The sequence below is a fragment of the Emydura macquarii genome, unplaced genomic scaffold (genome assembly GCF_026122565.2).
Source record: "Emydura macquarii macquarii isolate MOO-44397 ecotype Brisbane River unplaced genomic scaffold, CSIRO-AGI_Emac_v2 contig_2473, whole genome shotgun sequence".
Classification (NCBI taxonomy): Eukaryota; Metazoa; Chordata; order Testudines; family Chelidae; genus Emydura; species Emydura macquarii.
Genome location: NW_027132610.1, coordinates 2,775,398 through 3,352,113, shown reverse-complemented (window position 1 = coordinate 3,352,113; position 576,716 = coordinate 2,775,398). Strand labels below are relative to the sequence as shown.

Sequence of the window (576,716 nt, the reverse complement as noted above, 5' to 3'; positions counted from 1 at the left end):
TCTCCAAGGATGATGTTATGATCCAGAAAGAAAGTCCCTGCTTGCAGCTTTCTGAACAGGCCTGTGTTTTTAAAGATACATATGTCACATATCTTCCTGGACCATCCCACACTGATGTCGGTAAAACGTCCCCAGTGGTTCCCCCAGTGCTTGCAACACCATATAAAAGTTGCCCTTTCTGTTTATGTACTCTGTGGCAAGGTGGTATGGTGCCAAGATAGAGATATGCGTGCCATCTATTGCCCCACCACAGTTAGGGAACTCCACTGTGGCAAAACCATACTGTATCTTCTGCATATTGCTCAGAGTCACAGTCCTTCTTAGAAGAAGGTGATTAATGGCCCTTCTTATTTGGATCACAGCAACCCCCATGGTGGATTTCCCAACTCCAAATGGATTCCTGACTGATCAGTAGCAGTTAGACATTGCAAGCTTCCACACAGTGATCACCACTCACTTCTCCACTATCAATACAGCTCTCATGCTGGTGTTGCTGTGCTGCAGGGCTAGGGTGAGCTCCACACCCAGTTCCATAAATATGGCCTTGCACATGCAGAAGTTCTGCTGCCACTGCTCGTCATACCATACTTGCATAACAATGCGATCCTACCAGTCAGTGTTTGTTTCTTGGGACCAGAACTGGTGCTCCATGGTGTTCATCTGCCCCATGACTGTCAACAGCAACCGAGAATTGTTTCTTTCCATGACTTCCAGCAGGGCTACTTGAAAGGAATTACCATATTCCTCAGGGTGACTCCTCTGGTGGTTCTGGAAATATTGCAGGATCAGGCACGTTGTATTCACCATGCTCACCCCAATAGTGAAGAGCTGTGCGGGATCCATGCTTCTCTAGAGATGGTGGACACGTGGGTATTCTAGGCTTTGGAAAACAGGCGCAAAATATTATGTGAGGTAGATTAAATTAGGGGAGGGACAAAACTGCATCATGGGATGCTCACGCCATGTTCCCATTCACCTCTGCAAGAATATTTTGCCCCCATGAGGCATTGCAAACCCTTCCCATAATGCCGTGAACCTAGATAGTGGTGAGTTGCATGGTGGGATAGCTACCCATCGTGCACTGCTCTCTGCATCGATGCAAGTACTGCTAGTGAGGACATGCTCTGTCAATACAAGGAGCATAGTATGGAAATGCACAACCAACTTAACTATGTAGATATGCTCCAGGACACACCACCTCAAAGCAGCACCAGACCATGCCAGAACAACAGATGCAAAACCTATAGAAGTATCTCCACTGATCAACACCCTACACAATACACTTTTCAAGATCCATGCATCCACTCTACCTTGAATGGGCCCTTACAATATGTACTAACTACTTATGCTAAACAACCTATTCCACTTTGCATTTTGTTGTGATGCTGGGAGTTCCTTCTCAGAACTGAAGAAGAGTTCTATGTGGCTCAAAAGCTTGTCTCTATTATCAACAGTTATTGGTATTACATTACTCACTTTGTCTTTCTAATATCTTGGGACCAACATGGCTACAACTACATTACATGAAACGAAGTAACACCATTTGTCCTCAGCAGTAATGATGCCACATGTAAGAGGGTGGAAACTAGTTTACAACCTCTTATGTCAGAAATCCCCAAACTGTGGAGCATCCCCCCAGAGGGGCACAGAGGAACATTCAGGGGGGCATAGCAAGGCCTAGGCCAACCCCCAGGGGCAGGGAGAGAGCACCATCCAGCCTCACTTTGCCCCAAGCTGTCCTATGGCTCTGCCACCCAGACATGGCCCCCGGCCTTGGCGCCTCAGCCCCTGGCACCTGACCTTGGTGCCTGTCCCCCACCTCGGCCCTCGGACGTGGTGCTCAGCTGTGGTCTCAGCATCCAACTCCCATCTCGACGGCCGGCCCCCACCTTGGCTCCCAGTTGCGACATCCAGCCGTGGTCTTGGCACCTGGCCCCCGCCTTGGCCCACAGCCTCAGCGCCCGATTCCCAGCCACAGTTTCAGCCCCCTGGGCCTGCTGTGGCCCTCTCCCAGCCTCGGCCCTTGGGGTCTGCCACAATCCTGCTCCCAGGAGCAGTCCCCAGCCACCGCGGCCCAAGTCCCAACCTCAGCCCTTGTGGCCTGCTGTGGCCTCGCTCCCAGCCTTGGCCCCCAGTTGCCATGGCCCCAATCCCAGCCTCAGCCCCTGGCCCCAGCCACAGGCCCCCCGACTGTGGCCTTGCTCTCAGCCCCAAATGGGGGGGACAGGGGGCACAGACACAGGTAAGGGGAGTCTCCGGGTAAAAAGTTTGAGGACCACTGACTTGTGTGCTATTACTAAAAACTGAAAGGCTGTGCTATTTTACACGTGTAATTCATAAAGTAATCTGCGTTAAAATGCTGTAAATGGCTGAGAACTAAAAAACTGAATGCTAACAGACTGCGAATCCCAGTGATGAGTGAACCTAATGGTATTCTAAACAAAAAGCTCTGTAGCTGTTTCCATCTGTGATGGGATCCCCGGGGTACAACCTGGGACTGTGGGATCGCTGTGCCCCCTTAACTCTCCAGTCTGGGCTGTCTCTTACGCTATTTTGCTAATAACAAGCAGCAAACCTCTTCAGGTGCTGTTGTCACTCAGGCTAGTCTACACTAGAGAGTTTTGTTGGCCAAAGTCAGCTTTCGTAGACAAACTTTAGGTGGTGTACACACTGCAATCAACCCCCCCACTGACGAAACTGCCCCGTTTTTTTTGACAAAATAAAACCACCTCAATGAGAGATGTAGGGCTTTTGTCAGCTTAGTTAGGGGATGCAGTGTCCATGTACACACTGTATCCCCTTACATCGGCGGTGGAGCTGTCATTTGACAAAGTGGTGAATTAATTAATGAGCTTGCATTGTTCAAGAGAAGGTCTTGAGCAGTGAAAGATGGTACATTTCCGGGGTGCAAGGCTGGGAGGATTTACTGGTGTTTCTCTATGTATGGTTCATGAGTGGCTTCGAGAGCATTCATGTAATTTAGTTGAGTGTGTATGCTGTTGACTGAGGTCTTGTCTACACTTAAAAATAAGTTGACCTAACATAGGTCAACTTACAGGCACCGCTGTAGTTACAAGGGTGGCTGATGTCCACACTGCCCTCTTTGGGTCGGTGGAGTGCGTCCTCACCAGGAGCACTTTCACCGACTGAAGGGGCAGTGTGGGGAGCTGAGAGCCGGGAGCCTGGCGAAGTCACCAAGGACTTCTCCACCCCCCTTTTCCTTCCAGGAGCCGGGGGAAGCCACCCGGGGCTTCTCCATTCCCCACTCTCTGCCAGAATGGGCAGCCATGTCAATTTCACAGCTCAGTGTGTGATTCCCCAAGCACTTAGACAAACTCACTGGTAAGCATAAAACATTAAAATAAGATGATTAACTACAGAAAGATAGATATTAAGTGATTATAAACGGTAGGCATAAAGATCAGAGATATAAAAAACCCCCCAAAATTGCAGTCTAAATTCTAAGCTTTATTAGACTAAGCAAGATTTGAGTCAAACAACTTTTCTCATCCCACTGGACGTTGCAGGCAGGTTACATTTCTCAATACACAGGCTGAATTTCTTTTCTGCCTGGGACCAATCTCCTCAGTTCAAAGTCTTTGTCTTCCCAGCATTCTTGTTGCCTTCAAAGTAGGTGGGGGAGGAGAGAGGTGATCTCCTGGTGCCACTGTCCCTTATTTTATACTTTCAATTCGTGTCCCAGGGAAGATACTGGCCCAGGCACGTCCTGGTGGGTTTTGCTGAGTTACAGAGTTCAGCAATCCCCATTGTTTGGTGCTTGTGCAACTGTCCCCTATTGAATTGTAAATCTCATTTACAGTTCCCCAACTGGTCAATGGTCATTTAATGACCACCTTGGTGTGGGTCACCACCTTCGTTGCCACTGGAGAGCCAGCAGTGCGCGTCTCCCAGACTCACAACATATTTCGATAACATCCATACAGCAAAATCTCATAACTTCATACACAATAATGATATATATATGGTACGCTACAAGGCATGCTTTGTATGAAATATCACAACCATATACAAATGATGAATATGGGGGCTACAGGGTGCTACTTCGAAGTACAGTGCATCACACCATCACTTCACACTAACTCAACAGATATCAGTCTGAAGCCTTGAATGTTTGATGTTATGGTGTGTGCTGATTGTGTTGGGAGAGTAGAGTGGATGGCGAATGTCATATGTGAGGGGCTATGTGTTTGGTGTTATTGTGGATGATAGTTGTGTTGATCTGTGTCTAGAGGGTGTAACAAGGTTAGCTGCCTCCTTAGCACCCCCTCTTAGCCAGAGGTCACGTTAGAGTGTCCTGCCTCAGTTTCCTCCTCTTCAGGCGCCTTAAGAACTGCACAGTGCAGAGTATTTCAAACAAAATTAGCCCTTCTGGGTGGGGTCTAGTTTACATAGTCTTGCACTCAGTCTCCAGAAGCCCTCTAGGCTCAAAACCCTTCCCTTTTTACTAAGGGAATCCCAGAAACCTCCTTCTGGGGCTTGCATTCTTCTCCCTGATCCCTGTGATTCACCCTTCACCAGTCCCACTCAGGCTGGCAAGAAAGCTTGTCATGAACAGAAGTCAGTTGTCTCTCCCCCCGGTAGTTCAAAACAAAGTCTTTCTTTACACCAGTTTTAAACGCATCCATCCCAGCGGATCTGTCTTCCCTTCTCTGATTCAACTGTCCCTCCCAGGCTTTATGTGGCTGAAGCTCAGTCTTCTGACCCTGGCTTCCAAAGTCCCCTGACGTCCGGCTCTTTCCTGTAGAAGGTTTCCTCTCCCTATTTCCTGTTCCCCTCTGACTCTTCATAGGGAAACACTTGTCCTTTATCAGGCCTCATCATAACTGTAAACAGGGCACTGGTGGGTTGTGGCAGTTCTAAAAAGTTCTAAAAAGGCCCAGTCCATCCTGTGTCAGGGCGGATTGTTCTGGGAAATTGTGTGGATTTGTGTGGGTAGCAAATGAGAGTTGGTGCTGCAGTGAGGGACTGTGTGTTTGCAGTTATTGTGTGTGCTGGTTGTGTTGTTGTGTGGCTGTGTTGATTTGTTCCAGGGGAGTTGTGCTGAGAGATTTGTATCGATTTGTGGAGATGGCTGTTGGGGCCAGTAAACCACCATCTGTTATGTCTTCCTCATACAACCACTGAAATTGTTGCTTGTAAACTACTTGTACAGTAGGAGTGGAGATTGGCTGAGTTACCTCTGACACCATAATGATCTCAACTCTTGGCATGGTATAGATACATACCTTACTATAGCTGTACATCGCACAGATGTAAAGTCAAAATGGTTGAGAACTTAAAATTGGGCAATAACAGACTGTGAAACCACTGAATGATTCATCCTGGTGATTTTCTGAACAAAAAGAGCCCTCAGCCATTCTAGTAGCTGTTTCCATTTTTAGGCTTCAGAGTGACAAGCCTGGAATTTTATTATATAGATACATTATTATTTATATAGCCCCCAAGAGTTTACATTCTAAACAAACCAGTTTAACCTCAGAAGAACTTTATATATGACATAGCCTGGCTCAAAACTAGTTCCATGAACTCATTATAATAGGCAGTATAATTAGTCACACAAACTCTGACTGTTAGACTTTGCAGAGAGTTCAGAATATATTCCTTAACCCAGAATGTTTAGTTTAGCCATCCTAAATGTAATTATGCCCCAGTATTAGCTAACAATGGATTTTTATGCTATCCTTTCCTTTGATTAAATTAATCAACTATTAGAATAATATTTATTTCTAAAGTTTATGAACTGTCTCTCCTTTCAGGTTTTTTTGTATAGCTTCTGCTCACTCTGCCCCCTGCCTGACTCACCTAGCTCCCACTCCTGCTCAGGAGGCAATCAGGAGGCAGCTGATGAGTCAAAGGGCCAGCCGCCCTTCTCCCAATAGTATCTTTTAAGAAATTTCATACTTTTTTATTGTCCTGACTTACCATAATAGCAGAATAACACAGATGTTTCAAACTTTCAATATTGTTTAAACTCACTGGAAATTTGTGCATAGGCTACATTTGAATATTATTTTAATGGTAATGTTTCCTGTTGTTTTTAATAAATGAAAGCTCCTTTTTCAGCGAAGTCTGAAAAATAATGTTTTTCTATGGAGAGAATTCCCAGAACTACTCTCTTTCAAAATGGCTGCCAATTTCCATTGTTTTCAATGGGAGTGAAGTCACAGGAGGTACTCAGGTGAGGAGGGCATCTATCATCCATTGTTTTCAATGAGACTGAGTGTTTCTCTCCACTTGCTGACAAAAGGGAAGTTTGGCTTCATTTTCATTGGGAACAATGGAAGATGGTGGCCATTTTGTAATTCATGAGTTTCTCTGGAGGAGATTTTATACACCAGCCTCTGCTGACAGATAAGCCTTCAGTAATAGAATCATAGAATCATAGAGTTGGAAGGGACCTCAGGAGGTCATCTAGTCCAACCCCCTGCTCAAAGCAGGACTAACATCAGCTAAATAATCCCAGTAAGGGTTTTGTCAAGCCGCAGTTAAAAACCTCTAAAGATGGAGATTCCACCACCTCCCTAGGTAACCCATTCCAGTGTTTCACCACCCTCCTAGTGAAAAACTTTTTCCTAATGTCCAACCTCCCCCACTGCAACTTGAGACTGTTACTCCTTGTTCTGTCATCTGCCACCACTGAGAACAGCCTAGCTCCATCCTCCCTGGACCCCCCTTTCACGTAGTTAAAGGCTGCTATCAAATCCCCCTTCATTCTTCTCTTCTGCAGATTAAACAAGCCTAGTTCCCTCAGCCTCTCCTCAGAAGTCTTGTGCTCCAGCCCCCTAATCATTTTTGTTGCCATCCGCTGGACTCTCTCCAACTTCTCCACATCCTTTTTGTAGTGGGGGGCCCAAACCTGGACACAATACTCCAAATGCGGCCACACCAGTGCTGAATAGAGGGGAATAATCGCTTCCCGCGATCTGCTGGCAATGCTCCTACTAATGCAGCCCAATATGCTATTAGCCTTCTTGGCAACCAGGGCACACTACTGACTCATATCCAGCTTCTTATCCACTGTAAGCCCCAGGTCCTTTTCTGCAGAACTGCTGCCTAGTTCATCGGTCCCCAGTCTGTAGCTGTGTATGGGATTCTTCCGTCCTAAGTGCAGGACTCTGCACTTGTCCTTGTTGAACCTCATCAGATTTCTTTTTGCCCAATCCTCCAGTTTGTTTAGGTCCTTCTGTATCCTACCCCTACCTTCCAGGGTATCTACCACTCCCCCTAGTTTAGTGTCATCTGCAAACTTGCTGAGGGTGCAATCTACCCCATCCTCCAGATCATTAATGAAGATGTTGAACAAAACCGGCCCCAGGACCGACCCTTGGGGCACTCCGCTTGTGACCGGCTGCCAGCTAGATATGGAGCCATTGATCTCTACTCTAGCCAGTTCTCTATCTATTTTATAATCCATTCATCCAATCCATACTTCTTTAATTTGCTGATAAGAATACTGTGAGAGACCGTATCCAAAGCTTTGCTAAAGTCAAGGTATATCACGTCCACCGCTTTCCCCACATCCACAGAGCCTGTCACCTCTTCATAGAAAGCAATCAGGTTGGTCAGGCATGACTATCCCTTGGTGAATCCGCGTTGACTGTTCCTGATCACCTTCCTCTCTTCCAAGTGCCTTAAAATGGATTCCTTGAGGACCTGCTCCATGATTTTTCCAGGGATTGAGGTGAGGCTGACCGGTCTGTAGTTCCCTGGATCCTCTTTCCTCCCTTCCTTGAAGATTGGCACTATATTTGCTTTTTTCCAATTGCCACGAGCTTTCAAAGATAATAGCCAATGGTTCTGAAATCACATCAGCCAACTCCCTCAGCACCCTCGGGTGCATTGCATCTGGCACCATGGATTTGTATATGTCCAATCTTTCTAAACAGTCTCGGACCTGTTCCTTCAGCACTGCGAGATGTTCACCTCCTTCCCATTCTGTGCCGCCCAGTACAGTAGTCTGGGACCTGACCTTGTCTGTGAAGACAGAGGCAAAAAAGGCAACATAATAATGTTGAAATGTGACTATTAATCCTAAATATTTCCTTTTAAAAACTACCAGTTATAGCAGAATTACTCAGGAGGCTGGCCAGGGGGAAATTTGGGTGCATTCAAGAGATTGTAGGGGATAGAAGGAAGGGGAAATCTGGGGTGCATATCTGAGAAGGGGATTGTAGAAGGTACAGGAGGGAAGGGGGAAATGGGATGCATGAGTTCAGGAAAAATTGTGTACAGGAGGGCAGGGGAAACTGGAGTGTGTATGTATATGTGTGTGGAGAAGAATGAAAGGGGTGCAGGAGACAATTGGAGATGTAGGTGCAGGTGTGTACAGGGGAATGTGGTGTGAAGGAAGAAGGGAGATATTGAGACAAGGGATAGAAATTCGGAGGATAGAAGGAAAGGGGCATTTGCTATATGTATGTGTAGAGAGCTGCAAAAAGCAAGGGAATTTGGAGGACAGGAGAACAGGGAAATCTAACTGCTTTGCACTGCTCTGGAAAAACAAAATAGCTGTAAATGCGGCTTAACTGGTTAATATTCTCAGGACGTTTTGTGCTGCCCCACAGTGTCACAAATCAGATAGGCCTACTAGACATTCTGGCCATGTTATATTTAAAAAATATGATGTAAGATTGATGCACCATATCTGCAATTCATTAGAAATATTACATGGTAACGTTTTCTTTGAGTTGCTTGTTCAGTGTTCATGTATGCAATTTTTAGTTAAAAAAAATGGAATAGAAATTTACAGGCCAAAACTATGTTAAAATGGAGCTAAGGTTGAGAACACATCTCTTTAATTTAGGATAAAATACATTACAGATATGCTGTAATTATCCAAATACAAGCAAAATAAACTCAGGACATTCAGAATTAAGGTAAATTTAAAAGGAATCCAAACTTGTTAAGGTATGAAAATGTAGTCCACCTTGTAGCAGCAACATGAGGGTAAAAACAAATGAATCTGTCTTTAAAAATGAATTTCAGTTAATTCGGGACCACAAATACTAAAATGTTTTAATCATAATTATATGGTTATTATATGGTGTCACTAGAGATTGTTCAGAAATCAGAAGAATACCTACAATACAATATACATTCAGTCTGTTTGAGGTAAATTGTAATTTCCTCCTAAGGTTTATCTCATCCAGCTAACTTGTGGCAAAACTTCAGCTTGTTTACTGTATCTACACTAGAATTTTAACATGTTAGTTTATATGTGTTAGCTAATGTTAGCTAAAAAGCCACCTTTTTTCCTAGTGTAGACGTGGTCAAAGGGGCACAGAGATCATTGCACATTCTACCTGAATGCTCTTCTAATATAGATTTTTGAGTGGAAAGTATATAAATTCCCCTTAGTTTTCAGTAGTTTCACATGGTAAATTTTATTGGTTTTTTCCCCATTTTTTCTGGGCCTGTATACTCCATAGTTCATTGTCCCCATTCTTCATACCACTGCATAGGGCTCCTGCTCCTTGGATAACAGTTTTGATTCTGACCTAGACAGCATCAACAGCCAAACCTGGAATTACCATAACCATGCAACTTTATTAGATTTTATTAGGGGGTCAGGTGATTCCTATTGTGGTATATTGAAACTGTGTTAAAACTGTAACACTATCACTTTAAAAGTAAGAGTTTGCCTGGTCCTACTTGCAGGCTAGAGGGCTCTGTGACTCTGTAAAGAAGTGTGCAATCTGTGCCTCGCAGTAGTTAGTCATTGCCAGACGCCAGCTTAGAGTGAGGGGGGTGAGTCTTAGGAATCAGTCTGTTGTCTCTCTCTGATTTTGGGTTCTGGTGTTATTATTCTTAATTCTAAGAAATAATATAGTGTTATGTTGCAACTTTCCAGCAAGAATATTTTATGTTTGTATCTAACTTCTCTGTTTGTATGCTTTGAAAGATCTGTAACCCTTCAGCTGGGAACAAGAGCCGGTTCAATATCTAGGTATTCCTTTTAGCATTACAAAACAGAACCAACCTGAGCACTCACCCAGAAATATGGGAAAACTAGACATCACTCCTGGACATCTCTAAGAAGCAATATTTCCCCACTCACAAGCACTCAGTCTATATATAACAAAGGAAAACTTTTATGAAGAGGAGAAGGTGTCAGTGGCTGGGATGTGGGCACTCGTGCCTAGTGGCTGGCATTGGTAGCCCAAGGTCAGAGTCAGAGGCCAGGTGCCAGAACCAAGGGTCAGAGCCAAGGACAGAACTCAGGAATTAGAGCCAAGGGTTAGAATCAGGTTACCTGGAGAGGGGAAAGACTGGGGCCGGGCTGGGGCCAAGGCTGGAACAAGGTGGGAGCAAGGATGGGAACAAACAGGTGCAGGAGCTATCATAGCTGTGAGCAAATTCTTTGAGCAGCCACTGAATGCTGCTGTAGCTGGGCTTAAGAACTGATTTGCTGACTTTTCCAGCCAGTCAGGCAGTGTCATCAATAAGGCAAGTCAGGCAGTGTGATCAATAAGGGAACTTCCTACAGGCCAGCTGTGTTCGTTAGTTTGTCTGGAGACTGGCTCTGCTGCAGTCCCTGCTTCCTGACAGTATCACCTCACCCTTGTTGAGGTTGCCTCTAAGGGCCTTGGAACCTAGTTTCTCAGAGTGCTTCCAATGGAACTCTTGTAATAGATTCAAGGTGTGGGTGATCTCACCACTTCCCTAGACTGCTTATCCAAACCACAACCTTCCCAGTCCACTAGGTACTGGAGCCTTCCCCTAGCTTGCCAAGAGTCGAGAGTTCAGAGGACCAGTTACTCCCCCTGCCCACAAACTGTTATGATGTAGGTTCTCAGAATAGGGCTCTAAAATGAAATGTGAAAAATGGGATATATCTTCAAGGACTCAGGCAGCTGTATTGGGGTTACCTGCTCTGTAATCTTGAAGGGACCCACGTATTGGTAATCTAGTTTGCTGAATAGGTGGCTTGATTTAAGGTTCCAGGCAGAGAGTCACACCTTGTCCAGTCTGGAGTCACACCCACACCTTGTCCAGTCTGGAGGCATCCTGATGATCTTGGTCTGAATGGTACTTATGGTCCTTCGCTGGAGGACTGCAAGTGTTCCTTGAGCTCCTGGTGCACCTGGTGTAGGTGGGAGGTGAAATCCATGGCTGTTGGTATTGGGGAACTCACAGGCAAGCCTGAATGAAAACCATATTTTGCAAGAATGGGCTATGTTGGATTGGGGCATGGATTGTATTTTTATATGCAAATTCGGTGTAGCACTGCAGGGGAAGCCTATCATCCTAGTGGTAGCTCAAAAAGCAGTGAAGGTATTGTTTCAAGATTTGATTGATCCTCTCTGTTTATCCATTAGTCTGCAGGTGGTAGGCAAATGAGATGAGGGACTTGATGCCAAGGAGTCTGAGAAATTCCCACCAGAATCGGGAAATGAACTGGAGACCCCAGTCCAATACAATGCCTGTTGGTAACTGTGGTAGTGGAAGGCATTTTCCAGGAAGTGCTGAACTGCTTCCCGTGTGATAGGAACAGTATGACATGGAATGAAATGTGCTATCTTTGTTAGGAGGTCAACAACAACCAGGATTATTGAGTGTCCTAGGGGACCATGGCAGTTCTATAATGAAGTCCATTGAGATAGTAGACCAAGACTACAGAGTTATGAGCAGGACTGGAGGAAACCTAGGGGCACTGACCGTGAGTTCTTGGTACAGGCGTAAAGATCAAAGGACCGTATATGACCTTGATGTAAGCTCATAGGTCTGGCCACCAGAAGTTCCTCGTGACCAGATTCCAATTCTTGAATTGGCCAAAATAGCCTGCAGCAGCAAATCATGGCACAGTTTTGTTATGTTTGGGTACTTGGAAGTTACTTGCATTCAGAGAGAAACCAGCAGACAGGAACACAGAGAGATTTAAACACACACAGACTGAGTTTATTCTCCTACTCTAAGACCAGCCAGAACTAGCTGAACTATCCTATAATATTCTAGCTCTGTTGCTACGGCAACCAGTTAGGCTCTGTTGCTACAGCTACAAGCTAGGCAGGATACAAAATACACAACATATTCCTCCCCCCTTAATGAAGATATCCATTTAACAGAACAATCAGTAAACTAGGGAATGAGGGTAGACTGCCTCTTTTCCCAGCTAAACCCCAGGGATTATTCTGCCCCACAAATGTGGGTTTGCCCTAGCTAAAGATTCAACTGCTGAGGAGGCCTTCTTTCTCTAGGTGGATTATGGCAGACTGCTGGTGTTCTTGCACCGGAAGGTGTTATCGGTGTGGGTCTAACAATGGGTTTAGGAGTTGTAGCTCGAACAGGTGAGGGTGCTGTAGCTGCTGCAGAGGTGGATGGAGGAAGGGAGTCAGGAACGAGTGACTCTTGATTCGAGAATATCTCACCTGCAATGGTGAGTTCAGACAGTTCAACTGGAGATGTGTCCTTGGGACTTGTATGACCTGGCAACAACTGATCTACATGCTGCCGCCAGTGAGATCATTTGCAGCCTGGACAGTGTAGGAAACAGGTTCTGTCTTGGCAATGACTGTAGCAGGGACCCATTTAGTTCCAGAAGCATAGTTTCAAGCCAGAACAGGCTGTCTAGAACTAAAGGTTCAATCTTTTACTCTGGGTGCACATCTGATGACTTGATTGTGCTGTTGATGTTGCACAACTTGTCATGATTTGGAGGGTTTCAGCAGATCAAAGCAAGTGCGCAGCTGTCATCCCATCATTAGCAAGGCTGGAAACGCTTTGATCGTAGCATGAGGTGTGTTTCTGTAAGATAGTAAGAAGGGGTCCAGATGCTTTTGAATGGACAAATGTCCCTGTGCAGATTTTAAGCTTGTTTCATTGTCTGCACAAACCTTTCTGTTAATCCATTGGTGGATGGATGTTACAGTGCTGAAGTGATGTAATGTATCTCATTTGCTTTCATAAAATTTTCAAACTCCTGAGAGACGAACTGTGGTCCATTGTTGCTCACAAGTTGTTCTGGCAGACCAAAATAACTAAAGATTTCATGCAGGATAGTGCTTTCAGCAGTAGTGGATGGCATTACAGAGACTTCTGGCCATTTGGAGTGGGCGTCGACAACAATCAGGAACATGCTTCCTTTGAACGGGCCAGCAAAATCAATGTTAATATGCTGCCACGGATTTTCAGGCCAGTCCCATGGATGTAGGGGCACCAACTGAGGTGCATTCCTCACACTCTGACATGAAGTACAAGCTCTTGCCTTCTCTTCAATGGCACTGTCCAGGCCAGGCCACCAAAAGTAGCTTCGTGAAATTTCTTTCATGTGCCACTGTCGTGGAAAAGAATCACACTGCTACATTTTAAAGTTGGATCGGATGCAGCTTTAATTGTGACACACACAATCACATAACCATAGCTATGGGGAATACTATAGCCATAGAGAAAATCCAGGTGGCTATAGGGAAGTCAAGCAGCATGTCTGGATGCTGGGCAAATGTACTTCACCTGGCTACCAGATACAAAAGACTTATATAGGGGTTGCTTAGGTTCATTTACATGTTGATCGTATAGTGGAATTTGATTAACAATTTATACTTAACAGAAAAGACAATCACAATGCACAGTGGGGCACACCAGATGCCCTCACAGGACCGCCCAATGAGTCACTTGAGTATACAATGTAGTTTTCAGGGACCCTGGTTAACTCCCGAAGATGAGTGGTGACACAATACTTGTTCAAATGCTAATTTATATGGAGTGAGTTTCTATGGGGCCAGTAAGACAAAGGGGGGCAGGTACTGGTACTTATCAAAACAGGTGAAGTCTGTTCAGACTTCAATTAAGGCTCATAACAGAGACTTGCCTCTTGGGTGTGGTTCAAAGACCTCTTGTGGGATTTTAACATCTTTATCCTAATTTCAGTTGAGGCATTCTGTTAATGGTTTAGCCTGTGGCTTCTATTTCAGTTTCAGGCTACAACTTCAGGCCAGGCCTTCTATTACTCAATTTTATGATGAATTCTTTGATTCCACAGCCACTATTCCACAGTGACTTGAACATAGCTGTTTTAACATCTGCAGTCTCAGTAGTGGTGGAATAATGACACGCATCCCCCACAACAAGCAACCAGAATAGATTGATAACTCCATCCTCCTGGACATGTAGGGACGAAAGTTGGGTGAGACCTGAGAGTTCCATAGAGATGTTCAATGCATCACTAAGTCCATAACTTAGGACAATACTGGGTCAACGTGAGTTGCCCTCCTTACTTGAGTAGCAGTGATGGGTATGTTCTCTACCTGTTCAGAGAAGAAGATTTCTTTCTGGCCAATATTTTGATGTTTAACTGGTAAAGGCAGTCTTAAGAGACCATCTGTGTTGCAGTGCAGAGTGGATCTCCAATATTTGATCTCATATGTGTGTGCGGAAAGCAACAATGCCCATCATTGCATACGACTAGCAGCCAATGGTGGAATGCCTGTGCATGGTCCAAAAATTGATGTTACAGGTTGATGGTTGATGAGAAATGTGAACTTCCATCCAAAAAGATACTGGTGAAATTTCTGAATTCCAAAAATAATTCCCAGTGCTTCACATTCGATTTGGGCATAGTTAGTTTCTGCCTTGCTTAAGGTGCATGATGCAAAAGCAATGGGTCTCTCTTCTCCAGAAGATATAAATGTGTGACACGACCGCTTCCATGCCGTAAGGAGAGACTTTGCAGGCCAACTGTAGAGGTAAGGACAGATCAAAATGTGTCAAAACCTCTGAATTTATGAATTTTAGTCTCATTAAATGCAACATAACAGGCTTCAGTTCACTTCCAGACCTTGTTTTGGCAGAGGAGTTCGTGTACTGGGTTTAGTAGTGTTCCTAACTGTGGAATAAATTTTCCATAATAGTTCAATAGCCCTAAAAAAGAGTGAAGTTGGCTTACGTTTTGAGGAGATGGAGCTTCTATAATAGCCTTGACTTTTGCAGGAGCCTTATGAAGACCAGTAGCATCTGTGATATGTCCCAAATATTCAACAGAGGGCTGGAAGAATTCACGTTTGTCTTTGCAGACTCGTAGGCCATACTCCTCCAGTCTTTGCAAGGCAGCATCCAAGTTATTAAGGTGATCCTTCTCATTCTTGCTAGTGACCAGGATGTCACAAGATAGCACTGGACTCCTGGCAAGCCACTCAAGATCTGGTCCATAGCTCTCTGGAACAAAGATGGAGCAGACGTTATTCCAAGGGCAAGCGACAGTATCGGTACAGCCCCTTATGCGTCATGATAGTCAATAGCTCTTGGGATTTCTCATCGATGTGCATCTGTAAATACGCCTGACTCAGATCAATCGTCCTGAACTTTTGGCCACCAGCCAAGCCAGCGAAAAGGTCATCGATGTGGGGAAGAGGGTATTGCTCTGCACACACCACCAGGTTAATAGTAACCTTAAAATCCTCACAAATCCGAATGGAGCCATCTTTCTTCAATACTAGAACGATTGGTGTTGCCCATTGGCTGTGCGTAACTGGTATTAGGACTCCATTTTTGACCAAGCACTTCAGGTCTGCTTCAACTTTTGGCTTGATGACATATGGCACAGTTCTGGCTTTCAGACATTTTCGTTAGCAGTCAGGCTTAATGTTCAATTTCACAGTGATTCCTTTCATACTTCCCAGATCTTCCCCAAAAACAGCAGTGTGTTTCTTTAATACAGCTGTCAGACCTGTTTCTTCTTTAGCCATTCTGTGCACTTCTGCCCAATTCAGCTGGATCTTCCTAAGCCGTGACCTTCCAATTAAGGCTGGGTAATTGCCTTCCACCATAAACTGTGGCAATTGAGCAGTCTATCCATTGAGTTCCGCTTTTACATCAGTAGTGCCCAACATGTATACAGCTTCTCCAGTGTACATCTTCAGAACAATTTTTGTTGGCTTAAGCAGAAGATGCTTTAGCTTCTCCTTATACACAGTGTTTGAGATCAGCGTATCTGCTGCACCTGTGTCCAGTTCCATGCATACAGGTTTACCTCCCAACAGCAGGGTTACCCAGTATTCATGTGAGCTAACTGCCAGGACAAGATGTGGAATGGCACTTCTTCTTCTGACTTCATTTGGTCATTCTGAGCCTGCTCTACTGCATGCAGATTTTCCTTTTTGGTCCGCCAGACAGCAGGTTTCTTTTTCTCCGGTTTGCCTATTCTGTTTGACTCTTCCTTCTTATGTTTGCAGACACGCTCAGTGTGTCCCTTTTTGCCACATTGTTAACACTCTAGGTCTTTATGCCAGCATTCCAATGCATGGTGACCAGGCTTTCCACAGCGGTAACATTCCCAGCTTTCCACTGTCCTGTAGGTAGATTCTTGTCACACCTTATGCACGCTGTTTGATTCACTTAGTTGTTGTGCTTCCTTTGCTGCCAGTTCCATAGAAACTGCAATTTCAATGGCATTCTGCAAAGTGAGCTTGGCCTCTGTCAATAGGCGCTTCTGTATTGCTTCACTGCACAGACTACAGACTAACCTATCATACAGGGTGTCATTTAACACAACATTAAATTCACAGTGCTCAGCAAGCTTCTTAAAAGCTGCTGCATATTGGGCAATTGTTTCACCTTCTTCTTGATTCCTTTTGTGGAACCTAAATCTCTCTGCAATTACCAGTGGTTTTGAGGAAAAATGTGCCTCCAGGATTTTCACAATGTCACTGTAACATTTTGTGCCTGGCTTCTCAGGGTGCACTAAGCTGCACAGCAGACTAAAAGTTTTAGCTCCCATAACAGATAAGAAAGTTGCCACCTTTTTATCAGCTCCGATTCCATTTGCAACAACAAAAAACTCAAGATGCTCAATATATGAGCTCCATTGCTCCAGTTTCATCAAAATGTTCTAGGGGCCCAGTGAGTGTAGCCATTGCTGCTTTTTTTTCCTTTTCTTTTCTTCTAGTGTCTTGTATTCATGTGTGTTGGGGGTCTTTCACAGACAATTACTAGTCATTTCTTTCACTAGTACTGCTTCGGTTTCTTCTGCTTCCTCCCCACTTCTCAACCTGTCTGTTTCACTTTTGGTTTTTACCATCAGCACAAACAGCCAGCCACCCAGAACAGCAAAAGGTTTTCCTTACATTTGACTATTGCTTTTACTGTTGATGGCAGTAGCATCACAAGTCCCTCATTCCTCATCATCACTTCGTTATGTTTGGGTACTTGGAAGTTACTTGCATTCCGAGAGAAACCAGCAGACAGGAACACAGAGAGATGTAAACACACACAGACTTTTTATTCAACTACTCTAAGGCCAGCCACCCATAATAGTCTAGCTCTGTTGCTACGGCTACAAGCTAGGCGGCACACAAAATACACAAGTTTCTTAACTGAAGCCTATGTTATCCCTCCAGAACATTAAGACAAGCTTTGTGATAGAGGAGGCCATTCTATAATCGGAACTTGGAGTTGGGTCAAGTACCTGCCTCGTTTAGGATCTGGCAGTTCTGGGTCACAAACAGGTTGTTTAGGTGCAGGGAGTGGGTCGAGGACATCAGACTGCTGTCCACTGCCCAATGACAAAGTTTGATACTTTAACATGGCAGGTTCAAGATATTCATCTTTGCAGGATAGGGCATCCGCCTTCCCATTTCTTGTCCCTTGGCGATAGGGTACAACAAAATCAAAGCAAGCAAAGAAGAGAAACCAGTGGATCAGACAGTCTGTAGGTATGCCAGGTTCTTATGATCCATCAGGACATGGACCAAGAATCATACTCCTTCTAGAAGATGGTGCCACTCCTCAAAAGCTACCTTGATGGCCTGTAGCTCATTGTCACAAATATTGTAATTTTTTGTGGCCGGGGTTAGCTTCCAAGAATAAAAAGCAAAAAGGTGGAGTTGGTTGCAGGGACCTACATCATGAGATAGTACTGCATCTATTGCAAAGTTTGAGGCATTGGCTTTGATCGTAAATGGTTTAGTGGGATGTGGGTGAATGAGGATAGGATCCAAAGTGAATGCACTCTTCAGCTGATCAAAGGCTGACTGAACTTCCATAGATGAGGTGAACCAGGTCCCCTTTTGTAAGAGCGTCATTATGGGTACAACCAATCTAGAGAATCCTTTAATAAATCACCTGTAGAAATTGGGAAATCCCAGGCATCACTGCATCCTACATATGTCCTTGGGTGTGGCCCAGTCAGCTATTGCTGCCACCTTACATGGATCCACAGTGAGTCCCTGGGGTAAGACAATATATCCCAAGAATTCCATGGTGTCTGTATCAACTCACATTTCTTGAGCTTCACCTAGAAGTGATTTTAGCAGAATCTTTCCAAGACAGAGTGCATGTGATGATTGTGGACATCCTGAGTTCCGGAGAAAATGAAGATTTTTTTCTAGGTAAATGACAAGAAATTGGTCCAGCATGTCCCTAAATATGACACTTATGAAATGCTGGAAGGTCACTGAGGTATTGCACAGTCCCAAATAGCATGACCAAATACTCAAAAGTGGCCATATTTGGTATGAAAGATGGTCTTCCATTCATCTCCTTCCTGGATCCTTACCAGGTTACGAGCTCCACCTTTGTGAAGAACTTTGCAAAGTGAAGTCTTTCAAACAACTCATTAATAAGTGGTAAGGGATACAAGATTACAATAAGAAACCCACCCCAAAGTATCTTGGGCAGTAGTCCTCTGCCTCAGTTTCCCACTCAGTGTGAAAGTCCAACTGATGAATGTCCCTTTAACACTCCACTCATGGTTTGTTGTCTGAGGCCAGCAAAGTCTCAGAGTCCCAGGTGTGTTCATCTCCCACTCTGGGGAAGGAGTGATCACATGATATTTCTGCTCTGTTCACCACCGCTGTTGCTGCCTCTGCCACTGCTGCCTCTGCCACTGCCCACCATTATCACTGTCACTGTTATTTCTATCACTGCTCTGCCAAGGTGTGAGGTTCCTCCACTTAGCCCAGTCCTTAGTGATTTCACTGGTTAGGGGAAACCTCACTGCTGCTGCCCCTTTGGCATTGTTTTCATCACAACACTGTCCACACCACTTGATTTAAGGCCTGATCTACACTTCAAACTTAGGTCAACCTAACTACATCATTCAGGGCTGTGAAAAATTTTCCACCCTGTGCGACATAGTTAGCTGCATCTACAGTGGGGATTAGGTCAACCTAAGTCAATGGAATCCATCCTGGTTGTTGGTGACCATGATCAGGTTTGCACCAGTGCCAGGATATGGCTCCACTTGGATGATATAATCATTGCCACCTATGCCAGCCTTTGTCTTGCACAGGAGGATGGTCTCTGTGTTCAGTTCTATACACAGAGGGGATGTCCTGGATCTTAGCCTTTCCAATTTCATCATAGGTGTTGGCAAAATGCTGGTAGTTCCATATTTTTCTAATGGCATTCTGCCAAATCCTCCTCCCCTGGAGAAGTAGCTGAGGCTCATGTGCCCACAGCGCCTCTAGCGGTTTGTCATAGCAGTGCTGGAGCAGGTTCATGCCTAGAACAACAGGGGGTAGGGCTAGTTATTGGTGTCTCTTAGAAAGATCCCCAGTTGATGAAGCATCTGGGAACCCAGCTGTACATCGACAAGCACATATCCTGCATTTGGGATGCTGAGCCCAATCCTAGCAAATAGCAGAATCCTGTTTTGGGAGCGTTTGATAAGTCCTATGGCCACCAGTGCTGGAGAAATGTCCTCTTCTGGACAGTAGTCACTTGGGAGCCAGTGTCCAGTATAGCATCCCCCGCACACCATTGAGGACCACAGGAACTACTGGGCACCTGCTGGTGAATCTAGATTGTTTCCATTCAGGTGCTGGTCCTAGTGGTTGTCCTTTCAGCATTCAGTTCCATGCCTGCAGGACCCACTGTTTAGCATCACCATCTGTTGGGAGCAGCTCTTTGTGATATGACCTGCTTCCTGACATTCCCAGCAGATGGGTTGGTCATTTCGATCAAACTGAGCATTTGCCCTCTGCCGTGATCCCCTCCCTCACTACTGGATTTGTTCAGGAGCCTGACGCAGTCTCTGCATTTGTGTGTCCTGCCTCTCCATTTGCATATTCAGCTCATCCATGCATCTGGACAACTTGGCCAGATGGCTCTTTGGGCCTGGGCCTGGGGAAGTGGAGGCAGAGATACCAGGCTGTCTGTGTGCACGCAGGTGATATTGTGGATCTCCATGCTGCCTGAGATGCTTTGGTCCACCCTCAGCCGGGCCCCAAGTGTCAGGTGTGGGTAATCCAAGCCCAGCATGGGGGTGGCTGTCCAGCCTTAGCTCTCAGGTGTTTGCAATCCACCTGCCTCCACAGCCATTTCCTTAAAGTTCTCAAAGTCTATATTGTGGTATTGGATCCATAGGGGGCGCAAAGACCCTTCTGCCAATGTAGGTCCCAGGGAGAGTGTCATCTTTTTGATGGAACAGAGGATCACTTGGAGGCTACTGGCAAAGTCCCTGAGTGTCTCCAGTAGGTTTTTGAGCTTGAGCACAAATTCTTTAATGTGTTTGGGGGAGGGGGAAGGCTCTGGGGCTCATAAATTGAATCCAGTCTCTTAAAAATATTTTGAGCTGACTCAACAGGATGCCCACCTTCTGGTACTTAGGAAGACGGTACATATTAAACATAGATTCCAGCCCAACCTGGAAAGCTAGTCTGGCCATCCCCAGTAAACCAGGATAACCATAGGTCCATGTAGTATGCCATAGTCATTGGGGCGGGGCAGGCCACTAGGAGGGGGATAGAGTTGGGAAGGTGTTGGCTGAGAGTCCATACATTCAAAGGTATCCCTCAACCTCCAAATACCTGTACCTCAGATGTTGTCCTAGGGATCCCTGCCTTAACTCCCTAAATCCTGTTTTTGATGCCCTTTGTCAGGTGGGGGATTCCCAGGGTTGGAGAAGGGATTCCAGTTCCCAACCACTGCACTTCTGCACAAACACAATCCTCCCTCTTAGGGGGTCAGAGTTAATACCTGGAACAAACACTGCACTCAACAATACAACACCACTTTTATTTAACTCAGGCAAATCCAGGAGTAAAGCTAGGTATCTGTAGGAGGGGTTACAGACTGCTTTACCCTGGCACAGCACACATGCCTCCATGCCAGCTAGACACACACAGATTCTTTGCCCTGTGTCAATGCAAACCTCCTTGGGTCAGTCCAACTTGTCTGTGCACTCTGATGTTGGAGTGCCCTGTGAGCTGAAAATGGTGGTTCCGGCTATGTGGTCCCTGCTGGTCTGTTGGCTTTAGGCTGTTTGTCTGCAGAGGTCCTCTTTTCAATCACTGGTGCAGCAGCTGGTTCTCCTTCAAGCATTTTCTAGTTCAGACCCTCTCTGCCCCATCTCAGCGCTGCTGAACTTGCTGGAATGGCTATAGCTTCTTTGTTCCCCCTCCCAACTTTGCAGGCCACTTCCCTGCCTAGCCCCCACCCCCACCTACTCAATGGCTCAAATCCTCCCAGGCAGTCTGTAGCAAATTCTGTATCCTTGTTTTTGGAGTGGCACTCCAGCCCCAAATCAGATTTGATTGCCTTGTGTAGGGAAGGAGCTCTGCCAAGTCCCACATCTTAAACAATTTGGGAACACCACCTACCCCTGACCACCTGATTTTCACTTGAATTTGGTATCACTACCCCATTTAGTGAAAGAGGTTTCATTTAGGGTGACTTCTCTCAAATAGGGAATGTAAGTACCATTCTGCTTCCCTTTAGTTATATGGTAAAGATAACATTTCATTACCATTAAATCTGCATCCAAGATTTAAATTACTTAACCCAAAGCAGCCAAAAATCAATGACTTTAGCAAAGCAGGTATGGCTGCTGATTACCTAGGCAAAGTAGATGTGACTATGCAAATACAGTCTGCTCCTTAGGTCTTTTCTCCCAGTTCATCAATAGATAGCTCATTCAGACCACTGGCTTACATACAACACCTATAAAGACTGAAAAAGCTAAGTTCAGAAGGAGAGTTATGGAGAAGTGGGCTGGCTCCTATAGCAAGGAGCAGGCGAAGAGATAAAAGGGGAAAGGTCTCTGGGCCCCTCCAGTCTGCTTTGGTCAGGAAAATAACTTTGTTTTACTTTGTGAGGTTAGTGTTTGAATAATAAACTGTGTGCCCTAAGGAAGGGCCTAACAGACTCTGGGCTTGGTGTAATCCTTCCTGGGTTGGAGTGACAAACCATCATATTCCAGCATATATCCCAAAGATTTCAGGAACCTAATTTTTGGCACCTTCTCCTGTAAATATTGGCTTTAAGTGACTTGTTGCAGGTCACAGAGAAAGTCTGTTCATGTGTGTTTAAGAAGTTCTATGCCCATGCTAGGGGTAGAGTTCCAAAAGGCAGAGTCCCAGCTTTCTTTAATGCCTCTGATATGCTCATGTGATAGTTTCATAGTGGGAGATCAGGGACAACCCCAAGAGATTACAAAAAAATGTACATAGGCTCATATGTAGTAGTCTGAGAAACTGGCAAAAAGTGATTGTGTGGCATAACCTCTTGTGTAATTCAAACACTGATCCTAGCAGACTTTTCCAATGCTGGACTGCCAAATGCCTAACCACATTACAAATACAATCTAGTTAGGAGACCCAGTTATGTTGTAACTTCTCACAAAGATAGGACCAAACTATGAAAAATAGAGGACTATGAAAAATTTTGAAAAATGTTAGTCTATTTAAAAAAAAAAAAAAAAAAAGTCTGTTTGTATTCTACCCTACTTTACCTCATTCTGTGCCATCTAATTTTCTCCTTTTCTTCCTGGTTCTTGAAAGAAACCTGCATCCTGCTAATAACATAATAATCTTGTCTACACGAAACAAATTCACTGTTCCAAGAATTGATTGAACTCTTTAAGTCTGGACAATTGATTGCTGCTGGAGTTGTTTATGATATCATCAGAATGGGTGGAGCTGCTTTTTACAAGAATCGGGGGGGGGGGGGGGAAGAAAAAAGAAAATTAGAAGTGGACCCCAAAAAGAGAGAACTTTTTTTTTTAAAGACTGAGTGCTCTTGTTTTCTTTAAAGACTTACTTAGTCTGAATCGCAGCACAACACACTCTGTCTTTCTCCTTTTTAACAAAGTGAGAGTATTAATTAATGACTGCTGTTCTTACACTGTAAAATGCCCTTACTGTTATATGTTTACTTTTTCAAACTTAACATTGCATTGATGTTGACTGTAAATTCAATTACTTTATTTTTAAAGACAAGTAAGAGACTGCAAGAAAAAAGAAAATGCAGTATTTAGACAACACTGTACAGTTAAACCACATTCTATGCCAGTAGACATGATTCTACATGAAAGATTTTTCATGTGAAATCACATATGCAGGAACAAACTCACGGGGTGGTTAGGGAAGATGGGAGGAGGATGCAGGCCCACTCGACTCCACAATGTCCCAGCCCAGGGCCCGAGCAGTGGCAAACTGGTTTGCCACTGAGTCAGCGGGGATCCAGCCACAACACGCTGACTAGTTTAGCCACAGACTCAGCCACTCTCTAGTCAACTGTCCCTGAGCTACTTCCTCCCACCCTGTCCGCAGATACCTGTAGCCAGGTGTCTCCCTCAAGGTCACTGGGGTAGACAGTGAGCGGGAGCCCCACGAGTCCCTTACCATCAACCGGCAGCAGGTCCAGAAACTCCTCAGGGTCATCAGTGGAGGGCAGCTCCTCCAGGTCCCAGGGGGTCCTCTGGTACACCAGGCTCAGGCAGCTCCAGGGGATCCCTGACATCAGGCAGTTCCTCCAGGTCAGGGCTGGCCTCAGGGGGTTTCTCCCACTCAGTGGTCTTGGGAAGCTCTTCCCAGCTACCAGGGCTTGGCGGCCCCCTCCAGTCACTAGGGCCTAGCAGCCCAGACAGGCCTTGGAGGCTCCAGTCAGCAGGGTGGTTGCTCCAAACAGCCACAGGGCCTGGATCTGGCCCAGTCCACAGCCTCTGGGAAGACTCATCTGCCTCCAATAGCAGTTTCCCCCTGACTGAGCTGCTAAGCCAGCCTTTAATATTGCCCTTTCCTGTCCTGGCCCCGCCCCTCTGCTTCCGGGGTATGTGCCTGTAGGGCCCTGTTCCATCCAGCAGGGGCGTCGCGACCCTTCCTGGGGCCTAGGCTCTGAGGAAGGCCACAGTACCTTGCTATAGGTTGGTTTTGACAAACTTCCTGTTTCTAAAAAATTTTGGAAAAAAAAGTTTCAAAATTGTTGAAATATCACAACTAAACAAAGTTCTGTTTTTCATTTCAAAATAACTTCTATTTCAATACAAGAAGTTAATTTATAATTAAAAACATCCAAAAAATTAAAATGCCAAAACTGAAACATTAAGAATTTATCAAAATGAAATGTTTTGATTGACCCAAATCTGAAAGTTTTTTCACATTTTGCTTTTCAAAAACATTTTGACTCTTCATCCCAACTTGGGATGGCAAAAATGGTCAACATCTCAAATTCTCACCAAGGATGGGAAAACCATTTCCCAGCCAGCGTTATCATCTCCCATTGACAGCCTTCAGTAAACCCAAAGTTGTTTAAGACAAAGTATTAAACTTCCAAAAAAGGTGAGTTCAGACTTTCCTGACTCAAATACAAATGCCCTCCCTCAGCAAGCACAAAAACTCTTTGAGCCTAGATTTGAAGAAGAGAAAGGAAAAAAACACAGAAAGATGCATCATATCTTCCAGAATAGTAATCCACTGGCAGTCTGTAAGCCTGTTTTTATTATTTAATCAAACTCTTTAGACTTATTGGACATTTAAACCTTAATAAAGTTTTGGAGCGTGAGTCCATCACAAAGAAATGTCTGTGTGCCTCGTTTGTTTGGAAAATTAGAGGAATAAGTTATTGTGCAAAGACCAATCATGTAGTAAAAGGTAGGCAAGAAAAGTTCCACGCAGCTTGAGTTGAGATACAAAAGCGTACTCTGTGGTGCAAAAATGAATACAAGATGAAGATGCAAAAAGCAAACTCTCTTGAACGTGCGGGGTGGGATAGGGATGGGAGGAAATTAAAAAAACCAAACAAACCATGGAGTCATTGGATTTCTATTACATTTTGGTGGTTATCAAGTAAATCTTCCTGCATCTTTATTGAACCTTTTTAAAAATATGTATAGCACTCACTGTGATATTGTTGGCACTTGAACAGGCTTTCAATGCACAATTAAACTCTCTCATTTCATCTCTTCCACACTGGCTGATTGAGAAGCTCCTTTTCATAACAGTTCAGAATAGTAACTGCCTTTTGGTTACAGGTGATCTGATTTAGCCACTTTTTGGTGTGTGGTTTGTTTGTTTGGTTTTTATTTTTTTAAAGATTTCAGTAGGCACATTGTAATGTGTTTTACATACTAAGCACTTCAGCATCAAGTGCATTGGCTTTTACACTGATCAAGTATTCTCTATTTGTTCTGTCAGTATATTTTAAGGAGCTAAAGGAGCTCAGTTTATGTCCCTATCTAATCCTCCCAGACAATTAACTCTAATTTTTACCTTGTATATAGTTATTTTTCAAAATTAACTAGTATTTAATGTAGTTTTTAGAAAAAATTTAGACTAGAGACATATTTAGGGTAACATTTTACCTATTTTCTCCTCCACATTCCACAACTGATCTGTGAAGAATGCAAGCTTAAAGAAACTCTTGGATATGATCATGGGAAAGGAGAAGTTCTCCAGAGCTGTTTCTTCAACTGGCACCAAAGTGTGTCGACACTTGGTCCCCTGCACAGGTCTCAAATACTGCTCTGATCAGATCCCAGCCAATATTGAAACATTGCTCAGTTTCTAAGCCATCCAAGATTCCGGGGCTTATGTCCCAACCCAAAACCAGCTAAGACCTCTAACTGTGGTGTTGACATTGCCACTAAAACATCAACACCTCCAGACTTCCTCTCTGCCTTCCCTGCTTTCACCAGTGCAATCTCCTACTCCTCAGAATAACAGGGAGGACAGAAAGTGTACTGAAAAGGGTTCTCCAGTGCTGAAAGAAAAGGACCACAAAAAGGAAAAGATAAGTGGTACTGCTCTCAGGATTGCATTGCCTCAGCAGCAAATATCTTGATGCCAACCGAGTCTCCTGCCACCCCAGAGCTGGTGCTTAAAATCCTGTTAGTATCTATAGTTGGTCCCATGTTTCTTTGCCTGATGCCATAATCCTGACACTGGGTAACTCAGTTGAAAAGGTTGGTTCTGTGAACTTGTTGCACAATTATTGGTACTGTGGCTGGCCAAGAAAGACAATGACTCCACCACAGACGGGCTTTGAGGCTTCTGCTGATAATGCCCATAAAATGGAATTGAGAAAGAGAATGCATTATCCTGCCCCTGCTCTTTTCTACAGAACTTCCTCAGCCCAACATTACATACTGCCCTGGGAGGATTTTATCTACCCCCTGCCAGCTGACCCGGATGAAGGCAGTCTAGCCTACTGGTCAGAGCAGGCGTCAGGTCTAATGGTCAGAGTGGGCATTAGGACCCAAGGGCTAGGATCAAGCCGGAGTCAGAGCTAACGGTCAAACTGGAGGGTAGGAACTGGGGCAAGCAGGATAGCAGGCAAGGCTGAATGCAAGACAGGAGCAGCAGGAACAAGTAACACAGGAGCAGGCATAGTGGTAGTCATGAGCATTGAGACGCCAGTGAGCTGCTGCTGCTGGCCTCTGCAGCCAATCAGGAGGTGTGGCTAATCAGGCAGCTTGATGCAGGCCAGAGGTACTAATGAGGCTGCCTGGAGACTAGCTCTGCTGCAGGCCTTGATTCCTGACGGTTTCCTCCACTCAGGGGCCTCAGGACCTGCTTTCTCAGGGTAAGTGTGGTGAAAAGTGCACAGGAGATTCAGGGCATGGATATGTTCTACAGGTTCCCATGAACATTCACCTGGACCATATCCGTCTTAGTCAATTAGATATTGTAGTTTTCCTGAGACCTGATGAGAATCTGCCAAACCACATATAACTTCTGAATGGTTATAGGCAGAGGAGGGGGAGTAGTATGGAGTGGAAAGGGGTTCTTGACTAATGGTTTTCGAAGAGAGACATGGAAAACTGGGGTGAATCTTGAGTTAATCTGTTATCTGTAACTTGAAAGTGACCTAGTTTATCTGTTTCATGATCTGGAAAGGCCCCAGGTACTTATGGCCCAGCTTCATGGAGGGGCAAATCAATAGCAGATTCCAGACAGACAACCGTACCTTATCCCCTACCCTTAAGCCAAGTGTTGGCTGGTGGGACTACTTAGCATACCTTTTGTAGGTTGCCCTGGTGACTTCTAACTGCCTTTGGAGTTACTGGTGAACATGCTGGATGTGGATTGTGAGTTCAGTAATAGCGGACATTAACAATTTGAAGGGGATCTCTGGATGAGCACGAAAATGGAAATCACAGGTATCAAAGAAGGGAGTCTGCTTGGTCGAGGCATATATAGCATTGTTGTATGCAAACTCGGCATGAGGGATCAGGGTCAGTCAATCATCTTGATGACAGTTTAGGAAGCAATGTTGGTACTGTTCAAGGACCTGACTGACGTGCCCTGCCTGCCCATTTGTGCTGGGATGAAAGGCTGCAATACTCTGGTGGCGTAGAAATTCTCACCAGAAGTGGGAAATAAACTGGGATCCTAGCTTAGACACCACACCTGTAAGCAAGCCACTGAGACGAAAGATGTTGCTCACAAACAGGTGGGCTGTATCCTGAGAAGACAGAGCACTCAACATGGAACAAAATGTGCTTTCTTGGTTAAGTGGTCAACCACCACTAGAATGGTAGTGTGGCTTTGGGAGGGATTTTTTCCATTAAAAGATCTTTTGATATGATGATGGCCCACAGCCAAGGTAGAATGGGTAAGGGCTGGCAGAGACTCAGAAGTCTTGAGTGGGGAAATATTGGTCCAGGCACAAAGGTCAAAAGACTCTACCTAGGACGCAACGGAGGTGTGTATGGCAGTCCACCAAAAGTTCCTGGAATCGAGATCTTGAGTCTTGGAATGGCCAGAGTGGCCTGCTATGAGAACTTTGTGGTAGAGATGTAGGACTTGAAGCCAAGTGGCCCCTTCGGGCACATAGATTAGTCCCTAGGAGTAGAGGATCATGTCCGGGAATGTGAAGCCCATGGAGGTCTGGTCCTGGTCTAAGGCTTGACAGGTTTGGATGGCAAAGGGATTGCTAGATAAATAAGAGCAGATGGAGGACAACAGGTCAGAGGCTATGGTGCCAGAAATGAAGTTTGAGGGCTTCAGAATCATGGACACAGTCTCCTCACCAGGTTTGTAGTACTCATCCTTTTGTGACAATGCATCTGCCTTCTTGTTCCTGGCCAGTAGGTGACCACAAACTCAGATTGTATGAAGAAGAGGGACCAGCATGCCTGCCACTGGTTCAGGTTCCTGGCCATTTTTAGGTATTGCAAATTTTTGTGGTCTGTCAGGACTTGGACTGGGAACCTGGCACCTTCCAGAAGATGGCACCATTCTTCAAAAGCTGTTTTGATAGCCAGCAGTTCCTTGTCCAAGATGTCATAGTTTATTGCAGTGGGAGTAAGTTTTCATGAGTAAAAGGCACAAGGTAAAGCTGATCATTGGGAGCAATGGTTTAGGAAAGGACTGCCCCTGGCAGAAAGTTTGAAGCAACCAGATCAACTGTAAATGGTCTGGTTGGAGTCTGGGCAAATCAATTTAGGAACTGTGACAAATTTCTGTTTCAAAATATCAAAGGCAGCCTGTGTTTCTGGAGATCATGAAAACTGGGCTCCCTTTTACAGCAAAGCTGTGAGAGGGCTGGCCAAAGCAGAGAATCCTGAGATAAATTGTCTGCAAAAATTAGCAAAATCCAACAAGCACTGGATTCCAGACATCCTTTGATGCTATCCAATCTGTGACAGCCTCCACCTTGCAGGGTTCCATTTTCAGTCTCTGGGGTGAGAGAATATAGCAAAGAAATTCAAGGGTGTCCTGGTCAAACTTGCATTTCTCCAGCTTGATATATAGATGAATCTGGCATAGTCTTTCAAGAATGCTACACACATGCTGGTCGTGAAGAGCTGGATCACTGGGAAAATCAGAATGTCATCAAGGTAGACAAAGTGGTCTTGGAATATATCATAAAGTATTGAATATATATCAAAGTATTGAAAAGTTACAGGGACATTGCATAGGCCAAATGGTATGACTAGATCATAGTGGCCAAATTGAGTATGAAAGACAATTTCCCACTCATCTCTCTCAGGCATGTGCACCAGGTTATAGGCCCTGCGCAGATCTAACTTTGTGAAAGCACAGGTCATGCATAGCTGGTCTAAGAACTCATTGATAAGGAGGATCGGGTAGTGGTTTGGTATGATTATCTTGTTCAGGGACTGATAGTTAACACTCATTCACAAACAACCTTTGTTCTTGACAGTAAAGATTGCGTGCCTGCTGGGGATGTGGATGGGCAGATGAAACCCTTCTGAAGGTTCTCCTGCAAGTACAGGTGTAGAAGTTCGGATTTAGAGAGGGCATATATCTGACCAAGTAGGGTCTCAGCTTCAGGCTGGATATCAATTGGGCAATCGTAAGTTCAATGTGGGAGCAAGATGTTGACCTTCCTCTTGTCAAAAACATTGGCAAAGTCATGGTAATTTGTGTGGTATCTTGGCCATGGCAGGTGGAGCTGCAAGAGGCTTTGGGCATCCTGGCAGTCTTGCTGCCTGAGAGTCAGGATCTTCCAATGGATGACATGAACCACAGAATACATTGGTCTGTTTCTTAGATCCTGAAGGCAGGATAGCTGGCAAAGTCGGAAGTTAAAGTGCAGGTTCCCTTTCTGCCAGTGAATTAGGGATCATGGGTGGTAAGCCAGGGCATACGTAGGATGACAGGAGCATGAGTAGCCTGGATTAATCCACATTGGAGGGTTTCCTGCTGCCCCTAGAGGCTGATAACCATTACTGGCAAAGTCTGGTGGGTTGCAGTTCCTGAAGAGAGAAGAGACCATCACTAGTCTCAACCAGTCTATAAAATTGCCTGAGGACCCTGAGTTGTTTAGGGCCTGTAGAGAAATCTCAGAGTTTACTGGTAATCAGATTAATAAAGGTATTCAGAGTTGCACTGGAAACTGACTCAGGGATCCTGCTGTGCCAACTGCGGCCCATGTATGCTAGAAACCTTTGATACTGGACGCTTAGTGATCAGTGATGAACACCATTGAGACACGGTACGCCCGATTTACAGATCAATAAGGTTTAATGTGCAAGGTTTTTTATAGATATACTAATTAAATACTGTGATAAGGTATGGCCAAGTGGCTATGAGAGAGTCACTGAGGGCAGGTATGTAAGCCTCAGATTGGTCAGAGCCCTGTTCCTGGCCAGCTGGGAAGAGATAACCTTAGGCTAATGAGACCACCTGGGGCTAATTAAAGGCTCACCCAAGACCTATTAAAAGCTCTTGCCCCACTGAGAGTTTGAGAGCTGTGAGAGTTTAGAGCTGTGAGGGTGAGGAGCTGAAGAAAGCAGAACGACAACCAGGAGCAGACTAGGGGGACAGAACCACAGTAAGGGGAAACTGCCACTACTAGGAGGGTGACTACTAAAGCCCGGGAAGGACAGTGTGGGGAAGCAGCCCAGGGAAAAGACTGTAAAAGTTTAGACGCACCAGCAGCAGGAGGCTGCTGCCATCAGGGTCTCTGAGCTGGTGTCCAAAGTAGAGGGTGGGCTTGGACACCCCCCACTGGCCACAGCTGGGACGGCCAAAGCTCTCCCCAGAGAAGGGGTGAGGACCCCACGGACCCCAGCTGGGACTATACGCATCAGTGAGAGCTGACCACTGAGGGAAGCACCGGACCCAGGAGCACCGGGTAGACGCCCCATCAAGTGCCACACCACAATACAAAGCCTAAAATTAATTACAATATATCACACTTATTAAACCTGGGGAGCTAAGCAGTCACTCAGAAGGCTCTATACAGGAACGACTTTCTTCAGAGGCCCCACCAGGGAGTCAGTGGATCCTCTGATCCAACCGGCAGCACTTGCTGTGGAATCAGGTGTTGATGGAGTGCACCCCTTTGTCTGAATAATGACTTTTTATACCTTTCTATACCCAACTTTCACCTAATTACCTATCTATTAATTATTATATATTCTATCACCTACATTGGGTTCTCACCTTTAACTACATTGTGTTCTCATCATAATAATTGGGATCGTCAAAAGAATATCTGGTAATAGGAGGGGCGATAAAAAATATATGCCCTTTGGTAGTGGAAAAATGTACCCCCGGACATTCAAGGATAACTTGTTATTCCCATCACCATTATCTATGTGCAGCTGCAAGCATACATGTTATATATTTCATCTTATTATGTGCCGCGGCATGTAGAAACTGAGACATCTGCAAGGTTACTCAGAATTCCTATTTGTCTCTGCCAACCGGAAGATGTCAGGCTACTGAAGCCAGAATGGTCAAGCAAGCAACTTAAGCTATGCTAGGCCCCAAAACAGTAGTCAAGCAACTCAAATTGCACTGCACCTCCAACAGGAACCACCAAAGTATGGAGAAGACAAGCTCACCTTGGACCCCCTTCTAAGGGCTGGGGACCTGGCCTGTTCCGGCCCCAGTTTTGCCTGTGTCTTGATGCTTCTCTGAATTGGAGAGTTGCAGATGAACCTGGTTGGTCTGCAGGAGTTATGATGCTAGGGACAACCTGAATGTTTATGATATCAGAGGCAGGGTGAATGGCAGCTCCTGGAAAATTGAGGTACACTAATGACAAAACTCCATGAGGCGACAGTTGATTCTGATGCACAAATTAATCAGATTGTTCAAACTGGACAGAGGCTCACCCACGCAAGCTCATCCTTAATATCCTCGTTTAAGCCCAAGCCGAAATGGTGGCACTGTGCTGCCTCATTCCACTCGGTGTCAGAAGACAAATGACGAAATTCGGAAGTATAGTTGGCTATAGGCTGGCCTTCTTGCCATTAGGTGTGAAGAGCTGTCTTGGTGGTCTGCACGTAGTTAGGATCACCGAAAATGATGGACATAGTTTGATGGACATAGTTTGAATAAATTCCTTTAATTGTCACATCCATAGGTAACAATTAATGGTGAAGGAGGAACAGGAGCCAACATTGGTTCAGGAATCTCTGAAATGTGTCCTGATCTCCATCAAATTTGGCAGCAGGAAGTTCCGCAGAACTTTCACTAGCAGTTGAGGTGTATCTGTTAGGGTGGTTGGGCCAGGCCTGCTGCAGTCTTCTCTGGTCACATTCAGAATCCACTGGTGGAGTGGTATCGGTGGGGTCCCCTTGATCAGTGCATCTTAAATTAGCATCTCATGAATTTGAACAGGACAGTTCCTCCTCTCTGATCTACTGTTTTAGGCTGTCTGCAAACATAGCTGCATCCATTGTGTCATTCGGTGTTCATATTTAGGAAGCAAAGCTTGAAAACAAGAGAGCTAGGACTCCAGGAGCTGAGTCCTAGGCACAGTCTTGTAGCCATGCCACAACCTGACAGAATGATTTATACTTTAAGCTTCAGTCTACTTTTATCCAACAGAAGGAAAAGATAATTTCTGACATCTTGTAGTTCAAGAGAAGAGGAAGATGATGCTCCCTATCCCTAATGGATTATTAGGCTTGCCCAAATTCATCTGCCTTTCACCTGTTACCATGACTGTAACACACAACAAGGTTGATTGCCTATACTAAGTGCCCCAGAAAGGGACTCCTTTTTTCTACATTAACCATCAAAGTCTCAGAGATTTTCTCCTCTTCTGTTCCAGAAGACTGGATATCAGAGGCAAAAACTGGTACAGGAAAATAACTGCTTTTGGTTGCATTTAATCTGGAATGGGTTAATACATTGCAGTGAGCATTCTGACACACCTATTTTGCTTCAATCTTCACTAAAAAGTTAATTATGACCAGGTGCTTAACACAATATTAATAACAAGGTGGAAAGAACACAAGTTGGAACAGGGAAGAACAGGTTAATGAATGTTTACATAATTTAGATGTATTCGAGTTGGCAGGGTTTGACGAATAGGGTACTTAGGAACTACGTGAAGCAATCTCTGAACCATTAGTGATTATCTATGAGAACTCATGGAGCATTGGTGAGAGCCCACAGGTAATGGATTTAATCTGCAGTAAGGGTGATTTAGGTTACCTATTAGGAAAAATTTTCTAATTATAAGAATAGTTAAGTACTGGAATAGGCTTCCGAGGGTGGTTGTGAAATCCCAGGCTACGGCTACACTGATGGCAGCAAATTCGCTGCCATCAGATCGATTTCTCTGGATCCACTGAGCGGTCAGTGCAGACCCACTCAGTCAATCCAGAAATCGATGTACTAAGACCAGCTACAAAAGGAGTGCAGCACAGTGCAGACGGAGCACAGAAGAGAAGCTCAGCAGTCGACGGGAGTTACGCACGTTTTTTGCATGCTTTGCGTAACTCCCATCGACTGCTGCCGAATCTCACAGGTAAGTGTAGACAGGGCCCCAGTTGTTAAGAAAAGGTGTCAAACATGTCAAGGATGATTTAAATATACTTGGTCCTGTCTCAGCAGGGGGATGGACTAGATGACCTCTCAGTGTTCTTCCAGCCCTACATTTCTATGATTCTACCACCCATTTCCCTGATTGATTGGGAAACATCTACACAAAAAGCTCCACATGACTGACTTGTTTGTTTGGGTAAACTGCCTGCCCAAGTCCACCTCCTATTTTTGACCACCACTTAAGCGGCTGGTAAGAAATAGCTGAGGGCATATTATATTTCAGATGTTGCTGCATTACAGGCTGGAAGGGTTAGTACTCAGCTTTCTATTTTAGTCAGGAGTCTGATTATATCTTTCATGTAAGCTGGAGTATAGGCTAAGTATTTCAATTGGAAAATATTGACAAAACATGTATTCTGTGATGTAACAATGCTTGTGAGGGATACAGCTTTCAAAGTTATTTCTTTAGAGAAGCTGAGATGCTTTCCTCAAGCTCAAATTGATGAGTCTGACAATCAAATTTCTGGCAGCTTTTGCTTTCTTGACTGAGATCAGCATTACTATAGGAATAAAAGGGAAGGTACATTCAGAGATATTGGCTTTTCCCCTCACTTTGTTCAGATTCTAATGACGTGGCCTGCAAATAAATGTTTTACTTATTATGTTTGTTTAGATTTGATGGAACATCTTATAAATGTGGTGTGTTTAGAAGTTTCCTCTCCATTTAGACCCAGCAGACATGCATTGTGTAATTATGGTTAATATTGACCTGAACAGATAAAGGAAGCCCAATAATACATTTTAAATTAGGAAGTCCTCGTCATTTTATTTCTCTAGGACCACAAAGGTTAGACCAATTTATCCTAGGTTTCCCATTTTTCCTTTCCACTTGATTTAAGTTCTTGAGATAATCCTGGTTTTGGTCACTAGATGGCACTGTAATGATATTCTCTTGTAATCCTCGCTGAATAACTGAGGCTTCATTACTCATCAGAAGAGTGACCCATAAAATTGTCCACAGTAAAAAATTGCAGCTTCTTTTAAGCACTCTAACACCTCCATTGCTTGCAGCTGGACTTGGAACTTTGGTAGGGAGATAGTTCTTGGAAGGTCCCTTTACTGGCCTCATGAAAATCCATTCAGATTTTTCCAAGTCAAAGGTTTTGACAATTGCCACTGCTTGTCTGTCTCACACAGCAAAATCCCACAACATATGCAGCTCCCTGGTATTTCAGCATTTTCCACCCAGAGCAGAACCTTCAGATGGGACAGACAAAAATGCAGGATGATGGTCATTATCCTCATCATCCTGCTGCAGCTTTTCCCTTTATCCCTATACACTTTGGCCTAGGAGAATATATAGTATACTAGGTCCTAGGCAACCAGAGATTCTAGACTCATCCGTTTTACTAGCTGGTGTTAATAATTCTGTACCTTTCACAATCCTTATTACTGATCACAAACTGATAGGTTATACAAATTGGGAATACAACTCAGCTCTCTAGCTAATGCAGCAGAATCTTCTCTCAAAATTAAGAACAAATAAACTGGTTTATGAAAACATGCTTACATAGCTATCATCCATCCCACCCCTCTCCACCTCCTGCTTGTTTTGAGTCTTATTTATTTCAAGGGCCTGATCCTCCAAATATACACATCAAACCTTTACTTATGGGACTATTCTTGCTCATAAAGTTCTGCACCTGTGTATGCAGGATTATGGTCTAAGAACATGAGCACATTGGGGTACAATGGAACTCCAGACTTTTTCAGACCTTTAGATATAACATAGCTTTACACTGAAGGACCCCAACGTGCTTCACTCACTAAATACAGAGACCCACTAAAACACATCCAATTCCATGGAAGATGGCTGCCAAGAGAGAAGCAGCAGGGAGATAAAAGAGCAAACTCTCCTCTCTGGAAAACCATCATGGTATATGAGTGTTCAAGCACAAGGAGCAGTGCCAGGGCTGCTGGAACAATTTGTGTAGTAGCAGTGCTAAGAGCCATTGAACCAAACTGTAAGCCCTGTATAGTGATGGAAACCACTTCAACCCAAGGGGGTGCAGCAGCACTCCGAATTCCAGCACCTATGGGGGATTCCGGGAAACAAGCAAAGCGGCTGGAGTACGCTACAATAGCGCCTCAGACCGGACAGTCCCCTGCCTGCCAGACAGCCAGCCAGCCACGCGCTGGGCTGGCTCACACCAACGAGCCCGAGCCCGAGCCCGCGTCTGCGCCCACTCCCACTCCCCACCAGTGGGAGTCACTGCGCTTGCGCAACGGCTGGGCAGTTGGAGGGCGGAGCTTTCCTCAAAGACGTTAACTCGTTGAGGCCGGCGCCGGCGCCATTTTGCATTCGGATCGCCGGTGGTCTGTGGTCGCAGGGGCTAAGTGCGGGTCTCCTCCGTCTCCCACTGAGCGCGAAAGAGGCCGAAACATGGCGGCGAACAGCCGAAACTTGAAGCAAGTGCGGATCGAGAACAGCTCCCCGGCGGCTCCGCTCAGCATGGTGGGCGGCGGCGGCGGCCTGAAGGGGCTGCGGGGCCTGGAGGCGGACAGCGAGGTGGCGGCGGCTATGGCGCTGGTGCAGGGCAAAGAGGCTGGCGACGAGGAGCAGGAGGGCGGGTTCACCATCGACATCAAGAGCTTCCTCAAGCCCGGTGAGAAAAGCTACACGCAGCGCTGCCGCCTGTTCGTGGGGAACTTGCCCACCGACATCACCGAGGAGGATTTCAAGCGCCTCTTCGAGCGCTACGGCGAGCCCAGCGAGGTCTTTATCAACCGCGACCGCGGCTTTGGCTTCATCCGCCTGGTAAGAGCCTCTTCCCGCGTATGCGAGGGAGTGGGTCAGGCCTCGCCTTCCATTCCGGCCGCCCCCTCCTCTCTCCCTCCCTCCCTCCCTCCCTCCGGTACAGGCACCGTGTGTGGGGGGCGGTGGGACATTTGTCTCGGTGGTCGCCCATCGTACAGGTGGCGTGTGGGGGGGATTGGGATGGACCGTGTCCCTATAGTGGCCTAACCTACACGCCCCTGTGTGTGTGTGTGTGTGTGTGGGAGCAGGACAGTTTGGCCTCCCCTCCCCCAAAATGCGCCCAGTGCGCGTGTGTGGAAGCTGGGATAGCGCTTGTTCCCTCCCCCCCGAATGCGTTCAAAGTGCGCGTGGGTGGGAGTGCTTGTCCCCCTCCCCCCCATGTGCTTTGCGAGGTGGGATGACAGCATTTGTGTCCCCCACAAACGCGCTCTGCGCGTGGGTGGAGCTGGGATGGATAACGCTTGTGGACTCTCCCCATTTGCTCCGTGTGCCTGGGGAGAGGATAGCGCGGACAGTGCTTGTCTCCCCCGTGTGTTCTCTGTGTGTGTGTGTGTGTGTGTGTGTATGGGGGAGTAAAACAGCACCCAAATGCGCTGTGTGTGGGGGGAGTGGGACAGGTGTTTTCCTGCAGCCTGGTTTCCTTTCCCCTGTCATTTCAACCAGTTGTAGTGTGGCTGCCACCAGTCTTATTGCTTCCTTTCCCCTGCTCCTCCACTTGGTTTTTTTCATACCTCACCATCTGGCACGGTCACTCCTCCTTACTCTGACCACCACCTGCCTTACTGCCTCCATGCTCATCTGTGCCCATCCCCACACTGCATGTCCAGTTGCCTTCATGTTCCATCCACCAGCCCTACTGGTTCTACAGAGATACTGATTCTCCTATTGCCTTTTAGTTTTCAGCAGTCAAAAATGGAAAATGCTTCTTTGATTCGGAAGAAAACATGTTTAATTGGGTTTAGATGGTTGGCCCACCCTGTTCTGCATTATTTTCAGAAGTTGCTTTGTGCAAATAGTTGGATTTTTCCTGTTTATGATGCAGCATAAATTAACTTTTTATTCTACTTTAAGGACTGAGACTCTGGATAATTATCCTATTTCTTTTATTATATTTATTTGAAAGCCAACTAACTATGCACAGTCTGTGCAGTCTGAGCTGGGGGGCAGATTATTTGCTGTAGGCTTCATCCCATGAAAGCATGAATAACGATTTAAGAGGTATATTGAATTATACCATTTGCATTTTAGTGAAATATATTGTGAAATACAATTTTTGTTCCCTTGAGATCCTTTTGAAAAAGAGTCTGCATTTAAAAAAAATATTACCAGTATTTTTGGATGCCCTACTTAATGGCCTCCACTTTAAACCTTAAAGAGGCCTAGTTTTTGGATGGTATGTGCTCATCATTTCTGAAAATCTGGTTTCTGGTATCTCAAGCAAAAACTGAGGCAGTTAAAACTAGGTTATTGCCCATAGGTTTAACATGTCAGTCTGTCTGCTATGCTGTGATGCTTTTTATAGCCAAATATGCTGTAAATAGAGAATGCCATAGGGTGTTGGGGATAGAAGGCAGACAGAGTTAAGATTGTTTGAGGTACTTAAATTGTCAGTTTCTGTAACTTACAATTTTTTAGATTTTTTTTTAAATTGTAACTTTGACATTGATTTTTCTAACATCCAACCACTTGTACTTTTTAAAGTACTGCTCTTTAAAGGCTTTTCTCTTGAATGCATAATTGGGATAGAATACAGTCCCTTACTTTGCTAGTAGTAGCTGAGATGATTAAAGAATGGAGCATCTCGTGTCACATTTGTGCAATTTTTTTGGCCAACTGAACAATTTTGCAGAGGTTGTGTAGATAGTTGTATCCCATTTTCCTTGGCTTGCAGAATAATCTCGTTAGTAAAAGACCTTGGGGTATAGGTGAAAGAATTAAAGGAAAAACTCCAAGATAAGAATGGAGGTGGGGGCAGCATCAGGGACGACTGACACATGGAATTAGATAGGTGCAAAAGGCACAAAAACAAGTGAGGATTAATAAAAAAGAAAAAATCACAAAATACAACAAGGACAATGAAAAGCCACAGGGAAAACAAAACACTTTTATTCTAGGGTGTAGATTGCATTTGATTTTATTTCAGCAACCAGTTCACTGAAAAGTGATAGTGGATAAAAAGAATGGTGGTTAAAAAAAAATTCCCTATGAATTTTAAGATTTCTTTCAAAGAGTGAATGAGGAAAACTTCTCCCCACTTCTCAGAGAGACAGAAATGAAAATGAAATCTAGATCCTTATGGGAAAAAAGCTATGATCTCACTCTGACTGTCCATATAAAGAGTTGCATGCTTTTCTGCACTAGGAATGAGTTTGTGGAGTCCTCCTCTAGCATGTGCAAGCAAAACTCATGGATTTACAGGAGGACATATTAGAATGAATTGCATGGAAAAACAAATGGCAGATTGCTTAAATTATCGAACAGATAGAATCTGAAAAACTCTTGCTTTGGGAAGAGGATACTTTGAAAGTTGACCAAAACCCCTATACTTTAATTTACTCATAATTAACAAAAGATGTTTTAAGTTATGATAAAATAACTGAAAACTAATAAATTGGCTCAGTATCCTTGAGGAAAATATAGAATGAGTGTATATAAAATATTTTTTTCTCTTGAAAAGGAATCTAGAACACTGGCTGAAATAGCAAAGGCGGAACTTGATGGTACTGTTTTGAAGAGCAGACCACTTCGAATTCGATTTGCTACACATGGAGCTGCCTTAACAGTCAAGAATCTTTCACCTGTGGTTTCCAATGAGCTTCTGGAACAAGCTTTTTCTCAATTTGGTCCAGTGGAGAGGGCTGTTGTTGTAGTAGATGACCGTGGCAGAGCTACAGGAAAAGGTTTTGTAGAGTTTGCAGCAAAACCTCCGGCACGGAAGGCTCTAGAGAGATGCAGTGATGGGGCATTCTTACTAACAACGTAAGTTAACAGGGTTTTTTTTTCTAGTCAGATTTGTGGGTGAGTGTTTTCATAATGTATAGAAAACTGCAACTGCAAGCATGGCCATACTTTTTATTGTGTTCTCAGAACTTGGATACCAGATCTGCTGTGAAATAGATGTGAACTGAAAGGTTGTGTTGTGTGTTCACGTCAAGCATCTTATTTTGCTCAAGAATTTTTCCCTGAAAAACAGCTAGTTGAGTAACTCTCTATATTCATAAGATTTATTTGATTATATGTAAATACAGTACTTTTCATAGGTAGGTGGTGTTAGTTTGATTGTAGCTTCTTTAAATACTTGTCAGTAGCTTTTACCTTCTCCGTAGCTATTCAGAATTCTCCAAAGGTAACTTGATTCTTTTCGGTTTCATTCCTGACCATGAAGTTCCCCATAACAGTAGAGAAAACCGACAAGACTCTAGTTTGTGTTTACTTTGCAGTATCTTGGCAAAACCATAAGCAGAAGCATTGAAGTCATCTATTTGCAGACTCAGGAGGAACATGACCCTGCATCTGTTCATATTTTGAAGGTTATGTTTGCAACTGTATAGCATAGAAACATTTTTTTTAAGTGAAAACTTAGGTTCTGCAGAAGTTCATTGCCCTGTCTTTGGGAAGTTTCCTGCTCACAGTGGGCAGATACATTTTTCAGGTCTTACTATTATTGATCGCCCCTCGTCACCTTTTTTTAATCTCTTCCTTCATATTTTTGTAATTCTGCCTTTCCCCACTATTCCCTAATAGCAGAAAATTATCAGTTGTGACTGTTCTACACACATTTGCTAGCATCAGTTTCATGCTGCTTTGCTGAGCATGGTTTGAAATTGCAACTGTTCAGGAACAAATGTACTCTGTGATTATCTCTGACTTTTCTCATTTGGGTGAGTGACATAATGTCTGAGTGAATAAAATTACATAATTTTGGCCTCAATTAAAAACCTTAATTATCCCCAATGGACTAAATAACAGGCATATTTAGTAGGTCCCTGATTTGGCCGCTGCATTGTGTTGCAGTCACATGACATATGGGACTCATTACAGGACATAACTGATAAGGAATCATTATGGAACTGTTTTGTAAGTATAATCCTTTTGTGCAAACTGCTGTGCTACTACTATGCATCCAATGGGAGCCTAACCCCAAAAGATGAAGGTTAGGGAAAGTAGAGGAGCCATGCAAAGAACGATGTTGGCCACCTGAACTTTAAGTTACCAAACAATTTTAGTATTCCAGAAAACTGTCATACAATAAAACAGTTTGTTACACTCTAGTTCAGTGGTTCTCAATCTTATTTCATCATGCCCCCCTTCTTTGTGTCTAGTAGTTTATGTCCCTCTCACACCACACAAGTACATTTACTCATAAAAATAAAATCAACATGCAACTCACTAAATATTAAAAACAGTAAGGCATTGATTGATTCACACAGAGCCAACGATCCATTGTAATAAGAGCGAAAACAAAACTGTGATTCTGGTTGATGCTTACAATTAAATGTGCACACCACATTGTAGCAAATGGAATAACATGCAAATGGCTATTACTTTGTATAATGCTATGGAAGCTTAACAGAAATTTGTCAAAATGTGCAATGCCACCTAGAATCAAATGCACAGGGCTGTTTGAGGACCTGATATGTCTGGATGAATCCGCCTTGCCAGTTGTTCATGCTGCATGCAGTTTTTTTCCCTAAAGCTTCTCACGCCCCCTCAGAACACATTCTGTACCTCCTTTGGGGGGGCCACCCCCCAATTTGAAAACCTTTGCTGTAGTTTATATAGCTTTATGGAGATCTCCACAAAGAACCCCCCAATGAGATGAGAGTTTTTTCACATTTATTTTTGCCTACCCTGATTGGTTTATGCAATTGCATTGAAAAACTCTTCTATCACATGCTGAATGCCCTTAATAACCAGAGATCATGGGGGAGTTTTCAGACCATTGAGGGCTATATTCTGCCATCCTTGTGTTGATGTCTTGCTCTGCGACTGTTTCCAGTGAAATCAATAGGACTGCTCTTGAAGCAAGATACTACTCAATTTGAGTAAGAGTGGCAGAATCAGGTACTCATTGTTTAATTTATTTTTTCATGAAATGAGTTCGTTCTTCCATTAACATTTGATTCTCTCCATAAGTTGAACATGAGCGTGTACTATGGTGCAATGATTATGCCCGTTGTATCTCTGAATAGTATTTTGCGATTAAGTTTTTTCATCATTTAAAACCTCCCTACTGTACATAAAATAAGAATATTAAAAAGTATAGAACGGACTACGTTGGGAAAATAATGGAACTGGCTTTCCCACAAAAACAAGTCTTCATAATTCGCCACTTGTTTGTATTTGATACTCTGATTTGCGTGCTATAGATATATCTCATGGAGGATATATGCTGATTTCTAAGAATATGGCACTTTACAGAACAGGAAATTTAAAAATCAGATATGCTGAAATGATTTTCTAGTTGTGATGGGGATTCTGTCTAATTATCACTTCTATTTTTAATTGTGCAGGTAACTTTCAAAAGCATCTCTGTATTTCTTGTACATTGAACAGAGCTGCTGCTGTTTATTTTACCGTGGTAGCTTCTAGGAGTCCTATTCATGGACCCAGACCCATTTTGCGGCGCTTTTACAAACACGCAACAAAAACATGGTTCCTTCACAGAAGAGTTTACAATCTTCTGTAATTAGTTTTAAATTTTTTTATACATTCTTTAAATTGTGTAGTTTATTTTTACGTCAGGAGAAGTGCAGTAGTGTTTTCCAGATAAAGTAGTTGGCTTATGTGTAAGATAAATTTATTGTCTTTGTGAATACAATGATTTTTAAAAATTTCATTAAATGTGAAGGAGTTGTAGCTAACAGAACTTAAGAAGTCGTGTTTTAGAAAGTTTCCCAACAATATTGCAAAATGTAACTTATTTCAATGTATATTTCCTTGGTTAAGCCAATTAATAAAGAAATTAACATACAGAACCTTTAATATTTCTTTCAGAACACCTCGACCTGTTGTTGTAGAACCTATGGAACAATTTGATGATGAAGATGGGCTACCAGAGAAATTAATGCAAAAAACACAACAGTATCATAAGTAAGTTGGATTTAGATTCAGCTTTCATTAAACATGGGCTGCATTATTATGTTAGCTTGATGAACAAGAGTTTATTAAATTTTACCTTGATGTTTGTGGTGAGGATGGGAAAGAGAGTGTTATTTGTCTAATAAGTAGGTTTTTTGTTTTTAAGTATAGATACAGTTGTTAAACTTTTTGAGATTAGATGTCAGGGTTTCCTGATTATGCAGTGCAAACTTGGATAATAGGCATTTAGTCCCTGATCCTGAAAAGACTTATGTATGTGTTTACCTTTATTCTGAGTAGTCCCATTGACTCTGTACATACGTCTTTGCAGGATCTGGGTTTCAATACCGCAGTGGTGAGTGCAATAACAGAAGCTTGAGTCTTGAGTATCAGGAGAAACCAAAGTTCTTTTAAATTAGGACTAATTAAGAAATACAACTTTTCGTGTTGAAATTTGAGACTGTTCCCAAGAAATCCTGATTGCTGGAGCCAAAATGCTTACTCAGATAACAAGCTTGTAAAAATAGAATGATTTATTTTTAAAATAATGAATGAGATAAATATTTTGGTTCACTGCTCTTTAATGAATTATTACAATAGCACAAGCATTTGAGTAGATAGGATATTGTGAACTTATAAACTAAAACCCATCAAAATTTTAAGACTTTGAATGACATTTTAATACAGCAAGCCTTGACACTTTTTCAAACATGGGTGTTAATAAATCATACTTGAGCCATTTTCTTAGCAGACTGATAAGTTTAGTTGCATAGCCTTCTAGTAGTGCATCAGAAATTTTCAATATAATGCAAACAAGTCTTTCTTAAAAATAAATAAATTTACATGGGTTTTTATTTGGACAGGATCTCTCATCATACAGCGTAATCTTACTGCAGAGGCCTACCATAAAGTTTTGGAATTGAGTTTTGAAAATGAGCTAATAGTTTTAGTTTTTATAACTATGGAAACTGGTGGCTTGATTTAAAGTTAGAAGTTAAATTGGAGTGTTTGATTAGGAATATATTTTGTTATTGCAGCTACTTATATAAATATATATTTCTGTACATTTTAACTATGTACATTTTTTATTAGGGAAAGAGAGCAGCCTCCACGTTTTGCTCAACCTGGAACATTTGAATTTGAGTATGCTTCCCGATGGAAGGCTCTTGATGAGATGGAAAAGCAGCAGCGAGAACAGGTTGACAGAAACATTAGAGAAGCCAAAGAGAAACTAGAGGCGGAAATGGAAGCAGCTAGACATGAACATCAGTTAATGCTAATGAGGCAAGGTAAAAATCAGATACTCTGCCTACTATAAAAATAATCTTTCTCAAAAAAGCTTCCTTTGCATAACCTATTAAGTGATGAGTCTTAGTTGTGTGTGACGTGTAAATATTTGAGATTTTCTAGACTAAGTATTTATTGGCTTTTTAAGAAAATACATAGAGATGGGAAATAGGTTTTCATTTGAACCAAAATAAAGTCTATTAATTTATTTTCAGAGTGCAGTATAATCAGACAAAAAACAGACTTCTACAAATTAAAAAAAAAGGAGAGCTTTAATTGTGATCTTGGCCATATTCTCTCTCTCTCTCTTTTTAAAAACTGCACTTACATCCAAATACTGTGTGTGGAGAGGCTGTTTAGCTTCACAAATTCAGTAGGAAGAGTTTTTGTGTTTGTTAATGTTGCTTGTCATCCTGGGCTGAACTAAGGTAGATTTTTGCACACTGTATAGAGAAATTGTAATATGACCAATATGACTTGCACTGCTCTTGTGTTCTCCATTTCTGACACAGATACGGGTCTTCAGGGAGATAATTTTATAGTTTTAATAGTTGAAAGCCTTTTGCTTTGAGGTCCAAATTTGGAGTCTACTGTATGTATGATTCAAGGATTCAATGATTCTACTGTATGTATGATTCGATCCTCACCTTCTTGGCCTCAGTTTTTTTCTGCACAGTTGGAACGACTGTCAGACTTTTGAGTAAATAACACTACAGCATCTTTCATTACAAAGGAATCAAATCCCAAAGCTTTTCACAAACCAGACATGCACAACACTGAAACCTGTTGGATAGCGGCAGACCACTAGCACAACGCACAACAGTAGAAGTAGGGAAAACTGGCCAAGTGTATTCAAGTAAGCCCCTAGAAAAAGTGCTGTGGAATCTTCTGATATCCACATAAGATATCAGATAAGAGAGAGAATAGCTGGATTTTCAAGTTTTTATACAAAAGACCACTATGCTGAGCACCATGCAGTTTTATTCTCCATTTACCTTGATAGGCTGAAGGACTGTGTCAGCATTTATGGGATTTGAACCTCCAAGGTTCATAAGAATGTAGGTGTTTCAAATTTTAAACCTAGACAACTAATATATCCCTTTTGTCACAACTATTTTGTCTTTTCCTCACGTTTAGTTTTCAAAAGTAATATTTCTATGACAATATAGTTTCCCCCCTCCCCAAAGAACAAGATTTTCTGGTTTTCATATGATTTTTGTATAGATTGGGTTATTCTTTTTTTTTTTCAAATCTAAGACTTTCATGACTGGGGTAAGCAAAAGATGTTTCCCAGGTCGTTTTGCAGGCAAATGCTTTGAAAAATGGGTACTGTTATATGTCACTTTATATAAATAGTTCGTTTGGAGGAACATCCAATTTGGTTATTTTTTAAAAGTTTGCTTTTAAACAGTTTTTGAGACACAGCAGCTTAAATATCACATTTTTATTTACATTTTTAATCTCTTATAAGTAAGAGTTCATACAGTGGCAGATGTCTCATTCAGGCCATAGTCTGGCATTATCTGTTACGCAAGGGGAAGAAGTCTCATCTAGGTCTCCTTATGTGACGTTTTGCCTTGGAAACCCAGCAGTGTAAGTCAGTGTGTGTTAACCCACTGCCTCAGTAGAGCTTTGCTCCTGCTAAGCTGTGTGTCAGCTCCCTGACACACTAGCCTTGTCTGCCTGGTCAGCAAACTCCTTAAGGCTCTGCTAGTCTAAATCTTGCTTTGAAGGTAATCAGTGAACCCCAGTTCCCCAGAGATGTCTCCCTGCAGTGCACAGTCCCTCTCACTGGACAAAGAGACAGTGTACACATCAGCCTGTTAGTTTGCAGGTGTGAGTGTTCAGAAAACCTATCTCAGTGCTGTTATATTGAAGTAATAAAACTAAGAAAATTAATTAACAAGGAACAGCGATTTAAGTGATACTAAGCAAGAATAAAAGAAACAGGTATGGTTACAAACAAAACAAAAAATGTGATGTCTTATGACTAAAACTTAATGTTAGCAAGTTACAATCTTTGCCTAAGCAGATTTCTCACTTAAATCAAGTTACCAGCAGCTTCTGCCTTTCAGGCAAGAGGATCCAACATTCACAGTATAAAAGAGTGCTGTTCCCTATATCCCCTAAGTGTTGGATAACTAAAGTGTCTTTTTGCTTGGCTTGTATTACCCAAAGTCCATTGTCTCTGACTCAAGAGCCAGGAAGACTTTATGGGGGTGCAGATTCTGTCCCCTTTACTGGGAATGCAGACCTTGTCCCCGGTATGCTCACCCAAGCTGCCGTTTGCTAGCTTAATTGCTTTGTTTATCTTAACTGTAAATGTATTTTCATTGTTCTTAGGCTTACAAAGCTTGACCCAGAGAGGTAAATCCACATTCCTTTGTCTAAGGCAGGCTGGTTTATCAACTCTTTCTACAATATATCTCATAGAGTAGACTTTAAGGCCAGAAGGGATTATCATCATCTAGTCTGACCTCCTGTGTTTTCCAGGCCACAGAACCTCACCCATCTACTTCTACAATAGACTCATAACCTCTGGCTGAGTAATGAGTCTTTAAATTATGATTTAAAGACTACAGGTTACAGAGAATCCACCCTTTACACTAGGTTAACTTGCCTTAAAAGTGACCTGTGCCCCATGCTGTAAGGCAAAATATCCCCCTAGGGTCTCTGCCAGTCTGACCTGGGGAAAAATTCCTTCCCAGCACCAAATATGGCAATAAGTTGGACGCTGAGCATTTCAGCAAGACCCAGTAGCCAAACTCCTGGAAAGAATTCTCTGTAGTAACACATCCCACCCCATCTAGCGTTCCATCACTGGCCATTTGGATATTTTTGCTACTAGAAATTGCAGCTCGGCCATATGCTGTTGTAGGCAGTCTCATCATACCATCACCTCCATAAATTTACCAAGCTCAGTCTTGAAGCCAGTTATGTTCCCCCCCGCTAGCCTTGGAAGGCTGTTCCTGAACATCACGCCTCTGATGATTAGATACCTTTGTCTAATTTCAAGCCTAAACTTTTTGATGGCCAATTTATATCCATTTGTTCTTTTGTCAACATTGGGGCTTAACTGAAATAACTTCTCTCTATCCTTAGTATTTATCCCTCTGATGTATTTATGGTGAGCAGTCATATCTTCCTATAGTTTTCATTTGGTTAGGCTAAACAAGCCAAGATATATGAATCTCTTCTCTTAAGGTAGGTTTTCCATTTCTCTAATTATCCTAGTAGCTCTTCTCTGCATCTGTCCCAGTGTGAATTCATCTTTCTTAAACATGAGAGACCATAACTGCACACAGTATTCCAGATGAAGTCTCACCAGAGCCTTGTATAATCGTACTAACACTTTCCTATCTCTACGGGAAATACCTCGCCTGAGGCATCCTATGATTGCATTTTCCTTTATCTCAGCCGTTTCATATGGCGGCTCATAGTTGTCCTGTGATCAATCAATAGATCCAGGTCTTTCTCTTCCTCTGTCACTTCCAACAGCTAAGTCTCCAGTTTATAGCAAAAATTCTTGTGATTAGTCCTTCGGTGCAAAGCTTGCACTATTAAATTTCATCCCATTTCTGTTACTCCACATTTCAAAGTCATCCAGAACTTCTTGTATGACATGTTCCTGTCTTATTTTAGGAATATATTTCCAGCACACATACATAAGTCTTCATACAAACACCCATACATACATCACACAATATTCATTGCTAGTGTGTCACTACCTTTCATAAAAAACCTTACTTGATGCACATTTATAGAACAATAATAGTATATACAGTCAGGCATGACTTTCCCTTGGTGAATCCGTGTTGACTGTTCCTGATCACAAGCTCTCAATCTACCTTTTCTATACCATTGATTATTTTATATACTTTGTATTAGAAAAGAACTGGATGTTTCTATGAATAAGAATATCCAGAGTTGTTATAGTTAATGCTAACTAGTGGAAGGGAGATGAAATCTCAGGTTTTAAAACATTCTCTGTTAGGGATTAAGATCAATCCTTCATTGAGGGCCAATTACTTTACGTCTGCCTGTTCTGGGGGTTCTTACATGTTTTCGTGAAGCATCTACTGGGGGCTACTGTGGGAAACAGGAATTGCCATATTGGATAAGACCAATGGTCCATTTAGTCCAGTGTCCTATGTGCTCCTTTCCCTAAAGGTAAATTACATTAGTTAAATGCATTGACCATTTTGATGAGTTAGTAGTTCATTCCATAATCACTTTCAGATTATGTAATAGAATGGTAATTTTCTAAATTAAAAAATGAAATCACTTTGTAATAGGAGTGAACGTTTTGCGAAGTGCATACCACTAAAAATGGAACACTTGCAACCACTGAAGTTAAAAGAATAACTGAGGGCATCGTATAATATTTAACTTCTTGCAGATCTCATGAGGCGCCAGGAAGAACTGAGACGTTTGGAAGAACTTAGAAATCAAGAGCTACAGAAGCGCAAGCAAATACAGTTGAGGTATTTTGTTTTATTTGGTGTTGATCCAGCAATGTGCTAGACCTTCTAAACGTGTAACTGATATTGTAGGTCTCAGTGAATTAAAGCAGGTATTCTAGTTTATAGGGATTGATTATGAAATCTAGTGCAACTAGTTTTTTTTAAAAAGCAAAAATAATGCTCTGCAGGTGCAGAAGAATATAAATATGACATTTCAATCCAGACATACTTTAAAATAAACAGAATATGAAATATGGCTTACACCAATTTGAAAGAGGGTGTTTAGTAATTTTATAGGTTTATTTTTTTTGACGGTCAGATCTGTATTCAGTCTAAATAGCATAGGATTTTATTAATTGATACTAAAATTTGTTTTCTACATTCCTTGTGCCAATTTATTTGAAGATGATATAGGAGGGTGCATTTATAGTCGTGTGAAGTTGAATTTGACCCATTTTGAGGCATTGTTCTTCACTTAGATTAAAATTATAATACAAAATGATGCAGTTTCTTTAATTTATAATATAAAGATTTTTCTGCAATAATTACCTAGTTATAACTTTCTCATGTACATCTGTGTGCTCTGTGACATCTTCTCTGAATATTAAAATAACATTCTCTTTTAAGATCTATTTTTACAAATGCGGATTTTATTTTATTAAACTGCTAAGATTCAGTAAAAGTGGAGAAGGGGCTTAGTTTCTTTAATTGAATTTACCAGAGCCTTTTGGAAGACATATTTTGCGATGCTGCTGTTGCTTATTTTGTGCATTTCAAAGTAATTTACTGCAGTGAAATATGTACCAGAATGCAAAATGCAAATTGCAGGAGTTATTGATAAATTGTAGTTTTCATCATTGTTAAAAAAATCTTTTAGGATTCTAAATCACTAATGGAAATAATTGAAATTCTTCAGGCAGAGAGTGTTCTGTGTTTATTTATAAATTTGAACATTGCGAAAACTGAGCTCTACATCTTCCCTCCCAAACCCATTTCTCACTCAGTTTTCACTGTTGACAGTACTACCATGTTCTCAGTTACCCATGCTTAAAACCAGAGCCTGTCACCTTTGATTCCACCCTTTAAAATTGCACATCCGGATCATATTTATTTATTGCTTCCTTCTCGTAACCATGCCAAAATCTGTTTTCTTTCTGTCCCCACAACTAAAACGCTAGTTCATCCTCTTGATTACTGCAGTCTTGTCCTTTCTGGTCTCCCTAATGCATACCTCTCCCCCATTTAATCCTCTCAAAATGCAGCTGCTATGATCATCTTCCTTGCCTGTTGCTCTGATGACATCATTTTCCGCTTTAATTCATTCTCTGACACCTTCAATTTACCAAATCAAATCCCAAGGTTCTTGTCCGTGCTTTCAAGGCCTTTCACTACTCTTCCTTTCCCTACTTGTCTGCTTGTGTTGTCATTGGCTGCTGCTGTCTCCTCTGGTCCATTAACTTATTTACCCTTTTGCCAGCTTCTCACACAACTGTCTCCATGCTTTCTGCACGGCCCTGTAAACCCAGACAACTCTCCCTGAATTAATCCTTAAAGTCACTATTCTCTTCATGTAAATCCCTCCTCAGGACCCACCTTTAATGTGACTCCCACTGTCAAATAAGGATGATTTGATTGTGTTTTTAATCACGAATAGTGATTTTATTTATTTTAAAAAGCAGATACACAGGAAAAAGCTTTGAACTATCAGGAACCTGAAAGTTGTGCAGCAACTAACTGTGTGACTTTTTTTTGTTACACTTGTCCATTCTTTTCCCCTTTTTTCCTTATGTTTGTCAAATTCACTTGTTGCATCTTGTCTCCGTTTATATTGTAAGGCTGTTGATTTCTATAGGTATATGATGCCACACTCCTGAGTGGCCCTCTGGGAGCTAATGCACTGAAAATAATACTACCATTTACATGCTTCCTCTCCTTTGCTTCTTTTTTAAATGAGGTCAACTTACCTGATTTTAACTGACACCACTGTTAAGATTTTAACATGTGGAAATGTTGTTTAAAATAACATCGGCAGTGGCTACGCACTAGTGTGCTGAAGGACATCTCCAGTGAAACACTTGTGAACTATAAAATGACGACAAAAAATCAAGTTTTATTTTAAAAATTTAATTATTTTTACAAAAGTGTTGTGGGTTTATCTTTAACTTGCTGAATGTTGCCTATCATAACTATGGTAAGCATAGACCACACCTATAATGTTGTTGTTATACCAAGTGTGTGCCAAAATACTTCAGTGAATGTCAAAGTCCAAAAGGTGGAGTAGCGGACTAGTAGTAAAACGTTATGATGCTTTATAAAGATTCAAGTTTTAAGAAGTTGTTGTGTTAATGAACTTGAAATTCATTCACTTTAGCTCTTAAATCTATTGAAACACCTGTATGAAGAGGTCATGAACATAATTTATACAAGTTTATGAATCATTTTAGACATGAAGAAGAACATCGACGCCGTGAAGAAGAGATGCTACGCCAGAGAGAACAGGAAGAACTGAGACGACAACAGGAAGGAGGATTTAAACCAAATTACATGGACAATGTAAGTAGAATCCTATTTGATTAAAATCTGAAGTGCAAAAGAACATTTGCTACTTTTCCTGTATTCTTTAGAATTGCCAGATTGGAAAGACTTCCTTTGCTGGATACTTGTACTACTTTCCTGTGGATGCTCTTTTTTCTGTTGCAAAGGGACCCAAGGGATCAAAAGTATGGTCTCATTCTATCCTTTGTGATTTTGCCTAGGGGGTACGTATTGATAGTGCTCTTATTCCAGTTATTCAGAATTTTAACTAAGTGAAGGCTTTTTAGATATTCATATATTAGTACATTTAGGAAGTATTATCTCCTGTTATAATCCCACCATCTAAAGACACTACCACTTTTTTCCAAGGTGAGATCACAGTATTTCCCTTGTGAATGGAAATGCAGATAGTAGCTAAGGCCATGCCTACATTGAGAGTTGCACTGGTTTTACTAATGGTATTAATTTAAAATCAGTTAAGTTAAAATGGTGCAAAACCCTATGTGAACACTCTTGGTTTGGTTTGAGTGGTTTATTCTGGTTTACACTAAACCAGTTAGGGAAAATAAGCTGCTTTTAAACAGAAATAGGAGTGTTTACACATTGGCCTGCATGGTTTGTTTAAATTGGTACAAGTTTTTGTTGACAGGTCCTAAGATTATAGCTTACCTTGAGTCTATCACTGCAGGTGAAAAAAGATGAATCTTTTCCTAAGCCTCTTTTCTAAATTAAGCCTAAAGATAACATGCAAAGAAAAAATGGACATATATTCATTTTCGTGGATCTTTAAAAATTCTGCTTCATTTTTACACGAGTAATTCAGGTCTTGTCTACCTTGGTATAATAAAGTCCTTGGTGGGTCAGGTGGCCTAGTGGTTAGCACACTTAGTGTCACCACCCAGTGGGTAGGTCTAGCCATTTTGGCCCTCTTTTAAATAGAGGCGCAATGAGGTGGGCAGGAGGTTTTGATTTCTCATGTAGTAGAGGCAGTAGTGGAAGGCCCAGGCCTGCCCACTCCACCGGGCTCCGACTCCAAGACCCTAGAAGGGTCAACAGTGTCTGGCCCACAAAGGTGACCTCCAAGTTATCCTCCCTGGGTCACTTCTTCCCACCTGCTTTTCTCCTCTCACCTTCCAGTTCAATATAATGTGAAAAGAAAAAGCAACCAAACTGTCAGCCCCAGTTGGGTTCTGCACACAGTCTTTTTCCCTTGGGGTGGCTTCTTTGGCTTCCTTATCAGGAGCCTTCAGGGTTGGTTTGTCCTCCTTAGCCTCCCTCCTGAGCTAGGTTGCTCTCTTTCCAATCCTTTCTTCAGTTGGAGCATACTCTGCAGTGCTGGAGGGGCAGGGCAACTTGGGCCCAGTACGATCTTTTAACCCCTCTGGCCCAGTATGGAGTTTGTATACTCCACAACGCTTGGAAGATACTCATGTGGCGTACTAGTGAAATGATGACATCACGAGAGAGAGGGAGAGTTTTAGACCATTTAAATTCTTAGGCCTCGTCTATGCCCAGTTCTTGTACTGATCTTTCAGTGGATGGGCTGTAATTTTTCTACTGAAATATTTAAATCAGTACAACATCTAGTGTTGGCACAGTTGTAATAGCATTAAGTTATAGCTGTTCCTCTTTGGGAAGAGGAATAAGATACGCACAGATAAGCCACCTTTATGCTGATAAATCTGTGTTTGCATTACGGGGGTTTTGCCACTTTAAATATCCCGTATAATTAAAGCAGTACAATTTCATGTGTAGACAAGGCCTTAGCTTTTGGTTTGTTTTAGCATGTACTTCAGTGATGTCACATTTTGAAATAACAGCATTGTTAAATACTTAGCACCATCACACTGTCTATTAAGATTGAAGATAAGCTATTATGAATGTTCTGAGACATCCCAGGATGTTCTTCAGAAAAACTAAGGCCAGGTTTGCTATTCTGAGGAGGACCCCCTTTTTTCACATGCACCCTTTTTATTTTGAGGGAGAGGTGATAGGGAGGAGCCAAAAACGGCATGGGTTAGAGTTTTCTGTGTGGCATTGCCAAGTGCTTTTATCCAGATCTGTATTTGCTTACACTTGTCTAAAAAGCTTGCAGCAGAAAATATTTCAAATATTTTCCTTCATTTCTATACGTGCTTGCATTGTGAAAAAGCAAATGTGTAAGCGTTGTGCATGTTTTTTCTTTGGGGCAAGGGAGCAATAGAGGAAGAGATTTCAGAAGTTAGAAGGTTAAAATGTTGCTATTGCCCTTTAGTGTGTAGTTTTTTAACTTACAGGTTATAGGGTTTATGTATTAAAAACAGAAAATTATATTTAAATATTGTGATGAAGTATTATGATGGTCTGTTCTTGAAACTGTTTGTAATTTGTAATGCCAAATTTGCCTCTACTTCCCATTAGTATCTAAACACATATAACACATAACCTGTTACATACAGCATGTCTAACCTGTCAACATCTTTAAGGCTGTATGGATGTGAACTTCAGATCCTGTCATTTCACTGAAATTTGACCCACTGTTAAAGCTGATGTCCAGAACATAACACAAAAATGTAGCATGAGCACGGAAAGGGATGGTTCAAGTGGAAAGTATTTTAATCTCTGTTAATAATTTATGCTCTTCCACACATTGAAGTGGTCAGGATGTCTTTTTTTGGGAGCAAAGGGGAGGGAGGTGTACTTATTTTGGAGGAAACCTATATAACTTTTCCATTGAGTTCCACTCTGTTTTAGCAGTTTGTTATCACCGGAAACACTGCTGCTGCAGGAAATTATATGGACTATTACTAAATATACATACAAGTATGAAGTTGCTAAAACTGGTATGAGTTAAACTAAAAATGGTTACACGTAGAATACATTTATTTTAAATTGGGATATGTCATGTGAAGTTGAAATGGCAAATTCCAAACATTACTGTTTAACAATCTCATGATTTTCAGGTCAGGTTTAGTGATTCTAGTATTGTAGTGATAAAGTTGGCTTTCATTCCATTAACATTTTTAAAGCTCTGCAAAAAATAAAATACAGTAATTTACATGATTCTGTAACTTTTCCTCTAGCAATGGTTTCTAATGAAAGGAATCCATGTTACACTTACACAACTTTTATTTTTGAATGTAGCAGATGAAACCAATTTCATATATGTACATTACAGCACATCTGTAGATAACTATAAATAATGGTAATTTTGAAGTGTGAACAGGAGTTTCTTTATTAAAAACATCTGGTTTTGGAGTAAACCAGAAAGGTGAACAACTAATTTCAGGATACTGTGAAGTAGTGTATCTTATGAATTTCTACCATAAGATTGATTGATAGGATTTTTTTCTATGATCAAATTCCCTTTTAGTGGTCAGTTTCTAGTTCAGATTTGTTGATTGTAAACAGACTTGATCTGCTAATTGTCTTAGTATTAGACTAACACTTTATCAACCCTGAGAATGTTTATATCTGTATTTGAAGTCCAAACTTTGTCTTGGCTGGAACTGTAATTTCTATAATATATTATTATTTTTCTGGATGGTTTTCACTGTATCACATCTTTGCCGGCAAACTCTAATTATGAATATTTCTTAATACCTAGAAGATCATACACTCTGTCACTTTTGTGTGTGGAAAGAAATTAGTAATTGTTTCTAATACTTGTTTTTGTTTCTTAAAAGCTTTGAAAATATAAGCTTCCTTCACTTATATCCTATCCCTTTCACTGTTCAGTTTAAAAGAAGGACCTAAATGGTAAGTGTAATAATTACCAGAATTGGAACCCTTCATGTAAGGATCTTATATAAGGCTATCTTCATTTATTAAGGTTACTTTCCATATCTTTAATTATTTTTAACTCTCTTAATCTTTGATTTTCAGTAAGTTTGACTTATTTTGAAAAGATCACTTATTTTGAGAAAAGTTTGGCTGCTATTTTTTATATAGCCTACTAATTGCAGTTGATTCAGTTACCAGTTACATTTTGTCTCATAAAACTGAGAAAAACTAAGCCACACAACAAAATTTTCTAATTGAAGCTGTTTTAATTCTTTAAAAGGTTGATTCATTCTGCTTCCTCAAAGACTTAATATTGAATTTACCAAATTAGGAATCTGCTTGCTTTCTGTCTTAATGGAGAGTTTTTCCCCGTAATGTCTGAAGGATTTACTTTGGTAATTAGTGTTACCTGTAATTCAGTGACAGTTGCCCTTAAATTCCTTTTTTTTTTTTTTTTAATTATGTTTAGGGTTCTCTTCCCTTATTGTTTAAAGGTTGGCGCTCACAGAAGTCTGTTTTTAAAGCACAAAGATCACTATATAAATTCTATAAAGTTTTCAGTTGTCAAGAGTTTTGTTCTAATTTAGTTTGGAAACATTTACCTTTTTTCTACATAATGCCTTCAGAAAACTTTCACTTTGCATAAATACTGTTCCTTGCAAGAAGGGGAACTTGTCTATAGTAGATAACAAATGCAGCATTTTATTTACTAGCCACCTAAATATCACATTTAAAAACAAATATTTCTTACTTTGAAGCGCAAGTAACTTGAAAAGGTATACTTAGTAAGCTGTTCAAATTGTATAATGTTTAGCATCCAATTGACTGGTTTTTAAAGTGAATGTTGTGGATTTTTGTATCAAAACCATTTTCCCAAATGTTCATTTTAGTGCTTAGATTCTATTCTTTTAATTCACGTTCCTCATTTGGTTGGGAAGGGGAAAGATCATTATTCTGATCCAGTACTAATAAAAATATTGAATGTTCTGTGTAGATCTACCAAAAACAGGCAGAATATACAGAGATTTGAATGGAATCCAGCAGCAACCTAAAATAGTGTGTATATATAATAAGAGAAAATGGAGTGTTGTAACCTGATAAAACACTAGTTACGAGGATTGAACAGTGCCATTACAGTTAAGATCTGCGTATGGATCTTTAAAAGAGGAAATCATGGTGTAGAGTAGACTTCGGTGTTTTTGAAATTTTACCCAACTTCCATATTCAAAAGTGACACAGGCATTTAGCCAAAGTCTCATAGAAAGTCAATGAGATTTAGGCTCCTAATCACTTAGCCTCTTCTAAAAATTTTATCCCTTGGTCTTTTTAAAAATTGTTAATTGTAGATGTTTAGTTGACCTCCCATTTGTTTTTTTAGGTAGAAGCCCTACTGTTCAGGCATGTTCCATAGGCATCCGAATAAGGAGTCAGCTACAGCAGAGGTTGCTTGAATAAAGAGGCTCTAGCAGGTTTAGAATGCAGAAGCCCTAAAAGAGCTGGGAGCAGGACAGAGAAAAAGAACTTATGGTGCTATTCCCCCCCCCTTCTCCCCCATCCCATCCCAAAAAGGAAAAAAATGGTGGAAAGTGTGTTTTGAAGGATTTTTCCCTTCCAACTCCATTCCAAAATTGAGAGTAGGGAAATAACTTGTTTCCCCATTTCTTTTCTCTCTCGAAACTGCTGCTGTTGTGGCTGGCCCTATCTTATGCTAATGTATAAGTAAACACAAGTAAGAGGCATGAGTTCTATTTGTGATGAGACAGAAACGGAGAGGGTCAGTTGAGGCCCCCTAAACATCTGAAAACCAGGATTAGTCAATTACACCCTCTGGCCCTTATTTTTAAAAAAATGACATTAGTGAATAGAACTGCACTTCAATCATTCTGATTTCCTTGTGCATCCGAAGGCCCCACTAACTTGGGGAATTTTAAATGGAGGATTGGGTACTTGTAAAACTAGTTTACTTTTCTTCTCTTAACCTTTTTTTTGTCCTTTGAAGAAGTCACTTGTGCCATATAAATACTTTATGTAAACAAGGTCACTGAATATATCTGTTCAAACCTGTGTGTGACAGTGAGCCTACCACTGTCAATAAATGCCCATTAGTTTCTGTAAATTAGTCATCTTGGTTTGTTTTTCAGGCCCTGACTCATCCCATTCTGTAGTAGTCCTTGAATGTAATCTCTGTTCCTCAGCATAAACAGCTGTAAATTAAATAAACTGCTTTATAAAAATGTTATTGAAGAGTTTCACTTAGAGTATCTCCTCATTGCAATCCAGTATACATAGTGATTCATGGAATAAGTGGTTTATGTTTGAAAGCTTAATACTTTTTATAGGTCTTTTAATGTAAAACTGGACCCTGAAAAGACAAATTTGACTAAATGAAACTAACAAAATTAAATGAACAAAAGTCATGACTCTGACACTTCCCTGCTATGGCTTTTTATTCAGTGGTAGATCAAGTTATTTCCTGTAATTAGGTCCTGGAGGTTGGGGTAGAACAAATGGTGTTTTTAAATGTGTGGTGTATTTCTGGATTTCTTTGTAGCAGTGTTAAATTGGTTTGGTAATGCCATTAAAAACAGTTTTCTTTCAAAAAGATGGTGGCGATGCATGCGGTAGGAAAAGCACTTAAGTTTTACCCTTGCACTTCTTCCCACTGGAATATTTACTATGGCCCTTAATGATAATGGACACAGTTCTGCAACAGCTATTAAACAAACATGAAGAATACATCAGTTTTATTTTCAGAAACAAACCATATCAGTTTTAAGACTAGAATAATTAAAAAGACTGTAAATAGTGCAGTTATTGCATTTTCTTACGGTAGGGAAGAACATAGCATGCATAGTGCAGATTCCAGTTATTACAGCAAAATGTCTATTCAGGTTTAGCCATGTTAATAAAACATTTTATACTTTTCATGTATATATTTTGTTTAGCAAAGCTATTAGAAAGCTGTCTTCCAATTTTGCAGGTAGCTGTTGTATCAATAAACATAAAATTTTTTGAGTATTAGTATGGGAGGGTACTGTCTGAAATTGTTAATCTGTTTCTCTCCTTTTCTCATTGCTATTGCAGTGGGAGAGGTGTAAAGCTGGTGGTGTCATCACCCAGCTGCAAGCAAGAGCTGCACGCTCATAAAGAGAGCCTGGTTTTATTAACAAAAATGTAATTCCAAAGTAACACTATGAACTCCAGTCTGAGCCTTCTCTTTTGAAGTTCCTACCCTCAGGACCTGTCTGTTGTAGACCCCAGTCCCTTCTGCCACAGGTTTATTCCCATATTTTGTATATTCATGATGGAACAATAAACCATACTTACTTCCTGAGTCAATAATTAGCCTGCATTTCCTTACAGGTTTCCCACACCTATTAACAGAATAGATCAGTGGTTCCCAAACTTTACTGGTTCACGTTACCTCCTTATTAAAAAAATTTTTTTTTGAGGTACCACAAATGCAATTTTATTTCTTGGTTGCACATTTATTTTTGGCCTTAATAGGTTTAGTTAAGTATTCACAAACTCATAGTAAAATACATTTTGAATTTGGCTGGTGGAGATCTGCCTAGGAGAAAATTAGAAGAAAAGGGGAGTTAGCTGGGAGAGTTAGAGGACATGAATTTTACAGCTGGTCAAGAATTTTTTGACACATTTTTTGTTGGAAAATGCTAATTTGAAACTGAAATTGTGCTAGAACCCACCTACTTTGATGAAACTTCTGTTTGGAAAAAGATTTCTCAGGTTCAAGATGGAAAACCAGAGACATTGCTGTCCCTGAATAGCTTGGTGGTCAGGGCACTCTCCTGGCATGTTGAAGACACTGGTTCAGTTCTCTGCTCTGCCTAGGTTAGGTGAGTGCCTTTATGATCAGGCCACTGGCTGTTCTGGGATAGGTATATCTCTCTTTTTCTATTTGTTTTTTTTAAAAGAACTTCAAAAGCTTTAATTTTTGTCCAGATGCAGAATGGGAGAATTTTTTGAAGTCAGAAGTTAGACTGAGGGTAGTTATTCTGGCTGGAAGGCAAGGAGGGGTCTGGTGGTAGGTATGTGAGGAAAGAGTGCAAGGAGGGCTCAGAAGGAAGAAGTAGAAAAAGGTGGGCTGGTGCTTTATCTGGGCATCAGGTAGCTTCAGCTTCAATCACCCTTATTCCTGGTTCCCACCCAGTTTCCTCTGAATCAGAGATTTCTGCCAATTTCACTGCATCCTTTACCTTCTCTGGAGAGTCTTTTCCACAGATTTCCTCCTGCCCTGGACTCACAAGTCCTTCCTCTTGGTTAAGGGATTTCACAGTTCTCCTTCACTGGATTATGCCACAATTCAAGCAGGCTTCCCCAGCCCACCAGTATTTAGATTAGTCTTTTCCCCAGAACCTCCTTTGGTCCTTAGATTCACACACTTTGTCCCCTTGATCCTGGGTCCCCACAGCCATCTTCTATGGGTTTGGGTGGTGATTCGGGCAGGCTTCCCCAGCCTTCCAGTTTCCCTTCTGATTCTGGTTCCACTATCAAGAAGTGTCTCCTGACTCGGTGCTCCCTGCAGTTCTGCTCTCTAGGCTGTCTGCTCTTTCCTTAATCTTCTTGGAAGTCATCTGACATCTGGATTTTATGGTATTAAGGAGGTAGCTATCCAACACCTGGCTCCCATGCTTGAGTTAGTTTTCTGCTTTCCTGAATGTTCTTTTCCTTAAAGGGGCCATGTAATGGAATAAGGTTGGTTGGCCTCAGGCCCCACTTCCATTTAAAGGGGACAGACCACCCTGTCACAGTGCACCACTTCCAACAAGCTTATGTACAGAGTTTGGGAACCTCTGGAGAAGGTCAGTAAGATAATTCCATCATCCTGCTTTCAGGGTAGGAAAACATTCAACAATAAATTAAGCTGAATTTTTTTTCCTGATCAGACAGTATTCTATGCAGATTGGGAACTGATGCTAATCTTATATTGGGCTCTTAAACACATGGTTCATTTAATGTCATTTTTCAATAATGTAGCCATTAACTTTGGGTCATTTTAAGAAAAAATTGAATTTTAGTTGTAACTTGTAGTTCATAACAGGGTGAAGTAGGAATGTTTAGATTTTTTAGAACATAGTGTTGAGCAAAATGATTTTGATATTCCTTTGATATGTGCAAAAATAGTACACTTACCACATTATTTGGAGGTATTCGGTATACAATTTTAATCTTGGTAGGTTTTTTTTAGTGTTGAAGTCACATTTTCAGCGTTTGTACAAAATATTTTTAAACAAAATGTGCATTAAATTTCAATTTTTTTATAAGAACATGCAAAAACAGTAGGTGATTTTGTAAAACACAATTTAGAAACTTGCCAGTCCATACATACTAAGCTTTTGTCTTATGCAGTGGGCAGGATCACCAGTGAAATAAGCAGAAATCACTAGTGAATCCATGCAACTGTTTCTTCAGACGCACTGTTTTGTTCAGTCTTTCAGAGGGTGGAGAGAGTATTTGCTCACCTGTTACTCCTTTTCCTAGACTTTTATATCTAGTTTTCTTAGTATGGTTCTTTCTTTGAATATGGTTGAAAAATCATGAACCTGAAGGAAAAATCCTGTGAATGTATTCCTTGTGTATGGAAATGCAACTCAAGGTGAGTTGCTAAATATCTTGTTTACAGTCCTAGACAGGACTTGTTAGGGAGAGATGGGTTGATTGATGCCTGGCTTTGTGCCAGTAAAATTGTCATGTCATTCGTGCTGCTTTCTGCTTTACAGAGTTTGGTGTAGATAAAGGTGCTGTATGTATGGACTGACCTGAATCCTGTGAGAGAAGTGCTATTTGCAAGTAAAATATTGTTCTGCTTCCCAAAACATGTATGCATTATTTCAGTCTGCAACTTTTTTATATGCAAGTTACCTGTGCTGAATATAAAAAATTATGCTGGAAGTATCCTTATAAGGACTTTAATGTGATTATGAGAATTACTATGTATGTCTCCACCTCTGTTTGAAAATTTGGCTTTCAGCTATCTTGTAGTATATAATAAATAATTTGGTTGTGATGCTGCATGTCCAAAATACTTAGTGCTACCAACCTTTATTGTATAATAAAACATGCTTAGAAATATATAACTCATTACAAATATATACTATGAAACGGTACATGTTCCATTGTATTAAAAACATTTTAAACTGGAGGAAAAATGTTAAGATTTCTGCTTAAAAGAAACACATTCAGTTTGCTAGGTTTTGAAATTGCCCTCTGCTGCTGTTCTACTCTTTCAAAATGTTGTAAAGATATGGCAGTGGGGTAGTATTTGGCATTCCATTTAAAATAGTACCAGAACTTCATTTTATATGTCTATTGCACTTTAACCATGAGAAGTAATTTTTTTTTGTTCTCCCTTGAATTGGTTGGAAATATATTACATACTTTAATTTTTTTCTACCGTCATTGCATCTCATATCTTAGATTTGATCTTCAGAAGATAGATCATTCTTTTCAAGTATCTAATGTTCACTCTATGTGGGTCTGAAGATTCAGTTAGCTCTTTTGTCATATACATACTGAAAATTGTTTAACGTGTAATGTATTAAAATTGCATAGTTTTAAAATATTGTAACTTTAAAGTTAAGAATTTTTTGCTGTATTTCTACATGTACAGGTGGTACAGTTAGCCCAGCTTTCTCTCTCTTACTGGGTAAGACAGCTCTTCATCTCTGCAGCCTCCACGCATGGGGATTTGTGGAGTATGGAATTAATGGAAAAGTTTGTAACTGAGGTTCTATGAAGGTAATATATCCTCCATATTGCCACACATCCTCCAGTTTTCTTTGAGATTCAACTACTATTTACTATAGTTAGTTAAATCAAAAGTAAAGTAAATGACTGGAGGATAAGTTACTGCATTAAAATCCTTTTAATATATATTCTTGGACATTTGAACATAAGGACACGCCATGAGCTTGGATAAGGTGGATATTTCTTTTAAATAACTATTTTTACAGGTAAGTAATATTTCATTTCTCAGTTTTTTGGCACAGTACTTCATAAGCAATACGTGTGTATAAAACTGGTCACAAACAGATGATTTGGCATGATTATCCTGTGTTTAAATAGCAACAAATATGGTAAGGTGGGCTGTTGTTGAATTACGTTTATTTCTTCATAAATTCAAATTTTTTAGAGTAATTGAAATGGTAGTGGGGAACATGAAGCTAGATTTTTTTTCATGCTTGCTGCTTCCTTAGTTCTTAAGCAATGCTTGACAGCTCCCTGGGAACTAGGAATAAAATACAGGAAAGGTGTTTGATTCTCAATTGCTTTTAAAAATATATATTTTTAAAGTGAATTGCAAACACTTTTTAAAAAGAATTGAGCATATGCTCTAAGTTTCTTTATAATATATAAAGAAGGCCTGAAAGACTTCTTTAAAATTGTCAATTTTTTTTTTTTCCTCTTTAAATATCAGGAATGTAAAATCTAAACTTCTCTTGTTTTGCTGGATAGGCCCAAAAGATCAGCAGGAGCTCTGAGAGATGTTTAATGTGAGCTCTTAATTGAAGGTTTGAGGGTGTTGAATAAAGACTTCCATTATTCAAAATGTTAGCTATTAATGTTGGATCAGTAACAAATGCAGTACTAACATTCTCTGGGCTCTTGTGGTGATGTAATTTCATTAGCATTCCAGTCAACATGGTCTTCTAATCTAGATAGTTCCTGAATTTCTAATTATTTTTTTTTTTAAATAAACCCTTTCAGTCCTCCTTTATATACAGTAAAGAAGCAAGAACCGGGCACAAGCCCAATTTTTTCCTTTGCAAGGTTACCTAGAAATAGTTCCCAAAAGCCAAGGAAAGCCAGACAGCACAAATTGTTTTGTGAGCTTGGGGTGGGGTATCCCCATCTGGGGGAGAAGGAGCCTATTTTGGATGGGGCTTTGAATAATGGAAATAAAAGAGGGAGGAAGGGAGCGAGAAAGGAAATGCCTGAGTGATATTAACTTGTGTTTTTTATGAGGGAGTACCTATAATCATTGAAGTTCCATACTAACAATTGATCCTTTCTCTTTAGTCTACCATTACTTTAAAAGTACATGTATAACTTGGATGGTCTGTTTACTCCTAGATAAATTGTTCATTGAGAGAGAGATTGTTAGCCAGATCAGGTGATGCTAAAGGAAATATACTATTAATCAAAAGCTTGGATTGAAAAGGGAGTGTAAATAACCAGTGTTTCTGCCCAAATAACACAAGTTCTCTTCTCTCTACGTATGTATATACACAGTCGTACATTACGTATAGTGTGTGTGTGTATGTGTATATATATATGCACCTCTAACAAGTTTACCACCTTATTTTTATGTTTTACACATGTAATTTGGAAGGGGAGTAAAGATTTGTAAGTATTTTTTAACAGTTAGTTGCAGTTTTCTTATCATGAGGTAGATGCATTGCTTTCTTTCCCCCTGAAATTTTGAACAATGTACCAAGAGTGAAAAATTAAATTCTGTAGTTCTGATTTGTGCTATTATTATAGTGATATGTCTCAAAGTGTGGTAGATGCTTTCCAAAGAGAGAAGGAAAATGGAGTCCCTGCTCCAAAAGGCTTACATCTAAAAAGTTCAGATACATTTTACAGTTTTAGTATTTGAGGATTCTCTTATGTATCTTTTGCTTTAAAAAATTATTGTTAATTTTTAACTGTTTTTCAGAATCAATATGCATTCTTAGATATTTTCCTAGATAAAGGAAAAACATGACAGTTTAAAAAACAAAACAAAAACTTAATAAAATCTTTGTTTCACTTAGTGAGCACGAGATCTATGAAGTCCTGCACAATGAACAATAAAAGAGTGACCTTTGAGGATGGGAGATTTTCTTAACAGATTAGATTCTAGTGACAGTGAGTCTAGACGAGGAGGACAGTGAGGGTAGAGCAGGGAGCTGGAAACTGAGATTCTCCTCCTGAGTAGATTGTGATTGTGAGAAGTTCATTGAGGGGAAGATTCTTTCACCTTTATTCCTGGACAGTGAGTAGAACCTTGTTTTGTAAGTACTGAGTCCATTGAAATCAATTTGAGTAAAGATGGCAGAATCTGGTTTTTAATGTGTCTGTGCCTAATCTCCATCTGTAAATGGGTAATATTCACCTTTTGTAGAGCACTTTGATATTCCATGAAAAAAGTGCTATATAAGCAAATTAACTCCAAAAAATTCCTAAATCTTAAGGCTATTTCTGAATACACTTTTCACAAATGCAGGAAAGACTAAACAATTACAGAAGGAAGACTGAAATGTCAATAGACACAACTTATAAAAATCTCAATTTAGAATGAAGTTTTGTAGTGGATCAACAGATTTTAAATCATAACTAGTTTTAGGCTACAAGCTTTAGGTTCGCATCAACCAAGTTCTAAGCATCATCCAAATAAGAATATAAGGAAATTCTTGCCATCCATTATCACCTGCATTTTTGGTTTAGGTAGGGATATGGTGTCCAAATGCATGAGATTTTTGATGGTCTATATGAATTTTTGTCTCAAACTTTGCTATAAAGCATCACAGGAGTCCAATTTAGTTTCTAGAACCAGCATGGTGTTGCATAGTCTGTCAAAGGAGACTCCAGGTTAAGAATTCAAAAAGACCTTTGGTGAGATGTAGAGTGTTGTTTGCCTGGTCCTGTGCAGTGGGGCTGGATGACAGTTGTCTCTGAACAAGGAGGAGGCACTTACGCAATAGTCAGTGACTGAATTTCTCCAGTGCCCCCACAGTAGACTTTTCTTTGGGTGCCTCTTTAGCGCAGGCATACAAAAAAGTATGTTGTTTGAGTCCAGTTTATTTCAAAGTGGAGAAAGTGTCCCTGTGAAGGCAGTAACTAGTTCTGCTTAATTAAAAAGCAGTCATTGCCATTGTAGACTAAAATAGGCTCTTTTTACCTCACTAATTGGGGTATATACTGTAGTAGGACTTAGTCCTCATTCAGAACAGTTGCATTTTGTTGTCAAACTTTATATATTTAACTATTTGAAGTGGAAATCTTAAGGGAATTTTTGCTGGATCCATCAGAAACCTCCTTGCATAGTCCGGGGAGAGACTTACACCCCAGTATGTTGTCAGTGATAAATATTTCTGGCTCAGACTGCCATTGCCAACATTGGGCTCCCCCACTCTTCACTTGACTAGCAGGCAGTTTGATGTCCAGTCATTGTCCACAATTTTCCTTCTCTGAGTTCAGTCTTTCACTTCACCAGTCAGATTACTTCCTTACTCAGAACAACATACGGGAAGATGACCTCTTTGGCTGCTTCTGACTTGAGTGGGGCAAGAAGTGTTTTTCCCATTCTGTGAGGATATGAAATTTTGAAAATTTTTCCCATCCTGTATCAAGCCAGAAAAAACCAAATCTCAATTTTTTGCAAATCAAAATAATTTTTTGATCATTTCATTTTTTGGTGTAAATTAATTTAAATACTGAAACAAAGTTATTTGACCTGAAAAACAGAACTTTTTCATTTTGAAGATATCAAAATGGGACATTTTGACAAATTTTACAAAAAATGTTTTTAAACAGGAAGTTTGTCGAAACCAACCCTTTTGGTTTTGACAAATTAGCAGTTGCTGATTAATAACATTTTTGCTGAAATATTCCTGACCAGCTCTACTTTCTAGGTGACCAGCATTTGTCTTTTGACCAGAGAAGGCTAGAGAAAAAGAAAAACCTCCTCTTGAACTGTTACTTCTTGCTGTTGTGCTTTCCCGCAAGAGTCTAAAGCTTTTTCTGTGGTCTCTTGCTCAGTGACTGAAGCAATTTCTGGAGCTATGTCTGGAAAAAAACCCCCAGAAACAAGCACTCAGTTTGACTAAAGGGTACAGCAGTTCTGCTTAAAGTAGCAGTGGGCAGTACTAAAAGAGAGAACCCTCCCTTCTCCACCTGTCTCCCCACCAAAAAACCAAACCAAACCGTGAAGTACTTTGAATCTTTCCTAACTACTGATTCTTACAAGGAGGCATAACTTCTTCCAGGTATTGCATAAAGTCTGAGAGAGGCTTGTTGGGCTATTCAGTCATCTTAGCCCTTTTTAAGTCATATAGAAACCCTTTTTTTAGTAAAAGGATCTCCCCAGATTCTGATGCTTAGCTTCTCAGTTTTTGCTAAATCTGCCCCGGCACTGTGTATCTTCCCAGAGAATTTTGGAAACAAACAGCCCTCCTTTCCCAGAGCAGATTCCACAATTCTTGCTTATGACCTGAAGAAGAGTTCTGTGTGAGCCCGAAAGTTAAAAATTAAAACTATCCAGGGGACCCTTTCATGAGTAGGAGCCTGACAAATATCAGAAGTCCCTTGGGCTTTCTACTAACATCCTCAGCTCACTGGGAATTTATATATTTGGCTAGCTACTAGGCTCTGAATGCACAGGTAACTGCAGATAGAGTAATTGACCACAGAGTGCTTACAGCTGGGCTTCTGTGAGAAGCTAAGATTTTTATAGAATAGGCAAAAGGGCTACAGATTCCTGTTTTTCTGCATTCCCTCCCTTTTCCTCAGGAATGCCTGTACTGTTGCAGACCAAGTCATAAAAAGACAAATTATATTTCCACTTGGTGGCTAATGTGTTTTCTATTTGCTTGTGAGTGAGAGGCTCGTAAGTCAGTGAGACTTCTCTTTTACTGAGGTAGAGCAGGCCAGCTGCTTTTTTTCCAATTGGAAGGCATCAAAATGGAGAAGCAGGAGAAGGAGGAACCCTGTGTGCAGGAAAAGCCTGGCTGGTGATTGCTTGTTACCCTACTTAGCAAAACAAATGAGGGAAGAGCCCCACATCTGTGCTGTCTGGAATGATCTACAGAAAGCATATTACCTGGAAAGTAGGAACATTATTATTTTTTCTTTCCTTGCCAAGGCACAAAAACAAGTATGTTCTAATAAAGAACTGAACTGTCTTTACACTTGCTGGATCAGGTTTTATGAAAACTTTATGAAATCTCATAAATCACATAATGAGATTCAGCCTTTTAAAAAAATTGATAGCAATGAAAAACACTGCCCACATCATCAATTATATCTCTCTTATCCTAATCAATAAACTTATATTCTTTGCTTATTCAAAATTTGCAACCATCCAATCAAATATGCTTTTGAATAAGTGGAAGTTATACTTGACAGGCTGTCCAATGATCCTAGATAATCACAAAAGTTGTTTATTAAGATGGTTAATAGTGTTGCCATGTGAAGCCTGGCATACATTAAGGACAGTTTGCAAAAAAAATTTATTGTTCAGTATATCATTGGTGTTAGCAAGGATGAGAGCTTTTCTTTATATGAGCTGCTGCTGCCTTGTAGATGAATTGTTGGCTACTCCTTTAGTTTTAAACACTCTTCATTAGATCTGCTCTGGCCATGGTTAGATTGCAACATGTTTGGCTCATATGCACTAGAGCTGTTAATATTGCTGACGTTAGTGGAACTGAACAAGAGTTGGCAGTAGTGATAATGTTTTGCAAAAATTTCCTAGCGTATTCAAGACTTAAGTGATAAAAATTAGGGGAAGTTAATACTTTTCAAGGTTATATTAGAGAGCACCCATGTAAGATAAACATTGCATCTGTTTTTCATTGTCAAGGCAGGCATTCCAACCAGGAGTTTAAATGAAAACTTAAATTTCTGTGACTACAGCAGTCAGTAGGAAGACCCTAAACCAGTGGTCTTCAACCTTTTTTTCATTTGTGGGCCCCTGAAAAATTTCAAATGGAGGTGTGGATCCATTTGGAAATCTTAGACATAAGTCTGTGGACCCACAGGGGTTGAAAACCGCTATCTTAAACCCTGAGTTAATGGAATTTATATGTTGGCTGATTTCTCTTGTTTCAGCTGATGCTTCATTAATTCTTTTAGGTATAACTATTAAGTTTGCCCTTTCCCAAATGGTACTGTTGTTTCCTGGGAGCTGAGCCAATGTAATAATATTTTAAATGCTTCCTAGAATTTAATCCAATATTTTAGAAGAGAGTACGGAACCATGCTGTAGAGCAGTATCAATGTGTTTTTTCAAAAGTGGGTAACATCTTCAATTAAAACAGCCCAAAGCTTTAAATTATTTGTTTTTATTATAGAATAAAAAGTGGAAATATGTGGGCAAAGTCTTCCCAGTTTGGAAAAAAATATATACTTTCTGTTGGTCTCAATATTTTGAAAATATTTAAATGTTTTTATAAAATAGTTATTTTAATTTAATATCTCCTAAATTCAGACACATTTAACAATCTAGTTTTTAAAATCAGAATTGATGGATTTTTAAAAAAAGCTGTGATTTTTAAAGTACATGTAGTTTTTCATCTGAAAGTAGATATGTTTTATTAAGCCCATAAAATAATATATTGCATTTTATTAATTTGTATATTCATATTCAATCTTTAATGGATGAGACATTAGGCTACATTTATGAAAGTTTTATTAATGAAATAGTACAATGGAATGTTCTTCTATCTAGCTTTTGGGTTAGTCATATGCAGTGTATTTTTAGTAGTAGTTAACATTTAAATTATAGTGCATATTTTTACTGTGTATTTTTATACAGTGCTATATACTCGACTTGCATTGTGTTAGAATCAAATATCAATGCGTATTTTCAATTAACATAACTTTTTAGAAAATTTTCTATTGTGAAGTGTTAAAATGTGTTGTATTTTTTCTGTTCAAGGAAATATCCTTATGTGATTTAAACTTCTGTTTTTAAGAATAGCTCAAGACTGATGAAAGCTACATACCTTAGACTGCATTAACTGGTCTTGTTTTCTCTGTGGGGCTTAGGTGTTTAAGGGTCTAGCTCAACTACTGAGGGCTCTTCACAGGCTCTAGATTGGGGAGTGAGGGAAAGTTCCACAAAAGTGAGTGATGTCCCCCGTGTACCTCCCAGAATAAAACATACAGGATGAAGAAGCTTAGCATGGAGGTTTCCTTGAAAGTGATAACTTACGAGGAATGATGATTTCCTCTGTAAAAGTGAAGAACTAAATAACTTTTACTGGTTTTTCAGCTATTTCTGCCCACCTGATTTTAAGAAAGTTGTTACATTTCAATGCTCTCTCTCTCATCTATTCATATATAAAACACTTAGGCCAGATTACTAATTTACTAATGCATCTTTTTTCCCTTAAAAAGATCAAATTTTTTTTTTGGCCAACAGTTTATCTTTACCATTATTACTAACATTACTAATGTTTTTCCTAACATGAAGATTTCATGGGGTTACTATATGTGCATAATTTATATGAAATGTACATTATTTGTTATAGCTTTTATTGATTTGATTCTTGCAATATCAACATTTGCAATAGTTTGTAAGTTGGTTGAATTTAATACTTAAGGACAGGCTTGGCAGAATTCGATTTTTAATATTTCATAATTTCAGCAGATAATAGCAGTTTATTTGTAAAAAAAATTTTTAGACTTTGGTTTAAATTTTTACAGTTGTGAGAAATTCTGGTGGGGATGTCAGACAATAATTATTTAATGACAATAGACATTAAAATTCAAAAAGTTAAAACACAAATTATCAACATCACATGTCAAAACGTACAAAGTATAAATATCCTTAAATCAAACTCCAGTAAGTTTTTAAACAAAATTTTTCTTTGCTTATCTGTAAACTTTGCTTATCATTTATGGAAATATTTTTCATCCGTTTGTGTATGTATGGTGAAATCGAAATTTACCAGCATTTACTGATAAAAATCTAATCCTTCCAAGTCTACTTTTTCTGTTTGGTCTTAAAAGCTGACTTAATCTAAAATTTGGTGTAATACAACGGTTAATATTTGCTGTTCTGTTACCAACAGTGTGAGTTGAGAGGAAGGGAATGACTCCTTTTTAGGAGCAGTTGCACGAAAATAGAATTTATGTGCTGCCCAAGATGGTCTCTGGAATGGAGTAAATATTGCTGCTCTACACTGAAATATGGAATGAAAGGAACTGCAGCTTCTCAGTTGGTCATTTTCCTTCTAAACAATACATGCTAGTGCACATGGGAGTATAGTCCAATCTTATAATGGAATATAGGCAATTTTTTCCAGAGAGTTTCTTTTAAACTTGGTGGGAGATACGGAAGTGCTAAAGATCTGTGCTTATCTGACACAGTAGTTAAATTCCCCTCTGTGGTGGAATGAATGCTATTACCTATTTAACACATCAAATAACTTTACAGTGAGAAAAACATGTCACAAGTGTTGTTTTGCTTGAAAAATTAAAATGGTCTGCTATTTTTGATAACTGCATCCATGTTTAGAAAAAATAACTTTTATTATAATGGATAACATTTAAATTGACTTCATAGGAAGTGTTTTGGGACCAGAATTGCAGTGTTTCTTTTTAAATTCCCTGCTTTTCGTTTTGCTACTCTTTTGATCACTAATCTCAGCTAGGAAGATGAATGATTGGTCTTAAATGAAGCAAGATTTGCATTCCATGCCAGAGGGTGCTGAAGAGAATTACATGGTCTGTCTTCTGATATAAACCCAATATAAATATTACGTTATTGGTATTCTTGTTTTCTGCTATTCAATTATTCAGCAGCATATTCCATTTAAAAAGTATTGCTATTTACATCTTTATTATGATGAACAAGGTAGCATATGCAGACTGGATTTTTTGTGTGACCCGTAGGCTGCTGAAATTGGAAAACAAATTCCTAGGAAAAAATGTGGTGATTACATTGTTTTGTCTGTATCTTAACTCTTTTTGCATTCTGATGCTTTTTTAATACAAGAGGAGAAATGACATCTGATGATGATAGAGATGCTTCCAGCCCTCATCTTAACAAATGTCTCCCCTATAACTCCTAATTTCATTAAATTTTGTAGCAATTGACTTAAATTGACTTCTTTTAATATTAAAATAATAATTTTATTTAAAGAAATGTGTGTATATTTTAAAAGATTCTTTGTGTATTTAGCCCAATGGTACTGATATTCCTGTCGTTATAAGTCTTTTTTTGGTAATTAATGTAGAATAATGGCAAGCTGCAAGTAGATTTTAAGTTGTATATGAGGGTACACATTTGGTACGTGTTCCAGGAATTTTTTGTAAAAATCTTTTTAAAAAATGTGGGGGGGAAGAGTGCATAACATTAACATTTTATGAAGATATACAAAATTTGAATGCAGGGAATACAATTTAATGCTATTCTGTGTAGCTTTAACTTCTACATTATTGAAATAAGAGAGTCAAAAGCCTACGAGAGAAACTCACTTGTTTTGGGTTCATGTTACTTTTACAATGGCCCAGGATTTAAACACCATAGTTGCTAACACATCAACAAAGTTTTCTAGGGACATATTTTTCAAGTAAATTGGGGCCACTGGAGGTTTGTAGTTGCATTCTATCATGTTTAAAATTATTTTCTTGGGAGCATGAGAAAGGCAGAAAAGAATGACTTACCATTTGCAGATTTGTAGCTAAATCCCTCCAGACCCTTGGTTTATTTGAAGAGTTGTCCTTTGAAAATTGTGTTGCTCCCTTCTGTCCCCATTATTCATCTGTGCACTCCATAGCTCGTGCTATGCTCTCCACGGTTCAGCCTTCTCTTCCTATAGCTCCTTACTTGTAGTCTTCCATGACTCCCTGGGTCCCATAAGATTGCACATTCTGGCCTCTCCCAGTCTCTTGGCTTCTACCTCAGCTTCTCAGCCCTCTTTTCCTCTTCTGACTTGGGACTCCTATCCCATGCAGGCACTTGTCTTGGCAGCTCACATGTTCCTGCCCACCATTAGGTCTTGGTATCAGCTGTCTCCAGGTTAATCCCCTGCTGTAAACAGCAGAGAGTTGGCTGCAGAGGCTGGAGCTGAGAAAAGGACAAGCCGTCCAGAGAGTTAGAACAGGGGCCAGTGATCTGGAAAGGAGCAACTTATCCTGCTTCTGTACTGCCCTAAGATATTCTGGGATACCATTTATGTGGGATAGATTTGTTGACTCTCCTGGCCAAACCCGGACTGCTCTCAGTTATATAATTCAATAGGTGGTCTTATTTGGAATACATGATTTTTGAGGATAGTATGGCTATTGAGAATTAAATCAGTCAAGCCATAGAGTAACAGTTAATATTTAAGTGAATTTTTGTCATGTTAAATTGCCTCCTTTTGGCACATTAATGTGTGTTTTGTGTCCTTGTGTGTTGTTTTTGAATACCTCACAAAACAAGTGAAGAGAATGTCCCAGCTCTGAAGAGTATAAAAACTAAAATTTAACAAGACACTAAGAGTTTTAACCAGACAAAATTGGAGAAGATGGAAGAATAGATTCGTTGAAATGGTGGCAAAAAAATGGACATGAAACAATTTGCAGGCAGATGTTGTGGTTCTTTGGTCTGCAACTTGAAACATTCTCTTCTTAGAAGTCAGCAGCAAAGCTAAAATGAAAGTTGAATAAAGCCCAGTAGTATGGGTTCAGTATTCTTACTGACAATTTTTTTTGTGGGAGATGAGGGGGAAGACCAACAAAAAACTGGTTATCTTTGGATATTCACTATGGTTTTGGGTGTACCTCAGTGTTCAGTACCATTACAGATTGCATTTACTAAACTGTATCTGCATTTGGCCCTGGCACAGCATCTTTCATCATCAGACTTGCTATGTGCAATGAAGTCTGAAATGCTGTAAATTCTGGTCTTGCATGCTGTGGGACTTGGCAATGTCTCATACTAGGTTGTGTGTAGGAATTCACTTGGATGTTGCTGACTTCCAAGTTTGTCTTTAAGGGCAAAAGAGATGGGTTGGGATTGGTAATGAGATGTGGATCATTTCATTTCTAAATCACCTGCTTGAGTTTTAACCGGCATGTGTCAGTTATAACTGTCATTTTGTGCTGGCCATTTTGTGGCCCCTATGCAATACATTGGTAGTCGAAGTCTAGTTCCTAACAGACAGGTTACAAAACAAGAAATATCAATATGATTGGCACAAATTGACATCCCTCCTGGCATTTTCTCATATTAGATTAAGGATTGAATGGGCACAGAGACTGAACTACTCTCTCATTCCTTGTGGTGATCTTTGCCTGTGAGGATTGAGGCAGAGCAATGTGGAGAAAGTTGCTCTACATTGCTTCTGTGGATAAATGATTGACATCAGTGTTCTGGGATATGAATGGGCACCTTGTAGGAACACTAATTTTGCCTTTTTTTAAAGAAAGGCAGCAATCATTACAGGGGAAGGGCCAGGAGGAGGTTTGGGGCTCCAGAGGCTGGTGATAGGGATATATAGGATAAGGCTGGAAGATGGTCCAAGTGGTCAGGAGAGAAGGGTAATAGCTTCTGCCCTTAGGACAAATGCTCATTGATCAGTCTTCTGTTCCAGTTACGCAAATCTGCCTACATCCTTTAGTGATGAGCACCCGAACTCTGTCACCTCACTAAATCATGATTCATTCAAAATAAACAGCCAGATCCTTCTGCTCACATCATCTGACAGGAGCTGTCAACCCAAATCCTGCACTTTCCAAATTAGCCTGAACTGCCAGTGACAATTTCCTGACTTCAGCTAGAACTCCTGTTTGCATCCTGCCCATAACAAGTTCCCACATCTGGACATCATTACAAAAATAGTGGCTTGTACTATTAAATGTTGATGATTCCTGCATTATAGCATCTGAAGTCAGCAATTTTTGAAACCTTCATATTATTGGGCGGCTAGATCATAATTAGGTTGCATGTAGACAGTTCTGTATTATGAAAATGAAAACTGTTATAATAGCTAATGTATGTTGACTTAATTACTATTTACATTTAAATTCATGTTGCAAATATGGGAGACTGAACAGCTCACTGATATTAGCATTTAATTTCTGTTGCGAAGACTTTTTTTTAAAAATTGGTCCCTAAAGTTAGAATCCCAAATCCTTCTTAATAAATGGACTGGTTTTCAGAAGGTAAAATACATCCTTGAATATTTACCTACTGTTTTCATCAGATACATTTCTCTTTCTGTTTGTATGTAACTTATTCTCAAGAGTCATGCATGTTTGCCAAGAATATGTTTACATTTATGGAATCTGCTTTCCTCATGGAAAAAATGCTAGTTGTCTGTCACTTGATTTTTTTTTCTCCTTTAAATGTGTTGATTGGTTTCATATTAAATTGTGTGTGCTATTCTTTCAGTATCTCAGGGAATCTCAGGCTACAAGGCATTCAGACCTCTCAGCCTGATTTAAAAAAAAACAACCTTTTGTTTCATTTTTTTTAATGATAGAGCATATTATTTTGAGAGAATACGCTAAAGCAGTAGTTACTTTAGCAGTATTAGACCTCTATTTCTGTTCAATTAATCTTCTCTGTGGGATTTATATTAGGTTTAAGGGAAACTTTTAAGAAGACACATGCATTCTTCTCCTGTTTAATTAATATCAAATAATCCCAATGCATATCAATTGGAGAATATATTTAATTTTATTTCTTGTACTTTTTCTAAATATGACTAAAGAGAATAAAACTTTAAACTCTTTGCTTTTTTTTTGTAGTAAATGGGAATGTTAAAGTAATGATGATAGGTTGACCATGAAAACTATGTTTACTTTCAGAGAGAACAGGAAATGAGAATGGGTGATATGGGTCCTCGTGGAGCAATAAACATGGGAGGTAGGGATCTGAAGCAAATAGGCTTCTGTAATGTAAGACTACAATTCTTTGGGACTGTACATGCTACTTATTTGTATTATACATTAGTGACGAGCTAGTCACTATGATAGGCAATATAAAATCTCATCCATTTTTTCTAATAACTGATTCTTGCCTTTCTATTTACTGTACTTGCATTTTATTATTTTAGTCTTTGTGTGGGGAAAAAAATTTCATATTTACAAAGTAGGAAAACATGAAAAGGCTGTGAAGATGATGTCCTGGAAAAGTTGTTTGAAAGAAAACATGAAACAGTTTCTGTTAATACGTCTTGTGGGGGGGAAAATCTTTTGTATCTGAATACAAAAGTCAACTATGATGTATATTTAATTAAACAGATTTAGAATAGTTCTGTTCATGGCTTTATTTCTTGGTGATATGTTACTTAAGAAGTTAAATACTTGTTGGGGTCTAAACTTTAATAATTTTATCCCAAATAATTGCTGCAAATTGTCTTGCAGTTTTATAGTTGCACTCAGTGATATTTTCACTGTTACAAACCTGATTTTATTAACTGAATGTTTAGACTAAAAATAAACTATTTGTAGATATAGTGTGAGTTATCACCACTTATATTTCATACTGAATAGTCAGTGTGAAAAAATGTTCAGTTAGACTAAGCAGAATATCTGTTTTTAAACTACACTAAAACTCAAGTAGTGTATTTCTTGAAGCAATTGTTAAAATATATCTATATATTATTAATGAGCTTCATAATCTGATTAAAGCAAATATTGAAATAAACTTGAAGGTATTTGATAGGGAATAAAATTTATACCTTTTAAACTTTAAATTATGTATGAACCGTATATAATTCATCTTACGCCTGTTAAAAAACTCAGTACAATTTAAATTGCTTGACCACTGTCCTACAGGCCTAGCATAGCTTCAGTTGCTTGCTTGGCTATTCTAACCCCTGTAGCATAACATCTTCCAGTTAACAAAAATAAATAAAACTAAATAACCTTATAAATGTATCAGTGTCTGCATACTATGGCACATAATAAGACAAAATACAAATACTGTATGCTTGCAGCTGCATAAAAATAACAATAATAAAAACAAGTTATCCTTAAACATCTGGGAGTACACTGTTTTATTGCCAAGAGGCATACTTTTACTCCGCCCTGCCTATCACCAAATGTTGTTTTAACAACTCCAATTATCATAATAAAAATAAAATATAATTAAAAATAAAAACCCAATATAAATAATTCACATAGAATAATAAAAAAATATTTATAAAAATATTTAAAAATCACCACTTAAACAAAAAAAAAAACACTCCAAAACCTAACTCCACAAAAATACTACTAGTTAAACCAAAAAATCCACTAACTCCCTAACAAAGCCATTCCTATATACAACCTTCTAAATAATTACTTAACTCTCCAAATTTAATAAATATAATATATTATAATTAATTTAAAACTTTATATCTAGCTAATATATTTATAAAAAATCTTACATCTTAAACCTTATTAATCTACAAATCAAACATACCATATCTCACTAATATCCACACTAATCACAAAATATCCAGAATCAATGCTTTTTAATACCTTTCAAAACTTGGTGCAGAAATATTTTTCATTTTGAAAATAAGCTGTTTTTATATCTTTTCTATTGTGCTTGAGAAACTAAATTTGACAAGTATATTCTAAACTTGAATTATAGGTTTACATTAATATCCAATGACACTTGTGTGCTCCTATCCAAGTTCTAAATTTATTAGTGGCAATATTGTCACGTATACCAATAGAAACAAAGATTTAAAACTTTAACATAGCCTAATTTGTGTTTAAAAATGTATCCTCCAAAAAATAAGAAGAAATTCAAGAAAGATGTAGTCCAGAAAAAAATGAGCTAGAAATGTAACACATAATACCATTAGTCTTGGATCTAATACTCAAAAGATTGAATATATAATTACATTTTAAAAGGGATTCTGTTTATGATTACCATCCTAAATATTCTTCAGTTTCTTAAATAAGAGCTATCTTAAATAAAACCAATTTATTTCTTGATATTATACAAAACATTTTATTTGTACCCATGCAACTCCAGGCTATGCATTCTTGGGTATAAGTGTGCTCCTAATTATATACATGGCCTTATTTTGAACAGTTCAGATCCCTTCTTCTTTCCTTGTCATAGCTGTAATTGTTAATATAATCAATTACATTGTTTTCCATTGCAGACTTGTTTGGCAGACTTCTATGCCATAGCTCCCCAGTCATAAGAGACATTTTCAAAATTTTAAAACAGAATGCTTGGATCTTAAAGTTAGTGTTACATTGACAGCTGATCATTATTGTAAAAGAAAAAAATCTATAGCAAATGAGTGTGCACACAGTAGTGTTGGTTCCCTCTCGCATATGTTTTTTAGATTAACTTGTCTTAAATACATTTTATAGCTGTTTAAAAAAAAATCCAAATTAAATTTTAAGAAGTAGTCTGAATAATTTTATTCATTGACTTATTTGGCACTGGCATCATCTGATCTGATCTTTATTTCCATTAGGAGAGTAGCTGGATGCTTAAAAGTTAATATTTAACTTGTCTGGCTGGATTAGAAATAATTTTATAAAGAGAAAGCATGTTGTGTGAGGAGGTTTTTCTGCTACTTTAAAATCTCATTGGGGCGGAGGGGGTAAGCAGAACTTCCAGTGTTGTAGCCTATACACTCTCACAAGTGTGTGCCCATATAAAAAAGAATGAGTCTGTTTTCTTAGTAGTGCTGCATAAGTGATGTTCTGTGCTGAAACCACAGTCCTAGTTGTGTAAGCACCTATCGAGTCAGCTGTGATACCAGCACTAAGCACTGCCATCATGATAAGCAGTGTGCTGCTGCTGTCGGAAGGTGCATGTGTGTACCTGTTAGGACTCTAGCAGTAGTATTAGCCCCTCTCTCATATCTTTCATATTTGCTTCTCTGTAATGGCAAGAATTAGCAGAGCGTCCATGGTATGCTCACAAGGGTGGACACTCAGAGCAGGCCGTTCTTATGGATGGAGACATCTGCTCTCCATCCCAAGAATTAGTCTTGCTCATGGATGAGTGAGGAGCTCCTTACACCCCTCCTACCCCTGCCCTCCAGTGCAGCTTCTGTCTGGGTCTGGAAGACATCTGCCATTGTTCACATGGAGGAACAACCCTTCAGAACAGCCATGAGTTTAGATTTTTATTTAATTAAAGACTAGTGCCTCTCCTCCAAATCTTCTAAGTCCTGTAGCACTTATCCCTAGAACCATAAATCCTTTTCAAAACCTGTCCCTCCAGTGGAACTACTACAGAGGGTTAGGGGAAGTCTGATTTTAGCACTCGTTTAGTATCAGAATCATACAGATACATCTTTGGGGGCAGTGGTTCACTAGTTGATCACTGTGATAACCAAAACTCTGGTAATACCACAGATGAAGTGTCATGTACATATGTATAGTAGTATCACTATGATGATAGTCCAGAATGACCTATTTACAGTGCTGCATTGATTATCACCTTTCATGTTACAAAAAAATTATAATCTAATGAAGTTTGGGAAGAACTTTACTAGATATTTTAGTCCATCCAACATGTTTGATCTGTGGATTTTATTCACATACTACAGTGATGGACATGATGTAAAACTGTTGATTGATTTCACATGGCATATTTTCTTCTGTTTCGTTTGTCAAAGAAAATGGATACATATACTTGGCTGGACAGGATGGATTGTCCATCTGAACACTGTTCCATCCCCAGCTTGGCTTTGGATTTTTATTAAATTACATCTCATAAATCTAACTTACATACCCAAGTTTTTCTTCCTTATAGTGCAACCTTGCAAATGTATACAGTTAATCTTTATCTGCTGATTAGTTTAGTTGGTATTGACAAATGAATCCTATTTGGTAGTTGAATTTTTATTTATGTAAACTTTCTGTCCACTTCAGATTGCTGTTCCTTTCATTTTTTTCTTCTTTTTTGCATTTTACTGTTCCAACAATAGATCGAAAGTTTGAATGGTGCAGTATTAAATGTTCCATTTCTTTTGGTTATCTTTTTAGTTTTACTATCAATTGACGTTTATAATATTAGCTATAAATCTCTTTTTACGGTTCTTCTCTTAACTTTCCACTATCCAATACTTCAATAACAGACCACATTTTAAAAAGAATTGGAAACGTAGGTTTTCAGTATTACAATTGATTTGTAATATGGAATAAAGTGTTGCCTTTTCTGATGTAAGGTGCTTGAAACTTAAATGGCCAAGTTGTGTAAAAGTTGGCCAGTTGCAAAGTGACTAATTTTTTTGTCTATTGTAATTGTGTATGTTACTCACAAAATATGAATACATGTAGTAAATTTTGGTGCAAAACCTGTAGAACTACGTTTAGTTGCATACTTTGAGGTTCTCAAATTAAGGGAAGAAAATATTTTCATTCAGAAAACAAGTTGTAGAATAAAAAATATTATTTGAGCAATAATTTGAAAATGAAGATCAGTTTAAAAGTAGATTGAGATAAATGTACAGTCTCAAAGAATAAAAGCAACTTTTATGTTTCAAGTAATGGAAGTCTTGTATAGTTGGTTTCTTAAATATTATAAATTGTTTGTTTATTGCTTCTTGTAAAATTCAGATAGGACAGCTCTAAGTATAGATTGTTTTGCATAGATGCGTTTAGCCCAGCACCTGCTGGTAACCAAGGTCCTCCTCCAATGATCGGTATGAATATGAACAACAGAGGAACTTTACCTGGCCCTGCAATGGGTCCTGGTCCTTCCATGGGACCAGAAGGAGCTGCAAATATGGGAACACCAATGATGCCAGATAATGGAGCAGTGGTAATGTATCATTATAAAACTTAATTACTTTGAACAGTTGTCATGTCTCATGGCACATCTTTTGAACCAAAGGTAACTTCACACTAAAGTGATTTGATAGTATCACGTTTTTATAATTAATGACAATACTTACCTGAAAACATTTTTAGGAAGTTTTAAAAAAATGTTTGTCTGTTAAAGGCAACTGATAGGTAAATTTTTATCTGCTTAAATTACATTTTTTCACTTGAAAATCTGAGGATATAAACTAGGAATATTGACAATCCAAAATTAATCATTCCTGTTCCAGGGGGCAAATTATCTTCAAATGGAAATGTAACTGTTAATGGACCAGTCTTCTAAGAAATAGTCTGGGCATTATGAACCTTAGACTAAAATGTGTCACTTGAAGTAAAACTGAATGTAAAATCTATCATCTAAAAATTTAATATTTTGGTAGATTAAATTATTTTCTTATAGGGCAGCCTGCATGTGTTAAATATACTTAAAACACTATTTTATGTTACCTGTTCTCTATTCTTAGTTATGAAATTAAAATGTATTTATTAATTTTACTCTGTTATGAGACTTATTTTTAAATAACACTAAATACAGTTGTGATTAAAGATGTATATAGTGTGAAGATATCTTTGTGGAAAATACTTTTAAAAATTATTTTAGTGTATAAACACATTATTACAAGGGCACAGCATAAAGCACTGGGAAGTGTTATGACAGTTATTACATATCATTGTAGAATAGTTACACCAGCCAAAATTGTGTGGGATGATTGCTGACCCAGGCAAGGAAAAGTCCTATTGCCCAGTAGTTCAAGGTGACCAAAAACCTGGTCTGGACAGTTGGAATTTACTTACTGAACAACAGACAAGCTCCTGACCTGCACTTAAAAGGGATAGTTATCTTGGCTTTGCCCATCTACCCATGAACCTTCTTTTTCTAATATCTTTTGTAGAGAAACAGCCATCTGTTTTTTAATAACTTTTTAATGTTACATATTTTTTGTGTTTCTGGGTGACTGCATGTCTGAGGGGATGTTCTGGTGGTGATATATGAAGAGTAGAACAAGTAACTTACACTATTTCCTTATTGCACTAAAACATAACTAAGCTTTTTCTTCCTCTGCCTCCTTAAAGGAAAATTAACATGAGGAAACAATATATCAGTGTCTCAACAGCTGATTTGGAGAGGTAGCTGCTGATAAAAATACATGCTCCTTGAATATCAGACTCAGATTTTTTGCTTAGTGCATAATGTGCACCGAACCTAATCTTTTCTAGTGAGAATGGAGAACCTTCTTGCACCTTCAGGACTTTAACCAGCCGTCTCACTGCAGCCAGCTTATTCCCTTAGTACTGATACCATCTCTTGCAAATAGCTCGCTTTCTTTTCCATGTGACAGATCAGCGTAAGAGCTGGTGAAGAGAGTAGATACTCTCATCAAAATAACAGACTGTTGCTGATAACTACTGCACTGATGAAATGGGCCTCCTGCATGTGCCAAAGATTTGGCTCATTTTGATCACTGAAGTCAGCCTCCCCAAACTGACTTTTTAAAGAGGAGAGCAAAGGAGATGATAATTGTATTAACTATTGCAGTGTTCCAGCAAAACCGTTGAACACTGAAAAGTCCTTATTTTGCTTGCTCAGCTCACCTCTGGAACACTCCCTTAGGGTTGCATCAGATCAGAAACGGAAGGCAGTTTTGGAAAAAAATATTAAGATTTTTTTCTAAAAATGGTAATTTCAGATATTGACATTTAAAAACTGCTGGATATAATGACACATCAGCTTGACCAGCCTAAAACTGAAAATTAAAGCTGAAAACTCCATTTTCCTTCTAAATGTCATCAAAAAGCAGATTAAAATTTATATATTGCTAATCTGGCCCTTTAATTTTAAAAATTCCTCTTTTGGCTCTGTTCAGCCACTTGTTTTTTTGTTATATGGTGAAAAGAGTGTAACTGGCTAATCGTATTATCAAAGGACTGTAATAGTGTATTTGCCGTTTGGTGGTTAGAAGAAAACAGAATGGGGGATGGACGGAGGGGAATCCAGTTTTCATTTTTAACTTCAGATTGGACATGCATCTAGATTTTTTTTTTTAAGTGCAGGTCATATCAACATTTTGCTATTGATGAAGACATATAACCATCATTAAACGCCTCACTTTGGCTTCCATAAATATTGGACACCTATATTTTCTTGATGCGCAACCAGATTGTCATTGGAAAAATCGCTTTAAAATGTCCTAGCTTGGATCATACTTAATGGTCACAGTTCGTTTTTCAGTCTAGAAGTAGAAAGCCGTAGAAAGTAGAAAATACCCATCATTAGCTTATGACTGTCGGAAAATTAGACCAGCAATAAGAATTACACTATTAGTGGTATGGGTACCTTGCACTAGACAAGGCATTCTTTCATGTCTGGGTATATTCAGTGGTGTTGGCAAATTTCCCTTGATTGGAAACAAGATTTTATTGAAAGTACTTTGTTATATTTTAAAATTAAATACCAAATAATTATCTCCCAAAAATTACCTAAAAGGGGAAAAAACCAGCACTGCAGTATTAAGAATTAGGGGCTAGTTTTTCAAAGTGTATAGTCCCCAAAATTTGGCCACTTAATTTAGGTATCTAAATGGGAGTTGAACTCTTGAAAAGTCTGAGTGATATATAACAGCACATATTATATCCACGTCATATTTTAGATAAGACTTTTTAAATGTTAGTGACTAGAGTCCTTATCTTATGAATAATTAAGTGTATATTTACATGGAAGTACTCAGTGTAAGTATTTGCAGAATTGGGGTCTAAGTGAAGACTTTTAAAGGATGATTATGGTACCAACATACATCTGTGTCAGGTTATATTTAGCTTTTAATATTGTGCAAGGGACTAAATAAAATATGTGGTCTAGAACACTAACCTGATTTTTGTTACATCTGTATTTCAAGTTGGCCTATATTTTATTTATATATTCTTAAGGTGATTTTTTTTTTGTTAGTTAAAACATTGATATATACAACCAGAATATTCATTTCATGCTAAATTATATGTAATGTTAATTTAATTTTAGTGGTTTATAACTAGATATCTTTTTTAAAGTTTCATACAAAAAGACTATAGAAATTGATACACATACATTTAAGTCTGTCTGAAGAAGATTTATATTATTCTCTCATGGCAGAAGCTTTATTCCTTGAGTCAATAATCTCTGGAAACACTGAAGCAACAACTCACAATCTTTTGTTTTTTACTTTGATGATGCTTCAATTTCTAAATAAGTTAGTGAATACAGGAGCATTGAAATACAGGAAGATTCACGTAAAATATTTGCTTCCTATCTTCTTATAGACTCAAAAATACATATACTATTACTGGAGAATAAATATGGCTTTGTGTAGAGGCAAATTTTAGAATGTAAACTTAGATTATATACTCTATAGACGTTGTTGTTACACTCCAAGTGGGACACAGCTCTCTTGCATTTTTGTTTAATGTACCTTTGTCTTAATTTTACGAAGTTGGAGCATAGCATATAATAAGCTTTTATTTTCAGCTCCTTTTTGAATAATAACTAATTTAATTGCTCCTTTCTTCCTTCTATGTATGATCCTGATTCTGCTGGACTATCTGCTGAACTTCATGACACCACCACTTGGGGTTTTGCCATTTTTATTATAATTTATATTTGGCGTATTCCAAATGGACTTAATATTCATTGTATGTTGTTAGCATAATGAGAGATTCCCACAAGGAGGTCCATCACAGATTGGTTCACCTATGGTTAGTAGAACAGGCTCTGAAACTCCTCAGCCACCAATGAGTGGTGTAGGTGCCGTGAGTGGTGGACCTGGTGGCTTTGGTAGAGGAAATCCAGGGGGCAACTTTGAAGGACCTAACAAACGTCGCAGATATTAAAACTTCCTTTCATTCCTTACTGTGTAGAAAATTCAGTACAAATATCTGGTGGTATACCTTTATAATTTTTAGATATTATCTGGAAAGCAGTTTTATTGTTAATATAGACTTTAAAACAATTTCTTTTGTAATTCCTAAACTTTTTTTGTATTCCATCATAGGCTTTGTAGTGTAGAGCAGAAATGATGCGCATCATTATGTAAGCAAATGTGTTTGTGACGTCCGCAAAATATCAATGTGTGACCATGCTGTAAAACTTGTGCAGTTATTTGATCACAATAAAATATAAAACAAATTACTTAAAAGGATTTTGGAAATGTTATTACAAATACTGATGAGGAATTTTTAGTTTAATTGTAAACAGCATCATTTTCATTCATCTTATTACTTAGGAGTTCTCAACTTAAGTGGGAAGAAAATTCCATACTTAATCAACTGCAGATGTGTGCAAATAGAACTGCAAGTTTCAATACCTGTCATGAGTACTTGTTATAACAAGTGATTGAAACTAATGCAACTTTTGAATGGTATCAGATTTTATATAAACACTTATTGGTCTGTAAAAAATACTGTTAACCTATTTCTCACCTTCCTGTATAAATTTAGTCTCAATAGGATTGTCAATGAAATATGTTCTGTGTTTGAGTTTTTCAAATAAATATTTTGAACCTTGGAAAATAACTTCTATCAGAAGGTAAATCTTCACCTCTGCTTATTTATTCATAAAAGGCAACAAATGGTATTAAGGACACTTCACACAAAATAAGGTTTTATAAAAATTAAGTTGTCATTTATGTGCATTTGTGAAATATGGTGAGCGTTAGTGATTAGTGTTAAAGTATCCTGTCATAACAGAGAATGGTGCATTATTTACACCTAGTTTATTTAAGGCCTTTTGCCATGTTACACATTGGGCAAATGCGTTTCCACTTCTAGCAGCTGGTCCACATATCAAATAAAACATCTTCTGTCAATGGCTTGTAAGAAGACACTATCAGTGACTTTCCCATGTTTATTTCAGAGGGGAAAATTATCTTTATTTTTCCAATTTATTATTGCTGTTACTGGAATTTGCCTACAGTGGAGTATAAAGTATTATTTAGAAATAACTGAATATTAATACCAGTTATTGTAGATTTTGTAATGAATAATTAGAATTTGATCATTTAATTAAATTTATTCTGGATAAAAATGATTTATCAAAGTGTAAAATTTAAAACACACACTTCCAGAATAAGTACCCAAGGGAGATTTGCTTGTTCTAAGTAATGTGACAGAATTACTTGGAAAGTCTGTTACAGTAAACAACGTGTTTTGGTGTAAATCCACTTTTGTGAATAATGGAGGAGATGGAACAAGACCTATTAGATTTAGTCCTCTGTAAAGGCAAGCTAGTGGGTCTAAATCTTGACTGCCTTGCACTGTTTTGTCACTTTCGCCTATGCAAAATGGGTAGAAAATGCTGCCATTTTGATTTGGGATCATTTGGACCCATTTTGCACAGGTAGAACTGACTATATGAGGGTTTGTCTACATACTAGTTGCACTGGTTTAAAGATGTGTTAAACTGATAAACGCTTTTAGTTGAACATCACACCTTTTTTGATAAATCAGTGCAACTTCTGTGTATAGACCAGGCCAAGGGTGGAAGGCAGCTGAGAATTGGGCCCAAAGGCTGCATGTTATGTTCAACTTCTGTTATAGAGATGTGGTGATCTTGTTGAATTTCTTTGAAAATAAACGGATAACAGAGCTTAAAAAAATTTGAAGTAGTGCTGTGAATTGAAAAATACTTTTATGCACACTCCGTTATTGAGTTGCTTGAGGGAGATATTAACTGATTGCCACAAACATAGCACAAAATTAAGAATACTGTTCAGCAAATTTACAGCTATGTCACTTGTGACAGCTATAGCTAAATCCATTACCAACATCCTTTCTCTTAGGCTAGTGTTGTATTTCTATCTAACAACACAAACTTGATTGTTTCATACAATTTGTTATGCAGTATGATTATTTTAATTAAAAGTTTGATATATTTTTGTGGATGCTACAAATTGCAAAAAAAGAATATCCATTCTTAAAAGATGCACCCAATATACAGAGCATATTATCTTGAAAGTTATCATGGTGAGAAACATTACTACTTATCCTGTATAAAGTGTAAAATATTCCTGTAATTTTTGTTTAAATGAGGTTGGTATTTCTGAGCTTTCCTAGTTGGCATTCCTATTCATGATGGAAAATGACATTTGTAACAATGCTAGTGTGGGGGACCAGTATTGGAGATTAATTTTATCCCATCCTATCAGGCTGCATTAGTTAAAGATGGCACATTTTGCTTCAAGATTAAGATTTATATTATTTTTACATTTAATTTGGCAAATGATCAGTATTTTTCCAGTGTGTGTTTATAATTTGAATGAGAGGCATAATGAGACCTTTGTCAATAGACAAAGATCCAAGAGTACTTTTTTTTTCAGGAAGGGGTTTCATTCCGGATGTCCTGGCCAAATCCTTATGTATTATTCAAGCTCTTGTATGGCCATCATAACTGTAGTATCTGAACTTCTTCCAGAAGCACAGTAAGCAGCATGACAAGGATCTGTCATGTGGTTCTTTTTCTTTTTTCTCTTCCACAAGGAAAAATTGTGATATTTTAATTTTATTTTTTTGTAATATGTAGCCATTCCCCTTTTGCACTGTCTTTATTAGCAAAAGAAAAGTCAAAGTAGTACACCTTACACTTAAAAGGTGGTGAGGTTTATGGTAGATTTTTAATTCCTGTGGGAGTTAGCTCCACAATCTTGAACTGGTCTGGCCGCCAGTTTTTGCGACACAATGGGGTCCTGCTTTGACTGTGATTCCTAGGCATTATGGTAATATAAATAGTAAATAGTAGTTGTAATATATATTTTTATCCTGTAAAGGAAATGTGAATTCATGTAATTCACATAATAGTTGTGTACCATAATGCCCTTGAGTTATACATGAGGAATCAGGAAGATGTTCCTGAAATTTCTGCCCAAAATGATGATTGTGTAGCCCTCCAGAGGTTTGGATGTCATTAAAATTCTATTTAAAGAAGTCACAAAACTTGGCAGAAACTATCACACTTTTCATTTTGAAAGAATACAACAAACTTGAGAGGCTCTTCATTTTGGAGGCATTGAAAGCTATTCTCTGAACTATTGTGTTGAAAACTGTTAGTAATATTTAGTTCGCTTCTTTAGAAGAAAAGGAAAGATAGTAGCCATGCAGAGGGAGGGCACAGTGTGTGTGTGCGCATGCACGCATGCACACACAGGATTTGGGAGAAATATGTCAATTATTCTTATTGTAACATAATAGTTTCGTTTTTTTCCCAGCTGTTACAGGCCTTGATGGATGACCACATGTGACATGTAGATGCCACATTTGAGTCAGTTATTTTGGTTTAAGAGGGACTATCTGGCATATATATTTCTGTTTTGAATTCCACTTTTGAGTTCATTAATGTTAATTCCTACCCATCCAGCTTTCTGGTTCTTAGAAAAAATAATTTTTTTATTTGGAAATTGATTTTTGTGATTCAGATCCACTAGGCTGGATTTTTCACAAAACAAAATATTTAGAAGAACATCCTGAAGACCTGTCCAGATGAGTGAAAGTTTCTGATCCTGTCATGCTGTTTTATTTGGTACATGTCATTCAGACAGAAGAAATCCAGTTGCCACAGAGATACAATAGAAATTGAAACCAAATTTTCTAAATGACCAACTTTTTCTTTGTCTGTTACTTACTATTTTGAATATTGTACTGAAAAGACTATTGTATTAAGAACATGTCCTCCTGAATATCATACAAGCTTTGTAATAAGATCAAGTAATCTGAGTAGGACTTCAGAATATGAAATGTTTACATAATTTAGTTAACTAATATAATTACTTAACTCATTTTAACATATACTGTTTTGTTTCAGTCCTACTCTTAAAAATATTTTTCTGTATACTTCACTGTTGCCTATTACCTATCTTCACTTTTATTTCTTAATCATTTTACTGGCCTGTAAAAATAGGACAATTTTTAATTGGCCTTTCAGTTGATTTCAAATGATAGTTTTGTGAAGCACTATTTTCTTAAATTATTATTGTTTTCTAGCTGGAAATAGCTTCAGGAATTATTAGACACACAGCAGTAACTTTGTATGATAGAAAGTAGGAAGTCCATTATTAGGACAAGTATTCCATATTTGCAAAAATAATGCACTTGTCTAGAAGACGTACACTAATCTGACTCCTGCTATATAATGCAAGAGCTAGGTAAGCTGTGATAATATCACTGTGATTTGCCTAATATGAGAAATAGGAAAATTTTACCCCACGAGGAGGTTGTATGAAAGCAACTTTTTGATACAGCTGTTTAATCTACTATGCATGTGTTCTGTTTATACAACAAGGTAAATGTAAATTCCTTTGAAATCCTGTTTTAAACGATCATGAAGTAAAGTGAGTGTCGTGTATCTTCTTTCTAGGCTGTCAACCATCATATGTTCTTTTTACAAATGCCTCCCCGAGAGACTTTTCATTATTTAGATTAAATAATTTTTACTAAAATCCATTTGAAATTATATATACAAATTTAACAGTAAGAGAATTGTATGAAGGCAATTGCGGTATTATTTAATCTTGTCTATCACTTTTATTGAATATTTGTTTTAATTTTGATTTATGTGACTCTCAACATAAATGATAGACTTTTAATCTTTTATGGATTGTTTTAATAGCAGGTAATGTCTTCTCATCAATGCATTGAGCTGCTATGAAGAATTAAAGCATAAGCTTATCAATAGTTTTTTTCTATAAAACATCTATAATCTTAAAAGCCTCAGTTTAGGTATATGAATTTCAGAGCTTCATTTCAATTGTGTGGCAATCCATGAGATTTGATGCTTTTACTGTGATTAATAAATGATAATCTTTAAACTAGTAACACTTCTGTTGTAACTTTCTTAAATACAATAAATTGAATTTTGTCATAAACAATACTTGACTACATTCTGAACATATGGATACAAACCTTTAATATAGGTACACATCTTTTATCTGTATTTTCAGGAGGAGATATTTAATAAGTCTTTTTCATCTTAAACATACTTTATCTACAGTAAAAATTAAAATCAGATTTGGCATTTTTCATGTTTTATAGACTGGTTCTACGTTTAAGTCATGCCGCATTAAACTGCTAGTGGATATTGGTAAAAATCCCTTTCTGTCTATTGTGCTGTTCCATTAATTGGAACAAAATGCTACTGCTAGAGGTATGGGAGTCAGACCAAACATAATCTTGTTATTTCATACACACACAAATCTGTTAGTTGATATATTTTTTACTTTCTGTATTGGTACATAGTGAATTTATTAATTTAAAAACTTCTAACTGTGCCTAATTATTTTAGTGCTTTCATATCCAACTCTGACCATTATCAGAAGACAGGATACTGGTTTAGATGGACCATTGGTCTGACTTGGTATGGCTGTTCTTATGTATGCTGTATAATTTGATTCTTTGGTTAAATGAGAGAACTTATTTCTGCTATCCTGCTGGATGTGGGGCATAAGTATTTACTTTTTTAAAAATGCAGTGAGTATGAGGATATTGTTATTGCCCCTGAAGAAAAAGGTTGCATAATATCTTGGGAATAATAACATAAGCACAAACAGTTGTGTGTGTAAACTGCAAGAAGAGAAAAATAAACATGCAATGAAAATAAACCAGGACTGTGATTTAATCTTGTATTTACATCAAGTGTACCACCATATACTTTTTGAAGTTTGTCATTCATGAAAGTTTATAGAAAGGGGAAAAAAATGAACTAATTGCAGTTGGGAATACTGGAAAAAATGTCAATTTTAGTTACTTTTCCTGTTAGTGTCTAAAATACTTGGTTACATTTTTAAAAAATTGAGTTCATCTTTGTGTATGTTGTCAGGAAATATCAAAATGGAAAAAAAATACTGGATACAGAGTAATTGAAACTGATTAAATATCTCAAAAGAATTTTGCTGTGAATCAAATAGTAAAATGTCTTACACATCACTCTTAATGTGGCTGAATCCAACCAGATAGTTAGATCTATATATTTTAACATGTATTTATCCACAAGAAGAACAAAAAAATTTAAAAATGGAATTTGAGCCTTCTCACTCTCATCCAAAAAGTATGGAATATGAGACTATCCCTACTGACCTTATTACAATCAAAGAAATGTGAACAGAATGGGGTACAAGACTATATCTTGGTAGTTAACAAATTTTAAATATGGATACTGAATAGGGCTGGGATCTTTTGGGGCTAGTGTCTGCAAATGTCACAGCCCCACTCTTCAGCCTATAACTTCTAATCATATGGATCAAAGGGAAACTACAATATTATTTCAAATGAGGGCGTTTGAAAAAGGCAAACTAAAGATAAGTAAACATTTAGCTTTCCGTGTATCCATGTATGTTTACCAGTTAACCTAGGTAGCAGAGAAAATGTGTTATCGACCATTTGAGCCATAGAAGATTAAAAAAAGAAACACAAGCGTTCATTATAAAATAAGTTATTTCTGTGGCTAATTGTCATTGCTTATTTGGGCTTCCCACTTTCTCCCTTGGTTTTCTTAGTATCCATGCTGGCTAAATTAATTCTTTGATTCTCATACTTCCTCTGGGGTTAAAAAGATATATGTTTGACTGGTATATTTTAATTGAACTGTTGGATTTTGGTAGTCCAATAGTCTATATGATGATTGTTTCGCAGTTTTTCTATTAGTTATTTCCAAAGGAATTAAATCTGACATTTTACTTAAAAATATCTCAAGTGCGTGTAACCAACCTCCTCAGCATCATTTGCAGCCGCCATCCAAGTTGTTACTTCCCTCTTTTTCTTCAGTACTTCAGATTTTTAAAAAAACGTATTCTTTGGCTGGAATTGTGCTTCTGGTGAGCCTAGATATTTGTCTAGCCTAAAATTGTTTCAAGTAAATCTGCTACTTCACTGTAAAAATGTAGTTCTAATACAGTCCCAAACATAAGTGGCCTCTTAAACTGCTAGTACGTGTGCTTCATATAAAGATTTGTGTCTGTTAATTAAAAATGACTAAGCAACATGGAAGTCTAAAATCATGGATCTGTCTAGATAGCATGAATTAGCTGCTTTTCAGGTATTACTAATTTTCATTTGTGGGTAGATGGTCCTTCTGTTTGTGACTGAAACTATAAGAACCGTTGTCAATCATCACAGGAAAGAAGCTTTTTGTGTGTGTTTCCCCTGTGACCAGAGTAAATAAATGTTTCATGAGTAACTGCAACTTTGTGTTGATCTTTTTTAGTTCAGCACCTATTGTGCAATAGGAACCATGAAAATAAATGAATATTCATTGCTATCATGTCCTCTTTAAATCAAGTGTCTTTTCAGGACTATCAGGCAGATACACATGGCTTAGAAATGATGGGATGAGAAATGAGTTCAGAGTTTCAGGCCCATTCTTCTTCAGGTGTCTACATTACAGAAAAATCATAAGTGGTACTGTTAATATCAATCTCAGCAAAGGCCAAGAATTAAAGCTGTGGAGAATAAATCAACCTATAAATGGTCCCTCCAGAATGTATTTGTGTAGTAGCTGTGGAGGGAAGCTTGCCTATTCATTGCCTGTCCTTTTATCCTGTCTGGAAAATGTGAGAAATTTGATATTCAGAGTTGGCAATATATTATTTTTCAAGAATGCTAAAATTCACATAAAATTATTTTTTGTTTAAGCAATATAGTAATGTTAACGAATGATTCATAGATTCCAAGGCAAAAAGGGACCATTGTGATCATGTAGTCTGACGTAATCACTTAGGGGATAAAGTATGTAAGAGATAAGCTGCGGTTTAATCATTTTGAAGCAAAAGCCTTTTAATGAAAAGTTACAAGAAGAGAACTGAGTATAACATGAAGCAGTAGTTTTGTCTTCTATTTTTGATGGAATTTAGACTTCAGACTCCTAGAATTTACTGCATTATCAATTACTTTTGCATCTGAAACTGGAAGAACCAGTGCTGTTCAAAGTAATACAGAGAATAATATTTTTCATTTTGTGTTGGGGAATGTGATTATCACTTTTTAAAGTACAATACTTAGAGATCAGAAATCTAATTTATAAGAGAATTGCAATGTATGTCAACTTGTAAAAATTTACAGTAGTCACATTAGCAATTCATATTTTAAGTGTTACAGTTTACAGTAATGAAAATGATCTAAAATGTGAGTTCATCTTAGCATGAGGTGTGAATATGCTTGTAAAGCCTTTATAATGTCAGTTTACTGTTGCCATGTTACATCTATCTGATGTCTCTGATTTTGCCTAATGTTCTCATTGTTGGGATAATACATTTTCAGCTCAATTAACTGGTATACACTTGTCCAGTGTACATATACCCTATTCACTCGTACTGTTGAATGCCAATATACCTGTGTGGGAGCAGGTTGTTAGAGCACTTATTTCAACCTTCCTACTATGACTTATTGTACTAGTAACTACAAGTTTTTTTTACTGCTAAACTTGCTTTCGTCTTTCCTTTGAACACTATCCATGTTTTGTGGATGTTGAACCTACTGTTGATGAGTACAGTAAATCTTTGATTATTTAAAAAATCAGCTTTATATTTAAATTGGATTTTTAAATTAAATTTAATACAGATTTTAAAAAAATATATAAACTTATTTAAAATTCATTTTGAAATCAACAACTTACATTAAGGCCTAAACTTATAATTTGGTAAAATTATTTAAATTAAATACAAAAAACAATATTAAGCAGTACATGTTTGCTTAATATTTGTTAATATTAACAGCACATGAAGTAGAGGAAGTCACTGCCTAAGCATCTGGAACAAGAGTTTTTTAAGTATTATCCCAAATTTTGACAGCAGTAGCTTCTTCTGTGGGTGCATAGAGAATATTTTCTTCATTTTGTTTATTCAGTTCAGTCCAATAACTATTTCATTCAAAGTTAAGAAATGAGTTGGGAATTGAAAAAGAAGGAAAGCTTGTTTTCATCTTACAATCTCTGAATAAAAATTAGGTATGAAAGCATGAGATCTAATAGTTCTAAAATCTTGGACATGGTGACCAGAAACAATCAGTTCAATTCACTAAATATGGACAAGATTTCCTTCATTTCATAAATCCATTTAGTTTTAAAAACACATTGTGTTGTGATAAACTTTCTGAAATTTTTTTTTTGTATCCAACACATTTAAGAAAGTTTTATATAATTATATATAACTATAAAAATTAAAATGCTGTGTTTGTGCATTTTAATTGAACTTTAATTTCTTTCCAAATAGACCTTAACACAAAACAAGGTTAAAAATTAATCCAGTAAATAAGATCCCACCGTAATAAAAATTAAGAATTAGAATAAATGTATGTGAAGATGTATAATTGCTTAAGTAATATGTAAAGATATAGTGTTCTCACTTGATTAGCAAAAAGCAGCATTAAATGTAGCTTAAAGGCTATTTTAGTAGCAAATCAACATGTTTTAATGGTCCCCAGCCAAGGAGAAGGAACCTTTTTTAGGAAAATAACTAACATACCAGTGCAAAAGATTATTTAAATCACTGATTTTTTTAGTGTAATTTGGGAAATTCAGATATATAATCACAAAAACCTACAGTTTGAGTGTAGTCACTTTCACCTTTAAATGGTGAGAAAATAATTGAAGATGCGTGTGGGCTAGGATGATCCACTGCTTAAAACTAGTCTATATGAAATATATTTGGGAGGTGGGATAGTAAGCTTTCATAGTTTGTGGGGATTATGACAGTGGCCATGTGCAGTAGTACTTGGTTCTTTCATTTTCTTTTCTTGGGAAATACCACTTTACTTTGCAGTGGGATTTTTCATTATAAAGAAGAGTTTAACAAAATGGCGTACCAGAAGAGTTGAAATCAAGAAGTCAAGTGCCATTCTTAAATCTGAAAATGAACCATTTGGGTAAAATTGCAACTCATTATGTCAACACCTTAGCCAGTACAGTAATAAAAGAGAGCTTTGAAATGGAGGGGGAGAGGGGAGGAGAAAACAGCAATGTCAAAAATCAGAAAAAACAATGTATGTGATGTTTCCAGTTACTGAATATTGTGATTCATTTATAATCCCTGTTTCTAGTCTCTGATTAGATAGGGCAGATTCTAAAACTGGATTAGGATTTTTTATATTTTTCCTTCATGACATCACTAAAGAGCAGAGTTAATGTTGTTTGGGTGCCTTAACTGTGCAATTATAAGCTTTAATGTTGGATTTCTTTAAAATTGAGTCTTGACTGACTTTCCAGGTTTTGTAACACTTGCTTTGGGATAATTAAAGCTCTTGTAATGTTTTACCCTAAAATTACTGATACGTGCTAATAATTTTAGGCCCTGATCCTTTAGACACTTAGGCATATGCTTAACTTTATTACAGTTAGGAAACATGCATGTGTGTTTGCAGGATCAGGTTCTTAATGTATAGCTTTCATCAGGGAATAATATATTCATATAGAATATGTATCTAGGCCTTGGAAGGAAGGATTATAACTAATACATTTTAGAAACCTGAATATTACCGAAAAAGCTTATGCATAATATCTCTCTCAAAAATTGGATATCTTGGGGACCTTCTAAGACTACACAATCAAGCGGTGTATCCCATTTTGAAAGTTGAGATCTTTCTTTTCCCAATGGTATTAAGTTTTTGTGAAATATCAGTGCCTTGAATCTGTCATTGGTCTGGCATTGACTATTGAGTGTCTTGAGGCTTGAATCAGTATTACAGGATGGTGAAGAATGAGATTTTCATGTTTTTGGGAAAGGACACAATTTCTTTTAGAAAACTGACTCCAAAAAAAAAATGTATCTGTTATTTGGGAGGCAACATGGTGTAGTGGATAGAGCATAGGACTGGGACTCAGGATACCTGCATTCTGTTATCAGCTCAGCCAGTGGCTTGCTGGTCACTTTGGGCATGTCACGTCCTGTTTTTGTGCCTCAGTTTTCCCGTCTGTAAAATGGGGTAATGATACTGTGACCTCTTCTGTAAAATGTTCTGAGATCTACTGATGAAAAGTACTATATAAGAGCTAAATGATTTTTTATTATATAATTCAGAGGGTTGGAATAGTAAACCAGGCAGAAGTGGATTAATGTGTAGCTGCAGAAGAGGAGGTCAGAAGTGCTTGGTAAATACGTTTTATCATATGGTCCTGGAAGACATCACCTCCACCTGTGTATTCTGTGTGTGTATCTGTTATACTTTTGTGTGAGTATATGTATATTTTATTTTAACCTGTTAATTGAGGTTAAAAAGAGGGGTTGTGAGAGATTTTGATGAGCTGTAATCCCTAAAAGTCTTTGCTTTAACTTCATTATAAGGGTTCTGAACTGTAGTTATGCTAATGAGCTTCCAATCTAATGTGTTTGAATGCACAAGAATTGAGCTACAGAATATATAGTGAAAATTCTAATTAAAAGTAGGAGAAATCCCTTCATTGCATCATGAGACTTTTAGGGATATTAATATAAAAAAGCGCAATTGTGAGATCTGATTTGACTATAATTTTTTTCAGTCTTTCCCCTCTCATTCCCCCAGAAATTTGGAAGTCAAAACTTAAACAAAACAAACCAAGCTAAGCTGATCCGTCTCTTAATAAACTTCATATGTCTAAAATTCTTCAAAATTTTGGAGTGTTTACATGAGTAGAAATGTTTTTAATGTACACAGAATAAATATATTTATGTACCACAAGCTATGGTGATAAACTCTTTTAAGCTTTAATTAAGCTGCTCTTTCATTAAGCTATGAAGAAGGAAACTAGTTAGTTAATGGGTATAATTCAATACAGAGCAAAATGGGGCAACTCGAGAGATCTCTAATCTTTTCACTAAAATTTGTTTTGGCAACAAACAGACCTATCTAGGTGGAAATTTCATGAACACTTTTGAAAAGAGAGAACTTATTTTTCATAATTTTAATTTTATTTTAATATTACGTGGTGCTGAAATATTACATAAACCATAAGCTGTATACTTAAAAGATATGTTGTTTTCCTGGTTTGGCAAATGATGAGTATTATAACTAATACACCAAATACCTAGAAAATTAGAGTCAAATTGGTCACAAAACTAGCAGGGTGTGACCAATGTGAGTGCTGCTGATGCTTTTGTAATCTTGTGCACCCCTGTGAAGTTAATACTACTACTTTCTTCATAGATGTTAGTGAAATGGGGAAAGAATAGTGACATAAAAGTGAGAGATGAAGACAGCCTGGGTATGCTAAAAGTCAAAGGGCTGAGGTTGGAACATGTAAAATTGGACATGTATTCTATAGAAAAGTGGAGTGTTAATACCATTTTAGATAACTCTTCACTGTTTTATAGAAACTGCCACTGCACAGTCCTGTTACCATTGTGCTCTTCTTACGGCTGTCCCAGCAGAAATGCTTCTTGGAATTCCACCCATCTCAGCAATAGCACCGACGTGGTGGAAGCCGTGATTGGTGATTCCCAGGAAAAAAGAGAAGAAATACAATAACAAAATTGCTTTGGCAGAAAAATGCCTCATTTGGAGTTATAGGTTTGGAAAAACATAGGTATACTTCTTAATTTTCCCATTCCTATAACTCTCGAGAATTTTTGTCAATAACTAGTAATGTGACATTCTCAGCAAGGGATTAACTCAGTTAAATAGAAAATATAAATTAGATTATCACGTCCTAATTATACAAAAATGCAGATAAATAGCATGTGGCAACAGACAGTTCTCTTGGATTTAAAATTCCTTATAAATTATTTCAATGCAAAAGCCATTAAGCTAGTATTACCAATTTGATCAACTCTTTTTAAGTCTTAATACCTCATACAAATAAAGAAATGGAGCCAGACTGGATGAATGTTCCTCACTAGACACATCTCTAGTCCTCCAATAAAAAAGGGAGGTCAGAGTTAGGAGCAAAAGAATCCTTGCCTTTCAGTTTCCAAAACACAATCCAACACTGTGTTTTGACGTCTATATTCATTATGATTTTAGTTTATATAAGATCTTTATGATGATAGGATTTTACTGGTCATTTGCTGTTACAAGATTTTATACTGCCTGCACAAAAAAAAGAAAGCAGAAATAGGTCTTAATGACTACTTAAAAGTAAATCTGTTAAAGGTGATCAGGAATATGAATATAGAATGAAGGAAGGCTTGCTTTATCCTTATTTAAAGATTCGCTATTCTAGCACAACTTGGGGAGAACAGTCCATGCTGGAATCTTGATAGCAGCTTTATATTCGGTTCACTTTCCAAAGAAACCAATGTATCAAGTTAAACAAAGCTGTTAATTTCATTTGCTCTAGCAGTTCTCTTATGACCTCAGTTCAGCCTAAGATAAACTTCTGAATTGCCAATGGCTAAATTATACTAGAATTGAATATAAGATTGGAAAGCATTCCTCGTTTTGCAAGATAGCAGTAAACAGTGAAGGTTGCAAAAAGGTAACTGTTAAGCAGTAGTTTTCACATCTGTCTATTCCACATGCTACTTCCTAAATATGTTTTTTAAATATATAGTCAATTCTTCTTTGAGTAATGTCCTTATGAGTTCTCCACTTTAGGTGTGCCTGGGCCCTGTTCTTTTGATTGAAGATTTTTGGTAGTAGTGCCTTTCCTGCCCACTCGTTTACGCTCTCACATTCTCATGCCTGGTGCTGAGGCTATTTGGGACTGTGACGGCAAACCTCCCTCAGTTTCTTCTGAGTTGGCTTTGGATCAAGATGGAGTCTACTTTGTGCCTGTTGTCTAATATTTAGCTTTTTGTCACAGTTACCTTATAGTGATAGTTGTTGGAACTGTAGTTCCTTTGGTTGTGTTTTTTTCTTTAAAAATCATTTTATTCATTATATTATTTATTCATCCATAATATAGTTAGGAGATTATCCCTTCTAGGGGTTACATTTTCATTAGTTTTTCTTGGGAGTGCTGGGCTCCCATTCAAGAAGTGCCTCTCCTATTGTGAGGCTATTCTGATAAATGATGGACGCACTCAATGCCTCTGCTATCCTGGTGATACTCACATCCCCAGTGAGTGCAGGATCTGCACTTCTTGAAGGATAGATCCCCCAAAAATAGAGAAATTAAGTTTAAACTCCTAATGATGGAGCAAGCTTTACATCCTACTTTGGATTTAGGAGCGGAGCACCTCCCTCAGTAGAACTCCCAGTACAGCTAGTGCCCTATCCACATGGACATTTCGGTAACTGGAGACTGGTAGAGAGGTAGGCGGTACTGTGGGACAGAGTACATCTATAGTACCAAAGTCCTCATCTACATCTGGTTCTAAGCAGAAGGAGGGAGGTAAGGAGTAAAGCTCCAAGAAGCTCTTGGTCACCCTCTCTTAAGAAGGCTACAGAGACCTCAGGGTCGCAGTGGGAATTCCAGTCAGCTGAGGCAGACTTGGTACGGAGTTCGGATGCCCAGACTCAGAGCAGCGCAGAGAGGGTTGAAAAAAGTAGGCCCATCCCTGAACAACACTTGGTACCAATAACTAAAAAATCAACAGTACCAAAGACTGCTCAGAATCCCACACCAAATGTTCGGTACCAGCTGCATTGGTACCAAAGCCATCCATAACAGGTTCCCACTCGGCTCAGTCCTTGATATCCTTTAAGGAGCAAGAAGCAGACACCTCTCACTAATATTTCCTCCTCGTGTTCTGATGAAGCTGTCATGCCTCCACCACTTTCTATAGCAGATAACGTCAGGCTGTTTCAGGAACTGATGAAATGGATTGCTGACATGCTGCAGATTCCCTTAAAGAAGGTTCAGGAATCTTACCATAAAGTGTTAGATATTTTATGCTCTTCAACATTTATGAAGATTGCCATTCCAGTCAATGAAGCTCTTACGGAAACTGCTAAGATGGTTTGGCAAACACCTGCTACCCCACCGCCTACCTGCAAGGGTGTGGATAAAAAGTATTGTGTTCGGGCGAGGCGATTGGAGTCTCTATTTTCTCATCCATCTCCAAATTCCCTAGTAGTTGAGGCCATTAATGAACAAGGCCAACAACATAACTCTGTCTACCCTGTACCGTAAGAACCACAAGAGGCTCAATTTTTTTTTGTCTTAAGCCCTATGCTTCAGCAACACTTCAGTTCAGGATAGCAAGCCATCAGGTGCTCAAGGCCAAATATGACTATTTAAATTATAACAAATTCAATTATTTTATTGAGCATCTGCCAGAAGAATATCAGAACCAGTTTAAGTCCATTATACAAGAGGGTCAGCTTCTGGCAAAGACACCACTCCAGGCCCCCTTGCATGGGGTACATAAGGCAGCAGAATCTGTCTCCACTGCAGTGGTCATGAAACAAGTGTCTTGGCTACAGCTGCCAGGCTTTCCAAGAGAGGTTCAGAGTACTGTTGAAGATCTCCCCTTTGACAGTTGTAGTCTCTTTGCAGACTCGACAGATGTATCTCTCCACATTTTAAAAAACTCGAGAGCAACATTACGATTCCTAGGGATTTACACACCAGTAAATAAAAGGGGATTTTGTAGGTCTGATACTGCACAAAGAGCATACCCAGCTCCATATTCAACATAGACCAGGGTTAGTAAATTATTTTTGTCATGGTCCAGACTTCAGAGAAAATAATAAAAATCTAATAATGATAAGTAAATAAAAGGATTTCAGGGTCTGTTCAAAAGGCTCTGGTAGTCTGGTTTTGTCCCGGGGCCTGCCTGTTGACTACCCCTGGCATAAACCCTCTGAACCCCGATGCAGCAATAATTTCTTTATTAGAAGAAGGAGATTGGTTTGCAACTCTCGAACTGTATATTGTCATGACACTATTCACCCTTCACACAAGAGATTTCTTCATTGTCTGATAAACAACAAACTACCAATACAGGGTGCTCCCTTTTGGTGTATCTTCAGCACCGAGGGTATTTTCAAAGATCCTGGCAGTAGTTGCCACTCAGCGGGCAGATGATCTCAGCAGACATTTCTTTCTAAATTAAAATAGGAACTGAACCCCAGAGTCCTCCACAAGATATTCTTACCATGAGGGTTCCTGGAGGTCAATCTGTTTGCTATAGTAGCCAAAATGCATCAAGTATTGCTTCTGAAGGGGGTTCGATCTTCAATGCATAGGAGGCATGTTCTTCATCTCATGGACAAAGGAATTCTCTGTGTGTAACTACCAGCACCATTACTATTTAAAGTTCTCAACAAGATCAAACAAGATCGAACCAGTCATACTGATTGCACAAACATGGCCAAGATAGGTCTGGTATCCCTACTTGATCAGACTCACGTCTAACCCTTTGAGAAGGCTATCAGTCAGTCCTTATCCACTGACCTGTGATGCTGGCCACAAGCATGGTTCCTCGGTGGTTTTCAGGAATAGCGATATTCTGTTTATCAGAGGTACAACACATTTTATAAAATAGTAGAAAAGAATCTTCAAGAAATACCTCCAGAAATGGAAATGAGATCAGATACTACTGTAGGCAATGCAGTTCTCTCTTCGTGTTGAACTCTGCTCCAAACTTCCCACTTCCTTAATGGGGGTCCTGCCCAGAAATCACCTGAAGTGGAACATCCACAGGGACACTACTTGATGAAGAAGGATAAATTCTGAGGACACCTTAGGTAAAAACCTTGGAAGTGCCCAGAGTGACTTTCTCACCTTGTGCAGTAACTGGAGTTTGAGATGTGTGTCCCTTTGGTGCTCTACTACCTGCCCTCCTTCACCTCTGCTTCGGAGTCTCTCGTGTGGGTCTTTATGATGGAGAAGGAACTGAGGGCAGTTTGCCTGTAAAACCCCATATAGTCTTGGCGCAAGGACACGCGCAGGCTGAACAGCCACTGCTACCAAAACTCTAATCAAAAGCACAGAATACGGGTGCATCTGAAGAGGAACATCCCCTTGTGGATGTATCTCGAAGAACTAGTTGCTGCTCAAAATAGGTAACCTCTCCTTCCTGAGGTGAAACCTCTGCTATGTGGGTGGTACATGTGCAAGCTATATAATTGATAGGATGCATTAATACTTGAGCATCATACTGAAAACTTACCTTTTGAAAGTAAAATTTTTGTGAATGCTATAGAGAGTATAGTAACAAATAATGCTTACAATCACTGTGCACCTTTCGCTTGAAATATTTCAGTCTGAGTAACAGTTTTACAAATACTAGTTTTAATCTTGAAACTGATATCAGCTGATCTGCACTTAAGTGTGATAGAGTGGAGAGAGTGGAAATCAGGTATTTTTGCCTCTTTCATACCGCACATTCAGGGCTAGTGCTGGGGAAGGTCTGCCAAGGTATATTTAGGCATAAGTTGCTGTTGGATGAAGGATGATTTTGTGGTTAACAGCATCGGACTGGGAGTCGAGACTTCCCAGTTCTGCCAGAGAATTGCTGTGTAATCTTGGGCAAATCAACCCTTTTGCTTCCCCAACTGTAAAATGGGGATAAAATTTACTTAACTGCTGTGTTGAGGCTTTTTTCGTAGATAGATAGCGTTTAAGGTGAGAATGGGCCATTATGGCTCTAGAATTTCATCAAGTAATTCCTGCATCAAGCACAATAATTTGTGGTTGTGAACTAGAATGTATCTTTTAGAAAGACTTCAAACATGTCCTCCTTCGTGTCTGTAAAATGCATTGAGCACATAATGTTATTAATATTAGTACTTTACTATTAAATCAGACCTTAAAATCACTTTATTACTATCATTGTGCTTTTTCATCCTCAGTTATGACTTGATATTAGTGCTTATGTCTCAAACTCTAAGAACTAAAGACTAAGGCTCAGATTTTTAAAAATAGATTTCAAAAGTTATTCCTAATCTATAGTTAACAATGTATACCTATTTAAAAATGTTTCTAAAATAATTTGAGCATTGATTTCTGGTTCTAGAGATAGTGGTAATTCTATCAGAATTGATATAACAAAAAAAGCAAGTGAATGTATGTAATTGGGTAATGGTCCAAGTCTGAATATTAGTTATCCCAGATTTTGTACTAATACAGTTTTTGTCCCCTAGGGAAGTCTTAGCGCAAACACGTGTATGCCTCCATCCCAATGAAAATATATATATTTGACTATTTATTTATTTGAACATATATTTCATTTTTTCTAATTTTTTTATAAACAGGTAAGTCGCATCTAGATGGACCTATAAGATGTGGAGCACTTGTAGCATGTGCTATCATTTATTAAATATGTTTGTGTATTTTCTGTGGCTATCTTGAAATATTGGCGTAGTCCCGTTTCAGATCTAATTTAGAATTTTTTTCTTACAAGTTGCATTTTGGATTTTAATAGAAGCTTTAAATAGTTATTGTGATCTTATCTCAAGATGAAATAAATTCTTATGAAGTGGAAGGAGACTGCTTACAGTAGTGAAACAGTGATGGGAGCACATCTTCATTGCAGTGGAAATGTTTTTCGAAATGTCGGCTTAGATACTTAAAATAAAATTTGGTCTGATTTTCTGACTTATATGAATTGACATAAATCATTATGTGCCTGCTGAGAAATGTTTCCTACCTGTTCTCCTTTTCATCCATATATGTATGTATTTCTTAGTATCTCTATAGAAGATATCATTTTAAATGAAGGGTTTAAAAGCTGGGGGCTCTTTGAATAAAACTTCTTGAATTTGTTGATCTTTACAAGACATGCAACACAGCCCTTCCTTGCCCTTCCCCCAGAACATGTCACGGTTTAAGAAGTTGTAGCCGTACAAAGACTTTTCAAATCTGCTGTCATTATTTTGGAAGAGGATGTTAGGACACTGGCCTTACTTGGTACCCACTGCAAAATGACAGGTAAGAAAAAACATACAGGAGGGAATGGGGAGCATTGAGTTAATTTGTATAAAGCAGCAATATTAAAATATTCTGCAAATTTACTTGTAATGCTTTAACATAAGAAATGCATTTAAATACTGCTTAACTTGTAATGCTGACCTGATTTATAATCTACAGATAAACTCAGATTATCTGTAATTCAGATTATCCAAAATTCAGAAATATCCCCATAACTGTAATTTTGTTTTCCCAAATTTTATAGTTTTCTGAAATTAAACTATGTCCTCTAAACCATTAAGATAACCAGAGTTCAGCTAGACTTAAATACTTTTTGTATGCTGGAAAGCTTGTGTTTGTTTATGCACTTTACACAGTATTACTAAAATGTAAATCTAAGCAAACCTTCTCCTAGACTTTGTCTACACACACATCTTGCATTAGTTTAACTAAAATCAGTTTAAAATTGATTTAAACTGGTACAAAACTTTTAATGGAATGACTTAAATCTCTTTACCAATGAACACACTGTACCTTTAAGCAGAGGTGGGGAGAGTTTGGCTAACTGATGGAACGAAAGGGAACAGTGCTTTATGGCTGGGGGGGGGAAGGGGGGAGGTCAAACTGCTGCAAGAGGGGACAAGGGGTGACAGTGACTCATCCCCTGGAATCTAGATGGCGGAAGGGTTTAAAAGGGGCAGCCTGTGCGGTGAAGTCCCCTTTTACAGAAAGCAGGCTGAGGGCAGCACCCACGGTCCACTTTAGGTGGTGAAATACCAGATTTAGTCAAAACCTGCTGTGGGCATTGTGCTAGCTGCCCCTTTTCAGGGGGGTCTTGGAAGGAATTTTTCCTTTACCATCAGATTGGCCTAGGTGGAGTTGGGGTTTTTTCTCTTCCACAATGGATTTGAGGAGGGCTTTGTTGACGTGTGGCATGAGGGGAGTTAGGTTATATGTCAAAACTCATATAAGTGGGGTAGATGTCCAGTGCAGCTACTCCATAGGGAAAGTATACAGTAACCGGATAAATGGCTTGGTAAAAGACTTAAAAAAGAAATGTTGGTTAAAGGAATGCAACGGGGAGGTGGGGGCTGGGGGCTCCTATGATTGGTACAGCAGGAAGCCAATTCCCTTTCTTATAGTCCAGCTTAATTCTCCTATGAGGGGGAGTGGATGATAAGAACCCAGCAATGGGTTGGCTGGGAGACCTGGATAGAACAAGAGGAGAGATCTGAAGGAAATCCCCTGGGAAGTTACTGAATGAAGGTGGGGTTACCTGCACTATACACCTATGTCTGCTAGGTAGTCCAAGACATCAAGGTCTGATTAAAACCATATGAAATGTCTCTAGTCCTTTTGGTATAGCCGGACAACTGGCTTATATCAATTTAATTTAATTTGATAGGGAATTGTCCAAAGAGCTGACCATGGGCTTCTAGGCACTACGATAATACAAATAATTAATAATTATAGCATGTCCATGTTCTTTGTGTTAGTTTAAATCTATTTCAAATACTTTAGGGAAATCAGTGCAAGTTCTGTTTGTAGAACATGCTTTAATCTTGCTTTCTGTCACTGGAAAAGCTATTGTTCAGAATGTTGTAGGAATATAGTTTTTAAAAAGATACTTTTGATTTTATAAACATGTAATTTTAAGACCATGGTTGATTGCATTGACTTTAGGTCCTTTTCATCCTAAAATGTGCTGATTTACTTTTCATTTGAATTTAATTATGTAGTTATGACACATCTACACTTCAGAGTGTTTGCAGGTGAGAGATTATCATGTTGGGGAGAGGGTTGTATATCCTTAAACTCCCTTTTTGAGCAACTTTGTATTTTATAGCTATCAAATAATAATGTAAAATATAATAATATACTTGTATACATTTAGCAGTTTAGTACAAAATTGACTGGTATTAATCACCAAGTGTGACCTCTTTTGAATGGGGAAAACCTCCTTATTCCTTTCAAGATACCATTAACATACATTTATAGTGTGGAAATTGTATCAAATGCTTTTTAAAAATTCCCTTTTAAATATTCCTTAGTATAGATATGAGCTGTATAAAGACCTGTGTACATACACACTGCTGTTTGCTAATAATTCCAACAGATATTTGTAATGAGTGCTTACAAAAATCACTTGGTAATACATCAAAATATTCCGCTGATACATATTTTAAGGTAACAGTCGGACATAAATTTTATTGACTCAGAATAAACCAACAATTCAGACTCATTTCTGCCAATCTTGAGATGTGGTAGATCCAGATTCAAAATTTACCCATTTAAGATCAGTTGTTTCATATGCATTTATTTTAAAGTATACATTTCAGTTATATTTATAGACAACTTTAAAATCCATAAAGCTTTTTGTATATATTATGTCTTGTCATTCTATCTTCGTTATACATCACCTGGCAAATGGAAATCTTTGTGATACAAACTGCATAGTCTTGCTTTGTCATTGATTTACTAAAGTCACTTTAACAGTTTATTTTTGCTAGTCAGATCCAAAGTCCATTGAATACATTGTGAGGCTTTCCCTTGACTTCAGTGGGCTTTACATCAGGCCCTAAATGCAAGCAATGTAATTTTTGCTAGGGGACTTTTTCTAGATGTCAGACATCTAGAAACACCTGAGTACAAGTAAACAAATTGAGACTTTTCAAGAATTATTATTTTTAGTGTCCAAAAATGTACTGAGTGCTGTAAATTCCATTCTATCTTCAAATCTACATTTCATTTGAATTATATTGTGTAAATCTCTGCAGCTGCTGTTTCAGGTTTCATAAATATTTTCAAATAAAATAGTCTAAATATCCTTCAGAAACTAATTCTTTAAATCCTGGCATGAGTAAACTATGATATAATAAAAGGCTAAATATAGTGAATGAAACTTTTCCCTTGAGCATGCTGTCTTTTATCCCCACTTACATTTGCTTTAACTATATTAAATCTTCCACCATTTTTTCTTATGATGTAAAGTTCTTCTGGAAAGTAAATAGCATTTTATTCACATTTTCTCATTCCTTTCAAGACTGATAAGGTTACAGATACTTCCTAATCTGTAAACTGTGAAAACTATAAAATAGATGGAAAATGTTTTTTCAATTTGTAAGACCTTTTCTGCCAGCAAAAATGCCTTATTTGGCTGGCATCACTTGAGGCAGTATTTACCCTTGATATATCCAACAGTTTAATTTTGGTTTGTATTGTGTAATATAGTCTTAATTATTTCTTCAGATATCCTCCCCTCCTCTCAGCTATCTGCAGAGATACATTTGCCGTTCTTAAGGAATAAATTATGCTTGCTTTTATTCACAGTATTGCACTTGTTGGTTTCATTAGGGTCTACTCGTGTTTAAATTCAGCAGAACTTAGCACTGAAAGAATAAGAAATACGTAAGTAAAATTGACAGAAAGCTAAGGGAAACAGATTCATTGGTTGACAATTTTTAAAATGTATATTGTATTTTTTTTATTGCTACTTTAGCAACCAGTATTGTTCTCTGTCACCTTTTGCTAGGAAGTAGGATGGACAATTTCAAATACGAACACAGCTGTGTCGAGTAGCTGGCTGGGGGTTTCTTTTGGATAACATCTGTCTCTCCAAGTATATAATCACAAAGGAGTACATATTGTCCTGAATGCATCTCAAAAATGAAGTTCTTCCTTTCGGTGTGGTGGATAAGTGGGTATGCTGATCATAAAGTGATTCCTATTCCTCTTGGCTGAGTCAAAGTGCCATATGGCCCACTTCAGTGGAAGTCCATTTACTCTGCAGTCCTGTATCTTTAGGTAAATTTTATGCAGACACAAAGTAAAGAGGTGGGTCGGGGACTCTGGGTGGAAGGGGAGACCAGATGTTAAGATTGCCACTAATATTCTCATTTATGTTAAGAATAAAGTAAGAAGCAACCTCACCAAGTTAATGAAGCTGTGTAAGGAATTAATGTTCTGGGAGAATGAGGGCACAGTACAAATGTTAAAACAGAAATATAAGACTCAGAAGGTGCTTGGCTGTGAGCGATGGGTGTGGTATAAAATCATAGGTAGACTTCTGCAATGTATTTGGAATGTTGACTTAAAGATTCATACCAAAATTGTGTGTTAATTTTTAAGGAAATAATTTATTTTAAAGAAGTTCTTAATTAAACTAAAAATGCACATAATTTGTGAATATTGGTGGCATGTGCACTTGAGAGCTAGTGTTTTCATTAGATTATGTGAAGAGAATGACACCATACCTCCCTGAGCCTTAGAAGGAAGTAGTATCTTGCGCCACTAGGTATGCTTACAAAGAGTCAAGGGTGTTTAAATCTTAGGTTCATTCTGCTCTCTTCATATTGAACATATTTTTCATGCTGTCAACTGCATAAAGTGTTTAAATAATATTTATGTATTACTACTTATTGAGTAAATAACCACATTCTGGGCTTAAAAAACAAACCTTTTCAGCTATATTAACATGATGTGACTTGGAGTAGTTATACTGAAAAATGATCTTTCCTCATCGGTGTACTCCTAGCTATTATAAATCTCTGAGCTCAGCTGTTCCTATCAGAACACTCCATCATCCAGTGTTCACAAAGAATAATTCTTATTAATTAAATTCTACCTCACAACTTGGGTTAGAGTGACAGGGAGGGACCTGAATTGAAATGGACATAGTTTATTTTGGAAATTTGGTTCTGATGAGAGTAGCCAGTCAGAGCAAAAAGGAATATATTCATGATCATAGAATATGTGAATCAGTGTCAAGATCACGAGCACTGCAGCAACCCTGTGCTCTCACTAGCTGAGGCAATTCCATTTCAGTATTATTTATGCTTTTTATTTAAATATATTTTGTGTAATCAATTTAATTATGACAAAGTGTGCTGTGTAAAATATCACTTGTTACAAATTTATTTATTAGCATTCAGATTGCTGAAAGCCATTGATACTGGTTTGCTGTGATTGAAAAGATGATACCTTCCTATTTATTTTGTCCTTGTGGATAATTCAGTTTTAGCTAGCCTCACTTTTGGCCAAAGAGAACAGTTTGTTCTAAAGCAGGAGTGACCAGTACTGGCTATTATACAGTAGATGAACAACTATCTGTGGCTTCAGGTGGATATTGGCAATGATGGGGGAGAGCAGATCAAGAGCTCTTATCTGTTAATGTGGTACATGACAATATGGAAGTTGTGAAGAGGACTAGGTTGCTTGTAATGAGTGTACAGGATAGTTTTGGAATCTGGGAGGGTGGTAAAATTTGAGGTTTGTTATAGTGCATTTTGGAGGGTGGTTCATGTTGGTAAAGTTCTGGAAGGTTAGAGAGGTAGTTTTTTGTCATAGTGTCTTAGACCTTTCACCCTTCTTCCGACTTTCCTACCACCTGTGTTTGAACCCTTCAAACTTCAGCCAACCTTCATCTGCCCCAATGGCCTCCGTAACTTGACCTTGGGACCTAGTTGAACCTGTGCTGAGCATTTCTTTTTTAAATCACACGCAGACCCTTTTATGCATCAGGTGTTTATCTCAGAGTCATTTAGTCATAGCAGCCAGATATTTTTGTTAAAGGTAATTAAAAATAAGTAAAACGAGCTAATATGAAGGGACCAGGCCCAGAGGTGGCTGGGCTCCAAATTCAGTCTTTAAGATTTGTGTGTGTTGTGGCAAGCTGCAGCTGCCAGATCCCCAGGGGCTGCCAGTTGGCCATCAGTGATTTAGAGTAACGATTGGTGATTATTCTAGCTCACCTGGCGGGCAAGATGATGCAGTGTGACGATGACTTCTAACAGCTCTTTATTCTTACCGTGCTGCATTTAATATATTTTGGAGGATTTTTAAAATAATACTTGAATGCAAACATCTATAATGGAAGAGTAAATTATTTCAACTGTGCATTTGAAAGTGACATAAAGATGGCGGATTATAAGAATCCAGAATAAGAGTCTACTACTAATTTGTTGGCATATGGGATTGATGATATGGATGAGGAAATAGGATATATATATCTTGGGTGTGATATCCTTAAGATTAAGAAGGTTTATGGAAAAGGACTAAGGTTTGGTTAGGTGGAATGCGAAAGGGATTTGATTGGTTGTTTCCAGATGGAGTGAGAGGTTTTAAAGATTAAATGAGATGGGGAGGTTGTTGGATCGAGTGGGAGGTGTGTATTGGGCAAGTATTGAGATGGGCCATTGAAGTCTGACGAGGAAGTTATGTGGGAGCCGAGTTCCAGCATCTTTATTCCTTTAGTCATTACCTCTAGATGGCTAAGTGAGTGTGCTGTAATGCACTGAAAATGTGATAGGAAGTTGAGGGGAACCCATTGCAGGTTTTGGGTTCCTCATTCTTTGTGGTGATGGGTTGTGGGAAGATCAGGCAGGAAATAGCAAAAAGATAAAATCATACAGGCTAACATGCGTAACCTCAGTTTCAGTAGCTTGCTATGTTTAGATACGGGAACATCAGATTATGGCTTATAAGGATTCTTGTCTTCACTTAAGGTTGGTGTACAGATTTCCCTACTGCATTCCATTACTCCTTACCACAATGATGTTGGAAGTGATGGTGAACAGTGGTGATGTTCGGAGACTTCAGTATCTGTCAAGATGACAATTCAACTAGATTGATACAGGAGTTTATGGCTATTGAGACAGTTACGGGGACTATCCCACATAGTTTTTAGTTCTATATATATAGCTATATAAGTAGTCACATTCTGGATTTAGTGTTTAGAATTGGAGGTTGCAGATGGGTAATTATGTCCTTATGGGACATCCATTACTTTCTGTGGTTTGAGGTTGGGGTTCTCCTGTTCCATTGAAGAAAAGGGACGTGATTTGATGGTGCACTAAAGAAGGTCAATGGAAAAACAAGGTTACTTACCAGTAACTGATATTCTTCGAGATGTGTTGCTCATGTCCATTCCACTATAGGTGAGTGCATGCCACTGTGCACGGTTCTTGGAACTTTTTTCCCCTTAGCAGACCCCGTAGGGCTGGCTCTGGTGCCCCCTGGAGTCCTGCGCACATGCCGTGGTACATGAGGCATGCCCGCCCTCCACCTCCTCAGTCCCTTCTTTCTGCCAAGTCTGGCAGCGGGGACGGGGTGGATTGTGCAATGGACATGAGCAACACATCTCAAGGAACTTCAATTTACTTTTCTTCTTCTTTGAGTGATTGCTCATGTCCATTCCACTATAGGTGACTAACAAGCAATACCTTGGAGGTGGGTAGGAGTTACCGGTGATCTGTCCTCAGCACGGCTCTGCCAAATCCCTCGTCCTCTCTCGCCTGCTCGACGATGGCGTAGTGGGACATGAAGGTATGCACTGACAACCAGGTGGCAGCTTTGAAGATGTCCTGCTTGGGCACTTTCTCCAGGAAAGCTGTGGTTGAGTGCGCTGTGATAGTTCCCGGAAGCAGCACCCTTGCCGTCTCGTAGCAGAAGTTGATGCACAATGTAATCCACGAGGAGATGCGCTGGGTGGAGACAGGTGAGCCTTTCATCCATCCGGTCAGCCACTGCGACGAAGAGCTGCATCGATTTCTGGAATGACTTTGTACACTCAGTGTAGAAGGCCAGGACTCGTCTCATATCCAGAGAGTACCATCTCCTCTCCTCTCCTTCTCCGAACCGTGCAGTTTGGGAAAAAACACAGGGAGAAAATTATATTGGTTTCAATGAAATTGGGATACCACCTTGGGCAGGAAGGCTGGGTGCGGCCTCAACTGCACCTTATCCTTATAGAATACTGTATAAGGGGGCTCCCAGGTCAAAACCCTAATTTCGGAGACCCTCCTAGCTGAGGTAATGGCCACCAGGAAGGCTACCTTTCATGAAAGCATGAGCAGAGGGCATGAAGCCATTGATTCAAAGGGGGGCCCGGTGAGTCTCGAGATGACCAGGTTGAGATCCCAGGGAGGCACTGGGTTGCGGACCTGCGAATACAGCCTCTCCACCCCCTTAAGGAACCCAACTGACGTGAGATGGGAGAACAGCGATCTCCCCTCTAGCGGCTGATGGAAGGCCGAAATGGCCGCCAAGTGAACCTTCAACAAGTCAGCGCCAGACCTTGGAGCTTTAGCTGGAGCAGATACTCCAGGATCGTCTCAGAGGCGAGAGGCTGGGCGGAATGCCCTGGGACTCCATCCAGGAGGTAAACCATTTCCACTTAGCCTGATACACAACCTATGTAGAAGGTTTCCTGCTGCCCAGCAGGGCTTTTTGGACCTGCACTGAGCAGGCTCTCTCTCTCTCTCTCCGTCACCCACAGAGCCTCCAGGGCGTGAGGTGCAGGGAGTCCAGGTCTGGGTGCAACAGTGACCATGGTCCTGGGATAGAAAGAAGGGCGTACCGCCTTGGAAGCTCCATGGCCGGGGCGATTGAAAGGTCCAGCAGCATGCTGAACAAGTGCTGTTTCAGCCAGGCCGGAGCGATGAATATGACCTCCGCTCTGTCCCTCTTTATTTTCAGTAGGACCCTGGGCAGGAGCAGAATGGACGGAAACGCGTACATGAGGGTCCCCATCCAGACGATGAGGAACGCATTGGAAATTGACCCAGCCTCGCGACCCAGAGCGAGAAGAACCTCGGGCACTTCGCGTTCCAGGCCGATGTGAATAGGTCTAGTTGGGGTTCACCCCACTTTTGGAAGATAGTTGTCACTCCCTCCGGGTGCAACGACCAGTTGTGGTGGGGTAGAAACGACCTGCTGAGGCGATCTGCCTCATCGTTCCTCACTCCCAGGAGGTGAGAGTCAGTCAAGTGGAAGTTGTGCCTCACGACAAAGTCCCACGGATGGGTAGCTTCCTTGCAGAGAGCCGAGGAGCATGCCCCTCCCTGCCTGTTTATATAAAACATAGCTGCGGTGTTGTCCATCAGCACCAGCACCACTCTGCCTGTCAGGAATCGGAGGAACACCCTGCAATCTAGGCGAATGTCCCTCAGCTCCTTCACCTTGCTGTGTAGGCGCCTGTCCTCCCCCGATCAGAGCCCCTGAGTGCTCAGGTTGGCGCTGATGTGGGCTCCCCATCCCACATTCGAGGCATCGGAGATGAGGGTTACCGACGGGACCAGTTCCCTGTACAGAATGCACTTCAGCACTACCCTGGGAGACCTCCACCAGTCTAGGGAAGCTAGGACGGGCAGGGGAGCTGTGATCACTCAATTCAGCGGGTGTCTGCTCGGCACATACTGAGGCCAACCACGCATGAAGCGGCCTGAGCCTCAGGTGAGATAGTCTCACTACGTACGTGCAGGCTGCCATGTGGCCTAACAGCTGTAGGCAGTACCTGGCTGTTGTCGTGGGGCATCGGTGCAGCTGGGAGATGATAGAGACCATCGCCTCGAAACGTGGCTGAGGCAGGAAGGCTCTGGCCTGGGAAGCGTCCAGGTTGGCCCCAATAAATTCTATGCTTTGCACTGGGGTTAGTGTGGACTTCTGCTCGTATACGAGCAGTCCCAGCCTGCTGCAGGTTGAGCAAGTGAGGGTCATGCTCTCCTGCACTTGAGACCTGGACCTGCCCCATATCAGCCAGTCATCCATGTAAGGGAAGATTTGCACACCCTTTTGCCTCAGATGGGCTGCCACTACCACCATGCATTTGTTGAACACGCTTGGCGCCGAAGATAGGCCAAAGGGCAGGGCTGTAAATTGGTAGTGGGAGCCAGCCACCGTGAAGCGGAGGGAAGCGCCTGTGGCTGGGGAGGATGGACCCATGAAAGTATGCGTCCTTCAGGTAGAGGGTGGCATACCAGTCTCCTGGATCCAGGGAAGGGATTATGGAGGCTAGGGAAACCATGCAAAACCTGAGTCGTTTGACATATTTGTTTAGGCAATGCAGGTCTAATATGGGTCTCAGACCCCCCTTCGCCTTGGGGGTGAGGAAGTACCTTGGATAGAACTCCTTCCCCCTTCTACCTTGAGGAACCATAACCATCGCTCCTATGTTGAGGAGGGTGTCCGCCTCCTGGAAGAGGAGTTGCTCGTGAGAGGGGTCCCTGAAGAGGGACGGAGGATGGGAGTTGTTGGGGGTGGTAGCGGTAAACTGTATGGCGTAGCCCCCACAGACTATCCCGAGGACCCAACGGTCCAATGTAATCTTTGCCCATTCAGGATAGAAGGGCCTTAACCTGTTCAGGGCAGCGGGGCAGGTCCAGGAGAGCAGTAGGGGTGCCACATCAAAACTGTCCCCTATGATTGCCCGACCCCTGGCCTGCTGGGGGGCTGAGGTGGATTGATTGCTGCATGTCCTGGGACACGCTTGAGGGTTGCAGCCACGAGCACCTCCTCATGGAAATGGCAGAGGCTATGGCCCTATCCGCTGAGTCAGCAGCATCACTGGATGTTTGGAGCACTGCCCTAGCCAGTGTGATTCCTTCATCCAGGAGGGTGGTGAAGTCTGCGGCCTGGTCCTGGGGCAGGGCCTCAGCAAACCGCCTGAGGGAGTCCCACAAATTAAAGTTTATCTCCCCAGGAGGGCCTGATGGTTAGCAATCCTGAACTGCAGGGCTGCCGTGGAATAAATTTTTCTCCCAAATAAATCCAGCTTTTTGTTCTTGGGAATGGAACCAGGCTGACCTTTCCTGTCCCGCTGGTTAGCACATCTACCACTAGGGTTCCCTGGGCCAGGTGAGTTAACAGATACTCGAACCCTTTGGCCAGGACATAATACTTTTTCTCAGTGGGGAGAATTTGATGTAGGGGCCTTTGACGTAGGGGCGACCAAGGAAGGGGTTTGCCACAGGGCCTTAACAATTTTGAGGACCCTATCATGGACTGGTAGGACCACTGTCACTGGGGCAGCCGTTGCCAGCACTTTGAAGAGGGTATCAGCGGCCTCCACTAACTCCTTGACCTCCGGCCCCAAGTTAGAGGCTACCCTCTTGAGCAGCTCTTGGTGCACCCTGAAATCCTCTAGTGGTGCCCTGTGGTCCTAGGAGACTGCCTCATGCGGGGAGGAGGAAGAAGACTGCTGAGGTGCGTCCTGAGGGTGCTCCCCTGCTTGCTGAAGGGATTCACCCATATAGGGTCCCTCCATGGTGCCCGACTCCTCTTCCGAGGAGCGGTGTCTATGGGCCTTCTCCTGTGCCAGGGGCACGGACTGCACCCCCTCTGACAGGGTGGATTGGGGCCCTGGTCCCATCTGGATGCCTCATGGGGCCCAATAAGGCCATTGTTGTGGCCATTGTCCCTGAGGCCAACCTGGGGCTGAGTGTGCCACCTGCTGTGATGCCTTGTGGGGGTGCCGGTTGTCCTGACGACTGTCGTGTGTGTCGTCGTGTCGTGTCGTGTCCACCCCCCCCCCCCCCCCCCCCCCCCCCGGAACCCCAAGCCACTAGACCGGCAATGCTGTGGCTGTTGTCAGTCCAGGGTGCTGTGCTGTGCTGGGGACCATCCTCTCGATGCCTCTGATGTGGAGGACAACGAGGACCGCCTCCGTCGCTGCAAGCCTGATACCAGTGTCTAGGTTCCGCGTTGGGGACTGCGCGGTGTGGCGTCTTCCTATGGTAACCGGGTTCTGCGCCGCTTCGGTGCAGGTGAACTCCTCGGTGCAGAGTCCTCTGACGGTGACTGCATTCTGCGTCGCCTCGGTGCTGGCGAACTCCTCGGTGCTGGGGATCTGGAGCAGGAAGTGTTTGAGTGCTGCCTGGCGGACCTCTACCTGTGCTGCCTCTTGGCCTGTGCTGTCTCCGGTGCCGGGGACCGACGTCGGTGCCGAGAGGGAGGTTCCGCATCCCGAGTTGAAGCAGGCCGGCTCAACAGTGCTGACTTGGAGTGGCTGTGGGGGAGCATCCTCTCTCTACCCCCAGTGGCCATCTGGCGGGAGATCTTCCTCCCCGTACCGGGTATCTCCACCGCCCTTCGGGGGGGATCCAACGTGGGCTTTTCCCAGGACACTGGCCCTTTCTCCCTCGGTGTGGGGGGGCGCGGAGATAGCATGGGCAAGGCCGGCAAGGCTCTTGCCACCTGAAAAGCCGTCGATGGTGTTGGCAGGGGCACTCTCCCACTTCCAGGAGTCGGGGAAGGAGATGCAGGCACTGGAGAAGACTCAGTGGGCCGTGGCCTGTGCATCTCCACACTTGACTCTGCTTGTACCGACAGTGCCAGGGGAATGTCTGTGCTCTGCGCACTGTCTCTTCTTCTTCGGCACCGGGTATGTTGCTTGGTGCGTGAGTCGAGCCTGGTGCCGGCAGTGCACTCTGTACCGAGGTGATGCTTGGTGCTAAGGTGGAGCAGGATGGCTGTGACACTGGGCGGAGCGCTGCCTCCATGAGCAGGACTTTTAACCGGATCTCTCGGTCCATCTGAGTCCGCGGTTTAAAAGCCCTGCATATCTTACACTTGTCTTTCCTGTGCTCTTCCCCCAAGCACTTAAGGCACCAATCGTGGTGGTCACTGAGCGGGAAAGCCTTCCTGCACGAGGCATATGGCTTAAATCCAGGTGACCGGGGTATGGCCCAGCTGCTCTAAGTCCCTCAGGGACTTCTTATGTAACTACACTTAACGCTACTTAACAATTACTTAAAACTAACTAGACTGCTTCCAATAACAGAGAGTTCAAAGGGGAATAGTACTTGCAGAGAGCAAGGCTAGTTCCAGCAACTGTCACGGGCGGAAAGAAGGAACTGAGGGGGGTGTAGGGCCGGCAGCGCCTCATATACCGCGGCATGCACGCGGGACTCCAGGGGGCACCAGAGCTGGCCCTACTGGGTCTGCTAAGGGGAAAAAAGTTCTGGGAACCATGCACGGTGGCATGCACTCCCCTATAGTGGAATGGACATGAGCAATCACTCGAAGAAGAGCTATATAGGTTTCATGGACTCTGGGTATGTGTTGTGCAGACAATGGGCAAATTTGAACGTCTTTTTTTCCATGACTATTGATAGAAGGCTCCTAAATGCCTTCTCTTGCAGTTTTGTCCTTACATGTCATTCTGGTTTTCAAATATTTTGTGATGGATGAAATGAAGGAACACAGACTGTGTCAGAGAAGGAAGTCCTGAGAGGAGACCAACCAGATATGATACAAATAATTTTAAAACACTTAATCCATGGCTGTGCAGGAAGAGTTTCTTTGCTTTTATTGTAGGCCTGCAAAGTCTCTCTCTGCCATATCCTAGGGTGGCAGTGGATAGTTTGGTAAATGAATGAGCTGTCTTCACCTGGGAACAGTTGAGTTTTTCTCAGGTGAGGATTTTTTTTGGTTACATTGCAGATAAAAGTGGGATTTCACATGGAGCTTTCCATATCTGTGGGTGCAGAGCAGTGTCTTAAGTGTTCAAAAGCCAAGTCTTCTTTGATTGAATTTTGACCAGTGTTACTCACTAGCCACTTGGAAATGTTGGGGCACCTGCTTATTTGCATCCTTGTCTCTTCTGTCTAGTAAAAGTCAGCAGTGAGAATGGGTGCTTTGTTAATTGAGATTCAGTTTCTCCTTATCTGAGGGTAGGGTTGGGACTGCAACATAGAAAGGAAATAAAATTTTGAACCTCATGATCTCACCAGAGTGCTGTCGAATCTCCCATTTTTGGAAAAGTTTACAAAAGGTGGCAGTGAAATGGAATGGCAATATTTGCAGTCTTCAGATTTCCTGGATCCTGGTCAGTCTGGGTTTAGACCTGGATGTGGGATAGAAACTACACAAGTGGTGTTAGTTGATCTTCTTTTGGCTAGGTATTGAAGGCATGCCCATCCTGATTTTTTTTTAGATATATAGTCTGCTTTTGGTGTGCTTGATCATGAGATAGTATTGCTAGTGAGGTAGTCCTTAGTAGTATGAGGCCTTTAGAAGTGGTAGTAAGAAAATATGGGCTAGAGCCTCTGCAGAAGGCAGAGGATATCCAGCTGAATACTTACATTATGGCTAGTTTTACTGGTGCAGTGAATGGATTACCCAGATGTCTATGGAGATTGGGATGTTAATGAAGACTAGCTGGCTGAGGATCAGTCTAGATCAGGCAGAAATAATTTCAGTCGGGTAGCGGAAGCAATTGGAAGAATTGGCTAAAATTATATTAGCACTTCTGATTGGATGCAGCTATTATTTATGGATAATTTTTCAACTTGGGAATCTTATTAGACCCAAAGCAGCTCATGGATGATTATGTAGCAGCAATGTTTCAGCTGCACTTGGTATGGTGATGTGACCTTTTAATTGGGTGTGGACCTTGCTTCATTTATCTGTGTTCTTGCAACTTCAAAGGAGTACTATTGAAATGTTTTGGGCCTACACCTTGAGACTATTCAAGCAATTGAAACTAGTCCAGAATGCTGCAGCCTGCTTATGTGGGTATTTATTTTGGGAGTACATAAAATGCTCAGCAAGATATCTGTTGTCTGTGGGCTTCAAACTGGAACTCAAGATGTTGGTAAATCATCTTTTAAAAAGATAATTTGAGTCAAGTTATTTGAGAGCATACCCATCTTCTTGTGTCATACTGCTGTAGTTGAACACAGACCCCCAAATCAGTTTCCTTTATGTAGAAAAGAGAGTTTTGTTAGGGTTTCTTGACTCTGGAACATGTTTCTCTCCCAGCTTCACTGGTTTGCTAGTGCCAGGGTTTGTTAAAGACCTGAATACTCTGCAATGTTCTTTGTTTTTTTAAACCCTCAAGTTTTTTTGGAGAAAAGATTGAGGGTTAAATGGGACTGCCTTTTTTTTTTTTTTTTTGTAATTCAGTTTTGGGGCCGGATTGATTGAGTGATTGGTGGCATTGAATTTAAGTGGTCTGAATTTTTTTTTATTCTCAATGTTAAGTCTTGTAAGGGGGACCCACCGTTTGGGATGCATACCCCCGGTAGTTTGTAAAATAACTAAACACTCTTAACTTTTTTGTGCTTTACATTAAAATTTATTGTAAAATATTAATTAGTACTTTTAACAGAAATAAAGTTACAACTTGTATTACGAATTGCCCTTTAAAGTTGATTGCATTTATATTTGAAGTGAGAAAATACTGTGTTTAAGGTGAATATATATTTTTATAAAGAATTTAAACCACAAAACAAATGTCTTATACTTGAGTATTAATTGTTACAGTTTAATATTAAAAATCTGTTGCATGGATTAAATGTATCATATGTAAATATGATTCTGCTCTGAAATGTTGCTAAAAATATAGTGGTTCCTTATGCCACAGATATGCCCCCTGTGTGTAATTCAGAGATATCTGCTGACTTTAGATAGTGTTTACTGAATTGTATATCTGTTAGCTATATTGGCTCTGCAGAGCTGGAGGGGAGGGAGCTGGATTCTATTCCTGATTGCATACCAGCAGCAGAATTATGTCCAACTTTCCAGTACACTTGCGCAATTCCACTGAAGGCACTGGGGTTGCACAGATGTAACAGAGAGCTTTATTTGGCAGAACCTTTTACTAGTGATAACATGAAAAGGCAAGAACCTAGCTTGATTCTCAAATCCTCCAGTGAGTTTGAACTAGCAAATGGAACTAATGTCGTACACATTTTTCAGAGCAGAACTGCACTTTGAGCTGAAATGTTCATAAGCAATATGGTGACATAGGAACTCATAAGGACAAACCCCAAATGGTTATTAGCTGATCGGTACAAGAACAGATTTCAAAGATCTTAGTAATTAAGAGAAGGGAAAATTGCTATATAGTGGAGGAAATGGTAATGAAAGACTGGTTAGTAATTAAAATTAATTTGTTCAATTTTGGTCACAAGTTATGTCCCACATAATTCTACCTTTTAAAAGTTCATGTTAGGAAGGGAGGGAACAGTTATTGTACTTTGAACAGTAAAGGGCCCACTACCAGCTAGATAACTTTTTTATTTTGCTTAAAATGCTCCAGATATTGATTTAATTGACTATAACTACATATTATTTTTTCTAGGTTAAAATTAAAATGCTAAAATGCAGATGAAGATTGGTTTAAAAACAAAGTTGTTCTGCTCTGTCTTGAGTACAGAGGGTCAAGATGCTGAAGCCTTTTTTTACTTTCAGGTATGTGCACATTTGACTTTTTTATTTAATAATCACTGAAGGTTCTGAGACAACTGGGGTTTTTTGTTTTTGTTTTCGCATTTACAATTCGATGAAGGAATTTGTTCATACACTTCAACCAATACCTTTGAATCTTATTTGTAGGTGATAATTGCTATCCTTTGACGCTTGCCATTTCTATCCTAGAATTATTCTGTCTTGGGACTGAAAATTAGTACTTTGATATGCAGGATCCTTCTCCTGCTTAAACAGTTAGATCCCCCTATAAATTTCAGTCTCCTATTCCTATCACTCCTGTGGAATTGCTGCTTTCCCTTATGCCCTACATAGTCTGTAGCTCGTATTTGAGTGGCATTTCTGTAGGCATTGCTTCAGCAGAATAGAGTTTTCTCCTCAATTACCCTGATAAGAGGTCAGAGAAGGTTGTTTTCCCTTCCAGAATTTATCACAGTTTACATCAAATCAATCTGTCATGATCTTAAATTTTATTAAGAATAGAGAATCAGATTAAAACAAGAAATGGATGGAGAGCATAAAAGCCTGTCTTAAACTCTGCAGAAGTTTGGAGCCAGATACATATATATTTTGTAGTTACAAGTTAAGAAGCAAAGACGCTCACTCTAAGAGCATCACCTTTTCTCAGGCTGGTCTTTCTAGTCTTTTGGTGGGCAGCATGTCAGAGAGACAACTTCTGGCCTCAGTATAAATATTACCTCCGCCTCTCACAGCTCATATATTTTAGAAGTTACCTTACTGTGCAGGGCTCATTATCCTCTTGGTTATATTTTGAGAACTAATACATTTTATTTTTTAAAATTTTTCCTCATGAATCAGTCATAGAATCATAGAGTTGGAAGGGACCTCAGGAGGTCATCTAGTCCAACCCCCTGCTCAAAGCAGGACTAACCAGGACTAACCTCAGCTAAATAATCCCAGCCAGGGCTTTGTCAAGCCGCTTAAAAACCTTCAAAGATGGAGATTCCACCACCTCCCTACGTAACTCATTCCAGTGCTTCACCACCCTCCTAGTAAAAAACTTTTTCCTAATGTCCAACCTAGACCTCCCCCACTGCAACTTGAGACCATTGTTCCTTGTTCTGTCATCTGCCACCACTGAGAACAGCTTAGCTCCATCCTGCCTGGAACCTCCTTTCAGGTGGTTAAAGGCTGCTATCAAATCCCCCCTCATTCTTCTCTTCTGCAGACTAAATAAGCCTAGTTCCCTCAGCCTCTCCATATAAGTCTTGTGCTCCAGCCCCCTAATCATTTTTGTTGCCCTCCACTGGACTCTCTCCAACTTGTCCACATCCTTTTTGTATTGGGGGGCCCAAAACTGGACACACTACTCCAAATGCAGCCTCACCAATGCCAAATAGAGGGGAATAATCACTTCCCTCCATCTGCTGGCAATGCTCCTACTAATGCAGCCCAATATGCTATTAGCCTTCTTGGCAACCAGGGCACACTGCTGACTCATATACAGCTTATCCACTGTTACCCCTGGGTCCTTTTCTGCAGAACTGCTGCCTAGCTCGTCGGTCTCAGTCTGTAACTGTGCATGGGATTCTTCCATCCTAAGTGCAGGACTCTGCAGTTGTCCTTGTTGAACCTCATCAGATTTCTTTTGACCCAATCCTCCAGTTTGTTTAGGTCCTTCTGTATCCTATCTCTACCTTCCAGGGTATCTACCACTCCCCCCAACTTAGTGTCATCTGCAAACTTGCTGAGGGTGCAATCTACCCCATCCTCCAGATCATTAATGAAGATGTTGAACAAAACTGGCCCCAGGACCGACCCCTGGGGCACTCTGCTTGTGACCGGCTGCCAGCTAGACATGGAGCCATTGATCACTACTCATTGAGCCCTATGCTCTAGCCAGTTCTTTATCCATTTTATAGTCCATTCATCCAATCCATACTTCTTTAATTTGCTGATAAGAATATTGTGAGAGACCATATCAAAAGCTTTGCTAAAGTCAAGGTATATCACGTCCACCGCTTTCCCCACATCCACAAAGCCAGTCACTTCTTCATAGAAAGTCCTTCCAGTTTGTCAATCTTTCTAGTACTGAGATGCCTAGAATTTAGTACAGATTTCTAGGTAGGCTCTTGCCAGCTCCATTTGGAGAAGAACTAGTTCCTCCCTGCTCCCACACACACACATCTGCATTACATTGGCTTTTTTTTTTTTTTTTTTTTTTTTTTTAACTGCCACAAAATGATGGTACAAGCTTCTCTGTAGTTTGCTGTCCTCTATATCTAATGCTATTTCACTATTACTATTTTCCAGGTATTTTCCTCTCTTTGAGTATTGCTCTTTTGATTATTTTTTAATTTGCAACTCCTCAGGTTGAATCTTATTTCCTGTTGCTTTTTTTTGTTTGTTTTTAACCAGTGAATTAGGTGTTTATGAAAGCTGATGGATTTACAGCCCCTGAAAACTGAAGTTCTCTCCCTAGGGGTAGTATGGGCATCCCATGCTATTGTACTTCAAACCTGAAATAGAAGGACCATGTGGGGCGGTGAGAAGGTAATTAGCTTCTATGTCTCTTCAGTACTGGTCCCTCTGAGACGGCTGATGAGCCTGGCAGTTGTGGGTGCATTATGTGATGTAGATATCTGTGCCCATGAAATTAGATGGAGACCAGCAACCCCTCTAGCTCCCTTTGCAAAATTTTTGTGCACAGTAACCTCCTGTGTTGTTGTAACCTGTGAACTTAACCTCTACCCAGCTCTTCACTACATTGTTTGGGTTTTTTCCTCATTATCCTTTTTAAGGCCCTTGACCTGAAAACTGCTCTGGAACAATGCTCAGATCTAAGCCAGTTCTAATGAATTTGTCAAGGTGGAACAAAATGTTTTGACACTTCCTTCCCCTACTGTAAGTGAATTAAAGGTAGAATTTGTAGAGGAAATAGTATCTTAAAAATAATGTGATTGGCATCCTCTGCAGCTCAGTTTACAGAGCAGAAATGATCATGCTAAAGTCTTATCCTATTTTGCTTTTGAATAGCTGCTACGTATCAAAATAGCACTGCAGTGATGGTGGGTGAGGAAATTATAAGTGGTTTGTAAAATGGTGGAGAGGTGCTAGATAGTGGCCATTTACCTGGAGTGGTTTATACAGACATAAAATATATTGTTTTTCAGGTTGGAAAAAGGCAGTAAAGAAGTTCATTTCATCTTCATCCTGAGATACTATGCAGAGTATTAAGCAACAAACATGCTGTTCCCCCAGTGAGAAGGAAACAGAGCTGAAGCATGTCTGTCACTATCCACATTCTCCAACAAAAAATACTCTTTAAAAAAAAAAAAAAAAAAAAAAAGCCAGCTTTTTAAAATTAAAACTTTGGTGCTGAATCAACGGTGATGTATGACTCTTTGTTTACGATGGGGGAGGGGGGCGGTGCTATAAGCAAGGAAAGTTCTGTTTTAGGATCCCTATACATAATAATGTTCTGGGTCATAATGTTGATAACAGGGTTGTCAAGTTTGTAGATACGAAAACCCAAGGCAAGTTAAACAAAAACTACATTCAGATATAAAACTTACATTGTATGACTGAACTGCATTTATGGTGTTTGACCAAGATAGGGAAATAATTGAATTAAATTAGATCATCCATTCTTATGATGAGGAAAAGAATGGGAGTTAGAGTGATAAAATTTTAATGGAAGTTGCAGCAAATTCTGCAAACTTGAAACCTGTCATAAACAAAGTTTGGAATAAATTATAGTTAGGATTTTAGGAGAACATAATATAGATTTACCTGCTGATGGCTCATGGAAATGTATGTAAAATGTTGTAGGGGTACATCAGATGAATTCATTGGAAGAGCTGATTATTCACAGTATGTGGTATATTGAAGAGTTGGGGTAGGTAAATGTAGTCCCAAATGGGAAAGTTTCCCTGGCAGGGAGCTAGTTGCACTTTCCTTATTCTTTTACTGTAGACAATTTATAAAAACACCAAATCTAGTCACACTTATTTCAAGTTAAATAAAATATGAAAGTTTAATTGCTATTTGTTCATATTTATGGGAAAAATAAATAATGGATATTGATGGAATTTTGTGACCTGAAACTACAAAATATATAAAGTCAAATAGTTCATCTCTGGTCATAGTAGCAATTTGTTCCAGCAAGACATGAAACTATATATGGCATCAGCTTTGAATGATCTGTCATGCTGATAAACATTTCATACCATTTCACACCAGAAACTATTTTGCATTGTTTAATGTGTTAAAGATCATGTGACATGTAGTGTTTGCATTATTTTTACAAATTTAATTTGACTAAAGAAAGCAGGAAATGCCACTTATCAATCAGAAGCACCACTATGGATGAAGGGCAGAATGTACATCCCCCATGAAAGATGGCTCCAGTGCTGCTTCCTCCACATCTACTGGAAATGAGTTCTACTCCACCATGCTATGCCTATGCTGCAAGTGAGGGGTGTGATTTCCCCAGCTCTCCTACACATACTTGTGCTAGCTCTCAGAGTTAGAGTATAAAAAGAAGTGTAGCACAAGTAGCAACAGTAAGCACAGCTGAACTGTATCAAGTACATATGTACCTTTGCTAAGGGCTCAACTGCTATTTATAGTGCACTACCTCAATGAGAGCTAGTGTGAGTGTGTACAGCAGTCAGGGAATCACAGCTCCCAGTTTTGATGTAGACTGAGGATGGTGGAACTTGAGGGGCTATCAGACTATGGGAGAAGTGTCCTGCTCCCACTATTCAGCCTGATATGAGTTATCTATAGGATTTAGACTTTATTAAATCTAGGCAGGAATGGGAACACTTACACATAAGGGAAAAGAAAGCCACTTCAAAGACTGCAGGTATCCTCACCCTTGAAAAGACAGATTACAGCAATGCCTTTATTAACCACACTTAGTAATATCACCATGAATTAAATGAAATTTGCTTGATGTGATCTATTTTCTATCAACTATGTTGACTGGCATTAATTATTTTCATCTTTCTTTCAATTTAATTCCCTATCAGTTTTGCATTGTTTTGCCCAGGATTGATGTCATATTAACCAGCATGGAATTAGTCAGATCATTGCACTTGCCCTTTTTGAGTCTTGGAACAACAGTTGCAGTTCTTTGAGTGCTTGCTCATGTCAGTTCCAAGGAGGCATGCACACGCTATGTGCACACTTCACCGGAAAGTTTTCCCCTAGTGGTTCCTGTAGGATCAGCTCCAGTGCCCACCAAAGCTGCGCCCTCATTCTCATTCTGCCTTAAATGCTTAGGAGAGACCCATTGGGATTGTTGCAAAATTTGCAGAGGCTTCCATCCGAGGACCCAGAAGGAAGGAAGCCAGAAACTTGCTTATGGAATCCACCTTTTGGCCTATGGAGCAGAGACCTCGCACCTCGGCCTTGGTGCAGAGTGCACCAGTGTCAGTGAGGAAAGTGGTGCTGAGGAAGAACGCCACACCTAAAGACTCCCAGCACCAGCAGATTCCCTGGCACTAAAGGAGTCAGCACACCGGAAGCAGCGGCACCACTCCCCGGTGCCACATAAAAGATAGAAGAAGAGGGGCTGGGAGCGCTCATCGACACCTAAGTCATCAGCACAGCAAGCCCCGAGCCCCAAAGAGCAGTACTGCCAACTTTGGCCCTGTAGAAGGGTTTGTTAAGTCTGGGTGCTTTGGACTCCCCACAGAGGGAGAGTCACGTGGAGGACTTGCAATCCCCTATATGCCAGAGACATTTGATGCAGCAAGGGAGCTTGCTGAGGAAATAGCCCCACAGCTCCTGCTTTGGTGTGACTGGGAACAGGAAGTGGCACCATGGCTCTTCTATGGGCAAGCTGGCCATGATGGTGCTTCCCATGGCACTGCACCTCCCTAGACCCCAAGAAGCAAACGATTCTTCTCTGACTCCAAAGCAGAGTCATATACACGGAGGAGCTGGCACCGCACCAACAGAAGGTAGAGGTGGCACATCCCTTTTCAATGCCATGGCCCCCTGAATGGCAGATAATGGCTCAGTGGCTATTCTGGACCCCATGGGTGTACCACCTGGCATAGGGGTCTCACTCCAGGAGGTCACAATTGCTCTCCTCGGACTTTAGACCTCGACTATCCCACACTCCCAGAAGCTTACCATATGGCACCAGAGAAGGCTGTGAGCCTGGTACACCAGGCTCGCCACAGCCCTTGACCCTGGCACTTAGGATGAGGGACCACCACAACACGACGCTTCTTCATCGAGTGATGTCTCTCTGGGTGCTCCACTCTAGATGTTTGGTGCATCCTCGCATCTGGATCAGAGATTTCCACAAGCAATGCTTGCTTGGGTCGCGTGAGACTGTTGGCATCTAGAGCAGTGCCTGTGCACAACCCAAGCCCCCTCAGTTCCTTTTCAACCATCCACGATCTGAGATAGAGCCCGCAACTGCTCTCTTCATAGCCCATTAATACTTAGATAAGATAGAGTAGCGTTTTTTCTCTAGTAGTTTAGTCAGTTTTTCATTTATTACTACTTCCCCTATAAAAACGTTTTTTTTCCTTGTTAGTTTTAGCTTAGGATAGTAGTTACCATGCCTGGTTCAACAGATTTCAAATGTTTGTCATGCAGAGATGCCATACCTGTCTTGGACGGATACTCCCAATGTATATCCACTGTCCTGGTGAGGGACATATTTCTCAAAAATGCCCCCACTGTAAGAACTTAAAGGCACGGGCCAGGAGAGACAGAGCTCAGGCTCAAAATAATCCTCATGGAGAAGTCCCTAAGGCCTGCCTCTGACCCAGGACATGAATCTTCTCCATTAACAAGAGGGAGAGATTCCCAGAAAAAAGGGCTTCAACTTCATCAAAAAGCCTGCCAAAAAAGAAAAACGCACTGACAAAACCAGTGGTAATATCTAAACCGCCTGGTACCTGCAACAGCACCAAAAGATAAACACTGCAGCGGTGTGGAGTTGAGGTCTAAAAACATACCGACCTCCTCAGTGCCGCCAAAACTTGTCGGCACCAGTAACCACGGCATGAACCTTAAAATTGGCACCATGTTCAAAGATGGTACTGGTCCTAACTACGGCACTGCCACGTGCCACAGCACTGACAACTGCCATGGCACCGACAGAAAGTGCAGCGCCCAGCTGTGCGCCAGTGCTGACTGAACTCCTGGCACCAATGCCCCCATCAGTACCGGACAACAGTACGGCACAGAATACGGCACCGAGTGGGAAACACAAGGCAGAAACTTACCACCTTGAGTCGGAGGATTCGGAATCCCCCCTACCCCCACTTGCCTCTATTCAGCACAGATATTTCTCCACCGATGTCACCACCACTGAGTGGAGATGAGGATGAAGAGGAAGCGGTTTTTTCCCCCTCAACACTCTTCACTACTAGGCCTTCTTGCCCACCAATGAGAAGCAGGCATAGTAGTAGACACAGCAGACACCCCTGGTATGTACTCCCATGGCTTGGGCCACCAATGCCATTCCTGATGTCATGGCGTAACTGGGACGCATGGTCATCATATCTAAGAGCATATAGCAGACCAACCAGCTCTTACAGGGATACGACCGCATCACCATCATGCTCAACCCATCTACCTAGAGATCCTCCTACTGAAGTCATTGAAGAACTGAAAGATGTGTCCGAACAAGAAGAGTCAACAACTCCCTGTAACTCGTCATCATCTCCGGATGAGGTTATAATATCGCCTCCACCTACAAGCGCAAATGACTTCAGGCAGTTCCAAGAACTGTTCAAAACAGTGGTGCAAGACCTGGAGATTCCATTGGAAGAAGTCTCTCAAACCCACTACAAACTTTAAAAATTTTTACATATGACAACCCCATCCAAAATAGCATTATGTTCCCTCTAAAGGTGCTGAGTTTCTATTTATTCATCCCCCTCCAAACTCCCTCATAGTAGAGGCAGCTCAACAAAGGGGCAAACAAACTCATCACAAGTTCACTCCACAGGACAAGAATCGGAAAAGGGTGGACTTATTCAGCCGTAAAGTATACTCTTCAGCAACATTACAACTGCAAGTTACAAATTATGCAGCACTCCTGTCTAATTATGACCACAACACACTTCCAGGTTAACAGACTTTATTGAAGTCATTCCAGAGGACAGGCAGGAACAATTCCAGTCCCTTATCAGTGAAGGACAGCTTATATCCAGGATGGCATTGCAGGCTGCCCTCGATGTAGCAGATACAGCTGCCAGGACCACTGCCACCACGATTGTCATGAGACGGGTCTCCTGGCTTCACTGAGCAGTTCTACCAAAGAAACTTCAGTCTACTATTGAAGAGCTCCCATTCAACAAGTCCAAGTTGTTCGGTGAAAAGACTGACAAAGTCATATATACAATGAAAGATTCACGGGCAACGCTGTGAACTTGCGGGTTATACACTCCTACAACAAGGAGACAATACAGATATCAACCCTGTCCACGCAGATATCCCCAATATCCACAACAGCAAGGGCAGCAAGATAGAAACAGACAAAGACCTCAGAGAAGGAGACAGAATCAATCCAACCAATCAACATCTCAGCTGATATCTTTGATGAAGCAACGATTTCGAAACGTAGGTCGAGGGTCTGAATGACCTCCCTCACCCAGTGCTACCAACAACCACGAACATATTTGACCGTCATCTTCACGCCTTCTTAAACATATGGGAGTCCATAACATTGGACAAATAGGTGCTAGAGATCATTCGAGTAGGATACTCCATCCCCTTTATTTCCACCCCTTTTACACAACACTCTTCCCCTTCCCTTTTCAGGGACCCATCTCGTGTATCTACTGCAGCAGGAAGTAGACCATCTAGTACTGTTGACCGCAGTAGAACTCGTGCCACGACATACAGAGGGAAGGGTTTTTACTCAGAAGAAAAGCTGGGGATGGAGACCCCTATTAGATCTCAGGAGACTAAACAAATTCAAGATGGTCACACTATCGACTATAATACCATCACTGGAGTGGGGGGCCTGGTTTTCAGCCCTCAACCTACAAGATGCCTATTTTCACGTCACCATACATCTGGCACACTTCAAAGTACTGATAGTGACCAACACAAACAATCACTGCTATGCACATCCAGAAAACATGACCACTGGAATCCCTTTTTGTCAGGACCTCCCTCCTGCTTTCATCACTACAGATGCATCCCTAATGGGATGGGGAGTGCACCTATTATATTATACCGCCCAGGACAAATGGTCACTGGTGGAAGCATGCCTGCATATAAACCTGCTAGAATTCCACGCAGTACGCAACGCATGCATAATTTCCTCCCCATCATAAGGAACAAAACAATAAAAGTAATGACAGATAACAACAGAGCATGTGTGTTTTATGTAAACAGGCAAGGAGGAGCCCACTCTCAATCGTTGTGCAGAGAGGCGATGAAATTATGGAAATGGTGCATCCAACATGGAATCAACATCTCAGCCTCATACCTATGGGGGTGTCTGAATATAACCACGGATGCTCTCAGCAGGCACTTTACACTAAAACATGAATGGGAATTTAGCAATTGAGTACAATACATCTTCCAGTGATGGAGTCATCCAATCATCAACCTATTCGCAACTCAAAGGAATCGAAAATGCCCTCTCTTCTGCTCCAGAGCAAGGTTAGAGACCAAGTCCATGGGGAACACTTTTCTCCTGAATTTGAATGGACATCTGTTATATGCTTTTCCCTCCATACCTATGATTCTCAGGGTCATACACAAAATGCGATTACAAATATGGTACCTGTCCATGTGCACTCCAATACTGCTCCCGCTACGCAAAGATCTATTACATCAGGACAGTGGCCAAACTCTTCACCCACATATAGACAAACTTCACCTCACAGCTTGGTTCCTGCATGGTTCCAAAGCAAAGAGCTAGATTGCTCGGAACAAGTTAAGGACATACTTTTAAACAGAAGGAAACTTCAACCTGTAAAACTTATCTGCAGAAGTGGAACAGATTTACCAAATGGTGAGAAGTCAAACACATATCACCTGTATTCACACCAATTCCTATCATTCTGGACTACATCCTCCAATTAAAACAGAAAGGGCTTTTCAGCTTTGTTAAGGTCCATCTGACAGCAGTTGCTGCCTTCCACTTGAAAATAGGTGACACAACACTATTTACATACCCAATCACTAAGTGGTTTATGAGTGGTATGCAGAACATATACCCTGATATTTGACCACCCGCAATCCATGGGACCTGAACTTATTTCTGCATACTATCACCAGACAACCACTGGCGACTTGCTCTCTCACCCATTTGTCCATGAAAGTGGCTTTTTAGTGGCCATAACATTCAACAGACCAGTGGCTGAAATTGGTGCATTCGTGGCTGACTCACCATATACAATTTTCCATAGGGACAAAGTAACGTTGTGCCCACACCCTAAATTCATACTAAAAATCAACTTGTCCTTCCACATTAATCAACCAATCCATTTACCTACCTCAGAGTGATGCACAAGAGCACCTTACTTCACACACTAGATATGAGACATGCATTAGCATTTTATTTAGACAGGACTAAACCTTTTAGAAAGACAGCAAGACTATTTGTGTCTATAACTGAACGATCAAGGGAGCGCCTATCTAAATCGATAAAGGACTGTATTCAACGGTTACAAATTACATAACTCAACACTTCCACAAGGAGTTAGGACTCATTCCCCCAGAGGAATGGCCACAACCATAGCTTTCCTCAAAAATGTCCCAATACCGGATATATGTGAAGCAGCCACCTGGACCTCTATACACACTTTTACTAAGTATTATGCTATCCCTAAGCTGCTAGATCTGATGCTGCCTTGGAGATGACACTTCTGTTATCTACTGAACACGCCGACTCCAAAGTAACCCCCCTCCAGTTGAGAGTCACTGCTCCATAGGCACCCAGAGGGGAGCACCCACACGAACCTGGCAGGCAAGGGAAGCACCCGCAGGACGTGCCTTGGCAGTCGTCTTCCCCCTCCCCGGACGAGGCAGTCTCCCGGAACCACATGGTGCCACTGGAGGGTTTCAGGGCGCACTAGGAGCTGTTTAAGAGGGTGGCCTGGTTCCATTCCCAAGAACAAAGACAACAAAAAGGTGGGGATTTGATTGGGAGAAAAATTTATTCCACAGCAGCCCTGCAGTTCAGGATTACCAACCATCGGGCCCTCCTGGGGAGATAAACTTTAATTTGTGGGACTCCCTCAGGCGGTTTGCTGAGGCCCTGCCCCAGGGCCAGGCTGCAGACTTCACCATCCTCCTGGATGAAGGAATCACAGGGACTAGGGCAGCGCTTCAAATGTCCAGTGATGCTGCTGACTCAGCGGGTAGGGCTATAGCCTCTGCCATTTCCAGGAGGAGGTGCAGCAATCAATCTACCTCAGCCCCCCAGCGGGTCGGGCAATCGTAGGAGACAGTTTTGATGTGGCGCCCCTACTGCTCTCCTAGACCCACCCTGCTGTCCTGAACAGGTTAAGGCCCTTCTATCCCGAATGGGCAAAGATTATATTTGCCTGTTGGGTCCTCGGGATAGGCTGTGGGGGCTACGCCATACAGTTTACCTCTATACCTCCCCCCCCACCCTGTATTCCTCTTCAGGGACTCCTCTCCCAAGCAACTCCTCTTCCAGGAGGTGGACACCCTCCTCAACGTAGGAGTGGTGGTTATGGTTCCTCAAGGCAGAAAGGGGAATGGGTCCTATTTGTGGTACTTCTTCATCCCCTAGACAAAGAGGGGGGGGGGGGGGCTGAGACCCATACTAGACCTACATCTAAACAAATATGTCAAATGACTCAGGTTTTGTATGGTTTCCCTAGCCTCTATAATCCCTTCCCGGGATTCAGGAGACTGGTATGCAGCCCTCGACCTCAAGGACGCATACTTTCATGGGTCCATACCCCACAGCCACAGGAGCTTCCTCTGCTTCACAGTGGCTGGCTCCCACTACCAATTTACAAGCCTGCCCTATCTTCGGCTCCAAGGATGTTCACCACATGCATGAGGGTAGTGGTGGCCCACCTGAGGCGAGAGGGTGTGCAAATCTTCCCTTACCTAGATGATTGGCTGATATGGGGTAGGTCCAGCTTCCAAGTGCAGGAGAGCGTGACCCTCACTTGCTCCACGTGCAGCAGGCTGGGACTGCTCATAAATGAGCAGAAGTCCACACTAACCCCTATGCAACGCGTAGAATACATTGGGGTCACCCTGGACGCTTCCCAGGCCACAGCCTTCCTGGTTCAGCCACATTTTGAGGCAATGGTCTCTATCATCTCCCAGCTACACCGATGCCCCACAACAACAGCCAGGTACCACCTCAAGCTGTTAGGCCACATGGTGGCCTGCATGTAGTGGTTGGCCTCGATGTAAGGGCCGGGCAGACACCCACATAATTGGGTGGTCATAGTTCCCCCGCCAACCCATCCTAGCCTCCTGAGACTGGTGGAGATCCCCCAGGGCAGTGTTGAAGGGCGGCCCATTCAGGGAATGGGTCCCGTCAGGCACCCTAACGTCTGACGCCTTGAATGTGGGATGGGGAGCCCACATCAGCGCCAACCTGAGCACTCGGGCTCTGATAGGGGGAGGACAGGCACCTGCACATCAAGGTGAAGGAGCTGAGGGTTATTCACCTTGCGTGCAGCGTGTTCCTCTGATTATTGACTGGTGCAGGTGCTGATGCACAACACCGCCGCTATGTTTTATATAAACAGGCGGGGGGGCGCTCCTCGGCTTTCTGCGAGGAAGCTACCCATCTGTGGGACTTTGCCATGAGGCACAACTTCGACTTCACTGCCTCTCACCTCCCAGGAGTGAGGAATGATGAGGTGGATCGAGTGGTCGTGGCACCCGGAGGTAGTGACTACGATCCTCCAAAAGTGGGGTGTTCCCCAACTCGACCTATTTGCGTCAGCCTGGAATGTGAAGTGCCCGAGGTTCTGCTCGCTCTGGAGTCGCGAGACCGGGTCGATTTCTGACACGTTCCTCACCGCCTGGGTGGGGACCCTCATGTACGCGTTCCTGCCCATTCCCCTCCTGCCCAAGGTCCTACTGGAAATAAAGAGGGACAGGGCGGACATCATACTTATCGCTCTGACCTGGCCGCGACATGCCGCTGGACCTCTTGATCCCGCCCATGAAGCTCCCTGGGTGGCATGATCTTCTCTCCCTAGACCATGCTTGCCTGTTGCAGCCAGACCTAGACTCCCTGCACCTCATGGCCTGGAGGCTCTGTGGCTGATGGAGGGAGAGAGAGAGCCTCCTCGGTTTAGGCCCAACAAGTCCTGCTGCACAACAGGAAACCTTCTACACAGGGCTAAGTGGAAACTGTTTAGGTGTTGGGCAGAGTCCTGGGGCATTCCACCCACCCTCTTGCCTCTGAGGTGATCCTGGAGTGCCTGCTCCAGCTAAGGCTCGGGTCTGGCGCTGACCTCGTTGAAGGTTCACTTAGCAGCCATTTTGGCCTTCCATCAGCCGCTAGAGGGGAGATCCCTGTTCTCCCATCCCATGTCGGTCAGGTTCCTTAAGGGGGTGGAGAGGCTGTATCTGCAGGTTCGCAACTCTGTGCCTCCCTGGGATCTCACCCTGGTCATCTCGAGACTCACAGGGGGCCCCCCCTTTGAATTGATGGCTTCATGCCCTCTGCTCCTGTTTTCATGGAAGGTAGCCTTTCTGGTGGCCATTACTTCAGCCAGGAGGGTCTCTAGGGCCTTGACCTTGCAGCCCACTTACACAGTATTCTATAAGGATAAGGTGCAGTTGAGGCCGCGTCTAGCCTTCCTGCCCAAGGTGGTTTCCCAATTTCATTGTATCCAAGATGTTTTTCCCAAACCCCATGGTTTGGAGGAGGAGAGGAGATGTCATTTACTGGACATGAGACGAGCCCTGACCTTCTACATCGAGCGTGCAAAGCTGCTCTGGAAATCGATGCAGCTTTTTGTCACAGTGGTGGACCAGATGAAAGGATCACCTGTCTCCACCCAGCGCATCTCCGCCTGGATTACATCCTGCATCAAGTCCTGCTATGAGCAGGCGAATGTGCCGCTTCCGGGTGTCATCACAGTGCACTCAACCAGAGCTCAGGCTTCCTCTGCAGCCTTCTTGGAGAGTGTGCCCCTGCAAGACATCTTCAAAGCCACCACCTGGTCATCAGGCACACCTCCACATCCCACTACACCATCATTCAACAGGCAAGAGAGGACACGGGTTTTGGCAGAGCCGTGCTGCGAGCAGTTCACCGGTAACTCCTACCCACCTCCGACGTATTGCTTTTTAATTACCTATATTGGAATGGACATAAGCAATCACTCGAAGGAGAAAACAAGGTTACTTACCAGTAACTGGTGTTCTTCGAGATGTGGTGCTCATGGCCATTCCACAACCCACCCCCTGTCCACCCTATTGGAGTTGGCAGAAAGAAGGGACTGAGGGGGCATAGGGGCGGCAGTGCCGTATGTATCGCAGCATACGCACGGGACTCCAGGGGGCACTAGAGCTGGCCCTAGGGGGTCTGCTAAGGGGGAAAAAGGTCCGGCAACCGTGCATGGTAGCGTGCACTTACCTATAGTGGAATGTACATGAGCAACACATCTCAAAGAACAAGAGTTACTGGTAAATAACCTTGTTTTTTCTCTTTGGGCTATGCAGAAGACCATAGTGCCCCTACTGGCATCAATTCCAACAATCCTGGTGTATTTACTACATCTGAAGCATCATGGACTATCTGCGTCAATTAGGATCCACTTATCAGCCATTTCAGCATTTCACCAGACCATGTGGTCTTTAATTGGGTGTTTCCTGAAGGGTCTGGACAGACTCTACTCCTCTATCTACCAGCTAGTCTCCCAATGGAATCTTAACTTCGTGCTGTCAAGGTTGACAGAACCACCCTTTGAAGCCCTGGCAGGGTGCTCACTACTCTACCTTTCCTGGAAGGTGGCCCTCCTGGGCTATAACTTCAGCCAGGAGAGTATCTGAGCTTAAGGCACTAATATCAGAACCTCCTTATACAACTTTAAGGACAAAGTGGTTGCCCACCTAGTTCCATGGGAACCAGGACATTTTCCTCCCGGTCTTCTTCCCCAAACCACATGCTAATGGCAAGAATGTAGGCACGCGTTGGCCTTTTACATCAAAAGAATCATACCGTTCAGGAAGATAACATAGCTTTTTGTAGTAGTGGCAGAAAGAGTGAAAGAGCTACCTGTTTCTTAGAGGATCTCTTCATGGATAATCTTGAGCACCAGGGGCTGTTACAACTTGGTCAAAGTGCCTGCTCTGAGGTTAATGGCCCTTTCCATCAGGGCACAAGCAACCACCACAGCTTTTTTTCGAGTGCTTGCGAATGTCCATTCCACTGTGTGTGTGTGAACGGCTCAGTGTACCGTTATCCAGAACTTTTTTCCCCTTAGCAGATCCCGTAGGGCTGGCTCCAGTTACCCCCACAGTATATGAGGCGCTGCCGGACCTACGCCCCCTCAGTTACTTCTTTCCACCCATGACTGTTGCTGGAACTAGCCTTGCTCTCAGCAAGTACTATTCCCCTTGTATGGACTTGTTTGTTATTCTAAGTTAGCTTTAGTTGTTGAGTAGTTAGAGATAAGGCAAGTCCCTGCGGGGATTTGGAGCGGCCGGGCTATGCCCCGGTTGCCAGGATTCAAGCCGTATGCCTCCTGCAGGAAGGCCTACCTGCTCAGCGACCCCCCTGACCGCTATCTTAAGTGCTTGGGGGAAGCACACAGAAAACAGAAGTGTAAGATCTGTTGGGCTTTTAAACCGAGGATTCAAAAGGATTGAGAAATCCAGTTGAAAGCCCTGTTAATGGAGGCAGCACTCTGCCCGGTGTCCAAGCCAGCCCGCTCCACCTCGGCACCGAGCATCACCTTGGTACAGCACGCACCGCTGGGACCAGCTTCGACTTGGCATTACGCAACATCGCCGGCACTGAAGAAGAGGAAGCAGCGCGCAGAATGCAGACACTCCCCTGCACCATCGGTATGGGCAGGGAGATGCACCAGACCTGGCCCGTCAAGTCTTCTCTGGTGCCTGCATCTCCAGTCAGGGAGCCTCCCCAACTCCTGGGAGTGACAGAGTGCCCCTGCCAATTCCATCAATACCAGAGGCTTTTCAGGCAGCAAGAGCCTTTTTGGCCTTGCCTACGTCACCTCCATCCCCCACTCCACCCTGAATGGCAGTGGAGATTCCCAGTACAGGGAGAAAGATCGCCTGCCAGATGGTCTCCGACACAGGATGCCACCGGAGGCAGCACATGCAAGGAGGTGGCACCAATCGAGGTCTGTCATTGTTGCAGCCATTGACCCTGGGGCCATCCAGATGGGGGTGGGGCCCCAATCCATTACATTATCGGGTACAGTCTGTGTCTCTGGCACAGGAGAAGGTCCTTAGACACCACTCTTTGGATGAGGAGTCGGACCCCATGGAGGGACTCACAACAGGTGCAACCCTTCGCCAGGAGGGGGCACACCCACAGGATGCTCCTCAGCAGTCCTCTTCCTCCTCACCGGACGAGGCAGTCTCCTGGGACCGCTCAGCGCCACTGGAGGATTTCAGGGCGCACCAGGAGCTGCTCAAGAGGGTAGCCTCCAACTTGGGGCTGGAGGTGAAGGAGTTAGAAGAGGCCGAAAATAGCCTCTTTAATGTGCTGGCTGCCCCCGTGAGAATGGCCCTCCCAGTCCAAGAAAGGGTCCTTAAGATTGTAAAGGCCCTGTGACAATCCCCTTCCTCGGTCGCCCCTACGTCAAAGGTGGCCGAGAAAAAATATGTCCCAGCCAAAAGCTTTTGAGTATTTGTTCACTCACCCCGTCCCAGGAACTCTGGTGGTAGATATGGCTAACCAGCAAGATAGGCAAGGTCAGCCAGGGTCCATGCCCAAGAACAAAGACAGTAAGAAGCTAGATTTGTTTGGGAGAAAGGTTTATTCCACAGCAAGCCTGGAGTTCAGGATTGCCAACCATCAGGCCCTCCTGGGTAGATATAATTTCTATCTGTGGGACTCTCTCAGGTGGTTTGCTGAGGCCCTGCTCCAGGACTAGGCTGCTGACTTCAGCACCATCGTAGAGGAAGGAACCACGGTAGCTAGGGCAGCTCTAGATGGCCTCGGACACTGCTGACTTGGCAGCCATAGCCTCCACCATCTGTATGAGAAGGTGCTCATGGTTGCAGTCCTCGGGCCTGTCTCAGGAGGTGCAGCAGTCAATTCAAGATTTCCTCTTTGATGGGTCGACCCCATTCTCTGACCAGACCAATGTGAAGTTGCACGGTCTGAAGGACTCCAAGGACACCCTTCGCTCCCTGGGCCTGTACACACCCCCGTTTTCCAGGCGTCAGTTATGGCCCCAGGGGCAGCAGCAGCCAAGGCCTCTGCGCAGGCCTTTTCAACCCTAAAGGAATAGGGATAGGAATAGAGGATTTAGAAGGAGAAATCAGCCCCCCAGTGTGTCCTCAGCTTCCCAGCAGGGGCCCCCCAGGAGATCAGGCACCCAGAGGAGACAATTTTGATGGTGCAGCCGAGGGTGGCGCCCTGACTGCTGTCCTAGATCCGCCCTGCCCCTTCCTAAAGAGGTTAAGGCCCTTCTATCCCAAATGGGCAAAGATAACTTCGGAGCGCTGGGTCCTTGGGATAGTTTCAGGGGGCTATGCCCCGTAGTTTACATCTACCCCTCCCCCCACAACAATCCTCCCCTTCTGTCCCTCTTCAGGAATTCCTCTCATGAGCAACTCCTCTTACAGGAGGAGGACACCCTCCTCAGTCTGGGAGCAGTGGAAATGGTGCCTCAAGGCAAAAGTGGGAAAGGGTTCTATTTGAGGTACTTCCTCATCCCCCAGGCAAAGGGAGTCTGAGACCCATATTAGACCTGCGTCATCTAAACAAATATGTCAAACGGGTTAGATTTTTGCATGGTCTCCCTAGCTTCCATAATCCCTTCCCTGGAGCCAGGAGACAGGTATGCCGCCCTTGCCCTCAAGGACGCATACTTTCATGTGTCTAGCCTCTGCAGCCACAGGCATTTTCTCCGTTTCACGGTGGCTGGATTCCACTACCAGTTTACAGCCCTACCCTTTGGCCTATCTTTGGCTCTAAGGGTGTTCACCAAGCACATGGCGGTAGTGGCTGCCCACCAGAGACGAAAGGGTGCGCAAATTTTTCCTTACCTGGACATTGGCTGATCAGGGGTAGGTCCAAGTCCCAAATGCAGGAGAGCGTGACCCTCAATTGCGCCACATGCAGCAGGTTGGGACTGCTCATATACAAGCAGAAGTCCACACTAACCCCAAAGCATAGAATTCATTGGGGCCAACCTGGACGCTTCCCAGGCCAGAGCCTTCCTGCCTCAGCCACGTTTCGAGGTGATGGTCTCTATCATCTCCCAGCTGCACCGATGCCCCACGACAGCATCCAGGCACTGCCTACAGGTGTTAGGCCACATGGCAGCCTGCACAGACATAGTGAGACTAGCTTGCCTGAGGCTCAGACTGCTTCAGGCATGGTTGGCCTCGGTATATGTTCCAAACAGACACCCAATCGATGAGGTGGTCACAGTTCCCCCGCCCATCTTAGCCTCCCGAAACTGGTGGCGGACTCCCAGGGCAGTGATGAAGGGTGTTCCGTTCGTCACCCTAATTTCCAACGCTTTGGATGTAGGATGGGGAGCCCACATCAGCGCCAACCTAGGCACTCTGGTCGGGGAGGAGAGGCATTGCACATCAACGTGAAGGAGCTGAGGGACATTCGCCTAGCATGCAAGGTGTTCCTCCGATTCCTGACAGGCAGAGTGGTGCAGGTGCTGATGGACAACACCGCAGCCATGTTTTACATAACCAGGCAGGGGGGAGTGCACTCCTCAGCCCTCTGCAAGGAAGCTATCCATCTGTGGGACCTTGCCATGAGGCACAATTTCCATCTGACAGCCTCTCACCTCCTGGCGGTGAGGAACGACGAAGCAGATCACTTCAGCAGGTCGTTTCTACCCCGCCAAGACTGGTCGTTGCACCCGGAGGTGGTAACTATGATCTTCCAGAGGTGGGGAGTTTCCCAACTGGACTATTCGCATTGGCCTGGAACAAAATGTTCTGCTCGCTCCAGAGTCATGAGACTGAGTCAATTTCCGACACATTCCTCAAGGACTGACAGGGACCCTCATGTATGTGTTTCCACCCATTCCACTCCTGCCCAAGGTCCTGCTGAAAATAAAGAGGGACAGGGCGGACGTGATACTCATTGCTCCAGCCTGGCCAAGACAGCACTGGTTCAGCATGCTGCTGGAACTTTCGATCACCCCACCCCTGTAGCTCCCGAGGCAGCACGACCGTCTGTCCGAGGACTATGCTAGCCTGTTGCACCTGGACCTGGACTCCCTGCACCTCACAGCTTGGAGGCGCTGTCACTGACGGAGGGAGTGAGAGCCTGCTCAGTGCAGGTCCAACAAGTCCTGCTTCGCAACAGGAAGCCTTCTACACAGGTCGTGTATCGGGTTAAGTGGAAATGGTTTAGCTGTTAGGTGAAGTCCCGGGGCATTCCGCCCAGCCTCTCACCTATACAGGCAATCCTAGAGTACCTGCTCCAGCTAAAGCTCCACAGTCTGGCGCTGGCCTCGGTGAAGGTTCACCTGGCGGCCATTTTGGCCTTTCATCAGCCGCTAGAGGGGCGATTGCTGTTCTCCCATCCCATGTCTGCCAGATTCCTGAAAGGGATGGAGAGGCTTTTTCTGCAAGTCTGTGACCCGGTGCCTCCCTGGGATCTCAACCTGGTCCTCTCGAGACTCACAGGGCCCCCCTTTGAACCATGGCTTCTTGCCCTCTACTCATGCTTTCGTGGAAGGTAGCCTTCCTGGTGGCCATTACCTTAGCTAGGAGGGTTTCCGAGATTAGGGCCTTGACCTCAGAGACGTCATACAGTATTCTCTAAGGATAAGGTGTATCCAGCCTTCCTACCCAAGGTGCTTTCCTAATTTCATTGTAATCAAGATATTTTTCTCCCTGTGTTTTTTCCCCAAACTGCACGGTTCGGAGGAGAGGGGAGGAGATAGCATTCGCTGGATGTGAGATGAGCCCTGGCCTTCTACATCGAGCGTACAAAGCCATTCCAGAAATCGACGCAGCTCTTCGTTGCAGTGGCTGACCGGATGAAAGGCTCACCTATCTCCACCCAGCACATCTCCTCGTGGATTACATCAAGCATCAAGTTCTGCTACGAGCAGGCGAGGGTGCCGCTTCCGGGAACCAGCACAGCGCACTCAACCAGAGCTCAAGCCTCATCTACAGCCTTCCTGGAGAGAGTGCCCCTGCAAAGCTGCCACCTGGTCATCAGTGCATACCTTCACGTCCCACTATGCCATCGTCCAGCAGGCGAGAGAGGATGTGGAATTCGGCAGAGTGGTGCTGAAGGCAGCTCACCAGTAACTCCTACTCACCTCCAAAGGTATTGCTTGTTAGTCACCTATATTGGAATGGACATGAGCAAGCACTCGAAGCAGAAAACAAGGTTACTTACCAGTAGCTGCTGTTCTTCAAGATGTGTTGCTTATGTCCATTCTACAACCCACCCCGTCCCCGCTGCCAAAGTTGGCAAAAAGAAGGGACTGAGGAGGCGTAGGGCCAGCAGCACCTCACATACCACAGCATCTGCATGGGGCTCCAGGGGGTGCCAGAGCTGACCCTATGGGATCTGCTAAGGGGAAAAAAGTTCCAGGTAACTGTGCACGGAAGTGTGCACACACCTGTAGTGAAATGGACATGAGCAACATATCTCGAAGAACAGCAGTTACTGGTAAGGAACCTTGTTTTTCTTGGCCCAGATTCTGATTCAGGACACATGTAGAGTGGCAACATGGTCATCGATCCACACACCTTTACCACTCACTATGCTATTACCCCACAGGCCAGAGACGATGTTGCTTTTGGCAGAGCAGTGCTTCAATATGTGAGGCTTTGAGCTCCGACTCCAGCTGCTATGGTGGCTTCGGACTCACCTACTTGGAATCGACATGAGTAAGCATTTGAAGAAAAAAGGGTTACTAACCTTCTTTAACTGTTCTTCGAGATGTGTTGCTGATGTCCATTCCAAGACCCACCCGCCTACCCGTGTCAGAGCCAACTACCGAGAAGAAACTGAAGCTGCAGGGGTTTGGCAGGGCCCTTTGTTGGCTTAGGTATACTATCAATACTGTTCCCCAGCCTTACTTCTATAAGTGGGTAATTACAGGGATATGCCCTAGGGCATTTACAAGGGTTTTACCCAAGGTTTTTATTCTAAATTATAGAAAAACCTGCCTCGGTTTACACTTGAGAGGACACCAATACAACCCTTCACTCAAAGAAGTGACACTTAAAGAGATTTGTTTTCAAAGTATTTACTGTCTAACAACTAATTCTAATACAAGTGGTTTTTAATTGAAAATCAGTACAAAGCAGTTTATTCCATAGTTTCATAAGACAATACAAAACACTGTAAATGATACCATAACATAAAAATCTAAAATTGAAATACAGTATTCACAAAATAATACAGTATTTCTTTAGCACATGCTACAATGTTATGAACACTTAATTGCAGTGCAGCATAACAAATATACAATGTAGCAGCCTATAACAGAGAAATTCTGCATATATATACAAATCCCTTACAGTGCAATGTTAAACTCATTACGATATAGTAAGCAATACACATGTATACAGTAACATTACAACAACATGCATAATACTACTACTATAAAACTACCTAACATTCTGTAAGTGCTGGCCAGGCAATCATAGAATAGGTGTGAAGATCATTGAAGCTGCAGGCATCCAGCTTTATTTACAGTCATTCCCATACATTTCCTTACATTTAAGGGAAAAGCATACTTATTTCTCCTTGCTCGCATCCCTCTGTACTGTTCTCAGGGATCCTGCTCAAGGATTGTTGCTTCCTCGTCCCTCCTCCTGCTGTAAGATGTTGTCCAGTTCTTCTCCAGCAGTCACGATCACTTACATCCAAGCATCTGAACTCTCTGCCTTATATACTTGATCTTTACAGAGCCTTTCTGATTGGTGGCTTTCTTAGTGTCAATCAACAATTTCTTGCCATGCAGGCCTGAGATCACCTACAGACCCCCTCTCTTTAGGAGTGAACTTTATTTCACCCCATCCTACCTTCATGCTATTAGTCAATTTCCTAATTTCCATTTTGTTTCTTTTCCCTCTGCCTGATGACATCGACCACCCTTTTGGATTTCTAACTAAAACTTAACTAATAATTAATGATAGTTTAGAGTATCAGAAGCCTAAACTTAACACAAACTATATTACCATTCATGGCTAATTATGATACTGTCGCCATTTTTGTTTTTCTGATTAAATCAGACAAAATCTTTGCCAATTTTGTGTCCCCCTCTGCCTGCTTTTTCAGCTATATGGCTACATGCTGTCTCTGGTACTGGTCTTCTTATATTTAGAGCAGCTTAAAAATCCCTTATATCAGTGTCCACTGATGTATAGTTGCCTGCCTCATGCTCCAAACCCAGGGCATAAAAATGGCATAAAAACCTCTCCAGTTCCAACATAGATTATAGAATTGTAGGACTGAAAGGGACCTTGAGAGGTCATCTAGTCCAGTCCCCTGCACTTATGGCAGGACTAAGTATTATCTAAACCATCCCTGACGGCTGTTTGTCGAACCTGCTCTTAAATGTCTTTTTATCTGGATGATTGACTCCTTGCCACAAAGCAGCCCTCATGCCAACCTTGTTGATGCTTCAGCTCCTATCATCCCTAGAGTCTGTGGGAGCTTAGAAAAGTCTTTCCCGGGGAGCTCAAGGGCAGCACTCTAGAGTTAAGGTTCTCCTAATGCCTTGAATCTTTCCTTCCCATTACAGTATTGCCTCACATCATAGAAGTTTCAACAGGATAGGACATGAGTTGCCCCCAGATGGCCCTGGTTTCTAAGTCTTCTATGAATGTCATCTTGTCCGCTGATCAACATTCAGTCCTTTCTGAATCTCTTGACCTGGAAGAATGACAGGGCCCAGCATACCAACACTGCAATATTTCATCTCCTATCTTAATATTTGGATGGGCATCAAGCCTAGAATGTTTCCGTTTCAAAGCCATGTAAATTGTCCATAATAGCTGTGACATTCCCCTCGTCCAATCTGAATTGGTGAATGGCTGAGTCAACCCAATCCCTCTGTCCTGGAGCCTGCCTTACCCTTCTGTGCTGTGAGACCCCCCGACTCCAGGGCTGTTCACACACAGCCGCCAGCAAGCAAGTTGCTTCTAACTGAGTGCTTCTAGCCGGCCACTTTTTGTATTATACAACAGAATGACCCTAGGCATACCCTCAATTGCAGATGCAACCCTAGGAACTTCCATTTTCCAATGTTCAGTGCTGCCCACTAAATGTAAGTTCTTATAAATTCATCAATTTAACAAAGATTAATCTGCACCAGCCTTGCTATGCCCAATGAAGTCTCCCACACATTTCAAACCAAATGCACTGCTTTAGATAAAACAAACAAATTTATTAACTATAGAAGGATTTTAAGTGATTATAAATCAAAGGATAGCAAGTCACATTTGGTCGAGAAAACAAAAGCAAAACACATTCTAAACTAAATTTAACACTTGCAGCAACTTTACAAACAGGTTATTCTCACTACAGACTGGCTGGTTTCCCCTTCAGCCAGGCTCTCCCCTCTAGTCAGCACTTCACTTGCTTGGTGGTTTTTGTAGATGGATGGTGTGGTTTCATCCATGTCCAGAGTCAGTGAGCATTATCTCATCATGGTTCCAAGCTAGCCGTGGGAATGGGGGTGGCTCACTCAAGAGTCCCATTGAATCTTTGTTAATGCCTAGGCCAATACTTCGTTCCTGGAAAGCTGAGCTGAGTTTGTCCTATACAAGCCTTGATGAGGTGTGAACTGCCCCTCTGTCCTGGAGAGTTTGTCCTGGATATGTTTCAAGCCATGAGGACACATCTTTGGGGATATTACATAGCGAAGCCTCATAATCATACATATGACCTTGCAACAAACATTACTATAACGATAATGCTCAGTACATCATGAGCATTTGAAAAACATCTTATATGACATACTTTGCATTAAACAATACACAATTATGCTATAAGGGTGAACATGGGGGTGCATAGCATCACAATAGCAGAAAGGACCCCACCAGAAAAATGCAACCTGCCAAGTGAAATGTTTCTGTATCTGGGCCCAGCAAAAGCATACATCTTCAGCAGCAGTGGCTATTCATCTACACTATCTTCTTGCTCAAAACAACAGCTCTCTCTTTTATCTTGCTGTAGGCCCACCAGGCCACAGTCAGCACATCACCCACTAGTGAATGGTACTCAATTTTTATTCATCCAGTAATAATCAGATTCTTGAAAGGTCACATTAGAACCTTCCCTCCAACGAAGAAACAACTCCTCATTGGGACCTTACCATAGTACTTTCAGCACTCACTAAGTCACTCTTTGAACCTCTAGCTACACATTCCATGTCTCTCCTGTCAGGAGGGTTGCCTTCCTCACTGCCATCACCTTGACAAAAAGGTAGGCAAACTCAGGACCTAATGGCTGGTCCTCCATACACAATATTCCATAAAGACAAAGTCTTGCTATGACCAAAATTTACTCCTAAGATAGTTTCAGAATTTCACATAAGCCAGTCAGATTCACTTACCTGTATTTTTTCTGAAGCATCATGCATCTAGTGAAGGAGAGGAGATGTCATTCCCTTAATATGCAACAAGCATTGGCATTTTACCTGCAAACAACAAAACCATCAAAAAAATCACCTCGACTACTCACTACTATAGCAGAATGAGTCTGGGGGTCAAACTATGTCCTCTCAGAAAACCAAAGTGGCTCTCTGGTTGTATCCTACTTTATTTGGCACAGCTTATTCCACTACATGGGGTAAGCACTCGGTTTACCAGGGCACAAGCGACATCAGTGGCATCATTTCAAGTGGTACCCCTGCTTGACATTTGCAGGGCAACTACGTGGCATTCCATTCACACATTCACTGGGTCTGTCATTGGTCTAAGACTCCTTTGCTGATGCATTCTTTGGGACAGCATTTCTACCACTCCATCCTTTCACCTGACTCCTCTCTGAGTACTGCTTCTCAGCCACGGGCAGTGAAGTACACATAGGGATCAGCACACAAACCATGGAAAATTACTTACCTTATTTTAACTAGAGTACTTAGAGATGTGTGGTTTCTATCTATATTCCACTACCTGCCCCACCTTCCCCTCTACTTCGGATCTAGTAAAGGAACTGGAAAGGCAGTTGGTCCATCCTACCCCTTATCCACTTGTTTTGAAACACAAGGTGATCTGGGACACAGGCATAGACTGCCAGACAGTGTGTGCAAAAGTTTGCAGCCACATGCTTACCCACAATGAAATAAAGATAGGGACCACACGTCGAAGAACTCCAGTTACAAAAAGGTAAGTAACTTCCCTTTTGGAGAGCCTCTTCTCTTCTAGCCGGAGACAATGCAATATAAGCTGGTGCTATATCACAGAGCAAAGAGGTACAGAAAATGTGAATAAACTAAGCTTCTGGAGTCATGTACTTCTAACAGTACTAAACATGCTGAGGCCTCTGGAAACTGCTTGAAAAATAAGAGCATAAGGTAGATGAAGGCAGGCTCCTTCACCTCTCAAATCACTCCCTTAAAGCATAATTGAGCTCCTTCTTCAAATACAAGCCCAAAACCCCATTGCAAGGACTCCCAGCACAAACACCACAGCAATATTATCTGGGAGGGAAAAAATGCGTAAATTCTGTTTCTACTTCCTGAGGCAAGGGCAATTAACCGAGAGATTGCACCAGTGGAAAACTGCACCCCGCCCCCATGTAGGAAACAAGGATAGCTTGTGCTGGTCAATAACAAGACATAGAAACAGGAAGCGCCAAATGCGGAAAACAGGAATACGCCACAAACAGCCAAGAGGGACTCTACCAAGTTAACAGGCTGCTAGCAGGGGGGGGGGGGGGGAGAGGAGGAAGGGGAAGCAAACCATGCCCCAAATGCCAGTACTCACATTCCGCTGAGAGAAACTGAAACTCGCAGCAATAGGTGGCATACATTTATGGAGGCTTTGTAAGGAACGAGCTGAGGTAGAGCAGCACTAATAGACACCAGGACATCATGGGACATCACCAGTGAAGACTAATCTGATGGGGTCAACAAGGCACAAAACAGGCTTTCCTCCCTCTGGGCAGCAGGAACCTGGACAATAGATGCTTTACTTCAACCTTCTTCCAACTTTTCATTCTGTCCATTGATTTCTTCCTTTGATTACTGAAGCATTAGGATGCAAGTTATGTGCTAAAATCAGAAGACTAAACAAGGATACATCCAGGAGAAGAGAAGACAATGCATAGGGAAGAGTTGCAGGATTGGAGACATCTTTTATGTATTCTCACTATTGACCTCATTGTTGGTAGATGGCAGTGTAACACTGTCTATACTAACTTTTTAAGTACAAAAAACATTTGACAAAAATAATTAATCCATTTATTTCTGCCTCATCCACTCCCCAAAAACACCTGACAAACCAGTAACTACGGTAACTTGGAGAGCAGCAACGGAAATTCCTGGAAATGTTTTAGGTTAGTTTTATGTGCCTTGCACTGGAGAGTGTAATTTCCATGTGGTGGCTATGTTTATAAAATAAAACTGCTTAAGGTAATATTCTGTTCAAAGATCTTTTGTCCCAGTCCTCACACAGCTCTTGAATTGCTCAAACCTCCATCACTGAAGGTTTGCAATACAAAAGAGATGTCACTTTGTAATGCACCTCTGGCACATCCATCACATTTTGTTGACAGTATCATGCATACATATGGAACTGCACAACTAACTGAAAAATAACTATGCTAGCCAACCACATGTATGAAAAAAACCCTCTGAAATGGGAAAATTGAGGAATTCAGGAACTCAGCCTGTTCCTATTGAAATCAATGCAAGTTTAGCTTCTGACTTACACCGGAGCAAGCCCTCTGAAACTCAGCATTATTTCCAAACAGCAAAGTTTAAAATGAGTAAGCTAACTATTATAAAGTGGCTCATATAATGTGAAAAGTGCACTTATACAAGATTCCGAAATGCATATGGTTGATTGTACTTAATCCTGAACTGGTGATCACTTTCACATCTCATCTATTATGCTGAAGTAATAAATGAGGTATTTAGTATTATAAAATTACTGCAAAGAGTAGTTACATCTGCTCCCAGAACAGATTTGTTAATTTCTATACATAATGTTTAAATAAGAGAGGATAAACAGCTATTTTGATGCAGTGTAGAAATGTATACTTGCAAAAGGTATGTGTTACTGTTCTAGTTTTATATAATGTGATATTCCACGAGATTGAAATCATGTGCTTTAATTAAAAACCACTGTAATTTGGTATCTAAAAAGTTTTCATGTTTTTTAAAAGTTAACCCTCTAGCTTTTTTTCAGAACCTGAAATTAATCTGTTTGAAATTACATAAAATCATAGTTCTTAAAAGGATACATAATACAGTCACACCATTTTAATGGTGAGCACTCTAGTACAACAAACATTTCTTCCACAATAGTTTTGATAACAATATAGGCACATAGCGGCATGTAAATTACACATAGCAACCAGAACAGCAAAGGCACAATCTGGATTTTTTACCTTTCAAAGTGACGTTTAATTTACAAACAAAAATATTGTTCTATACTTCATGCAGAAGTATTTACATTTGTATTTAACAGCACAGAATCATTACAGAAATGCTGTCACCTGATAAAACAGGTCATTTAAATAAAAGATAGCAGCTCTTTGCATTGAGGAACTAATTTCTGGATTAGAAGGCAATATATTAAATCCCACCTCACAGGTTTTAGACGGTTTGAACTCTGTGAGCATCCTTTTGACTACAAAAAGTATTGTCTGGCAACTGAAAGTAATTACAAGTTTTCTAGTTTATTGGTAGGTATTTATTTTCCTATTATGTCTACACAAGAAGACCTGAAAGGTTAAGATTATCTGTAAAACTATCAATTGTTTCTCCAATATAAAAGTAGCTTTTAAACTTTAATATAAACTATGCTTTCAAAACAAACTTAGGCATGACCTGAAGGAACCATCGTTTTAGTATAACTGCTAGCTTGTTTTTGACATGAAGTCCCACTGATGACATATCTCCTTTACCCACCAATTAAGAATGCAGCCCTTAGCAACCCAAAGTTTAAGTTTGTAATGCAGCAATTCTGAAGTTAATTCTGCCCACTGCTCTAAGAACGTGACAGCTCTGCATTTTACATAGAAACATTACTGTTAGGACAAGTAGAAAATTTTTGTTTACAAATGATCTTTGCCATTACTAAAAAAGACATTTCTTCTAATGTTCTTAACTAGCTCTTATGTGCACCATTCCACATTGTGGAAAAGCAGAAATATGCAGTCTGGACTCACGCCACAAATTAAAGAAAAAATGGAATTGCAGGCATTGGCACAAATACTTACATCTACACCTGTACAAAATAAAATTGACAACTCTGTCCCAACAATTAGAACAGCACATTGGTACTTTCAAATATAGATTGCCTGATTAAATGCGTTAAGGTGGGAACACAATCTGAGAATGGTGGATGTGCCAAAAGTTCCAAACTGCTTTATCAGTCTCTAAATGGAGGGAGGAACCAGAAGTACGTCCAAAGAATTGAGTGAAATCATTATCCTTGCAACTTCATGAGTCACTGCAACTGCACTCTGTATGCCCCTATTAGCAACTTTACCTGTAAGAAGGAAAAAAAATACTTCAAACGACCATTCATATATCTTGCACAGAAGGTAAAAATACTGAGTGAAAGGTGAGGTGTAAGAAATTTGCTAGTAACAGAAGAAAATGGAGTTTATATAATCTGTCCTTGGTGGATCAGAATTTTTTGGACCCATATGCTAAAATGAACAATTTGAAAACCAAAACTGAAAGGAAAGTATTTAAGAGTATTCCGAAGTACCTTAAGCACCCTCTGTTCATGCAGCAAACAATTTGTAAATTAGCATACTCCAAACCTCGACCAAGACTCTCAATAGAATTACCTCCCTTTATCATGTTAGGTAGCAATCAGTTTTTAGAAAAGCTTTTTGGATGAAATGCTGATGTATTTGATAGGCAACATAATTAAATACAGGAAAACATCATTACTCTGTAGTGCTAGAGAGAATAAGAACCAGAACTCCCCTCCCTTCAATGCAGGCTCTTGGTAACAGCTTCTGACCTTTCCATGGCACTGAAACCAGTTACACAGGTTTAAGAAAAGATGGCTGGTAGTTGCTCTGGGCATAGGATGTCATTCAGCACCCATCGAGGGGCTGCTACCTTTGCCTGACCTAGTAAACACCATTTGAAATATTTAGTCCTACTGCAATTTAATCACTTTGTTCTGGGGTATGAATTACTCTGGCTATTAAAGATGGAAATATTTCCATCATGAATAAACAAAGTGAATCTCATCAGCAGTGCTCTTAAGTGACTTCTGGCAACATCACGGATAGGGTTGGAACAGGTGCTTAAAAAGGCTTTGGAGTACTGAGACTCCTGAAAGAGAAAGATATGGAAACTTCTGTCAAAATAAATCACTCTACCACCACCTCTCATTACGTTCATTTTATACAGATAAGCATGTCTCACCTTGGCAGTAGGCGCTTCTGTCAACCGTATAAAAAGCTTATTAAGGCCTGTAACAGGACTGAAGGAATAAATAAAGTGACTATCCTAAAAGGAAAAATTACAATAAGTTAGTGTTGGTGTGTGGCAAACACTTCTGCATTTTATTTCAAAGTGCCCACAGAAGCATTGCTAGACTGGATTTAAGAACATTCTCATTCATAGATACAAGAAGTGTATTTTTTGGAAAGAGTTCCGAGACAACATTAATTATGCCCTTTGGTGTAAGTGCACCATCCTTTATGAGGAAACAGAACTAGGGAATGTGATCATATTGAAGCACTAATGAAAGGTAAGCTAAGGAATACAAGTTTAATTACTACAAATATCAGGGTAGTATACTTAGTAGTGCAAGGCAGCTGAACTAAAACGTCGTTCTTTCATGACTAGGAGACTGGGACTACTGAGCTTTTGAAATTTTCATGTCACTAACTGAAGCAGACCAGAAAATGCACCCTAAGATGGACAGTTTGCCCACCTCCTGCTCAACTCCCTACTGACAGTGCTTCATCTCTGTAATACCCCGGTCCTCACTAGCCTTAAAGACAGGAAAATGATAATACAGCCATTTCTACTGTAGCTTCTCTATAAATCTTTCAAAACAGAACAGATTTTTTTTAAACAAAGAAACCTCTGCAATTTACTATATTAAAAGGCCTATCAAACATGCTGGCACTGAAGTACACCTCAAATTCCTGGAAATTACACGGATTACAAATTTGTTTTTTGAAGAGGTGTTATTAAAAACAGATTAAATAGTTAAATGAACAATACCTACCAAAAATACAGGAAGCTGAAATTTATCATTTAAAACCACAGCTTGCACACTGCATGGTCCACAGAGCCGAGCAATGACTTCTTTACCAAAGAAGTTTGAATGGAAAACAAATAGAAGAATTCCAGATCCTAAAAGGAGGATAATTAGACATATTATTTTCTTTATGAAATTGATTGATCTGAAATTAGAAGGTTTATGATTTACAACAGTACACACACATACATCCCCCCCCCCCCCCAAATGGGACCTAAAACTAGATACACTGTACCTTGACTAAATCATTTAGATGTAGGGTGTTGTGGTTTTTGTTTTTAAACAAAAGAGAACTTCACACGATTATACTGTACATTATTTTAAGATCACGATTTTGGTTTTTGATTTTAACAAAAATATTGACATAAATATTAAACTTTACTGCTTTGATGATGCATAACCAGTGCATAGTGTTGCTATTCAGAACCACCAAGATTCCAGACTCCCAAGCCAATGGACAGCAAGCTCATTGCAGGACAACTGCCTTTGTCATTGGGGCAAGGTGTAGAATAAGTATGAAATTAAAGAATTAAGAGTTAAGTTTGGCTAAGGAAATGTGTGTTGTAAAGTAAGACCCTGACTAACAAGTAGAAGGAAGGCCTTGAAAAATAATGAGTTATAAAGGCCAAAGGAATGAAGTAGGGAGGATGTTGGACTCAAAAAATAAAATAAGGGGGAAGTTTCTGAAAAGAAGGAATTTATGGTTAAATTAGTGTTGTGTAATACATGCAGTGTTTTAGCTACAGATTACAAACTCTTACCTTCTGGCACATTCTGTGGGGGTTTATAGTTGAAATCCATAGAAAAGTCTGGTCCTTCACAGAGACGATGACATGCAATCGGAAAGACAGGCTCCAACAAGGCAAGACGAGCTTCAAAGTAATCCCTAATTGCATCTTCTGCTACTCTTGAGAGCCTAAATAAGCAAACAAGTGATGCTTGTAGGAGATTTAGACCATCTGTATTCCCCTCTAGCTAAGGACCACATCACTGTAACAAAGATTACTATCTGGTACAGATGTACCAATTATTGAAGCACAGAAGCATTCTAGATGGCAAAATTTAGGATTCCTAATTCCAAGAACTAATAAATCCTGCATTACATTTAAGAGGGGGAATATCCCAACTCTTGGAAATGAGGAGCTGCTATCAAGTTTCATCAGTGATCTAATCTGGTTGTCAGATTTGCTTGCTTATATCAGGTCTGCAGATGTTAAATACCATAAATAATCTTCAGAGAGGTGCACTGCAGAATCTTCAAAAAATTCAAATTGGCCACAGGTTTGGAAAGTTTTCAAGTGCAGAAACAAAATTCCTCCAACAGGAAAATACTCCTAATGTACCCAGTCCCCTCTGAAGAACTCAATGGCAAGTTCTAGACGGCATCTCTACGGCAGCAGCGCTACTGTGCTGATTAGCACTTCGCTTGCAGCCAGGCTGATTTGTAGTTTTACTTATGATGCTGCATGAGAGAACATGCAGAGTTCCCAATTCATACTGAGTAAAAATTCAATTTAAGAGCGACAAGACTCCTACTGAAGAGCTGATTTGTGTAGTGACCATGAGTGAGTCAAGATAAAGTTTCTTTCTACTAGCAGCAAACAACCAAACTTCCAAAGGGAAAGACAGCATCTGTCAATAATACTTAGCATTTTAGACCTTTACAAGTAGTTACTAATACCCATGTGAAACAAGGAATCTTGAAACAGACAGTGGTTAAATGACTTAACCAAGTTCAGGGGGGCAATTAGAACTCAGGAGTTCCAGGTTCTCAGCTTTATAGATGCTGGTTTTAATTTAAAGCTTTAAATTATTTGGGTTCCTATTCAGTGACCCAATCTCTCCCTGTCTGTGGTAGTTGAGATTATCTCCAGAACTCAAACTAACAACTCTAGTTTAATCATGAGGGGCCTAGATGGAAAATAGTGAGTTCTGGATCTGAAAGATTTTGAGGATTTGGAAGGGCCTAGTTTGCTTGACATTGGTCTATTTGTTTAGTTTTAATAGTTTCTTCCCCTCTACCTAGCAATGCTAAAAGATATTAGTCAACTAATAATGAGCAGACTGAAGGGCAGGTGGGCATAACTGACACTTATATAACGATGTATATATTTTGACCACACATTTTTATACCACCTCTTCTCTCTTCATAAAGGTGGTGATTTTATTTGAGAACTCTTCAACTCAGGGATTATTTTCATGTGTTTGACCAGTACGTAGCACACTGTGGGTGGTATTGAATAATAGTGCCCCCAGAGCACTACACGGACATTTTTATAAAGTGCAATACATTAGCACAGGGGTTCCCAAACTGTACTACCCAGGCCCCCCGATGGGACGCGAGACATCTCATGGGATAGGGGGTTATGTGGGAGAAATTGTGTAATGGTGGATTTTACTTATTAATTTTATTTATTGCATTTTCATAATAGTCTACTCAGACAAAGCTTTAAAACTTTGTGGGAATTTTTATATAAAATACAGTAGTTATTTACTTCAAGATGTACCAATGAGAACACAGAGATGCTGACGTACAGAGCCTTCACCTCCAATCACTGTACATCGGGTTCAGTTGCCCAGAAACTGTCCAGTCTAACTGAGCTCAGAATTTAGGTGTTTTTTTCGGTTGTATACATCGCACTATATCTGTACATAACAGTGACACATGGACAGATGGGTAAAGACAAGAAGTGTTAAGAGGAACACACAAAGTATCAGTGATGAGGCGGGAGAGGTACGCGGGCAGCTGGTAGATCTGGAAGGGGGTATGCAAGAAGAAAAGTTTGGAAACCTCTGCATTAGCCCACGTTGCTTGTCAGTTGCCTCCTCATTCTGCACTTTTACTCAATGTTTCAAAAATGGTTGGGTTGCCCATCCCCGTGTGATTTTGGTAACACTTAATTTATTTTTCTTTTCATGGGAAACCTGCATTTCTTCCTAGCATTTCTCTCACTTTCTTCTCAGTGACTTAAGCCAAAAACATGAAACCTGTCTGAAGTTTTAGATAATAAAAAACTACACAGATTACTTACGTTTCCAAGTGACTTTTGAGCAGGTCATACACCAGTATATTATTACACTGTTTAGCAAAATGAAGTGCACTATTTTGATGCTTTGACAAAATGTTACAATCTGCTCCACTTTCGATCATAAGTCGCACAATGTCAGAGTTCCCTCTCTTACAAGCCTACACATGAAAGGAAAAAAACACACTTGTGGAGTAGCAAAATACTTTGTAATGAGAACTGTATTACAGCAGAACCCCCATTTTAAAAACTAATCGGGGAGTGAGGAGTTCATAAAATTGAACAACTCAATATCACAATAGATTTACAGGTTACACTCCCATACTTTTAACTTTAATTCTTTCTGGATGTTAATTTCATATTTTAATTACAAGCCTCCTACTTATAAACCTATCAGACATGTCACCTATGCTGGGAGTATCTTTCCCACACCTGAAGAAGAGCTCTATGTCGCTTGCAAGCTTGTCTCTCGAACCAACAGGAGCTGGTCCAATAAAAGACATTACCTCAACAAGCTTGTTCTTCCCAGGGACACTGACATTTTCAGCATTTCTCCATTACAACACTGACCGATCTGCTCTTGCCCAAAAAGAAATACAAGAAAATCCTACTCTGGGTTACTACCAAAGGGCAAAAAAAATGGGGTGCAGAGGCATCTCCCAAGCAACTTCTTTTTGGAGTTTTTGTCTTTTTGCTGAGGAACCAGACTGGCTTGCAACCCTCAACTCACATTCCCTTGATCTGGGAAGTGGAGAGGGAAATTAACCTGAAATTAAATCCATGAGCTGATGACACATGGATTTTGGGATTACATACAATATGCAACTTTAGTGTTGCCTTATCGTAAGCTTTTCCATTTAATAAGAGATTCATTAATACACTGACTGAAAGATTACTGCACTAATGACAGTGATCTGAGGGCTTTGACACATGCAGTAGACCTTTGTTCTATATTTAAAGCCTAAAACATGGTTTGAGAAAGAGGACTATGGAAACAGACCTGGGCCATACACATACTGTACATACCACACTGTTGTCCTCCTATAGTAGGTTTGCTAAAATGCTGAATATTAGACAATATCAAACCATGGTCAGGACAAAACTGCATTTACCTTCATTAAAGCAGTTTCACCATTGCTCTGCTGGACATTCAGATAAGCCCCAGCTTCCAAAAGAATAGCCACTGTAGTTAGGAAGTTCTTAAAAAAGAATGGAACGGAACAGTTAAACTTTACATTTAAAAATATTTGGAACAGTAAGATAAATACAGAACGTAGCATGATCAGAGTGTAAGACCCTAAAATAAGGCATCAAAATGGTACTTCATTGCTCCCGGATGTCAGGTTCATTGGCAAACTTTTAACAGCCCCCCACCCCAGACTCGCTCCTCCCCAAAAAAGTCATGAATTGGAGGGTTTCCATTCTGAATGAATGATCTTAACTTTCAAATGAAATGGTGAACATTTTGCTACACATAGCTTTACAATAAGGTGTTTTATCATTTGAAGTTTCAAATAAACTGATACTGACCTATTTCATTTACTTAAACATAGTAAGAAAATGATTAAATAAAACAGAAGTTTTGTCATAGGATCAGTGTTGCCTGCTCTGTCAGTAAGTTTTGACAAACAGTAGTTTGATATTGCAACAGATTGTCTTCATTAATTACATACATACATATCAGTTGAAGGTCAGCAGTCAACTAACCAATCTAAGTAACTGATGCAGATGCAAATTTGGAACAAATACTTCAGTTTACTAGACACAGCAAGCTGAGCAATGAGAGTTTGAACTTAAAGTAAAAAGGCCAAGATGTATGAATACTGTTAAAGGAAACTAACCTTTTCAGCTGCATGTATCAATGCAGTTGTTCCATTTTTCTGTCTACAGTTGACTTTAGCTCCTTTTCTGATAAGGAGCCGGAGGAGGTCATCATGCCCTCCCGCAGCAGCAAGCATCACTAGAGTCATTCCACTTGAATCCTGCAACAATTTTTTACTTTTCAGTCACAAAACTACAAATGGGAGCCTGTTTACACTAACTACACCTGTAAAGGCACCCAGTTACAACACAGTTCTATGAAAGTATAGGTTGCATCATGATGATGTCCCTGAAATGTGCTACTATCTTTGACAGCCCAATGCTACAGAACAGTTCAGGGATAACATCATGGATCATCTACGTTTTAAAAAAAAGTCAAGATGGGTTTGGAAGACAACTGTGCTATAACCAGGACACATTCAAATCATTCCCACTAGCTCTGGTATAGATATATTCTCTTGGTTAGCAAGACTTACCAAATTTAGTGTAAAGGCTGTATTTAGTTGCAAATCAGCATGTTGTAATGGATACCAACCAATGAATCAACCTTTCATTAGGAAAATAACTAAAAAGTACAGATGCAAAACAAGATTAAAACCCATGATTTAAATCAATGTTTCCACTTGCTGATTTAAATCAAGCTATCCCTCATACTCATGTATATTTTAGAAGTACATACATTTTAGACATACTTGTCAAGTTTTACAACATATAGTCATTTGCAATAAAATCAAACCCCTAAAGAACTAACTGTTTTACTTAAAGGAAATGGAGAAGAGATCCACAGCCATTTAAAATACCCAATAAGCAACGACATGAGCATGTTAAAAATAAGCTATTCAGATTTTAAAATCAAATATCTGAAAGTTAGTTCCTGCTTACCTACCAATTGAGTCTAGGGTTCTATTTAACTGCATTTGTAATATTTAACTATGCACACATTTGCTTACCAATTTCAAATCTGAACAGTTTAACCTGAAGAGCTCTATGTAAAGTCTCCTCTTTCACACACTAGATTTGTAAAAAATCTCCCTTCAATGCTTCCTCTTTACAGATATTACCTCTTGATCCAGATTATACTCTTCATTTGAATTAAGTGCCATCTTTACTGTAACATAGTCTCCATTTTTAACAGCATCTCTCAGTAGAGCTGAAAGAGAATTCATTCAATTGGAATATTAACTTTAGAACACCAGATAAGAAATTTTCCCCTCTTCCCAAAGATTACTTACTACTTGATATTGGTTCTGTTGAAGAATGAGTCTCATCTTCTCCATCCAAATGCTTCTGAAAGTCTTCCAGGGTTAGCCATTCTAACTGCATGTCCATACCCAAACTCAAGACTTGCTGCCTGCCATCTATCATACATTTTCAGGAAGAAAAAAAACACAAAACAAGTTATTTGTTTTGTATAACCACTAAAATGTAATCACTGCCTGCTGTCTCTATTGACTGGCAGTATAATGTGCATAGAATCATGCACGATTATTTTTCCAGAGCCAAACTGGAGGTAATGATCCATAGTGGGGTAAAACTCCAAATAATTTGTTACATTACAAATTGGCAAAGTGTTCAGTAATCTGAGCAGACAAAAGAAGAGCTAACCAATTAAAAGATACACAGTGATTTAACTGGCAGGAACTATTTGCTTGGCTCAAGAATTTAATCAACCACTAGAAATAAAAAAGTCTGATGTTTCAGGAGATGGTGTCAAAGAAGTTAATGCTTGTTTAGTCCTGATTTTAACATCATTAAAATGAGCACTACATTACAGCAGGTGTTAATAACCAAGCTAATTTTGTATAACCAAGCTAATTTGCTCAGAAGTTGTTCATTACACTGTGCTTCAAATTTCTTAGGGCTCAAAGTACACAGACCATAAACTCTAGTCTAGATGATGTTATACTCGCTGTACAAACCAGTGCAGAATCCTAGAAATTTAGATTCTTTGTCACAGAAGCTGCAAGACTCCAGTGCTGGGTGTCAGTAGAGAAAGACCGATTCCTCAGTTGGGACCAATGTGAATGGACAGTTACAACCGTACACCTTTGTAAAACTCGATATGACCCAATTTTTGCACAGCAAGTCTCAGTGGACGTGCCCAACTTTTCCTTGACTTTTTTTTTACTACTTACCAGAATTCTCCTCCATTTGACATACGTTGTCCAGCACTTCCCGATCACCTTCTGCAGCAATGTAAGTCCAGGTATCTGTCTCATCTCTTATGCTCCTCCTTTCCTTGTATAATTGTTTATTTTCTTTTGATTTGAATTCTTCTATGAATTTATAGTCCACTGAAGAGTCCTCTCTTTTTCGGTTATTCTCAGAGTATTCATTTTTTTCTTCTGAAGATATATTAAATAAATCAAATGCACTTTTGTTCTCCTTCAAACCTAGAATATAATTGAGAGAGGTTTAATGAGATTGACTACATATACAAATCACAAAATTGTATTAGATAAATAAAAGTCTTGATTGGTAGTTGGCTGAAACAGTTAGATTTTAAGTAAGTTTCTATTTACCTTTTAGAGGTTATCAATACCGAGGCCTGGAGCAAGGTCGACAAATTAAATCACACATGCATGTGTAAAAGCCAAATTCAGTGAAGATTATTTCTCTCTGATTACCCTACGTAAATCTGAATCCTGACTAGATTCAGAACCTAATTTCATCCCCCTTTAGAATGTAATTTAACTATAATTATATGTAAATATATTGCTTCTTTGGAAATATTTCCCAATATTTCTAAATGAGTATTTTCATGGTATATGTTCTATAACATTCTGATTTCATAATGTCAATTATTTGTTCTCCCTTGTAGTAAATGCTGACAAAGGCAAGACAGACATCAGTATTAATTTTCCAGTTTATAAGTCTCATTCACGTCATTGCTTGTTTGTTTACCAAGGCATATATGACCTTAGCAATGATTAGTTAGGTTTGCAATATATATAGATTAATCTTGGTTGGAAATTACCATGATCTGGACAAATCGGACAAATGGTCTGTAGTAAATAGGATGAAATTCAATAAGGACAAATCCAAATGACTCCACTTAGGAAAGAACTATCAACTGCACACTCACACAAAATAGGAACTAACTGCCTAGGAAGGAGTACTGTGGAAATGGATCTGGAGATCGCAAGCTAAATGTGAGTCAACAGTATAACATTGTTGCAAATAAAAAAAAAAAAAAAAAAAAAAAAAAAAAAAGCTAATATCACTCTGGGATGTATTAGCAGAAGCATTGTAGGAAAGACATGAGAAGTCATTCTTCCATTCTACTCCACACAGAGGCCTCAGCTGGAGTACTATGTCCAGTTCTGGGCATCACATTTCAGGAAAGAATGCGGACAAATTGGAGAAAGTCCAGAGGAGAGCAACAAAAATGATTAGTCTAAAAACCATTACTTGCGAGGAAAGAGTGAAAAAATTGGTTTGTTTAGTTTGGAGAAGACTAAGGGGACATGACAACAGTTTTCAAGTACATAAAAGATTGTTATAAGGAGGAGGGTGAAAAAACGGTTACTAACCTTCCGTAACTGTTGCTTGAGCTGTGTTGGACATGTCCATTCCAATGTAGGTGCGCGCACACCCCCTGAGCATGGTTACCGGAAATTTTTTCCTCAGAGGTACCCATCATTTGGTATTGGCACTGCCCTCTGGTGCCGCACGCTCTTAGCACTGGTATAAAGGGCTTGGCCAACCCAATGCCCACCCAGTTCCTTCTTTCTGGCCAACTCCAATGACAGGAAAAGGAAGGCAGGTCTCACATCTCAAAGAACAACAGTTACAGAACCTTTTTTTCTTCAAATGCTTGCACATGTCCATTCCAATGTAGGGGATTTCCAAGCAGTTGTAAAAGTGGAGGGATAGGAGTTCACGGACACGCTGACTGCAACAAAGCTCAGTCAACACTGGCATCTTCCCTGGCCTGCAGAATGATGGCATAATGAGAAGAGAACATATGCGCTGACGACCAAGTCACTGCTCTGCAAATGTCCTGAATAGGGATCTGTGTTAGGAACGCCACTGAAGATGCTTGTGCCCTTGTGGAGTGAGCAGTTGGGATAATCGGTGGAGGTGGAACACCCACCAATTCGTAACACGTGCGGATATATGATGCAATCCATGATAAAATTCTCTGAGCAGAGATGGGAAAATCTTTTCATCCTGTCTGCTACTGCTACAAACAGCTGCGTGGACTTCCAGAATGGATTGATCCTTTTGATTTAGAATGTTAGGGCACACCTACTGTCCAAAGACTGAAGCTGCTGCTCTTCCCTGTCTGCATGCAGTTTTGGGTAGAAAACTGGTAGGAACATAGCTTGATCGCTATGGAACCGTGAAACCACCTTCAGGAGGAAAGACGGGTGCGGGCATAACTGCATCTGGTCTTTAAAGAAAATGCATGTATGGAGGTTCTGCTGTGAGGCATGGGTATGCATTTCTGAAACCCTCCTGGTTGAAATGATAGCCATTAAGACAACCACCTTCCAGGAAAGGTATAACAAGGAGCACATCACCAACAGCTTAAACAGGGGTCCCATAAGTTTTGATAAGACCAAACTGATGCCCAGGGAAGGATTGGTTCCTACACCTGGGGGTACATTCTTTCTAGGCCCTTGAGGAAACAAATTGACATTGTGTGAAAAAAAAGGAATAGCTATCCACTTGAGGGTGGAACGCCAATATCGATGCAAGATGAACCCTGATTGATGGTAAAATCTTGCTCTTTCAGGTGCAATAAGGTATTAGAAAATGAGCTACAGTATCGACCACATGGGTAAGATTCCACGCTGGGAAGACCAGATGGAAAACTGTTTCCATTGTGAAAGGCAAGTAGACCTGGTGGAGGGTTTTCTGCTACCTAACAGGACCTGACGGACCTACTCCGAGCAGGCAAGCTCTCCGTGCTTTAGCCCTGGAGCTTCCAGGCCATCACAGCTGGACAGAGCTGAGGCTCGGGTGGAGCAGTCAACCATGGTACTGTGAGATCAGGTCCCAGAGTAGAGGAAGTGGGAACAGGGCTGCCATGGAGAGATTTAGCAGACTGGTGAACTAATGCTGACTGGACCAAGCCAGAGCTATTAGAATGATCCACACCCTATCCTGTTTGAATTTCAGCAGAACCTTGTGCATGAGCAGGACAGGAGAGAAGGTGTAGTATAGGTGACCCATCCATGGTAGCAGGAAGACATCCATGAGTGACCCCAGGCTGCGACCTCGCAGGGAGAAAAATTGGTGATACTTCATGTTGTACCGGGTCTATCTAGGGAATCCCCCACCACTGGAAAACATCCCTTACAATGGCCAGGCAAAGGGACCACTAGCGGTGATTGGAGAAAGACGTGCTGAGGTGATCTGCCAGCTCATTCTGTGTATCTGGCAGGTAGGAAACCTCAAGGTGGATCAACTGGGCAATGCAGAACTCCTACAGATGAGCTGCCTCTAGACTAAGGGGGGAAAGCGAGATCCTCCCTGCCTGCTGAAGTAAAATATGGCTGCTGTGTTGTGCATAAGAACCAATATGCTCCTGCCCATCACATGAGGCAGGAACACTGAACAGACCAGGCATATCACCCTGAGCTCTTGAATGTCAGTGTGCGGAAAGAACTTCTCTGGAGACCAAAGGCCTTGAGTCCTGAGGGCCCCAAGGTTTGCCACCCAATCTAGTGCTGACACATCAGGGACAAGAGATACCAACGGATGGGGCTGTGAAAACAGAAGGCCCATGCAAACCACCGATCCAGCCACCAGTCGAGGGAGGCAAGAACCGGAGAAGGTACTGTGATAACCAAGCCCAGATGGCAGCAGTTTGACAAGAACACCAAGGCCAGTCACACCTGGAAGGGCCTGAGGCATAGTCTTGCATACTGAGTCACATATGTACATGCAGCCATGTGGCCCAAAAGCCTCAAACCACTTTGGGCTGTTATAGTCGGGTAGTTCTTGAGGTGTACAATCAGGGATGCGATCACCAGAAGTCGGCCTTCTGGGAGGATAGCTCTGGCTTGGATAGAGTTGAGCACCACTACAATAAACTCTATCCTCTGAATGTTCATTAGTGGGCCTTGAATGGTAACTGGATAAGGTGGATGCTGGACTCCACTGGGGCTCTGGACTGATCTCTGACCAGCCAGTCGTCCAGATATGGGTAGACTTCCACCCCTTGTCTCCTCAGGTGGGTCTCTACTACTATCATGCACTTTGTAAACACTTGTGGGTTCGCTAACAGGCCAAAGGGAAGAACTGCACATTGGTAGTGTGGAGGGTTCACAATGAACCTGAGGAACCTTCTGTGGCTTTGGAAGATAGATATGTGAAAGCAGTCATCTTTCAAATTGAGGACGGCATATCAGTCCCCTGGATCCAGGAAGGAGATAATGGAAGCCAAGGAGACCATGCAAAACTTCAGCTTCTTGAGGTAGCTGTTGATCTGACAAAGGTGTAGAATAGGTCTGACACCAACCCTGACTTTCAGAATTAGGAAATAATGGGAGTAAAACTCTTTTCCCTCTTAGATCCTCTGGAACCTCTTCCATGGCTCCCACTAAAGGAGCAACTGGAGCTCCTGGGCCAGAAGTTGCTTGTGAGAGAGGTCCCTGAAGAGGGACAAGAAAGGAGAGTGGGGAGGAGGGGGTCGAACTCAACTGGAGAGTATATCCCACGTCCACCATGCTCAGCACCCAACGGTACATAGTGTTACGGGACCATGCCCAGCAGAAATGGGACAAGCTGTCTGTAAACAAAGGGGAAATGGGATCCAGAAACTCTGAAACCAGTACAACATCCTCGAGTGTCCCGTCAAAATGCCCGCTTAGGGATCACTGAGTGTCTGGAAGGGACAGGTATTGACGTTGAAGTGGGGACGGGGGGGAGAGAGGGCGGGCAGTGGTCTGTTCCATTTCCTCTGCAGGAGGGAGGAGCAAAGAATCAGGAGGATAGCTGCCATCTGAAGTGCTTCCTCAAAGTCACCAGGGTTTGCAAACCCAGTGACTAAGTGTCACTTTGGGGTCTTTCAGACCATGAAGCTTTGCATCGGTGTGCTCCAAAAAGAGCAAAGTACCCTCAAAGGGAAGGTCCTGGAGGGTATGCTGAACCTCCTGTGGAAGGCCAGAGGCTACCATGGACCCAGTTGCCAAATCCTCTGCATCAAGGGCCACTTGCAGGGAAGCCGTTGCTATGGATTTCCCCTCATCCACCAGCGAGAAGTCCAGTCTGGTTTCCTGTGGTAGCAAGTCCTTGGACTTCAACATGGAATCCATCTGTTGAAGTCATATCTGCCCAGCAGCACCAATCCTAAGCTGCGGGTCCTCAGTAGAGTAGACATTTCTACCAAACAGGTCAAGCTTCTTGGAATCCTTTGCCTTAGGAGTCGCCCCTTGCAAACCCTGCTGATCCCTTTAGTTAGCATCAGAGATCCCCAGGTATCCCGGGGGGGGGGGGGGGGAGGAGAGGGGGAGTTAAGGGGGGTTCAGTATATAAAAGCTCATGGCTCTGAGCAGGGATAAAGTACTTCCTCTTGGTCCTCTTAGCTGTAGGAATTAGGGAAATGAAGGTTTGCCACAAGGCTTTTCACTGGGTCCATAATAGCCTTACTGAGAGGGAGGGCTACTTTCGACAGGGCTGCCGTGACCAGGATGTCAAACTATGGGAGGACTTTTTTACTATCTCCACCTGTAAGCCCAAATTTTAGGCAACCCTTCTCAATAATTCCTGGTGTGCCTTGCAGTCGTCATGGGACGGTGATGTGCCTACTCCCAACATGACTTTATCTGGAGGAGGTGGCAGCAGCTGGTGCCAACTGAGGGCACTCCTCCTTGCCTCCCGCACCAACCAGATCCCATGGCGCTGGCTCCTGGTACTCAGCGCCAAGCTCAGTACCAGAGTCTGGATCAAGTGCTGCCCTAAGGGATGGCAGTGCCCCCCTTTCGGAGGCCACCAAATGGAGCACCTCGACTAGGGCCCAGCACAGGGGGAAAATGCCCCCAGATTTAAAAAAAGGTCACTGCATGGGTCAGTGCCCAGGAGCCCAAGTACCCAATGTCATTCCCAAACCTGAGTCCATAGATAGCTGGAGGCATGTTGGGGTCAACTCCCCAGACACAAGGAGTATGACCCCAACTCCAAGGAGTCTTTGCCTGGTGCCCACAGAGGAGCAGTTCCCGCCAGTGCCAGAGAACAGTGCTAACGCGGGGAAGACTGCAGCAGGGTCAAATGGACAGTTTCCCTTTCAACAGTACCATGGGGCCCAGTACTAAATGGTGACCGCATGCTCCCTCCTGCCTGCCAGCACTGACTCTTGAACAGCCGGTGACGCTGGCACTGACAGCCAAATCAGGTCTCTGGCAGTGGCAAATGCCTCTAGTGTGGATGGCATTACAACAGCGCCAGAACTGTGCCAACCTTCCACTGCAGGCAGGTCTTCCAGAGCCAGACTTAAAGACACCCACATAAGGCCCAGAGTCAATGGCACCATGCTGGGTTGCCAGGGCAGAGCAGTGGCCTGACATAGTAGTGCGTAGTGCGACTCTTAATGTCTATCCTCCCTTCTCCTGCTTCTTCCTCAGCCCTGAGACTCCTGCACTGGAGGGGGGGAGAGCACTCCGCACAAACACCAAGGTGGTTGGTGCCAAATCCGATCGGCATGTCTCCAAGGAAGATCTCAGCGCTGCCTCCATCAGCAGGGTCTTCAATTTGGCCTCCTGGTCATTCTTGGTATGGGGCTTAAAGTCCCTACAAATCTTGCAGCACTCCCCAATGTGAGCCTCACCCAAGCACTTCAGGCATCTGGAGTTCAGGTCACTATAAGGCATAACCTTGCTGAAGGAGGCACAAAGCTTGAAGCCCTAAGCTACACTAATTTACAGAGAATTAACTATTTATAATTATAAAGGGAGCTATATACAATTAACAGGAAAAATGAAATCCACTGCGAAACCTGCGACAGCAAAGTAGAACAGTGCCAGTGACCATCACTGGTGGTAAGAGGGAACTGACAGGGCTCAGAGTCAGCCCGGCTCTTTATATTGGTGCAATGAGCATGCAGCACCAGAGGGCAAACTTTCCAGCGACTGTGCTCAGGGCATGCACATACCTACATTGGAATGGACATATATGTTTCCACTGTTGGAGGCCCAGCACAATTTGAGTTGATTGACCACTGTCCTAGAGGCCTAGAATAGCTTCAGTTGCTTGCTTGGCTATTCTGACCCCTCTAGCATGACATCTGCCAGTTGGCAGAAATGAATAGGACTACTGAGTAACCTTGTAGATGTCTCAGTTTCTGCACACCAGGGCACATATAAGACAAAATACAGATACTGTATGCTTGCAGCTGCATATAGATAACGGTGATGGGAACAAGAAGTTATCCTTGAATGATATATGATAACAAGAGAGAGATAATTAGGTGAAGGCTGTTTACGGAAGGGTATAAGAAGTCACCACTTAGACAAAGGGGTGCATTCCATCAACACCTGACTGCGGGAGGTGCTGCTGGTCAAACCAGAGGATCCTCTGACTCCCTGGTGGGGACCCTGAAGAAAGCTGTTCCTGTATACAGCCTTCTGAGTGACTGCTTAGCTCTCTAGGCTTAGTGAGTATGATATACTATAGTTAATTTTAGGCTTTGTATTTAACTAGTATATCTATAGAAAACCTTGCACATTAAACCTTATTGATCTGCAAATCGGGCATACCGTGTCTCACTGGTATCCACGCTGATCACAAAGTGTCCAATATCAACAATGTGCAAGCACTTGAAGGAAAATTGTTCTCATTAACCTGAGGATAGGACAGTAAGCAGTGGGCTTAAACTGCAACACGAGAGGTTTAGGTTGGACATTAGGAAAAACTTCCTGTCAGAGTAGTTAAGCATGAGAATAAATTGCCTGGGAAGGTTGTGGAATCTCTATCATTCAAGGTTTTTAAGAGCAGGTTAGACAAACACCTGCCAGGGATGGTCTAGATAATACTTAGTCCTGCCTTGAGTGCAGGGCACTGAACTAGAAGACCCCTTGAGGTCCCTTGCAGGCCTACACTTCTATGATTCTATGTAAGGTAAACAGGGATAATAAACCTACATTCAAGATGTGAACCTTAATCATTTTAAAGGAAGGAAGGATCCACTGGTGTTTCTCTCAACCTAGCTGGTACCAAGAGTTATGGCAGGCAGTCACTGACAGGTCCAGGGACTACAAAAATGTTAACCATAATTTCAGAAGACATTTTTATATAGTTCTGCTAAGCTAAGTAAGCCTAACAACATCACTACTCTATTATAATGTGTGACAGGGTGCTGGGTGGAAACAGGTTGAGCCAGCCCTCTGCCAATGGAGCCCTAATTGAGGGAAGGAGAAGCCAGGGAGTGGAAGGGGAGCAGAGGCTCTACCTGCCTGGCTGCAGAAGCTCCTGAGGCAGCTAGTTAAGCTGTATATGATAAGGTTGTGGGACTGCACACTGTAAATAAACTACACTGGATTGCTGAACAAGAGGGTCTTGAAGTAACTTGCGACAAACAGGGTGGCCAAAGCGGAGGGGCGGTGGCAAACTCTTACATATTGCTTTAAATGAAAATCTGTCACTATGCTGAGCAAGAATTTTCTATGAGGTTTCAGAGCCACCAACCGATTATCTTTGACAGCACAGCACATGAGCCTTCAACTTATTCATACTCCTGACTGCAGTACCAGCCATCAAGAAAGCTATCAGAGAAAACACAATAAATATTCACCCAACATCCAAAGGGTGCATCCACACAGTAGAACGACTTCTGGAATATCCAGTCTTAAAAAACATGACACAAGCACACACACAAAGTTTATTACTAAAAGTATGATATGCAAATATGGTTGACTTCATAGAGGAGAAGGAGAGAAAAATCTGCAGTTCAAGGTGGAGAAGATGTATTTGATTTTAATATTCAGCTGTGTTCTAAGATTTAGAGTATAGGGTGTAAAAATAAATCTAGAAAGGGAAATAATGAAATTACAAAACCACCAAATGTTAGAAGTCATGGAGTTGCTTTCACTTCTTGAAAAACCACTAGAACCAAGGTATTAAAAGGTGGAATGAAGCTAACATTAAGTATAGCATAAGTGTAAATTCTCATGAGCATTCTATAACAGGACTGTATCCTGCCCTATAGTACTGGATAGGCTTTATGATCTAGAAGGTCTTTTGCTTTCTCTGTTATAATCAAGAGTTTTGCACTTACTTTTTAATCCCTTCTGTTCTTTTCTGCCCTTTTCTTCCTTTTCAGAGTCATATCTTTTCTGCAGTTTTTCTTTTGTTTCATTTTTCTTCACTTCCTTTTCCTGGTACTGAAGACAAAAGATGAAAACTTGTCATTTCAATTTTAATTTTAACTGCAAAAATCAAATTCAGAGTTCAGCATTTCTCTGCCAGAGCTATCACTAATGTTAGTGATTAGATTACTGTGTGTAACAGGGAAATAATAAAATGGAGAGAGTGAACAACACAGGTGACCTGTAGTGGGATACAAAGCCCTTCACACTTGATTTGCTGATTTAAAATCCAGACAAGGTTGCTAATGAATAAAAGTTATCTGAGCTGTACACAAACTTACACAAAAGGTGTTTTAGTGCCCTTAGCTCAATTCCTATTGAACACGTGTTCACATGATAAAATCACCACTATTCAGTCAAAGCTTTAAGTAGCAGAGTTGGACATACACAAGGACAAAATAAGGACTTACTGGCAGGATAGTGAATTATAACTACACTACACTATACTATATTATACTATTACTTAGACAAGTTAGATGTCTTCAAGTCACCAGGGCCTGATGAAATGCATCCTAGAATACTCCAGGAGCTGACTGAGGAGATATCTGAGCCATTAGCAATTATCTTTGAAAAGCCTTGGAAGACAGGAGAGATTCCAAAAGACTGGAAAAGGGCAAATATAGTGCCCATCTTCAAAAAGGGAAATAAGGACAACCCGGGGAATTACAGACAAGTCAGCTTAACTTCTGTACCCGGAAAGATAGTGGCACAAATAATTAAGCAATCAATTTGCAAACATCTAGAAGATAATAAGGTAATAAGTAACAATCAGCATGGATTTGTCAAGAACAAATCATGTCAAACCAACCTGATAGCTTTCTTTGACAGAGTAACAAGCCTTGTGGATGGGGGGAGGTGGTAGATCTGGTTTATCTTGACTTTAGTAAGACTTTTGATACTGTCCCACATGGCCTTCTCTTAAACAAACTAGGGAAATACAACCTAGATGGAGCTAAAAGGTAGGTGCAAAACTGGTTGGAAAACCGTTCGTAGAGAGTAATCAATGGTTCACAGTCATGCTGGAAGGGGATTCCGCAGGGATCAGTTTTGGGTCCAGTTCTGTTCAATATTTGCAACAATGATTTAGATAATGGCATAGAGAGTACACTTATTAAGTTTGCGGACAATACCAAGCTGGGAGGGATTGCAAGTGCTCTGGAGGATAGGATTATAATTCAGAATGATCTGGACAAACTGAGATTTGGTCTGAAGTAAATAGGATGAAATTCAATAAGGACAAATTCAAAGCATTCCACTTAGGAAGGAACAATCAGTTGCACATGTACAAAATGGGAAAGGACTGCCTACGAATGAGTACTGCAAAAGCGATCTGGGGGTCATAGTGAACCACAAGCTAAATATGAGTCAACAGTGTAATGCTGTTGCAAAAAAAGCGAACATGATTCTGGGATGTATTAGCAGGAATGTTGTAAGAAAGACACGAGTAGTAATTCTTCCACTCTACTCTGCGCTGATTAGGCCTCAACTGGAGTATTGTGTCCAGTTCTAGGTATCACATTTCAGGAAAGATGTGGACAAATTGGAGCAAATCCAGAGAAGAGCAACAGAAATGATTAAAGATCTAGAAAACAGGACCTATGAAGCAAGACTGAAAGAACTGGGTTTGTTTAGCCTGGAGATGAGAAGACAGAGGGGACATATTAACAGCTTTCACGTACATAAAAGTTTATTACAAGGAGGAGGGAGAAAAATTCTTCTTCTCAACCTCTGAGGACAGGACAAGAAGCAATGGGCTTAAAGTGCAAAAACAGAGATTTAGGTTGGACATTAGGAAAAATTTCCTAACAGACAGGGTGATTGATCACTGGAATAAATTGCCTCAGGAGGTTGTGGAATCTCCATCATTGGAAATTTTTAAGAGCAGATTAGACAAACAGCTGTCAGGGGTGGTCTAGATATTGCTTAGTCCTGCCATAAGTGCAGGGGACTGGACCAGATGACCTCTCGAGGTCCCTTCCAGCCCTATGATTCTATGACTTCATAATGGAAAAAAGGCTAGAAACTATTAGCATCTGCATTTCTTGTTCTTTCGATACCCCAAGTAAGCTAGGTGTTTTCTAGCAAGAAAAATAGATAAAAGTCTCTGTCTTAAAGAGCTTACAGTTTCCCTTGTTGTGACATGTCTAAAATTAGGACAAACTGTAGGGAGGAGAGGTGTAAGGAAAGCCACAGGTAACAAAAACATCATGCAATGAAACTTCCACATCTTGATGTCTGAACGGATAAAACATTTTTTTTAAAATCAGACTTTTGAGGTGTCTGAGGTAGGTCTCTGAAATGATATTTGTCTGATTTAAACTCTATTTTTCAGTTTCTTAACATTGCTTACCTCCCCTACTGAATCAGTGGACTTGCGCCCTTTTTCATCAGTGTACAATTTCAAACTTTTTTGCACAGGAGCAGATGTAGATGAAACTTTGTCTAGCTCTGCAGAAGCTTTTGCCTTTTCTTGAGCTTTTTGTTTTTTGTGTATATTTTTCTTCTCCAAATAGGTGTCCTTAGTTTCCACTTTTCTACTCTCCTCTTTGTAATCTTCAGCCTTTTTAAGTTTCTTCTTTTTCCTCTTAACCTTAAGCTCAATGCTGTCCTCTTCAGTACTTGCTGATCCATCTGGCTGCCTGTCAGCAATGGAATCCTTCAGAACCATTTCCTGTTCAGATTTCTCTTTTCCACTTTTTATCTTTTGTTTCTCCTCTCTACTCTCAGAGCACATGTCTGAATTTTCATTGTCAGCTGCTTGAAAAAACGAATCATCTAGGGCACTCGACTCAGAGTCAAACTGAAGGTCACCATGTTTTTCCTTTCGCAATTTATTTTCTTTAGAATCCTCTTTACACTTTGTCTTTAAATCTTTAATTTCTCCCTTCTTTTTCTTGACTTCTTTAGAATCTTCTTTCTTCTGCTTCTTAGGATCTTTTGAATCTTCCTTGGTTTCTGAAATTCTTTTCTTTGGTTTTGAATCTAAAATTAAACTATCTGAGGAGTTTTCACGTTCTAGTCTGGGTCTCTCTTTGAATTTTGCAGACTTTGATTTTTTCTTTTTCAGATCATCTGGGCTTCTATCCTCTCCATCTTTTGATTTTTTCTTTTTCTTCTTTGGCGATGAGTCTTCTTTTGCTTCACTCTGCCAGTCACTGTCGGATTCTGTCTTAAATAAGTCATCATTTAAAGACAGCTTCTATAAAGTGAAGAAAAAACAGAAAACATTTCTTTCCTCCTTTCCCAATTAAACTTTATTATTTACTTACTTTAGTGGCCAACAGTGTTATACATGCTTAAATAAAGCCATAGTGCCCAAACCCACAGTAGTGCCAGAGTTCAGATTTTTAAACACACCTGCAGCATGTAGTGATTGTTCCTCCTCTAGCTCACCATTACTAAATCTTCTTTGAAATGGGACTAGATTAAAGTGCACTAACAAACAATGCACATCAGTAGGGTCCATGCGGACAGATAGTCTGCGGCAGGATAATGTAGGGAAGAGTCACACCCCTGCTTGCTATGAACGAACTATTTGTGTAGACAAGCCATAACTTAAGTCACTACCTCTAGAAGTGGCATCAACAGGCACATAGAGGGGAAAAAAAGAAAATAAAAACAGGAAGGATGTACCTGGATAGCTATGTTGAGCAGCAAAACAGAGCACAAACTTGATCCTGAACTTTTCCTTGCTGCAAGAATCAGTCCTGGTCTATACTTAAAGTTTAGACTGACCTAACTAGTTAAGCTGACCTAACCCCCACTGTCGAGACAATTAGGTTGACAAAAGAATTCTTCCATCAGTTTAGCTACCGCCTCTTGGGGAGGTAGATTACCTCCATTGCAGAAAACCCCCTTCTGTCAATGTAGGAACAGTCTACATTACAGTGCTACAATGGCATAGCTGCAGCTGTGCCACTTAGTGTCCCGTGTAGACACGATTTAATTAACTTGATAGTGCAATGGTGATATACTGGTTCTCCAGAAGTAAGGCACAAGACTCCAAAGAAGGCTGCTGCAGGTTATTTTAAAGCCTAGGGGTATGTTCACACTGCAATAAAACATCCAGGGGTGGCCTCTATCAGTTGACACAGGTTTGCAGGGCTCAGGCCCCCGGGCTATAAAAATGCAATATAGATGTTTGGGCTTGAGCTGGAGCCCAGCAAGGGGAAAAGGTCCCAGAGCCCGGGCTCCAGCCCAAGCATCTACACTGCGATTTTACAGCCTTGCAATCTGAGCCCCATGAGCCCGAGTCAGCTGACATGGGTCAGCTGCAGAGTGTTATTGCCATGCAGACATATCGAATAAAAGCAACTTACAAATCCATGTGCCCATCACCCACTACAATTACTTTAAAATAAACAGGAACAAAGAAAAAACCCCAAGGATTAGTGGGCAAAGAAAATAATCTCCTTCTAAACAAGGCAGGGAGAGAAAGTACTGAGAAAAGAATGAGTGAGCAAAGAATCCTCACTGGAAAAGGAAAGGGTTTGGGTGTGGGGATGGTGGAAGAGTTTGCATTTAATTGCCCGCTGAGTGTTGATTAGACTTGCCCTTTACCATTTAAGTAATCCGAACTAGGCTTGAAATTAAACTTTGAGATGAATCTGGGTGAGGTAAATTCATTCTCTGGCTGATGCAGAAAGCTGTCTAAAGCAAACAATATCAGCAAGGCTGAGGTAAAAAAAGCAGAATAGAACAGTGCTTTGCACTAAAAAGACTATCTATAGTCTCTTCATTCCTGCCACCCTCCTTGAAAAAGCTTAGTCTAAGACAGACAGAAGAAAATAGTGGTAAGATGGGTATCAGACTCTGCATTCTGTGCATACAATTTTTCCACTGCTATCATACATAACTGTTACTATTAACAAAAAAACAGTTCTTAGCTGTAGTTCTAGCTTTCAGAAGATAAAGCAGTTATCAATCCACATAAATATTCAGAAATCTAGTTAACCTTGTTTCATAACATGGACTCAGAAGTAAGCCTTCCAAAATACAAAATGAATTTCTGGTCTTGCAGTGTAAAGATATTAAAGCCATCAGGAAATCAACACACACAGACTTTAAAAGATTATATGTTCAGATGCAAAATATACCCATCAAAAGTTAAGTGTTAAGGAGTGTTTTCAAACTATTCTAACAATAGAACAGCCATTGAAATGAAGAAAAAGTGAATTTTTATTACTATTCTAGGAGAAAACATAGCTATACTAGCGGGTAACACACTTCATATATCTTGTGTGGTCTGAGTTTATTGCACACACCAGAGGTTCCTTCCATCTTCCCCTATAAGCTTCCTGTGTTGCACCCTCTAATCCCCCTTTTGCAGGGACTCCCTGCAACTCCCCACTATCTCCCCGCTGCAAGATGTTTTGCATCCCCCATTCCTACCTTCTCTCCCCCCATTATGGCAAGAACTGTATTGCCTCCTTCCCCATTCCAGGGTCCCCCATTCTCCACCAGGGGCTTGTGGACAGGGGCTGTGTGTGCACTTTTATTCTCCTCCTCCTCCCTCCCCCATGCCAGACACTCCCAATTTATCTGGGTGATAAGTCATTCAGGGCATTAACAAGTTAAACTGTATTAAGAAGCCAAGCAGTTGCTTCATCTATAGACAATTGCAAAGGTGCCTGCAACAATGACTGCAGTAATCTGATGGTAGGGTTCCACTTCTCCCCTTTCGGTTTTCCAATTTCCCCCACAATCAGTAGGGTTCTGGCCATTGATGCCTTGAACATTCACAATAATTTTGGAATTGATTGTACACTGGGTTCACAACGTATCACAATACATGTAGAGAAATGACCTCAAATTTAATATAAAGACCTCACAAGCTTGGTCAAAAAGGACACTTATGGCATTTTTTCCTGATTAAAGAGATTTTTGTAATCTTACCCAAGCTTTAATTAATTAGTAACTCCCAAGCAAGCAAGCAAGCAATGGTCCTTCCAATAATAAAGGCCTACTGCAAAGAAATTTTGATTATATATTAGGAGCCGCACATAACTCCATAGAACATTTGATACCAGAAAACGAAGCCTAAAAAAATGAGGCCTCATTTTAATGGAAGGTGGGGGAAAAACAGACATACCTGTATGTCCTTCTTAACAGGCTTAGGCTTATTGTCTACAATTTTTTTTCTGAATTCAAGCAGCACTTCTTTACAATCTTCCAGATGAACCTCTGGTTCCCAGGTATCATCATCTGAGGTATATCCCTTCCACCGCACTTTGTACAAAATTTTACCCTGTAAGAGAAAAAGGTATTTTTATAGAAAACGAAAGTTTATAGGTGAGTTTTTACAGTATCTACTTGCTTTTATGAATCTCTGGGGGGAGGGAGCCGGGGCACATTTCTTTAAACAAATTTCCTAAATGTTCACCTGTCTGCATTCTCCTTCCTTTTACAGTGCACTAAGCAATACATACCAAAGAGTCTCAGAACTATAAATGCTTTAATTATAGCTTTCTTTTTGCAATTACAACAACTAAAATACAGAATAAAGGTTTGTCTACATGGAGTCTTAGTGCACAGCGAGCTGGGGTGTAAATCTACAGTGCTGTAGCCTGCCATTCAGCCACTGCTGCTGCACACTGAGGGTGAATCTGAACTTAAAATGCTGCAGTAGTGCAGCTGCACCACTGTAGTGCTTCATTGTAGACACTACCTACTCTGACAGGAGTCCTCCTGTCGGTGTAGGTGTTACACCTTCCTGAGAGGCAGTACAATTCTTCCATCGACCTAGCACTGGTCTACACCAGAAGTTAGGTCAGTCAGAAGACTATGCTACAGTGTGGTATAAAGCGGTGTATATGGGGAACCTACAGGTATTTCATTATCTCCTTAGACTGAGACATGACATTTCTAGGAGACTCCTGAATTTTTTGCATTACATTTGCATCTAGAAGTGTCATCCAAATTGACGGTCCCACTGTACTAGATGCCACACAAATATATAATAAGTGATCCTCCCTGCCCCAGAGAGTTTACAATCTAAGGCACCCGAATGCTGCCAGCTACTTCACACAGGCAAACTCCTGCACCCAAGCAGAGCAGCTAATAGGGCTGGGACCTTTAAAAAAAATTACAAATGGGTGAAACCCAACTCAACAGAGGCAAAACAGGTAGAAAATGCTGACATTTTAAAGTAAAACATTTTCTATTCAAGGTTTAGGAACATTCTAAGCTTCAAATGTTCGATCTTTCTCTCTCTCACCAAAAAAAAGTCAGATTACTTTGACAGAAAGAAATATTTTCCTCCCCAAACAAAGTTTAAAAGGACCCTATCAAAGTATTTCAAAGAAAAGATTTACGCCGCTATTTCTCTACAGACCCTCACAAACTTAAAATTTAGTCAACAGTAGAAATGCTTTGAGAGAACTTTGAGAGAACACTGTTAAAAATTCCTTCTACGTCCTTACACATAACAAAAGCTGAACACATTTCTATATATGCTTATACTAGTTCGGAGTTCTGAAAACTTAGAAATTAGGGTTTGAAAGACCCAGGAGGATTCTTCGCGTTGATCTCACTAAGGCCAAGAACACTGCACTGATGAGGTTATTCTGGAAACAAACGAATACATCAGAGAGATAAGGCAGAATGGTCTAATTTCTAGTGGACCACATGTGAAACTAGAACTAGTTAAGTCCTGAGTTCTAGTTCTGGCTCTGCCAGCCATGTAAGAACTCACATAAGGTTTGTCTACACAGAAACTGGGAACCAAAATAACTAAATCAGTTTTAATTCACCCTTTCATTTTGGTGCAAGTGGACACTTATTTCAGAAGGAGATACATCTTAAATTGGGGTGTAGGTTAGTAAAAAGTTAACTGTTTATGTAGTAGAATTCAAGAAATTAGGGCTAACTTCATAAGCCAACATACAGGAGTTCTAAGATGAAGTGTTACAGATCTGGTAGATAGTGAGCACCAGTAAGCTGCACATAAATGTAATGCAAGTCTTGAAGCTTTTACACTTTAGTTTTAATCTACAGGACTGTTTAGTTTTCACGCTACATTCTAGCTATTTCTTTACAATCAGGGCACCTATAAAAATTGTATGCAGAATTACATCTGTATAAAACACAGACTAATACTCAACCATACTTCAGAGTCTCCATCATGTTCACTTCTGCATAAATGTCAACAGCAAAGCTCTTTGCTTATGTCACAGCTGTATCTTTCAGATACAAACCCTAATGCCTGGACTCAGGAAATTAAATCAGCATAACTGCATTGCTCAGGGACGTGAAAAATCCACATCCGAGTGACGCAGTTAAACCGACCTAACCACCCATGTAGACAGAGGTAGGCTGATGGAAGAACCCCTCTGTCGGTGTAGGTAACATTTTTTTTAATTGAAGTGCTACAGCAGTGTAGCTGCAGCAGCCTATGTGTAGACTAGTCCTCAGAGTAGCTCAACATTTCAAAAGAAGGGTAACTAACTTTGTGAAAGACATTCCTGTTGTCTCTAATACTGCAATATTTACAAGTATCCAGGGCCTGAGAGATCTTGTGTCCCAAATGGAGCCATGAAAACTACATTACCAGTACAGGGAAAGTAACTTTATACAACAGCAATGAGAACTTAAAATACTTTTGATGATTACAGGATTCAAGATATCTTCAGAAATGATTGAAAGTTCAGGAGGGATTAAACAATGTGTTCATGGAGACAATATATTTAAAGGATTATATTTGTCAGAATCTTATCTAAGTGAGCCACTGATCTAGGAAATGTGTATTTTCACAATGTATTTTATCACTGCAACTACTGGGAAAAAATTGTAAACATGATTTTTTTAAAACAATTATTTCATGCAAAACTACAAAAAGCCATATTTTATGTCAGGGTTATATAATAAAACCATTAAAATACAACATTGTTTTCATGGGCTTATAGCCCAAGGAAAACAAAAACAAAAAATAAGTCACCACAGACAAACCTGACCCACAAGAATCCATATAACTTAAGATACCGGCACTTATGTGTCTGAAGATTTTATGATCGGGACTCAAAAATTAAAGTATTTTAGGAACAATCTTCTTTCACTGTACACAGCAAGATGCTACCCTACTACGTTTGGTTATAATTAAGGATATGATTCTGTCACGGATTCCTCTATGACTTCTTCTGAAACAGGGCTGGAGCAGCTGTCAGCCCGGAGGCCACCTCTAAACAGCTGATGGGCAGCCCCACTGCTGCCTAACAGCTGTTGGGTGACCAGCCCCGCCTTTCCCCCCAGGCTCCAGCTGTCATTCCTCTCCTCCAACTCTGCCTACCTCCCTCCGGTATTTTTAGTAAAGTCATAGACAGGTCATGGGTTTCATGAATTTTTGTTTATTGACCATGACCTGTCCATGACTTTTACTAAAAATAACAGACAAAATCTTAACCTTAGTTATAACATTTGAAAATGAACATGTTTGTGTCCCTGTGAGGGGAAGAAATGGGGAGCCAGCCTCACAGCCCTTCATCATTAATCTAACTGAGGGGTCTATGACTCAGGGGTGCAGAACACAGGAATGCAAGGAATGCCTTGTGAAGGGTGAGATAAGAAGAACACAGAAGGCAGGCGCCCTGGGAGAAGGGAGGAAGTCAGAGGGCTTCTGGAGGAAAGGAAAAGAGAAGGGAAGAAAAGGAAGAGAGAGGAGATAACAGGTAGGGCAGACCCACAACAGCAGCTATGACTTAGGAAAGCTGAGGAGTCTTGGGACCCCACCATCTCTGCCAACCGGGTCTCCCTTCATCCATTCACTCACCCAGACCCCTGCAAATCCAGGATCATGGTGGCCCAGCTTTCCCCCCTCATCCAGCGAATACCAACCCGCCACAGCCTCACCCAGCCGGGTCTCCCCTCACGCACCCGGCCCCTCCTTCACCAATAGGGTGACCAGATAGCAAGTGTGAAAATCGGGGCTGGGTGGGGGATAATGGCGCCCATAAATAAAAAGACCTGAACATCCGAACTATCCCTATCCCACCGGGACATCTGGTCACGCTATTCACACCCCCTCCCACACACCCACCCCGCCCCCGCCACACAGCCCCTCTACACACACACACACACACACACACACACACACACACACCCACACACACACACACACACACACACACACACACACACACACACACACACACACACACACACACACACACACACACACACCCGCCGGGCCAGGTCGCCCCTCATGTACCCACCCCCTCCGTTTTCACATCCAGGATCTTCTCCACTTCGAACACGTCCTCCTCCTCCTCGCTCTCGCCGCCCGCATCGCCCCCGGCCGCCTGCGCGGCGCCCCCGACCTTGCCAGACCCCGCCGCCCCCCCCTCCTCTTCGTCCTCCTCCTTCGACGCTGTCTCAGCCGGGGCCGCCGCTGCCTCCAACCCGCTCCCGGCCGCCGCCATGTTGGGCTGAATTTCAAGCGAGTACAAGGAAAAGCGGCTGCGACATGCACATCCACACAACCAGGCGGGTACCCCCGTGACGTAACCTCTGCGGCCAATCAGCGACCCCGACGCAACATAGCCCCTCCCCCAAGGAGCCAATCCCAGCGGCCGCCCGGCGTTTAGAGTGACAGCTCCAAATAGCCAATTGGTAGCGCCGTAGGGAAGAGCCAATAAGAAAAAGAGGAGGCAGGCGGAGGCGTGGGGAAAAGTCCCCGCAGTGTGTGGACTGGACGGTGCTCACCTCTCCGAGGCCGTTTGTCTGGGGCGGGGCGGGGCGCTGAGCTGAGCTGAGCTGCGGCGGGTGGGGCCTGTGGAAGGCGGTGGGACGTTGGCTGGGCGGCCGTTGCTGTGGCCTAAGGGGGGGTGGGGCAGCCACAGGCCTGACCCCAGCAATGAGACGGAGCCTGCTGTGACATTTCTGCCCCTGCCCCTCTCCAGCGGGCCCTGAGCTCTCTGCAGCTCACCCCTCCCTGCCCTTCAGTGCCTGCCCTTGCTCCTGTGTCCAGACCACACTCCTGCCTCCTGCGAGGCGCAGCCTGGTCTGCCTCAGGCATGGCTCCCCTGGCCAGGGGAGACCATGGTGATCAGATCGTCTGGTCTGACCTCCAGTGTTACGCAGGCCATAGGACTTCCCTGAACTAATTCTGGTTGGAACAGGCACATACCTTTGAGAAAAACATCCAGTCTGCATTTAAAAATTGCTGGTGATGGAGAACCCACCATAACCCTGGTTAATTGTCTTCCCTGTGAAAAATTTGAGAAGTATCATCATGGCAAATACCAAAACACAAACAGGATTGATCTCTGGCTAGGTGCTAATTTGCCACAACCTGCAGGATACTGGAATGACCCTTTCACAAGGTTTTATTGATCACTTGCTCTGTAGCAGAGAAGCTCTTGGCCATTTCAGCTACAAGGACAATTGACCAGATTGTCACAGATGATCAGCTGCATTATAAACACCTTCAGGATATGAATGTACTGACTAGGGGGATTGTGCCAACCTCAGAAGTCCTGTTATTTTGGTGCAACTTTAATCTCTTGGTCGTCCAGGATTGAATTCACAGGAGTTGTGAGTCTCTTACAGCCTCACCGATAAAGCCAGCTTCTTGACTCTGTCGCTAGCGACTCATCTATTCAACTCTGGAGGTCCTCAGTGCAATCCCCAGTGTGTTAGCGAAGATGAAAGCTGTCCCGTTACTCAAGAGTCATAGCCAAATTATACTCTTAGTAATTCCTTTCTGCCCACACTAATTACTAGTATTGTATTACAATAGTGCCTAGAGACCCCAGTCACAATCAAGGTTTCCTTGTCCTGGATGCTGTACAATCCATTCCCCATATTTCCTGCAAAGGCCGATGGGCTCGGTGTTTGTCATTTCCTGTCCTAAACTATTGCATGTTTGCATTACTGTATTTCACCTTAGAAGTGGCTTCATATCAGAGGCCGATGATGTGAGCTCTCTATATAATTTCTATAGCATTGCCAATATAAATCTCACAATACTTACTGCTCTTCTGCCCAGGTCCTGAAGCTAAGAATCTCAATTTTAATTTATAAGACCCAAAAAAAACTTCTTAGCCTTCACATTGCAGAGAAAAGCCAGCAAATATGAACCAAGTGTATCTTAAAGGCTCAGAAACTATTTAGGCTATACCTACATTTAAAATGCTACAGTGGCATAGCTGAAATGCTGCAGCAGTGCTTCAGTGTAGACTTACTACAGCGATGGGCGGGATTCTCCTGTTGCTGTAGGTAATCCACCTCCCCAAGAGGTGGTAGCTAGGTAGATGGAAGAATTCTTCTGTTGACCTAGCCTGTCTACACCAGGGATTAGGTTGTCTTAACTACATCTCTCTGGAGTGTGGATTTTTCACACCCGAGAGACATAGTGTGATGTTGATCTCCAGGGGAGCCACCCTGAGATAGCTTAAATAGGGCAAAACTGCAAAGAAGGGGTAGGCAGACCTCTAAATACTGGTGGTTTTTCTTCCATAAGATATACTAAGCCAGCAACAAACAGCTTCTGATCACCTCACTGGTTATTCAGAAGATAAAAATACCTTGAAGGTATTTAACCCTCTGGCTTCTACCCAGACAGCCAAGTGAAATATGAGGCAGATTACTGAAAATCTTTATCCATCATATGTAAAAAAAAGTTGTTCCAATCCCAAAGGATTGGACACATTATCAAACAAGTCCATGAATAGTACAGATCTTACCCACATGCATGCTTAAAACCAATGCTTATTAACTAAACTAATATTTATTTTTATAAAAAAGGGAAAGAGTGTAAAGGTTAAATGATCATTATACATACTCAGATGAAAATAAAGGTCTTAGGTCAGTTTCAAAGTTAACTGAGTTGCAAAATTCTTAATTTGTAAAATGTCTCTGGAACTTACCCAAACTACAATCTACAAAATCTATGGAAAATTCAAAGTTGGTATTTTTTGTACGTTCGCTTCTCAGTATGGATTCAGCTTGCACCTACTAATATATGCAAGAAAAATAGCAAAATAAATAAATAAATAGCTCATGTTCAAATAGTAACAGAAAATCTGGCAACAATAATGAATTATAGCATTAATGGTATAGGGCTTGCTCCTAATGGGAGTGAGAGCAGAGCTTTGAGGAGGCTTAACTCTAAGCACATGTGTGGTCTCATTGAAAGGATTACTCACGTACTTAAATTTAAGCAAGTGTAAATCTTTGCAGGACTGGGGCTTCAGATTGTGCAGTTATCAATAGCATCCACCCTATCCTTTGAGATTTTAGTGCCATACACTTTGCTGTAGGCACTTCCGCAAGCTTTATTTGAACTGAGTCTTCAAGCACACGACCCTGTTCAGGGATCCCTTGCAGTTGCATAAGCTGAGCAGGGCTGGGCCTAGTCAGTTCTTAAATGGGAGCCATCCCAAGAAATATCAAAGTGAGTTATTTGTGACCCAATCGTCTTCTCGCAGTAATTAGCAGTGAGTGTTTTTGCGGTGCAGAATGTACAAAGTAGAGAATTTGAGGGGCTAGTATCAATTTGTATAAGGTTGAACAATGATGACTCATACTTTTGCAAACTTCTCCTAGATCCACAACTTAGACCTGACTGGGCAAGGTAGGGGCAAAGTAGATGAGTCATCAGCCAGGATGCTAGTCTACAAGTGCAGGCCTAGACAGACATGGCTCTACTCCAGTACTTATTTACTCCCTTTTAGGTTCCATAATTAATTAATTATTCATTATTATTGTTATTATTTGTATGACTATAATACCTGGGAGCCCCACACATGGATCAGGACCCCATTGTGCTAGGTATGGTATAAACACAGAACAAAAAGACAGTGCCTGCCTCAGAGAGCTTGCAGTCTAATTACAAAACAAGAAACAAATAGTTTTACAAAACAAGAAACAAATAAGGGAGTGCTCCAATTGCTGTCAAGATGTTTATAGGCATCACAGTAAAGGAACGTTTTAAGGAGTTTTTGAAGAAAGATAATGAGGTAGTTTTGTCAATGTTTACAGGGAGCAACTCTTAAGCATGAGGGACAGCACGGGAGAAAGCATGAAGGTGCCTGTTTGAAAATTTAACAAGTGGGCAATGGCAGTTGACAACTTGGGCCAACGGAGGGTGGGAATTGACATGTTGGTACCAAATGGGGGCTGATAGGTAGGGTGGGGATGGTTCATGAAAGGCCTTGAAAGTGAAGACAAGTAGTTTCTCTTTGCTACAACAGAAGGAATAGCTTGTGGAAGGATTTAAAGAGAAGGGAGACATTCTAAAAGCGACAGAGTAGGAGTATGATTTTTTACAGCAGCATTCCGAATGGACATGACCAGGGGAAGATTGCATTTGTCAAGGCCAGAGAAAAGAGTCAGTAATCGAGACCAGAGATAATGAGAGTTTTAGCTGTGTGCATGGACAGGAAAGACTATACCTTAGGGATGTTATGCAGAAAAAATCTGCAAGATTTAGATATAGCTTGGATGTGAGGATCTAGCAAAAGGTCCGAGCTGAATATGACAGCATATTTTGGGCCTGAGTGACGGGCAGGTTGGTGGTGTTGTCCACAGTGTTTGAGAAAGGCAGTGGTATGGAGAGTTTGAAGGGAAGGATTCAAAGCTCTGTTTTAGCCACGTTGTGCTTGAGCTGACAGCTAGACATCCATGAGGAGATGCCAGAAATACCTGCTGAGATTTTAGCGTGGACAAAAAGAGTCAGGTCTGGAAGAGAGGTAGATTTATGAGTCATCAGCATACATATAGTAGTTATTTGGTTTTGCAGCTGATGTCACTCAGAGATAAGTTGTGGAGGGAGAAGAGGAGACCAAGGACAGAGCCCTGCAGAATCCCCAGAAAAAGTTGGAGGGCAGATGAGGAGGATCCTGCAAAGGACATGCTGAGAGAGCAATTAAAGGGGTAGGAAGAGAATGAGGAGAGGGCCTGGATGACAAGGGAGGACAAGATTTCAAAAAGAGGAGCATGGTCGACGGTGTCAAAGGCAGCTGACAGTATAAGGAAGATGAGGATGAAGTAGCAGCTCTGAGATTTGGCTAGGAAAAAAGTTGTTAGAAAGCAGTTTCAGTGGAGTATGAGAGGCAGAGGCTGGATTGGAAAGGACCTAGGATGGAATTGGAGGAGAGCAGCTTCAGACAGTGATTGTAAACAATATGTTCAATGAGTTTAGGGATGCAAGGCAGAAGGGAGATGGGGCAGTAGTTGGAGAGGCAAGTGGAATCAGTCAAGAATGTTCATTTTTTAATCTAGGAGAGACTAGAACATGCTTGTGAGAGGGAAGAGCCAGAGGAGAGCGAGAGGTTAAGGAGAAATGTAAGGGAGAGGAGGAGATGGGATGGGATGGGGTCACTGGGGCAAGTGGAGGGGTTAGAGGAAGAAAGCATATAATAAACTTCTATGTTTGTGACTGGGTGAAGAAGGTGAGTGTTATAGGAGGGAAAGGGAAGGCAAGCCAAGGGAAGGGGGAAGGTCACATTGTATTTTACAAATTTTCTCTTGGACGAACTTGGCAAGATCCTGTGCAGAGAGAGAAGTGGAGGCAGAAGAGAGGGCATAAGAAGTGAGTCAAATGTGGCAAAAAGGCAGGTGGGCTTGCAGGTATGGGATTCAATTAAGGTGGAGAAATAGAATTTGTTTAGCTAGGAAGGTGGTAAAACTGAAAAAGGCAAGAATGAATTTGTAGGGAAAGACATCAGCCTGGTCATGGTATTTACACCAGAGATACACTGCAGTGTGTGAGTAGAAGTGGAAGAAGAAGTAAAGGCTGGGACATCAACAGGATGTATCTTGTGGTGCAAGACAGAGGCAAAACAATTAAAGGTGGAGGAAAGTGAAGCATCAAGTTAAAAGCTCCATCTACACAACTATTTCTAGCACGGTAGCACAGGCCTCTGTAAGTCCAAGTCTGTTGACCCAGGTATGGAGGCTTGCTGCTGCAGAATGTGTAGATATACCCTAAGGGGGTACTTTATGCCTTATGTCTCTTTGCTGCCCGCTGTGAGCAGGTATGGCAAATGCAGATCTTACCCATTATTGTTTACTGAATAGAGTCAGTATGCTAGGTGTTTTACAGATAGGTGTGAAAACATGGAATTGGCCCTGAAAACGTAGGTTCTACAGAGCCTGGGATATTAGACTGCTATCCTGCATGGCTCCTTGATCTTAAGAGCTGGTCTGCTGACTCTTCGAACCAAACAGGCAGCATAGCTAATCAAGTCACCTACTACAGGCCAGCTGCATGGATTAGATTGCAGCATCAGGGACTGGCTCTGCTGCAGGCCTTAGTTCCTAACGGCCTTGATAACCAATAGTTCCTTGTCCCAAATAGCATAATTTATTTTTGAGTTGACTTCCAAAAATAAAAGGCAGAGGGGTTGAGTTGATTGTGGGGGCAGCAAGTAGAGATAGTATTGCACCTGTGGCAAAGTTTGGGACACCGGCCTCAATTGTAAATGGTTACGTAGGACCTGGGTGACGCAGGAGGGTGCTGAGGTGAATGCCCTCTCCAATAAATCAAAGGTTGACTGAGTCTGTGGTCCAGGGAAACCAGGCCACCTTTTATAGGAGTGCTGTTATGGGTGCAACCAGGATAGAGACTCCTTTAATAAATAGACTGTAGAAATTAGCAAACATCCAGGAATCGCTGTATCCATTCTTTTGTGTGGCCCAGTTGGATATCACTACTACCTTATGCAGGTCCATGGGGAGTCCCTTGGGTAAGATATTCCCAAGAATTCCAGTGTCCTTATCAAACTTGCATTTCTCTAGCTTAGGATAGAGGTAGTTCTGGCAGAGTCTTTTAAACAGCTCATTAATAAGCAGTAAAGGGTACTGGTTTTATATTGTAATCTTGTTCAGAGCTCAGTAGTCCACACGAGGCTGGAATAAGATGTCTTTCTTTGCTACAAAGACGATCAGGGCCTCCATTAGGGATGTGAGAGGGGTGAATTACCCCTTTCTACAAGGTTTCCTTGAGATAGATTGGGAGTGCCTGTAGTTCGGGATCAGAGAGAGGAAAAAAATATACCCAAAGGGAACCTCTGCTCCTGGCTGGAGGCCAGTGGGGGCAGTCATAGCTGCAATGGGGCTATAGAATGTTGGCTTTTCTTTTTGCTGAACTATGTTGGCATACAGTTGATATTTAACAGGAATCACTGGAGCCACTTAGGTGGTCATGGAGTGCTGGGATCTCCCTTGGATCCTCTGTTCATGTCACTGAATTCTTTGGAGGCCTGAGAAAGCCACAAAAAGTTGCTGGTTCTGGGTTAGCTCTCGGGGCAATAGGACTGTCAGCAAAACAGGGAATCACAACATGCTATGCCTGACCACCAGCAGATGTGCAGGTTGTGGGTAATGAGCCAGGGGATGCCAAGGACAACTGATGAATGTGGTGCGCAAATTAGCCCAAACTGGAGGATTTCGTAGTAACCTCAAAGGGAAGGTACCTCTGTGGGAGCCATCTGGTAGATGACCAGTCCCAGAGAAAGGAATGACCCATCTATAGACTCACTAAGGGACTAACTCAGGGGAGTCCTTGTGTTGGGTGGGATTATGGTGTGCTTGAGCGAAATCCAGATCCATGATATTGACCGAGGCTCCCAAGTCCATCAGCACCCCAGGTTCGTATCAGGCATTGCAGGGTGCCTGAGTTGGAGTGGCATTGGGTGCTGAGTGGCCATCATCAGGGTACTGGTGGGCAAGTGCTGGAGCAGCCTGCTGGGGAAAAGGGAATGGTGCTCTAACAAAATCTAGCCTGGACTCCCCCTATCGGAGCTGAAGGTGGGTGTTTCCTGACCAGGATACAACTTTGACCTTCGCGGGGCAGCTTGCTGCAAAGTGTCCTGGTTCCCCACAGTATAGGCAAGGGCCCGATTCCCAGTATTGATTCTTTTCCATGTCAGAGAGGTGGGACCAGACCTGATTGACTTGTATACGTTTATCAACAGGGGAAGGACTGGTGATGTGGGAGACTGGAGCTGGAAGAGCTGGCAGGACCCAGAAGGACAATCCTTTTTCTTGGTGACATTTGGTCAGGCAGTCATCTTGATGCATGGGTTGACTATGGTATTGAGAATGAATAGGTATTCCACCTGTGCCAGTTCATCTTTAATATAATTATAGAATCATAGAAGATTAGGATTGGAAGGGACCTCAGGAGGTCATCTAGTCCAACCCCCTGCTCAAAGCAGGACGAACCCCAACTAAATCATCCCAGCCAGGGCTTTGTCAAGCTGACCTTAAAATCTTCTAAGGTTGGAGATTCTACCACCTCCCTAGATAATCCGCTTCACTACCCTCCTACTGAAAAAGTATTTCCTAATATCCAACCTAGACCTCCCCCACTGCAACTTGAGACCATTGCTCCTTGTTCTGTCATCTGACACCACTGAGAACAGCCTAGCTCCATCCTCCCTGGAATCCCCCTTCAGGTAGTTAAAGGCTGCTATCAAATCCTGCCTCATTCTTCTCTTCTGCAGACTAAACAAACCCAGTTCCCTGAGCCTCTCCTAATAAGTTATGTGCTCCATCCCCATAATTATTTTTGTTGCCCACTGCTGAACTCTCTCCAATTTGTCCGCTTCCTTTTTGTAGTAGGGGGCCCAAAACTGGACACGATACTCCAAATGTGGTCTCACCAGTGCTGAATAGAGGGGAATAATCACTTTTCTCGATTTGCTGGCAATGCGCCTACTAATGCAGCCAATATTCTATTAGCCTTCTTGACAACAAGGGCACTGTTGAGACTGAGCCAGAAATAACAACACTGGGTGGCCTCATTCCACTCTGTCTTCCACTAAAAGTGTTGGAACTCTGCTACATATTTAGCACTGGCTGGGGTCCCTGCCACAACACCTGAAGCATAGTTTTGGCTATATGCTCACAACTTTGGTCATCAAAGATCATAGCCATAGCTCTAACAAAGTCCTCAAATTGTCTTAGAAGCTGGCTTGATTTTTCCAGGAACAGAGAGGTCAAAGCCAGGGCCTTCCCAGTAAGTAGGTTGATAATCAGTTCCACTTGGGCTTGGTCAGTGGGATCTGACTAAGGGCAGAGCATTGACTGAGGCACCCACAAGATTTGTCATGATTGCCATTAAATTTATGAGGCATGGGAACCTTGGGCTTGGGTGGGAGCTGCGGTTGGAGCTGAAGGTGGCGCAGCTTGTCTGCAGGCACAGAATGTGGTCCTGCAAGCTCAAATTACCCAAGGTCATGGTAATTCTCCATTACCGGACATTTTTAAATCAAGATTGGGGTGTTTTTCTAAAAGGTATGCTCTAGGAATTAATCATTGAGGAAATTCTACAGCCTGTGTTATACAGTAGATCAGACTACATGATTACAGTGGTCCCTTCTGGCTTTGGAATCTATGAATTTCTGTGAGGAATAATCCTTAAAGGGACAATGTCAGCTTGAAATGTGATTTAAAAAAAAGAGAGTAAAGGTAGTTTCAGTAATTAAATCTACCCCAAGTTTCCCTGCCAATTTTGTGGTTTTACAATCACATTTTCTATTTTTTTAAAGAGTCCATATCTCTCTCCCTCTCTGGTTGTGTAAAAGACCCACACAAAGTGGGAAACTGACTATGCCCAAAGTGCTGTTAAACAAACTGAAAAGAATGCCAGAAAAACATCATTTTAAAAATTATTTTCAGTGATTAGTCATCATTATGTGTTTATTGTAACAGCTGTATGGTAGATAAAAGGTTTTCAAACTGAAATGAGATTTTTAAGATGACATCGTCTTTCCAAATAAGCAGATAACCATTTTCTGCATTTGCAGCATTTTCCACATTGTCTTAAAATACAGTTCCATTTAAAGCACATTGCAGTAGTCCAACTACTGCGTACCAAAGACACAGGTCAGAGTAGCGATGTCTGTGTTGGAAAGAAAAGGCTGCTACCTGGACAGTCAGAAGCAGTTGGGCATCTAATGATTAACAGATTGCTGATGAGAGACAGACCTACACTCCTAATCGGTATCACAGGTATGCAGTTTCTTCTGGCTGCATTTCTATGAGAAACTCAAACTGAATTAATTATCTAACTACCTATGTGAAAACCTTGAAATGTAATAAAGAATGTTTATTAACTTTTTAATATTCAGGTTCTTGTCAACATCAGTGTATTGCAGTATTTCCTTGCTGATGTAATTCCTTTACTACATTATATTTTTTTATACAGTGCTACTGGTCTAAAGACGTGAATAAGGTTTATAGAAGAAATCAAGTTTTTAATAAATATATGATAAAAGCATTAGCACTGCAAAATGGTTAATTTAAATTAAAAATCATCTAACATGGAAGCTAGATATTGAGTTTTAAACAGTGAATTGTAGTATATATTTAGTCTTAGCAAAATACTATTTAAATTTAAAATTACCCTGTCCTTATTGATGACAGTATAAGAAAAAAACCCACATTTGCATGTCTTTGGTTAATTTTCTGAATATTAACACTACCCAATAATTATAAAAGTACAATATAAAATCAAATAATTCTCTGTTAATGCAGTGAAATCCCATAATTTGTCTTATAATTGCAAACTGAGTAAAGTAGTTAACTCTGCTCTCATCCTTATAGAAGTCTTCTGTGATCAAATACTTGGAGGAAAGTTGGTACTGATTAACTCAATACCCAACAACTTCTTAGTGGCAGAATCCCAATCCTTCCCAAGTTCAAGTCGACGGCAGATGTCCGGAAATTGTCTGTCAACTCTTCTTACCCATTCCACTGCTTTCTTTACTGAATCAAAAGCCCAGTGAATAGCACTGTATATAGAAATAAAGTGTGATTATACTAAAATATGAGAACAATGATTTAAGTGAGCAGTTACTGTAGTACAATCAAATGCACCAAAAGATACGAGAAGAAAATCTTGTCCTTCCCAACAAAGTCAACAATGCTTTAACCCAATCATTAACAAGAGATCTCTCTATAAATGAGAATTTGAGGCAGAGATTTCAAGAAAAAACAAAGTCTAGCCTGAGCAGCTTTCGTAGTCTTTTCAGAGAGCGTTGTCATGGAGGAAGAGATGTAGGGTCAAATTCACCACAAATGTATGGGCTTGTCTACATGGGAACATTAGTGTGGTATATAAGCTAGGATGTGAATTTAAAATGTACTATCTACTTCACATTAACTCCCTGGGTGGACACTCTTACTTCACACTGAGTGCCTTTGTACACCTTAGTTTAATTCTCTTCCGAAGTGTAAGAGTGCAGAGTAGTTAGTGTGCACTCCAGTTACCTCAGTGGCGTGAAATTAGTCCATAAAATGCATCTCATCAAGACAGTAATATAGGATTTGACTCTCGACTTTTGGGTCCTCAATGTGTTCACATATATGCAGAGTTCCTCCCATTTTCCTACTCTCCCTACTGTGTATTTTAACCAAATATCACATTTTATTGTTATGTACTGCATTCCTGATTGAGGCTATATGACATAACCAATTTAAGCATCTCTCTAGTCTGTTTAGGTTTTTATATTGCGCTTATCATGTAGGATCTCTGTGTGCCTTCTAGTAGTGCATTAAGCAATGTGACAAATCTATCACATGGTATTTATAAATTGTCACAGAAACCCTAGGTATATGGACCCAGATAACACCTCCCACAGAAAAACCTGAGGCAGGGAGACTGCAGAGGAAGACTCTGCAAGACTTTCCTTGCTGCAACTTTCTCTAATTTTTTTTTTTGGGGGGGGGGGGTGGGAGGAGCAGGAATGTGGGATCTAATACCCCACACAACATGCAGGTACAACTCCCAGAATTCACATACCATGGGGAATCTGCTGGAGGCCAGAGCCATCTGTATGGAGTGCCTTTGTCTCCATGCTCCCTCCTAGATCTCTGCTACTCTCCCCTTTCTCTTTGGTGCAGTGGTGCTGACAGGCTCCCCAGCTGTCTGTTATTCACTGTATCCCCCAGTAAAGGGGAGTTCCATGATGCAGAGGCCCTCTCTGCAAAATGTAATACTGCATGCAGCTCTACTATATTGCAAAGGGTTTCGTCTGGGGAGCATCTCCATTCCTCAGGCCACTTGGAGGGTTCATGGTCAGGGTGGGGACTGTGGTGTGGAGGATGTTGATCCACCCCACTTCCATGTTGATACCAAGAATGGATGATCTGGTCTATGATGATTTGTGCCATGCATCTGAGAGTATAATCAAGCCCTAAAATTAATTCTGTTCTCATTTACTATATAAATAAGGGTTTTGGGTGGTTTTTTTTTTGCTGATGCAGGATATTGTTTATGTATTTCTTAATTTTACAGATCACATTTTGAAAACAAAGATTTTGTTATAAGAAGCAATGTGTTGACGCTGTCAATTATACTTTTTATTCCTTGTCTACAGCCATATGCTGAAGTATGTTAGTTACCAATACTCAATAGTTAATTGTATGTGTGTTAAAATGTTCAGCAGTTTACATTAATACATTACATATTTAATGCATGCATGCATCTGGAGCACACCTTGAAGTGGGAAAATCATCCAATTTCATTAGAGATTTGAAGGTTATCCCTTCCAATTGTTGTTTATAACGTATGAACTGCAGCACCAGAAGTGTAGCAATCAACTGCAATACTTCTCTTCCTTTAGGACCTAAAAAGGAGAGAAAAAGGTGTGATTCTCAGTAGAATGGTTACTTGTCAACATAGAAAATCAATATTTGATATTTTGTCGTAATTGCTGGCAAACTAGCAGTCATGCTCACAAAACCTAGTTATCCTAATGCTGTTTAATTCTCTTTCATCACCCAATACACACTATAATCCATGCTTTTAAAAAAAGCAGTTTGAGAGACATACAGTTCACTCCTGCCTTGGAGTCAGAACTCAAGGCCTGGGGTTTTTGCAATTTGGGGTTGCTTCCATCATGTTCCACTTTGTTCTTTGTGCAAGCAGCAAGGGGTAACTTGTAAAATTTCTGATCTCTGATGAAGCACTGGAGCAGCAGCTTTGGTAAGACAGTGATTAAAGTGCGCCCCTCAATCCCATCTCTAATTATTTCTTTATGCCCAGTTTGCACTCCTCCTCCCCCGACAACTTTAGGTTATTCAGAGAGGACAACTATGTTCGTTTTAGTTTTCTGCCTGCCAACAGCATGGAGCTGTAGCTGAGGAGGAAATATGTACATGAAAGATGTAAACAACACAATGGGAGGGAGTGGAAAAAGCAGTACATCAGTGTAGTTTGGAATGTACGTGTGAGATGGAATGTACCATTATTTATTATTTGTATTACTGTAGCATCGAGGAGCCCTAGTCATGGACCAGGATCCCATCATGTTAGACACTCTACAGACAGAACAAAAAGACAGTTTCTGTCTCCAAAGAGCTTACAATCAAAATACACAACGCAAAGACATGGTGTGGAGGGAAGGGTATACACACATGCAGAGTGAACAATATGATGGCAGCAAATGTCATGTTAGTTCCATTATTTTGGGGAGGAGTCAACTAAATGAAAAGAAAAGTGAAGGGAAGAGGGTGAGAGAGGCAACAGGTTTGGAGTTACGCTAAGGTGAAGAGACTGAGGGAGAGAAGGGGAGTTTTGGAGCAAACAGCCATTCAACACAGAGCAGAGAAAGTCCAGTCAAAACTACAGAAAGTTCTACAAGGACCAAAGGTCCCTACTTTGTATGCTTTTGTCCCTAGTGGCTGGAGACTCTGGCTGGCTCCTTTTTGCTGCTTACTTCCATGCCCACATGGGGGGAGGAAGAGGGAGGGGAGGCACTATCCTGGTTCTACTGCCCCCACAGTATATATGGGTCCCACAGTATGCTGGTGGAAGGGATGGCCTCAGGTGGGCCCCATTTTGCTCTCCTTCCTGTTATGTAGAAGCAGTCCCACCGTTCTAAGGATGAAAGTGGGAACATCTGAGTCTGATGTTTTTTTCTAATACAATTAAAAATTTCAGAACTGCTTATTCTAGCAGGTATAATAATGGGTACAAAAAGAACCTCTACTGCTGTCCAAAACATGTTGCCTCCACAGGAGAGGAACGCAGCAGTCAGGGCACTGAAAGGGCGCTCTAGCAAATATTTAATTATTAGTTTCTTCAGAAAACTTTAAATTGAGAGTGTCTATTTAAAATCTAGGGTGTGCCAATCTTAAGCCACTGTTACTAATACAGAAAACATACATTAATATAAGCTCTACTGCACACGTGGTTATTACATTTAAAAAAAAATAAATTAATTGTACTGCAATCCAGTTATTTTTAATGAATGAGAAAACAACTGATTTACCAAGGGACCAAATGCCTTTTTTTGCAAGGAAAATATTGGTTAAATAATCCACATCAAGATCCAAAATATCTCCAAGTTCTGGGCTGAGATTCCAAAAGCCGTCCTGTAAAATAAACCAAAAAAAAAACAACACAGGCAAAGGTCTTCCTAAAACATTTGAGACATTGCAAAAATCTCATTAGAAATATCAAAGTACAACTAGGAAAGTAATTACAATAAAATGTTCAAGTGACATACAAAAATATATCATTAACCTTAGTGAATTAGTCAGTGAACCTCAAACTTTAAGATCTAAAATTCAAAAGCATGATATATTGACATCCTAATTTTAATCAATGTAGCTAAAGTGGATTCTTATTGTGAACCTAATAAATTATTTTACCAGTCCTACATCAATGGAGTACTAAAAAACATGGTTACTTACCAGTAACTGTTGTTCTTCGAGATGTGTTGCTAATGTCCATTCCAATATAGGTGAGTGCATGCCAGCGTGAACAGTTCCTGGAACTTTTTTCCCCTTAGCAGATCCCTTAGGTTGGCTCTAGTGGCCCCTGGAGCCCCACGCACATGCCGCAGTATATGAGGCACTGCCGACCCTATACCCCCTCAGTCCCTTCTTTCTGCCAACTCCAACAGCGGGGACGGGGGGGTGGGTGTGGAATGGACACGAGCAACACATCTCGAAGAACAACAGTTACTGGTAAGTAACCATGTTTTCTCCTTCGAGTGATTGCTCATGTCCATTCCAATATAGGTGATTAAAAAGCAATACCTCAGAGGTGGGTAGGAATTAGTGGTCAGCTGCCCTCGGCACGGCTCTGCCAAAACCCGCGTCCTCTCTCGCCTGCTGAACAATGGTGTAGTGGAACGTGAAAGTGTGCACCAACAACCAGGTGGCAGTGTTGCAGATGTCCTGCAGGGACACTCTCTCCAGGAAGGCCACCGAGGAGGCCTGAGCTCTGGTTGAGTGTGCTGTGATGACACCCGGAAGCAGCACATTTGCTCATAGCAGCACTTGATGCAGGATGTCATCCATGTGGAGATGCACTGGGTGGAGATAGGTGATCCTTTCATTCAGTCTGCCACTGTGGCGAAGAATTGCATCGATTTCCGGAGCAGCTTTGCACGCTCAATGTAGAAGGCCAGGGCTCGTCTCACGTCCAGCCAATGCCATCTCCTCTCCTCCTCCAAACCGTGTGGTTTGGGAAAAACACGGGGAGAAATTTATTTTGGTTACAATGAAATTGGGAAACCATATTGGGCAGGAAGGCTGGATGCGGCCTCAATTGCACCTTAGCTTTATAGAATACTGTAGAAGGGGGCTCCGAGGTCAGGGCCCTAATTTCAGAGACCCTCTCGGCTGAGGTAAAGACCACCAGGAAGGCTACCTTCCATGAAAGCATGAGCAGAGGGCATGAAGCCATGGGTTCAAAGGGGGCCCCGTGAGTCTCGAGAGGACCAGATTGAGATCCCAGGAAGGCACCGGGTCACGGACCTGCGGATAAAGCCTTCCCACCCCCTTGAGGAACGTAACCGACATGGGATGGGAGAACAGGGAGTTCCCCTCTAGTGGCAGATGGATGGCCGAAATGGCCGCCACGTGAACCTTCTACAAGGTCGGCGCCAGACCCTGGAGCCTTAACTGGAGCAGGTACTCCAGGATCACCTGCAGAGGTGAGAGGCTGGGCGGAATGCTCCGGGACTCCACCCGAGAGGTAAATCGTCTCCACTTAGGCCGATACACGACCTATGTAAAGGTTTCCTGCTGCCCAGCAGGAGTTGCTGGATCTAAACCAAGCAGGCTCTCTCTCCCTCCGTCAGCCACCGGGCCTCCGGGCCCTGAGATGCAGGGAGTCCAGGTCCAGGTGCAACAGGCAACCATGGTCCTGGGAGAGAAGGTCATGCCACCCAGGGAGCTCCATGGGCGGGGTGATCGAAAGGTCCAGCAGTATGCTGAACCAGTGCTGTCTCGGCCAGGCCGGAGTGATGAGTGTGACTTCCGCCCTGTCCCTCTTCATTTCCAGTAGGACATTGGGCAGGAGCAGAATGGGTGGGAACGCGTACATGAGAGTCCCCATCCAGTTGGTGAGGAACACGTCGGAAATCGACAAGGTCTCGTGACCCTGGAGTGAGCAGAATTTCAGGTACTTTGCGTTCCAGGCCGACGTGAATAGGTCCTGTTGGGGAACACCCCATTTTTGGAGGATCGTAGTCGCTACCTCCGGGTGCCGCGACCAGTCGTGGAGGCGTAGAAATGACCTGCTGAGGCAATCTGCCTTATTGTTCCTCACTCCTGAGAGGTGAGAGGCAGTCAAATGGATGTCGTGTCTCAAGGCAAAGTCCCACAAACAGGTAGCTTCCTCGCAGAGAGCCGAGGGGCACGCCTCTCCCTGCCTGTTTATATAAGCATAGCTGCAGCATTGTCTGTCAGCAACTGCACCACCCTGCCTGTCAGGAATCGGAGGAACACTCTGCACGCTAGGCGAATAGCCCTCAGCTCCTTCACGTTGATGTGCAGGCACTTGTCCTCCCCCCAACCAGAGCCCTTGTGTGCTCAGGTTGGCTAATGTGGGCTCCCCATCCCACATCCGAGGTGTCAGAGATTAGGGTGACCGACGGGACCAGCTCCCTGAACGGGACGCCCCTCAACATTGCCCTGGGAGATCTCCCCCAGTCTCAGGAGGCTAGGACGTGTAGGGGAACTATGACCACCGAATTCAGTGGGTGTCTGCTCAGCACGTACACCAAGGCCAACCACTACATGCAGGCCACCATGTGGCCTAACAGCTCTAGGCAGCGCCTAGATGTTATCGTGAGGCATCGGTGTAGCTGGGAGATGAGAGAGGCCATCGCCTCGAAACGTGGCTGAGGCAGGAAGGCTGTGGTCTGGGAAGCATCCAGGGTGCCCCCAAGCGATTCTATGCATTGCACAGGGGTTAATGTTGGACCTGCTGCACATAGAGAGAGTGACGGTCATGCTCTCCTGCACTTGGAACCCGGACCTGCCCCTGATCAGCCAATCGCCAGGTAAAGGAAGATCTGCACACCCTCTTGCCTCTGGTGGGCCGCCACTACCATCATGCATGTGGTGAACACCCTTGGAGCCGAAGATAGGTCAAAGGGCAGGGCTGTAAATTGATAGTGGGAGCCAGCCACTGTGAAGCAGAGGAAGCTCCTGTGGCTGGGGAGGATGGACCCATGAAAGTATGCGTCCTTGAGGTTGAGGGTTGCCTACCAGTCTCCTGGATCCCAGGAAGGGATTATGGAGGCTAGGGAAACCATGCGAAACCCGAGTCCTTTGACATATTTGTTTAGACGACACAGGCCTAATATGGGTCTCAGACCCCCCTCTGCCTTGGTGAACCATAATCACTGCTCCTATATTGAGGAGGGTGTCCACCTCCTGCAAGAGGAGTTGCCCGTTTGGGGGGAGGGGCATAGAGGTAAATTGTATAGCATAGCCCCCAGAGACTATTCCGAGGACCCCACAGTCTGGTGTAATCTTTGCCCATTCGGGATAGAAGGGCCTTAACCTGTTCAGGACAGGGCGGGGCGGGTCCAGGAAAGCAATAGGGCACCACCCTCGGGCACACCATCAAAACTGTCTCCTACGATTGCCCGACCCCTTGGGGGGCCCCTGCTAGGGGGCTGAGGACGAGCTGGGGGGCTGATTCCGTTTTCTAAACCCCCTATTTCTGTCCCTATTTCTGTAGGGTTGAAAGGGCTTATGCGGAGGCTTTGGCCTGGTGCATGTACCAGCTCAGGGCGAACGTAGTCCTGGAGTCCTTCCAACCGGGCAGCTTCGCATTGGTCTGATTGGAGAAGAGGGTTGACCCAATTAGGGGGAGGTCCTGGCTTGATTGCTGCACCTCCTGGTACAGGCCTGGGGATTGCAGCCACGAGCACCTCCTCGTGGAAATGGCAGAGGCCATGGCCCTACCCGCCGAGTCAGCAGCGTCACTGGACGTTTGGAGAGCTGCCCTAGCCACTGTGCTTCCTTCATCCAGGATGGTGGCGAAGTCTGCAGCCTGGTCTTGGAGCAGGGCCTCAGCAAACCGCATGAGGGAGTCCCACACTTTAAAATTATATCTCCCCTGGAGGGCCTGATGGTTGGCAATCCTGAACTGCAGGGCTGCTGTGGAATAAATTTTTCTCCCAAACAAAACCCCAACTTTTTTTGTTGTCTTTGTTCTTGGGAATGGGACCAAGCTGACCTTGCCTGTCCCGCTGGTTGCCTGCGTCCACCCCCAGGGTTCCCGGGGCCAGGTGAGCGAACAGATACTCGAACTCTTCGGCCAGACATAACACTTTTTCTCAGCCACCTTCGATGTAGGGGTGACCGAGGAAGGGGTTTGCCACAGGGCCTTAACAATTTTGAGAACCCTATCATGGATTGGTGGGCCACTCTCACTGGGGCAGCCGCCACCAGCACACTGAAGAGGGTATCAGCAGCCTCCACTAACTCCTTGACCTCCAGTTCCGAGTTAGAAGCCACCCTCTTGAGCAACTCCTGGTGTGCCCTGAAACCCTCCAGTGGCGGGAGACTGCCTCGTCCGGGGAGAGGGAAGAGGACTGCTGAGGCATGTCCTGCGGGTGCTCCCGTGCCTGCCAAAGGGATGCACCCGTAGAGGGGCCCTCATGGAGTCCAACTCCTCATCCGAGGAGCGGTTACAATGGGCCTTTTCCTGTTCCAGGGGCATGGACTGCACCCCTGCGGACAGGGTGGATTGGGGCTCTGGTCCCATCTGGATGCCCCCATCTGGGGCCAAACCAGGGCTGACTGCGCCACCTGCTGTAACGCCTTGTGGGAGGTGTTGGTTGTCCCAATGACTGTCACCCCTGTGGGACCCCGAGCCACTAGTCTGGCGGTGCCGTGGCCATCCTTGGTCCCGAGTGCCGTGCCGGGGACCGTCTTCCTGCTGCCTCTGACATGGAGGACAACGAGGACTGCCTCAGTCGCCACAAGCGGTGCCAATGGACAGAGGTGTGCTCCGAAGAGCTATCAGTACCAGAGCCTCGGTACCAAGGACTTGCGGCGCCGCTTACCCCTTGGTGATCGGGACCAGTGCCGCTCCAAACTCCGTGGTGCCGAGTCTGACTCCGGCAACCGGGTTCCGCATCAGGGACCGTGCGGTGCGGAGTCCTCGAACAGTGACCGGGTTACACGCCGCATTGGTGCAGGGCGAGCCCCTCGGTGCCGAGGACTCCGACGGTGACCGGGTTCTGCGCCGCCTCGGTGAGGGCGAACTCCTCGGTGCCGGGAATCTAGGACAGGAGCTGTCTGAGCGTCACTTGGCGGACCTCGACCGGTGCCGCTTCTTGGTCTGCGCTGCCTCCGGTGCTGGGTATTGACGTCGGCACCGAGAGGGAGACTCCACATTCCGAGTCAAAGCAGGCCGGCTCGACGTCACCGACCCGGAGCGACTGCTGGGACAGCATCCTCGTTCTACCCCCGGTGGCCATCCGGAGGGGATCTTCCTCCCCGTACCAGGGATCTCCACTGCCCTTTGGGGGGATCCAACGTGGGCTTGCCCCGGGACATCGGCCCTGTCTCCCTCAGCGGGGGGTGGGTGGGTGGTGGAAGCGGCATAGGAGGCCAACAAGGCTCTTGCCACCAGAAAGTCTCCAGTGTCGACGGCGTCAGCAGGTGCACTCTCCCACTCCCAGGAGTCAGGGGAGGCTCCCTGCACAGAGATGCAAGCACCGGAGAAAACTCGACGGGCCGTGGCTGGTGCATCTCCGCACTCGACCCTGCCCATACCGGCTGTGCTCCGCATGCTCTCCTCTTATTTGGCACCGGGGATGTTGCTCCGTGTCAAGTCGAGCCCGGTGCTGGCGGCACACTCTGCACCAAGAAGTCATTTTGTGCCGAGGCGGAGCGGGATGCTCGGACTCCAGGTAGAGCACTGTCTCCAGAAGCAGGGCTTTTAACCTGATCTCTCTCAGTCCGCGGTTTAAAAGCCCTGCAGATCTTACAGTTGTCTTTTCCTGTGCCCTTCCCCCAGGCACTTAAGGCACCGATCGTGGGGGGGCAGAGGGAAAGCTGAGCTAGGCGACCGGGGCATGGCCCGGCCTCTCCAAGTCCCTCAGGGACTTCTTATCTAACTAAACTTAACAACTACTTAAAAGTAACTACCTTTGAATAACAAAGATTCAAACAAAGCAGAGAGCAAGGCTAGTTCCATGCAACCGCCACGGGAGGAAAGAAGGAACTGAGGGGCCGCAGGGTCTGCAGTGCCTCATATACCGTGACATGTGCGCGGGGCTCCGGGGGGCACTAGAGCCGACCCTACGGGGTCTGCTAAGGGAAAAAAAGTTCTGGGAACTGTGCACGCTGGCATGCACTCACCTATATTGGAATGGACATGAGCAATCACTCGAAGGAGAACAATCCAACAAGATGAATGCAAATCAATAGCTTCTTTCTATTATTTATCTCAGCTACAGCAATGTGTGTTATTTGTACTGATATTTGTGTGTTAGAATAATGAGTGGGGAACTCTGATTGGGAATTGAACCTCTTGTGGGATGAGGAGGTTGAGGCAGGGGAGAAGAAACCACAAGAGGTGGGAACATTGAGTCTCAGAGGGAAGTAGGGCAGCTGTGGTGGCAGCAGTAGCAAGTTCTTTATTTTCAGATACAAAATAAACAAAACTAAATATAAACCTGTGTAAAGTTTTAAAATAAACACTTTGAAAATTACCCTAAAAAAATAGTGCTCAAATAGAGTACTTCCCCAACTTAATTCAGCCAAAAAGGATCTGCTCCATTGAGAAAATGACAGCCTCCATGAAATGAGTACGTTTGCTATTCATATTGCGAAATACAATGTTAAGTTTATTAAATCCTATTCCATTTTATCTGACACAAGACTGAACAATTCTGATAAGTAGGAAAGGGACGTGTACCAGACAGTTTGCTACTCTCAAAACAGGAGGAACACAAAACTTTGAACATTCACTTCCAAGTCAAAATGTGTCCCAGTTGGTAAGTATAATGATCTTGAAATCAAATCTGATATATAAAAAAATTTTTGCACAATTTTTTAAAATATTGATTCTCCAATATTAAATATTCAATAGGCTAAATGTTAAGCTTGGCCTGAACAGGAACTGCAATTTTGTTCTTGCAACTTTACAAACACAAAAAAAACTGAGTGCAGTTTTGTGCCCACAGTTACTTGTGGACACAATTAAGTTCATTTAGCTGTCTAAATATCTCATTTAAATGCATAATCAGGAAAACACGAAGTAACATTAAAATGGGGGCAAGGGGTTGGAAAATCTGTCCCATTAAACATAATTAGGGTGGTAAATTACATTGTGCTAGAAGCTTTTTTTCTTTAATGAAAGCTCAGGTTTGGCAATCCTTCAGGAATTTAAAAAAAGCATTGCAACTCATTGGGTTTGACCCCAAAGTGAAGAACAACTGCTATTGACAGTACTGCTGATGGCTGCTACAATGACCAGAGGAGCTAGCCAACAGGAGCAGCAAATGGGAGTTTGATGAGGGAGTTTAGAGAGGGACCATGAAAGCCACCTAATAAACCTAATAAACATTCTCTAAACCAATAAACATCGCTCCCCTTCCCCCCTCAAAAAACTACAAGTGTAAAAATAATAGAGCCAAAATCCAGCATCAGAGTGGGGGCTATCCAGTTTATTGCACCAAATGTAGCATGTATGATTACCTGCCTGGTGTGCAAGTGGCATATGTGTGCATTCAGTGCAAACAGCTCATAGCCCTCAGAAATTGAGCACAGGCTCTTGAACTGGCTGAGCTAACAGATACAGAGATGTATGTAGAGAAGACTTTCCGGGACACCGTAAAGCGGTCCTACTCCCAGTCTGACAGCCTCTGTGCTGTTGAGGAGGATGAAAGTCTTGGGGAAGGAGAACATCAAACTGAAGTAGAGGGAAATGATCCCATAATTGGAACCCTCCTTTCAGATGATGTCATGGTATCCTATTGAACTGAGGATACTATCTACTCCAAGAAGCAGTCATTAATCATGTCTAGAACTTTTATCTCTGTGTCCTGTCCTGAGGTATCCAGTCAATATGGAGATAGCTGAAATCCCCCATTGCTTTCTATTTTTGTGGCCTCTTTAATCTCCCTGAGCATTTCACAGTCACTGTCACTATCCTGGTTAGGTGGTCAATAGTATATTCCTATGGTTATGTTCTTATTATTCAAGCATGGGTATGTCTATGATGTCAATATCCTCATTTAATACCAGGCACTCAAGTTCAGCTATATTCCTATTTAGACTGCTAGCATTTTGTATACAGGCACTTATAACATTTGTCAATATTTAGTTGTCTGACTTCATGTGATGTAATTGACTGTGACTCTCTTTCATTTGACTGTTTCTCTTCAGTCCCTACCTGAACTTTATCAAATTCTGTCCTATCCTCTTAACTAGGATATAGAGAATCCCCATTAATTAATACTAGCCTAAGGAATGTCTCCACCCAAACTGAGCTCCTCTGCACCTGCTGGCTTTCTTCCAGCCTTTAGTTTAAAAACTCCTCTACAACCTTTTTAATTTGATATGCCAGCAATCTGGTTCCATTTTGGTTTAGATAGAGCCCATCCTTCCTGTATAAGTTCCTCTTTTCCCAAAACGTTCTCTAGTTCCTAATAAACCTAAAACCTTCCTCCAAACACCATCATCTCATCCATTCATTGAGACCTGGCAGTTCTCCCTGTCTAACTGGCCCTGCATGTGAAACTGGAAGTATTTCAGAGAATGCGACCATGGAGCTTCTGGACTTTAATCTCTTACCTAGCAGCCTAAATTTGGCTTCCAGCAGCTCTCATGTACCTTTCCCTATGTCTTTGTTACCTACATGTACCACAACCAGTGGCTCATCACCAGCACTGCACATAAGTTTGTTTAGATGTCTCAAGAGATCCACAATCTTCACACCTGGTAGCAATTCACCAGGAGGTTCTCCTGGTCATCACAAACCCAACTATCTGTATTTCTAATAATTGAATTCTCCATTACTGTCTGTGATATACCAGGGTACAATCTAGAGTAGAGAGTAGCTGTGCCACCCTTGCTCTGCAGCCTTGGTTCCCTTACAATGCCTTGCTGAAATAGTTCCCATTTGGGCTGTTCACATGCAAGCTATCCCCTGAGTGTTTGTGTGTAACTGCAGCCTGCCAGCCACATTTGGGTTATATTCTGGCTCTCACCAGCCTTGGTTATACTGCAGAGTGACCCCAACACACCCCCAGTCTTAGATTTGCCCCCAGAAATGTACGTCCTTTACTGCCCAGCCCTCTCCTGAACAGTACAAATTATATAAAGTCCATTATTTCTTTAATAGAAATAATATGCACAAAACTTGCCATCCCAAATGGAGTTTCCCAGACACTTCAGTGTAAACACACTGGATTAGATAAAACAAAAAACCCCTAAGTTTATTAACAAATTAACAAAATGGCAGATGAAATTCAATGCTGATAAATGCAAAGTAATGCACACTGGAAACATAATCCCAACTATACATACAAAATGATGGGGTCTATATTAGCTGTTACCATTCAAAGAGATCATGGAGTTAAGGACAGTTCTCTGAAAACATCTGTTCAATATGCAAAGGCAGACAAAAAAGATAACCACATGTTAGGAACCATTAGAATAGGGATAGATAATAAGACAGTAAATATCATCATGCCACTACATAAATCCATCATACATTCATAGCTTGAATACTGCATACAGTTCTGGTTGCCCTGTCTCAAAAAAGATTTTATAACTGGAAAAAGTACGAGAAGGGAAACAAAAATCTTTAGAGGTATGAAACAACTTCCATATGAGGAGAAATTAAAAAGACTGAGACTGTTCTTCTTAGAAAAGTAACAACTAAGTGGGGATATGATGGAGGTCTATAAAATCAGAAAGAGTGTGGAGAATGTAAATAACGAAATGTTATTTACCCCTTCACATAACACAAGAACCAGGGGTCACCTGATTAAATTATTAGGCAGCTGGTTTACAACAAACAAAAGGAAGTATTTCTTCAAACAACACATGGTCAACCTGTGGAAGTCATTGCCAGGGGATGTTGTGAAGGCCAAAAGTATGACTGGGTTCAAAAAGAATTAGATAAGTTCATGGAGGACAAGTCCATCAATAGCTATTAGCTAGGATGGTCAGGGATGCAACACCATGCTCTGGGTGTCCCTAAGACTCAGACTGCCAGAAGGTGAGACTAGATGACAAAGGATGGATCTCTGAATAATTGCTCTGTTCATTCCCTCTGAAGCATTTGGCCCCAGCCACTGTCAGAAGACAGGATACTGGGCTAGATGTACCATTGGTCTGACCCAATATGGCTGTTCTATGTTCTTACTCTAGCTCCCATTAATACAATACTAAAGACTCTGACTATTAATTAATTGTACCAGAATACAGAATTGAAGATTTAGAAAATGTATAATTTCAGCATTTCAAAAATATAGAGACATATCTCTTGGTACTGAGGAGGCAATTTTAGGATTCCTGGTCTGATCACTGGAGCTGCCAATGAAATCTACAAATTCAACCAAAATATTGTCTCATCGTTAAGGACACGATTTGGTCATGGAGGTCATGGATTCTGTGACTTTTCAGACCTTTGTGACTTTTGGGGCATGGCTGGAACAGCTGTCAGCCCCGGGGCTGCCACTCAACAGCTGAGCAGCTTGGCTGCTGATCGACCAACCAGGTCTTGAGCTGTGGAACAGCTTTGTTTTCCCCTCTCCCCAGCATATTTTAGTAACAGTCAGGACAGGCTGCGGCTTCTGTGAATTTTTGTTTATTGCCTGCAACCTGTCTCTGACTTTTACTAAAAATATCCGTGACATAATCTTAACCTTACTCATCATGTATCTTACAAAATCAGATTATAAACAAATAAGAAAGATGAATTTGCACAATGCAAACCTGCTTATCTGATGGCAAGATTGATGTTTCTAAGTGCAACTGCTTTTTTGAACAACAAACTGGCTTTCAAAAAGGCAACATATTGGAAATTAATTTCTTTCTGAGTAAATCCATAGTATAAATTAGATACCAATATTGTTCTTTATATTGAGAAACCAGGAAGAATACCAAGTAAATTCTTCTGTAGGTCTCTGCAGTAGTAAGTCTTAGCTAGACATAGATTTACATTTAGATGCCAACAGAAGAACCCAAAAGTACACTGTTTGTAATAAAAACAATTTTAAAATAGTTATTCCTTGTATCTTGCTTTTAAGTAAAGCAGATATGGAAAGAAGGGAACTATACCTGATGTTGGAGCTCAAAAATCTGAGTCCAGGTTACAGCACTTCGTAGACTTTGTTGAATCATCATCATCGGTAGTCTTTGATTGGCTGCATGTTCAACATCAGAGAAAGGCAAAGCATAATTCAGACTTCTTCTGCTAACCATGCTGTGCTCATAATGAAGTTTTCTTTTATGCTCTGGTGCAGTTAGTAGCACTGGTGATTCTGCTCTTAAACTAGCTAGTGAAGCAAGAGGTTCAGGAGTAACTTGTGCCTGATTCAGGGTTATACCCACTGGAGTAACTGAGCTACTTCTATATGAACAAAACACCGGAGTTAATTGATCAAGGCAAAGAGTAGGTTTAGAAGCTGGAAAAGATAAATTGATGGCAGTAGCCTGCAGGGGTTGAGGAAAATCCATACAAACTGCAGACTTGGGAACTCTAGTTTTGGAAAGTGATTTTTTACTATGCATACTGAATTGTGGTTGTTTCTCAGAGTTAAAAACAAACAGTTCGACTTCAGTGGCATCTGCATCACATTCAACTGTAGCAGGACTTTGAGACTGGAAACTTTTCAGCTGTTCATCTCCTCCAGTTAGGAAATAGTCAGAAAAAACATTAGTTACTGCCTCAGAAGAAACCTGTTGAGTAAAATTATAAGAAAACAAAATAATTCTGGAGCTTAATTAGATGAGCTTTTTACTGTGGTTAAGACCATTTTTTCCTTAGACACAGTATAAATCTAGTCTGCATCATGCTCAACATAAAGCTTATTCTTCTTGTCAATGAAGCAAATAACTTCTTTCCTTCCAGCTGAAGCCAGGTAAATTCAGACTAGAAATAAGGTGCACATTTTTAATAGTGAGGGTAATTAGCCATTGGAAGAACTTACCTAAGCACACAATGGATCACTTGAAGGCTTTCTATCAAGACTGGCTATCTTTCTAAAAGATATGATATAGCTCAAATAGAAGTTATAGGTTTGATGCAGAACTTACTGGGTGAAATTCTGTGACCTGAGTTATGCAGGAGGTCAAACTGAATGATCATAATGGTCCTTACTGGCCTTAAAAATCTGTTTTATCTATTCAAATTCATTATGCAATGTATTAACTACTTTGGAATAGATCCTCAGCTGGTGTAAATATGCAAAAGTCAAAAACAAATAATATGCTAAAAAGATCAAAGTAACTGTTTAGCATGTTATTTGTCTTCACTGGAGCTTCACCAATTTACACCAAGGATATAGCCCTTCATTTTTACCACTATGTCATCTAAAGTTACACTTCACAAATAAACTTTCCATGTTAAATAACAGTCTGATATATACGTAAGTGTTCTTCATTATACCCTTAGCATTTACTCTAGTCACACACAACCTGGTTTGATTGTATTTATTGTTATTTGTAAATGCATAATCATGAAAATAAGTTTATACAAATAATGTTAAAACTAATTTCACATCAGCTGAAGGCCTCAGCATTATTTCTTAATATTTTTAATTGGGTAATTAAATCTTCAATATAATTTTTCACTCTGTCTCTAATTTTGGCCATGTGGAAGGTTGCAAGGGACTGTGAAAATTTAATTGACACATGATTATATGAACCAAGTCCTAGTTTGAGTGCAGGAAACTGGACTAGAAGACCTCTTGAGGACCTCTTCAGTCCTAGGATTCTATGATTTTATGAAGCTGAGCTGGGGCCCCAATCCCTACCCCGGGCATGCCAGCCAGCACCACAAGGTCAGATACCCCACTCCCACCTTGATGCCCTCCCCTCTCTTCTTCCTGAGCAGTCTCCCTGCTGTTGGAAAAATCACAGTACTGGGCTAATTTCACAGTTTCTATGCAATCCCATGAAATCATGATTTACACGGGATTTTATCCATAGTGGGGTCTTGGCTGAGGACCTGTGGAGCAGGGATGGAAGGAAGGTATTGTTATGAGCTGTGTGAAGCCTTGTTATGGGCGGAGTTAAAACACCTCTGAAATTGGGTGTGAATGCACCCTACAATTAACATGACTGTCAGGATAAATTAAGCACAAACCCCCCATCTAAAACAAAAGGGGTTGTGATCCCATCTAGGAGTTTTGGATTGAATGGCTGGAAGGATTTTACTGAGTATTGTTTTGGGTAAAGAGTGAATATATGTTCCCTGGGTGGGTTCCCATCCCTTTTGTCTTAGATAGGTGGAGACTCATGCTTAATTTATCCTGACAATTATTAAAAAAACAAGAGTCCTGTAGCATTTTAAAGACTAACAAATTTAATTTCTGCAGGCATAAGCTTTCGTGGGCTGCAACCCACTTCATAGGGTTCATTCACACTCAATCTCAAAAAGGGGGGGGGGGAGGAGAAGGGAGGAGAGCCAAGCACTAGTAGGTTGTAAGCATGGTATAAGACCCTGGATATGAAACTAGTTTTTTGTTTCTGATTCCTCCTGCCTTCGGAGACACAGGACCTTGTACATTCCTTGTTAATAAGCAAGACTGCATCAAAGAAAATACCATACTCTTTCATCAATTTCTACCCCCAACTGGAACATCCCCAATGCCTCAAACTTGGACTAGCTGCTTGGGTAAAAAAAGAGTAACCATATTTTGTGGGGATATTGGGAGCACTGAATGAGGTCTGGTGGATGTAAGAGAGGAGGATTCCGGCAGCAAACTAAGGTGGTTTGCCAGCTGAGGGATACATAACATCCCACATCTAAATCCCACAGTTTAACCGGTTTTGGTATGGATACAAGGACAAGTCTTACCCTGATTCAGGGTGGCTATTGTAGACAGTTAGTGGTACTTCAATCAGTGCAATACAACTGACAGAAGTGCCACTATCAGAGTACTCTAATGAAGGAAAAGCCTTGGATTAGACAACAGGGAAGAATTTATCCTGGAAGAGAGTAGAGGACTACTAGCATCCTCTTCTCTCTCAAAGATGCAATGGGGCCTGCTGCCATAACACCTTTTATGTACCTTGCCTTTCTTTGGGAGAGAGTCCTCTGATTTTTTGTACTTCACACCAACATTTATGTAATTAATTGCATCCAGAATAATAAGAAATAAAGCAGACTTTATAAACAACTACCAACTGCTACATTATATACCATCTACCGCCACAACTGGGTAATACACAAAAAATGTTAAAAACAAGAACACATTAAGTGTATTTACCGATTCCCATGTGCCAAATCCTCCTGCTGTATCAACAGACATGTGTCCACGTTCAGATGTCTCCTGCTCCCAGTCCATGTAGGGTAAAAAGTCTACATCTTCTTCATTTATAAGTTCCAGAATATTTGGAACACTAGGATCCTGATATTCATTAACATCCTAAATTAAAATGCAACAGAATTACAAACTAGAAAACTGTCTTTAATTTTATTGTCATCCTTAAAAGTGATGCTTGTTATGTCAGAGATTCCCTCTCTGTCAGACTATATAAGTTTGAGAGTTGAATTCTGGGTGAAATCTGTGAGGAAATATAGAGTGGAGGTGTAATTCAGTATATGAAGAATGCTCAGGATACAAACATATGCAGTAAATGTAACTTTATAATGTTTGATTGAATTAAGGGCTGTTGTATCATAACACATCATTGGTAGTAAATGGACTTGCACACTACACTGGCAATGCATCTCCGTGTATCTTGAGAAATCTCTTCTGTATCTTATGTAACTTCAGTTCATAACTACCCTCTCACTTGCTTTCAAGCAGTCAGATCAATCAGACAATTTAAAATTTTGAATGTCAGCTGTTACTCATGTGACACTTCTCCATCACAATTCTCATATGTAAGCTAATGGTTAACAGCAACCAAGCACACCAATATGTTGTAGATTACAAAAAGAAAAGAATATTTCTTATGTGAGAGTGCAATGCAGTGGTCTGGAATATGGCAGGTCAATGTACAGAATCCTAATACACAAAGATGATGTTTAAATTTCCTTTTTTCTGATATATGTATAAGACACATGACCTGCTTTATTATACATATATGTGGTAAAGATGTTTTCCAATGTATTGGGACCAGTATGCTTTTTAGCATGTTATTTTATCTTTATACTGCCAAGTTTATACTGTTGATGTTTAACCATTGCTTATGACATTTCACAGTAATCAGAGCACCTTAGTAGAAGGGCACTTTGTTTATAAAATTTGTATTATACAGAGATCATTATTAGGAGGAAACAACAGAGATCATTACATTTTCATTACATTTCATTACATTACATTTTCTTAAAATCAGAGACAAAAACTGCCTCTTGCTAGAGAGGTAGTCAGAGCTTTCACTCTTCTGGCAGTTTTTGTCTCTGATTTTAAGAAAATGTAATGATCTCTGTTGTTTCCTCCTAATAATTTTGCTAGAGAGGTAGTGATCAAGTGCAGGGAAAGGAGTACACAGAGAGCGCCGCACAGAGTTTAACAGCAAATCTTTGTCTGATTAATGAACCATATTTATTCCACTAATAACTATTACACAGTTTTGCTGAGACATTATACATGCTATGACATCTGTTAAATTTATAAGTTACAGTCTTAAAGAACACAAACAAAACAATATTTATTTCCATGAACAAAATCTGTGCCAGCCAATTTTTAAATTTATTTAAATTTATTTTTAAATGCAGTATAAATGAAATTGTCCAAAACATGACCATGGCTCCTGTTCCTTCAGTTATCACAATTTATTCAATGCTCCTCATGACATTCAGCTAATTATACCATAACAGGGAATTGATTATTTTTCCTTATTATACTTAAAATCCTAAATAAATAATAAATAAAATAAATAATTAAAAAAAACCCAAACAACTAAATCTTATATAGTACTTTTCATCCATAGACCTTAAGAAACTTTACAAAGGAGGTAACTATCTGTATTATTTATATTATAATAGTGCCCAATGTGCTAGATGCTGTACAAACACATGAGAAGACACAGTTCTTGATGCCTGTGACCCAAACAGTTTGTTTCTATTACAATTGCAGCACCACAGGGTAAGAATATTGTTCTAAAAGATTAAAAAGTTCATCCTGGACCAGACATGACTTTACAGGAATTGTGCCTATAGATATAGTCCAAAAGTCAGAACATTTCACAGTTCTGTAGTCTGCCACATGCATACACAGATACAAAGAGAAAACTAGTTTCAAAAAGCACCAAAGACGACAAGCTTTTACAAAAATAGTAATTTTAGTTCTTCTGTAAAATAACTAAAATTGTTCACTGTGGTAATATTAAGCAATACGTGCTTTAATTGTTACAAGGTTATTTTTATTTTCAGTTATTTTCTAAAGACGTTTTAGAGACTGTATGGGATATTTTAATGGAAACATACCCTTTTCTCTACTGCCACAAAGCTTGTAAACTGGGTTATGATGGAGTTCTCCATGCTGAGGTTAATAATCAGGGCTTTCAAAGTATGTTTCTTCATCTAGATTGTTATATATGAACAAAATAGGTTTAAAAACAAAACATATGGGTGAAAACAATAGTAGTTAAAATAAGTGTCAATGTCAAAACTGAATACTCAGAATATGTTCTTATGCATTATGGATATGGGCATGTAAGTAAACTCAGCTCACAGCTATTTCTAAGCAGTGCTTATGTGGTTACGTTTTTGTACCCAATTTCCTACTTCCTCTTTAAAAGCATTCTGAAGGGAGAGAGGCTAATTCTAGCCCTCTCAGCTACTTGCAGATTTATCCACTTCTGCTGTGTGAGTGGAAAATGGAAAGGGTAATTCTTAAAGAACAACTGCACTGGCATGGTCTATGTCACAAGTCAGTCAGGGTTGCATTAGCTAACTATGGTAGCCTTGGGCTTCCAGCTCCTTCCAGTGCAGGCACATGACTCCTTATCAGATCCTAGATCAGTCATTACTGAAATCTAAAGGGAGGCATGTCAGCAGCACAACTTTTCCTCTTGCCAGTAATGCAAAATGCCTTGCACCTATGAGATACAATTTATATCAAGTCAGGAATGGAAATGCTCAAATCTGTTCAGGACTCAGAAACAGCCTGTACACAGAAGTACAACATACTGGGACCTCTCTGAAAAAAAAACTATTCTGTTCTCCAGAATCTCAGCTTTCATTTAATGAAAATAAAGTAAGCCTCTAGCTGTTATGGCTGTGAAGAAAACCTCAAAAATGTGAACTGAGTGTAACTGATGCTGAAATTTCCGTGGGTATGCAGAGTATGGACCAGTAGCTCTGTAAGGTGTGATCAGTCCCCTGTCCACTCATCTTAGTGAAGCATTACCTCAAATGCCCAATGACAATAATTTAAATGTCAATATTGTTAACTATTTGTAAGAAAGCAGTGAGGGGGTATCACAGATTTGCAAAGTTTACTATCTGTGAATTAGCTTTCTCACTTTGATGCCTCAAGAGCATGGCATTTGGAAGATACCATCACTTATTTATTCCCCTCAGTCAACTCCAATTTGTTCAGCAGAGCACCTGGGCATATTCAAGCCCCAGCGAGGGGGAGACAAACTCAAGGAGACCAGTGGAGCTCCCAGAATATGCACCATCATATTTTAAGCATTACACCCAACTCACATGGGTGGAGCTTATTTTGTGGGCAGAGCTTTGAAGAGTATCACTACTACTTTCCCCCCCAGTCTGATCCCTAAGCTTGTTACAAAGATGTGGCCCACTCCCGCAAACTTTTCTCACAAGTGGTCCTACTGACTTCTAGAACGCTGACTTCTAGTGGGACTACTCAGGTGAATAAAGTTTGTAGAACTAGGCAGTCACACATACAAAGGAAAGGTTTACAGGATTATGCCCTCATGTCTATAAACTGATATGTTGAACAATTGGAGGATGTTTGAAAGTTGAAAAATTGAAGATCTACAAGAATGATTTGATGTGTGGAAAACATGCTTTCTAGTGAGAGACTTAAGAAGCTCAATCTATTTGGTTTAGCCAAGAGAAGGTTAAGAAGTGACTTGATCCCAGTCTACAAAGTACCTACATAAGATAAAGATTTCTGATAGTACACAACTTTTTAACAGAAACTAACTGAAACAATTTATCTAGGAATATGATGGGTTCTCCATCATGACATTTTTCTAAAAGATATCCTATAGCTCAAACAGAAGTTATGGGCTTGATACAGAAGTTACTGGTGTGTTCTTTTGGCCTGTGTTATCCAGGACATCAGAGTAGATAATCATAATGGTCCTTTCTGGTCTTAAAATTTATGAAATTCATACTGCAACCTTGTAATTTATATTCCCAAGTCAAAGATTCTCTCCATCTCTCCTCTTCCCATCCCCATTTCACTGAGTCCCAATAACAATTCTTTTTTTAAGCATAAACTCAGGTAAAATAGTGGTTCCTAGTTAACATTTTTATCTTTAGAATGACAAACCTCATGTTCCATTTCATTTTCATGAAGTATCCCATCTTCATAATCCCTAATGAGGGCTCTTGCTGTGAGTTTGTGGAGCAGCTTCATTAAATAAAAAAAACAAGTTCAAGTGAACACCAATTTAAAAACTTATATTTAAAAATCTCCATTTTGTGTATTAGGTTTTATGATTTTTAAGGTCTCCTGATCAATGAGCATTGAGCAATGAGCATTTAGGATAACTAGGATCAAAAGTTACATTCTACTGAGTGTTAGAAGTTTCAAGAGAGTATTTTCAATGGAGGAGCATTACAGCCCATATCTTGACTGAAATAATTTTGTATTTTTATGATCAGTGCTCTTATTTTAACTTTTTAAAATCATCATATCTTTTTTATACCATTATACCATTTATACCATCAACTAATTCCTGCCCTGTGGGATAATGAACAGTGCAAACTGGTGATATAATTTCTATTTCAACTGTATCACTCTAGCCAAGAGGAGGAAAACAATCTTTATATTGTAATGTGTTAAAGCCAACAAGGAGTGGGATTACTAAAGACTGTTAAGCCGTGCCCAGTAACAACACAGAGTAATATGTCATCCAATCATCTCCATAGGCCCATTTTTGAAGAAATATTAACAAACTCTAATGGCAATCCCTGGTGAGTCCTTTTTGGGACAGATGTTGGTAGCCACAACAAAGGAGCCTTTCTGGATAAGGGGGAAAGGAGAAAATGGTGGGAATTCTCAGATTCCATCTGAGGCATAGAAAAATAACAATCATCTTCTAAATTTGGCTCAGATTTTCATAAGGCAGCTTCTCTTTTTGCAATCACTATTTGTACCTGTCAAAATTGAACTTGTCCTTTCTGCATGTTTAATTAGTTGTGGGGTCAAATAAGAAGTGTGATTTGTGGAGGCACAAACTACAAACTTTGACCCATGAAGAGGAATACTGGTCTGAAGTCCATATGAAATTTGAACTTCTCAGTACAGTAGTTTAAAGAGTACCTGACTCATTAGGACAAGTGAGTACCTCTCCCATTCTCACCAACCCAGTTTGTCTGTATAAGGCTTGGAAATTTACTGAAATAGCTTCCAAAGTGGATTAAGCTAAACAGGAAAAACACTCTTTCATTCCAGAATAAGAATGCCCACACACTAATTTACACCAAAATAACGATTTCAAAATAATTATTAATGAATTAATTATTCTGGAATAGTTATTTTGGTAAATTTCCAGGAGTAGACAAGAAAAATAGACAAGAAAAGTAAATAAATGCCTCTTTTAGCCATTTTCTTCTTTTCAGTTTAGGAAGTTATCAATACTGCTGCTGTGCTTTCTCATAGGGAGGGGATGTAAAGTTTCTTATACATTAACTGAAATAGTCACAACTTTTGGTGACATTGGATAGTTCTGTCTTTTAAGATCCCTCCCTTCACTTCTTCTTTTACAGAGCTGGCAGAAAGTTTCCACACAGCAATGGTTTAAGTATTGAAAGGGAATGCTGCTGCACCTTCCCCAACAGAGGTCAGCCAACATCGCCTCAGCATCAGAAACTATAGACACAGCCCCAACCAATTCCTAAAATGAGGAGAACCACCTTTCACCAAGGTAAGTTTATATTTTACAAATTAATCCGGGCAAGCTAGCATGGGGGAAATGTGCTCACTTATCCCATATAGGTCAGCTGCCTTTTAAAAGCTTCCTTCACATGAGACTGAAGTTCTTTATTAAAACAGCAGAAGCAAAAATGAAAGTCAAAGTGCTGCTGAAAACAGGGGTATGTGCCTTTTTAAAACAGCATATATGCATAAATAATATTGGCTTAACTCACAGTTCCTGTTGTCTTCTGTAATTCAGTGGTTGACACCATTGCTTGCAATTCTTGGTCATTTATTAGCGCATTTAAAGTGGCCTGAAAGAAATAAGAAAAGTATTCCTCTCATGTTTCCCTTCTCTATCATTTTGTGCTAGATCAGCTCTGTTGCAATAATGCTCAGTTTCTAGGAGTGCAAATAGAATTTGAGGTGTGAGTAATCAGATGCATATGTTTAAAAACATGTTCCCTGGTACACAAAATAATCTATACAGCAGAGCCACAAAAAATGAATCCTGAATGTATTTAAGCACAATGACATGCACATCACCTACGATATCTTTGTTGAGAAGATGGCTTCTATTAAAGTTTAATTGCTATCCTCTGCAACTTGTATGATAAAAGTTGGTGGCTAATAAAAAGTGTGTCGATAGCACTTTCTGTAACTGTACTGAAAACAGTTTTGTCTCATTCACACTAGCAGCTGTACCATTTTCAATGACAGCTGAGATAAATTTGGGAAAAAGCTGGTCCCAGGGAAGGATAGATGGTCCAATGGTTAGAGCACTAGCATAGGAGTTGGGAGACCTGGGTTCAAGTCCCTGATCCACAAGTGCCTGCCTGGGTCACTTAGTTCTTAATTTGTAAAATGGGGATAATAGAATTTCCCTGTCTTATAGTAGTGTTGCAAGGATAAATATATTAAAGACTGTGATGCACTCAGATACTATGGTAACGGAGGCCATATAAGTACTTAAAATAGATAAGAGGATCATTGTCAGGAATTGGTTATTCTCCTACTACAGACTGTAGGTAAGACTGTACATTCCATGGGGCAGGGACTACCTTTTTCTCTATATTTCTTACAGGGCTAGGCACAATGATGGCTTTTAAATAATAGTTTGAATTGGATTAATCAATTTATAGGAAGTCAGCGAAAGCAAGTAACATAAAACTTATCCCAACAATCAATATATAGAAAGCTTTGCAATCTATTGGATATTAATTTTTACTCACCCAAAAAAGAACATGCTTCTTTGTATCATTCCTTACCTGAGTACAACGTGGGATAAATCCATAGACAAGAAGCCTTTCATTGTTAAATAAAGACTGTATTTGTGCAGGAGCCTGCAATGGCTCTGGTGCATTTGCATCAAACTGTTGCCATTTAATAGACACAGAACTGCATCCTGGAGAAAATATTCTGGATGTCTGGCTTTCTATCTGTATACAAAGACGTGAACTAGTTAAATATGTTACTCTAATAGGAAAAATATCACAAGAAAGGGTTTTCTTGTTGCTGAGGTAACTCCACCTCCCCGAGCAATAGGAGCTAGGTTGATGAAAGCGTTCTTCTGTTGACTTAGCTGCGTCAACATCAGGGGTTTAGGTTGGCATAACTGCAGTGCTCAGGGGTGTGGGTTCTTCAAACCCCTGCATGCTGTAGCTATATCAACCTAAGTTTTAAGTGTAGACCAATCCCCAGTCAGGAAGAGTACAACAGAGTCTGATATTATTAAAAGTAGAGAAATAAAATAAAAGCCATGGCGTTTTTTCACTTTATTTTATTTATTTTTATTTTATTTATTTTTATTTATTTTATTTTTATTTTTATTTATTTTATTTATTCAGTTTATTTTATTCAGTGTTGTAAATAAGAAACAAAACAGAAATTTGATTCTTATTCACACCAAATGCATAGAATTATAGAATATTAGAGTTGGAAGGGACCTCAGGAGGTCATCTAGTCCAATCCTCTGCTCAAAGCAGGACTAACATAAGCTAAATCATCCCAGCCAGGGTTTTGTCAAGCCGCAGTTTAAAAACCTCTAAAGATGGAAATTCCACCACCTCCCTAAGTAACCCATTCCAGTGCTTCACCACCCTCCTAGTGAAAAACTTTTTCTTAATATCCAACCTAGACCTCCCCCACTGCAACTTGAGACCATTGCTCCTTGTTCTATCATCTACTACCAGTGAGAACAGCCTAGCCCCATCCTCCCTGGAGCCCCCCTTCAGGTAGTTAAAGGCTGCTATCAAATCCCCCCTCATTCTTCTCTTCTGCAGGCTAAACAAACCTAGTTCCCTCAGCCTCTCTTCATACGTCTTGTGCTCCAGCCCCCTAATCATTTTTGTTGCCCTCCACTGGACTCTCTCCAACTTGTCCACATCCTTTTTGTAGTGGGGGCCCAAGACTGGACACAATACTCCAAATGCGGCCTCACCAATGCCAAATAGAGGGGAATAATCACTTCCCGTGATCTGCTGGCAATGCTCCTACTAATGCAGCCCAATATGCCATTAGCCTTCTTGGCAACCAGGGCACACTGCTGACTCATATCCAGCTTCTTATCCACTGTAACCCCCAGGTCCTTTTCTGCAGAACTGCTGCCTACCTCATCGGTCCCCAGTCTGTATCTGTGCATGGGATTCTTCCGTCCTAAGTGCAGGACTCTGCACTTGTCCTTGTTGAACCTCATCAGATTTCTTTTGACCCAATCCTCCAGTTTGTTTAGGTCCTTCTGTATCGTATCCCTACCTTCCAGGGTATCTACCACTCCCCCTAGCTTCGTGTCATCTTCAAACTTGCTGAGGGTGCAATCTACCCCATCCTCTAGATTATTAATGAAGATGTTGAACAAAACTGGCCCCAGGACCGACCCCTGGGGCACTCTGCTTGTGACCGGCTGCCAGCTAGACATTGAGCCATTGATCACTACCCGTTGAGCCCTATGCTCTAGCCAGCTCTCTATCCATTTTATAGTCCATTCATCCAACCCATACTTCTTTTATTTGCTGATAAGAATACTGTGGGAGACCATCCTCTCTTTCCTTAAAATGTAAATTAAGTTAAAAACAAGGAGACTCAGTGATGATAAGTAACATGTTTCTGGTTGAAAGAGAACACTGCTGCAGGTTCCCAGCAGAGGTCACCCAAAAAGTAGCAGTCAACATCACCTTATCATAAACTACGGAGGTGGCCCCACCAAGCGCCTAAAAGGAAAAGTACCACCTTCTACACAGGTAAGCTTATATTCTAAAAATCAGAGAAGCCTGAGAGGAAGAGAGGTGGGAAGATATTTCAAAAGCTTCTCTTGTTTGTGAGGTCCCTTGTTTGGTAGAGGCCCAAAGTGGTATATCAAAGGAAAAGCAACTCCCTCTAAAAGTGGAGCCCGATGTCTCACATAATGGGGAACTGTTCTTTGAGACACAAAGGCCCCATCCCCCAATACAAAGCAGCTTTCCTTCTGTTAAAATACACGAGTTCTCCCATTTGAAATATTAAGGCCACACAAGCCTATGGAGATGCTCCTTCCAGTTTGAAACAGAGGCTCTCAAAGAGTTCCATCCAAATCAGCTGCTAATAGCGTAAAATTCAGAAAAAATATATTCAGGATTGATAAACTTACCTTTTTTATCCAGTTGTACTTCGATTTTGGGTCAAAATATTCAAATGCTCCAGCGCCATATTGAGACAAAGATCTCAGCATGTGATGATTTGCTGTGGAACTAACAGCATTTTAAAAGATTTTTGGTTTTTAAGTAAAAACTGATAACCTGAAATTGATTCCAAACATTTAAATTTTTTTAATAGTGCAGCAAGTTCTCTGATCTCTCTAAATCCTACTCCTTCATTCACATCTACATTAAACAAAGCTCAGAATTGACAAGATCCAACATGGTCTCCATTCTGATATAGGGCTGCCTACATTTACCACTATTCTAATGATATCTAGAGTAAAAACCAACAAGAGCAACAGGGTTTCTCATGTTCATCCCCAGTGCATCTAGGCTTAAAGCCCACATCTTAGCTCTGAAAATTAAGCATTCAACTAGTGCAAATCAAATTAGCCAACTCATTGATTTCCCACAGGAAATCGTGAAATGAGGGATGAAGTATACATTCATAGGGTTTTAAGATAAATGCATTCCTGTGTTTCTTCATAAACAGATGTGAGATCTTTAAGGCAGGGATTTTCAAAGGGGCCTAAATAAGTTAAAACAACGAGAGTCCTGTAGCACCTTAAAGACTAACAAAAAGCCCACCAAAAAAAAAAAAAAAAAAAAAAAGCCCACGAAAGCTTATGCCCGCAGAAATTTGTTAATCTTTAAGGTGCTACAGGACTCTCATTGTTTTTGCTGTATACAGACTAACACAGCTACCCCTCTGGAACTAAATAAGTTAGATGCCCCACTTCCATTGAAAGCCACTGGCAGTTCATCTTAGACTGTTCAGCAACTCTTTCTGGAAATGGGTGATCTTAAATCAAGATTGTGGGGCCAAAATTGCTTAACATATAAGAGCTTTTACCTAATGCAGATATTTACAAAGGATGGAAGCTAATGTAATTAAGTAATGTGAAGGGGAAGAGCAACGAATGTATAAAATAAAAAGACTGCCTAACAAAATGGATGACGTGGAAGTCAAGTCTCAAATAATCTGTAACTTTAAGTGGGATGACAGTTGGAAAAAAAAGAAAATAGGATCTGATAAACCCGTTTTCTCAAGATAAAGGACTTACTGATAAAGAATGTTACACCATTGACAGGATGAAAATTAGCTGGAAAAAACAAATCAAAATGAAGGGAAAAAACTGCATTTACCCCCAAATCAGGACAAAATTCACAGGCACAGAGGAAAGTGTGGCATGCACAATTGTAAAGTCTCTTTACAACCATTGTTTAATTCTGCAATATTCTAAAAACTCTAACATTTCATTAAAAAACCCTATTTTGTTGTTGCCAATATACGGCCATCACAATATAAAAAGATACACGCTTCTCTGTTAATTCAGCTTCTCAGAAAACTGTCTCCCCTTCAATCAATAGCATCAGGAAAGGTGTGAACTTATCTCTCCTATGTCTTATTCACCATTATTACGTTAACTCAACCAGTTTAGTATGTTAACAGTATACTTTGAGGTCTGGTCTATGCTTAAAAGCTACATCAGTATAAATAAGTCGGGTGTCATTTTTTACTGAAATAGTTATACCATAAAAGCCCTAGTATGGATACAGTTATACCACTATAAAGGTTACTTATAATAGTATAGTTATTTCCTTACCCATACAGGAATAGGAAGTGTAAAGTACTTTAATACCAATATAACTGTATCCACACTAGGGGGTTTGTACCACTAGAGTTAATGTGGTATAACTTTCTAATGTAGACAAGCCCTGAAAAATGTACACTAGACTTTTGCAACATGTTAGTTAAAACATGTTAGCTAACATCTTTTAACACATCTTTAAATCCTGGTTTAGACAAAGCATAATCAGAACCAATTAAGTGCATTTTTATTAAGAAATGGTAATTTCTTTTTAAATCTTTATTTAAAAAAAATAAATGCAGAAAACTATGTTAGTGCACTATTAAGGTTATGGAGTCAGGAAATATTAAAGGTAAGGTTTTGGCAATGTTAACTACTTCCCCATTCTAATGCTAAGGCATGCTTTTAATATAAAACAGGAATATATTAAATTACACATTTCAGAAGAGAGGAATAGATAAAAATACATATGTGCAAAATAAATTCTACTTAGGGAATCTCAAATTTGAATTTCCTGGAATTTTTTATTTTAACTGTAGAATGTGGCATTCATTTTTTTTTTTGCATTCAATCTTTATGTATGTGATAAAGACAGCACATTCACACACCTGATGATCCTCAGCACACTGGCATCTCATTTCAAGTAAATGATCAGTGATTTTCAAGTCTGAAACACAGCACAGTACAATTGTTCATTCATTTTGCACTTACCCAACACCACATGTAAATAACCTGGTGTGTCTGACATTCTCTTTCACAATTTGGAAGGTCATGCTCTCATTCTGAATGTGCCCATCAGATATAAGAAGAATGTTACGGTCTCTTTGAGAAGGATACAACAAACTTAAATAACGTAAGGTTTTCCATAAGTCAGTGTTTCCCATTGAAGGTGTAGCAGACTAAAGAGAAAAAAATAATAAAATGATAATCTGAATGTCTGGATTTTATTTCTAACTTTCCTCAGAATACATTATAGTGAAGAGTTAAGTCTCTCTTCTCAAGGTAAATTTCTCCTGGTTTTCAAGTACAAGTGATTGCTCACTTATTAATTCTGAGCTTGCCTTCTGCCCTCCTGTAATTATTATTTGTATTGCGATAGGGCCTAAGAACCCCAGCAACGGACCAGAACTCCTCTGTACAAGGAGCTGTACAAACACAGAGCAAAAAGACAGTCCCTCCTCAAGAGTTTACAGTCTAATCTTCCTTCCAAGATAGTGTTTTCAGTGCCAGAAAGATGGTGCCCTAAGAGCAGGGAGAATCCCATGGATGTCTGTACCTTCCCCTGTCCTGCTACAAAGTCACCAGACGGCAAAGGGAGGGCGCATGACATTTTAAAAGGTAAAATTTAGGAGGAACATCTGGAAGATTTCCTGGTAGTCAGATTTATTACGCTGCAGTGAACTTTTCCAAAGGAAGGAGTGGAAGCTCCATCATTTGAGGAATCATTTAAAATCAGACTGGACAAGATACTAGTAAACAGAGAATAATCTTGTATTTCAGGGAGATCAACTAGATGACCAATATGACTCTTCCATCTCCAGCTTCTATTATCCTATGACTAACCAAACATGTACCATGGGTTACCTTAAATTTTCACTGAACTGTAGCAGGACATACAACAGAAATGATGCACCTGTTACCAAAGAAAATGGGCTCTTGGATACTATTGAGACTATGCCATGGAAGAAATTTAGAAGGTGGCCTCAAATAATGCCACAAAACAATGTTACATGATGGTGGACATTACATGGAATCCCTATGGGCAAAGAAATTCTTAGTAGCATATATAGAAAAACAATTTTACTTACTGTAATAAACTCCTTCACTGATGCAAGATCACTTGTGATACTGTTTGAATGTGAAGAAAATTCTGTGAAATCTGTGGAATGAAAACTGACATTAAGAGCTTCTTTTAAACATTTAAGTTATATTTCGTTAGCTAGGAATTGCAACATTATGGCAGTAAATGTTTACATTTTTACTATTATAAAAACACAATAAAAGTATTCCATATTAATAAATAATAGAGATTAACAGCTTTCCAGTTTAATACATTACTGCTTGTCTAATAACAAAAAAATGAGCATGACAAGAAAATAATAAAAGTTAGCATCCAACAAAAGAACACTTACTTGTGCCAAATCTGATAACATTCACTCTGTCTCTAAAACAAGACATTTGTAGAGCATGAAGAGCAATCTGCTTTGCTTGTTGCAGTGTTGAACCCTCCATGGAATTGGAGCAATCTAGACAAATGATAATTTCTCTGGACTTCTGGAATCTTTTAAATGCTGTTTCAAACTTTGGTTGAAATACAAGCATGCATGCCTGAAGAAAGAAAGTTTATTCATCAATAGTGGATCACTGTTATTTATATAATGCAAAAAGGGTGCTAAACATTTTACAGAGATCACTATCTGTATCTAGGTTTTCATCAGGTTACTCATCATTGTGGCATTTAAGCATAATAAAGTCAAACATCTAGGGTAGTGGTTTTCAACCTGTGGTCCGTGGATCTCTGGGGGTCTGCAGACTACAGTATGCCTAAGATTTCCAACGGGGTTCACACCTCCATTTAAAATTTTTAGGGGTCCACAAGTAAAAAAACCACTGGTCTAGGAGATAACAAGTGGGTTTTTTGTTTGTTTTTGTTAAATCTTGACAAGAGTACCTTTCCCCCTGTCCTGTATCCCTAGCTCATCCCTTGTAGATAAGAAACTCAGTGGGAAGTTTGCAAGTGTTCTGTTCCCATCTATTTTACTTTTCTGCAATCACAATGGAGTTGCTTCTCTGAAATAAGAAACAGGCTTAATTTTTAAAATCATCAATACCATCATCACTTCATGGGAGGTCCTGGAATTTTAAAAACAAATTTATTTAAAAGTACAATGTTTTTCCTGAAAAAAAAAACAGGAGAACAATGTGCATTGTATTGCCTTGCATTTGTGATTGGTTAAAAAGTTCAAAAACCTGCATTCTCTAAGCTCATAGAGTGGAAACATAGAAAAGAAAGCCATGAATTCATTACAAGTTTATTACAGCAGGTAGCTACTTTATTATAGAAAAGATTGAATATGTTATTTTAAAATTTTCTTACATAGTGGAATCCCTCCCTCCAGTATGATCACGGGTTACCATTTACATGTGGTGAGATGAATGTATCCCATCCTCAGTTGAACCATGAGACTTCCATTGACGCGAGGACTTGAGACAGGCTGTGGGTGTAGCCTACTAGGTAATGGAAAAGTGGAACCACCAGCCGTGTCTTATGAACAGAGCTAAGGGCTCGTCTACAATAGAAGTTAATTCAAATTGAGGTACAATGTGCATTTTTAGTGAAATAGCAATTCCTGATTAACTTTTTGTGTGGACACTCTTATTCCAATTTGCTTAATCAACTTCCAAAACTAAATTAGTTCAGATTAAGACACTCATATTCCAGAATAATAGCATGCACCCAACAAGTTAATCAGATATAGCCAGTCAGGACAAGCCTAAGGCTTTCAGTGGGACAAAGAGGTGCTCAAAGGAAGAAGGTGGAAGAGTAGAGATGACTTTCAAACAGAGAGGAGAGGATTGGAGCCTGGAGAAGGAAATAGGGTACTCTCGTTTCCTCCCCCACTTAAGGGAAGACTGGGACTATGTGGCCACCAGGCTAAGAGGCAAATCTTTATTGTTTAATTATTTGTTTAAACTAAGCAACCCTGATAAAAAGGAAAAAAATAAGAGACTGAACTCCCCCAAAAGGAAAACAAACTAAAGAGCTGTTTTGTTCTTTCTTTTATTATTTTTCCACCCTGGCTTAAAAGGATCTAGAACTCCATGGGGCTGGACAACAACTTTATATTTCAGTTCACTTTTCACCTGTGGTAGAACCACTGTAGCATTTTCTTCCACTTAAAATGCAATATTCACCTCTGGTAAGGATCAACTCTAAAATAGAATGCTCTAAAAGTGGCAATATGCCAGCACCTCTTATTCTAGAGATAAATAGCAAATACTACACAAAAGTGTAAGAGATTAGACAGCATCAATCTTAAACGTTTTTTGGCACCTCTCTTTTATCAATCTGGAGTCACACATTTTAAGATGCACTTTTTAGATTCTCCTTTCTTTGTATGCTCCAATTTTTCATAAAATTGGTTTCTATATGTGGTATTAGTAAAATAATTTGTTTTAAAATGCTTCTGATAAACCAGGATTTCAGATATTGTTCTTACGGATGCATTAATATTTCATTTTCCAAACTTTCTACTGTGCAGGTCAAATCCCTTAAAACAGAACCTATGCAGTGCCTTTAAATGTTTTCTTGAATTTGTTGCAGTTATAGCCTGCAAATTCAGTACACAACGACCTTGTTGTTGCTGATCTCTGCTAAAGCTACTGTGTCATGATCCTGAACGCCAGCTTTCCCCTGGATGTTGACATTTCCAAAATGACAGAGCAGGTGTCATCTGATAGTCCTGGAGATGCATTTTGCCCCATGTACTTTGTACACTAGTCAAATGATGCAGTTAAGGAAGACGCTTTATTTTAATTGATACCTATATTTTATCATTTTTCCCCAAAATCTATTTTTCTTTAAGGCTGTCCACTCAATGAAGCTACGTATTTCAAGATCCAACCAACAATTATTGGTTCATTTTAACTCCTGCACAGAATACAGGAATACTAACACAATAGGAGTTTGAGTGTCAATAGTGGAATCACATCTCTCTGAATTATATATGACAGCACAACTAGTCATAGAGAAGTGTGCTCAAACAGAAGTAGGGATCATTAGAAATACTAATGATGAATTGTCTGTGATACAATCTGTGCTTAAAAATTTGTGATAGTGTTGTTTATGACAATAGGCCCCAGCCCAGCAAATACAGTCCAAAGGGACTACTTATTTGAATAAATTTAAGCTTTTGCATGCATGTTTGCAGGATCAGGGCTTATTATCAGAAAAGTTCTGTGAGAAATTCAACTAAAATAAAAGGCAGAATTATGAAAATTCCATTTCAATGGGACTATGTCCTGATAGGACCTACTACTAATTTGTACTTGTAGGCTGTGAAGATGCAACTACAGTACTTGCATATTTTAGTCCCCTCTTTTCTCCTGAAGACATCTCGAGTGAAATCCTGATCCCACTGAAGTCAGTGGGAGTTTTGTCACTGCTTTCAAAGGGGCCAGCATTTCACCCTTCATCTTGCAGTACTTTTTCCCACTGAACTTGGAAACTACGGCTGCATTTATGTAACTTTCCTCAGTTTTAAATCTGAGTACAAATCTTTTCTTTATATACTTCTAAAGACTAACAGGAAAATGCTTTAAATTAATAGCTAAGGAGATAATTTATTGTTGTGCACGTGTTTTAATATTGTACAAAAGAAAACTTAGTTATAGCCAATATTTTTTCATATAATTTTTATAATGTTTTATAATGTTTGAAAGTGCATTTTAAAGTGAAAGACCAGAGATGGTGGAGCATTTGCTAAATAAAATGTGAAAACAAACTGAAGGAAAAGGGTCACATAGCACAATAAGATGAATGATTGAACACAGTGAATTTGTTAAATTGATCAAAAAGACATTACCAAAAGTAAGTCTGGTACAGAATGTACATTCATGATAATATCGCACAAATACTCTCCCATCATCTTCTTTTCTCTTTAACACTGATGACTTACATTTCTTTAAATTTTTCCAAAGTAAAAAATTGAGCATGTCAGATCAAATTCTGCTCTGACTTACTCTCCTTTAAATTCAATAGGACTATATGAGCCTCTACTCATGGGGGAATTCTGAGCCACTGCACACATGCAGAATTCATGTCCCTCGCAGATTTCTTCACTTCCCTGAAGAAAAATGATTTTCTGATGGGGAAGCAAAGGGAAGTGGCAAAACTGGTTATGCACCCCTTGCCAGCAGCATGGGCGCGTTGTTTCACGCACCTGGAGCAGCTGGCGGAAAGGTAAATAACTGGGGGAAGCGGTGGGGCTGGGGATGCCCCGGCCCTGCCCTGCACCGGGCCCAGCTGCTAATATCCTGGACTGGGGATGGGGGAGGACAGGACTTGCTCTTCCCCTGCAAGAAGTGGCCGGGAGTCAGACCCACCTCCAGAAACCAACCCCGGGTTCAGAAAGCTCCGCCTTCACCCACCCACTTCCTGACCCCATCTCTCCTCAGCCATAGAAGGAGGGCTTACTGTATGTCCACCCAACACCCCCCCACACCCAGACTTCCCCCACTGAGTCCCACCCTCCCTGCATCTGGACCACCACATGTGCACCCAGACCACCCCTACTGAGTACCCTGCACTCGAACTCCCTGAGTACCACCCTTCCCATACCTGGATCATCCCAGCTAGGGATGTAAAAATGAGTTTAATTAAACGCTGGGGGGGAGAGGGGAGCCGTGCTGGGTTCAGCTCCTCACTGCCAAGTGAGAGCTGCCTAGCTGTGGCTCCTCTTTTCCCCCCGCCACGGCAGCTGGGTAGCTCTCAATTGCAGGGAGCTGAACCAAGCCCAGGTGTGGCTCCAACCACCCCTGCGTTGGGCTCTGTGCTGCCCCTCCCCTTGCAGGAAGCCAAGCCCAGCTGTGGTTTGCTCTCGCCCTCCACGCTTGACTCCGCGCTTCCCCACTAGCAAGAGCTGCCCAGCTGCTCTCACTGGTGGAAAGCCAGCCCAGCTGCTGCTCCCCCCTACCCAGTTTAAATGGTAATCATTAAACAGCTGATTATGGTTTAAATGTTTAGGCTTTTCCACCCCTAATCCCAACGAGACCCCTGCACCTGGACCCCCACCCCATCAAGCCCCACTCACCCAGCATCCGGACCCCCCTCACTGAACCCCATCCCTCCACACCCAGACTCCCCTGCTGAGCCCAAACCATCTTCACCTGGACCTCCCCTGCAGAGTCCCATTCCCCCTGCATTCGGAACCCCCCAATGAACCCCTGTGCATCCAGATCCCCCCCACACCCAGACACCCCACCGAGTTGCCCGCACCCAGATTGCCCCACACAGAACCCTCTCACCCCACAACTGGGTCCCCCCACACTAAGCTCCTTCACACTTGAATCCTGCTGGGATGAGCCTGCTTGCCCCATACCTGGATTGGGGACCAGGGCTGGGCGTGCATGCGAGACTCTCTCCCTCTCGTTTGCTATCCTGGTATGCCTGGCATGGAGGGGCAGGCCCAGAGCCTTGTGCTGTGGAAGGGTCAGGTGCACCCTCACTACCGAATATACATCCTGAGGGGGGGGCTGCAGGGTGATCTCCCACCTCTGTTCTGCCAGTGCATGCACTCTCCACTGCCATGCTGGAGCCTCCAGATTTATTTATTGACTAATCAAATATGCAAAATTTTGCAGAATTTTAAAATATTGTGTGCAGAATTTTTATTTTTGGCACAGAATTTTTATTTTTTTGGTGCAGAATTACCTCAGGAATAATGTTATGTATGTTATGGTAGAATTTAGCCAATCCAGTAGTTGATAATGTATAGTAGAAGTAGAAGTAGTACCTCACTCTCTTTGTCTGGATGCTTTTCTACCCACATTCTGGGTAGATATGCTTGAGTAATCCAGATTTCTAGAGCAAAGCCACTGATGTCCAAGGAACTGTTCTCCACAGTCCTGATTACGGCTTTGCTATCTGTTTTCTAGAGGGTAAAAAGCAGACATTTATCAGTTTCTGCCGAAATAGCATTCAATTATACAAAACTGCATTTTTAAAAGAAAAACTCAGGCTTGAAGATGTAACATTAGGTATGAGGTGTACCAAAGCTTTTTACCATTCACAAGATGTAATTCTACAAAAAGCAGTTTTCATTTAAAGATATATTTTTCTTAGAATGACATGCACTTTTAAAAAAGTCTTTTAAGGTTAAAAGACTTCCATTGAAGTGACTCTAAACAGTGCAGATCAGAGGAATTTCCATTTGAAATAAAGAAATGGAATTACCAGTTTACATGATGAGTCCTCTATAAACATCATATGCAATTTATTTAAAAAATATAAAAGGGTCCTTTTTAAATACAAGACATAAACCCTAAAACAGAAAAATAATTTCAGGAAGATTTACTTACCTTTATTTTAAGTTTGTGCGTCCAACTATGAATGCGTTCAATACTGTATGGCATTTCAATAGACATGGCCACACAGAATCCACTAAATAAAGAAAAAACAATTGACATGCAAGGCACTTTTAAAGAAGATATTTGGCATGTATGCCATGCTCCCTCCAACAGAATCTATGTTCTCAATCTATGTTCTCTATTCTTCGCAGCTCTTAGGGTAAAGGCAATAAGCAGATCACTACTTATAGACTCAGACTTTAAGTTCAGAAGGGACCATCATGATCATCTAGTCTGACCTCCTTACTCTCTTTTGCCCCACACTTCCTCTTGGACAAGTTTCTATCGCCAAGACATTCCAAACAGGGGACATGCTGATTTACTATGGATATTCATAGATACATAGATTTTTAAGGACAGAAAAGGCCATGAGATCATCTAGTCTGATCTCTGGTATAACACAGGCCATAGAATTTTACCCTTTAATGATCCCAGTAACTTGTGTATGACTAAAGAGTACATTCCTGAAAGACATCCAGTCTTAATCTGAAAACATCAAGAGATGGAGAATCTCCCATTTCCTTTGGGAGATTAGCCACTGGAACACCCTCACTGTTTAAAAAAAAGATTGTGCCTTGTTTCTAATTTGAATATGTCCAGCTTTAACTTCCAGCCATTGGTTCTTGTTAAGCCTTTTGCCACTAGATTAAAGAGCCCTTTGATATCTGGTATCTTCTCACCATGGAGGTATTTACACACCAAGATCAAGTCATCACTTGATCATCAATCTGATATGCTAAATAGATTGTGCTTTTTAAGTCTCTCACAATATGGCATCCAACATCCTTTCAAAAACATGAACACCAGAACTGGACACAATATTGATCTCACTGATGCCATATACACAGGTAACATTATCTCCCCACTCCTACTTACTACTCCCCTCTTATAATCCAAAGACTGCATTAGTGAAACTGGAGAAACGGTCTGAAATAAATAGAATGAAATTCAATTTGGGAAAATGCAAAGTACTACACTTGGGAAGAAATAATCAATTGCACAAATACAAAATAGGAAATGACTGTCTAGGACGGAGTACTGAAGAAAAGGATCTTCGGGTTATAGTGGATCACAAACTAAATATGAGCCAACAGGGTAAACTGTTGCAAAAAAAAAGTGATCATCATTCTGGGATGTTTTGGCAGGAGTGGTTTCAGCAAGACACAGGAAGTAATTCTTCCAGTCTTTTCAGCACTGATAAGGCTTCAGCTGGAGTACTATGTCCAGTTCTGGGTGCCACATTTCAGGAAAGAGGTGGACAAATTGGAGAAAGTGAGGAGAGCAACAAAAATGATCAAAGATCTAGGAAACATAACCTATGAGGAAAGATTGAAAAAATTGTGTTTTTTTAGTCTGGAAAAGAGAAGACTCAGGGAGGACATGGTAAGTCTTCAAGTATGTAAAAGGTTGTTAAAAAGAGGAGGGTGATATACTGTTCTCCTTAACCACTGAGGACAGGACAAGAAGAAATGGTCTTACATTAAGACTATGTGGCTCTGGGAAGAAGGATAAAGGAGTTTGAGGTGCAAGTGGTGTTCTCGTCCATCCTCCCTATTAAAGGAAAAGGCCCAGGTAGGAACCATTGAATTATGGAAGTAAATCTGTGGTTATGCCAGTGTGGTGTTGGAGAGAGGGCTTTGGATTCTTCGACCATGGGATGTTGTTCCAAGAAGGATTGCTAGGAAGAGATGGGATCCATCTAATGACGAGAGGGGAGAGTATCTTCGCAGACAGGCTTGCTAACCTAGTGAGATGGAGACCTAAATCTGTAGGTAAGTGGGGAAGTGGGATAATGGAAGGAAGCACAAGAAGGAGGGTATTAGGGGGAGGCCCCCTGATTCATACTGAGAAAGTAGGGCAATCGGCTAGTTATCTTAGTTATCTTAGTTGCCTGTACACAAACACAAGAAGCCTTGGAAACAAACAGGAGGAATTGGAAGTCCTGGCACAGACAAGGAGTTATGATGTGATTGGAATAACAGAGACTTGACTGGAGCACTCTCATGGATGGGTATAAACTGTTCAGGAAGGATAGGCAGGGGAGGAAGGTGGAGGAGTTGCACTGTATGTAAGAAAGCAGTTTGATTGCTCAGAGCTCCAATAAGAAACTGGAGCAAAGCCTGTTGAGAGTCTCTGGGTTAAGTTTAGAGGTAAGCGCAACAAGGGTGATGTTGTGGTAGGCATCTGCTATAGACCACCAGACCAGGAGAATGAGGTAGATGAGGCTTTCTTCAGACAACTAAATATTTAAGTATGGGTTGCATAAATGAACTATACGATGGATAGAAAGCTGACTAGATCATTGGGTTCAATGGGTAGTGATCAATGGCTCGATATCTAGTTGGCAGCTGGTATCAGGTGGAGTGCCCCAGGTGTCAGTCCTGGGGCCGGTTTTGTTCAACATCTTCATTAATGATTTGGATGATGAGGTGGATTGCACCCTCAGCAAGTTTGCAGATGACATTAAGCTGGGAAGAGTAGTAGATATGCTGGAGGATAGGGATGGGATACAGAGTGACCTAGACAAATAGGAGGATTGCGCCAAAAGAAATCTGATGAGGTTCAGCAAGGACAAGTGCAGAGTCCTGCACTTAGGATGGAAGAATCCCATACACTGATACAGACTGGGGACTGACTGGCTAAGCAGCATTCTGCAGAAAAGGACTGGGGGGTTACAGTGGACAAGAAGCTGGATATGAGTCAACAGTGTGCCCTTGTTGTTAAGAAGGCTAACAGCATATTGGGCTGCACTGAAAGGAGCATTGCCAGTAGATCGAGGGAAATAATTATCCCCTTCTATTTGACACTGGTGAGGCCACATCTGGAGTATCGTGTCCAGTTTTGGGCCCCCAACTACAGAAAGGATGTCAACAATTTGGATGGAGTCCAGTGGAGGGCAACAAAAATGATTAGGGGGATGTAGCACATGACTTATGAGGAGAGGTTGAGGGAACTAGGCTTGTTTAGTCTGCAGAAGAGAAGAATGAGGGGGGATTTCATAGTAGCCTTTAACTACCTGAAGGGGGGCTCCAGGGAGGATGGAACTAGGCTGTTCTCAATGGTAGTAGATGACAGAACTAGGAGCAATGGTCTCAAGTTGCAGTGCGGGAGGTCTAGGTTGGATATTAGGAAAAACTTTTTCACTAGGTGGGTGGTGAATTGACAAAGCTGTGGCTGGGATGATTTAGTTTGGAGTAGTCCTGCTTTGAGCAGGTGGTTGGACTAGATGACCTCCTGAGGTCCCTTCCAACCCTAATCTTCTATGATACATTGCAGCAAGGGAGATTTATGTTAAACATTAGGAAAAATTTCCTGTGAGAGTAATTAAGCAGGAACAAATTGCCTAGGGAGTTATGGAATCTCTGTCACTGGGGGTTTTTAAAAACGGGTTAGACAAACACCTGTCAGGGATGGTCTAGATAATAATTAGTCCTGCCTTAATGCAAGGGACTGGACTAGATGTCCCTTCCATTCCTACATTTTTATTATTCTATAATTAGCCCTTTTTGCCACAGCATTGTGTGCGTACACAGCATTGTGTACTTGGGTAGGGCCTTATGTAGTTTTCAACACTGAAAATTCAATTCCTGGAGTAGCACAAGTGACCCCTAAAGCTCTTACTACTTTCTAATGGAAGAATGGCTCATGAACACGGTGTGAGTGGCTATCTGCAGAGGCACTGCATGAAGTAGAACTATAATGGATCAATTTCTCAAGAAGTAGAAGTTATTACAAAAAAATTCACAATTTGAAATATAATTTAAAATTATTAAAGATGTTAATAAAAAGAAAAAGCTAAAAAAGGTTTAATTTTAAAAAGTATACTTTCAGGTAGTGCAGGCCCAAGGGATTAGATTTTGTGATGCAAATTTTTAATAAAACGTGGTATTAATAGAAATGTTTTCAGGAAACAATCAAATATATTCAGTGTAATGGGATGGAGGTGCAGTTTGCCCAACAATTATTGCCCTGTAATATTTGCAAACCAAACAGAGCAGCAGTTTTGAATTAAAGGTAAAAAGTCTTTTCATCATCCAACCTGAATGTAGTTCCAAAAACCCACATAAATGGTGAAAAATAAATTTTAAAAGCTGCTTCACATTTAAGAATCTAAGGTGTTAGTAACAAAAATAAGGAAACATTTTAAAATCATGTATTGACCATCAAATATCTTATTAAATGTTACTTACCCTTTTTTTGTTCCTATTTGCTTAACACGAACCTTCTTTACTGTATCCTACACAAAATAAAAAACTTTAAATATATCATTGTTACGAAATATGAAGATCTGAGTGCCACTCTTGGTTTTATTAGAAAAGCAACTACAGCAGAGCACACACAAGGAGTTTTCAGTTTCTTTCATTTTCAGTGGTCGATTCTTTCCTCAATGTGTGAGTATAACAAATGAGAAGGAGAATATGCTTGATATTTAAAGATGGGAAACATACTAAGTCATTTGTCCCTTCTTGCAAACTATTCTTTGTGGGCAAACCATTATGCCCACATGGAATATCAATGAAGTCAATGGGCTTCAGGGGGCCACCTACACAAAACAGTCAGCTTACAGGACTGGGACCTTAATTACTAACACTGCTAAATTTACTCATGTCCTAAACCAGTGGTTCTCAATCTTCTCCATACTGGAACCTCTTTCCACTTTCTTTCTAGGGCCTTCATCCCATGTAGCCAGGACCACTTTTCATTTAACAATATGGACAGGCTGGTCACAATCCCCAGGTTGTGAACCCTGTTTTAGAGCTATTGTTTTGAGCAGATTCAGGTAGGCATCACTGCATCCATTTATTTTTTGCTTCAGTTCACATTTTTTGGAAGATCTTGGGGTAACCATAAGGGTTAGAAACAATTTTTTTAAAATGAAAAGATAAGAAAGATGTAAAAAGGTAAAGGAGAACAGTTGTGACTACCCTCAAACCTGTCATAGAATCACTGCACATAGGAGAACTTCTGATCCAGACCAAGAAGATGATACTTTAAGTTTATATTTTAAATGCACAAACCTGTGTGTTTTCATTTAATGCTTTGTCTTGTTGCCAAGGTGCCACAGCAGCAGGCATTTGAAATGTAATACAGCCATCCTGAAAACTAAGCTCAGTGATGTAGGTGATTTTGATTAGAACTGTAGTTTTAGATGGTAAATTTCCAACACTTACAGTAAAAACATCCTAGAAAAGAGACACTTGCTTTAATCTGCATATTTAAACTATATGTTTTCCAGAGCAATAAATCATTTGTTTGTCACATACAGAAAACAAATGCTAGTTTTCTATGTTTCTTCAGAGAAGCAGCTTGAAGAAAACTAATTATGGGGATAAGGGCCAAGAAGCTATGCTGTTTTAATAATTTGCTAAAAATTCTTGTTTGGACAAAACTCATCAGTAGTAACTGTGCATAAATCAATATTTTACAAAGAGTTCACATCGTTTTTAAAAGAGGATTTTACATAGAATTGGCAAAATCTAGTTTCTGTAGGATGTACAGCAGTTATTTTTGACAAATTTCCTGAAATGATCAAATGTGCAGCCTAAACAATTTCCATTCTTTAAAAAATATGTTAAAAACCAAAAATAAAATTCTTCCCACTAAATGTGTGATTCTGCAAAGATTCCAATGAGACTACTCACATGTGTAAAGTGAAGTACATGTGTATTTGCGGGTTTGGGGATCAATTTCATAAACTTGCTTTGTTTGAGATATGACTTTATTAACTAATATACAATGTGGCCAATCTGGAGTTTTTAAAATGCATAGTAAACTACAACATTCAACATACAGGGGCATCCTGGTCCATCAAGTAAGCTCCATAACCCCGACTGATTGCTTCATTATATTCCTTATGTGCTTGCTCCTTTTCTTTAACCTGCAAAAGATTGCCCCAAAATCAGTCATTTAACTATTTTTATATGGAACACAGTTAACCACCTTGTCTCGGTTAACCAACAAGTAATTTAAAGGGACACCATCAACTTGAAAACTAGTTCAGTGACAATCATATAAAATGAGACTGAGAGTAGTATTAATACTAATGTTCTATGTCTTCGCTCATTAATGCGTTGAAATCTTCGGGTTGAAAGCATCATAGAAGAGTGAAATATTAAATCATCTTACCTCTCCAATAATATGTTTCCCATTGATGAAAGCTTCAAATCCACATACAGCCGCTGTGTCATCCAAAGGAAAGACATATTTTGCCTCAATGGGGTTATCATTCTGATTGGTATATGTCTGAAACACTACAACCTGAAATAGAGAAATGCATCCCTTTTATAATCCTATTAAATAAAAAAAATAATGATTAAAAAAACCACCAGGTAGTGAATACATCTTTCCATAGGTCATTCTGAACAAGTGATTTTGGTTTAAAATCACTATTTTAAATTTAACAGCATAAATGTGCTGTGTTTCACACTACAAAATATCACTAGGAGGTAGAGTGCAATTTGGTTTATCTTTCTGAAGACCTATTTGTACACAAATACTTCAAACACACATACATATAGTGATTGTAGCAAATCCAGCAGTGCTTGGGAAAATGGATAGTTCAGGAAACTGGAATTAGAATATGGAACCTTTAATCTTTAGGTCACCAATTCAAATCTCCTCCAAGTGAAGAGTAAATAAAAATCATTACCATTTGACAGCTATTTGAAAATCCTAACTTTACAAATATCACCAATCTAGTGTCTATAGGATAGGAGTCCACATCCCAAAAACTACCAATGCAAATTTGTTGGTAGCCTTATGAGTGATTAAAGAATTGAGTAGGCAGGAAGACAGATAGTCCAACCAGGTTAAACTTTACTGACATTGATACATGGGAAACCTGTTCTGTCTCTCCAAGAACAATACCTGTTCTGTAAATAGAGAATTTCAGTCTTCAGTGCCAGAGGTTCCAGCTCAACTCCTGTCCACACCTGTTCCTCTCTGCACTCCCTGTCTATGTCCCCACAAAATCCTGAGACCTTCTCATCAGCTTCCTCCTGGCACATCCAAGATGGCCATTCATCAGTCCTGAGGAGGAAGCTGGATGGGGAAATCTCTGTGAATGTGGGGCCTTTTTTCAGTCCCTTGTCTATCATGCATCTGGGCCACTGACTCCTTGGACTCCTTCTCAGAGTAGTGGACATGGTCTAGGTTTCTCTGCTGGGTATATCCCCCAGGATCCTTTGTTTTGATCCAGGACTTCTATCCTTGGTTTTTTTCATTTTTTTGTCCCATGTAATCTGTTGATTTCTGGGTTTGGAGGCACCTCCCTCATCCATGGGGGTAGGCTTTTCATTACTTTGGTAAACTCAACCCACCAATCCTAGTTATTAAATAGCAGGGCAAGAAAGTCACTTAAAAAAACAAACAAGCATACGCCATTGCAGTAACTTTCTTCTAGGCAGTGACTTAACCATAGATAAGCAGAAAAATGATTCTGAAATATGGAATTACACAAATTCACTATTTTTTTCATTGCCCAAATAATTTACAAAAGCTATTTGTCTGCTCACCTTTAAGAATTAAAAATACTGTGAATCAATGTCAAAGATTAGTCTCTTTCAGATCTTATTTAGCGATTGAGTTGTCTATTTTTCTAAAAGTGAATCAAACAGTACATAACAATTGGAATTAATTCTCAGTAGTCATTGCTGAAAAGTTGAGCTAACAATAAACAGTACACTGTACCTGTGCTATGAAATCTATTATCCTCCCCTTGATATGAATATCTTCAAGAGGGATGGGGTTTCCAGATGTGTCCTGAAGACCAGTTTTTATATGATTCAAAAGATTTACATCTGGTAATGCATAATCTAAATATAAAAAGTTTAAGAAGGGTTAGTGTTTGGTTTGGTTTTTTTGAGTGTGTGTTGGGGAGGGGGCTGATAGGCAATCCCTCACACCAATGGCCAACTGTCCCATGTTTTCAACTGTAATTCAGAATACATGGGTTAATAAAATTCAATGTCTGTTATTAATTTTCACGATATCATTGTTCCATTGCTGTGATAAAGGCTGTCTGAGGGATCATGAGCTCATGACAGGTCTTTCATAAGATCTTTGTTTAGCTCTTAGGGAATAAAATGTGAATTCTTTAAAGAGCGTCTGATGACTTATGCAAGAAAACTTCCTGATAGGCCTCTTGAAAGGCACTTTGTCAGGAGGAAAAAAACAGCCTCAGTATTTATTCCCAGAGGAAATCTGTTAAACAGATGCTTCCAAGGTACTCCAAGTAATAATATTGGTAAGAGCTGCAAATCAGTTCAAAAGAATTATGTTAAAAATGTATTTGATCAGTTTTATTCAGGAATTTTTGCTTAATATCTAGAGTATTCATGACGTAAATTCAGTTATAAACAAGAAACATTTTCCACCTTCGGGTTGTAAATGACAATGCGAGGATGCTGGCCGATCTTGCTCTAATCCCATCTCAAATCCAGGCTGAAACTGCTTTACTTGGTCTCCAGCAAGGCAAAATTTAACAATGTAGCTCATTTTAACCTGACAGGTTTTGTATACAACAAATTCATCATCCTATTGCAAGCAAAGAGAAATATTTTACAAATATAAAAAAAGCTACAGGTATTCCTACAAAGACTGTACACTGATTTAAGAGCTGATCTTTAGAGACATCTCAATTGGCATATGTAATGTGACTCTATATGGTTTTAATACTAACGCTTTGCACTTTTCAAAACACTCCATCTCTGCCCTTTTCTAATTCTATACCTCCTGATATTTCCTACACTGCCCAATCTTCACTTGTGACTGCTCCTTTTGTCTCCTTTGCGCCTCACAAATGTATGCCTTCTTTCATGCTATCCTCAACTCAGGGTAAAGCCTCACAATTAAGTTATCCAGGCGCCCTCCCTCTCTTTTAAAAAAAAATACCTTAAAACACAACTGTTCCTCAAAAGAATTCCAAGTATAATTATCACTTTTCCCTCTATGGCTGCCAGGACGCAATTGTGCCTATTTGTTTGCACACTATTGTACCTATTCCTGCCTTTACAGTTTAAACTTTTTGAAGCAGGGATTATATTTATTTTATACCTTTATAAGGCAGCGGAACCCTCTTTCACTGCTGTGTTTTCTATATTCCATATGTGACAGACAGACTATATTCTGAACATACCTTATGGAATTAAGATCAGTTTTACTGAATTAACTTTAAACCTTATTGGAGTACCTATGGGGTACATTGTATTAAAAAGTAATTGTATATGTGGTGTTGTGGCAATGTATGTACCTTCTCTACCAGAGAAGGAGGATGCTAATGAACTTCCTCAGTTATAGCCTTTGAAGTCCTCCTGGGGACATATGCATACACAAGTCCAAACTGAATTCTCCTGAGACCCACAAAGAAAAGACTTCTGGATAAAAAACCTGAGTTTAAAATAATCTCAGAGTCTTCTTCCTGATCTACCAAACAGACAGGATCCCTGAGGGCACCAATTCGTATGGGAGGATTGGAAGAATTTGGCCTAGTGAGACCTCAAAAGACTGTGTACTTGTTCTGAGCTGAAACGCTAATTAATTTGTGACCAAAAAAACCTCCAAGGGTGCGGTAAAACCTGGTAAGCTTATTAGCATGCATGTAGGTTCTTTTATTGTTTTAAATATGTTTTCTACATAATATTTTTCCTTAAGAAAACAGTAAGCTTGCTTGGAAAAAGAACTGTGTGGTAACTTATTCCTGTAGCTATAACCCTATTATCTATCTCTGAAGAGAAAGTAAGCAGGTCTGTTTAGGTAGACTGTGTTGGGAATTATACAGAGAAGGCCAGGGAACTGTCCAGCCTGGAAATACTGCAGTTAGAAGACAGAGAGACACATGTCTCCACCCAAGAGTGGTAACAATTGGGGAATTGGAAGCCTGACGGTCGGGTGCCCTTGCTGAACCACTGAGGGAAAATACAGGTGCAGATGTCCCGTACTGTGACATCATATACAAAAAAGTTTCTGTGAGCGAGCAAGCCTTCTTGACAAAATAAACCTCCACTCTTAACGCCAGGAGTCACAGTGACCACCAATATACTGGGGAAGAAGAGTTTCTATCCTCAGTGTGGAGCAACTATAGCAAGACTACCCAGCTCCTCTTTACTCCTTGCTGGGATTTGCTGAAGCAAGACTGCGAGAAAGTTGAGGGAAAAGGCAAGGAGGATCCTATGTGAAAGTAGTAATTATAGGATGCAAGGGAAATAACTTCCTTGGAATGTAGCATCAAATACCTATCTGATAGGTAAGAATTGGTGTTTTCCAAGGGGACTATCACAATGCAAATAGTTTATGTGGAATGAAAGTCAATATAAGTGAAGCAATGCTTTACTAAAGGGATGTGTCTACATTGGGAAAAGAAGTTGTGAATCACTGCTGCAACCCTGGTGGAATATGGTTTTCAGCTAGTATAGACATAGCCTACCTATATTCAACATCCATTACAAAAATCCTGGTTGACCCTTTCATGGTTTATGAGACATGAAAGTCAACTGAAATATAGCAAAGTAGTTCAGGATTTTCATCCCACTTTGTTAGAACCAAGTTCAATATAAACTCTCTCTCAGCTATTTATAGAATTCCACTGTAATATCAAATAATATTAATACTTTTAATTTAAATAGTGTCTTTCATGCTGCTGTCCAAAAGCTCTACATAAATGTTTAACATCCTGTGATGCAGGTATTGTATGCACTTTACAGATGGGGAAATGGAGGTAAAAGTGATTAAGTGATTTGCCTACTGCAACATAGTGATAAAGTGGCAGAACTAGGAGTAGAACCTAGGTGCTCAGTCTCCCTCTATTCTGTTATCTAATGTTGGCACAATAAATCCAAGCATTTTAAACAACTTCAGTGCCTTGTTTTGGTTGGATCTGATTTCAGTACCTCAAAATCTGAAGAGATGTTTGCTGTTTTACGGACTCCATGCACGCTGTCATACCCTGATGGTGCATTAGTTAATGAGACATCTTTTTTATACAAGTCCAAGCAGGTTCCAAGTGCCACATTACAAATGGCCAACAGTCGAGTTCCATCCATTTCACTTGGTGGAGAATACTTAATACTTGTACTATAGTTAAAGAAAGATTACACGCAGAGACACATACAGTTTATGCAGTTTACATTAACATGCATTTCTATTTTAAGTTTCAACAGAAAGTAGAAAAATGAATAGGAATAATTTCCAACATTAAAATTATCTTAAAATTGCTCTAAAACTTTACAAAAAGAAACTTAAAATTTTTAAGAGTCAAAAGAACACAAAAGAGAGTCTCAAAAGGAGGCAAAGATATGATAAATAAATATTTCAGACCTGATAGAATCACTGAAATAAATGCCACTCCCCAGGTTCCCAATATCAGTTCTTTCTATGCCATGATCTTCAACCACCATCTTTGGTAAAAGGAGTCCTCTAGAAAAGAAAGAGCATCATAAATAATGAAGGTAGAAGGATCCTGACATAGAGTCCCTTGGTTAATACATACTGTGTAAATAGGGTGCCACTGATGATCCAGATAAAATACAGCTTACAGAAACCTTGAGAAGAAAGTTCTGGAAAATGTTTGTTACTGCATAATTCCCAGCATATGCCCACCCCTCGCACCCCCACCCACTCGGTGCTAACTCGGTGCAGCTGTTGTTGTCAGCATTTAGTTGTTATGCTGCTACCCCCTCCCCCATAAGAAAATTGCCTACGCACCCCAGTGCCTATGTTGTTCTCAGATAGCTTTGTTGCCCACCGATAACGGGCTATGTATCCCATGCCATAACAGCTCTACCCAAGGCCACAGGCCTTGTCATAGTCTGGCACGTACTAATGTATATCCCTCCCCCAATCCAGAGCTACCAAACTTGCAACGCATTCTCTAGTATAAAAAGGGGTACGCCCCATGCCCAAATTGAGAAAGCGTTCGCCAGCCTGATCATCTGGACCGCCCCGCTTCTCCCGTTCCCGTACTCTGAACGCGAATCGTGAAACCCGTACCTAACGATATGCTACGACTCCTTCTCTGTTCCTAGTGGTGAGATATGAAAAGTAACTGCTTTGCCTGTTTCTCTGCCTGCTTTATATGATAATCATTTAAGCTACGTATTAAGTATTACAGCGTGTACCCCATATTCCTTAATAAAATTTTGTTGTATTATCCAACTGACTGATTATTGACTCTGGGGGATCCATAACCTGTCACGACAATGTTCAGTAAAACAGAGACATTCTGGATTAGTCACCATAGGGGGAAATCCCTGGGCCAGGTTCATCAAGAGGATATATTACAGTAAGTACTTCTTATTTTTCTAATTTTAGCACATACAAAACTGCATGTTACAAAGTGAAAACAAAAAATAGTGATTATTGGCAAACATCCACATTAACACAAAACCATCACTTAATATTTGTCTGATTATATAAAATAGTGCTACTTTTCTATAACATATACTGTGTGTAACATCACATACTTATCACAGAAGCATACGTTATCTAAGCAAAACAAGGGTGGGAGTAAAAGGTAAAGTGGCAAGGAATGAAGGGCAGTTTGATTCTTAACTTTTAGTCTTCTTTTATGGAAAGTAGATCTTATCAAACGAACCAGATTTCAACTTTAGACGATATTTGGTTGATATAGGTAACTACATGTATTAATATACTTAGACTTTTGTAAGGCATTTGAGTTAGTGCTGCATGACATTCTTGTTAAAAAATTAGCACTATACAATATCAATAAAGCCCATGTTAAATAAATTAAGAACTGGCTAACTGACAGAACTCAAAAAGCGGTTGTCAATGGGGAATCATCATTGAATGAGGATGTTTCTAGTTGTGTTCCTCATGGATTGGCACTAGGCCCAATGCTGTTCAATATTTTAATCAATGATCTGGAAGTAAATATACAATCACTGCTGATCAAATCTGAGGGTGACATGAAGGTTGGCAGAGTAGTAAATAAGGATGAGGACAAGGTGAGGGCAGTCATACAGAGTGACCTGGATCAGTTGGTAGGCCAGGCCCATTCAAAATATGATTAAATACAGCCAAATGCAAGGTCATACATCTAGGAACAAGAAATGCAGACAATATCTACAGAATGGGGGCTGGTATCCTCAAAGCTGTGACTCTGAAAAAGATTTTGAGGTCACAGCAGATAAGAAACTCAACATGAGTTCCCAGTGTGACACAGTGGCAAAAAGGGCTAACACTATTTTTGGACACAAACAGGAAAGCTGTAAAATGATTTTACCCTGCCTACAGCACTGGAGAGACTGATAACAGAATATTACATACAGTTCTGGTGTCCACATTTTTTAAAGGATGCTGAAAATTTGGAGCAGGCACAGAGAAGGGCCACAAAAATAATATGAGGTCTTGAGAAACTTAAAGACCTTAATAGGTGACTCAATTACAGTGCATAAGTATCCTAAACGGAGAAAATATCTGGTCCTGAGGGGCTCTTTAATCTTGAGGAAAGAGACATAACAAGAACCAATGGCTGGAAGCTGAAGCCAAACAAAATCAAATTAGACATAGGGGACATATTTTTTAACAGTGAAGGTGATAAACTACTAGAATAAACTAACAAAGGAAGTGGTGGATTCTCTATCCGTTGAGTTCTTCAAATCAAGATTGGATGCCTTTCTGAAAGGTACGTTTTAGTAAACAAAAATAAGTTATTGGACTCAATGCAGAGTAACTGGGTGAAATTTATACCCTGTCTACACTGCAATTAAACACCAGTGGCTGGCCCACATCAGCTGACTTGGCTTGTGGGGCTCAGGCTATGGGGCTATTCATCAGTCATGTAGATATTTAGGCTCTAGATGGAGCCCAGGCTCTGGGATACTCCCTCCTTGTGGGGTCCCAGAGCCTGAATGTCTACACCACAATTAAACAGCCCTGGAACTCGAGCCTGGCATGCCTGAGTCAGCTAACAAAGACCAGCTGTGGATCTTTATCTTCAATGTAGACATACCCTTAGTGGCCTGTGATATACAGGAAGTTTGACCAGATAACCTAATTGTCCATTATGGACTTAGACTCTATGAATTATGTTAAGATCGCAACAGAAATCAACTTTATTCAAGAACAGATTTGGCTATAGAAATGAAACGTATTATTCATACAATGTCATAGGTGTGCATGGCCCTTTAGAGGCAAATAAAGTTAACAGCTTCTTGTCCTGAGGAGCTGCAATCAAACAGGATGATCACATGAACATTCACTAATGGGCCCAGTACTTAATAGTGAGTAGTCCCATAGAATTTGTTAGTATTAATACTACAGTACTATTGGCTGCAAATGTTTGATGGATCTGACCCTTAATTAGATCCAACACATGGGATGAAAATAAAAATGTGTCTGGTAAGATACGGGTTAGAGCAGCAGAAGACTGATGTGTGCTTAATAATACATACACCTAAAAGAAGGGATATATTATTCACATTTATTACTCTTTCCACTCTCTCTATATTTTGTCTAATGTAATAATTAAGCTTAAATATAACACACTGGAAAAAATTTAAGTTCTTTCTCTATCCAGGTATTTAAATTATGCTATCTGACTACTTATATCCACCCTAGACCCATTTTCAAGAGAATATCACATCTGTATAATTTTTCTGTTCAAAAGAAAAGGTTGTTTTTTCTTTTATGATGTAGTGCATAAATCTTAATGCTCAAACATTAAACATTTGTTTACTGTCAAAAGAAAGAGTCCTTTATCAGCTCAAAATATTAAACAAAAAAGTAAAAAGATGCTGGAAAACCTTAAGGAAAAAATATTGCAAATTCTTACCGGGAAAGAATTCCAACGAAGTTGCGCACAAATGATGCATGGAATAATGATTGAACATTCCCAAGATTGCTCAGAAACTTTGCTGTTTCACTTATTCTGCCAATTCTGTATATTTGTAGAACTTTCACTGGATAGTCACTGCAAGAAATTGAAAATGTACTTTGAGGTCATATGAGTTAGAAAGTTTAGTCAAATTCATTTAATAGCTAAAAGGATGAAGAATTATATGTACCTCAAAGCAATGACAAGCTTCAGTTGTTTTTCTTTCATAAGTACAAGAATCAGACACAATACAAAGGAGCAATTACTGAAAACACACTGGAAATATTAAACATTAAGGCAAACGGGAATGCAAATTGTAATTCTATAGCAACTATCTAATCTTTGATTATCTATAGTCTCGTACTAGGTTTCCTTCTTTTCCATACAATGTATTTATGTTTCACAAAGTTCAAGCTATAGCAGAACTGTGGAAAAACTCAGAATGTCTGTTTTCCAAAATTTTAACAAAATTGGATGTTGAAGTTTCCATCTCCCGGACCTATTCATTCATTGTCCTTTTGGAGTGAACAGTCTTGGTGACCTATGGGAAAGAGCTTCTAGCTGGTGGTCTGCACAGAATGTAGCTGAATTACACTACAGCTCCCAGCAGCCACTGAGACTTGTCTGTTGAGGCTGTAGACAGGACCAATGACTGCTGGAAGTTGTAGCAGACTGACTAAGGTTTAAAAGTATTTAGGCACCTAACTCCATGAAATCAATGGGAGTTAGGTGCCTAAATACTTTTGAGGATCTGAGCCTACGAGCTCAATCCTGTGCACTCCTGCCACAAGCTCAGCTGCATACAAAATACATATTCAATTACAAAACAATCTTGATGGGATCCTCTCAAAGATATTTAAATAACAAATTCAGAGTAGTAGAAACAGGTGCTGAATACTCTCAGTAACCCAGGAAGAGGAATTTAGCAAAGCCTTTTTAAAATTTGCCTTTGTTGGTATCTTTTCAGATCCTGGGAAGTCCAGACTTGGTGCAGGTCATTGGCTTCTGCTCCATGTAATGCTCCAGCATGCTGTATACTGGTATCACTCCCAGGCTACACCTCCCACAGAATGCCGCCTTCAGAGTTAAGATAAAGGGTAAATTTTCCAAAAGTATCTAAGTGACTTGGCTCTTAAGGCCACGTCTACACTACGGGTGCTACAGCAGTATAGCATGGTGCCATAGTGATGCTGCTACAACCCCATAATGCAGTTGCAGATTATAGCGACAGAAGAAGTTTTTCCATTGCTGTAGGAACTCCGCCTCCCTGAGTGACAGTAATTAGGACAACAGATGCATTTTTCCATTAACCCAGCTGCATCTACATGGAGATTAGATCAGCATAGCTACAGTGCTCACGTGGTGGATTTTTCATATACCCCTGAGTGCCATAACTATGCCAATCTAATGTTTAAGAGTAGACCAGGACTTTGACTCATTTTCAAAAGTGACGTGCAGTTTGTTGTTAAAGCAGCAGGTCTGCAGCTCGGCACCAGATTGACTATTGGCCTCCCTGGTCTTGTAGTATGCCTGTTGCAGATCCTTCATTTTCATGTGGCACTGTTGCTGATCCCTGCCATACCCCTTTGCATGCATCCCTGTGCAATCTTTTCATAGATTTCCATGTTTCTATGACTGCTCCATAGCTGTGTCTGCACAGCCTCTTCTCCCCACAAGTCCAGGAGATCCAATACCTACTGTCTGCTCCAAGCAGGAGCAAGTTTATTGAATGGAGCCAGCATGGTCAGTTGGGCAGTTGCTTACAACAAGGGAGAGATGGTAGGTGTGCTCACCAGGCAGGGCAATAAGGAAAAGGCATTTAAAAATATGCAGGGGTTTTAAATGAGGGCCAGTGGCTTCTGGTTGCTGAGACTCCTGGGCAATGGAGTTCAAAAATGGGACCAAAACAGTCAGTGTTAGGTATTGTGGGACAGCTGCTGGAGAACTGTCAGGGTCAACACAAATCACACAGTGTCTACACTCATGCTGCATCAATCTCAGTACATCGACCATGGCTCGACATCATTCAAGAAGGTTGTGTTACTGTATCACTGTACCTGGGCACTTACATCAGCAGGAGACAAATTTAAGTATAGACGCATGCATAACTATGTTGATGCAAGGCAGCTTATGTTGACCTAACTTTGTAGTGTAGACCAGGCGACAGCCTTAGGCTCCTAAATCCCAATGACTTTCAAAGAGAATGAGGCAAGATCTTCACCACAAAGTTTTGTTGGCATAGCTATGTTAGTTAGGGGTGTAAAAAGCCCACAACCCGTAAGCCAACATAGTTGTGTGGCAAAACCCATGCAGCTATGCTGACCGACGACTGCTTCTGTCAGAGTAGCGAATGTGATTCAGGGACGTGGTGTTCCTAAATGTGAAGAAAAACTCCTTTCATCAGAGCTCTTAGTGTAGACCAGCTGTTCCAAAACTGTATGCAGGCCACCTCCCAATGGTATGTGTCCACCTGCTGCTGGGGGGAGTGGCAGCCCTGCTCTCAAGCAGCATGGTGGCCTGGCCGTTCTGCTCCCTCTCCCCAAGACACACAGCAGCTGGCCAGGAGCCGCTCCAGCACCAGTGCCACCCCCAAGCAACGCGGTGGCCACTCTCCTCTCCCAGTCCTGCCCCTTCCTCCCCACCCCTACAGGTGGTTGCATTTTATGTTGGTGTAATGCAACATGGTAGAGTTTGGGAACCACTGGTGTAGACGCATCTTATGTTGACAGTGTACTGGCAAGGCATTTGTGGTGTAGACAAGGCTATCAGCTCCTAAGGGCCTATGTCATTTTTGTAAATGGGACTTAGGCTCCTATGTTACCTAGGCATTTTGAAAACTTTACCTAAGGTGGGTTTTTCTGAGGATTACAAATATTTTTACTGTCTCTACTGAAGGAGCTACTATATGAAGCTTCTTTTTTAGAAGACCCTTTAAGCCTGATCCTTCAACACGTACAGCAGTTTGATTTTTGAAAAAATATCTTTTACAGAAAATCAAATGCAGTGTCCCAAAAACTAAGATCACATATTTTTTCGAACCTTATTTAATTGTATTTATTCATTTTTCCAGGTTTAATTTTACTGGTTAATTACAAGATAGGGTCTCCAGTATAACCTCAAACCAATGCAATTAAATAAAATCCAAATGAAATATTAATTAGAGAGCAAGCTTTGTGAAAGTATATACCAAAGAACCTTAATTTATATTTTTACATGAAAGAGAACTGTTTGAAAGGGACTGAGAAGATCCTCAAAGAGGGGGACAGATTTTTTAAATAATACAAGGCAACCTTATTTTAAAAAGAGCTGAAATAAAAATTTTACTCTTAAAAAAAATCAGCCATAAAATGCCTGAAAATAAACACTGAAAATCAGAAACAAAATAGAAGCCATAAAATCTAATTATACAAATTTTAAAATAGTTCTTTCCAAAAAGGAAGAAGCTGTGCTTTTCAAAATGATTGAGACCTTGAATAATGAAGCAAAAATAGAGCAGCTTTAACAGTCTCATCAGATACTGTCATAATGAATTTGTTTCTATTCAGTCCAAATGTAGATCGGCTGTATAATCTGCAGGGCCCCAAGCAAAGACACAGCCGCAAGCTGCTGGAGCTGATGACTGGGCATGAATTGCTTCCCATCTAGTTCTGGTACTAGAAGGGAAGGTCTAGTAGCAAGTTCTTTCCTCCTCATTGGTCTCAGAGCTGGAAGAGGAATAGAACAAACACACACCTGACATGCTGAGCTTTTGGGCCCTGAATTCTATGCTATACCTGCTTATTTTGCTTGTTTAAAGGCCTGCCCTACCTACTCTACAATCCTGCTGGCTTTGGAGGGAGTGGAGTGTTCCAGAAGTCTTGTGCCAAAGATCTCACTGCTGTGGCAGAATCTGGTGGCCCATCCCTCATTATATGTATCTTGTGTATTATTTCTGCACTACTACTTATATAATCTTATCACTATTAAATACCCACCTGTGATTATTTTTCAACACCTGCTGTTTAACATTGAGAAATTCTTCACTGTTTGAACTGATAGCTTGTATCTTGCACCTCAAAGCCCGGTATTTAGCAAGAGATGGTGGGTTAGGGCTTGACATATTTGTTTCACAAACATTAAGCATGTCTCTGATTAGCTACAAAATAAAGATAGAAATTAGAATTGTTAGACGGCTAATATATTGCAGCGATTAGTGAACAGTGTTCTAATTCTGTACATTTTTTGTGATTTTTTTTGTAATTTTATCTTGTTACATTTTAAGAAGGAAAATGACCAAAACCCAGAGTAAAGAGAGAAAATAACAGTAAAAGGAAATCATTCACAAAAAAATTACTGTGAAATAATACTGGAACCGAACATAACAACGGAGAATATTTCAACTCATTTGTTAGCATGTATAGCAGGAATGAGACCAGGTGTGGCACCTTATGTAAACAAAACATGGCAGATACAGTTAAACTGCTTTCATAAAACACCAAATCAAAGCTTTCACTGGGCCAGCTCACAACAGCTCAGTAAGCCAGTATTCTCTTTTGGCTGGTTGCCATTTTGACTTTGCTCCTGCGCCCATCCTCACTCCCTGCCTGCCACTCAGCAGCCATCCTGTGATATCACCAGTGCCACTGACCAATCAGAAGGGCAGTGGCTCTAAAAGCAATGCACAAAACTGGGCTTTGGAGCCCAGGCGAGGGGGAAAAGGTGAGGGATTGAGATCATGGAGCTCAAGACTCAGACCAATCCAGTTCCCAAACCTTATCAAGGAGCAGTCCTGCCTTGAGGATGGAGTCATGGTGGGGAGACCCAACACCAACTTGTGCCTGGACAAGTGGCACACACAAATTCTATTGATGCAGATTCATAGATTCCAAAGCCAGAAGGGACCATTGTGATCATATAGTATGACCTCCTGTATAACAAGATATCTTGATGGGGCACCAAACATGCACACAAACTAATTATACATTAAACTATAAAATTATTATATTGGTGCCACATCACCAGTCAAGGACAAGATTTATGGGATGTGGGATTTCTGGTATCAGAAACATTCCTAGGTTCAAAGATAATTATATCTATCGTATTTTAAAATTTAACTTTTTTGCATCACTAGTGAGCCCCCTATTGCTTTTTGGATTCACAATAGAACTATATTTCAGTAGCCTTTTGCAAGAGTTAAAAATATCCTACTCACTGGTGTTGTGACAGTGTTCATAAGTGACACTACACAGGACACATCACTGCTTATTAGCAATCTGAAAGTGTTACCTGACAGAGGTCCTGTTTGCTAGATAATAGTTTTTTGGTAATATTATAGTCTATTCCACTTTTGTGACGTATAATTCGATAGAACTCCATCATCATCACTTTCAGTTCCTCTGCTGTTGTTCCCTCATTCATTGCATTCTTTATTTGAAGTAGAATACCTTCTCCTTTGCTTACCTTCAAGAAAATAGATTATTAAAAATGAAATCCTGACAAAACAGTGCAACAAGCGTGAAAAGGGTAAATACTGGAAATAGAGGGTTAATTTCTTTCCACATCAAGATAATACTTTTTTGTTTGTTCTTTGTTATTGCAACATCAGTACAGTGACTTTTTTTTAATCTGAGATCAGCATTCAAAACCAAGGACGTGATTCTACCTTCATGCTGAGCTACTCTGCGAGTTGTCGTGCTCACAATAGGACCACTCACAAAATACAAGAAGCAGGATCTATCTCAAGTATATAACAAAACAGAATATGGCTTCAATTAGCTGGCAATGCCTCTTAGTATCTTGTAAATTCACAAGGTCAGACTAACTCTTAAATAATGGAAGACTTAATCACAGAGGGTTTATGGTTGGAAACTACAGGAAGATAATAAATGTTAAGGAAACTTCTAAATCACTAGTTTCTCCAAAGGTACATAAGTCAAACAGCAAAGCCTATTTATAACAGGCTGAAGATTTCACTAAAGCACCATTACTGACCCGCCAATCGACTGTGAGGGACACTGGACTAATGAGAGACATTTCACCCTTTATAGACCTATATACTCTTTCTATTAAAACATGCCCCCAATGGTATAATAGTGTTGACATAAGCCCGGGACTTCATAACAAAGTTCTAATCAATATCAATAGTGATCCATGATTGGTCTTTGCTTCACAATGACCCTTTGGCAACATTAGAGAATGTAAGCTAATGAATAATAGCTTTTAAATTCTTATATTTTAAAAATTTAAGATTAGTTCTTAGGAAATAGCACAATGATTCTGTTACAAATTAATTACAGTACTTTGGCAGTGAAGGCAGTCAGAATATATTAGTTTTATCAAATTAATTCTTACAGAGGGACACGTTGGGATACATACCCTTTCACTTCTAGGACTGTGGTTCATACCCTAACTACACTGGCAATGATTGAAAGTTATCTACCAGATGCCTGGTGACCTATGTGAAATAAATAGGAAATCTCAGCAGACAGGCTCCAACATCACCACATCAAATAGTATGTCTAATTGATTTAATTTATATATTGATTTATAAAATGCACTTACCACAGTCTCTGGGCATGTGTGTGTATATATGTATACACATACACTATTAATGTACGTTATTGACCAGTGTCTACTCATTAGATTTCCACCCCATAAAACAAACCGAATACCTTTCCTACCTTACATTGTTCCCAAAGATCATCAGCTCTGAGAACTATCTGACCAGCAAGGTGCATTCCATAGCAGAGAAATCCTAGTTGATTTTCTCCACATTTGAAGTGTTAACATGTGTTCCCTAGTAACCTTAACTGCTGCAGCAACATATATAAAGAAAGGTGGTCTCTCTGACAGCCAGAATGCAATTTAAATAGGACTTCAGAGATCAATATCAACACCTTGAATGACTCTGGGAAGCAAACAGAAAGAATGCAATCTTTGGAAAAGTAACGTTACATGATCCCTGCAGCTAACATAGGGTATGTCTATACTGTAGGGACTATATTGACATAGTTATTTTAGTGTAACTATGCCGGCATAACGCTATAGGGTAGACACAGCCTACATCCATGAAAGGAGTTATTCCATTGGTATAGGAACACCACCTCCCTAAATAATGGTAGCAACATTGAGAGAAGCATTAGACCGCCAACATAGCTATATCTACACTGGGGGTTAGGTCAGCATAATTATGTCAGTCAGGGATGTGTTTTTTATACACTGACCAGTGCAGTTATGCCAATTTACCTTTCAAGTGTAGACCAAACCATAGTGTAGTGGGTATTTAACTGCATTCTATACCAGCTGTAGTATCTAAAGAGTCATCAAGAATAGCCCCATATTAAATCCATGTCTCATCTGCAAGGGTGACTACTGACTGGAATTAAACTATTTTCCCATTTCTAGAAAATTTCTTCCTGAAATATGGTTGAAGCACATTGGCAGAGTATGCAAGGAAGCTGACACTGCTACCACGCATTCGTGTAACAAGTGCAAATAAAGGACTTCATTTTCCAGGGCTGTCATTCTCAGCTCCTTTAATGAGAATTTAGTAAATCATTATAAAATGAAAAAGATAGGCATGTCTCGTAGCAAATACAGTATATTTCCAATGTTACAATGCTCAAGCAAATCTTGAGATTAAAACAGTTCTGAAATGGAGGTGTATTTAAATACAACTGTATCTAATACAGTTCTGATCTCAGGATGGAAAGGGCAAAATACTCTTGCTTGGAAACAAAAAGCTTACATTAATATTTAGGTAATACTCCCAAAGAGTAATTATTTTCCAGCAAAATTAACTTACATCATTGAGGCTGATGTTGTTTACTGGTTCAAGTAGTAAATGGTCCAAATGGCCAAGTGCTTCTGCCCAGATCAATTCCACAAAAGCACTAATTTCTTGGGACAAACTGATTGAATTTATGGCTTCCTCTAGAAGTAGCTGCAGTAAACAAAGATCAATTAATAAAAGAAACAGAGATACAGTGCCTACTTCTGCAGTTCTCATGCTGGTAAAACTCCCATTGATTTTTCTGTTCTCAGAAGCAATACTTACAATACATGTGTTAACGTTTACTGTGACTTCTTTAGGTCCATTGACTTGAATGGGAGACTTGCCTGTGAAAAGTCTTTTGAATGGGGAGCCCGGCAAAGCATGCAGTTGCTTGAAAGTTGAGTGGGTTATCTGAATCCATCCATCCTATGAGTTCAGGATGGATGGATTCAAAATTATTGTTGTCTTCTTTTGGGGTGCATACTATTTCTCCTGGTTCAAAAAGCCATGGCAAAAATTGTGTAAGTCTATCACAAAGATACTCCTCTCACATATGTAAAAACAGGATGCAAAACTAGAGAAGAATGGAAGGGCAGGCCATCAAAACCAGTGCAATACATCCAAAACAGCTAAGGAAAGTATTGAGAGATTTTCTAATGTGTACTGAGGAACATTATTAAATTATTTTCTTTTGGGTTTTTTTGCAGTGTTTTTGAACTCCAGTGGTTGCCATTAAAGTAAATGTTTTCCAACAGTTACTGCAGAGCAGTATCGGACACAACTCAACATTTTTCAATAGTTAGAACAGGAAAGAACTGTTGGAAGATATTGAAGTTTTAATGGCAATAGCTGTATTACTTCAGAGAAAACTAGAGAAGGAATTCTAACATTTCCTGGATATAGGTGATATAATCTCAAAGCCAGTTTTGTGTCAACATGTAGTTTAGCAAAGGGGAGAGTAGATTGCTTACAGTAAGAAGATATATGGAAAAAAACTCTGTATCGCACTACATCTATTTTGAATAGCAGATAGCCAATCAAACCTATTTCAAAAATACTCTTGGCACCAGTATCTAACCTCCACTGTCATCAATGGGAGTCCTTCTATTGACTTCAGTGGAAATTGAATCAAGCCTATGAGCATGAATAATGAGTGAGAGTTCTGGCACTCAAAGAAATCAAATGGTATATCCTGACATCACTTTTTGGGCATAGCTCCCATTGACTTTGATGGAGTATTCTGTGTATTTACCTATAGCAGAATAAAGATACTGGCAATTCACTACAGAATGATGAATTCAATTTACTTTTCATTTATCAGAGTGAAGTAATGCAAATCATTAGCTCATTATTCCTAAAAATCTTTCAAAACATTAACAACAAACACCATTTGCCCTAACCTCTTATATTCTACTACTTTAATCTAAACAATAATCTTCCCATTTAGAGAATATAAAACATTAAGATCAGAAGAATACAAATACAAAGAATCACGCTAACCTCTTGTAATTTCGTAGACGCTAAATAGTCTGCACCTGGTAGAAAGGTTTCTCTTAATAGAAAATCCTGGTTCTTCAAATCTTCAACAAAAATCGCATAATTTTCTCTTACTTCTTCAGAAGTCTTAGTTACTATGAACTGTTTTTTACTCTGTGAATGACAACATCAAAATACATAAGAAAAAGAAGACTTACAGAAGTTTGTCAGCTTTGTGGCATGTCACACCACCAGTGGAAAAATCTGTGCTTAACCTGAAGCTCTAGCATAATAGGTTTTCAGAACATAATGGGGTGTATAAATCCTACTTGGGGACAGAATAGGTTAAGGAGCTGTTTTGGGCCCAGATGTCTCCATCTCTTCTCACCTGCAGAGCTTGCTCCAAATGGAGGAGGATCTTAAAAGGGAGCCAGACAGCTCAGAAGGGGGGAGTAACCTTTCTGGACATTGAAAAAGCCTATGATGTGTTATGGAGAGGGGGACTACGTCATAAAGTAGCCTCCATGGGTATTATAAGAAGAAAATACAGTAAGATAAGGGACTTTCTCTCCCCCAATCTTGAAAAGGTAAAGAGTATACAGATATTGTAAGCCCTGAGTCAAGACATTATCACCCACAGGAGCTCAGAAGATGCGTGAAGAACATTTATTTTGTGGGGATGTTGGACTGTATCTATTTTGCTGGACTCTTGTTACCCTGAAAGGAGGTGAACTCAATTGGTGAACCAGTCAGAAGGCCAAGTTGCTACCTCCCAAAAGGTGGACCACCCAGCCTTAGAACAATTGCTGGAGAGGGACGCTGGAAACAGGAAGAGCTGGGACCCATTGGTGTAACCACTAGGCTGCACCACCTGTAAGTGTAACCCCCATCACTCAGGGTATATACATATATTGCAATATAAAACCCTGTGGCACTGAGTCTCAGAGCCCAGATCAACTGACTTGGATTTGTGAGACTCAGGCTGTAGGATTAAAAATAGCCGTGTAGATATTTGGCTCAGCCTTGAACCCAGGCTCTGAGAGCCCCCTCCTTTGAGGAATCTCACAGCCTAGGCTCCAGCCCAAAGCCAAATATCTACACTGCAAATTTTAGCTCCACAGTCCGAGACCAAGTCAACTGACCTGCACCAGCTGCAGCTGTGCCCTGGGTCTTTTATTGCAGTGTTGATATACCTACAGAGGCAATGCTTTTAGGACTTCTGGAGAAGAGTCTGAGAGTCAGGAAGGGCAAGCATGCTGCATTACTCAGGAAGTCTGTAATGGCTGGGTAGATTCTTTAAAATAAATTATAGGAAAAGTCATTTTACCAACTCTGTCGTGACAGAACTGGTAAACAATTAGCTCCAAGTAGGCTTCTCGATATGACACAACGGGCTAAATTCATCACCGGTTTAACTTCAAATAATTGAACTCAATTGTGGTACATTGACATTGGCTTCAACAGTTACAGGAAAGATTAATTAGCCCCATTGTGTCTGTGAGACTACTTTGAGTCATTTATGTCAGTCAAAAGGTAGTAGAATTACTTTTTCTATTATTTATATTTAGTAATCTGATTGCAAACAGGAATTACCAGCATCAGGCGCTATGGGATGGGTGTATTTAATACACTGAAATAAACAAACTTGTAATAATGGCAACAACCAGCTCATACCCTGAGTCCATCTGACATGTTGAAGTGCGCAGATATTCGAAACGGAAACTCACATGATTCCTGGGAACACTGCAGTTCAATAACTACAACATCTTTGCCTTTCTCAGTATTAATCTGAAAAAAACCCAACACTTTAATTTCAATACAATTCCAGTTCATACTGTCATTAATGTTTCCTTCAAATGTTTGTTGTCATAACGTATACTTCCCCATGTCCCCCACAAACTTTTCATTGTATAGGGAACCACCATGATTTACTGCTATGAAAGTACTAATGAAATGTACAGCAATTATTTATTATTTTCATTACCACAGCACCAAGAAGCTCCAGTCAGTATAAGAGCTTCATTGTGCTGGACAGCGTATAATTTCTTCTACATTTTGAGATCTGAAATTCGTTTCCATTTTTAAATGAAAACTTACTGTATTTAAATTACAATTAATGTATTTATATCAAACTTTTGATAACTGTATAAACTGCCAGAAGAATATATTATTCTATTGTAATATCTTGTGGATGCTATAGTGATACAAATTAAGAGTTTTGTTTCAAGTAGAAGTAGGCTGCACTGAAAGATACACTACTTTAAATTGGTTCATCAATATTGTGAATATAATGGCATAATGATTTGTAAAATGAGAACAAAAAAATTAAAGAAACACATACAGAACTCCAAACCATTTATTGATACACTGATCCTACTTCATGCTACTAATGTAAGAGATGTCACTAAAGATGCTTACTTTTTCAAGGATGTCGTATTTTGCAACTTCAAAATCTTGTGGAAAATAAGGAATATCTTGATCATTTTCTGTATAAAATCTGAAATCAGAACAATTGAAATTCTCTTAAATGTTTTAAAAAAATATTTTGGAATTTTTTAAATTGGAAATGTTTGGTTTGAATTGCCTGTTTTTGATGGAGGACTCCCTGGACTACTCAAAAACTAGCAGATAAGGATTCACAAGAGACTAAAATCTGACCAAATGGAAAGAGAATGGATTTTAGTCAGATTGTTTTGTAACACCTATTTAATTCAAACTCCTGATACATGATTGGGAGAAAAAGCTCTATTTATGAAAGATTCAGTATCCTTGTCTCTTTAATTGAAAGCTCATACAGTTGTCTAAGCCTCCAGCATAATTAAGGAAGACAGCCTTTGCCAACCCTGATATTGCTAAGTTAAAAAAAAAAAAAAAAAAAAAAATGAAGAGAATGGGGAGCCAGCTTTCAGACCGCCATAATACTGATATATCACAAAGAAACAAGAAAAAGCACAATGATTTTTATTCTATTCTCTTTTGCAGGTCATCTTTCAGATAAATGCCTCACAATCAGCTCATTCTGTTGTGCTATGATACTACAAAATCAAACGGAGTGCAATATACTCCTCAGTTTCAAGACTGCCACATTGAAGACTCTGTCATCTGTAACCTGAGTGAAACAGTGATGGAGTATCATTCCGCATAAAAAATGTCCTGCTTTTTTTAAGACAGTGCTTTAAAGACATTTAATGTCGATATCTTGTTTTTGCATATCTTTGGTTTACCTTTTTTTTTTTGTTTGTTTTTTTTGTTTGTTTTTTTAAGAAAAAAGAATGAAGTCTTTATTAGAAATGTGCGATGCAGTACTGTTACCCAACAGATCATGAAAGCACTTTCATAGCTTTTATGGTCTGGAGTACTTAGCAACTTAAATAGGAGGATTACATTGTATGCTAAAGATATTTGTAAAACTTGTTTTAAAAATAAAAAAAGGACTTGTCTGCATGATGGGATTATACGCTCTATGATGGTGTGATTTCTAAAGTGCATTAACATGTAGAGCATTAATTGGTCCTTTAGACCCCACTGGTGGCACCAAAGGTTCCCTAGTTCACTTTAACGTAGTACTGTTCAAACAGCACTACCTTAAAGCACACCAACAAGGTCTACCAGACCAATTAATGTTTAACATGCTAATGCACTTTAGAAATCACTACCCCATAAAGCACATTACCCTACTTTGTGGACAAGCCCAGTGTAGGGCACAAGCAAATTAAACTACATTTTTACCAATCATAAGGTCTAGAGAATTGAGCTGGGAGCCAAAACCTTCTGATTTTTGATCCCAGTTCTGCCTCACAACTCTCAGTGTGTTCTTGGAGAAGGTACTTGTGGCTGGCCCTGCACAGGTATGAGACAAAAGAGAAGGCACAAAGCACCTTCCCCTCTCTTCTGAGACACAACACAAGAACCAGAACAATCAGAATGGCAGTAGTGGCAGAACTGGTTGATTTTCTGAAGTGGACAGGGAGGGAGGGAGGAAGTGGCTACCCTATAGGCCACTTAAGCACAAGAAAAATCACACACTGTACCTCGTAAGAGAGTGGTAGAGCTCCAGTGTACACACTCGAGGGAATTCTAATGGAATCATCCAGAATTCCTCCAGGAAGTCCTGTGGCTGTGGACCCCACACCACAACTTCCCTTCAAATGCAGCTAGTGACTCATGGTAACAATATAGACACTCAGTATCAGTTTACACTTCTATAACATGGGGATAATATTTATTGACCTACCTCACAAGGGAAATGTTTGTAAAGTCTGTGGGAGTTTTGCTACTCACTTCTCTGGGAGCAGGCTCAGACCAAATCAGTGATTATTAATTATTGTTATTATTTTTAATTTATCCTTTCCAAAACTCACAAGATCCTAGGCTGCATTACAGAATAACAGCCTCCAAAAATTCTACATCATTACTTAACCCACAGGCAAGTTAGAACTTTTTGAGTGGAAAGAAAAAAAATACTCAAAAATATTAGGGTTTTAGAAATGGTTAAGTCTTTGGGGCTATTGGCAGGGTTTTCAAAAGTAAGTGTAAATTTCACACACTAATATACCTCAAAAACGTTAGCCAACACAAAGAAAAAATTATATCTGAAGGTGTAACATGCTAATGCTCTCTGTGCATACACTAAACTGGAGCAAAAGTCAAATCAAATCTTAGCACTAGGATTCAAAAGTAAAAAAGATTTCTTAATTAAAAAAAAGAAATGACAGCTGTATATATATGGTCATGAATATACAGTAAAGAAAATAGAGAAAGGTTCAGGATTTTTTAAAAGATACTTTTGTCAAGATAATGTCCAAGATCTAAAAGTCACCAAAGTAACTTTGTGGGGGCTAAATGGGCTGGGATGTTGTTTTATTTTTTTCTTTTAAAAATATTGTAAGGGATATATGGGACAGGTATGCCTTGAATAATTTATAACTAATTATTCCTTCTAGCCCTCAAAAATTAGAAAAGCAACCTCTGTTTATCCCAAAATAGGATCTACCTAAGAAGACAATAAGCAAATGGTCCATATCATGTGAGATACTTTGTTTAAGGACCCACCGATCAGGCAGGGTCACGCATTCTTCTCTCCAACTATAGAAACTAAAATGGCTAAATGAGAGTATTGTTAATCACATAGGCAAGTATTCATAATTTGCAGATGGATAAACCTCTTTCTCCCCCACAACCTAGCTAAAAAATTCCAAGTTACCAAACAAGGGTCACACCCATCTTTCCTACACAGTGTTTTCACCCACAAACTAACAAACTATACATTGTGCTCTTGTAAATCAAATATACTGTGAATAACTTGTTCTTCACCTCAGATTAGTATCTGCACATTTGTTTGCCTTGCAAGTCAGATATACATCCTTCCGCATGTGAAAAATTCCTCTTGTTCTATTGTAAATCCTAAATAATGTGAAATGCTTATATTTAATCAAATAATGTATGCAGTATGTCCTCCAAATTCAGAAGAGTGTAAAGATTTTGTTGATTTTCATTGTAAATAATTGTTACACTCCAGAAGTAATAGGAATCATCTGGGATAAGGAAGGAGAAATGTTAAAAGATATAAACCAGGGTATAACTTTGGGATATTAAGAGGAATTGCTTAGAAGGGGGGGGAATCCCAACTAATAGTAGGGCCAAATAATAGAAATACAATCCTTGAAATGACTCAAATTTAAAAAGCCTCTGATATAGGAAAAGGATGAAGGAAATCTGTTATACACCAATGCCATCTACCGGTTACGAATGGAAGCAGAAAAAGCACTAACAGCTAAAATCTGAGCAGTCACTTGGCACGTGTCCAAAAGGAATCAGAGGGTGGCTCCCTCCAATGAGCCCTGTGTGACGCTGTCTGGATTAGGGGTGACCCTTCCGAATATTACTGATACCAATATTGCAGAACTGCAATACATATCATATAGGATACACCCTGCAAGGTATCGATGGAAAAGTCATGATTTGCTAAGATTGAAAAGCACGTTTACATGTATGTATCGGTTTTGTATTATGAATCTACATATATATGGTATATTTGTATTTCAAACTTCTGCGGTGTTTCTGGGTGACACCCCTAGACAAGATAGCAGCAGCACTAAGCCTGCTTAATGGCCCATTAAGGGAACTCAAATGTACAATGAATCCAGTGAAGGAACCCAGGGGCTACATTTTATGAGTCATCAGGACATGTAAGAACATGCCTATGGATAGGGGACTCAGACTTTTCCATGCCATGTGCTATGTGGCTGTGTTTTGGAGGGACAAACCACATTGCAAAGGGACATAAAAGGCAGCTGCACTCCATCTTGTCTTCATTCCTGCTTCCTACCTCTGGATTAACAGCTCTAGGACTGAGACCCATCCAACTACTGGATGTAAAGCTTTTGATACGGTCTCTCTCAGTATTGACTTTAGCAAAGCTTTTGATACGGTCTCTCACAGTATTCTTATCAGCAAGTTAAAGAAGTATGGGTTGGATGAATGGACTATAAAATGGATAGAGAACTGGCTAGAGCATAGGGCTCAACGAGTAGTGATCAATGGCTCCATGTCTAGCTGGCAGCCGGTCACAAGCGGAGTGCCCCAGGGGTCGGTCCTGGGGCTGGTTTTGTTCAACATCTTCATTAATGATCTGGAGGATGGGGTAGATTGCACCTTCAGCAAGTTTGCAGATGACACTAAGCTAGGGGGAGTGGTAGATACCCTGGAAGGGAGGATAGGATACAGAAGGACCTAAACAAACTGGAGGATTGGGCCAAAAGAAATCTGATGAGATTCAACAAGGACAAGTGTAGAATCCTGCACTTAGGACGGAAGAATCCCATGCACAGTTACAGACTGGAGACTGATGAGCTAGGCAGCAGTTCTGCAGAAAAGGACCTGGGGGTAACAGTGGATAAGAAGCTGGATATGAGTCAGCAGTGTGCCCTGGTTGCCAAGGAGGCTAATAGCATATTGGGCTGCATTAATAGGAGCATTGCCAGCAGATCGCGGGAAGTGATTATTCCCCTCTATTTGGCATTGGTGAGGCCGCATTTGGAGTATTGTGTCCAGTTTTGGGCCCCTCACTACAATAAGGATGTGGAGAAGTTGGAAAGAATCCAGCAGAGGGCAACAAAAATGATTAGGGGGCTGGAGCACAAGACTTATGAAGAGAGGCTGAGGGAACTAGGCTTGTTTAGTCTGCAAAAGAGAAGAATGGGGGGGGATTTGATAGCAGCCTTTAACTACCTGAAGGGGGGCTCCAGGGAGGATGGGGCTAGGCTGTTCTCACTGGTAGTAGATGATAGAACAAGGAGCAATGGTCTCAAGTTGCAGTGGGGGAGGTCTAGGTTGGATATTAAGAAAAAGTTTTTCACTAGGAGGGTGGTGAAGCACTGGAATGGGTTACTTAGGGAGGTGGTGGAATTTCCATCTTTAGAGGTTTTTAAACTGCGGCTTGACAAAACCCTGGCTGGGATGATTTAGCTTATGTTAGTCCTGGTTAGTCCTGCTTTGAGCAGGGGGTTGGACTAGATGACCTCCTGAGGTCCCTTCCAACTCTATGATTCTATACCAGAGGAACTGTACAAGCCTGCATCTTCACAATTCTGCTGAGAATCTGATATATATGGACTTTAAAGTCATTTGTATGTATCTGATTGCTTTGACCATTTAACATCTCTTATCTTGTTTGTTTCTTTACTTTTATAATAAACCTTTTAGTTACTAAAGGATTGGCTAACAACGTGGTATTTTGTATAAGGAACAAACCTATATTAATCTAGTAATGTAGCTGATCCTTTGGGGATCGGGAGAACATTTTGGTAAAGGCAATAGTTTCAAATAACTTCTCTCTTTACTGGACCCAGTTGCTGATTGGGAGCCAGAGACTGAAATGCAATAAATGGGACTGTATATTTCTTGTTGTAGCGTCTTGATAACCAGTGTGGGAAGTCAGGAGCACTGTTCTTGACTCATTGGGAGAATCTGCTCTCCTTTTGCAGCCTACCCTGACCTTGGCATTTTCAAGTGCGCTGCCCTAGGCATGGATGGGTCACACTCTCAAAATAGGTTACATAAAACTGGGGTCCCCATATCCTCCAGACAGCTGATTGAACCCAATACAAGAAGCTGCAGAATCCTAAATGCAACCAATGCCTGGACCAGATGTGGAAAGGACTCTTCTCCATTCCAGAGTTAGGAGAAGTGGTGAGATTTCATTTCCAAGATTATTTATATTAAAAGAATAGAAAGGGAAAAACAACTATAGGTTATCTTGCTGAACATATGGTCTCACTAGGAGTGTATTTTAGATTTTAACTTTGTAAGTCCAAGCAAATTGGCATAAGAGAGATTGAAGAGAGTTTTTTAAGCAATTGCTTTTAATATTCTAAACTTCTCTGGTTTTGACCAATCTAGTCAAAGAGAAATAACTACACTCTTGAAAGTGCCTTGTGATAAATGTGTTAGGTACTAAATGACTGAGAATTGTTGATCCATATGTAAATGTATTAAGAAAACTTGGTAATTTACATTTCTCTCATATAAGTACCAAGCCTCAACTCTAGTCTATGATAATTGCTTGCAAGACCATATTGTATTGTAGTACATACACTTGGTTATGTCTACATTTGAGAGGTGAACTGTTGATTATATATTGATGTGGTTCTGGTAAATTAATAAACTGTTGGTTGATTAAGAACAAGCAAGTGAATCATACTTCTCAAATCAGGACAAGCTGAAAGTTGACCTGAACAGAACCCAATGTTAAACTTGTAAGTTAACATTCCCTGGATTCAATGAAAAGGGGTTATTCTATTGGATTCTCTTAGATATTGGCAAACCTACTTTGTTAGATTTAGCTTTAAAATCTAATTGGCACGCCGGCAAATTCATAAACTGACTCCCTTTCACACTTAATATCAACATACATTTTTTCTTTTATGCTGAGCAGAGGAATTACCTGATGTTCACCATATTGGGCCCAACTGTGCTCTGTATGGGAGTGGGATCAGGGCCATAGCTTTCATTCATCTCAGTGGCATCCTGTTTCTCCTTAATGTCGTGCTCAGAAGATGAGTGGTTTTCCTCACCTGTTGTCAAAATACATTGCTTAGCATAATTCCATCTACCTGGCTTACTTATGTTTAACATATTAATAGCTCAAAAATCAATAACGCTACTTTGCATTTGCGAAGTGCTTTACATGTTGAAAATAACCAAATAGATGCTAAATAATCAATCATCACAATACTCCTATCAGATAACTAAGGTAAACAGTAGCAGGTTACAACAGAGAAACTGAGGGAATGAGGTAAAATGATTTTGCCATGGTCAAACAGCGAGTCAGTGGCAGAGCTGAGATTAGAACTCAGGGGCTCCTGACTTCTAATCCTGTGTTTATTTTTCAAGACTACACTGATTCTTAACATTAATTTAACCATGAGAAACTAAATTCTGCATTACAAGGAGTTCAGAAAAGTATAACATCTTTATTGCAAATTTAAAGAAGGGGTGAACAATACACAAAACTCTCAGATGACACTTCATTAGGAGACACTGCTATCACCAAAAAGTACACAGAAATAAAAGTTACTTAGAAGTGTTAAAAAATATGGGCATGAAATACTGGATGAGTCTCTGCCTGGAAAAAAAAAATCTATGAAAATATATGTGGGGACTAATAACCTAAAACAGATCATTTTGTTTATTTTCAAATTCTTGAGTAGCCTCTCATAGTGTCACAACAGACACTTCTTGCTTGTATTTTTCTTTCTAAGTAGAACTGTAGTCTGTTGTATCTTAATTATGGTCTTTTAGTATGTTCAATCCCTTCTTCCATACTCACAGCTATTAATTTCATACTTCTACTATTACATCCTGTTCTCTAGATTTCATAATTCCTCTGATTCCTTGTGATTCAAGGCCTGATCCAAAACCCATTAAAAAGCAACAGAAAGACTCCAATATGGTATGGTCCATTATACCCAGTTTCTTTTCTGAAGCTACAATTTATACCATTTTTTTTTTGCAATCAGCCATTGATGCTGATCCACTTTAAATTAGTTCTAAATGAAACCTTCTCCTCCAAAGTAACCAGCCCATAAAAAACATCACAAAACATACTTACCCTGACTGCTTGGCTTTTGATCAAAACGACCTTCCAATGATTTACTAGACTCATAGTCATCAATCTGTAAAAGTTTTCCTTCTTCAGCTGATTTCCATACAAAATCAGCACTTACAATGGGAAGCTGATACTTCTGGATAGTTTTCAGATGATAAGAGCTGAGTACAGCAACATTATCCACAATGACATGTGTACACTAAAAACAAGGTTAAAATCACAGTCATTATGTAGATGCAAAAATAGGTAACTATTGCAGTTTATTAGTTTGTTTGCTCAATACTAATATTAGTAAACAAAATAAGAACAGTGAATTCCTCAACTCCAAAAGACAATATATTAAAATAGGCAACATTCTTTTGACCTACAGTAAACACAGATTCAGCAAAATCAATTGCACAAGTTATTTTTGGCTCTTGGGTAGTTTACACTATCAGACATTGCTGTCTGACCATGTGATCGAGGTGCCATAGATCCTGAGTTTACAACACAACACAAGCCTATCTCATCTGTCTCATTACTTTTGCTGTAACTGGATATGGTACTCTTCACTTTCTGTCCTACGTCCAAGTGCACTTTTAAACAATTGCCATGAGACTGATGCATTGCAAGGGAAGTGATTATGTGCATATACCGCATTCCTCAAATACTCCCTTTTTAAAATTCCTTGTCACCTGCTTCTATTATGCATAATTTAAACTATAGGTTCCTTTAGGATGGCATCTGTCATTTTAAAATTGTTTGTAAAGTGGCACTCATCCCTATGGAATAATATAATACAGTAGAACACTGAAGTTATGAACTGACCAATTAACCACACATCTCATTTGAAACTAAAAGTACACAATCAGGCAGCAACAGAGACCCCCCCAAAAAAATTAAAAAAAAATAGCACAAATACAGCACAGTACTGTGTTAAACGTAAATTACTAAAAAAAATAAAGTGAAAGTTTAAAAAAAAGATGTAATAAGGTAAGGAAACTGTTTTAGTGCTTGTTTCATTTAAATTAAGATGGTTAAAAGCAGCATTTTTCTTCTGCATAGTAAAGTTTCAAAGCTATATTAAGTCAAAGTTCAGTTGTAAACTTTTGAAAGAACAATCATAACATTTTGTTCAGAATTATGAACATTTCAGAGTTATGAACAACCTTCATTTCTGAGGTGTTCATAACTCTGAGGTTCTACTGTAACAGTGAGGTTTAAACAACCTACCCAATGCTACATAGAGCAAAGTCACATCCGAGCCAGGAAAAGCACCCAGGTCTCTGAATCATCTTTCCTCCCTAATTAGAAACCTCATTTGCAGTTTCAGCCGAAAAAACAAAAAGTGAAAGCACATGAAGAACAAACCACCTTCTTTCCTAGAAGGTAGGTCAAAACTGAGGTACACTGACAGAGAAGCTTGCCATGGTTCACTAGTTCTGTGGATAAAAAAAATCTTCATTTTCCAGAGCCTGAACGTATAACGTGCTGAGTATCTATCTTCAGCTCCCACTGAATTCGCTGCTGAGCACATTACAAGATCAGGTCACTGGAATTATCACTACTGTATGCTGAATGTGCATTAAATTAGCATTAAAAATAAAAAACTGCAATATCATAGCCTTCTTGATCTGCAACCATCTGCTCTCAAACACAAAATTTGCTAAAGAGTCCTTCGAAAAGTAGAAACTAGTTCAAATTACAAAGGATGAATATAAACAAACAAGAATGTAGGGACAAAATTAGAAAGGCCAAGCCACAAAATGAGAAATACATCCTAGATTATTCAAGAAGCTGACTGAGGAGATATCTGAGCCATTAGCCATTACCTTTGAAAACTCATGTCAGATGGGAGAGATTCCAGAGGACTGAAAAAGGGTAAATATAGTACCAATCTACAAAAAGTGGAATAAGGACAACCTGGGGAATTACAAATCAATCAGCTTAACTTCTGTACATGGAAAGATAATGGAGCAAACACCTAGAAGATAATAAGATGATAAGTAACCATCAACATGGATTTGTTAAGAACAAATTGTGTCAGACCAACATAATAGCCTTCTTTGGCAGGGTAACAAGCCTCGTGGATGGGAGGAAATGGTAGATGTGGTATATCTTGATTTTAGTAAGACTTTTCATATTGCCTCACATGACCTTCTCAAAAACAAAATAGCGAAATGCAGCCTAGATGGAGCTACTATATGGTGGGTGCATAACTGGTTGAAAAATCATTCCTAGAGAGTAGTTATCAGTGGTTCAGGCAAGCTGGGAGGGCATAGCGAATGGGGTCCTGCACTGATCAAGTCCTGGGTCCGGTTCTGTTCAATATCTCCATAAATGATTTAGATAATGGTATAGAGAGTACACTTAAGTTTGTGGATGATACCAGGCTCGGAGGGGTTGCAAGTGCTTTGGAGGATAGGACTGAAATTCAAAATGATCTTGAAAAACTGGAGTAATGGTCTGAAGTAAATAGGATAAAATTTAAGGACAAAGTGCTCCATTTAGGAACAATCAATTGCACATATACAAAATGGAAAATGACTGCCTAAAAAGGAGTATTGTGGGATCTGGGGGTTATAGTGGATCACAAGCTAAATATGAGTCGATAGTATAACACTGTTGCAAAAAATGTGATCATCACTCTGGGATGTATTAGCAGGACTGTTGTAAGCAAGACATGAGAAGTAATTCTTCCACTGTACTCTGCACTAATAAGGCCTCTGCTGGAGTATTGTGTCGTTCTGGGTGCCACAATTCAGGAAAGATATGGACAAATTGGAGAAAGTCTAGAGGAGGGCAACAAAAATTATCAAAGATCTAGAAAACATGACCTATGCGGAAAGATGGAAAAAAATCAGGTTTGTTTAATCTGGAGAAAAGAAGACTGAAGTGGGACATGACAACAGTTTTTAAGTACATAAAAGGTTGTTACAAGAAGGAACGTGAAAAATTGTTCCTGTTAACCTCTGAGGTTAGGACAAGAAAGAACGGGCTTAAACTGCAGCAAGAGAGGTTTATGTTGGACATTAGGAAAAACTTACTAACTGTTCAAGGTACTTAGGGACTGGAACAAATTGCCTAGGAAGGTTGTGGAATATTCGTTATTGCAGGTTTTTAAAAACAGGTTAGACAAACACCTTTCACAAATGGTCTAATTATTAAGTAGTCCTGCCTTGAGTGCAGGGGACTGGACTAGATGTTCTCTCGAGGTCCCTTCCAGTTCTACACTTCTATGATTCCACACTAATCCAAACAAAAATACAACTGAGACCTAATGCAAGACCTGTCACTTTATGCAAAGCCTTTCCTCAGTGATGAGAAAAAAACAATGGTCTGGTCATTTTTCTTTTGGAAAAAGACTGCCATCAACAATGAAATAGTAAAACAAAATAAAGGTGGAACATACGGTTCTTTTGTCGACAGAAAGGATATTGCTCTTATTTGTATGTGACACTTAGAGATTATAGTGGTAGATGCATTACAACTGCACTGATAAATAGAACTATTCCTATTTAAACTTTATATATGGAAACACTCTCTTTCTGCATTATTTGTGATTTTTCTGCCAGAGGCAAAAGTTAACATTCTTCAGTATTTATAGCACCTGATATTTTTCCATTAGAGCTAAAAAAATAAATGTGAAATATACCTCATGATTTAGCACAAAATAAATTATTCCACCATTTTCTTTAATGCAAGTGCTCAGTTTGTTCTTCTCCTGAATGGATAAATGTTTCACTTTAAGAAAGAACACACAGTGTGCAAAGACTGTTGCGGTCATCCTGTTAAAAAGAAAACAGTGTTTTAGTTCATAAAACTTCCAGAATTTCCTTCCATATGATAGTCCACCCAAATGACCTATCACCAAACATTACAGCCTTGTCTACACTAGGGACATTCAAAAAAATTCCACTGTAATTAATACTGTTTCAGTTCCATCAACAAGGCCTTCTCTGAACTGGTTTATTTCTGAAATGCTGCTGAATACTGTCTGGTCTGGTCTAGACTTGCAGATAAATCATGTTCTGAACCAGTTCAGCTGCACCTGCTACTCATATCTGTTATTAGCAATGGGCTATTTTCTTAGGCCTGGTCTACACTAGACTGTTTTGTCAACCAAAGTTAGCTATTTTCGACAAAACAGTTCTGGTGTACACACTGCAATCCTCCCCCCCCCCCCCCCTCCAGCCAACAAAACTGCTTTTTTTTTTTGGACAAAATAAAACCACCTCAACAAGAGACAGAGCTTTTTTCGCACAACTTAAATCAACAAAGCGTCAGTGTAGACACCACGGTTGGTTGTGTCATGGTAAACAGCCTCCGGATGTGTCCCACAATGCCCATCCTGACTGCTCTGGCTATCAGTTTGAACTCAGCTGCTTTGCAACCACTTGCCACTTCCCCTGTAAAGTCCAGAGAATTTTTGAAATTCCACTTCCTGCTTGGTTGGCATGGAGAGCTCACATTTCTTCTTCCCAGCTGACCAAGGAGGCTCCATGCATCAACAGCTCTCCTGTTTGAGTACACCAGAGCTTCTGGATCTCATCGGCATTTGGAGAGAGTCGGCTATGCTGTCCCAGCTCCGCTCCAGTCGAAGGAACTTTGATACCTACCACCAGATTTCTCGTGCTATAGTGGAGAAGGGCTATGAATGGGACAGCTGCAGTGCCAAGCAAAAAATCAAGGAACTGCGGCAAGGCTACCAAAAGGCCAGGGAGGCAAATAGTCGCTTTGGTGCAGAGCCAAACACTTACTGCTTCTATAAGGAGCTGGAAACTATCCTCAGTGGCGACTCTATGTGACAGTCCCCTCTGCAATCTGGACCAATATATCGCTGTCATCTCAATCCTCCCACTCCTGGGGCCCATCTTGTATTTGTGAACTTGTGAACTACCCACTCCTTGTGAACTACCCACTCCTGGCTCAGCCCATGCACAGCCTCCTGCAAACAAGTGGTCCCTGTCTAATGTAGCCTTTAGGACTAGTCTGCTTGCTTGCACATATATAGATTTAAGTATTGTTGTTTTATTATACTAGAGTCATAGATTCATATTAACGTATTATAGCTGTAATGCAAGGTACCTTACAGACCACATCCCGTATGAAAGCTAAGGCAGTCAGCATACATATGTTCGGGACCTTTGGCCCAGATAAGCAATGATGAGTTAAAGGATAAGACATATATATGGTTATAACCTTTATCCTAGATAAGTCAGGAGGCATCAAGACGTGGGGGCTGCCTCAGTTTATGCCCCAAGTAAACTTCACAGGTACACCACAAAACCCATAGAAAGGGCCAGAAATAATAAAGGTGAGATGAGCAAACCATCTGGAAAGAATATGGATATGTCATTAATACGCACGAACCTGCCAGCCTATAGAATAGGTGTACCCTAATAATTTGGGGGTGAAGAAGCCAAGTTTGGACTTTGAAGGAGGACCTATATTGTCCAGGGTATAAAAAGGGACAAACTATGTTACTTGGGCGTGATCACCAGCTACTCCTTCTTTAAGCTTCTTTTTAATTTGTGTTTCTTAGGCTCTTTTGTTCTTAGTTTATACTTAGTATTATTTGTAGTCTTAGCCTTATAACTCGTAGCTCTCGAGCATTGCCTAGCTCTCCCCCTCCACTCAAGAGTTGAAGAACCGGACATCTCTCTCAACCAGGTCATCAGGAAAAGATGTGAGTATATTAATCCAAAGCATACCATATAAATATATATATCACATGTGTCTTTAGAATAAGACTGTAATCCTACCCATTATCCATTTGATTATTCATTTTCTTTTAATCAGTCATTTGTGTATCATTTATGTTATCTTAATAAAAGCTTATAAAATTATACAGATTCGGTTATCAGCGTGAGCATTCCTGTCGAGCATCCTGGGGGTCCCTGATTCCGAGACTAGAACCTCATTATCTTCTGATCAGATCAATTGGCGAGCCTATAACCACATTCAAATGACTAAATACTCAGAAATCAGGCAACAGACTGGCGAGCCAGCCAGGAGACTCAAGGAGTGTGAGACAGGAATTCTTTTAGGAATTCTAGGTGTTTTCAGGCAACTGGGAGACTCACCTGAGGTAAACTGAGCTAGAGAGCAAAAGAGACAGAAAAAAGGCTGTCTGAGTCTGGTAGGCTGCCTTGAAACACCAGAAACTTGATTTCCTTTGCCTGTTTCTTGGCAGTGGTCCCAGAAGTGTTTCCCGTTCTTCACTGTACTATAGCATCTGTTTATGAGTAGTAATTAATCTTGCAAGAGAAAGTTGTACTGTTTAAAGTGATATGTGCGTTTAAAGGGCTTTGGAGTGTAGAAGGAATATTGAAATTGAGGTACCAGAAGCATAAGTAATTGCAGTAGCACCAGGGCCCAGTGACCCACACTTTGAGGTGGCAGAGGAATTGATTTTTGTTTTGTTTATGCCGTCAGAAAGGCCACAGTATTTTCAGTCCCTACAACTCTCTCGGGCTCCGCCCAGATCCACCTATCACCAGTTTACCCTGGCTGTTTGGTAGGTCCCGACTGGGTAAAAATCTCTCGATCAGCTAAGAGCACATTAACCATCGAGGGAAGAGAAGAGAACTTGCCTCCACCCTTCTGTTGTTTTTTTTCCTTGGGACTTGTTTGAAGTAATTGATGACATCCGTCAGGGGTGTTATTTTTGTCATTATTGAAGGGACGCCTTCAGATTTAGAGTTAGAGATTTTAAAGTTAAGAATATAGTGTTTATTACTATAGTGTTGGAAACTAGGCTAGCCAACAGAGTTTTATAAAGTTTAAGGTTTGAGTCCAAGTTCTTTCTTTTGGATTTTGAGTGAGTTTATTTAGTGTTAAGATGAGTGAAGCACGAGTGATAGAGTCTGTGGGTGTTGCCCATGGTACGGCTTTGGAAAACTTTGCCAGGAATATATTAAGGAACACAGAGGAGTCTTAGCACAATTAAGAGATAGTTAAATTATCTCTGAACATAGTAATCCATGGGGTTTTGAGAGTCAGGTTTTTGATCAGGAAGTAGAGCAAAAGAAAAGGAAGGCTAAAGAGATTAAAGGAATTGCTGTAGAATGTTTGCTAATGGCTTGTAGCGCACTTGGGCAGAAACAGAATAAGAAAACAGACTTACTTAGAAGAGCCCAGCAAACTTTGGAGGAGAAAGAGAAGATTATTTGGAAGTTAGTAAATTGGCTAAGTGAAATTTCAGAGGACCGATTAGTCATTGTTAAAAAGGGACAGGAGTTGGAGAAAAAGTTAGAGTGAAGTCGGTATCAGGTGCAGGAAGCACACGAGAAAATTTGTTGCTGGCAGAACGGGCAGCTGCCAGTGTAAAATCGCTGGATGGCTATAAATCAGATTGTCGTCAGTTGTTAGATTGAATCCGTGAGTTGGAAAGGCTTTGTGAGGTGTTAGAGAGAGAGAAGATGAATCAGCATACAGCATCGCCGAAATATAGTAGGACTGCAGAAATACCGGCTGCGAGCTCCTTGAGAAAGAGAGTAAGCAGAGAGGTTCAGACAGTGACACAGATTGTGAGAGAGACAGGGGACAAGTTAGAGGACGAAAGAGCATCGGTTCCCATCCCCATTGGTCTGGTAGAACCGACAGAGGTAGACCAACTTGCAGGACCAATTATTAGAAGTAGGGTGAGAGAGTTATAGTTCAGTCTGACATGGTACCTTCAGAAGTTGAAGGTTAAGTCTCAAGAGTTGCAAGAAGAGCCAGAAGAGGAAGTTAGTGGGAAAGCAGCTGCAAGCAGTCTGTCAGCAGAAAAGGGAAGTCCTAAAGTGGCACAGCAGCAGGAGGAATCGGACATCATGTTAGAGGAGGTGACTGGTGATGTACAGGATGACAAGCGGAGCAAAAGGGGAGGAGATATCTCTTCCGTTAGCATCTGCCCTCATTAGAGAAGAGGGAGTGCCTTTAGAGTCTGTGATTGTGCAGGGATGGAAAGATGCAGTTTCACAAGTGACACAAGTAGCTAGTTCCTGTGATATAGTAATCTCTAAATTACAACATGGAGTAATACAACAACCCAGGGATGCTATCCCTGCGCCCCCACCTAATGTTACATTGGCACCATATAGTTCAAGAGATCTAGCCCCTTCGGGTGGTCACTTGGTGTAATTTGAACAATCATTACGAGCACTACCTAGATCCCTTGAATTTCGTGGACCGAGATCACCCCCTTGGTATATGCTGGTATCACCCAGTGTACCTGTACAGCACCCAGCTACACCAATTCAGGAACTAAGGGATGTCCTGCGCCAGTGTGGAGAAGCCTTAAGTGGGGGACATAGAAATTTTATGGAAATGTACAAACTGACTGTACAAAGCTAGAACTGTGTTCAGAGGAAAGTTCTGATAGTTCTGATGAAGAATACTAATACTAATCAGGATAGGAGAAGAACCCCATCTCCTGCTTTGGGGAGTCAAACCCCAGAAAGCATAAATTCAGATTCAGATTGTCCTGTGGCAGTAGTTACAGATCTCAAGACCCTTGATTTGGTGGCTAAACAAGTAGGAATGATGGAGGATTCTTCTATTGCAGTACATGCACAATGTGTACAGGAAATGGCAAAAGTGTTTAGCTTACCGGAGAAAGATTGTGCTAAAATCCTACAGTTTACGGTAGATTGAGAGTTATGGAGTACCTTACCCTCTGAGTATAGGGTGGGTGAGAAATCTTTTAAGGAAACAGTAGCCCTGTTGGAACATAATCAACACCCAGGACAAGCTGGGTCCTGGCCCCTTCTGCATAATACAAGTGTCTATAAAGTCTATAGTCCCTGGCCCTCAGGTAGAGCAGGGCAAGTAAGCAGTCTCTAGCCCCAGGCAGAGCCAGCCAGCAGTCTATAGGCCAAGCCCTTAGGTAGGGCGGGGTGAGTAAATAGTCCATGGGCTTCAGAGGCTTCAGAGGCGAGGATGAGGTGACCACCCCAGAGAAGGTATGGAAAGGGAGAGGGGGATGCAGGCCCTCCCGAATCCACTGTGTCCCAGCCCAGGTCCCTATCAGTGGCAGAGTGCTCTGACACTGGGTCAGCGGGGGTCCAGCCAAAACTTGCTGACACAACCGCAGGACATAATACAGCTGGACAGTCGTCCAGCTCTCCTGGACTACCCCTTTCCCTGGAGTACCTGTGCCTCAGTAGTGCCTTCAGTCTCCTTGGGGTAGATAGCTGGGATAATGTCCATAGGCCCTTAGTGTCGGAGGCAGTCAGCAATTCCTGTAGGTCGTTCCCCACAGGCAACTCTTCCCAGTCACACGCAGGCGGCACCAATAGCTCTTCTGGGTCACAGGCAAGCAGCTCCGGTAGCTCCTCAGGGACCCAGGCAGTGGGTAGTTCCCCAGCGGGGCAGTAGTCCTGCTGGGGTGGCAGCACCAGTGGAGAGATATCCTTCTCCTCTGGCAGCTCCTCGCCCCAAACTGAGTTGACTGGCTCAGCTTTTATACTTACTGTTCCACCCCTCAACTTCCAGTGGGGCAGGCAGGGTTGTTTTGGCTCCGCCCACCAGAGATCAGGCCATCCCTCCCTGTCCATCTCCAGGGGAGGCCAAACTCCCTTACTACAGGCAGCAAAAAGAGAAAAAGGGCATGGAGACAATCTGTGTCTGAAAGTCAGAAAACTGATTGATGGGAAAGGAGGGAAAACCATGACCGAGTGCTAGCAGGTCATGAACACATGATCAAGACCATGGAGGAGCAGATGGAACTGCTAAAGACAATCGTGACTCTGCAAACAGAGTTCATGCATGCTTGCCCCCCCTTGCAGTCACTACAGAACTGTTTTCCATGCACTCCCAAAAATCCCCTCCCCCCATTTCTACCAAACTCCTAGCCTCTCTCATTACCCCTTTCACTTCACTCCTTCAGATAGCTCCGTGAGCAACAGCTAGATTTACACCCAGCTGTCATAGCTCACACTGCCTCTCCCTGCTTTCTCCCCTCCAGTCCGGTGTTTTGTTTCTGCTGTCAACTATTTTCATTTAATAAAGACAAGTTGTGAGAACAATAAGCACTCTATTTCTGCATTGCACACGGTACTTTCATCTGTCATTGATACACAGCTCAAGCTAGACAGCAGTCATAGCATGGCACTGCGCTATTCACAAAAACACCTTATTGGTTCTCAATCTCAAAATGGGCCCTTAATGGCTCTCTGATCCGAATGGCCCCCCGTTACACCCCTCTAATACCCCTAACATCTAGCTGTTCGTATTCAGATGCAAAGCGATCCGCCTCTGCAGTTCACCCAGAGGCAAATGTTTTACCCCTAGCTTCAAACAAATTATGGAGTACAAAGCAGGTGGCGATAAGCATGGGAATATTGTCCTCATTTAGGTCTAGCCTACCATAAAGGCATCTTCAGTGAGCCTTTCATCTGCCAAACACACATTCAACAGTCATTTGGCACCTGCTCAGCCTGTTATTGAAGCGCTCCTTGCTGCTATCCAGGTTGCCCATATAAGGATTTGTGAGCCAAGGCATTAATGGGTAGGCTGGGTCTCCCAGAATCACTATGGGCATCTTAACATCCCCCACTGGAATCTTTTGGTCTGGGAAGAAAGTCCCTGCTTGTAGCTTCCTGTACAGGCCAGTGCTCCTGAAGATGCATGCATCATGCAATTTCCCTGACCAACTCGCTTTGATGTCAGTGAAATGTTCACAGTGATCCATGAGCACCTACAGTACCATAGAGAAGTTCCCCTTTCTATTGATGTACTCTGTTGCAAGATGGTCTGGGGCCAAAATTGGGATATGCATGCCATCTATTGCCCTGCCGCAGTTAGGGAATCCCACCACCACGAAGCCATCCACTATTTCATGAACATTTCCCAGAGTCACAGTCCTTCGTAGCAGAATGTGGTTAGTGGCCCTGCACACTTGCGAGAACACAACTCCAATGGTGGACTTGTCAATTCCAAATTGATTAGTGACCGACCAGTAGCAATCTGGAGTTGCTAACTTCCACATGGCGATTGCCATGTGCTTCTCCACCGAGAGGGCAGCTCTCATTCTGATGTCCTTGCACTGCAGGACAGGGGTGAGCTCTGCACAGAGTTTGATGAAGGTGGTTTTGTGCATTCAAAAGTTCTACAGCCACTGCTCGTCATCCCAGACCTGCATAATGATGCAATCCCAATATTCAGTGCTTGCTTCACGTGCCCAAAAGCGGCAGTGCACCATGTGCAGATGCTCCATGAAGGCAATCAGTAATCCGATGCTGTTTGTTTGCATGGCACACAGCAGGTCAGGCATTTTGAATTCCTGTTCTGATTGGGAGCCCATGATATACTGTGCAAGCAGCCACAATTTGTTCAGAACACTGAAAGCAACAGTGGACAGCAGTACAGGATCCATCCTTTCAGATAGAGATAGTGAGCGCTCAGGAAATAGGGGGCCATTGAAAAATTCCACAAAACACAGTCAGAAATGCAAAGAATGATGGGACAGAAATCAATGCATTGTGGAACATTGAGCCCGCATCCATGATGCACTGTGATCCTTTCCACCTTCCCACAATTCCTAGCTGCACAAGGTAGCAAGTTGCACAGTGGTATAGCTGTTCACAGTGCACTGCTCTCACTGTTGATGCTAGAGCACCAAGTGTGGACATGCTTTGGTGACACAATAAGTGCTGTGTGGACAGGCACAAGTGCTGTAATTACAGTGTTTTTTGATCATGATGTAACTTGCTGTGACACGCTGTACCCCATGTACACCCTTATGGTGTGATCTGTGTATCATTCATGTTCACCCTTATAGTGTAACTGGGTATTGTTTAATGCAAAGTATGTCATATAAGGTGTTTTTGGAACACTCATGACATACAGAACATCATTGTTATGATAGTATGCTTCTTGCAATGTCACATGCATAGTTATGAAACTCTGCTATTTAATATTCCCAAATGTGTGTCTCACATGGCTTGAATAGATCCAGGCAAACACGAAGCAGAGTGAGAGTTCACACCTTGCTGAGGCATGCGTACAAGAAAAATGGACTGGCTCAAGCATCTGATAACGCGACACTCATTTGACTCAAGTGGAGGAAATCATGTTGGACATAGTCGATCACCTGATCCCCCAGGGGGTGATGAGGAAACATATTAAAGGCAGAGGCGGTTTTATCTCTGGAACTCTCCCTTGTAATCCATCTAGAAAGCAGCATCAAGCAACTGACAGACTGTCCATGAGAGGGGAGGGAAGGGCTGACTGAAGGAGTCAGCCAGCCTGTGTGATAAGATAATATCAAAGACTGAAAGGCTACTGAAATGTTAAATTTAGTTTAGAGCGTGATTTGCCTTTTTATTTCTTCCTGATCAAATTTGACTCATATTATTCTGGCTTATAATCACTTAAATCTTTCTGTATTTAATAAATGTATTTGTTTGTTTTATCTAAAGCAGCGCTTGTGCTTTGAGTGTGTAAAGAGACTTCATTTAAAGTGACAGAGCTAGTGCATATTGATTTCATTGATAAATTGACTAATCTATGAGCTTGCATAGTCCAATAAGAAGTATTGAACTCTGTAAGATGGCAGTTCCTAGGGTTGCATCTGCGACTCGGGATAGCATCTGCGAGTCATTCTATTGCAGAATCCCACAAGTGGCTGGTCAAAAGCACTCGCTCACTAAAGTAGGAGCTGCTTACTTGCAGGAGACTGTGAGTGAACTGACCCAGGAGTGGGTGGTTCACACAGCAGGGCAAGTGCAAGACTAGCTCCAGGAGTGAGGGATTGGGGTGACACAGCGATATACCAATCCAGATTGCAGAGGGGAACGTCACACTTGCATCAACAAAACTGTCAAGTGTAGACAAGGCCAAAGTGACACTGTCTCTTACCGACACAACAGCATTACATAAAAATTCCCTTTTTCATCTCATATACATTTCCATTTATAGGCACAGACTATATATATTTACCATGGAACAGTCCCTGGGAGCACCCCTTCAGTGTGTCAACCCCCTTAGAATCACAGTCTCTCACTGGGGCTAGCCCCTTGGCTTCACTGCCTCCTGGGACTGAACCTTCGGCAACCCTACTTCACGCTGTGAGCTCCCCTCAGCAAGTCCACCTGAACTGGACACCTGGGGAAGCATGGGCATCATGTGAACTGCCCGTTTAGGGAGGCTAACCCCCCCCCGCTCTCTACCGCGCCCCTCCTGTGCCAGAGCTCCAAGCCCCCTACTGTGGCTGGAGGAGCCCTCTGCCACCCAGCCTGAGTCTCAGCTCACCAGCTGGCCCAGGCCCCCAGCCTCGGGTGGTTTGAGCACCGAGCAGCCCCAGCCCCAGCCCCAGGCCGGCCACCTCGTCCCAGCCTGAGCTGAGGTGGCCTGAGTGCTGGGCCAGATGGGTGGCTGGGAGGCCCCAGCGCCAGGCAGCCAGAGCATTAGCCCCAGCTGCCCTGAGTCCCAACAGCCAGCCAGCCCGCTCCAGCCCTAGCCTCAGCCCCTGCCCACTTCTGGGGAGAGATTGAGCAGTGCCTGGGCTGGGGTCACTGGGGAAGAATGGTATGCAGCAGGAGGAGACAGAGGCCATGGGGTGGAGCCACACCTGGCTGTCAGGGAAGGTTTAGCTTCCGTTGGCCTAACATACCTGCTGCCCATGTGGGGAAGACTTACACACCCAAAAGGAGCGATGCATTCTTGACCTCCTGACTCTGGAGTGACTCTCAGCCAGTGTTGTAAAAACAGAAGAGTTTATTAGACATTTGGAACACTGCGTAGAAAGTCCTTAATTAGCATGGAGAATAGAAAGTTACAGCAAAGTCCATCTGGGTCAGATCAAAGCCAGAGCCCTCTCTGACTCCCCTTGAGTGCCAGTTCAGAAGTGTCTCCTGCTTCCAGCAGTCCACACTTAACAACCCCACCTCAGTCCTTTGATCTTGTTCCCAAGTAAACCTCATCATCTAGCCATCCTCCTTATTGCTTTGTTCTCAGTTGGTCACAACTGGCTGGTTTCCTGAAGGGGTGAGGGGAGGGGAGGGGAGGGTCAGCCATCAATGGTTGTTAGTTGCTAGTTACCAAATGGCTGGGCAATTGTCCAGGCCCAGGCCCCAGACAGCTAAGCATCAGTCACACCTAGATCTTTGGGTCTCTATAAGGAGTAAACAACCATCTCTCTTCGAGTGATTGCTCATATGCATTCCAATGTAGGTGTGTGCGCGCCCCGTGCACAGATTCCCGGAACTTTTTTCCCTAGCAAGCCCCGCATGGCCAGCTCAGGCGCCCCCTGGAGTGCCGCGCTCATATCGCGGTATAAAGGGCGCTGCTGGCACCGCGGGTCCCCAGTTCCTTCTTTCCGCCTGTGACGGTTGCTGGAACTATCACCTCTTGCTGTGTGCAAGTAGCTCATTCCCTAGTTGTTTGACTGTTTTTCAAAGTTTGTTGTTATAGTAGTAGTTATAGAGTTAGTTAGTTTATAGTTATAGTGATAAGTTAGAGCCCCGGACAGGGTCCTTTCTACTGGGAGTCATGCCGGGTTCCACAAGCTTTAAGAACTGTGTTTTGTGCACTAAAGCCTTTCCTATTAGTGACCCGCATGACCGCTGTCTCCGGTGCCTTGGCGAAGAACACCGTCGAGACAAGTGTAAAATTTGTAAGTCCTTTAAGCCTCGGACCCAGAAAGAACGAGACGCGAGGCTTAAGGCGATTTTAATGGAGTCGGCGCTCCGTCCAGCTTCCGAGCCATCCCGGTCTCCGTCGGCACCGAGTGTGTCGTCGGTGCGGAGCGCCCCCCCACCGGCACCGCTTTCGGCACCGCCGCGGGCCTCTAAAGTGGCCAAGAAGACGGCATGACCTTCGGCCGCACCCAAGATCTCCCCCCGGCCCGCGCAGGGCGGTGGGAGTACGGAGACGTCCCAGCCAAGAGCCATTGAGATTACTCCGGCACCGGGGTCTCCGCGCGGGCTGCCTCCCCCGACTCCTGGGGGTGGGGGAGTGCACCTGCAAGGGCCGTCGACGCCGGAGGCGTTTACTGCGGCACGAGCCCTCATGGCCTTGCCCACGCCTCCGTCCCCCCCTCGGCCGAGGGACAAGGGACCCGCGTCTCGGGGCAAACCCGCGCTGGGTGGTCCCGGTGGTTGGAGACGCTCCCAATCTAAGTCTCCTGCCAGACGGTCACGGAGGGTGGAGAGCGTCGGCTCCCCTCCGAGCTCCGACTCCAGGTCGTCGAGCGACTCGGCACCGCGGCACCGTGGGCGGTCCCGAGTCCGTCGCCGGAGCCGCAGATCCAGCTCCGATTTGAGCGGGGACCGGGATTCGGGCTCACGATCTACGGTGCGGAGCCCGTCCCGGCACCGATCGAGGTCACTGTCGGTCGTTTCGAGAGGCAGCGACTCACATCTGGCGGCACCGCTGATCCCGGCACCGACGACTGCTTCGGCACTGTTGCCGGCTCCGGCACCGATGGGCCCGGCACCGGTGATGGCACCGTTGCAACCGGCACCGGTGATGGCACCGGCACCGACCTCGGGGCGACTGGACTCCCCTCAGCGTCGCCATCGTCGGCACCGCTCTCGGTCTCGAGGGGGCAAGCGGCATCGCAAGTCCTCCCGCCGCAGGGGCAGATCGGGTGCGTCGTCGTCGTCGTCCCCGTCCTCCTCTTACCGCCGGCACCGCAGACGTCGGCACCGGTCCACGTCGTCCTCATCGGACCGCTCCACGCGCCGGCGACATAAGCGACGCACGGGGGGCTCTGGTGACAAGAAGGCGGTGCGGCTGCATCAGCCTTCCCTGCAGACCGCGGGGTGGCCCCAGGGACCTTGGCAGTGGCCGTATTGGGGACCCTGGAACGCCTCTATGCCCCAGGGCTCAGTGTCACTACACTCTGTGGTGGCCCTCCCAGTCCCCCCGGCCCCTAAGGTTCATGAGCAGGGTTCGGAGGACTCGGACCCTGGGGAGGGACCCTCTTCTGCACCCCTACCCTTCTCTTCCTCATCCTCACCTGATGAGGCAGCGGCAAGGGACCGTAAAGGGCCCCTGTTTGATTTCAGGGCCCACCAAGACCTCCTTAAGAGGGCTGCTGAGAACTTGGGCATGGAGTTTAAGCTCGTGTCCGAGGAGGAGGACTCCCTCTTTGGGCCCTCGGGCTCTCTGGGACCCTCCCGGGCGACCTTGCCAGTGCATGACAATGTCATGAAGACAGCGAGGAAGCTTTGGCAGACCCCTTCCTCCCTGCCTTCCACCTCCAAGGGGGTGGAACGAAAATATTACGTCCCAAAGGAACCTTTCGAATTCCTGTACAGCCACCCTGCGCTCAGCTCTCTGGTGGTTGATGCGGCCAACCAGAGGGACCGTCAGGGGGGTCAGGGTAGCACCCCTAAGGACAAGGAGGGCCGTAAGCTGGACTTGTTCGGAAGGAAAGTCTACTCTACTGCGGCGCTGCAGTTTAGAGTAGCGAACCACCAGGCCCTGTTTGGGAAGTACAATAAGAACCTGTGGGCCTCGATGCAGAGGTTTGCCTCCCAGCTGCCCCCTGACCAGGAGGCGGATTTTTCCACGGTTCTGCATGAGGGAGCTGCGGTGGCTACCGCTGCGCTGCAGGCGGCTAGCGACGCGGCGGACACAGCCAGTAGGGCAATGGCCTCGGCGGTCGCGATGCGCCGCTGTTCGTGGCTTCAGGCCTCTGGCCTCACTCAGGAGGTTCAGCAGGCTAACCAGGACTTGCCGTTTGATGGCCTGGGTCTGTTTTCGGAACAGACAGACGACAAGCTCCACGCCCTCAAGGACTCTCGGGCCACCCTGAAGTCTCTGGGGTTGTATACTCCTCAGGCCTCCAGGCAGCAGTCCAGACCGCAGGCCCAAAGGCAACCACCGCCCCCGCCCAGGCCGGCTCCTCGACCACCCCAGCAGAGGAGGGGTCGTGAGCGCTACCGCAGTCCCAGCAGGGGAGGCCGCCAGGGGTCCTCTGCGAGGGGCCATCAGGGGCCTGCAAAAGGGGGTAATCAGTCTAATAAACGTTTTTGACCCAGAGCAGGAGGGTAGTACTCTTCCTTCTCTCTGGGATCCTGGTCGGCCGTTTGGGGACAGGCTTCGCCCTTTCCTTTCAGAATGGGAAGCCATCACTACGGACCGCTGGGTCCTGGAGGTGATTGCCAAGGGGTACGCCCTCCAGCTTACAACCTCCCCTCCCAACACCCCCCCACGACTGTCCCCCATTGGGGATCTGGCCTCGGTTCAACTCCTAGTGCAGGAGATTGGGTCGCTCCTCACGTTGGGGGCAGTGGAGGAAGTCCCACTGGCCGAGGAGGGCAGGGGCTTTTATTCTAAGTATTTCTTAATCCCCAAGGCGAGGGGAGGCCTTAGGCCCATTCTGGACCTCCGTGGCCTAAATAGGTATATTAGGCGAGTTAAGTTTCGTATGGTCTCCCTCGCCACAATCATTCCGGTCCTTGACCCAGGGGATTGGTATGCCGCCCTTGACTTAAAGGATGCATACTTTCACATCTCGATATTACCGGCCCATAGGCGGTTTTTGAGGTTTGTGGTAGCGGGACACCATTATCAGTTTTGGTCCCTACCCTTTGGGCTCTCCTCAGCACCTAGGGTTTTTACTAAGTGTATGGCTGTGGTGGTAGCCCACCTGCGCCGTAAAGGTGTTCAAATCTTCCCCTACCTGGATGACTGGTTAATTAGGGGGAGGTCGAGTTCCCATGTGACACATAGTCTGTTCCTCACATGCGACTTGTGCACTAGACTGGGGCTGCTTATCAATGAGCAAAAGTCCACTCTCACTCCGGTACAATGTATTGAGTTTATTGGAGCCAGGTTAGATGCGGTACAGGCCAGAGCCTTCCTGCCTCAAGCAAGTTTTGAGGCGATGGCAGCCATCATATCTGATCTCCACTTGTCCCCCATGACGACAGCCAGGCACTGCCTGCAGCTGTTGGGACATATGGCGGCTTCTACATATGTAGTGAGACTGGCCCGATTGAGGCTTAGACCTCTCCAGGCGTGGTTGGCTTCGGTGTATGTACCACACCAGCATTCTCTAACTAGAATGGTCCTGGTTCCCCCACAGGTGCTGTCGTCCCTCGATTGGTGGAGGGACCCCAGGGAAGTGATGATGGGCGTCCCCTTCAGAGAGTTCACCCCATCTGTGACGCTCATCACAGACGCATCCGATCGGGGATGGGGAGCCCACATTTCTCACGATCAGGGCACCCAGGGACTTTGGTCACCGGAGGAGAGAGCTCTGCACATCAATGTGCGCGAGCTCAGAACGGTCCGGTTGGCCTGCAGGGCCTTCCTCCCCTTCCTCAGGGGCAGAGTGGTCCAAGTCCTTACGGACAATACGGCAGCCATGTTCTACGTGAACAGGCAGGGCGGGGCACGCTCCTCGGCGCTTTGCCAGGAAGCCATTCACCTCTGGGACTTCGCGGTGAGACACGGGTTTCATTTATCTGCCTCTCACCTCCCGGGGGTACGGAACAGCGAGGCAGACCGCCTCAGCAGAATTTTTTTCTCCCCGCCACGAATGGTCCTTGCACCAGGACATAGTGGCTTCCCTTTTCCAACGGTGGGGTACTCCCCGTCTGGACCTGTTCGCTACAGCGGAGAACAGGAAATGCCCGAGGTTTTGCTCGCTCAGGGGTCGCGAGCCGGGCTCTCTGTCCGATGCCTTTTTGGTTCCCTGGACAGGGGAATTAATGTATGTTTTTCCCCGTCCCGCTCCTGCCCCAAGTCCTCCTCAAAATCAAGAGGGACAGGGCGGACGTTATCCTGATTGCTCCAGCGTGGCCGAGGCAGCATTGGTACAGCATGCTGCTCGACCTCTCCATCACCGAACCAATTCCGCTACCCAGACGGTGCGACCTGATCTCCCAGGACCATGGGAGATTGTTGCACCCCGACCTGGCCTCCCTCCACCTCACCGCCTGGAGACTTTGTGGCTGACGGAGGGAGAGAGAGCCTGTTCCATGCAGGTTCAACAGGTCCTCCTGGGCAGCAGGAAGCCGTCCACGCAAGCAACATACAAAGCTAAGTGGCGGAGGTTTTCGGGGTGGGCAGAAGCGAGAGGGCTACACCCTGGCATCTCCCCTATACAGGCCATCTTGGAGTACTTACTGCAGCTTAAACTGCAGGGCCTGGCTTTGGCCTCCCTCAAGGTCCACTTAGCGGCCATCTCGGCCTTCCACCAGCCCATGGAGGGCCGCTCCCTGTTTTCTCACCCTATGTCGGTGAGGTTCCTTAAGGGGGTGAAGAGGACTTTCCCTCAGGTGCGGGACCCGGTGCCACCCTGGGACCTCAACTTGGTCCTCAACGGGCTGATGGGTCACCCATTCGAGCCCTTGGCTACATGCTCCCTTCTCCTTTTGTCATGGAAGGTGGCCTTCCTAGTGGCTATCACCTCGGCCAGAAGGGTCTCCGAACTGAGGGCGTTAACCTCGGAACCCCCATACACAGTTTTTTATAAGGATAAGGTCCGGCTGAGGCCTCACCCGGCTTTTATGCCTAAGGTGGTGTCTCAGTTCCACTGTAACCAGGACATTTTCCTTCCTGTCTTCTTTCCAAAACCCCATGGGTCGGAGGAGGAACGGAGGGGACATTCGCTGGACGTCAGGCGAGCCTTGGCCTTCTATCTCGAGAGGACCAAGCCTTTCCGGAAGTCGACACAGCTCTTCGTAGCTGTGGCAGATAGGATGAAGGGCTTGCCTGTCTCCACCCAGCGCATCTCCAAGTGGATTACTGCCTGCATTAAAGCATGCTATGAGCAGGCGGGAGTACCCCTCCCAGGGCCGGTGAGAGCACACTCCACTAGGGTTCAGGCCTCTTCCGCAGCCTTTCTAGAGAGGGTTCCCCTGCAGGACATCTGCAGGGCAGCGACCTGGTCGTCAGTCCATACGTTCACGTCGCATTATGCCATCGTGGAACAAGCGAGGGAACACGCAGGGTTCGGCAGAGCCGTGCTGTCTAGAGCAGGTCACCGATAACTCCTACCCTCCTCCAAGGTACGGCTACGCAATCACCTACATTGGAATGCATATGAGCAATCACTCGAAGAGAGAAAACAAGGTTACTTACCAGTAACTGTTGTTCTTCGAGATGTGTTGCTCATATCCATTCCAAACCCACCCCCGTCCCCACTGTCGGAGTTGGCAGAAAGAAGGGACTGGGGACCCGCGGTGCCAGCAGCGCCCTTTATACCGCGATATGAGCGCGGCACTCCAGGGGGCGCCTGAGCTGGCCATGCGGGGCTTGCTAGGGAAAAAAGTTCCGGGAATCTGTGCACGGGGCGCGCACACACCTACATTGGAATGGATATGAGCAACACATCTCGAAGAACAACAGTTACTGGTAAGTAACCTTGTTTTTTCCCACCACCTAGTTAACCATGTATCACACAGGGGAAACTGAGGCACATGACATTAATCCAAAATATTATGAAAAATTCCCATTTTGTCACAACATTACACACAAAAAACTACATTAAAAGAACAATATGTTTGCAAAGTCAAGTTCTCAGAAGCTAGGAGATGCCCAAATTAAGGTTGCCCAAGCAACCTGAATTCAGCCCCCTTGTGTATATGCATTATGATCACATGCTACTTCTTGTGCCTCATTTACTGCACAAGACAAACTGTGCTCTGGTGATTAATCAATATTGCATAGTTAAACCACTGCCCATGTGTTGAAGAAATTGGAAGGAATGAAAACCTTATGAGACTACCTGAAGTAGCAAAATTCTTACAAGCTCAATAGAGTTCTTATTTTGGTCCCTTGGAAGTGAAACCTTATAAAATTGGGTCATGTAATTTCAGCACTGTCAGACCCAAACCTTATACTGAACCTAAACTGGATTTGAACACAGTTTCCATAGTCCATCTCAAATCCCCCTCTCAGAATTTACAGCTGCCAAAAAGAGGATTTTTTCAATGTAACCTCTGGAAATAGACTCTGGCCTGCAGCCCCCTTTTAAAGTTTGATTTCATACTGACTCTTTAAAAAAATGATGTTATGCAGTCTGAATGAGATTATTTCCAGGGTTTAAAGTAAATGAAAATAATTACAAATGTCAGTCCAACCAACACATCTGGATCCGATCCTGCAGTTCAAGAAACCCAAACAAATGGCAATAATTCACAGAAAAGCACGATAAAGGGCATTTCTTTCTCTGTCAGTGAAGTTTCTTAAGAGAGATCAGGCCTGCAAATAAAGATAACATCTGAATCACCCAGTGAGCAGAGGGGGAAGTACAAACCCAAGGGGAGGAAAGATTTCACACTCTTTCACCCTTTCCCCTTGTTCGCCTGCAACCTAAATAAAAAACACATCTCTATAGATATAAAGAAGCATCCAAGTCCATTCTTAGCCTAGAATCTAATATTAGAAAATGAGACAAACTGGATACACTCACTTGCTGGGAGCGAGCACCCTACCCAGAGAGATCTTTCTTCCGGTATCTGTAAAAGCGTGTGGCAGAGGCTGCCTGTAATGACAGGAGGGGGTGGACTGTTCTCCAGTTACAAGGGTAATAAAGGGAAACGCCCATCCAAACAGCACAAAAGACAGCACTGACTGATCTGTGAACCAGACAATCAACCAAACTGAACAAGAAGCAGGTGCTCCAGCTACTGTGAAGCTAGGAGCTGCAATCTGCAGCCATCTGCACCAGAAAATTGGAAATGAAACTGGAATGGAAATAGACGTTGATATTGACAGTGCACAGTGCAAGTGAATTCTAGGAAATCTTTTAGGGATGAGGAAATGGAACCAGTCCTCCCCTATTCCAACCCTTTGGAGAATAGAGGGGGACACCACAATACCATCTTTATTTGGGGATCATCTTCGTATTAAGGATTAACACAAAAGGGTTTGCATTTTACTTCCACACACAAATTTCCAACATCTATCTGACCAGGTATTTTTACCCATAGGATCTGAATTTAACCTGTGATCTTTGACAAATATTAGTGAAGTGTTTGCCTTCATTTTTTGAAGCAGCAAAGCTTCACAATAAGGGTCCATCCACACTAGGCGAGTAACCCATTGATGACAATGGTTGTCAGCAATGAGCCTGACACCAGTCTCCCCTCAACTGGAGTTGAGAATGATTTGTTTGCTAGACAAGATGGTTTTCACAACACTGTTCTGCAAAGGTGTTAGACTGTTTTCAACCTCAGATGAAGAGAATGAGGGAACATGTGAGAGTGGAGGCAGAGGGGAATCTGTTGCTGACAAATATTGGCTTTAATCCTGCAATCTAAATCCATGCTGGTGACATCCACAGAATCCTAATATTCTCAACGGGATTTCATGAGGACATAAGGGCCTACATACTTCAAACTACAGGGCTGGAGTCATTGTTAACATTGGGGTTTGTTTTGTTTTAGCATAGAAGAGAAGTCAAAGAGAAATCTTTAATGTCTAAGAACAGAGACCATGCAATTTTGGAGGGCCCATAGGGTTTTCATTATCAACAAATATTGAAGGCAAATCACTACAATAATTTATTTAAAACTATATAATAGAAGATCCCAAAACATTCAGGGGTTTAAAAAAAGATATATAAGGTAAACATGGAATTTCTTGCCTTTTACAGAGCACTAACTACACATTAGTCATACAGTGTATGCAGTATGCGGGGACAGTAATTTAGGAAAGATGTAGATAGACTGCAAAGGAAACACAAGAAGGATAAAGAAAGAAGGAAGCAGAAGATATATGGAAGAAATTAAGACCAATATTGGCAACTAGTAAATTCAGGAGCTGAATGTAACTCATGCAAAACAGGGCCCATTGATAGTACAAAGGTGTGGAGACAGAGGAGTGCCAACCTTTATGTAACCATTGGCTGCTAGGAGCACAAAGGTGAGGCAGCTGTTTGAATTTAGGGCTGGCCACCTAAGGCACCTTAGTTACCTGGAGACCAAAACCGTTCACAGACCCGCCTAACATGGGAAATTTACAAAGCCCAACACTTCCCTCTTTTTGTTTACTTCCGCCCTTCCCCCTCTTGCTTCAGGGCAGTTTGAAAAGTCAATAGACATAAAAGACTATTAAACACCGCCCCCCCGGGAAATAACATACACTCGAATTCAAGGGAACCCCTCCCCACCCAGATAAGACTCTTGACTCCTCCGAGCCCGCCCCGGCTGGCCCATGCCTCAGTCGAGGGTGATTTCATGCTATTTTACAAGACAGCAGAGCTGGCGGCTGTGACACCTGCAGCACCCGGCAGTGGCCGGCCGCAGTCCTCAGACGTCGCAGGTTGTCCCGAAAAACCCCCCAGCCCCTAAAAGCCAGAGACCTAGGCCACAAGCCCGACGTCAAAGCACGACACAGCATCACCCTGCTGCTGGGGCAGCGTTGCCCACAGTCGCCTCCCCAAACTGGGAGAGAAGAAGCAGCGAGTGCCTCGGGGGGACGGGACGGGACAGGGGCGCTCCCAGAGCCGCACTGCGGAAAGGGCCCAGCCTACCCCGCAACGACACCCCGAGAGCCGGAGGCCCAGGAGGACTCCCGGAGTCGGAGGGAGGACGGGTCAGTCACCGGCCACAGCAGCACCCGGCGGCAGCAGGGCTGGGCGGGCTCGGCCCCGCCCTCCAACTGCCGCACTGGCCTGGGGCACGGGGCGGGGCGCTCGCGCTTTACCACGCAGCGCATTAACGTCTCGGGAGGTGTAGTTCGAACGCCGCTGCCTCTCCCCCCCGCCGGGCCAGGAAGTCGTCGAGTTGGGACTACAACTCCCAGCATGCCCCGGGCCTGGTATTGTCGAGCCTGTGGCGCTGGGAGGCGGCAGGATGGCGGCAGGTTTGTAAAGGGAGCCCGCGGGGGTCGCTGGGCCGAGGGGTTGCAGGGCATGAGGAAGGCGGGTCTGGGCGGGGGTCGCGCGAAGTAACTGTCGCCTCGGGGTGCTGGGCTGGGGGCGGAGTGTTGGGCGGGGGCAGCAGCTGTTGCGTTCCCCTATAGGAGGGGTTGGGGCTGCTGCCTTGCCTCTCTCCCCTACCGGTGTCTGGGGGCGAGGTTCCTAGCGGGGGAGGGTGTCGGACGCGGGGGGGGGGGGGGCGGGTGTAATGGCGAGCTTCTTGCTCTCGTGCACCGGTGGCGGCACTGGCGGGGGTGTCCCTCGCTTCTAGCAGTCGTGACGTGGGGAGGGGGTGTTGGGCCGAGTGACTGTGGTGCGTCCCGGGACACCGGCCTCCCCCCCGTCCAGGAGCGGTGAGGGGTGCGGGAGATGCTGCAGGTGCTGAGGGGGAAGGAATCCCCCTCCCCCCCCCGTGGTTTGTTCTGCCCTCCCAGTAGCTGCGCTGTTGGGTGTCTGAGGGGGATGCCGTGTCAGGCCTGGCGCCCACCCGCTTCAGAACCGTGCTGTGATGTCCGACCGGCCAAGCCTTGCTTGTCAGGAGGGAGACGGGCGCCTTTGTACGTTCGTCTCAAGGCAGTTTCAGAAGCACTGGAAAACTCCCGGGCTGGAGTTGTCAAGGCTCGACAGCTCTGGAGCTGGGCGGGTGTAGTCTCGGCGAACCCTGTCGCCCCCTGTCGTTGTAATGAGTGCCCGACTGGGAACTCTCCCTCCCCTATCTTGACCCGGTGTTGTTAACAGTTTGCAATTCAGTCACAATTCAGAAGTGGCAACAGGGTTTAGGCTAAGAATAGGTTGCACCTTGAACAAAAGCAGACACAAACTAGTACCATAGGAATGAAGTGTTTTCAAAAAATGAGCAAGATTTTAAGTGTTTCATTGAAACACAGTAACATTTTCCATATCTAGATAGAGAGTCTTTAAACACTGTCTTAAAATTAATGCCAAATGGGTCATCTTGGCATCTCAGTTAAAGTTTTTCTCTTCTCACTCTTGGGGACCTTATTTAAAAACCTCAGGGCTCCATCAGTCTAAATGTGTTACTTGATTTAGTGCTTACATATGCTGTATCTTTTGGCATATTTGGAGTGGTGTTCATTTACTTGGTTGCAATTGATACTAAATTTAAAAGCTTCATTGTTTTGTCTTGCTGTGTATAGTGTGTATTCCTTAGCAAGCACTTGTTTAAGTGGGTTCTCTTATACTAGGAACAATACACAAGGATTCAGTTTTATAAATATATTGAGCGGATTATAAGCAATTTTATGTATTATTTGTTGGTACATTAAGAGCTTTTTTCATCTTTATGTGTAACTTTTACATTTTTTTTTTAACAGGTATTGAAAGTTGACAACCAAACCTAATGGCTGTAATTTTGTCAGTTGTTCTACTACCTTCCATAACAGATTAAATTGAAATACTTTTTTCCAGATGGCCACGGCTGCAGATTTAAATAGTGAACCAAATTTTATCGTACACTGGATGTCCAATGCTTCCCGTGCTGGAGTCATAGTAAATCCTAGTTTCCATGTTATGAAAACTAATAGAGATAAAAAGTCATCTGAAACTGTAAACATCATAAGTCACCCAATTAAAATGCTGCATGTTTCAAACAGCAGTTGTTCTATAAGTGAAGACGCTATACATGAAGAACAAATCTTGGAGTCCGGCAGCCCTTGTGGACTTCAGTTAGATACAACTGAAACAACTTTTCCAGCATTTCATTTGGTCAAGAAAAAAACAATGTTAGCACTTAAAGATGCTCCAGCTCTAGGGAAAGCCCCTAAAACTGACTCTGTATGTGATGAGGTGGATGATCAGAATGAAGCAGATTACAGTGATCCACTTTTACAAAAGCTTGAACAGGTAAAAACATTTTTGTCCCCTGAACATGCATTCATTAGGATTTCTTGTTATTGTCTATAATTACATCTTCTGTTAACTGCTAAGTGGCTGCAGCAACCTAAACATTGCAAGAGGTATTGCTTGCTTTCAGAACAAACACCAGTTTAAAGAGCGAATTCCAAATCACAATAAATCATTAATAGCACTCTCTTTTCCTCATAATACCCAATATTGAGGGCCCATACTTTTATTGATGTCAATGGGAGCAAGATCGAGCTCTGAAAGTGAGTTGCTTTAAGGGAAAGTGTATTTGCTTGTTCAGCTATTTTAGCTATTCCATCGTCAGTCCCACTGAAATTGAGAAAACACAATGCAGTTTTTAAGACCTGTATACAAAAATGTTATTCTGAAGTATAGTTGGAAATTTGAAAGCTAAAGGGACACAGTGAAGTATTTCAGTTTCATTACCTATTTCTTCTATAGCAAAATTTTCTTAGTCCTTAGAATAATTAAAATACATTTGGCTTTAAAATCTCTGTCCATCTGAGTAGTTTTGCACCTGGCGAGGAAGAAGCCAAATCAAGACCCCATCCTAAAACGATATGCCCTGCCTCTGTGTGGGCAGAGGGCTGCTCTCATGTAGATGTCATGGCATGACCAAGGATGTTAGGATTGAACTATATAGCTGAGTGCATCATCTACATGTGATCATGTACTGGGTGCACAGCTTTATGTTTGGGCATAGACTACCAACTTATTTTTTAAGTTTTCAGAGTTAGATATGGGAAAAGATTATAAAATCAGACATGTGGATAACCAGGATAACATTTGTGAACAGAAGATTAATTTTGTGGGTCTGAAGTAGACGTCACATTTTCAAAGTGCTGTTAATTTTTTTTATGTGGAATACTTGCAATACTTCTGCACTAAAGATGAATGAGGAATAAAGGAATATACAGCATTTGGAAGCTACTTTAATTGCCATTTTAATATAATTTTTGTTTATTTTGGGTTAGGTAGATAAAGTATTGGAGTCAGTTAGATTATTAATGAAAACCAAGCCCTCTTTGATAAAATTGAAAATAAAATGACTCTCCAGATGAAAATATCACAACTCATCCTAAAAACTCTATTTTTTTCAGAAGTATTTTACATATGAATAAGTGAATAAATACATCAACAATGTGGAATACTGGTGAGGTGCAAAGGACTATATCTAATTTTGATGTTGATATTTAAAGAGGAATAGCTGATGATTTAAAGAGCACCTTATGCATATTGAAAAGCACTGTTCTATTTAGAAACCATTCTAACTGCGTGTGTTTGGGTTGTGATATATTTTGAAGGTAGTTACTCTCATGTTTATTTAATGAAAACACCAACATGAGAATAGGACACTTTGGGAGGAAGTACAACCCAGTGGTTAGAATATAAGAGTTGGAGTCAGGAGTTGGATTCTGTTTTCAGCTTGGCCACTAACTGTGTGCCTTTATTCATGTTTGAGTAGTATCTTCCTTTGCAAGTAATCCGTTGTTTTCAATGGGTTGCCTGTGGAATAAGGCACTGTTCAATATAAGGGTGGCAGTTAGGGGCCTGCAGGTTACTTAATATGTCTGTACTTTAATCAATATAAAATTTCTCTTCTTACTGGGGTTTATGACTCAATGTTCTTTGGTGCTTCTTATTTCTCACTTGCTCTGTAATGTCACAGCCTTTTTCTCTGTAACTAACTGAGATGTCACAAATGTTATATTATGACTTCAAATGAGAAATGAGCAACAGGATAAATTTCTACAATAAGGATTTTATTTTCATTAGATATTTCAAGTTTTAATAAAAAGGTGGTAGTACAAAAGTAAATATTAGCAGAATCTTGATATTTTTCAAAAAAAGTTCACAAAAAAAGTCTTCAAGGTTCTTATTTTAATATAATTTACAAATTGGTCCATTTAAAGGCTAGTGGAACTATTAAGGAGTTGGTCACTGGTAGAAATAGCTACAGTATAATTTATTTAAAAATGTAATATTAGTGAGTGTAGGGCTTAGTTTTAACATAGCTTGTTTACATCCTATTCCAATGGCACTTGTTTTAATAAAGCATGTTCAGGCAAGAAATACAAAAATAATTTTATGCTAGTTATTCTCATATGAGTCTAAGAAAACTTGACTTCAAATACACTTGGTTTTTGTGTTTGATAAAGCTAAAAGAAATACAACAGCAGAAACAAGAACAGCTGAAGAAGCAACAGATGGAACAACTTCAAAGGCTTATGGAAGAGCAAAAGAAACTATTTAGCATGGTATCTGGCTGGCAAGGATTGCCTGGTAAGTGGAGAAGTAAATTATGTGGTATACCATAAGGAAATTTAACATTTTAATTTTGATATTATACTTAAAATGTTGAGTACTGTTTCACACAATATATCACAAAGCTACTTGATTAGTCCCAGGTAAATGCTGCATTATTTAAAATAACATTTTAAAAACTACTGCTCAACATTCATATTACAGTAGCATCCAAAAGTCTCAATCAGGACTGGGTTCCTGTTGTTGTGTTTGCTGCTGTATAAACACATAGCGTGATAGGGCCCTTGTGTTGGATAACTTAGATTAAATAGAAAAGAGAGACAAGTAGTGATAGATAGACAGCAGAAAAGCAAAATAAAAAAGGTGAATCTTAAACTTTTCCCCAAAAAACATTTCCCTTTCTCTCCCCTCTGTTCACCTATCCCAGAAAATCTGCTACCTCATTGTTGACCCAAAGTGCCTTCTTTCACTCTCCCCTACCCCCAGAAATATCCTTAGGCTCCATCTGGATGGGAAGAAAAAAACCTTAGCTACAGACTGGACAAATTTGTGTAAAGACACTTGTTCCTGGCAGCGACTCTAGGGATGGGGTCCATGTGACCAATCCAGTTCTGGAGCTGCTGTCTCCTCCTCATAGAGACAATATTGTAATAGAAATACAAATCATAACGCATTTTTCCATCCCCGTTCAAGATTATGCTCTAATATCAGAAGATCTGAGTCAACGATATGGACATCCAGCTAGTTCAAACACTGAGCCTTACTTGACACCACCTGTGTACCAGAATCTCAGTTGAGACAGTACTCATATCCTGAATGGTTTTTCTTTTGTTTCTTCACATACACGAGAGCGTGAATTACTACAAAAGTTAAACAACAAGGAATGCATCTTATCTTTGAAGAGCAGTCTATCGTCAGATTCTATCTGTGAGAAACAGTGTCTAGATGCATCTCTGAAAAGGCAAAATGGTTTGAAGAATGAGGACCACAAAAATACTACTGGTTAGTTACATTTGTTAAGACACAATTTTCTAGATAATCTGGAGTTTTTTCATAGTTATTGATCTTAGTTAGACTACTGTAAATATTTAGTTTTCTGTTAACTCTTGGTTTACTTGATGGTAATTACATAGTCTAGTGACAGGCAACTATGATTTATTTGTCAAGCAACCGATTCTACCTCTATTGAAGTCCAGTGGGAGTTTTGCCATTCACTTCAATGGCAACAAGATCAGGCCATTTTATCTCTTGTGGACTGTTGCTTTTTAACATTTTTATCAGTGAGCTGGAAGAAAACATAAAATCATTACTGATAAAGTTTGCAGATGACACAAAATTGGGGGAATTGGGGCAATGGTAAATAATGAAGAAGACAGGTCCTGATACATAGCACTCTGGGTCACTTGACAAGTTGAGTACAAGCAAACAACATGCATTTCAACACAGTCAAATATGAAGTCATACATCTGGGAACAAAGAATGAAGGCTGTACTTACAGGATGGGGGACTCTATCCTGGAAAGAAGTGACTTTGCTATTGGACTATTGGGATCACAGTAGAGAATGAGCTGAACATGAGCTCCTAGTGTGATGCTTTGGTCAAAAGAAATAATTTGAGCCTTGGATGTATAAATAGGAACATTGAGGGGAAGAGGGGTGTTATTACCTATGTATATGGCACTGATGTGACCACTATTGGAATTCTGTATCAAGTTCTGGTGCCAACAAGTCAAGAAGGAGGTTGAAAAATTGGAGGGGGGTTTGGAGAAGAGCCAGAATGATTTGAGATTGGAAAACACGCTTTATAGTTATAGTTTCAAGTAGCTCAATCCATTTAGTTTATCAAAGAGAAAATTAAGGGGTGACTTAGAATCATAGAATATTAGAGATCATAGTCTAGAAGTACTGATGTGGAGAATAAGAATTTGATAATAGAGGGCTTTTCAACCTGGTAGACAAAGGTATAACAGAATCCAATAGCTAGAAGTTGAAGCTAGACAAATTCATGATTGAAATAAGAATCAAATTTTTAAATGAGCGTAAGTATCCATTGGAACAACTACCAAGAATTGTGGTGGATTCGCCATCACTGGAAATTTTAATTCAAGATTGGACTTTTTTCTAAAAGATACAGGAAGTCCAATGACTTTGTGTTTCAGGTCAGACTAAACAACAATAATCTCTTCTGACTTCATAATTTGTGAATCTCATCTGAATGTTGTTCCTGGTTTTTAAAATACAAGCTGAAAACTGGTTTCACTTTGGGAAAAAAAGACAAATTTTCATAATTTCATAGGAGAAAGCACTTGGTGTCCAAAGGAAAAGATGGAAAAGTCTGTCAGCGGTGAAGACAGTGACATTGATCATTTACATTCAGGAAATGTAGATTTCTCTGAAAGTCCCAATGGAAGAAAATGCTTACGCACAGCTAACACAGAAGAAAGGTAAATATAAACTTAGTTTTATCCAATAGGTAAACTTCGTTTTGACTAAATTCTAAGACCTGATTGAAAAGAGTTTAAAATTTAATTTTTGTATTAGAGTAGTAAGTACCTAGAAGCCTCAACCAAATGGGCCCCCATTGTGATAGGCATTTGAGACATATGGCAAAAGACCCTGTTCCTAAACGTTTATGGTGTGAAAGACATGGCGTAACAGGTGGATGAAACAAACAAATGAGTGTGGGGATGAGATAATGGTAAACTAAAATCATGTTTTGGCATAGCTTTACTGTGTTCACAACTACAGTTGTAATACGCCAATCCAGTAGCAATAATCACAACTTTTCCTTGCATAGCCATTATCAGATGGCCTTTTTCTATAAGCATCATGGCAGAGGTGAGTCTGAAGGAGCGATGTGGAAGAAGATAAGGTGATGGTTTTAAGTATTTTGGCAAGGAGTCTTTCCCTTGTGTGCGGGTGGCAGGGGAGAAAGAATGAAGGTGTTTGAGGGGAAAAATGGACTAATGGGTGGTAAAGACTGGTAGGATCAGATCTTTGACATCTAGTGTAAGAAGAAGTAGCAAGATTTAGATATGCCTTTCATGGTTACTTAAAACAAATCTGATAAAGTAATATAATTGTGATTGTCTTTGAGAATCACTGGTGTTATAGTATATTATTTAAGTTAAATAGCTTTAGGTTTGCCACTGGATACCTGAATGACGAAAGAATTTCATAATGCCTTACCTGCTTATATAATAGATTTTCATATATTTTATGATAAATTAAAATTTTTAATTGCATTGTCAAACAAAGATTTAACTTTAACACTGCAGTTTGTAACTTTAAAAAAAAATTACACTAGGCCTATTAAAGCTGGGATTCAGGAAAGGAAACAGACATTTGAAGAATTCCTGGAAGAACAGATACAACTAGAAGACCAGCGCCTGAAGCAAAAAGCAGAGCAACAGGTTATTATAAACACTAGTTATTTATATACTTCTCCCAAAATGTACTAGAAACTTTACAAACATGAGAAGACAGATCCCTGCCCTGAAGAGTTTACAACTTTAAGATCTTGAGTATTGCATATATAAAAACAATTATTCCATTTTTCGATTCTGACCTTCCTTAAAACTATAGTGGGACAGGTATTGTATAACTGTACACATTAGTAAGCCTTACTTAAATAAGTCTGCAAGTATATAAAGGAATTTTTAATGTTGTCCTTTTGATTTTTTTTTTTTTTTTTTTAAAGGAAGTAGAAAGGTCAACCTTTCAGAAACCACTGACAAAACGACCCTTCCTGAAACGAGGAGAAGGCTTAACTAGGTTCACTAATGGCAAATCTAAAGTAACTAAATATAAAGAAAGCAAACTGATGACTCAGCAAAGTGCTTCGGAGGACAGAAACATTGTTAAAGAGGACAGACTACAAATACAGCGGAAAACTGCACCTTTAAGCAAGGAACAGATTTCTGAGAACTTTGCTGTGCCCTTTAAAAAATGTAACCGGGTTGCTAAAACAACAAATGGTTCTGTCTTCCCTGCTCAGAAGGCCATGATACTCAAGAATCATAATGGAAAAACTATATTGCCATCAACAGTGAGAGCGCAGACTAAGAAGGCTCTTGATGGGCAGTTCAGAGATTCTTTCAGATCAGAAATCAACAGCAAATTAGAAAATAAAGAGAATATAATGGAGTTTGAAATTGGTAGCAAGTTCAGAAATAAGTTTGCAGATATAAAAAAGCCTCAGCTGCCCACTGAATTTACCAACACTTTTTCTCTTTCAAAATGTTCTACAAGTTGCCCTGTAAAAGATTCAGAACTTTCTTTTGAACTTTCATTTCAAAATAAGTTGGAAAACTGGGAAAAAGAAAAGGAAAAAGAGAACATAGAATTAGATGAATTTTTGTTCCTAGAACAGGCTGCTGATGAAATATCTTTCTCGAGTAATTCCTCATTTGTACAAAGGATCTTGGATCAAGATCAGCAAATTTCGAAAGGCCGTAGAATGTCTTCTACCCCAGTCAAAGCAATACAGCAGCAGCAGATGAATGCACTGGATGTTATAAATAACACAAATAAAAAAGAAATGATCTTACAAGGAAATAAAAATGACAGGGCAGTTACAAATTCAGTCTTGGATTCGAGGGCATCTTTTAGACTAAGGGACCAATTCAGTAAAACAGATGATAAAATATTTCAGACTTCTATTGCAGCAACTCCAACATTAAAAAGCACTGAATGGAATGTAAATGAAGATAAAGATGATGGAAGCAGTGTCAATACTACAGAGTCTGAGGAAGAACTTGAGACTACCTTAAAATGTGCAAATAAAGATGCAAAAAAGGACATTCTGAGCAGAAGAGAAGATAATCCAGAATTCTGTGATTGCACAGGACCCATCAAAGACGTCAGTAAAGAAAGCAAATGTAGAGATGTTGATCTTGACTTATCAGACAAAGATTATAGTAGTGATGAATCCAGTGTGCTACCAAATCATAGTAATAGCAAAATATCTGACTCTCAAAGAAGTGTTTCATGTATAAATAGGAATAAGGCTGAGTTTGATGATGAAAGAACATGGACTGACCTTGAAGAAAATGAGAGTCTGCATGAAGTACCCCAAAATGATATCATTGAAGTACCTCCACTAACTGACTATTGCAATAAAATTGAAATGGCTGCCCCAGATAAAACAATAAAGAGGAAGGTTGCTTCAATAAAAAAAGGAGATGATTTGCCCAAACAGAGTGTGACAGATGGTGATGCAAGTGCACCTCCCACATCAGATCTCATGATGAAACTCTTTCCTTCACTGAAACCTAAACAGAAGCCAGACTGTCATGCAAGGCATGAAACCAAATCAAATGTAGGACAAGAAGAACCGGGAGGTAAGGGAATAATATATACACACACAGATTCTACTGTAGACTGAGCATTAAATTATTTAAAAACATGCAATCAAAATAATGGAAAGGAATGAAAAAATTACTGGTGTTGGCTTTCAGTTTGTTTCAGTCTTGTGAATGTGAATTTGGGGTGTGCTGTCAAACTATTGCTGATATGGCAACAGTTTAGCACAGAGCAGTAGCATTAGGAAAAAATGTTTAAGTGGCCAGTGACATGGTTTCAAGTCTTTAGCTAATTAGTTGCTCAGATCACTTCATTTTATTATTTGAAGTTACTGAAAGGCATTCGTACCAAATATCCATATTTAGAGTCTGACTCTCCACTCATTTATACTGGTGTAAATCATGAATAATGTCCCTGGAATTTAAAATTATAGTTATTAAACTAGTGTAAGTAAGAGGAGAATCAGGCCCTTAGAACTTAGTTCTAGAGCGGGCTGAAATTTGGGATTTCTGGTTTGCAAGAAATTTTGATATTTTGACATTTGGTTTTGTTCCATATCAGAATAGAACTAATTTTTTCAAATTTTCTCATGAACTGGAAATCCTGAATTTTTTTGGGAACACAAACAGATGGTATTTCGTAACTGAAATATGCTCCCTGGAACTGGAAGCTGCTGACTGAAATTGACACTTTTCATTTTCACAGTTCTAATAACCTCAGTAGTCAGTCAGTCAGCTGCTGGGGCTTCTGGGATCTGCAGCTCCCAGGGCTTCCCACTTTGGAATCAGGCAGCATGAGAGTCTGGGATCCTTGTGGTCTCTGGCCCAGGGTAATCCCTCCACATGATGGGGTTGTCCTGTAGCCATGGATCCTGGAAGTCCTGACATTCCCCAGGGTTTCTAGGCTCCCAGTTTTGTTCCTGGCTCCGCAACAAGGAGGCTGGAAGTCCTGGTGTGGTAGGGCTGGCCTTCAGTTGTGGACCGTGGGAACCTGGGTTCCATAAGAACCCTGCCAATGACTTGACAAAAGTTAGTTGAATCTGACCTGGTTTCATGAGACATTTTGGGTTCAACAAACTGGTGTTTTCTGATTTGTTAGAAAATTTTCAGCCGACTCTACTTAGTTCCTAATAAATTTTATATTTGCTTTAAGTGGAAATTAGTACATCATCTGAGCTCCAACAGAACAAAGTATGGAATGATCACCTACTAATCTTCAGAGAACAGGTCCTCTTCCTGCTAGAGTGTCATTCTTCAGGATTGTAGTTACGTTTCCTTTGATAGTTTTTATCACCCTTTACAGCAACCTAATTTTAATAATTGTCAGATTTGATGGTGGCAGGATTATTTTTAAGACCACAAATTGATTGATCTAATGCAAAATATGGTGGGAAAGGGTTGTTTTTTATTGTGATTTGTTTTTGGATACCGGCACGTTGCAATGATTTAGTGGTAGCAAAATGCACTGCAACATATGTTAAAGGTCAGATCCTGGTATGTTCAACTTCCCAGGCTGTTGGGGCTGGGAGATGGACCTAGCACTCTGTATCCTTTCCCTACCTTCCAGTGTATCTATCACTCCCCCCAGTTTAGTGTAATCCACAAATTTGCTGTGGGTGCAATCCACTCCATCCTCCAGATCATTGAGTATGTTGAACAAAATAAGTGGGGTACTCCGCTTGCTACCAAATAGACATCGAGCCGTTGATCACTACCCATTGAGCCCGCTGATCTAGCCAGCTTTCTACCCATCTATCTACAAAGCCCACAGCAATGAGACTCCAAGCCTCGGTCAACAGATTTGAGCTTGCAGGTCTCACACTAACACTTTAAAAATAGCTATGTAGACAGCTCTTTGAAGTTGCAGCTCGGGCTCTGAAGCCAAGGGAGGAAGAGGTAAGCTTCAGAGCCCGAGCTCCAGCCCGAGTTGCAACTTCAAAGAGCTGTCTACACTGCTATATTTTTAGAGCGCTAGGACATGCCCGAGACTGTCGACCCAGCTGGGAGGCTTGATGCTGTTTGCTGTGTAGATATAGCCAGTGAGGTTGAGCCAAGCTCACCAATCACAGAGTATGTACAATCATACTTGTGCAGATATTCAAATATACTTTGGAATTGGTCTTATTTTGGTGATTTTCAAGGGCAGAGTTTATTTTGTAGGGATAGCTTCTCTCCCTCCCCCCAGTATGAACTCTGATCATAACTTCAGATGAGAATTACTATGATTTGAAGACTAATTCAGATTTAAATGTGTATTCCTTGTATACCCTCTTGTGCCGGTGTAACAAATATATTCAAAACCTGAGATGGTTGAACAAGAAGCACAGATTGAGTTGACAAAGACTGACTTATGTATCACCTACTGTATTATTTGGAGACTAGTTATTTATCCTTCAGAGTGAGATCAACTGATGAAATCACTAACATCTGACAAATTAGTGTATACCTCAACACTCTATGAATGTCTCTTAACTTGCGTATGCCTGTTCTCTGATAGGAGACATCGTTCGATCCCAGGTACTAAGAGAGAAGCTTGTTGAATTGGAAACAGAAATTGAAAGATTCAGAGCTGAAAATGCATCTCTAACCAAACTCCGTGAAGAACGAGAGAGCTCCTTAGAAAATCTCAGGTAATTTTTCAATGGGAGTATTTCAATGTATCTTATTTGCTTAGTAAATACATTTCCTTAATTGTTTAGTTTGAGTTGTTTTATAGATAGTCAAAATGAGCAAATCTGCAGGGAAGCACATCACTGTTGAGTAGTAGTAAATATTACAGAGATATATTTAGTATACAGTTAAGTAATTCGCATCTCTGAGAATATAATACAGTGTAGATTTAGGTCAGAAAATTTGACACTATATGTACAACACTCAATAAATAGACTAAACTGTATAATTATCACTCAAGTTGCTACTCTAGAAAATGATTCAAAACAAGATTTTAAAAAGCTATACCCAACTTGTTTAGTATGAAAACTTATATGGTTGGGAGGTTTATTTTTTTAAATATCTTTATAAATTGTAATTCATTTAAAACAATATTTAAAAAAAAATAGAATAAAATCTGCTTTGCTGAGCTTGATGCTTCTACCTGGTATCTTGTAAAATGTGACTATGATGCTGTGTTTTTGATCAGATGTTTGTTCCTGCAAAAATCTTCCTGAGCATATGTAGGCTGGAAACGGGGTAGAGTTAGGGATGGAAGAAGGAGAGGGAATGCTTGATGTTGGACAATAGCGATCCCTTTTGTCAATTAAGCAATATTATTTGTAGTTTTTGAAAAGAGGTCCTGTCCAGTTCTCAGTCCAAACAGTAAATATGGAAGGGATTCTTGTCAGTGGGAGAGCAGAGACATGGTTTTTAAGACTTCAACAGTGGCAATGAGGAAACTCTTCTTATTACATATATATTGTGTGTAATTTATTTACAGTGGAAAATCTTCCCAGGGATAGGAGATACTGTTTTGAATTACTGAGGAGTAAAGTTCTAAATATTAGTTTTCTCATTTACAAAACACCACCAAAAACAAAATACTCCAAACCTGAAGTTGTTCTATTCCAGAACAACAAGCTAATTTGTGTAATTTCAGGAGAGAAATAGCAGACTTTGAACAGCAGAAAACAAAAGAATTGGCTCGAATAGAAGAAGTTAAAAAAGAAGAAATGAGAAAACTGCAAAAAGAGCGTAAAGTTTTTGAAAAATATGCCACAGCAGCTAGAGCGATGCCAGATAAAAAGGAACGTGATGAAATTCAGGTAAGAAAAATCTAAAGATTGTTCTAATCTTCACAGTGAAACTCAAATTTCACAACTATGAAAAACTGAGTTGGTAGATTCTGTTAATTTGAAGGGGTTTGATAAGAAAGGATATACATAATCTAACTAAATCAAGATAGCTGGCATCCATCAGTAGTTCTCACACCAAAAATCACAGGCTTTGCGTAAGAGTCTTTTTGCTTTTAAAAAAGACAAAACAACAAAGCTACTCAAGAACAGTTGTCCTTCTGTCAGACTTCCATACCAGAAAAGGTGCAGAACAGCACTAACAAAGAACATGACATTATCAGACTAATAAACCTAAATCAAGTTAAATATTGCTAGAATAAGTATGTTGCAAACAAATTCATTCATGGTAGTGAATTGAATGCAAAATGGAACCTGTATCAAGCATTATTCTGTCCAAAATTGTTCCATACTAAGCAGTTTCATCTCATAATAGATGTTATCATGCGTCTTATGCATAAACGTGTCTTCTCATTTCCATCATTTTCAGCCCCATTGCTTTGAACAAGATAAGACTTGTTAGTCACCTGCTAGGGTGCATAGTACATTAGTGTTAAAAATGTCTGAATAATACAGTTTGTCTTGGTATCGTATGGATATCTTTCCCTCTATCTTTTAGAATTTTGGATTTCCTTTTTAATATCCTACTATAGTTAGTGATTGAATTATTATTATTTGCCTAACAGTCTAAATTGATCAAAATAAAAGGTGGCAGTTATTTAATTCAAATGACTCCCATGAGCTTGTTTGGGGAGGGAAAGAGGAATAGAAAATTTTGTTTTTGTTTTTAGGCTGTCCTAAAAATCCTTTCATTTGCTATTAAGTTTGTAACTATACATGATTGTGCTTCCTGGCCCATCATGCACAATGGACTTTTTCTGTGTATATTGATATATAATCACAGTGTTAATTTTTTGGCTTGAAGTGTGCACCAAATATAATCTGCCTGGCAGCCTGACCCTTGTCAAACCATCCAACCAAATGTCTCTGTATAATAATGATACCTAGCTCTTATATTGCATTTTTCATTATTAGATCTCCAAGTGCTTTACAAAGGTGGTATCATATTCCTATTTTACAGATAGGGGAAATTGAGCTTGTCTTTTTCTTAAAAAACAAACCCAGAATATAATCTTGAACACTATGTAGAAAAAGTCCTTTTCCTTCCCTAGCACCTAGGGTGAGATTCTGTGCTGTGCATAGGACTTGCAGCCCAGATGGAAGGTGAGCCAAGTTGGCTTTAAGTCTCCTTTGCGTCCTCCCTATCTTGGGATGCTCTGGAGACTGGAGAGGCTGTTCCGCATAACTAGGCAGCCCTGGGAGGGGGACCTGTCTAAAATATTGCAGGCTACCCCGAACCTCTGTAGTGCTGTGTGCTGCAGCCTCATCCTCAGTATGTCTGAGGACAGGGTTTGTAAAGGGCATCTCTTCATATAGACTTATTCCGTTCCTGTACCAGGGTAATCCTTCCTCTGCCAGAAAAGGGGCTTTTTGAGCCCCTTTACAGTGCTTTGGACCTTTTATCTGGTGTAAAGTGGTCTGAGTAAGGATGAAGCTCAGTGCCTGATTGGGGATGAGATCAGATTAGTTATTAATACAATGTAACTCCTGTCTTTAGAAAACAAAACACACTTACTGCCCTTAACACAAAGCAGATTTCACTTGTTCTGCATCATTGTCTTCTGTGCTGCCACTGCTAATGAAAGATTTCTATTTTCTTCAGTCCATGTGTTTTAATACAGCAGAAAATGACTGGCTTGTATCCTCCTATATTGCAAACAGCTGATGCTTGTTTTTCTAAGGCTTTAAAACAGCAGCTTGCAGACTTCCAGGAAGACTTGAAGCGAAGAGAGGCAAAATGGTCAACTACTCATGGTCGTCTTAGAAACCAGATAGAAACCTTAACAAAGGAGAACACAGAGTTAAGGGAAGAGATCAAAATCATGGAAAGATTTCGTCTAGAAGTCTGGAAGAAAGCAGAAGCTGGTGAAAGCAACAGGAAAGCTGAAAGCACTGGAATGAATGTGAGGAGAGCAGAGTCTATAGTAAGTTATACTTGTTTTGAGGTATTTTAAACTGATTTTTGCAGACGTAATGAATTTTGGCTCACTGATTTTTTTCAATTGCTACTTAGAAGTGACTAGCTGGATGTTTCATATAATTTAATGGTAGAGTATTGGTGTTGTAAGACATAGTACACTGCTACTGACTTCTGCTCCTATAAACCTGGATTTTCACTATATGCAGGTACCATGCTCACTCAAACTGAATTATTTTGGAGTTCAGTGGGGAAATCAGTTGTAAGTGACGTTAGTGCCTTTGCACTCTAAGGATAAGCCAGTGAAACCAGCCAGTGTTCATTGAATAATTTCAGTAACGTTAGTTTGTTTTCATAGTCCAATACTTTATACTTATCCCTGGTTATCTGCACCAAGGTAAAATTCTGGGATTGTGCAGGGTGAGGAGGCAGAGGAAAAAGGAGTTCAGTTAGATTTTATTCCCTCCACAATATACTTTAAAAGCGTATAAGTCATTGCTATAAACATTATGGACAAGTAGTCTGTGTTAATGGGTGCTATTACATTGTAATTGCTGAATAAACCATTTTTTAAGTAATAAGTTCTTGATTATGTATTGTCAGAGTCCTCCAACTAGATTGCAAAAAAGCCAGATTCTGTTTCCAGTTCCTCAAACAGAAAAGCATAGCAAGATGAATGGCAAAGGTTATTCACCAGCAAAAGGTATAAACATTTATTCGATGGAAGAATCCTATTAACTCTTTAAAAGAAAAATGCCAGTTTTAATGTTTGTTTGCTGTAATCGACAGTTGGCAATATCTTTATTTTCCTCAGGCAATACATGTAATTCAATAGTCCAAATGTATAATATATGGAAAAGTTAGTGCTCTGATTAATAAATATCTTCTTGGGTAAGATCATGGAGAAAGTTGTGGAGACAGCTTTCAGTATGTAGATGTCCCTGATCTTGCTAATCTGGGTACAGAACTAGATTATTGGTCAATGATCTCCTGGCAATGGATGAAGATCAGGTATCTGTGTTAGAAGTATTAGATCTATCAGCTGCATTGGATACCATTTTGAACACCAGTTAGTGTTCGCTTGCCTTCAGACTCTAGAGGGAGTGCATGGGACTGCTCTTCAGTGGCTTGATTCTTTTACTTCTGAGAAATCTCAACATGTAGTTGGAGGCAATTGCTCCTCATTCTGAAGAGCTCTCAAGTGGGCAGTATTGCAGGGTACCATTCTGTCACCTTCTCCTGTTCAACATATATATGGGAACATTTAGGATGATTAGTAAGAAAGCATAAGATGTGTTTTCAGTATGCTGATGACACCTAACTATATGTCTGTCTTGTTCAACTTGGATGATTTGACTCAGCCAGTGTCTAGTTAAGATTTGACCATGGATGGCCGTAAACTGGCTGCTCAATCCAGACCAGAATGTAGGGAAGGTAGGGTGGTGGGGATTGGTCCCTTTGATTTGAGGGAATACATCCACCATTAGTTACTAAGACTTGCATTTTAAGAGTGATTTTTAGATCCCAGCTGCTGTTTGACTAGCTCATTACAGCAGTAACCAGTTTTTTTGGTTTTTTTTAACAACTGCGTCGGGCTAGGAGACTGCAATCTTTCAGATGTGAACCTTACTGCTGTTTGCAGTAGTTTTAATGAAAGCATGGCTATGAGCTCTAAGTAGGGTTATATCTTTAAAACCATTCATAAGAATGAAGCTGGTACAGAATGGAGCGACTCGCTTATTGAGCAAAGCATTTTGTTGGGAGCATATGATGCCGGGATCTTCACTGGGTGCTCACTGGTCTCTGGGTGCAATTTAAAGTCTTGGCTTGTGACCTGTTAAGTCCAATCTGACTTGAAACTGGCCAATCTGAGAGAGCACCTTTTTTTTTTTTTTGGGGGGGGTCCCATGTTGCCATAGCTTCAGGAAGCAGCACCACCCGAGCTGGACATACCTCACTAGAAAAGAGGGGACAGCTGGCAGGACATTTTCTGTTCTCTGTGAGGGTTTTGAGATGCTGGAACTTGTTCTGAAATAATTTGAATTTGGTAACCTTCCAAGAATGCTGCAAGGACACACATTATAGGGTTGGAAAAGGACAAGGGTGAGTGTCTTATAAATCAAAAGAGGTAGAAAAGTGTCTTTGTAGGTGTTTTGCTGGCTGAGTTCCTATTGGAATGATTATCTCAATGCTCTTATTTCATAATATTATATAATTAATGAATGTGTTTCGACACTTAGAGCTTTGGAAAGGTGCCTTTTTTATAATTTGAAATCTATATAAATAAAATATAGTACAGACAGCACATTCGTTTTGGCTGTCATAACATTGATTGAATTGTAGCTCCCTACTACTGCAGCAAGCAATAATGTATCTGAGGTAGCACACTTAACTGGATATTAATTCTTCTTAAGTAGCTGAAGATACTGCTTTCAAGCTTATACTGCACATGAGGTATCCAGTATAGCTTATCTATCATTCCAATATAATTATATTTGCTTTAACACTCAAACTGCTTCTTGGCTGCTCAGATGATGTAAAATTAACACTTTTTATAATTTATATTTGAACAGGAAAGACTTCTAGAAAACCTAAATCTGCACCTGTTAGTGATAAGAGTAACTTTGACAAGACAATGACGACACTAGAAGATTCCTCTAGAACTTTTATGGTAGTAAGTCCTGTACCAGAATGTTGTTTATCTTGACTTGGATTCCAAAGAACAGAATAATACAGTTATCTGCATTCTATGAATGTGCTGCCTGAAAAGTGATTTCGGAAACTGTCATAAGAACACTAGACCAGATTCAGTAATGACTTCAATATTAAAACCACACTTTCATAATGTAGCATATCTGTACAGAAGATTACACTTGCATCTAAATTTGGAACCACCTTTTTTGGTTACAGGAGGGGGAGATGTTTGGTGATGGAGATGTTTAGTTGTAGCTAAGTCCAAAGGCTTTTTCTTTTGTTTTACGTGGAAGAGCTAGAGATGGATGGGGAGAGAGACGCTGGGGTGGTTTTGCCCATCACGTTATAGTCCAGTCCCCCTTTGAAATGCATTTTCCTGAGGGTGAAGTCATGGAGTCTTGTGGTGAACAAGGTTTCATGCTTATGTTTGCTAAAATGGAGATCTGTTTATTCCTACACCCCTTTCTTGCCAAAGAATGGTGGTGATCAACTACATGAGGTAAGAGGCATCATCTTATCCTTTGTCTTTGAGAAACAGGTTTACCCCCTGCCCAGACTTGTCTGGTAAACATACTTCGGTCATGATTTCAGTTTGTTTCTAACTTTTACATACAATATTGCACACATTTTATCCTGATATTATTGACAGTTAATTATTAGTTTTCAAATGATACCTCACAGGGCATATTTTGTACAAAGATTATTACAACAGGGTGTGAATACAGGGCTGCTTTTTGTCACAGTTGCTTCCTAGAGAAATATTTTCATTTCAGGACATGTCCCCTACTGAAATATGTGTGCCATCAGAGCCCTCTACTCCAGTGTCTACGGGCAGTGAAGAAATACAGGGAGAAATTAACTATCCTGATGGAAAGGTAAGATCAGATTTCCTCTAAGAGACTATAGAGGATAGATCTGGGCAATTACTTCACTCTACCAGGGGAGCATATCTGTGTCAGGGCTGCGTTGCCTCTCTTGTCCAATTAATATATGGGGCTGTTGGGTGGGTGTCCCTTTCATTTGTGAGGCTAAGATAAACGTTAAAATCTTATGAAATAGTGATTTAGGTATTTAAAGTTGTGTATTGTAAACTGTTCCATATATACACATAAGATGGTTTCTTACTTGAGTCCAATTAGAAATGACCCAACCTAGTTTAAAAAAAAAAAAAAGTGTGTGGTCCTTGTACTCCCCCATCAATCTCTTACGGTCTGTCTTTTGTCTTAAATGGTAAGTTCTTTTGGTCAGGGACTATCTTTTTATTCTGTTTGTACAGTGTCTAACTTAACAGAGTTAATGTACATGACTGAGGCTCCCAAGTGCTATGATAATACAAATAATATTTTCAACATGTCTGCCTAAAATAAGTAAGTCCCTTGTGCATCTAGCTAGATGCCCATTTAAAGAATTTTTATTTAAGGTGAAAGAATAGTTTATTTGCTTATGGGAGAAATGGTTTTACAAAGTGTGAGAAACTGTTCCAGGGATGTGGCTAACAAATTAATAAATAGTCATTCCTGTATATTATTTCTGGTTCCACAACAGCTTCTCTCGATGCATTTTTATTACTACTGTTGGGTCAAACCAGGCAATGAAAAGTTATGGAAATTCAGGGTTAGATGAGAAGAGCAAACAAATACACTTTGACTCTCAAAGATAAAAGCTTAATCCTAAATTTTGGGCAAAAGTCGGACAAATGTTCATCTGAATACTGGCTTGCCCATCAATAGTTAGAAGCCTGTCAGACTGCTAAAATGGACAAAAAATTTAATTTTAACTGAGGTTGTTGAAAACTTAATATACCATCCACTTTTCTGTAATTTATCTTTTAGGTTGAAAAGGTTTTAAAAAATGGCTGTCATTTTATATTTTTCCCTAATGGAACACGGAAAGAAGTGAGTTCAGATGGAAAGACCATAACTGTAACATTCTTTAATGGAGATGTGAAACAAGTTATGCCAGATCAAAGAGTGGTACGTATCCATATTATCTTCCCAACAGTTTATATGGCCAGAATTTCTTAAAGACACTATTAATTTGTTCTTCTTTACAGATTTACTATTATGCAGATGCCCAGACAACTCATACTACATACCCTGATGGGTTAGAGGTCTTACATTTCTCAAATGGGCAAATAGGTAACAACTAGGAACCTTTTATCTGTATACTTTAACTTATATAAAACTTTTCTATAGTTATTTTGAAACAAAATATGCCTCTTGTTATAGAAAAGCATTATCCTGATGGAAGGAAAGAAATTACGTTTCCTGACCAAACTATTAAGAATTTATTTATGGATGGGAGAGAGGAAAGTATTTTTCCAGATGGCACTATTGTTCGTGTGCAGAGGTAAATTTTTATTTTAAAATATACCCTACAGATTCCTACATGATACAGGGAGAAAAAGAGTCTTTGACGCAATGAAGTTCATCCACCCTTCTGTGAATACTTATTTTCTGTGTGCAATGCTTGTCTTCAAGTTAAGATGGATATATTGTATGAAAGGATGAAAAATGAATATTTTTATTACTGTGTGGTAGATCTACTAGTAATAGAAAAGACTTTAAAACCTTATTCAGTCTTGAGAAGCTTACACTTGAAAATGTTTGATACATTTTTCTATATATCCGACAAGATGTAACATTTTATACGAAATAATGTATATATACAAAGTATAAGTACTTTGCTTTTCAGAGACAAGAATCCAATCATTCATTTATTTAGTAGAATGTACTAATATAGGCCCTGAAACAGGAAAGCACTTTAGCATTTGCTTAAATACTTTTCCTGAATCAAAGACAAATGTTTGGGCCTGCCGTTGCTTCAAGTTGGATGGTAAGCTATGTTCTGTACCTTGATTTAACTAAACCATGAATACACTTTCCAAAGCTGCATCTTTCTAATGACTCCCATAGTTTTACACTCTAGTGAGCTCTGCCTCTCCTTCCTTGATTTAACTATTTAATTTTTTTTTAAATTGCCTTCAGAATGCAGCTTTAGTATTGTTTAAAATTAACTGCAACAGTAGGAATCAGCTGAGATGGTATTTAGCAACTTTATTCTGATTTAATGAAATTTTTTTATTTGACAACTATACAGTTCTGCAAAAATAGTGCATGCTCTTTTAGAATCTTTATAAAGTTTCTGCATTCAATTAAACTCCTGCCTACTAACTGTTAGTATGGTGTTAAGCTTACAGGTCCAGCCTAAAACTAAAATTCCATATACAATGCCTTGTATATTTTATATTTAATTGTATTCACTCATTTAATGCAGAGATGGAAGCAAAACTATAGAATTTAACAATGGCCAAAGGGAGCTGCATACATCACAGTTCAAGAGACGTGAATATCCAGATGGCACTGTCAAGACTGTGTATGCGAATGGACACCAGGAAACAAAATATGTCTGTGGGAGAGTAAGAGTTAAGGACAAGGATGGTAATGTTATAATGGACACCAAGTTATAACACATGACTTATGAAACTCTTGTAAGCATCTGTCACACTTAGCAAAAGTGTAGCTGTGTATATTTATTTATATTTGTTAAACTTCACTTGATGTACATATTGTACATAGTTTTGTTTGTCTAAAATAAACTTATTTTTAAAATAAACAGTGAAATTAAGGAGATGTTTCTGACTTGGTCTATCAAAAGGGCTTATTTTGATAAATTTTAGTCTGATTTCATATGCAAGTTAAGCAGCTAGTTCCTAAACTCTCTTTCAAGTAGTATACATCTAGTTATTTATCAGTAGATGCAGTAAGTCTTGCTGGTGGAAGAAGTCAAGTGCTGGTGTCAACTACAGGAGTTGCAGTCTGAAGTAATTAAAAGTTTAAGCCTAAGGCCTCAGTTAGGCCTCAAAATAGATACTGAAGAGAGATACTAAAACTAACTGTCAACTGATAAGGTTTTGGTACTAGAGCTCCTAACTAGACAGCAACATAAGAGCTAAGCTTCATGTAATGCTGCAAGACCACTTGAAGCAGAATCTAAGCATGAATGTTGCTTATCACTTTATTTGGAAAGTATATAGACTGTGAATTATAGCATTTGTTGATACTTGAGACTCGCCAAATGGAGGTATTTCATGGGAAGAAGAGGTTATTTAACTTACAGTAACCTGAGCTCTTCAAGTTATGTCTTATGGCCCTGTGTGCATGCTTGTGCACTCTCAGTCAGACATCAGTGTAGTGTCTGCAGGCCCATGCTTGCATAGAGTGGTGCCCCTTGTTTAGAGGGGGGCATCCAGGGAGGTACAAGCCTACCACCACTCAGTTCCTTAACTGTGAAGCCGAATTCCACAGCAGGGGGGAAGGAGGTAGAACACTCTTAGGGCCAAACATCCTAAAGACCTCAAGCTACTGTAAGGTAAGTAACCCCTCCTTCAAATGTGTGTCCTAGAGCGGCTCCACTCTAGGAGCCTCCCAAGTTGTAACTCAATGAGGTGGAGGGTGCTAAAAAGTTAAGTCCAGGCCACACTGAAGGACTGCATCACCAAAAACGGTGATGTCTCTGAAAGCAGGTAAGATGGCATAGGGCTTAGCAAAAATATGGATAGAAGACGACGTAGCAGTCCAACATCCTTCAGCAGCCCTATAGCTGTGAATTGAATGCTGGTGGACTGTGCTGTTACTCTGAGGGGTCTTCACCCTTGCATTTTCACAGGAGGTCAAGATGCAACCCCAAAACCCACTTAGACAACCTTTTGTGTGGAAATCGGTAAACCCTTCATCCTATCTGCAATTGAATCAAATAGCTTGGGAGAGGCCTGGAATGGTTTTAAGTCCTGTCCAGATAGAAAGCAAGGGCCCTTCTGACATCCAGGGAATGAAATCTTTCTTCTTCCCTGAAAGAATAAGGTTTTGTGCAGAAAACTGGTAGGCATATTTCCTGGCTAATGGTTCTGTGGGAGGAAGCAAGGATGAAGACGTAGTATAACCTTGTCTTTGCAGAAGTTGGTGTACTAGGGTTCCACCATGAGTGCTCCCAGACCCCCCAGTCATCCTGCTGGGGTGATAGCGATTAAGAACAAAATTTTGAGGGGGAGGAGGTTACAGGTTGCCACTGTTTCAAAGGGGAGATTTCTGTAGGGTGTTTAAAATCAGGCTGACGTCTTCTTGGGGAGCAAGTTGTGAAACAGGAGAAAACAAGTTGGCTGGGCCCTTAAGAAATCCAGTTGTTGTGTGGCCAAAGACAGAGGTACTGGCTTAGATTAGTGGAAGGCTGTGATGGCAGTCAGATGTACTCTGATAGAGCTCATTGAGACACTCCATGATGTTAATACTAATACATAGTCCAGGATCTTGGAAAGTAGAATATCCAAAGCTAGAGAAGATGGAAGGAAGCACTAGAATTGGAAGTGCTTCCACTTCTGAAGGTGACTCTTGTCAATACTGGGCTTTATATTGGATAAGAGAACTGAATGAATTCTAAGCGAAAAGGGCAATTCCATGCATGAACCATTGAGAAGCCATGGTCTCAGATTCAGTAAGGAGGAGTTGGGATGGATGAGGTCCCTGAATTGTGTGTCAATAAGCCTTCATGATAGGAAGTCTGAGGGGTGTGGTGCTATGGGCATACCTTTCACTGCTCCTCTGGGCAGCTTGAGAAGGGTCTTGAGGATTTAATGGCATAAGTGGTTAAGTATAAAGAGCCAGGGCCATGGCGTTATCAGGACATCTTCAAGAGAGACCCATCCCAATGTGCTGTGTCTTTAATGAATGATGAAAGATGGGATTCCAACACAGACCATCCATGGGTCTTTCCACTATCTAAGAGAGCCCAAAACCTGAGCACTGTGATGCATTTGAACAGGCTGTGTCTGTGTGGGTATAAGCTGTTCTTATCCATGTCTGGAGGCATCTGAGGTGCACCCTTGTGTAGGGAGTCACATAGATGGAGGATGACATGTGGCCCAGACCTGTGGACAAATCCTCACTATTAGTGGGCTGCATTGTAATGTTGATATTAGGTTGGCTCTTGCTTGTTGTGGAGTCCAGAGTAGCTCCTATAAAGTCTATTCTCCGTACTGCAGTTAGTATGGATTTTTTTTTGTGGTTGATGCGGAGACCCAGAGATTGGAATACTGTTAATGCTCTGGATGTTGCCATCTGGACCTCTTAGGGCAACCAGTCTCTGAGAAGCCATCCATCCAAACATGGGAACATTGTGGTAATAACTTGCCTCCATCAGTGGGGAATATCAGAGAATTTTTTTTTTTAAAATGGAAAGGCCGAAGGGGAGAACTCTATTGTCAGTGCTCTCCCCCAGCACAAATCTTAGGAAACACTTGTAAAAGTGGTGGATGGCTACATGAAAGTAGGTGTCTTTAAGGTCAATAGCAATAACCCAGTCTCTTGGTTCTAAGGATGGAATTAGGATAGCTAGTGTAACCATTCTGAACTGCTGTGCTAGGGCAGTCATTTTAAGTTAAGGATTAGTCTGCACCCTCCACCTTTCTTAGTAACAAGGAAGTAATTGGAACTGAACTCTTCTGAGGCGCTCTGGTGGGACCTGTTTTATTGCTCCCAGAAGGAAAAGAATCAACTTGTTTTAAGAGTTCATCATGAAAAGAATGAGGGGTGGGGTGGGAAGGAGGAACAGAATGGAAGTGGATCATGTACCCTACTTTGACAATCTCCAGTATTCGTCTGAGATAAGGTACTTCTAGGCAGGCCAGTAGTGTGATCATCTTCAAAGGGGGGTAGTTGCATAACAAGTAATCAGTTGGAGTGGATTGCCTTTATGACATCAACTGAGGTCCCTGTTTTTGTGGGCTCCTGTTGCTTAGGAAGAGTGTGCTGATAGTACTGGAATCATCTCTAACTTTAAGCAGTTTGGGATCTACTGAAATGCCTTTTCATTACAGACACATAAGTTCCCAATGATTACAACATTGCTCTGATATCCTGAAGTTTACACAACAGTCTCTCCCTCAGGAATGATAGACTGATCGTGATATTTCATGATATTTCTGATCTTTTGGCAATTACTCAAAAAATGTGCAATTTGGAGTATGTTAATCATTTTTTTAAATCATTCGGGTTTAAATCATTCGTGGAATGGATATGAGCAACACATCTTGAAGAACAACAATTACAAGGTAAGTAACCATTCTTCTTTGAGTGCTTGCTCATGTCCATTCAGAATTAGGTGACTTACCAGCAGTGCCTGCAGATACAGGCAGGAGTTCATGGATGTGATGACTGAAATGCTGCTCTGCCAAAACCAGCATCATACCAAGCTTGTTGCATGATGGCATAGTGGGACATGAAGGTACGTACTGAAGACCATGTTGCGGCTCTGCAGCTATCCTGTATAGGTACATATGCCAGGAAGGCAGCTGAAGATGCCTGACCTCCTGCGGAGTGGGCTGACAGGGATGCTGGGGGCATGACCCCTACTTGCTCATAGCAGGATCAAATGCAGGCTGTGATCCAAGATAAGATTCGCTGGGATGACACAGGATAGCCTTTCATTCGGTCAGCGACTGTGACACAGAGCTGTGTGGAGCGGTGGAAAGGCCTGGTCCTGTTGATGTAAAAGGTTAGAGCCCTCCTGACATCAAGTGAATGTAGGCACCTCTCTTCACTGGAGCTGTGAGGCTTTGGATAGAATACTGGCAGAAAAATGACCTGGTTGATATGAATGTGGGAAACAATCTTCAGCAAGAATGCGGGGTGAGGACGAAGTTGGACTTTGTCCTTAAAAAAAGACTCTGTATGGAGGCTTTGAGGTCAAGGTGATCTCCGTGACCCTCCTCACACAGATGATTGCCACCATAAATGCAACCTTCCAGGACAGGTTGTGAGGAAGCAGGAAACCAGTGGCTCAAACGGCAGCACAGTGAACCGGGAGAGGAGGAGGTTCAGATCCCATTGGGGAACCGGGTCCCACACCGAAGGAAAAAGCCTCTCTAGATCTTAGAGGAAGCTGGCTGCTATTTTGTGGGGAAGAAATATTCTGCCCTGTAGCGGAAGATGAAAAGCTGGTATCGCCGCTAGGTGTACCTTGATGGATGAGAAGTCTAAACCTTCCTGTTTCAGGTGTAGCAGATAGTCCAAGATCACCTGTATAGGCGATTTTGTTGGACCATCAGGTAACGAGGGCCTTTGCCACTCCATGAAGTCAATGGCGGCAGGCTCAACACCCGTGCAGGCAGTTACTCTTGGGGTCAGCGAGGGTAGGTGGCCCGACTCAGGTTCTCCTGAGGTCCCCAATCTTTTCTTAGCTGACTTCAGTGCTGGCAAGCATTCTTTTTTGGCGTGCATCTTTGGCCACTTCTTTGGCACCGGGAATGTTGAATGGTACTGGGAGGATGCCAACAGCGGGGGAGTGCTCCTCATCGATGCTGCGGTGCTCGGGGCCGACTCCAACCTTGGTTCTGATGCCGGTCTCAGTGCTGACTACATCAGAAGAGCCTTGAGTCTGTCTCAGTCCTTCTTGGTCCATGGGCAAAAACTCTTACAGATCTTACACTTTTCTCACATGTGAACTTCCTCCATGCACTTTAAACAGCTCTGGTGCCAACTCAGTGGCACAGGCTTCTTGCAAGAAGCGCAGGGTTTGAACTTCAGGGACCCAGGCATGCTCCGACCCTGGGTAAAACACACTAACTTCTAACTACTAAACTATATACACTAGAATAAAGCAGGTGAAACCACTAGGAATACTACTTGTGAGAGCACGAGAGTGTTCCAGCACCATCATGGGTGGTAAGAAGGAAGTGAGAGGGAGGGGAGCTGGCACTGCCCTATAGACAAGCACATATGTGCACTGCTGCAGGGAGCACTAGAGCTGGCCCTTTGGATATGACTAGGGGAAAAATTTCTGGCACTGGTACATGGGGTGCCCGCACACCTGATTCAGAATGGGCATAAGCAAGCACTCCGAGAAGAACAATATAATATCAAACAGTCAAAGAGGTAGGAAAAGCACATGACCACAGTGCAGGAATGTGGACTTCAACAGCTGAGCTCTGTGCACAGGCAAGTTCCATAACCTCTCAGCCTCAGTTTCTTCATCTGTAAAGTGAGGGTAATTCTTCTGCTTTATAGCAGTAATAAGAATTATTGCTTATCTGCTGGGTATTAAATATAAACTCCTATGCATGCTACTGTAGTAGAAAGCGAGAACCTAAGACCCAAGGCCAAGAATGACAGCCAGCAGTTAAGACCTGTTATTATGAAGCAACGTTAGCAGAAGTCACAAGAACAGAGCTGGTATAGCAGAAATACACATTCCTAAAAAAAGGTTAGGCACAGAACACACAAGCACCTGCCAGAACATCCTGATACCAGGAATGGTAGAAGTTCATTCCTCAAAGATAACACGGACATACCACCCCCCTCCAAGGTTAAGGTAACAAGCTGATAGAGATGGTTTGAGCGAACCATTCTGTACAAAGTAAAGAGTGGCATTTTGCCACGGCAGAGGGTAGCAATTACACATGTTAGACAGGCAATATGAAACTTGTTTGTATCAAGTGTATAAAAGAGGGTCTCAAGGAGAGTGTCTTTGTCTGGCCAAGTGAGGAACGGAAAGTCCCATCATTTACTGAGCTGGTCCTGTCATGGGCATACATATATTAAGTGTATTTGTAGCATGTATAGGGTGCTTTTTACCATGCCACATCAGCAATAAACATGGGCTGATGCCTTCATTACTGAAACAGATTTCTGGTTTTACTGAGTAATCCAATCATGGTTTGTTGTATGGGCTATCTGTACAGAACTGGGACTGCATATACATTGGGAGAACACACACCGCCAACAGCTAGATTAAGAAAATAGACAAAGTACACCAGAGGGGATATTGCAGAGGCAGAAGGGCTAAATGCAGAAAGGGACTTCAGTGTTATGACATCTAACTTTCAGAGGCCCTGTGGTCCAATGGAATCATAGAAGATTAGGGTTGGAGGGGACCTCAGGAGGTTATCAATCACGTCCAACCCCCTGCTCAAAGCAGGACTAACCTCAGCTATATCATCCCAGCCAGGGCTTTGTCAAGCCTCAGCTCAAAAACCTCTAAAGATGGAGATTCCACCACCTCCCTAAGTAACCCATTCCAGTGATTCACCACCCTCCTAGTGAAAAACTCTTTCCTAATATCCAACCTAGACCTCTCCCACTGCAACTTGAGACCATTGCTCCTAGTTCTGTCAGCTACTACAACTGAGAGCAGTCTAGCCCCATTCTCCCTGGAACCCCCTTCAGGTGGTTAAAGGCTGCTATCAAATCCCCCCTCCTTTTCTGCAGACTAAATAAGCCCAGTTCCCTCAGCCTCTCCTCATAAGTCATGTGCTCCAGCCCCCTAATCATTTTTGTTGCCCTCTGCTGGACTCTCTCCAATTTATCCGCATCCTTTCTATGGTGGGGTGGGGAGGGCAAAACTGGATACACTACTCCAAATGTGGCCTCACCAGTGCCAAATAGAAGGGAATAATCACTTCCCTCACTCTGCTGGCAATAGTCCTCCTCCTACTAATGCAGCCCAATATGCCATTAGCCTGCTTGGTAATAAGGGAACACTGCTGACTCATATCCAGCTTCTTTGTCCACTGGAACCCCCAGGTCCTTTTCTGCAGAACTGCTGCCTAGCTAGTCAGTCCCCAGTCTGTAGCAGTGTATGGGATTTTTTCTGTCCTAAGTGCAGGACTCTGCACTTAACCGCATCAGATTTCTTTTGGCCCAACCCTCCAATTTGTCTAGGTCACCCTGGAAGGTAGGGATAGGATACAGGGTATCTACCATTTCCGCTATCTTAGTGTCATCTGCAGATTTGCTGCAGGTGCAATTCATCCCATCATCCAGATCATCAATGAAGATCTTGAACAAAACTGGCCCCAGCACTGACCCCAAGGGCACTCTGCTTGTTACCTGCTGTGAGCTGGACATTGAGCCATTGATCACTACCTGTTGAGCCTGATGATCTAGCCAGTTCAGTCTCAACTTAAGTGCCCAGGCTTCTTATACAATGCATGGAGGAGGCACCTAAGAATGGAGTTCACAGAAACCAGCATACTGAGTGGGGAGCTGCCTTAAGCTCCTCCCTTCAAGGGAGTTAGGTGCTTATCTCTGCTTGGGGATTCACAGCTCTGAATCTGCTCCTGGAGTTAGGGCTGACCTGATATAAATGCTTTTCTCACAAAGCAGACATCTTCCTACACCATTATAGCTACAGCAGCTAGGTATTCAGCCTGATTTGGAGCGGGAACATGCACTTGAATCTTCCATATCCCATGTGAGTGCCCTAACCACCAGCTATAGTCTCTCTCTCTGGCCCAATTAATATTTATACAAAGTGAAACAGAGGGAGACCCACCTGTGAATACCCCACAGCCTGGGTGTTAGGGTAATCAACAGGGATGTGGGAGACCCCAGCTCAAGTTCCTGTTCCAAATCAAGCATAGTGGGGTTTGAAAACAGGTCTCCCGCCTCCCACCTGAGTGCCCTAACCATTGAGCTAGTGGGTATTCTAATACACACACGCACTGCAATCTTGATGGCTCCATCTATCTTTTGTGGGAAGTGAGAGCTGGTAAATATGCTGACTCACTGGATGCAGCCCTGCAACTGAAAGGTAAGCAAGACCTTGTATATGAATCCTACTGGGTCTTAGGCATGAGCTAGGGCAGTGGTAAAAATGAGAAAGTAAGTAATTTTTCAGTAATAGTGTGCTGATACGTCTGTATTTTTGTCTGATTTTGTAAGCAAGTAGTTTTTAAGTGAGGTGAAACTTGGGGTACGCAAGACAAATCAGACTCTGGAAAGGGGTACAGTAGTCTGGAAAGATTGAGAGCCAATGAGCTAGGGGATCAAGCAGCTTGGCTGGGTCAGAATTTAAGTGGTTTAGCACATGCCCACTTGTGGGTGTTTAAGCCCTCCTACAGGGTTAGGCCGCAGCTGAGTGTGGGTTCTGAGGATCATCATGGCAGCTAAATATTGGACTTAGGTGCCTAAATCCCTTTGTAGATCTAGCCCCATTCCTCTTTGCTCCTGCCTGCTGAAACACAATTTGGAGCGTTTGCTGGAGGTCTTCAATACCCACAGCCCATATATATGTCTTTAATAAACACCCAAAATAGTGATATGATGAGACCATTTTCTGTAAGGAGAAATGAGAAGCTTGTGCTACAGTAAGTAGTAAAAAAAGAGAACAGTCTATAAATGCTAGATATTTCCAGATGGTTACTAAGTCATTAAAATTCTGAATCATGCTGATAATGAAAAATATGCCCATAAAAGCTGAACAACTTTGGGAGCTATTTCTCTAAAGAAGAGCTATGTAACACTTGACACTATTACATTAGAACCAAGGTGAGCAATCTTGACTGCCATAAGTAAGTCATTTCATATATGAGACACTGAATGCCAACATTAATTAGTTCCAATACTCTTAGGTCACTATCATAACATTCCTTTATGTTGCCCTCTCATTTGATAAGGAGCTAGAAGGCAGCTCTTTGATAAGAAATTGAGTTTATCCATCTCATTCTCTCATCCTTCTGTGACAAATTCATGAAGGGAGTACTATTTTTCCTATCCCAAGATTGTTAGAACAGGAATCAGGCTCTGTACTATTTCACAGTAGGCAGCAGTAGCATGGATTGTTCTTATGTGTTTCAAAATTTGTGTTTTGCTTCATGTACAAATAGAGCAACAAAGTGAAAGCATCAAGACCTCCAAACTGCAATCTTGTCCTTCATGCTGGACCTGTCATTTTGCTTTGGAGCTTTGAAACCCAGACTTCTCAGATGATATAAATGAGGTAACCCAAAACCCACTGTACAAATATGAAGGAAAAGCATATACAAATTAAACAAAAACTTTTTTTCAGATGCAAGATAAACAAAACAAATATTTATTTTTAACATTATCCTTCCATATTTATGCAAACAGCTCTGAACACAAACACACCTGAATATTTCAGGCATTCCACACAATTATTGTATGTAGAAAGAACAAGGAAAATTAACATGCCAGAACAAAATCAGAATAAACCCCCTCCCCCCAAAAAACGCAAAAAAACTTTCCTTTTCGGATACTGCAGTCTTCATAAAAAGTTTTCTATATAGCGTACCTGGAAACACAAAAACTAGTGTCAAATTTAGATAATAAAACAGCTAAGTCCTCCTTTTCTGGTACGCTTTTTATCTGCTACAAGGTACATGCTACCTCATTAATACATTGTGCACGGGTGTACATTCCCTCTGGTTTCACAAATTACTAAAAAAGTAATAACAGGACAACATATTACAAAATATAAGACTATAAAGGCAAGAACAACTGGTTTAGTCACCATTCACTGGGTTTAATCATGAGTGATGCAAACTAACAAGCAAAGAAGACTGTAGCAGGGAATGTGCCATTATGCATCAAAGAATTTGTGTGTCAAATCAAACCAGATGTGCCATTTGCCCAACATTCATTCATCAATATATTACATATTAATCTGTTCATAATTAGTCTCAAGTGTATTTACAGTTTCACTACTGTAACAAGATTTTGAAATGAATGTTTTATTCTAAGTGTTAAACAGAAAACATATCGTACTAGCTATGGGGAAAAAGACTGCCTACAATATGGGAGTTGAGATTCTAAGTGGAGGAAGCAGCTTGGTTCTTGCAGGTGCAACTTGTCACTACTGTCTGTATAGAGAATATAACAACATTGTTCCAGTCTTCGTTGGCTCTCAAACTAGACCCTATACTTCAGGTCAGGTTTAAGCAAATAGACAAGGATTTGTTCTTCAAAGGACAAAGAGCTACTTTTTGGCAATGTAAAAGTAGGTAGTACAGACTGTATAGGTAGCATCTGATCACAAGAATATACAGTTGTGTTGCAATGGATTTTTTTCTATACTATATTCATTTTTGCTTACATATTTATTTTATAACAAATGGTTATATCATTTACATTACATTAGCACCCAAAAGGTATAAAAAAAACAAGGTTACTTACCAGTAACTGTTGTTCTTCGAGATGTGTTGCTCATATCCATTCCAATGTAGGTGTGTGCGCGCCCCGTGCACAGATTCCCGGAACTTTTTTCCCTAGCAAGCCCCGCATGGCCAGCTCAGGCGCCCCCTGGAGTGCCGCGCTCATGTCGCGGTATAAAGGGCGCTGCTGGCTGCGCGGGTCCCCAGTCCCTTCTTTCTGCCAACTCCGACAGTGGGGACGGGGGTGGGTTTGGAATGGATATGAGCAACACATCTCGAAGAACAACAGTTACTGGTAAGTAACCTTGTTTTCTCTCTTCGAGTGATTGCTCATATGCATTCCAATGTAGGTGATTGCGTAGCCGTACCTTGGAGGAGGGTAGGAGTTATCGGTGACCTGATCTAGACAGCACGGCTCTGCCGAACCCTGCGTCTTCCCTCGCTTGTTCCACGATGGCGTAATGCGACGTGAACGTATGGACTGACGACCAGGTCGCTGCCCTGCAGATGTCCTGCAGGGGAACCCTCTCTAGAAAGGCTGCGGAAGAGGCCTGAGCCCTAGTGGAGTGTGCTCTCACCGGCCCTGGGAGGGGTACTCCCGCCTGCTCATAGCATGCTTTAATGCAGGCAGTAATCCACTTGGAGATGCGCTGGGTGGAGACAGGCAAGCCCTTCATCCTATCTGCCACAGCTACGAAGAGCTGTGTCGACTTCCGGAAAGGCTTGGTCCTCTCGAGATAGAAGGCCAAGGCTCGCCTGACGTCCAGCGAATGTCCCCTCCGTTCCTCCTCCGACCCATGGGGTTTTGGAAAGAACACAGGAAGGAAAATGTCCTGGTTACAGTGGAACTGAGACACCACCTTAGGCATAAAAGCCGGGTGAGGCCTCAGCCGGACCTTATCCTTATAAAAAACCGTGTAGGGGGGCTCCGAGGTTAACGCCCTCAGTTCGGAGACCCTTCTGGCCGAGGTGATAGCCACTAGGAAGGCCACCTTCCATGACAAGAGTAGAAGGGAGCATGTAGCCAAGGGCTCGAATGGGTGACCCATCAGCCCGTTAAGGACCAAGTTGAGGTCCCAGGGTGGCACCGGGTCCCGCACCTGAGGGAAAGTCCTCTCCACCCCCTTAAGGAACCTCACCGACATCGGGTGAGAAAACAGGGAGCGGCCCTCCATGGGTTGGTGGAAGGCCGAGATGGCTGCTAGGTGGACCTTGAGGGAGGCCAAAGCCAGGCCCTGCAGTTTAAGCTGCAGTAAGTACTCCAAGATGGCCTGTATAGGGGAGATACTAGGGTGTAACCCTCTCGCTTCTGCCCACCCCGAAAACCTCCGCCACTTAGCTTTGTATGTTACTTGCGTGGACGGCTTCCTGCTGCCCAGGAGGACCTGTTGAACCTGCATGGAACAGGCTCTCTCTCCCTCCGTCAGCCACAAAGTCTCCAGGCGGTGAGGTGGAGGGAGGCCAGGTCGGGGTGCAACAATCTCCCATGGTCCTGGGAGATCAGGTCGCACCGTCTGGGTAGCGGAATCGGTTCGGTGATGGAGAGGTCGAGCAGCACGCTGTACCAATGCTGCCTCGGCCACGCTGGAGCAATCAGGATAACGTCCGCCCTGTCCCTCTTGATTTTTAGGAGGACTTGGGGCAGGAGCGGGACAGGGGGAAAAGCATACATTAACTCCCCTGTCCAGGGAACCAAAAAGGCATCGGACAGAGAGCCCGGCTCGCGACCCCTGAGCGAGCAAAACCTCGGGCATTTCCTGTTCTCCGCTGTAGCGAACAGGTCCAGACGGGGAGAACCCCACCGTTGGAAAAGGGAAGCCACTATGTCCTGGTGTAAGGACCATTCGTGGCGGGGAGAAAAAATTCTGCTGAGGCGGTCCGCCTCGCTGTTTCGTACCCCCGGGCGGTGAGAGGCAGATAAATGAAAACCGTGTCTCACCGCGAAGTTCCAGAGGTGAATGGCTTCCTGGCAAAGTGCCGAGGAGCGTGCCCCCCCCTGCCTGTTCATGTAGAACATGGCTGCCGTATTGTCCGTAAGGACTTGGACCACTCTGCCCCTGAGGAAGGGGAGGAAGGCCTTGCAGGCCAACCGGACCGCTCTGAGCTCGCGCACATTGATGTGCAGAGCTCTCTCCTCCAGAGACCAAAGCCCTTGGGTGCCCTGATCGTGAGAAATGTGGGCTCCCCATCCCCGATCGGATGCGTCTGTGATGAGCGTCACAGATGGGGCGAACTCTCTGAAGGGGACGCCCATCATCACTTCCCTGGGGTCCCTCCACCAATCGAGGGACGACAGCACCTGTGGGGGAACCAGGACCACTCTAGTTAGAGAATGCCTGTGTGGTACATACACCGAATTCAACCACGCCTGGAGAGGTCTAAGCCTCAATCGGGCCAGTCTCACTACATATGTAGAAGCCGCCATATGTCCCAACAGCTGCAGGCAGTGCCTGGCTGTCGTCATGGGGGACAAGTGGAGATCCGATATTATGGCTGCCATCGCCTCAAATCTTGCTTGAGGCAGGAAGGCTCTGGCTTGTACTGCATCTAACCTGGCTCCAATAAACTCAATACATTGTACCGGAGTGAGTGTGGACTTTTGCTCATTGATAATCAGCCCCAGTCTAGCACACAAGTCGCGTGTGAGGAACAGACTATGTCTCACATGGGCACTCGACCTCCCCCTGATTAACCAGTCATCCAGGTAGGGGAAGATTTGAACACCTTTACGGCGCAGGTGGGCTACTACCACAGCCATGCACTTAGTAAAAACCCTAGGTGCTGAGGAGAGCCCAAAGGGTAGGGACCGAAACTGATAATGGTGTCCCGCTACCACAAACCTCAAAAACCGCCTATGGGCCGGTAATATCGAGATGTGAAAGTATGCATCCTTCAAGTCCAGGGCGGCATACCAATCCCCTGGGTCAAGGACCGGAATGATTGTGGCGAGAGAGACCATACGAAACTTAACTCGCCTAATATATCTATTTAGGCCACGGAGGTCCAGAATGGGCCTAAGGCCTCCCTTCGCCTTGGGGATTAAGAAATACTTAGAATAAAAGCCCCTGCCCTCTTCGGCCAGTGGGACTTCCTCCACTGCCCCCAACGTGAGGAGCGACCCAATCTCCTGCACCAGGAGTTGAACCGAGGCCGGATCCCCAATGGGGGACAGCCTTGGGGGGGTGTTGGGAGGGGAGGTTGTAAGCTGGAGGGCGTACCCTTTAGCAATCACCTCCAGGACCCAGCGGTCCGTAGTGATAGCTTCCCATTCTGAAAGGAAAGGGCGAAGCCTGTCCCCAAACGGCCGACCAGGATCCCAGAGAGAAGGAAGAGTACTACCCTCCTGCTCTGGGTCAAAAACGTTTATTAGCCTGATTACCCCCTTTTGCAGGCCCCTGCTGGCCCCTCGCAGAGGACCCCTGGCGGCCTCCCCTGCTGGGACCGCGGTAGCGCTCACGACCCCTCCTCTGCTGGGGTGGTCGAGGAGCCGGCCTGGGCGGGGGCGGTGGTTGCCCTTGGGCCTGCGGTCTGGACTGCTGCCTGGAGGCCTGAGGAGTATACAACCCCAGAGACTTCAGGGTGGCCCGAGAGTCCTTGACAGCGTGGAGCTTGTCGTCTGTCTTTTCCGAAAACAGACCCAGGCCATCAAACGGCAAGTCCTGGATAGCCTGCTGAACCTCTTGAGTGAGGCCAGAGGCTTGAAGCCACGAGCAGCGGCGCATCACCACCGCCGAGGCCATTGCCCTACTGGCTGTGTCCGCCGCGTCGCTAGCCGCCTGCAGCGCAGCGGTAGCCACCGCAGATCCCTCATGCAGAACCGTGGAAAAATCCGCCTCCTGGTCAGGGGGCAGCTGGGAAGCAAACCTCTGCATCGAGGCCCACAGGTTCTTATTATACTTCCCAAACAAGGCCTGGTGGTTCGCTAAAACTGCAGCGCCGCAGTAGAGTAGATCTTCCTCCCGAACAAGTCCAGTTTACGGCCCTCCTTGTCCTTAGGGGTGCTACCCTGACCCCCTGACGGTCCCTCTGGTTGGCCGCATCGACCACCAGAGAACTGGGCGCAGGGTGGCTGTACAAAAATTCGAAAGGTTCCTTGGGGACATAATATTTCCGTTCCACCCCCTTGGAGGTGGAAGGCAGGGAGGAAGGGGTCTGCCAAAGCTTCCTTGCTATCTTCATGACATTATCATGCACTGGCAAGGTCGCCCGGGAGGGTCCCAGAGAGCCCGAGGGCCCAAAGAGGGAGTCCTCCTCCTCAGACATGAGCTTAAACTCCATGCCCAAGTTCTCAGCAGCCCTCTTGAGGAGGTCTTGGTGGGCCCTGAAGTCAAACAGGGGCCCTTTACGGTCCCTTGCTGCTGCCTCATCCGGTGACGATGAGGAAGAGAAAGGTAGGGGTGCGGAAGAGGGTCCCTCCCCAGGGTCCGAGTCCTCCGAACCCTGCTCATGAACCTTAGGGGCCGGGGGGACTGGGGGGGCCACCACTGAGTGTAGTGACACCGAGCCCTGGGGCATAGAGGCATTCCAGGGTCCCCAATACGGCCACTGCCAAGGTCCCTGGGCCCACCCCGCAGCCTGCAGGGAAGGCTGATGCAGCCGCACCGCCTTCATGTCACCAGAGCCCCCCGTGCGTCGCTTATGTCGCCGACGCGTGGAGCGGTCCGATGAGGACGACGTGGACCGGTGCCGACGTCTGCGGTGCCGGCGATGAGAGGAGGACGGGGACGACGACGACGACGCACCCGATCTGCCCCTGCGGCGAGAGGACTTGCGATGCCGCTTGCCCCCTCGAGACCGAGAGCGGTGCCGACGATGGTGATGCTGAGGGGAGTCCAGCCGTCCCGAGGTCGGTGCCGGTGCCATCACCGGTGCCGGTTGCAACGGTGCCATCATCGGTGCCGGTTGCACCGGTGCCGGAGCCGGCAACAGTGCCGAAGCAGGCGTCGGTGCCGGGATCAGCGGTGCCGCCAGATGTGAGTCGCTGCCTCTCGAAACGACCGACAGTGACCTCGATCGGTGCCGGGACGGGCTCCGCACCGTAGATCGTGAGCCCGAATCCCGGTCCCCGCTCAAATCGGAGCTGGATCTGCGGCTCCGGCGACGGACTCGGGACCGCCCAAGGTGCCGCGGTGCCGAGTCGCTCGACGACCTGGAGTCGGAGCTCGGAGGGGAGCCTACGCTCTCCACCCTCCGTGACCGTCTGGCAGGAGACTTAGATTGGGAGCGTCTCCAACCACCGGGACCACCCAGCGCGGGTTTGCCCCGAGACGCGGGTCCCTTGTCCCTCGGCTGAGGGGGGGACGGAGGCGTGGGCAAGGCCATGAGGGCTCATGCCGCAGTAAACGCCTCCGGCGTCGATGGCCCTTGCAGGTGCACTCCCCCACTACCAGAAGTCGGGGGAGGCAGCCCGCGCGGAGACCCCGGTGCCAGAGTAATCTCAACGGCGCTTGGCTGGGGCATCTCCGTACTCCCTCCACTCTGCGCGGGCCGGAGGGAGATCTTGGGTGCGGCCGAAGGCCGTGCCGTCTTCTTGGCCACTTTAGAGGCCCGCGGCGGTGCCGAAAGCGGTGCCGGTGGGGGGGCGCTCCGCACCGACGACACACTCGGTGCCGACGGAGACCAGGACGGCTCGGAAGCTGGACGGAGCGCCGACTCCATTAAAATCGCCTTTAGCCTCGCGTCTCGTTCTTTCTGGGTCCGAGGCTTAAAGGACTTACAAATCTTACATTTGTCTCGACGGTGTTCTTCTCCAAGGCACCGGAGACAGCGGTCATGCGGGTCACTAATAGGAAAGGCTTTAGTACACAAGACACAGTTCTTAAAGCCTGTGGACCCCGGCATGACTCCCAGCAGAAGAGGACCCCGTCCGGGGTTCTAACTTATCACTACAACTACAAACTAACGAACTCTATAACTACTACTATAACAAGAAACTTTGAAAACAGTCAAACAACTAGGGAATGAGCTACTTGCACACAGCAAGAGGCGATAGTTCCAGTAACCGTCACAGGCGGAAAGAAGGAACTGGGGACCCGCGCAGCCAGCAGCGCCCTTTATACCGCGACATGAGCGCGGCACTCCAGGGGGCGCCTGAGCTGGCCATGCGGGGCTTGCTAGGGAAAAAAGTTCCGGGAATCTGTGCACGGGGCGCGCACACACCTACATTGGAATGCATATGAGCAATCACTCGAAGAGAGAACGCTAGTTCTGGTCAGATGACCACAACAACAACTGAGCCCGTGGCTTAATAAATACTAGATTTTTAAAATCTTATTTTTTTATAATTGCCTTAGCTGATGCTTCATGTTTACTGTACTTACATGTATCACTCATCTAAATCTGCTAATCCCATTTCTATCAGCTTCATGTGAACTAAGTATTGTTCATCTTCATACAAAAACACAGTGTGCTCTGGAGATTGAGTCTGGAAATCAAAATTTTTCAGAAGTACAATAAGATTTGTATCAAGCAGTAAGAGTTGATTTAATGCTGCAATTATTATTCTACATCTATACTGTGGTGATGTCTAAAGGCCAACCAGGCTGAGATTCTATTATGCTAGATACTGTACAAGTATAGAGAAAATAGCAGTCCCTGTCCCAAACAGTTTACAATCTAAAAAGACTAGACACACCAGGTGGATGAGATAAACAAGTGGGCGGGGTGGGGAAGACAGTTACAAAAATAAATGAATTTTTAATTTAATCCCACAAGTAGAAAAAAATGGCAATGATACTAAATTTTTGTTAAAAAAAGTAAACACCTTAGTTATCAGATCTGTTCATTTGAAAGTGAACAAAAAACAGTGAAAAATATTAGTGTGAACTGTCTAAGCCTGATCTCTATTACACTTATACAAAAATCAGTACACATTTTCACTTTGCGTATATGATGAGAGTTACAATATTTTGGAAGGAATTTTTTTAGGTAAATGTTAGACTGAGGATAACAACTGTACAAATGTCCATTTGGAAATAAAAATTTGTTGTTTTATATTAAATGGCATATTCCCACATAAAATTGTTAACCGATTGTAGTAAGGTTCCTCCAGTGATTAATGCAACCCCTTAGATATAATACCCAATAAGAACTTTGTTTAAAGAAAAGCCAGCTTGACATTAAAAATAGTAAACTAAACTAAGGTGTTTATACAGATGTTAACATTTTACAAACATCTCTAACTCGGATCTACAAAGCATACAAATTTTCAATAAATACGGCAGGTAGAATTCCAAAGCATGTTGAAGGTAACTGGAAGACAGAGAAAGCTGCAGAGGGCACGTAAAGGAGGCAGGCAAGAGGGAAAGAGACTGAAGATAACGTGGGAGGGCTGCATGAGTGTGTATGTGCTAGTGTATCCAATGGTTAGGGACAGAGAATAAAATGACTGATGGAGAAACAGCTCAAACACACTCAATAAACCTACATTTTATTGTGTACCTCCCTGACCTTCCCACCAAAGCAACCCCTACAATTCCTTGTGATAGGTGTGCCATATTTTCACTCTGAATATCTGGATACCCTAACAGGAGAATGAGGAGGAAGGTTAGGGGGCAGCAGAAAGGCAAGGAGTAGTGATCAATGGCTCCATGTCTAGCTGGCAACCGGTCACAAGCGGAGTTCCCCAGGGGTCGGTCCTGGGGCCGGTTTTGTTCAACATCTTTATTAATGATCTGGAGGATGGGGTAGATTGCACCCTCAGCAAGTTTGCGGACGACACTAAGCTGGGGGGAGTGGTAGATACCCTGCAAGGTAGGGATAGGATACAGAAGGACCTAAACAAACTGGAGGATTGGGCCAAAAGAAATCTAATGAGGTTCAACAAAGAAAAGTGCAGAGTCCTCCACTTAGGAAGAAAGAATCCCATGCACAGCTATAGACTGGGGACCGACGAGCTGGGCAGCAGTTCTGCAGAAAAGGTCCTGGGGGTAACAGTGGATAAAAAGCTGGATATGAGTCAGCAGTGTGCCCTGGTTGGCAAGAAGGCCAATGGCATATTGGGCTGCATTAGGAGGGGCATTGCTAGCAGGTCACGGGAAGTGATTATTCCCCTCTATTCGGCATTGGTGAGGCCGCATTTAGAATATTGTGTCCAGTTTTGGGCCCCCCAATACAAAAAGGATGTGGACAAGTTGGAGAGAGTCCAGCGGAGGGCAACAAAAATGATTAGGGGGCTGGAGCACAGGACTTATGAGGAGAGGCTGAGGGAACTGGGCTTGTTTAGTCTGCAAAAGAGAAGAGTGAGGGGGGATTTGATAGCGGCCTTTAACTACCTGAAAGGGGGTTCTAGGGAGGATGGGGCTAGGCTGTTCTCGGTGGTGGCAGATGACAGAACAAGGAGCAACGGTCTCAAGTTGCAGGGAGGGAGGTCTAGGTTGGACATTAGGAAAAAGTTTTTTACTAGGAGGGTGGTGAAGCACTGGAATGGGTTACCTAGGGAGGTGGTGGAATCTCCATCCTTAGAGGTTTTTAAGCTGCGGCTTGACAAAGCCCTGGTTGGGATGATATAGCAGAGGTTAGTCCTGCTTTGAGCAGGGGGTTGGACTAGATGACCTCCTGAGGTCCCTTCCAACTCTAATATTCTATGATTCTATGATTCTAAATGGAGGAAGGAGGTGATAAATTTTTAGTACTTACAGACCTAATGTTTATTTTGGGCACCGGATACCATTAACCCAAATGAAAAGGAGAAGCAAAAAAGCAAGAACACTGGTTTCTAGTAACAGACTAATAAAAGACTAATAAACAGACTAATTAAAATCACGCAGACAGGAGGGCTTGGGAAGTGGTTTGTCTGTAATACGGTGAAGAAAGTTCCCGTACACTCCATCCTCTGCCTTTTTCAGAAGCATCACAATATTAAAGTGTTTACGAGTTCAATTTTTTTTTTAAAGAACAAGGTTCACAACAAACTTTGTATAATGTTCAGACATTCCACTGAAAACGTTAAAACCAAGATAACTCATGTTGGGCAGGAGCTAAAAGGAAAAACTTACCACTGTGGAAGCATAGAGCTGTTTGCCTTGAAGACAATCTATCATGGCCCACAATGCTTCCATGCTCCATTCAGGGCAATATGGAATTCTCATTTTTTCTGTATCATGTAAAGGAGGTTTAAATCCAGCTAACAACACTCTTACTGCCTGAGCAGGATATTGCATAAATTGGGAAGGAATCTGACGTAATCTAAATCAACATGAAAATCCTTGTTTAAAAATATGCAAGACAACAGTACAATAATTAATCAATACCTAGAACTAAAAACATGTTGATGAACGATAGGAAGGACGGGTCAATGATTAGGGAACTAGCTAGGATTTGGGAGACCTGGGTCCAAGTCCGTGCTCTGCCACCACAGACTTCCTGTGTGACCTCAGGCAAATCACCTAGCCTCTCTGAGCATTAGTTCCCCATCTGTAAAATGGGGATAACAGTATTGGCCTACCTCACAGGGGAGTTGTGAAGGAGGTGCTCGGATACTAAAGAATGGGGGCAGGCCTTATAAAGTGCTTAAGGCAGACAGAACAGTTTAGAAGTACAGATGCAACCCAACTTTTAAAAACAACCGCCCCCGCCCCCACCCCCCAAAAAAAGGAAAAAAAAACTAGATCATGATAAACAGAAGCTTAAAAAACTGAACATGTTTACCTGCTTGTTGGTAATTTTTTAGTTGACCCATAGTCAACAAATTGAATCAAAATACTAACAGGGTTAAACTCTTCAATACAGAGCAGTTTTGCTCTATACCACAAGCCATCACTGTATTCTGCAAGGCAAGGCATTTCTGTAAGAAGGGAAAAAAGCATGCTATTTAATCCAACATTTACCACACTCTATCTGAGCTGTAAAGCAAGTTGTATTATACCATCAAGTTTTACTTTCTGTCCTCTAATTCATGTTTTTTTTAAAAAATGGTATCCATCATAATTAAAAAAAAAAAAAAAAAACCCACAGTAACTGGAAAATAATTAAACTAATTTAGAAAGGAATGGTTACTTACCTTATAGTAAATGAAGGTTACTTACCTGTAACTGGAATTCTTTGAGATGGACTCTGCATAACTAAATCATGGGATGCACAGGCAGGAGCAGGTGAGACTGTGGAACTGTGGTGCACTCATGTGCGCACCCCTTCTGCTCCTCCCTTCTGCATTCCTAATATTCTGAAGGCGAGAGCTTTTAAAATGAAGCTCTTCACCAGTTTCTCACGTTGGAAGTCAATGGCAAAACAGAAATTCCTGTTTTAATTCTGTTGCTGTAGCAAAGCAAATATAAACCAGTAGATGTACAGCATTTGATATATTGGTAGACTTCATCTATCTGAACTGAATAATGTGCTCCGATGAACATTTTCTAGAGCTGCTCTTTTAAATCAGTGGCCATCTTCACAACAAAGTATGAAACTGTGTTGTTAGAATGTGGGATCACGTCCAGCTGTGATGCTGCTTTCTCTCCTATAATCATTGCGCACATAGCCTTTGCAGCTGGAAGTAGTAGTTTCTCACCTATGTTGTGCAGCTTAAGAGCTTTGGCAATGCGCAAAGACACAGGGTAAGAAGCTTCAGTAGCCTTCATATTAGTAATGCTGCACACTTCAACAACATTTTTTGTCCTTTTAACTCCTCTGAAAAAAACTCTACAGGTTTAGATACTAAGGTAGTCTTGTTTAGAGATGCTGGTGTAGCTTGCAGGGCCACATACTGTCATTTGCCAGTACTTCATTACATACAACACATTGAGGCCTTGGTGTATCATCACCGGACCTGCTCCATGTAAAGACCAGTTCAAAATAAGCTTCATCATATTTTCGGCTTCTGTGTTTTGCTGGAACCTCTGCTGCTGCTCTTGCTTCGGCTTCTATCATGTGCTTGTCTCCCTTTTTCACAAAAAAAAAAGGTTACTTACCAGTAACTGTTGTTCTTTGAGATGCATTGCTCATGTCCATTCCAATATAGGTGAGTGCACGCCACTGTGCACTGGTTCCCAGAACTTTTTTCCCCTTAGCAGACCCCATAGGGTTGGCGTAGGCACCTCCTGGAGTACTGCGCTCATGCCACGGTATATGAGGCACCGCCGACCCTGTAGGCCCTCAGTCCCTTCTTTCTGCCAACTCTGACAGCGGGAACGGAGTGTGGGTGTGGAATGGATATGAGCAACACATCTTGAAGAACAACAGTTACTAGTAAGTAACCTTGTTTTCTACTTCGAGTGATTGCTCATATCCATTCCAATATAGGTGATTAAAAAGGAATACCTTGGAGGTGGGTAGGAGTCATCGGTGAGCTGCTCTCATCAGCATGGCCCTGCCAAAACCCACGACCTCTCTCGCCTGCTGCACGATGGCGTAGTGGGATGTAAAGGTGTGGACCGACGACCAGGTGGCTGCTTTGCAGATGTCCTGCAGGGGCACTCGTTCCACGAAGGCTGCCGACGAGGCTTGGGCTCTGGTTGAGTGCGCTGGCACAGCTCCTGGAAGCGGTACCTTCGCCTGATCGTAGCAGCATCTGATGCAGGTGGTGTTCCAGGTGGAGGCACGTTGGGTGGAGACAGGTGAGCCCTTCATCCGGTCTGCCACCGCCACGAACAGCTGCGTAGACTTCCGGAACGGCCGCATCCTCTCAATATAGTAGGCCAGGGCTCGTCTCACGTCCAGCGAGTGCAATCTCTTCTCCTCCTCCTCCGACCCATGTGGTTTTGGAAAGAACACGGGGAGGAAGATATCCTGGTTATAATGGAACTGGGACACCACCTTGGGCAGGAAGGCCAGGTGGGGTCTCAGCCACACCTTGTCTTTATAAAACTCGGTGTAGGGAGGCTCTGAGGTTAAAGCTCTTATCTTGGAGACCCTCCTAGCCGATGTAATGGCCACCAGGAAAGCTACCTTCCACAAGAGGACGAGCAGCGGGCAGGTAGCCATGGGCTCGAAAGGGGGTCCCGTTAGTCTGGCGAGGATCAGGTTCAAGTCCCAGGGAGGCACCGGGTCACGGACCTGCGGGTATAGCCTCTCCACCCCTTTGAGGAACCTCACTGACATAGGATGGGAAAACAATAACCACCCCTCCATAGGCTGGTGGAAGGTCGAGATGGCCGCTAGGTGCACCCTCAGGGATGCCAGCGCTAAACCCTGTAGTGTCAGGTGGATCAGATACTCCAGGATCGCCTGTATAAGTGAGCAGCTAAGTGGGATGCCCCGGGACTCTGCCCAACAGATAAACTGCTTCCACTTGGTCCGGTACACAACCTGAATGGAAGGTTTTCTGCTGCCTAGCAGAATCTGTTGGACCTGCGTCGAGCAGGCTCTCTCTCCCTCCGTCAGCCACAGAGTCTCCAGGCCATCAGATGGAGGAAGTCCAGGTCCGGGTGCAGCAGGTGACCCTAGTCCTGGGAGAGCAGATCGTAACGCTTCGGGAGCGGCACTGGCGGGGCGATGGACAGGTCCAGCAACATGCTGAACCAATGCTGTCTCGGCCAGGCTGGGGTGATCAATATCAGGTCCGCTTTTGTCCCTCTTGATTTTCAAGAGGACTTTGGGGAGCAGCGGAATGGGGGGAAACACACACATGAAGGCCCCCATCCAGTCTATGAGGAACACATCGGAGATGGAGCCCAGCTCACGACCCCGGAGCAAGCAGAACCTCGGGCACTTCCTGTTCCAGGACAACGCGAACAGGTCTAGTTGGGGAACACCTCACTAGCGGAATAAAAGTTATCACCTTCGGGTGTAGTGACCAGTCGTGTCGGGGTAGAAATGACCTGCTGAGGCGGTCTGCCTCGTCGTTCCTGACACCCGGGAGGTGAGAGACAGATATATGGAAGTTGTGTCTCACTGCAAAGTCCCAAAGTCGAATGGCCTGCTGGCAAAGGGCCGAGGAGCACGTTCCCCCCGCCTGTTCACATAGAACATGGCCGCTGTGTTGTCTGTGAGGACCTGCACCATTCTGCCCTTCAGGAACCTGAGAAACACTTTGCAGGCCAGCCGTACTACCCTGAGCTCCTGGACGTTGATATGGAGGCTCTTTTCCTCCTCTGACCAGAGCCCCTGGGTGCTCAGGTCGATGCTGATGTGGGTCCCCCAGCCCACATCTGAAGTGTCCGTGATCAGGGTGACAGATGGAGCCAGATCCCGGAATGGAACCCCTCTCAGTACCTCCCTGGGGATCCTCCACCAGTTCAGGGGGGTCAGAACCTGTGAGGGAACCATGACCACTCTGTTCAAGGAATGCCTGGCTGGTGCATACTCTGAGGCCAACCATGCCTGGAGAGGCCTGAGTTTGAGGCAAGCCAGCCTCACCACGTATGTACATGCTGCCATGTGTCCCAACAGCTGCAGGCAGTGCCTGGCTGTCGTCGTGGGGGACCTGTGTAAGTGGGCGATTATGGCGGCCATCGCCTCGAACCAAGGCTGTGGGAGGAAGGCTCTGGCCTGGGTAGCGTCCAGGGTGGCCCTGTTGAAATCTACGCGCTGCACTGGGGTGAGAGTGGACTTCTGCTCGTTTATGAGCAGCCCCAGTCTGCTGCATGTCATGCATGTGAGGGGGCTAGGCCGTTCTGAACGCGGGCCCTGGATCTGCCCCGGATCAGCCAGTCATCCAGGTAGGGGAATATCTTCACCCCTCTGCAGCGCAAGTGGGCCGCCACCACCACCATGCATTTTGTAAAGACCCTGGGGGTGGACAAGAAGCCAAAGGGCAGGGATGAGAACTGGTAGTGGCAGCCAGCTATCATAAACCTGAGAAAGCGCCTGTGGCAGGGAAGGATGGAAATATGAAAGTATGCATCCTTCAGGTCGAGGGCAGCATACCAATCTCCTGGGTCCAGAGCAGAGATAACAGAGGCTAGGGAGACCATGCGAAACCTGAGATGCCTGATAAACTTGTTCAGCCGGCAGAGATCTAATATGGGTCTCAGGCCCCCTTTTGCTTTGGGGATGAGAAAATACCTGGAGTAAAATCCCCTCCCTATTTCTTGTGGAGGAACCGCTTCCACCGCCCCAAGGAGGAGAAGGGAGTCGACCTCCTGCAGAAGGAGTTGCTTGTGAGAGGGGTCCCTGAAGAGGGACGGGGTGGGGGGGAAATCTGGGGGGAAAACTGTAAATTGGAGGGCATATCCCCTGAGGACTACACCGAGGACCCAACGGTCTGATGTAATAGCTTGCCACTCGGTGTAGTAGGGCCTGAGCTTCTCCGCAAACAGGAGGTTTGGATCCAGGAGAAGGGTATTGGTGCCACCCTCGGGCGCACCCTCAAAATGGCTTCTTGGAATTGGGCCCCTTAGAGGGCCCTTGCTGGGAGGCCGCGGAAGACCCCAAGCAATCTCGGCACCCAAACCCCGTTTTTGTCACAGCGGCCCCTATAGGGCTGAGACGGTCTGGGTGACCGCCTAGGGGGTGGTTGGGCCTGGTGTTGGGACTGCGGCCGAGATTGGAGCCTTGAGGCCTGGGGGGTGTAAAGGCCCAAAGAGCGGAGGGTCGCCCTTGAGTCTTTCAGGGTGTGGAGCTTCTCATCTGTCCTGTCAGAGAAAAGGCCTTCCCCATCAAAGGGCAGGTCTTGGATGGATTGCTGCACCTCCTGGGATAGCCCTGAAGACTGCAGCCATGAGCACCGGCGCATGGATATCGCGGTGGCCACGGTGCTGCTGGCAGTGTCCACCGCATCGCTGGCAGTCTGTAAAGCTGCTGCTGCCACCATGGTGCCCTCCTCCAGTACCGTGGCAAAGTCCGCTGCTTGGTCCTGGGACAACCCCCCTGCAAACCTCAGTGAGTTCCACAGGTTCAGGTTCCTTATCTTCCATTGGAGGCATCCATGGTGACTGTTTCCAATGGAAGGGGAGGCTACTTATCTGTAACTGGAGGTTCTTTGAGAGGTGCAGTCCTATCTGTATTCAACTGAGGGTTATGTACGTATGCCATGTTGGAGCTGGAGCCGGAGTAGTGGCGTCCATCAGTCCGTGCATGCGCCCCTGCATTACCTCGTGGTTTTGCCCAAGGCGATAAGGGGTAGACCGACCATGTCTTTAGTAGCATCTCCACTGCAGATCTACCAGATCCACAGCAGAGGGGAAGGAGGGTGAGATTGGAATACAGATAGATATACATCTCAAAGAACCTCCCAGGTACAGGTAAGTAATCTTCCCTTTTTCTTCAAGTGATGTTCGCTATTCCACTGAGGGTGATTAACAAGCAGTACCTAGCTAGGAGAAGAGAATGAGGGAATGACGCAACTGTGGAATGGAGGACCACTGTGCCAAAAGAGGCGTCTGTTGCAGAATCATGCACTAGAGTATAATGAGAAGAAAAGATGTACACCAAACTCCACATGGCTGCCTTACAACGTATGTTTGCAAGGGGCACATTATGGAGTGCAGTAGTAGTTGATGCTTGTGGTCTCGTGGAAGGGGCCCATATCCCATCTGGTGGGGACCATCCCAATAACTGATAGCAGAGCGTACTGAACCCTGAGACCCACTTTGAGATTCTTTGCGTGGAGATGGCCTGCCCTTTAATTCTCTCTGCTATGACAATGAATAGTTTAGACTTACAGAAGGGCTTTGTTCTTTGTAGGTAAAAGGCCAGGGTCCCATGGACATCGAGGGAGCGAAGCCACCATTCCTCATTTGAGGCATGTGGTTTGGGAAAGAAAGTTGGCAAATCTATGGGTTGGTTGAAGTGGAGACAGCAAACCATTTTTGGTTGAAATTTGGGATGCAAGCATAGCAAAACTGTGTACTTATGGAATGTAGTAAAAGGGGCATTTGCCATCATGGCTCCCAGTTTGCCAACCTTTCTTGCAGAGGTGATAGCAACCAGGAAGGTGACCTTCATGGAAAGAAGAGAAAGGGAACAGGAGGCCAGAGGTCAAAGAGAGAGTTAATTAATGAAGTAAGGAATAGGCTTAAGTTCCACTGAGGAGCGATAGGCTGAATGGGCAGGTATTTACATACAAGTCCCTTCCAGAATCAGGCAAAAGATGGGTAAAAACCAAATGTCCCTCCACCAAAGGGTGGAAAGCACTAATAGCTGCTGCGGGCACCCTGATGGAGTTGAGAGTGAGTCCTGTGGCCTTCAGATAGAGGAAATAGTCTAAAAGCACTGGGATGCCAACAGTCTCAAGGGTAAGACCTTCCTGTTGGAACCAGGAAGTGATATGTGCCCATTTAGCTTGGTAGGATCATCTCATGGAGTCCTTCCTGCTACTGGAGAGGACATCTCATACTGCTGACAAACATGCTCAGGTGAAAACCAAGCTTTCAGGTGAAGCGTCTGTGGATTGAGATGTCCGAGTCTGCTGTTGTGTTGTGTGAGCAGTTCCGGAAACATCTGGAGAAGGAGTGGAGGATGTTTCAACATGTGGAGAAGCACAGGAAACCAGAATTGGCAAGGCCAGAATGGAGCAATTGTCCTCTCCCATTGAAGTTTGTGAAGGATGCATGGCAAAAGCAGTAGGTGAGAGACAGCATAGTTAATCCAGTCTGACCAGGGTGTTGCCCTGTGAATGGGCACTGAGTCTTCCCCCTAAGCAGTACTAAATGCACTTGGTATTGATGTGAGATGCAAAGAGGTTGCTGTCCGGAGTTACCAATTGACCAAAAATGTCCATGATTACCATGTCGTGCAGTCCCCATTTGTGGTTGGTTGAAAAGTTCCTGCTAAGGGCATTGGCATTCACATTCTGGGTCCATGGTTGGTAGGCTGCTGACAAGAGGATACAGTGGGCAATGCACCATTTTCAGAGGTGCACAGCGCTGGGGACCTTGCTCCTCCTTGCTTATTTATGTAGTAAACGGTAATGGTGTTGTCCAACAGGACGAGACCATGACTAGAATGGACAGTAAAAACACATGGGCTGCCTCGTGTACCGCCCGAAGTTCCAAGATGTTAACGTGCATCCTGGCTTCTTGAGCAGTCCAAGTTCCTTGTGTCATGTCATCTCTAATGTGGGCTCCCCAACTGCGAGTGACGCATCTGTTATGATTGTCATGCTCTGTGGGGATGGGAGGAAGGGCATCCTGGAGCAGACTTGGAGAGGGTCTGTCCACCATCATAGGGAGGAGATGACCTCTCGTGGGATGGTGAGTACTGTGTCCATGAGTTGATGCCTGGGGGGAGAAGACTCCTTGCAGCCATAGCTGTAGACAGTGGAAGCACAGGCAAGCAAAGGCTGTGACATATGTGCACGCTGTTATGCGGCCAAGGAGGGAAAAGAAGTTCTGGCTGAGACCAAGGGGTTCGATGTCACTGACGCGATCAGGTCCAGTAGCTCCAGAACCTGTCTTTCAGCAGGTAAGCATATGCGGCAGTCACATTGATGCATGCTTCAATGAACTCCGGTGATAGTGTAGGGTGCAAAGTCAATTTTTTGACATTCACACTTACCGCTAGGGAGAAGAGAAGTAGAAGGAGCTGGGATGTCAGTTCCTGATCTTCCTTTCTGGATCTCACTGCCAGCAACCAGTCGTCCAGGTGAAGGGAAACAAGAACTCCTTGTCATCAAATGTGTGCTGCTATCCCGGATGTTGACTGGATATTGACGTGAAAGTAGGCATCCTTCATATTGAGAGCTGTAAACCACATGCCTTTTTCTAGTGAGGGAATGATGGCTGCAAGCGTGACCATGTGGAACTTTGGTTTGTGAATGGAACAATTGAGGTGTCAGAGATTCAAGATTGGTCTCTCCTCCCCCTTTCTTCTTGGGCACTGGGAAATACTTGGAATAGAACCCTGTGCCCTGAAAGACTGCAGGAACCAGTTCCACTGCTCCTTTCTGCAGGAGGGAGTCTACCTCTAGGATAAGAATACTGTAGTGAGAATGATTCCTGAAATGGCCTCGGGGCAGGAGACATGGAGGAGACAGTCAAACTCAATCATATGGCCGTGCTGAATGACATCCAGGACTCACTTGTCCATTATCATGCTCCAGGCTGGTAGAAAGAGTTTGAGACAGTTCCCAAGGGGGGTGGTGGGCAAAAGCATTGGGGTACAAAGCAGTTGACAGCTCTTTAGATGCACACAGAAATATCACTTACATGGCAATTGGGTGTGCTGTGTGGAGGGCCGCACTGGTGGATGAGATCTGTGGACCTTCGGGCACTTCTGTGGAGGCTCATAGGATGTAAAACTGTGGAGTTCTTAGTGTTGTGTAAGCAGCGGGAGGTAAAATTTTAGTTTCTGCACTAGCATATATATGCCTAGGAATTGCAGGGGGCTCTAGAGTCTTTCGGTGAGAGGAAGGAATCATCCATCTTCTGACTGAAGAGGTGTGATTCATCTAAAGGGAGGTCCTTGATTCTTCTCTGTAACTCTCTAGGGAAGTCTGAAGAACGTAACCAGGACTCTCTCCTCATGATTCCAGTTGCCACTGTATGCAAAGACATGTCTGCGGTATGAACTACAGCCTGAAATATAGCCCTAGAGACCAACTTGCCCTTCTCCAAAATAGTTTGGAAGTTGGCACAATCCTCCTGAGGTAGTTTATCTACAAAATCCGCCATCTGCCCACAGTTCAAAAAGTCGTATTTTGCCATCAGTGCTAGGTAGTTAGAAATATGGATCTAGAAGCTGGCCAAGGAAAAGACCTTTTCTACCCATAAGATCTAACCTCTTTGCCCTCCTTGTCAGAGGGGCTGGAGCATGGATGCTGTTATTTGGCCTGCTCTGTAGCAGCCTGGATCACCAGGGAATTAGGCGGAGGATGGGAGAACAGAAACTCCAATCCCATGGAGGGAACATATTGCCACTCCTCCCCCCTCCCCGCCCCATGTGGTGGGGACACACGTGCATGGGATGTGCCACACTGTGCACGCTGGCTGGAGAATGGAGTCGTTGATTGGTAGGGCCACTCTGGTTGATACCAATGCATGCAAGATGTCCAGTAGTTGGTGCTGACTGTCTTGTATCACCTCCAATGGGATCTGAAGAGCATTAGCTATACTCCTAAGCAGCTCCTGAAATTGATTGTAGTCATCTGGGGGAGAGGAGGGTGTCAATGATGCAGCCACATTCGGGGACGATGAGGGGAACTTCTCTGGATCCGTTGGTACTGGGCTGATCGGCACATCATCCAGCCCTGGTTCCGATCGTCTTCTCAATGACAGATGGGGTGGTTAAACATGATGGTTCTGAAGGTGAATATTGGAACCATGAGCTCCAATATGGCTAACCTGGTTGAGCCTGCTGTTGCTGCAGCAGTGCCCACAGAGGTAGGTACCAGTGGCTCCTGGGTGAGGTAAGGGAGGGTACTGCCAAGTGTTGTGGGAACCCTCTGGTAGTCATAACTTTAGAACAGAAGTGGAGGACCATGCATAATATCCAAATCCTCAGACTTAGAGGAACTAGAGTCCTGTATGAATGCCAGCACCGACATGGGCAGTGGAATGGGATATGCTGTAGGAACATGACCAGAGAGTGGCAGATCTGACCTAGGAGAGGGAGACCTTTTAGAAGGTGAATGGACCAGAACACACAGAGACTTCATCAGTTCCAGGGCAAACAGTTCATGAGGCCCAGGAGCACATGCAGTTCTCCCTGATGTCAACAGCACCCAGACACCCAGTCCATGGATGGAACCAGGGCAGGTAAGGGGGCCTGCCTCAGGACAGATAATTCATGCTGTGCTGGTGGAGCCAATGCAGGAGAGGTGTGCAGTTCAGGAACTGGGATCGGTGGATCTGGTGAATGATGTGACTTCTTGTCACTCTTGTGGATCTTGGAATGTGCCGCTCCTACATGGCTGAAACTTGTGGATGATGCAGCATCTTTCTTGGATCTGGAGGAAGACTTACTGCCCTTCTTATGCACATGCTTCCGTGGTTCAAGGCTAGGCCCCGGCATGGGGTCCATATTGCTGGTACCAATGGAACTGGACTGGGGTTCCGTGGTAGGAGGTGCACTCCTGGTCTGTTCAGACAGATGTACGGGGTGAGGGGTTCCATGGAGACTAAGGCACAGAGCCCAGTCTTCCCAGGTACGGGATGGGAAGGAGAGGCAGATACTGCACCCCCAAGCAGTACCAACAGTGCTGGTGCTCATCATGGAGTGAAAATGAGCAAGGGCAAGAAGCATAGACCTTGAATACCAGCCTCTTCAGCATAATCCTGTACCCAGACATGGGTGATGGGGGGAGGGTGGGGAAGGAGGGAGAGGGTGGGAAATAGCTGCAGCGGCGTTCCAAAGTCCTTAATCCTATTAAAATTACTACAAACACAAACTACTACAAAAATCAGTACAATCCTAACTATGTACAAGAATAAAAACAGTTTTTCTGGAAAGTTTGGAACGTGCGTCACCAAGGACAAGAGAAAAGCAAAAGCTCCAAGTCAGACCATTCAGCCTACTTGAGAATCGAGAACTGCTCCTTTAAAGGGAATCCCTTTGCATAAATAGCAGAAGAGATTTTCATTTTAAGTCCCAGTGCCTTGAACAGGATACATGTGTTATATGTTCTTGGAATAGCCTTTTTCTGAAGAGGATCAGGTTACCCAGTTATCTAAACAAGGATAAATGTATATACCCTGACATCCTAAATGAGCTGCTACAACAGAAAGGCACTTTGCAAATAACCAGGGTGCAACAGAAAGCCCAAAGGATAAGACTGCACTGGAAATAGTTTTGTCAGCCTAGAAAATGAAGATATCTGAAGTGTTTTGGTTGAATTGAGATGTGGAAAGATGCACCTTTTAGATAGAGGGCTGCAAACCAAACCACTGTAGGGTGGGTATAATGGGTACTAGTATCAACACACACAAAAGGAATTTTCTGATTAATGAGTTGAGCTTCCATATAGCTAATATTGGATAAAGACCTCAGTCTCTTTCTTAGGTGTCAGAAAATATGGGGAGCAAAAACTTTGACGACTGAATTTCCTTGGCACTTTAACTATGGCTCCTGTTTCTAACAGGGAGCAAACTTCCTATCTTAAAAAGGCTCTTGTAAGAAGGGGTTTCTGAATATGGATGAAGCGGGGAAGGTGGGTGGGTGGAGGAAAGGAATCTAATTAAATGGTGTAACTATCTTTTATCATCTCCAGAGTCTATTTTTCTGATGGTATGGAATTCCAAGTCCACATAACAGAAGAGTCCGTCTCCAAAACAATGAGAGATGGTTGCACATTTGTCTCAAGCTCCCGATCCTCGTGTCAAAAATGAGCTCTGACATTCGATCTCCGACATAATGCTAAAAGTTGCTTTCCTTTCATTTGAGAAATAAAAATCATCTCTCTCTGCTGTGGCTGAGAATGAGGAGGCTATTGGTGTTGAAACTTACATCTCTGAAAAATAAGACTATGAAGAAGGGAAAAGGTAATATCACTGTCTGTGGTATGTGAAGACAGGTCCAAGGCCCTTCTTGAGGGTTGACAGACACCCAAGAATCTTGCAGATGACCTCATGTCCTTCATTTTTTCCAATATTTCATCAGTTTTATTAGCAGATAACTCATCACTTTTGAAAGGAAAGTCTACCACCTTTGATTTGGTTTTAAAGGGAGAGTAGAAGACTGCAGGCCAGCACGTCATCGCTAATTCTGAAGAATCAAACAAAACCCTGAGTGAATGTTTAACCACTATTTCACCATCCCTTAGCAAATCGATGGCCAGCTTCCTTTTCTATTTAGGAAGCACTTTGGCAAACATGGTCATCTTTCCCTATAAGTGGTATTGATAATGGTGACTTCCGTGCCTGACAATTTGCTACTCTAATACTAAGAGAAGGAGTTGAAAACACATTTCTGCCAGTTGTGCCATGTTTTTTCTTTTTGTGTCAGAAGATGTGGAATACAACTGACTCCTTTAAATCTTTGCACTGCCACCGCCACCACAACAGAATAAGGGTAAGGTGTATGAAAAAACAAAATCTCTTCATAAAGTAATTGATAATTTGTCTGTTTTTTTCAATATAGCCGAACATGATGCAGGAGAAGTCCAAACTGCCCTTGCACATTGCAACAGAAAGGTAATCTTATTTTTTTGATGGAGAATACAAGATGTTGAATACAGGGTAAATGGTTTCTTCCAACATGACCAATGGAAATTTCAATATAATAGATTTGATACCATTCTTTTCTACAACTTCATGGAATTGCAATGCATCCTCAGATGGAGAGAGTGCCAAAATAACCCCAATGTTGTCATCCTGAGAATATTATTCATGTTCTGATTTTAGCTCTTGCTAGTCAACCTGAGCCACAGGCTCCCCTCTTCTGCCTCTGATAGAGTATCAGGAGTTATGGTAGGAGAAAGCTCTCTAAAAGCAGGTGAAATAAATGGGTCCAGGATCTTAGGAATGAGACTTTCTGTGACCCCTAACAGGAGAGGGATTTCTACCCTGACAGGAATGTGGAACATACTTATACAGCCTAAGCAAAGGCCAATAGGGCCACCCAGCCCTGGACAGTATCTGCCAATCATACCAGCAACCAAACTCAGACTCCATTTCATATTTAGGAAGGTGCTACGTTCTGTATCCAGATTTTAGAGGTGTTATTTCTTATGAGAATGGAACCTAGAAAGTGTATCAGTATATCTAATGCATTTTTTCCTTGGACTGTAGATCGAATCTCAGATCCAACTCAGAAATTACTGGAGAAACTACCAAACCTGGCATTTGTGTAAATGAGAAGGGAGAAATAACTTCATTGGGAGAGCCCGAAGGTATTTAGCAGGTGGAAGGTAAATGCAACAACTTTGTCCAACGTTCTCCTTTTCTCTGGCAGGGAGCTACAAGCAGGACCACTTCCAGGGTGGCCTCTCTTCCTATCACCTTTCCCTTAGGAGATGAACTTGCAGCTCTGACACTCCTAAAAGAATTTATAGTTTTAAAGCTTTATTTAAAAATATAGAAAGCTTTATTTAAAATTATATTTAAAAACAGAAGTATTTACTCAACACGTTTGTACTCTGGTAAGGTGTAACAGGGAAAACAAATTTGCAAAAATACCTGGTCTAAAATCTGTTAGAAAAGGAAGAGACTCCACATTCTGATTACAATGTCTCAGGACTTGATCTAAACTCTCAGATTCCAAATCCCAACTGACACCATCTTCTGTGTCGTCACTCTGCTGGTTAAGGATCTCTGCTGATTCTAGGCAAATGTACACCTAAGAAAAGAGAGAAGGGTCTTATAAAAGGCAAAGATTACAGCTTTTGCAGGCACATCAGAATTAACTGCCATGTTTAATAAGTGATCAAGGGATATTAAGATTTATTTGTCACTAAGAAACACTGCTCTTTCCCCTAATCCTTCTTTCCTCCACCCCTTAAGATTAGTTTTACATTTTATACTCTGGGTTTAAAAAAAAAATATGAAAAGTTCAAGGCAACCAGTTACTATTTATTAATGCCACACCTTGTAGCCATGGTAACACAAGCCCTGTATATATGAAAGTGTGCAGGTGTTAGACTTCCACATAGGCTTAGCCTAATTCAGGGTTCCCTCCCACTCCTTTGGATCTGCCACTATAGAGCATTAAAAAATTTGCACAGATTCAATCTGAAATTCATGAAAAAACTTCTAAAATGGTGGATTTATCTTGCTAAGCATGAAAATATTCTATTTCATCTAAACTATTTTAATATGGTCAATTAGTATAAATGTGTGTATCAGTATAAATAACAAGCAAATAATTCTAGTAGATAGAGCAAAACTTTCATTAATATACAAAGCTATGGTCAGCATCAAATCTTTCTTCTCTTATGCCTCTCTATTCCATGCGGAACGTAGGACTTTCACCATTGCCTTCCGTCTTTGCCAGTCTCCTGTGGCAGTCTTTGATTCTTTCCATGTTATTCTGATAGCTTTCAATTTTGCTTCTACTGTGCATTTCCATGTTATCCTCTTTCTAACTCATTGCCTCTTGCCCTGGGGGTTCCAGTTCAATATCTGTCTCATGTTATATTATTTGGATCTTTCCTCTATGAATGTCCTAGCCATCTCTATTTTCGTTCTATAATTTCCAGTCCTATTCGCTTTTGTTTCATCCTCCTCCAGAGTTTGTCGCTTGTGATTTTTTTCTGCCCATCTAATACTGAGGATTTTCCTAAGGCAGCTGTTGATGAAAACTTAAGAGTTTAGATAGTGAAGTCTTCAAAAGTCTCCAAGTTTCAGCACCATATAGTAAAATCAACTTTATGATGATTAAATATTTCAAGTTTTGTTAGAGGACTAGATTTCTGTTTCTTCAGATTGATTTTAGAGTTACAAAAGCATGTCTTGCTTTTGCTATTCTGGCTTTAATGTCTTTGTTTGTTCCACTGTTGTACTTAAAATGCTGACAAGATATGTGATATATTGTATTTCTTCTTTGTCAGCCCCAGAAAGAGAGATTGTTGTTTCTTGTTGTGTGTTGATTCTAATGGTTTAAAAACAATGAGAGTTCTGTGGCACTTTAAAGACTAACTAATTTAATTTTTGTAGGCATAAGCTTTTGTGAGACTCAGCTCACTGTCAGATGCAGAGGTAGAATGATACAGTAAATAGGAAACATAGATATACAAGTGCATAGAGAACAATGGGGGAGGTGGATGAAAGCCGGGTACTTGAGGGCTAATGACAGTCATTGAGTAGGAGATGAGAATGGGTGAGCAAAGCAATTACCTTTTGTAATGAGAGAGCCATTCCAAATCTCTGTTTAAACCCAGTTTGAATGTGTCAAGTTTGCAGATCATTTCTAACTCAGCAGTTTCTCACTGAAGTCTGTTTTTGGAGTTTTTTTGGGTTTTTTTTGGAGAAGTACGGCGACTTTCAGGTCAGTGACAGCGTGCCCTGGGAGATTAAAGTGTTCTCCAACTGGTTTATGGATGTTATTATTTTTTATGTCTGATTTGTGTCCATTTATCCTTTTGCATAGTGATAGTCCAGTTTGGCCAATGTACATTGCAGAGGGGCATTGCTGGCACATGATGGCATATATAACATTAGTGGATGTACAGGTGAATGAGCCCCTTATGGTGTGATTGATGTGGTTAGGACCTGTGATGGTGTCACTAGAGTCGATGTGTGGGCAGAGCTGACCACGGGGTTTGTTGCAGGGATAGGTTCCTGGGTTGGACTTTTTTGTAGGGTGTATGGTTGCTGGTGAGTATTTGCTTCAGGTTGGGGGGCTGTCTGTAAGCCAGGATGGGTCTGTCGCCCACTGCCTGAGCGAGAGATGAATCATCTGCTAGGATAGGTTGTAGATCTTTAATGATGTGTTGGAGAGATTTTAGTTGGGGACTGTAGGTGATGACCAGTGGGGTTCAGTTGCTTTCTTTGTTGGGTCTGTCCTGTAGTAGGTGACTTCTGGGTACTTGTCTGGCTCTGTCAATTTGTTTCTTCACCTCTCCAGGTGGGTATTGTAGTTTTAGGAATGTTTCATAGAGATCCTGTAGGTGTTTGTCTCTGTCTGAGGGATCAGGGCAAATCCGGTTGTATCTTAAGGCTTGGCTGTAGACAATGGATCATGTAATGTGTCCAGGGTGAAAGCTGGAGGCATGAAGATACGTATTGTGGTCAGTTGGTTTTTGGTATAGGGTGGTATTAATGTGACCGTCCTTTATTTTTATTGTAGTGTCCAGGAAGTGGATTTCTTGTGTGGACTGGTCCAGGTTGAGGTTGATAGTAGGATGGAAATTATTAAAATCCCAGTGAAAATCTTTGAGGGACTCTTTCCCGTGGGTCCAGATGATGAAAATGTCATCAATGTAGCGTAGGTAAAGAAGAGGTGTTAGGGGATGAGTTTTGAGGAAGTGTTGTTCTAGGTCAGCCATAAAAATGTTGGCATACGGTGGGGCCATGCGGGTGCACATAGCTGTGCCACTGACTTGAAGGTGTGGATTGCCTCCAAATCTGAAGTAATTGTGGGTCAGGACAAAGTCACAAAGTTCAGCTGTGAGGTGTGACATATGAAAGTTTTCTCAGCATTGATTTTCAATCATACTGCATGTGGATAGGCCTGTAAATCATTTGGCATTCATACCTCTATGGGAATGGGATAACAAGTTGATGTCATCTGCAAAGTCCAGGGCCTCTTAACTTCTGTGTGAAATTTCGTCCATTGTATTTCCCTTAGTTGTTCTGTGATCTCTCATATTACCCAATCCACTACCAGTAAAAAGACCATGGGTGACATCGTCTGATGCCCATAGTAAACTTGAATGGCTTAGTCAGTTCACTGTTATGTATTACTTGGCATGTCGTATTTTCATAGTAGCTCTGAATGATGTTCACAAATTTCTGAGAGATTCCATTGTGACATAGCAACTTCCATAAAACTGTTCTATCCACTGTTTCAAAGGCTTTTTAGTAATTTACCAATTCATATAAAGCAGTGACTGCCATTAGATCACAAGTTCTATGATGATACGTAGGATTACTATTTAATCTATACTTGATTTCTCTTATCTGAACCCTCCCTGTTCTTGTTGTAACCTTGAATCTATCACTTTCTTTATTCTATCTAGAATAACACATAAATATCTTACTTGGGATAGACAAATTGAATGCTCCTCCAGTTTTTACACTGACTGAGGGCTCCTTTCTTTAGCAGCTGGCAGCTTCACTATATGACCCTTTTTCCATACACTTGATATTTTTTTCCCTTCCCACATCTTTTGTAAGAGAACTATCAAAATGTCTATTGTGTTCTTCACACCTGCCTTCAGAACCTCCATTAGAATGTTATCTGGACCTTGTGCCTGTCCACTTTTTAATCGATTGACTACTCTCTCTACTTCTACTCTGGTAACAGGTCCCAGTTCGATGTCCAGATTTTCTCTTTCCTCTAAATCTGGGGTATAGTCCACTGGCTCACCATTCAGTAGTTGATTAAAATACTGCCTCTATAATCACTGCATTCAATTGTTTTGATGTCTTCATTCTTAAGTTACCCTCATTGTCTTGAACTGGTTGGTTGGTATTTGTCATTCTTCCTGACAGCTGTTTAATGTCGTACAGTGTCTTCATGTCATTTTGTGCTGCAGCAGTTTGTGCATTTCTTGCCTTTTTATCTACAACGTTTAATTGGTCTTTCCTAGCACTATTTTTGGCCCCTTTGTTCTTTGCTGCATATTCCTCCTGGAGTCAGAGTCTGCTCTTGTTTCAGTTTAATTTTCCATTTTCCTCTCATATAAATCAGGGTTACTTACCAGTTACTGTTGTTCTTCGAGATGTGTTGCTCATGTCCATTCCAATATAGGTGAGTGCACACCACCGTGCACGGGTTCCCGAAACTTTTTCCACTTAGCAGACCGCGTAGGGTCGGCTCTGGTGCCCCCGGGAACCCCGCGCACATGCCACAGTACATGAGGCACCACCAACCCTACGGCCCCTCAGTCCCTTCTTTCTGCCAACTCCGACAGTGGGGACAGAGGATGGGTGTGGAATGGATATGAGCAACACACCTCGAAGAACAATAGTTACTGGTAAGTAACCCTGTTTTCTACTTTGAGTGATTGCTCATATCCATTCCAATATAGGTGACTAAAAAGCAATACCTTGGAGGTGGGTAGAAGTTACCGATGAGCTGCCCTCAGCATGGCTCTGCCAAATCCCACGTCCTCTCTCACCTGCTGCACGATGGCGTAGTGGGACGTGAAGGTGTGCACCGACAACCAGGTGGCGAGTTTGCAGATGTCCTGCCGGGCACCCTCTCCAGGAAGGCCGCAGACAAGGCCTGAGCTCTGGTTGAGTGCGCTGTGATGACACCTGGAAGTGGCACATTCGCCTGCCCATAGCATCACTTGATGCAGGAGGTGATCCACGCAGAGATGCGCTGGGTGGAGACAGGTGATCCTTTCATCCAGTCCACCACTGCGACGAAGAGCTGCGTCGTTTTCCAGAAGGGCCTCATCCTGCCGATGTAGTAGGCCAGGGCTCATCTCATGTCCAGCGAGTGCTATCTCCGCTCCTCCTCCAAACCGTGTGGTTTGGGGAAAAACACGGAGATGAAAATATCTTGGTTATAATGAAACTGGGAGACCACCTTGGGCAGGAAGGCCGGGTGAGGTCTCAACTGCACCTTATCCTTATAGAATACGGTGTGGGGGGCTCCGAGGTCAAAGCTCTAATCTCGGAGACCCTCCTAGCCGAGGTAATGGCCACCATGAAGGCTACCTTCCATGAGAGGACGAGCAGAGGGCATGAAGCCATGGGCTCAAAGGGGGGCCCCGTAAGTCTGGAGAGGACCAGGTTGAGATCCCCGGGAGGCACTGGGTCACGGACCTGCGGATAAAGCCTCTCCACCCCCTTAAGGAACCTGACCGACATGGGGTGGAAGAACAGGGATCTCCCCTCTAGCGGCTGATGGAAAGCTGAGATGGCCACCAGGTGGACCTTCAGGGAGGCCAGTGCCAGACCCTGGAGCTTTAGCTGGAGCAGGTACTCCAGAATCGCCTGGATTAGAGAGAGGCGTGGCAGGATGCTCCGGGACTCTGCCCAGCAGGTAAACTGCCTCCACTTGGCCCGATACACAACCTGTGTTGAAGGTTTTCTGCTGCCCAGCAGAATTTGTTGGACCTGCGCCAAGCAGGATCTCTCCCACTCCGTCAGCCACAGATCTTCCAGGCCACGAGGTGCAGGGAGTCCAGGTCCGGGTGGAGCAGGCGACCATGGTCCTGGGAAAGCAGGTCGTGTCGTCTCAGGAGCTCCACTGGCGGTGCGATCAACAGGTCCATCAGCATACTGAACCAATGCTGTCTTGGCCAGGCTAGGTCGATGAGTATTATGTCCACCATGTCCCTCTTGATTTTCAAGAGGACTTTGGGGAGGAGCAGAATGGGGGGGACGTACATGAGGGTCCCCTTCCACTTCTGAGGGACGCGTTGAATATTCAGCCTGGCTCGTGACCCCAGAGCGAGCAAAACCTTGGGCACTTCTTGTTCCAGGACGATGCGAGTAAGTCCAGTTGGGGAACACCCCACTTGAGGAAGATGGAAGTCACCACCTCCAGGTGCAACGACCAGTCGTGGTGGGGTAAAAACGACCTGCTGAGGCAGTCCGCCTCATCGTTCCACACCCCAGGGAAGTGAGAGGCAGACAAGTGAAAGTCATGCCTCACTGCAAAGTCCCACAGGTGAATGACTTCCTGGCAGAGGGCCGAAAAGCATGCCCCCCCTGCCCACCTGTTGCTATAAAACATGGCTGCGGTATTGTCCGTCAGGACCTGCACCACCCTGCCCGTCAGGAACCTGAGGAAGATCTTGCACGCCAGTCTGACGGCCCTGAGTTCTTTTACATTGATGTGGAGGTGCCTCTCGTCCTCTGACCAGAGCCTCTGGATGCCTCAGGTGGGCCGCCACTACCGCCACGCACTTGGTGAATACCCTGGGGGCAGATGAGAGGCCAAAGGGCAGGGTCGTAAATTGGTATTGGGAACAAGCTACCATAAATCAAAGGAAGTGCCTGTGACTGGGAAGGATAGATACATGGAAGTATGCATCCTTCAGATCGAGGGCGGCATACCAATCTCCTGGATCCAGAAAAGGGATAATGGAGGCTAGGGAGACCATGTGAACCTGATCTGCTTGATGAATTTGTTTAGGCGGCGCAGGACTAATATGGACCTCCGGCCCCCCTTTGCCTTGGGGATGAGGAAGTATCTGGAGTAGAATCTTCTCCCTATTTCGTTTCGGGGAACCGCTTCCACCACCCCCAGGTCGAGGAGGGTGAAGAGGGAGGCTTGTTTGGGGGGCGGGATGAGAGCTGTAGGGCGTATCCTCGGAGGACTATTCCGAGGACCCAGGGGTCTGATGTAATGTTTTTGCCTATTCTTCGTAGAAGGGCTTTAGTCTCTCTAGAAAAGGATGGGACGGATCCAGGGAGACGGTATGGGTGCCACCTTCGGGCGCACCATCAAAATTATCCTTTTCTATTGCCCGAACCTTTGGGGGGCCCTTGCTGGGAGGCTGAGGATGAACTAGGGGGCCACCTATGTTGACCAAAACCCCTGTTTCTGTCTCTGCCCCTATTAGCTGGAAGGGCCTAGGTTGTTGTGGTGCCTGGGGCCGCGACTGACGCCCCAAGGCTTGGGGTATATAGAGGCCCAAGGAATGAAGCGTGGCCTGCGAATCCTTAAGGCCATGCAGCTTCTCATCAGTTTTCTCTGAAAACAGGCCTGACCCATCAAAGGGGAGGTCCTGAATCGACTGCTGCACTTCTTGTGAGAGCCCCGAGGACTGCAGCCACGAACACCGCCGCATGGCGATAGCAGAGGACATAGCCCTGCTTGCCGTGTCTGCAGCGTCACTGGCGGTTTGGAGTGCCGCCCTGGCCACAATGATCCCCTCCTCGAGGACCGTGGCGAAGTCCACTGCCTGCTCCTGGGGCAATGCCTCAGCAAACTGCCTGAGGGAGCTCCAGAGATTAAAGTTATACCTGCCCAGGAGGGCCTGGTGGTTAGAAATCCTGCACTGTAATGCCCCAGCTGAATAAACCTTTCTCCCAAATAAGTCCATTTTTTTGTTTTCCTTGTTTTTGGGAGTGGAACTTTGATCCCCTTGCCTGTCCCTCTGATTGGCCGCATCCACCACCAGGGTTCCCGGGGCCAGGTGTGTAAAGAGGAACTCGAACCCCTCAGCAGGGACATAACATTTCTTTTCGGCGCCCTTGGACATAGGGGCGACCGAGGCAGGGGTTTGCCACAGGGCCTTAGCAAGCTTAAGGACCCTGTCATGAACTGGCAGGGCCACCCTTGATAGGCCCTCTGCCCCCAGAACACTGAAAAGGGGATCCTCCTCTAATAGTTCCCTGACTTCCAGGTTCAGGTTAGAGGTCACCCTTTTCAGCAGCTCCTGGTGCACCCTAAAGTCTCTCAGTGGTGCTTTGTAGCCCCTGGAGGCTGCTTCATCTGGGGAGGACGACTGTGGGTGCTCACCCCCTTGGTGAGGGGGTGGCCCCGTGGAGGGTCCCTCCTCTGGGTCCGATTCCTCGTCCGAGGAATGGCCCTTATGTTCTGTGTCTGGTGCGGGGGGCCCCGACTGCACCCGAGGATGGGACGGACAGTGTCCCCTGTGAACCCCCCATGGGCCCCAATAGGGCCATTGCCAGGGACGCTGGGACCAACCTGGGGGTGGCATTGGCACCAGCTGATGAGTTGGCCTGGATCCTTGAGCGTCCTTGCGTTTCCGGGACCTGGAGTCACTGGAGCGGCGGTGCTGAGCCCGTCTCTGGCCCTTGCTGCTCTGCGCTGGGGACAGACCCCTTGATGAGTTCGAGGAGGCAGAAGAAGATCGCCGCCGTCTCCGCGGACGGTGCCGATGCAAGGAGGCGCGCTCCGAGGAGCTCGATGTGGAGGTCCATCGCCTCGGCACCGACGACTTCCAGTGCCACTTGCCCCAAGGGGAACGGGAACGGTGCCATCGGGAGCCTCGCGGTGCCGAACCAGACTTCAAAGACTGGGATCGGTGATGCATTGAGGTGGGCGAGTCCTTTGGTGCTGGGCTCCTCGCCAGTGACCGGGTCCGGTGCCGCCTGGACGAGCGGCTCGGTGCTGGGGACTGGGAGTGAGAGCTCTCTCTGCGCCACGAGGCAGCTCTCGAGTGGTGCCGCCTTATATGTGTTGCCTCCGGTGCTGGGGACTGACCTCGGTACCGCAGGGAGGATCCGCTCGACGAGCAAGGCTCGGAGCTGAGAGGGGAGCTTCCATGCCCTACCCTCGGTGACCGTCTGGCAGGAGACTTTTCCCATCGGGGGTCTCAACCAGCCTTCCGGGGGACCCAGTGTGGGTTTACCCTGGGACACCGGCCCTTTCTCCCTCGGCGGAGGGGGGGCTGGAGGCGTGGGCAAGGCCATCAGGGCTCTTGGCGCCTAACAAGCCTCTGGTGTCGACGGCACCTACAGGGGCACTCTCCCACCCCCACGAGTCGGGGGAGGATCCCTGCTTGGAGATGCAGGCACCGGAGCAAGCTCTATGGGCCGTGGCTGGTGCACCTCCACACTTGACCCCGCCCGTATTGGTGGTGCTGGGGAGTGTTTGTGCTCCATGTGCTGCCGCCTCTTTTTCTTCGGCACTCGAGATGCCTCCCTGCGAATAATGCCTCCCTGTGAATAATGGCATTCGATAACCGAGAATATAGTACGACGTGTCCAGCTGACAAAGTGATTTGTCTTGATGTAACCCATCTCATTTCATTTAGGCCAAGTATATATAGTTTATATCTCCCCATTTTTTTTGTTACTTTGGCTGTTTTACTGGGCTCATATAGTGTCCACAAATTCCATGTACCAATTTTGGTAATGGATTTTGGAAAGAGCAAATTCATCCATGGAGTAGCTTCCTTGGAGGTTTGGCCACTTCGTATTTTCATATCTCTTCTAGATCTATTTGAATAGAGTTGGATTGAGTCTGTTAAACAGAGCAGTAGTGTGGTTTCTGTAATGACTTTGTTTTATACAGGAGCAGGTTGTTAGCCCACTCTTAACCCTATATCAGGAGGGCAGGTGGACTGCTTTTAGTCTGGCTCCTACCCTTTGACCTGTCTGGCCTGGGTGACCTTTTCCCTACCACTGCTGTGTCTCTGCTGCCCATGGTGGCTTGGAGACCAGAGGTGCCCACGGCTTGCCCCAGTGGACAGAAGTGAGGTTCCCCCCTTGTGGTGGCATCTCAGAGCTGCCAGGTTCGTACCGCTGCTGAGTCCCTGCCACCTGCAATGGCTCAGGGCTGGGGGGCCCCGCCAGCAGCTGCTCAGATTGGACACATTACCAACCAGGTCAATGAATAGTTCAGATCTTACCCAAATACACATGCTTAAAGCCAGTGCTTATTAACTAAACTAATATTTATTTAAAAAAGTAAGAGTACTGGTTAAAAGATCACATACATACAGACGAGAATAAAAGTTTATAAGTCAGTTTCAAAGTCGAGATGATAACTGAGTTGCAAAGTTCTTAATTTGCAAAAGTCTCTGGAAATTACCCAAACAGTTTGGGGGTCATCAGTCCTTGTTTAAAGCTTCCTTGTTAGAAATCCAGTCCAGATAAATTAAGCAGGAGATACAGACCAAATAGTTCATGTACAGAGTCTGTATAATTTCTTCCATAAGAAATACCAGGGTGAACCAGTCTCATAACTGGGACTTTTGATTGGAGACTTGAACCTCCCCTGATGAAATCCAAGCAGTCCTAAAATAAAAAGTACTGGGTCCGAGGCTTCTTTTATAGTCTTTTAGCAGGCTATCAAAGCCACTTCACAGGAGATATTACAGTAGATAATCCTTGGACATAATAGGCATTTGTGGCTTTGAAGTAACCACTCTATTTCCCAGGTACACATTTGTAATTATTCATCGAACAGTTAATAGACAGTTTACTTAAACCTCAAAGATAAATACAGACAAATGCTGTTATTACACCCAAGGTTCATCTAAATGTTAATCCATTTTGATCTTTGAATCAGTAGAACAATAATAATAGACAGAAAAGCATTTTATCTACATTGTTAACCTCTAACAAGATAAAGGTAAACAGCATCAACTAACTACCAACAATGCACTTGCATTTCAAGGCTCTATAGCCTATACATGGCTGTTAGCTATTTACAAGGAATGGCTTTAATTGTCATTTCAATATCTTTAAATATGTCCTCAAAGGTTGATTTTGGGTTATTTCAGCCTGCTAGGCTTAACTCTTCCTGGCTCATTGTCACAGGGGCAGTCATATTTTGTAACAGTTATTAAACAAACAACATTTATAACACATACCTCATTAGGTGACACAAGGTGCTTAACTCTAACAGGAAAAAGTTCTCCTGGAATAGGCAGTGATGGCATTGTATATGGTGGCAAAACAGAAGCCCCTGCTTCAGATAACAGCAACTCCTAGAACAAGACAGGATTTAGTTAGGCTTCACATTTTGGTAACAAATTTGCATGTTTTCCCTTCTATGACTTCTGATTAACTTCAGAGGAGTTATTTGTGTAGATTCAAATAAGGTAAACAAGACATTCCTGAGGACAAAGAAAAATGAAATCAAATTAAAATTAAAATTCTTCTTAGTTCCATTTTTTTTAATCTTCCATTTTAAGCAGATAAAAAAGTCAGAACTAAATCAGTCAATGTACAAATTTTGTTTAAGGAGGATGTAAATAATTAAAGAAAGCTATTCAGAGGTAGTCGTAAACTGTTATTAAAGAAATAAAATGAGATCTCTATTTGACAAGGTCCCTCACCATAGGCTTTTAAGCCAAGAAAGCAATCATGGGATAAGAGGAGAGGTCCTCTCCTGGATTAGAAACTAGTTAAAAGACAGGAAACAAAGGGTAGAAGTAAAAGGTTAGTTTTCAGAATGGAGAGAGGTAAATAGCAGGGTCCCCAAGGGATCTGTACTGGGACTAGTGCTGCTCAACATATTCATAAATGATCTGGAAAAAAGGGACAAACAGTGAGGTAGCAAAGTTAGCAGAGGATACACAAATTACTCAAGATAGTTCTTTGCAGTCAGCTCTGGACTTAACTAAAAAGGAATCTCACAAAACTGGGTGACTGGAAAACAAAATGGCAGATGAAATTCAATGTTGAGAAATGCAAAGTAATGCATATGGGATTAAGTTTTCCAAACTACATATACAAAATGATGGGGTCTAAATTAGCTGTTATCACTCAAGAAAGAGATCTTGGAGTCATTGTAGAGAATTCTCTGAAAACATCTGCTCAATGTGCAGCTGCAATCAAAAAAGCTAATAGAATGTTAGGAACCTTTAGGAAAGGGATAGATAATAAAACAGTAAATATCATAATGCCACTATCTAAATCCATGGTACGTTCACATCTTGAATACAGTGCGCACTTCTCATCACCCCATCTCAAAAAAGATATATTAGAATTGGAAAAGGTACAGAGAAGGGCAACAAAAATAATTAAGGGTATAGAACAGCTTCCATATGAGAAGAAATTAAAGAAGACTGGGACTATTCAACTTGAAAAAAAGACAACTAAGAGGAGATATGATAGAGGTTCTATAAAATCCTAACTGGTGTGGAGAAAGTGAATAAGGATGTATTATTTATTCCTTCACATAACACAAAAACTAGGGATCACCCAATGAAATTAACAGGCAGTATGTTTAAAACAAACAAAAAGAAATACTTCATCACACAATGCACAGTCAGCTTTTGGAACTCATTGCCAAGGGATGCTGTGAAGGCCAAGACTATATCTGGATTCAAAACAGAACTAGGCAAGTTCATGGAAGATGGCTAATGACCATGCTCTGGGTGTTCCTACGCCTCTGACTGCCAGATGTGGGACTGGACAACAGGGGATGGATCACTTCATGATTGTCCTGTTCTTTTCATTCCCTTTGATGCATCTGGCATTGGCCATTGTTGAAAGACAGGATACCAGGCTAGATAGATCATTGGTCTGACCCAGTATGGCCACTCTTATGTTATGTACTTTATTTGATGCTAAGAGTAAGAAGATACTCCAGCAGAATAAAACAGATAGTTAGGTATGACTTCTCCACTAAAAGATAAATACAGATGTATAGCCAAGCATTGATCAACAGCAAATACTAAAAATCAATCCATGGCTTCCCTCCCAAAGCAACAACACAATATATAATGCACTTTGCTGACATACTGAAAAGTCCTTTTAAGTTTTTTCTTTAACAGGAATAAAGAGCTTCAACCATTTCAAGAAAGCAGCAAGTCTTTAAACGGAATCTGAATAAAACAGAGACTGGTGACCTGTCACAAAAGCATCAGGTAAGGTAATGAATTTTAGGTGATCAATTGTAAAAAAACCCCCACAAAATCTAAACTTACCCACCACATACACTGAACATTAAAACTTACCTCAAAGCTGATTTTCCAGTTATCCTGAAAATACTTTTCACTGTAATGTATTATTTCCTAAAAAGCAAGCATATTACAGTTCAATTTAGGTTCCACCTAAAAGATGTAGATAAAATTAAACGAACACTTACAGCAGATTTTTCAGGTAATATTTCCTTAATTCATAATATATACAGGCTGCCTTGATTCAGGAAACTGCTTACCTCTCACTGATATCAATGGGACTTACGCACATATTTAGGTACTTTTATGAATTGAGGCTTTAGAACTTGATTCTGCAGTCTGCATTCAAGTAAAATTTCCACTGAGTTCCAATGGGAATTTTGTCTGAGAAATGCAGGATTAAGCCAATTTGTTAACAAAAATGGAATCCATATATAAAAAAATGTAGCGTTTTCTAGTAAGGATGGACCAACCCTCCCTGAATGTGCTCACCTGAATTTTTTGAGGTGTGAGGTGTAACTGGCTAGGTGGTAGTACTGGTGAAAAGCATCTTGCAGTTATAACAGATTACGAATTGAACATGAGTCAACCATGTGATGCAGCTGCAAAAAAGGCTAATATAATTCTGGCATATATTAACAGGAGTGTCAAATGTAAGACATGGGATGTAATTGTGTCACTGTTCTCTGCACTTGTGCGGCCTCAGATGGAGTACTGTGTCCAATTATGGGCTCCACACTTCAGCAAAGTGGTGGACAAATTGAAGAGAATGCAGCGGACAGCAAAAAAAAAAAAAAAAAAAAAAAGGCTAAGAAAACCTGACCTTTGAGGAAAAGTTAGGAAAAACTGGGCATCTTTAGTCTTGAGAAAAGAAGACTGAGGTGGTGACCTGCTAACAGTCTTCAAATATGATAAAGGCTGTTATAAAAAGGATTGTGATCAATTGTTCTCCATGTCACTGGAAGTAGGAGAAGTAGTAATAGCTTAATCTGCATCAAGGGAGATTAAGATTAAATGTTAGGAAAAACTTTCTAACTAGAAGACTAGTTAAGATGTGAAATATGTTCTCAAGAGAAGTTGAGGAAACTCCATCGTTGGAAGATTTTAAGAAAAAGGCTGGACAAACATCTGTTGGGTTGGTCTAGGTTTACTTGGGCTTGCCTCAGCACAAAGGGTAGGACTTGACTTCTCAAGGTCTCTTCCAGCCCTACATTTCTATGATAAGGTGCAGAGCAGTAAGAATATAAAGTGGAACAAAAACAAAGAATAGAAGAAAAATCTTGGCTTCCTCCCTCTCCATAAAGAGATGTTACTCAGGGTGAGGTAAGAGAAGGCCATATCCCCTGAAGTTTCTGCCACTTCTAGAGAAACCAAATCATAAGTAGTAAGGAGAGTCAAATATCTTACTGAAGAAGTAGCCTTAAAAATAATTTGAGACTTTAGAGACTTTTCTGAAATTAATTGTTGAGCCTTTTGGATGCTAGGCTATCACTGTAAATTTTTTTTAATCAGTTTCGAATAATAAACAACATTTAATTTAAACAGCCATCATTTTCAATACAGTAGTCACTGTTACTATAGATGAATTCAAGAGCAAAGAGTTTGCAATTCCATAGGATTTCCTTGTAACTTTGGCAAGAAGTTGTACCTATGTTTTTTCTCTTTGGAAACTATGCCTTTGACATTGCTGATATTAACATTTTCAGACATCAACAATAAGGTCACAACCGCTAATTGATTAAATGCTTAATCTTTCAGAATTCATAGGTGCTGACTTTTTGTTTTGCTGGTGGGTGCCTTACCCTGGCTCCACCCTCCCACAGGGTCATGCAGGGGCTATGCCAGGACACAAACCCCACCTAAACTGTCCTGATCCTGCCCCTGCTGCCGCCGGAACTGAGGGACGGAGGGGGGCCAAGGGTGGCAGGGTCAGGAGACAGCAGGTTGCGGCTCAGGGCACCCAATTTTCCAGCCAGGGTCCCCACACCATCCCACCCCCTCCCCAGCCCTAGCCCTAGCCTAGTAGGGCTTCCTCCGGGATTTACCTGCTGTCTGGGGTCACAGGGAGCCTGGCTGGGAGCTGCAGCCACACAAGCCATCTCCAACGGAGGCATAAATTAATGCAGGTAGGAGGAGGGGAGGCACTGCAGGCAGGGTTGGCCCCAGCCCCCAGGTGAGCAGCAGGGGCTGGTGGCACTGTGTGCTAATGACCAGCACGGCGACCAGTCTAACCCTAACACGTTAAACTGCCTTGGGTTTGTTTTTGTTTTTTTGTTACAGTGGGGAAGGGGGGCTTGGCTTGAGATTTGGGCCCCGAACCCCTCCCTAACTGGGTCCTGTCCTGAGGCTGCCAGAGACTGGAGCAGAGGCCCCAGCTCCCAGTGACCTGGAGTCAGAATGACTAAGCCCTGCCCTACAGGAGCAAGGAGGTGTCACTCTCAATTCACACCCAACAATTCACAGCTGATTAAATCAAACAGCTAATCCGCAGTGGGTGGAGCAAGACAAACTGCAGCCCGTCTATGGGTGACATAGCTGATTGGCAGACTCTGCCAACAGCTAATCACCCCAACCATCCCAGTGGATGCCGAGCACCCACTATTTTTTTCTGTGAGTGCTGGGGTCCTGGGCACCCCCAAAGTTGGTGCCTATCCTAGAGCAGCAAAAACTAAAATTAAATCTTTCTTACCAGATTTGATATGTCCTGAGAATCTTCAAAAACGCAGTGTTTGTGGTATGCCATAAAGGAAGAAAGCGACATCCCATCAAAATAAAGATTAACAGATACTTTGCCCCATGGATTATCTGGATGTTCCTGTTGGAGTAAAACAAAGTAGACCATCACCATATCATAGCTGAGATTTTGCAAATAGAACAGTCATGAAAGAGGAGGTTACTTACCTGTAACTGGAGGTTCTTCGAGATGTGTTGTATCTATTTGTATTCCAAATGTGTTTGCGCATGTATGCCATGCAGTGGAAGTTCAGTCTGTTGGCCCATACATGCATTGTACGTAACCTCATGCTCCAGGCACTGTTATAAGAGCCGTGCCAGGAAAAGTTCCTTCGGTCACCCTCTTGCTGCTGAGTAGCACAGTCTGCAGCAGAAGGGATGGTGGGTGGGTACTGGAATACAAACAGGGACCACACATTTTGAAGAACCTCCATTTACAGGCAAGTACTGCCTCCTCTTCTTCGAGTAATGGTCCCTATATGTATCCCAAACGTGAGTATCAAGCAGTGATCAGCTTGGAAGCGGGTGCAAGGATGCAAGATGCAGGAGGGCCTGGCCCATGGACGCATCGTCCATTGCTCCCTGGGCAATGGCGTAGTAGTTGGCGAACATATGCATGGAGCTCCAGGTCACCACCCAGAATATGTCATGCCAGGGGACGTCTGCTAGGGATGCAGCGATAGTCGTGTATGCCTGCATGGAGTGGCTGTAGTAATGCCAAGCTGTGAGGTATTCGATTACATGCATCATAGAGTGCTACAAGTAAAAACCCACTTTGATATGCACTGTGAAGAGAGGGCTTGGCCTCATGACCTCTCTGCAATGGCTACAAAAAGGTGAGGAGAAATGTGAAAGATGTGAGTCCTATGAAGGCACAACACAAGTGTGTGATGCAAATCCAGTGAGTGCAGAATCATGTCCACAGGACTGACATGAGGCTTAGAATGCATGATTGGGAAGTGGATGGAGTGGTTGAGGAGGAATTCAGAGACCACTTTCAGAAGAAACTTAAGGTGAAGGCGTAATGGAATTTTGTCTTTATGGAAGACTGTGTGTGGTGGGGGGGAATGAGGGAGGGGATGTTTAGCAATCATGGCTGCCAATAAGATGACCTGCCTAGTGGAAGTGATGAAATACGACCTTCATTGATAAATGTGAGAGGAAGCATGTGGCCAGGGGCTCAAAGGGAGGTCTGGTAAGAGAAAAAGAGTACAAGATTGAGGTCCCAGAGGGGTGTAGGTTTAAGGACCGGTGGGAACTGTTCATCAACCCTTTCCGAAAGTGAGTGGTGGTGGGTTGGGTAAATACCAAGTGGCTGTCCACTGGTGGCAGGAAGGCACTGAGTGCTGCCAAATGGATTCAGTCCGAGCTGAAGGCAAGGCATAAAGTCAAATGTCATGAGGTAATCCAGGACAGTGGGCACGGAGAAATGACTGAGGGGGAGATAGTGGTGCTGTGTCCAGGAAGTGAAATGCTTCCATTTCGTGGTGTAGTAGGCCTGTGTGGAAGCTCGTCTGCTGTGTGTAAGTATGTGCCATATCAGTGTTAAGCAGGCACAGTCTATGTGCAAGCCAGCTCCAAAAACTAGACTGAGGTGAAACGGGACTGGGCTAGGATGTTGGACTCTGCCCTGGTGCTAGGTGAGGAGGCCCGGCAGGGTGGAGAGGTGGATTGAGGGGTGTGCGGAGAGTCTGAGTAGGTCTCAAAGTCAGACCTATCGGGGCCAAAATGAGGCTATCAGTAGAATTGTGGCCTGATCGCAGTGGATCTTGTGCAGTATTTGGGGAAGGAGCAGAACGGGGGGAAAGGGAGGTGGAAAAAGGCATAGCAGAAACTGCCCAGCCATGGAAGGAGGAGAGCATCACCCTGGGAATCGTGCTCCATGGGAGCAGTAAAAGAAACTTGAGATTTTCAAGAGTGGTGTAAAGGTCCCAGCAAGGGGTGCCCCAGGTACGGCAGATGGAGTGGAGAGTGGGATCATGTAGCTCCCACTCATGATTGAGGTACCAGGTCCAACTGAGCACATCCGCCAGAGAGTTGTGTGCTCCCAGGAGGTAAGGCATGTAGAGTGTGACATTGTGGCAGATACACTAGTTCCAGAGGTAGATGGACTCCACACACAGTGACCAAGACTTGGTTCCCCAGTGCCTGTTTATGTATGCCACCATGGTGGTGGTGTTGGAGAGGAGCTGAACGTGGCGGGCTTGGATAAGTGGCAGAAAAGCATGGCAGGTGAGGACTGCCCACAGCTCCAGCATATTGATGTACATGTGGGCTTCGTGCCAAATCGAAACCCTTTGGGTGGCATGGACGCCCAGGTGGGCACCCCACCTGGCTAGGGAGGCATCCATGGTGAGGGTGGCAGTTGGGATGGGAGTGGAGAAGGCGGTGCTTATCACCACCTTGGAAGGGTCAGTCCACCATGGGAGGGAGACCTGGACCAGATGTGGGACAATCAGCGTGGTGTCCAGGTAGTCGATGTGTGGTCTGCAGACCAATAGAAGCCACAGCTGTAGACAGCACATGTGCAGGCAGGCATACAGCATCGGATGGGCACAGGCTGCCAAGTAGCTGAAGAAGCAGAGGCAGCAGTGGCCATCAGGATGGTGAAACGGCCTACCGGGAGAAAGGTGTGCTCCGCTATGGAATCCAGGTGTGCGCCGATGAAGTGGATTGTCTGTGTCGAGATGAACACAGATTTCTCCTCGTTTCTACAGACGTCAAGAGTGGAGATGAGAGAGCAGAGCGTGTGGATGGCTGACGCCGTCTTGGTGAGGGATGGCACCACCAGAAGCCAGTCGTCTAAGTAAGGAAACACAGAGTATCCCAGTCATTTTAATTGAGCTGCCATGACTGCAAAGACTTTGGTGAAGACCACTGGAGCCATCGCAAGGCCAAAGGAGAAAACTCTGAACTGGTAATGGTTGTCGCCCACATAGAAATGAAGAAACTTGTGGTAGACGATATGGATGTCGATGTGTCCTGACTGAGAGCTGTGAACCATGCCCCCTGGGGGAGTGAGAGGATGATGGTAGCGAGTGAGACCATACAGAACTTGGGTTTCCTGATGAATGTGTTGAGTAGTCAGAGATCAAGTATAGGGAGGAGTCCTCCCTTTTTCAGGATGAGAAAGCATGGGGAGTAGAAGCCATTGCCGACAAAGGGACTGGGAACTGGTTCAATCGCACCCTTCACGCGAGTGTCTGCCTCGTGTTGTAGGGGGCTGCGATGAGAGAGACTCCCACAGACATCCGTGGCGGGAGAGCCCAGTGGGAGAGGAAGACAAGGAATTCAATTGAGTAACCGTGATGCACAATGTCTAGTACCCAATGGTGCATGGTGATCTGGCCCCAATATTGGACAAATAGGGCAAGAAGGCCTCCAAAGGGGATAGGGGAGCCCGGGGTGGTGGTGTGGGGGACTCACAGGTCTCAACATGCATGTCAAAATTGTGCTTTTGGTTGATGTCGCAGTACAGCAGAGGAGGTGGCAGTGTCACAGACACTGGGACTGAAGGTGCTGTTGTGTGGGCTCCCGATACTGGGAGGTAGGTGGCCTGGTATGGGGTGTAGGAGTGTGGCTGGAAAAGTGGTCTCTGTTGCTTTTTGCCGGGGCACCAGGGTGTATAGCCAGATTGTCACTCGAGTCCTTCAAAGAATGGAGGGACCTGACTGTCTACGCAGAGAACAGCTTGTCCTCGTCGAAAGGGAGGTCCTGGATGGTGGTCTGAACCTCCCTGGGATGCTCCCTAGAGGATTGCAGCCAGGACTCTTGTAGCATGACGACATGCATGGTGAGAGAATGGGAGGATGTATCCACCGCTTGCACTGCAGCTTGGAGGCTGATCTTGGCCATTAGATGACCTTCCTCCACTAGGGCCTGGAAGTGCTGTTTGTCCTGCAGCACATCCTCCAGGAACTCTGTTAGCTTGGTATAGTTATTAAAGTCAAACTTTGCTAGCCAAGCCTGGTAGTTAGAGATGCAGGACTGCAGGGCCACAGAGGAGTATATCTTAATGCCCAGAAGATTGAGGTGTTTCACCACCCTATCTAGAGGGAGGGGGTGGAGGGACATGAGTGCTGTCTTGCCCATTCAGTCACCAAGTGTACCACTAGTGAAGCAGAGGTGGGGTGGGTGGGCAAGATAAAAGTCATCCAGCCCTCTTGGATGGGACAAAGTACCAGCGTTCCACCCAAATTTTCCAGGTGGAAAGGACTTGTACAGGTCACAATGGTAATGGCCACATAAATACACTTAGGCATGGGAGTACATGAAGCCAGTCTGCTAGACTGCCTGTGCAGCTGGAGAATAGTGTCATTTATGGGCAATGCAATGCGAGATGGTCCCCAGGGCTGGAGGATGTCCAACAGCTGGTGGTGTTGGTCCAGGACTTCCTCCAGCAGTATGCCCAAGTCTAGAGCCACCCGCTGTAACAGCTGTTGTTATAGGCCATTAGGAGGTGAGAGGGCTGGGGTAATCAGGGCTTCACTGGGAGAGGATGAAGAAATCGTCAGGACTGTTGGTACTGTCTCCCACTGTGTCTGCTTCTGGGTCAGAACTGGATGGTTCTGGTGCAGGAGCCTGGATGGAAGGATGAAAGGCCTGGGAAGACATGGGCAGTAGTATGGATTCCAGGGTGGCCACTGTGCCCCAGGGGGCAGGTCCTACTAGTTTGGAGGGCCCCAATGGTAGCTATACCAGGGCAGCGGTGCCCGAGCATATCCTGCCTGGTGCAACGGTCACACCCAAGAGTCTGAGTTGTGCCAGGACACAAGGGAGAATAATGGTTCCTCTGCTGAATAGTCCTTTGAGATCAAAGAGACCTCGGCTAGTAATGGAGCCATCAGTGTGGGTGGTCTGTGTGCAACTGACAACCATGGTCTCTGTCCCAAAAGGATCAGTGTGTCTGCTGAAGCAGGAGGCTGAAGTACTGAGAGCAGTGGAGAGGATGGATATGGCAGGCTGTGCCATTGGGAGCAGAAGCTCGACATGCCCAGGGGATGTCTCTTAGACTGCTGGAGCATGGAGGTGTGTGCAGTGCGGAATCTGGGGACTCCAGTCATGAAGAAGGTCCATGCCGCAGAGGGCTGTCTCTGTGCATGGCCAGTGCAGCTGTCAGCGATACCAGTGTGTCCTTTTCCCTCTTAGCTATACCCCCGGAATAGGGGAGCTTAGGAGGCGGCAGGGAACATGGAGTATAGTCCTCAACCAAGTCAGGGCAGGTCCTGAGCGGGGCAAGTCCAACTACACTATCTATATAAGAGAAAGACTAAACTAGCTAACTATATACAACGGACAAAGCATTCTTGTAGTCAGACTACGAGCATGAAAGAAAAAGGATTCTGATTCCGACCATGCTGTGGTAAGAGGGAACTGAAGGAGTGTTGCCCTGCACGGTCTCTTAGACCTCACCTAGAGCAGGAAACAATGTACAATGCATGTACAGGTCAATGGGCATTGCTACTAAAAACTTCTGGCACATGGCACACATGTGCACCCGTGTTTGGAATACATATAGGGACCATCACTTGAAGAAGAATTCAAAGTTGTGGTTCTTTCAACCACCACAATAGCCTGACCTCATTACATACTGTGACAGGGTCAGACCAGATGGCTACCAGAGAGTGCTAGAAGGCCAATACATCAGCCCCAGGATCAGCAAGTCCCCTTTTCCATGGTAGCTGAGGTACTCCAGGTTAATTACTACACCTGGGACCAATCAAGGACCCACCTAGGACTTGTTAAAAGCCTCCCCTCCAGAGAAATGGTGTGGCTGGAGTTGTGGGAGTGAGATGAGTTACCAGAGAGTTTGAGCAGCCAAGAGGCTGTCAAGAAACCAGGAGGGTTTCGGAGAAGGAGCAGAACGCTGGCAGGAGAGCACCTAGCAGGTAAAGACTGGGGGAGGGAAAAACCGTACCCAAAAAGGGAAAAGGACAGTTCCCAGGCCTGGAGGCCTGAGGGAAGAGACCCCACCAGTAGGGGAAAGATCAAACTGGACATTTGGTTCTGCACTACCATGCCCAATGGGGCTGTCAGAGGTCAAGAACCTACCATGGCAAGGAGGGCCAGGAAGGGCCCCTGTCCAAGCAGGATATGGACATTAAGTCAAGGGACACAGAGAACTAATCCAGGGAAGCTAGCAGCTTTTCTGAAGCCACAGCATGAAGATGCCACTTGTAGGGTCCCTGGGTTGGGGCCCAGAATCAAGGGTGGGACCGGGCCCCCTCCTACTCCCACCGGCTATTCACTGGAGGAGAAAGAACCCCAGCAAACAGGCAAGGGACTACAAGAACCAGAGACAGGACTGGGAGCCAGCAGGGAGCAGCCATCTTACAGCGGCTGTATTACCCTCACCCAGCACTACAGATGGAAGAACACTAAAGGGGTGAAGCGGTTCCCTGACCTACCACTAGAAGGAAGCGCTGAACCCACTGAGGTAGAAGAAGAGCTTTGTCACAATACTAACAGTGTTGCTGGTATACGTGTTAAAGCAAATTAGGAAATAGACAGCAGCACTGAAAATGTGGCTTCCTTCCTTCCATCAAATATCTGGTTCTGTGTGTGCAAATACCCATCAAGTTATGGTATCCTCTCTCCCTGTCAGAGAATGAGCCAGCATTTAACTCTCACATCTCAATTTACTCATCCTAAAATGTCTAAGTACATCACAAGTGATTTGAAATAGCAATGTGTTAAATGTACTTTTAACGCTATTTGGAAAATTAAAGCAACACATTTAATCCTAACATTAACTGATGAGTTTTAAGGAGAGGTTCTAATATTGGCAGATGAAGGTGGAGAGGATTCGTACAAGTCACAATGGTAATAGCCCCATAAATACACTTTGGTACCTTTAAAAACTACCGTGTTTAAGGCCTAAAATTGTGACAAGAATCAGAGCTAAAGCAGAAATAATATAATGCATTGTCTTTATGCTACCTGTGACAAATATACTGCATGAGCCAGGTATGAGTTATTTTCCTCAGGAAAAGCAGCTAGTTTTATTCTCTCCATCAAGTATGCCTAATATACATTAAAGGAAAAAAACACATTTAGAGAGTTTTATTCCTTATGTCTGAACATAAATTAAGTTACCAGAAGATGTATTTCAACAACTCTCTTTGTCAGTAGTTCTTGAAGGAGTTCTACTGCATCCTGCTGCCAAAAATGTCCAACCTGGTTAGTGAGAGGGAAAAACCACAAAAAAAAAAAAACACTCAGACACTTCTAAATATCAACAAACACAGTGTACTAAATTATGTATTCAATATGTATTTGCACCAGAATACTTCTATAAGGCAAATGTCATATTAATAAAACCTAAGACTTATTTGACTCATCTCCTACAATTAAGAGTTCTTGTACTATGTGATATTGGCCATTACCCATATGTTAATTGTAGCATACACCACATTAATAGATATTATGTGCATGGTATTAATATACATTATACATAGATGGGTCTGGGAAGTTATGTTAAATGAATGAATTATGCTCTTCCCACAATTCTATCCTCCCATTTCAAGCATCCCACAACATTTACAAAGCTGAACTCAGCTCTGACATTAAAAAATAGAACATCTGTTAAAGTAAAGCTGCATGAATACTTTGTATCAACTATAGTTAAGGACTACTTATGTGGCTGAACAACACTTGTAATGTAATATTCAAAATGAGATATGGGAAAAGCATAGGGAGGTGCCAAGGACAAGGCAGGCACAAACTAGTGGGTTAAACTTAAGCTTTAAATGATATGTAAAGAGTTTTGCAACTTATAAAACCACAGTATAAATGCTACTAGCTGAAATGCATATCTTTGAAGCACATCTTCTATGTAAGCTGAACATGTCGCAATCTAAAACTGTTTCCCAGAAGGAGGTAAGTATCTCCTCCTTGTTGTATTATACTGCTTTGTCTTTAGACAATATATTTGAATAAGTTCGGTTATTTGGTCTCCTGAGCAATTTTAACAACAAATTGCAAGTGTAGTCAAACAACTGGCTATAAAACTTTTAGCCAATAGTGGCAAACTGGACCTAAATTCCTTGGCACAGTGGTGCTAAACTCTACAGAATACTGTGCATTCTGCAGTCATAAGATGCAGAGACCATTCAAAATACAAACTTTTATTTAACCTAATTACATATTACAGTATTAATTTGTTTTATTTAATAAAAACCTATTTATGAATATTTTCCCTAGACATTTTGTACTGCTGTCTAGCTCTATGTTGTAGGAACATGTTATAAAAAAGTTACTTACCTTATTGTAACTGTAATTCTTAGAGATGTGTTGTCCATATGCATTCTACTGTTGGAGTGCATGCACCCTAGGTACTCAAAAGCTGAATCTTTTGCCCAGCAGTGTATATTAGGGCCACACATGCACCATATGTGTCTTCATGATTCTGGACCAAGGTCATTAAGATGACAGTAGGCCCAAATGCCACTGCGGTTACTTTGCCACTGTGGAATTTCGGTTTTAGTAACAGGGAAGAAAGGTGGATCATGGACTACATATAGACAACACATCTCAAAGAATTCTAGTTACTGTAAGAAACTTTTCTTCCTTTCTTTGAATGCTCATCTACATTTTTTATAATGTATTTTCCACTCTTCGTGACTAGCCAGCCGTGACCTGGTGTGAGGGATGTGGGTGCTGAGCTGGTGGATCTAGATTAGCTAGTTTGTAAAATATCTTAATACAATCCAAAACCCACTTGGATAGCTTCTGGGCTGATATCGCTTGACCCTTAATTCTATCAGCCAATGCCAGAATAAGTTTAGAGGACGATCTCAAGGATTTAGTCCTCTGTAAATAAAAGGAAAAGAGGTCATGTGAATATTTAAAGTATGCAGCCTAACCTCCCCTTGATTAGAATATGGTTTAGGGAAGAATATTGGTGGGTAGATCATTTGGTTTAAAAGAAAGTTTTAACTATTTTCGAGAATAACCTGGGATGGAATCTGATTGACAGAATTAGACAAACAGGATACAATCAGGGTAAGTATTCTATATCTTGAGATATACCGTTAGAGCTCTAGGAATGCCTATTTGTGCCACAACCTTCCAAAGGTTAGAACAAAATGATGGAGAACTATTTCCCAGGAACTGTGGAAAGAGGAAGAACTTACCTTTAGCATAAAGGTTTCTGGAAATATAACAACCTTTTCCCCTTGACAAAGACAGTGTGGTTCTTGTACAAATATGGGAACTAATTGTAAAACTTGCTTTTCAGAGGTAATGGTGACTTGAAAGGCCAGCCATAAGGTTTTCTAATTTCACTGTGATTAAACTTGGCACCTGATACTCAAATGGAGGCTCTGACATGCTTGTATAAAAAATGCTGCTATGGGTGATATCCATGTTTCTAAGGCGTCAGGCTGAAGGACTCCAACCAAACCTCCTTGAGAAAATCTAGTGTATCTGAAATTACCAGAACTTCGGGATTATAACAATATCAGTATCAAAACAGCATCTAGGATGTAGAGTGCTGGGAACAGCACAAAGAAGCAGTTTCTGCCTGAAAGAGGTCTCTGCTACCCTTCACAACAGAAACGTACGTTTGACCAGATCAATGAATGAAATACTCTGGTTGAATCCCGTCTGGATACCAAATCACAGGTTAATGGAGAATTTATGCTGAACTACACTTCTCTTCCAATACCCAAGTTGTTAACTCTACCAGTCTGAATGAAGGAAGTCTACTGTTTTCTGTAGTACAATCTGGGGCCCTTGGCTATCTAGGAAGTCCAAAGTGCCTTCTGGTCCAATGAAGAACCAGGAGGAGGACCACAACTTTTTCTTTTTTTCTTTCCTATATCCTTTTGTGAACTGTCTTGAAAGGTAGCAGGTTCTTTTCTAATTAGAACCTTATTTCCTTTTTCATGGAAACTATGACCTCTGGTTACGCCTTCATTTGGAAGGGATATAAACACTCCTGCTTCAGTCATAAGTCAAACCCTAATGGGAAACAGGATTTCCTCTGCGAGTACCATACATTGCCCACTATATGGTATCTTGCACATTTTACTAATGCAGTTGGTACTTGACATGATCACCGACAGGATACTGGACTAGATGGACAACTAGTCCAATGCCTTATAGCCATGTTTGCAGGTTTTGCCTTAAAAAAACTCCACACCCCCTGACGGAATTGTCAGAATGAACTAAAAGGATGCGTACCATGAGATTTTGGAAAACTGTCTTCCAACTATGCTTGCTTCCATAGTGAGTATTCAAGAATATAGAATGAAAGTTGGGTTGGCTTTCACCATGTTGTTTGTACTTTACTGTAGGCCTATCTTGACACAAGTAATTGGACATGGGTGAGGCCTTATTTCTTGGGAGACAAGATTAGGGAGGTAAACAGATCAGCATATGGAAACAATGTCTGTATTAGCAGAAAGAAACCCCATTCCCCAAGGAAATCACTAAGAGCTGAAATGAATAAGAACTGATCTAAGTGGTGGAACCACAGGACACAGCATCACAGCTAGAGGCAGGCAACAAGCAGCAGCAGAAACAGTGGCCAAGACCACAATGACAATGGCAAGCGGCAGCAAAGACAATAGTGATAGTGGTGAGCAGCAGAGGCATTGATTAACCCCCCTCAGCTTGTCCTTCCTTCAGGGGCAGAAGGAACCCACCCACCTGAAAGCACCCATGAATTCTGGAAGTTAACTGACTTGACAACCAACTGTGAATGGGGTGCATTGACATGTTAAAGGGACATTCATACATCAAACTGTTACATTGCAAGGTGGGAAACTGAGGCAAAGGACTACTGCCCAAGATATTGTGGGGTTGGTGTTGACTTATGGTTTATATAGTTTTGAATAAATGTTGCTGTGTTTTCCCAAATTAATGCTAAGTTCCCACTCCCTTTCAATAAAAGTTTTCTTTTGTTATACACAGACTCAGTGTGAGTCAGTGAGTGGGATATACTGCCTTTTAGAAGCACCTAGAGATGTTTAGTTTTCCCAGATTTCCGGTTCTATTTTGTAATGTTAAGAGATATTGAATCTTAGATATTAAACCTGGCCCTTGTTATTGCTGACTCCTCCTGGCAGTAGGGTTACATAAACAGTTTAATATTTGGTTTATTCAAATGTTCTCATTTGGATTTTATGATGCCCTCAAAGGAGGCATTACCAGGAGAACATGTATCAAACAATGTTTGAAAGAGAAGATATTTTAGTAATATTACGTAATTCCTTGCAAGCCAGTGACTGACATCCTGTTGATTGTGATGTTTTTTTTATGATCATGTGTGGTTACTTTTCCTTCTGACTGTTTGCAAAGGGAGATAGTACACTACTTATCCTAGCAAGGGGGCCACACAACAGAGGAGGGGGCACTGGTACACCTCAGTTGTGGAAGAAGCTTGCTATGTGTCCCGGAAGCCTCACATAGAGAGCACAGCTTAGATTGAAGCCAGGTGTTTGCAGGACAGCTTTGCCATGACTGAGTAGGGGCAGACGAGTCTGACAGGGAGGCGGTCCAGATCGCTGAAACCACCATCCTGCTATTTACGCAACCCAACAGAGAAGGAAAATTACAACTGAACAAAAATGAATACAAATAAAGGTTTTAAAACAACATGATCAGGAGAAACTGAATTGTCAATTTGTTCCATTGGTGGAGGGAGAAAACCTGTGAGCCTCCAGCAACAAGGACCGCCTTCAAATTCCATTCGCCTGTGAGTAATGGATGGAGAGAGAAGCTGTGCAACAAAAAAGATTTGAGGCTAGCACCATCCCGGTATATTCTATCCTCTTTGTATTTTTAACAGAGACGTTTTTTGGTTGTTCTTTAGACCCAGGACAATAGAGTTGAAGAATGGAACTCTACCTGCTGAGGCAATTTTCCCCAAATGAGCCAAATATCAAGCATAATAGTTTGCACATATTTGGTCTTCTCAGGAAGGCATCAACAGCCAAAAACCCCGGTGAGCACTCTCAGTGCTATAGAGACTAAACAGCAAGACTCTGTATTGGTAATGGCTCTATCTCACCTGAAATCTTAAATACTTCCAGCATGCTGAATGTATGGAAACACATGGAAGTATGCATCCTGCAGGTTGAGAGTCACAAACCATTCGTATGGATCTAAAGATGAATTATGGAGGCCAATGTTACCTGAACTTGAAGCAACAGATGAAGATGAACACCTTCATGTCCAGAACTGGATGCCTTCCTACCTTCTTCAATATTAGGCAATAATTCAGATAGACGCCCTTTCTACTATAGAGAATAGGGACGTCTTCTGTGTCTTGGAACTGTAGAAGTGACTCCACCTCCTGTTTTAACAGCCTTTCATGAAAGGTGACCCCCAAAATGGATGGGGAAGGGAAGATTGAAAATATACGTAGCATGGAACTTTAGAAAATAGCCAAATGAGAATCCCTAGGATTCTTTGCCCTGTTATTAAGTTTCTTGACTCCCTGAAAAATGGAAGGCTATTCCCAAATGAGGAGCGGGGGGAAGGAGGTGGAAGAAGAGTGTAGAGCCTTTAAACTGGTCAGAGTGTAGTTCGGCTGCAAATGCAGAGTGGGGTAAAGTAGTAACAGAAGCGAAAGGTGTCTGTTTCTGCAATGGCTGCCTTTTTCTTGGGGGCTTTGAGATTCTCTGTTTGAAGAAGAAACATACAGATGTTCTTTGCTTAGAGCAGGTGTGAGATCTTCCATGTTCCTCTTAGAAGCCAGAGTATAAGCCCCAAGACAATAGAGTGTGGCTCAGGAACCTTTCAGCTAATGAGATGCCTTGTCAGTTTTTGGGCTGAAAAGTTCTGGGCCCTCCACAGAAAGATACTCCATTTTTTACTGTACCTCTTGGGATATCAGAGCTTTGTATCCAGGATACCCTTCAAATGACCAAACAACATTGCCATGGAATGACATGTGGTATCAACAGCATGAAGAGATGCTGGAAGGGGTCGGTCCTGGTGCCAGTTTTGTTCAACATCTTTATAAACGATCTGGAGGATGGGGTAGATTGCACCCTCAGCAAGTTTGCGGACGACACTAAGCTGGGGGGAGTGGTAGATACCCTGCAAGGTAGGGTTAGGATACAGAGTGACCTAAACAAACTGGAGGATTGGGCCAAAAGAAATCTAATGAGGTTCAACAAAGAAAAGTGCAGAGTCCTCCACTCAGGAAGGAAGAATCCCATGCACAGCTATAGACTGGGGACCGACAAGCTGGGCAGCAGCTCTGCAGAAAAGGACCTGGGGGTAACAGTGGATAAAAAGCTGGATATGAGTCAGCAGTGTGCCCTGGTTGTCAAGAAGGTTAATGGCAGATTGGGCTGCATTAGGAGGGGCATTGCCAGCAGGTCACAGGAAGTGATTATTCCCCTCTATTCGGCATTGGTGAGGCCGCATTTAGAATATTGTGTCCAGTTTTGGGCCCCCCCACTACAAAAAGGATGTGGACAAATTGGAGAGAGTGCAGCGGAGGGCAACCAAAATGATTAGGGGGCTGGAGCACAGGACTTATGAGGAGAGGCTGAGGGAACTGGGCTTGTTTAGTCTGCAAAAGAGAAGAATGAGGGGAGATTTGATAGCAGCCTTTAACTACCTGAAAGGGGGTTCCAGGGAGGATGGGGCTAGGCTGTTCTTGATGGTGGCAGATGACAGAACAAGGAGCAACGGTCTCAAGTTGCAGGGTGGGAGGTCTAGTTGGACATTAGGAAAAAGTTTTTTACTAGGAGGGTGGTGAAGCACTGGAATGGGTTACCTAGGGAGATGGTGGAATCTCCATCCTTAGAGGTTTTTAAGCTGAGGCTTGACAAAGCCCTGGTTGGGATGATATAGCTGAGGTTAGTCCTGCTTTGAGCAGGGGGTTGGACTAGATGACCTCCTGAGGTCCCTTCCAACTCTAATATTCTATGATTCTATGTTCTGGTGATTAATTACCCCTCTGTATCAAAATATTTAAACGCCCCACTGTTCTCCTGTGGGAGTAAATCAATGAAAACAGAGTTTATTGTAGTTTAAAAAGTCATACCAAGATAATAATCACGGAAGTGTAGGACTGGAAGGGACCTCAATAGGTCATCTAGTCCAGTACCCTGCATGTAAGGCAGGACTAAGTAATAACTAGACCATTCCTGACAGGTGTTTGTCTATCCTGTTTTTAAAAACCTCCAATGATGGAGATACCACAGCCTCCCTAAGCAATTTGTTCCAGTGCTTAACTACTCTGAAGTTAGGAAGTTTTTCCTAATCTCCAACCTAAACCCCTTTGCTGGCAATTTAAACCCACCGCATCTAGTCCTATCCTCAGAGATTAATGAGAACAATTTTTTACCCACCTCCCTGTAACAACCTTTTATGTACCTGAAAAGAGGAAGTTTTGTTCATAGCCTTGTACAGTAATGATGGGTCTTTTAAGATATGTGTCCTTATGGTTGCTCCACTGTAGGCGTCCCTGCGCTGCTGATTGGAGAACTTTGGTAGCTATGTCCATTCAGCCCGCACACGTGCTGCTCCTCACGTGCCACAAGGCTAGTCAGCATGCACAGGCGAACCCTTCTCATTTCCTTCTCTACTGAAGTGTCAATGACAAGAACGCTAAAGTAGTGGGGAGGAGAGTGGGTCATGGAGCACCCATATGGACACATATCTAGAAGAACCATCGTCACGGCACAAGGTGAGTAACTTCCTCTTATGTGACATCTGAACAGTGCCCACTATTGGAAGCGTGGGCTTCGGAGTTGAGAAAGTTACAGATGATAGCACCGTGGCGCTGAATCTGGTGTCTGCAGCAGAGTCCCCCAGGATGGCATAGTATTCTGCAAAGATATGTGCGGATGCCCAGGTAGCTGCTCTGCAGATTTCTGATCTAGGGATACCCCTGGAGAAGGCTATGGAAGAGGAAATCAATTTCATAGAGTGCATGATTTTGAAGATGGGGGTGTTACATTATGTATCTAGTAACAGAGCTTGATAGAGAATCTCTGAGGTGAAATCGCTGCACCTTTTGACTTATCTGCAATGGAGAGGAAGAATCCTAGAGATTTTCTGAAAGCTCTTGTCCTGTCTAAGGCGGCGGCCAAGGCTCTCCTCACATCGAGTGTATGAAGGATGGCTTCCCTATTATCCTGATGAAATTTGGAATAAAAGGTGGGAAGCTCAATAAGCTGGTTCATATGAAATGCGGAAGTCATCTTGGGAGTGAACTTTGGATGGGACTGAGTGTGTCTGTCTAGGAAGAACACTGAAGCAGGATGTGTGCCATCAGAGTTGCTATCCCCCTATCCTGCCCGCCGAGATGATGGTGACCAAGAACCACATCTTCATGGAAAGGTGAGTTAAGAAACAAAATGGCCAAGGATTCTTAATACTAAGTTGAGATCCCATTTTGTGATGGAAAATCTGGGTGGGGAAAGAAGTTCATTATACTCTTGAGAAACCTCTTCAAAGTCAGGTGAGAGAGAATAGTATCTGTCTACTGCTGGTGGAAGATTGCAACTGTTGCTAAGTGGAACGTTAGCGAGTTAATAGAGAGTCCTAACTTCTTGAGTCAAAAGATAGTCCAGTACTACTGGTAAGGTGGCTGCATTCAGGGTGATGCCTTTGGGCTGGCACTAGATTTGAAATCTTTTCCATTTTTGTAGGTCGGTACGAGTAGCTTCTTTCCTACTGTGCAACAACACCTCCAGTACCTCTTCTGAGCAAGATGTCTTTATGTGCTGGAGCCAGGCTTTGAGCCACAGAATCCACAGGTTGGGATGGAGAGTGTGTCTTTTGTTCTGCGATAGAAGGTAAAGTTATTGGAAGAATTGTCAGTGGACATATTGCCAGCTGTGATAGGTAAGGGTACCATATCTGTCTGGGCCAGCTGAGAGCAATCAGTATGATATTTGCTTTTTCTCTTTTCATTTTCAACAGCACTTTCGGTACTAGAGAGAATGGGGAAAAGAGTAAAGAAGGCCCTTGTTCCATGGAAGGAGAAGAGTGTCTGTGACGTTCTCCTGTGCAATCTGGACTGGTGAATTGCTGTGTCACCCCAATCCCCCACTCCTGGGACCCGTCTCACTCTGCCTCACTGTGTGAACTCCCATTTCTAGGAAGATCATACACAGCCTCCAGCAAGCAAGTTGCTGCCAACTTAGTGAGTGACTCTAGCCAGCCACTCATGGGATTATGGAATGGTATGACCTCAGCCAATTCCCCCCCAGTCTCAGATTCAATCATAGGAACTGCCATTTTACAATGTTCAGTGCTGCCCACTCATATGTTTATCAATTTATCAAAGAAATTGATATGCATCAGCCTTGTCACTTCAGATGGAGTCTCTAACACACCTTAAACCAAATGCACTGCTTTAGATAAAACAAATTTATTAAGCAGAGAAGAATTAAGTGATTATAAATTAGAGGAAAGCAAGTCAGATTTGATCAACATAAAAAAAAGAAGCAAAACGCATTCTAAACTAACCGTAACACTTTCAGCAACCTTACAGACTTTGATGATTCTCACCACAGGCTCACTTGTCTGCCTCCAGCCAGGCCCTCCCCCTGTGATCAGCACTTATTTGGTGGTGTGTGCAGATGGAGGTGGAAGAGAGAGCGTGGCAAAATGTCTCCCCTTTTTAAAATTTTCCTTCTCCCCTCTGCAGCTTCACCCTCCCCTTCAGAGTCATGTGACAAAAAATGTCCGCATATGGCTCTCTCAATGTCCTCAGTCAGTGAGGTCCTTTGCTGATCCCTTCGTTGACATCTAAGCCAGTCCTTTGTCCACGGAATGAGAAGCTGGGTTTGTTCTATACAAGCCTTAATGAGGTGCGAACTGCCCCTCTGCTCAGAGAGTCTTGCTTGGATATGTTTTAAGCCGAGACACATATTTGGGAATATCACATAGCGAAGCCTCATAACTATACATGACATTGCAACAAATATATTACTGTAACACTAATGTTCAGTATCCCATGAGCATTCCAAAAAAACAAAGTTACTGGGAGACCTCCACCAGTCTAAGAAGGCTAGGACGGGCGGGGGAACCGTGATCACCAAATTCACTGGGTGTCTGCTCGGCACATACACCGAGGCCAACCACGCCTGAAGCGGCCTGAGCCTCAGGCGAGCTAGTCTCACTACATACGTGCAGGCTGCCATGTGGCCTAACAGCTGTAGGCAGTGCGTGGCTGTTATCGTGGGGCATCGGTGCAGCTGGGAGATCTTCTAAACCCATTTCTGTAGGGTTGAAAGGGCCTAGGCGGAGGCCTTGGTTGCTGCTGCGCCTGGGGCCATGACTGCCGCCTGGAAGCCATGCAGCTTTGCATCAGTCTGATCAGAGAAGAGGGCTGACCCATCGAAGGGGAGGTCTTGGATTGATTGCTGCACCTCCTGGGACAGGCCTGAGGATTGCAGCCATGAGCACCTCCTCATGGAAATGGCTGAGGCTATGGCCCTACCCGCCGAGTCAGCAGTGTCACTGGACGTTTGAAGCGCTGTCCTAGCCACTATGATTCCTTCATCCAGGATAGCGGTGAAGTCTGTGGCCTGGTCCTGGGGCAGGGCCTCAGCAAACTGCCTGAGGGAGTCCCACACTTTAAAATTATATCCCCCCTGGAGGGCCTGATGGTTGGCAATCCTGAACTGCAGGGCTGCCATGGAATAAATTTTTCTCCCAAACAAATCCAACTTTTTGTTGTCTTTGTTCTTGGGAGTGGAACCAAGCTGACCTTGCCTGTCCTGCTGGTTGGCTACATCTACCACCAGGGTTCCCGGGGCTAGGTGAGTAAACAAATACTCAAACCCTTCAGCTGGGACATAATACTTTTTCTCAACCACCTTCGATGTAGTGGCGACCGAAGAAGGGGTTTGCTACAGGGCCTTAACAATTTTGAGGACCCTATCATGGACTAGTGAGCCACTCTCGCTGGGACAGTCGCCGCCAGCACATTGAAGAGGGTATCATCGGCCTCCATAACTCCTTGACTTCCAGCCCCAAGATAGAGGCCACTCTCTTGAGCAGCTCCTGGTGCACCCTGAAATCCTCCAGTGGCACCATGTGGTCCTGGGAGACTGCCTAGTCTGGAAAGGAGGAAGAGGACTGCCGAGGCATGGCCTGCAGGTGCTCCCCTGCCTGCCGAAGGGATGCACCCATAGAGCGTCCCTCCCTGGGGTCCAACTCCTCGTCCGAAGCATGGTATCTATGGGCTCGCTCCTGTGCCGGGGGCACGGACTGCACTCCTGCTGACAGGGTGGATTGGGGTCCTGGTCCCATCTGGATGCCCCATGGGGCCCAGTAAGACCATTGTTGCAGCCATTGTCCCTGAGGCCAAACCAGGGTTGACTGTGCCACCTGCTGTGATGCCTTGTGAGGGCGCTGGCTGTCCCAACGACTGTCCCCCCTGTGGGACCCTGAGCCACTAGACCGGCGGTGCTGTGGCTGTCCTTGGTCGTGGGCGCCGTGCCATGCCAGGGACCGTCCTCTCAATGCCTCCGACATGAAGGATGATGAGGACCGCCTCCGTTGCCGTGAGTGGTGCCGATGGACGGAGGCATGCGCCGAAGAGCTCTCGGTACCGAGGACTTGCAGAGCCACTTGTCCCTTGGGTGATCAAGACCAGCGCCACTCCGAACTCCGCGACGCTGAGCTGGACTCCAGTGACTGGGTTCCGCGTCAGCGACTGCGCGGTGTGGGGTCTTTGTATGGGGACCTGCTTCCGCGCCGCCTCGGGGTGGGCGAACCCCTCGGTGCAGAGTTCTCCGACGGTGACTGGGTTCTGCGCCGCCTCGGTGCAGGGGATCTGGAGCAGGAGGTGTCTGAGCGCTGCCTGGTGGACATCGACCGGTGCTGCCTCTTGGTCTGCGCTGCCTCTGGTGCCAGGGACCGACGTTGGCACCGAGAGGGAGACTCCGCATCCTGAGTCGAAGCGGGCCAGCTCGCCGACGACGACCTGGAGCGACTGCTGGGGGAGCGTCCTTGCTCTACCCCTGGTGGGAGATCTTCCTCCACATACCAGGGGTCTCCACTGCCCTTCGTGGGGACCGAACACGGGCTTGGCCCAGGACACCGGCCCCTTCTCCCTCGGGGGGCGGGGGAGGGACAGCAGGGGTGGCATAGGCAAGGCCAACAACACTCTGGCCGCCTGAAAAGCCTCCGGTGTGACAGCGTTGTCAGGGGTATTCTCCCACTTCCAGGAGTCGGGGGAGGCTCCCTGCTCGGAGAAGCAGGCACCGGAGAAGACTCGACGGGCCGTAACTGGTGCATCTCTGCACTCGACCCTGCCCGTACCGACGGCACAGGGGAGTGTCCATGCTCCGTGTGCTGTCTCTTCTTCTTCGGCACTGGGGATGTTGCTCGGTGCCAAGTTGAGCCCGGTGCTGGCAGGGCACTCTGCACCAGGGTGATGCTCGGTGCCAAGGTGGAGCGGGACAGCGTGGATGCTGGGTGGAGCCGCTGCCTCCAAGAGCAGGGCTTTTAACCGGATCTCTCAGTCCTTCTGAGTCCACCGTTTAAAAGCCCTGCATATCTTACATTTATCTTTCCAGTGCTCTTCCCCCAGGCACTTAAGGCATCGATCGTGGGGGTCACTGAGCGGGAAAGTCTTCCTGCAGGAGGTACACAGCTTAAATCCAGGCGACCGGGGCATGGTCAGACCCTAAGTCCCTCGGACTTCTTATCTAACTACACTTAACTAACTCAAGTACTTTGAATAACAAAGAGTTCAAACAAGGGGAATAGTACTTGCAGAGAGCAAGGCTAGTTCCAGCAACCGTCATGGGCGGAAAGAAGGAACTGAGGGGGTGTAGCGCCAGCAGTGCCTCATATACTGCGGCATGTGTGCGGGACTCCAGGGGGCACCAGAGCCAGCCCTACAGGGTCTGCTAAGGGGAAGAAAGTCCAGTGGCATGCACTCATGTATAGTGGAATGCACACGAGCAATCATGCGAAGAACAACATCTTACATGACATACTTTGCATTAAACAATACACAATTACTCCACAAGGGTGCACATGGGGGTGCAGTGCATCAAAGTGTCTTCCATAGAATGTCGTCCAAGCCCTGCTCTGGAGCAGTACTGTGCACATTTCTTGTTCTGGTAAGTAGTGTACAAGTTTATTGTTGGTGTCCCCCATTGTCAAAATATGTTGTGGAGAACCATCAAATCTACTTCCCATTCATGGTCGGATGAGAATTTGCAGCTGAGACTGTTCGCTGTTGTATTGTGTACTCCTGGAAGGTAGGCCACTGATATTGTGACGTTGTGGGAAATGCACTAGTTCCATAGCTTTCATGCTTCCATGCACAGAGTGGATGACCTGGTGCCTGCCTCCTTCTCAGTTTATGTAGCACATGCAGGCCATACTGTCCAGCATAACTATTGCATGCATCTCTTTGATCAGCAAGAGGAAATGAACACACGCGTTTGACCATTCTGAGTTTGAGCAGGTTGATGTGAAGGCACATCTCAGATGGTAACCACTTGTCCTGCACTGTGAGGCTGTTATGATGCACACACCATCCTTTGAGGAATGCATCGGTAGTCAGGAATAATGATGGGCAAGGCTGAACAAACTGTACAGATGTTTCTTGTGTTCTTCCACCAGTTCAAGGATTGCTTGCTGGTGGGTATCGATAGTAGTTTATGTGGTCTCTGTTCAGCCTGTAAACCAAGTTGAACCATGCTTGGGAGCATCTCATGCATAGTCTGACATGAGCTATAACCGATCTGCCCGCAGCCATATGCCCCAGGAGCTGGAGGCAGTGTTTAGCCGAAATCTGGGGGCTGAATTGCATGGTTTCTAATAGCATAGAGAGATAAGAAATCTGTGATGTGGGAGAAGCGCACTTGCCTAGATTGAATCAAGGTTGGCTTCTATGAATTCTAACCTCTGTACTGGTGTTAATGTCTATTTTTGTGCATTGATTTGTAGGCCCAGATTCTGGAACAGGTCCAGGGTGGTCTGGGTGATTCGGTGAAGGAATGTGTCCGAGAAGGCAATCATCCAGTTAAGGATAATCATGATGCCCTGAGAGCAGAAGTTGGCTGCCACTAACGAGAGGACCCTGGAGAATTCTCTGGGGGGAGCCAATGACAGGCTGAAAGGAAGTACTCTGTACTGGTAGTGGTCTTGGCCTAGTTGAGGTAATGTCTGTGACTCAGTATAATTGAAATGTGGAAGTACACATCTTGGAGGGCGAGGACTGAGAACCAATCTCCTTTCTCTAATGCTGGAATAATCATTGATAAAGTGTCCATCTTGAACTTCTGAGCCTTGATAAATATCTGCTGAGTGATCTGAGGTTCAATATGGGTCTCCAACCCCATTTTTTCTTTGGTATCAAGAAGTAACAGGAGTAAAAGCCTTTGCCTTATAGATGTGTGGGCACTGGCTCTATGCAGTCATCTGTTCCCAGGTGTTGCAAAACAGGGTGAGATGATCACTGAAGGGATAGTGAAGTTTTCCAGTATAAGTTAACGATGAGGAAAATGTTCTACAGGCACCTTGAACAACCTGTCAAAAGTGCCACTTTGAGATGGAGGGTTGAGAGGAAGCAGACAGATTCTGACATTTTCCGTCTGGGGAACCTGGTCTTCTTCCTCTGCAGTTCATATTAGCTCTGTGATGAATATTGTGATGAGCAAGGCTTGAATGGTACCTGAGAGCCATATTTTCTTTTGTACCCAGGTGTTTAGATCCCAAGAGATTGAAGAGTAGTCCTGGAATCTTTTAACGTGTGCAAGGAGGTGTCTTCACAGTGAATAACTGTCCCTTCAAAAGGAAGGTCCTCTATAGTTGTTTGGACTCTTTTGGAAAGGCGGGTAGATGGAGCCACAAGGCCCATCTCATCACAATGGCAGCTGAAAGCAAACATGCCGCTGTGTCAGTTGGCCTTCGTTGACTATGATCCTGAACTGATCCTTATGAGAAATAGGAAGCTGTTCAATAAAAAAACCTGAGTTTTGTATAGTTCTGAGAGTTGTATTTTGCCATTAAGGCATGATCGTTTGCAATGAGGAACTGGAGGGTGGCCGAGGAGTAGGGTTTTTTTTGCCAAAAAGGTCCAGGAGCTTCCAGTCCCAGTCATAATAGGTGGATTTAGACTGGTATTGGTGGCCTTTTGAATTGACTGCATCCACAATGATCAAACTGGGAGGCAGGTGGGAGAAGAGGAACTCCATGGTCTTTTGCTGGCATGTAATATTTCTTGTTCACCCTCTTGCATGTTGGTGCGGCTGACATGGGGGTCTGCTTATGAACTAGGCAGGGTCCAGGAGAGCCACATCAATAGGGTGGGCCACTCTAGACGAGATGAAAGAACATAAGACGTCTGTCAGCTTGTGGTGTGATTCGGTCACCTCTTGTAGTGGTATTTGTAAAGCTTCTGCCACCCTCTGTGCCAGATCCTAGAACAGTTTAAAGTCATCTGCCATAGATGGCAGAGGGAGCATCATGGTCTCACATGGCAATGATGATGAGAAGTGAGGTTGAGGAGTAATTTTCTCCTTGGTTTCAGCCTCCAGTTCCTATCTTGTCTGCTGAGGGTGGTTCAGAAGCTCTCAAGGCAGCAGCTAACGGAGGGTGTCTCTTTGGCTGCTGGTAGGTTACCTCTGAGGTAAGGGAGGCCTGTTGTCCTTGAGCCTCCAAAGGATCCCAGTATGGCCATTGTGATTATAAGGGGCTTGGTGGTTGGTATTACGGCTGACCAAACCAGGGAGGCTGGGGCTCAGGAGAATGATATGTGATGTTCACAGTGAAATTGCATCCCATATTGTGGGTGAAAAGAGTAGCAGGAAACCACATCCTCTTGCTAATTTTCTGACTCCAACAATGAAAAGCACAATACGTGGCAGGAAGTTGTTGGTGAGTCAAGGGTTCTGGGTAAACTCGTTACCAGGATCCTAGTATTGAGTAGAGGAGAGTCCTGTGTGTCAGACACTGAATGATCCATCATGCACTGGAAGTCCAGTGGTGCAGAAAGTGTCAGTACCAATGGTGGTTTTCGGTCCCAAGAAGCCTGTACCAACAGGGTTAGTGAAGTGGACCTGATTCAGAAAGGTCCATTGGTGCATGGCGTGCCACAAATGGTACCTGATGTCGATGTCCATACTGAGGAAACCTTCCCCAGGGCCAATCTTCTGTCGTTTTTCTATGCCCCACTGATACCGATGTTTCCTTGTCTGTGCCCCCTGGGTCCTTAGGCAACCCGACTTGCTCTGTTGATCTGCTATCATGCATGCCCTGGATTTAGATAGCTTTTGTGACATTGGTACTGATTGAGCCAGAGATTGTTTTCAACTCGATCAGGGCTTGCTATAGGGACTCACGGACCTGTTCTTAGAGGCCCTACATCAGTGGCTCGTGGGTATCTCCCTGGCTTCACCTCCCTTTCAAGTAGAGGATTGCAGACAGGCTCCTGCTTGGACTCAGGAGGTTGAAGGGCTGACTCCAGGTAGGAGCTTGAGCCTGATTTCTCTGTCTTTCCTGGATCTGGGCTTCAGCTGCTGACACAAGCCACACTTCTGCGGAATATGTTTATTTCCAAAGCAGCAAACGCACTGCAAGCGTCTAAGTCACTGCAATTGATTCCTTGCAACTGAGGCACTTTTTGAAGCATGGGGAGCAGGGAATACCCTGTCCAAGGGGCCCTCCCAGAGGGTTGATGAAAGAACAAAGTCCTTTTCTTTCTTTTTCTTTTTTTAAAGGCAACGGTAAAATAAAGTGTAAATAAAGTAAAGAAAAAAAGAGGCTTCAAGGGAAGCTAAAAATGAGCAATTCTAAAAGAGTTAATGATCTGCAAACAGACAGCCATAGCTATGTCTCTAGCCAAAAGTGATTGAAAAGGAACTGAGGAAGGTTCGCCCACGCACGCTGGGGATAGCCTTATGGCATGTGAAGAGCAGTGCATGGACTGAACTGACACTACCAAAGTTCTCTGATCAGCAGCGCAGGGATGCAGACACACCTACAGTAGAGCTCCAACAGGGACACTACTCAAAAAAGAACGGTTATGTCCCCCCTCAGTCTTCTTGTCTCCAGACTAAACAAATCCAATTTTTTCAATCTTTCCTCAAAGATCGTGTTTTCTAGATCTTTTATCATTTTTGTTGCTCTTCTCTGGACTTTCTCCAAATTTGTCCAACTTTCCTACTATAATACTATTTATAATATTTGTAATAATATTTGTACTAATTATGCCTTGTAAAGTATTATTTCAAAACTAATAACTTACTGGTCAATAATATTATGGTGAAATGTATTTAACAATGTACATAAAGTTATGAACACAAACTGAAGTCATGACTGAAGTGTGTTTACCAGACAAATCTGGGGACTGGGTAAACCAGTTTCTCAAAGACAAAGGAAAAGCTGATGCCCAGCCAGGTGTCATCAAAGCTGATGGGCTATCACTTATCAAGTGGCCATTCTTTGGCAGGGAAAAGGGGCAGGAACAAATAGATTTGCATCTTAGTAAACAACTTAGCAAACTTCCTCCCCTCACTAGACTCCATGTCTCTTTGCTCTCAGCTGGAAAGAACTTTATCTCTCTCAGGAAGATGCATTTCAAAAGGTGACTGAGGTATAAAAATGAGGGGCAAACAACCCAAGGTTTCTCTCTCCTTGTCTCTCTTTCTCTGCACCTAAGACGACAAAAGAAACATCCGTTGGACTTTGGGGGAGGGGTCCGGACATGAAACATTTGGTCAGTAATGCTTTTAGAAGAATGTGAAAAGGATTTACTTTGAATCAAGCATAGTTTGTTAAGTTAGACACTAGGAAGCATTTTCATCTTTATTTTTCTAGTATCCATTTCTAACTTTTATGTCTCATTACTTGTACTTACTTAAAATCTCTTTGTAGTTAAATAAACTTGTTTTATTCTTTAACTGAAATTAATCCAGTGTGTTTAAGTGAAGGGTAACTCCATTGAAGGTGGCAAGCTGTTGCGTATTGTACCCTTAGAGGGACAACGAGTCTAATATCTCTGAGACTGTCTGGGGGGGATTAGCTGGACAGTACAGAACATACATTTTGGGAGGGGAAACTCAGCACTGGGAGTGTGTTGGGGGGTCATCATGCAGTAGTAAAAAAGACAGTTACTTACCTTCGTAACTTGTTCTTCGAGATGTGTTGCTCATGTCCATTCCATTCTAAGTGTGTGTGCACACCCACGTGCAGTTACCAGAATTTTTTTCCCCTTAGCAGTATCCATAGGGCAGGTTCTGGTGCCCTCTGCAGCCCTGCGATTATGCCGCGGTATGTGGAGGTGCTGCTGGCCCTTCGCCCTCTCAGTTCCTTCTTGCCGTCAACTCTGATGGTGGGGATGGAGAGCGGGTCATGGAATGAACATGAGCAACATCTCGAAAACAACATTTACAAAGGTAAGTAACGGTCTTTTCTTCTTCAAGTGCTTGCTCATGTCGATTCCATTCTAGGTGACTTACCAGCAGACCCATTGGAGGAAGGTTCAGAGTTCACGGATATGCCATCTGTAGCACCGCTCTCCTGAAATGGCGTCATCCCGAGCCTGGTGAAGGATGGCATAGTGGGACATAAAGGTATGGCCTGAAGACCAGATAGCAGCCTTACAAATGTCTTGTATTGGTACCAGTGTCAGGAAGGCCGCTGCCGAGACTTGCGCTCTGGTGGAATGGGCCATGAAAATCTCTGGTGGAGGTAAGTTTGCCTGCTCGGAACAGAGCCTAATTCAAGAAGCTATTTATGAGGAAATCCTTTAAGAGGAAACAAGTAGCCCCTTCATCCACAAAGAGTTGAGTGGTCCTACGAAAGGGTTTTGTCTTTTCAATATAAAGGCCAGTGCCCACTGAACATTGAGGCTATGCCATTTATGTTCCTCATTGGAATTGTGTGGTTTAGAGTAGAATACTGGCAGGAATATGTCTTGGATTGTTCTGAAAATGTGATACTATCTTGGGAAGGAAGGCCAGATGCGGTCACAGGTGGACCTTATCCTTACAGAAAACTGTGTACGGTGATCCTGAGGTTAGCATTCTTACTTCAGAAACTCTGCTTGCCAAAGTAATCACTACCAGGAAGGCCACTTTCTAGGAGAGAAGTGATAAGGGGCAAGTCACCAGAGGTTCGAAGGGTGGCCCCATAAGCCATGACAGGACTAAATTCAGGTCCCAGGGAAGTAGCGGGTCCTTGACTTGGGAGTAAAGCCTTTCTAGACCTTTAAGAAATCTGGCCATCATGTAATGGGAAAACACCAACCTCCCTTGGATTGGAGGGTGAGAGTCTGAAATGGCTGCCAGGCAGACCTTTATTGATGCAATTGCTAGGCTTTGCCATTTAAGGTATAATAAGTAATCCAGAATTGACTGTATTGAGGCCAGGAGAGGCTGGATGTTTAATGCCCAGCAGGAAAATCTTTTCCATTTGTAGTCAGATAAGATGCTCTTGTAGAGTTTTCTGTTGCCCATCAGAACCTGCTGGACCTGAGATAAACACGCCAATTTGTCTGTGTTCAACCACTCAGCCTCGATGCTGTCAGGTGTTGGAATCCCAGATCTGGGTGCAGGAGTTGACTGTCGTTTTGTGACAGCAGGTCCCGCCAACACGGTAGCACAAGCAGGAGGGCAGTGGAAAGTTCGAGCAATGTGCTAAACACCAGTATTGTCTCCGCCATGCAGGAGCTACTAGGATTACTTCTGCCTTGTCCCTCTTGATCTTTAGCAGAACCCTGTGGCTCAGAGGTGTTGGTGGGAGCCCTGCCCATGAGAGGAGAAAGGCACCAGAAAGTGATCCTTCATCGACACCATGAAGTGAGCAGAACAGGCTGCATTTCTTGTTCAGAGTGGATGTGAAGAGGTCTACTTCGGGAGTCCCCCACCTCTGGAAGATCATACTAGCCACCTGGGGATGGAGCAACCACTCATGGCAGGGTAAGAAGGCTCTGCTGGGCTGATCCACCATGGCATTCTTGGCCCCTGGCAGGTGGGACACCATAATGTGGAAGCTGTTCTGGCTGGCGAGGTCCCACAGGTGCACAGCCTCTCAACACAGGTCTGATGAGCAGGTCCCTCCTTGCTTGTTGATGTAAAACATCACGCTGGTGTTATCTGTCAAAACTTGGACTACTTTGCCCCAAACAAAGGGGAGGAATACCTGGCAGGCTAGGCATATCACTTTGAGCTCCCTGACATTTATATGCAGGCTGTGATACTCTTCAGACCAGGTCCCTTGGGTGCTGAGGTTGTCGCTGATGTGAGAGCACCATCCCAGGTCCGAGGCATCAAACACCAGAGTAACCAAGGGAATTAGCTCTTCGAAGGGCATGACCTGCATCACCAATTGCGGGTCGGCCTACCATATGAGGGACAATAATACATGCTGAGACACTATGACCATTCAGTTCAACTTGTGTCTGCTCAGGGAGTACACTGAGGTTAGCCATGATTGCAACGGTGCGAGTCTTAGGCGGGCATGCTGTACCACATATGTGCACACAGCCAGGTGACCTAGCAGTTGCAGGCAAGTACGGGCCATTGTAAGGGGACAAGCACAGATGTTCTTGATGAGGCTGGACATGGTTTGGAAACAAGATTCCAGCAGGAAGGCTCTGGTTTGAGTAGGATCGACGACTGCTCCTATGAACTCTATCTGCTTAACCAGTAAGGAAACCGATCTCTGGTTATTTATTAGGCCCAAACGATGAAAGGTGGACCTGACAAGATGTATGCTGTGGTGCACCTGGGCCTGGGACTTTCCTTATATCAGCCAGTCATCCAGGTAGGGATAAATCTGTACTCCCTGGAGTCTTAGGTATGCAGCCACCACCGCCATGCACTTTGTAAATACTCATGAGGCAGTGAACTGGTAGTGTGCATGGCCCACTATGACTCTGAAGACTCGTCTGTGATTGGGGAAGATTGAGATGTGGAAGCATGTGTCTATTAGGTCAAGGGTGAGAGACACACTGCACCCCCCATGATCACCATTATAGTGTAATTATGTATTATTTAATGCAAAGTATGTCATGTAAGATGTTTTTGAAATGTTCATGATGTACTGAACATTAGCCTTATAGTAATAGGTTTGTTGCAATGTCATGTTGTGATACGACCTGTGCCCAGGGTTGCCAACTGATAATGCCAAGGTCAGGGCAGGCTGCAAAAGGAGAGCAGATTCTCTCCATGCTGGTGGGTGACACTGAAGCCCGGCTTCCCAACCAGCCACGAACTGCTTCTGATTACCCCACACTGGATATCACGAAGCCAGTCCACCAATGCCCACAGCCCCCTTCACTGCATTTCAGCTCCAGGCTCCTAAATCAGCACTAGGTCCAGTAAAGAGACCAGCTACTAGAACTCTCTGCTCTTTACTAAAAGGTTCCCTCTGACCTCAAAGGGTCAGCCACAGCACCAGACCAATATAAGTTTGGATCTTACCTAAAATACCATGCTAACAGCCAATCCTTTAGTATCTAAACTAAAGATTTATTGTAAAAAGAAAGAAATAAAGCATGAAAAATGCTAAAGGGTTAAAGTAAATCACAGATATACAAATGATTAAAAGTCCATATACATCAGGTTTCTGGAAGAAATGTGGATTTGCAGGCTTATGTAGTTCTCTCTGGTTTACATCCAGTACCTGGATGGGTCCAAGTCCTTCGGTTCAGTTGCAAGATGAATTGGGCCAGAGATAGGTGTAGGTCTGCAGACTGGACAGGAGCAAAGACAAGATGGTTTCTCTGGCTTGATCTTATAAGCCCCATCCTCCGGCCATGCGGCCTGTGGGCAGTCAAAAGACCCAAAATGGAGTCCATAGTCACATGGGACAGTCCTCATGCTTCATCAGGTAGGCTGCCTGCAATGGAGTCCAGGTTCTCAGTGGTGATGCTGGCCTCTCCCTCAGGGCCCCTTGCACCTGGGAATGCCTTAATGGGCCATTATGCAGGCCATTGTTCTGCAGCCTTCCTATCTGGGGTGTTGCCCAGGCAGAATAATTTGAAATACAGATATCTCAAATACATCTATAACTTCCATTTCAAATATCACACATGAACATAAGTATTATTATCTTACTTAGCACATTATAACCTTCCTAACAGTACCTGACACGGCATATCCCACATGGATTATTATGATTCTGCCATACTGATGTCACCCAATATACTAAATGCCCCCCCACTCAAGCCAGCCCGCATGACATATGTGTATGGTTATGAGACATTGCTATGTGATAACCTCAAAGATGTGTCTCATGGTTTAAAACATATCCAAGGAAGACTCTCTGAGCAGAGGGGCAGTTCGCACCTCATTAAGGTGTGTATAGATCAAACCCAACTCCTCATTCCAGGGACAAAGGACTGGCTTAGATGTCAACAAAAGAATCAACAAAGGACCTCACTGACTCAGGACACTGAGGGAGCCATACACGGACTTTTGTGTCACATGACCCTGAAGGGGTGGCGAAGCCACAGAGGGGAGAAGGAACATTTAAAAAGGGGGAGACATTTTGCCACTCTCTTCCTCTTCCATCTACAAACACCACCAAACAACTGAAGTGCTGACCAAAGTGGGGAGCTTGGCTGAAAGGAAGTCAACCAGCCTGTGGTGAGAATCATCTGAGTTTGTAAGCTTGCTGATAGTGTTAAGCTTAGTTTAGAATGTGTTTGGCTTTTGTTTATTTTGACTAAACCTGACTTGTTTTTCTCTGACTTATAATCACTTAAAATTCTTCTGTAGTTTAATACATTTGTTTATTTTACCTGAAACAATGCATTTGGTTTAAGGTGTGTTAGAGACTCCATTTGAAGTAACCAGACTGGTGTGTATCAATTTCTTTCTTTGTTAAATTGACAAACATGAGCTTGCAGTGTCAAATGGGCAGCACAGAACATTGTAAGATGGAAGTACCTAGGGTTGCATCTGGCACTGTGGGATATTGCCTGGTGTCATTCTGTTGTATAATCTAAAGAGTGGCTAACTAGAAGCACTTACTCACTGAGTTGAAAGCAGCTTACATGCTATTGTGCTGTGCGTGAGCTGCCAGTCCAGACTGCACTAGGAGAACATCACATGGTGGCATACCAGTCTCCCAGATCCAGTGAGGGGATGATAGAGGCTAGAGAGACCATGTGGACCTTCAGTCTCTTGAGATACTTGCTGAGACATTGCAGATCTAAAATAGGTTTGAGGCCCCCTTTTGCTCCAGGGATAAGGAAGTAGCAGGAATAAAATCCCTTCCCTTGCAAGTCTGGAGGAGATTCCTCCATAGCTCTGTCCCTCAGAATGATTTCCACCTCCTGAACAAGGAGTTACTCATGAGAGGATCTCTGAAGAGGGAGAGGGAAGGAGAGTGGTGGGCAAGAGATAAGGAAAACTGTAAGGTATAGACCTCTGAAATGACTTTGAAGACCCAACGGTCTGATGTAATATGGGCTCATTCTGGGAAGAATGGGGAGAGGCAGTTCAGGAAAAAACAAAAAAGTGGATCATGGGAGGAAACTGGAGTGTCATCCTCGGGCATACCCTCAGAATGGCTGCCGCTGGGGTTCTGCAAGGGTCCCGGCTGAGAAGAGGAGGAGGTTAAGGCAGAGTGTCGACATTTGGAACTCCTATCCCTATCTCTCCTCCTATAAGAAAAGGAGCGTAGGACCTGAAACCTGGGCTGCTGTTGCAGTGGGTTGAAATGCTTTCTCGTGGTCTGAGGTGCGTAAAGACCCAACGAGTGCAAAGTGGCCCTTGAATCTTTCAATCCATGGAGCCTAACATCTGTCTGGTCTGAGAAGAGCACAGAGCCATCAAAGGGGAGATCTTGGATGGACTGCTGCCCTTCCTGGGATAGCCCAAAATATTACAGCCACGAACACCTGTGCATGGACACAGCTGAGGCCAGGGATCTTGCTGCCGAATCCGCTGCATCCAGCGCTGCCTGTAATGCCACTCTAGCCACTGTCTTGCCCTCCTCCCTGATGGTGGTAAAGTCCTGGGAGTGTTCCTGTGGCAGTGCCTCCACGAGCCTTGACAGTGAGCTCCAGAGGTTGAAATTATACCTGCCCAACAGAGCCTGCTGATTGGCAATTCTAAACTGAAGGCTGGCTGTGGAATAAATTTTTGGCCAAACCAGTCTAGCTTTTAAGAGTCTTTATTCTTGGGGGTGGAACTTGGCTGGCCCTACCTATCCATTTCATTGGCTGTCGCAGTCATAAGGGACCTCAAGAGTGGGTGAAGAGGTACTTAAACCCCTTGACCAGGACATGGTATTACTTTTCAGCCCTTTCAGATGGTGGCAGCAAAGATGGTGTCTGCCACAGGATCTTGGGCACCCTCATGTACTGGCAAAGCGACCTGGGCCGGTGCCACAGCTGCCAGTATGTCAAAGAGAGCATCTGATGAATCCTTGAGCTCTTCCACCTCGATGCCCAAGTTGGAAGCCATCCTCTTGAAGAGCTCCTGGTCAGTCCTGAAAGTCATCCAACAGGACAGAGGGCTCTGCACTAGTGACTGCCTTGTCCGGGGATGATGATAAGGATGGCAGAACTGGAGGAGGGGTAACACTTGGGCCGACGTGGGCTCTCGGGGCTTGGTGCCTTGATCCAATGCTCAGTTCCGAGTCTCCTCCTGGGCCACTGGTACCACAGCGAACTTCCCTGAGGGGTGGTCCGACGGGTTGCCTGGCGCCATGGGGAATGTCCACAGATTCCAATAAGGCCATTGAACAGGCCACTGCCCTTGGGGCCAGCCTAATGGAGGGAGACCTACCTCAGCCCCTTGTGCCTTCTGCTGCTGACCATGATCGGTTCAGTGGTAGCCCTCTTCAGAACCTAAAAACAGGGTTACTTACCAGTAACTGTTGTTCTTCGAGATGTGTTGCTCATATCCATTCCATGTAGGTGAGTGCGCGCCCCATGCACGAGCCTGCGGAAAACGTTTCTGCCCTAGCAACCCAGCGGTCGGTCTCGGCGCCCCCTGGAGTGGCGCGCGTATAGCGCGGTATATAGGACGCCACCGACCGCGCGGGTCCCCAGTCCCTTCTTTCTGCCGACTCCGACAGCGGGGACGGAGGGTGGGTTTGGAATGGATATGAGCAACACATCTCGAAGAACAACAGTTACTGGTAAGTAACCCTGTTTTCTCTCTTCGAGAGTTGCTCATATGCATTCCATGTAGGTGATTATATAGCCATACGTTTGGCGGCGGGAAGGAGTCAGTGGCGTGAAGCCCTTCTCAGCACGGCTCTGTCAACTGCTGCATCCTCTCTTGCTTGTTGCACGATGGCATAATGAGATGTGAAGGTATGGACCGATGACCAGGTTGCAGCTCTGCAGATATCCTGTAGGGGCACTCGTTCCAGGAAAGCCGCCGAGGTGGCTTGGGCCCTGGTAGAGTGCGCTGTAATCGGTCCCGGGAGTGGTACCTTCGCCATCTCGTAACAGGTGCGGATGCAGGTGGTGATCCAGGAGGAGATGCACTGGGTGGAGACAGGTGAGCCTTTCATGCGGTCCGCCACTGCGACGAAGAGCTGCGTGGACTTCCGGAACGGCTTGGTCCGGTCTATATAGAAGGCTAAGGCTCGCCTGACATCCAGTGAGTGCCATCTCCGCTCCTCCTCCGATCCGTGTGGTTTGGGGAAGAACACAGGGAGGAAAATATCCTGATTATAATGAAACTGGGACACCACCTTAGGGAGGAAGGCCGGGTGGGGTCTCAGTCGCACTTTATCCTTGAAAAATACTGTGTAAGGAGGGTCTGAGGTTAGGGCTCTTAGCTCGGAGACCCTCCTAGCCGATGTAATGGCTACGAGGAAGGCTACCTTCCATGATAGGACTAGAAGAGGGCATGTAGCCATAGGCTCAAAGGGGGGACCTGTGAGGATAGTGAGAACTAGGTTTAAGTCCCAGAGAGGCAAAGGTTCACGGACTTGTGGGAACAACCTCTCTATTCCCTTGAGAAACCTAATGGACATCGGGTGGGAGAATATCGACCTTCCCTCCACTGGGCAATGGAAGGCCGAGATGGCCGCCAGATGCACTCGTAAGGAGGCCAGGGCAAGGCCCTGCATCTTCAGATGGAGGAGGTAGTCTAATATAGCCTGGATAGTTGAGTCCAGAGGCAAAATACCACGTGACTGTGCCCAGTAAGTGAAGCGTTTCCACTTTGCCCGATAAACCACCTGGGTGGAAGGTTTCCTGCTCCCCAGCAGGACGCTTTGGACTTGTGCGGAACAAGCCCTCTCTCCTTCTGTCAACCATGGAGCCTCCATGCCGTCAGGTGGAGGGAGTCCAAGTCTGGGTGGAGCAGGCGACCCTGTTCCTGGGAGAGGAGATCGTATCGTCTCGGGAGCGGGATCGGTGTGGCGATGGAAAGGTCGAGCAGCATACTGTACCAGTGCTGTCTCGGCCATGCCGGTGCGATCAGGATGATGTCCGCTCTGTCCCTCTTGACTTTCAAGAGCACCCTGGGGAGCAGTGGGGTCGGTGGAAAAGCATAGAGAAGTGGCCCCGACCAGTCTATCAGGAACGCATCCGAGATCGAGTTCTGTTCTCGCCCGCGCAGGGAGCAGAATAATGGGCATTTGGTGTTCTGTCGCGTGGCAAAGAGGTCTAGATGGGGAACTCCCCACTTGCGGAAGAGAAACGTTGTAATCTCCCCATGAAGTGACCATTCGTGGCGGGGAAAAAAACAACCTGCTGAGGCGGTCTGCCTCGTCGTTCCTCACCCCTGGAAGGTGAGATGCCACCAAGTGGAAGTCGTTTCTCACCGCAAGGTCCCATAGTTGTAGCGCCTCGCGACACAGGGTCGAGGAACGCGCCCCGCCTTGTCTGTTGATGTAAAACATCGTGGCGGTGTTGTCCGTAAGGACTTGTATCACCCGCCCCCTGAGAAAGCGGAGAAAAACCTTGCAAGCGAGAAGGACTGCTCGGAGTTCCCGAATGTTTATATGGAGCAGTCTGTCTTGCATTGACCACTGACCTTGAGTACTCAGGCTGTGGGTAATGTGAGCCCCCCACCCGATATCGGAGGCATCTGTGATCAATGTTACGGAGGGAATCAGATCCGCAAATGGGACTCCTTCCATTACTTGTCTCTGGTCTGTCCACCAGTTCAGTGACGTTAGGACCTGGGGTGGGACGGTGACTACCCTGCCCAGAGAGTGTCTGGCTGGGGCATATACTGATGCTAACCAGCCCTGCAGAGGCCTGAGTCTGAGGCGAGCCAGCCTGACCACGTATGTGCATGCCGCCATGTGCCCCAACAGCTGCAGGCAGCGCCTGGCTGTTGTTGTAGGAAATGTCTGTAACTCGAGTATGATGGCAGACATGGCTTGGAAGCGAGCTAGTGGAAGGAAGGCCCTGGCCTGTACTGCGTCTAGAGTGGCCCCAATAAATTCTATGCGCTGTACTGGGGTCAGCGTGGATTTCTGCTCGTTTATGAGCAGCCCCAGTCTGTTGCATGTTGTGCACGTTAGGGCTAAACTGTTTGCTACATGGAGTCTGGATCTTCCCCGGAGTAACCAATCGTCCAGGTAGGGGAAGATCTGGACCCCTTTGCGCCTCAGGTAGGCCGCCACCACCGCTATACACTTGGTGAAGACCCTGAGCGCTGAAGAAAGGCCAAAGGGGAGGGCTGTAAACTGGTAGTGGCCACCAGCTACCATGAACCGTAGGAAACGTCTGTGGCCAGGGAGGATAGACACGTGGAAATATGCGTCTTTCAAGTCGAGAGCGGCATACCAATCTCCAGGATCTAATGTGGGAATGATGGAGGCGAGGGAGACCATGTGGAACTTGAGCCGCCTGATGAACCTGTTGAGGCGGCGGAGGTCCAGAATGGGCCGGAGGCCCCCTTTGCCTTGGGAATAAGGAAATACCGGGAATAAAACCCCCTGCCCCTTTCCATAGGTGGGACTTCCTCTACTGCCCCTAGGCGGAGCAGGGAGCGGACCTCCTGAAGGAGGAGTTGCTCGTGAGAGGGGTCCCTGAAGAGGGATGGGGTAGGGGGAGAGTCCGGTGGGAAGGCCGAGAGCTGTAAGGCGTAACCCCTCCGCACCACACTTAACACCCAGCGGTCCGAGGTTATGCCTCGCCACTCTCGGAGGAAGGGGCGAAGTCTGTCTTTGAAGGGTAGGGTGAGATCCTGGTCGACCCCTGGGGTCGTTAGAATGGCAGAGGTGCCGCTCCCGAGCGTCCCATCAAAAAGGGCGCTTGCCATTCTTGCGCGGCCCGGATTGGGAGCTCTTGGCCGGCCCGGAGCGATTCCGGCGGTTGTTCTGCCGGAAACGGTCCCCGGTTCGTCTAGGCTGGGTCTGGCGGGGGGGCAGCCTAGGAGCGGGCTGTTGTTGCTGCTGCCTCTGGGGCTGCTGTCTGCCCTGGCGCCTCATCGTCTGCGGCACATAAAGCCCTAAAGATCGTAGGGTGGCACGAGAGTCTTTTAGGGCGTGCAGTTTGTCATCTGTTTTGGCGGAGAACAGGCCTGTGCCCTCAAAGGGCAGATCTTGAATGGCCTGTTGCGCCTCGGTGGAGAGTCCAGATGACTGTAACCAGGACGACCGGCGCATAATTATGCCAGACGCCATGGCCCTACCCGCCGCGTCTGTCGCATCACTGGCAGACTGGATTGTAGCGCCCCCTACTGTTGACCCTTCCTGGAGGACGGTGGTGAAGTCCTGAGCTAGATCTGGGGGAAGGGCCGACGTAAATCTCTGGAGAGAAGCCCAGAGATTCAAATTATAGCGCCCCAAAAGTGCTTGGTGGTTCGCTATACGGAGCTGAAGGGCCGCGGTGGAGTACACCTTCCTCCCAAAAAGATCTAATTTCTTATAGTCTTTATTTTTGGGAGTATTAGCCTGGGCACCTTGGCGCTCCCTCTGATTAACAGCGTCCACCACTAAGGTGCACGGGGCTGGGTGGTTGTAGAGGTACTCAAACCCCTGCTGCGGTACATAGTACTTTCGCTCCGCGGTCTTAGAGGTTGGAGCTACCGAAGCAGGGGTTTCCCATATGGGCTTGACCAGTCTGAGTACTCGGTCGTGCACCGGGAGTGCCACCGTAGAGGGCCCCGCCGAGGCTGGGAGACCAAATATAGGGTCCTCCTCCTCCGAGAGCTCCCTAAGGTCTATTTTGAGGTTCTCCGCCAGACGCTTAAGGAGCTCTTGGTGTGCCTTGAAATCAGGCAAAGGAGTCCTCCGATCCCTAGATGTTGTATCAGGGGGAGACGAGGAGGAAGACTGCAACAATGGGCCTGTAGAGGGCCCTTCCAGAGGATCAGACTCGTAGTCCGACGAATGATCCCCTTCCTGGGGCGGCTCCTCCTGCTGTGCCCCCTGTGATGGGGGGGGCGGTTGAGGTTTGGAGGAGGGGAGTGACCCTGTGCCCTGAATTGTTTGAGGCGGCCAGGGACCCCAATAAGGCCACTGCCAGGGGCCTTGCCCCCACGCCGGTACCGGTCCCGGTGCCGGGTAGGTAGGCCCAGATGGATGGGCCGGGCTCGGAGATCTCCGGCTCCTCTTGCGGTGCCCTTTAACAGGAGAAGGGCTGTGGGATGCAGGAGAGCGGTGACGACGCTTGGATCGCCGGGGAGATGAGCTGGACGAGGAGGAGTACCTCCGCGACTTATGATGGCGCTTGGCGTGAACCTTAGGGCTCCTGGAGCGCCGATTCCCCGTGGGCGGGCGCGGCACCGTAGAGGTGTGCGGTGCCGAGGCATCCGGTACCGAGGCTCGTTTGGGAGTACGGGAGCGAGATGTAGATCGCTCCCGGTGCCGATGGCTTTGCGCCAGGCTGCGGGAGCGGGCCCGCGCAGCTTGATGGTACCGGCTTTCCCTCGGTACCGAGCTCCCCGAACGCCTTTGCCTCGACGCCGGACGCCGCGGTGGAGAGGGAGCTGGCGACCTCGATCGAGTTCGGTGCCGTGTAGTATCTCTCGGTACCGGGGATCGAGAGGTGCGGTGAGGGCGAGATGTATGCCCTGAAGCTTTCGGGTGTACCGGGCTGGGAGAGCGCCAGTACCGCTCTTGAGCCCTCGGTTCCTTTGTGGGAGCGTCCGGGAATGGGCTCGGAGTCCGGGTGCGCGAGCGAGCCCGGCGTGATGGAGTGTCCCGTTGCCTCTCCGCACGTGATGCCGGGGATCGAGACCGGTGCCGTGGTGAGGGCGCCGGGATCCGCACCGGACTGCGTTCCGATGATCGGGAACGATCTGTAGCATGTCTCGGCACCGTAGCCGGTAGAGAGCGGTGCCGAGAGCCCGAAGACGAACGGGAGCGGTGCCGTGGCTCCGACGTCCGGGTCTTTCCCCGCCGTGCTGAGCGGCGCCGGGGCTCCGAAGGTCTTAGATCGGATGCGGAGCTTTCCCGGGAACCTCCAGAACAGCTACGGTGCCGTTCTCTGGAGGAGCTCAACGACTCGCGGTCGGAGCTGGGGGGGGAGGATGTTGCTCTCCCTCTCCCCGACCGTCTGGGGGGAGACACCGAGTCCTGTCTCGACCTCCCACCGGAGTAGCCCAGCGCGGGCTTACCCCGAGACGCTATCCCCGATGCCCTCGGCCGAGGGGGGGATGGAGGCGTAGGCAGGGCCATGAGGGCTCGTGCCGCTGTGAACGCCTCCGGCGTCGACGGCCCTTGTAGAGGCGCTCCCCCACCCCTCGGGGTCGGGGGAGGCTCTCTACGAGGAGATGCCGGTGCCGGGACAGATTCAACGGCACATGGCTGGGGCATCTCCTGTATCACTCCCTGCTGTACCGGTCGCAGGGAGGAGTCCATAGGTGCGGCCGCTGGCCGTTTCTTTTTCTTCGGTACCGGTTTAGACGGTACCGATGTTGTTGGTGTCGGTACCGGTGGTGCGCTCCGGATCGACGAGACGCTCGGTGCCGTGGGTGATCTGGACGGCTCGGAGTCGGGACGAAGTGCCGTCTCCATCAAGATCGCCCGGAGGCGAGCGTCTCTGTCCTTTTGGGTACGCGGCTTGAAAGCCTTACATATGCAGCACTTGTCCTTGCGGTGTTGTTCTCCGAGGCACCGCAGGCAGCGGTCATGGGGGTCGCTGACGGAGAACACCTTACCGCAAGCCGCACAAGGTTTAAACCCGGTGGAGCCAGGCATGGCTCCTAAGGGAGACCCTTAGGGGCTAACTATATACACTATACTACACTAACTATTCACACTATAAAAACAATAAAAAACTTATATACACGAGTAAAATAGGTTGCTACTTGCTAAAGAGGCAAGGGGCAGACGTTCCACTGAGCGTCACGGGCGGAAAGAAGGAACTGGGGACCCGCGCGGTTGGTGGCATCCTATATACCGCGCTATACGCGCGCCACTCCAGGGGGCGCCGAGACCGACCGCTGGGTTGCTAGGGCAGAAAAGTTTTCCGCAGGCTCGTGCACGGGGCGCGCACTCACCTACATGGAATGCATATGAGCAACTCTCGAAGAGAGAAGAGTCAGACTCCCCTTGTGGGAGCCTTGTAGGTGCCTTGTGCAGCTACAATGCAGTACTGGGGAATGGTGCTGCAGGGATAGGGACTGGCACCTCTAGTCTCAGGAATAATGGCACCACAATGGATGCTGATGCGGTGCCGGGGATCGGGATGCTGGGGATCAGTGCCAGGAATCCCTGGTCCCGTACCATGGCATCAAAGAACGGTGCTGGAGCATTGGGGACCGATGCTGGGGCATCAAGGACTGGAGCAGAGAAGAACGTGATTGCTGCCGCTCAGATCAGGGCGAGTGTCTCGACCCTGGAGACTGCAAGAGCAATCTTGGCAAGCTATGCTATGAGGGTGATCTCCTGTGCACCAGTGATCACAGTCTTGGAGATGCTGCAAGGGGCCCACTGCTGGTTTTCCCTTCAACAGCAGAGCTTTTCCTCTATCCAATGCCAGAGGCAGCCTCAGGGTCAGACACACAGGTAGGGCCATTAGGTCTCTGGCCGCCTAGAACACTGCTGGGGTTGATGGGATGGTCAATTGGAGGGGCCCCCTTACGCTCACCAGACTTGGGAATGGCTTCCTCAAGGCAGTCTGTGCCTGTCCTGACTCAGATAGCTGGCCTGTCAATAATCCTGCTATTGGCACACCTTTCTTCAGTTTCTTCGTGCCAGGAACTGACCTCTCTCTGTGCACTGCTTTCTGCCTTTTTCTTGGGGACAGGGAAGAGGAGCGGCACTGTGATGAGCTCAGTGCTGGTGGAGTGCTCTGCACCAAGGCTGATGGGCTCGGTACCAACTCTGCATGGGATGGTTTGGGGGATGGTCTCAGTGCTGCCTCCGTAAGTAGGGCCTTAGGGAGATCTCCCTATCTTTTTTCATCTGTGGTTTGAAGCCCTTACAAATCTTGCACCTGTCCTTCCTGTGCTCTTCCCCCCCCGACACTTCAGGCAGCTGTCATGGGGGTCGCTGAGTGGGAAAGATTTGTTGCAGATCACACAAGGTTTAAAGCCCGGGGAATGGGGCACATCCCGCAACAGGTTAAGTCATTAACTGGACAGTTAATACTAACTATTTACAAAAAACTTAGACTGAACTGCCAAAGGTTAACTAAGCACTTGCGATACAAGTGAGAGATGGGTTCCAGCAACTATCACTGGCAGAAAGAAGGCACCTCATATACCGTGACATAAATGCGGGGCTCCAGAGGGCACCAGAGCCAGCCCTATGGATACTGCTAAGGGGAAAAAAATTCCAGTAACCGTGCAGGTGTGCGTACACACACCTAGAATGGAATCGACATGAGCAAGCACTCAAAGAAGAAGCAAGGCTGGTGAGAGCCAGATTATGATCAGAGTGTGGCTGGCAGGCTGCAGTTACACACAGACACACATGGGTGCTTGCATGATCCAGGCTGGGAGCTATAAAAACAAGGTAGTGCAGGGTACCCCAGATTACAGGTCATCACTGGTCTGGATAACACCCCTGGAAAGTCACACCAATAATTTGCAATGCAAAATTGTAGGCTGGCAGACAAATAATTTTTACTCCCAAATTGAGTAATTTCAGTTCTTTTTCTGGGAGTCTCTTTTCTTAGCTGCCACTACAATTAGTGAATCAGGTTCTGGGGCACATGTACAAATACTCTGCTCTGATGGAAGACACCTGATGCGTCATCTACTTTTTTAGAGGTAGGTTTAATCAAAGCTGGAATCTGCCATATGTGACAGGCAGAGTCCATGCATGCCTTATTAACAGGTAGTGCCACGAAAGGATAATATCCAAGAGTTTATGGGCGGATTCTTGTACCTCTGACTGGTATTTTGAGAATCAGCTATTTGTCTGAACAGGTCCTGAAAGCTCTTGTAATCACCCAGTTGAGATGGTTGGGATGGGACCATTGCCTCATCTGGGAAAGAGGATGAAATATGTGCCGGTAATGCCTGATCCTCTGCTTAACAGTGCTGCTCCTTAAACAATTCCTTATGGGTCTCAGGTACTGCAATTTGAGACATCCTAGATTCCTGACATAGAATAGGAAAGAAGGATCTCTCCTCTGAGGTGGTTCACAGGTATGATGTGTAGGACATTATTCTCAACCCCCCTGAGAGACCCAGACCCAAGTGAAGCCCTTGACTCGCCTTTCAGATTCATAAGGGCCCCATGGGGAATAAATAAGGATCCTTGCCTGCTGCATTGTGAATCATAAGATGAAAATGAACCTTGTAAGAGGGCTGAAGCCTGAGTACTAAGATGTATAGTGCTTCTAGAGACATTAGCCTCAGCAAAGCTGGTGCCCCTGAGGTAGAATGCATCAGTATTCAGGTTCTCTGATATCACACACTTCCTTGGTACCAAGAAGTGCGGTGTCATAAATCTTGATGCAGGTGAACCAAGCACTGATGTCCACAATGCTAATATACCTAGTAGACACATCTAATGCAGAAGTGAGTGGCATCAAGGAGAGTAGTACCAAAATGGCTAGCACTATAATGATCATCACTGATGTGCTCAGTGCTGAGGTGCTCTCTGAAGCCTGACCCCAGTACTGGAGACAGCTGATTTTGATTCCAGAGGTACAATATACACTCAGAGGTCCAGTGGTCTCAGATTGTGTGGTGGAATTCCTTAGAGCAGGTGTAGTGAGGTAACTTAGACCTCCTCTTATTGGGATCTCCTACTGGGGACTTGCCCCAGCTTTTCCCAAAAAAAGTGATGCTCCTTTTTAATGAGGACTTACGTTTTTCAGACCTACCTGAGTTCAAAGCCACCACGGTATTTGTAAATGTATTCCAGGAGCTAGTATATCTGGAGCTGACAGGGATACTCCTGGACTGAGTGGAACTTGTGGGGGTTTGCTCTGCTCAGATCAGAGGTCCATAGAGTGGCCTAACAAAAATATCTTTAAAACTTGCCTCACTAGCTTTCAAGGTCATTTTAGAAAAAAACAATTCACACACTGTATATTTATTAGGAATATGACCTTCCCCTAAACAAAAGAGCATCTTGTGTACCCATCAATTATTGAAGTTGCCACCCTACAAGATGGGCAATACTTAAATCCAGGAGACTTAGGGTGGGACATTATGAAGTCCCAATACTGGGAAACTTGCAATCAAAGAAGAAAACAAAAACAATAAGGAAGTAAAATTTCCTAAAGAAATAAAACGATTAGACTGCCAATAGACAGTTACTCTAACTATCTAAGCCTAACTAATATTAGTAAGTACACACTTATTGGGAAGAATTCCATGCACTGCTACAGACTGAGGACCAACTGGGTAGGCAGCAGATCTGCAGAAAAGGACCTGGGGGTTACTGTGGACAAGAAGCTGGATATGAGTCAACAGTGTGCCCTTATTGTCAAGAAGGCTAACAGTACATTGGGTTGCATTAGTAGGAGCATTGCCAGTAGATTGAGTGAAATGATTATTCCCCTCTATTCTGCAACGGTAAGCCCACATTTGGAGTGTTGTGTTCAGTTTTGGGCCCCCCCCCCACTACAGAAAGGATGTGGAGAAATTGGAGAGAGTCCAGCGGAGGACAACAACTATTAGGGGCTGGAGCACATGACTTATGAGGAGAGGCTGAGGGAACTAGGCTTGTTTAGTCTACAGAAGAGAAGAATGAGGGGGGATTTGATAGCAGCCTTTAACTACCTGAAAGGGGTTCCAGGGAGGATGGAGCTAGGCTGTTCTCAGTGGTGGCAGATGACAGAACTAGGAGCAATGGTCTCAAGTTGCAGTTGGGGAGGTCTAGGTTGGACATTAGGAAATACTTTTTCACTAGGACAGTGGTGAAGCACGGAATGGGTAACCTAGGGAGATAGTGGAATCTCCATCCTTAGAGGTTTTTAAGGTGTGGCTTGACAAAGTCCTGGTGGGATGATTTAATTGTGGTTGGTTCTGCTTTGAGCTGGGGGTTGGACTAGCTGACCTCCTGAGGTCCCTTCCAACCCTAATCTTCTATGATTTCAGGTAAGACAAAGAGTTAAGAGTAAAGTTGTGAATATTGAAGAGCTCAGTCTCACAGTCATGGGCAGTGAGAAGGAACTGAGTGGCCACAGGGACTGCTCTGCCCTTTATGCCCTCAGTACAGGAGCACAGACACGGGGTATGTCTACACAGCCCATGGCAGCAAGCCTCCCATTCTAGGGCTCATGCTAATGCTCTAAAAATAGCTGTACGAACTGAAATTGTGACTCCCCTTTCCCTAGGCTTCAGCCATAATTTCAAACGGAGCTCAAGTGTCTATATCGACCTGGGCTGAGAGGCTTGCTGCTGTGGGCTGTGTAGACATACGGTTAAGGTATAATGACCACAACTGGCCGAAAGACTCGAGTTTCTATTGCATGGGACACATGAACACCAAGAGTGGAATACATATGGATAAGCACTCTATGTAGAATTTTGGACCCCTGAATCAGAAGTTAAGGTCAGTGTGTTGTACTTTCTTTTGACAGCTAGAAGGGAGTGGGGTGAAAGCAGCAGTTTAGGAGCAGCAAGAAAGGGGATAGGGGACAAAGAAAGGGAAAGAAATTGGGAGACCTCACTTTGAATGAGCATCACCCTCCCAATAGTGTGTGAAGATTTAGTAATATTTATGCATTTATATTTATTCTGATTATATATCATTGTTATAAAACACTCAATCTTATTGTGCTTATTTTATCTTGCTGATATAAAGGGCTTCATTCTTAACTTTGGAAATATAAACATTACTGAAGATCAGCTAACTTAAATAGCATTCCTCATTCTAATGTTCAGCTCATGAGATGATCCACTGGAGTCTTTGGGAAAACAACTGTGATGAAATATGTTTGAGAGTGCCTTTATCTGTACATGAGAAGAATACACATATATGTAATAACTTATTTACATGCATAATCGAGCTGGTTGGACGATCTTTGAAACATTTTTCATCAAAGCCAAAACGTTGGCTCACTTACAGACCTGAACTGAAAATCTGACCTTTTCAGTCCAAAACCAGACATTTTGATACTTCCATTTCACAAAAATTGAATGAAAATAAATGTCAGTATCTCAAAAGTTGTGAAATGGAAATGTCATTTTCTGGCTAGCTCTAACAAATTATCATAATTATGCTTGCAATTGTGGATGTACTTAATTTGGAAAATCTAACCCAAAATGTGTAAAATAGAAGTGTGCGTGTGGGGGGATAAGGAGACTAAGAAGACAGCAGGAGAGAGGCAATTTTTTTAACCCATTCATTATATATAGATTGCAAGAGATTACAGAGTTGCTTTAAATTCAACTATTTTACTTTCTAATTCTACTATTAAATGAATCACTCACTCTTTCTGCTTTTAGGCAGCCTGTGCATAAAAAATAATTACAGAACTGCACTTTAATTAAATATTTAGGTTGCAGAAAACAAAAGTCCAGATGTTCACTCTTATAAGTGTACATCTGACACTATAAACTATCACTCTGAACTCATAACTGAGTTTCCAAATACTGTCTAGATGTGCAAGATATCCTTTATTCCCTCAATTAATTAATTTTAGTAACTATCAAATATCTTCAAATTTAGCATTTACTCACTGGCACTGTTTTATAGAGCTGACATGGTATGCAAAATGGTGGAATGTCCGCATACAACACAACTGGATAGAGATGACACTGAGGGATCTTCTCAATGTAGCCATAGTCCAAGTACTGCACCTATTGAAAATAAATAAAATGTCTGAAAAATTACTTTTCTAAAAAATGTTCCTTCTTGGAACAGAATTATTCTCTGGTAAATTTTGCTAGTCAATTTCTTTTCTTTAAAAACACATGACTCACTAATATAATATACTTATAGGCATGCCTATGTCTCCCTTCCCCACTTGCTCTGGCTCTTCCTCAGACTCTCTAAGAGCTGGAGATGAGGCTGAGGTGGGGAGATTAGAGCCCTCTGGGCTGAAGAAGAAGGGCCATCCCTACTTCTTCTGGCTGATGTAAAGGGGGAATCTCCCCAGAAAGAGGTTGTTCCTGCCTTCATGGCTTCCTCCAATGAGGAATTTACAGAACCAAAATTCCCTAGACTGTTCAGTCTTACTCAGGAATGACCTGCAGATACTGCCCTTGGAAGGGACATGTGCTTCCCTGGGCGGTATAGACAGGTGATCAGAATTGCCTTGTGGCACTTATTGCAGCTTTTAAAGCCAGGGATCGCTGGCATACTCCCCAAAACCACTGAAGGGTTGGGGGAAGGATGTGCACATGGTAGCACTTTCCAGCCAGGCGAGTGGGGATAAGATAAGGAACCAGACCCCTATTAAGCTAATTCCTAACTAATTGTACTCAGAACTAACTAAGAGGCTTTAACAATTTAAAAAACTATTTACAGTGTGAAGTTGAAAAAGTCAGCATAGACACTGAAGCTCTGTCCTAAAGCATGAATGCTAATAAGGAACTAAGATGGTAGCAGTCCAGCGGCCCCCTTTATTCTCTTGGTGCAGAACCTGAGCAGAGGAGGCGGCGCATGCAGGGACCACACGGACACTGCTAAAGAAGATTCTCCAATCATGGGCGCATGGAGTGTATGCCCAACCTGAAGTACACTACACATAAGGATAATTTTCTTGAAGAAGAACTGAATAGTTAGTTCAGGCTAACTACCCTTAAGACAAAGAGTCATGCCAACTCTAAACAAACAGATAAGTGTCAGATAAAAATGAACATGCCTACTTGGAGAACATAAATTGAAACATAATAGTAATATTAGCAAATCATTCAGCATATGATTATTATGAAACATTTAACTTTTAAAAATAGGCTACTTATTTTGAAAAGGTGATCACATTCAAGAGAGGAAGAAATCCATAAGTCAGAATTACAAAGCTTCTATGCTCTTACGAGAGCTGTTTTAGTATAGCCAGCAAAACCAAAAAAGGAAATGTTATTCACCCTGTGCAGTAACTATAGTTCTTAGAGATGTGTGTTCTTATGAGCGCTCCACTTCAGGTGCACATGCGCCTCACAAGCCCTCAAATGGAGATTTCTAGCTAGCAGTGTCCATTTAGCCCATGAACCTGAACTATGCCTCCTCATGGCAGACTGAGGCTACATAGGGCTCCGTGGGTGAACCACCCTCAGATCCTTCTCTACTCAGTGATCCCCTAGAGAACAACTAAAGCAGAGGGGAAGGAGGGTAGGTAGGGGAGCAGTCATAAGGGGACACATCTTGAAGAACTACAGGTATTGCAGAGTGAGTAACATTGCCTTCTTCTTCAATAGTGTCCCTATGGGTGCTCCACTTCAGGTGACTTCTGAGCAGTATCCCTAGAAATAGGGAAGGGCAGACGTAATTCAGAATAGGATCTAGTACCAAAGATAATACTGCCAAGCCAAGTGCTGCATCAGATCTGATGATATGAAGCAGGGCGTAATGCTTTGAAAATGTATAGATTGAAGACCAGATAGTGGCTCTACACATCTCAAATACTGGGACATTCTTCAAAAATTCAGTAGATGTTGCATGTGATCAGGCTGAATGTGCTGCTCCCCAGCAGTGTTTTTCCCGTCACCCCAGGGAATAACTGTAGGCTTCCTGCTCCAGACACCCTCCTTTCTCCTAGGGAGTGATTGAAGACTTTTTCCCTCCAGTCCCTTCTGTTGCCAGCTTTCAGACTTATATAGACCCCGCTTCTTCTTGCTCAGCTGAGCCTGTTATACTTAAATCTTTGCTCCCTGTCTCTTTCTCCAGGTGCAGTCTGGGCAGTTTATTGACTCTCTTAGCCATCTTAACCCTTTCAAGCCCTGTGTGGAGTGAACACTCAATCACAGGTCACAAGATGGAATAGGTATCTAATGCAGAGAAAAAGATTACCCAGACCCCTAATAAATTTGGACAATACTGGGTAAGCAAAAATGGACAATCTCTTTCCTGAGGGATGAAAGTCTGATATGGCAGCAAGATGTATCTTGACCGAATGGATGGATAACCCAGATATCTTCAGATCTAGCAGGAAATCTAGCATGAGCAAAAAGGGAACTGATTCCAGCCACAGGTACTGATGACCACACTAATGGACAAATCTCTTCCATTTCTCTGGGTAAGTAGTGCAGCTGGATTTTTCTACTGTTTAACAACACCTGCTGTAGCTCTGTAGAGTAGGAAACCTCTATTCCCAAGAGCCTTCCCAGAGTCACACTCTGAGGAACAGAACTGCCAGGCTGGGGTGAGGAGTGTGAACTGCATCCTGAGACAGGAGATGAGGCACGGTCTTGAGCTTGATTGATAGTTGGACATAGAGTTGAAGCAGGTAAGGGTACCAAACTTGTCTCAGTCAGGTAAGTACTATGAGGATAACTATGGCTATGTCCTACCTGATCTTGTTCAGCACTCTGAGAATTAAGGGTGTAGGAGGAAAAGCACAGAACAAACTCTTTTTCCACAGTAAAAGCAAGGCATCCCTCATGACCCATCCCTCCTCCCCCACTTTAACAGAAGAGAAGGCACTTCCAGTTTTCAGAGGTGGTGAAAAGATGGATTTCTGGTCATCTCCAACTCTGAAATATGCCATGGAGAACCTCAGTGTCCAGCTCCCATTTGTAGTCATGGAAGAAGTGTCTGATGAGGGTATTGACATCCGTGTTCCAGATGCCTGGAAGATAGACTGTGGAAATCTGGATGTGGTGGGCTATGAAACCAGTTCCAGAGCTTTGTAGCTTTGGTGTACAAGAATGTGTATCTTGCTCCTCCCTGTTAAAAGCTCAGTACAATCTGAGTTGCTTAACTGTCCTACAGGCCTAGCATAGCTTCAGTTGCTTGCTTAGCTATTCTAACCCCTGTAGCGGGACATCTTCTAATTAGCAAAAATAAATAAAACTACTAAATAACCTTATAGATGTCTCAGTTTCTGCATACCACAGCACATAAGACAAAATACAGATACTGTATGTTTGTAGTTGCACACAGATAATAATAAAAACAACAAGTTATCCTTGAACGTCTGGGAGTATACTGTTTCATTGCCAAAAAGCATACTTTTACTCTGCCTCGCCTATCACCAGATGTTGTTTTAACAACCCCAATTATCATGATGAGAATGGAATGTAGTTAAAAATAAAAACCCAATGTAAATAATTAGCATATATAATAATAAAAAAATAATTAAGTAAAAGCCGTTTATAAAAAAATATAAAAAGTCATCACAAACAAAAAAGCGCACTCCATCAACATCTGACCCATCAACACTTGACTCTGCGGGAGGTGCTGCCAGTCAAACAAGAGTCCACGGACTCCCTGGCCAAGTCCCTAAAAAGCCGTTCCTATATACAGCCTTCTGAGTGACTGCTTAGCTCTCCAAGCTCAGTAAATATAATATATATTGTAATAAATTTTAAGCTTTATATTTAACTAGTATGTTTATAAAAAATCTTGCACATTAAACCTTATTGATCTGCAAATCAAGCATACAGTGTCTCACTAGTATTCACACTCATCACTAAGTGTCCAGTATCAACAATTGGCATCCCTGGGTGGGCTCTATCAGCTGTGAGTGAAACTATCTTTAAAGTATACAGTGCAAAAGTTTCTCTCACTGCTTGTCAGCAGACTAACAACCTGTCTGGCACGGTTCTCTGCAAAGCTGTATCTGTATTTGGCTTCAAAAAGAGGGCATAATGTCCTCTACAGAAATATTTCGTAAGTCAGGCAGTCAAAATGTTGCCACTCCCGTCCTCCTTTCACTAAAACCAGTCTCAAATATGGAAGCTTTTAAAGATGGCCAAAAAACACCCCCCATAGTCTAGAAGAGCATTTAAAAATAAAATAGCATATGCAAACATGATGCTCCAGTGAAAACAATTCACAGAGACAAAACCTGATCGTAAAAAAAAAACCTGCTTGGCTGCTTTACATGGGCTCGTTTCAGTATCTAAAACCCTTACTGAAGCGTTAGGGAAGTTAGCCAAAGAAAACAAAGAGCTACATGAACAACTAATAGCATGCCAAAGTCAAGTACAAAAACTAAAAATAAAATGTAAATCTTCAGTGTCCCACTGTCTTACTTAGGTTAATTTGCTCTCTAGCTCTCAGCGCAATGTAAAAAAAATACTAAAAAAAGTTAGACAATAGGAAAAAACAGCTAATATCTAAAAAGCAAAAGGTAAAAATGCACAAGCTGCAGTATGCGTTATCCTAAAAAAGAAAAAGAGAGAAACAGGACCAGTTCCATGAAATTTGTCGGTGGCAGTTGTCTCAGTGTTCAAATCAATTGACTGCTGCTCAGGAAATTATTGCTGCCATGGAGGCAGATGGAAGTTGTGACAATGCAGAAAGTAATAGTATGCAAGACTTTGATCTGTCAGCCCTCTGTTATGCAGAGGCTGTATGGGATAAAAACCAGTCAGGATCAGAGCATAGAACATCCTTCCCCCTATGCTCCTCTCAAACAAATAGTAAAACAGCTGGCTAAAAAAAAATATGCCACAGGCCCATGGCTCCTGTAATAATAAAAAAACCAAACAAAAACAAAAAACCACCACCAAAAAAAAGACTACTTAAAAAAAACAAACAAAAAAAACCCACCACCCACACTACCACCCAAGTAAATAAAATACTAAGACCTAAGCAAGCACAGGCACTAAAAAAAACTTTAAAAAACCATCACCCCAACAATGTAGTTGCCTAGTTTGCACAGCTTACAACAGTGCCTCTGTTAAATTATAGTAATTATGCTTTGCTCTTAAAAAATGTCTCCCATTAAACACCTTTTTAAAACTTCCCATAAATATACAAAAAAAAAAGGGCACAGAGAAGTACCCTTATAAAAAAATATCTTTAAAGTAGTAAATCCTAGCAAGCACATTAAAGTACATTTTCATTTGGAGCGGCGAGCCCTAGAAAAACACCCTGATGCTTACTTACAACATAAAAAAATCCTATGGCACACTATGAGGCATAAAAAAAAAAGTCAAAATCTTATAAACACAGACTTTCCAACTCATTTAATAAAAAAGCTACGTCCACAAGTAAAAGTTGCTTTAAGTACTCTGAATTCAACAGCTATAACGTAAAAAGCACTGTTAAACAGTTTGGCAAGCTCATTTACTAGTGAGCCAAGCCTTCCCTGATAAACACAAAAAAAAAGCTGCTTCACAGATGAGAGAAAAAGTAGCTGCTCAGACCATCTTTCAAAAGCAATTTAGTCCCTAAAAAGGTTAACAGAGGGCACAGCCAAAGGCAAAGCCATAAAAAGATCCATCCACTGCGCTAAGTACTGTGGACTAAGCTCCCCAATATGCCCCTAAAGCTCTAATTGATGGCAAATCAAATAAGCAGCTAGCTGACCTGATTTGTCCAAAAAAAGTCTCTCACTCCAAAAAAACATGTTAGGGTTAATGGCCGACCCCATCTCCTGAGGGAAAGCCCTCGGAGGCATGGGGGAGCCGGGCATCCCCAAGTCCCCTGATACATTCAGGACCTTTAACATCTAATAAATAAAAACAATCCACTATCTAAGTAAATTTTAAACAAAAAATGTTCAAACAGCATATGCTTGTAAATACCAGTGCAACCATTTCATTGATTGATGACTGCTTAGTTCCTGTAACGGTCAAGTTTAAAAAAAAAAAAAAAAATCATCCATAGAGATTAGAAAAGTTTAAAAATTTCAGCATAAATATGCCCCCTCTCGTCCCCTTATTTACACCATTGTAAGAAAAACAGAAAAATTTTTTAGTTTGGCACATGCTAAAAAAGCAGCAATTTTGGGCATAAATTGTATGCTTAAAATGCAGGCTGTTGTTGATATAGCTAGTTGGGTGTTGTGGATTAGATTAAAAATTCCTAGACTTGTTGCAGCTGTGCACAGGGTGGCAGCTCTTAAAGCACCAAAGCCACTCTCAGTTACAGCAAAACAGTATTCCCTAAATGTTGCTAACATAATACAGGCACACCCACAAGCATGGGCCAAAAATAAATTAAAATGTGGTCAAGTGGATGCCTGTGTTCTTATTGTAAAACCTAATCCACCACCCCAGAAGCAGTACAAATACCCAAAACAAGCTTAAAAAAATTGTTACCCACCATTACTGCTTTCTTGAAGCAAAAAGTGCTAGTAAAAACTAATAGCATAAATAACTCCTCCATATAGCCAGTCCATAAAGCAGACAAAAAAAAACCTGGCGACTTATAGTAAATTACAGGGCTTTAAATACATGCACCCCTAAGACAGCCCCTGTAGTAGCCAAGTTACCAAAAGTCACAGCTGCAATAAATATAAAAGCTAAATAGTTTTTGGTATTAAATGTATCAAATGCATTCTTTGCTATTCCTCTGCATCCTAACTGCTAGTATAAATTCGCTTTTACCTACAAAAACTGTCAACTCACTTTCACTCGTGTTCCACAGGGGCTACACTGCTCCCCCATAATTTGCCACGTCCATGTTATTAAATTATAAAATAAGTGCACAGCACCAATAAATGTTCTCTCTTATGTAAATAACGTTCTTATTTAAACTGTAACCCGAGAAGCTCAGCTGCTTTTGCTCAATAAAATAATCTCCCTGATTGAGCAAGCTAGCTTCCAAATTAATTTAACCCCCCCCCCCAAATTGTCAGCAAAAAAAACCAATAGCTAAGTTCAGTGTTAAAAAAATTACCCCTAATCAGCAAAAAGTGAAATTAATTTGTAAACTGCCTGCACCCACTAATGTCTCCGCATTGCGATCCTTCTTAGGTCTAACAAAATGGCTCTGCAACCAATAAAAAATATGGCCTTAAAAGCATAGCCACTGTATCAACTACTAAAAAAAAAAAAAAGTACCCTAAAAGTAAAGCCCAGAACAGGATCAAGCCCTATTAAAACTAAAGCAAGTGGTAATCTCCGCCCCTGCACTAGCATACCCAAATAACACTAAACCATTTATGTTGCAGTTAGCTCATTCCCCAAAGGGAATAAGAGCTATTTTAAGCCAGGAGGGGCCTTCTAGTCGAAAGCCAGTGGCATTTGCCTCTCAGGTACTAAAAAGGCCAGAAATCACCTTTACCCTTTGTAAAAAAAAAAAAAATGCTGGCATTAGTATAGGCTTTGGGGCACTGGCAATACCTTACTAGTTCTGTCCCAATTATTTTGCAAACAGCCCACACCCCTCTTAAATACATAGTGTCCAAAAAAATTTAAAAATGGCATGTATCCAGCCCTAAATTGGCTAAATAAACCATAGCTTTAATAAATAAAAATGTACAAGTCCAACCATCTACAGCTTCCAACCAGGCCACATATGCCCTAATAATTAAAAGTGCTAAGCATAATTGCCCTCTCCCTCCGATAAAACCAGCCCTTTCCAGTCCTTTTCAGCCTGTAAATGGCTGGGAAGCCATAAAAATTCTACCTAAAAAGCCAAAAGTTTAGTTTGTAAATAAATCCTCTTACATAATACAACATTCTCCCAAAAAAAGTATGCAACAATTCGCTACCCAAATAAAATCCTTACAACAAAAAGCTGCACATCACACTGCACACGGAGCTGAACTTGTTGCTGTACATGGTTAATTAATGGGTGCTAAAACTAATACCCCTATAGTTAGGACATGCTGTATGTCATGATCTTGATTGTTTTGCTCAGTGAGGGGCAGGAAATGGAGGGAAGCGTTCCTGACCATCTTGTGCTCCAAAAGATTGATATGGAGACCGGTTTCATGGACTGTCCATCTGCCCTGAACCATGAAGTTGCTGAAGTGGGCAACTACACAGGGATGCATCTGTCATTAGAGTCACTGATTGAGTTGGGTGACAGAAACAGACACCTACACAGAGGTGGAGTTGCTTCTTCCACTAATTTAGAGTGTTCTTTATGTACACTGTCACCCGCATGTCCAAAGTGTCCTTGGTCAGAGAACAAGCAATTCCCAACCAACCTTGAAAGCAGCAGAGGCGTAACCTTGAATGGACTGGTCACAAAGGTACAAGCTGCCATATGGCCCAAGAGTTGAAGACAGATCCTTATTGTGGTTCAAGAGATCCACTGAATTGTCTCTACCAGCCCTGACAGGGTAACAAAACTGTCTAAAGGAATGTACTCTCTGACTGTCACTGAATTCAGATATGTTCCTATAAAATGTATCCTTTGTACTGGTACTAATGTGGATTTCTTTACATTCAGCTGTAAGACCAACTCATGCAACAAAGGAAGGGATGGATGATAACACTGCCTCGAAAGAATGGCCTTTGAGCAGCCAGTCATTGAGATACAGGAAGACAAGAATTGCTCCCTGCCAAAGGTAAGCCATCACTACTGCTAGAACCTTTGAAGATGCACTTGGAGCCTGAAGATAGGCTGAAAGGGAGCACTTGGTACTGGAAATTATCTTGGTCTATGGTGAATCATAGGTATTTCCAGTGTGATGGATGTATATTTATATGGATGCAGAAGTCTTGTCAGTTGAAGGATGAAAACCAGTCCCCTTTCTCTAGTGAAGGAATAGTTGCCAGAATCCACATCCTGAACTTTTGAGGCTTCACAAACTTGTTCAGCTGTCTTAGATCGCAGATCAGCCTCCAATCTCTGTCCTCTTTTGGTCATAGGAAATATTGAGTAGAACCACCTGCCCCTGCAAGGAGAAGGAACCAGTTCTACTGCTCCTAGCTTGAGGAGAGAGAGTCCACCTCTTGCCTTTGTAAAAGCTTGTGAGAGGGGTCCCTGAAGAGGAATGGGGAAGGGTAGGTGGAAGGGAGGGGTTGACAAACTGGATGGCATAGTCCAATATTTTGACCTCCAAGACCCATTGGTTCATGGTGATCTGCTCCCAAGCCTGGTAAAAATGGACAAGAGAGTCCCCCAAGGGAAGGTGATGGGCTAAAAGGAAGCAACTATAAAAATCAGAAGAGTGAGAGAATCTGAACTCTTGACAAACTCATCCAAACTGCTATTTCAGTGGTCATGGAGGGTGGTTTGGTGGCTCTTTTCCTCTGAAACCTGTCTCTCTCTCTGAGGGGTTCCACAGGTCTTTGGTACCCTGAGAATTTAGCCGGGTATGATCTCTGGGCAATCTGTGACCTATTAAAATGTTTCTTGCTCATAGGTGTATAAACGCCCAAGAAACATAGAGTAGCCCTGGAATCCTTCATTATGTGCAGGGAGTCATTGGTGATCTCCAAGAAGAACTTCTGACTAAGACCCTACTTATTTTGCAATACTACAGATCCTGCAATATATTAGGCTTCCACTGCAATTTTGAGTTTAATTAGCTTACTTTGCACAGTCCACAATTTTGCATACATTTTGAGGTTTGCAACATACTTTTTCCCCCCATTAGTACAGTAGAACCCCATTTATCCAAGTTTACAGCAGCGGGATTCCTGCTGTGAACCCTGCACACAGCGGGGCTCCCGCCATCAATCCTGCATATTGAGGACTGTAATATAGTGGCAGCAAAATGTCTGGTTATCAAAAAAATTAGCAGGCATAACATAATACGAGTTTATATTGTTCCAGCAAACTTTTCGTAAACAAATAGCTTTTCTCTGGCTTTTCCAAATTACCACAATTAACAAAGGTCCATTATTCCTCTTCTCCGATTTTCCATGTCTTGTCCACAACTCAGCCACAATTCTTTGACCATCATCCCATGATTCAACCCAAAAGTTGGAGCCATGACACCCTGTGCATAACTACCACCATGGAGATGGATCTGGCAGCAGTGAATGCAGCATCTAGGGACACCCGGAGAGGCATTCTGGCCATCACTTGACCCTCTGCAGCAATAAACTGGAATTGCTCCCTGCAGTCACGTGGCAGCTGTTCAATAAAGGCTGTGAGCCAATTAGTAAAGTTATATTTGGTCAGGATCGCCTGACAGTTTGTGGTCCGAAACTGCAGGATTGTAGACAAGACAGACTTTCATTCAAAGAGATGCAGTCATTTCAGGTCTTTGTCATAGGAGGTAGTTCTCAGAAAGTGCTGCCCACTCCATTGATTCACAGCATCCATGACGAGGGAGTTGGTGGGAGAGATGGGAAAATAAAAACTCAGACTTCTTAGGGGGCATGTAGTACTTCTTGTACTCCCTTTTGCATGTTGGTGGAATAGTGACCGGTATCTGCCGTACCATCTTAGCCAGATCCAGGAGAGCCTCATTAAGAGGCAGCACCACTCTGGAGGGCATTGCTGACTGCAAAATATCTAGCAGCTTGTGCTACTGATCTTTGACCTCCTCCAGATAAATCTATAAAGTATCAGCTACTCTTCAAATGAGGTCCTGGAATTGCCTGAAGTCATTGACAATGGAAGGTGGGGGAAGCATAACTGCTGCACCTGCAGTGACAATGAAATGGGAGTCTTAAGGGTGACTTCCTCATTTGCTTTAGCTTCCTGCTCCTCAAACATCTCCTCCTGCGAGGCGGGTAGAGGGAGGATGTGAAACAAAGTCTCCCTGAGTGAAGATACCAGTGGTCTGTTGCATTGTTGCTAATAGGCAGCCCACGGGTCCCAATATGGCCATTGTGGTGGTCCATAAGGAAGCACGGGTAGCATACAAGGTTGGTTCCACCGTCCTTGATGAGCTGTAAGGTCCTCCCTTCATGAGGGGTGTCACAGCTGAGTACATCTGACTCAGGACAAATGGCTGAGAAATGGGGCAGACTCATCCCCAATTGGTGGATACTCAATCATTATATATACCAAGCCAGTAAGAAAAAACAAGGTTACTTACCAGTAACTGATGTTCGAGATGTGTTGCTCATGTCCATTCCACTATAGGTGTGTGCACGCCTCCGTGCACCGCTACCGGAACTTTTTTCCCCTTAACAGATCCCATAGGGCCAGCTCCGGTGCCCCCTGAAGTCCCATGCACATGCCGCGGTATATGAGGCGCTGCTGGCCCTACGCCCCCTCGGTTCCTTCTTTCCACCCATGACGATTACTGGAACTGCCTGCATTGCAAGCGCTTAATTCCCCATGTTTTAAACTTTAAACAGGATTTTGTGTGTGTTAATTAGTTAGTTAGATAGTCTAGCTCAGACTTACCAGGAGCAGGTATGCTCCGGTGTCATGGCTTCAAGCCTCGTGCTTTTGATCTCAAGAGATCAGCCACAGTCAGGTCAATATACAGCTCATATCTTACCCAATAATCATGCTGATGCCAATCCTTTAGTGGCTAAAATCTAAAGGTTTATTTTTAAGAGAAAAGTAGACAGTTAAAATAGTTAAGGAAATCATATATATACAATCATTGCAAAGTTCAGAGGTTTGAAGCAGTGATGGAATAAACTGCTAGTTGGCAAAAGTCTCTCTGGAAATTACCCAAACAGCTTGGGGGTCATCAGTCTTTGTGTAGAGCTTCCTTGTTAGAAATCCAGTCCAGAGAAATGAAGCAGGAAATGAAGACCAAATAGAGATGTTGCCAGGGTCTTCTTTATACCCCCTCCCATGTGATGGAATTTTACTGTCCCAAACTAAGCTCTCCATCTCAATTTGCAGAAAATTACAGGCGTAAGATGGAGTCCAGGGTCACATGAGCAAGTTACATGCCCTTACATGCTTTGATGACTTACAGGCACAGCCATTACCCATATTCTGGCTGAGGCATCCCCAGGAAGGCCTGCTGGGTGGGATGAATTTCTTCTATGGTTCACCGCGAGAGTTAATTGCTTTTGATGGGCCATCAGCTGTCTGGCTTCAATGTACATTTTACCTGGTGGGTGTTGCCCAGGAATACAGCACATGTATAGGATGCCAGTACATAGTCAATATTTATAACTTCAGATACAAAAATTATTCATACATATAAACAGGATAATCAAACTCAGTAAATCATAACTTTTCCATTGACACTTTACATGACATACTTTAGAATCATAGAATATTAGAGTTGGAAGGGACCTCAGAGGTCATCTAGTCCAACCCCCTGCTCAAAGCAGGACTAACCTCAGCTATATGATCCCAGCCAGGGCTTTGTCAAGCCTCAGCTCAAAAACCTCTAAAGATGGAGATTCCACCACCTCCCTAGGTAACCCATTCCAGTGCTTCACCACCCTCCTAGTGAAAAACTTTTTCCTAACGTCCAACCTAGACCTCACCCACTGCAACTTGAGACCGCTGCTTCTTGTTCTGTCATCTGCCACCACCGAGAACAGCCTAGCCCCATCCTCCCTGGAACCCCCTTTCAGGTAGTTAAAGGCTGCTATCAAATCCCCCCTCATTCTTCTCTTTTGCAAACTAAACAAGCCCAGTTTCCTTAGTACAATATTTGTTGCAATAATTTAACAGTGGCAACATCAATGATATACATGGACACATTTCAATCCTACAACAATCACAAAAGGGGATTCTCAAAGCAGTATATAGGAGATCCCCTAACAGAAATCGAGGAGAGGACTGATTGGGCCTCCTCCTCTTCTTCCATCCACTTCCTCCCATGAGGGGCACAGCCAATGAGGATGGAGGGGAGCCCTATACCATGAAGTGGAAACTCAGAGACCGAGGTCTCACCACCAAGAAACACTCAGTACTTGTCAGCAGTGGGGACTCTGGTTCATCCGACACCAAGAAGTCCCTTGAATACATAAATTACTGTGGTACAAACAAGGATCCCAGTACTGATGCTGCAGATGAGGCTGCAGCAGTCGGAGCCAACAGTACCAATGATGATAAGCAAACCGCAAGCTTTGTAGATATCAGACTCAGATACTTACTCAGTACCATGGATACCACTTATGCAGGCAACCCTGGCTGAGCTACTTGTATTGGTACCAATGGCTGGATTAAAGCACATGACAGTACTAAGGGCTGAGCGAACTGCTTTAGTGTAAATGATGGGGTTGAGCTTGATGGATGGTGTAGGTGCCCTATGGGAGCTGTCCTTGGAGCACCAGGGCTTCACAGGCCCACAGTACCAGAAGAAGAGTCCTTTGCCTCAACAGTACCTACAGAGACCAAGGACCTCAATGGAGACCTGGTCTTTTCTGGAGCTGGTTCCACAGATACAGAGTCTGCACTCCTCTTTTTGGGAGTCTTCCTAGCATACTCTAAAGCTTCACTTTCTTAGGGGAAGCATGACCCAAGGTTGACAGGGTGCTGGATCTGTCCAAGGACAAATGTACAGTGGGGCCTCCTGGGATGGCTGATAAGGGTGGTTACAGGAAACATTCCATCACCAACATCCTGAGCTTTATCTCCCTGTTCTTCCTAGCCCTGGACTCAAGACCCAAACAGGAGGAACACTTCTGGAAGATGTAGGACTCTTCCAGGCAATGGACACACTTGGATTGTCTGTCCCCCCATACGGCAAGAGAGATGGCATTTGATGTCTGGCGAACCAGGCATACTTCAACAGCAGACTAGTCTCCTGGGGGAAAACAGTCCTCCTTGCCTAAAACTAACTATACTAATAACTTCACTAACTTTAAAGAAACAGGGGGGATGGGGGGAGTGGGAGGAGGGAAGAGGCCTAGTGTCACAAAAATGCATCACTGACGTGCTGACTGGAAGCTGTTGAAATCGCTGTGCCCCCTTAACTATCCAGCTTGAGGTTGGCTCTCATGATGTTCTGCAGGTGTCAAACAGCCAGCCCCTCTGGACCCTGTTACCAGGAATATCATTCCTGACCAAACATGAATCCAGGCACCAGCCAATTTCCCCACCAGCTTTCCAAGCCTTACCCTACAGGAGTTACCATCTTGCACTGAACAGAGTCCACCCTTCCCTCAATGTGAACAGCATAAGTACCAGCTTTTGTTATTGAGCTAAGATTTTCTAAGCACTTCAGCCAAAACACACAGTTTTAGGTAAAATTATAAAACAGATTTATAAACAACAGAAAAAATAAATTTTAAGTGATTATAAATGGTAAACATAAAGAGATCAGAGGTAGTTACCAAAGAAATAAAAATAAGCTCGCAGTCTAAATTCTATAGTACTGAACGGGATTGGAATTAGCAATATCTCACCCTTGTTAGCTGGTACAAGCAGTTCCTTAAATGTAGGCTTGGACTGCCTTCCCTGCCTGGGGCTCCCTCCCTCCTTCAAGGTCCTTTTGTCTTCCAAACATGCCTTTGGGTGTTCAGTTGTGGGGAAGTGAAGCCAAATGATGTCACTCCCCTTTTTTTATCGATACTTGTGATCTGGGGTTGCCACCCTCATTGGTCAGGGAGTGTTCATTGCCTACATGCTTCCCTCTGTGAAGTCCCCATTGTATAGAGTCTCCGGGATAATGAATTCTCTTCTTGCTGGGTGTTAGTGAGCCATTAACATTGTCTGGCCACTTCATTATTGTGCCTGAAAGGCTGTGTAAGAGTTTACCACCTCATAGCGCATGCAATTCACCAAGATATTAATCCTTAGCAGATCAAGATTTTAAAAATGGTATCTCACAAGGCATATTTTCTACAGAACATATAATTATATGACAATGGTGAATATAGGGTTCTGGAGTGTTGCTTTCAGACACAGTATGTCACACCTAGTATGCTCTAGGCAGACATGCTATTGTTCCGTCTTGGGCCAAGGTGGTAGAGAAGGAAATGAGGGCGGTTTGCCCACACACCCCTATCTAGCCTCAACGTCTACCATGAGGTGGCATAGGGTGCATGCACAGGCCGAACAGATACTACTAGCTAGAAATCGCTAATGGAGGGCTTGAGAGGTGCATGCGCACCTGAAGTAGCGCATCCACAGGGACACACATCTTGAAGAACTACATTAATGCACAGGGTGGGAGGCATGAATCAGTGTTCATGTGATGCTCCCAGTCAGCACCTGGCCTGGGCTGGACAAGCTAATGATCCAACCAGTGAACCAAATTCGGTGATGAATCCTAGTCATGTGCCATCTGAGGCATGTGTTGCACATATGCTAAGACGACTGCATGGGGTGATATTTCCTTTTTTGGTTTTGCTGGCTATAGTAAAACAGCTCTCGTAAAAGTGTAGAAGCTTTGTTTGTAATTCTGACAGTTATGGATTTCTTCTTTTCTTGAATATGCTCACCTTTTCAAAATAAGTAACCTTATTTTAAAAAGTGACATGTTTCATGATGATCATATGCTGAATGGATTGCTTGAAGATGAAGGATCAGTTCACAGTAAAGTAAGTAAACAGAAAAGGCACAGTTCCTCTTCAAAATTAGTGGCATCAGCCTCTAAATAGGTAGGTATTGACTGAATGGTCATCTGAATGACAGAGAAAGTGAACTGAGTATATGTCACCTCATTTATATCTATCTATCTATATCTGAATCACTCAGTAACAGTGATCATAATGTAATTAAATTTAACATCGCTGTGGGGGAGGTAGAAATACCAAAGAAACCTATAAAACAGTAGCATTTAACTTCAAAAACGGGGAACTACACAAAAATGAGGAAGCTAGTTAAATGGAAATTAAGAAGAACTATCACAATAGTGACATCCCTGCAAACTGCATGGAAACTTTTAAAACCACCACCACAGAGGCTCAAACAAAATGTATACCCCAAACAACACACACACACAGGGGACCAAAAAACCTGCCACCATGACTAAACAGCAGAATCAAAGAGGCGTTAGAAGCAGAAAGGCATCCTTTAGAAATTGGAAGTCAGATGCTACTGTAGAAAATAAAAGAGCATTAACTCTGGCATGTCAAGTGTAATAAAGCAGACCAAAAATAATTTAAACAGCAACTAGCAAAAGACACAAAAACTAATCGCAATTTTTTTTTTTTTTTTTTTTTTTAGTATATCAGAGGCAGGAAGTCTGCCAAAAAAAAAAAAAAAAAAAAAAAATCAGTGGTGCCACTGACCAATCAACATGCTAAAGGAGCACTCACGGAAGACAAGACTGTTGCACAAAAGTTAAATTAATTCTTTGCATTGGTTTTCACTGCAGAGGATGTGATGGAGTTTCCCACACCTAAGCCATAATTGTTAAGGTGACAAATCTGAGAAATTGTCTCAGATGACATGTCAATAAAGAAGTTTTTGGAACAAATGGATAAACTAAACACTAATAAGTCACCAGAACTATGTGGTATTCACCCAAGAGTTCTGAGGGAATGCAAGTATGAAATTGCAGAACAACTTTGATATGTAACCTCTTGCGTAAGTCAGCCTCTTTACCAGATGACAGAAGGTGAATTTTCTTAAAAGGCTCCAGAAGCAATCCTAGTAATTACAGGCTGGTAAGCTTAGCTTCAGTACCAGGCAACTGTAGTACTATAGTAAAGAACAGAATTATCAGACACATAAGTGAACACAATTTGTTGGATAAGAGTCAACATGGCTTTTGCAAAGGGAAATCAAATGTAGACAAGGCAGATCCAGTCAATATAATTTACTTGGACTTTCAGAATGTCTTTGACAAGATCTTTCGTCAAAGGCTGTTAAGCAATCTGTGCAGACATTGGATAAGAGAGAAGGTCCTCTAAGTGGCAAAGTCTGCAGACGATACTAAACTACTCAAAATAGGTAAGTCCAAAGCTGAATGCTAAGAGTTACAAAAGGGACCTCACACAAAACTGGGTGACTGGGAAAGAAAATGGCAGATACAATTCAATGCTTGTCAGTGCAAAGTAATGCACTGGAAAAATATAATTCCAAATATACATACAAAAGGATGGGTTTTAAATTAGCCATTACCACTCAAAGATCTTGAAATCCTTTGAGGATAGTTCTCTGAAAATGTCTGCTTAAAGTGCAGCAAGAGTCAAAAAAGCAAACAATGTTAGGAACCATTAGGAAAGGGATAGATAATAAGAGAAATCATAATTGCCACTATATAACGCCATGGTATGCCCACACCTTGAATATTGCATGCAGTTCTGGTCACCCCATCAAAAAAGGGTATATTAGATTTGAAAAAGGACAGAGAAAGGCAATAAAGAGTATGGAATAGCTTCTACAAGAGGAGAGATTAAAAAGACGGACTGTTCATCTTGGAAAAGAGATGGTTAAGGGGGAATACGGTAGAGGTCTACAAAATCATGAATGGTGTGAATAAGGAAATGTTACTTACTCCTTCACATAACATAAGAACTAGGGGTCACGTAATGAACTTAATACACACCAGGAACTTAATAGACACTAACTCTTATTCACATGATATACACTGAACCTGTGAAACTTGTTGCCAAGGAATGTTGTGAAGACCAAAAGTATAAAAGGGTTCCAAAAAGAATTGGATAAGTTCATGGAGGATAGATCCATCAATGGCTAGTAGCCAAGATGATCAGGGATGCAACCACATGCTCTGGGTGTCCCCAATCCTCCAGCTACTAGAAACTGGGACTGGATGACATGGGACGAATCACTTCTTAATTGCCCTGTTCTGAGCATTCACTCTGAAGTATCTGGCACTGGCCACTGTTCGAAGACAGGATACTGGGCTAGATGGACCATGGGTGTGATCCGTTATGGCAAGTCTTGTTTTTATGAACTTCACTTATTATACCATTTGGTCAAAAAAAAAAAAAAAAAATTCAAACTTACCCTGATTGTACCACCAACAACTTCTATAACTTTGCCTCGATACCACATGGTATCCGATCCTCTTACAACACAAGCATCTTCCTTCTTCCAACAATATGGTTCCAGAAGACCAAGACATTTGAAGTTATTTTGTATATCAGTCATCAATTTGTTGAGTTCACTTTCTGAATAAGTATTGAGTAAAATAGAAAGCGAAATTCAAAACACAGATTTCTGATTACTGGTAAGTGAAAATAACTGTTTTAACCGCTAAATGTATATTTAAACTAGGCTGGATCTGTAGCACAATAATTTAGAGGTTAAACTATACAGCTTTTCACATTTTAATTCCCAAATATCTTACAACTAGGTTGGGAATCTTACCTATTGCAAGTTCTTATAATTCCATTGTGCTGGAATAACAGTGGCAAATTTAGGGATTATGTTATGCAAAATACATTTTCTGTATTTTAAACCATCTAACACAACCTAATGACAATGGCTGAAATAATTTGTAAGCCAATTTCATACTTATACAAATTCTTAAAAGATGAAAAAAATTGCTACTAAATGTAATTAGGATTTACATTTTATCAGGATAAAACATGAAGTTTGATTTGATAAACCATACCCCTGAGGAAATTACTGCTATTATTGAGAATATAAGGATAAATAGTCCAGGATTCTATCATGTTGGAAAGACATTTAGGATTGCTTCCTTGTTTCTTTGTAGAGTCAACTGATTCATAACCAGATATCTTCGTTCTCAATGACAGAAGTCAGTACAGCAAACTGGTGGAGCTTCCTGACATACAGAAGAACTCTAGGTGAACTGAACAGCTATGGTTACCAAAAGTATTCTGGGTAAATTTTAGGCATGTCAGAAGGCAGGTCGTTGAACTGAAGAAGGAACGATATCACAGAAACAACTACTAATTATGTATTGTATCTCTGAAGTGAAGGGTCTGAAAAAAAGGTTTTGTGACTACATATCATTGCTGTCAAAAACGGGGGAAAGCTGATATAAATACAACTGTGACATAGCAGAAATGAACAAAAAGAGTTCCAGAGGAAGTAGCAATGCAATGATATTTTAGAGACCTACTTGACACCAACAGGTTTTCCCAAAAGTTCCTGATTTGCTTTACATACAAGTCATATCAACTATTGCAAGAGAAACACAGAATCCTCAGATCTGGTCTGGGGGGAATGGGGAGGGGACGGTTATCAATTTGTTTTATAACATCTGTATTTCTAATTTTGTAATCTGCAGATCTGATCTTTAATAGATGAACAAAAAATCTTACATTAAGACTACCAAGTGGTTAATTTTTTAGTAGCAGACAAAGTGGTATTTGGACATTGGGCAGATTAAAATGTATTTCTAATAAGCAATCAACTATTATAAATTAAAAATACAAAAGATACTGAGTCAATAAGGCTGGAATTTTTTCAAAGGGGCCTAAAAGAATTAGGACCTAACTCCTACTGAAAGTAATTGACATTTGGGCATCTGACTATCTTAGGCCTCTTTGCAAATCCCAGCCTTAAATTTTAAGATGTATATTCGCCTCATATTCAAGATGCATTGTTACAAAGTTAATTTCTTTTCCCAAATGTGGCATGATGGCTATTACGCTATGCTGACAAAGTATGTAATCCGACAGCACATTTAAAGCATTCAGACTACTGTGAAGAGGGCAGCAAAAATTAGAAATGGAAATGTGTCTCTTTTGTATAGGGTGTCATCTTCTGGAATTTGTGTGTGTGTATGTCCTGTAGTTCTTTCCTAGAATCTTGGACTATTTATCCTTATATTCTCAATAATAGCAGTAACTTCCTCAGGGGTATGGTTTATCAAACCAGATGTCATGTTGTATCCTGATAAAATGTAAATCCTATTTAGGTTTAACAGCAATTTTTTTCTTCTTTTAAAAATTTGTATAGCTAAGTATGAAATTGGCTTATAAGTTATTTCAACCATTTTTTTTCTTTTAAAGCCACAGGACTTTTAACTTCCAGACTACCTTTGCATAGATAACAGAGATGGTGAAAAGGAGCTTGTCCCATCCGAAGAATGGCATCTCCAATGACCGTGTATGCTCTAGTACTGAGCTGTAGGTCTGCATTATTAACTGAACCATAAAGGCATTCTATTTTCTGTATTTCAAAATCTTACCTAAGGATTTGGGTACCATATAAATAGTTCCATCATCTCCAATACAGCTTATTATAGCCTGAAATACTTTCATGTCAGGTATAATTGGAGGTTTATATGCTCCATCTATTCTTGACTTGAGCACTGGTTTCTTTGATTCATATCCTTTATATTCATTAATAGAAAGAGTAACTTCTTTCTCTGGCACTAAACACTTCGGTGTACTTTCAGTTTCTGGAATCAGTTCATTTAAGCATGGACTCTCTTGCTTCAAGGGAACTTCAAGAGGTTTCTCAGGATCTGCATCACGTATGTCCGTTTCATGAGTTCTACCAGATTCAACACAAAACATATCCAAAAATGAGAAACTCCAAAGCATGAAAAAGATAATATAAATAAAAAGAATAAAAATGATCAAAGTTTGAAAATATAGCTGTTCATTTTAATAAAACAGATATCAAAATATACTTAATTCATCAGCATAAGTAATTACAAAGTGCATTAGACTGTGGTGATGATAATATGTTTTATCACATATAAATTTTAAATGCTAATCTGTCCATAAAGTTCTCAGAAGAGAATGTAAGTTTTCGTTTTACTTATAACAGTAACACAAATGCCAATCTGTATATGTTAACTTTGGAAGTAGCCTAAAGGAGGAGATCTGAAATAATGTAATATTAAAAAGAATATCCATACCTTCGGTTTCTGAAAGCCAGACCCTCTTTAATAAGATATTCAGAAATATCAATAAACTGTCCTGCTTCATCACTGCAAAATATTTTCACAGGTAATGGTTGAGATCCATCATTTTCCTGAGAGGAATTTAAGATATGGCAGTTACTTACTATAACTGAAAGTTCTTCAAGATCAGTTTTCCTTATCTGCATTCTACACATGGGGTACTCATGAGTGCCCATGTCTGGAAATTCTTCAAAGCAGTATCTGTTGGCTGACCTATATTCCGTAGATCTTGTGCTCCCAACTCAGGGTATAAGAGTCAATGTGGGTAAATGACTCTCTAGTTCCTCCTCTTACCACAATCACACAGGATCTGAAGAAGAGGGGATGGAGGGCAGGTAGTGGAATATAGACAGCAACCTCACAACTCAAAGAACTTCCAGTTACAGTAAGTAACTTCCATTTCTTCTTTGGGTGGTAGTCTCTCCATGTATTCCAAAACTGGGTGATTGTCGAGCAGTGCTCAGACTGGAGGTGGGCGAGAGGAAGTTGGTAGCAGACCACTGCATCTGCAGCTACGGCATGAATTAAAGCATAGTGTGTTGTACTAAGGCATGAACTAAAGCATAGTTCATCAGATGGGTTGCAGCCCACGAAAGTTTATGCCTGCAGAAATTAAATTTGTTAGTCTTTAAAGTGCTACAGGACTCTCGTTGTTTTTGCTGTATACAGGCTAACATGACTACCCCTCTGGAACTACAGAGGAATGTAATTATAGGGATGCCATGCTTGTGTGGAGTGAGCTGTGACCTCCCTGGCTTTTCGTTACCTTATAGCACTCCAGGATGCATCCTGATATCCAGCTCAAAATCCTCTGGGATGACATGGCTTGACTGCGAGATCTCCATTGTGGTGATAAAAAGTCTCAGATTTGGTTCTTTGTCAGTAGAACACCAGAGCACCCCGGACATCAAGGGAGTGAAATCTCTTGTCTTCAGTGGAAGGTTTCAGGAAAAACACAGTTAAGCATATACTTTGATTGATGTGGAATTCAGAAACAATTTTAGGGAAAAACCTGAGGTATAGTCAAAGATAAACCTTTTTTTCTTTTTTTTGGTGAAAAATGGTATAAGGAGGGTCCGCCACGATGGCTCTGAGCTCACTGATTCTCCTGACTGGAGTGATAGCTACTAAGAACACCACCTTCACTGACAGGTGAGTCATGGAACATGTCACTGTGGATTCAAAAGACCTATGACTATTGACAAGATAAAATTAAGGTTCCATTGAGGTGTAGGTTTGATCATTGGTGGGAAGATACTGATTAGGTCTTTCATAATTCATAAGAAAGCTGGATGAGTAAAGATGGGAAAGTCTTCCTATCAGAGGAGGAAGGCACTAATTGCTGTTTCGTAGTTCATTGCAAGTATACCTGAGACCTCAGGACTTCCGGGACAGGAGATAGTCTAGGACAACCAGGATCCTTGTGATGGCTGAAGAATGTTGGTGGAGTTGTGCCCAGACCAAAAAGCATCTACATTTGGCCAGATAGCAAGTTCTAGAAGAATCTTTTCTACTTTGGTTACGGAGAGTCTGAATAGCAAAAAAGCATGAGCATTCTATTTCCCACACCCATCCAAACACCAGACCATGAGGTGGAGTGAGCCCAGACTGGATGCTTCATTTTCTCCCCATCCCGGGTTAGGGGGTCTGGGAATGGGCGAATCCTGATTGGAGGATGGGCTGACATTGTTAGAAGGTCTGTGAACCAGAACTGTCTGGGCCAGTAGGGTACTAAGAGAATGATATTGACTCTGTCATGACATATCTTCCCTACGACCTGTGGAAGTAAGGGAATGGGAGGAAAGCCATGAACCTTTCCCGGTCTGACCACCAAGCAAGGGAGGTGATAATTCTGGTGGGTCTGGCCACTTTGCAGTTTATATGGTCCTTGTTCAGTCGACACATCGAATGGAGCAAAATTTGCAGGCACTGGAAGTCAAGCTTAGAGAACAGTGTCAGATAGGTGCATGCGACCTAGTAGTGAAAGGCATCTGTGCACCATGGTTTGTAGTCTGCGGGTTATGAATTAAATCTGGTTGTTTATTATACAAAACCTGTCTCCAGGAAAGAATGCTGCTACGGAGACCAAGTCCAGAACTGCCCCTATAAAATGTATTGTCCTTGTGTGTGATACAATGGACTTTTCTATGCAAACATCTATGGCTACTAAAAGTTGTATGAGGAACCTTGTCACTGACTTGACCTCCTGACATGATTGACCTACTAGGAGCCAATCATCCAGGTATGGGAATACAGTATAGCCCTGGCATCTTATCTGGGGTGCTATAACAGAGAAAACTTTTATAAATACTCTGGGTGCCGTTGCTAGTCCAAAGGGGAGGACTTGAACCTGGAAGTGTTCCTCTCCTACCAAGAAATGCAGGAACTTCCTGTGTGAGGGGTTAAATATCCATATGGAAATATGTATCCTTCATATCAAGAGCTGCGAACCACATCCCTTGCTATAGATAGTCTCCTCCCTTCAGTAACAATCATCCTATATTTCAACTTTTGAATGAAAATATTGAATTGCCAAAGCTCCAGGATGGACTTCTATTTTTTTGGGGAACTAGGAAATATGGGGAGTAGAATCTCCTTCCATGATACTGAGGCAGGCTGCATTCTTTTGGTGTAAAAGAGATTCTGCTTCCTATTGAAGAATCACCTCATGAGAGTGGTCCCTGAAGGGGGACTGGGAAGGGAGTTAGTGAGGAGGAAAGGAGAGGAACTCTGAAGTATCTCTGATGGATAATCTCCAAAATCTAACTCTCTCTGGAGATCGTCCTCCAAGTGTGGGCAAATGGTGTGAGACAGCCCCCAAAGGTGATGGGGAAGAAATGAGCAGCATCAGTGGTGGTACACAGGTCTCAACCAATATGTCCAAAATGGCAGCTGGGGGTGAGTAGGGGCTGTGGCAGTAGAGGGGGCAGAGAAGCGAGGCCTCTGAACCCTCTGGCATTTGCAAGGAGACTTGGCTGGGAGCTCATAAGGTGCACGAGGAGGGGAGTGGCCTTGGTCTACAAGATTGTCTCTGGTGTTTCCTCCTGCAGACTGAAGTATAAATCCCCAAGGAACACAGAGTAGATCTCATGTCCTTTAATGAATGCAGGGATTTGTCCATTCTTTCGTTAAAGAGATTTGACTTATTAAAGGGGAGGTCCTGGATTGTGTTTTGACTGCAGCCAAGAGTCCCTCTTCATGATTAAGCCCATGGCCAGACTTCTGAAAGCTATGTCTGGCTGCATCCACTGTGGCCTGGAGAGCTATTTTTGCCACCAGCTTTCCCACAACTAAAAGGGACTGAGAAATTGCGCTCTGTCCCCTGTGGGAAGCTTGTCTATGAAGTCCTCAAGACTGGAATAGTAATTAAAACTGTATTTTGCTAAGAGGGCTTTTTAGTTGGTGACACGACACCGCAGGCCTGCGGAGGAGAAGACCTTTCTTCCCAGGAACTCCAATCTCTGAGAATCCTTATCTGTTGGGGTGGCCCTTTGATAAAGTGAACAAGCCTGTTCTGTAGCTGCCTGAACGACTAGTGAATTGGGGGCAGGGTGGGAAAACCAAAATTCACCTCCCTTAGCTGGAATAAAATCTCTCTTCTTGGCTCTCTTTAGGGTAGGGGCACAGGATCCCGGGAGCATGACATCCCGCTCTGGCCAGTTCTAGTATGGCCTCACTGATTGGGAGAGCCACCTTTCCAAGTCCCTGAGGTTGTAAGATATCTAGGTGTTGGATGGTCCTGGACCTCCTCTAGTGGAATCTGGCAGTCATTGGCAACTCTTTGCAGTAGCTACTGATACTGCAGATGGTCATGTGGCAGAGATGGCGAGGAAGGAGTGACTGCTTCATCTGGGTATGAGGAGGAGAAGCCAGTCGGAAATGTTGGTACTCTGGCTCCTAGTCCACCTCCTCCTCCTCATATACCAACAGATCTGACTGGTGGGAGGGACAGGACCAGTATGACCCTCAAGAAGGACCCAGATGCCTGCCATAAGGATCCCATTGACCCTAACAAGGCCAGAAAGAGGGATCAGCCGGTTGTTGGGGACCACAGGAGAATCGGTGCCAGAGGTCCCTGGGAGGGTCATACCAGAAAGAATAGAGAGTATGACTCCTTGACTATTTGTCGGGGCTGGACTGTCTCTGCAGAGATACCAGAGCAGCTATCCCCTCTGACTCATTTAAATCTGAAAACTGCTCCACCAGTAGCAGCGAGGATGTTGGTACTGGAGTACTTCTGCCAGGTGGGATATCTTGGGACACCAATATAGACTCCTCCTCCAGAGTGATAACATCCCTCAGGAGAGCCAGGCTGGAGAGAAGTGGAGACTGTGGATAAGAGAGGAATATATCCTCCAGTGATAAATCAGTCTCCGTATACCCTGGTGTCCGAATGGTTCAGGCCGTCAAGAACAATGGACTGGGTGCATCTACAGCAGCTAAATGATCTTCAGACAAACAAGACTGTACTAACCATGGGTCTGCACCAGCACCCGTAGACTGAACTGGCGAACATCTGTCCTTATGCTTCGGTACCGAGATGATCAATGGAACTGGCAGATCTATCTTTTTACATGTTTTGGCCTCCAACTTGGGAGTCTTTAGCAGAGCTGGTTCCTTAGGTTCTATGCATGTCGTCTCACTCAATCTGCACAGGCTCAGGGAGAATACAACTCTCTTATGGACAGTCCTTGATGGGGCGGGAGGTCTGTCCTTAATGCCTATCAGAGTGCTCTCCACTCTCATTCGAAATTCTGGATGAAGAGTCCTTGGGCTTAGTCACTGGCAGCTCTGCTGCCAAGCACATGCTTGGAGAGGCCCTGCTGGTTAGCTGAAACCGATGTACAGGGGATCTCCCTGCCCTAGATCAGAGAGAGGCTTCATGGCTTTCTCAGGTGAAGATCGTGGACTCTGAGTTCTGGGTGGGAAAGAGCAACAGATACTGCACTTTGCAGAGATATGTATCGTACCCAGACAGTAGAGGCAGAGCTGATATTTGTCACTGATAACGTAGGGAGGGCAAGACATTCAATTATTGAATCCTGTGGCTCTGGGCAAAGTCCTGGAGCCAGGAAAGGTTTTCCCAACCAGGGAGAAAGAAAACTCTCTATACTAACTATACTATGAACTTCAACTAACTATTAAGCTAAGAAATACAACTATTTACAAATATCTTTACAGGTTGTACAAGGAGTTGAAGGAGGACACAATTCTGACCCAGGCCATGTGGTGGTAAGGAGGAACAGGAGAGGCACTGACCTACACTGATTCTTATACCCTCAGTCAGGAGCACAAGGAGATCTATGGCTCACATATGGACCAATGGACACTGCTCTGAAGCATTTCCAGACCTGGGTGAATGATGCACATGTGTACCCCATGTGTGGAATACACATGGGCACCACCGCTGGAAGAAGGTTTGTTATGCAACACACATCAATTCAAACCTTACATTTTCTTAAGAACTTCCTTTTTTCATTTTTAACTCTCTACTCGTCACATTAACAGTCTTGCCTAACCCTTTTGCATAGGCACTGTTCCCTATTGCAACCATCCATGAGTTCTTCATTTCTTGCTCCCTCCAGCTCCTGGATCTCATAGAAACAGAGACCTGGTCCCTTTAGACACAGCCTCTTGTATCTGCCCACTCTTAGGGAGGCCATTCATATTCTCCACCCTGGCTCAGACAACTGTGGTGATGTTGAACTTCTCTCCCATTCCTGCTGCTTTCAATCTCTCCTTTCTCCCCTTCCCACCTTTTTCTTCTCTTTTGAGCAGCACTGCATCTGACTCCTCCTTCCTCTCCCCCCTCCATGTTGCGGTCATCTACCAAACATCCAACTACTCCCCAATTAGCTTCCTCTCATATTTTGACTCCTGGCTCTATCTCCCACACTCATCCTTGGTCATTTCAACTTCCATGTTGGAGACATCTGATCCCTCAGCTGATTTTTTCTTTGCCCACACTTCTTCATTTGATCTGCATCCCTGATTCAACTCTCTCACTTATGAAAACAGTCATTCACTTGACTTGGCTTTCACCAATTATTGCTTTCTCCCTCTTATCTTTCTGTTGCCAAGTTCCTCCTCTTGTGCTGAAAGAGACCAAGTGATGATCCATCTATCAGCCCCACTCCCCATATGCCTTGCCACTAGGCCTTTCTATGATTCAACACTGATGACTTCTTGTCGGTACGCAGCCCTCTCCTTCCTTTAGCAGAGCTGGTTCCTTTTTTCCCTGGATACAATTGTTGATTCCCTCCATTGCTCTTGCTACTGTACCGTTGACTCATTTGCCCCCTCGCACCCACACCCCAGTACACTATCAGCATGCACTTCTGCTCTCACGCTGTAGAGAATCTCTGGTGGAAATCCTGAGACCAGGCTAACTTCTTCAGTTACATATTTTTTTCTCTCCTTTTTCAGTTCTGCTGTTTTCCTAGCTAAACAATTCTATTCTAATTTTCCAACTTAACTGAACACCCACACCCACAATCCCAGGCACCTTTTTACCACCTCTGACTCATTGTCAACCTTCTCTCTCCCTGTTCCCTTTCTGTGTAGGATCATATCAATTTCTTCCAAGAGAAAAATGACAAAATACACTGTGACCTTTCCCCCTTTCCAACTCTCTCCCTTCTCCTGAGTTAGACACAGAAATGTCTCATCAACTCTCTTCCTTAAACCCTCCACTTGCCCCAGTGATCCCATCCCATCTCCTGATCTCCCTCATGCCCACTCTCATCCCTTCCCTTATTCTTTTCCTTAACATCTCTCCCCCTCTGGCTCTTTTCCCTCACAGTACATAGTCTCTTCCATCTTAAAAAACATCTTATCCTTGACCACACCTGCCTCTCCAACTACCGCCCCATCTACCTTTCATCTCTAAGCTCATTGAATGTGCTGTATACAATTACTGTCTGGAGTTCCTCTCTTCTGATTCTATCCTAGACCTTTTCTAAGCTTCTGCCTCTTGCACTCAACTGAAACTGATCTCACAATCTCATAAACATCCTCATCCTCCTTGACCTGTCAACTGCTTTCACCACAGCTGACCATGCATCTCTTCTTGAAATCTTTTCTTCCCTTGGCTTCCATGACTGTCCTCTCCTGGCTTTCCAATTACCTCTTTAATCACTCCTTCAGCATGTCCTTTGGAGGATCCTCCTCATCCCCCCCAATAAACTTTTTGTCTGGGTTCCACAGGGCTCTATACTTGGTCCCTTTCTCTTCTCTCCCTACATAGTACCTCTTGGTAATCTCGCAAACCAATTTATCTATCATCTCTACATTGACAGCTCAGAGCGCTACCTCTTTATTCCAGACCTGTCTCCTTAGCTTCTCTCATGAATGTCTATCTGTCAGCTCAAACTCAGCATGGTTAAAAACAGAGCTCTTCATCTTCTTCTCTCCAAATCCTCCCCACTACTTCCTTTCTTGATCACTACCTATCACTCAGGCCACCAGTCTGGGTGTCATCTTCAACTTGGACCTCACCATAGGCCCATATCCAGGCTATGTATCTATGTTTTGCCGATTTTTTCTGAACAACATATCTAAGAAATGGCTTTTCCTATTCACCCACACAGCTAAAACACTCATCCAGGCTCTCAATATCTTGTGCCTCAATTACTGCGACATCCTTTTCTCTGGCCTTGACAAATGCAAAATTGCTCCACTCATATCCATTCAAAATGATGCTGGAAAGATCATTTTCTTAGCCCTTTGCTTTGACCAGGTCACCCTTCTCTTTGCATCCCTTCACTGGTTCCCCCTTCTCTATCATATCAAATGTAAGCTACTTGTCTTCCCTTTCAAGGCCCTTCATAATCTATCCACACTTTACCCATCATCTCTCATTCAGTATCCAAAAATCAACTTGCAGCTCCAATTAGCCCATAATGCCAGCTACCAGTGCCCCCTTGTTAAATTTTCAAACAAGCACCTCTGTTTTTTCCCATGCTGCCCTTCATTCTTGGGAGGATCTCCCCATGAACATCCACAAAGCCAGCTCATTGTTTTCCTTCAAATCACTTCTTAAAAACACTTTTGCTGGGATATATACAAAATATTTGACCACTGTTAGGTTGCTGGTGTGCTGAGACTATTGCCTATCATTCTTACCAATATTATCTCTTTGTTTTCTTGTACTCTCCCATCTGTCTGTATCCATCTGTTGTCTCTTATCTCAGAACTACATTGTAAGATCTATGGGACACAGGCTGTCAATTTGCTCTGCTTGTACAGTGCTTAGAACAATGGGATTCTGGTTTGTGACTATGGCTCTAAGGCGCTACCATAATACAAATACTGCTATTCCTAATAATAGCAAATAAAATATATTCTTCGCCTCTGTTGCTACCTAGGCTTCCAAAGCAGCCAATTATACTACAACATGGTCTCCAAGTTACGAACTTGAGTCAAGTAAACTCACTCAACTGAGAGGGTTGATAAAATGTTTACTGTCTAATCTGGTTGCTTCCCCAACGTACGAATATAATCTTTGTTTTAATCTGATAAATAAGTACATGACCTCTCTTCACTAGTCCCTCTCTTAGTCAGACACTGGGAAAGCTGATCAACAGCTATGCTGACAACTATTTCACTCGCATTCTAAACGCATTATAGTCCACACTGCCACACTACTTCTCCATAAAACTTGTGTACATGATGTGGAGGGATTACAGAGTAGAACCCTGCCTTTCTCCATAGCAGAGATTACTTGGATAGATGATCAGATGCCCATTACTACTCCCCAGTTTCTCTCAGAAGAAGACTAGAACTACTCAAGGGCAACCCTGTCTATCACGCCTGGGTCTGCAGATATATCTGTAAAATCTCATGGTCAGTGGTCTCAAAGACTTAAACAAAAAATAACTCAAAATATTTGCATTTCATCCATTGCTAGTAAGAGTCAAGCACCAATATAACTGCCATGCCATATTTGGGTCTAAAACCTGCTGTCAAGTGTCAAGGAAAACTCAGAAATTCAAATATAGCCAATGTGTCCTTGCTGCAACTTGATAATAGCCTCTCCAAAAAAGGGATAGGGCCATTTGGGATAGAGACACATTTAGACTGTCAGCTTCAAGAAAATGTTAGGCAACTGATAAGGAACTAATACAGCATTAAGAGGAGCAGATAATAAGTATATATGGGAATACAAAGTGACAATCAATAACAGACCAAACAGGTCCCAGAACGACTGTATGATCTAGAAAGGACATATTTCAGGATGTATCTTTAAGTTTGAACTAACAGTTCCAGTGAGCAACAATGAACAAAACTCAAGGAGAAATGAGAGCATATTTGGCCCCACCAGGTATGTTTCTGCAATCAGAGACTGACAATCTGTGCAAATTTCAACTAGCATGTTTGATTAATGAAAAGGTGACATGCTTGCACAAAAATGTTATGTATATTTCTTATTTTGATTAAAGACCTGTATGATTATGGTTGCTACAGCTCCAGTTAGGTAATACGAGATACAATCACAAGCTGTTGCTGTCCACTGCTCGCTCCCACCAGCTGGTCTAAAATGGAACAAAAACTGTTTTAGTGAAATAGAAGATATAGTTTTAATAAAGGTCTTCAAGGCTTGCACATAAAAAGAAGCCACCCACCTGCAGAACTTAAAAAATTATCAAACTGCCCTTTCTAAGAAAAAAAATTATAGCTCAGTCAACTAAAAAGGAAGAGAAAAACAAGGTTACTTACCAGTAACTGATGTTCTTCAAGATGTAAACTGTAGGGCATAGCCCCCTGAGACTATCCCAAGGACCCAACAGTCTGAAGTGATCTTTGCCCATTCGGGATAGAAGGGCCTTAACCTGTTTAGGAAGGGGCGGGGTGGATCCAGGAGGGCAGTCGGGGCGCCATCCTTGGGTGCACCATCAAAACTGTCTCCTCCGGTTGCCTGACCCGCTGGGGGGCTGAGGATGAGCTGGAGTCCTGATTTCTCCTTCTAAACCCCCTATTTCTATAGGGTTGAAAGGGCCTAGCTGGAGGCCTTGCCTGCAGCTGCTCCTGGGGCCGTGACTGATGCCTGGAAGCCTGGGGTGTTTACAGGCCTAGGAAGCGAAGCGTGGCGCTGGAGTCCTTCAGACCCTGTAGCTTCCATTGGTCTGGTTGGAGAATAGGGCCAACCCATCAAAGGGGAAGTCCTGAATCGATTGCTGCACCTCCTGGGACAGGCCCGAGGATTGCAGCCACGAGCAGCTTCTCATGGAGATGGCGGAGGCTATGGCCCTGCCTGCCGAGTCAACAGCGTCACTGGACGTCTGGCGCGCTGCCCTAGCCACTGTGGTCCCTCCTCCATGATAGTAGTAAAGTCTGCGGCCTGGCCCTGTGGTAGGGCCTCAGTGAGAGCAAAGCTAGTTCCAGCAACCATCACGGGCGGAAAGAAGGGACTGAGGTGGCATAGGGCCGGCAGCGCCCCATATACCGCAGCATGTGTGCGGGGCTCCAGGGGGCGCCGGAGCTGGCCCCATGGGAGCTGCTAAGGGGAAAAAAGTTCCGGGAACCGTGCACGGAGGTGTGCACTCACCAATAGTGGAATGGACATGAGCAATCACTCGAAGAAGAATAGTACTACCTGCTTCAGGATCAAAAAGCATTGTTACATTTTAAAGAGGAACACTAAAGTAGATTAAGATGATCTCAAAAATATAAAAAGAGAATTTGTAATATTTTATAGGGAATGCACTTCAGAAATTTGTTAGATACAGCTATGTTAATGCAAGGTTGGATTTTCCCTCATTATTACAGGACACGTTAGCTATGATGTATCTGGTGGTTCCTTTTTCTCTCCAGAGGTGGCATAGCATGCTCACCTGGGTAATGGGTGCTACAGGCATGTTTGGTCTTCTCTCCCAATTCCCACAGCCTAAGTGAGGGAAGAATTCTTCTGTCCCCCACCAATAGACCAGGAAAGAAAAGCCAAAATTCCTCCCCCTCATATTTCCAAAAGATCTGGTTACCAAGCTGCCTAGGAAGACCAAACTTTAAGTAGAGATAAGAAGTGGGCCAGGGGAACCAAGAAAACAAAGTTTCTCTTCCCCCTGCCTCCAGTATGTAACTTACTCCAAAACAAAGAATCTTTCTATCCACATCACAGTTTATGCTTTACTTGTATGTGACTTGACTTTAAAAATTCTTCATTAAAAATTACAACTGCCCTGCCACTTTCTTACTATGTATGTTATAGTGTTAATCCAATATATTTGGAATAAATTACCTTATATCTACTAGGGAGCACTCCAGTACTAGTGTCCTAATTGTCTTCAGCTTTTCATCAAGTTTTCTTAGACAGACGATGTTCACTATTTTTTTAGCACCACAATCGTACAACACTACCTGTGAAAGATAAAAATCTGAACAAAAAGTTCTGAAAAAAAGATGACACTCTCTCAATAAACAGAATATATCCTCTTCTAAAATAAACGACATACCATATATACGGATAAAAACATATAAATAAACAAGGAGTTTAAATAAGTGAACAAAGTTCAGAAAGGAAAGCCAGATAATGGTTTTAAGAGAACATGAACTATTTTTAAATATAAGGATGGGGTGTACATGTAAGCTAAGAGGTGTGCCGATTAAGAAATATTTTGTTTACATGTTTTAGTTCTATCGCATGTAATTTGTTCTGCACTAGACTTGGGTTTCCCCAAATGTTCATTTTCTAAAGATGCTGTAAGTCTCCATTCATCAAACCACTGTAAATACCAGACCCTGATTCTCAAGGAGAGTTCCAATCTGCCCAGGTTATACTGCAAGATCTGACAGGACTGGTCCTCAAGTTTTTAAGGATAATTCCGTTTCCCTTCCTCCCCATTGAAGAGGCTGGCCTGGGCCATTGAATGCAGGCAACTCCTGTAATAAAGCGTGTCAGTAATCAGAGTGCCAAAGGTCAGTACTCATTTTCCACTGCCTTATCTTAGGTATTGTGTACACTTAAGTTTTGCCGCTTTAACTATACTATAGTTAAAGTGGCTACCTCTCCACCCCAGTGTAGATGCAACTATTCTGGTATCAGGCATTTCCCAACCAGAGTATCAGCCTCCTTTATGCCAGAATAACTGTCTCTACACTAGGGCTTTACCTAGTGTAGATATGTTAGCAAATTACACCCCTAATGACTCAATATAGACCAGCCCTTAAAGAGATATGAGTGTGATGAAACAAGTCAACATATCCAACTATGGTGGTAAAGGAGATCTTTGTCACAGATATCCACTTCTCAAAATTTTTATGAGTAGAGGTAAGAGACAAGAGAACCATGCAGAGCCCCAACTCAGCTTCCACTCAGCAAGCAAAATGGGTGTGGTCTGAAAAGTAAGATAGGGCTTGATGGAATTTAAGAGAAGCCAGGAGTGAGGTGATCACACGGTAACTATCCTACTTTGCAGATGATAGTAAGTAGCTCTCTATTACAAAATAACTCAACTTCCTTTCTTCCTATTCACTGCATGGCTGATTCCTATTAATATAACTGGAGTGCAACAAAATCAGTCCTCTCCCACTTCCCAAACTATCAAATCCACTTCTAAAGTTGTTCAGACTTTGATGAGACTTTGTTTGCAATAATGTACAACGTAATTAAAACTGGACTCTTCCCAAAATTATAATGATAAATTAGAAAATACTGATACAAAATGAACAAAACAAAGCATGTCTACAGCTGAAAGGGATACATTTTAAACTAATTTAATCAAGTCTTATGTAACTTAATGAGATATTTACCTCTACAGAGGTTTCAGAGACAACCCTGATGATTTTGCCTCTTTGCCACTGGTTCAGATCACGTATATGAACAGCACAGTACATATCACTTTCCCACTTCACTTGCTCAAATTTGGAATTTTCATAGATAGCAGCCATCATTTCCTGTAAACTAACACAAAAAAAAACCCCAAAACAAAACAACCTATGATATCTGAACCAACTCCTCCCAAGACTAAAAACTTATCCAGTGATTTTAGGAGGTATTTACTCAGTTACTGCTGAAATACGCAATAATATTTCAGTAACTTTCTGGCAGGTACACAGTATTGATACAGCAGTAACTACTTGTATGCAGTAATGTTACTTTGTTTTCATAACCACAGAAGTCCTTTTATGTAGCAGTATTACTAAGCCATCCCACTTACACCTTCTTTTAATTTTCAAGAAAGAATATAGAGAAAGACTAGATTTGGAGAGAATCCAGGTGGCACGTATTCAAGAAAAAAGGGAATGGGCAGAAAGAGGCAGAAAACAGTGATTAATGCAAGAAGGCTTACTTTGTAGCTAAACTATTTTTTTACAACAGTCAACAAAAATCTTATATAGCAGTCAGTGGCTAAGGCAGCTTGCCACATTAATATTACACAGTTGCTTTGAAGTCTTTTGTTGAGGGATGTCTGAGTTAGATGAAATTATTGAGCTTTGTAAAAGATATAACCCAATACATATAGTTCTGTGGAATACTTGAAAAAAATGTATTATAGCACAGGGACAATAAATATCACTGATTGTTATTGATACTACTTTAGTCAGATTATTAATGAAAGAACTGGGGCGGGGGACACTATGTCTTTTTTGGACTTAATGTTAAATTTCTCCAGCCCCAAACCTTCTTACACTGAAGTCAACTGGAGTCTCAATTTTGAAATGGGAGTTAGATCAAGCACTTGTGATGAGGCATGCTCCCTGCAAGAGCTGAATTAATCCAGGTGAGCCCAATCAGCTAATTAAACTGGAGGCAGCTAATTAGAGAGAAACTCACCTGTGAGGTACAGGCAGGGCTTCTACAAAAGACAGGAACTGAGAAGCAGAGGGTATTGCAGGGAAGGAATCTGCAGTCACTCACTGGGAAAAGGGAGGGGTGTTTGAGCAGCTGCAGAGATGAGTTGCCTGAAGTTACTCCCTGGGAGGAGGGAGTAAAGAAACTGGCAAACCCAAAAGGAGTGGGGAAGGGCTTGAGGTATGGAAGCAGCTCAGGGAAAGGCAGCAAAGTGCAGGGAACAGACCTTCGCTGCTGTGTAGAGGATCCCTGAGCTGAGACCCAGAGTAGAGGAAGGGCTCAGGTTGCCCTGCCAGCCACTGCAGGAGTGGCATTGTGAGGCAATGAAGCAGAACACTGCCTGAGACTGCTGGAGAACAGGAATTTTGATACACTTGCCCCCTCCCCTGAAGGAGGGACCACAATAGTGACAAGGCTGAGTCACAAAGGGGACAGTTACCGCATGCGAGAGAGGGGCTGCAGTTGAGAAATGGATATGGTGTAACCACTAGAAGGGGCATCAACCTGATGGAGCTAGTCCCTGGAACCATCAGGAGGCAGCACCATTCAGCAGTGAGTAGAGCAACTTGTCACAACTCTATAAGATGTTTCACTGCATATTTATTCAGCGAAACATTATAGTGCAAATCTACTGCTTTCCATACTGTTTATTGGAGGGGGGAGTAAAGAAAATGCAACAGCTTTGAAAACCAGAGATTGAGTACTGCTCCATTGCAAAATAGTAGCTGATACAGTAATTTGTTTAATTGATTAGAATGGTAAGATACTTTAAAAACACAAGTTGTAAGGCTTTAAAAATATTAACTGATAAAATGCATCTATTTTATTAGTTCTTAGAATACCTTTTCAGTAAACTTTCTGATGACAGCCATTGTACAAAGATCTTATTTGGGGATATCACATGACTGATTCGCACTTGTAGTTCTTTGTTAGAAAGTGATCTTAAATCCTCATTCTGTAGAGATTTTATGTTTTTAGGGCTTAAAATATCTAATGTTTCAGTTTCAAAAATTTCTTCTAGAGAAGTATCCCATACTTCATCATGTTCTGTAGCACTGCTTTTGGTGTATCTGTATGAAAATTAAAAATACAGTTTGAGATTGAGTTTATAGTTCAAATTTTACTTCCACTCCCAACCCTAATATTAGTTCAGTGTTAGGGTGTGCTACTAAAATTTAGGCCACAGAAAAGGCTAAAGCGAAAGGCCTCAGAAAACAAAAACAACTCCCCAAAAACAAGCAAGCACCTCCAGTGTCTCTGTAGGGTTATAGTAACCCCTTCTGCTTATTTTTGCTTTCTTTTCTATTGTTTTATAGATAACAGTTACTCACTTGGTGCAGTAACAATGTTTCTTCAAGATGTGTCCCCCCTGGATACGCCGCTGTAGGTGTGTGTGCGTCCCTGCACCTCTGATCAGAGATTTTAGATAGTAGCGTCCGTTCAGCCCGCACTGTGCTCTCCCTCTCTCATGCCCTGCCTTGAGGCGATCTAGTGCTGTGCAGACAAGCTGCTCTCACAGTTTCTTCTCTATCACAGAGCTCGTTCATAAGTACTCCAAAGTAGAGGGGAAGAGGGTGCATGGAGCATCCATAGGGACACACCATCTCAAAGAAACACAGTTCCTGCATAAGGTAACTCTCTTCTTCGAGTAGTGTCGCTATGGGTGCTCCACCATAGGTGACTACCTAGCAGTACTCCGGAGGGTTGGGGCTTTAGAGTAGAGAGTTTATTATGGATGTTAATATTGTGGAGCTGAAGATGGCATTGGAAGCTGAGTCATGCATAAAAACAATGTTCTGCAAAAGTATGGCAGATGCCCAAGTTGCTGCCCTCCATATTTCTGTCAGAGACATTTTTAATGAATGCTCCAGAAGTGGAAACTTATCTCGTGCACCGTCTTTGGACTCCAATGGATACTGCGGATCCCTTGGATCTGTCTGCAGTTGAGAGGAACAGTTTAGGAGATTTCCTAAATTCCTTTGTTCTGTCCAAATAAAATGCCAAAGCTCTTGACATCAAGTATATATAATAATGCCTCTTTGTCACAGTGACACTTTGGGAAGAATATGGGAAGGTGAATAAGCTTGTTCACATGGAAGAACAAGGCTATTTTGTGGAGGAACTTTGGATGCGGTCTCAGTATGACCCTGTTTTTAAAGAAAATTGTGATGCAACGGGGGGGAGGGGAGGGAGGAACTGGACTGGTTGTGATGTGATGAATGTGTACTGAATTCTCTTTTTTGTGCCAGAATGTAGATTCCCAATGAGAACAGCATGGCTCTTGAGTCCTTCAATGTGTGAAGTGAGCCACCCATCTTGTTGACAAACAGCTCAGAGCCCTTGAATGGGAGATCCTCAACAGTTGTCTGTACTTTGGTAGCCCTGAAAGTCGTAACCAGGACACTCGTTTTATCACCACCTCTATCGATACCTAGCAGGCTGCAGTATCTACAGCACCTAGTGCGGTCTGTAGTGATGTCCTCGCTATCAGCTGATCCTCATTGACGATGACTTGGAATTCTTCTTTTTGTTCATTTGGCAGGTAGTCAAGGGCACTAAGTTTCCCATAATTGGTGTGATCATATTTTGCCATTAGGGCCTGGTAGTTCACAATCTGAAACTGCAGAGTTGCAGAGGAGCATGCTTTTCTTCCAAATAGATCAAGCCTTTTCCAGTCTTTGTTGTAAGGGGTAGATTTAACATGGTGCTGTCTTCCACATGCATTTACAGCATCTATGACTAGTATGACATTTGATGAAGGGTGTGAAAAAATTCTATATCCTTGGAGATCACATAATATTTATCAGTTCACTTGCATGTAGATGTTATGGAGGCCGGTGTTTTCCAAATAACCTTGGCAGGATCTATGCACTTCACAGGGTCCTAGAGCCAGGCTCCAGCTCAAGCCCAGAAGTCTACACTGTAATAAAGCAGCCACGCAGCCCGAATCCCACAAGATTGCACTTGTTGGCACAGGCCAGGTGCAGGTGTCTAGCTGTACTGCAGACATACTATTAGGATGCTTATTCTCTGACATTCTTTAAAAAAGCTACCTGAATGCCCGAGAAAAGAAGGAATCAAAAATTGCTAAGAGAAATAAAATTATCTGACTGGATTTTTGGGGGGGGAGAACAGGGGGGGAGAGGAGAGGGACAAAAACCCTTTAAAAGCAGTTTTAAAAAAAAGTATAAAAAATAAATACAATAAAACGAGGAACAAAAGAAAAATTAGTTTCAATATAGCTAATGAAAACAATCATTCAGAATTTGGTAGAACACATCAGAGAAATACTGACGGAAAACACAGGAGGAATTGTCAGCCGAGGACATTGTTACAATTATTTCTTTCCAGTAGATAAATAATCCTCCTAGTAACAAGGCAAATGAACACCAGCGATCTTTCTACTTACTTCAGAGAATTTTGTGTTTCTTGGAAGGTATTCTACCTGAATGAACTTACAACATGTAATTTTAGATACAGAGGAAACAAACTTCGGTCAGCTATCTTGCTGTAGCCAGTATTTTATCATTCGGGTGTACTTTCGAAAATCTAGTGGTCAGTTTGCATCATTCTCCACTGGTTTTTTATTACATCCATTTCTTTATTACATACATTTATCTTCACTAATGGAAATTCCAAACAGAATTAAAAAAAATTATGACAAATGAACTGCATAAATAATAGGCTACAGTTAATACAGTTTATATAGGCTAGGAAAACAATGCCAGCTAAAAAAGGCAAAACCAAGTGAAACATTCAAATGGAAAAGGAGTGAAGAAAAAATTGGTCATACTGCTATCTAAAATTTCTCTTTTTGGTAAGTAATAGTCTTACAATTTCATATGGAACTTCACAGCAAATTCCAGGGAGCATGTCCATTTGCTGAACTACATCAGCAGAAAAAAGTCAATTAAAAATATCTAATTTGGTTGTCTGAAGTTAAATAAAGACAATACAGGTGCCTAACTTAAGAGACACAAATTGACAAATTTTGGCCAATATACAGAAAATGTTTACTCTATATGATCTAAAGATACACTTATGCCCTGACTGGTGACAATCCATATAGTCACTTCCCCAGGAAGTGATTAAAATATCTGTATCTATTAGCCAATAAACACAAAAATTTTCTCATATAATCATTTATGTTTTTACCAGGAAAATGGAACCTTTATGATAATGTATTTAAACTTTCAAAAACTTAAATGCTAATTGAATTAACAACATTTTAATACTAGGATGAAACATCAGCAAGTTAAAGTAGTATAGGTTGGATGAATGGACTATAAAATGGATAGAGAGCTGGCTAGATCATCGGGCTCAACGGGTAGTGATCAATGGCTCAATGTCTAGCTATCAGCCAGTCACAAACGGAGTGCCCCAGCGGTTGGTCTTGGGGCTGGTTTTGTTCAACATCTTCATTAATGATCTTGAGGATGGGGTAGTTTGCACCCTCAGCAAGTTTGCAGATGACAGAAGCTGGGGGGAGTGGTAGATACCCTGGAAGGTAGGGATAGGATACAGAGCGACCAAGACAAATTGGAGGATTGGGCCGAAAGAAATCTGATGAGGTTCAACAAAGACAAGTGCAGAGTCCTGCACTTAGGACGGAAAAATCCCATGCACAGTTAGACTGGGGACTGACAAGCTAGGCAGCAGTTCTGTAACCTGGGGGTTACAGCGGATAAGAAGCTGGATATGAGTCAGCAGTGTGCCCTGGTTGTCAAGAAGGCTAACAACATACTGGGCTGCATTAATAGGAGCATTGCCAGCAGATCACAGGAAGTGATTATGCCCCTCTATTCGGCATTGGTGAGGCCACATTCAGAGTATTGTGTCCAGTTTTGGGCCCCCCACTACAAAAAGGATGTGGACAAGTTGGAGAGAGTCCAGCGGAGGGCAACAAAAATGATTAGGGGGCTGGAGCACAAGACTTATGAGGAGAGGCTGAGGGAACTAGGCTTGTTTAGTCTGCAAAAGAGAAGAATGAGGGGGGATTTAATCGCAGCCTTTAACTACGTGAAAGGGGGTTCCAGGGAGGATGGACCTAGGCTGTTCTCAATGGTAGTAGATGACAGAACAAGGAACAATGGTCTCAAGTTGCAGTGGGGGAGGTCTAGGTTGGATATTAGGAAAAACGTTTTCCACTAGGAGGGTGGTAAAGCACTGGAATGGGTTACCTAGGGAGGTGGTGGAATCTCCATCTTTAGAGGTTTTTAAGCTGCAGCTTGACAAAGCTCTGGCTGGGATGATTTAGCTGAGTTCAGTCCTGCTTTGAGCAGGGGGTTGGACTAGATGACCTCCTGAGGTCCCTTCCAACTCTAGTATTTTATGATTCTACGAATATAGTTTACTTTTACCTCTAATACCTTAACTGACTATTTTTCACCTAGTTAAAGACAACTAAAAAACACTCATCAAAAAGTATAAATCCCCAGCTGTTGCATTTTTGCTTAACAGTGTTTTAACAACATATGGACAGTGTCTTCAATCTCGGTTGGAAAATCCAGACTCAGACTACTCCAATTCTCTCCCACCCACCCCCGTCACTACAGTAGGTTATAAACAGAATACTTGCCCTATCACATAAGATGCTAGCTCTTCTTTAACTAGCTGGCTGTTCACACTAGAGGATCTCTTTCCAAGCACCTCTGGGAAGTCAAAGAGTTCAACCGATAGCACGTTATCTTGCGATATACCTCCAAAAATATAGAGAGAGAAACCTTAAGTTAAAAAGTATCCATTAATGACAACACTGAGAAAATGTGTCTGGATGGTGAGAGAGGGAATACAGGTGGATAGAGGCAGGCAGAACAGAAAAAAAAAAAAACCTTAAATTTACCAAGGTCTGGTCTGTAAAATAAAAACCACATTCAGTTTTAACGCTAATTCTTTAGAGAGTCCCAACTTTATACACATATACAGTAAGGTTATATTTTTGGTGGCTTCCACACCTCAACAGCATTATAGCCAGTCAACTATTGCTCAAAGTTTCATTTATTAGGCAGTTTTCAAATTATTTTTCTGTATTGACTGTAGTGACTTATATAAAAGTTCCCATCTCATATAAATAAGAAGTTATACTTTAACAAAGAACAATAATGGGAAAAATCCCACTGAAAAAACAGACACTAAACCTTTCATAACTGTTGTTCTTAGAGATGTGTTGTTCATGTCCATTCCAAGTTAGGTGCCTGCATGCCATGTGCGCTGGTGCTGGAGATTTTTCCCTCAGTGGTATCCACAGAACTAGCTCTAGCGCCTCCTATGTCACACGCACATGTGCCGGTATAAGGGCCTCCGCCTTCTCAGTTCCTTCTTGCGGGCAACTCTGACAGAGAAGAAGGATGGTGGGTCATGAAATGGACACGAGCAATACATCTTGAAGAACAACAGTTATAAAAGGTTTAATAGTTTTTAATTCGAGTGCTTGTCCATGTCCATTCCATGTTACACAAGCTGCCTGTGGAGGTGGGCTAGGTGTTCATGGATGTGCTGATTGCAAACACAGCTCTTCCAAAACTGGCTTCATCATGGGCCTGTTGAGTGATGGCATAGGGGGATGCAAAGGTATGGATTGACCATGTCTCAGCCCTGCCGATATCCTGGATTGGTATCTGTGCAAGGAATGCTGCTGACGACACCTGTGGTCTCGTAGAGTGAGCTATCATGACTGGAGGCGGGATCTTTGCCTGCTTGTAAGAAGCCTGGATGCAGGCAGTGATCCAGAACGAGATCCTTTGGGATGACATTGGTAGACCTTTCATCCTGTCCGCCAGAGCAATGAAAAGTTGCGTAGACCTATGGAAGGGTTTAGTCCTTTCAATATAGCTCAGGGCTTGTCTAACATCTAAAAATGCAATAGCCTTTCCTCATCAGTGCTGAGAGACTTTGGAAAAAAGACAGGCTGGAAAATATCCTCATTGTTATGGAACTGCAACACCACCTTTGGCAAGATGGCCAGGTGAGGGCGCAGCTGGACCTTGTCTTTGAAGAATACTGTAAAAGGAGGTTCTGAAGTAAGGACTTTGATTTCAGAGACTCTTCTGGCTAAAGTAACTGCCACAAGGAAGGCAATCTTCCACAAAAGGAGCAGTAGAGGACAAGATGCCAGAGCCTCGAAGAGCGGGTCCCCCGTAAGCCTTAACAGGACCAGGTTCAGATCCCAAGAGGGAATCAGATTGCAGACCTGTTGGTAAAGCCTAAGCCCTTGGGGAACCAGACTGTCATCTCATGGGAGAAGACTGATTTGCCCTGAACCAGAGGTTGGAAGGCCGAGATGGCTGCCAAGTTAACCTTGACTGATGACAGAGCCAGACCCTGATGCTTCAGATGGAGCAGATAGTTCAAGATGGATTGCAGGGAAGACTGAGATGGAGAAAGATCTCGTTCAGTCGCCCAGCAAATGAAACACTTCCACTTAGCCAGGTAGGCAACACTGGTAGAGGGTTTCCTGCTATCCAGCAAGATCTGCTGGACCTCCTTGGAGAAGGCCTGCTCCTTGGGGTTTAGCCATGCAACAGCCATGCTGTCAGATGCCAGGAGGTGAGGTTCAGATAGAGCTGCTGGCCCTGGTCTTGCACGATCAAATCTAGACAGAGTTGGAGCACTCATGGGGCTGTCACTACTAGATCTAGCAGCATGCTGAACCAATATTGGTGAGGCCATGCTGGGGCTGTCATGACGACTCTCGCCTTGTCCCTCTTGATCTTCAGGAGGACACTGTGAACCAAGGGATCAGTGAGAAAGCGTACAGCTGATCGTCTGACCACAACAGTAGAAAGGCACTGGAGAGAGAGAGCCCTTGCTGAGCCCGTACATTGAGCAGAATCGAAAGCATTTTCTGTTCTGTCTGGTGGCGAACAAGTCCATCTGGGGAGTTCCCCACCTCTGGAAGATAGCACAGATGACTTCTGGGTGAAGAGACCATTCATGGCAAGAGGAAAAGGACCTGCTGAGGTGATCCGCCAACATATTCCGTTCTCCCAGGAGATGTGAGGCCTCAAGATCTGACATGTCCAGTACCAAGGTTACAGTCAGCTGCGAGGCCATGAAAGGTATCCCCTTCTGTCATGGAACACAGATCTCACCACCACTTCAGAGAGGCTAAAACTGGCAGTGGAATTGTAAGGACTGTGTTCAAATGTTGTCTGCCCAAAGAGTAGACTGACACTAGTCACAACTGCAGGGCTTGAGGCGCAGCCTCACGTATTGCACCACGTAGATACATTCTACCATGTGCCCCTACATCTTGAGGTACACCTGGGCAGTCATAAGTGAGTGAGCTGTGACCTGGGCAATTAGATCCGACATAATCTGGAACCTGGCCTCATGTTGGTAGGCCTTGGCCTAAGTGGAATTGACCACTGCCCCGATAAATTCTATTCTCTGCACTCAGATCAATGTTGATTTCTGTTGGTTTATCAAATGACCAAATCCCTGAAAGGTGGCTCATACTATGTTGATGCTGAGCTGGACCTGTGCTCTTGAGTGGCCTTTGATGAGCCAATTGTCGAGGTATGGGTAAACCTGTATGCCTCAATGTCTGAGGTAAACTGCCACTACAGCAATACACTTTGTGAAAACTTGTGGGGCTGCTAACAGACCAATGGGAAGTGCAGTAAATTGGTAGTGGCATTGGCCCACCACAAATCTGAGGAATCTCTTGTGTCCACGGAAAACAGACTTGTGGAAATATGCATCCTTTAAATCAAGGGCAATGAACCAGTCTTCTGGATCCAAAGAAGGGATGATGAAGACCAGAGAGACCATGTGAAACCTCAACTTTCTGAGATATTTGTTGAGGCGACGCAGGTTCAGAATGGACCGTAAGCTCCTTTTGGCTTCTGGGATTAGAAAGTAACAGGAGTAGAACCCTTTCTCTCTCAAGCTTTGGGGAACTTCGTCTACAGCTTCTACTGTTGCTTTTCAGAAGGATCCCTGAAAGGGGACAGGGAGGGAGGGACAGACACAAACCAAAGGGTGTACCCCATTGCTACAGTACTGAGTACCCAACGGTCTGATGTTATTGATGACCAAACAGTGTGGAAGGGCAAAAGGTAATCCAAAACCAAAGGGAGGATGGATTCTCGACTGAGGCTGGTAGGTCATCCTTGGGCATGCCTTCAAAGGGCCTGTCTGTTTCCGTCAGGGTCCTAGCTTGATCCTAACTGGGATGCTAAGGTGGAAGGCTGGGCCTGACAGGGCTTGTAACCCTCTCTCTTTCTTTTAAGAGGGTTCTTGCCTGAGTGGCCCCAAAAACCTAGGAGGCTGCTGTGGCCTAAAATGCTTCCTGGAAGCCAAGGGTGTATACAGGCCCAGAAAGCACAGCATGGTCCTAGAATCTTTGAGGCCATGCAGCTTGGCATCTGTCTGTTCTGATAACAGAGGCTCCTTTGAAGGGAAGGACCTGCACTGACTGCTGGACCTCATGTGAGAGGGCTGACAACTGGAACCACGAACACCACCTCATGGAGACAGCCAATGCCATTGTTCTGGCCACCGAGTTAGCCACATCCAAGACTGCCTGAAGGAAGGCCCTGGCCACCGACTTGCCCTCCAGGATAGCCAAGTATTCCTCCCTTGTCTCCTGAGGCAGGGAGTCCTTCAACTTGGGCATTGCATCCCAGATGTTAAAGTTGTATCTCCCCAGTAAAGCCTGCTCGTTGGAGATATGGAGTTTCAGGCTGGCCATTGAATAAACTTTCCTTCTGAACAAACCCAGCTGCTTGGAATCTTTGTTTTTTGGAGTGGTGCTCATCTATCCTGGCTGAAACCACCAAGGCCCCGGGGTGGGGTGGAGGGGCAAGTACACCTATTAAAAAGCTTTTTGCTGTGATGTAATACTTCTCTTCCCTCTTTGACATTTGGGGTAAAGAAGACAGGGTCTGCCACGGCAATCTAACCAGCTTTAACACCCACTCACAAACTGGCAAGGACACTATGGTGGGAGCCGCTGCACCCGAAATGCCAAATAGGCTGTCTATGGGCTCCTTAAGCTCCTCGGCTTCCAACCCCAAGTTCGTGGCAAACCGCTTAAGGAGCTCTTGGTAGACCCTGAAGTCATCTGGTGGCAGCAGATTAGCCAGACCCGCAACCGCATCATCTGGGAAGAATGATGAAGGGGCTATTATCAGGAAAGGGGCTGATTCTTCCTTCCCTACTGGGTATCCATGCTAGAGCCCCTGCTGGAGGTTCGGTATGAGGGCCTGAGCCCAAATTGGGGTCCGGTACCAACCAGGACTACGCTGCATCTCGCCTCTCGGATACAATTGAGAATTATCAGACTGAATGAGGTCCTAGTATGAGGGGGAACCCACATAAGTTCCAGTAACACCATTGAATTGGTCACTGTTCCGGTGGCCATGCGCTGGTGGTCGGTCTGGCACCGAAGTCCGGTGTACAGGCAGGATGCCAGTGTCTTGTCGACAGGGGGATGGATTCCTCTTTGGACTCCAACGAGGACTCCTCCCTCAGAGACCATGGTGTAGCCCCTCCCACTGCTACCTGGCAGCTGTGCTTAGGAGCTGGAGAGCAGTGCCGAGGAGCTGGAGACTGGCATCACGTTGGAGACCATTGTGGCAGGCCATGGAGAGCTTCTGTCTGGAAGGCACTGCTACTGCCAACACCATGGAAGAGGCCAGCGATCCTTGTACTCTTCTGTCCCTGGTGACCCTGGCTGGTAAGGGGTCTCAGGGCGTAGACAGTACAGGGAGGGACATCAGTCCTTTGCTGCTTGGAATGGCTCCAGCGTTGAGAGGGCTCGCAGGTGCAGAGTGCCCTGACCACTCGCAGGAGTTGGCGGTGGGTCCTGCACTGGGCTTAGTGCCCTGGGTGGAGTTGCTGCTGCCGACCATGGCTCTGGGGATGACAAGTGGCTCGGCACAGCTCTCAGCTCGTCAGCCATTTCCCTCTTATCCTTCCTTGGTGACAGAGAGCGCCCTCTTTCAGTGTGCTGTTTCATGCGCTTCTTCCTCAGCACTCGAGATGGTGCCATGAAGAGCACTGTGCCGGAGCAGCACTCTGCATGGATGCTGACATGTTTAAGTGCCGAACTGGAGCAGCATGGCTCCAAGTACGGTCTAAGTGCCACATCCATTAGCAGGGCCTTCAAATGATTATCCCTGTCCTTTTCTGTGCACAGCCGGAAGCCCTTACAAATCTTGCACTTATCTCTAACGTGAACTTCCCCAAGGTACTTTAAGCAGCTCGAATGCAGGTTGCTCATTGGCATGGATTTGTTGCAGGTAGCACATGGCTTGAAGCCCGGGAATCAGGGCATGCCCCATCCCTGGGACAGCATCCCTGGATGGGATCACCATCTACAATAACTAACTTATCTAACTATAAAAACTATATATACACAACAGAGTTCGAAAACCACTGGAGAAGTCTTGCAAGAGCAAGAGAGTCATTCCAGCAACTGTCACAGATGGTAAGAAGGAACTGAGAGTGCGTGGGGCCAGCGGCGCCCCTTATACCAGCGCATATGTGTGCAACCCCAGAGGGTACTAGAGCTGGCCCTACAGATACCACTGAGGGAAAAATCTTTGGCACCAGTGCACATGGCGCACGCACACCTAATAGGGAATGGACATGAGCAAGTACTTGATGATCAGATGTGATTTGAAATTCAGCAGCACATATTATTGGCCTGTTTCAGAGGAGCTGATCATCCAAAACTTCTACTGTGTTTAGTGGAAGCCATGAACACTAAACACCTCTGAAATCAAGCCCTACCCATTAATGCAACCAGAGTATTTACACCATTTAATACTCACATTATCCACAGGTAACTGAAGGCATAGTGTTGTAATCTGGCTTAAGTCTATAAACTTTCCTCCCAATTACTTTACATTTAGAAACTCTCAGCCAATTATGCTATTTGCTAAAAATATGAATTTCCCTAAGTAAAAGGGCAGCTCTAGCAAGCTTGAGTAGGAGTAATCATAACATAGTGGATTTATCTAATTTAATTTACTTTATTTGAAATGTAATCATCTGAATATGCACACTTTTATTATTTATAATTATTTATTATGTAACAGACACATTGAGAACTTACTAATGACTAAGCACAGCATAAATTTATCTTGAGTCATTTCTTCAAATCTTTGCTTTGCTTCTCTACTCCATTCATTTGCTCCTTTAAAGGGTTCAATATGAGCCAGTGTGCTCCTGATAGCCTAAGTAACAAATCAGATAACCGCTGTCACATATCTACAGTATCCATTTACGGCCAAATCTCTGTCATGCAGCACAGCAGGATGGCATAGGGAACCCCCTTACTGCCCAGTGTGGGCTACACACACCATGGGTTTCAGTGCAAGGATAAAGGCTGCCACAGGAAGGTAAGCACTCCTCATTGTACGCAAGTGGGTAAAAAATGGGCACAACCTTCACCTTGTTGTGTTGATTTCAATGGAATTAGTGGGCTTACTGAGTCAAACAGAGCAGTGACCGGGTCATGGCAAAACATTAATACATTCAGATTTTTGAGTACAGAGACGTTGGCCTGTTTAGTCCTACAGCAAACATGCTAGAAAATTCATGCCAAAGCTTGGAAAGTTTGGAAACATATCAAATAGGATACACAAAAGAAAAAGAATCAAAACAAAACAAGGAATTTTGAAATTGAATAATTATTAAAACCAATCAATCAAAATTTATCAAAGTCTCTTTTTCAGAGAGACTATATCGTTCATCTCTCTTATTTTGTTAAGCAATCCTTCTTAGTGGGGGGGGGAAGGGTAGTTCTGTTGCTGAATTAATCTTGTGAGTTGGTGTTTACTTTTCCAGTTTTGGACAAGACAAGGTGTGAGTGGGGAGGGGAGGAGAGAAGGAGAGGAAAGAAGAGATACAATAGTAAAGTTGGTGAAGGAACAGCTTTTTGCTGACATTCTCAAGATACAAGGCAGTCAGTCATGGACAGGCATCTGGAACTGGAAGGCTGGCCATGACAGCTGTTGCCTCTGGACTACAAGCTCACTCCTCTGGTCTGGGATGTCACCTAACTAGCCCGGGCAGATCCCCACCTCTCTCTCTCTGTCTCTCACCAGTTGTGGGCACAATTGGCTAGTCTGACAAGTCTCATCTTGTCATGCAGGCATAGCTGGTCTCAGGATCAGGTCAAAAGCAGAGAGAGGACAGATGAAAGATAGTGGGGAAAGAAACACAAGGAAAGGGAAGACAGAGCAGGATATCTCAAATATCACTCTAGGGTCCTCACAAGTACAGCAGTATGGTCAAGTTTCCCACTGATCCATTGAGCTCTGAGTGTCACACTGATTGAGGCTTACCAATGAAAGGGAGTATCTGCAGTGAAGCAGAGACCGTTGGCCTTTCCTGAGGGAATCGCCAGGAGTTAATTGCACTGTTTTGATCCCCAAAACCTCTCTTTTTAAGGATTCCAAAGGGGGTGATGGGCAAAATAAGTCATCACCTCATTTTTTTGTTCACCAATTAAGCCTACATTTCAGACATACCAATTTTAGTCCATCAATTTCTGATTCCATTCTCCTCTTGCCTCCACAGTCCTTTAGTTATACCAGTAGCCCCCTTTCGTATATACTAATCCAGTCTGGTTTTTTGTGTGTACCTTTTTCTATTAACAGTCATTGTAACATTATAATGAACTTCCAGCAACTTTCCAACAATTAAGCTCACAATTAGGGTAGGCCCCTTAGACCTCAAATATTGCAACAACCCCAAACCCCGCTAAGCTGGCATGGAGAACAAAGAAATCTGTGCTAGATAAAGGGGTTGCAAGAGGATATCCAGGACCAAATTGTGCCTCTCAGAGTCAGAAGAAGTTAATCACCTTGTGCAGTAACAATGCTTTTTCAAAATGTATGTCATTGAGAGTGCTCCACTGTAGGTGTGTCTGCATCCCTGGGCTGCTGATCGGAGAACTTTGGTATCAGTGTCTGTTGGGTTCCTACATGCGCTGTCTCTCCTCATGCTGCGCCGTGAGGCAAGTCAGCACACGCATCCTCCATTCCTTCTCTACCGCAGAGTCATAACAGGAACTCCAAACTAGAGGGGAGGAAGGCAGGCAGTGGAGCATTCATAGGGACATACATCTCAAAGAAAAAATGGTTACTAACCTCCTGTAACTGTTGTTCTTCGAGATGTGTTGTTCATGTCCATTCCAAGTGTGTCTGGTGTGTGTGTGCACGTGCGCCAGCCATGTGCACAGTTCGCCGGGAAGTTTTCCCCTAGTGGTACCCATAGGGTCAACTGTGGAGTCCCCTGGAGTTACACCTCTATGGCGCTCTATATAGGGCTCTGACAACCCTCCACCTCTTTAGTTCCTTCTTGCCAGCTGGCTCTGACAGAGCGGGTGGTGGGTGGATCTTGGAATAGACATGAACAACAGATCTCGAAGAACAAAAGTTACAGAAGGCCAGTAACCGTTTTTTCTTCTTCGAGTTGTTGCTCATGTCAATTCCAAGTAGATGATGCCCAAACCAGACTATAAGAGGAGGTATCGGAGCTCAAAGACTTGCAGATTGCAGTACTACTCTATCAAACACAGCATCATCTCTGGCATGTTACGTAATAGCATAGTGGGTTATGAAGGTGTGAACTGATGGCCACGTCGCTGCCCTACAGATATCTTGAATCGGCACTTATGCCAGGAATGCTGCGGAGGATGCTTGAGCTCTCATGGAATGGGCCATTATCGGTGGTGCGGGGACCTGTGCCAGGTGTAAACATGCCTTAATACAAGAAGCGATCCAAGATGAAATACTCTGGGAAGACATTGGTAGGCCCTTCATTCTGTCTGCTACTGCTACGAATAGCTGGGTCGTCTTCCTGTATGGCTTGGTCCTCTCAATGTAGAAGGTTAAGGCCCTCATAATATCTAAAGTGCAGCCTCCGCTCCCTGCTAGTAGTGTGCGGCTTTGGAAAGAAAACTGGGAGAAAAATGTCCTGGTTTGTGTGGAAATGAGTGATGATCTTCGGTTGAAAAGCTGGATGAGGGCAGAGATGGATCTTATCTTTGAAGAAAGTCATATAGGGTGGTTCTGATGCAAGTACTTTAAGCTCGGATACCCTCCTGGATGAGGTTATGGCTATGAGAAAGGATACCCTCCTGGATGAGGTTATGGCTATGAGAAAGGCCACCTTCCAGGACAGGTAAAGGAGTGAGCAGGTTGCTAGAGGCTCAAATGGAGGTCCCATCAGCCTTGAGAGGACAAGATGAGATCCCATTGGGCCACTGATGATCATGTCAGTGGGCACAGTCTGTTCAGCTCTTTCAGGGACTGCACAGCCAAGAGGGTAACGAACACCGAGCAACCGGATTCCCCGGGATGGACTTAATTGATGACTCAAAGAGGCCCTGTTGCTTAAGGTGCAGTAAATAGTCCAAAATTGATGGAATTGACACCCATTGTGGATTGACTACCCTTTTGAGCTGCCCAAATTGAAAACCATTTCCACTTTGCTAGATAAGTAGCCCCTGTAGAGGGTTTTCTACTGCTGAGGAGGACCTCCCTAACTTGCTCCAAACATGCTAGCTCCGTGGTGTTCAGCGACGGAGCTTCTATACCATGAGGTGTAGTGACTTGAGATTGGGGTGTCACAACATGCCATGTTCCTGGGTGATCAGGTCTGGGAGCAAAGGTAGAGTGATCGGTGTGGCCACTGAAAGGTTGAGGAGCGTGGTGAACCAGTGCTGGCGGAGCCATTAGGATCACCAAGGCCCTCTCCTGCCTGATCTTTTCCAGGACCCTCTGGGTGAGAGAGGTCAGAGGTCAACACTCTGACACCACCTCCGTCTGTAGACCCATACGCCAAGCTATCCTATGGAGTAGCTCCTGGTGTGCTCTGGTATTGTCCGGCATTGATGCTGGTGTAGCTCCTGCTACAGCCTCATCCGGAGATGAAGAGGAGGATATTCTAGTGGTTGGTGCTAACCCATCCTGCCCCTCGGCACCGGAAGGGTCACGCGGTGCCATCACCTCCTCCTCTTCTGAGCCAGAGTCGCAGGGAACATCCGCCATGGTGCTGGGAACAGAGCCCTCCCTTGGTGCCGTGCTGCATGCTTCCGGCGGAGTGCGAAGGTCTCCTACTCCACCCTTCAGATGACATGAAGGAGAGCGGTCTGCCTGTCTGGGACCCGTGGGCCTGGTGGAACGCCCATGGCGTCCAGAACGGCCACTGCAAGGGCACCTGCCACTGAAGGGCACATGGCATTGCAAGGGATTGGGCTGCCTCCACCCTTTGCTGCCTGCCATGGTGCTAGTCCTGTTGGGATGAAACAGACTCCGCTTCTGAGTCTGAAGAGAATCACCCACTCCGTGGAGACCATGGACGTGTGGTACCAGACAGTGCCAGGGAACAGTGCTGTAGAGAGAGGGACCTAGCCATCATAGCTGGCTTGCCCTGAGAGGGCACCGTAGGCCTCTTTGGTGCCGGCATTTGCGCCTGGTCCCAGCAAGATGGAGGTGTCAGAGCTGTATCCTCTATCAGCTCCTTTGCCGCCTCACAGGCCTCTGGCGTGGAGGGGAGTTGCAACTCCTCTTCCTGTGTATCCCCCGAATGGGGAGGCCATAGGGCCCAGACTCAATGAACCCCTCACCGTGGCTGAAGTCAACAGCGCTGTGTGCGCAGACTCAGGGCTTAAGTGGTCCAATGCAGGACGCACTTTACTGTCCTCCCGGCGTGTCGAGAGCTTCAGTATCGGCAAGCACCCTCTGTCCGCCTTCTTCTTATGCAACACCAGGGAGTGGGAGCGGTGCTGGTATTGTGTCGGTGACATGCTCTTCGGTGCCAGGGAAGCATGCCGGTGCTGAGGCTCCTTCGGTATGGAGTCCTTTCTAGGGGGCACCTCCCTGACCGATGCTGACGCACTCCTTACTGAAGCCAAAGGCCTCTGCTCCGCGGAGCTGTCCACAGGGTGAAAGGTGGACTCCATAAGTAGAAACTTGAAGTCTCTGGCTTCGCTCTTTCTGGGTCCCTGGGGTGGAAGCTTCTGCAGATGGTACAGCGATCCCATAGGTGAGACTCCCCTAAACATCTGAAGCAGGAAAAGTGTGGGTCGTCTCTGGGCATAGACTTCTTGTAGGACCCACAAGACTTGAAGTCAGGCCTGCCCTGTCCCCAGGCGGGGATAGGGGGAAAGGGAGACTACCTGATAAGTGGGGTACTCTATCCTAATACTTTACTAATTACTATATTATATTAACTACTACTTGAACTATTTACAGATACTTAAACAAAGGATGAGATAAGGGGAAGATTTGCTGTTCCAGCGACCGTCACGGGCGGTAAGAAGGAACTGAAGAGGTGGAGGGTCAGCAGAGTCCTATGTAGGGCACCATGGAGGCGCGACTCCAGGGAGCTCCACAGCCAACCCTACGGGTGTCTCTAGGGCAAAAGCTTTCTGGCAAACCGTGCACGTGGCACGCACACACGTACTTGGAACTGACACGAGCAAGCACTCGAAGAAGAAACAGTTACTGCACAGGATGAGTAACTTCTTCGAATAGCGTTCCTATGCGTGCTCCACTGTAGGTGACTACCGAGCAGTAACCCTTTAGGAAGGCTGGAACTTCAGAGTCAGATTAGTCACCGTTGATAGTACTGTGGAGCCAATGATGGCATCAGAGTCTGAGTCCCCAGTAATTGCATAGTGTTTTGAGAAAGTATGGACTGATGCCCATGCACCGCTCTATAGAGCTCTTTAAGACATCTTTAAGGAAGGCAACAGATGAGGAGATTGATCACATGAAATGCATATGGATTGAGTAGAGAGGGGTCATATTACAGATTTCATAGCACTATTTAATGCAGTTCGAGACCCATTCGGACAGCCTTTGGGCTGATATAGCTGTGCTCTTAGTTCTTTCTGCAATGGAAAAAAATAGGACAAAACCCTTCAGGAAGGGTTTTGTCCTATCAGGGTAGGATGCCACAACTCTCCTGACATCTAGTGTATGCAGAATAGCCTCATTGTCTCAGTGAGGCTTAGGGTAAAAGGTTGGAAGATGAATGGACTGATTCATGTGGAATGGTGAAGCAACTTTAGGGATGAACTTCACGTGAGGTCTAAGTGTGACCTTATCTGGGAAGAGTATCATATATGGGGGATTTGCCATCAGGGCAATTCTCCTAGCTGAGGTAATTGCAATTAAGAAGGCTGCTTTCATCGATAGATGTGTCAGTGACCAGGTGTACACAGGCTTGAAACGGGGTCTCATGAGCCCTTTCAGCACTAGATTTAAGTCCCATGAGGTGGTAGGAAGGTGAGGTTGCGAGAAGAGGTTTGTTATTTCCCTTTAGGAACCTCTTAGTGGTCAGGTGAGATAAGATTGAGTGCCCTTCCACAAGTTGATGAAATGCTATAATGACTGCTAGGTGAACTTTGAGGGAGCACAGAGATAACCTCAATATCTTAAGAGTCAGGGTCTAACCCAGAATGTGAGGGAGAGATGCCGAGACTGGAGAGATCTGCCTGGATGAGCACCAAGCCTGGAATCTGGACCATTTCTGCAGGTAAGTGTGGTGTGTGGAGGGCTTTCTGTTGTATAATAAGACCTGCTGTACCTCTTTTGAGCTCATGTAGGAGCCAAGACTAGAGGTGGAGGATCCCAAATTGGGATGCATGGTGCACCTCTTGCCCTGAGACAGAAGATGGCTGGAAGGGAGATAGGTGGGCACATTGCGAGCTGCATCAGGTAAGGATATCAGGTTTGTCTTGGCCACATGGGAGCAATAAGAATGATATTGGCTCTGTCCCTTTTTATCTTGAACAGGATCTTTAGTAAGACAGAAAACAGAAAAAGTGTAGAGAAAGTCCTTGTCCCAGGCAAGAAGAGGAGCATCGCCCAGGAAGCACTGGCAGATCCCTGCTCTGGAGCAGTACTGCTTGTGCTTCTTGTTCTGGTGAGTGCTGAACAGATCTATAGATGATGTTTCCCAATGTGCGAACGTGTTGTGAAGTATTGACGAGAGCATCTCCCATCCGTGGCTGTGTGGGAATTTGTGGCTTAGACTGTTTGCTACTGAGTTCTGCGCACCTGGGAGGTAAGCTGCAGATAGGGTGATATTGTGAACGAGACACTAGTTCCAAAGCTTCATCGCTTCTGAGCACAGGGAGGGCAATCTTGCTCCCCCTTGCAGTTGATATAATACATGCAAGCTATGTTGTCCATATGGCTCTTAATGTGAGACCTTGTTATATGCGGTAGGAAATGAGCGCAGGTGTTCCTGACCAATCTCAACTCAAGGAAATTAATATGTAGATATATAGCTGAAGGTAACCATTTTCCTTGTATTTTCAGGGTGTTTAGAAGTGTCCCCCATCCCACAATGGATGTGTTAGTAATGAGGAGTGCTGCAGGCAGCATCTGGAAAAAAGGAGTTCCTTTGCCAATGTCGGCCGGGTTCCTCCACCGGATCAAGGAGTCTCTGACCTTGGAGGACAGAGACAATGGTTTTTGTAGAATGTCTGTGTTTGGCTTGTATATTGAGCTGAACCATATCTCCATGTGAAGCCAGCCATGAGGGATCACCACAGTGCTGGCTGCCATATGCCCCAGAATTTGGAGACAAACTCTGGCTGACACTTACAGGTTGAGCCGCATCTATAAAGCAATACCAACTGAGTTGAGCCATGTCTATAAGTGATACCAAGGATAGGAACCTGTCCAGAGGAAGGAAGACTTTGGCTTGAAGAGCATCCAGGTCAGCCCCTATGAACTCCAGACGTTGTACCAGTGTAAGGGCCAACTTCTGGGAACTGTATTGCAGGCTAGCTCCATGAACAAGCGTATCATGTCCTCGATGGCTCAACAAGCCTCCTGCAGAGACCAGACCCTCCGGAGGCAGTTGTTCAGGTATGGATAGATCATAATCCCTCAAGAGTGTAGATGGGTGGCTACTACCGAGAGGACTTTGGAGAACACTCTTGGGGCTGAAGACAGTCCATAGAGTAGGACTCTGTACTGGTAATGATAATTTCCTAAGGTGAACCTTAGGAACTGTCTGTGAGCTGGCAATATCGCAATATAGAAATAGGCATCCTGTAGGTTGTGAGCCAAAAATTCTTCTCCCTGCTCCAATGCAAGAATGATTGTTGACAAGGTAACTATCTTGACTTTCTGAGCTTTGATAAACTTGTTGAGAGCTCAGAGATCTAGAATGCGTCTCCAACCTCTTAGGAAATATCAAGATTAGATCCCTTTGCCTTGCAGGTGTTAAGGTACTGGTTCTATGGCTCCCAACTGTAAGAGGCGTCTATCTGCTGCATTAGCAGACTTTCATGAGAAGGGTCTCTGAAGAGGGACAGGGAAGGGTGTCGTGGAGGGGGCAGGGAGGTGAAGTGGATGGAGTAAGCAAGACTGATGATTTCCAGGACCCATTTGTCTGTGGTTATGCGCACCCAGGCACTGCAGAACATTGCCAGGTGTGGCCAAACGAGGTTGATGGCATTTGGGAGTGGTCTCATGGCGCCTCGACTTGCCTGTCAAAAGTGTGTCTGAGTGGGTGGTTGGATAGAGGGCTGGACCCCAGAGGGCTTGCATCTAGAGAATTTATTTATTTTTCTCTGCAGCTCGTAACTGCCCTGAGGCATGAACTGGGACTAATGTGGTCTCTGATGGTATTGACCACTAAACTCTCGCGTGTTCCAGATTATAGATAACCAGAGACCTGAGAGTTGCCCTTGAATTTTTCAGAGAATGGAGAGAAACATCTGATTTCTCTGCAAAGAGACTATCACTTTCAAAGGAAAGGACTTCAGCTGTGGTCTGCTCCTCCTTTGGGAATCCCGAGAGGCGGAGCCACAAAACTCGCCTCATCACTGCAGTCGTGGAGATGCTCCTGGCTGCCGTATCAGCTGCGTCAAGGGCTGTCTTTGCCAACAACCGTCCCTCTTGGACGATGGTCTTGAAGACATCCCGAGAGGCTTCTGGCAATTAATCAAAGTCACTGAGTCTATGATAATTGGTGTAGTCATACTTGGCTAGTAATGCCTGGTAGCTGGCAATTCTAAATTGCAGGAAGGTTGAGGAGTATGCCTTTCTGCTGAAAAAGGTCTAGGCACTTTCAGACTCTGTCATAATGCGTGCTTCTAGTTGCTGACCTCAGGAGTTGACCGCATCCACCACGAAGGAGCAGGGTGGCGAGTGGGTGAAGAGGAACTCAGAGTTCTTGACAGGGACATAATCTTTTTTGTCCACCCACTTGCAGGTCATGGCTACTGAAGCTGGGTTTGCCATACCACCTTGGCTAGGTCCAGGACAGCCTGATTAACTGGCAGGGCAATTTTGGAGGTAGCTGAGGCATGTAGAATGTCTATCAGCTCACGGGGGTGTCTTTTATCTCCTCCAGGGGTACATGGAGTGGTCAGCTATCCTCTCAGCCAATTCTTGGAATTACTGGAACTCATCTGCCAGAGATGGTTGTGACAGCATGACTGCCTCGGCGGGGGATGAAGAATATATGGTCTTAGGTATAGCCTCCTCCTCTGCTTCCCTTCTTGCTCCTCCATGTCTTGGATAAAGGCTCATAATGTTGCAGCCAAGGAAGCATGTCTGGAAGGATCTTGGGTCATACTTTGAACACCTGAGGCTGATTGCCGGTGCGCTGCCAAGGATCCCAGTATGGTGGCATAGGGCCTAATGGAGGTGCATATGAGTGACTATACCAGGATGATAGTACATCCCCAGACCCTGATAGTAACAGATCCCGTGTGGAGCTTGGGAGGCATAAATAGAAGTCTCATCTGGATCGCTCTTTGATCCCTCACTTGACAATGGCAGGGCAGCATATGGCCAAGAGGAACTGTCCCTTGAGTGGCTTTAGCATGGTTCCGGAGCTCCGGTACCAAGATGCGGAGAATTGGGGTCCCCTAAGATCAACTGATCTTTTGACTGTTGGAAATGTGTTGGCACCAACCTTCCCAATGTTGGTGGCAGTGCCGGTGATAGGGACCATGCCCACGCCGACCTCTCCAGTGCCAAATGGGCTGGTGGTGCTGATGGTATTGAAACTGAGTCACGTATCAGGAGTGTCTTAGGGAGTTTGCCCTTGTCCTTTTGTACTGTGGCTTCTGCGCCCTTGCCCAAAGAATCCGTGGGTTTATCGGCGGTACCAGACAGTTGGTGGGAGGCCTCGGCACCAGACTGTCTCAGTGCCGAGGACACCGAGCAAGACGGAGATTGCTTTTGGTTATCCCTGGGCTCCTGGCTCTTTTCCTCAATTTATGAGAGGAGTCCCTTGCCCATCTTTTCAACCCACTATCTTCACGCTTGCCCATGGGTTGTGCCCAGAGAGTCGCCTCCATAAAGATGATCTTCTGGCAAAGCTCTCTGTCTTTATAGAATCTCTGTCTAGATCGTTGGCAGAGAGAGCACTTGCTCTGCCTCACCCAGACAACGAATGCACTGAGAGTGCTTGTCTGCGACCAGAACTGCCTTGCTGCAAGTGCGACACTTCTTGAAGCCAGGAGAGCCAGACATTCCCTTGTCCAGGGGGTTCCCCCCGAAACCGGACTCAACATACTACAAAGTCTTCTGTTTTCTTTTTCTTTTATTTTTAGGCATGGCCAAATAAAAGATAAAATAAGCAAACTGGAGTTTTGCAAAGTAAAAGATTTACAACTGAAAGGGAACTTAATCCGCTAATGGGACTGCCGAATATTCCGTCTCTAGTCAGGGGTGGTTGAGAAGGGACTGAGGACGGTTAGCTCATGCGTGCTGGCTAGCCCCGTGGTGCAGCACTGGAAGAGACAGCACACATGTGGGTACAATGGACACAGCTACCAAGTTCTCCGATCAGCAGCGCAGGGACGCAGACACACCTAGAGTGGAGCACCCATAGCGACACTACTCAAAGAAGAATCTGATTTCCTAGACAGTTTTTCCTATCTAAATTTTCTACTTTCCAGGAGTCTTGAGTATTTCTGCAGTGTTTAATTAAAACATATTTTTCCTTCTATAAACATGGAAGGAAGAAAGATGAGAAAACCATACATAACTTTTCTTATGAACTACAAAATTAAATTCTCTGAAATTTTTCAGACCAATCCAAGACTACACATCATAATCATAAATCATAGGGTTGGAAGAGACCTCAGGAGGTCATCTAGTCCAACCCCCTGCTAGTCCAATCCCCATCTAGTCCAATCCCCTGCATCTAGTCCAACCCCAGCGAGGGTTTTGTCAAGCCACATTTTAAAAACCTCCAAAGATGGAGATTCAACCCCCTCCCTAGGTAACCCATTCCAGTGCTTCACTACCCTCCTCGTGAAAAACTTTTTCCTAATGTCCAACCTAGATCTCCCCCCACTGCAATTTGAGACTGTTGCTCCTTGTTCTGTCATCTGCCACCACTGAGAACAGCCTAGCTCCATCCTCCCTAGAACTCCCTTTCAGGTAGTTAAAGGCTGCTATCAAATCTTCCCTCATTCTTCTCTTTTGCAAACTAAACAAGCCTAGTTCCCTCAGTCTCTCCTCGTAAGTCTTGTGCTCCAGCCCCTTAATCATTTTTGTTGTCCTCCGCTGGACTCTCTCCAACTTCTCCACATCCTTTATGTAGTGGGGGGCCCAAAACTGGACACAATATTCCAAATGGGGCCTCACCAATGCCGAATAGAGGGGAATAATCACTTCCTGCGATCTGCTGGCAATGCTCCTATTAATGCAACCCAATACGCTATTAGCCTTCTTGGCAACCAGGGTACACTGCTGACTCATATCCAGTTTCTTATCCACTGTAATCCCCAGGTCCTTTCTGCAGAACTGCTGCCTAGCTCATCGGTCTGTAGCTGTGTATGGGATGCTTCTGTCCAAAGTGTAGGACTCTGCACTTGTCCTTGTTGAACCTCATCAGATTTCTTTTGGCCCAATCCTCCAGTTTGTTTAGGTCCTTCTGTATCTTATCCCTACCTTCCAGGGTATCTACCACTCCCCCTAGCTTAGTGTCATCTGGAAACTTGCTGAGGGTGCAATCTACCCCATCCTCCAGATCATTAATGAAGAAGTTGACCAAAACCAGCCCCAGCACTGACCCCCTCAACACTCAGCACTCATCAGCACTCATCAACACCGCAAGATATAACTAAAGCTCTTATAGTTATCTAGGTTCAATGAATAAGTAAACAGAAAACTAAACATGGTAATATTGTTAGAAGAAGATCATGACTCAGACAGATTAAATTATGACAATTCTTGCCAAAGGCAATTGCCTTTGACGGTGATTTTAATAGCAAGACATGACTGACTAACAGTAACGAGATAATCTAGGGAGAAAAATTAAGATATTAATATTTGTTCTTGAAATTGGAATTCAAATTGTAACGAAAATGGTCTTCTGACCTTTAGAGGCCGTTTCATCCAAAAGAAACTGAACACACATGTATCATACACCCATAAAAAGGAATCCACAAGTTTTATATGTCTATAAACAGGCTTCCATCACCTCCCACAATGTATTTCCTACAGGGAAAGGATATAAACCCCCTAAAAACCTATGATAATAGTAATAACTAAAAGAAAGCTATTGAGGATCCCAAGGTAATCAAGGTCACCAGGCATTTAATAGGGAAATAAGAGACTTCAATACAGTACATAAGGTGAATAGAAGGATAAATGTGTTGTAATTAAGCACTGCAGACATTCTCAGATTCCTGGAAAGTAGTGACATGCTAACATGCAAAGTCCCTCCAGCCTGGATTTAGGTGCTGAGAAGGGAGAGGCTTAGAAGAAGTATGTGATCACATAATTAAAGATTGTATCATAACACATACACGCAAAGGAGCCAAATTAAGGTTTTATGGGCAACCTTATTATGGCATTTCCTTATTTATGAACAACTGCCTTTGCAAACCTTGTGTTTTTATATTTTTGTACGTAATTTAAGGTTTTTTCAACTTAAAATTGAAAAAAAAAACCCCGAAAAAGTTTAATCACGTGGAATCATACTGATTCCCCCAATGGGCCACCAGCAGGATTGGGATCTTTAGATCCCACAATTCTCTATCATTTGAACTAGTCGCAGTTATCTTCTGTTATCTTCTACATGGACCTGCCACTGGAGTGGGATAAACACACACACTTTGCCAGCGGGTTTCATAGCTATTTCTAGACAGCAGAGGAATGTCGAGACTCAGGAATAATGAGTTTCTGTGAGAGAATATGTTCTAGTGATTATAGACCCCAGACTCTCACATCAGAGAACTTAGCTGCCAAACTCTATCAAGTGTCTACTGAGCATATGTGCACAATTTCAGAGTCTTTTAACTAAGCCAGATTTGGGCAAACTGTCCCAGGGACAGGAAAAGGCATGATGACACCCACCCCCTGCCAAAACTTCAAGTCCTTGTTCCAAAGCATGGAGGCACTACAGCGTCTCAACAAAAGGGATGGAACAATATTTTACCACGAGCAAAATATTTTCCCCAACCTCATTCCCAGAAACAACTAAATCATTTTAGCTGAAGCTTCCCCCAAAGAGTTCTTCCTAAAAGTCTGGCAAACTTATAGGACCCAGTTGGTTGTAACAGAAAGTGTAGGGCAATCTTAACAATAGGAGTTGTTACCTGTGTGGCCTATAATGGCTTAAGGGACACAAACGTGAAAAATCAATGTCTCTGAAAAATTTTGTACTGAACAGCCAAAATTACTATAATTAAAAGTTAGGACATTTCCCCCCTTTTTTCAGTTTTTTCACATTATATATTTAACAACACCACTTTGTGTATTACCAGTTTTGCCGTTCCTCTGCACTGTCAATTTCTTCCTTGCTGAAAAGACTCTTAAAAATATCAGAGAGCAGAAAAACCTTAAAAACAGTTTTTCCCAAAAAAATTCAGGACATACTTAAAGGGTGCTTTAGCAGATATGGGATAATTTTCTGAAACTAGTTCTGAAACTATTTTCTGAAAGCAAACAGAATTGAGCTGACATAGTGTCTGCTCTACAGAACAGGTGAGTGTCTCTGAAAATTGACTTTGATATTAAAATAACATCGAATTAAAAATTAGTGACAAAAAAACAAATGTAAAGGATAACTTTTCATCTCACTTGTATCCAAAGCATTTTTAAATGTTACAGTATAATGTATTTAAATTTTTTTAAAAAAACATAAGAATTCTGCCTTGAATAATTTGGTCTTTACTTACATTAATATTCTAACAAAGGAAATCCTGGAGATTCTACTAAATTTTAGCTTTTCAGTGCAAACAGTTACCTAACTTACCTTTTCCGGAAGGCTCAAAAACTCATCTTTAACTTTACGCATGTCTTTAAGAGTTATTTTGGCAGTGTTGCCAAAGTCAACATATTTAACTTCAACTTCTTGATGGCCTTGTAGTCCTTCAGAAAACATCACAATATCAAGTAAACAAATCAGAAGTCAATACGTGAAACTATCATTAGGTATATACTAAACATCAATGGCCAACATTTCAAAGACAGATGTACACATACACTGTGTGTGCATAAAGTATCACACTCAAATAATTTAGATCCCAACTAAGCAAAGTTGCTACAGCCTTAAATAACCAGCCCAAAGTTCCCTCAGATCAAAGAGAATTACTGTGTAGAATAAAATTCTAACAGTTGGTCCTAACACCAACCCCTCATACTTCTTAGGACAGGGGTAGGACAAAAATGTGGCTAAAACGCACTGTGCTTGGATAACTCCTAGCTAGCAAGTGTCCCTTATATCAGTGCTTAGCACAGTAGAGTCTTGGTTCATGACTAGGTTTCCTAAGTGCTACGGTAATACAAATAAAAAAATAGTAGCTGAGATTTAATTCAGATCAGCCTCAAACAATGACAAGGAGACAAACCAGCAACTGCTCCCAGTATCAGAGCACTGCAACCAGTTTTTTGTGGCTCTTCTATATCTGCTACACCCACAGAATTGGGCTCTGTGTTGTGAAGGGAAAACAAGATGGGGTCCCTGTTTCTGCTGAGAACTGATTTTTAGAAATGGCTGCAAAAGCCTGAGATTGAAAGTACCTTTCTAGCAAAAGTTTAAATCTTAGAATGTTAAGGGTTAACAAGATAGTTATGGAACCTAGACGCCAGCAGGGATGGAATGCAGAGAAAGACCTTGTAAATTAGATAAGGGAAGTTGAAATTGCTGTGATGGGAAAATTCCTGGATGGGTAGTTTTTTTTAGTGTGTATGACCATGGAAGCTGTAACTATATAAACTGTTAGAATTTAGTTTTAAGCTGTCGTTTCTTACATTTGAAGGGACCACCTTCTTTACGTAAAGAATAAACTTTGATTTTGCTAATCTGTTGTTGGCTAATTCTGGACCATCCGCTTAAGGCAACGGACATATTAGTAAGGACCCCTGAGTTTGGGTTCTTCCACAATGTACAATGACAGTTATGATTGTGTTTACTATTGAAGTTCTACTGTGTATGTGTATAAGTGTTTTTCCCCCATCTACTATACTTCAAAATATGTAAAACAAATTATTAACAGAAAATCAGCAAAATAAAAGAAAGTAGTATTAAACATAGTTTATAAGATTATAAAGTTGACTATTAGAATTGGTCTTTATTACTAACTTTTGCAGCAATAAAAGTGACTATTACTCATTATTCATTTTCAGTATATAGTTCTGACCAAATGCCACTTCAAATTATTTAACTGACCACCACAATTAGATAATTGGTAACTAACATACTTACCTGTAACTTGTGCTCTATACCAAACTCCATCTTCAAACTTTGCTATACAGGCTTGGCCTTGAATAGGACAGATAATATCCAGGTTTTCTCCATCATCATTTTTATATACTTCCTCAATTTTCTTCACGAGAACTAAAAAGTCCAGACTTTCTACCTAAAATAACAAAAACAAAAACAAAAAACCTCTACAGTAACTTATTCATCAGAATAATCCAGACATTCAGAATGTTTTGGGACTTGTGGCATTCAGTTCCAAATGGGAGCTTGAGCTCAAAGGCCCCAGAAGGCAGTGACTGTCACAGAAGGTGTAAGTGTACTAACCAATGTTCCAGTTTTTTAATACTGCCTTGTTTAAACCTACTATTGAAAGAGATTGTGTAGGCTATTCTCTAATACCACACTTTGGGTGATACACTAAATTGATGCAGACACAGAAACAGACATATACCATAGTATGGGTAAATAGAGACCAAAACGTTATTAAACAATTAACCAATAGCGATCCACTACTTAACTTACTCAGCAGGGCTGTTCCAGTGAGGAACTCATCTAGACAACAATGGCCCTGGGCTTTACAAACCTACAAGTGAGTATGAATTTAATGTCCCCTCTACATCCTCAGGCCCATCCAAGGATCCTGGCTGAAAGCCAGAGTCCCAAATTGTTCTCCATCCTCCATGAAAGGGATAGGAAAAATTATGGGAGCCACACATGGAAGTATACCTCCTCACCGTGCAATGTTGTGCTCTGAGCCCACCGGGTTACAGGGACCTCACATTGAACCCACCACCAGGATGCCACATAGAAGGTGAAAAACCCCAAACAGCAGTTTAGCAATTTTGCCATAAAGGAAAATCCCTTACAGACCACAAACAAATTTTGGTGATCCACTTTGTCTCTTGGATTGCAAGAGATCTAGCTCATTAGACAAGGGTGGGGAAAGGGGGGACTGGAACAGAAACCAAAATGGCTACTTGCCAGAAACAAAAATAAGCTCCCCCTCAAGCAGGCGAGAGCCAACCGCTCAGCCCATCATGAACCCTGCTGTCCAGTGGCAACAGGAGTGGGTGGAATAGGCTCCAGTACCCAGATAACATGAAATATCCACCCTCCTACCCCATACTGTGGGAAGAGGGAATGAAAAAGTGGCAGCACCTCCCCTTTCTCCCATGCTCCAGGCCAGGGTGGGGGGGAACCAGGAGGAGCACATACAGCATTGCCTCAGCAGCTGCTCCTTGAGATCCCCATCCTCCAATTAGAGGGGAAGGAAGGAGAGAAGGGATGTCCCCATTGCTCCCTGACCCTTCGAAGACACACCCTGGCTAGCAGGATGAGCTGTTTATTAATTTGGTATGGTCCCCATTGTTATATTATTTGTATTGGGGTAGCATCCAGAAGCCTCAGCTAGGATCAGAACCCCTTTGTGCTGGACACTGTACATACACCTAGGAAGTTACTTATAGGTGGGGGATAAGAAAACTAACTAGAACTTTTCTGGGGGGGGAAGCAACTGATTATTAGAAGTCTAATATCTTTTTTGGAAGCTTAAAGTTTTATTGTTTGATTATTTAAAGCCCAGAAATTTTTAATCAATATTTTAATAAACTATACAACATTTTTAAATACTTACCAACTGAAGGTAGAAATCACTAGGACTATTGATGTGACAAACTACAATGGAGACTTCTGTCATTTCTTGTGGCAATGTGGGTGGACAATATTGCAAGGCCATATTATTTTCCGGTTGACTGGGAAGCTGTGATCGAAACCTAATGAGAATAATGGTTGTGAATAAATTCTGTCAAAGCCAGTTATGGATGAAAGGCACCTTCACATGGAATTTTATATGAAAGGCCTAATGGATTGTCTATTAAAAAACTCAGTAATCATCTGGATTTGCCAGTAATATTTGTAGGGAATAGTAGATAAGACCTCTTCCATTTATCTTCCCTTCTCTCATCCTTTTTTCCTTCAAAAATCCTTATTTTAATGACAATTAAACATTCAAAGAAAAACAAAACCAGAAAAACTTCAAGCTAGTAAAATCCACAGTAATATATTTTAGTTGTTCTTTGTGTCAATTTATGTGTTATGAGTGAACAAAAATATAAATTGAAAGCTTAGACATTTTTCTTAAGGTATAAGTCTGACAGCTCTGCTCTGCATCTTTTTGCGTATGCAATTAGAAATCAATTATCCAAATGAGGTTTTGTGGCAGCAAAATGGTTATGGCGCCATGTATGTAAATGTAATCATTCATGGGTAAAAAAAATTTGGAAGCTTTTTACAACTGCAGAAGCAAACCACTAGTTAGGGTACAATTTACAGAAAGTAAACTTAGTATCCTTACATTTTATTTGTATATTTTTAAAAAATATAAATGCTTAAAGTCCTTTTAAAATGGCACATACCTTGCTAACTCTGTAAAAACTAAAGCATCCTTAAGAGATACTGGCATGTCACTCATTTTATTTACTGGAGGTTTCTTCAGATCTACAATGAGCACACCATCCTCTTCTCTAAATACTTTCATTATAACAGCTTTGTTATTTACCATTCTCAAAAATTCTGAATTAACTTCTTCCTCCCAACCTTCATTCTGTTTAGGGGAAAAAAATTAGTGTTCTTAAGGATCATAAAAACAATCAAAAACAAAAAAAAAACCATCACACTCATAGGATAAAATCCCAATTACCACTGAAGTTAAGTTAGTGCCATAAGTCCCAATGACATCAAAGGAGCCAGGATTTTATCCACAGTACTTTAACACTGAAAAGACCTATAGACCATCTAGACCAGGGGTGTCAGACATCCAGCCCATGGGCCAGATACGGCCCATCAACCTTTTTGATTCGGTCCCTGGCGGCAACGCACGCTGCCGTGACATCTCGCGGTGTTATATTCTCTGGCGGCGTCACACACTGCCGCCAGAGAGTACAACACCGCGACATGTTGTGGCATCACGCACTGCCAGTCTGGCGGCAGTGCATGGAGTGCTGTGTGCACAAGACAGTGCTCCAAAAGGCAGGAGAGGGACAGTGTGGTCTTGGGGCATTGCACAGTACTACAATTCTTAATCATTGATCGATTCTTTTAATGGTAAAATAGCAGTAGTTGTAGAAGTGAAGTTACTGCAGTTTTTATATCTCTGATATCTAGCAAATAAAATATAATACTACATAAAAATGGTGGTGCCTAGTATTTTGATTTATGGTACATATAGCCCACTTGAAGTACATATAATTCAAATCTGGCCCACCATAGCAAATGAGTTTGACACCCCAATCTAGCCCATACATAACCTTGGCAGCACAGAATTGCTCTCTATTGTATATTTTCTATTTTTTCTTTTCAGGCTTAGTTTTAAATGGCTCAAACAATGGTCTTCTCATCACTTCCTTTTGTAGATTACGTCCCTTCCGAAAATGTCACCATTTGATTTTCCATTTAATCTCATTACTTACAATTTTACTCTTTTGAACAACCACAAACTATTCTTCTCTTTCTTTGGAATTTAGTTGTGGACAGTTTAGTATACAGTAGTCACTGTTTGGTCAAACTATGCTTTTTAATCTCTTACCTTCTTCTTCAAGCAATCCCTTCAATCTATTTCCAAAAGTCTTAGTACTATTATTACAAACTTAATTTTTTTTTAAAACAGCGTAGAACTGTTACATAGAATTTAAAATACTATAAATAGACAATTTTTATTAATAAATGGAAGAGAATATATAGTTGTAGGAACAAGGAATAATATTTGAGGTGCTTACATGTATTGTAGCCATGGAACCCTCACAAAAATAGTGTAAAAGGACTAAAGGAGATAAAAACATTTCTGTAGGTTTCTGCAGCCAGAGGGAAGGAGTTCAGTGAGGAGGCTCCCCCAATCCCTAGAGGCAGCAGGGAAACTGCATGCGTCCTATAGCCCGGTGCACTCCGTCGGGGTCCCTAGGCAGTGGCTCTCTTCTGGAGCCAGGGGGACGGGAGATCAATGCTCCCCTCTTCTGGCTCCAGCAGGGACCCCAACACCTAGCGATCCAGGCAGAACACTTTGCCGTGCTCTCTTCCACAGCCAAGAGGAGGGGAATGTTGATCTCCCATCCCGTTGGCTGAAGCAAGGAGCCTGCACTGGTCTCTCAGCCCTGTGGCAATGCACTTCGCCTGGTCCTTAGGCAGCGGCTCCCTTCTGCAGCCAGTGGGAGGGGAGTGGTGGGCCACTCTGAAAGCCCCCGGGGCCACAGGTTGGGAACCACTACTTTTATACATTCAACAGTATTTTGTGTATAGTCACTTCCCCTGTACAGTACTGTCCTCCTCTTTGTGTGGTCTCTTTCCCTTTCTGTGTGAAACATTTAAAAAAAACCCAAAAACCAGGAAAAGGTGTGGCTGTAAAACCTCAATAATTGGTAGATGGACTCCAGGGCAGATTGGAACTTTTTGGAGCATTTTCAGGTCAACTGTGCTCCTTGCAATTATACTAAATTCTTTTTGATTAAGCCATTATTAAAACAACTGAGATTTCACACTGACTGCTAGTCACAAATAATATCAGCAAGATTAGAACGCCACACTTTGAAATGATATAACTATAAACCATCCCTCCTGCAAAAAAACCACCACCACCAAAACACACATTTTACAGTTTGTTCATGGTAACAGGTCTTTCTGTCATCTCATTTATTTATTTAACTGTTGGAATGAGCAAAATCAGTGCAGTTTTCCTTTCACTGTTCCAATCCTGTATTTTTCTGGTTTGAAGATTTAGAGAAGCAGAGAAGGTCATTTCAATAATTCAGACTTGCAAGTTAATTGTTACCACTTATTTTATCAGTGTAATATGAACTGAAATGTCTTCCATTTAAGGTTGCCTGCAATAATATTGATAGAAATGTACAGATATATCATTTCAACATTTCTATCCCCACAGGAATGTTGCACAAATGAGGCTAACTCAATAAGCACAAATAAAAGCAAGTAATGAAGAAAGTATTCCTACAACTTATGTCCTTTTCTTAAGGAACAAATGTTAGTAGCAAGTGAGGGGTACTGGACAGAAGAGAGAATCAAGGGACATCAAGACCATTTTCAAGGTGAGTAGCACCAGGTTTTAGGTAAGACAGGAAAACCTCAATCAGACTTATTTTAAAATAGTTTTGCAAAGAGGACTGACTGTTCTATGTGACTTCCTATTTGGCTGAATTTTAAAAAAGACAGACATACCCTTGGCCCAAGCTATCAGACAACCAAGGAACATGACTGTCAATTCTATACTTCTCTTTTTGGAATGTAAGAAAAGGACATCTCCAGAACAACCCCCAAACCAGTCAAGTACAAATCGTTTATTGTAATATATCCTTTAGAACACAGATTACATAGCCACTGGCATTTCTTAAAAATTAAACTCTCATCACATACATTGGAAAATAACCTAAGCTTTTTTAATACATGACTTGATAAAACTGCTGTATACCTCTGTATTCTCCTTAAGGTTTTTTGGAGTATTTGGAAAGCTGTGAAAAGAAGACTAATTTTAACTTCCATAATAAAAAGCCTGAATGGAAAAATTTTTCTTAAACTGTACAAACAGCGCTTACTTACTGTGTTTTTGGGAACAATGTCCTTCAGCGAGCACTGCACTGCTAACGGATGAATATCCCTGAGCTGTGCCTCTATATGTGGATCAGGCTTCCTTATAAACACACACAAGTCATTTACCACTAAGTTCTGCAGAGCAACTTGTTCTGGCCTCACCACAGGGACACCACCAATCCTAGTGGGAATATAAGCAAACAATGATAGTACAAAAATGCAGCATAGTTGGGGAGCATGTGTAATTCCATGGACAAATTAATGATAGAAAGGTAAGGGAGGTTTCATTTGATTCATAAAAATCTACAGAATCATAATTTCAATGGTGTCACCCTTCGGGGCATGGCAAGGCAGACTTGCTCCCCTTCCTTCCCCAACTATCAACTCTAGATCAGGGGTTCTCAAACTTTTTTTGCTGGATCCCCTTTGAAAATATTTCAGGCTGTACGACCCGCCCCATGCCAGGCCACTTTCTCTCTCATGTCATGCCACACTCTCTTCTACGCTGCTACTGGGGATGACACTGCTGCTGTTCTCTGGCTACCCAGCTCTGAAGGGCTCTGGCTGTCAGCCATGCACAGGGCTGACAGCCACAGCTCCGGCAAATGTGGGGACTGACAGCTCGTGACCCCCCATAACAACTTTGTGATCCCTTGAGGGGTCCCGACCCCCAATTTGAGAACTCCTGCTCTAGATCCTCAGGTTAGGGGAAATTTTGATAATATAGTGTTATTGGAAATGAGTTAAGTTGGGTATCATTCAAAAACCCTTTCTCTAACAAACACAATGGTATCAAACATGACAAACCTTGAACAATCATGTAGGTGTATATTTGAGAAAGTGTTTAAAAACCAACTTTTAAAAATTATACTTTAACACAGACATGTCAAACATGCAGCCCTCACAAATTTAAATTATGGCCCTCAACTGACAGTACTGTGTTATCAGTTAATGCTCAGAACATACCTGATACATTTTGGGATGGTACAATGATTCATGAAGACAATTGAGTGTCTGCTGCTCTTTATTTAATCTGTCAGGTTTGTTAATTGGAATTTGCTGACAGTACTGGAAGACACTGTGAAATTCTAAAGGAAAAAGTTTCAGCCAGCTATTCTGCATTGAATGCCTGATACCTTGATGAAAATAAGAGTAGAAAAGTCTGACCCTGACATATGGGAGAAATTTTGGAAAGGAAACTGGGTTCTTAAAAGACCACTAGTCCCCTTCTGTGCACTTGGCTCAGACAAAGCCTTAGAGCACAAAAACAGAACAATCAAAGTCACTGGGGGGTGTTGGTACATCACACGGCATCTAAATGATCTTTCACAATATTTCCTGATAATCCCAGAACTCCACTGAACTTCATACATTAAGCATCGATGGGATGACTTCCCCAGAAGTGACCAAGCACCATCTAGACTAATTAGGTGCCGTTAAATGCCAAGAAGGAGTGATTTTAAAGCTACTGGATGAGTTTAATTGCACTGGCAACTCTACTGTATGGCAGACTGGAGTGAATTAATATTATGTCAGAAGCAGTCTTCAGTGATAAGATCACTAAAGTGTCAGTCAAATGGACACTTTGGGTCATGACTTGTATGAAGCCTTCAAAACCCAAACAATTATCCAAGGCTCTGTCAATCTATGTGCTCCAATTAAAAACTGACTAAAGCTGTGCTCGAATGCAAAGAAAATGAGTGTGAAGGTGGCAAAGACTATTACAGAGCTAACCGCAGACAGGTCATTGTTCACTCATCTCACTGTCGTCTAACATCACACTGAGATCTGAAATCTATGTGAGACTTTGGGAAAGTCTTGAGTTCTCTATGGTACCACAATCGATGATTGAATGCAATGGAATAATGTAAATGTGCCTGGAGAAAAGTAAACAAATGAACATCTTACATAGTCTTCCTAAGCCAGCACCTACTGACAACATGACCAGCAGAGGCCTTTCACTGTAGCAAACCTAGATGGTATGGCTGAGATACAAGCTTGCAATAAAACAAACTCTTAACACCTGCCAAAATTTGGCTCAATACTAATTATATGGCTATTGAGAAAATACTGGATCTATGATGACCTAGCATTTGACACACATGGAGAGGACGCAATTAAAATATTATCATAAAGAAGGAACTCCATGATACTGTACTTGTCCTACACAAAATCATTGACTCTATGAACATCTCTAATGTCTCAGTGAAAAAAATACTGTCTTTTACTTGCATGAACAAGTTAACCACATACCTTCCAGGAAACATGCTACAGCATGCAAAGAATTTCTCAAAATTTTTGTTGTAACTTGGCATAATGAAGCTGCTGCCACACATTGTTAAATGAAGTTTATTCATAGTTCCCATGAGGAGGCAAATACTAAAAATTTTCCCACATGCCATCAATGGCTCAGAGAGAGATGCTACTAAACTCTGGATTTTTTGCATAAGACAAATATGTTTTAGTCTCTCTAGGAGATGCTACCTAAGTCTTCTGCAAGACTGTTTTTGTGCCTGCTGCTCGGGAACAGAATCCTTGTAGATCCCGCAGAAACATGTTCTTATCACCTGCACCATTAAAAACCACCACACTGCCAAGTTTCCATGCTCTTTCAGGATGTGACACTACTGGAAGGCTGGCTGGAAAGACCAAATTACCTAACTGGAAGGTATTTAATTCAGCATCTGAAGACTCTCCTCACTCTGAAGGTGCTCAGAACAGCTGAGCTGGTCACTGATGAGGTCATAAAGGCATTGGAAGCATTAATATGCCAAGTTTACCATTTGAAAACCAACATTACAACACTTGCTGAGCTATATTGGTGGACGTTTTCCAAGAAGCAGACAAATGGAGAAAAACTGCCACTTATTAAGGGTGCATTAATACCTCCTATCAACATGGCAAATTATCAAACAATAGAATGGCTACAGGATGATTGAACACATCCAAAACAACTCTCCCTTAATTGGCCTGGATAGGTTTTGGAGGATGGACTGGATCACACGTGTTATATGTGAAATACTATGCTCTTCCAAATCAATCCTTCAGTTAATCAAAGAGTTGCAGGCAAAGATCAGATGCTCACCACCCTGAAAACGTTTGGCCAGCAGTCATCTTTGTATGGAGATGTGCGTGAATGAAGATCAATGGGACATCATGTCTATCATGGTTCTCTAGACAGAGGCAACACTGATGAATAAGTATTTTCAGTCCTATATGCCAAGGCCAACTTCCCTAGGATTACCAAAGATCAAGGTCTTTTTTTGGTCAGAAATGAATCCTGCGTTAAGATATAATTTAAAAAAGTTGATTTTAAAATATTTTCTTAAATATGTGCCTACATAAATGTTGTAGGTTCGTCATGTTCGGCATCATGTTCACGAGAGAAAGGCCTTTTGAATGATATGCAACTTAACCCATTTCCAATGACACTATATTATCAAAATTTCCCCCACTGGAGCAGCAGGAAAGGATGACACCACTGAAATTTTGATTCTGTAGATTTTTACAAATCAAATGACACCTCCCTTACCTTTCTATCATTAACCTGCACGTGGAATAAGATTTTACACTATGCTTCCAGACTAGCATGTTATTTTTTAAAACAAGTTTTCACTTGATGATCAGTATAAAGAAGTACGTTTTTTAAATTATAAGAACAATGGGGTCTTAATATAAGTCCATTATAAAGTAACATTTTTTGAAAGAATTCCAAGGACCTTCTGTAAATAAACTGTAATTGGAAACTGTTCTTACAGCCAAGTCATAATGCTCAATCTGTGACAGCACATGCAATTCTGCAACATGTAACCATTTTACAGATAGGAAAGCTCAGGCAGAGAAGTTAACTGACTTTACAAGGTCACACAGTTATCACAACAGCAAGGATTGAAAAAAAAAACAAAAACAACAACTCAGAAACCCTACTGTGCCAGACTTTTGTTCTGACCACTACTAAGCATTCCCCAACAAGAACAAGTTCAGAGACAAGGGAAAATATTCCTTTTAAACGGGGTCTTTTTAATACATTGACAGAAATTAAACAAGCAAAATTCTATTTGACTTTATTATTGGAACACGATATAAAAAAGTAACAAAAACTGCCAAAGTATAAAAAAATAGGTAGAATATGTTCACGATAGAATCAGAGTTGGAAGGGATCTCAGGAGGTCATCTAATCCAACCCCCTGTTCAAAGCAGGACTAACCGCAGCTAATAATCCCAGCGAGGGCTTTGTCAAGCCGCATCTTAAAAACCTCCAAAGACGGAGGTTCCACCACCTCCCTAGGTAACCCATTCCAGAGCTTCATCACCCTCCTAGTGAAAAACTTTTTCCTAATATCCAACCTAGACCTCCCCCACTGCAACTTGAGACTGTTGCTCCTTGTTCTGTCATCTGCCACCACTGAGAACAGCCTAGCTCCATCCTCCCTGGAACCCCCTTTCACGTAGTTAAAGGCTGCTATCAAATCCCCCCTCATTCTTCTCTTTTGCAGACTAAACAAGCCCAGTTCCCTCAGCCTCTCCTCATAAGTCTTGTGCTCCAGCCCCCTAATCATTTTTGTTGTCCTCCGCTGGACTCTCTCCAACTTGTCCACCTCCTTTTTGTAGTGGGGGGCCCAAAACTGGATACAACACTCCAAATGCGGCCTCATCAATGCTGAATAGAGGGGAATAATTACTTCCTGCGATCTGCTGGCCATGCTCCTACTAATGCAGCCCAATATGCTATTAGACTTCTTGGCAACCAGGGCACACTGCTGACTTATATCCAGCTTCTTATCCACTGTTACCCCCAGGTCCTTTTATGCAGAACTGCTGCCTAGCTCGTCGATCCCGAGTCTGCAACTGTGCATGGGATTCTTCCGTCCTAAATGCAGGACTCTGCATTTGTCCTTGTTGAACCTCATCAGATTTCTTTTGGCCCAATCCTCCAGTTTGTTTAGGTCCTTCTGTATCCTATCCCTACCTTCCATGGTATCTACCACTCTCCCTAACTTAGTGTCATCTGCAAACTTGCTGAGGGTGCAATCTACCCCATCCTCCAGATCATTAATGAAGATGTTGAAAAAAACCAGCCCCAGGACCGACCCCTGGGACACTCCGCTTGTGACCAGCTGCCAGCTAGACATGGAGCCATTGATCACTACTCGTTGAACCCTATGCTCTAGCCAGTTCTCTATCCATTTTATAGTCCATTCATCCTTAACTTGCTGATAAGAATACTGTGAGAGTCCATATCAAAAGCTTTGCTAAAGTCAGGGTATATCACGTCCACCGCTTTCCCCACATCCACAAAGCCAGTCACTTCTTCATAGAAAGCAATCAGATTGGTCAGGCATGACTTTCCCTTGGTGAATCCATGTTGACTACTCCTGATCACCTTCCCCTCTTCTAAGTGCCTTAAAATGGATTTCTTGAGGAACTGCTCCATGATTTTTCCAGGGATTGAGGTGAGGCTGACCGGTCTGTAGTTCCCTGGATCCTCTTTCCTCCCTTTCTTGAAGATGGGCACTATATTTGATTTTTTCCAGTCATCAGGAACCTCCCCAATTGCCACGAGCTTTTAAAGATAATAGCCAATGGTTCTGAAATCACATCAGCCAACTCCCTCAGCACCCTCGGGTGCATTGCATCCGGCCCCATGGACTTGTGTATGTCCAATCTTTCTAAGTAGTACTGGACCTGTTCCTTCAGCACTGCGAGATGTTCACCTCCTTCCCATTCTGTGCCGCCCAGTGCAGTAGTCTGGGAGCTGACCTTGTCTGTGAAGACAGAGGCAAAAAAGGCATTGAGTACCTCAGCTTTCTCCACATCCTCTGTCACTAGATTGCCTCCCCCATTCTGTAAGGGGCCCACACTTTCCCTAATCTTCCTCTTGTTGGTAACATACCTGTAGAAACCCTTGTTGTTCCCCTTCACGTCCCTTGCTAGCTGCAACTCCAATTGTGCTTTGGCCTTCCGGATTTCATTCCTACATGTTCGAGCAGTATTTTTATAATCCTCCCTAGTCATCTGACCAAGCTTCCACTTCTTGTAAACTTCTTTTTTGTGTTTAAGTTCACGAAAGACTTCTTTGTTAAGCCAACCATATTTGCTATTCTTTCTGCACATCGGGATGCTTTGTTCCTGTGCCCTCAATAAGGTTTCTTTAAAATACAGTCAGCTCTCTTGGATTCCTTTCCCCCTCATATTAGCCTCTCAGGGGATCCTGCCCACCAGCTCCCTGAGGGAGTCAAAGTCTGCTTTTCTGAAGTCCATGGTCCATATCCTGCTGTTCTCCTTTCTTCCTTTTGTAAGGATCCTGAACTCGACCATCTCATGGTCACTGCTGCCTAGGTTGCCACCCACTTCTACTTCCCCTACCAAATCTTCCCTGTTTGTGAACAGCAGGTCAAGAGAAGCACGGCCCCTAGTTGGTTGCTCCAACATTTGCACGAGGAACACTATCCAAAAACTATCCAAAAAACTTCCTGGATTGTTTGTGCTCTGCTGTATTGCTCTTCCAGCAGGTCAGGGTGATTGAAGTCCCCCACGAGAACCAGGTCCTGTGAACTGGAAACTTTACCTAGTTGACTGAAGAAAGCTTTATCTACCTCATCCTCCTGGTCTGATAGGGCTATATGACGTTTGATGCCATTAGACAAACAGTGTAAGAAGCTACAGCATTACCCAAATTATTTCTCCCAATTCATTCCTAAGACCTAGAAAACCACAATTTCTCCTATTTAGGCTGTTAGTGAGAAATTTATCATTGCACTTGTGAGAAATGTAGTATTGTGAACACCAAGACAACCCCCAAAACCACGAGATTTGCAAACCAATCTCTTTTGCACCCCCTTCCCAGATTTTAGATTCCTTTTATTTATCTTTTGATTTGACTCAGAAGGATGCACTTGGACACATTTTTAAGCTTCTCTATGTAACCATGAGGGCTAGAAACTAATTTTTTTTAAATGATAGCCAAGATTCTCATGTAATCATAATTACAGGAGTGAGTGCTTTTAGAAAGCCACAAATCATCAGATATTTGCAATAAAGTCGCAAAAGGTGGCAATATGGAAATGTATCTTGTTCAGACACTGAATTTTCTGTGTCTTATTTTAAACATTCATGCCTTGTACAGTAACTTAGGAGATACATTTACCTTTGAAGAAAAGTATGTTTTATGTAACGTTTTTGTGCGTGCAACTGTATGCAAGTCTCACAGCACAGTCATTTGTATATTTGGTTATTAACGTGTGAAAAGGTAGTTTTATTGACTTTCATAGTACATATTCCCATCAGAAACCAACAGCTGAAATTCCACAGTTTGGGACAAGTGGCTATTTTTATCCACAAAGACACAGATGTAGTTATAAAATAATCATACCCTGAAACAACTAAAACTTCAGAATTCCCAAAGTCTACCATGAATACTTGCATCACTGCAACATCATAAATTCTGTATTTTGTTGGACCACAGGGTTTTCCCTTATTTTGACTTTCCAGGGGAATCAATTCAGTGATAGTTCCACGGCACCACATTCCATTTTCTTTACTGTTGATAAAAATTCTTGCACCTAAATTTAAGATTAAAAAATCTGTTAGAATTTTAAACCAACTAAACCCATGACTTAAGTATCTTAGTTTAGAAGCTACTGTCATTACATTTTAGTACATCTCTCCATAGTTTACATCTTACCATGCAGCTACTGAATGAGTTCAGTGTGGCCAGGATTTCACCCATGATACATGGGGAGTAAACTTGTTCCCACTATACATTCAGTTCTTACACAACTGGGGGCAGGAGGCTTTGATTAAGAAGTGCTTGATATGAAACACAGAATCATAGATATATAGGACTGGAAGGAACCTTAATAGGTTATCTAGTCCAGACCCCTGCAATGAGGCAGGACTAAGTATTATCTTGACCATCCCTGACAGGTGTTTCTCTAACATGTTCTTAAAAACCTCAAAAGACTGAGATTCCATAACCTCCCTAAGTAATTTGTTCTAGTGCTTAATGTCTCTCACAGTTCGGAAGTTTTTCCTAATATCTACCTTGATGCTTGCTTACTGCAATTTAAGCACATTACTACTTGTCCTGTCCCACTTCTTCCTGAACTTTTGGTGGCCGCTTTGCCCACAATTGGAGGGTGTTTAACAACAAAGTGGGTACTAGAAATTACCCACTGTGGCTGCAGAATCGAGTTAAGGTTCAGATAAAACCCAATGAGTATACTGTTTTCTTTACAAAAATTCTACAGTTTTAAAAACCCAACCATTAGAATGTCTGGAAATTAACAATTAAGAGCTCCAATATATTCCTCACTTCCACATAATCCTTTGCTCAGTGACTGAACCAGACTTCACATCAGTCACCATACTTTGTTTTTGCAAATTTTAGGAAGCCAGCTATTAAAATACTGAATTGCTAGATTATAAAATCCCAGTTACTATTCAATTCCATTCTGGTTCTTATACTGCTCGCGTCACCATTCAATATAAGAACTTTCCTGAAGTGTATTAAGTAATGTAACTAACATCTATCACACATGGGCAAGGGATATGTCTAGTAATATGTTATTTTGACTTTAACCACCACAACAGTTCCAGTTAACCATAAGAAAGGTTGCTCCCATGAGAGTCTATGTTGGTTTGTGCACTAAAATGAACGAATTAAACCCATTTATTTTCAGTCAATATATTAAAAAATAAAGTTACACCAGTTAATGACTATATTTAGATGCTGAGAATCACCTAAATCCATAGCCAGGGACCTAAAAATGTCAGGATTTTCAAGTATGCAAAGCATTCAACTCATGCCCAAGTCAAAAGCTGTGGGTGCTCTAGACCTCTGAAGACCAGGCCACTTTCATTTAGGTGACACAATATGCATCTGAGTGCCTAACTTTATATAACAAATGTGAAAATTTGTTCTGTCTCTCACAGCTCAATAGTGACTCTCCAGAGAAACATTCACTCTAGAATGTATAGGATAATTTTACTTGCCAAACATTATATTATACTAACGAAGAATAAAAATTGTAAGACTGTAAACAGATATTGTAACATGGAATTTTAAATAAACTAAAGTATTTGAAAATTATTTGAGTTACCTAATTCCAAAATGTCTGAAGGACAAGGGTATGAATTCTTACTACTACAAAAGCGACTCAGCTTTTTTTCCAAAAAAATTGCTGTTTTCCTCTGTGAATATCTCCGAATATAGAAGTGGCATGGGTTTATTACGTGGCTGACAAAAACTAATTCTGGAGAACCTGTTCAGAAAACAGTATACATGAAACATTTACTGATATCCAACCGATATTCCACTAATGCACATAAAACATCCACACTTAGGTAAGTCTTATTGTGGTATTGCACACCGATCTATCACAATGACATTTTTCAGCAGTACAAGTTTTAAAGTTATCAGAAGATAGTCTACCACTCTTCCAGACTAACTACTATGATCACCCCCCTGATGATGGACTCTTTTAAACTGTGCTCTGAAGAAACATATCTGAGTTGGATTCTTCTACAAATAACAGCGATGAAAACAAATTACATATGTCTATAGATAGGGCTTGAAAGACTTACCTGACACCTATTAGCCTAAGGACTAAACCTACTACAAGCAGAGTGAAAAATAATTGTTCCACCATTCCCCCTTCTGTAAAATAATAGCTATATTATTATGTACAGTATTTCATTGTAATAGACTATCAAAAACTTAATACATTTAAAATAACTTACTCCTGTTTCCTCTTGCTTTTGCTATATCTTGTTTCCCTTCTTGGATCATAGTTAAGGATACGATTTGGTCACAGAGGTCATGGAAGTCACGAATTCCGTGACTTTCCGGGACTTCTGGGGACGGGTGACTGCCAAGCAGCTGATCGGGCCAGTCAGCCTATTAGAGCAGCAGGGCTGGAGCAGCTGCAAACCCTGGAAGCTCTGTTTTCTCCCCTCCCCCAGGGCATTTTTAGTGAGAGAGAGAAACAGGTTGTGGCTTCTGTGAATTTTTGTTTATTGCCCACCACCTGTCCCTGACTTTTACTAAAAATACCCATGACAGAATCTTAACTTTAATCATAATGAATTTTTTCCTGTCGTTTTCTGACTAGGTTTCCTCTTTTCACCCCTCTTTTACACCTTGGAGCCATTTCTCTTTCTTTCTCTACACTATTCTTTACTTTCCCCCTATATTTTCTATGCATTGGATTTCTTTATTACTAGTTATTACTCGTATTGTGCTAACACCTAGGGGCTCCAATCATGAACCAGGCCCCCACTGTGCTAGGTGCTGTATAAACACATACGAAGGTCCCTGGCTCCAAAGTGTTTACAATCAAAATTACTTCTTTCCTCAAAATCTCTTTCATATCAGTTCACACACATCCACGTCCATATGCTTGCTCAAGTTCAGCACATCATACAGAGAAATACCTGATTTTTTAAAAAGTCAAAAAAATAAGAGGACTGAGCTAAGTAGAGGGGCAACACTGACAAGAAGCCAAATACCCTACCAGTTACTGAGAAAGTGGAGGGCACTGGGACCCCTACCAATGTGATGCCCCTGAACACTGTTTGGTGCTCCATTTTGTGCAGCTTTCAGTTGGGTGATGTCTCATAAATATTAAGCCTTCTAACTAATAATTCTAGTGTCTTCCTAAATTTACTGCTGCTTCTAGCTTTGGCAAGCAGCCACTTAGTGAAGTTGATCTAACTCCTGTCACTTTCACTGTTGCCTACAGACTTCTAGTCAACTTTCACTCTGCTGCTGCTTGAGAAAGCTATGAACAGACGAAGCCCAAGAATCATACACAGAGTTAGAAAAAATGCATTGCATTAATTTACACTCTATTCACTTTTGAAAAATCCATTTGCCAGGAAAAGTTTCCTAATCATCTTGAGTAAGTGCTGTCAACCACTACATTTTCATTTTAAAAAGTTAACATTTCAAACTCTGCCTATACACGATTAAGCTTAAGTATAGTCCTTTCTGTAGGCTTCCAAAAAAACAGGATTACTTACCAGTAACTGTTGTTCTTCGAGATGTGTTGCTCATATCCATTCCATTATAGGTGTGTGCGCGCCTCGTACACAGATTCCCGGAACTTTTTTCCCTTAGCTAGCTCTGTAGGGTCGGCTCAGGCACCCCCTGGAGTACCGCGCTCATGCCGCAGTACATAGGGCACCGCCGACCCTGCAGCCACTCAGTCCCTTCTTTCTGCCGACTCCGACAGTGGGGACGAAGGGTGGGTGTGGAATGGATATGAGCAACACATCTCAAAGAACAACAGTTACTGGTAAGTAACCCTGTTTTCTCTCTTCGAGTGATCGCTCATATCCATTCCATTATAGGTGATTAAATAGCCATACCTTGGAGGTGGGTAGGAGTCAATGGTGAGTTGCTCTCATCAGCACGGCCCTGCCGAAGACCGCGTCCTCTCTTGCCTGCTGCGCTATGGCGTAGTGGGACGTGAAGGTGTGGACCGACGACCAGGCCGCTGCTCTGCACATGTCCTGCAGGGGCACTCTTCCCAGGAAGGCTACCGGTGAGGCCTGGGCTCCGGTTGAGTGCGCTGTCACAGCTCCTGGAAGTGGCACCTTCGCCCGCTCGTAATAGGTCCTGATGCAGGCGGTGATCCAGGTGGCGATGCGCTGGGTGGAGACAGGTGAGCCCTTCATCCGGTCCGCCACTGCCACGAACAGCTGTGTTGACTTCCGAAACGGCCTGGTCTGCTCGATGTAGTAGGCCAGGGCTCATCTGACATCCAGGGAGTGCCATCTCTGCTCCTCCTCCAAACCGTGCGGTTTAGGAAAAAACACAGGGAGGAAGATATCCTGGTTATAATGAAACAGACACCACCTGAGGCAGGAAAGCCAGGTGGGGTCTCAATCAGACCTTATCTTTGTAGAAGACCGTGTAGGGGGGCTCCGAGGTCAAAGCTCTTATCTCGGAGATCCTCCTAGCCGATGTAATGGCTACCAGGAAGGCTACCTTCCAAGAGAGAACAAGCAGCGGGCATGTGGCCATGGGCTCGAAGGGGGGTCCTGTCAACATGGAGAGGACCAGGTTTAGATCCCAGGGAGGCACCAGGTCACGGACCTGGGGATACAGCCTCTCCACCCCCTTGAGGAACCTGACAGACATGGGGTGGGAGAAAAGGGTATGCCCTTCCATCAGCTGGTGAAATGCCGAGATAGCTACCAGGTGCACCTTTAGGGAAGCCAGTGCTAAACCCTGGAGCTTCAGGTGGAGCAGGTACTCCAAGATCGCCTGTATGGGTGAACCGGACGATGGGATACCCCGGGACTCCACCCAACAGGTAAAACGCTTCCACCTGGTCCGGTACACAACCTGAGTGGAAGTTTTCCTGCTGCCCAGCAGAATCTGCGTCGAGCAGGCCCTCTCTCCCTCCGTCAGCCACAGAGTCTCCATGCCGTCAGGTGGAGGGAGTCCAAGTCCGGGTGCAGCAGGCGACCCTGGTCCTGTGAGAGCAGGTCGTAACGCCTCGGGAGCGGGAGTGGCGTGTCAATGGACAGGTCAAGCAGCATAGTGTACCAGTGCTGCCGCAGCCAGGCTGGTGCAATCAGTATCATGTCCGCCCTGTCCCTCTTTATTTTCAACAGGACCCTGGGCAGGAGCGGAATGGGGGGAAACGCATATTGAAGGGTCCCTTTCCAGTCTATGAGTAACACGTCGGAGAGGGAGCCCGGCTCGCAACCCCAGAGCGAGCAGAACCTCAGGCACTTCCTGTTCCAGGACGATGCGAACAGGTCCAGTTGGGGAACCCCCCCACTTTCAGAAGATTGAAGCCACCACCTCCGGGTGTAGTGACCAGTCATAGCGGGGTAAGAACGACCTGCTGAGGCAGTCCGCCTCGTCGTTCCTGACCCCCAGGAGGTGAGAGGCAGATACGTGAAAATTGTGCCTCACCGCCAAGTCCCAAAGAAGAGTAGCCTCCTGGCAAAGAGCCGAGGAGCACGCACCCCTGTCTGTTTATATAAAACATGGCTGCCGTGTTGTCTGTAAGGACCTGGACCATCCTGCCCTTCAGGAACCTGATGAAGACCTTGCAGGCCAAACGGACTGCCCTGAGCTCTCTGACATTTATATGGAGAGCCCTCTCGTCTAGTGACCATAGCCCCTGGGTGCTCAGGTCCTTGCTGATGTGGGCCCCCCAACCCTCGTCTGAGGCGTCCGTTATCAGGGTCACTGAGGGGGCCAAGTGTCTGAAGGGGACGCCCCTCAGAACCTTCCCGGGGTCCCTCCACCAGTGCAGGGAGGACAGTACCTGGGCAGGAACTGTGACCACCTTGTTCAGCCGGTGTCTGGCCGGTGCATAGACTGAAGCCAACCACCCTTGGAGAGGCCTGAGCTTGAGGCGAGCCAGCCTCACCACATAAGTACACACCACCATGTGTCCCAACAGCTGAAGGCAGTGCCTGGCTGTCGTCATGGGTGACTTGTGTAGACCGTTGATTATGGCGGTCATTGTTTCGAACCGAGTCTGAGGGAGGAAAGCTCTGGCCTAGGTGGCATCCAATGTGGCCCCTATGAACTCTATGCACTGCACCGGGATAAGAGTGGACTTCTGCTCGTTTATGAGCAGCCCCAGTCTGGTGTATGTGGCGCGGGTAAGAGCCAGGCTGTTCCTCACATGGGCCCTGGACTTGCCCCGGATCAGCCAGTCGTCCAGATAAGGGAATATCTGGACCCCTCTGTGGCGCAGATGGGCCGCTACCACTGCCATGCATTTTGTAAACACCCTTGGCGCAGACGAAAGGTCAAAAGGTAGGGCTGCAAACTGGTAGTGACATCCAGCTACCATAAACCTTAAGAACTTTCTGTGACCTGGAAGGATAGTGATATGAAAATACGCGTCCTTCCGGTCGAGGGCAGCATACCAGTCCCTTGGATCTAGGGCAGGAATAATGGATGCTAGGGAAACCATATGAAACCTGGTGCGCCTGACAAACTTGTTCAGACGTCTGAGGTCCAGAATTGGCCTCAGGCCCCCCTTGGCCTTGGGGATTAGGAAATACCGTGAGTAGAAACCCCTTCCTCGTTCCTGTGGAGGAACCTCCTCTACCACACCAAGCGTGAGGAGGGAGTTGACCTCCTGTATGAGGAGTTGGTCATCAGAGGGGTCCCTGAAGAGGGACTGGGTAGGGGAAGAGTTGGGGGGGGGGGGGACGCCATAAGTTGTAAGGCATAGCCCCTGAGGACTATGTCAAGGACCCATTGGTCCATGGTAATGGCTTCCCATTCAGCGTAGTAAGGCCGAAGCCTGTGGGCAAATAACTTGCAGCGATCCAGTGGGAACGGAGGAGTGCCACCCTTGTGCACCCCGTCAAAATCTTTTATTGGCAGTATTGCCCTTGCTTGGGCCTTGCTGAGACCCTGTGGAGGACCCTTGATGGTCACGGCGACTGGGCACCCGGTACCGCTCCTGACCCCTCCTAGGCTGAGCGGGTCTGGGAGACAGCCTTGGTGGAGGCTGCGGTTGCCTCTGGGCCTGAGGGCGGGCCTGGCACCTCAAGGCCTGGGGGGTGTATAGCCCTAGGGACCTCAGAGTGGCTCGTGAGTCCTTTAGGGCATGGAACTTTTCGTCCGTCCTCTCAGAGAAGAGGCCAGTGTAATCAAAGGGGAGGTCCTGTATAGACTGTTGGACCTCCTGGGACAAGCCGGAAGCTTGTAGCCAAGAGCAGCGGCGCATGACGATGGCCAAAGCGATCACCCTGCTAGCAGCATCCGCTGCTTCACTAGCCGACTGAAGTGCCGCCTTAGCCACCGTCAGCCCCTCCTGCGACACCGTAGTGAAGTCTGCGGCCTGGTCCGGGGGCAACCCCGAGGAGAACCTCTTCAGAGAGGACCAGAGGTTCAAATTGTACTTCCCCAGGAGGGCCTGATGGTTTGCGACCCTCAGCTGTAGGGCCGCAGTGGAATACATCTTCCGCCCGAAAAGGTCCAGCTTTTTGCTGTCCTTGTCCTTCGGGGTGTTGCCCTGGCCCCCCTGGTGATCCCGCTGGTTCACTGCATCCACTACGAGCGAACCTGGGGCGGGGTGCTTATAAAGGAACTCAAACCTCTCCTTAGGTATATAGTATTTGCACTCAGCGCCTTTCGAAGTGGGGGCCACTGAGGAGGGGGTTTGCCAGAAGATCTTGGCTATCTTTATCACCCTCTCATGAACAGGAAGGGCCAGTCGTGATGGGCCTGCTGTCTCAGAAACCCCGAAGAGGGGGTCCTCCTCCTCCGACAGTTCTTTAATTTCCAGACCGAGATTGTCCGCCACTCTCCTCAGGAGGTCCTGGTGGGCCCGGAAGTCAAAGAGGGGGGCCTTATGGTCTCTGGCCGCCGCCTAATCCGGATAGGAGGAGGAGGATTGGGGAAGGGCCCCTGTAGAAGGTCCTTCCTCTGGGTCAGACCCCTCCTCCGACGGGTGGCCCTCCTGTGGACTGGTCAGTGGGGGTACTGGTTGGGCCACTGAGGAGTGGACCGAGGCGGTCCCTTGACCCATCTGTGTTCCCCAGGGCCTCCAATATGGCCATTGCCAGGGGCCTTGGAGCCATGTAGATGCAGGCGTAGGAACCTGCTGGGTCATTTCCAGGTGCCCCCCTTGGATCCCGAGCCACTTGACCTGTGCTTATGGGCCCTAGAAGGGGAGCGGCTCCGGGACGATGATGACCTCCGGTGCCGGCGTCTGTGGTGCTGATGAGGAGAGGACCTACTGGAGGAGCTGTAGCTGGAACGATCCCTCCGCCTGGAAGACTTACGGCAACACTTCCAGATCTAGAACGGGAGCGGTGACGCCTGTGTCATCGCGACGCTGATCTGGAGCGCGACATGTCACACGGTGCCGGGGCGCTCGGTGCCGGGGCAGGCAGCGTTGGGGATCAATGTCGAGCTGGGCTCCGCACCGGGGTACCGGAGCCCAAGCTAAGGTCCCCGCTCGAGGCGGAACTGTAATGCCTTCGCCTCGAGCGTTTGTCCCTCAACCGCCCTCGGTGCTGCGGTACCGGGGAGCTCAACGACCCAGAGTCAGAGCTAGGAGGGGAGCCCGCACTCTCGACTCTCCTTAACCGTCTGGGGGGAGACCTCGACTACCATCTCTTCCACCCACCGGGGCATCCCAACACGGGTTTACCCCGAGATACCGGTCCCGGAACCCTCGGCCGAGGGGGGGACGGAGGCGTAGGCAGGCCCATGAGGGCGCGTGCCGCAGCGAAAGCCTCCAGTGTCAACGGCCCTTGCAGAGGCGCTCCCCCACCCCCAGGAGTTGGGGGAGGCTCTCTGCGAGGAGATGCTGGTGCCGGAGTACTCTCCATGGCACGTGGCTGGGGCATCTCCTGTTGTACCCCCTGCTTTCCTGGCAGCAGGGGGAATCCATGTGTGTGGCCTCCCGCCGCTGCTGCTTCTTCGGTGCCGACAGCGGTGCCGGTCGAGTGCTCTGCACCGACGAGACACTCCGTGCCGCTGGAGAACATGACGGCTTGGAGTCTGGGCGGAGCACGGACTCCATAAGGATCGCCTTCAGTCTTGAGTCCCTCTCCTTCTGGGTCCTTGGCTTGAAGGACCTACAGATCCTACATTTCTCCTTTCTATGTTGCTCCCCGAGGCATCGGAGGCAACGGTCGTGAGGGTCACTCACGGGGAAGGATTTTGCACACACGGTGCAGGCTTTAAAGCCGGTGAAGCCAGGCATGGCTCAGCTCTAGCCCCTAAGGGCACTTATCTCTACAACTTAACTACTTACTAATCACTAAGAAAAACAATGAACAAGAACTCGAATAACAAAGCTATAGTACTAAGGGATGCTACTTGCAATATGCAAGAGGCAGATGTTCCAGCAACCGTCACAGGCGGAAAGAAGGAACTGAGGGGCCGCAGGGTCGGCAGCGCCTTATGTACCGCAGCATGAGCGCAGTACTCCAGGGGGTGCCTGAGCCGACCCTACGGAGCTAGCTAAGGGAAAAAAGTTCCGGGAATCTGTGCACGGGGTGCACACACACCTATAATGGAATGGATATGAGCAATCACTCAAAGACAGAACCACAATTTAAGTAAAACCAAGACAGAACTGACTTTTGTTTGTGACACAGGTTTGAAAGTGATTTGCCTTTTAAGTACATTGTTAATTTATAAAATATTATTTTGTACACACACTACATTCGAATTTTTAGTCTGAAAGATTATGAACTAGAATGGGCAAAGATTCTAATGTTGGGAAAGAACAGCGGTCCTGATCATCCTCTTCTCTCAGATTGCCTGCTTAAAACTGTACAAAATCATTATTCAGACTTCAGAGAATGAGATTTTAGGAAAATGAAAACACCATCCCACCCCCTAAAAATCACGATCTCATTTTCCCAACAGTAGGATCTTTCTTGATTCCAGTTTGTCAACAAACATCTGGTTAAACAGGACATACATGTTAAACCCATCAAGTAAAGAGTTTACTAGAGGAGAGACACTTACCTGCTCTTTGTCCAAAAGGTATCAACTTTTTCTGGGAAATATTTTTCCTATGTGTATCTTTAAGATATTCTGTGGAACATGCTTTTAAAAAAAAGTGTAATGTAATTAGATATAACTGATGGAGACAGTGATATAATTACTAGCTATGAATGCACTAGTCTGAATGTGCAAGGATACCGTAGAACACCACAGATCAGAAGACTGGTTAGAGAAACTTTTTGTCAAAGCTGCTATACGTCTTGAAAATGCTATTTTAGACACTTGTATTTATTATGAAGTTTACACCACATAGATTTGGTATTATATATCAATGCTTTGGAGCAGTGGTTTTCAACTTATTTACCATATGTGGTCCACAATGTGTTATGTGGGCTGCATCCAATACTACCTGTATGGCTCTGAGGATGTCACATAGGCCACAGCTGTGTGTTGATTGAGCCACAGGCAGCCTGTGGGCCTTGGGTTGAGAACCACTGCTCTGGAGTCACACGGTTCCCACATACAACCTCCATCACCCCCTTGTTATACATTATTTCTCACATAATTATTCTCCAACTAAGCTCTTTGGACACAAGACACTTTGCTGCTGGGTCCATGAGATTGCAGTTTGATTCTAAAGTCATGGCACATGCCTCTTTTTTTTGGTAAAGAATAGCTTACCAACATCTTCCAATATCAAACTTATTTAATAAATAAAGGCATATGTAATTGTTTAGTGATGACAATTACTCCGATGTGTCTCAGCGTAAACAGTATCCTGTCTCTGATTTTAGGAAGACAAGCAGTTGTGAGTTAATAGGCATGAACACCTGATCAAAGGAAGGGATTGCAATCCCCTTCCCATAAGAGGTTGTAAACAAAATGGATGCAATCAATGTGAGAACAGGAACAGTTAAAATACTTAGAAGGTGCAAAGGTTTATTATATTGTGGTAACAGCTGAAGTGAAATATGCTGCAGGATTTCCAAAATATCTAATATTTATAAGAACAATCAAAGAAGAAAACAGATTGTCTTTTCCATATTTTCCTGTTCAGCATTAGAGTAGGGAAACTTGAGAGCAGGCAAGAGGAAGTATAAGAATTTGAAAATAACTAGACAGCTTTAGGAGTTGTGCCAAAGTAGGAAAATCTATTCTACGCATTTTAGTGCGGAACAGTCACATAAATCTGGAACCAGCAGCAGGAGACTTTCAACAAGCCAACATGTGGTTCACATAGGAAAAGACTGGCACCTACCCATACTGTAATTGTTGTTCTTCGAGATTTGGGTGCAGAAGTGTATTCCACTCAAGTGTGTGTGCACACCCAGTGTAGCGAATGACTTTGTCTTGCAGAACCAGTAGGAGAGGTGTTCGTGCCCTCTGGCCCATATCCCTCCCTCATGGCAATTTAAGGGCAGCAACACCCTCATTCCCCTCAGTTCCATCTCATCGAAGGTCAATATTTGAGACTCCGATGCAGAGAGGATGGAGGGTTATGGAATACATATCTGCAGCCACATCTCAAAGAACAGTTATAGTATAGGTAGGTAACGTTTTTCTTTGAGTGGTTGCAGATGTGTATTCTACTCAGTTGACTCAAAAGCCATAGGAGGTAGGGTTTGGAATCTACTTAAATAATGACTGCAGAACTGCCTTCCCATAGTTTGCATCTGATCTAGACTCAGCCATAATAGCATAGTTCTTGGTAGAAGCATGTAGAGAAGATCCAGTAGCAGCCCTGCAAATGTCCAATATTGAAACATCTCCGAGGAATGCAAGTGATGTTGCTTGGGCTCTCCGCAAATGCCCCCAAAGCCTCTGTGGAGAAGTGAAGTGAGTTTATCCATAAGTGTCATAATCCGTAAGTGTCATAATGCAGAAAGTTATCCAACTGGAATAGTCTGCGGAGAGACCACCCAACCCTCCATACAATCCACACAGGAAACAAAGTCGAGGTAATGAAACAAAATGGTTTAGTCCTCACCAAATAAAACACCAAGCATCCTCTCACATCCAACGTATGAAGACGCTGCTCATCTATGGTTGAATGCATTTTAAGACTACAGGTAAGTATATTACTTGGTTACAGTGGTTTAGCAGGTCTACATTCAACAAAAATTTTGGATGCAGCCTTACGGTCAACTGTCTTTGAAAATTGCATATATGGGGGCTCTGCCATTAAGGCCTGCAGCTCACTTATTCTCCTTGCAAAATGTTATAGCAAAGAGAATGGCCTTCTTTTGGCTCAGAAGAGACAGAACCGGTTGACTGGGGCTCAAACAGAGATCCCATAAGGATAGCCAGAACAATGTTAAAGTCCCACAAAGGAACCATCTCTTTCACTAGTGGAAAAAGATGAATGATTCCTTTTAGAAATTTTATGACCAAAGAGTTCAAGGAAATTGACTTCCCTTAGATTGGAGGATGAAACAATGAGAACGGTGCTAAGTGCATCCTCAATGAGCTGAGAGATAGACCAGAGGACTAAAGGTATAACAGGTACTTCAAAATGTCCTGAATGAGAGTTAACATTGATGAAACTCCACAGATCAGTCAACAAATAAACTGTTTCCACTTGGATAAACAGGCAGCCCTACTGGAGAGCTTTCTACTATTAAGTAGTACTTGCTGAATAGTTTCTGAATGCCATTCCTCCTCTTCCTCATGTAGCCTCCATGGCTTGCGGTGCAGGCTGTTCACAGAGCTGGATGACAAATCTGACCAAGATTATGAGTCAGTAGGTTGGGATGCAGAGGAAGAGATATGGAAGGTCAAACAGAAACCGAGGAGGTCAGAAAACCAACATTCTCTTGGCCAAGCTGGTATAATGAGAATTATTTTGGCATGATCCAGCTTCAGTTTGAGAAAGAGCTGAGGAATGAGGTGGGATTGGGAAGAAAGCACATCTCAGCGCTGATACCCAATTCCGATGGAAGGTTAAGGAGTCTGGATTGAGACCCATTTAAGGGCAAAATTGATGGCACTTCTTGTTGTCTTTTGTTGCAAAGAGGTTGATAGCCAGAATGCCCCATTCTGCAAACATGGACCTCAGCACACTGGTCTTGAGATACCACTTGTAATTTTGGGAGAAATTCTTGTTGAAATGGTTGGCCAAGTGATTATGGATCCTGTTAAGTGAGTAGCTGTGAGAGTGATATTCTTCTTGATGCAGAAATGCCAAAACTTTGTCTCCTGACAAACCTGGTTGGAGTAGGCTCCTCCCTGATTGTTCACATAATATATTATGGTGTTGGTGTCCATGAATATATGAAACACTGTGATCCTGACATGTGCCCAAAAGGCTCTGTATGCACTGTAAACGGCTCGATGCTCTAGGATGTTGATATGAAGGGAAGATTCCTGTCCACTTTGAACCTTTGATATCCCCAGATGTGTGCCCAACCATATGGAGGCATCAATAACTATGGTCTTGACCAGAGGACTATGGGCAAAGGGAACAACTTCACAAACGTTGAACTGATCCGGCCACCACTCTAGGGACGCCAGGATAGGCAGAGGTACTCACAGTAGACTATTCAAGGATGACAATTTGGGAGATATGCCAATGTCAACCAGCCTGGAAGAGACAAAGGCGCAATCTTGCATGGTGGACCACATAAGTGCATGCAGTCTTATTACCTAACAATTTCAGGCATACACAGGTCATAGTTGAAGGATGAGAATGTAGGGACAGACAGATGACGAAGTAATTAAAATTGCTTGTTTGGCAGAAACACTCTCAAACTCGCAGTCTAGTAGGGTCCCAAAGCACTTGATTTTTTTGAGTTGGTAATTAATGTTGATTTTCCCTTATTTAAAATCAGGTCCAGACAATCAAAAAAGACAAAACGTGAATTGGATGCAACAAAGGACTTGTTCTCTAAACTTGTCCCTCACTAACCAATCATCCTGGTATGGAACGACACAAATTCCTCTTCTTCGGAGATATGCTGTCACTATAGTCATGCATTTGGTAAACATGCATAGAGCCGAAGAGAAGCCACAAGGAAGTACTGTGAACGGACAATGCTGACATGCCACACAAATCTCGGAAACTCCAGTGGCTCGGGAAAATCACCACCTGAAAGCAAGTGTCCTAAAGATCAAGGGCTGCAAGCTAATCATGATTCAAAGTGAGGAGAATAGTAGTCAGGGTAACCATGCAGAATCTCCATGCAGTGTTGAGACTGCAGAGAGCAAGGACAGGTCTCACCTCATCCTTGGACTTGGGGGTTCAGGAAATACCAAGAGTAGAATCCCTTCCCCTGATTCTGCAGGGGAACTTCCTCTATAGTTGCCAAAGACACAGCGTGTGAAACTGTTGAAGCAGTGCCTTATGAGGAAAGTCCCTGAAAAGGGAGAGGGCAGAAGGGTGGGATGGGGTAATGGACAGAAATTGGATGGCGTAACTCAGTCCCACAGTGCTTCAGACCCAATGTGTCCATCATTTCTCAAGCACCGCAGGAACGAGACAAGCCTGTCCCCAAACTGCAGAGATAGGGTCAGGAACTACACAACTGGAAAGCTGCTCTAAATATGCAAGTCAAAATGACAACATGCTCAAAGCTGGCAGAGGATGGGCTGGCTGGTTAATACTGGGCCCAGAAGACCCTTCCTCTGTGACTTATGTCCTTTCCTGCAGAAGTCTTGCTGCCTAGCGTGGCAGGATGACTGTAGGAAGCATCGCTGCAGATGGTATTGCTGCTGTTGCTGATGACTGACATGACATCTATTTATGACTAGGATATAAACTCCCAGTGAACACAATCTAGCAAGGAAGTCCTTAAAAGAATGTAGTGTTTTGTCAGTTTTCTCAGAAAATAAACCCCATTCATCAAAGATAATTCCTCTATGCTCTGTTGGACCTCAGGGTCTATGCCGGAGTTCCACAGCCATGAGGCTCTTTGCAGTTACAATTCAGGCCACAATACTGGGAGAAGCATCTGCCACGCCCAGTGCCCACTGCAATGGTGTCTTGGCCACCAGATGGTCTTCCAACAGACCACGATTAAACTTTTCTCTGGAGGCTTCTGACAAACTGCCAGTAAATCTGGACATAGCTTCCCAATTAAAGTCATATTTAGACAACAGTGCCTGCTGATTCACAATGTACATTTATAACAAGGTTGAATAATTTTTTTTCTCCCCATCAAATCTAGCCTCATACACTCTGTCCTTAAGCATTGACTTGTATCTCCCTTGCCATAATCTGCCATTTGCTGCCACTATACCTACAGAATTAGGGACTAGATATATATGTAGAAGCAATAAAAACCCTGCATAGGGACATAATATTGTTTATCAGTGCACTTTGCAGTGAATAGTAAAAAAGCTGGGGTATGTCACAAAGTTTTTGTTGATTTAATATGCACTTCTTAGAGGCAGAGTTACTCTCGTTGGGACTAATGACTGGAGGATGTCCACCAACATATGGATACTCTCCTGAACAAACTCAGCCTGAAAGTCCAAGGCTGTAGCCATCCATCTCTCAAGAGATCCTGTAAGACCTAAAATTCTTAGGCACAGAAGGGGAATATGGCACCACAGACTCATCCAGTGAAGAGGAAGGGAGCAGGGCAAGCACAGTTCAGGTTGAGCCATTTGAGAGAGAGCAAACTCAATCTCTTTCTGCAATGTAGGTGGCTCAAGAGAGGACACTACGGACAGGATTGTCAACCTTGTCTTGAACTGAACTGAGGACCAGGACCTTGCCTAACAAGGAACATCCCAAAGAGTCCAAGGAGGCCACAGAGGACAAGGATAGGGCACTCGTGGTCAGTGCGCACCAAGGAAAGAGCCCCCATGCCTACTGCGGGAGTGGCGCCAATCTTTGTACCAATGGTGATCTACAGGAGCTCTTGAAAACTTTTGTGAGCTGTATTCAAAAGAAAAGGTGAGGGAGATGTTGTCTTTGATCTCTCAGAACCCTAGAAGTCGTCTGATGGCAATGCAAGATCCATCCAAGATGAAGCAAGCAAATGACCAGCCTAATCCAAAAGCCAAAATGCAGGACACATTGGTAGAGAGGATGGTAGAGTAGTAGACACCTTGAATGCTAAAAGGGGCATCACACTCCCAGTCGGCACCAGAACAAATGTGGATACCAAAGCCAAGCCTGGTACTGATCCTGCAGATGTGATCTGTACCAAAGTCATCACTGGTGCCAAAGACAACATCTGTTATAACAAGCCCCTCAGTACTGAGGAGGTAGTAGATCTCAAGTCTGTATCCTGAGCATTGGGCTGTGCAGACAAAGGTGCTAATGACAGAGGTAACGCTGCAACTAGAATAAGTAGCAAAAAGGACATAGTAGAAGCTGCCCCGGCAGCTGAATGGCCCTGAATTACTGGAGAATGAGGACTAGAGAGGCAGAGCAGGTCGATGCTGCCAGGTATGCTAATGGGACAGAGACAGTCAGTGCTGACACCAACATTGTCATTACCAAACTCAACGGGCATTTCACAGATGGTACCGGAATTGATGATACAGTGTCTAAATCAGCGGTTCTCAACCGGTGGTATGCGTACCACCGGTGGTACTTACCGGAAGGCTGGGTGGTACGCGCGCCGCTAAATCCGCCGCCGCCGGAAGGGCCCTCCCACCCGCCCATGTGAAACCCTGCCGCCGAAAATGGGGAAACAGCGGAAGGGTTTCGGCGGCGGGTATTGTTTCCGCCGCAAAACCCCGCCGCAAATCCCTCCCGCCGCCACCGCAAGTCCCCTCCCTTTTTCTTCCCGAGTGGTACTCGGGTCGGGTACAGTCGGGGCAAGTACCACTTGACCCGACTGTACCTGGCCCGAGTGGTATTTGGGGAAAAAAAGGTTGAGAACCGCTGGTCTAAATAATGTTGATTCAATACCAGAGGTGGTTAAATGGCCCACTTTATCCTGGGTGCCCAAGCAACCCTGCTGCCAGTCTGCACTCCTCTAAGAGGAGGACTCTCTCAGAGCCCTGGAATGGTTCTGGTCTGTCTTCTCTGACCTTTTCTTCAGAGGATCAAAAGAAGAAGAACAATTGCTCTTCCTCTAAGAGAGATATTAGACTTGGGGCCTCGCACAACATCTCATGCCAGCTCAGAAGATCTCTCTAGGACCAGATCTGTGGAGGTCCCCAGCGCTGAACCAGCTCTCATGACATGCTCCATAAGGTGCAAGTATCTCACCACCTGCATTGGCTTCTTGAACAACTTACAGATATTATAAAAAGGTGCTCTATACCCATCCCCCAGGCACAATAAGCATTGAGTGTAGGGATCACTATTAGGGATAGACACCCCATATGACTGGCAGTGTTTAAAACTAGGTGAAGGCATCCCAATCTACTTAACTACTAACTAAACCTAATGGTACTACTATAACTAATTGATTACTAACGATATATACAGCAAAATCCCAGAGCACCGAAGTATAGAAAGCATGCAGTGAAGTACCACTCAGAAAGCTCCAATTCAAGCCACGGGCACTGAAAAGCAACTGAGGAGTGTTGGCAGTGGTACTGCCCTTGAATAACCATGGGAGGAGCTATAGACCAGATGGCTCAAGCACCATCCCTACAAGCACTGCTAGGCAAAGTTCTCAGACTTTGCTGGGCAGAAGATTCGCACACTTAAGTTGAATACACACCTGCAACCACTTGATGAATTAGAGATAACCAATAACCAATATAAGTCTCTCAGGCTAAAGCAAGACACTGGCCTGAATGAAGGCCCAGGCTGACCTGTGGAGAAAAGGCCAGGAGGATGAACCTCTGGAAGCTACTGACCCAGACTCTGAAGGAGATGACTCAAGAAATCAATGGAAACCATGCAGGCAAAGAACCCATACTGGTCAGAACCATGAAGGGAAAAATTCCAGCTATAGAAAAAGCAACAACAACAAAAATGAAGCACAGGGAGTGATAAAAGGTCTGAAGGGGACTAGTTTTGATAAACACACTAGTTTTAAAAAGGTATTATATTTATATGTTCAAATTAACAATTAAGTAACTCACTTTCCTGGTCATCTTCCATGATTTCTTCTATTATGACATCAGGGCCGGACACCATTTGGGGTAAAGTCGGAACACTTTTTTGAGAGGGTGTTGTAATTAATTTGTAAAGCTGAACACTTTTCACTTCTGGATACACATCAAGTTCTTTCTGTATGAAACTCTCTGCTTCGTTACCTCTGACAAGTGATGTAAATGTATTCTTTTCTACCGACAAATAAGTGTCACAGTCCGATACGTCTCCCTGATTACTGACCATAAGAACGCTTTGTCCATCTCCAGGGCAACATCTATTTGGAAAAATATATGAACTTATTCAGGTTTCATTTCACAGAAGGGTACCAATAAAGCAGAATTTCTATTTTAAACTATCACGATTCCATGAAAAAAAACCCAGGACTTACTCTCAATAACCAAAATTACAAATAACAAAATAATAACAAAAACAAAAAGCAATCTTCCAAAAGTTCAAGATACCCTTAACATCCATTAAAGGTTCAAAACAACTTGAAGCAACAAAGCAACAATTTTCTCAAGCCAAAAACAGGAAGGAAATCCCCCTCATGCCAATCACTGATCCCAAACAAATCCCCAATATGCTCAACACAGCCCTCAACTCTCCCCTTCTTCCCCTTCAAAATTAAAGAAAGATAGACTTTATATTGCAGTACGCCCCCAATATCAATAGTTCTTCAGACTGGAATGGATCCTAAAACTTCTACCCCTTGCAGAAGATCCTTGCTATCCTCAAAATAGTAAGTCATACTTATTTTTTCCATTGTTGAATCTAGCAATGAAGAGTTGATGTTCACAAAAACATTCTTTCCTAAAATGCTCAGAATCCTAGTAATAAACAGGCTTGGAAAGATTCTAATTTTATGGATAAATGTGGTAAAGGTCCATTTCACACCACTCACAAACCTATGAAAATATATTTCCATTGATAATAATTTAAATTTACAATGCTGCTTGAGAACTTATTGGGAGTTTTATTTAAGGATATTTACTTTGTATATTTTGACATGTGATTTTGTCAATTTGTGTTTTGACTTTTTGAATCTCAGTATCTACTGTTAAACTGTCTGACTCATCTCATTTTCTGAAACCCCATATAATTTCCTGTAACTGAAAATTTAAGTTGAAAAAAATCTTTAAAAAATTGCTTAAAAATAAGTACTGATATTGCCTGTCAAAATTATAAATAAATAAAAATCTAAAACACATTAAACATGTGGAAGAAAAGTATTAGATCATTTAGTCCAACTCTACATCAGTAAAAGATTTTTCCTAGAACATATACTTGAGAGGTCTGCCCAATCTACTTATAAATAGTTCAGAAATGGGATTGCTATCATTTTCCTTAAGAGATTATTCTTCATCTTGCCTTGTCTCCACTAGGAATTTGTCCGAATTCCTGTATTCAATGGCCAGCCTCCCCCCGCCCCAATATAACTGCACCAGCATAAACTCGAAGCACAGAAAAGGGAAGCCACATTTTACACATAAGCAGCTTCACTTCTGCTTAAAACCAAGGTAAGTTTCACCTATGCAAATTGTAGTTTTCTTGGTTTATACTGGTGTTTGCACTAGTGAGGTATCGGCTGACTGGAACAGTGACAAAATTCCCAACATAAGGCCTGGGCTACACTGGCAACGGAGATCGATGTAACATCACTTATGTCGAACTCCTAAAGTATGCGTCTATACTGGCATGTTAGTTCCGTCGATTCAAAGAGCAGTAAAAGTCGACCTAATAAAACCTCCTCCGCAAGTAGTAGAGTGCGTAATTCAAATTTCATGGGTCGAATTTCATGTGTCAGTGTAGACAGAGCGTAACGTAAGTTGATGTTACTGGCCTCCGGGAGCTATCCCATAATGCCCATTGTGACTGCTCTGCACATTCACGTTCTGCTGTTATGTAGCCACACAAACAAGAAACAGCCCCTCCCCTCAAGCCCCAGGAAATTTTGAATATTAATTTCCTGTGTAGCCAGCATGGAGAGAGCTTTGTAGCTGAACTTGTCATGGTGACTGCAAGGCCCAATCGCGCTCCAGCATGGAGTCGACCAGAGATCTTAGACCTCATCGGTCTGTGGGGCAAAGAGTCAGTTATGACTCAGCTCAGAGTCAGCAAAAGAAACATGGACATATACAGGAAGATATTCCAGGGCATGTTGGAGAAGGGGCACAACAGGGACGTGCAGCAGTGCCGCATGAAGATCAAAGAGCTATGGCAGGCATATCAGAAAGTTAGGGAAGCTAACAGGCGTTCTGGCTCCTCGCGCAAAACATGCCGCTTCTACAAGGGGCTGCATGCAATTTTTGTCGGTGACCCCGCCACAGTGCCGCCACACAGCATCAATACCTCCGCTGGATCTCAGTCCAGGGAGAATGATGAGGACTCTGTGGACGAGAGGAGGAGGAGAGCAGGGTGCAGGAGAGCGGGGTGTCCATTCTCCTAGACAGCCAGGACCTATTCCTGACCCCAGAGCAGTCTAGCAACACACAGGACAGCATTAATGATCGTGATCCTGAAGAAGGCACATCTGGTGAGTTTTTTCTTCTCTTCTTCTTAGCGGTTATGTCACTGATCCAATTTCTAAAATGGCCTTTTTATTTGGAGGGAAAGGTATTTCTGGGTGTTAGCAGACTTGACTGGAGGGTTACTGCACATAAATAATCTGTTCCGGGAGAGGTATGCTCAGAGAATTATATGTTGATATCTCCAGGAAATTCTCATGCAGGTAATCTGTTACCTTTTGCACAAGGTTTCTGGGGAGGGCAGCCTTGTCTGCCACGGTAGGCTGTTTTTCCATGCCACGCCGCAATTAAATGAGCCAGTATCATGGCAGAACACAGCATAGTGGCATATGGGCCAGGCCTGTGGTCCGATACTTGCAGCAACTCTTCCCTTTCCTCTTGCGTTACCCTCAGGAGACTGATATCGTTCATGGTCACCTAGAGAAGATGGTGCATGTTTAAAGTACCTGAGCTATACAGTCCATACTCTTTACTCCTCTAGTCTCCTTTCTATGGGCATAGTGGGTCAGTTCAATAATTGTCCAAAGGTATTTGACGATACAATTCACCCATGGTATCCTCTGATCAACTCTGCCCACCTCCTCCCAAACTGTTACTCTGAATGTAACCGGGGAGCCCAGTGATCCCTCTCATACATTAATTTTGGACTGTGGTTTTTACTGCTAATTAAGCCTCTCTATAACAGATGAAAGGGCCCCTGGCTTACCATCTCTGTTAACGGCAGTCCGACCCGCCCCTTCTGAGATGTTCAAAATGGAATGTGGGTCTTGCTTAGCCTTGTGCACACAAAAGGGAGTACTTTTTACATTGTAGCAGTTGCTCCTGTTCTTTAGGTCTGTTGCCAATGGCAACATGGTGCTTTTATTGTCTTTCTGTAGACGCCTTGGCCTTGGCCCACTCTGCCCCCACCAGCACTGCTGCAGAAAGACTTTCCCAGATCAGAAAGGAAAAAAAAAATCACAGGATGACATGTTTGGAGAGCTCATGAACGCCTCCGTGGCTGCAGAGACAGAGCTCCAAGCGTGGAGGATGTCCTTGTCCCAGAAACCGGACATGGAGCATAGAAGATCTGCGCAGGAGCACAGCACGCAGCAGGAGATTCTGCAAATAATGAGGTATCAGTTGGACATGCTCAGGCATCTTGTGGAGCTCCAGGAAGAGCAGCAGCAGGACGGAGTCCTTCCGCAGCCCCTCCAGAACACTCCTACACCTAATGCTTTGCTGCCCTCACCCACCCCCAAGTGGTCTCGGAGGAGACTGGGCAGGCTGCGGTACGTGGTGCACTCCACCACTGTGGAGGTGAGTAGAAGGATGCGGCAGCCCCGTTAAGAACTGAACTGCAAGCAACCACACTTGCTTACACAGTGTCACTTTAAACTGTGAATTAACACCCCTTCCTCCCTTCCCCCACGAATGTTCATAAATAAAACTTTGCAGCTTTACAGAACATGCGTCTTTATTAATTCATAGCTTGGCTGGAGAGAGAAGTGGAGGGTGCTGACATTGATGGTGGGGGGGATGGAAAGAAAGGCACAAAACATACAGAAAACATTACTGCAGGTTATTGCAGAACCGGTTTTTCAATGCTTCCCGAAGGCGAAGCGCTCTGCGGTTGGCTCTGAGTGTATTGCTGCCATCTGGCTGCTCAAAATTTGCAGCCAGCCTTTCTGCCTCCACAGCCCAACCCTGGGGAACTTTTCCCCCTTCGTTTCACACACACTATGAAGAACACAGCATGCAGTTATAACTGATGGGATTTTTTTCCCCACTCATGTCTAGCCTAGAAAGGTGACATCTCCATCTGGCCTTTAAATGCCCAAACGCATATTCCACCACCATTCTGCAAGTGCTGAGCCTGTTATTAAAACACTCCTTGTCTCTGTCGACGTGCCCGGTGTGGGGCTTCATTAGCCAAGGGAGCAAGGGGTAGGCAGAATCTCCCAGGATCACTATTGGCATTTCCACATCCCTGATGGTAATTTTTCGGTCTGGGAAGGAAGTGCGCGCCTGCATGTTTGTGAACACACCCGAGTTCCTAAATATGCACGCGTCATGCACCTTTCCAGACCACCCCAAATTGATCTCAGTGAAACAACCCCTGTGATCCACAAGGGCCTGCAACACCATTGAAAAGTACCCCGTGCGGTTTATATATTCTGTTGCAAGGTGGTCAGGCGCTAAGATAGGGATATGCGTGCTATCAATAGCCCTCCCCCCCCAGTTTGGGAACCTCATCGCGGCAAATCAGTCCAGTATGTCTTGCACGTTTCCCAGTGTCACTACCCTTCATAGCAGAAGTCTATTGATGGCCCTGCACACTTGCATCACAGCAGCCTCCCACTGTAGATTTACCGACTCCAAATTGATTCCCAACTGACCAGTAAGAGTCGGGGGTTGCCAGCTTCCACACAGCGATAGCCACTCGCTTCTCCACTGTCAGAGCTGATCTCAAGTGAGTATTCAAGCGCTTCAGGGCCAAGGACAGCTCCGCACAAAGTTCAAGGAAAGTGGCCTTTCGGTTACGAAAGTTCTGCAGTCACTGGTCATCATCCCACAACTTCATAACGATGCTGTCCCACCAGTCTATGCTTGTTTCCTGGGACCAGAACCGGCGCTCCACCAACTGCAGATGATACGTGACAGCCTGCAGCAATCGGGAATTGTTTCGCTCTCTGGCTTGTAGCGGGGCAGCCTAGGTGACATCGCTGTTTTCTGTGCTTCGGGTCCTCTCTCACCTTTGAAAATACTCTAGGATAAGCTGCGAGGTATTTGTGATGCTCACAATGATGGAGCCCACTCAACTCTGCACTATGTCTCTGCAGCAATGGCGAGCATGCGGTATAAACGGTGCGAAAACACGTTTCCTGTTTGTTTGGGGCAAGAAGGGAGGAAGGAGCATAGCATCATGGGACGATGAAAATCTTCCCAACAGCCTCTGCAGCTAATTGCGCTGTGGGATAGCCACCCACAGTGCACTGCTTTGAATGTCGACCGAACCGTGGCGAGTGCGGATGCAGGAGCCCGGCACAAGGAGTGTGGTGTGAACACGCTCCTGTGACTTCTAAAAAAATCGGCAGATGAAAGTCTATTTAAAGTAAATCGACTTCACTCTGCAGTGTAGACATACCCTAGGTAAGAGCTAACACACCTGGAATAACTAGGCAGGACAGTGACCTGAAGGATAGAATTTTCCCAACATTCAAACAGGTTTCTTTTCTTTAGTTCATCCATTTATTCCTGCTGTTCGTGATATCTAAATCATTCTTCCTTCTGTGTGCTATTTACACCCTTCAAACATTTTCTCCTCATCCACCTTTACATCAACACACATGCTTAACCTATACTAGAACACATATTGTTCTTTTATATTTCCTCAAAAGTTAATTCCTCCAGCTCCTTAATCACTTTGTTGCTTTTCTTTGAACTCTCTCCACCATCTTTCTGTCACTGAAGTGCCTAGAACAAAACCCACCCACCTCAACAGGTGAAAAACTAGTTGGGACAGGCAGTAATTGGGCCAGCCCCAGTAGAAAGGGGGAGAAGAGCAATCACTGGAGTCACGGAGTGGCCCCTCCACCTCCAGAGGCTTTAATCACTTACTGGCCAGCTGGGGAGGAAGGGAGCTGATTGGTCCCTGGCTCGCGGCTCATAAAATTTAACCCCTCCCCCTGGACACATAGAGCCTTTTGGGGGGGGGGGGGGGGCTCTATTTCAGCAGCCCTCCCTCTCCCCCATAACTGTAGTTTCTGAGCTGTGTTTTGCAGAAGCTGCAAGTCTGATCAATCACCTTTTTGGGGTCAAGAAGGAATTTTTCTTTCCATTAGGGCCATATTGGCATAGGCCTGATGGGTTTGTCACCTGCTTTGCAGCATCCAGGAGGCACAATAAGGTTAAACAGGAAGAACATTTCATAATCTGTGGTAATACTTGGTATGAATGTTAGTTTGTCACAACCTGTGACTGGATTCCAGTGCAATGAAAAGGAATGGCTCCCACAAGTAAAAGATCTGGGATTTTGCTGATGGGCTTTGAGCTCATGGGATGTGGGGGTCGACGACGAAGTCCCTACCTATAAGTACCCTGTCCCCCTACCCGGGGTAGACTAAGGAGAGTCTACCCTGGGTTATAGGTTATATGGTAGAACCCCTGTAACCCCCACACTAGTACCTTTTAAAATACCCAGTATGAGAAAGTGTGGTTGATAGGACACATAGCATGGCTACCCATATTATATTTAATAAAGTTGCAGCCTGCCAGTTAAAATAAATTCCTGCATCTGTATTCATTCACAACCATGGTCAGATCAAATTAATGCAGCATTCTAGATTAGATTTCATTGAAGATTTAAATAGAGGGTTACTGCCTCTTTGACGCTATATCTATGCCTATTCTGGCTACTGCAAGCTCATACATCCTCTGCTACATATAGTGATCCTCAATCTCTTTTTAACATAACTGCCTTTCAAGTTTCTATCTCCAAGCATATCAGGCTTTTTCCTTGATGTATTGCATTTTTCCAGGTTGAATCTAAGCTTTTTTTCTACCTATGGGCCCTAATGTGCCATCAGTATTTAAACAAAACTATTCATTTATTTCAACAGATAGTTTGGTTTAAAGACTGGTGGTGAGATACAGCCTTACATTCCTAGCCTGTCTAGATCCCTATGTAGTGTATGTCTTTCCTCACTGGAGTTTGCAACATTTCCCAAATATTATCTACACATTACAGTGCTATATGACCTCTTTTTCAAGCCATTAATGAATACAGTGATGATCCTAACACTGACACCTATGGCGCACCACTACAAATATCCCATCAGTTTGATATATTATAAATTATCATAATTTACAGTGATTTGTCAACAATAGTTGGAGCAATTGAAAGCAAAGGGGATCAATGAAATAGAAACATTAGCTGTTTTCCAATAAGAAAATGTGTCTTGTTAATTTATGATTAATCTATATTGATTTTTCCATTATCTCACGATCAGAGTTTATCCTCAAAAGATGTATTACTGAATATTTTAGTATTTGCTATTAACTTTAGAAATGGGTTTACCTTTACTCACAATAATTTTAATTTACTGGAAGTACTGACATCCCTATTATTCGATCCTCATCTGTCACCTGAGGTTGGTATAATGTTTAGCATAAAGAAATCCCAATGGTAAAGGCACCTTATACCAGTATACTCATGGTATTCAATCCTCCAATAAGTAGTTTTAATCTATAATGAAGTTCTGCTTCTTATCTGAATCAAACCAGAAAGACTGAAATACTGACTTAAGGTCTCTTGCTACAACTGTACATTCTGGTTTTAAAACTAGTTAGCATACATGTAGATCTTTGCTATAGGTGTTGGTAAATTGCTCAGCAGTAAAAAAAAAACTGCATAAATCACTGAATTAGTTTTCTTTTTTAAATAAAGAAAAATGCTTACTTTGTAGGTACTTCCAATTCAATCTTCCCCATGTTTTTGAACATAGAGGTAATTTCATCACAATTCATGAGAAATCTATAGTAAAAGAAGAAGAATATTAGGGAGGTCACTCAAAGGTCTAAGTCAGACTGACAATTTACAAATGTTACATTAATTAGTGCAGTCCTATAGGGGCTGAAGTAATGTGAAGAAACAGAGGTCAGTTCAGTTTTCCAGTTCCATTTCTCCAATTTTAGCTAAGAAAATTATCAACAACTCGTACACTGATGACTGCTCTCTTACGGTAGAATTGGCTGCTCATTTACCTTTACACAAACATTATGGAGTATAAACTGATTTCCCAGCATTTCTTCACCACTTCTGCATCTATTTGGTGAGTTTCTATATCAATGCCCAATGTTGTTTGTTCCACAAATAATCCTTAGGGTAGTAAAAATATAAATTATATTCTTCAACAACAGTCCTTAGGAACACTCAGAGGCCAAGTATTTAACCTTTCTTTATTTCTGGCTTACATCAAAATGAAGCCTCTGTTTCCAACCCCCAACAAATCAAGACTGACAAATTAATTCAAGAAAAAAAAATCTCAAAGTCCTTTTATATTTAATTTTTTGGCTAGTCTCAGAGCTCTCAAAATCTGATTCCTGTCATTCAGCAATAAGTAGGGCTAGCAGAACTGTAAATTAAGATTTCTGACTTTTTTGGATAGAGAGAAAAAGAGAGAGAGACAGTAGCATCCAAATAAAGATTCTACTGTCAGGATTATGGCTCTAAAGCTGAACCAGTTTTAAGCTGAACCTAAGTGTTATTCATTTAATTTCTGTTAAAAAGTTCATGATCAGGGCCCCTGAGATTTCATCTAGAGCAGTCCTCGTGGGAGCCCAACCATTCACTGGGGACAGAAGAGTGGACATTTAATTGAAAAAAAATTACTTCATACGATGTATTTACGACTTCATTATTATTTATGCTTTATACATGGTGAAAGTTCGCTAAAAGCTTCTGAAATGCAAACACGTGTGTTTATAGAACAGTCGTTAATTTCATAGGCTTTTAATATATCGATTTCATGTGTATCTTCCTATTTTCTTATCTGAGAAGAATGCTTTAAAGTGCTGCTACTGGACATTTTTTCGTATTTAGTGTATCAGACACACATACATATTACTCAAGACAAGTCCATTTCTTCTATTTCTGATTACCTTAATTCATAATAAACTTATAAAATAACAAAAGTATCAGTTCACTGCTTTAGATGCATAGATACCATTGTGTCAGCTTTTACCTTCTACTGTAACTCAGGCTTCAATAATTTACCTTAGAGATGTTCTTTCCTTCAAAGTATCCACTCTTGAGAGCTCACCCTCAACTGTCAACTTCAAGTTATGAATAACCTCAAATTAAAAAGTGCAATTTTAATTTCTATTACATAAACATCAGATACATGAACAGATCTTATATCGGGGATAACAGTCTCCATTTCTGGACAATCAGCAGCACAAGACACCTCACTTGCATTTAAACATTAAGAAAAAATAAATAATTTTATTCTGAACCAGAACTTTGAGCAAGCAACTTAAATTAAGCCCACCTAACCTAAACAGGCACCTGATAAAAATTTTGAATGGAGAAGTCTGTGTAGATACAAAGCCCTAGCCGCAAGAATACAAAAAATATTATTTGAGTTATACTACTGACCTACAAATCAGGAAAAAAAATGGATGGACAATGTTGGGAGATTAGAGGCAAAAAAAGTCTAAAAATAATGGGGAACTTAAATGAAACACATACAAACTCCAAGGCCATAATGAGAAATGGTTAAAGAAGCAAGTTCAGAAGTCTGAAAAAATATATACGTTTTACTGTAATTAGCTCAATCTTCAAATTTTAAGAAACAGGAAGACAGATCACAGTAACAGCCTCAAACTTTCAGCCAGAAAAGTAAATTTAAACGAAACAGTTTGGCTAATCCATTCAAAAAAAAATTTTTTTTTTTTTTTTTTTTTACAGTGGATGAATTTAACTACCTGATTCAAATCACCAGAAGTTCTTAATGAAGATGTAATTTTTAACTCTTTTGCTAGCCTTATGGCTCCATTCAAGTTGTTTCTCTTCTCTTCAATATACTGCTTGGCCTTTATGATTCTGGCTACATAATTATCTGTGTTCTTCACTAATTCTGCATGCAACTTCCTTTTCCTACATTAGAAACAACATGAAAGATTGTTTTTCAGAACTGAGTAAGTCCTGAGCCAAGTGCTGGAACAGAACAGACTGAACTAAAGCTGTAAACATAACTGTGTCACAATCCTGCCATAAATAAAGTGGATACTTTCACACTGGAGCTGGATTTTCCTGGCATGGCAATAATCAGTAGAATGCACTAAAAGCCAGATGTTATGTTGAGTGAATTAACATGAACTACAGTAAAATCACTAAAGAGTAATTTGCCTAGCAGGGGCAATCTCTGGAGAAAAGCATTTAAACAAAAAAGGAAGACTTATGCAGTAACTGGTTCTTCAAGACGTGTCCCTTCCCCACCAAAGGGTGCTCCATTCTAGATGCATTTTCATCCCTGCGCCTCAGATCAGAAATTGTAGGAAGCAGTACCTGTTCAGCCTGCACATGCAGTCTCCCCATCTCATGCCCTACCTCAGGGCTATACAGCACCATGCGGACGAAATGCCCTCGGTTCTTTCTCTACCACAAAGCTCACTGTTAAGTGCTCCGAAGCGGGGGGGGGGGGGGGGGGGGGGGGTGGTGGTGGTGTGTGTGTGTGTGTGTGTGGTGGTGGTGGTGTCACACATCTCGAAGAACCACAGTTACTGCACAAAGTGAGTAATCTTTCTTCTCCATGTAGCGTCCCTATGGGTGCTCCACTCTAAGTGACTCTGCAGCAGTACGCCTAATGGAGAGATGGGTCTTTGGAGTCAAATCTAGTGTCGAGGATAAGACAGAGGAGCCAAATATTGCATCAGACACAGAGTCGTGTGTGACTGTTTGGTAAATGTATGAGCAGATGTCCAAGTCACTGTGCTTTGCATGCTTCTGTGACTGGAACATTCTTGAGGAAGGTTATGGAAGTGGAAAGATCTCGTGGAGTGAGTGATCTCTAGAAGGAGGTTGAAAGTCGTGAGTGAGATATCAACAGGTAATGTAGTTCGATATTCATCTAGAGCAGTGGTTCTCAACCTTTCCAGACTACTGTACTTCTTTCAGGAGTCTGAAGCCCGAGCACTGCTGTCTGGGGCTGAAGCATGTGGCTTAGCTTTGTGGGGCCCCAGGTAATTGCCCTGCTTGCCACTCCCTAATGCCAGCCCTGAACTTGTGACTCCCCTAAATTCATCCTGTAGCCCCACAAGAGGGTTGCATGACCTGCAGGTTGAAAAACACTGATCTAGATGAGTTAATGTACCCCCTGGAAGATCTCTATGTACTTCCAGGGGTACATGTACGCCTGCTTGAGAACCACTTATCCAGAGAGTCTTTGTTCAGAGATTGACGATTGTTTAGATCTGTCTGCAAAGGAGAGAAATAGTCTAGGAGATTTTCTAAAAGGTTTATTCTTATTCAAATAGAAAGCTAGTGCTTTCCTGACAGTGTATGTAACATCACCTCTCTTTTGTCCCAGTGCAGTTTGGGAAAGAAAGCTGGGCAGTGGATAAACTGATTTATGTGGAAGTTTGAAGATATTTTCAATAGGAATTTGGGGTTATAATATGATCTTTTTTCAAAGACAAAGTTACAAGGGGATGTATGCCATTAGGGCCCCTATCTTTCCCACTCTCCAAGCAGAGGTAATGGCCATTAGGCATGTGGTTTTCACAGAGAGGTGTAGAAGAGAGCAGGTAGCCATGGGTTCAAAGGGAGGCTTTGTAAGGAACTTGAGGACAAGGCTGAGGTCCTATGCCAGAGTAGGGTATCTGATTTGTGGGAAGAGATTACCCATATCCTTGTGAAACCTTCTTGTAGGATGAGCGAAAACAGAATAACCGTCTGTCTTATGATGGAAGGTGGTGATGGCTGCAACATGCACGTTTAGGGAGTTTAGAGATAATCCTGACATTTTTAGTTCTAGGATGTAATCTAGCACAAGTGATAGTAGAGAGGATATAGGAATAATGGGTCTTGAGTTACACCAGAGCTGGAATCTCCTCCACTTTTAAATATACTTGTGATGAGTAGTTTGTTTCCTATTATGTACGGTACCGCCTTTAATTCCTTGGAGCAGGTCATTTCTGAGATTTGAAACTACAGAGGAGCCACACCTTGAGTTGGAGAACCTGTAGATTGGGATGACTGATCTGGTCAGCTTCCTGAGAGAGATGCTGAGGTGAGGGGTGGAGAGTGATCGGTGAGCAAATGGCCAGTTGAGTAAGGTATAGAAACGATGTCTGTCTGGCCACGGGGCAACTATAGAAATAATGCAGACTCTTTCTTATCTTGAGCAGAACCTTTGATATTAGAGGAATTGGAGGAAAAGCACAGAGGAGACCTGTGTTTCAATGTAGGAGAAAGACATCTCCAAGAAAGTGATGACCCTGATCTGCCCTGGAGCAGAACTGACAATATTTCTTGTTTCTGGCTTTGGCAAATAAATCTACCTTTGGGACTCCCCAATGTAGAAATAGGCTGTGGAGAATACAGGGGTCTATTTCCCATTCACAAGCTTGGGAACAGCTTCCGCTGAGTGTCCACTATAGTGTTCTGTATGCCCAGGAGGTAGGCTGCTGAGATGTTGATGTGGTGGTGAATGCACCAATGTCAGAGTTTCACTGCCTCAGCACAAATGGAAAGTGATACTGCTCCTCCCTGTTGATTAATATAAAATATACATGAGATGTTGTTTGTCATAATCTCTATATGCTTGCCTCTGATCAGCGGTAAGAAATGTGAACAGGCATTCCTGACTGCTCTAAGCTCTAGTAAGCTGATATGCAGTGCGGATTCGAAAGGAAACCATTTGCCATGAATAGTGTGGATGTCCAGGTAGGCTCCCCATCGCAGTGGAAATGTGTCTGTTGTCAATATTAACATTGGGAGCGGCTGAGTGAAGAGAAGCCCTGTGCAAACATTGTGAGGCTCTTTCCACCAGTTGAGGGAGTTTCTGACTGTCAAGGGTATTGACAGAAGTTTGTTTAATCTGTGTCTTCTTGATGAGTAAACCATTCCAAAGGCACCCTTGAAGGCAGCACACATGAGTCTTGCATGACTTATTACAAATGTGCCCGCTGCCATGTGTCCCAGTAGTTGAAACCATTTTCTGGCCAAGGTTGGAAGGCTGGTCTGGACTGTCAAAATTAAGTTGGCTAAGGTGTTGAACCTGTGCGAAGAGAGGAAGGTTTTGGTCTCTAGGTAGGCCTCTATGAATTTTAGATGTTGTACTGGAGTTCAAGTGGATTTTTAGACATTTAGGTGGTGTCCCAGCTATAGATATAGGTCCATAGTCTTTGGGTAGCTGCTCTCAAGGCATCGAACGGATGTGTTTTGAGAAGGCAATCATCTAGATACAGAAATATCACCATAGTTTTTCTTGTTTGCGAAGGTGTGCCACTACCACAGAAAGGACCTTTGAAAACACTGTGAGTGCAAACGATTGACTCTGAGTCAAGACCACTTTCAATACAAGATATTCCCATACAGTCTATCTTAGAAACCTCCTGTGGGATAGGTGGATTGTGATATGAAAGCAAGCATCTTGTAGGTCAGGAGCTGAGAACCAGTCCCCCTGGTCCAGAGATGGGATTACTGTTGCCAAAGTAGCCATTCTTGAAGCTTTGTATCTTTTATAAATCTGTTGAATGACCTTAGACCCAGAATGGGTCTCCAACTGCTATTCTTTTTCAGTATTTGGAAAAGAAGCCCTTTCCTCTAAGTTGAGTGGGAACTGGTTCTATAGCACCTAAGTTTAGAAGATAGTTTGTTCTCTGACGTAAAAGGTACTTGTGAGAAGGGTCCACAAAGACGGACGGGGAGGCAAGTGAGCAGGAGGAAGGGAGGGAAAGTGGATTCAATATCCTATGGAGATGATCTGCAATACCCACTTGACTGTGTTTATATAATCCCAGTTTTGACAAAAAAGATTGTTGCAGCAAATAAAAGTGGGGGTGATAACTTGGGGCCTCAACCAACACATCAAAAATCAACATCATGTTTAGATGTAGATGGTTGTGATGTTGATGACTGTGCGTCAGCTGGTCTCCGCTTTTGTAGTTGGCTTTTGTAGTTGGCTTTTCCATTAGGGTTCACAATACCTCTGGGGAGGAGGAAATGGAGTATCTCTGTGCCATCTGGGATTTATTACATTTTTTTTTTTGTGGCTGTAGAGACTTTTAGTGTGTTGAGAGATTCATCAGTTTTTTCTGCAAATAACTTGTATCCTTCAAATGGAAGGTCCTCCACAGTAGACTAGACCTCCCATGGAAACTTGGAAAGGTAAAGCGAGGAAGCTCTAGGCATGACCACTGAAGCTGAGATGGAGTGTGAAGCTGAGGCATCTAGAGAGGCCTGCAACAATGTCCTCATGATAAACTGACCCTCAGTAATTAGTGCCTGAAACTCTTCCCTTTGATCAGCTTGGAAATGTTCAATGATGTTTAAATTTAGAACAACAAATATTAGGGCTGTTAAACTATTAAAAAAATTAATTGCAATTAATCACAAGATTAAAAAAATAATTGCAATTAATTGCAGTTTTAATCACACTGTTAAACAATAACTGAATACCATTTATTTAAATATTTGAATGTTGGGGGGGAAGTGTGTGTGTGTGTGTGTTCAGTGCACTGTCTCTTTAAGCAGAGCACTCACCAGCCTGAATGCTTGTTCAGATAGCAGCAACCACTGGCAGCTCCCTGACTCAGAGGCAGCATGACAAACAAGCTCTCTGTCCCCTGACTCCAGCTCCCTGGATGAGGGGGAATAGGGACAACCTGACATCAGCCCCAGTCCCACTCTTGGTCTCGAGCAGCTCGGCCAGGGGCAGCTCCAAGGCGGGGAGATTAGGGGAAGCAGGGGCGAGAGAGGTGGTGCCCCGCTGAGCCTGGCGTTCAAGGCCAGCCTTGATCCTGGGCCAGCAGCAGCAATACAGAGGACTCTCCCTGTTCCCAGACCCAAGCTCAGCAGCAACTGGGTACACAGGTGGGATGAGGGGGACACCCTGACATCAGCCCAGGATGCAGGCTCCTAGTCTGCAGCAGCTTGGCCAAGGGAGCTCCAAAAGGGACGGGGGGAGGCAGGAGCAAATGTGGAGCAGGGCAGTGGGAGGAGGGGCACCCTGATGTGTGATTAATGCATTAAAAAGCACGTTAATTTGTTTTGAGTTAATTGCATGTGTTAGCTTTGATTAATTGACAGCCCTAATTAATATGGTTGTATTTTGCCGTAAGGGCTTGGTAATTAGCAATCCTAAATTGTAGGGTTGCTGATTAATACGATTTTCGTCCAAATAAATGCAGTCATTTCCAGTCCTTGTCATAGGCTGTTGATTTAGTGTGGTGCTTGGCTAATGTTTGGCAAATTTATTTAGAGAGTGTTGACTAAAAGGGAATTCGGGGATTGGTGGGAAAAGAAAAAAAAAAGTCCAGGTCCTTAGGAAGGAACAAAAATCCTTTTGTCCACTCTCTTGCACATGGGAAGTATTGTGACTGGTGTCTGCCATATAGTTTTTGCTGGTCCAGCAAGACCTCATTGATAAGGAACACGTGAGCTGATGATGAAATATGTAGAATTATAAGCAGTTTATGTTGTGACTCCTTCACTTCAAGTAGAATTTGTAGAGAATCTGCAACTCTCTTCATGCAATCTTGAAACTGTTTGAAGTTGTCTGCCAGGGTTGGTGGGGGAGACATGACAGCTTCATCAGGAGAGGATGAACAGATGTTGGTTGTTGGAGTAAACTTTGTCTAGTCTCGCTTCTTATTCTTCAAACATCTCCTCTTATGGATCAGGAGATTGGACAGGGCAGCTGAAGGAGATTGCCTTCCCATATCCTGATGAATGACACTAGGGGCACTTGAGAATTGGTGCCTATCAGCTGCTTATGGGTCCCTATACGGCCACTGAAGTGGTGAAAAGGGCATGGGTGGGGGAATGCAAAAGGTTTCCAAACCAACTGGGTGGGATGCAGCTCTCGTGGCAGTAAACTGGTTTCTGGGTGGCTTGTTCCTTGATACTGGAATGGGGGAGCCTTCCACAGAGATCGAAGATAAATCATCATCATCCTCTTCATTGTCGCTTGACAGAGGTGGAGCAGTTATGGATGTTGCATGAGATTCCCTAAGTACCCCCCCCACACACACACACGTCAGGGGACCGAGATGTGGCAGGTACCAAGATTGTCAGTGCTGAGTAGGGGTGAGTCAAACATCCCCAAGACCAGTAAGTCTTTAGAAAAAGGAAATTCCTGTGGCACTGGAATAACGGTCGGTACTGTTGAGACAAACTGAGCGAGAATAGCTGATATAGAAGGAGCAGATGGTACCAGGAATCTTCTGCACTCTGATGAATGGCCAGTAGGTGTCATTCTGCTCTTCTGCAGGGCCGAAATACTTGATACCAAGACCTATGAGGACTCCATTGGTGACACCTTAGAGGACCAGGTTCACTCTTTACCACTCCTTTCCCCCCTGACGGTATCCATCTTCCTGAGCCTGTGCCCTTTGGATCTTTAGGCTTACTGGTGATACTGGTACCTGAGGAGACTGCTACCTCATAGGTACCCAGTCGTAGATTGATCAGTACCAATGTGGTCTATTTTCTTGAGGATAGTTTCTTTGTGGTAGGTTTTCTACCCAGGGGAGTTGTAGCCTTCTTTTTGAAGCTTTTTGAGAGGAATCCAAAAATTTCCTCCTCAAAGATGCTGGAGAACGTTGAGCTGAAGAAGTTCATGGAATCAACTTCATCGTGAACCAATGCATTTTGGGGAGGGGTGCAGGGCCAGGGTCAGAGGCTAGTCTGAGAGAATTTTCCATCATCAGAAGTCTTAGTTTTAGTTCATGGTTCTTCCCACTCCTTGATTTTATAGTTTCAGGCAGAAAGTGCACTTTTGGAGGCATGTGTGACTCTCTGAGGCAGCAAATGAAGCGGGAATGTCCACTGTTGACTGGAATTGCTCCTTGGCAGGAGAAGCAATGTCTAAACCTGGGTGAGCTGGCCATACATTTTCTGGGATTCACTTCCCCAGAGGGAAGAGACAAGGAAGAACTTACTAAAGACAAGGAGTTATCTATTCTAACAATAAAATAAAGGGCATTTTTTTTTTTTTTTTTTTTTTTTTTAAAGAAAAGAGTAAAAGAAAGGGAGTATTAACTAATGGAAACTCTATGAACTAACACTATTAACTCAAAATAGAAAGTAAGATATAAATGACGAATTCTCAAATTGGACACTGCTGAGGCTCAGTCTCAGGCCAAAACATGGCTGAGAAGGAACTGAGGGAGGCTCACCCACACAGCACTATATGGCCAAGGCCGTGTACGACACAGGGAGAGAGCATGTTCAGGACAAATGCTACCTAAAGTCTCCGATCAGGGATGTGAATACACCTAGAGTGGAGCACCCATAGGGACACTACTCAAAGAACTACTTTTGTTACTGGAAGTAAGTTTAATTTTCTTTGCCATTCTTGAGAGCATGCACAGAAGTATCTCCTTTTCAGCCCTTGGATATTCCCACACACTTCAACTGAGGATTAAGAAAGTTGCATCTTAGGTTTCACTCTTAAGAGAACATGTCCCATTCTACTCTTCCAAAGAGTTCCCTAGCAAGAACAGGAAAGTTCCAATTTGAGAGGCCCTATGAAAAACAAAATTACTGAGGGTAAAAAACTCAAGGCCATCTTTTTTTCCTCTATTTTCAAAGTTATTTGCTCTCAGTTTGAAAACTTGCAGTATGTCAAGTTTTGCTGTTTTGGTTGTTTGTAAATAGCAACAATATGAATCTCTCAAATTTCTGAGTTTCTCAGAAAAGTAATGACAAAATACAAATACAGATTCAAAACATGCACAGAAATGTGTTTTATGTAATGTTCATGGTTGGACAGATTAGTAAATTAAGATATTATGAAATATTATCCTAGGAAGTACTAAAACTACATTAAAAACACTAATATTTCTAGTTAACCGACTTATTTCTTTGAATGTAATACAACTCTGATAGTGACAACTTTACCTTGACTGAAGAGAAGTAATAAGATTATCAAACTTTTTATCCATAATTTCTGCAATCCTGTCTTCTTCCTGCTTCCCTTTGGATTCTAAATATCCCAGCATCTATTTCATTTTTAAAAGATAACTAAATCAGTAAATGAATCAATTAATTCATCCTATGTATGCAAAATAATAAGCCACATTTAATTTATATATGTCAGAGGCAACAATCAGAACCACACAAATATTTCAGAGGCAGAGTGACAACAAAGAAAATTGCAGGATAAACAAATGTACAAGAACTGAAGATTTTGGTCAGGTCTATGCAGCTTTTGTTCTGGTACAACTATTTCAATGAGGAATGTGATCTTTTCCCCCCCAAAATAGGCACATCATCAGTACAACTCCCATAACATGGATGCAGAGTTATAACAGCTTAAGGTACATTAACACCAGTATAAAGCAACTATACTGATGAAACTGCACCTACAGTAGGGGGATTGTACGGCTTTAACAATAATTAGTATAGTTAAAAATGGCACCATTTTTGTGTTGTTGACATGCCCATAGGGAAATAAAAATGAGGACCAGAGGCACACCAATGTAGGAAACAGTACTCGAAAATAGCTGGTATGCACCTACATGCTATAAAATCACCTCTTTGAAGCTACTGTTTTGTTCTCTGGAATTTCAGTTATTTTTTTAATAAAGCTAATCTCTAGCTGTTATGGCTGCAAAGAAAACCTCAATACCATAAACCAAATGTAACTTGCAGAGAGCCTAGAATAATAGCAATGAACTGTGAACTCTGTTATTTGCTATTCAGTCATTCTTTGCTCTTCTAAAGTTCACACAAACACACAGTTTTTATACTTCAGTCCCCTGGATGTTAACTGATCCCCCTATCAACCAGGGGCTTCAACCTAATCAGAGAGTGACGTCTCTTCAAATTCTCCCCACTTCTGCAGGCTTTACGAAACATTTTAATTATTTATAGTACCATAGCACATAGGGGCCCTAGTCATGGACCAGGATCCCATTGTGATAGGCACTGTAGAAATACAGGGCTCATGCTACCTACATCAAACTTATCAATCTAAGCTTGCAGTCATTTTCAAACCACTGATCCATAGTATACAAGTATAAGACAACCTAACTGCCTCAGGATCAGTATGATAATAATATATTTAATAAACAGATTTTGAAAGATTAAGTCTTAGTAACCTGACACCTCCATGATGGCACCAAGCTACTAAATTTTTGCTGAAAAAATCATTAAATACCACAATTTCAGGTTTGCGAATTAGGTGCGCAAAATAGCAAGGTTTTACTGTATGACAGAAATAGATGTTTATTTGGAATTAAAAGTTACTTAGTAAAATTCAGCACCACAGGTAGGTCATGTTTTAAGTGTACAATAGGTCTAAGACATATCTGTGCATGGCTAACCAAAAAAATGCAGACATTTAAACTTTTCCTTGAGCTAATCCAAAAGCATAGGCTGTAGTGTAGCCAAAAGCTAAATTTTGGAGTGAAAGGACTTCACCACATTGTGTTTATAGGATAGTTTGCAGTATTCTGAAAAGAAAATCAAATGTGTATGTAAATCTGAATTTGATCTGACTATTTTATTCAGGTAAATAGTGCCTCTACTGCCTATAAAGAGTAGTACATACCCATCATCTTCAAATTCAGAAGGCAGCACAAGGAAACAAGGAAATTAACCAGTGAGTTTCTAGTGTGACAGAGGATGGTAGATTTTGCCCCAATCATATAAACAGGTCCTTTTTAGCAAATGTGCAGTCTCACTGAAGTCAATGGATCTATTCATACATTTAGACTTAAGAATAGGCTTAAGTGCTTTACTGAATCAGGGCCTTAATGAGGATCCAACTCCACAGAAATTGTGCAAGACCTGAGAAAGAGGGTTGCAGACGCACCAAAAGATCAGATCAAGATAACGACAAAAGCAAATACAGTATGTTTTTGTGATAAGGTAAACAATTCTATTGTAACCTATAGGAATATGAAACTTTAATGTTAAGTAAATATAATCTGAAATACTTCAAACTGAATCAAAGTTTCTTTTTACCCTACCTTTTCTGCAGTTTTTAAATGCTCAAGATTACAACCAGCTATCCACAAAGCTTCATCAATATCTTGTGCAGTTTTATTGTCCTGGGGGAAGAGTTACCATAATAGTAAACTGCTTGTATTAATTAAAAAAAAAAATTGATTACATTTTCAGGCTTTGTAAGATCCATGAAGCAAGGACCTGTTAAACATGCTGCATCCATTTGGCACTTAGTAATAAATATTACTAGGAATAAACAATAAAATCTAACTTTAAAATACCTATACTGTAGGATGCATTACACAGCCAGCCAAAGAAAAATCAGCTGCCTTACTAACTGCAGCTCCTCACTGCATGTCTGACAACAGACTCTTAGAACAGTGGTTCCCAAACTTTTTACTAAGGCAACCCATCAATGCATTTCATCTTTTTTTTTTGGTGACCTATCCAGAGTCCTAACTCATGGGGGACCCCAAAATCATATGCCAGCATCCTTCTCCACTGCTATCACCTCCTCCTTGCCCTGCCAAGGGGGCACCAACCACTCACAGATGCACCCTCGAGCCCAGCACCACAATCCCAATCCCAGCCTGGTGTGGAGGGAAGGTTCCATCTGTGTGGAGTATACTAATGAACTAATGTATGTTCCTATAACCAGGAAGTGTCAGTCAGACATCTTGTAGAAACTCAGAGAAATGAAGATCCAGGACATAGTGCACTGATCAGCAACTGGGTCATCACTTCGAGTTACATTTCAAATGTTAAATAAAAGCCCTTTGTATAAAACAGCATCTGCTTTGTTAAGTAGCAGAACACCACGTGGTGCCAGAAGTGGCCGAATGGGAGAGTGCTGTTTGGAGAACATTTAAAGTCAGCATATAAAGGAGAGAGGGACTATTTCAAGAAGCTATTGCACCAGAGAGTGGATGAGAAGAGCTCTCCTCCATGCTCCAGAAACCCACCTGCTCTTCAACACAGACAGAAAAAAAATGGATAGCATTAAGCCATCTCTGGAACTCAAGTTAATGGGGAACACGGAGGAACCCTGGAAGAGATTTAATCAATGCGGGGGGAGGGGAGGTGGTTGAGATACACGATAGCAATAGATGCATGCTCCTGGAGTGGAGACCAAAAAGTACTTTTATTGCTAACTACAGTTGTTCGGAAGCTCTACTTTAAAAATAAAAATTAAAAAAAAAAAAGAGTTTCCAGATCTCCCCTGAAGATAGTGAAGATTTCAATAAAGTTTTAGCAAAATTTGTGACTCACTGCATTCCTAGAAAGCATGAAACGTATGACAGATGCCTTTTCCACACAAAAAAGAGTAGAAAAGGAACACAAAGGTTTTGAGGATTACAACAGAGACTTGAAACGTATGAGCCAGTGCTGCAACTTTAGGCCTCTAAGAGATTCCTTGAATAGAGATAGGTTGGTGGCAGGCTGCAACGATGCAAAGCTGTCAGAGAATCTATTGAGACACTGACTTAACTTTGGAAAAAAACAAAAACAAACATCTGCAAAACAGCAGAACAAGTAAAACTAAAAATGCAAGCTTTAAGCAAAGCAGATAATATGGACACTGTGCAAGAGCTCACTACACAGCAGGACAAGAAGGAAATGCACACAAAAAATCAACAATGACAACAGTCAATATAAGGAAAGGTGAAAAAACATGCTATAGAAACTCCAGCCATGTAGCAATGGCTTCCAGTAGACAATAACGAGTTCTTCACTCTTAATACTAACGGCACACAAATTACACCAATGTAATAATAGCATGAGTATGGAAAACTTTAAAATATAAGCTCCCACTGGAGAAACAGACAAATGTCCTGACATCTTACAATTGACTCCCTATTCCTGTGATGGATCAATACCAGCTCAACCTGACACACAAGAAAGAAAAGATTAAGCATACCTCTTATTTTTTACAGGAGATAGAATACCAATACTGGGCCTGGAATCAAGTCAACAATTGGCACTGATATGCAAGCTATTTATTACAGAATACAGCTTTTTTTAAGGCATCTAAACCTTAGCAGAGAAATATACAGATATGTTCAAAGGTTTGGGGAAACTGCCAGTCATGCACAAAATAACTTTGAATGCTGCAAACCCTGTTATATATGCAGCCAGGAAGGTACCTGTGGCCCTGAGAGACAGACACTGGCAAGAACTGCAACATCTCCTTGCCACAGAAGTATTAGAAAAAAAGTTCAGGAACCTACAGATTGGGTGCACTAACCAGTGACAGTAAAAAAGAAATCAGAATCTTTGAGCTTGTCTTGATCCCAAGAAATTAAACACTAACATATCACATATTGACCAGATATTAAATTTTGGGAGAGATGGGGGAAAACAAGTTTTTCATCATTGTAGATGATTAGGAGGAGCATGATTAGGAGGAGCATTGCCAGCAGGTCACGGGAAGTGATTATTCCCCTCTATTCGGCATTGGTAAGGCCACATTCAGAGTATTGTGTCCAGTTTTGGGCCCCCCACTACAAAAAGGATGTGGACAAGTTGGAGAGAGTCCAGCGGAGGGCAACAAAAATGATTAGGGGGCTGGAGCACAAGACTTATGAGGAGAGGCTGAGGGAACTAGGCTTGTTTAGTCTGCAAAAGAGAAGAATGAGGGGGGATTTGATAGCAGCCTTTAACTACGTGAAAGGGGGTTCCAGGGAGGATGGACCTAGGCTGTTCTCAATGGTAGTAGATGACAGAACAAGGAGCAATGGTCTCAAGTTGCAGTGGGGGAGGTCTAGGTTGGATATTAGGAAAAACGTTTTCCACTAGGAGGGTGGTAAAGCACTGAAACGGGTTACCTAGAGAAGTGGTGAAATCTCCATCTTTAGAGGTTTTTAAGCTGCGGATTGTCAAAGCCCTGACTGGGATGATTTAACTGAGGTTAGTCCTGCTTTGAGCAGGGGGTTGGACTAGATGACCTCCTGAGGTCCCTTCCAACTCTAATATTCTATGATTCTAATAGGTTTTGGCAAATTTCCTTGACCTCCAAGAGCTCACAGCTGTGTACTTCTAACACTCCTTTTAGCAGATACTGCTTCAAAATCTACCTTTTGGAATTTGCTCTACAACTGAAATATTCCACAGAACCATGCAGCACTTTCTGGATGGCACTGAAAAAAGTAGTCAAGGTGTTCAGAGTTGATATTTTCATCTGGGACACTACAGAACAGGAACACACTTGAGGCTTGCAAAAAAATTCTGCAGCAAATTACCAGGGATAAAAGACTGCAGTGGAACAAAGAAAAAGCGCCAACCTATTCTTGAAGACAGAACTTCTCTATTTGAGGGAAATCCTGTCAGAAAGTGGTGCCAGGCCAGACCTAGCAAAAATACAAACCATCCTTGGAATGCCAAGCCGAAAACAGAAAAGAATCGTAATGGTATAGAGGGTAAATTCATAACGTGTCTGATAAAACAAAATATATGAGAAATCTATTATTTAATGGTATGGAACCAACTGGACTAGACAATATGAAAATTAATATAACAAACTGAAAAGGTTACTTAAATATTGTAGCATGGGAGCCCATGTGACATCTCATGCCCTACACACCACAGATGCTTCAAAGGTGCGAGTAGGAGCAGTGCTCCTCCGAAAGAAAGGATGCGACTGGAGAGCAGTAAGCATATGCCAAGAGAGCTTTCACAAAAATAGTGTATAAATACATGCAGACTGAAAAGGAAACCCTGGGAATTGCATTTGGCTGGTCAAACTATTGATAACCATTAAAAAAACAAAAAAACAAAACAAAACAAAAAAGACCTGTGGAAGGCAAATCTTAGAATTCAAAGACTTCCAATAAAACTTCTAAAAATATAATTATACTATCGAATTAATTCTGGGAAATCATTAAAACACAGTAGATATCCTATCCAGGATCTGTGATGAAGCTTAGAGATCTGAAGATCCAGGAACTGATATATATCGATATACATATGTATCGAGATGTGTCCCAATATGGGGACTCCACTGTAGGTGTATCTACGCCCCCCCGCAGCACTGCTGATCGGAGAACTTTGGTAGCAATCCCTCCGGCCTGCCTGCTGTCTACATGGGGACTTAGGTTTGCTTAACTATGTTGCTCAGGGGTGTGGATTTCTCCATACCCTGGAGCAACCTGGCTGGGTTGATTTAGTTTTCTACTATAGACTAGCACTTACACTTAGTAGCCTCATGCATCTCCCTCAAAACTCTATAATCAACATCCTTTCTGATCAAGAGGCCAGCAGTATGATTGTATTTGTGTGTTTCCATGAAAGAGAGGGCTTGAAACCCGATTTCTTAATGATCTTGGCAATTATGCCACCGACATCCACAGATCCAGTAACCACTATCTGCAGAATAAAGAGCCCAACAAAGCTGCAGGGCGGGGCGGGCGGAGGAGGAGAGGTAAAACTATCATCGCCTACCTACATGTAAATTCTGAGGTCTCAGGTCATCCCAGTGGGATGACTGATAATTAAAGATGTACTTCCCTTGTCTTTGGACAGGAGGAAGTCATGCACAAAAGACGGTGAACAAAAAGCCCCACCAGACACTGATGCTTAGAAGTTTACAAGCTACACATCTTCCAAGAATGGGGATCCATATAGGTAATTCTCAAATGAGAGGCTAAAAGCATTAGATATAGCTGGTGACTTCTGTTCAGCTTTGTCATATTTTAAAATGTTCAAGAACACAGTACATTTAGTGTCTATTGCATACACCCATGCAGAGGAACAACCCAGTCAGCAAAGATAGCATTTTTAAAAAACATATATACCACACAACCACTTGCTTAGCTAAACAGCCTGAAAATATACAAGATAAGCACTTAGCCATGACAAACTGCTGTATTTGTAAAGGAGCTGCAGTGTATGGTGATACTTTTGTTTTCTATTTCCATGCAGGACGATCACTGTAAATGTCTGGAAGACTCAGTTGGTTTTAAAAGCTAAGAATGGAACCCTAAAATGTACAGCTGGTCCAACAGATGAGCACAGGATCCCAGTCTGAATCACATTAATGTTAAATACTTCATTATTGAATGAAGCATGTAAACACATACAAAAATGTCTGGTTTCTAAGATTAAGGCCTTTCTGCCTGCATACTGTAACAAGTGAAACACTTGGTATGAAAGTAGTATAAAAATGACAATAAAAGATAACATTTACATACCATGTCTACCGCTGATGTAATCAAAACTGGTTTGGGATTCAGATGGTAGTCTGAACAAACAGACTGAACATTTTTCTCTTTGACATCTGGAATGTAGTTCCTAATTTTACCAAAAAAGATATTTAACAAATCATCCAGAAGAAATTGCATTTCATAAATTCTCAATGTTTTGAAAAATATATTAAAGACAATTTTGATTTTCATTTTGCAAATTTCTCTCCTTCTTCCCCACACTCCTTATAAATTCCAAGGCCAAAAGGGAGCATTGTGATCACCTCATCTAATTTCATGTATAACAGGTCATACAACTTGCCCAAAATACTTCCTAGAGCAGATCTTTTTAGAAAATCATCCAATCTTGATTTTAAAAAAAATTGTGACCAAGACTCTACCACAATCCTGGATAAATTGTTCCAATAGTTAATTACTCTCACTGTTAACAATGTACACCTTATTTCCAGTCTGAACTTGTCTAGCATCAACTTCCAGTAATTGGATCACGTTATACTTTTCTCTGCTAGACTAAAAAGCCCATTAATAAATATTAGTTCCTCACATAGGTACTTATAGACTGTAATCAAGTGACCCCTTAAACATTCTCTGTTAAGCTCCTGGATTCTATCACCGTAAGACATGTTTTCTAGTCCTTTAGTCATTCTCATGGCTTTTCTCTGAACCCCCCTGAATTTATCAACATCCTTCTTGAACTGTGGACACTAGAACTGGATACAGTATTCTAGTAGCAATCACACAAATGCCAAATACAAAGGTAACAACCACCTCTCCCCTTCTATTCCTACTACAGTGAGTGATGTTACAGAGGTGACAAGTTCTTTGATTTTTTTTCCTTTTCCTTCCAGAATTATCTCAATCTTACTTGGATTCATCTATAGTTAGTTGCTCTTCATCCAAGTGCAGATTTCAGCAAAGTAATGAAAAGTGCTGACTTTCAAATTTGATGTGAATGAGCTATAAGCTTGGTATCATATACATACTGCTAGCATGTCAACCTGAATAGTCTAGTCTGTTCAACTGATTATTTATAGATCAGGATAACATGGGAGGTAGGATTGAGACTTCTGGCACTCTGCAGGTGAAAGCACTGGAGATGGAGGAACAGTTGCCTATAATGACCCTCCAGGGTGAGTCCAAGAAAGAGGATACGAGCCATTTCACAGTTCTGTTTTTCCCCATCTTGAATGGGTAACATTTGTATTTGGTGATCAATAGTATCAAATGCAACAAAGATACCCACCCAGTGGGATGACTGATAATTAAAGATGTACTTCCCTTGTCTTTGGACAGGAGGAAGTCATGCAACAAGTACTGTCTCTGTACCACGTCCTGGACTATAGCCTTAATGAGAAGGATCCCATGTATCAGGAAATGACAGATAACGTTTGAGACTCTTTTTTGCTACCTTCTCAGTTTGTTCAGGAAACAGATTAGACAATGGTAGTTTGCAAATTCTATCATCAAATGACAGATTTAGTAGTTTAGACTATTAAAATTTAGCGTAGATGGTAGATTCTTCCAAAAAGATGCATTGACAATCTGCTAGCAGGATCTCAGGTTCTCTCACTCTCTTGTACTAGACAAGAGCAGCAACGAGGGGATATACAGGTGGAGGTCCTAACTGCTGTCAAAATTTCCATGACTACTATTTGTATGAATGGGGCATATTTAATAGATTCCAAGGCCAGAAGGAACATTATAGTAATCTAATCTGACCTCCTATATAACATAGGCCATAGAACCTCCCCAAAAGAATGCTTGGAAGGAATGTGTTGCATTCTTGGTCCTGCTCTCAGTTTGGTTTTTTGGTGGACTTTGAGACTATACCAGATGAGGATTATTACCTCTGAAGACAACAGCCTCACATCAGAAGTGGTGTGTTGAGAGTTCATTAGAGGAAATTTGGGTCTGAACAAGTTCAGCAATATGTAACTTTACTAAATCTATGGAAGAAGAAAGGGATCCTCTGACTTCTTTAATGAGGTGGCATAGTTTGTAGAAGTTCTTTAGACCTAATTCTCTTTTATACTAGACCACTTTTCTTCTGCGCTGGCAACATAAAGGGTGTGCCTTAAAATGGGTGTAAATATAACTTAACTAAATTAATTTTGACAGTTGGACATAAATGAGAATTAAGTCCCCTGCAGCTTAAGTATATTTGAATCAGACCAACCACCAACACTAATGTTTTCTTTCTTCCCTCTTTTTCGGTCACAGGTCATCCAAGTCAAATTGGAAAGGGTACTTTGGTGCTAAATATCTATTGGCCTTAGTTCAATGTTTCAGTAACTTTTATGCAGACCCTAGCCTCTTGGCTAGGTAGCTTTCCAACAAATAAGATTTGGAACTTGGAAGGGTCAGAGTTTAAAAGGCAAACAATGGTCATTTCTTTTTGCCAAAACAGTGAGACAATGTTCTAGTTTTGTTCAAAGGAGGAAGTGATATGACCAAGATGGGGAATTTCTCAGGCCCATATCCAGTCCACAGTATGGTGGCTGTGAGAGTGAGTCGAGAAACCTTAAGGTGTAGGGTTTAGATTTGCTATTTTGGGCTATGGTCTCAGAGGCATTGTCAGTCTGTATGATGCTGAAAAATATCCCAATACTTGAGTATTATGAATTTCATCACAATACCAGATGGCATCTCGGTCACATTTGGATTCCTAGAATTCTCAGATAAGATTTTTCTCTGGACCCACAGATGAAGTAGACCCACTCAAAGAAGTTCTCTTTCAAGTTCAGATGTAGGGAAAGCTAATGGCTATTCAGTCTCCAGATTTGTCCTCCCTCAGTTTGGTTATATGATGAATCATAGATGCATAGGACTAGAAGGGACCTTGAGGGGTCATGAAGAGAGGGTTACTCACCTTGTGCAGTAACTGAGGTTCTTCGAGATGTGTCCCCCCCATGGGTGCTCCGTTATGGGTGCGGAAGCGCCTTTGTGTCTGGAGTCGGAGATCTTCAATAGTAGTGCCCGGTGGACTGCACATGTACACCTCTCGCGCATTGCGCATGTAGTATAAATAGTGCTGTGAGGTTCAGCCACCCTAGGTTCCTTCTCTGCCGCAGAGTCATAAGTTAAGCTCTGAAGCAGAGGGGAGGAGGGCAGGTAGTGGAGCACCCATGGAGACACACATCTCAAAGAACCTCAGTTACCACATAAGTTGAGTAACCCTCTTCTTCAAGCAATGTCCCCATGGGTGCTCCACTGTGGGTGACTACAAAGCAATGCCTCTAGTTGGAAGGCTGGGGCTTCGGAGCAGCTGGTGCAGTGATGGAGAATATTGTGTGTCCGAAGATAGTGTGTGCCACAGAGTCTTGCCTAATGGCGTAATGTTGAGCAAAGGTATCTGAGAGGCTGCCCATATGGCTACCTTACATATGTCATCAACGGGAACATTGTTCAAAAAGGAGATGAATGTTAGTATAGCACGTGTGGCATGTGTTCTAATCGAGGTCGGTGCCTGTGCATTATGGATTTCATACAATATGTGAATGCATTATGAAATCCATTTAGAAAGGCATTTTGATATGGCCTCACCTTTGGATCTCTCCATAGTGGAGATGAAGAGGCATGGTGACTTTCTGAATAGTCATGTCCTGTCAAGGTAGAAGGATAACGCACACCTGATGTCCAAAGTGTGGAGAGCTGCTTCCTGTGAGTTATGTTGTTTGAGGAAAAAGGTAGGAAGATGTAAGGGGTGATTCAAATGGAGCAAAGTTATAACCTTGGGTAGGAATTTAGGATGTGGATGAAGTATGACTGTCTCTGTAAAATATGGTATATGGTGGGTGAGCTATAAGGGCTGAGATTTCTCCCACCCTTTGGGCTGAAGTAATGGCAACAAGGAAGGCTGTTTTCATAGTCAGGTGCAGGAGTGAACATGTTGCCATTGGTGGGGGGTCTCATTAGTGAACGCAGGACTACGGTGGGGTCCCAGATAGGAGTGGGGGCTCGTACGTGTGGGTCAAGTTTATGAATGCCTTTTAAGAAACATTTAACGAGCGGGTGAGTGAACACAATAGGGTGGTGAAAGACGGTGATGGCTGCTAAGTGAACTTCTAGATAGTCCACTATGTTTGAGGTGGAGAAGATAGTCTAGAATAAAAGGACGGTGGGGCCTTAAGTCACCTGAATATGTTTTGGGGCACACCAGTTTTGGAATCTATTCCATTTCTGGATATATGTGCATCTGGTGGTGTCTCATCCACTATGTAATAGGATAAATTTTACTTGATCAGAGCAGTCTGTTTCTGGACCATGGAACCAAGACGACACCATGCCTCCTTGTGGAGTGTTTGTGGACTGGGATGACAGAGACACCCATTGCTGTGTGAGAGGATCCACGATGCCTGAGGGAGGTTTGATGGGTCGGCATACAGACATCCATAGAAGGTAAATGTACAACATTTGTTGGGGCCAAGTTGGAGCTATAAACATGATGTGAGATTGATCTTTATCTTGCGTAGGACTCTGAATAGAAGGGGAAAGAGAGGGAATGTGTAGAGTAGCATTCCGCTCCAAGTGATGAGAAGTGCATCCCCCATCGATCCTCATCCCAGTCCTGCATTGGAGCAGAAATGTGGACGAGAGTTCAGTAGGGTGTCGAATAAGTCTGTTGTGGGATGGTCCCATTGATGAAATATGGGACGTAACGTTCTTATATCCAGTTCCCATTCGTGTTGTTGGGGAAAAGTTCGGCTTAGTGTATCTGTGATGGTGTTGTTCTGTCCAGGCAGGTAGAGTGACCAAGATGGAGATGCTGTGACGAATACAAAAATTCCAGAGTCTGATTGCTTCCAAGCACAGAGAATGGGACCGCTCTTCCTCGTCTGTTGATATAAAACATGCAGGAGAGGTTGTCTGTTTCACTCTTACTATTTGGTAATTGGGCAGTGATAGAAAACGTTGGCAAGCATTACGAACAACTCTTCACTCTAAAAGGTTGATATGAAGAGTGGACAGGGGGGTGTTCATCTGCCTGGAGTCTTATGTTCTAGCAGGTGGGCTCCCCAACTGATGAGTGAGGCACTGGTGGTTAGAATCATAGTAGTGGATGGTTGAAGGAAGGGGACCCCTGTGCAAACATTGCTGGGATTCATCCACCAGAGTAAGGCCCTTGACCCGTCTGATAACAGTTTCTGGATGTTGTGTTTGTGGGGGAGGTATACTGTACGGAGCCAACCTTGGAGACAGTGCATATGCAGCCTGGCATGTCTTATTACGAACGTGACTGCTGCCATAGGTCTAAGAAGCTGAAGACGTGTGTTGATACATGAGGACATAGAAGGAGGTTGGAAATTAGGTCCTTTATAGCTGCAAAGCTGCGGGGTGGTAGAAAGGCACTGGCTCATATGGAATCGAGTTGAGTTCCAATAAATTCCAGTATCTGAACGGGTCTTAGAGTGGATTATTCTAGGTTGACGAGAACACCCAAATTGTTGAAGGTGTTCAGTATCAGGTTGGATCAATTTAAATCAAGGTGATTTAAATCACCAAGAAAATCATTGATTTAAATCAAGTTTCCTGATACTTCTTCACATATTTCTTACACAATGGTGCAAATCTGATCACTAAAACATGTTAATTTATAACTCAATACAGCATTTGACAACCTCTAGGAGGTTATACTTTGTGCAATTTTTTAGATAACTTGATTTTTATTAATAGGAAATAGTACATAATACTCATTACCTATGTCAAGCAGCAGTACATTAGGAATGGTAAGAACTAAACCACACACAAACATAACAGCACTTATTTTATTAACTAAATCTTAAACGTTACATAAATGTTTCACATTTGCAATTGCAGCAGCTGAGTTGCCAGCTGTCAAATTTTTTTTTTTTTTTTTTTTTTTTTAAATAATTTTCAAATGTTATTAACTCTGACAAGTCATCAGAACACTAAATGTACGCTGTCCTTAAAATTTCTACAACTGGCTCTCATCTTCCCCACTCCCACTGTCCATTTTTATTCATAGACAAACAGAAATATGAGTTTTCCTGCTTTTTAACTCCCAGTCAATTTCTTAGCTTTGAGCAAATAATACCAAACGATGAAAATATTCTCTCTGTGCCTGCAGAGGAAGCTACTGTTGTGAAAAGTTGGCTTAGCAACTGAAGGAATTCTGTTTCAAGGTGCCTGGCTAACGATTTCCACCAATTCAGGGGAGTGACTTTATTCAAAACATCATCAGTAAACATGTACTGTTTAAATGGTTCCGCTCCTGCCCTGAAATTTATTATGACTGGTATAACTGAGGAGTGATTTTGAGATGCCCAGGCCATAGCAGCATCATCCTCTTCAGAAGTTAGGCATCTACCTTTATATCTGGGGTCAAGAATGTTCGCAAGAAAATGAGATGGAATTAGTGCTTGATCCATTCGCTTCTTTACTGCCTGCAGTTTAACTTTCTGAGGAGGTATTTCTTTCTTCAATGTCTCTTGAAGTGCCTTCCAAATTTCGAAAGCATCAGCAATGCAGCAACAATTTCTCTGAAGTTTGTTTAAGGCTATGGATATAGACTTTAGTATACTAAACATATCCTCCACATTCCTCTTTGATCCAATGTTAGATACTTCCATCTATTTTATCACCGTTTTCTTCACAAAGTTTGAGAATAAGCCAGTTCCTAATAAATTGTTCAAAACAATCAACCACAGAATTCCATCGAACATCTTTGGGGAGAATTAGTTTGGATCCTCCTGCTCTCTGCAGTGAAGCTGAAGCAAAATGATTGTTACAGAAGTATTTTACGACTTCAACAACACTTTCTTTTGTTCCTGGAGAAGATGTATTTAAGTCTTTGGCTAAAAGATGCATTAAATGGGCACTGCAGCCATATGTTATTAAGGAACATCCTTCCATTTCTTCTTCTAAGTATCTTCTCATCTTTGCCACTTTTGCAGCATTGAGTGAATAATATCAAATGATGAAAATAGTCTCTCTGTGCCTTTAAGACAGTGTCTTAACTAACTCCCCTGCCTTGCTTTGGCCCAGCTCCACCACCACATAACAAAAATCCTATCCAGCTGGTATCTTTCTTTGCATGTGACTTTATTCTGCTGAGAAACAGAAACAAACAGAAATTGAAAGTCCAGAACTTTCAAGAAGCAAAATCTGGTAGTTAGGCTGGACAGACTAGAGCCATTAATTCATTTTTATGAGACTAAGTGTAGGTTTAGCATGTTTGTGATATGATTTAATTGTAACTTATTTTTTAGACAAGATAAATTTAGTATTGTAGATTTAAAAAAAAAAAATCAAAAGAATCCAATTTCGATTTTTTTTTTTTAAATCATTGATTTTTATCCACGCTCATGGCTGTGACACCTGCTTGAAGGGCTTCAGCCTTGGATGGAGCTTTGAGGAGGCAGTCCTCTAAGTATGGAAAAATGGTAATTCCTGTATTCCTTAGGCAGGCTGCTACCACCATTAGCTTCTTGGAGAAAACCCGTGGTGCTGTTGACAGGCCAAAAAATAGAACCTTGTACTGAAAATGGTCATTGCCGACGCTGAACTGTAGAAAGCATCTCTGGGCAGGATGTATGGCGATGTGGAAGTAGGCATCCTGAAGGTTGAGAGCCGAGAACCAATCTCCCTGTTACAGTGCTGGTATGATGATAGTTAAGGGGACCACCTTGAAGCATTGTAGTCTGACAAACTTGTTCAGACTGAAGGTCTAGGATAGGGCGCCACCCTCCAGATTTCTTCTGAACCAAAAAGTAATGGGAATAAAAACCTTGGCCCCAGTGTTGTGTGGGGCCTGGTTCTATGGCTCCCAATTGTAGAAGGTGATTCCATTCCTCCCTGAGAATTGTTTTGTGAGAGAGGTCCCTGAAGAGGGACGGGGGGCGTGGTGACAGGATGGTAACATTAGTCAAGGAAGGTTATTCCATTCCCTTCCTATTTCCAAGGCCCAACGTTCCAAAGTGATAAGCTTCCAGAATGTTAGGAATGAAGCTAGCCTGTTGCCAAACTGATGGTCTCTGTGGTGTAAACTGGAACAGAGGGGGTGTTCTCAGACCCTTGACCACACCTTCAAAATTGTTGTTTGTTAGGTATACGGGATGTAACCCCTTGTGCAGCAAATTGCCTATGGTTGATGTGGTTATTAGAAGGGTGTTGGCGGCGGCATTGACTATCAAATTGCCTGTGCATGTAGCGTGGTTGAGGTCTGGATCTGGAGGGGACCTGATATTTTCCCAATATTCTCTTCAGCTGCGGGGTGTATATACACCCAAAGATGTTAATGTGACTCTGGAATCCTTCAGAGAATGTAAAGAGTTGTCCGTGAGCTCTGAAAAAAATTTTTGACCTTCGAATGGTAGGTCCTCAACTGTCATTTGTACCTCCTTTGGGAATCCCAATTGATGTAGCCAGGATGCATGTCTCATTACTACAGCAGAAGCAATCGATCTGGCTGCTGCATTGGCTGAGTACAAGGAGGCCCGTAGAGCTGTGCGAGGCTATGAGATGGCCTTCTGAAATCAAAGGCAAAAATTTATCTTTTTTGGTCTGTGGGAGATCCTGACATAATTCCTCCAGTTTGGAATAGTATTTATAGTTGTATTTGAATGAGGGCCTCATAATTGGAAATCCGAAACGAGAGTGTTGCAGAAGAATAGGATTTTCTGCCAAATAGAGACAGGAAGCGACTTGACCTATCAGAATGAGAAGCTTGGGGTTGGTATGGATGATTCTTCTCATGCACAGCATTCACTACGAGATCGTTTGGAGGTAGGGTGAGAAAAAAAATTCTGCATTTTTTGCTGGCATGTAATATTTTCTATCTGCCCATTTGCATGTTGGGGGGGGGGGGAAGGGGGGAAAGAAGCTGGAGTCTGCCATAGGAGGTTGGCTGGTTCCAGGAGTGCCCCATTAATGGGTAGAATGATTTTTGAAGTAGAAAAGGTATGGAGGATGCCGATAAGCTCATGTTGTTGTTCCTTGACCTCCTCCAGTTGTATATTTAAGTCACTGGCAACCCTATGGAATAGTTCTTGGAAGTGTTTAAAGTTATCGGCTGCCATAGGGGGAGGTGCCATAATGGCCTCATCCAACAAGGATAAGAAATGTAATATAGGTGATGCCTCTTGGTCTTATTCTTCCTCCTGTTCTTCTTGTTCTTCTAGGTGTTCTTGTTCCTCTTGTGTTTGTGTCTGTGGCAGTCTGGAGAGAGTCGAGGATAGAATGGACAGTGGGCATTGTACCTTTTCTGGTGGAGGGTTGCCAAACTGAGCTCTATACATGGCTCATGGATCCCAATAGGGCCAAGTTGGTGGGAGGGGAATATGGGGCTGCATCCCAAAATTGGCCTGAAGTTGATGATGTGATGGATTCTGCATCTTCCACCTCCTCTTCTTCTACATCGCTAGGAAATGGAGGAACAGTGCCTGCAGGCGAGAATGATGCATGGCTGGAGTTAAGAGGCGGTGAGACTAGTGGTGTGGTACAACTCAGAAGTGGAGATTCTGGGGTATCAGATACTCTTCAGATCTAAGAGTATCTGAATTCTTGTAGTGTACAGGACATCCATGGTGTGAGAGGATATGCTGTGGTGTGGTCAGCAGATGGCGCTAAAGGTCTGCTTGAAGGTAGTGCGGCTGATGTCGGTGCTGTTGTTTTTATCCGCACTGGATCTCCGACTCCAGATGCAAAGGTGCTGCCGCACCCACAGCGGAGCACCCATGGGGACTTCACTCGAAGAAGTTCAGCACCCTGTACTGAGATAGAACCAAGCAAACCTAGACCATATCTGGCAGGTGTTTGTCTAACCTGTTCTTAAAAACCTACAATGAGAGGGATTGCCCACAACTTCCCTTGGAAGCTTCTTCCAGAGCTTAACTTCCCTTATAACTAGAAAGCTTTTCCTAATATCAAACCTAAATCTCCCTTGTCGTGATTAAGACAGTTACTTCTTCTTCTACCTAATTTGGACATGAAGAACAACTGATCATCATTCTCTTTATAACAACCCTTAGCATATTTGAAGATTTATCAGGTTTCCCCTCAGTTTTCCTTTTCTCAATACTAAACAAGCCCATTTCTTTAAAAGCCTTTCCTCACAGATAAAGTTTTCTAACGCTTCATTTTGGTTGCTTTCCTCTGACTCTCTCCAGTTTGTTCAAATCTTTCCTGAAGGGTGGCGCCCACAACTGGACACAGTACTCCAGCTGAGGCCTCACTAGTGCCATGCAGAGCGAGACAATTATCTCCAATGTATTACCTCACTGCTGTTAATATATTCCAAATTATATTAGCTTTTTTTACAACTACATCATATTGCTGACTAATTCAATTTGTGATCCACTATAACCCCCAAATCCTTTTCAGCAGTACTTCCCCATGCCAGTTACAGAACTATAAAATGTGGAATACTTGATTTTTCTTTCCCAAGTGAAGAAACTTGCATTTGTTTTTATTGAATTTTTTTTTTTTTTATTTCAGACTAATTTTCCAATTTGTCAAGGTAGTTTAGAATTCCAATCCTGTCCTCTAACCTGTTAGCACCCTTCCCATCTTGGTGTTCTCCACAAATTTTATAAGTATAGCCCACTCCGTATTCAAGTCATTCATGCAAATATTGACTAGTATCCCAGGACTGACCCCATGAGACCCCACTAGATATTCTGTCCCAGTTAGACAGCATTCGTCTGAGTAACGTCTTTCAACCAGTTGTGCATCCACCCCATAGTAATTTCATCTAGACCACATTTTCCTAGTTTACTTATAAGACTATCACATGGAACTGTGCGAAAAGCCTTACTAAAGTCAGGATACCTCACATCTACTGCTCCTCCACCACCACTACTATTAGGCTAGTAACCCTGTCAAAGAGGGAGAGTAGGATGGTATGGCATAATTGGTCCCTGACAAATCCATGCTGGCTATTCCTTATAACCCTATTATTATAAGAACAGTGTATTCTGGGGCACATGGGGAGCTAACATCAGTCCTGCAGTTTCACCTGTCATGTTTTTAAGATATAAGATATAGACAAAGTGGTAAGATTTAAGGATGTAAATACTGGTTACAAAAGATAACTGTTTAAATTATTAAAATTATATCAGTTAACTATTTAACTGATAAAATTTTGTGTCATCCCCGCCCCCCATGCCCTGCACCCTCCCCTTTGTCCGGGGTAGTGCTTCCAGCCTGGCTCAACGGGGGGCTCCCGTCTCAGGGCTGTGATCCCCGGTGTTCCAGAGCGGGGTGCTCCGCAGTACCTACGCCAGGGCCTCAGCCTCTCCTGGCAGCAGCAGCAGTGTGGCTGCCTCCGCCCTGGCCCAGCATGGTCACCACGAAAACAGAGAGCCCACACTGCCAGTTATTGGGTAACTGGTGGCGTGGGGGTTAAGTATTAGTCTTACCGTTAAGACTAATACTTAACAGTTAACCATTTAGCCATTAAGTATTTTACATCCCTAATAAGATACTGGATGGGGCATATGCCCCACAATAGCAAATAAAGCATTAAACAGGAGTCTGGTCTGATTAGCACACTAGGTTACACCAATTTTGTATCAAGCTCAGCTGAGGAAGAAGAGGATCCATAAAGACAGGCCGGAATCAAAGTACAGGAGAGTACTGGAGTCAGCAGTATGCCAGAGAGCCTGAAGAGGGCCTTGAGGAAGTTTTTCAAGAAGTATCTGAAATGAAGCTGTATGAGGAGACAGAACTCCAGCATGGGAAGAGTAGAGTCTGCAACCCCGTGAGGCACACTGTCAAACAGGAAAATAGATAGTCATAGCCCAGGAAAGTGGCAAGGGATTGTAAGGAACTGTCCTTAACCATTCCACACACAGTCCGTGGGCTGGAACCCAGAGGGAAGGATGGGCCTGGCTCCCCTTACCTCACACTCCAGCAAGGGGGGAAAACACTGGCCCCTGGATTAAAAGAAGCAAAGACTAATAAGTATCAAATGAGGGCTAAAGGCCTGGCATAAAGGCAATTAGACTCTTAGGTCTTTCTGTTTGAACTTTGTTACCCAGAACAGGGACCAACCCTGAAGTGTGACCTGGACAAAGGCTTGGGCAACCAAAGACAGATCATTGGAGAACCAGAAAAAACAGAGGGTGCTACAGTGGAAGACCTCTGGAATGCTGTGTCCTAACTCAAGAGAGTGCTCCTGTAGTAGCCATCACCCTGATACTAGCACCTGTGATGTGGTGCAACAGCACAGAATGCTGTCTTGGGGAGACAGACAGCCAGTGAGGGGGCAGCTGAAAATGGGGAGGGTGTCTGGAATCCACCCAAAGGGAACAGTTGGAGAAAGCTGTTAGACAAGAAAGGAAGGAAGAAGAATCTAGATGCTGAGCTAATGGATGAACTGAAATGGGGGAGGAGTGAGGTAGTAAAATAAAAGAACAGGAGAATAAAAGTAGGGAATTGGGAAGTAAGAAAGAAGGAAATTAGGAAAGCCTCGAGGTCAGGAGAAGGAAAAAAAATAGACCCAAGTATGTGAGCAAACACTATCAGAGAAGAGGAAGTAGAGGGAAATAAAATCTGTAGATATACCAAAGAGAGTGTCAAGGTAAAAAACTGAAAGGAAATATAACTAGTGAAAAAGGGAACTAATCAAAAAGTTGTTTTAGATTAAAACTGATCCTGAAAACAACAAACAAGAAGCCCACCCACAAAGGATCCAAAGTATAGGAACAGAGAAAATGACTGAACATTATTTAAAGGAATACAGATCAAAAGTTGCCTAATGGACAAATGAAGATCCACCAGGTGTAGATAAACTTTTGCGTAAACTTGGTCAAAAGAGGTACAGCCACAGGACCATCAAATCTAAAGAGCACTTCAAGCTGCAGAAATGTAAAGAACGGGACAGCAAGAGTGCAGCTTGACTTGCCAGTCAAAGAAAGAAAAAGTTGTTTTCTCTCTGAAATAATATATTGTTGAGTAATTTCTCATTCTTGTTGATAATGCATTTGATATTAACTGCACAGAGTAAGGAAGAGTAGAGGATAAGAGTTTGCAAATGTTAACGTGGTGGTAACCTACAGCTCATTGTAAGTAGCAAGTACTTCATAATGTTTATGTTATTTTTATGCTCCTGGTACAGTTTTTGGGTTTTCCCTTATAAACTTCTAAAAACGGAAGTTTTGTCTTGGTTTTCTTCTGCCTTTCTGCAGTTAGCATAGCCTAACCGGGTCACTGAACTCCACAGTGAGTTCCCCCACCCATTACAAACTTGTGCTATTCATAAGACCCACTGTTTTTCTGTTTTGGATCACACAAGGTAGCAGAGCGCTAATTGCATTGAACTGTCTAGTTAGACAAAAATCCTGAATATATTTGTGCATTAAGAAATCAAATTCGATTAAGCACTTTGTGAATAATTACCATAAGGGAAAGTAGGATGAACAGACTTGTTTTTTAAAAAATATGTCCCCCCTCTGGTTCCAAATTGTATGAAAAAATAAAGCAGTATTAAAAATGCAGGTTTACCTTTTTAGTGTTTGTGAATTTCTAATGCAAATTCTTTGTTCAGAATCAACTTTCATCTAAATTAAAAAAGGAGAAAGGTTATAGTAAAGTATTTCCCATCAGAGCGTGAAATTCTGACCCCCCTCTGAAGGGGAGTCTTTCCATTGATTTCAATTGAACCAGTTTCACCTAGAGTAAATGCTTGTCCTTTTCTCTGACCAAGGTCATGTTTTAAAGAGATTACTACTGACATTAGTAACTAGACATTTAACAGCAGTTTCCAGACAACAGTAACCTTAAAACTCTATAGCAGTTTAAAAAATATTACTACTAGTGAAAGCAGTATTAAAAACAGAGCTGTTTTCCCCCCCATTGTTTTTTCACTCTTTATTGGGATTTCATAGCAATATGCCTTGCAACTTATTGTGTTAGAGGAATTGACTATAGCTGGGATTTTTAAAAGGAGACTAGGGGCATGTCTATGCTGATGGCAGCAAAGTCGCCACCGTCAGATTGATCTTTCTGGATCGATTGAGCGGTCAGTGTAGACCCGCTCAATCGATCAGAGTAAAACCACCCCCTCAAGCAACGCAGTGAAAACACCGCACAGAAAGGAAGCACAGCAGTTGACGTGAACTATGCAAGCTACTCTGCATAGTTTGCATAACTCCCGTCGACTGCTGCCGAATCTCCAGGTAAGTTCAGACTAAGGCTAAGAGTTAGGCATTCAAATTCCACTAGAAGTCTGAGTTCAGTACCTAATACCCTTGAAATCCCAGTCTTTTTTTTTTTTTTAAATATATGGTTACATATCAATAACATTCAGTTACTACCATTTTCAAAGTATACTACATATACACTACTATAAAAAAAATCTTTTGAAAGAAAAAAAAAAAGAGGTTACTTACCTTATAGTAAGTAGAGTTATTTGAGATGCTGATGCTTTTGCCCACATGGATCCCACTGTAGATGAATGTGCCCCCTTGTATGCAAACCTAGAATCTTTTAGGTGGTAGTATCCACTGGTTCTTAGTATGCACTCTCCATGTGCTCAATACACATTCTCCCGAAAGCATAAAGGGCAAAGTAACTCCAACAATTTGATTTAAAAACTTGCATTATATGGAATTAATGGGATACTCAGATTAAAAACTGAGTCAATGACAAATCTCAGAATGTAGTTGTTAATGAGGAGATATCAATGAGTGGGTCCCCTGACAGGATAGGCATTTGGTTCAATGCACAACCTAGATGAGGATAAAATATATGGTGATACAGTTTGCATGATAAAGATTGATGGGGTAATAAATAACAAGGACAGAATACTGTTAGAGGGATCCAAATCATTAAGTTAAAGAACACAATCCAAGAAAATGCATTTTAGTAAGCCAAATGCAGGAGAGTACATCTGGGACCCAAGAACACAGGTTATACCCACAGGAAGGGAAACTCAGTTTCGAAAAGCAGCCACACAGAACGACTTAGAGGGATCCATCATAGAAATTGCCTCAACATGATCTCTCAGTCCTTTCTGCTTCAGCACTGGGCTAATGCAATTCTTGGATGTATAAGGAGGAAACATCAAATAGAAGTAGGAAAATGATCTTTCCTCTCTACAGAGCATTGGTAAGACTACTACTAAAATACTACATCCAGATCTGGTGTCCATACTTCAAGAAAGATGTGGAAATAGTGGAGAGAGTTGCAAGGAGGACCACAAAAATGATTCATGGGCTGGAAAACAAGCCTTACGATGAGTGGCATTAGGGAGCTTTTCAACCTGGATGACAGAGGCATAGTAAGAACCAATGACTGGAAGACGAAGAAATTCAACCTTGAACTGGATTTCCTAGTTATGAAGGTAAACAAACATTGGAACAACATACTGGGGAGATAATGGACTCACCCTTGCTTGGAGTCTTTAAAACTAGGCTAGGTCTCTCTCCAGATTATGCTTTAATACCGCTTCTGGGAGAAATTCTACAGGTTGGGTGGGCAGGCAGGGCTGGATGGGCACATTGATCTCTTCTGGCCTTGGAGTCTGAATCTATGAACCCCCTTCCTTCATGGGCCATAGAGAGTACAGGAAGTTCTGCATGCATGATCATGACATTTGCAACTGTGCATTATTCAAAGACTATGATTCACTCCCATGTTTCCAGGGTTCAGCTGGTCACTTGCAGGGGCTAGGTGGATTCTACCCCCCTCCCATACACCACTGGCCATGTGTATTCTGTTGTCCCCCCACCCACACAGCTTCCACTGAAGCAACAGGGATTGGTCACAGATGGAGAGGGGACACCAGATGGAGTGGATCAGTGCTCTGAGGTACTACAGAGAGTCTTATGTCTTGGATACCTGGCTGGTGTGTCATGTTCACATGCTCTGGGTCATACTGATTCCTTCCCAATGCCAAATCTGGCAAACCCCCAATCAGATTGGCAGAGACAGTGTGGGGTTTTGGGGTGGTTGGTTTTTTTTCGGCCTTCCTCTGCAGTTCAGAGCATGGATCACCTACTAGGATCATCTTACTTAATCAATTACCTGCCCCTATAGGGGCCTCAAGCACTGGAGGCACCTTGGTGTTTCCAGTTTCTCTGCTTGGGAGACTAAGCTGTTGTGTGACACAAGCATTAAAATGTTCTATTCAGCTCAAGTTATTGGCTTCAATATAGGGATACCGGATGAAATTTGTCCTAAAGGTGCTCAGTCTAGATGATCCAATAGTCCCTTCTGGCCTTAAACTCTATGCAATTATCACTCAGTTCCTTCACTAATATGGTCATAACATACAGGTAAAAGGACTCCAAATCAGTGGGGAAGGAAGGCAGGTCATGGGATCTGCGTGGACAAAAGCATCTTAAGAACTCCAGTTACTGTAAGGTAAACAGCTTTTTTATGAGCATTTGTCCACACAAATCCCTCTGCAGGTGACTGACTAGCAGTTACCCCAACTAGGTGGGTAGAGAGATCCTAACTAAATAACTAGGACCTCCCTGTCAAATTGGGCATTTGATCTAGAAGCTCCACAATGGAGTAGTAATTGGTAAATGGGTATGAGCAGAACTCCAAGTAGCATCCCTACAAATCAAAAATAGGGACTCCACTCCCCTAAAACAAGGTACAGGTGTCACCTGAACCCTACTAGTATGTCCTAACTCAAGAAGTAAGGGGTAGTTTGTTCAATGCATGAGATGTCAAAATCTAAAACCCAATTTAAGAGCCTATTACTAGAATCTTTGAGAGGTGTGCATGTTTTATTTCACCTTGAAAGGCTAAAAGATGTCATCCACTAACATGGAGACTTTAGCATCCATGGAGGAACTTCTACCAGTAAATCCATGTTGCATCTGGTTGGATGATAAATTGACCTCAGCCTTCCCTGAAGAGCATGGAAGGACAGTCTTGCACGTGGAGTCATACAAGCATAAGCTTCCAAATGACCCAGCAAGCTGAGGCAATTTTTCCACTGAGGCTCTTGGCTGGGAGTATTAAATGGTGTCATTCATCCTGAGGAAGGCATGCTCTGACTGACAAATTCCACCTTGCCCCTATCAACTCTATTTTTTAAATAGGGAGGAGAATGGACTTATCCAAATTGATCTTGTGACCCAGATGAGGGAAAAAAAAGATGAAGGGCCATGCAAACATCTCTTATGACTTGCAAATAAGCATGTCCTTACATAAACCAGTCAGACCCCGGGGTACACCTGGAAGTCTTGTCTCCTCAGGCGAGTTGCTACTAATGAAAGGCATTTGGTAAATACCCTAAGTGCTGTTGAAAGGAAGGACTCTGAATTGTTAATGATGTTCTCGGACTGTGAAACATGGTAACTTCCTGTGAGCTGGATGGATTACCACATGGAACCAAAAGTCACATAAGTCAAGAGTTGAAAGCCCCAGCTCATGGACACTAGAAAAGGAATTACTGACAACCAGGTTACCATCTGAAATTAGAAACTATAGATACATTTGTTGTGAGATCTTGAAGTCTAATATAGGAGCCAACCTCTTCTTTTTTGGAATGAGGATGTAGTGAATGTATAAATCCATGACTGCAAAACTCTGGAGGATCCATCTCAATTGCACCCTGCTGAGAATGACAATCTCCACCTCTGCTGAAAGGGAACCTGGAGAGAGACAGGATAAAGGGAATGCAGAATTGGTATAGACTGGATCTGAACTGAATATCCTTGCTAGTTAAACTTCTAAGATCCACAAAAAATTAAAGAAAGGCAATTGAAGAAAAAAAAGGGTCCATGACTCCACAAACTTGTCCATGACTCATCATCAAACCTGCAAATTTTGAACCAAAGAAGAGCGTGCAATACCACTAGATTAAGGGAGGGGGGTCTTTTCGTTTGGAAAGGTCTCTTTTTGTAAAGATCACAAATCCTTTGGTAGTATATGTATATAGATGCAGGAATCTGTGTCTCAAAAAGGATGGAGGTTAGGACTGCTTTCTCCTCAGCAGGAAGTACAAAGGTCAAGAGACCAAAGGGTTGCTTGAGTCCTTTGAAGAATGAAGCACCTAGTCTGTTTTCAAGTTGAAAGTTTCTGTTTCAACAGAAAGGCTTTTGATTGTGATCTTTCAGAATTCCTGACAACTACAGCCATGATGATCTGTGCATCATTATTGTGGTAGCCAATGACCTAGCTGTAGTATCAGAAGGATCCAAAAAGGCCTTTAATACAGTTTTTGCCACCAACTGGCCTTTCAGAGCTACAGCTTTCAACTCATCCCTGATGTCCCAAGGAAGCTTTTTAACCAGCTAGGAGGTTCTTATCCCAACAGAGAAAGTCACACTTAGCCAGCAGAGCCCAATAATTGGCCTTCCAAATCCAAAGGTTAGCCAAAGAATGTATCTTTTCCCTAGAAGGTCCATCTTTTGAGGGTCTTTATCCTTAGGTCTTGACATCGGCACAACTTGGATTTTTCACGAGCAACCGCTATAACTAAAGACCCAGGGACATAATATATAAAAAGGAATAATCAAATCCCTTTTGGGAAACCTGAAATTTGCAATTTGCTCTTTTATATATGGCTGAAATATATGCAGGGGTCCACCACAAGTCTTTAGCCAGTTCAAAGATATTCTCATTGTTTGGCAAGGCCAAAGAGTCTTGGGAGAGTGGATAGATTACTTGAGACCTTCCCTGAAGGACTTCAAGGAATATTTCTACGGCCTTAAAAAAATGTCAAAGATGGTCCTGAAAGGCCTTCAAACAGACTGTGGAAGGAGCAGATGTCATCTAGACATGAAGATGAAACAGCCAAAGGAATGGGTTGCTCCTCATATTCCCCCACAAGATCTTCCTCCTCATTATAAGCCTATTGCATCAATTCTTGGAGAAGTTCTTAGTTAGATGGTTGTGTTGTTTTAAATGGTTCTTAAGGCAGTGCTCTATTTCTAGACGTGAATTTAGACAAATAACTAGCAGAAAAATGCTGAGGATTCCATGCTGACTAGTAACATCCAGACTGCATCCTGTATGAAAAAGGCACATGATGCCACAGTGGGGGATAGCAAAGCGACTAAGACCTCTCAGAATTATGGGATCTATGATGAGAATGGTTCCTGAAAGAGACCTAAGGAGCCTGTCCAGAAAAAACAAGGAGAAAAATCTAGAAAAAAAGACTTCTATTGTCATGAGATGAAAAAGCAGATGAATAGAACTCCTCAAACAGTGATACAGCTGTCTGAGGTGTTGCACCAGAGTGAGGAGATCCAGCCTCAGAGAAACAAATATTGGTACTGCAGATGATGGTCACAGGGAGATTTACATAATCAGTACCTTCCAGTACGGATTACCAAAGTAACTTGGATTATGCAGATATTAGAGAAATATCTGAGATGATACTCTGGTTTCAGGGTGATCACTAGTCTGCAGAAGATGTAAAAGGCAACCTGCGTGGAGAGAGTAATTAATACCAAACTCAACAGTATCAATGAGGTCATCTCAATAGATGGGGTCTTATTAGAACACAGTGCTATAGATTCTTTGGAAGATAGGACTGATATCAATCGGCACTAAAGAAGTGGCACTGGACACCAAGGATTGCTGATGCAGTACTGAAGCAGAATGGGCTTCCACAGCCCCTGAAAACACACTGTGCAGATCAGAATTCAAAGGAGCCAGCTTGACGACAGAGTGAAGAGTCAGATTTCTTGGACAAGTACCGGGGACTGTCAGCGTCATCGAAAGATCTCTGCTTCTTCCTACCTTGGGCAGCAGGAGTCAATGATTGACCAGAAATGGTTAGAAGAGGAGGCTCAGCATGCTTTTGAGAAGCATAACGTCTCATAGGCACATGTCCTGTTAGCTCCCAGAGCAGAATCTCTGGTAGTAAATGCAGTAGTAGAAATCAGCACTAAGGCAACAGATTGCTCTCAAGGAGGGACTTTAGACTCTGAATAGACTTCTGACATTTCCATCAGAAACATTTTTAAACAGGTAACATGAGTTATGTGCATGTGCTTAGAAAATGATTTGCAAATCAAACATTTGTCCAGAATGTACAATTTCCCTAAACAAAAAAAGATGTGGTATATCTGTCACCTGCTGGCACAGCTAATTTATAAGTAGGCAGATTTTTAAAGTTCAGAGACAGAGTTTCTACCAGGAGACTTGCACCTCAGTGCCAAGAAGTCAGATTTAAAAAAAAAAAAAAAAAAAAAAAATCATTTTGGGGTTTTAATTTTGCCAACAGCCGCTAAAAATTTCTAACTACAGGAACTATAAGTAACTATCCTAAACCTATCTAATAAACTACAGGGAAGCAGACGGATTCTATTTATTTGTCTTGTTATCAGGGACGGTAAGAAGAAACTGAGCAGCACTTGGAGATGCTCTGCACTTTATGCCTTAGGCAGGCAGGGATGGGAATGCACGGAGGGTGTATACGCAGCCTCAAGAGACACTGCAGGCTAAGAGATTCCAGGCTCATACAGGGTGCACGCTTCCAGTGGAATCCCTGTGAACAAATACTTGAAGAAGAACACAGGTTCATTTTAAAAGTACTTCTGAGGAGCTTGTGAGACAAGAAAAATGCAGCAGGCATTTCAGAAGAATTACTACCCATGAGGGGGAGGCAAACAATAGTTCATCCATTTTACTTGGGATGTAAACTGAAATTTATCATGAATCCTCAAACTAAGTGGTGCAAACTTTACTGTCAGAGCTTTCCAACAAAATTTCTATATTCTATGAAATTTTCACTGTTGAGCCGAATACTAGCTTGTTCATAAAGTGCTGTGAGCAGCCTCTTAGAAGTATCAGATTAAACTGAAATATTTATGGTTAGTGTAGATGAATTGCAAAAGCAAGTCAATCCACAGCTTGCCTTCCACTTTCAATATAAAATTGATTTGTAAAGCTAGAATCAGTTTCTTTATGTGCTGTTAATTTTAACAGTTGAAATGTTTATAGTCAAAAGATTTTTAGTGGGGGAGGGAGAGGGAAAAGGAGCTTGTATTTTAACTCCTCTCAACCAGAATACAGAGAATGTATAAAATGTTTAGGTTACAAGTTGCACTAATGATTCAACTTTTTGTGTGCAATGTTTAATTACTTTTGGAGAATGGAGGTCATACAGATCACAGTCTTCAACTCTTTCATTACCGCCAAGATGATTTTCTTGTGACTCTAAAAGGCAAACATACCAAACTAAGACTTAACACATTCACCAATTATAGTTAACTGTAAACTAGATGGCCACAGAGTAGCCAGGGTAGTGTGCTGCCACTGCAGCACAATTCTATATACCTCGAGGGTGACATTCAGGTGCCAAGATAACGGGAGTTTTGACACTGACTTCAATAGAGTCAAAATTTTAACCTAAATGTTTTAAAACTAGGAAGAAGAGGTCAGGCAAAACTAAGAAAATTTTCTGGACTCTAGAGAAGTCTTTTCAAATACACCCTCGTCTAGTAATCATAGTAGCACATTTAAGGCAACTGCATAGTAAGCCACCTGCCAATGGTGCTATGCTGAGGACAGGATGGAGAGAACAAAAGGAATGTAAGAGTACAAAATAAACCACACTCAGAGTGCACAGAAAGACTACAGAAGAAAATTAATTCTTGCATAATCTAACAGTATTCCTTCCACAAATTATTATGTATTTAGCAATAACTCAAAGGCCTTTAAGAAAAAAAATACATTAGGAAAAGTGCCCAAATTGATAAGCTTACTTTAAAAACACGGCTACTTAAAAAAAAAAACCCTAACAAACCTATACGTACATTTCAGTAGTGACAAGAAATATGCTGAAGATCAATAATGGTGAGTGGCCTGAACGGTTTCTTTAGCTACTGGAGAAATAGATGAACTAACTGCTGATTGAACAGGTCAGCAGACTGTTGTCTTGAAAAGAAGTCTTACTTTAAAAATCAACCCTCACATTACATATATTATAGTATGTACAAAATATACTTACCATGTATAATTATACTTCAAAATATACATTTTCCAGCTTTATTATGGAGCATTTCCCACACACAAGCCATGTTTCTGAGATGCCAGAAAATTTCATGGACAACTACTTTTTTATGTCTAACTTTTCCTTCTCCTATTTTTATTAAATTCATTGTTTTTGTTTAATTGTCTTTAATTTAATCAAATATTTTAAATTCAATGTCAAAGGTCTAAAGTTGAGCCAGTACAATCCAAAGTCCTAAAACCTGGATTCAAATTTAATTAGTGAACTATAATCATTGTTCTGTTGCTGCAGGACAGTTCAGAATGTTGCCTTTGCAGGTGCCAAGTTTTCCCAGTAGAAGAAAGAAAATAAACTGACACAAGTAGAGTAAGCCCCAGAGACAGCCCCCTCTCTCCCAAGCAAAGTAGTTGGTAACTAACAAGTACAGAACATCTAGAAAGCATCAAAAACAAAAGCCAAGAGCAAAAAGCATTACCTTCTGAACTGACATCCTCTTTCGTCAGATAACACATATAATTGTTTCTTCTATTTGATTTGGTGAGGTCATCTTGTAAAGTCTGAAGACTTTGCCTTGAGTGGTAAAAATATTTGTAAAGTTTAAGGGGTTTTTTTTGTTTTTAAAAGACCTCAACTATGCACAAATACTTTTTACCCTCCAGGGTCCAAAATTCCTATGTATTCTAGGATTATTTTAACTGACCCATGACAACTAAAATATATGTTTTAATAACTTCTTCACAGACAAAATAATGTTTCATTTTAGCCATGTTGAGTCCTTAGACTATTAATAACTAGCAACATCTACTGGATGAAATCCTTACCCTACTTTAATCAATGTGAGTTTTGCCATTAACTTCAACGGAGCCAGGACTTCACCTACTGTGTGCTATGCAGACCCCAATATACAATGCACACATTCTTTCTTCATAGTGACAACACTCTTAATATACATTGATAATACAAGTTTAATTGTTTCAAAACCTGTAGCAAACTTTAGCTGGCCAAAGTAGAAACCCACTAAAAAGAGCTCAAAGAGCAAATACTACAGAGCTTCAACTACAGCACCATTAGTAAGAACTACGTGAGATTTGTTACAGTATTACATAGAAACTCTGCACTGCAGAGTTAAGAATGCCTTTCCAAGAGAATAAAGTCCGATGCACCTTACATTAGCCATATTTATTATTCTTGCCAGAAATCTAATGAAAAATATTTATAATAAATAAAGAATTATCAGAAATTCGTATTTATTCACCACCTTTCCCTGACTATTTATAAAGATATACTTCAATATAAAAATCTTAAAAAGTGGAGTACTCAAGATTTACATAACACATACTTTGCAGACTGCAGTTTTCCCATATAAAGTTCTTCTTCCACACAGTCATCCAGTGGGTAGAAACCTTGGTTTGTATTTACAGTGGTAATAGCCTTTCCAAAAATAAATGAATAAATAAAGTTTTAACATATATTATGTTGTACAAACAATTATGCACTCTTCACTTTTTTTTTTTTAATTTAACTTTAACCAATATCCAGATAAAATATAAAGTCATCTTAGGCCTTTCATAGTGAGCTGGCACGCGCACGCACACACGTTGAGTAAAGTGTGTTAATCTAAATGTCTTAGCCATTCAATAGCTGAGGGAAGAACACTGTGTGAGTCAATGAGGGAACCAAGCGGCTCTTTCCAATGATTCAGCCTGCAACTACATGGCCCAAGCCTTCTAACTAACCACAGCTGGTAAGCAATGGTTCGCAACCTTTTTGGCTCCAGGGCCACAAATATAATTTTTACAAGCTTGAAGGGCCACCAGTCTCTGCCAGCAGCCCCCGTTTTCCTCCACCTCCCCCCAGCCAGAGGAAAGGACTTCAGCGAGGAGGATCTCCCATCTCCGTGGCTGCAGCAGGGAAACTGTGTGCTCCAGATGAGTCCCTAGGCAGTGGCCCCCTTCTGCAGCCAAGGGATGAGAGAACAGTGCTCCTCTCCCTCTGGCTCCAGCATGGGCCTATCACCTAGGGACCAAGGCAGAGCGCTTTGCCATGCTCCCTGCTACAGCCAGGGGGAGGGGAGTGTCAATCTCCCATCCACTTGGCTGCAGCAAGGAGCCTGAACCAGCAACACACTCCACCTGGGTACTTAGGCGGCAGCTCCCTTTTGACCATGGGCCACAGGTTGGGAACTACTGGGCTCAAGGGAGCATGGAGCCATGAAGATCCCACTCATAGTAATAAGCAGCACATCTGATCACTCCACATCTAAAGCAAGTTATACCAAAGATGGCACAGAAGGTCAAAACTAGGAGGCTAAACTACTGGATCTGTCAGAAGATAAGAATTTTATCTGCATTTTGAGCTTTTACTGAAAGATTATGTTACATGAATGTGTGGGATGTAGCTGGGTATGGTGCTGAAATAGATGCAGCTACACTTATTTCAGTGATAAAACTGTGTGTATATTTCAGTGTGACTATCACTTTTCTGGAATAAAAGGAAGTTAAATAGATCACAAAAAGTGTAGTATTATGAAGAATTTAAATGCACACAGGTCAGTTACAGTCCCCAAAGCAGACAGCTTGGCTATAATCCCACATGGAAGCATAAGTAACTGCATATAGTACATTTATAGTATTATTACAAGGGAGATGAGTTACAGTTACTAGGGAAATATATTTAAATACTTAAGTTAGGACGTATCACCCATAATTTTGACATACTGCAATTTTTAGTACTAAATAAACGATTTTCAAAAGGTTATATCATGATTGGAAAAAAAAGTCTGAGTTTGTTATACAAGATCATAGATTAAAAGACTACTCAATTGCTTCAAGGTTTGTAAACAAACAAAAATTTCACAAAAACATTTCTTCCCCAAGCACACTACTGTACATTATGAACCAATTACTTTACAAGTTATTCTAGCTGTTTTAGTAGTTTGAAAAAAAACAAAAACAATTGTTCAAGATTTGTGTGGCTAATTTATGGCAGTGAAAAAATAGCTATCAAAGTCCTAGATACATAGAAAAAGAAAAGAATTTTTGAGAATTATAAAGAGCCAAGAGTCTACTGAGTAAATACACAAAATATTTGCAAATAACTTGCAGTGTCAGCAAACAAACTACTCTAAACAGTATAAGCTTATATTTTCATATAAAAACACAGTTTTAATAAGTTTATGATCATGGAAATGCAAAGATACAGATGCCAAGAATACACTGGAGTCAAAGACATATCATCATGTAGCATTTCCTAGCTTTTGTTGGACACAAAGTCTGTCCTTTCTTCACCCAACTGTGATCAGAAAATACAATTCCATTCCACAGCATAGACAAAGACTACAGAATCCCATGTTCAGACCTCTGCAATACCTAGGCATAACTACCGGGCTCACAACTGAATCAATAGTTCCCAAGAGCCTCCATACAATGGTATTAATATTAATGACAATGGTTTCCCCCAAATAATTACAATGTAAATAAAGGAACTAGTACTCATAACATTTTCTAAATGTTGATAACTATAGAGTTTTTTTGAACTAGAGACTATTGAATATGAGAGGTAAGCAGAAAGCATTTGCCCTACTTCTGAATTTCCTGGCTTCTCTCAGTTTAACTCAGACTTTTCGGTATGTGTACACTACACACATCTCCCAACCCAGGCAGAGTGACATGCATTTTAGCTCTGCTCAAGCTAGCATGCTAAAAAGAGCAGCATGGTTATTGCAGCATGCGCTGTGGCTCGGGCTAGTCACCCAAGCTCAGACATTGGGTGGGCAGGCTTGTTGTACTCAGGCAGACAACCTAAGCCATTACCCATGCTGCGATGACCACACTGCTTTTTTTAGCACACTAGCTTGCACACTAGTATATGTCTGCGACACACTGCACCCCCATGTACACCCTCATCGCGTGATTGTGCATCATTCATGTTCACCCTCATAGTATAATTGTGTATTGTTTAATACAAAGTGCATCATGTAAGACGTTTTCAGAATGCCCCGGGCACACTGAACATTACTGTTATAGTGATATGTTTGTTGCAATGTCATGTGTATGGTTATGAGGCTTCGCTATGTAATATTCCCAAATGTGTGTCTCATGGCTTGAGACAGATCTAGGCAAACTCTACAGAGCTGAGAAGCAATTTGCTGCTCATTAGGACTTGTATAGAATGATTCAGCTCAACAATCCAGGAACAAAGGACTGGCCTAAACGTCAACAAGTGAATCCAAGAAAGACCAGTGACGCAGGGCATGGAAGGAGCCATACATGGACATTATTTGTTACCTGACCCTGAAGTTGGGGAGGGGGTGAGGGAGGTGTCAACGAAACGTTTTAAAAATGAGACATTTTGCTGCTTTCTCTTCCATCTCCATCTACAAACACCACCAAGCAACCAAAATGCAGACACAGGGAGGAGCCTGGCTAGAAAGGAATCCAGACAGCCTGTAGTGAGAATCAGCTAAGACTGAAACATTGCTGAAAGTGTTAAGCTCAGTTTAGAATGCAATATGCCTTTTATTTACTTTTGATCAAATCTGACCTGTTTCCCTCTGACTTATAATCACTTAAAATCTTTCTGTACTACTTAAATATACTTGTTTGTTTGTTTTATCTAAAGCAGTGCATGTCATTTAAGATGTGTTAAGACTCCAGTGAAGTGACAAGGCTGGTGCACATCAATTTCTTTGATAAACTGATAAATCAATGAGCTTGCAGTGTACAGCACTGAACATTGTAAGACGTCAGTTCCTAGGGTTGCATCTGGGACTGGTGGTATGGTGTTGGCTGGGTCATACTCATGCATGATCCAAAGAGTGGCTGGCCAGAAGCACTCACTTAATTGAGAGCAGCTTGCTTGCCATAGGCTGTGCATGGGGGTTCACACATAGGGGCAGGGTAAGACGGGTTCCAGGAGTAAGAGACTGAAGTGATACAGCAATATGCCAGTCCAGATTGCAGAGGGGGAACATCACAATATCTGTCTACCCAGACTGGAAGGAAGTTCCCACCTGCAGTGTAGACACACCCTTTGAGGAGGTCTTCACTGCAGAGTTCAGCCGAATTAGCATTGCTCCAGTTACTTTTCTTGAATTAGCTCAGCCAAATCACAAAACAACACGACCTGCCGTGTCCACACTGTTCATGCACTCACTTGTGCCATTCTTTGTGCTGCAGCAAGCTGAGCCACACTACAAATTATTTCCCAATGCATTGTCTGTCCTTTCTGGGCACATAAAATTTTGTTAAGTTATTAGGGAGCTAGTGGCATTTGATTAGAGCTAGCCTGTGTGTAGATGACAGAGTGATTGCGTCAGGAGCTGATGAGCTGTGCTAATTTGAGCTTTATATCCAAGTGGGTCAGCCAATTCACATTAAAAGCACATCACATGCCAATTGAGGGTTTGAGAGTAGGGACCAGACTAGAGTAACTGTTCAATATTTAAAACAGTACATAAGATAACACAGATAACAATGTGTGGTACTTTTTGTTGGCAACTATTTTTTAAAACAGCAACCTTTAAATAAAACTTTACAGACAATAACTAGGTTTTGTCTTCTTAACATTATCTGAAAGCTCCCTTTAGTTACTTAGTATTATATTTCAAATTGCAAACAATTCTACGAAGGGCCTTGATATGCTTGTGGCAAACACTTACCTCACAGTCAAGACACACGATTATATTTGATTCCTGTATTACCGATAAACACAGTTCACAGAAGATATGTCCACACTGTAATGCATGATGACGAGTACCTGATGAAATCAATTCTATAAGTAAAAATTAGCAAAATCCAGATTTACTGCTCTATAGTTGCCAACATTTTAAAAGTGGCTGTTGCCATATTTAAATTAAAGTACAGCTGCACAATCTTGCAAAAGCATTAGTCTTGCTGATGAAGTAATCCAGCAGCATTGTCAGGATAACCTTACAGTTCCAAAGAGAAAAGGTGGGGAAGGTAATATCTTTTATTAGACCAACTTTTGTTGGTGAGAGAAACAAACTTTCAAGATTACAGAGAAACATGAGGAGGAGTTCTGTAATATCCTTGGACCAACATAGCTACAACAACACTGCACACAACCTTTCAGGTTTCAGGTATCAAAAATAAAGGTACTTCAAGAAAAAGCCAGCTGCACAGAAAGATCTCTCTCTCCCATTGTCTAGCAGTTTCCCCATCCTTGCAGTTTTCTCTAAGGCTCAACAAAAACCAGAGTGACACTGACTAGGCTCTAGTCAGCTGCTGATGAACTAAAGTGATAACTGGATTGTCCTGAAAGAGAATTTTACAAACACTCTGATACCCAGGGAAAAGGAGCAATAATTATAACAACACAGGCATTAAAAAATGGTTATATCTGTTTAGCTTGCTTAAACCAGGTTTATACTAATGTAAAAAGACTGTCCACGCACATATATGCATCAGTTTACATAACTCTGAATAAAAGCACTGTAGTAATTAAACTAACACACAAGTTTGTGTATAATCTAGGCATAAAATATTACCTCTTTGTACTCAGAACTGCTTTGAACTCTTAATCCAGGACAGTTTGTTTATTGAGAGGCCATTTCAAACCCTCCACTTTTAACCAAAAAAAAACAAAAAACAAAAACAAAAAAACCCCCCAAAACCCTCATTCTACTGCAGATTGTTAAACTAAACGGATTTATTTTAAAAGCCTAACAAACTGTATACAGCTAGACAGAATGTCTATTGACAGAGTAGTTACATTCAGCACTGTGAACTAGGTATTACATATTCTCTTCTGCATGTGTACACAGACAGCACCACCCACCCTGGTGATGGGCATTGCAAAGGTGCCTAAAATGAACAGGGCAAAGGTCCAGCCTCACACACAAGTACACAAACGTTATCAGTACTCAGCACTTCCTTATTTTGTCTTTTTTCTCCCAACTGCAGATTTTATTTCTTTTTATTTACCTTATTCTATTTGCACTCCCCCGTCCGATGCTGACCACAGTGTCTGGGGCACCAGGCTCTCACGGAGAGATGGGGCGGGCCTCCCATTATTTCCAGGGCGGAGCGGATATGCACTAGAGGGCGCCTTCTGGAGCCCCGGCATAGGAGGAGCGCCTTCTACCGCCCCTAGCGGCGGCGGCGGCGGGCGCGTGCAGTTTAGCGCGCAGGGCTGACCGCACCGTCCCGGAGGGAGAGGCCAGGCCACGAGTAATTACAATCTCCGGAGCCTTCCCCTGCACCGCTGCCCTCGGGCGGCGCTGGCCCGGCACGAGGAGGCCGCCAGGGCCGAGGAGCCTCAGCAGGGGGAGGCCCGGCACCGTGCAGGGAGAAGGGAGTCTCTCAGGGCCCCACCGCGGCCGGGGCAGCGCAGGCTAGTTAGTGGCCCGGCGCCGCACCACGGACCGCTCCTATCAATGCGCGGACCGAGCGCCGAGGAGGGGGCGGGGCGGGGCAGGGCAGGGCAGCCCGACGGGGGAGCCGTTGGGACCCCGCCCCCCCAGGGTGCAGAGGAAGGCCCCAGGCCCGCCACACTCGGCCCCTCTCTCACCTTGGGAGACCTTGGCTCCGCGCCGCCAGCACCCGACACACAGCGGCCCCCGGAGCCGCCGCCTGGGAGGGTCGTCCCGCGCCGCAGCCATCTCTCGCGCCCTGCCCACCTGCCAGAGCACGCGGCCCGCGATAGCCAGCGGGAAACGGCCAGAGCACCTGCGCCGCAGCGCCTATGGGAGCCGCCGCCTCCCTTCGCCCAGCCAATCATCGCGCGGTGCAGGGGCGGGGACGAGGCCAGCCATAGGACAAGGCCCCCTTCCCGTTACAACGTGGGAAACCTCTACGTTGGCTTTGGTGAGGACCAGGCAGGAATAGAACCAGAGCTGCTGCATCCCCACCCAGAGCACTGTCCTACTTGAGACCGCTGTGCTTCGGGGGGCAGAGCTGTCACAGGTCAGCACAGTTGTGCCAGGGTAGATAATGGGCACTACCTGCCTCCAGCAATGATTAACCATCTCCTGACCCAGTAATGGTCATGAACACAAATGGCTTAAAAAATAGAACACCAAACTTGAAGGGACTGGCACACATGATCAGTATTTGTTTAAAGGTACCAAGCATTTTCTTTGGTTAGAATGGATCCAGTAAAATGTATGGGTTGAATAAATTATCCAGTAAGCCACTTCTATAGTGTTCCCCCTGCTCTATTTTGTTTTTGATTAGCTTGGACTTGAATCCTATAGGTTTCTGTTTTAAGTCAACTAAAACAAGTCATATCCATCAAATTTCTTCTGGCTTCCATGATGGGGCCATCAAAATTGGCAAGTTTACATGTGATTTCTATGCAAATCCATAAGCCAGCCCAGGTTTGCCGAAAACTGAAGGCAGATCTACTCTTAAAATGCCACTGTAGTACTTCAGTGAAGACACTCCTACGCCAACAGGAGAGTTTCTAGTCGGCATAATTACCATACCTCCATGAGAGGCAATAGCTAGGTTGATAGGAGAAGTCCTCCAGTCCACATAGCGCTGTCTAACCTGGAAGTATGTCAGTATAACTGCATCACTCAGGGGGAGGGGTGTGCACACGGGGGGGCAAGCAGGGGCATTGCCCCCCTGCCTCCCAAATAATCAGTGGGGGCACAGAACTCCTTTGCCTGTTGGGGCCCCTGCAGGGAGGGCATGTGTTTTTTTCCACAACCCTGAGTAACAAGGTTATACAAATGTAAGTTTATAGTGTAGACCTCGCCTGAGTTAAGGATATTTATTATTACTAAAGTCAATAAAACTAGGTTCTTACCCCAAATTCATAATTGAGACTATAAATATATGGCTTGATCCTACTACCTGAGTAGGAGTGTAGAATAAAGCACAGACAAAGCTCAAAATCCACGAGGTGGGTTTGCAAACTTTGCATAGCTATCTATTAGGTTTTTGTAACTGGCATATTAATATTTCAATGAGAGGGGTAAATACCAAAACTGTATTTTGAGGCAGGAGCTGAAGGAGTCACTGGTAGTCCTTGCTGCACAAGCACAGGAGAGTATTCCAGGCATGGGGTAGTGAAAGCATACAGACAAGAGGGAGAGAATACAAAGAGAAAGACAAACATATTAGCAAACCCATGATTAACCTGATCTGAGTTTAACAGAGTGAAATACTGACTCCATTGAAGTCATCTGTAAAACTTTTATTGACTATCAGTAGAGCCAGGATTTCACAAGGGGAAGGAACAAAACCCAAAACTAGGCAAGTTTCAATTGGTTTTAATATATATTTTATAGTAATGCCTAAAGGCCTCAGTTGGGATTAGGGTCCCATTGTTGTAGGTGCTGTATATACAAAGACATGGTCCCTGCCCCACCCCCACCCCCAAAATTACAATACAATAACAGTTTTGCACAAGTCTAAGCATATAACAGTCACTGTTTAAATATTAGTTGCATAATGGTGCTGTGAAGAGCACACATTTTCCATTTCCCTAGGACAGTAACAATACTAAAGTTGCTTCTTGTAGAAAACTTGGGTTCAGATTCCCATTCCTGCAATATCTCTCCCCCTGAATTAGCAGATGCTAGGTTGTATTGCTTCTGTGACAATAATCAATTTTGGTGAGGGATGTGCTTATTTTTGCTTATTGTCTGGACTTCATATATATTCTACAGAGGAATAAATAAGTTTAAATATAAACCCATCCTGGCTTACAGACAGCCCCCCAACCTGAAGCAAATACTCACCAGCAACCATACACCCTACAAAAAGTCCAACCCAGGAACCTATCCCTGCAACAAACCCCGTTGTCAGCTCTGCTCATACATCAACTCTAGTGACAAATCACTGGTCCTAACCACATCAATCACACCATGAGGAGCTCATTCACCTGTACATCCACTAATGTTATATATGCCATCATGTGCCAGCAATGCCGCTTTGCAATGTACATTGGCCAAACTGGACTATCACTACATAAAAGGATAAATGGACACAAATCAGACATAAAAAATAACAACATCCATAAACCAGTGCGAGAACACTTTAATCTCCCAGGGCACACTGTCACTGACCTGAAAGTCACCATACTTCTCCATAAAAACTCCAAAAACAGACTTCAATGAGAAACTGCTGAGTTAGAAATGATCTGCAAACTTGACACATTCAAACTGGGTTTAAACAGAGATTTGGAATGGCTCTCTCATTACAAGAGGTAATTGCTTTGTTCACCCATTCTCACCTGCAATTCAATGACTGTCATTAGCCCTCAAATACCCGGCTTTCATCCACCTTCCCAATTGTTCTCTATGCACGTGTATATCTATGTTTCCTATTTACTGTATCATTCTACTTCCGCATCTGACGAAGTGAGCTGAGTCTCACGAAAGCTTATGCCTACAAAAATTAAATTTGTTAGTCTTTAAAGTGCCACAGAACTCTCTTTGTTTCTGCTGTATACAGACTAACACGGCTACTCTTCTGGAACTGTTTTAAATATAAACAACTTCATATATTAGATACCATTTTACTACTGTTGTGTGTGGGTGTGGCCTCCCTCAGAAACTGACAGGGAGAAACAGGCCAGGCCTGTGGAGGTGGAGCCAGAGACTGCCTGTCTGCCTGCCCGGAAGCGAGGGGGCGGGACAGGAAGTATAAAAGAGCGGACCAGGAACTCAGTTGGTGGCCAGTTCCTGGAGGGGGAAGGATGTCCTTGCCTGCTCTCTAGAGTGGCCTGGTACCTGGGTAAGCAGACCAGGTCCTGTGTCCGGGCGCTGGCGAATGAGCAGCATGTGGCCTGGGGCCCAGAGGTACTCCCGGATCCGACCACCCCGCCAGACCCGATGATCCAGAGGGGTCAGGACCTGGAGGAGCTGCCGGATGCAGATGAGGAGAAGGTGGCCATACTGGGGCCAGACTTGGAGGACTTGTCATTGGAGTCGCCAGAGGATGACGATGAGGCGCGGGTCCTGACAGTGCTGGACCTGGAAGAACTGCCCCCCACCGACCTCCCCAACGAGCTGCCTGACCTACCGCTCCCCGATGATATCGATGGGTTCTGCAACCTGCCCCTGCCCCTGCACACCAGGTACCCAAGGGAAAGGGGGCAGGAAGTAGCCCAGGGGAGGGGTCACCCAGTTCAGGGACTGGGGAACCTGACAGTGAGTCAGTGTGTTGCGGTTGGAACCCCGCTGACTCCGTGGCATACCCCTGTGCCATGGCTAGGGACCTTGGCTGGGACACAGTGGAGTCAGGTGGGCCTGCATCCCCCTCCCACTTCCCTGATCACCCTGCCTGGGGCCTCTGAACTGTGTGCTGCCCCGCCTGGGGCTTCTGAACTATTAGCCCAAGTCCCAATGGGCAGCAATCGCCTTTGGGCTGCCCGGCCTGAGCCCAGAGACTGTTCCTCTGCCCCAGGCTGGGCCAACACCTGCCGGAGCAGGGTTCGGGAGTGGGTGTGGCCTCCCTCCAAAACTGAGAGGGAGGGACGGCCACCCATCCTACATGTGGTGGAGAATGCAGGCACCCACCCCCTGACATAAGGGGCGGCTGCCCGCTTGGACAATCCCTTGGCCTCTAGACACCAATGACTGGCAGGGCCATGGTTTTTGAAAAATTTCTGAAATGATGGGCCGAGGCCCAGCAGCAGGCAACACAGCTCCAGCAACAGCAAGAACTAGCAAGAACTAGCAGCAGCAACTGATCCAGCAGCTGGCCTCCCAACAGCTGGACCAACAGCAGCAGGGCTTCGAACAGCTGGCTGCCATGTTGACCCGCGCTCCGGAGGCAGCAACCAGGGGTGGAGCAGGTGCCACAACCCCCACGTTGCTGCTGCGGTTTTCTAAGATGGGGTCAGAGGACTTCCTGGCCGCAGAGACCACGGTTGCCCCTGCTGTGGCACTGGCCCCCTGTCCTGCCGGGACCCCAAGTGGGACCCCCACTAGCTCAAAGGCCAGCGGAGCCCCACCGCCCCACCCAGATGACAACTGGCGGGGAACAGAAGGGACCTGATCCACCCTGAGAGCGCCAGGGTGATAGGTAAATGGGGGTGAGGAAAGGGAGCTAAGCCTGCCCCAGAGATGCACTGGAGCGGTGCAAAACCCACTAACACCGAAGGAGTCTGCAGCAGTAAGCCCTGCTTTACCTGTGGCCACTTTGGGTACCTGCAATGGCAGTGCCCGACAATGGAGTGCTCCTTTGGGCAAGTCTGTGCCACCGAGACCCAGACCCACCGGCCCTCTGGAGGGTTGGTGACCGTCCTGGTGATGGTAGGGGGGAGCACCTCCAGGCCCTCATGGATTCCGGCTGTGGAGAGACCTTGGTCCAGAGGTGAGGCTGTCGGTTGACTAGTGCCACAGGGGATGCTGTTCAGCTGCGGTGCATCCACAGAGATGTCCAGCTCTACCTGAGTATGCGGATCGTCCTCACCATGGGCAGACGAACACACAAGCTGGCGGTGCGGGTGGCACCTTGCCTCTCCTACCCCGTCATCCTCGGTCGAGACTGGCTGGGATTCAACCAGGTCCTGCACACGGCCACATGGGAGGTCCACCGGGAGCAGATGGCCCTAGAGGGGGGACAACCAGAGGATCCCGCTGAGGAAGGGGTGGAGTCACCCCGCCAAAGTCCACTCTGCCAGCCCTGCAACCCCTCAAAGGTACCCCCCGATGGCTGGGGCATGAGGGAAGGGAACCCAGAGAGGCCTGAGTCGATTTTAGTTGGGACCAAAGGGAGGCTCCCACCCTTGCTGGGCTTATGACCAGCTAGCATATGTGGATGGAGAGGTCGCAGAACTCCAGCATGCTGGCCAGTGGCCCCACTTTGAGTTGACTAAGGACCTGTGGTATCATGTGTTCCAGGACCCATGAGCCACATTCTCAGCTCGTGGTCCCCCAAGCTCATTGGCGGGTGGTGCTGCAAATGGCGCACAATATCCCTGCCGCGGGCCACCTTGGGCAGGCGAAAATGCTCACCCGAGTCCTCGCCCAGTTCTACTGGCCGGGGGTGTACCAGGAGGTCCAGCACTACTGCGCTTCCTGCCCCAGATGTCAACTAGCAGCACCCGCTGGTATCCAGAAAGCCCCGTTGGTCCCCATGCCAGTGATGGGAATACCGTTCGAAAGGATCGTGATGGACCTGATGGGACCCCTCGCTAAAAGCACGGCCGGACACCAGTATATGCTGGTCATTATGGACTATGCCACGCGGTTCCCCGAGGTGATTCCCCTGCAATCCGTGACTGCCCGGACCATAGCAACTGAGCTGCTGAAGGTCTTTGCTTGAGTAGGGCTGCTGAAAGAGATCCTAACCGACCAGGGTACAAATTTCACCTCCTGCCTGTTAAAGGAGGTCTGCAACCTCCTGGGAGTCTGAAAACTACAGACCTCAGTGTACCATCTCCACACAGATGGGGTGTTGGAGAGGTTTAATCGGACCTTGAAGGGGATGCTCAAAAGATTCCCACATGACCAGCTCCACCGGTGGATACCGCCTCTACTCATGGCCTTTCAGGAGGTGCCTCAAGCCTCAACCCAGTTCTCTTCATTTGAGTTGTATGGGCGACAACCCCGGGGCTTGCTCGACCTAATGAGAGAGACCTGGGAACACAGCCTGTCCACAATCCAAGGGCTCCTGCAGTATGTGACGCAGCTTTCTGATGCCCTGACGTGGGCCGGGGACCTCACCAGACAAAACCTTCAGGCGGCACAAGGGATCCAGGAGGAGACCTACAACTAGGGGGCCCGGGTCCGGACCTTTACTGTGGGAGACCGGGTTCTGGTCCTGCTTCCCTCCGAGGGGTCCAAATTGTTGGCTCGGTGACAGGGACCCTACAAGATCTCCCAACAGGTGGGGCCAGTCAATCATGAGGTGCATCAACCCGACCAGAAAAAGACCAAGCAGATATATCATGTAAACCTCTTAAAGCCCTGGCATGAACAGGAAGGGCTGATCGCCCCATACCTTCCCGAACCGAAACTGGGACCCAAACTCCACCTCCCGACCAGGCCAGAAAAACCCATCCTAGGGGACACCCTCGATGTGGACCAACGAGCCCAAGTCTGATGCCTCCTGGAAGCGTTTCCCCAGACCTGCATGGCTGTGGCAGGGCGAGCCACCAGAATACAGCACATCATCCGGACGGCCCCAGGGAAGTAATCCGCAAGACCACTTGACTGCTCCCACGCCACATGCGGGAAGCCGTCTAAGAGGAGGTCCAGGTAATGCTCGACATGGGAGTGATTGAGAAGTTGCAAAGTGAATGGCACAGGCCCATCGTGCTAGTCCCAAAGCCTGATGGGACTCGACGCTTCTGCATCAACTTTAGGAGGGTCAATGCAATCTCGACCTTTGATGCCTACTCCATGCCCCAGGTGGACAAGCTTCTCGAGCGGTTAGGGGAAGCCTGATACATTAGCACCCTGGATCTAACAAAGGGGTATTGGCAGATCCCACTGGCACCGGGTTCGAAGGAAAAGACAGCCTTTCGCCACCCCCAGCAGACTATACCCGTTTACCCGGATGCCCTTCAGCCTCCACAGGGCCCCCGCAACCTTCCAGCATCTCATGGACCGCCTGCTGCAGGAGCATACCAGCTTCGTGGTGGCCTATCTGGATGATGTGATCTATAGTCAGTGTTAGGAGGACCACCTGCCTCGAGTGGTGGCCATCATGCAGACATTCTGAGATGCTGGGTTGACAGCGAATCCCTGGAAGTGCAGATCGGGTTCCAGAAGACTATCTACCTGGGGTATGTCTTGAGGCAAGGACTGGTATGACCTCTGGTGGGAAAGGTCCAAGCCATCCAGGAACAACCGGCACCAACTATGAAACTGCAGGTGAGGCAATTCTTGGGACTAGTCAGCTATTACCGCCGATTTATTCCCCACTTTGCCTCGATTGCAGCCCCTTTGATGGGGCTCCTGACAAAAGACCAGCCACAAAGAGTCTGATGGACCCCTGACTGCGACACAGCCTTCCAAGCACTAAAGGGCTGCTTATGCAGGGAGCCGGTCCTGTACAGCTCCATTTTCATCAGGACTTTGTGGTCCAGACCGATGCCTCCGCTGGGGGGCTCGGGGCGGTCCTCTCCCAGATCATCAAGGGAAAGGAACACCCAGTGCTCTACATTAGCAGGAAGCTGTTCCCCCGGGAGCGGAACTATTTCATGGTGGAGAAGGAGGCCTTAGCGGTCAAATGGGCAGTGGAGCCCTTGCGGTACTACCTGTTGGGAACCACTTTCATGGTGGTAATGGACCATGCACCCCTCAAGTGGTTGCAGACCATGAAGGATACGAATGCCCGCCTTATGCGATAGTATCTCGCCCTCCAACCATTCACGTTCACGGTGCTGCATCACCCAGGGAAGGACAATGTGAACGTGGATGGCCTGTCTCAATTGGACGAGGGAGGCCTGCCTGGCCCCAAAGTCCGGGAGCTGGACTTGGGAGGGATGGGAGGAGGGGTGTGTAGTGAGTGGGTATGGCCTCTCTCAGAAACTGACAGGGAGAAACAGGCCAGGTCTGTGGGGGCAGAGCCAGAGACTGCCTGCTTGGAAGCGAGGCTCAGGAGCTCAGTCGGCAGCCAGCTCCTGGAGGGGAAGGATGTCCCTCCTTGCCCTCCAGAGCTGCCTGCAGCCTGGTACCCGGGCGAGCAGACCGGGGCCTGTGTCCGGGTGCTGGCGAATGACCAGTGTGTGGCCTGGGGCCCAGAGGTACCCCCGGATCCGACCACCCCACTGGACCTGGTGATCCAGAGGGACCAGGACCTGGAGGAGCTGCCGGATGCAAATGAGGAGGAGGTGGCCATACCGGGGCCAGACTTGGAGTTGCCAGAAGATGACGACGAGGCATGGGCCCTGACAGGGCCAGACCTGGAAGAACTGCCCCCCGACGAGCTGCCTGACCTACTGCCCCCGATGATATTGAGGGGTTCTGCAACCTGCCCCTGGGCACCTACCCCGATGAGGTTGACTCGACGGTGGCACACCAGGTACCCAAGGGAAAGGGGGCAGAAAGTAGCCTGGGGAGGGGCTACCTGGTCCAGGGACTGGGGAACCAGACAGTGAGTCAGCGTGTTGCAGTTGGAACCCCACTGACTCCGTGGCATACCCCTGTGCCATGGATAGGGACCTGGGCTGGGACGCAGTGGAGTCGGGTGGGCCTGCATCCCCCTCTCCCTTCCTTGACCACCCCACCTAGGGCCTCTGAACCATGTGCTGCACCGCCTGGGGTGCTAGACTGTTTGCTGCCCTGCCTGGGACCTCTGAACTATTTGCTGCCCGTTGGGACTTGAGCAATTGCCTTTGGGCTGCCTGGCCTGAGCCTGGAGACTGTTCCCGGGCTGGGCCAACCCCTGCTGGAGCAGAGTGGGAAGTGGGTGTGGCCTCCCTCTGAAACTGACAGGGAGGGATGGCCACCGATCCTACAACTAGCTATAGGCGCACATCCTAGGCTCTATGCTTGTCCCACAAATGAAGATGAAAAATATGATAAAGGACTTGTAACAGGGTGATCTGCCTCTTTAATAGCCTGAGAGGAAGGACAGGGAGCAGCTGATCTACCCCAGAAAGAAGCCCAGCAGACAGGTGCTGGGAATTGATCAACATCTTGTGAGTGGCACACATTCTCAGTTGGAATATAAAGAAGAGCACAGCTATAAAGGTACGGGGGAAGTGAAGAGAGGGAGGGTATTTTCTGGTAAACAGAGCAGAAGGAGACCCTGTAAAGTTCCCATTGGGTTGGAAAGTGCCATACCTGGTAACTATTGGAGACTAGAAAATCCCAGTCTGAACTCCTAATCAGACACTTGCTAATGTTGCTTTTTATATGCTTTCCTTGGGAAGATAGCAAATAAAGACTTGAAGAAAGGGACAGAAAGCTGACCTGTGTGTGGCTAGCTGTCCATCTATCCCTGGCTGGTGACTAGGGATACCAGCCTACAATGTATATATCCACCAACAATTCAACCACTAGTACATCTCTCCCCCAAAACTTGAGGAAAAAAATTGGTAACACATTTTATAATTTTGACAAAGACTAGTATACGTCTTCTCCTACCTAGTTATCTAGAACCATTTTAGACTTGTAATTTGCTATTTAAAGAGCATTGAAGACATTCATTGCTAAGTGTTTGCATGTTCATTTGTATAATATAGATAAATGCTTTAAAAAAAAAAGCCTTCTAAACCATAACCACAAGACGGTAGCATGGATTAACTGTAGCTAGGTTCACTTTCTGTATCTTCACTGCAAATTGTAGCAGCATAGGGAGCTATACATGCTAGCTTTAGCTAGACGACGTAACAGTAGCGGTGAAGAAGTGGCAGCATAGGCTAGCAACCTGAGTATGTCCAGAGTCCCCAGCAAGCTTATTTTCAGGCAGCTACCTAGAGTACAAGCACGTGCCACTGCATCTTCACTACTGTTACCTGTGCTAGCTAAGCACATTCATTTTGCAGTGAAGACATATCCCCTGACTAATAAGTCTGTCTTGCTTTTATTCACACAAGTAATCCAATTGGCTTCAGCACATTTTCAAGTACGGAAAAGGCTGATGTGTTACAAACATGAAGTTAAATACAATTTTGTCCTTCATAGGGACAGGATAGTCATGGCTAACCATGTGAAGTAAGTGTGTATTTTCTAGAGACCCCGATTACACGGCCTGAAACACTTAATTGTCGTTCCTTCAAATATCTCCTTTGCCCCTCATGCTGTTCTTTCATACCAAGAACTATTTTTACAACTTAATTCCTGAATTCATAAAACTAATAACTCAGGTTATACACATGCAGCTGTTTTGTAGATACAACATAGGGGCGGAGTTTTGAAAAGTGTGTTCTTTAAGGTCATCTTCACCTCAACTATAATTACTGGATTCTGTTTCAAATTGATTCCAGAAAAGAGACTGCATGTGATGGGGTAGTCTGCCCCTTAAGGGTAGTGGGGCATAATGGTCAGCCCACCCACTCAGATGATATGGCCATTTAAGAGTCTGAAAGGTCCAATTATTTATACAAGAACCTAGGAGATATTTGGAGTAAGGAAGTGATTCCAGGTGTGAGAAGTGTTTGGAAGGAAATCCCATTAATGTTTCTTTAAGGGCTGGGAGCCTTGCAGAAGCTCCCATCTCTCCACAGACAAATGGGAATGAGCTTGGAGACAGGGACAGGCATAAAAGTTGCATGCTGTCTCATACCAGCGTAGCCACCAAGAGATACCAGCAGGATCCTCAATAGGCTAGCCTTTCCCTGAAGTCTAATGGCTAATTAGGGAGAAACTGGCAAAGGCCCTACAGCTGGCTAACCCTCAACTCAGCTCCAGAGAAGAGAGCTGGGGAGTCCCCTCTCTAAGGAGAAAGTGAGAGACTAACTAACATAGCTCAGTTCCAAAGGGAGAGTTGGGGGGATTCTTGCTTAAGGAAGGGCTGAAGGGAGTGACCCAGAGAAGGAAGTGGGAAGGGTCCCAGAAACAGGTACAAGTCTCCTGGAGGAAAGAGCCAGGGACTGCTAGTTGAACTAAGCCAGGGATAATGAATGTCCCTGGGTGTATCTGACTAAGCTCTTCCTTATGCTTATGGCAGTTAGTAAATGAGTCCCTTGAAAGGGGGGTGCTCTTTGATTAAAAAAGGTCTGGACCGTTTTTATAACCTGGGTGAAAGGAAGTAAGGCAGGATTCACCTGTGGTGCCATGCCTGATGGAGAGGGGATACACCAGGGCCATCTCCATGCCATCACAGTACAATCAAATTATGTGTGGAAATGTGAATACTTTAAGCCCTTTCCCCTCTTTTGTTCTGAACACATTTTTTGACATTAGTGGGAGTTATACATATCTAGAGGAGAAGATGGTCTGTTTTATGTTTAAACAGAAGACTGTTCAACTAATACGAAAATTGTGCTAATGCTACAGAAATCGCCTTTCAAAAGGTGTAACAGTTAGAGATAAGTTTACCATGACTATATAGTACCTATGCAGTGTGGCTGTAGCCATGTCGATCCCAGGATATTAGAGACACGATGGGTGAGGTAATATCTTTGTTTGGACCAACTTCTGTTGGAGAGAGCTTTTGAGCTTACACAGAGCTCTTCTTCAGGTCTGGGAATACAACACTTCTTAATTTGGGCACATTGACTTAGTAAATGGTTGTCCTAGGTTATTGGAAGTCTACCTTAGGTTTCTGTGACCTCTCTAGTCTTCCATCTATGAAATTAACATTAGAGGAGCCCAAATACTTTCTTCACACCCCAAGCAACATCATTTAATGCACTGAGTCATCTGGGGTGTAACAGCAGGCAGAATTTGGCCCTATGTACTTACTTTTGTGTCAGGTGCACTAAAACTATGCTTATTTTAATTTAAAAAACCTTTTCTATCCCTATGACAGTTTATGGAATTTGCTGCTCCTGTCTTCAGATGTACCACATTAAGAGTAAAAATATGCAGTGAGAATTTGCATAGTGATATGAACTTTATTTAGAATGTATTTGTGCTTTTTATAAGACATTCTAAACACTTGAAAGAAGTTCTGCTATTTTTAGTTTCTGTCATAGGTTTCTTTACTATGGGTGTCACACGTAGTGCATTTTTATCTAAATTCTAACACTTTCTTGTGTAGTTAAAAGGCAAATTTAAGTGCAGTTATTTCAACTAACTGTCTATTAGTTTTGCTCAGCATTACTTTTAACAATATGTTTTAACTTCTCCCTGCTTCCTTTCTAGGAATCATATAGATTCTAACTCTAGAAATTCTGCTTTTACATACATCCCCAAGTGTCTTATTGCATTTAATGAGATTGCACGGAGTGTGGAGTAGAGAAATATCAGACAGGATTTGTAAAGTCTTACATTTGTACATGGCAAGTGAGGCCACTACTGGAATAATGTGTGCATAGTTTAAAGATATTTAAAACTTGGAGACTGTTCAGAGTAGGGGTACAAAATTGATTTGTGGTCCAGAAAACATGCTGTATAGTGAGAGACTTAAGAAGCTTGATCTTTTTAGATTACTGAAGAGAAATTTGAGACAACTTGAGCACACTGAATAGGTATCTGCATAGGGAGATAGCATGACACTAGAGGGCTCTTTGCACTACCAGACAAACATTTTCCTATTTTAATTTCCAGCCTTTGAATCTTGATATGGCTTTAACAAGGAAAGTAATTGACTATCACCAGATGATATGGTAAATCATCCATCATTTGAGCTCTGACCCAGCAATTGATACCACATAGATGGACTGCTGTGCCCAGGCAGAGCCCCATTAAAGTAAATGTAGCTCTGTGTAGGTGCAGCAGTCTCTGCCTGTGCTCTCTCATTTGGTGTGCTAGGACCATGGAACCTCTAAATCACGACTGAATGTCTTTATAAAAAATATGATATAATTCAGTGGTAAATTATTGCCTCCATGCAGGCATGACTGGGTGAAATTCTGTTATGCAGAGAAGTCAGACTAAATGATGATAATTGTCCCTTCTAGCCCTAAAATCAATAAGAATTGCTAGTTATCTATAAATAAGTCCTACCCAGAGGTCTTTTTTAGACAAAACCCCCTTCAGGACAAGAGCATAGAGTATACTTTGTAGTTTATTTTATAAAATAAAAACTTATTGGCTCTTAACTCATAACCACAGAACATAATAGCTTAATCCTAGAAATGTAGGGTTGCAAGGGAACTCAGGAGCTCATCCGCTCCATCTCTCCGCTCTGATGTGGAACCAAGTATACCAAAACCATTCCTGACATATGTTTATCTAACCAGTTCTTAAAAACCTTCAATGATTGATTCCATAAACTCCCGTAGAAGCCTATTCCAGTGCTTACCTATCCTTATAGTTAGAAAGGATCCTAATGTCTAACCTAAGTCTCCCTTGCTACGGATTACTTGTTATCCTACCTTTAGTAGCAATGGAGACCAATTGATCAGCGTCCTCTATATAACAGCGCTTAACATAGCTGAAGACTGTTGTCAGGTCCCTGCTCAGTCTTCTTTTTCTGATACTAAACATGCCCATTTTCTTAACCTTTCCTCATAGGTCAAGTTTTCTAAAGCATTAATCACTTTTGTTGCTCTCCTCTGGACTCTTTCCAGTCCGTTCATCTTTCCTAAGGTAGACTTGTAATTTGTTGTTAACCCATTATATATAAAATAGAACTTCAAGCTCATTCTTTATTATCTCATTTTTAACTATAGGTTTTAAGACACAATAGGAGCCTGGAGCCTGCTTGAACCTAATTTGCACTGCTTCGGCAAGGAAATCTGAATAATTGGGCAATTCCAAACAGACACATGCAAGGAAAACAGGCTGGAAGAAACATTTTTCACTACTCAGACATTGATGGGTTCCTAATTGACTTTAACCTTTTTGAGAAGATCAAGGCATCAACATGGGTAGCTCCATACAAATGTCAGCCCGGTGCATAACTGCTGTCAAAAAGCAAATGAGATGATGGCCTTTATTAAAGGGATAGAGAATAATGCAGAAAATATTTTAATGCACATTACCTCAAAGACTACATTCAGATTTGACTGCCTTGATTCATCTTGGGGACATAAGTAGAAAACTATTATCAGTCAAAGGCAGAGGCCTTTGGAGGCAAATGCTAGGGACAATCACAGCTGCAGAACTCTAGAATGCAGGGGACTGCTATCTCCATGCACCCCTGGGGATACAATTTATGCTAAAGGAAGGTGGGTCCATGGCACTGACTACCAGAGATGGCTGTGGCAGCAAAGGGAAGGAGCAGTGAGTGTGTATGCTTCATTACATGCTTAGGCCTTGTAGAGGCACAATCTCCCCCTGAACGCCTTCTGAATTAGTACAACTGCAGACTGCCTCCCCCTCCATGGTAGACTACTAGCTAAATACCACAATGTGGCTTAATACTTAAAAAACAAACATTTCCATGTTTGTAAACCTATGTTAATTTAGATTTTTAAAAATGAAGAAAACTATGTACATTTCACTATTTGTTTAAAACTTGCATGTCTCTTACCTTGACTTGTGATTATAGACTTGCAAATTTCACTTTTGTTTCCAGTCAATTTCTGGCCAGTTTCCCTTTCTGGTTCTTATGCTGAAACTTTTGTGTTGCAAACACTGCAGAGGAATTATTAGTTTAAAAATACTGCTCTAGTTGGAATTCTAAAAAGTTATAGAAACATTTGTTAATCAGAAGCTCTGTAAAAGTTCAGGGACTTTTTTTATTAACCTTGACTACATCTGATCTGACAGTGTCCCTTTAACAAAAAACTACAAACTAAATCAGTTGGCTGATCACTTAATTATTTAATGAGCGAATAGAAAGGTGAGAAAATGGAATAAGCCAGCCCTCCAATGTTTCAGGAATGGCTCTAGCTGGCTTGCTTTAGAATAATAAACTATTATGACAACACCTAATGGTCCCAATCAAAATTGTGCTACACAATTTACAAGCACATAAGACATGGTCCCTGCCCCAAAGATGTAAAATGTAAAAACAATGCAACAAGGGAGTGTAACAATAGGTAGGGAAAAGAAAAAATAGATACTTTGGAGACAGTAGCTATGGAAGGAGCAATATTTACTGGAAGCTTCACTTTCCTTTTAGAGAACTTGTATCTTCTCAAAATTCTGTACGCTCCAGGGATCAAACTTGGGGAGGAAGAGAGAGGCTCAGTGGTACTCTAAGCTCCATCACAAATCAGGTTCCACCAACTTCAGATGCAAAAATAAAATCAGCCAAGACTCTCCACCCATCAGAACATGATCACATGAGGTTTTTCCTTTCTGGCTTCCCCTCAGCAGGGCTTTGATACCCTGCTGCGCTCCTTAGCCTTAGCTCTCCCTTAATAAAATTTTGGGGAAGTTGATGATGACATCCATTACATTCAGAATTCGTCTTTAATCTCTCCATCTTCTCCCATTGTAATGGGGTGGACTGCCTCTTTAAAAGATGGAAGCCAGGAGCTGACCAGCCCTGTATAATTAGCTCTGCCTGCCACACCTGTGATTAGATATGGGTTTAATTAGTAGAATTAGTAGATGGGTAGGGAGGAGAGGATTCTCCTACAAAGAGCAACAGGAAGCTGCAGAGAAAGAATGCTTAGAGGGAGATAAGCAGTCAGTGGTTGTTGGCAATAAGTAGACTCCTCCAGCAGGGAATCCTGCATTTTCTGGGAAAAGACTCCAGGCAGCAAAGGCCAGGAATAACTCTAATGAGAAAACTGGGAGTAGAGTCTTTATAGAGTTTTGAGACCTTCTGTTTTGCACGTTTTGTTATGATAATAAATCCAGCCATCGGGAGAGGTATTGCTGAATTTAAGGAGCTGTGAAAAGCAGAAACAGATGCAGGGTGTTTGCACAGCAATCTCAGGTCACTGGGGCGGGGGCTAGGGAGATGACTTGGCCTATGAGACCCATATATAAAAAGAACTCAACTGCTTTCTAAAGGTGTTAGGAGAATTAATTAGGTAATGTGTGGGCACCTCTGTGCCTAGGGTAGCCCACCTGAAAATGCCAAGGTGAGGGCAGGCTGCAAAAGGAAAGCCGATTCTTCCAGAACTGGTGGGTAACAATGAAGTTAGGTTCCCTGACCAGTCACAAACAGTGCTCCTGATTTCCTACACTGGTTATCAGGAAGCTAAAACAAGAAGTTGCACAGCCCCCTCTATTACGTTTCAGTCTTTGGCTCCCAATTAGCAACTTGGTTCAGTAAACAGGTAAGTTATTAAAACTCTATTCCCTTTACCAAAAATGGTCTCCAGATCCCCAAAGGGTCAACCACACTACCAAATCAATATGAATTTGGATTTTATCCAAAATACCATACTGCCAGCCAAGCCTTTAGTAACTATAACTAAAGGTTTATTATAAAAGGAAATAAACAAATGAGAAGAGAAATGGTGTATATATCTGATTGTTTTGACCATTTAAATGACTTTAAAGTCCATATATATCAGATTCTCAGCAGGATTGTGGAGTTTGCAGGCTTGTATGATTTCTCTGTACATCCAGTATCTGGATGGGTCTCAGTCATTTGTTTCACATCTTCAGTTGTAGATGTAGATGAGTTGATCCACAGGTGGGAAGCAGAGATGGATATGGTGAAGCTGCGTTTTATAGTGTCTGGTCTGCCATGTAGCTTGTTTCAAACACAAGTTCACAGCAAAAGGGCAAGGAAAGGCAGTTGCAGTCCCCCTGACCACAGGCCTGTCCCTACATGCCCCGGCATAGGTGCCATCCTGGCTTCTATCCCTTGACTCATTGTAAAGGTAAGGCCCTTGGTGAGTCACCAATGCTGACACTAATCTGCCTGGGTGCTGTAACCCAGTAGCACAGCACAAGTGTTTGGATACAGATATATATCACATATATCCATAACTTACAGCACAAAGATGATATTATAATACTTAACAAATTATAACCTTTCTAGTGGTACTTGACATGGCCTATCTCGTAGGAATTATTGTAATTTAGTGTAAAAAAAATTGCAAAATATTGTAAAAAATATCAATAATATAAATGGTCACCCCTAATCCAGACAGCATCATACTGTTTGTATAGTGCAGTAAAGATGTAAAGCACTGAGAGCTAGGTATAGGCTATTTCCAGAGGAAGACTGGCCCTATAATTAAGGCAATGGATTGGGATTCAGGAAATCTGGTTTTAATTACTTTGACTGCCACAGACTTCCTGTGTGACCTGGAGCAAGTCACTCTGGGCTTCAGTTCCCTTTATCTTGTCTAATTTAGATTACTATTTCATGTATGTACAGCACCTACCACAATGACTCAAATATTGTTTGAGGCCTTTTCGTGCTATTGTGATACAAATAAGAAACTTTCATACCAATTGATACTGGTTTTTTTAGTACTTCAGTTTCTATTTTCTTTGTCCCTGTTTGAAGGTGCCACAGATTTAAAGACAAGCATTTCTTCCAAAACACTTTGAAATGATGGACTTAATGGTAATAGGTGCTATACAAAACTAACTAACTAAATAAAGCCCCACACATGGGAGTTAAATGGTGTGTTCCTATCCTGAGCTCACTTTTTTTTTTTTTTTTTTTAAATGATACTCAACAAAGCATCTTAAATATCAGGATTCTTTAAAATACCTTCTCCCTAAATGCTAAGACTTCTGAGAATCTGAATTCTTAATACAATTTTAGATGGTATGGATAGCAACCTCTGAAACTTACTGTACATATTTTACTCTGATTCTTTGCTATTTTACCCATGAAAGTAAAGTGATACTATTTAGAATTAATAGGATTAGGTCTCTGTGGCACACTGTATACTGATCTCTGGTACTGCAATTACCATCAGATTGATTCTGCTTGCACTAGGAAAGATGCTTAAGTGTTTTACCACAAGGTATTGTATGTCTTTAGGTTTTTGTTACCCATGTATAAACCAAGATGACAAGAACTGTAATTGAATGGACAGCAAATGAGGAGTCTGGATTTAAAGGGCCGCCAAACAGTTATCTCAAAATGGACTTTTCTTAAAGCTATTAAACTGATGGGTCAAATTTTCTCGATTGAAAATGTTTATTTTTAATTTTAAATCCATTATTCTCACTAGGATATAATATTTAAAATGCTTACTATTTTGATGGTCCCACATAAAATCACTATTTTGTGTCCTCCCTATTGACTTTGCAAAAGGCGTTAACGAACACTATTTCTAGAGATGATTTTTTTAAATATCATTGATGGTGTTAGTGCACAGATGCAATATGGTAAAGTGTTGCTTTTGGATGTATAATATGTTAGAAAAATACCTCCTTCTTTCTCCCTCCTTGCCCCTCAAACCTGTTTTTTCTTCCTTGATTTTTTTCCGATACTACCCTCATTCCTTCAGTCCACACTCCCTAATCTTAAACAATTGGTTGAAGCACTTCACTCTAAATTAAATGTATTTCTGGAATCACTAGATTCCCTGAATGGAAAACTTGAAATCTGTTATTTTAAATGGAACAAACCAGGCAGACAGATTGAGGGAATGAAACAGGTAGGAACCAAATCTAAATCTCTCTAATTAAAATTATGGAAAAGTTCATGGAAACACTAGAAACTGATATGAGCTCTCAAAGTTTATATCTTTGCATTTCTGAAGGGTAAGATTTGGGACTTGATCATATCTATGGAAAAGTTGATCTTTTCACCCCTTGGTCCGGGCCAGTAGTTCTTACCTTCTGCCATATCAAGTTCCTCCTAGGACTGTTCTCACATTTTTAGCAATATGGGAAGGGCAGGATGGTCATGACCCTCTGATACTTGTTTGACTTCCATTGTTGAGAACTCCTAATCTAGATATAAGTGGTGATTCATTTACTGAGTTGCTAATGGATTCCAGTAAGAAGAGCTGGAGGTGAGGTGGGCAATATGCTTATCTGCTAAAAAAACAGTTGTTTTGCTTTTACTTTTAAATATCCAACCCCAGAGAGGGCATTGCATAGGTCAGTGGATTTGGGGAGCGGCATTAGTGTATGAGAAGGAAGATAGAGTGGACTGGCAATGTAGATGTAGATTGAGTGGAGGTTAGTTTAGCATTAGGGAAGGAATAAGAGCAGTTGTGATGGTGACAAGTGTATGTAGGAAATAAAGTGGAGGGAAGAAAGGACTGGAAAGGGAAAGTTTAATAGACTAGGTTGGGAAAGAGAAAACGAGATTGAGGGGATTGGAAAGGACAACACAAGACCATGGGGAAGGAGAAGAAGAAAGGGTGGGAAATCTAGGGAAGTAATGTAAATGGAAGGAAGAGACTTGGAAAGATGGACAGAAAGATATAAAACAAAGTGCTCTAGGTTGGATGGGCACTCTATGCTGTATAGTTAGTTTTTAATTTAAAAATATCAAATAGTGAGTTACATTTAGAAAAAAATTGAGCAGAAAAGTTGAGGTTTGCAATATAACATCACCACAAATGTGTGTGTGCGTGTTAAGAAATGACACTTATACCTGGCCAAAATACTTTTGCAGAGTGTTTTGTTTTTTAATCTATGGGTTTTCATTAAATGGCAGGTATGTTCAGAGATTCCCAAATGGAATGGAATAAGATACATACAGGGATATTGTTTCCCTTCTGCCAATATTTCTGGGGCTGATCAAAAATATTGTCTGCCAATCTAGCCCTAGCAATATCGTAGAGTACAGTTGAGATGGGTGCACCTATTTTCACACAGCATAGTCTTGGGTAATATTCTGCCCACAGCTACACCCATGAAACCCTATTAACTTAATTGGGGAGGGAAGGAGTGTGAATGGGAAGAACCAGTTCAGCTCCCTAATGGATTTGCCCCAGGAGATTCCTTCCCCACTGGCAGGGCAAAGCTTTGCCCTATCTCATGTAGAGTCATCTTCTTGCATGTGGGATAGAGTTCCATTTGAGCATTCATTCAGCAATTGTATGTGGAAGACCTCAGCCATTCCAGTGCTTTGTCGGTCAGGAGGTTGAGGGAAACCCATCCTCCTTCGAGGCAGTGGATGGGGCATTCCTTCACAAGATTATCTGTTTTTTGTATTTCTCTGCACTCTCAGGCTGCAGTAGCACAAAGGTCCCAGCTGTGAATGGAGGAATTAAAGCACCCAACACCAGACCTTAGGTGGTTTAAGCGGGTCCACTCCTTTCATGGCAGGCTGCAGTCTATGGGTGTGGTGGAGATGGGAGGCAGTTGTTGCTGTCTTCCAGGGCGTTGTTCCTTCCTCCACTGGCTCATGACCCACTCAATCCAGCTTTGGCCATTATCTGCCTGTATGAAGGCCTGAGCAACTCTTATGAAAGGCCTGCAGCTCCTGAGGCGTTGAGCTGGCAGAGGCTAGAAGATCCTTTCATGAAGGCGGTGGAGTAGGCTGTTAGCAGCTTTGAATGCTGCCTGCCTGGTTGCAGCCAGCCGTCTCAGGCGGTGGGGTGGAACACCAGACAGAATGGGCAATTTGTAAGAAGGTGTGGGATGTAGGGATCTGCTGATAATGTAAAGGAAAGCACTGAGATGTGTGTCTCGCTTATGTGTATGTGTACTCCTGCCCCAAGCAAACATGCAGTATTCTCCTGGAGCATATACAAGTGCCAACACAGCAAGACACAGGATTGTGAAATCTGCACCCCAGTCATAACTGCACAGCCTCCGCAGCAGGTTGATCCAGGCTGCCACTTTTGCTACCACTCCATTAATATGATGGCGGAAAGAAAGGGTTCTGTCCAGCTTTACCCCTAAATAGATTGGGGTGCTCGAATGGCAGGGACGCTCCATTGAGTCAGATGTGGAGTTCTTTTTTTTGCCTCCCTGTTGTTCAGGTGGAAGGAAGGTTGAGCAGGTTGGTGTTTTTTTTAATGTTAAGGCAAAGCCGCCACTGATAAATGTGCATTGCTTGGATGTCCCTTTCTAAGATCTGTTGCATGTCCTCAAAGGACTTGCTGGAGTAGAGAATGACCATGTCGTTGGCATATGCGAGTTTCATACCTGAGGTGTGTGGAAGGTCAGCAGTATAAAGGTTGAAGAGTGCAGGGGCCAAGACTGACCATTATGGGACACCATTTTTGAGAAGCCTTATTTATGTCTGCAGAGTCTGAGTGGGGTAGAGTATGTACTAAATCGTCAATTAAATTGCTGAAATGTTCCCAGTCAGCCTTGCAGAAGTTCCACCTTTTAACAGGGAGTGAAGAAGTTGGGGTAAGTAGTGGGGTGCCTTTGAGGAGAACTGGTCTGTGATGAGAGAAGGGGAAACAGTCAAAAATTGTTCTAGTTGGTATATCACATGTGCTGCCACTCCACCAGGTCAAGTCTGGGCTAGTTGATGTATGACAGCAGCTTGAATAGAAAGTGCCTGGTTGTTTTGTTATGGAGCAGAGTCAGGTCCAGTTTCGAGGCCCAGTTGCTTAATGTCTCCCTGTTTGGTGTGGAGTAATTATAGCCCCAGTCAGTGTGCTGACAGTTGAAGACTCTAATATACACGGCAGGTGACAGAACCAATGGGAGGTCATTAGGTTGCCGTATAGTGGATGGGGGTTTATACACATGCACAATGTGCAGGTCTTGTACTTTGATGGTGTGCCATTGTAGCTCTATGCGTGGTGAAGACATAGCTATTGTTATGCAGTCGTGTACAGTAGACCTCACATAGGAAGCAATTCCATGATAGGGACTGTCTGTGAAGGCAAGAAGTTTGAAGCCTGGGATGCTAGCTCTACGTTTATTGCATAGGTGCATCTCTTGTAGCAATAAAACAAGCACATTGTTAGCATTGGCAATATGTAGCAACAGGTCCCTCTTGGCAGGAGTGAAACCCTTGATGTTCAGCTGCAGGATCCTGGGGACAGTTAAAAGTTTAAGCTTCATAACAAGGCAGAAGGTCAGCACTGATCAATGCTCAATAGGAATTTCAAATAGGAATCTCAAAACCGAATTTACAACTCGTTAGCCATCAATAAGACGTTCCAGGGTGGACCATGAGGGGTCAGTTGTAATTCCACTCAACATGTGGAATCTCATATAGACTCTACGAGTCTATAGTAACTTGTGCAGCTTCCCCTACTGTGTTATGGATCCTGCATTCCCCAAGGGTGGAGTTCCTAGCAGTGTGACTCATGTAGGAGCCATGTTTTCCAGATAGCCCATTGCTCCTAGCAGAAAATCCACTAGTGGCAATTCTGTTTCCATTCCCCTATACCTCAAGGATAATCAAATGAGGCTCAGAGAAAAGTGGGAAGACAGCTGCTCTAGGATTTTTAGCTGTTGATGGCCAAGAAGTATCACTTTTGCAACCATACCTGGCATTTGATATAGCCCCTCAGAAGTCATTTAGTAGAGACATGGAATCACAGGTCATTGCATCCCATGAAGGGGAAGCTTGTCCGTTTTGGAGACTACTGCAGTCCAAATGATGCATTTGTGGCCACAAAACATCTTTGCTACCACTCCTCAGACTGGATTCTTTCCCTCAGACCAGTGCTATCTCCCTAGCATTCACCCAGGTACTCTAGCAGTGCACTTGGTATGGGATTTGGCACTGTTAATGATTGCATGCAAGTCTGAGTGAAGCTCAGAAGGAATTTATTTATTACTAGTGAAGCTTCAAGGTAATGTGCAAAAGTGTGAAAGTGCCTTCAACCCCAATCCCTTTGGTTAAAACTGTCTGTTTTTAGAGTAGGTTATTTTTAAAAACGAATTCAGTCCAAATTACAACACAACCCAGCTACAATAGGTGCCCTTCTTCATAGACTCAGCGGAGAGGCTAAGAATGCATTATTCCTGCAAGAAAATTGACAAGAAAAGCCACAGCATATTAAAAACACACCCCTTTCACCTACCTTTGTGCTTTCCCCTCTGAGAAGCTTGCTCTGTTATTGCTTGTTGTACCTAGTCTGTGGTAACAATCAGGCTCCTGGACTGTCAGTCTTGCACTCTTCAGAAGCACCAGAATATTTTTTAAAATCTAGGTAAATTCTTAATATTTCAATAAAAACTGTGACAATATGAATGTTTGCTCCAGATTGAATTTAAAAAAATTGATATACAGTCTTTGCGCTTGCATCGTATTACATTAATATTTCTTCAGTTCTTGAAGCACTGTTTGTTAAATCACTAACAGTTATTGAAATTACATGCAAGTCCAATGTCAGATCTTATGAAGAAGACCTAAATCAGTTCAGCCAGTTTGGTTTTGACTTATTTTGTTGGGGTTTTTTTGTTTGTAATTACTACTGTAGTTAACTGACAAAAGCTTATGGCAAACAGAATATAAAAATCCTGTTGACAAGAAAGATTGGCTTATGCTTTTATAATAAAATATAGCATTCTCCTTCTGATAGTTCAAGTAGCAGGTTACATAAACAGTTCAATTTCTGATCCTTTTAAGGGGTTGTCTCTTGTCTATTAAATATTTTGTGGGGAAAAAACACGATCATCAAGTCGGCAGTCTGCCTAGGATTTCAGAATGGCATGAAAATAAATAATTACACATGATGAAAACATTTAGGATATTACATTATGATTATTTCATATCACAGGCAGACGTTTCAGGATGAAAAATAACACTGAATAAAGTCTAGTGCTACAGTAAACAAAGGGATTTAAAGACTATTGGATATAGCTATCCGTGCTTTCCCTAGGCTAAAATATTGAAACATGTTTTAAAATTAAATTTGATTTTTTTCTCTCTGTAAGAGAAGTCTGTAGGTAGTAGATAATAAATAATACTTTGAGATCCTGGTTTGAAAGTGGAAATCCAAAGAAATCTGCAAACAATTAAGTCTTATATAACCAGCCATACTGAGTCAGACCAATTGTCTGTCTAGCCCAGCATCCTGTCATCTGATGGTGACCAGTGCTACATGCTTCAGAGGGAATGAACAGAACAGTGATCCATTCCCTGTCATCCAGTCCCAGTTTCTGGCAGTTGGCAGTTTAGGGACATCTAGAGAATGGGGTGGTGTCCCTGAATTTCTTGACTAATAACCATTGATGGACCTATCCTCCATGAACTTCTCATTCTTTTTTAACCCAGTTATGCTCTTGGCCTTCGAAACATCACCTGACAACAAATTCCACAGGTTGATTGTGCACTGGGTGAAGACCTACTTCCTTTTATTTGTGTTAAGCCTGCTGTCTCATAAACCCTTGCAAGGTAAGCAGGTGTTATCTCCATTTGTATGGATTGGGGAAACTGAATCATAGAATGGTTAAGTGACTTATCTAAGGCTACACAACAAGTCAGCAGCAAAATTGGGAGTCCCTAAAATTCCTGATTTCCAGTCTTGTGCTCTCACCAGTGGGCCATGCTACCTCTCTGCATAAAGATACTTATGACAATCCTTTGACTCTTTAATCATACTAATTCTTTTCTATCAGTTTTTTAGATCCACAATGTCACTTTAATAAAGTGAAGGATAGACTACATAATATGATCTGCAATAACTTCAGTACACCATGCAAAAATAATTTTGTAGTGTTTCAGAATAGTTGTCAGTAGACAGAGTAGTAACTAGAACACAACAGAGGTATAACATCAAATAAGGACCTAATTAAAAGACAGCCCTGACTGGAGCATTGTACTGTGGCCTGTCACAAGAGGGCAAGTGTTCATGCCTCAGTTTCCCTGCTCAAATAACCCAAGGAATCTACACCAGGCTCTCTTCCTTGGATAATATACCTCCTTGGGGCTAGTTTATTAAACATAATTCAAAATATTATATGATAAAAGTTCCCAAACATAGTCTATTTCCCACACCCAGCAACTATAGTCCTTAAAAACCCTGCTCTTCTCAATGGTCACCCCCACCAGCCACTTTACTGGGGATCCTTCAATATCACATTACACCTAGATTTCTCATAAGCCTTCTTCTGTCCCCATTCTTCCCAGCAGTAACCCCCACAGCCTCTATACTGGGAGATCATCCTAGCCAGGGGAGCATCCCTCACTCCCCCTAGCCTTTTCACTGTTCCCCTTTTGTTACCAGAAGATTTTAGGGAAGCCAATTTGTTCTTACCGAGAGAATTTAGAATAAGGTGTTACCTCTAAAACCTGCTGGTGTGGTGGTCTGCCCTATTGGAATTTCCAGGGAGACAACCTGCCTTCCCTTGAAAGGACATGGATACAGTCCTCCGATCAAGATAGGATGCACAAGATGTGATACTTCGAAAACAGATATAATATTATTTAGAAGTGAATGGTTACATTAAGTAGAAAGAGAGAGAAATTAAGAATGACTTATAACAATATCTCAATATATATAAAACAGAATACAACTATTAGAAGATATACAGTACAGAGAATAATACTTAAACTACTAGAAACTATACGGTACAAGAAAGATAATACTATTACTATAACAATACTATAATAACTTATCACTATAATACTTAACACTATTAATCTAACAATACATTAATTAATTTTATACATTAATAATTAACACTCTATACATATATTATTACTACAAATCCTTAATCTATCATACAGCAAATGTTAAGCCAAGCGGTTGCTGGATGGGTAGAGAGGGAGAATCTCACTCAGACTACAAGCATCCAACTTTATTGACATGCAGACCCAGGTGGCCTTTTACTTACACAATCTTTAAAACATCCCTCTGTTCGTCAGGGAAGGTCCTTCTGCCCTGTCCAAAGATTGCTAAGAGAGTTACCTCAGGCTCAGACACAGAGCGGGGACTCAGTTAGCCCGGTTGTCTGTAAGCTCAGAGGTACCTGTGCAGCTTCCTAACAGAAGGATTACCTTGTCTTAGACACAGAGCATGGACTCAGTTAGTCCAGTTGTCTAAAGATGAAGGCGCACCTTTGCTTCAATGATGCTCACCACTGTTCAGTTGTTTTCGAGATGTCATGGTTCTTTTCAGCTCTTTTCTTCCAAGTGATTTCAGCTCTTCTTCTTTAGATGGTCAGCTCTCCTTACGTTCAGCTCTTCTTCTCCTCAGGTGTTCAGCTCTCTACCAACTGCCTGCTGACACCTGGCTATATATATACCTATCAGTTTCAGGTAGGGGAGGGGTTGTGTTAGGAGCAAGAAAGTCAAAATGGATGGGGAGGGGCTAGGAGCGAGGAGGAGGGAATCCCCCTTCCAACTGCCATTCTCAACTGTCACTTGCTGGATCTTTCTTATTACTAATCCTTATCCAAGAATCCTATTCCTAAAACTAATCATAATTTTAAATGTTATAAAATGTTCTGATACTGATACTACTCTTTTCAATTATCCAAATATTCAATCCCTCAATCTCAGACATTTTTAAAACCCCTTTGAGGCTTTTCTGCAAGCCTTTCTTTCAACATTATTTTTGGCCATTTAGACACCTAAAGCAAAAATCTCTGGCTACAATTCCCCTCCTTGTTGGGTTGTAAACCTGTTTACAAATCCAACGCTTTTATATGATGAGTTCAGAGATTTTTAGGATTTTTGTCCAGTTCGGACACAAGGCTCTCCTTTGATGGAGACCAAATCATCATATCGTCACACTAGCACAATTCCTTGTCTTTGATTCTCACATTGGTCACGCTCAGTTGTGTGCAATACCATGATCTTTGTATCTCAAAGTTTTGCATGTGCTTCAATTGTCCAAATTTCCTTTTCATCCAAAATACCAAGATGATGAGCATTATAGCCATCATAGTCTGCAACATTGAAAATATTACAATAGGATGCAGGACCATGTTTAAATATTTAGTAGCTATGGTAGATAATCCCAAAAACACTCTACACCAGCTATGCTTAGTGATTCCTTTACTACATTCAATTACCTATTTGATTTGATTTGAAGAGTGGTGAACAGTAAGCAAAACATTCTGTGTTTCTCTTAACTCTCATCACTTGTTTCTACAATTCCAGATGATCTTATTAATTTTCTAAAGGTATTGGATCTAATTGCTTATACAATTGATGTTGGTCTTTAATCTCTTCATTTACTATTTCTGATAAAATGAGCTGTAGCTCATAATCTATAGTAGATTGTGATCTTCATCATATACATGGTTTACCTTGAACATTGCACACAAACATCTAATACAAACACATTTCCTTTCAACATACATAATCATTAAATCATTGGATCTAATCAGTAATAATATTTTCCTTTTTCCTTATTCAAACAATTATCACAAGGTTAGATAGCATTATTATTACAAATCTATCCAATTCCTTGTTCTTTTGTAGAAGCCTCAAGTTTCACTGTTTTTACCTGTTTGATTTTGTTTTATTGCCCAAAATCTATGTTCAATTGGTTGCATTATAGTTGTGTTAACATTTAACCAAGTACTACAGCAGAAGATATTCATTCTATTTGAGCATCAGATATCGTAAGTATGAATGTATTTATTTAATTGTCTTGAGGATTATATGTGAAGTTTACCATTTTCCACCAACAATTACAACTTCTTTTCAGCTTCAGAGAGCTTCAGGTCGATCACCATCCTTTTAAAGGAATAGGTGGGATCTATCACCAATTGTTTTTTGATGTCCTCCCTGACCACATATGGACAAATGTCCATTGATCTTGGTTCAGATACCCAAGAAATAGAAAAAGGGTAACTAAAATCATGATCTGTAATTTCCCAAATTCCACTTCCATAGCTTCTTAGTCCTGATCTTCACACCAGTAATGAAACAGCTATTCAGGTCAAATTTTATCTCACCTTCATCCTTATTTATACCATAGTATATACCTCTTATCTTCAATTTTAATTGTTTTTATATATAACATTTCAATTTATAATTTACCCTGACTGACTGACCCCTTCCTCACTGACCCCTCCTCGTGGGTCTCTGATTTGAAATTTATTTATCAAATTGACAATATTATGATGCCATTGTACAAATATTATCTTTGAGTTTCCTTAACTCTATGTTGGGAGATACCATACTATAATAACATGCAGACTCTTTATTTGGATAAATGGTCAGATTATCTGATCGGGTTATTGCATTAGGTTCTTTTATAATTGCACATTGCCACTATCCTACTGTTATCACCTTCCCATATATTTTCCCTCTACTCTTTATGGCATTTCATTTGCATAATGGGGGTTTTGGTGCCAAATGATACTAAGGATGAGTTACTAAATGTCCTTATTCTCGAGCATCATAAATGATGGAACATTTATGGGCATGATAAGATGTTATATGTCTCCTCCTATTCTTCTGTTTTATAGCTTCCAAAGTTCCCATCATAACTTTTGTAGCTCTAGCTTTATCCTCTCTGGATCACAAACTCACATTGTATTGTTTCTGTATCTAGTTCCCTTATTTCTCCCATGATTACCCCAGAGATAGTTTTCACCTTTGTCTCAGTTATCGGTTTCTCACTTACTGTTTTGGTAGATGTTCACGCAAATATCTTAAACCCTTCTAACAACACACACTGCCAAGGCCCTGTTCTAACTACTTTGCCAAGTATGGTTCCTTTATTTTCCTATGGGCATCATCTATAATGAGTGTTTTACCCTTATACTTCTGTGTCATGAATTCTGTAATTCGAACAGGTCCCAGTATTATTTTAACCAATGTGCTCTTCAATTTGGGTATTGAAAAGACACATTCCTCAATACTACCAGCTGGAACATTATCTGAGTAGTATCTAACCCACTAGATCACTGGAGTTGGAGTTGTCTTGTCTGAACTCACACCACCATAGTAGAATTTCATATACACCAAGGCCCAGAAAAGCCATCAATTGGTTCTGAAACAAAACACAGAGACCCTTCCTTTTCCCAAAACACCCTTCTTTATATATTTTCCTAATACAATTCTCACTTACATAAATATAATTCATTTACAATTTTTATATTTATCCTAACTTCTAGTTACACATTCTTATATTCTAACCATTCAGTATTATAATTCTTCGCCTTTTATATTTATATTTTTCCAAAAACAGTTTTCCTATCTATTTACTTTATTCATAGATCTATTTTTAAAAAAACCTTTTCCCTTAACTTATTTGTTCTAACCCTTTTTTATTATTTACTACTGTTCTCTTAATACTCTTTTATCCAGATCAATCACACCATTTAATTTCATAATTATATCCATTCCAAGCATCACAAGTCCATGCCCTGACAAATCTATTAATCCAAATCTCTGATCGATAATTATTCATTCTCCAAATTGAATGGTTAAAGGTTGACTTATTGGAATTAGGAAGTCTTCCCCATTTATGCCTGGGACTCTATGTTGATTGTTTGTCACGAGGGGTGTTAGATCCATGTTATTTATATTAGAATTTATAATTGAAAAGGTGGTGCTATGTTCAGATAAAAGAACAGTCCGACAAGATTATCCATTAAGAGAATTTAGAATAAGGTGTTACCCCTAAAACCTGCTGGTGTGGTTGTCTGCCCTATTGGAATTTAAAGGGAAGGGCAGGTTGTCTCCCTGGAAATTTCAGTAAGGCGGACCACCACACCAGGACAAGAAAACCCACTCCCATAGAAGATGCTGACACCAACCCTGCCTGGGGAAGAGGGAATTTGCACAAACGGTCCCATCTGCCTGGTTAATCCTAGGTGGTGAGCACCCCTGAGGGTCTGACACTAAAGAGAATTAATTTTTTCAGGAGTTGGGATAGACCACTTATCTGAAGTAAAAGAGTAGTCACAGGAGGCTGTGGTATGTTTTTGTATATTTGTTATGTAAAATGCTGTACTATTTTGAAACTGGAATACAGACAGTGGCCAAGCTCTCCTTTGAGCAGCACTTTCTTCTATAGTTCTGCGGCTGGATTGCTATTTTAACACACAGTTCTTCCTGACCCTGTGTATAATGACAAAGTTTTAAGCAACTGAAAATGGGTCTTATAATGGAGAGTGTTAGGCAACCTTAACTATAGGCATTGCTGACAGCTTGAACTATAATACCAGACTACCCTGTTTCTATATGCTTTCACATGACTGATGCAGAGAAAACTGTTGCTGCTGCACTCTGCTGTGATCCTGCTCTGTGTTGCCCCAGGAGACCATGGGTCGGATTCGGATCTCATTTTATATTCTCAGTGTCAGAGTCACAAACTGAGAAACTTCTGAATACATCCACTATGAGCAAGTTCATATACTGGTGCAAATAACCCTAAATTGGATACTCATCTCATTCCTGATATTTGTACCACATAATAACATCCCCCATCAATGGATTAGTAGTTATGTTCTCAATAATCTTGCAGTCTTAACATTTAACACTCATTTTCAAAGTGTTTTACAAAATGAACTTGTTAAGCCACACAACACTCACATGAGACAGAGAGGGGAACTGAAGGAGGTAAGTGACTTGCCCAAGGACACAGACTGTGTCAGAGCTGGGGTCTAGCCATTTGGCATGAGGTCACTGGGAGGAATCTCTCCTTTTGAGAGAGAATGAATGAGACAAAATACAGAAAGACAAGAGGAAGAGTTTTCCTTATAGAAAGTCGCTGCCTTTTTTTTTTTTTTTTTTTAAACCCTAATTTTAAAATATTCTTGGCAAATATTTTGCAGTTCCAAGGCAGATGCTATAATTGAATGAAGAAATATGTTTGACTGTGATATATGTGCTTCAGGGCTACTTTGTCAAGACCAAAATAGCCATTATTTTAAGAAGTGAGTCATTAGATCATTTCTATAAATATCATATTTAACTGATTTCCCTGTGCTCTCTTGATTCCATAGCCATGCCTATAGACTGGGTTACAGATAGTGACAATCCTGAAAAATAAACATCATATCTAAATCAAAGATTGTAATATTACCATGTGAGTCAACATACAGTTCTTCTTAGCTGTGATGACTCTCAGCTAAGGAAGTGTCCAAGGAAAATGGTGAGAACGTATTAAAGAATAAGACTATGTTTATCCTTTGATGTTATCTTAATTTAGAGGAATACATCAGCTATCACTATCTCTTAACCCTAATATTTTATTTTAATATTTCTGGCTTACTTTCTGGTTTTTGCAACTTTTATTTAATAGCTGCTATGGCTATGGTAAATTTATGTAGACCCTGAGATATGGGAATACATATCAATAATCATAATCAATAATCATTTTATTGTCATTTTATTATCATTGTTATATTTCAAACTTTTTTGTCTCCAGTATTAGTTGCCACTTGTGTCAATAGTTTCTAGAAATATATCTAGTCTTGATTAAAAGATTGCAAGTGATGGAGGATCCATCAAAGGCAAGTTGTTTCAATGGTTAATTTCCCTCATTGTTAAAAATCTGCATCTTATTGCTAGTCTGAATTTATATAGATTCAGCTTCCAGCCACTGGATCTTGTCATGCCTTTTTCTGCTAGATTAAAATAGTTATCTTTGATTCAAAGTCTCTTCCCCATGTAGGTATTTATAGATTGTAATCAAGCCATCTCTTAACGTTCTCTTGGATAAACTGAATAGATTGAGCTTCTTAAGTCTCCCATTGTAAATCAAGTTTTCCAGAGCTTGAATCATTCTTGTAATTCTTTTCTGAACCTTTTTCAGTTTGTCAACGTCCATTTGGAAATGTAACACTAGAACTGGACACAGTTTTCCAGTAATGGTCTTACTAATGTCGTATACAGAGGTAACACCATCTTCCTATTCCTACTACATATTACCCTGCCTATATATCCAATGATCATATTCACCCTATTAGCGATTTCATTGTACTGGGAGCTCATGTTCAACATAACCTCTAAGGGTAGGACTACACAGCAATCAGAGGCCTGATTACAGCATGGGCCAAGCTCACCTTGCAGAAGGCCATTGAAATTTCAGTTTCCATGGAACTGGCAGCAAAAGAAGCACAACAACAAAGTGCATCAACCAGAGTGCATAAGGTGTCACAAGAACCTACCAACAAGACAGTGGGGAGCCAGGAATGTTACCATTGTGGAAAGCCTGGTCACTATGCATTGGAATGCTGGTGTAAAGACCTACTGTGTCGACAGTGTGGCAAAAAGGGACACATTGAGCATGCCTGCAAACATAAGAAAGAAGAGTCAAACAGAACAGGCAAGCAGAAGCAAAAGAAACCTGATGTCTGCTGGACCAAAAAGGAAAATCTGCATGTGGTAGAGCAGGCTCAGGATGATCAAAGTGACACCCAGTCAGAAGAAGAAGTGCCACTCCACATTTTGTCCATGGCAGCTGGCTCACATGAATACTGGGTAATCCTGCTGTTGGGAGGTAAACTTGTGCACACAGTACTGGACACATGAGCAGCAATTTTGCTCGTCTCAGACACTGTGTATAAGGAGAAGCTAAAGCATCTTCCGCTAAGCTGACAAAAATTGTTCTGAAGTCGTACACTGGAGAACCTGTACCTATCCTGGGTACTACTGATGTTAAAGTGGAGCTCAATGGACAAACTGCTCAATTGCCACTGTTTGTGATGGAAGGCAATTACCCTGCCTTAATTGGAAGGTCATGCCTTAAGAAGATCCGGCTGAGCTGGGCAGATATGCACATGATGGCTAAGAGAGAAACAGGCCTGGCAGCTGTATTAAAGAAACATGCTGCTGTTTTTGGAGAGGACCTGGGAAGTATGAAAGGAATTACTGTGAAATTGAACATTAAGCCCGACAGCCAACCAAAATATCTGAAAGCCAGAACCGGGGCTTATGCCATCAGGCCAAAAGTCGAAGCAGATCTGGAGCGTCTGGTCAAAAATGGAGTCCTAGTATCAGTTGCCCACAGCCAATGGGCAACTCCAATCGTTCCAGTATTAAAGAAAGATGGCTTCATTCAGATTTGTGGTGATTTTAAGGTTACTGTTTACCTGGTGGTGTGTGCAGAGCAATACCCTCTTCCCTGCATTGATGACTTCTTCACTGGCTTGGCTGATGGACAAAAGTTCAGCAAGACTGATCTGAGTCAGGCATATTTACAGATGCATGTCGATGAGAACTCCTAAGAGCTGTTGACTATCGTGACACATAAAGGGCTGTACCGATACTGTTGCTTGCCCTTCAGAATAGTGTCTGCTCCAGCTTTGTTCCAGAGGGCTATGAACCAGATCTTGAGTGGCTTGCCAGGAGTCCAGTGCTATCTTGACGACATCTTGGTTACTGGCAAGGATAAGGAAGATCACCTTAAGAACTTGGATGCTGCCCTGCAAAGACTGGAAGAGTACGGGCTACGAGTCCACAAAGACAAATGTGAATTCTTTCAGTCCTCTTTTGAATATTTGGGACATGTAATTGATGCTACTGGCCTTCATAAGGCTCCTGCAAAAGTCAGGCTATTGTGGAAGCTCCACTTCCTCAAAATGTAGCCAACTTTGCTCTTTTTAGGGCTATTGAACTATTATGGAAAATTTATTCCACAGTTAGCAACACTGCTAAAACCAGTACATGAACTACTCTGCCAAAATAAGGTCTGGAAGTGGACTGAAGCCTGTGATGTTGCACTTAACAAGGCTAAACACGCATTGCTAAAGTCAAAGGTTTTGACACATTTTGACCCATCCATACTTCTACAGCTACTTCTTCTGCGATGCCTTTTCTTATGGTGTGGGAGTGGTCGTTTCACACATTAGGCCGTCTGGAGAGGAGAGACCCATTGATTTTGCATCACACACCTTAAGCAAGGCAGAAACTAACTATGCTCAAATCGAACGTGAAGCACTGGGAATCATTTTCAGAATTCAAAAATTTCACCAGTACCTGTTTGGATGGAAGTTCACATTTTTCACCAACCATTGACCTCTAACACCAATTTTTGGACCACACACAGGCATTCCACCATTGGCTGCTAGTCGTACGAAACAATGGACATCATTGCTTTCCGCCCACACATATGAGATCAAATATCGGAGATCCACTCTGCACTGCAATGCACATGGTCTCTCAAGGCTGCCTTTACCAGTTAAACATTGGCCAGATATTGACCAGAAAGAAATCTTCTACTTTGAACAGGTAAAGAACACACCCATCACTGCTACTTAAGGAAGGAAGGCAACTCGCATTAACCCAGTACTGTCTCAAGTTATGGACCTAGTGATGTGATGTATGGAACATCTCTACGGGACTCTCAGGTCTCACCCAACCTTCGTCCCTCCGTGTCCAGAAGGATGGAGTTATCAATCCATTCTGGTTGTTTTTTGTGGGGTATGCGTGTCATTATTCCACCATTACTGAGATCACAGATGTTAGATGTTAGCTACATTCAGGTCACTATGGAATAGTGTGCATGAAAGAAATTGCACAAAGCTACTTTTTGTTGTGTGGCCTGGACAGTACCATTGAAGAGAAGGCAAGAGCTTGTACTTCATGTCAGAGTGTGAGGAAGACACCTCTGTTGGCGTCCCTACATCCATGGGACTGGCCTGAAAATCCGTGGTAGCGACTTCATGTTGATTTTGCCAGCCCATTTGAAGGAAAAGCGTGTTCCTGGTTGTTGTCAAGGGACACTGCAAATGGTCAGAAATCTCTATAATGCCATCCACTACAGCTGAATTTACTATCCAGAGA

The 576,716-nt window shown here is 42.9% G+C and overlaps 5 protein-coding genes across 11 annotated transcripts; 2 read left to right on the top strand and 3 right to left on the bottom strand.

Moving 5' to 3' along the window:
* Positions 1–35,796: 35,796 nt before the first annotated feature.
* Positions 35,797–120,925, top strand: PSPC1 (paraspeckle component 1). Of its 5 annotated transcripts, XR_010922573.1 has the most exons (11): positions 35,797–36,246; positions 38,924–39,225; positions 42,244–42,339; positions 43,420–43,616; positions 48,014–48,098; positions 50,522–50,630; positions 101,506–101,622; positions 105,134–105,405; positions 117,464–117,573; positions 119,968–120,102; positions 120,723–120,925. XR_010922573.1 is itself a non-coding variant. In XM_067562830.1 (9 exons), exons 1-9 carry the CDS (start codon positions 35,872–35,874, stop codon positions 82,746–82,748), a joined length of 1,578 nt encoding a protein of 525 aa, XP_067418931.1. In that variant the 5' UTR covers positions 35,797–35,871; the 3' UTR covers positions 82,749–83,046. The 5 variants fall into 5 exon arrangements, 1 of the variants encoding a protein (XP_067418931.1); XR_010922572.1 differs by lacking the exons at positions 101,506–101,622; positions 105,134–105,405; XM_067562830.1 differs by lacking the exons at positions 101,506–101,622; positions 105,134–105,405; positions 117,464–117,573; positions 119,968–120,102; positions 120,723–120,925 and adding exons at positions 73,905–73,962; positions 78,659–78,828; positions 82,563–83,046.
* Positions 120,926–145,001: 24,076 nt separating this feature from the next.
* On the bottom strand, positions 145,002–174,684 carry MPHOSPH8 (M-phase phosphoprotein 8). Its single transcript, XM_067562829.1, has 14 exons — positions 174,478–174,684; positions 170,364–170,519; positions 166,623–167,471; positions 164,182–164,287; positions 155,096–155,353; positions 154,193–154,318; positions 154,022–154,110; positions 152,981–153,121; positions 152,252–152,338; positions 151,146–151,300; positions 148,875–149,029; positions 148,081–148,208; positions 147,267–147,350; positions 145,002–146,367 (listed from the first exon to the last, which is right to left on the bottom strand). The coding sequence occupies exons 1-14, from the start codon at positions 174,682–174,684 to the stop codon at positions 146,326–146,328; spliced, it is 2,583 nt and encodes an 860-aa protein (XP_067418930.1). The 3' UTR covers positions 145,002–146,325.
* Positions 174,685–184,309: 9,625 nt separating this feature from the next.
* Positions 184,310–261,501, bottom strand: PARP4 (poly(ADP-ribose) polymerase family member 4). 2 transcript variants are annotated; one of them, XM_067562827.1, is made up of 34 exons: positions 261,473–261,501; positions 259,926–260,058; positions 256,295–256,490; positions 255,128–255,257; positions 248,602–248,680; positions 247,858–247,971; positions 246,208–246,357; positions 244,738–244,875; positions 242,220–242,393; positions 240,929–241,089; positions 236,913–237,050; positions 233,438–233,536; positions 233,011–233,194; positions 230,500–230,659; positions 229,814–229,938; positions 228,251–228,382; positions 227,916–228,002; positions 227,143–227,307; positions 226,315–226,361; positions 222,077–222,158; positions 221,512–221,649; positions 216,130–216,325; positions 215,806–215,876; positions 214,709–214,896; positions 212,357–212,456; positions 210,000–210,170; positions 208,965–209,045; positions 207,142–207,222; positions 205,098–205,193; positions 202,930–203,088; positions 199,775–200,395; positions 188,491–188,593; positions 186,714–186,843; positions 184,310–185,007 (listed from the first exon to the last, which is right to left on the bottom strand). In XM_067562827.1, the coding sequence occupies exons 2-34, from the start codon at positions 260,055–260,057 to the stop codon at positions 184,833–184,835; spliced, it is 4,803 nt and encodes a 1,600-aa protein (XP_067418928.1). In that variant the 5' UTR covers position 260,058; positions 261,473–261,501; the 3' UTR covers positions 184,310–184,832. The 2 variants fall into 2 exon arrangements, 1 of the variants encoding a protein (XP_067418928.1); XR_010922570.1 differs by lacking the exons at positions 184,310–185,007; positions 186,714–186,843 and having other exon boundaries at positions 188,494–188,593; positions 199,775–199,860.
* Positions 261,502–281,426: 19,925 nt separating this feature from the next.
* CENPJ (centromere protein J) lies at positions 281,427–301,677 on the top strand. Of its 2 annotated transcripts, none has more exons than XM_067562826.1 (16): positions 281,427–281,945; positions 284,126–284,249; positions 285,081–285,233; positions 286,527–286,674; positions 287,538–287,643; positions 287,931–289,572; positions 292,031–292,163; positions 293,126–293,291; positions 295,121–295,363; positions 295,960–296,059; positions 297,930–298,027; positions 298,824–298,925; positions 299,883–300,023; positions 300,104–300,188; positions 300,279–300,399; positions 301,327–301,677. In XM_067562826.1, exons 1-16 carry the CDS (start codon positions 281,511–281,513, stop codon positions 301,517–301,519), a joined length of 3,990 nt encoding a protein of 1,329 aa, XP_067418927.1. In that variant the 5' UTR covers positions 281,427–281,510; the 3' UTR covers positions 301,520–301,677. The 2 variants fall into 2 exon arrangements, with proteins under 2 accessions (XP_067418927.1, XP_067418926.1); XM_067562825.1 differs by having other exon boundaries at positions 297,930–298,030.
* Positions 301,678–310,893: 9,216 nt separating this feature from the next.
* RNF17 (ring finger protein 17) lies at positions 310,894–542,464 on the bottom strand. The gene is made up of 40 exons (XM_067562728.1): positions 542,374–542,464; positions 540,503–540,615; positions 536,183–536,274; positions 535,319–535,413; positions 533,974–534,047; positions 526,422–526,477; positions 512,946–513,045; positions 507,783–507,863; positions 505,708–505,808; positions 497,565–497,736; positions 496,855–496,931; positions 495,538–495,612; positions 487,560–487,846; positions 479,589–479,669; positions 471,214–471,375; positions 469,485–469,674; positions 462,122–462,293; positions 458,935–459,122; positions 458,154–458,292; positions 456,524–456,677; positions 455,072–455,187; positions 440,925–441,045; positions 434,439–434,559; positions 429,703–429,930; positions 427,819–427,969; positions 426,308–426,426; positions 424,514–424,604; positions 415,027–415,142; positions 414,349–414,656; positions 412,191–412,354; positions 394,337–394,456; positions 357,516–357,596; positions 350,377–350,502; positions 347,745–347,801; positions 345,651–345,767; positions 334,918–335,077; positions 321,641–321,776; positions 320,989–321,178; positions 318,313–318,416; positions 310,894–311,133 (listed from the first exon to the last, which is right to left on the bottom strand). Exons 1-39 carry the CDS (start codon positions 542,462–542,464, stop codon positions 318,318–318,320), a joined length of 5,121 nt encoding a protein of 1,706 aa, XP_067418829.1. The 3' UTR covers positions 310,894–311,133; positions 318,313–318,317.
* Between the last annotated feature and the right edge of the window lie 34,252 nt (positions 542,465–576,716).

What these genes read in the sequence shown, in the direction of transcription:
- MPHOSPH8 (XM_067562829.1), bottom strand. Translation starts at nt 174,684, where the DNA reads ATGGCGGCGGCCGGGAGCGGGTTGGAGGCAGCGGCGGCCCCGGCTGAG. An exon ending in TGGATGTGAAAACGGAGGGG is followed by an intron (nt 170,520 to 174,477) that starts GTGGGTACATGA and finishes TTTCTCTTACAG; the next exon opens with GGTAAAATTTTGTACAAAGT. An exon ending in TGATACATGCAGCTGAAAAG is followed by an intron (nt 152,339 to 152,980) that starts GTTAGTTTCCTT and finishes TTCTTTTTTAAG; the next exon opens with AACTTCCTAACTACAGTGGC.
- CENPJ (XM_067562825.1), top strand. Translation starts at nt 281,511, where the DNA reads ATGGCCACGGCTGCAGATTTAAATAGTGAACCAAATTTTATCGTACAC. An exon ending in TGGCTGGCAAGGATTGCCTG is followed by an intron (nt 284,250 to 285,080) that starts GTAAGTGGAGAA and finishes CACATACACGAG; the next exon opens with AGCGTGAATTACTACAAAAG. An exon ending in TTTCTCAAATGGGCAAATAG is followed by an intron (nt 300,189 to 300,278) that starts GTAACAACTAGG and finishes CTCTTGTTATAG; the next exon opens with AAAAGCATTATCCTGATGGA.
- RNF17 (XM_067562728.1), bottom strand. Translation starts at nt 542,464, where the DNA reads ATGGCTGCGGCGCGGGACGACCCTCCCAGGCGGCGGCTCCGGGGGCCG. An exon ending in GGAAAACTGCAGTCTGCAAA is followed by an intron (nt 535,414 to 536,182) that starts GTATGTGTTATG and finishes TTACCACTCAAG; the next exon opens with GCAAAGTCTTCAGACTTTAC. An exon ending in GTATAGAGCACAAGTTACAG is followed by an intron (nt 455,188 to 456,523) that starts GTAAGTATGTTA and finishes TGTTTTCTGAAG; the next exon opens with GACTACAAGGCCATCAAGAA.
- PARP4 (XM_067562827.1), bottom strand. Translation starts at nt 260,057, where the DNA reads ATGACCGCAACAGTCTTTGCACACTGTGTGTTCTTTCTTAAAGTGAAA. An exon ending in TTGTGGCAGTAGAGAAAAGG is followed by an intron (nt 203,089 to 205,097) that starts GTATGTTTCCAT and finishes ATTTTAATTTAG; the next exon opens with GATGTTAATGAATATCAGGA. An exon ending in GATGATTTTCCCACTTCAAG is followed by an intron (nt 185,008 to 186,713) that starts GTGTGCTCCAGA and finishes TTCTATATACAG; the next exon opens with TGCTATTCACTGGGCTTTTG.
- PSPC1 (XM_067562830.1), top strand. Translation starts at nt 35,872, where the DNA reads ATGGCGGCGAACAGCCGAAACTTGAAGCAAGTGCGGATCGAGAACAGC. An exon ending in AACCAAATTACATGGACAAT is followed by an intron (nt 50,631 to 73,904) that starts GTAAGTAGAATC and finishes GTTTACTTTCAG; the next exon opens with AGAGAACAGGAAATGAGAAT. An exon ending in TGGAGCAATAAACATGGGAG is followed by an intron (nt 73,963 to 78,658) that starts GTAGGGATCTGA and finishes TGTTTTGCATAG; the next exon opens with ATGCGTTTAGCCCAGCACCT.